Source organism: Ptychodera flava, chromosome 20, assembly GCF_041260155.1.
Source record: "Ptychodera flava strain L36383 chromosome 20, AS_Pfla_20210202, whole genome shotgun sequence".
In the NCBI taxonomy this organism is placed as follows: Eukaryota; Metazoa; Hemichordata; class Enteropneusta; family Ptychoderidae; genus Ptychodera; species Ptychodera flava.
This window is the reverse complement of record NC_091947.1, coordinates 8,984,395-9,560,210: the sequence shown is the minus strand read 5'-3', so window position 1 is coordinate 9,560,210 and position 575,816 is coordinate 8,984,395. Positions and strand designations below refer to the sequence as shown.

The 575,816-nt window shown below is 37.3% G+C and overlaps 19 protein-coding genes and 2 long non-coding RNA genes across 26 annotated transcripts; 13 read left to right on the top strand and 8 right to left on the bottom strand.

Moving 5' to 3' along the window:
- The first annotated feature begins 2,671 nt into the window (after nt 1-2,671).
- LOC139119968 (aldo-keto reductase family 1 member B1-like) lies at nt 2,672-14,706 on the top strand. The gene is made up of 9 exons (XM_070683936.1): nt 2,672-2,828; nt 8,932-9,099; nt 9,741-9,857; nt 10,221-10,298; nt 10,666-10,782; nt 11,689-11,795; nt 12,278-12,443; nt 13,268-13,350; nt 14,293-14,706. Exons 1-9 carry the CDS (start codon nt 2,757-2,759, stop codon nt 14,333-14,335), a joined length of 951 nt encoding a protein of 316 aa, XP_070540037.1. The 5' UTR covers nt 2,672-2,756; the 3' UTR covers nt 14,336-14,706.
- Nucleotides 14,707-22,733: 8,027 nt separating this feature from the next.
- On the top strand, nt 22,734-30,994 carry LOC139119618 (aldo-keto reductase family 1 member B1-like). The gene is made up of 8 exons (XM_070683462.1): nt 22,734-22,858; nt 26,564-26,731; nt 27,403-27,519; nt 27,945-28,022; nt 28,382-28,498; nt 29,371-29,477; nt 29,903-30,068; nt 30,887-30,994. The coding sequence occupies exons 1-8, from the start codon at nt 22,787-22,789 to the stop codon at nt 30,977-30,979; spliced, it is 918 nt and encodes a 305-aa protein (XP_070539563.1). The 5' UTR covers nt 22,734-22,786; the 3' UTR covers nt 30,980-30,994.
- Nucleotides 30,995-36,883: 5,889 nt separating this feature from the next.
- Nucleotides 36,884-51,685, top strand: LOC139119965 (aldo-keto reductase family 1 member B1-like). The gene is made up of 9 exons (XM_070683934.1): nt 36,884-37,084; nt 38,112-38,279; nt 38,958-39,074; nt 44,264-44,341; nt 44,666-44,782; nt 45,717-45,823; nt 46,294-46,459; nt 47,263-47,345; nt 51,437-51,685. Exons 1-9 carry the CDS (start codon nt 36,917-36,919, stop codon nt 51,477-51,479), a joined length of 1,047 nt encoding a protein of 348 aa, XP_070540035.1. The 5' UTR covers nt 36,884-36,916; the 3' UTR covers nt 51,480-51,685.
- Nucleotides 51,686-83,517: 31,832 nt separating this feature from the next.
- LOC139119966 (aldo-keto reductase family 1 member B1-like) lies at nt 83,518-96,730 on the top strand. Its single transcript, XM_070683935.1, has 9 exons — nt 83,518-83,682; nt 86,491-86,658; nt 87,342-87,458; nt 89,429-89,506; nt 89,856-89,972; nt 91,158-91,264; nt 91,730-91,895; nt 94,758-94,840; nt 96,196-96,730. Exons 1-9 carry the CDS (start codon nt 83,611-83,613, stop codon nt 96,236-96,238), a joined length of 951 nt encoding a protein of 316 aa, XP_070540036.1. The 5' UTR covers nt 83,518-83,610; the 3' UTR covers nt 96,239-96,730.
- Nucleotides 96,731-101,314: 4,584 nt separating this feature from the next.
- On the bottom strand, nt 101,315-110,369 carry LOC139119964 (transmembrane protein 127-like). The gene is made up of 3 exons (XM_070683933.1): nt 109,908-110,369; nt 109,021-109,191; nt 101,315-105,779 (listed from the first exon to the last, which is right to left on the bottom strand). Exons 1-3 carry the CDS (start codon nt 110,134-110,136, stop codon nt 105,460-105,462), a joined length of 720 nt encoding a protein of 239 aa, XP_070540034.1. The 5' UTR covers nt 110,137-110,369; the 3' UTR covers nt 101,315-105,459.
- A 2,572-nt stretch (nt 110,370-112,941) lies between these two features.
- On the top strand, nt 112,942-123,853 carry LOC139119963 (ras-related protein Rab-28-like). The gene is made up of 7 exons (XM_070683932.1): nt 112,942-113,148; nt 113,960-114,056; nt 114,609-114,697; nt 117,970-118,099; nt 119,347-119,450; nt 120,246-120,323; nt 121,160-123,853. The coding sequence occupies exons 1-7, from the start codon at nt 113,074-113,076 to the stop codon at nt 121,256-121,258; spliced, it is 672 nt and encodes a 223-aa protein (XP_070540033.1). The 5' UTR covers nt 112,942-113,073; the 3' UTR covers nt 121,259-123,853.
- A 3,962-nt stretch (nt 123,854-127,815) lies between these two features.
- LOC139119979 (signal recognition particle subunit SRP72-like) lies at nt 127,816-145,371 on the bottom strand. Its single transcript, XM_070683950.1, has 15 exons — nt 145,234-145,371; nt 144,801-144,918; nt 144,224-144,344; nt 143,576-143,719; nt 142,764-143,032; nt 142,230-142,287; nt 140,614-140,745; nt 139,918-140,046; nt 139,633-139,705; nt 132,303-132,463; nt 131,398-131,501; nt 130,138-130,215; nt 129,280-129,464; nt 128,427-128,583; nt 127,816-128,152 (listed from the first exon to the last, which is right to left on the bottom strand). Exons 1-15 carry the CDS (start codon nt 145,331-145,333, stop codon nt 128,002-128,004), a joined length of 1,980 nt encoding a protein of 659 aa, XP_070540051.1. The 5' UTR covers nt 145,334-145,371; the 3' UTR covers nt 127,816-128,001.
- An 838-nt stretch (nt 145,372-146,209) lies between these two features.
- LOC139119978 (microtubule-associated protein 9-like) lies at nt 146,210-159,631 on the bottom strand. Its single transcript, XM_070683949.1, has 10 exons — nt 159,512-159,631; nt 156,207-156,309; nt 155,671-155,829; nt 154,023-155,021; nt 153,188-153,468; nt 152,298-152,386; nt 151,243-151,549; nt 150,617-150,778; nt 149,927-150,072; nt 146,210-149,465 (listed from the first exon to the last, which is right to left on the bottom strand). Exons 2-10 carry the CDS (start codon nt 156,235-156,237, stop codon nt 149,213-149,215), a joined length of 2,427 nt encoding a protein of 808 aa, XP_070540050.1. The 5' UTR covers nt 156,238-156,309; nt 159,512-159,631; the 3' UTR covers nt 146,210-149,212.
- An 8,194-nt stretch (nt 159,632-167,825) lies between these two features.
- Nucleotides 167,826-255,570, bottom strand: LOC139119961 (slit homolog 2 protein-like). The gene is made up of 33 exons (XM_070683931.1): nt 254,928-255,570; nt 254,465-254,536; nt 253,973-254,044; nt 253,035-253,106; nt 209,761-209,832; nt 208,755-208,826; nt 207,520-207,591; nt 206,883-207,046; nt 202,626-202,767; nt 196,805-196,876; nt 195,900-195,971; nt 194,992-195,135; nt 193,274-193,345; nt 189,084-189,250; nt 188,531-188,681; nt 188,302-188,376; nt 187,430-187,501; nt 185,817-185,888; nt 183,431-183,502; nt 182,466-182,537; nt 179,573-179,736; nt 178,710-178,845; nt 178,252-178,314; nt 176,186-176,257; nt 175,305-175,376; nt 173,986-174,057; nt 173,376-173,539; nt 172,475-172,688; nt 171,682-171,821; nt 170,814-170,907; nt 169,453-170,195; nt 168,821-169,030; nt 167,826-168,250 (listed from the first exon to the last, which is right to left on the bottom strand). Exons 1-33 carry the CDS (start codon nt 255,095-255,097, stop codon nt 168,018-168,020), a joined length of 4,326 nt encoding a protein of 1,441 aa, XP_070540032.1. The 5' UTR covers nt 255,098-255,570; the 3' UTR covers nt 167,826-168,017.
- On the top strand, nt 208,237-245,214 carry LOC139119962 (uncharacterized). Of its 3 annotated transcripts, XR_011549019.1 has the most exons (8): nt 208,237-208,355; nt 209,755-209,840; nt 212,887-212,973; nt 213,400-213,488; nt 222,552-222,652; nt 229,862-229,942; nt 230,537-230,680; nt 242,086-243,891. It is a non-coding gene; the product is annotated as an uncharacterized lncRNA (long non-coding RNA). The 3 variants fall into 3 exon arrangements; XR_011549018.1 differs by lacking the exon at nt 230,537-230,680 and having other exon boundaries at nt 242,086-245,214; XR_011549020.1 differs by lacking the exons at nt 229,862-229,942; nt 230,537-230,680 and having other exon boundaries at nt 208,246-208,355; nt 242,086-245,214.
- Nucleotides 255,571-264,420: 8,850 nt separating the features above from the next.
- Nucleotides 264,421-290,043, top strand: LOC139119960 (uncharacterized). Its single transcript, XM_070683930.1, has 18 exons — nt 264,421-264,526; nt 266,422-266,525; nt 267,430-267,562; nt 268,048-268,174; nt 270,287-270,456; nt 275,940-276,091; nt 276,280-276,448; nt 277,738-277,796; nt 279,460-279,566; nt 280,508-280,724; nt 281,141-281,209; nt 281,998-282,092; nt 282,593-282,673; nt 285,293-285,331; nt 285,739-285,858; nt 286,356-286,497; nt 286,931-287,083; nt 289,539-290,043. Exons 1-18 carry the CDS (start codon nt 264,462-264,464, stop codon nt 289,646-289,648), a joined length of 2,112 nt encoding a protein of 703 aa, XP_070540031.1. The 5' UTR covers nt 264,421-264,461; the 3' UTR covers nt 289,649-290,043.
- Nucleotides 290,044-295,205: 5,162 nt separating this feature from the next.
- LOC139119976 (tudor domain-containing protein 1-like) lies at nt 295,206-318,775 on the bottom strand. 3 transcript variants are annotated; one of them, XM_070683947.1, is made up of 21 exons: nt 318,701-318,775; nt 311,891-312,025; nt 311,527-311,640; nt 310,790-310,927; nt 310,019-310,112; nt 309,284-309,378; nt 308,946-309,084; nt 308,333-308,399; nt 307,460-307,885; nt 306,844-306,949; nt 306,290-306,377; nt 305,945-306,028; nt 305,512-305,658; nt 304,906-305,085; nt 304,430-304,604; nt 303,451-303,761; nt 302,455-302,647; nt 301,960-302,099; nt 301,152-301,224; nt 300,684-300,893; nt 300,109-300,279 (listed from the first exon to the last, which is right to left on the bottom strand). In XM_070683947.1, the coding sequence occupies exons 2-18, from the start codon at nt 312,001-312,003 to the stop codon at nt 302,035-302,037; spliced, it is 2,535 nt and encodes an 844-aa protein (XP_070540048.1). In that variant the 5' UTR covers nt 312,004-312,025; nt 318,701-318,775; the 3' UTR covers nt 300,109-300,279; nt 300,684-300,893; nt 301,152-301,224; nt 301,960-302,034. The 3 variants fall into 3 exon arrangements, with proteins under 3 accessions (XP_070540049.1, XP_070540048.1, XP_070540047.1); XM_070683946.1 differs by having other exon boundaries at nt 318,715-318,763; XM_070683948.1 differs by lacking the exons at nt 302,455-302,647; nt 303,451-303,761; nt 304,430-304,604; ... (12 more) ...; nt 311,891-312,025; nt 318,701-318,775 and adding exons at nt 295,206-295,931; nt 296,417-296,584; nt 296,870-296,983; nt 297,424-297,546; nt 298,160-298,481 and having other exon boundaries at nt 299,155-300,279; nt 301,960-302,039.
- A 3,520-nt stretch (nt 318,776-322,295) lies between these two features.
- LOC139119959 (coiled-coil domain-containing protein 186-like) lies at nt 322,296-358,535 on the top strand. 2 transcript variants are annotated; one of them, XM_070683928.1, is made up of 17 exons: nt 322,296-323,789; nt 335,287-335,425; nt 335,701-335,829; nt 336,253-336,465; nt 339,896-340,015; nt 340,526-340,630; nt 341,262-341,360; nt 341,732-341,818; nt 342,349-342,491; nt 343,407-343,587; nt 344,109-344,183; nt 349,702-349,866; nt 350,725-350,958; nt 351,763-351,926; nt 352,565-352,634; nt 353,681-353,830; nt 354,541-358,535. In XM_070683928.1, the coding sequence occupies exons 1-17, from the start codon at nt 322,870-322,872 to the stop codon at nt 354,628-354,630; spliced, it is 3,084 nt and encodes a 1,027-aa protein (XP_070540029.1). In that variant the 5' UTR covers nt 322,296-322,869; the 3' UTR covers nt 354,631-358,535. The 2 variants fall into 2 exon arrangements, with proteins under 2 accessions (XP_070540029.1, XP_070540028.1); XM_070683927.1 differs by having other exon boundaries at nt 352,565-352,649.
- A 4,269-nt stretch (nt 358,536-362,804) lies between these two features.
- LOC139119956 (adhesion G protein-coupled receptor A3-like) lies at nt 362,805-443,479 on the top strand. Its single transcript, XM_070683925.1, has 18 exons — nt 362,805-363,636; nt 364,461-364,532; nt 409,754-409,825; nt 414,171-414,242; nt 417,959-418,030; nt 421,188-421,348; nt 421,891-422,259; nt 423,427-423,632; nt 427,250-427,393; nt 434,569-434,663; nt 435,433-435,673; nt 436,321-436,525; nt 437,035-437,139; nt 437,487-437,590; nt 438,116-438,255; nt 438,686-438,975; nt 439,393-439,459; nt 439,840-443,479. Exons 1-18 carry the CDS (start codon nt 363,377-363,379, stop codon nt 441,392-441,394), a joined length of 4,230 nt encoding a protein of 1,409 aa, XP_070540026.1. The 5' UTR covers nt 362,805-363,376; the 3' UTR covers nt 441,395-443,479.
- Nucleotides 443,480-445,980: 2,501 nt separating this feature from the next.
- On the bottom strand, nt 445,981-460,162 carry LOC139119958 (dihydropteridine reductase-like). The gene is made up of 6 exons (XM_070683926.1): nt 460,010-460,162; nt 455,092-455,281; nt 454,278-454,418; nt 453,104-453,212; nt 449,212-449,295; nt 445,981-446,571 (listed from the first exon to the last, which is right to left on the bottom strand). Exons 1-6 carry the CDS (start codon nt 460,094-460,096, stop codon nt 446,472-446,474), a joined length of 711 nt encoding a protein of 236 aa, XP_070540027.1. The 5' UTR covers nt 460,097-460,162; the 3' UTR covers nt 445,981-446,471.
- A 2,748-nt stretch (nt 460,163-462,910) lies between these two features.
- On the top strand, nt 462,911-485,172 carry LOC139119955 (E3 ubiquitin-protein ligase KCMF1-like). The gene is made up of 7 exons (XM_070683924.1): nt 462,911-463,128; nt 467,187-467,354; nt 479,238-479,377; nt 479,844-479,945; nt 480,617-480,782; nt 481,696-481,948; nt 482,720-485,172. The coding sequence occupies exons 1-7, from the start codon at nt 463,113-463,115 to the stop codon at nt 482,967-482,969; spliced, it is 1,095 nt and encodes a 364-aa protein (XP_070540025.1). The 5' UTR covers nt 462,911-463,112; the 3' UTR covers nt 482,970-485,172.
- Nucleotides 485,173-488,171: 2,999 nt separating this feature from the next.
- On the bottom strand, nt 488,172-493,561 carry LOC139119954 (neurogenin-3-like). The gene is made up of 3 exons (XM_070683923.1): nt 493,176-493,561; nt 492,428-492,876; nt 488,172-489,179 (listed from the first exon to the last, which is right to left on the bottom strand). Exons 2-3 carry the CDS (start codon nt 492,863-492,865, stop codon nt 488,988-488,990), a joined length of 630 nt encoding a protein of 209 aa, XP_070540024.1. The 5' UTR covers nt 492,866-492,876; nt 493,176-493,561; the 3' UTR covers nt 488,172-488,987.
- Nucleotides 493,562-505,102: 11,541 nt separating this feature from the next.
- Nucleotides 505,103-528,430, top strand: LOC139119950 (E3 ubiquitin-protein ligase RMND5A-like). Its single transcript, XM_070683920.1, has 9 exons — nt 505,103-505,263; nt 514,405-514,550; nt 515,005-515,142; nt 515,791-515,891; nt 516,920-517,086; nt 517,995-518,160; nt 525,866-525,968; nt 526,737-526,891; nt 527,551-528,430. The coding sequence occupies exons 1-9, from the start codon at nt 505,128-505,130 to the stop codon at nt 527,612-527,614; spliced, it is 1,176 nt and encodes a 391-aa protein (XP_070540021.1). The 5' UTR covers nt 505,103-505,127; the 3' UTR covers nt 527,615-528,430.
- A 6,482-nt stretch (nt 528,431-534,912) lies between these two features.
- Nucleotides 534,913-545,788, bottom strand: LOC139119951 (nuclear receptor-binding factor 2-like). The gene is made up of 3 exons (XM_070683921.1): nt 545,575-545,788; nt 543,778-543,862; nt 534,913-539,081 (listed from the first exon to the last, which is right to left on the bottom strand). Exons 1-3 carry the CDS (start codon nt 545,599-545,601, stop codon nt 538,204-538,206), a joined length of 990 nt encoding a protein of 329 aa, XP_070540022.1. The 5' UTR covers nt 545,602-545,788; the 3' UTR covers nt 534,913-538,203.
- Nucleotides 541,022-542,587, top strand: LOC139119953 (uncharacterized). Its single transcript, XR_011549017.1, has 2 exons — nt 541,022-542,021; nt 542,412-542,587. It is a non-coding gene; the product is annotated as an uncharacterized lncRNA (long non-coding RNA).
- A 210-nt stretch (nt 545,789-545,998) lies between the features above and the next one.
- LOC139119952 (protein D2-like) lies at nt 545,999-554,851 on the top strand. The gene is made up of 4 exons (XM_070683922.1): nt 545,999-546,362; nt 551,788-551,868; nt 552,280-552,325; nt 553,401-554,851. The coding sequence occupies exons 1-4, from the start codon at nt 546,174-546,176 to the stop codon at nt 553,595-553,597; spliced, it is 513 nt and encodes a 170-aa protein (XP_070540023.1). The 5' UTR covers nt 545,999-546,173; the 3' UTR covers nt 553,598-554,851.
- The last annotated feature ends 20,965 nt before the right edge of the window (nt 554,852-575,816 follow it).

The window sequence follows — 575,816 nt, the reverse complement described above, 5'->3', positions numbered from 1 at the left end:
ATGAACAGAAGATCCCTCCAGAACTTGATAGTACAATTACAGATGTGAAATAAATGATCAGGGGACTCCGTTTCAACCTTACATAAAGCAACAGTGCGGTTGTAAATTTCTGTGGGTTAAACTTGTTCAGCTGTTTGTTTGTATACAAAATATTGTGGAGTAGTTTAAATCGGAAAGCTCTCGCCTTACAATTTAATCTATTGATAACTTGTATGTAAATTAATTCATTTTTCTCCCAGTTTAAATTAAAACTATTAATCATTTTTTCCAAACTTGCTTGACTCCTTGGAACATCTATAATACGATTACTCAATTTACTCTCAAACTCTTCTTGCTTAAAGATCCCAATTTAAAAGTATTACCATTCATAGAAATGCTGACTTAATTTATGCCATGTATTTTATCATGAATCTTGAGTTTGTCTAGAACAGAAAGCGTCAATCAAAACCACTTCAACTTTTGATTTGAAGTCAAGTCTTTCTGCTGGAATACTGTCCATGGCACTTAATTAAAACTAGTAAACATGACGTCAGAGATATAATTAATACCAGCATCAGAAAAGGCCTTATAAAAGACTGACTTTCCTCCGATAAGTACATTTCTATTGTTCCAGATCACCTGGTCTGTGTTATCTGAAATTACGTTAATCTCTGACCATGTGTCAAGACAATCCTTTATAAAACTAGAAAATTTCACAAGTGAAAGATTGGTACGGAAATTACAATGAAATAATAAATTTCCACCGATGTTTTTTTATATTGTGTAAGACAAAGTACTTCCAAGGGTGTTAACACTCCAAATTCAACAAGCGTTTAACAAGTAATATCGCCAAGAGTTTATTTCGTGGTTTCTACTTTTCCACGTGATTGGGGCGTATACCTAATTGAAAGCAATTGTGGAAGACTAAACACAAAATATAGCGATGTGACGATCATCATGGAGATTTAGACTAGTTGCCACGATGACGGTACCTTCAGGTACGACCAGAAAAAGTCGTTTGCCAAATCATATGAGAGTGGGCATGGAGAATGAGGGTCGTATTTGGCAACCTAAAGTTAATCTTTTTATCAAGAATAATTACAACTATATCGTGGATGCAGAAATCGCGATAAAAGCCCTTCATGGACGCCCACCAAAATATCTTGTGTGGCAACGTTTTTCTAAAACTTTTTAAATAATTCTTCTGACCAAATATACCGAATGACTGATTTTTTTCGAAAATTATGATAACTCGATTTCGATCTGGGAAAAAAACACCAGATTTTTGTAATGTCATAACATTTGGAGAATTGTTGTAGGCTTTATACTTATATGACAAACAGGTTCACTTTTTTCGGAAACGGATAGAAATATCTTAAAACTGTCCTCTGATTTGTGTCACGTGTTCATTTAGTACGGTTTTCCGCGTTTTTCGAGGGTGGATGAAAGCCATGTATTTTTCACCGCATACGCACAATCACCAAATGCATATAGGGTGTATCTGGGATTGATATAATATCGAGTGGATATTTTCTGATCGATCGATCGACTTCTCAGTATTGCCAAATTTGTTGCAGTACGCCTTTCATAGTTAATGTAAACGTTTCTATGACTATACTACAAACTTCGACTCTACATTGCAGAGCATTAGTAGCTGCAGTACTGTAGCTCGAGGCTTTGCCTGAGTATGTGGGTTGGACGGCAAAACCTGGTTTTGCCGTCCAGCCCACGTGCCCTAGCAAACCTTGAGCTACTCTGGCTACAGTACCGCAGCTAACCAATACGTTGTACTCCCTTGGTTTTACAATAGATCCTATAGGATGGTTTTGCTTCTGTCCTTTATATGTGGGATACCAGATGATTACCTCACGATCAAGTCATCACGCAAAGATGCATGTTCACGGTTTGAAATCAAAGTGGACTATTGTATTCGAAGCACTTCGCCCTCGTGCTCGTGAAATTAAATCGAGTCATTATTATACCACTGAAAATACAATTGGTACTACGTTGGAAAAATTAAATGAACAGTATAGTATTTTATTTTTATGACCACTTACACACAAAATCCGATCTACTTATGAATGATACTTATAAATCACCATTTTTGCTAAAACTACCTGCTGAGTTTGGTAGATTCCTTATCAGTCGTCAGACAAAAAAATCAGACTCTTATTTAGGTCAACACCTGGCTAAATAGAAAAGTACTCAGCCAAGTTGCTGGGTAATTACCTAATTTTGTGTACCAATTACCCGGACGTCAGCTGTAACGTTATTAAACTGTATTATTCAAGTTGACAATGATCCATCCTCTCTTGCCAAGGTGGTCCGGGCAGCTGGATGTCCCCCGTGGGCCCGTGCGAGCCGTGCGAGCGGAAGATGACATCTGGACAATGAAGATAGCTTGTGATTAACCACGAATAGAGCGGTTATGTAATATAGTTCGATTGGATCAGTTGACTTCTCTCGGCGTTGAGGTTTTCTGCGTTCAAATAATATGGTCCTCCAGTCTTTATAATGGGTTTTAACGAGATTCTCCTTGATTTTTGATAATTTTACGTCGTTTCTTTCATTCTTCTTAGTCAACCTACACAATAGAGATACTTTTAAAGTCAGTGAGGTTGTAAATATTTTTGATCACCCTCCTTTCCAAAACGAATAAACCTGATAAAAATGTAATGGTCTCCGGTGACCAGCTTGGTACAATAGATTGTCGGCATGAGAAATCCAGTCACAGCTTAAATAAATACCATTCGCGTATCTTGCAAAAAGGTGCAGAAATGGCGAACCGACGATGTACATTAGCGAGCGGGGGACAGGGTATTCCCATATTTGGCTTGGGCACGTGGAAGGTAAGTTAAAATATTCGATAGCCCGCTCTTATTGTCAGCTCGTGCGAATTTTCTGGCACAACGCGATGCAACGCAATGGTGTGTTATGTAAGGCACACATGTATAGTACATGTGATAGGGCATGGCCTTCGTGTTGCCCTGCGTACCGGTGCTGTGTGTTCCCGGCGTTATACGGAGGCCTTTTTTACGCCGGGAACACACAGCATTGTACGCAGCAGGGCTAGGTCTTCGTGCAGATATTATTATTAAACTTCCATGGCCGCTCAGAAAAGTTAACAAAGGTTACAGCACAGCCCCCCCCCCCCCCAGTAACTGACATGACAGGACAAACTCTTCGTCACATACCCTCCACCACTGGTCAAGAAACGCCCCTTCCGCATGAACGAGGCTAGTTGCAATTCCAGTACAGTAGTTCAAGGTTTTGCCTGGGTATGTGGCTAGTGGTCTGTAGGCAAAACCGTCTGACCCAAATACTCAGGCAAAACCTCGAGCTACTGTACTGCAGCTAGAACAAGGCTTGACATGGATTGTCTCGAATACTACCAATCCTTTTCTAGTAATCGAGGTGATTACATCAGTTATTCATCGTATAAAAATGTGATAAGTATTATCATTATTCGACCAAATGCAACTGTTTCTCTCAACGTACACTCTCTGCCTTATAAATACACAGGGGACCCAGAGATCTGGTTGTTGTTGTTTGTATTGTTGTTTATGTTTATTAGTCGTGTTGTTGTTTTTGTTGTTATTGACCAATAAAATTCAACGTGGAGAGTGTACGTCTACAGAGAGTTGCACCGGGCCAAATAATGATAGTGCCCTTGTAGCATTTCTTATGACAACAACAACAACACAACAGTTATGTTCGTTGAATTTTATTAGTCAACAACAACACGACTAATAAACAACATACAAACAACAACCTGATCTCTGGGTCCCCTGTGATAAATAGTGTAATTATAGGCAGAGAGAGTACGTTGGAAGAGTTGCATTGGCTCGAATAATGAAAATGTCCTTGTAGTGTTTCTCATGACATCTACATTACCTATCAAACAACAACTCTATCGTCATATTCGTTTAATTTTATTTGTCAACAACAATAACAACAATACAACTAATATAAACATAAACTGCAGTACAAACAACAACAACAACAACAAGAACCAGATTTGTGGGTGCCATGATGGTTTAACATGTAAACTTCAAAACGGAGAAACCTTTGAACACACCACTCTCCCATTTGATTTCGCCTCCTTCGTGGGATGATTCAATGCAGCAATTTTGTAATTGCCACCCTTATGCACATGAAAGTGCAGTATACACAGAACATGCAGAACTTGAAAAGTTCAAAGTCTGTTGAAAGTAAAACAGGGCCTGAAGTTTTGCGCTATTTTATACCATAGACTGTAGAGAAAACGTTTCTCTAGAAGGTCTGTTCATACTAACAGCATGGAAAACGTGAAAATGTTGTGATTTGTAACTTGTAACTGTTGAAGGTGTTAATTGTTGTTGAAAAGGTTATCATTTGATGTTCAAAAAGTGTTACTTGTACTTTGCCAATATCAAGCAAGCCGCGTTTCCAGCACGGTGATGGAGGCACTTTGTGCAGCTACCAAAGATTAAGGCCGCATTCAAAAAAGTGGTTGGGGTGGCTGGAGAAATTGAAATTGAAATCTTATTTTTTTCAGATCCTCCTCGATATTCTAAAATATTTTCAAGTCCACCGTCTATATGATCAAAAATTTCAAGTCCCCCTAAATTATCATATAGCCACATATTTATTTTTACTCTGCATGCATTCCTATAAATATGTATTGCGCAGTCCTACACGCAGATGTTCGACACTATCTCTTATCAACAGGCTGTAGAGCCATATTCCTAAGGCAAGTTCTTAAATTGATTCATTTTTAAATGCATCAGTGGATTTTTCTAAGCCGACTTGAGTTTATCCAACTCTGGCCGGGTCAATAGCATCAGCTGAAGAGCACACAAAATGACAATCATGAGAGACTTTGCAAATTGTGAATTCCTGGCTACCTTTTGCCAAAGTGTGAAAACTGAGAACAGTGACTTACCGATAAATATTTTTTTTTCAAAAGGACAAGACATATACTACTTAGATGCTACTTATAAATGTTTTACAAAATTGACAATACCGGAAGGTTTAATTATCCCATCAAATAAATATTTTAATCTCAGAAATTTCGTGTGTAATAATGGCAAATTTGGTAAAATATGAATGATTCCGTTTAGTCACACAGTTTTTGTCTTTTCCTAACATGGACAACTCAGATGTCACAGTATGCATAATCATTGTCCCTCCACAAAAGAGGAAAGTGGCATGATAAGTATCAAAATTACACCGAATCTGTCACATGTGCTTAGTTTAGAATTAAATGTGTTCACGAGATGAGCTTTCATTTAGCTGCAGTCATATTACCTCCATATATTTATATATTTTAGCAAAGGAAGACCCAGCTCTTTCCTCACCACACATACACCCAACTTAGCTTTCCATTTACATGTAAAGGGGATATATTTCTGGTACCAAGGTACAAGATATTAACTTTATAGCCAACTTATAATTTATATTTTATTATATCATGCTACCATGCGCCATTCTGATTGGACGAGAGCTCATTCCACCGATGCTAAAATACTGTTTTAGCACTGATAGCAGTGCTAAAACGGGCCCCTAAACCAGCATTTTCGAATTGCCCGGTCGGTGCATTTGAACGTACCCATCTAAACCATAGACCCTCGAGAAAGACCGAAACTGTCCACTTTGTTTCAAAGACCGAAGACCGAATTTTGATACACAGATAAAGTGTGGGTCTATAACTCTCCTCTTGGTGTAAATAAGTTGGGATCGATGATGAAAGACGTCTCTGAAGCAGCACGTTTGGGGTATGATGCACACAAATATTAGGGCGACAGCGCACCGTGCACTTTACGGGAGTCGAGACGCGATATATCCTAGTACCGCTCTTTAAAATGAAGATAGTATTCGTTCATACACAAATAAATTGACACTTCCTCACAGTAACGGTATGTCAGATATTATTTACCAAAGTTTGGGCTATAACAGATCGGGATGTCCTAACGATGTAGACCAAGAAGTTCAAAATAACAATGGGATGACTCCTGGCGACTGCGACGATATTTGACATGTAATGCAACGAGCAGTGTCAGCGTCCAGCTCTCCCTGCATCGGGCAACACATTCAGAATCTGCACAACTGTTCATCACAGTTGCTGTCATCGCAAGTCTAAAACTGCTTGCTTTCTGGTACAATTAACGTCCAAATTATCCATCAAAAATAGATCCTGTAACTTCACTGTGCACCACCACTGAATGTCGCAACGGTATGCGGTACAGAATGAGACAAATCTATTTTTAGTATGCCAAAAAAGCCAGGACTATTGTTCTTATGTAAATTTATGAAAAAAATGTTACTTTTTTCTTTTGATTTGAACTCTTGACCCATTTTCTGTGTGAGTGCAACAGGTATTTTATGACAAGTATCGTTCGTGTTCGTGTTCGTGTTCTCACAGTAAAGATGTAAATACTTCCTCAGTATTAGATGACCCATCGGTCAAAGCATGCCTCGATGCTTTACACAACGAATATGTTGTAGTTCCTGCAGACAAAGCTTCAAACAACATCATCTTTGTCTGTAGGAATTATTATATCCAGTGTATAATAGATGAATTAAACCTTCATTCAGATAAGAGTAATACCACCTACACTTTTTCCTCCCTTACTGATGAAGACATTTTTGCAAACCATTCATCTGTGCTCAATGAATTTGGCATTCCTTTGAAAGAGAAGGACAAAAAACTGCCTATGTTGTATTGGATACCTAAACTGCACAAGAACCCTTACAAACAATGTTTTATTGCAGGATCAAGCAATTGCACTACCAAACATCTGTCACAATTATTGACTATAATTTTAACAACCATCAAAAATGGTCTTTTTCGATATTGTGACAAAGTGTATGAAACAAGTGGGTTGAATCAAATGTGGATACTAAAAAATTCGAAGGAATTGTTGCTTGATTTAAAAGTCAAGAAAAACAAGTTCAGCTCAATCCGAACATTTGACTTTTCCACATTGTACACCACAATTCCCCACGATAAACTTAAAACAAGGCTGTCATCTCTTGTGAAACAAGCTTTCCTGCATAAAAATGGCAGTAGAAGGTACCAATACATTACCATCAAACATAGGACAGGTTATTTCAGTAACAACATGGATGCCAAGCACAAATACACAGATGAAGAAATTATTAAAATGCTTAATTTCTTAATCGACAACATATTTGTTAAGTTTGGCGGTATGACATTTCAACAATCTATCGGCATACCAATGGGTACTAATTGTGCACCCCTTCTTGCAGACTTATTTCTGTATTCATATGAAGCAGAGTTCCTACAGTCTCTCTACAAAGCAGGGTCTAAAAAACTTGCAAGGCGTTTTAACAACACGCACAGATATATCGATGATCTGATTAATCTAGACAATCCGACATATCAAATTACTTACATCATATTTACCCTGATGAGCTGGATATCAAAGAAACAACAGAGGGTAGGAACTCTGCTTCATATCTTGATCTGTTCCTACAAGTGGGTACTAATGGGCTACACACTAAGCTGTATGACAAAAGGGATGATTTCGATTTTGAAATCATAAATTATCCCCACTTGTCAAGTAATATTCCATCTGCACCTGCTTATGGTGTGTACGTGTCTCAACTTCTCAGGTATTGTAGGGCTTGTGATTCCTACACTGATTTTCAACTGAGACACAGCTCATTGGCATCAAAATTACTGAGACAGGATACACAACAAAAAGACATGTTAGGACTTTCAAAAAGTTCTAAGCTTACGGTCGATATGACGACATTGTGGCCAAATATGACACCTCGGTCACACAAATGATTAACGACAGCATTCCCGGCTTTGACTTATATCAGTGATTCATATCCTGTATCTTTTCATACAATATTTAGACAATTTTGGGACCAATCCTGACGGGTGTAGCATGCTAGCAGGGTACGCTTACCCATTCCGGACACCTGGTACCACCACTAATTATCAGTGGTTCAGGATGGTCCTACTTAAATTTGTAAATTACAATTGTCCCATGGACCTGGTAATATATTACCTTGAATGGAAATGATTATTGGACCAGTTTAATGTCATATTGCATGCGAATAAAATGCAATGTCGATATGGACGTAATACGTATTTATCGTAGGATACTGTGTGCCTGTATGGAATCCTTATAAAATGCTCGTCTCGGGCGCAGAATTTCCGACGTTCGATCTCTCAGACGTCCGTTTTCTGCATTTGGCGCTTAGAGTGATGAAAATACCCAAGTAAGACAACAAATACACGCAAGTTGATATAATATAATCGGCTCGTGCTATATGTCGCGCATTGTACCAAAATCTCGTGTATACCCTCCTGCGACGGGGGTTATTGCTTAATTTTATAATTAGTTTTTAGCTGTATTGGAATAAATATAGAGATTCTAACACAAATGATTGCATGTTCAACGAAGGGTTATGAAGAGAACTTAATAGTAAGTTATCAGAAAATACAAAATGTACATTCACACCAATTTAAAAAAAATTAAAAGAGAAAAGTTATAAAATTATGAAACCCCAGAATTTGGCTGTGCTTCTGAGCAAACTATGAACTTTTGAAAAAGGATCATATAAAAATAATGTGTTTGGCAGTTTGAGAGATGCAAGCATTCCCAGAATGTCAATATTTATCTGATTCATATAGACACATAACCAAAATTCACATAAATTGTACAGAAATTTCTTCACCATGTGCCTAGAGCTCTGTTCGGAGATTAGGCGCACTACAAATGTACTTTATTATTATTATTATTTGATGCCAAAGGTCAACACAACTGCTTGGCATTAGTATTCAAAGAAGACGTCAAGCAAATAACGTTCCCAGGCAAACAGTGTACAGCATGTCCTTCATTAATATGTACCCTGCATGTGAAAGTTTACGGGTTATCTGCGATTATAAGAAAAGCAACTATTTCTCTCATCTTCTTGTTATTTGATTATTTTCAGTCCAAACCAGGTGAAGTGAAGAACGCTGTAAAGTTTGCCATTGAAACTGGATACAGGCATATTGACTGCGCACACGCATATGGCAATGAAGAAGAAGTTGGACAGGCACTTAATGAAGTGTTTAGTCAGGGAACAGTAAAACGAGAAGATTTGTTTATTACTAGCAAGGTATCGTAATGTCTGCCTAAGTTTTGTAATATCTACATATTTGTCAACCAACTAATTCTTTAAAAAATGTGTCGCACCAAGGAGTGATCTTACCAGTAACACCCTGCTTAAAAATTTCTTGCTATTGATATATTGCTTCAAATTCACTTATTTCAGTTCGACATCATGTATTCAAGCTTCAAGCCTTTGCAGGAAAAATGGGTTTTCTTCAATTTTAGTACATTCACAAGTTATATACGTTGTAAGAAAGGAAGTTTTTAAGTTTTAATCAAAAAATATTTGAACCGTTCTTTTATAATAAAGAATAATAACATGAGGAGTAATCCTGCAAATGTGACTTTAGAAAAGTAACTTTACCATAAATTTACCGATGCTCAAAATTTAAAATTGCTACCATTTTTCACATGAATTAAGCAGGACAAAATTAAATATTGAAATATTGCAAGTCAGTTCAAGCTTCAATTTTTGGAACACGTTTAAAATCAGACTGTTCATTCTTCTTCAAGAAGAGATGGATGTAGTGCTATGTGTTAATAATTTGTTCACTCAGGAGTGGATCGTTTGCATCACTTTTCCTGAAATGAAATTAGTAATATATGTGGTACATTTTATAATATACTTTCACGTGTAAACAAATACAGATTTGGAATGTGGACCATCACCCTGACGATGTGAAGAAAGCTTGTCAGAAAACCTTGAAAGCACTGCAATTGGATTATCTTGATCTCTACTTGATGCACTGGCCAATGGCATATCTTGTAAGTGCATAAGAGTTTTAGTACGACAGATTTTGATTGGAGGACATGTAGAATGATAGCGTTCATCTACACTGTACATATTCAGTAAACTGTTAAATAGATATCTAAGATATCACATTACTCATAGCGACTATTTTGAAAATATAAATGATTATGATATACTTGATATACGTTTCACATTTATGGAGTATATATTAATACACATTTTCATGAATCCTTGATGTTTGTTAAATGTTACATTAATTTTTATCTCATCAAGAAAAATCACTGGTATTATGTTACAGTACGTGGATAGGCAGTAGATCCTTATTCTGCTGTCAATGATAAAAGCAATGTGTTCTCATTCAAATGTAATTATTTCAGAGAGGAGAAAATAAGTTCCCCAAGGATGAAAATGGAAAATTTATATATGCTGATACTGACTTCGTTGACACATGGCAGGTATGTTCTCATAGTCAGTTCTACATATTATTTATTTATAATTTTTCCAACCTAGGCCTAGACTCTTTTTGGATTGCTCTTTCATGAATACAAACCTATCCATGCTCTGAAGGTTCCAAGTATCACAGTTGAAATCTAATCGTCTGGTATTTATTTTTTTCCCATTTGGATGAATTTTAATGTCCTTGCCAAAGTTTTAAATGACAAGTCCAAGCAAGAAAACCAGCAGTTCAAAATATATTGACTGCTTTGTATATGGCCATTTTACCAACTTGTTGTTCCATTCTCAAAAATTGCATGCTATAACATTCCCAGTGTACAAAATGAAAATTTCAGCATTGATTTAACTCAGGTATTTTAATCCCAGGCAATGGAAAAACTGGTCGATGAAGGACTCTGTAAGGCCATTGGTTTGTCAAATTTCAATACAGAACAGATTGATCGTGTGCTGGCTGTTGCTAAAATTCCAGTGTCCGGTCTACAGGTAAGGCATTTTTAGTTAGATATGTGCTAACGAAATTAGTGTAAAACTAGTCGATGAATATCAGCTCCATGGTATGTATCTTTAACCTTTTCATCTCAAAATGGTACACAAATGGTGTTTTCTGTTGAATATTGGACTCCTTAGAAGCAGATGAAAAGTTCTAACTTTGAAATGAAATTAACAAGCTCAGTTTAAACTTTTGAAGATTTTATAATTTCATGTTTGAAGTTCAGCTCATCAAGATTTAAAAGAATCTCAAATGTTTAAAAGTGGAGAAATTGTAATTCAGATGTGTCTGACTCTACAGTGTCCAGGTCAAAGAAGTTTATGGAATGGTAAACAGAGTAGCAGTTGAGGTTATGTTGATAAAATCACAATGGCTCCACCAAATCAACTCCTGTCAGTTTTTATGTCAACATTTACTGTTAAGAACTCTGATCCTGTCACCTCTGTAATATCAAGAAAGGCTGCTTCCATAAGAAACTTTTAACTCAGTGCTACGAAACGATTGCATGTCAAATTTTGTACAAGTGTGCAGGTTCTGAAGCTAGTGAAGCCATTTGTATGAGGGGACACCTTTGATTGTTTGATTGGTAAAGGTGTCTACATTGAAAGGCAACCTCAAACCCCCGTCCCCGTCCCACTTGCCCGTACAGGGGTCCACAATGTCCAATAAATGCAATAGGAATGGATCATCTCATTCTGGTGAAAGGGTTAATATGTACATAAAATCCTATGCAGAGTGGAAATTTTGCCCAAAATAACCCTGTCTGCAATAGATAGGTGTCCCGATATGAGAAGTGTCCACAAGGAGAATTCAATATCTAATATGTGATTGTTAGCTATTATGTCGCTTAGTGTAATTGCTTTTTATTTGGCATTTGTCTTTCACAATCAAACTAACAGGTTGAATGCCATCCTTACTTGACTCAAGAGAGTTTGATTGAATATTGCAAGTCTAAGAACATTGTCATGACGGCGTATAGCCCCCTTGGTTCACCAGACAGACCATGGTGAGTTAATTGGTGTACAACGGTATGACTGATTTCCATTTCCTATTCTGTGTACTCTATGTCTATCCCTATACTGACTGGTCCAGCGCAACAATACTATAGAAACTTTATCTTGAAATCTGATTATCGTCGACAGTAAATGGTTGTAACCATTCTCAGGTAGTAAATCAACTCTGGATGTTGAAAATTTGCATGCCACAGATAACACGAGCCACATTACTGCTCACATGAAAGATGGAAAGCAAAGATACCGGAATGATAATTACACTCCATCAACACTACAGAACAACCAGCAGGAATGTGGCAGAATAAATTTTATACCAAATTTCAGATCTATAATTACTCAGGGCTGTCGTCAGTAATGAATGCACAATTCATCACCGCAGCACAGGCTGATTTGGCCAAGTGGTAATTAAGTCTATACAACCATCGCATTCAATCCAATTTAGTTGAAGTATCATATCTTATTATAATTCCTTCAGGGTCAAACCTGATGATCCCAGTTTGTTAGATGAGCCAAGGCTGAAGGAAGTTGGTGAGAAGTACAAGAAGTCAGTGGCACAGGTTCTTATAAGATTTCAAATACAGCGGGGAATTGTTGTGATTCCAAAGAGTGTCACACCAGAGAGGATTAAGGCAAACCTCCAGGTAAAGCAATTTTCTTTATTATAATTCATTCATTTGGTATGTTTTTGCTCATTCATTAATTATATTGGATCTTTGTGTTTGCCTGTCTGTTTGCCTATCTATCTCTGCTTATTTTTAGTGAACAATTCAATTTTCATTTATCTTGACTTCTTGTTTTGCATGTCATGTTTTAAAAGATTCTGTTGTGAGCAAACTTGTTATTTTGTCCATACCTGTATTTTCATGTTTGTCCATTTGAAAGTTGATTCATCAATAATTTGTTTGAAAAACTGAGATTTGAGTTGCTAATAAACACACTCAGTCAGTATACATTTAAATGACTTTCCGTTGGCCCATTGGTTATTGCTTGGAAGGTCATATATCATTGTTTCACCAAGTCTTATTTGAATGCCTGGCTGAAGGCTTGTTGTGACTTGTCTGAATTCATTCAGGATCTCGCCAGACATTCTTACAGTGCAATCTACCTTTTGATTGATAAATTTGTGAGCTAGTCTGGAGGGTTTCATTCATAAATAGGGGTGTTTTCCACGTTAAATTTATCATGGCATCCATAGTTCCGTCTTGATTGGTTTACTCATATAGTGTGTTCTGTGTGCATAATTTATGGTTGATCAGCTGACTGACTGTCCTGTTGAAAATTTAAAGAAAGTTCGAATGAAAGTTAAAATCAACATCAATACATTTACAATATACATAGATATGAGAACAGTTTTGTAAATTTATAACTGATGTTTAATGATAGATTCTCTATGAAGCCTTTGACGCCTTATTTACATCTCAAGTTCCACTTCATTTTTTACAACATTTATGATGTAATATTGCAGGTATTTGATTTTGAACTAAGTGATGATGACATGAAGACAATCGCTGGGTTCAATCGCAACTACCGTGGATGTCTATTAGAATGGTACGTATAGGGTTAGCCAATAGTGTATTTTACTGTTACATAATAAGTCTATACCTTAAAATAGATTGGTTCTCTTCCTTAGAGCCTTTTATGAGATGAAACTGATGCTTATGAAATGTTTAGTGAGTTTCACTTTGCGTTCAAAGGGAGATAGTCAGAGTCAAAATGAATGATTAACATTTTACATGTGTTTGTGTTAATTTGATATCAACCCCTTTGAAAATACATGTAGTATATGATTAAACTTCAAAGTTTTCATCCAGTTATTGAATACACACAATGCGGAATAACAGTGACGCTCTTTTTTTAAAGATACAAGTACTGATATTGGTGTACACTTAGCGTATGTGAGGCATTTAGTCATCATGCTATCGGTCAAAGAATGAATTCATGTAGTCTTTTGACCTATGAAGTAATCCAGGGAGGAAAGTTTTTAAACAGACTACTCGAGATAAAGTAAAAATTGTACAGATCACCTCCTATTACCTGTATATGGCTTTCTCTAATAGACTATCAGACCTAGAAGCTCTTGACACATTATTTTCTTTGTTTTACCCATGTTGGGGAGTGAATAGAGTTATGGGTCAAGTGGTCGAATCCAAAAATAGTTTCCAGGTGTAGAAGCTGTCTTGCCAGTGTATGCTTGAGACCTGTGTATGATTGTTGAATACATTATACAAACCTGGTGTTCACATCTTTTAGAGTGACAGCAGCTTCATGACTGCTACAGTCAATCGAGTTAGGCATACACCACTTCATAACAACTCTTTATGTTTTCATATTGGAATCTGAGAGGTGTTCCGATGACCTTAACTCTACTTAAATCTACAGTAGCTTGTAGAAGCATTCACTGCCGAGTTTTATCATCTACACGATCTGAACCTTGGTCCTGCACATGTCATTAGCAAAATATCTTGACCTTGACCTTGTTTTCATTTTCAGGGTCGGCGATCACCCACACCACCCTTTTAAGAGTGACCTATGAAATGAACTCTGAGAATCGTCTTTGTGTAAAGACAAAATTGGAAATTAAGTGCCAGTGATTATAATTATGCAAAGTAATGAAACACTCTGGGGAAGTGATGTGTTGTGGACCGGTAGACTGGTCATCCATTACACAAATGGTTCTTATGTAAAACTATGGAAAGAAAAACTCTGTAAATTGCGGATATTATGAAAACAGCAAAGCTGAATAAATATGCCCGGAACATAAACATTCCAAATGAGAACACTTTTGCGCACACAAGGAATTCTCAATTATTTCGTGAAATCTCAGGACATTCTTGATGTCATTTTATCAATGATATGATACAGTGTGTCATTTTAACAAATTTGTTTTATGCCGGGTACAGGCCACACAGAGTTTTTGGCATGTATCATGGTTTGTTGATATGATTTTATGCGAAGTGACTTGTCTAGATTTTTCATTTTAATGATGCAAATACACTTCCAATGCTCAAAAATATAAATTATTTGTCTTTTTTATAATTAGCTCATATTTGGTATGTATATAAATATCAAAAAGAGCTTATATGGTAAGTCGGTGGCGTCTGTATGTCTGTCTGTCTGTATGTATGTATGTGTGGATGTATGTCCGTCACACGCAATAGCTCCCAAACTGCGGCACCTACCATCACAGTATTTTGTGTACAGGTAGGCCCAGAGGTTGAGATGTGATGTTGTTCAAATGAACATGTCAGTGTCAAAATATGCAAATGAGGTAAGAAAAAGGGGAAATCCTGCAAATGTGCCAGAGTGGTGGCATTAACTGAACCAGCCCACACATCTGAGTTGGAGATTCTGTAATCTCTAACCTATTTGTATGCAGTTTACCTATTACGTGTAGGAGTGGTGGCAGTGACTAAAACAGGCTACTCCACTGACCTGGAGTCTTTTCCTGTCATTGTTCAGGAACATATTGGCAGACCTGCTAAAACCATGAAGGACTGTGTTGAAACATTCCTCTTAAGCCTGTTCCTAAAGTTGACCTCCAGTACCTACAGTTTCAGACCTTATTTACTTTTGTCATTCTTGTTTTTCTGGTTTAAATATTTATTGGTGGACCAATTCAAACCAAATATGAGCACACTGTACTTGACGGTATTTTTTTTAAATCTCTGCTGACTTGGATGACTGTCCTTACATTTTTCTAAATGTGTATGCACCTAATAATGAAATGGATCACCTTGCTTTTATGAATACCATCTCCAAACTGTTAGTAGAGAACTATTTAAATCCAGCTACAACAGTGATCATTGGATGTGATTTTAATTTTGTTTATAATTTAAATTTAGATAGATAAGGGGGACCCTTGGAAAGGCTCAATCAAATTCCTTGATGAAATTGGGATGCTCACAATTTAGTTGATGTTTGGCAAGGTGTATCGTGGAGATCAAATAGGTTTTACCTAGCGTAGACAATAGCCTGCCTTAATTCAGAGTAGGCTGGATTATTTCATTGTATCTGATTTTCTTCAGCAAAATGTGACAAATATTAAAATAGTTCCTAGTGTAGAGTCTAATCACTGTGTGGTCCCTCTAGTTTTGCATGATGGAAATTGGAAATTGGCCAGGTTATTGGAAATGTAATGAACGTTTACTTTCTGTGAAACCTACATAGTCTCAATGACAAACAATATTAGAACTTGGGTTAACAGCTACAGGGGGGGTGATAAAATTGCTATGTGGGAGTTACGATTTAGGGATTATACGGTGGGATATAGTAAAGATGAAACCCAAAACAGGAAAAGTAAAGTTAAAGATCTGGAAGAAAGAGTAAGACACTTGGAAAACATTCTGTCATGCCAAATAATTAAAATTTTAAGTTATTAGAAGATGCTAATCTGAACTAGAGAAGGAGTATGATTATATTACAGAGGGATCCATTATCAGCTCTAGAGCAAGATGGTATGAAAAAGGTGAAAAGAACAATAAGTATTTTCTTAGTTCAGAAAAGATTAATTTAAAATCAACAAGTAAATTCTTAAAGAAAAATGATATTATTGTAAAGAACGCACACATGATTCAAAGTGAAATTAAGTCTTTACATGTTAATTTATACAGTAAAAGAGAAGTGGATAACAGAGATGTGGATTTATTTTTGAATGAAGGGTACCACAGTTACTTCCAGGCAAGAAAACTCATTTGTGAAGGCCTGATAACCCCGGATGAAATTTTTAAGGTTTTAAATGCCCTTCGTGAGAATAAAAGTCTGGGCAATGATAGCCTGACAAAGGATTTTTACATTGATTTTTGGCCAGTGATAGTTGATATCGTCATTGACGCTTTAAACTTAGTTAATACTCAAGGTAAATTCTCAACTTCAAAGAGAAAAAAGTGTCATCACCTTAACTGACAAACCAGGGAGGGATAAACAGTTCTAAAAAAATTTGAGGCCGATTTAATTGATTAATATTGATATGAAACTTGCTTTTAAGTGTTTAGCGTCGCTTAGAATAGTGCCTTCCCTGGCTTATTGGACAAACATGGTCAGCCTTTGTTAGAGGTAGAAATTTTAGCGATTACATACGTTTCATATTCAACATAGGTTATTTTACATTAGAACGAGGACTTCATCAAGGAGATCCTGGTTAGCATGCTATTTATCTTGGTTCTTGAAACACTTTTATGTTCTATAAAATCAAATAAGATATAACGGGTGTAAACATTCCAGGCACTGAAGCAAAAGAATCTGCTTTTGCAGATGATATGACCTGTTTTGTAGGGTCTATGGACTCTGTTTCAGTTCTTGTTCACTTTTCCTGAAAAAGATTCAAGTCGTTTGGGTCTGAAGATCAATACTGAGAAATGTGAAGCTATTTGGCTTGGGAAATGATGGCGTGATGGAAATGACAGGCCTTTAGGGGTCACATGGCCCACCCCCACCATTAAGATTTTCCTATAATCGTGCTTCAGCTGAAGAAAACAACTTTTGCAATAGAAAATTACAAACTGTCATGGCTGATGATTTGGAAAGCTAGAGAATCGAGTCTTATAGGATTGGTAAAATTTAAGTTATTAAGACATTAGCCTTATCTAAACGTACTTATGCAATTTTAACTCTCCGATGTCCAATTATTTGATTAAGGAGATACATAAATCCTTTATAATTTTCTTTGAGAGGGCTAAGACAGAGTTGCAAGGAAGACTGATTGGGGAGTTGGGCCAAGTGGGCTCAAAATGCCAGACCTTTTTATCATGAAAAGGTTCAAAGAATACTTACAATTAAAGACAGGCGCTTGAACCAATAAGCTTGTAAGTGAAAAAGAGCACGGCAATACAGTCAATGAAGTGACAAATCCTCTCCTTTGTACAATCCCACGTAACTCTAGGGGTCAACGTGCCCTTGCCTACCTCGTACCCTGTGGGCGCAATCAACAGTACGTTATCCACTCGATTTTGGTACAATTCGCTCCATATAGCACCCGCCTGTCGGATCAAGGTATATGTCGCGCATTGTACCAAAATCTCGTGTATACCCTCCTGCTGCGGGGGTTATTGCTTAATTCTTGTGTCTACAGAACGAGATAGATGATCTCAAACATGCCAAGGATACTGGTCTGCCACAGGTGATTGCATTGAAAATCACTCCACTGAAGTATGCTATTACATGTATTTGTTACAACTAAATAATGACTGTGAAAAGTTAACAAAGAAAACTGAAAAAGAGTGTTTATAGGTCAGGGCACAATTCAATGAATTTATCCGCAATAATATACTTAATAAGTGATCACATGACAACTCAGCATTTTGTCGCTATTTATAGGGTCACAAAACTGTAACTGTGAAACTACATCTCTATTCAGAACCTACTACGTAATATCATATACATTGATAATACACAGCATTAGGTGGCAGGTGCAACTATGACTTGATTTAACACAATAATATGCAATAGGCCACTTTCCTAACCCTTAAATACCTTAAATCTTGATGTTTCTGGTAATTCGAATTCAACCCTTGGTACCGTAAAAAATGCAAATTTAAGTTTGGATTTTGGCACCATATTTTAAAAACATTTGTTGAAACATATTTCTATAAGAGTTTTGTGTATTACTTTTTTGCATGAGTAAAATGGTATTTCATGTGAACAAATTTGAGTGGGAAGCCATTCTGAAGGAAATGAAGGACCGAGTTCCAGACTTGTTGGATGTTTTGGTTACAACCACTGTCCCAGTCCATAGGAAAAATGTTAACCTGAGTAGATGTAGTAATGCTTGTATCTACCCAATATGTACTGTGTACGGCATTATGATGCATCAACGGAATCATTAACTTAGTCTGCTTCAACGAATGAATACAATACTAATGAGCGTTGGCAAAGTAGACCCAAAGGTATTTACCATTAGGTGATTAATTTACCAGACAATGTGTCGAGCCAAGTTTCCAACAATCCATAAGAATACAACAATTAATCCACCATTTCACTGACTGTAAGAGTTCCCATCAATAATTACCAATAATAAAAATGCCATATGAAAAAATATTGATAATACATTAAGCAATCACATTCTTCTGCACAAATGTCTTACATTTTGCTTAATTATTGGTAATGGTGTGCATTTTTGTGTAAATCTTGTACTCTTACTTCAGTAAAACTTGGTAAAAAAGGAGTTTATATAATCCTTGATTGCATTTGAGATGCAAAACGTGAATAATTTCATTTCATAGGATATTTTTATTTAGTACTATAATTCAGTATTAAAAATAACCCTAGAAGCTTAGGGTAGCTAATATTTGAAACCAAAATCATACATATAAATCACATAGATATCACAACACAATATTACTGCTATAATAATACCATTTTCCATGGTATATATACGACTAGTTGAGTTTGAAGAAGGGTGATGAAACTCCTCAAACTGAGTACAACAGATAGATATAATAATGTTACACCTTGTACAATGCATTAATTTAATGTCGCATCAGTACAGTAAGGTCGTTACTGCATATTTCAGGATTTGACAGGTGTACCAGGAAAACCCAATTTTTGAATTGTAGCAAAATACATGAATACATTGTTCTATAATAAAGTGTCATCCATGAGCAAGCTCATTGATACTGTTTGACAAATGCTGTATGGGGTGTTACTGATATTGATATTGTTTTGTGTCTATGAAATGAACAAATCTTAATCATTACTGTGACAAAACTACAGTACCTTTGTCAGTTATGCAAGTACGAAAAACTTCGACGCGTCATTGCACATCATTAAGTGGTACTGCTTTGGTTTTACAATAGATCCTATATAAGTGGGGTCTATTGCTTTGCTTATGTCCTTAATATGTGATTGGAATCACCCTGTTTGGCGTGGCAATGAAAGGTGATGGATATCTAAACATTCATATTTCTACCCAAGTTTTTAGTGCATTCATGTCTTTCATATTTGAGCAAAAATGCCGATTTATAATATTATTCACAAGTAGATCGGATTTTGTATGCTAGTGGTAAAACAGAAAATACTATACACGTCACCTATTTGTTCCAACGTAGTACCGATTGCATTTTTAGAAATGACTCGATTTAATTTTACGACCAAGAGGGTGAAATGCTTCGAATACAATTAAGTCTACGGCTTTGTGGACAGTTTAGTTGTTTTCCTTTGAATTTCAAACCTTTGACATGCAGGTTTGCGTGATGACTTGATCATGAGATACATTATCTGATATTATATTATAGCTTTATCAATAACATCAATAACAGTGAATTTTGTGACGCCATACCCTCAGATTATTACTGATCATGTATCCGATTATTTAGCATTGTGGCCCAGATGTTCCCTGCATCTACGTATTCACCGGCATGGTCAAAGCTATACAATAATAGCAATAATGTACGCCCTCCCGGCCAATAATGGAAGAAAGCAAACTTTGCACTCCGTAATGTACTCGGCTTCTCCTCGTACATTATGTCGTTCAAAGTTTGCTTTTTCCATTATGGCCGGAACGGGGTACATTATTGCCTAATTCAAGTTTGTTTTGTGGTGAATAAAGGCAGAGTAGTGTTAAAAGAGTGACGTAAAGGGATCTTCACCGTTTTAGATATGAGGAATAATTCGATGTTACATACAATGAGCAGAACATAATCTTCCGTGCAAGCAGTTCTTTAAATTGATATTTTTGACGTTTTGTTTCATGTTCGACTGTATTATTCAAGTTGACTATGATCCAACAAAACTGGTGATTAACCACGGATAGAACAGTTATGTAATGCAGTTCGATTGGATCAGTTGGCTTTTTTACCAGTGTTAGGCTGCGTTCACAAAAAACGGTTAGGGGAGGGCTTGAGGAATTCAGGGGGATTCGAAAATTTTGGGGGTAGTGGAGGGGGGACTTGAAAATTTGCTCTGCCTGTAGGGGGAACTTGAAAATTTTTGGGTCCCTTTTGAGTTTTACATTTTCCAATTCCAAGTTTTTTGTAGGTAATTCAATGAAAAATGAATACCATTTTTTATGTCATCAAAATGTTGTAATGTTAGTAATAATTTAACAAAATCTAGAACCATTTTGTCACATTTCATGACTTTTATCTCGAAAAAATCTAAACGTGTGATTTGTCGTTAAAAACAAACTTGAGCCTCGTAACAGGGCAGAAGCTGCAACTGTTAATGATTACTGCAGCAATATTTCTATGCAATATAACAACTACAGTTTCTTGCTGTCTCCCTACAGCATCTCAAACACACAATATTTAGTTTGTCGACAAAGCCTGTATATATAAATATAAATATGTATTTGGTGATAATTTAATTGGATTCCAGACTGACAGTCAGTTGTCAGTGATACAAATGCATGGTACACATACATAGGCTGTGATAGCGAGCTGAATACTGGACAATTCAACATGCTGTAGGGAACAAGATACGGAACAAGAACGCAGTTGTAAAACTGAACAAAAATATTGCCAACATTATCAAAGTTATACAGCTACTGCCTACGGGTAGTGTCACTATCAGATACTACCCTGCTACTGCAGTGTCACTGTCACTGCATACCTGAACAGTGACAGAGACAGCTCTGTCTCTGATGTACATGGTAGTTGAAGAAGAGTTTTGGTCAAATGACACTCATGACAGTGATTGTACTCACTTGTACACAAGATCAGGCCAGAGAGCAACACATGGAAGAAAACATAGAAATGTTTGAATTCTGGCATATAAGAATAATCAAATATTAAGGAAAAAGATGGGGTCACCATGCTTGATTTTCTAAATTTTCACACTCTTATTATAAAATGATACAGAAGTAAAACTTTGAATAGTAAAGACTAAAAGAAAAAATATGTGACCAAATGGAATTATTTATTTTTAACCAAATTTGCAATTATCACACCCAAATTTTCAGAGATTAAAATATTCATTTGATGGAATATTTTAATCTTCCGGTATTGTCAATTTTGAGTAGCATCTAATTCATATAGGTCTTGTAGTTTTGAAACAATTTTTGGTAGGTCACTGTCCAATACGGTAATTAGCCAGAATTCACAATATTCCTACTCTCTCATGATTGCATTTTGTGTGCTCTTCAACAGGAGCAATTGACCTGGCCAGAGTTTGATTAACTCAAGTTGGCTTTTAGACCAATAAATCTAAAAAATTCACTGATGCATTTAAAGAACTTGCCTTGGGAATATGACTATACAAAGTGCTAATACAGGTAGTGTTGAACACCTGTGAGCAGAACGGCGCAATACATGTTATTTTTTCTGTGCTCACATCCTTTACAAATATGCGGGCCTGTGATAGTTGGGGGGGGACTTGAAAAATTTTGACCATATAGAGGGGGGGCATTTGAAAATTTTTTAGGGTACTTAGGGGGGGATCTGAAAAAATAAGATTTCAATCGAGATTCCTCCAGCCCCCCCCCCCTAATCGTTATTTGTGAACGCAGCCTTAAGGTTTTCTGCGTTCAAATAATATGGTCCCTCCAGTCATGATAATGGGTTTTACATAAAAGGCGATATTAAGCGACAAATAAGTTGCTATAAATTTACTGGGGCCAAATCAAGATTTCTTGGAGCCGTAACTGACAAGAAAAACTATCAAAAGTAGTAATATTACGATGTACTAACCACTTGTCACTGACTTGTGCAGGTCGCCATCTCGACCACAATGAAGCATGTGCATAATGTTTACACATAAAAAAACTACCGAGTGCTAAATAAAGGGTGAAATCCAGCCAGAACGTTCAGAACTCGTTGCAATCTACAAGCCTATGATTTACACGATAAATTACTCACGGCGTCGGCGACTGAGATTCATTGATTGGTCAATCCAACTATGCCATATTGAGACATAACCCAGACTTAATACTATTCAATCCAACTATGCCATATTGAGACATAACCCAGACTTAATACTATTCAATCCAACTATGCCATATTGAGACATAACCCAGACTTAATACTATTCACGTATCTTGCAAAGAGGTGCAAAAATGGCGAACCAGCGGTGCACGTTAGAGAGCGGGGGACAGGGTATTCCCATATTTGGCTTGGGCACGTGGAAGGTAAGCTAAAATATTGCATAGACCATTCTTATTGTCAGCTACAAGTGATCGTGCGAATTTTCTGGCACAACGGCGTATTATGTAAGGCAAACATATGGAACGCCAACACTTTGTGGTCTCCAATTGTAGGCCTAATATGTGTTGTGGATAAACTTTAATATATTAAGCACAAACGACGTGCATAAAACGTTAATATATTGTGGTTAAATATATTAAGCGCAAACGTTAATAGGACGTCTATGAAATGATAATATGTTTGGGTATATTCGCTAAAACATATATATATATATATATATATATATATATATATATATATATATATATATATATATATATATATATATATTATATATATATATATGCCCAAACAAGTTAATGTATGTATATATATATATATATATATAGATATATATATATATATATATATATATATATATATATATATATATATATATATATATATATATATATATATATATATGCGCAAACAAGTTAATGTATGTGACCAAGTATTATAGAAATAACGGGCGACGCGCTGACCATTAACGTTTATTTGTGGGCAAGGGCGAGAGGAAAGCCAAAAATATTATGTCTCAATACAACGTTAATTGGGCCTGCGCCCACAAATAAACGTTAATGATAAGAGCGGAGTCTGTTATTTCCATTGTATTATCAGCGAACCCAAGAAAACCGTCAAAATTTCCGAAAATTTCAGGAGCGAACGACAACTGGGCCACATAAACTGAGCAATACGCGACGCACTGTCACGCGCGCTGTAAAAAATTGGCAAATCCGGGAATGTTTTCAGAAAAAAGTACCTCAACTTGACCTAAAAGTGCTCCATTTTATTTTGTGATTGATTATGAATTACGTTTCAGCTGTAAAGTTACGATACTTTGAGTTGTTAATCTTATTATTCATATTCAGGGGCATGTAAACAAACCATTACTGTGTATTTGTGGTCAGTCACGTGGCTCACCTCAACCAATCAAAATGCGACAGGCACGGCATGGTAATATAATATGTAGTTGTGCGGTGTGGCGCTGTTTCTGCAACGTCAAATTCGCATAATGCAGCAGTAACGCGTTTGAGATATCGCTTTTCACATTTTGCAAGGGGGAAGTGTAGAACTTCAGCCTTCACCTAGCAGAGTTTGAGCGGTAAAATCCATGCTATAACAAAAACGAGAGGAAAAAAGCTAAGTTACTCTACCAAATTCGTTGAATCATCAAAAACAAACACGAACGTAAACAAGGCAAAGCGCCGTGGAACGCCTCCAACGGTTTTCCTTTAATCTCACATTTAAATGTAAAATGGGATAAGTACACCTTTTTAAAGTTTTTCATTATAACTTTATCGAAAGATAATCAGTCTATAAAGATATAGCCTATAAGCCCGTTTTCATCACATACTCATTCCGAAAAGGTTATAACAAAAACGAGGGTACCCCTCTCACCAAACGGTGGTCTAATTGCATCCATTTGGTTCATCTTTCAGTTGGTTCAGCAAAAACTAACGTACATAAAAGTAAAAGACAAATTGAATTGTATACAAGACATTGAAAAGACAAATGTCCCACAACGCAGGCATTGACCTGTTCTAAATGATAGCCGGGCAAGTAATAGATTCACAAAGCCTGCTTCAAACAAAATAAAACATCAAAAAAGAACAACAACAGAATATCCGATAACAATGCTGTCACTCTATCTCAAACAAAACTATTTCGAATTTACAAGGAATATTTATGTCAGAGCCGGTAAGCCGAGGCTGTAGAATAGGATCAAATGCGTCAACGGAAATAGGTGGCATTAATGAAATTGAAAAGAAAATAATTTCAAACCACAACAAAAACATCAAATTTTGGAGAATATTTGGGAGATGATATCTTCGCGATCGCGATTTATCTCGAAACACAAACCGAACAACCGAATTTCACACATACAATGAACACAATGCACCCGCCATTCAAGTTTTCGTTTGAAAGGTCAATACAGGAAATCACATTTCTAGTAACTCTCAAAGATGCAAGATATCACAAAGAAAATAATCTCAACATGAAAACCCACACTAAACCAACGGACACATTCCAATTTACGTAGAGAATCGTGTCATTCAGTTGTCATTGCTTCGTGAGAGGCGAAATCCTCAATACGCACATACATGCAACAGCATTTACGATGTCGACATTACCAAGAAAGCCGCATTTTTCACAGGCAAACTACTCGACAGAGAATACAAGAACAACGAATCCAAACTCATTAATAAAATAACAGCGGAGATAGACCAGTGTCCACGAAATACACAAACGAACCTCACAGAGATACGAAGAAAAACAACGAACACACTTATTTTCAGCACAACATACAGCCCATACATAAAAACAAAAGATCTAAAGGGATGTATTTTGAAACGCTGGGCAGAGTTGGAAAAAAGACATTATAAACTCAGAAATTTAATTCAAGATTCAGCAATCATTGTGTACAACAGAAACAACAATTTAAAAGACACGCTAATCAAAAACAAAATTAACTGGAGACAATGAACAAAAAACAAACAAACAAACAAGATATCAACACATAGAAAACATGAAAAAGTTGTAATTTACTTGGTAACTGTTAAATGTTGTTACTTGGTTTTTTTTGGCCATATCAAGTCAGCCACGTTTCCAGCAGTGTGATAGAGGGACTTCGTGTAGCTACCAAAGACTATCTGACAAAGGTTGCAGCACAGCGCCTCCCCAATCTACATTTCCCGTGTAGTTCATAGTCTCCTGTGGTTACTTGTTGTACGCAATAAATCTTTTCCGACAAAGACACAATTTTTTGCCTTTCCCTGCCATCGACATCTCAGACATGAACAATCATTGTCCCTGAACAAATGAGGGAAGAGGCCTGATAAGTGTAAAATTATACCAAGTCTGTCACATGTGCTCAGTTTTGAATTAAATGTGTCAAATGTTGCACAAGCTAAGCATTCATTTAGCTACAGTCATATTGCCTACATATATTTAAGCGAAGGAAGACCTCTTTTCTCACCGCACACATACCCAACTTAGCTTTCAAACATTAACTTTACAGCCGACTTGTAATTTGTACGTTTTAACCAATATTAAGCCGTATCAGAGTAAATATACTCTAACAGAAATAATCAACAAAGTGTTCCATAGAGAACTTATACAAAAACTAAGTTGTCTCTGAATACATTTATACCAATTTCAAAACTTTCGAAAGAGCATTTGTAAAATTATGAAAACTTCTAATTAGAATTTGACTGTGCTTCTGAACAAAATATACTTACGGAAAAGGCCCATATAAAAATAATTTGTTTGGCAATATAAGTGATACCAGTATTCCCTGACTTTCAATATTTAATTGATTCATATAGCCACAGAACCAAAATTGATATAAATCGTCCAGAAGTATGTTCACCTCATATAGGTGGTAAACCCTTAAGTTAACTATGTTTTCAAAATATATAGATTTCTTTAAAGTTCTGGTCACAAGACACTTGATGCCAAAGGTCAGCGCAACTACTTCACATGAAATTCAGAGTTGATGCCAAGCAAAATGCATTCCCAGGCAAAAACAGTGTATAGTATGCCCTTGATCAATATATATATATACCCTGGAAGTGAATGTTAAGTTATAAGTGATTTCAAGAAAAGCAACAATTTCTCTCATTTTCTTGTCATTTGATTATTTTCAGTCCAAACCAGGTGAAGTGAAGAACGCTGTAAAGTTTGCCATTGAAACTGGATACAGGCATATTGACTGCGCACACGCATACGGCAATGAAGAAGAAGTTGGAATGGCACTTAATCAAATGTTTAGTCAGAGAACAGTAAAACGAGAAGATGTGTTTATTACTAGCAAGGTATCGTAATGTGTACCAAAGTTTTGTGAAATCTATATTTGTCAACCAACTAAGTCTTAAAAATATGTCACGCATAGTGGACTGATCTTACCGGTAACATCCTGCGCAAAAATTTCTGCAATAACAAATTCACATATTTAAACTTAACAGTGTGACTTTGACCTTCAAGCCATGGCAGTGGAAAGTTTTTTTCTTTAATTTTATTACATTTGTAAGTTCTATGAATCATAAGAGAGGAAATTTTAAAGTTTACTCAGAAAAACTTAGAACTGTTGTCTTTCATAATAAAGGAAAAAAATCAGGAGTTATCTATGCAAATCCGACTTTAGAAAAATGCAACATTACTTCAAATTTAGCAATGCTTGAAATTTAAAATGAACACCATTCTTTTCATGAATTCAGGAGGAAAAAATTGAATATTCACACATAACAAGGCTGTTCAAACTTCAATTTTTGGAATCAGAGAGTATCCATCTTTAGTATATGTAAAGTTTAGTTGTGTATGCCAAAACTCATGAAGAAGTGAAAAAATTCTCAAAAGATTGGATGTAGTGCTGTGTGTTTACAGTTGGTAACACGGGAGTGGATTGTCTGCATTGCTTTTCCAGAAATGAACTGAGTAATATATTTGGTGCATTTTAAAATACACTTCCATGTGTACACAAATACAGCTTTGGAATGTGGATCATCACCCTGACGATGTGAAGAAAGCTTGTCAGAAAACCTTGACAGCACTGCAATTGGATTATCTTAATCTCTACTTGATACACTGGCCAATGGCATACCTTGTAAGTGCATAAGAATAATAATAGGGTAAAATGAGGTTCAAGTTTTAGTACGACAAATTTGAGTGGAGGACATGTAGACTAGTAGCATTCATCTTCACTGCAGGATTGCTAAGGAAGCAGTCAGGCTCAACAAACTGTTGAATTGTTATCTAAAGTGCAAAACTATTTATAATGGCTTGTTTTGAAAATAGAAAAGATTACAGTAAAGTACTTTTGGTAGATGTAATATACACTTTACATGTATGATAATAAACATTAATACACATTTTCAGTAATCCTTGATGTTTGTTAAATGTTACATTAATTTTCATCTCATCAAGAGCAATCACCGGTGCGTTATAATTGTCACAGGATAGGCAGTAGATCCTTAGTCTGCTGTCTATGGTAAAAGCAACGTTTTCTCATCCAAGTGTTATTATTTTCAGAGAGGGGAAAATAAGTTCCCCAAGGATGAAAATGGAAAATTTATATATGCTGATACTGACTTCGTTGACACATGGCAGGTATGTATATTCACAGACCGTTCTCTATACTGCATGCTTATGATTTTTCCAACCTAGGCTTAGACTCTTTCTTGGGTCGCTCTTTCATGAATACAAATCCATCCGTTAGCATGTGATCCCAAGTAGCACAGGTGAAAGCTAATTGTCATGTATTAATTTTTCCCATTCGGATGAAATTTAATTCCCTGCCAAATGTTTAACTGACAGGTCAAAGCAAGAATCCAAGTAATCAAGATGTGGACCTCTTTGTATATGAACATTTCATTAATTTCTATTCTCAAAAAATTGCATGCTAGAACATTCCCAGTGTACAAAATGAAAATTCCAGCATCGATTTAACTCAGATGTTTTAATCCCAGGCGATGGAAAAACTGGTCGATGAAGGACTCTGTAAGGCCATTGGTTTGTCAAATTTCAATACAGAACAGATTGATCGTGTGCTAGCCGTTGCAAAAACTCCAGTGTCCAATCTACAGGTAAGGCACTTTTAGTTGAATATGTGATAACGAAATGAGTGTAAAACTGGTCGATGAATATCACCTCAATGGTATGTATCTATAACCCTTACACCTCAAAATGGTACACACATGGTGCTTTCTGTTGAAGGTTAACCTCCTTTGACGGAGATGAAAAGTTAAACTTTGAAATGAAGTTGAAAAGATAAATTTACACTTTTGAAGATTGATAATTTCATGTTTGAAGTTCAGCTCGGCAAGTTTTAATAGAATCCCAAATGTTGGAAAGTGGAGAAAAATTATTTACTGGTATTTTTGACAGTACAGCGTCCGGGTCAAAGAAGTTTATGAAATGATAAAAAAAGTAGCAGATAAGGTTATCTTGATGTAAAATCACAGTCGCTCCACCAAATCAACTCCTGTCCATCTTTACGTCAACATTTACTGTAATAAGAACTCTGATCAGGTCACCTCTGTAATATCAAGAGAGCCTACTTCAATTGGAAACATATCTTGTACAAGTGTTCAGATTTTGAACTGAAGTGAAGCCATTAGTTTCAGGCGACACATTTAAATAGTAAAGGTGTCTGCGATGGGAAGGAAACACCAACTCTTCTCCTCCTCCCCCCCCCCCCTTCCTCCAACTTGTCCGTGCGGAGGTCCACAATATCCAATGAAAACGAGAGAATTGTCAATGTGATGGAATGGTTAATATCTATGTAAAATTCTATGCAATGTGGAAATGTGGCTCATATACTCCTATCTACAACAAATAGGTGTCCCGATTTGAGATGTGTTCACAGGGATAGAATTCAGCATCTAAAAAGTGATTGTTTGCTATCCACTGTAACTACTTTTAACTCGGCATTTGCCTGTTACAATCAAACTGACAGGTTGAATGTCATCCTTACTTGACTCAAGAGAGTTTGATTGAATATTGCAAATCTAAGAACATTGTCATGACGGCGTACAGCCCCCTGGGTTCACCAGACAGACCATGGTGAGTTTATTGGTTTACAACGGTATGACTGATTTCCATTTCATATTCTTTGTACTCAATGCCTATGACCAGTCATCGTCCGCTCTCACGGGTCTGTTACTTCCCACCGATTCCTGGGAGCATCAAGCTGCCCGGACAAGAGACCTTGCCAAGCCAAGATGATCCCCAGTAGACAATGGTCCATTTCGACCACATCATGGAAAATGCATCTTGCTGAAATCCGATCATCATCGACAGTAAATAATTGTAACCATTATCAACACTTATCAAAAATTCAGATATTAAAAATTGCGCGCCGCAGATAATACAAGCTTTCTCACTGCTCACTTGAAAGATGGGAAGCAAAAGGCTGATTTGGCCAAGTGACAACCACCGTATTCAATCCAATTTAGTTTAAGTATCATATCTCATTATGATTCCTTCAGGGTCAAACCTGATGATCCCAGTTTGTTAGATGAGCCTAGGCTGAAGGAAATTGGAGAGAAGTACAACAAATCAGTGGCACAGGTTCTTATAAGATTTCAAATACAGCGGGGAATTGTTGTGATTCCAAAGAGTGTCACACCAGAAAGGATTAAGGCAAACCTACAGGTAAAGCAATTTTATTTATTAATTCATTCATCTAGTATGTTTTGGTCGTCCATTCAGTACTAATAATTATATTGGCTCTTTATGTTTCCTTTATGTTTTCCTGTCTCTTATTTAGTGAACAGTGCAATTTTCGGTTGTCTTTACCTCTTGTTTTGCATGTCAAGGTTCTATTGTGAGCCAACTTCCTATGTTATCCATACTCGTATTTCCATGTTTGTCCATTTGAAAATTGATTCATCAATAATTGTTCGAAAAAACTGTGATTTTGAATTGATAATACACATACACAATAAATGTATGTAACTTGCTGTTAGCCCATTGTTTATTGCTTGGAAGGTTGTGTATGATTGTTTCACTGAGTTCCATTTGAAAGGTGGTTGAAGGCATGTTGTGACTTGTCTGAATTCTTTAAAAAGATCTCGTCACGTCAGAAACTTTTACAGTCTAATCTACCTTTTGATTGAGAACCGGTGAGCTAGCTAGTCTGGAGGGGTTCATTCATAAATAGGGATGTTTCCATGTGAATTAATCAAGGCATCAATAGGTCCCTCTGGATAGGTTTACTCCAATAGTCTGTTCTGTATGCATGAATTATGGTTGATCAGCCAACTGACTGTCCTGTTGAAAATTCGAACAAATTTCGAATTAAAGTTGAAATCAACATCAATATATTTACAAGATACATAGATATGAGTTGTCCAATTTTATAAATTTATAACTAACGTTTAATGATAGATTCTCTATGGAGCCTTTGATGCCTTATTTATATCTCAAGTTCCACTTCATTTTTTTACAACATTCATGATCTAATATTACAGGTATTTGATTTTGAACTAAGCGATGATGACATGAAGACAATCGCTGGGTTCAATCGTAACTACCGTGTATGTCTATTAGAGTGGTACGTATAGGGCTAGCCAATAGTGTGTTTTACTGTTCTGTGATGAGTCCATACCGTTCAAAATAGATTGGTTCTCTTTTTTAGAGCCTACTGATCAGAAAAAATAGAGGCTTATGAAATGTGTAAGGAGTTTCACTTTGCGTTGATTAACATTTTACCAGTGTTTGTGTTTATTTAATATCACCCTTTGTAAAATATTAAATGATCAAACTTCAAAGTTTGCATCCAGTAATTGAAAGAGTAATTACTCACGCAATGCAGAATAATCAACATTCACACACTCTTTTTCAAAGATACAAATACTGATAGCATATGTGATGCGTTTAGGTAACCTGCAGTCAGTCAAAGAATGAATTCATGAAATCTTTTGACGTATGAGGCAGTCCCGGGAGAAGAGTTCTTAAAAAGATTATTCAAGATGAAGGAATATTATGCAGATCACCTCCTAAAACTTGTATGTAAGCAGCCTGGGCTTTCTATAATAGTGTGTCAGACCTAGAACGTTTTGACAGTACATAGTTTGTTTTACCTGTGTTTAGGAGTGACTAGAGTCATGGTAAAGGTCAAGTGGTCAAATCCAAAATAGTTGCAAGGTGTATTAGAATCTGTCAGGCCAAGTGTATGCTTGAGACCTGTGTATGATTGTTGAATACATGATACAAACCTGGTGGTCACATCGTTTAGAGTGACAGCAGCTTCATGACTTCTACATTCAATCGAGTTAGGCATACACCACTTCATATATATATTAACTCTTTATATTTTCATATTCTACTTGGAACCTGGGAGGTGTCCCAAATGATCTGACTATATTTAAATCTACATAAGCTTTCAGAAGCATTCAACTTTGAGTTTTATCATCTACACGATCGGCAAAAAATCTTGACCTTGACCTTATTTTCTTTTTCAGGGTCGGCGATCACCCACACCACCCTTTTAAGAGTGACCTGAAAAACAATTTCTCAGAATCGTCTTTATAGTTTTATGCACAGTTGGAAATTTAGTCACAGTGATTTATAATTATGCAAGGGGGAGGTTAAGATATGTTGAGATCTTGAAGACTGGTCATCCCTCACACAAATGTGTAAAACTATGGAAAGAAAAAAACCAGTAAATTGTGGATAATATAAGGACAACAAAGCTGACATTCTGAATAAGAACACTTCTGTGAGCAGAAGGAATTCTAAATATATTGTGAAGTCTCGGGTCATTATTGATGTCATTTTTATCAATGATACGATACAATGTGCTATTTTTAACAAATTGTTTTATGCTGGATACAGGCTACACGGGGTTTTAACATGTATGATGTTTTGGGGGTAGAGAGAGAGAGAGAGAGAGAGAGAGAGAGAGAGAGAGAGAGAGAGAGAAAAAGAGAGATGAGAAGAAGAAGAAGAAGAAGAAGAGAAGAAGAAAAGAAGAAAAAGAGAGATGAGAAAACAGACAGAGGCTGAAGAGGAAAAAATTTCGTCACCTGGGAGACGAACGCAACACGAGAAAAAAAAAACACGCGGATCAAGTGAAAGCCACTTGCGATGTAATTTGTACCCCTTTAACGGAATGCACCACTCGGCCTATTACCTGGTATAAAATGTTCATAGAGCGATTGGACTAAAACCAATATTATTGTATGTTTGAAAACTATAACTTCATTGATCGCATTTAAACTGCTCTCTGATTGGGCTTTTAGCCTGTAGCCACTTTCAAAACAGTTACAACCTCCAACCAAGTGTACCTCAGACTCAACAGTTGACAAGAGTCCCAATCACGTCTCTATCGTAGTACCACTGGAACTGTGATGAGCAAATATACAGAATGCACAGAATTTCGATTAAGCTGTATCAAACTCGTCACATAAACGTAGTGCATTCAGTACCTTCTGACACCGAATTCGAAAACTGAATCCGCCGATATGGCCACACTGTGTACGTGTTTTCATTTTATCATCTCCTATCTACACGCATGAAGCAGATATGAACTGAAAATGCTCACGTGAATATATTGCAGTTGTCTATGAATTTAAACTTTTGCCACATGTTTGCAACTTCATTGAAAGTGTTGTGATCAACATCACGAGCAAAATTCAACACAGATTAATTACAAGGTCATTGAGCTTATAAATATGTAATAAGCTGAAACAAAAATACTAAATTTCTTTGACTGCTGTCATTGAACTACCACTGTGTATGGCACAGTCAAGTCCTTCAGGCTATATATGCCAAGTTCTGCATGCTCATTAGATATACAATTTATGTCATTTTTATCAATGATACGATACAGTGTGCTATTTTTAACAAATTGTTTTATGCTGGATACAGGCTACACGGGGTTTTAACATGTATGATGTTTTGGGGGGAGGAGAGAGAGAGAGAGAGAGAGAGAGAGAGAGAGAGAGAGAGAGAGAGAGAGAGAGAGAGAGAGAAGGAGAGAAGAAAAAGAGAGATGAGAAAACAGACAGAGGCTGAAGAGGAAAAAATTTCGTCACCTGGGAGACGAACGCAACACGAGAAAAAAAAAACACGCGGATCAAGTGAAAGCCACTTGCGATGTAATTTGTACCCCGTTAACGGAATGCACCACTCGGCCTATTACCTGGTATAAAATGTTCATAGAGCGATTGGGACTAAAACCAATATTATTGTATGTTTGAAAACTATAACTTCATTGATTGCATTTAAACTGCTCTCTGATTGGGCTTTTAGCCTGTAGCCACTTTCAAAACAGTTACAACCTCCAACCAAGTGTACCTCAGACTCAACAGTTGACAAGAGTCCCAATCACGTCTCTATCGTAGTACCACTGGAACTGTGATGAGCAAATATACAGAATGCACAGAATTTCGATTAAGCTGTATCAAACTCGTCACATAAACGTAGTGCATTCAGTACCTTCTGACACCGAATTCGAAAACTGAATCCGCCGATATGGCCACACTGTGTACGTGTTTTCATTTTATCATCTCCTATCTACACGCATGAAGCAGATATGAACTGAAAATGCTCACGTGAATATATTGCAGTTGTCTATGAATTTAAACTTTTGCCACATGTTTGCAACTTCATTGAAAGTGTTGTGATCAACATCACGAGCAAAATTCAACACAGATTAATTACAAGGTCATTGAGCTTATAAATATGTAATAAGCTGAAACAAAAATACTAAATTTCTTTGACTGCTGTCATTGAACTACCACTGTGTATGGCACAGTCAAGTCCTTCAGGCTATATATGCCAAGCTCTGCATGCTCATTAGATATACAATTTATAAATTAGCAGACATGAAAATGCAAAAATATCTTTCATTTATACAACATAATTATGTCATCAATATACATAGCAAGTTTCATAAACTTTTTTAGGGTCCTTCCAGTCTTATACCCCAAATTGTGAAAGTTAGTTAAATATACAAATTGCAAGTTTTGTCAACTTTGGTCATGTCAATGCTGACATTTATCCCTTGTAAGGAAAATTGGTTAAACTATCTGGTATTCAAGTTTGTTTTGCGGCGAATAAAGTCAGCGGAGAGTTAAAATAGCAACTCAAAATGATCTTCGCACGTTTTACATTTGAGGGAATAATTCGATGTTACATACAATAAGGAACTGGTCAGTTTCTTCGGCCTGGGGGGCGGTGGATTCATGGGGGGGTCACCCTGTTTTTGACTTTGGTGATGGGGGGTCACCATGTTTTGGAAATGCCAAATAGGGGGGAGTCAGTGTGTTTTTGAATTTCGACACAGGCTCATCATTGCCTAAAATGCATCGTGTCAGCCTCAAATTTCATTATTCAGTTGCATTTTTCGGCGCGCCCTTCGGGCGCGTAACTTTAATAATCAGACATATTTTTCAGCACACCCAACTTTAACATATCAAGCATACATATATTAGAGATATCTGTATTTTCAATATTTTTCAGCATGCTCTTCGAGCGCATTACTTCAATATATCAGACATTTTTCAGCACGTCCTTCCTGTGCATGACTTTAATATACAAGACATTTATATCAGAGATATCAGGATGTTTCATATTTTTCTCCGCGCTCTTCGGGCGCTATACTTTGATAAATCAGAGATATATGCCACAGATATCTTGATGTTTGCTAAGTGAAAGTGTACCGTTATGAAATCTGCATTTCATATGATAAGCAAGACAAATTCCTGATACATTTCTGTTCTCTGTATGAGACAGCAACATGCACAAATATTTCACAATAGATATTTGATACAGTGACTTATTTTAGAAATGACAAGATATCTTTCGTTCTCATTGATGCAACTGTTTTCCTTTGTGTCTCAGGTTTTCTGTAGAATGATGCTTTTTGATGTCCAAAATAACAGTTAAAAAAGGCAGGTTTGTCATTATTATCTGTGCTTTTATGGTTTCAATGTTACAAGAAAAGGTCATCTCAGACACTGCACACATCAGATTTGGCTAAAATGCCTCTCTTAGGCTCCTCAGGAGATTTAATTGGATGGTTAGCAAGTCTTAACACCCATCAAAATTTTTGATTTACTGCTTTTTACTCTTTGATATTAATGATTGACATCCATTTCTGTACAACTGTTCAGGACATCTGGTTAAGCATAGAAAGTGTGAAATACATTCACAGCTCATTCAAAATGTACTGTATTCAAACTTTAAGATTGACACTTTGAAATTCCTATCTTACAACTGACATGTCAAGAATTTCTTTAAAACACAGAATGACTGTTAAAATATAAATGTATGTAAAATAGTTTGTATATATATATATATATATATATATATATATATATATATATATATATATATATATATAATTTATATGAAATTTGTGTCCATCTTTTGTTTTACAGTTGTCGCGTGTGAGGGGGTCACCCTGTTTTCAAAATTTAGAATAGGGGGGTCAGCCACTTTTTGACGTAAGCAAAAAATAATCCACCGCCCCCCCCCCCCCAGGCCGAAGAAACTGACCAGTCCCTAAGTAAACATAATATGCCGTGAAAGCATTTCTTTAAATTGAAATTTTTAATGCAAGCACTGGTAAGGCACACACCTACGTGTAATGATAGGGAGTGCTCTTTGTGCGCCCATTTCTTTAAATTTGCATTTTTAATTAAAGTTGATGATGATCTATGGCGCGTCATCAAGGCCAATATTCGAACTCCCCATTTTCAACGATACAACTCCACATTCAACATTCAAACTCCACATTTTCAACTATACAACTCAACATTCAACATTCAAACTCCCAATTTTCAACTATACAACTCAACATTCAACATTCAAACTCCCAATTTTCAACTATACAACTCAACATTGAACATTCAAACTCCCAATTTTCGACTATAAAACTCCACATTTTCAACTTTCGAACTCCCCATTTTCAACTATCGAAGTCATAGGTCCCCCTAGACCACTAGCCAGCGAACACAAGCCAAAATGAGCATACATATAGTCAAATACGACTTTAAAAAATGTTGAGTTGTATAGTTGAAAATTGGGAGTTTGAAAGTTGAAAATGTGGAGTTATATAGTTGAAAATTGGGAGTTTAAATGTTGAATGTTGAGTTGTATAGTTGAAAATTGGGAGTTTGAATGTTGAATGTTGAGTTGTATAGTTGAAAATTGGGAGTTCGAATATTGGCCTTGATTACGCGACATAATGATCCAGCAGAGCTGGCGATTTGAGTACTACGAATAGAACGGTTATGTAATATAGCTTGATTGGATCAGTTGACTTTTACCGGTCATAACGGGTATAAGTTTTCTGCGTTCAAATAATATGGTCCCTCCAGTCTGCATTATGGGGTTTCCAGATATTCTCCTAGATGTTTTTAAATTTTACATTCTTTCTTTGATTCTTTTTAGTCAACCTACATGAAAGAGATACCTTTAAAGTCAGTGAGTTTATAATAAATTTGATCCATCTTCTTTCCAAACCCGAAATACAATGTAATCGTCTCCGGATGACCAGCTTGCGACCAGAGATTGTCGACATGTTACGTGTTGTCAAGCCGCAGCTTCTTAAATACTATTCGCGTATCTTGCAAAGAGGTGCAAGAATTGCGAACCAGCTGTATACATTAGCGAGCGGGAGACAGGGTATCCCCATATTTGGTTTGGGCACGTGGAAGGTAAGCTGAAAGGTTGCACAGGCCTTTCTCATGGCCAGCTATACGAGTGATGAATTTTTTAACACAATGGTGTGCTATGTAAGCACCATATATAGGACAAGGCTGTGGTAAGCACTGGTAAGGCACACACCTACGTGTACTAATAGGGCGTGCTCTTTGTGCGCCCATGTAACGTCCATGGGTAGCGAGTGTACGTTGCGAGAGAGTTGCATCGGGTCAAACAATCATAGTGTCCTTGTAGTGTTTCTCAGGGCATCTACGTTACGTTTGAAACACCAACAACACTATATTTATGTTCGTTGAATTTTATTTGCCAATAACAACAACACGACTAATATATACATGATAACGAATACTACAAACAACAACATCAACAACAAGCACAACCAGATTTCTGGGTTGCCTGTGCAAGCACAAAGTTTGACATGGATTGTCTCGAACTTTTCTCGTGATCAAGAAGTGATTTAATACATGTAAAGGACTAGCGAAATTTGAATACATCAGTGATTCGTCTTTTTAAAAAAAATCTGATGTTAGCTTCAAGTTCAAATTTAAACGGAGAAATTTTAGAACAGCCATCATTTCCAACTCTCATTCAGTTCTATTGATTTGATGCCAATATTGGCTGTTTTCTATCATTAATGAATGTTTTCTCTATTTTTTGTCATTCTTGTCCAAAAAAATGTTGTTGTATTAGCCAATGATCCCATTGCAATTTGGTTTACAGGTTCCTAGGGATGACCAAACTAGGATTAATGAAATTTATGGTGGACTTTGTATATCTGTATTTTGGGGCAAATTGTTGCCCTTTTTGGTCAAAAAATCTTCTTTTTATACAAATGTTTATTCTATCACTTTATGTGCAGGCCCTTATGAAGTGAAGCATTTCATATCTGATTAGGTACGGGATTGATTTGTTGAGGAATATTTTTAGTAATCATTCTGTTGGAATGCAATATCATGTGTGTACTTGTATTGACTATTTCTGTAAAATGGGAGGACAGAGTTATTGACACTCTTTTTCCAGTCCAAACCAGGTGAAGTTAAGAATGCTGTAAAGTTTGCCATTGAAACTGGATACAGGCATATTGACTGTGCACATGTATACCGCAATGAAGAAGAAGTTGGAATGGCACTTAATCAAGTGTTATGTCAGGGAACAGTAAAACGAGAAGATTTGTTTATTACTAGCAAGGTATCGTGATGTCTACCTAAGTTTTGTGAAATCTATATTTGTCAACCAACTAAGTCGTTAAAAATATGGCACGCATAGTGGACTGATCTTACCGGTAACATCCTGCGCAAACATTTCTGCAATAACAAATTCACTTATTTAAACTTAACAGTATGACTTTGAGCTTCGAAGCCTGGCAGTGAAAAGGCTTTTCTATCATTTTATTACATGTACAAGTTATATGAATCATAAGAAAGAAGTATTAAAGTTTACTCAAAAAAACTTAGAACTGTTGTCTTTCATAATAAACAAAAATCAGGAGTAATCAATGCAAATCCGATTTTAGAAAAGCAACATTACTACAAATTTAGCAATGCTCGAAATTTAAAATGACCACCACTCTTAACTTGAATTCTGGAGGACAAAATTCAATATTCACACATAGAAAGACAGTTCAAGCTTAAATTCTTGGAACAGGTTTGAAATCAGAGAGTATATATCCATCTTTAAAATATCTCAAGTTTAGAAGTGGATGACAAAACTTATGAAGAAATTTAAATTTTTTCAAAAGATTGGGTGTAGTGCTGTGTGTTCATAATTCGTTACACGGGAATGGATTTTCTGTAATGTTTTGCGAGAAATGAAATGGGAAATATATGAGGTGCATTTTAAAATACTTTCACTTGTACACAAATACAGCTTTGGAATGTGGATCATCATCCCGACGATGTGAAGAAAGCTTGTCAGAAAACCTTGAAAGCACTTCAATTGGATTATCTTAATCTCTACTTGATACACTGGCCAATGGCATACTGTGTAAGTGCATAAGAATAATAATAGAGTAAATAAAGGGTCAAGTTTTATTACGACAGATTTGATTGCAAGACATGTAGACCAATAGCATTCACCTTCACTGTACTGTATTATTAACAGGTTCTGTAAACTGTTGAATATGTTATCTAAGGTGCAAGACTATTCAGTATGGATATCTAAAGACGTGATGCGAAGTCATACTGGCAGAGTGGAGAGTACTTCGCTCTCCAAAAAGTAGCAATGTTTTCGTCGAGTATTTTTGACCAGTCATCTTAATTGTACTGAGCAGCTAGGTTAACCACCCAACCGTCCTCTATTGACCATGGGAATTGATATTGACCAACATAGAGCAAGAATTGGGGGTTTTGCTGGTGGTGACCCGAATCGTCAGAAGACACTGCGAAATATGGCGTCCATTGTTGTGCCAGCGTGGCTGTCCGGCCAGGTGTCACTTGCCGTTAAAATTTCTCTCGCACTGTTACTCGTCATGAGTGGAGATGTGGAACAGAATCCAGGGCCGCCAAGATTACGAAGTTCCGAGGAACAACTGGCAACAAAACAGGATGTCACAAATATCTTACAGAAACTAGAAACTTTGATAAATGACACAAAACAAATGAATAACAAGCTGGACCAACTACAGACGAGAATGGACAATATGGAAGATGAGCTGCATGAACTAAAAGAGAACAGCGACGAAAATAACAGTAAAATAAATGACATAGAAGAAACACAAACAGAGCTGAAGAAAACAGTAACACAACTTGTACAAGAAAATGAGAAACTGAAACAAGAGAAAGACGATTTAGAGAATAGATCGAGAAGAAACAATCTCATTTTCTACGGGATTGCACAAGACGATAAACAAGAAAATTGGAATACATCTGAACAGAAGGTGAGAGAGGTGATTAAAACAAATTTAGAAATTCCTGAAGAAATTGAGTTCGAACGAGTCCATAGAATCACAAATGCACCCTCTGTACGTGGATCCAAACCAATCATAGCAATGTTTTCAAAGCATAAAGATCGCAGCCATGTTCTGGACCAAGCTTCCAAACTCAAAGGTACAGCAATTAGCATCGGCGAGGACTTCTCCAAGAGAATACGTATCATTCGTTCTATACTGTTGGACTATCGGAAATGCCTCATTGCAGAGAACAGTAAGCTGAAAGCTCGCGTTCGATATGACAAATTAGTCTGCACAGATGAGAAAGGTCGGAAGAAGATTTACACAGTGAATGAAGCTACCAGGCAAGTAGAAGAACGCGAGGTCCGCCATTACGATAGTCACAGCTAGGAGACTGGCCAAAGCCCAAAACGCGCCGAGTTGTCATTTATTACCTGGAACGTTAGAGGTCTTAAAGCTAAGTTAACAAATGTAGAATTTATTTCTCTGTGCAAGCAGTTTGATATTTGTTGTTTTGTCGAAACGTTTTGTCTTTGCCATGATTCACTCCAATTCGTAGATAACTACAAGCTTTTTTCGTTCCCTGCCGTGAGACATAGCAAAAGAGGCCGACCAAGCGGTGGGGTTTCTGTATATATACGTAAAAATATTGTATGCAAAGTTCGTAGACTTCAAAACAATTTCGACAATTGCATGTCAATGTGCTTTGATAAATCCTTGTTTTCCTTTGACAGAGATGTTATTTTTCTGTGCTGTTACATTCGACCACAAAATGCTGCTTCTACCATTGATGAGCTGGGCAATTATCTTGCCAATTTACAAAGTCTGTTTCCACATTCTCTCTTTATTGTTACTGGGGATTTTAATGCAAGGACAGGAACAGAACCAGATTTTATTTTAGATGATTCTACAAAATATCTACCTATTGTGGGCACAGAGTATACATCTGATAGTTTTCAATGCCCACGTAATTCTAAAGATGGTATTGTAAATGAAGCTGGTCACACACTTGTAGGTATCTGTAAAAAATTTGATATGCATATTGTAAATGGTAGGCTGTCAAATGACAAATACGGGAATGTTACATGTGTTGCAGCAAATGGAGCCAGTGTCATTATTTCATTATGTCTTCTGTACTTTTCAATTATATTACACATTTCGATGTTCTTTTGAGGGCCGAATCAGATCATTTCCCACTTATTTGTCACCTGGCTACAAAGCAATCAGTTTTCAGTTTGCCCGACCATGCAAATGTGTTGAATTCCACAGTTAATACAAAGGGTCATTATCGATGGTCTGAACAAGGTAAAAGTGCATTCCTTCCAAGTCTGGCTTCTGAAAATGTCCAAATGTGTTTGGATGAAGCCACGTTTTCACTGCCTAATGCAAGTGTCGCCATTGCAAAGTTAAATGAAGCACTCCAGATTGCGGGTAGTGAATGCTACTCCCCCGGTGGTAAACACAATAGGCGTACGTTTGAAAAACAACCACCTTGGTTTGGAGAGACTTGTAAAACCGCAAAATCTGTTATGTATAAAAAGTTGTCTCATTTCAGACAAAATCTCACAACTTCAAGCCTTGACAGTTACAAATTGGCGAAAAGGATTTTCAAACAGGCATGTCGTGAAAGTAAACGTGAATATCAACGTTCCATCAAAACACGGTTAATTGAAGCGTCTTCCACAGGTTCCAAGGAGTTCTGGAGTGTGCTAAAATCAGTTATTATTAAAAAGGGTTCTGTTCGTAATGACATTGACATGGATACATGGTATACTTATTTTCGTGATTTGTACAAAAAATTTCAATGTAACACACAAGATGGTAATCAGTGTGACATGGATTTTTATCACTCTATTAAGGATTTAGTTGACAATTATGTACCTTTAGGGGAAACTGATCTACATTCCGATGACGTCATCAACTCACCTATCACAGAAGAAGAAATCATAAGTGCCTTACATAGTTTAAAACATGGCAAGTCACCTGGTCCCGATGGGATTCCAAGTGAATTTTATCAGTACTCTGCTAATGTAATTCTTCCACTTTTAGTTGAATTGTTTAATTATATTTTTGATTCTGGAAATTTTCCCACTGAATGGTCCAGTGCTATTGTCATTCCCCTCTTTAAGAAGGGATCCAGGGATGATGTGAACAACTATAGGGGCATCTCTTTGTTAAATGTACTGGGTAAAATTTTTACTTCCATTCTAAATGCAAGGCTCACTAGATGGTCGGAATCAATGAATATAGTGTCTGATTGTCAAGCAGGATTCCGCAAAGGTCATAGCACAGTTGACAATTTATTTGTTTTGCATGCCATAATTCAAAAATATTTAAGTGTCAGAAGGGGTAAATTCTACTGCTTATTCATTGACTTTTCAAAAGCCTTTGATCGGATTAACCAACCTTGTTAATGTATAAATATTATCTTTGGGTGTTAAAGGGAGAATGTATAACATTCTACACTCCATGTATAGCAGTGTTAAAGCGTGTGTAAGATCTGGAAATGTCATGTCAGAATACTTTGAGTGTCCTAACGGCGTACGCCAAGGCTGTATTTTAAGCCCCATTCTGTTTTCTTTCTTTATTGAAGAGCTTAACTCAATGTTGATGAATTCAGGCCAGTTGGGTGTACAATTAACGCAAGAAATGTATGATTTATTTTGTCTTCTTTATGCTGACGATATTGTTTTATTTGCCGACTCTGTCAGTAATCTCCAACATCTTATCGATGTTCTTGCACAATTTTGTAAAAAATGGCAAATGACAGTAAACCTAGATAAAACAAAAGTTGTTGTTTTCCGAAAAGGTGGTCATAAGTCTCGTTTTGAGACCTGGCATTTTGAAAACTCCGAAATAGAAGTAGTGTCGTATTATAAATACCTCGGTTTACTACTTTCCTCACGAAATTCATGGTCTAAGGCAGTATCAACCCTAGCTGATCAGGCCAGCAAAGCCATGAAAATAATCTCTCTGGCTTCATATAGGATTGGCAGCTTCCCAATGAACTGTCACTTCAAGCTTTCGACAGTATGATTCTTCCTATTTTATGTTACGGAGCGGAAATCTGGGGTTTCAACGTTATGATGTACTTGAAAGGGTACATAGAAAATGGTGTACTCAATATATGGGCGTTCCTAGCAATACAACTAGTGAAGCAGTGATTGGGGAATGTGGGCGTTTGCCCATATTTGTAACAACGATGAAACGTTGTGTTAGCTACTGGTTGAAGCTTCTTGAAATGCCCAGGGACCGTCTTCCAAACATGCATATTTTATGCTAGTTAGACTCGATGATTTAGGGAGACACACATGGGCAACATCCTTGAAAAACATTCTTTTTTCTTATGGTTTTGGATATGCCTGGGTATTTCAGGAAGTTGGCGACAAAAAGATTTTTCTTTCAGAATTTTGTAGTCGAGTAGCTGATGTCTGTAAGCAGCAATGGCAATACGGTATCTCCCAAAAACCGAAATTGCGTATTTACTCAGGTTTCAAAAGCTTACTGGAAACTGAGAAATATTTATATTTAACTTGTAACAGAAAATACATTAACGCATTTGCTCGTTTCCGGTGTTCCACTTTGTTATTGGCAATAGAAGAAGGGAGGCACCATAATATTGATTTAATTGACAGAGTCTGTAAGTTTTGTATCTTGAGAGAGGTAGAAGATGAGTATCATTTTCTTCTTATTTGCCCTTACTATAGAGAACTGAGACAAAAATATTTTCCTCCATATTTTCATTTTGAGGTGAATTACGACAAGTTTTACAGTCTTATGCGAACTCAGCAGCCAGATATTTTAATTAATCTATGTAAATTTGTTTATTATGCTTTTCCAAAAGAAATCAGAATTTGTAAAATAGCTGATTCCAGAGCCATGTATGACTTCATCTTTCTTTTTGTTGAGAGTTGTAATGTATATGGGCCGGAGGCCTTGAAATACAATAAATAACCAGTCATCTACTGGTTACTGATATACTGACTATTCAGTATGGCTTTTAGAAAAAAGAGTACTTTTGTAGATGTAATATATATGCACTTTACATGTATGGTAATATATATATATATATATATATATATATATATATATATATTGTGTGTGTGTGTGTGTGTGTGTGTGTGTTTTTATGAATAATTGATGTTTGTTAAATGTTACATTATGTTTTATCTCGTGAAGAAAAAGTCACTGGTATGCTGTAACTATAAAAAGATGGACAGTAGATCCGCATTCTGCTTGCTATGATAAAAGCAATGTGTTCTCATCCAAGTGTAATTATTTTCAGAGAGGGGAAAATGTTTACCCCAAGGACGAAAATGGAAAATTTATATATGCTGATACTGACTTCGTTGACACATGGCAGGTATATATATTCATAGACAGTTCTACATATTGTATGTTTGTACTTTTTTCCAACCTAGCCCCAGACGTTTTTGGATCCCTCTTTCATGAATGGAAATACATACATACATGCTAATTATCATATCATATATTTATTTTGCTTCGTTTTAATGGCTTTGCCAAAGTTTCAACTGACAGTTCCAAGCAAGAACAATAGCAAGTCAAGATATGTTGACCTCTTTGTATATGAAACTTAATTTCGATTTTCAAAATTGCATGTAAGAACACTCTTAGTGTACAAAATGAAAATTTCAGCATAGATGTGACGCAGATGTTTTAATCCCAGGCAATGGAAAAACTGGTCGATGAAGGACTCTGTAAGGCCATTGGTTTGTCAAATTTCAATACAGAACAGATTGATCGTGTGCTGGCTGTTGCAAAAATTCCAGTGTCCAATCTACAGGTAAGGCATTTTAGTTGAATATGTTATAACGAAATTATTGTATAACTGGCCTATGAATATCAGCTCAATGTAGACGTGCTCCAAATCTGTGGGCGTGTAAATATCAAAACAGAATAAATTGAAAGAATGAACTTCAGCAGACTGTCAGGCCAGGTGGTGGCTGGTGCTTAGATCGTGGGGTGAACGCATCGCCTCACAAGTTGCTTTGGCCGGACAGTACATGTACCTGCTCTGGCGGGACAAGTCAAGCGACTTGGGGCCAGTCTAAGCTCAATCCCTTTCACCACAAAATGGTACAAACATTTCTGTTGAAGGGTTGGACCTCCGTAGTCAGAAAAAAATGAAAAGTTCAGACTTATAAATGAAATTGAAAACATCAGTTAAAACTTTTGAATGATAACTTCATGTTTGAAGATCAGCTCAGGAAGATTTTTAAAATCTGAAATGTTAAAAAGCTGAGAAAATTTATTTCAGTTGTGTTTGACCCTACAGCGTCCAAGTCAAAGAAGTTCTTGAAATGGTAAACGAAGTAGCAGATAAGGTTATCTTGATAAAATCACAGTCGCCCCACCAAAATCAACTCCTGTGAGTTTGTATAGCCAATTGTATCAGGGAACACGTTTGAATGGTAAAGGTATCAGCAATGGAAAGGCAACCTCAACACCCCCCCCCCCCCCCCTCGCACACCCATACAGAGACCAAATTTCCATTGAATAAGATGGACTCATTTTGGTGAAAGGATCAATATCTACGTAAATTTCTATGCAATGTGGAAATTTGGCTCTAAAATCCCTGTCAGCAACAGAGAGGTGTCCCGTTTTGAGATGTATACATAAAAATAAAATTCGGTATCTAATAAATGATTGTTAACTATTATGTTGCCTACTGTAACTGCTTTTAATTTGTCATTTGTCTTTCATAATCAAACTGACAGGTTGAATGTCATCCTTACTTGACTCAAGAGAGTTTGATTGAATATTGCAAGTCTGAGAACATTGTCATGACGGCGTATAGCCCCCTTGGTTCACCAGACAGACCATGGTGAGTTAATTGGTGTACAACGGTATGACTGATTTCCATTTCATATTCTGTGTACTCTATTCCTATCCCTATACTGACTGGTCCAGTGCAACCATGCAATAGAAACTTTGTCTTGCTGAAATCTGATTATCGTCGACAGTGTATGATTGTAACTGTTCTTAGGCAGAAAACCAACTCATGTCAAAGATTTTAGATATTGAAAATTTGCATGCCACAGATATCACAAGCTTTCTTACTGTGCTGGAATGATAAGCTCCAGCAACATTACAGAGCAACCATCAGCAATGGGGCAAAATGAATTTTATACCAAATTTCAGATCTATAATTACTCAGGGCTGTGTTCCGTAATAATGCACAATCGAAGACCCCAGCACAGGCTGATTTGGCCAAGTGATAATTAAGTTTATACAAGTACCACTTCAAATCAAATGTAGTTTAAGTGATAAGTACCATCGTTATGATTCCTTCAGGGTCAAACCTGATGATCCCAGTTTGTTAGATGATACTAGGCTGAAGGAAATAGGAGAGAAATACAAGAAATCAGTGGCACAGGTTCTAATAAGATTTCAAATTCAGCGGGGCCTTGTCGTGATACCAAAGAGTGTCACACCAGAAAGGATTAAGGCAAACCTCCAGGTAAAGCAATTTTATCTATTAATTTATTCGTCTATTATGTTTTGCTCATCCATTAATTATACTGGATCTTTGTGTTTACCTGTCTGCCTCTGCTTATTTTTAGTGAACAATTCAATCTTCAGTTATCTTTATCTCTTGTTTTGCATGTCATGTTTTAAAAGATTCTATTGTGAGCCAACCTGTTATTTTGTCCATTCCTGTATTTTCATGTTTGTCTATTTGAAAGTTGATTCATCAATAATTTGTTTGACAAACCGAGATTTTGAATTGCTAATAATCATACACAGTCAGTATATATAACTTTCTGTTAGCCCATTGTTTATTGCTTGGAAGGTTATATAAAATTGTTTCACCAAGTCTCATTTGAATGCCTGGCTGAAGGCTTGTTGTGACTTGTCTGAATTAATTCAGGATCTCGCCAGACATTCTTACAGTGTAATCTACCTTTTGATTGATAAACTGGTGAGCTAGTCTGGAAAATTTCATTCATAAGTAGGGGTGTTTTCCAGATGAATTGATCAAGGCATCCATAGGTCTTCTGGATTACCCCAATATTCTGTTCTGTGTGCGTAAATTATGGTTGATCAGCCAAGTGACTGTCCTGTTGAAAATTAATACAAATTTTGGATGAAAGTTACAATCAATATCTATATGTTTAAACAATACAAGATATGAGAAGTCCAATTTGATAAATTTATAACTATATTGTTTAATGATAGATTCTGTATGGAGCCTTTGATGCCTTATTAATATCTCAAGCTCCACTTCATTTTTTAAAAAACATTTATGATGTAATATTGCAGGTATTTGATTTTGAACTAAGCGATGACGACATGAAGACAATCGCTGGGTTCAATCGCAACTACCGTGGATGTATATTAGAATGGTACGTATAGGACTAGCAAATAGTGTATTTTACTGGTCTGTAATGAGTCCATACCTTTCAAAATACATTGGTTGTCTTCTTGAGAGTCTACTGATTAGAAAAAAAACATAGGCTTATGAAATGTTTAATGCGTTTCACTTTGCATCGAAAGGGAGAATGTCAGTGTCAAAATGAATGATTAACATTTTGCATGTGTTTGTGTTTATTTAATATCGACCCCTTTTAAAATAGTAAAATGATTAAACTTCAAAGTTTGCGAGTCCAGTTATTGAAAGAGTAAATTACACACAATGCTATGGTGGCCCCTACACGTCACGAAACTTTATTATTTTTGAATATAAACTCTCATTTTTCTTGACAATATCTTTAATATTTGAAAGAGATTTTATTTCTCCACAGCAAACTCTTAATTCTGTACGGGAAACTTTATTTTGGGGTAAACTTTTAAAACAACGTAAACATAAAATCTTTAAAAAACAAACTTAACTTTAACTTTAAACAAAATATTTGTTTCTCAAAAGTATTTTTATTTTGTAAAATAGAAGAAAAAATGGTTCAAGATTACCAACTTAAAACTCGTGTTAGATTTTTTTCTGAGCACGGACTGATGATATAACCTTATGTTCTTAGAGCAAACAATTTAAATTCTTTAATAAAGGTTTTATTTTACAAGAGTAAAATTAATTTCTTTACGGTAAAAAGATTTTCTCAGAGCAGCAAATTGAAATACATTGAATAAAACTTTTTTTTAAATGGAGTGAAATTATTTTCTGAAGACGATAAAATTTCTTCATGTAAGAGACATTTTGTACAGTTGAGTATGATTTAAATATTTGGTAAAACAGAACTGAGAAAGAACGAAAAAGTCAAACTTTATACTGTTCTTGAATGCGCAATTTAGTTGTTGTACTGTTAGCAGTACATTAGTAACCTGGGTGTTCTCTAATAGTGTGTCAGACCCAGAACGTTTTGACACTGTCAGTACATTTTTGTGTTACCCATGTTAGGGAGTGACTAGAGTCATGGTAAAGGTCAAGTGGTCAACTCCAAACGGATGCGGTATTTTGCGGGCTTCGGGTCGATCGCAATAAATTTTCTCTCGATTAATATATCGTCGTTCGGCTGTCAAACAACAATGAAACTCAGCTTTCTCGCATATCGTTTTCGAGACAATGTTTTTCGCGCTCATTTTAATAAAGCTGCATGTTAATATCGGGGTTTCATTGTAATTTATTATCGTCGGCCATGTCTTCATTTCATTAGCCTATTATAAGCCAAAATTGTTCGGGATTTTGACAATTTTTGCAAAAAAAAACAGATTACAAAGTCATACTGAACAATGGGGACGTAACTTCAGCTGTGGAATAACAGCTAGGCCGGGGGCCAAGCGCTGTGTGAGAGTTTCTAGAAAAGCCGGGAGAGCAACTCGAGTCCATGCCATACATCATAATCACGGTTTCTTGCGTTTAATTTATGGAAGTGTGTATTTTGTGTTTCGCTGTCTTGAGTATCAGAACCGATCAGGCACGGCGGATCAGCTGTAATTTGCGTGTCACTGTAGTCTGTATAGTACTCCGGAGTTGAGAGACTGCGTACAACACTGCGATCCTTTAAATCTAATGTTTCGAAAGTTTGCCAGACTTTCTTCATCAGTCACCTCAAGTTACAATACAATTTCCCATAATAAGTCCTTAATGCAGCCGATACGACCACTCGTGTAAAATCGTGGACAACAAAATGCAGCTACTGTAGATATTATAAAAAAACCCGAAAGATTTGAGGTCGCAGCTGGTCACTGAGTTCTGTTTATGAGTAAATAGAGTTATTTCCGTTGAAGCACTTGCAGGAAACACATCTTTGTTGCTATTTCTTTTTCATCCATGATTTTATGTTGCTCGTTCAGGATTTGGAATTAGCCAATGGGATTAACTCATTATCTCCTCGTGATGGACATTGTACATGGCTATCTGTGATGTCTTGGCAGCATCTCGAGTCTCGTTTTGATTAAACAGGCCTACTCGATATTTCTAAAAACACACATGCAGAAAGAGATTTTCTACTGTTTAAGAATCGTATATTATCATGCAATATTACCAATAGTTTATATTGCCTGCAGCCCTCAACCCGCAAAATACCCTTTGAATCCAAACAGTTGTAAGGTGTAGAACATACTTCAGACCTGTACTATTGTTGAATACATGATACATACCTTGTGTTCACACCTTTTTCAGTTTCATGACTTCTTCTTTCAATCCAGTGTTACGTGCAGAGAAAACGAACAAAAGGGTGAACTCAGCAGTTAACGTTTAAACAAAATTTATTACGAAAATAAAACTAATTGCTAAGTCAGGGATAGAGTACAAGCTTTAAAAGTGTACTGACTACTTATCTCAGCTGGGACGGCAAAGCTCCAGTCTCAGAGTTGTAACAGTCAGTCGGATGAATGAACAGTCCTTTGGCTTGCAGGCTTGAAGCTGCACAAAGTCCACAGTATCAATCCAGCGTTGGCATTGAAGGTCTTGAAAAGTCTTGAGAATGACTACTGCTGGAGTTTAGTAACACACAAGAGACACGATCGCAAAAGTGCGACTGGAAGCTGTGCACGTCCCTTTTTATACCCATGTGCTTACATTAGGGCATACAAGAACAATCTAGAACTTTTATTGACATGCCAATCACCGTTCCAAAACCATCTCTCCTACACAACCAATCAAACTTCCAGAACATTCCAAACATGACCAATTGAATTCAAGGTTGTGAGGTCATGAAGGGCAGTGACCCTGAGAACGTTCCAGACTAATTGAACTCAGGTCACGATGAGTCTGTGAAAATGACCTACATAACACACCCCCTCTTCAAAAGGAAAATTTTTCAAAGAGAAATCTTTCTTCTACAAATGTAATCTTAAAAGTGTGAACGACAATAAACTCTAAATACGAGAGAGACAGTCTGCAATCAAATTGTCTCTGCCTTTGATATGTCTAATGTCAAGATTAAACTCCTGCAACATTAAACTCCATTTTAGCAATCTCTGATTTTTGCCTTTAAATTTCTGCAGAAAAACAAGAGGGTTGTGATCAATATAAACCACTATTGGCTGATTTGAAGAAGTAAATACGGCTAGTTTTCAATAACATAAACTTCAAAATGCTGTAACGCTAATATCAAAGATAAACACTCTTTTTCAATAGTAGAGTAGTTTCTCTGGGATTTGTTAAATTCGCTTAATTTGTTAGAAATAGCAAACAAGATGATCTGTCCAATGACTATCCACTTGCAATTTGATATTGGAAAACTCGAAATGGCACTGAATTTGGCATAAAGTATGCATGGCAAAGTCCAGTTATTTCTATTTTTATTTTATTTTATTTTTTTTTCAGTATAAACAAAATTTATTACGGAAATAAAACTAATTGCTAAGTCAGGGATAGAGTACAAGCTTAAAAGTGTACTGACTACTTATCTCAGCTGGGACGGCAAAGCTCCAGTCTCAGAGTTGTAACAGTCAGTCGGATGAATGAACAGTCCTTTGGCTTGCAGGCTTGAAGCTGCACAAAGTCCACAGTATCAATCCAGCGTTGGCATTGAAGGTCTTGAAAAGTCTTGAGAATGACTACTGCTGGAGTTTAGTAACACACAAGAGACACGATCGCAAAAGTGCGACTGGAAGCTGTGCACGTCCCTTTTTAAACCCATGTGCTTACATAAGGGCATACAAGAACAATCTAGAACTTTTTTATTGACATGCCCATCACCGTTCCAAAACCATCTCTCCTACACAACCAATCAAACTTCCAGAACATTCCAAACATGACCAATTGAATTCAAGGTTGTGATGTCATTAAGGGCAGTGACCCTGAGAACGTTCCAGACTAATTGAACTCAGGTCACGATGAGTGTGTGAAAATGACCTACATAACACCAGTTAGGCATACACCACTTCATAATAACTCTTTATGTTATTAAATTGGAATCTGAGAAGTGTTGCAAATTACCTGAACTCTATTTTATTACATAAGCATTGACCGTTGAGTTTTATCATCTACACGATAGGCAAAAAATCTTGACCTTGACCATATTTTCTATTTCAGGGTCGGTGATCACCCACACCATCCTTTTAAGAGTGACCTGTGAAATGTAACACTCTGGGGAAGTTTGTGATATGTTATAGTTTGGAGACTTGTCATCCCTCTCAAGAATGGTTCTTCATGTTGACAATGGAAAGGAAAATCGCCTGTAAATTATGGGTTATATGAAGACAGCTTTAGGGGCTTATGTTACAGGGCGAAGGGGAGGAGCTTTATGTACAATGCAATATATACAAGCACTAGCACCATACTGATGGGGGGGTGGGTGGGGGGGCTATAACCTCGAGCTACAGCATTGCAGCTGACCATTACGTTGTACTCCCTTGGTTTTGCAATAGATCCTATAGGACGGTTTTTGCTTCTGTCCTTTAAATGTGATTGTAATTATCATATCTGGCATCACGATGAATGAAAGGTGATGGATATCTAAACATTTATTTTCCTCTAAGTTTTTAGTACATTCATGTCTTTCATATTTGAACAAAATGCCGATTTATAAATATAAATATTATTCATAGTCGATCGGATTTTGTGTGCTATTGGTAAAAATAAAATACTATCCACTTCACTTATTTGTTCCAACGTAGTACCAATTGTATTTTTAGTAGTATAATAATGAATATATTTAATTTCACGACCTAGAGGGCAAAGTGCTTCGAATACAATAGTCGTAGACAGTTTAGTTTATTCCTTTGAATTTCAAACCGTAAACATGCATGTCTGCGTGATGACTTGATCATGAGATAATTAACTATCTGGTATTCAAATTTGTTTTGTGGTGAATAAAGTCAGTGGGGCTACCTAAAATGATCTTCGCGCGTTTTAGATATGCGAGAATGATTCGATGTAACATACAACAAGCAAAGCATAATATGCCGTGTGAGCGTTTCTTTAGCCTAAATTGATATTTTCAACGTTTTATTTTATGTTCAATTGCATTATTCGAGTTGACTATGGTTCAGCATAGCTGGGGATTAACCACAAAAGTAGTGGGAAAAACCATTGGTCCTCATTTTCCCCTACGGAGTCACAGAGCAGACTATACATTGTAGCTATTCTGGCTGTGATGTAAGTATATAAATTCTAGCTACAAAAGACGAAGAAGGTACATGGAGACACATTATAGCTCTTCTGACTGTGATGTAAGTATACATAATTTTATGAATTATCCCTACGTAGTCATCTTCAGAAATTCCTTAGACTCTGTATTAACATTTTTCTGCTATGTCTTGCGCAAGAACGCAATAACTGTCATAGCCTGTGATGTCATGACAGAGGTCTGATATTCTGCAGCTTTCTCGAAATTTCTTTCTCTGAACTCGGGGTCCATAGGGCGTCAACTTTCATATGCTCACAAGATAAATAAAATTTTAGAAATTTCCTCTGAACATAAAATGTGCGGGAAGACCATTAGTTCAAATAAAATGAGATGTTTCAAGTAAATGGTTCTGATATAAAGTGTAAGTAGTTGAATCTTTTTTAACAAATGAAATGTTACTATTTTCTACACTACTATGAGCGACAATATCTAAATCCTTTTTGTCTTCTATGGTTATGATAATTTTGAAAGGTGTTCTTGAATCTGTTTCATAGCGATACTTCCAACTAAATCATCAAACTCGTCTGCTGTACCTAATTTTATGCATTTGATAAAAACTGTACCATGTTGAAGTATTTTCATATTGTCTGTCATCTGTTGATTGGCTGTCTGTAAAGTTGATTCAGCTGTCTCCCCCCCCCCTGCACTCTTAAGACTCAGTTTCTGCAAAGTTGTATCCCAAAATAATCTTACTGGAACTCTGCTAGCTGTATATGAGCAATAATTCTCCCCCTTGTTTACCCACCTTCGCAGTGTATTATCTGATTTCATGATTGCTGTAAGAGATTTCATCTTGAGGTGAATCGGTATACCAAGTAGTATAATGTATGGATTCTTAGGCGTAAGCCAACGGCAAAAATCTAGCAACTTATATTTGTTATCATTACTGTCAAAAAAAATCACATTTGGAGTCCCTTGCAGTTCAGGAACTCCACCTGCAATTTCGCTATCCAATATATCCAAAATGTTACACGGTACATTATAGCGTGTAAATTTCTGACTCGTTTCGTCCCATGATAGAGCAAAGGGGGTAGGGTCATTTGTAGCCTTTGTGGCAGTTATCGTGCTTTCATCTACATCTTTCAGATTGGAAAACTCTACAGCGTGCTCATGTTTCTGTACAGCAGCAGCGGCTAAGACAAACTGTTTCTCCCTGACTTTGTATCAAAAGACGTAATCCTTATTATGATTACTTGCTATCTTAGTATGTTTGTTAGCTTTAACATCACTCAGATCTTCGAGCTCAAGATTCTGTCCGTAAATTCCACCTATACCAATACGGCTAGTTTTCAATCGGGTTCAAACTGACAACATACGGCATCAGTTGCCTAGCAGAGAGGCCACAGAGAGAACCGCTCGGCTCGGCTCCACTCCCAAAACAGAGTGGTTCAATAGCCAGCTAAGTTGTTACATTTTTCTGACTGAGACCACTCCACATGTTGTACAGTTCTGACATGATCCTCATGGTAAGGTCGTATATACAGTAAAAAATTAAAAATTGTACCTTGTAATAATATACAACACTCAAGGATGATCATTTGGATTGAAAGCAAAACGGGCAAACCCGTTACTGCTAATTTTAACCCAAGCATTGACATGACAAAGTTTACCAAAATAAGACTATTAGTAAGAGTAGTTCACTCTATAATGCATGGTATAACATAACGGGGACGAATAATGTACTAAAATATCAAGAAGGTAGCCAACCAAAGAAGAGTAAATCAATACGTCCAGGTAACTACAATACGGCTAGTTTTCAATCAGGTTCGAACCCACAACATACGGCATCAGTCGCCTAGCGGAGAGGCCACAGAGAGAACCGCTTGGCTAAATCTCCACTCCCAATTAAAAGAGAGGTTCAATAGCTGGCTAAGTTGTTATATTTTTTTTCATCAATATCGATACCATCAACAAAGCACTTGGGTTGCAGCAGAAAATTAATTTTAAAAACATCTACCGTCAAGCCAAGTTTATCTAATGTTGGCTAAAGATGTTAAAGTACTTTTTAATGCTAAAGGTAACTTCGCCAACCTCGTCGACTTTTCAGATAGACCAGATGACAACCCCGTTACAAAAAGTACCATGAGTCCAAAACAAGCGGATTTCATAACAGTCACTAAATACATAGTTCATTCAGATGTCGTTGATGTGACCGGAAATTACATCACAAGCGGCCTGGAGAGTCAGTACATACAGGCGAAAGTATCGGACAGTTTACAAAGACTTTCCATCCGGGATACAAAAGAAATAAGCAAAAAGGTCACCTATGACTTAAAAAGTGGCGACTCTGCTATCACCATGCCATTAAGAAAGGGCTCAGAATACATGAGTTCAATGCGTATTTGGATAACAGATCAGGACGGAAATATCGTCAATTTCAATAACTGGCCAACTAGCTTATTGTATTGAATTGCTGTAGCTAGTGCCTATCAGAATGCAAACCATCCTATAACCAATCCCCCACGCAATATAGATCATTTCATATTTTTTTTGCTCTGGACTGGGCTGATAATAATCTGAGAATTGAACTGGCGCTGACCCTTTCTAACTGTTCCTTCTTCCAGGGTCTGTATCTCTTAATTCAGCCACAGCATACACATCTTTGGCCTTATTTTCTCTTTCCCAATCAGCCTTGAGTAATCTTTTTTCTGACCAGACGGCACGATCATGTTCAATTTTTTCTTATGCCTTATCATGTCAAATTTTTCTTCAATAACAGCCCCTCTATTCCCCCTAAGCTTTTGACCGATCATATTTCCTCCAGTGAATGCTGTTGCATTTAATACAGCACCGAGAACTGTCATTTCCTATTGCTGCAGCCATAGCGAACTGTAACACACACACACACACACACACACACACACACATATTATATTATATATATATATATATATATATATATATATATATATATATATATATATATATATATATATATATATATATATATATACAAAGTATAAGGTTCTGCAGGAATAATATTTTTCTGTTCAAGGAGACCTTTAGTCGCAACCACAGGAGCAGTCGCTCCTCCTAATTTTGTCACCGAGTGAGATTTTGAAGGCTTGGATCGTCCATATCCATTTTCAGAAATTTGCTGGAGATCATTAGATATCCCATCGTAAGACCAGCGATTAGAATACCATCATACATTGTATTTACAACTGTTTTAGTATCCATGATTGCTGACACGTATATAATAGTAAATAAAATAAAAATAAAAATATTTACCAACGGGTTAATACATGTACTTATTCCATCTCATACAATGTAGAGGGAATGGTACCTGGTTGGGCACTCTGTTCCGATAGGGGCTCCGCTAGGGACTCCGTAGGAGCAGGGTGCTAAGGTGCATTAAGAGGACAAATGTGCCAAGCACGCCCCAAATATAGTCCTAGTGCAGACAATGAAACTCCTATAATTTCTAAAACAAAATACCATTTATTATATCATCTGTCACACTGTTGTGGTGTACTCTGTAAACTGACACAGTCTGCCTCAGTCGCTATCGCAGAGCCGTCATTAGTCACTCCTATCACTTGACGCTGCACTATTGCTTGGCGCTCCTTCTTCATGTTCTGTCTGTTCCATTCTGCTAATCTTTTCCCTGCAGCCACTCTCCCTGGATGCTTCGTCGGTAACGTAATTTTCTCTATGTTGCGCTGCGGCTTAGCCATCAGAGGGGCTTGTGGTGGCGGAGCCCCTTCGGAACGCGTTTCTGTTTGCTGGGTCGGTGGTGGTGCTTGCGAAGTTTCATCCATTTATTTCGGGTATTATATTAAACCCAATTTTTTTTAATCTACATGTTTACCCGTAATTAAACCGGTGGAAACTAGAGCAAATATGAGCCCCCATGTAGCCGTCCTGATAATTGTTTTATTTCACTGTTTAGAATTAAATCCTTTTTAAGATCAGTGGCATAGTTTTCTTGGTCATCGATTAGAACTAGCTGACTGATTGCGCAGGCTCCTAGGTCTATAAAACTTTGAGTGACGTTATCACTTATAAGAGAACTGTATTTCGCTTCATACGAATTGAAGGCTTTATTTACCGTATCATCATTCCATTTTTCAACATTCCATTTCACGCTTCGTCTCTATTATGGATCGGGCATCCGACGCTCGTTCCGAAGGCGCTGGACCCGAGGCTGTCACTAACGATGAATTTTCCACTGCCGTTGATTTTATTAAATTCTCCATTGTTTGCAATATGTTTTCTATCCTTAGTAAAAAATAAAAATTCCTTCGGAAAGTATGTTCAAATCTGTGCAATATACTATCTACTCATAGTAAAAAAATAAATATATGTTTAAACCTGTATCCGAAATACAGTATTAATACAGTCTAGTCATAATGTGAGAACCCTTCCGATAGGGATTCCGAAGGTAATTGTATTGCAACATTTACGCAAATAAGTATAACAACAGACCGTTGGTCCTCATTTTTTGCTCGTGTTATGTTGCAGCAATGTCTGTCTGTCTGTCTGTCTGTTGGACCGATGTCTCAAAAACGGCTGATCAGATCAGAATCATACCCTTCCATTCCGATCACAGGGCGTGGCAGGATTTATTAGTGTAGAAGTTATAAATATGATCAATAAATGTCTTGTGTTAAACTATTTTTTGGTCATGTGTTTACACACGTGAGCATATGTCGCAGCAATGTCTGTCTGTCTGTCTGTCTGTCTGTCTGTTGGTCCGATATCTCAAAAACGGCTCATCAGATCAGAATCAAATCTGGTACATAGATTTAGTTAGCAAATGGCAAGAACTGATAAGTTTTTGGTGTGTGTGGCTTGCATACTTTTTGCTCATTTGCATAATTAATGAACAATAATGGATATACATTAAAAACGACTACACACAATTTTATGAGATTTGCTACAAATATTGATCACACCAAGATATATCTGCAGTGGGAACCATTAAGGGTTGACATGAAAGATTTGCATATTTAATGAGTGTTCCTAATTAAGGATATATGTCTGATTTGTCTGCACGTAACAAAATCGACCAAACTTGGTATGTATATTAAAGAAACTATGATTTAACATTCTTGAAAGTCATTGAACATTTTTACTTCAGCCAATTCCAAATTTGCATAGTTAATAAACTTTCCCAATTAGGGATATATATCTGAATTAACTTGATTGAAGTTGTTGAAACTTGCTATATACATTAAAGATACTGTGATATAACATTATTGACAATCAAAAGACATTTTTACTTCATCCAATTCCTAATTTGCATATTAAATGAATTTTCATAATTAGGGATATTTATCTGAATTAACTCGATCAAAAGTGATGAAACTTGCTATGTACATTAAAGACACTATAATACAATATTATTGAAAGTCATTGAGCATTTTCTTTTCAGCCAATTCCTAACTTGCACATTTAATGAACTTTCTTAATTAGAGATATATATCTGAATCAACTTGACCAAAGTTGACAAAACTTGCTACATATATTGCAGATACCACGATACAACATTATTGAAAATTATTAAGCATTTTTACTTAAGCCAATTCCTAATTTACATATTTAATGAACTTCGCTTATGAGGGATATATACTGGGATTTACTTGATCAAAGTCTGCAAAAAATGCTATGTACATTGATGATTATACCATGTTAAAACAATATCAAAAGTCATTTCACATTTTCATGTCAGTTAATTTACAATTTGCATGTCTAATGAGCTTTCACAGCTCGGCATATATGGCTTGAAGGACTTGGCCAACGGTAATTACACTTGCTATATAAAGTGGTGATACAATGACAGCAGTGGTGGGAGTCTGTATAACGCCGGTAACACACAGCCCTGCTATGCAGAGCTACGCGACATTTACGTGTTGCTCCTATCTCGAGACAACCTCACAACCAGCGCAACAGTCTGCCGAAGTTAATTCCTGTAATTCTACCACTGTGCCACAGACGCGTCAGACTGAGGCAGGTGTAGCTATACCTCCTTTCTCTACGTCGGTCATTGCACAGACCATTGAGGTCCCTCTTTATTTCTACCTCCGTGTATACCTGTGTATACAGACCTCGGTCTCGCCGGCAGGACCGTGTACAGACCACGTACAGACCAATGACGAGCTATCTTGTGACGGACATGTCGCGCAAACGGTAACGAAAATGTAACCGAATTAAAGCGAAATTAAGGCTGCTATATTCTGTTTTGTAATGCCTCCCTTTGCCTTTGTACAAAACACCATGGTCGTAAAAATATAGCATACAGTAACTACTAATTTCCCGATATCTAATCTCGTAACATATCAAGAACATTTCCTCAAGTAAACGTCAACATCCATCATTCCATGACGAGTCATCGCTGGGTTTACTACTTGACTTTTGAGCAGGATCAACGGGGAAAGTCAAAATGGATCAAAAGATTCTCGGTTTTTTCCAAGGTTCATCACTTATAAATTAATATCTTCGATTCGAAACGTACCTCCGTTACATTTATTCAAAGGAGGGAACATAATGAACACCGCAAAGATCCAATAATGTCAATGAATCTGTCACAGAAACAATTAAACCAGCGAAATTTCAAAAGAAAGCAAAACCGACAGGCAAAAATATAAACGAACCTAGTGAGCAACTACAAAAACAAGCATAGTCGGCTTCTTGGTTACAATCCCCCCCTCTCTCTCTCTCTCTCTCTCTCTCTCTCTCTCTCTCTCTCGTGGTGTATCACGTGCACCTGTCGGACATACTTTAAAATAGGAAAGTTTTTGAATGTGGCAACTAACCACGACCACAAAGAACGCTGCCGATCATTTATTTCACGATGATGCCACAGCAAAATCTCAGACAAATCAATGTATTTTCACCAATACCACAAAGAACCTCCAGCTACAATAATTTCACTTGGGTCACATCAGACAGTTGACATTTTAGAAAGGTGGGGGACTTGCAAAGAGTCAAAAGAATAAGTTTTGTGTTTCATAACATCGACAACGAAAAGAAGGCATGTCAAATCCGTAACTTGCAGATCCGAGTTGCTTTCATTGACATGAGAGTTTTCCTAGTGATAGTATTGGTTTTCTATTCGTGTTCATTCTCACACCCGTTGGATTTTCTTCACGATAAATCTATACAAAGCAATTTACTTGTGGCCAACTTGAGCTTGAAAATTTAACGCGATCCTTTCTGTTTTGCGGATCAGACACGAGTAGGCATCACTGTCAAGCCATTGGCAGTGGAACTGGTCGTCCACTACACTGTCTTTGGTCAAATCATAAACAGACAGGCGAGTTCATTTCGATCCAAGAAACATTCGTGTTTTATTTAGAAATGTTCACTATAGGCGAGCGGCAGGCTCACCTATTTTTCACACTTAATGTACCCACCTTACATACAGCCACATCATACATCATTTGAAAGCTTATTATCTCTACTTCAAGAAAATTGACGATGTGGAGCTGCCAAGTAGGGCCATAACCCTCTAATTTGCATAATTCACATGGGTACCCAATTTGCATAAATGTGATATAAAATTAGGAAATTCATTGTTAACTACTCTAAACATACTTTTAAACTATCGAGTGATATATCAAATGAAAGGTATTTGCATGTAGAATACAAAATTGATATCTAAAAAGATATTTAAAATGGTTTTACTGAAATATTTTCATATTAATACTGAAAAAAATATTTTACCCCTTTGAATAACAATATCTTAAAAATTTGAACACATACAGCCACATATACAGCCACATTATACATCATTTGAAAGCTTACTATCTCTACTTGAAGAAAATAGACAACATTTAGCTGTCAAGTACGGCCGTAGCCCCTAATTTGCATAAGTCCCACGGGTACCCAATTTGCATAAATGCGATTAATATTAGATATTTATTATTCACTACTCGAAAAATACTTTTAAACTATCGAGTGATATATCAAATGAAAGGTATTTGCATGTATTATACTAAAAAGACATCCAAAATATATTTAAATTCATTTTACTAAAATATTGTCATATTTATATTGAAAAAATATTTTCCCTTTTCAATAACAATATTTAAAAAATTTAAACAAAAAGCCAATCTTACAGCATCATCATACGTTATTTGAAAGCTTACTATCTCTACTTCAAGAAAATTGACAATGTGGAGCTGTCAAGTACGGACGTGGCCCTTAATTTGCATAATTTACATGGGTACCCTATTTGCATAAATGCGATATAAAATTAGAAATTTATTAACTACTACAAACATACTTTAAACTATCGAGTGATATATCAAATGAAAAAAATAATCGCAATCATAACCAATCCATAATCCAATAACACTAGGTCAAAATTTGTAAGACAATAGTTGTAAACATAGACACAAAACAGCACAGAACAGACAGTAAATAGACGGTACAAACAAAGTCAAATTCATGAAAGAAAGATATATGGACCCTCTGGCCAAAAGACCAAGAAGTGATGTCAGGTAATACGGAGAATACAAAATGGATATCCAAAGAGATATTAAAATGATTTTACTAAAAGTTTTTCGTACTAATGTAGAACAATTATACTTTCCCCTTTTTAATAACGATATTATAATAATTTTAACACATAGAACCGCATCACACAACCGCATCAACGTTATTTGAAAGCCTATTATCTCTGCCTCATAAAAAATGACGATATGCAGCTGACAAATAGGGCTGTAATGATTTAATTTGCATAATGCAAACGGGTACCTAATTTTCATGAATACAATATAAAATTACAAAAATCAATTGTAAAGTACTCTAAACTTACTTTTCAACTATCAAGTGATATATCAAATGATAGGTATTTGCATGTAGAATAGAATCATGAACTCCAAACGTGTATTAAAATATTCTTATTGAATATTTTCAATTAAATCGTAAACGTTTTGACTAGTTTTTAATATTCAAAATATTGTGTTCTAATAACGAATAATGCTAAAGTTTTGGGATAAATATCTGAATTTTTTTTGCAATTGTTTTTTTGTTATTAAGGATACGAAAACTGGAACATTTTCCTGTCTAATTCCCATATAGCTGAACAACAAGAATACATAAAACCAATTGGAACTAATTTGGGATAATTAGGTCTTCATATTTTGCAAATTTTCTAAAGCGTGTTTTGTGCTCTACCGTATAGTTGAGTGTTGAAATATAACAAGTTACTCTTAAAAACAAGTAAAAAGAAAAGCAGATGAGCTTAAATTTGCAAATTAAACCGACATTACTTCACCATCCAATTATCCCAAATTAGTTCCAATCTTGTTATAAATAGCTGTGTGTTGAATGACCCTTTTGTATTATTGATGTCATTTTTGTTTCAATTTCTCTAGAAATCTTGTTTGATGGAGACATCATTGGTTACTACATCTGTGTTACATCTGTATTTCTTCAGTTATGTGGAATATGTAGACGGAAGGCACCATATTTCATTTATCGTATTTATTGTCATATAATGAAGGAAAAGCAACTCAACACACCGTTCATATCTTCGTTGTTTACATTTTGTGTATGATATTGTGTATATTGTCAGTGTATATTATGTTTGGCTGTTTTATATAAAGTGTTAATTAGCCATGGCGATTATTCTAGTTAAGAGTAAAACACTAGCACCACTTACAAGTTGGTACCTTATGCTAAAAATACAAGTGAACAAAATGACGCCCACGAGGAAAGTTCGTGGGCCGCCCAATTATAAGTGGATGATGCAGTCCAACCTTTCACAGATCAAAATTCATTGACTATTTTCTCAAATAAATCGTGAAGAAATAAAAAACATACATCAAAGATACGACTGATTTTACTCGGAAAATTGAGACAATAAAAGTTCCGGCCAATGCGACATTGGTAACACTAGACATTGTTTCAATGTACACTAATACAACGCACAATGAGCCAATGGAATCAGTCGACAGAGCATTAAATCAGGAAAGATCATCAAATGATTGCATAATCAAACAACCAACAACAAAATACATTATAGCTATGCTGAAAATAATCTTGAAAAACAACACTTTCAAGTCAACAGTGAATTTTACCGTCATGTATTTAGGTGCGGTACGATATCTCCAGTTTTACCAGAAATTCCCGACATTACATTTCACAAGACAAAATGAGAATAATTCAGCACAACACACTGAACAAATATCGCTCTGACTGAGATTCAGAGACGATGTATGATTCTCATTGGAACTCAACACGAGCGTAATGAATTCATATCAAACATAAACAAATGCATCATACTTTCAAATTTTCGAAAGCTCTTCTCAAGAAATCATATCGTTAGACCTCATTATCTATAAAGGTCATCGGTGCAACAAAGAGAACATTCTCGACTGCAAAACACACACAAAACCAACAGATACATTGCGGTTCATGAAACCAAACGGCAACATTCAAGGACCTTGTTAAACGCGAAACATTACGATACATTAGAACAATCATGCAACAACAAGACAATACAGAATACAAGATATTTTCGAGATAAAAGTAATGAAATGCGACAAAACGATTCTAAATCTTGTTTAATTATTACTAACTTTGGACAATCGGATGACATTTAAATGTTATTAAATTTTCATTAAATTAATTTCAAAACCTTGGAATCGTAAATAGTAAAAGGGAACAAAACATTTTCAGGTCCCCTATATGCAGATCAAAATCTCCAAGTACCCCTCTACAATCTCCCAAAATTTTCGAATCCAACCCGAATTCCTCTGCCTCTCACCGTTATTTGTGAGCGTAGCCTAATCACATACATAAGAAACGGAAATATAAGCGTTACGATGATGCCAAACTTCACAAAACCTACAACAGTCCGATCTCCGATTCAAATGAGCGTACACAAATACAGCCTGAACGAACAGTAGACATTCTAGCTTCCGTACTTGAACAAACTGAACTTCAGTGGAACAACTCGATTGGTAACACCTACAATCATTCAATCAGTGCACATGTTTCACCAAAAAAATGAAGGACTGATGAAGACAACTCTATTCTCGAAAGGTAGCATCAAAGGATACCGCAGTGTCACATAAGTCTTGCTACCCCATAGGGCAGAACACGTAAATTAGGGATACGTCTCGCCATGGCAAATCAACACTATACATAAAACGGCCAAACATAACATAATATACACTTACAATATACACATGTACCATACACAAAATTCAAACAACTAAGATATGAACGATTTGCGGAGCTGCTTTCTCTTATTACATGTCACCAATTGTGTCTGCTGTCGAATTAATCTTCCCTGCACAGACCTTTCTTCCTGCCAAGGCAGCGATAACTGTGGCAACCCTTTCACTCATGACAATGCTAGGTGAAGAAGAGGATGATGAATTCCTACAATTACTAGATTTACTGGAAATGACATGAATGATTTGGATCATGAATCATGCCATTACTTTGACTGCAGCTTACTCTGACACATTGTTTCAGCTACAGAGCTACATTTCAACAACTACAGTAGTGTCTTTCGTGTGGATCTTTTTGTTGCATTGATACTTAAATTAATTTTTTTAAATATCATTATATAAAAGAGGAAATATTTATAGTAGTAAGTAAACGTGGTCAACTGGGATTAATAAGAATTTTACACCCCATTTTATTCATTTATCTACATGAAGCGAAGGAAAAATTAACCATCCATGTAACTAAAGTATAACCCTGACCTATATACGAACTCACGCACGCGCAGCAGTGCATTGTCCTGAACTAAGCGGGAAATTCCCTGCTGAGCATGTTATACATGTACGGGAAATTCCGTGTGAGTCATCACCATCAAACTAGCCTATATAAAGGAGCCCCGTTGTCAGTCCGCCCGGCCGGTCGCGGAGTCTAGCTGATGTTGAACACGAAGTTCCTATCGGTACGAACTAATTTCATATCCATTCAATCCATAATATCGTAGATATCGCTCCAGCGGCGGACTAAATCCTTCTTGTTTTGTATTTCTAGCGCCTGATGAAATATGTTCTGAATAAGTTCTGACCCCGGAGCCTCCTCGTTCCGAAGGGTTGCACCTTTTTCTTGTATTTGTGTAAGCAGCTGTTTATATTGAACATAATAATGTTTATATTTCTCTCGTCTCTTTGCTACACCAGTTTCCCTTGTATTACATCAATAACGACGCCAGGTATAGGAGTTAAGGCTAACAGTACCGGAACTGTTGGAATTGCTGCTATTACAGCAGAGCTTACAAGAATTCCCTTAGTAATATTGAGAGCCATATCAATTCGACCCATTAATTTATAACTGCGACGATATGCAGCGCTAGTTCTTTCGATATAGTCGGCCAATTGTTCAACGCTTTCAACAACTGAGATGTGCATTTTTACTGTATATGTAAGGGAGGATAAAAAATAATTGTAGTAATATAGAAAAACAATATGGCAGAAGGAGGAGAAGATATACCACTCCAGGATTTCGATGATGCAAATGTAAATGACGATGATGATGCTACTGCTGAAACATACTTCATAGACGATGATAATGCCCTTGCAGAAGCTGATCCTTTCCTGGCTAGCCCACAGGTTGATCGTTTGATTGGACAGAGAAGAGAACTTACACAAGATATGGCTGAACAACTCTTAGACAAATATAATATTACTGATAAGTATGCACGAAACGAATTGATTTTAAATCTGAGATTAAGGTGATGATCTGTATTATAAAAAAATCAGAGTTACAACAGATAAAGGAAGTAGATTTTTAGAGAAATCCACATTAAAAAGTTTAAAAGGAGGTTCTGAATTTGTAAACAAAGTATATAAATATAGTGAGCCCGAATATGTGAGTCGTACATTGTATTCTGTAGATGTGGAAAACGATAAAATACCGGCTGAGAAGATGACGCCAGAAGACATGGGTGTATACAAAGATAAACTGACATTCTTACGACAAGATGCTTCTGGTAATGCAGATAAAATACAAGCTTTTGAAAATAAAATCGAAAAATGGAACAATCTAAACCCTGAATATAAAGCTATTAATGATGAATTAAGGATTGCGAATATGCGTCTTGGCGAGCTTAACAACGAAAAAGTTAAAATAAGGCTAGAGAAAAGAGAAGTTGAAAAACAGTTAAAGGATCCTGAAACGAGCACCCAAGGAAAGGAAAAGCCGAAAAACTACTAGCTGAACTCATAACAAGAGAAGCTAAATTGTTGATCGAATTGAATACGAACATGATAAGATCAGTGAGGCACGTGAAAGTCTGGCTACGACTAGGTCTCTTCGTGATGTAATTTCCGATCCAGAATTGTCACTCAGGCTGAAGCTGACAGAATTATTTAAACGAAATGGTATAACAATCGCTGCAATACTGACTGCCCTTGGAATGACAATATCAACAATTGCCCTGGCTGTAACTAAAGGAGGAGGAGGAGGAGCGGGAGCAGGAACTGGCGGGTCTGGTTCAGGTCCGCCCAAAGTATATACAAAAGCGAAAGAAATTGTAAAGCAATTTGGTGAATGGTTAAAAACCTTGGCTGCAAAAAGTGCTGCTGCAATACCAGGTTAATCGGTTCCCTCGTCAGTTTTCTATTAAAAACAGCAGGATCGGTGGTCGGATTTGTCGGAGAACAGCTATGGATATTTTTGACTGGATTAACATTAGTCATTATAAATAAAATTATGTATTAATATATGACACTCCCTACGGCATCAACATGTTTGGTGAAAAGAATATTGCAAGTTTCTTTCTAAAAATAAAGACCTGTTTGGTTTCTCTGTCGAATTGGAATGGTGCAAACTCCGACGAGTAAATCGACATATACTTCGAGCAAATCCAGGTGTCCGACTCAAAGATGATAATCTATATCATAACATATTAGCTTTCGTGAAGGAATGTCAAAAGACTAACTTCTTTAAGCGACTAGAATTCATAGCTGTATTCCAGGATACTGAGGATGACCAAGAGGCTCATCATCTCCAAGAATATTGGGTTCTTCGATTGATTCGCGACACAGGCAATCGATTTATCTTTCAGTCAGACGGAAATATTTACGTAAAGATGTGATTTTTTCTTCTAAGTTATTATATACACGAAGTGAAATGTAAGATGTGATTTATTTTCTTTTTTTCTTCTACTATATCATTACACGAAAATGGGGTACGATAGAACATTATCACCGACTTTCACCAACCGAATACCGAATGGAACAAAGTCAGAAAGAACTCATCACGTGATTGCTCATAATCCAAGTGAGGCAGATCCAGGCCAGACACTTATCATACGATGTCCGAAGTTAGAAAGCGGAGTACTCTAGTTCCAGATACTTTCGACCTGGTTTTTGATCTCGAAGTAATGGAGGTGGAACTACCCGAGTAGTACAAAATGTTGCAAAAAATTTGGTGGAGCGTATGAAACTCACATTTGAGGGTCAGACACTTTTCGATTTGAATAAATATAACCTTATTGAATGTTATCGCGATCTCTTCAAACATAAAAAGGAGAGAACGAACATGACACTGTACGGAATTCAGAACGAAAATCTAAGAAAATTAAGAAGCGGTTCGACCGATGCAGATGCTGCCGTCGTGGGCGATAAGTTACTTTTCGACACATATAAAACAAAATATGCTATTCGTCTCACTCATCCCCTCGTGACAGGTCATGGAGTTGCATATCCAAAAGCGTTAGGGAGTCATATTGAATGGGAAATTACGTTGGCACCCGCCCCCCAATTACTTGTCAGTAATAAACTGATTACAACCAATTATAAATTAAAAAACATTCAAATGGAATACGAGACAATTTCTGACCTCAATCTCGCGAGGTCAACTGCTGGTTATTACAACGGTGGAAAAAGTTACCTTTACGAGCATATACATTATTTTAGAACAATCCCATTCAAAGAATCGGACACGGTTATCAATGAAAATATAAATGTACCACGACGTAGCATTAGAGGTATCGCTATACTCTTCACTAAAAATCAGAATCAGACAGAACTGAACAGTGAACTTTTCTTTAACCATCCATTGAATCTGTGTCTGTATCAATCGAAGGCATTGCAAATAAGTGTACGCTCAGAAGATGATACCAAGACAATTTTGGCGAGAGGTGCGACGGTATTTTGCTGAAGATAAAGATTGGTGTGAATTGATATAGATGAGGCCGATTATTTGAAGAATAAATTCTGTCTGTTTATCGATCTGCGTAGTTTTAAAGATATTGAGTTTCATGGAAATGGTTTAAAAGTAATGAACACAAAGGACGGAATTCAACTTGAGATCCTGAAGAAAGATACCGCGTGGGTTGGAGATGACGCTCACAATGATAATATATTTGCCCACATTTATGTTATCAGTGATGCCCAGGTCACTGTTGAAAATAGTAGATTAATGTCTTTACAATATTAACCATGACCCGTCGTCCGTCCTATCGGCCATGTTTCTGCCAGCCATTCGCCCGTGTCTGGATTATATAACTGCACACGTTTGATATCATTTGGCGCCATCATGATTTTACTACGCTTTTCACTACGGATTTCTCCAGCCTTTTTCCGTACAAACTGTACAAACTGTGCCGGCTCCGGCTTCTTCCCAGTTTCAAACAGATCTTTATAATCTTCAAAGTTCAAATGTTTTCTAACACAAACATCTTTCACCCCTTTATTTTTTTTCGTCTCCGAAGTTGGAGTTCGAAAGCATACACTTTCGAGCGTATGCCAACAAAATCAAGAATAGGTTCACCATTCAACTCATCTTTAAATTTACCTATCACTTTTTTATTAATCTTCGGAAAGTTGGGGGCCACCATGGACCACTCATCCCACTAGTATCATATATAGACTTCTCACCATTCTTTTCCACATCTTCTCGGACTATATCATTGAAAGTTACGTCCGGGTCCGGGATCGGTACACTGTAAACAAAACTGTCAGTATCCATGTAGGCTAATCGTATTCCAGGGAACTGGGCCCGAAAGTAATTGTAATGCGTCTCATACATAAGCAGCTTAGAAAGTTCCAGTACTGCGGCGCCGATGAAAACTGGTTTTACATATCTATGCTCATCCGTTTTCAGTTCCAGTAGGGCACTGTCGCAGGAATCGCCATCCTCTTCGGAAGTTATGAAAGTTATATGTTTCATCTTTGGATTATACTTCTGAATCTTTTTACGTCACTATCCGTGCCGTTCCAGTCCGAAACAAATTTAAAGTCTCTGTACTTTCGAACATCTTCTATTGTCTTACCGAACATTGCATTATTCATCAGCTTATAGAAATTCTTTTCAAAATCTGTCCTCCCTTTGCCCTCATTTAGTGTTAAAGTCGATATATTTCGCGAGACATGGAGCTTCATCGAAAGCAAGCACCCGATAAATCTTTTTCAATCTCATTCCCATCCGAAGATAGAATTCCAGCAACTTGTAGTGTAAGACGTATCTCTCTCTATCCATTGTAATCAGTCGACCGCCCTGCCTCGGAAATTCATAGTGATGCGGTGCTAATGGCAAATCGCTGTGTTCTTCATGTAATTCGGCTGGGTATTCTAAGTCTACTTCTAGAAAACTTGGTGGAAAGGTGGAACCAGGTCCCCACGCTCCGCCAGCTCCCCCTCGGCGGCCCATTCCTCCCACTCTTCCATCGTCATCCAATGAAGTCCGCCCGTAGGCATTGGTTGACTCATTGCCCAGCCGTAGAGATTGTTTGCATCGAGATATTTTATTTCGGTCACCGGCTTCTCTGGATCGTAATTCGCGCCAGCGTAAGCAGGATGATTTGTCTGTAAATAATGAATATTACACTGGCTGATACCGCCTCGAATTCCCCTCTGTACGAAATTCATCTGCTCAGCATCTTGAATGAGCCTAAATTTATTACCTGTGTAAAGTAACATAGCATCCCATGTCAAGCCGGGCGCTGACATGTAATGGGCTGGATCTAACTTATATGCTTTAAACATGTGTCGCGAAATTTTCGAATATATTAGCAAGAAGGAGAACATCCGTCTCACAATAGAATTCCATATAATCACGAATCGTCTTACATCCAACTTCGTCCCATACTCTTAATGCATGTTCGTAATCAGACTCTGAAATCCCCTCTTCCGTCAATTCGCTATAAAATTCCCCCCTCTCCGGGAGCTCACCCTCTCCCAGTCTGTCAACCGAGTCTAAATATTCGTAGGGGAAGAAACCTTTCGCCCTTTGAATGTCCGGGTACGAAAGTGGCGCCGCCGTCCACCCGTGGGTCTCCGGCACAGTTTTTGCCAACTTCGCCAATGACCCCATCATCAGCTGAGCACTGTCCATAAACTTTATAGAAAAGAAACGTCTCTTTATCTCCCTCTTCCCTCCGGCAACAACAATTGAGGCGTGAAAAATAAATGTTTTCGAGAGACCCATAATTCCTCCATTGCTCGTCTTAGCTATGATTTTAGGCTCTGGTCCGGAACCCCCATCATCTCCTTCGTAACGATTTCATGTAATTCTTTCAAAATAAAGAACCATCGTATCCCTTGAGGTTGTGAAAGTAGATAGGAATGGTTCTCGACGGCCGGCATCCTTCGCAATAGAAGGTCGCCTCCTCCTTCACTACTCGGTATCCTGCCGGCTCTCCACATGCAATACAGACTGGATCACATCCGTCGCGCCGGTAATTAGAAGGATCCCTCATCGGTATTATTTTCCAATAATACGATTTAGAATAATACTCGGCCCGTTCTTTCATATCCTTTAGAAAGTCTGTAACACAGGAGAGACCTGTGAATGTTCTTTTACCATAAACAGTGGGTCGGCCCGGGCCTCGTTCCGAAGGTCCCGCGATCCTCCCCACCCCCGTTCCACCATAACATACGAAAGACAAATTGGAATGTGTCGGCCGGTCCCCTTCTCAATAATTGCCTCAGTATCTGCATAGACGACGTAGGGAGAAGGAACCTTCTTCCGATGTCCTTCAAATTGACACACTTCCTTAGGAAAATCTGGCTGGGCAGTGTCTGTTCCACAGTATACCTGATGTTTTTCTATTCTATTCTTCTGTTGACTTAAAACCTCTTTTACAAACCATACAAATACACTTCCGTCTGCGCTCATTCTTTCGATTAGTACGAGAATTACGAAGGCGATTTCCGCAGTAATTGGTACGAAGTGAGAACGGCCGCCGTCTTCGCCAACTATCAGTAAGATATTTGCTATTTGATTCCTATCGGCTTCACCTTCGGAATGGGCTCCGCCTTCGGCTCCGCTACAGCTACTATATAACACATTTATTCCGGACGGATCGGGATCATTCTCGTAGATCTGAAATACTTGAAGTTTGATGCTGGATTTTGCTGCTCGAAGCGCCTGAATACAGTCAGATCGGCGGGCGTAGGAAAGGGAATACCTTCCCAACAGTAGTCAGCCATAAATGGGGCGTACGTATTCCATTTTCTCCTTACCTGACCACATTTCTTTTCACGAAACTCGGGGTCGGTCAACTTTAAACTTGCTACGATGGCGTATTGAAAACAGTTCTCGCTGCCCGAAGGTAGCACCAGATCGCTAACACAATGCTTATTTTTTAACCATCCGGGAAGTTGGACTGCGCCAGCCCCCGGGCCAGCCCCGAGTAAAACTTCTACTAGAATTACTTCAAAATTAAGTATCTCCTCGAGAACGAGACCAGAACCCTCAACATTTTCAATTGTATCAAGCATACGATCGTAGCGATCTATTAATTGTTGCCCCACATCCGATCCCGATCCTCTTACATCTTTTGTGTATGTATCATTTAATTTAACATACAATGAACGCGGTTGTGTATTACCAGTTTTCGGATCCGATAATTTGACTTCCATTTCGGTATAAACAGAGTACATCTTTCCCCCTTTAACCATACCTTCAATATCCACCAGCTCCCCGATATCCTTGACTCGCTTGACTTCAGGAAATTCTTTTCGTAAAACTGCTCCCTTGAATGCTGTATGTAATTGACGGGACATAATAATCTTTATGATATATACTATCCTAAAATTTTTAAATGAAAAAATAATTATTCTATGATAGGTCATCAAAATCCACTATAATATTTTTGCAGCATTTATTTGTTTATATATCTCGCCTAATCTTTCTAAGTCGACTAGTTCTTCCGCATCTTGAATTTCTGGTTTATTAGGCGCAGCACAAAATATTAATCTCTCAACAGTGAAAGAAAGAGCACGCTTACTTAAGCGCGGTTTAAATGCTAAGAATTCTATCTTACTACCTTTTCGGATATTACGAGGTACAATAGCAGGATTTTCTCGGACTGGCAATGGACTCACTGTTTTAAAACCGCAGTCAATTTCTTGAACCATATCAATACATGTAGCGAAATCGTGAGCCCCTCTCCCTCTCCCTCTTTTAAACTGAAATTTAAAATACGCAACTGGCTGCGCCCCGCTCCCTCGCTTCTGATACACTTTAGATGGATTGTAAAATCCAGTAGTATTCTTGGAGTGAGCGGCCAGGCTTAGAGCATAACTTTTAGCAGTGCTTGCATCGAAACTTTCACCTAGGTACGGAATATTATTAAATCAGTAAACTTTTGAAGACTCGGTTGCCAACGGACACACACCCCATCACATGTAGCTGGATCTTTAGAACCATATTTAGGTCCGATGTTGAAAACTACTTCTAGCTCACTGTCTACGTATATGAAAGGATCTACATATTCACCAAATACTAATTTGCCTCCATCATCAATTTTGATGTTTTCTCCGGTTTCAAGTATTTTTATTGCATCTGAAATAGAAAGGATTGTCATTGTCTTATCGTATATATCTTAATAAAAAAAATTTTAAAAAAAAATTTTTTCTATGATATAGTATCCTAAAATGTCATACATATTCATAAATGGACCAACTGGAAGTGGTAAGAGTTACGATGCAGTAAATTTGGATCCGTATCACGTACCAGAATTTGACACTAGTTTTTCCAGCAACATTGCCGACTTTTATAATGGGCGCCACGTTTCGATTGCCGATTTTCAGAATCAGTTTATAGAACATACGCTTAGTTTACAATGTCAGGCTGGGAGGAGGAGGAGGTTTCCCTCCCTTCAGAACACTACATTATTTGTGACTCTTCCATAATTCAACATCTGACTTTTTCTCGAATCCGGGGCGTTTCCACGGAGTGGGAAGAAAAAAAGATTGTTTCTAGAGCATTTGACCATTTACACAGTTTCATTATCATATTCAAAGATATGCCTTGGGATTATTGCAGGCGGAATGTGTTGACTCGAGCCAGGTCGTACGAAATAGCCGCCTTAGAAGAACTAGAAGAGATTCACAACAAGATCACAATAAGTTCAAACAGACTTTCTTAGAAATTTGCCACGACTACAGGCTTCCATGTTTGGTAATTCGCAATCTCTTACCCCCCTCGTTCTCAAGAATATACTTAATCCAACAATTGATACCGAGACAGTCGACCAGTAGAATATCCACGAGCTTTTGACTTTGGAATTGCATGGAGCGGCGGCAGCCAGGGATTTTTAATAGACGGTTTCAAGGAGGAGGAACTTGAAAAAGCGTACTTCCCACCTGGTCAAGAACAACTAGAACAACCTCGAGTCTCACTAAAGAACCTACACAAACTTCTTAACGCTTGTGAATCTGTGTGTGCTTATAATGCTTCGTTTGACCTACGAGCACTTGACATTATGAAACCCTACGGTTCCGTAAAGGACTTTGAAGTTACTTGTCTATGGCTCATGTCAGTTGTGTACATTATACTTCAACCAGAACTTATCGATAAAGCTGAAAAAGGGGGACTCGAAAGAACGGACTGTGGCAACATGAGAAGTCGTTTTGAAGATCTTGCAAACTTAATATGTTCAGGAACTGAGGGGTACCACCTCATCCACATACGGCCGAAAAAGATGCAGTAAGTGAACATTACTTACGACAGTACATGATAAATACTTGGCCAGGTGGGGGGTGGAAGTGGGTGGTAAACTGACACTTTCGGCTTTCAAGAAATTAAGACTTTTTCCATGGTACTTATTGAATAACTTTCGTAAATACTTACGTTAGTACTTACGTAGTACTTGACAAGTACCATGGACAGGAACTTACGTAGTACTTGACAAGTACCATGGACAGGAACTTACGAAGTTCTAATAACATTTTCCTCGGCTCCCAACTATTGAAACTTTCTGGATAACCTTTCCATTTTATCAGATAATATTTCTTTCCTCTAATTTTTTTCGTCTTCAAAATTCGTTCTACTCTGTACAGCTCGTCGCGTTCTGAAGGTGCGCTCTGAAGTTCATCGGAGTAGAAAGTGCCAAGTATTTCCTCTCCATTCAGATCTTTTATTTTGTAAACTGGTGGCGTCCCAAGCCAGCTGCGTACACAACTTTTGAAACCACGAAAATCTCCTCTGTCCAATTTGGTAAATATCCTTTCTTAAAAGTGGTCTTGTATTTTGTAATTCGAACCCGTTCTCCCGGCTTGAATTCAGGGTTGGCTCCCCCGGCTGCCAACTCAGGACCGAATAGTGTATAAAATGCCTGCCAATCGTTCTCCTCTGTTACGTCCCTGGTTTCATTTTGATACTTCCGTGTACGGTGTTATTGTAATTCTCAAGAAGTTCTGGTAGAATAGAAAGCCATTCACGTGTCTGTCTGTATGTAAAGTATTTCCACATCATCGTCTTGAGGGTCCGATTAAAACGTTCAACGACGCTAGCTTTTTTGTCACTGTAGGTGTGAAACCAGTGAATTCCCACCTCCTCCAACCACCCCTGCATTTTTCGATTAGTAAATTCCCGCCCCTCATCTGTCTGAAGTTTGTCGGGCCTTCTCCCGGATTTCTTAATCACGTCTTGTAGTGCCTGTAACGTATCATCGCCGTTTTTGACTGTATCGGCCTAGCCCATGCGTATTTACTGAGCACATCGATTACTGTTAGCATGTATCGAATGTTACGGTTCTCTTTTGCGAAGGGGGAGGGAATTCCACGAGATCCGCTTGCCATTGAGAGTCTATCGATGTTACAAAAACGCGACGGCCGCCCGTAGCATGAGAACGAGGTACCGGTTTATGTAGATTATAAGTTAGCTGAGTTTTTAACCAGTCCTGCACCTCTTTCTTGTCACTTCAGTCCGCTGGCCCGTGCTGCGTCATACAATTTTTGTACACCTCCAAAACCAGTTTTCGGGTTGTAATATAATTCTCTAAGAGTACCTTCGCTTCAGCTTCCATAATTGCTATATTATACGAATAATTTTATGTCATACGGATTCCGTAAACGAAATACTAGTTTACTGAATGGCCTACTTTTCAATTGCTTGATTAGGCCCACGGCTTCCCGTTCTGACACCTCCATTCCATATTCTTTTATAATAGTTTTGTTGTCTATCTTGTTCGGTGTGTAAAATAGTACTAACATCTGTATGTTTTCCCTGAATGGTTTACTAATACTAGTATATTGTTGAGTCAGAACCCAGACAGATAATCCGTCATGTCTTGCGCTGAAACCAAGTTGGACTAAAACGTTACTGCGCTTCTTCATATCTTTGGACGAGGCGCAGTCATCGAGGATTATTAAAGTGTTCGTTCCAGCCCATTCTTTATGCACGTAGGTTAATGTATCATCCACTGCATCGAGTCCGACTGGAAATATAACACATTATCATCGGTGAAAATGAATCTTCTATTATACGCTTTATTATTCATGAATGTTGGGCAAATGAATATCACATATTCGAATTTCCTTAAGTACGGACCGGTGAGGAGGTCCAACATAAATTCTGTTTTGCCAGAATATGTCGGTCCAGTTATAATCATGTTGAATGGTGGGGTTACGTATATTGACATTTCCTCTGGATCTATATACTGTAAATTAATGAATCTCTTCTAGTTCTTTTAAGTTACTGGTTCGAGTTAGATGAAACCCAGTCACATCGACAGCATCTGAATGAACTATATAGTTAGTGACTTTATTCCAGTACCTACAATAGTAATGAATATTGCTAAAGATAACAAACCAATTTTACCATATTCGTGAATAGGGTCTGCAGATGCTGCCCGTTCCGGGGAGGGGAGGGGAGGCCCCCGAGTCGTGTCATTGTGAGGTGACTCTCCGGGCTCGTCCTGCCACTTCACAGGATCCCCCCCCTCCTCCCCTCCTTCCATCTCATGTACAGCACTTTCTCGAACTTCCGTGTTTATATCACCGTTCACCACCCGAAGGACATAGATTCTGTAGCGTATTGCAATTCATTATTATAACCCGAGATTGCCGGGCCCGAAAGAATGACCATCTCAGACGGTAAGAGAAGTAAATTGGGTGAGACTGCCATATCAAGTTTGACACCAGTATTCATTATTGTGTCTTGATATCGCCTATAACTAATTACTTTGTCGGTATTACGAATTTCATCTTCGAGGAGAACACCGAATTCTTTTCGGACTTGCTCTGCACTGCCAGTATCGCCCACTATGGTACTACGAATATTTGCTTGTGCGCCGAGTATGCAATATACGTAGGCTTCAAGACTTTCGTTGAGGCGAGCGAGACCGGCCTTTGTTAGTCCCGAGTCTCCTGTCAGAGGAATGAAACTATTATATTGTCCCTCCGATCCATCATTTCGGAAGAAATAGTAGTGCGGTCGGTCTTTGTCGGACAGTACTGTTTTTTCTTTCAAAAATTGTATGTGTATAGAAAACGCCTCCGTCGGCGGAGAGGAAAAGTCCCGACCGTTGTATATCGCTTTTGGCTGTCGAACAGGCCCACGATTAGTGTAATATTCATATCCATAACCAAGACCTTTATTTTGACCTTTTCGATATCGAAAGTCGGACTTCGTTGGACTTATATTTCCAAATTCTGTACAGAGAAGTTCATATTGGACGAGATTGTACGGATTGTCGCCCGCTTTGAAGGTGGGGGTATCGTCTGGAAGTGCAACGCCCATTTCGTGAAGGATACGACGTATTGTAAAGTATACATGGAAACGGCAGAATGATCGTATTTGCGGAGGAAATTTCTTATCGAAGAGATGGGCGAATGATATACCACAACCAGTAGTGCTGCACCATACAGCGAAATTCAGTTGCTGGTCCCATATTTCATCTTTGGGCCGCCCAGCCAGACATTACTTTCTTTAGCTGATCGATGAGTGATTACGTTATCTTTGAACACATCCCGAGGATGAAAAGTAAATTTTTCTGTCGGCGTTACATATATTTCTAAGTCCATGAGAATAGGTTTTATTCCCCCGTCCGGTTTGGAAGGGGGGTATCAGCATGCTGTACTGTCGGTACGCTCGTCTTATTCAATTGAAAAGCAACTGGGAATAAGTCTGTACTCATTATTCGTGTTTCTATATACATATAGATTTAAATGGAGGAGAATTTTCCCGGAATCCCTGTCGGAATCCCTATCGGTACGGTTCTGTTAGGGGTACTAACATTCCAGACTATGTTAATACTTTATTTCGGATTCAGGTTTAAACGAATTTTTTATTTTTTAGTAAGAATAGATAACATACTGCAAACAATGGAGAATTTAATAAAGTCATCGGCAGCGGCAAATATGGCAGCGCATTCCGAGGGGCTTCGGCGCCTTCGGTGCCTTCGGACAATAAATCCATAATAGAGACAAAACGTGAAAAATACTCTGTGTCATCGCAAGTGGTCAAAGTAAGTTATTTTTTGGTAAGGAGTTTACAGTTAGAGAAGTGGAAACGTGGAAAGATGAATTCATAACACGAGCCTTTAAAGTCTATGAAGCGAAATACAGTTCTCTTATAAGTGATACCATCACTCAAAGTTTCATAGATCTAGGAGCCCGCGCAATAAGTCAGGTAGTTCCAATCGATGATCGAGATAACTATGCCACTGATCTTAAAAAGGATTTTATTCTAAACAGTGAAATAAAACGATTATCAGGACGGATAGCTGTACACGTGGGGCCCCTGATTGCTCTAATTTCCACCGGTTTAATTACGGGTAAACATTTAAATTTTAAAAAAATCGGGTTTAATATAGTACCTGAAATAAATGGATTCAACTTCGCCGACTCAGCAAACGACTCCGCCAGAAGCCCCGCCGACGACCCCCACACCGCAAACGACTCCGCCGACCTCCGACACAGCGCAACATAGAGAAAGTGACGTTACCGACGAAGCATCCAGGGAGAGTTGCTGCGGGCAAGAAATTAGGGAATGGAACAGGCAAAAACAGGGAGAAGAAACGAAAAGCAATGATTAATGATAGCGATGCGGTAGCGGCAACTGATAAGCCCCTTTCAGACGTAACAACAGTGTGATAATAAATGGTATAATAAATGTTATCTTGTTTTAGGAATTGTGGGAGTTTCATTGACTGCATTAGGGCTATATTGGGGGCGTGCTCGGCATACCCCCTGTCCTCCCCGGAAACCGCGGGAACCGCTTCAGAAAGCGAAAAAAACAGAGCCGTAGCGGCTCCCTCCAGAACAGTTCCGACAGGGGTTCCGAGGGGAGGGGAGGGGGGGTACCCAGCTCCTCTACATTGTATGAGATGGATTAACTCCCCATATTTTATTTTTTATTTTTATTTTATATACTAGTCAGCAATCATGGATATTAAAACAGTTGTAAACACAATGTACGATGGTATTGTAATCGCAGGACTTGCGATGGGATATCTTATGATCTCCAGCAAATTTCTGAAAATAGAGGTTGGCGATCCAAGTCGACCAAATTTGACTCGTTGGCAAAATTAGGCGGTGCGACTGCTGCCGCGGTTGCGACCAAAGATCTCCTTGAACAGAAAAATATTATTCCTGCAGAACCTTATACTGTGTAATGGCACCTTCGGAATAATAATAATATTCATCGAACACTTATACTTAGTAATATATACAACGTACAACAATGATCATTTGGATTGAAAGTCAAACAGGTGAACCAGTCACTGTTAATTTTTACCCTTGCATTGACACGACACAGTTTACGAAGATAAGACTGCTAGAGTGCGGACTATATAATTCATGGCATAACATAACATCGACGAATAATGTAATAAAATATCAAGAAGGTGACCAACCGAAGAAGACTAAATCAATACGTCCAGGTAACTACAATATCGATACGTTAAACAAAGCAATCGGGTTGAAGCAAAAAATTAATTTTGAAAAACATCTGCCGACAAACCATGTTTATCTAACTTTGGCTAAAGATATTAAAGTCTATTTCAATGCCACAGGTAGCTTCGCCAACGTCGTCGGCTTTTCAGATAAACCTGAGAACAACCCAGTTATAAAAAGTACTATGAGTCCGAAGAAAGTGGATTTCTTAACAGTCACTAAATATATAGTTCATTCAGATGTAGTCGATGTTACTGGAAATTATGTTTCATTTGGTTCGGGTGCCTCCGGAGGATACATACAGGGGAAAGTATCGAACTGTTTACAAATACTTCCCATCCGGGATACGAGAGAAATAAGTGAAAAGGTTACTTACGATTTTAAAAACGGAGCAATTTCTATGCCATTGAGAAAAGGGGGAGATTACATGAATTCAATGCGTATCTGGATAACAGATCAGGATGGGAACATGATCGATTTCAATAACTGGCCAATTAGCTTTTGTATTGAATTGCTGTAGTCCCGAAGCGGGCCCTACCGGTGTAACCCTATCGGAAGATAAACCATCCCACGACCAATCCTCCAGCAATATAAATCATTTCATATTTCTTTTGCTCAGGACTGGGCTGATAATAATCTGAGAATTGAACTGGACTTGACGTAGAGTTGCTTTGCACCGCTTCTGCTTCTTCCAGGATTTCTGCATCTGTATCTCTTAATTCTGCCGCAGCATGCGTCCTTCCTGCTTTTGCTGATTTTCTCTTTCCCAATCAGCCTGTAGTAATCTTTTTTCTGACCAGACGTTGCGATCATGTTCAAATTTTTCTAATGCTTTATCATGTCGGACCTTTTCTTCAATAAGAGCGTCACCATTCCCAGAAAGCTTTTGTCCGATAATATTTCCTCCTGTGAATGCCGTTGCATTTAATACAGCACCGAGAACTGTCATTCCTATAGCTGAAGCCATGGTTGTGTATATTACAAGGTATTATTTTAATTTTCACTGTATATAGGTCCCTACGGAGTATGTCTGATCCAAGTGGCTTCGGTCTAGGTACAATTCGTATGCAAAATCTTGAGCTTGAAGATCTGAGTGATGTTAAAGTTAACAATAATACTAAGATGGCTGCTAATCATAATAAGGATTACGTCCTTCGTTATAAAGACCGCGAAAAATATTTCGTTTTAGCCAATGCCGCGGCGCCACCCCACGAACATGCTGTAGAATTTTCCGAACTTAAAGACATTGATGAAACTGTAATTGACGCCACAAAGGCTTCGAATGATCCTACTCCTTTTGCTCTGACATGGGATGGGGATAGTCAGAAATTCATGCCTTATAATGTGCCGCGTAACATCTTAGATATATTGGATAGTGAAATTGCAGGAGGTGTTGCTGAACCACCAGGAACTCCGAATGTGATTTATTTTGATAGCAATGTAAACAATATAAAGTGTTAGATTTTCGTAGTTGGCTTACTCCTACGAATCCATACATTGCACTTCTTGGTATACCAATTCATCTTAAAATTAGTCCTCTTAATACAATAATGAAGGCAGATAATACACTAAGAAGGTGGATAAACGAGGGGGAGAATTATTGCTCGTATACAGCTAGCGGAGTTCCAGTTAGATTATTTTGGGACACAACTTTAAAGAAACTGGGTCTTAAAAGTGTCGGTGATGAGGCAGCTGAATTAACTTTACAGACTGTAAATCAACAGATGACTGATAATATGAAAATACTTCAACATGGTACAGTTCTCATTAGATGTGTAAAGTTAGCTACTGGAGATGAATTTGACGATTTGGTTGGATATTATGCTATGAAAACAGATAACAGAACAACTTGTGATATTATCATAAGTATTGATAAAGATCGGGGAGGGGAAATGAGTATTGAATGTTTTGTTGGTGGGAATAGAATAGAGAACGACTTAGGAACTACATTTGTACGTAGAGATAAAAGAGTGAACACTTTAGATATCAGTACCATTCATCTGAAACGTCTCATATTATTTGAAGTAATGTCTTCCGTCACATTTTAAGTTCAGAGGAAATTACTAAAATTTTATCTATCAGGTGAACAAGTTCGCCCCGATAGGAACTTCGTGTTCAACATCAGCTAGACTCCGCGACCGGCCGGCCGGACTGACAACGGGGCTCCTTTATATAGGCTAGTTTGATGGTGATGACTCACACGGAATTTCCCGTACATGTATAAACATGCTCAGCAGGGAATTTCCCGCTTAGTTCAGGACAATGCACTGCTGCGCGTGCGTGAGTTCGTATATAGGTCAGGGTCATACTTTAGTTACATGGATGGTTAATTTTTCCTTCGCTTCATGTAGATAAATGAATAAAATGGGGTGTAAAATTCTTATTAATCCCAGTTGACCACGTTTTACTTTACTACTATTTATGTCGACAGAAATATGAAAATATTTCCGTAAATTAATTTAAACATCACTTTTGATATCAATTTGTGTTTTACATGCAAATACCATCACCACAGACCATATATCACTCGATAGTGTAAAAGTGTCTTTAGAATAGTTAACAATGAATTTTCTAATTTGATATCTCATTTCTGCAAATTGCTCACCAGTGTAATTTATGGACATAAAGGGCTACGGCCTTCCTTGATAGCTCCACATTGTCAATTTTCTTCAAGTAGATATAATAAGCTTTCAAATGACGTATGATGTGGCTGTATGATAGGACTCTATGTGTTTACATTTTTGAAATACTGTTATTCTAAAGGGGAAAATATTTTTCCATATAAATATGAAAATATTTCAGTGAAATCCATGTCAATATCTCTTTGAATATTCATTTTGTATTCTACATGTAACTACCTTTCATTTGATATATCACTCGATAGTTTAAACGTATGTTTAGAAAAGTTAACTATAAATTTATAATACTATATCGCATTTATGCAAATTGGGTATGCGTGTTTATTATGCAAATTAGGGGGTTATGGCCCGATTTGGTAGCTCCAAATTGTTCATTTTCGTGAAGTAGAGATAATAAGCTTTCAAATGACGTATGGTGTGGCTGTGTGTTGTTGCTGTATGTGTTAAAATTTTTAAAATATTGTTATTCAAAAGGGGAAAATGTTGTTTTCAATATAAACATGAAAATATTTCGGTATAATCAATTTCAATATCTCTTTGAATATCCATTTCGTATTCTACATGGAAAGACCTTTCATTTGATATATCACTCAATAGTTTAAACGTATCGTTAGAGAAGTTTAACAATAAATTTAAAATATTATATCGCATTTATGCAAATTGGGTACCCTTGTTAATTATGCAAATTAGGAGGTTATGGCCCTACTTGGCAGCTCAACATCGTCAATTTTCTTAAAGAAGAGATAATAAGCTTTCAAATGACGTATGATGTGGCCGTATGTAAGGTGGGTACATTAAACTCCTAAAATAAGGGCCTTTTTATGGATTCGCCGCTCGCCTACTAGATTTAATCATGATTTTATCAACCCGCCTTTGCACAATCGGGACAAACAATGAAAGTACTTCATACGGTAATTTTAGTGTTTGTGGCTTATTAGTGTTTTAGTTGTGTCTACCAAATGAAAGCCTGGGAAATTTGAACGAGCTTAACATCCCAACTTTGATGCCGGAGTATTTTAATGCACTAAAACACTGAGTGGGGACACAGTTACGAGTGTAGTGATACATAGCGGCCGCCGCGTAGTATGCATAGAATAATATTATTCTATGCATACTACGCGGCGGTCGCTATGTATCACTACACTCGTAACTGTGAGTGGGGAGACTTAGCCTAATTCGAGTAACTGATAACAATCGACCTTGACACTAAGCGAAGCTTTTGTGGAGGTATGCAAATTTTGTTTACAACTTGTCCATTTGCTCGCTCCCGTAAACAAGATATGTTCCAACATAGTGTCAGGTCGCAACTTCCGTCTTCCGGCGTTATATAAGCTTACTCCCATCTGTCCCATCCGATCGTTCTACTCCGTCTTTGACCATTGGAATCCTGAACATAATGTAACTAGTCAGCGTTCAAAGCTAAAGCCGACTTTTTTCGAAAATGAACGTCATGTAACCCTTCGAAAATGAAGATTTTATGAAATCGGACCCTGAGAGTTTCAGCCCTTTCCGTCTACTACCATATGAGCTGCTAACAAGGTATTTGATCAGGGCGATAAACCCCCGCGTCAGTGATCGGCAGAACAAATTTAATAATGAAGGGGATTAGGGAGGGCGATTAACAGATATTGGCTCAGACTGTATTCTTTGAAATACTAAGCCTACAGAGAAAGCTAGCGTAAAGTAATAGGCACACACTAGACACAGGTAAGGGTTGTATAAGGAAAAATAGTTCAATACAAGACATTTATTGATCATATTCATATTTTCTACATTAATAATTCCTGCCACGCGCTGTGTTCCGATTGGGAATTCCCCCACTGGGTCATATATAGGTCACCCAGAATTGCGCAATGCGCTTGCGCAATCCACTGTCTAGACTCACTGCTGCAAGGCTAGCTTGCGCAATCCATTTTGGCTACAGGGGGGCCGAGGATTTCCCTTCCCTCCGTAGCTATTTTCGAATAAATGGTGTAAAATTCTTATCCTGGAAAGGAAGTTTTTCCCACGACTCACGAATAGAACGGTTTTGTAATATACTTCCACTGGATCAGTTGACCTTCACCGTTATTTAGGTTTTCTCATCGGTTTCCTTTGCTCAAGTAAAGTAGTCCCTCCAGTCTTGATAATGGGATTTTTAGAGATTGTCCTGAAGTTTTAATACTTTTATTTTACGTTCTTTCTTTCTTTTATTCTTTTTAGTCATCCTATATAAAAGAGATACCTTTAAAAGTCAGTGAGGTTATGAATAAATTTGGCCAACCTTCTTTCCAAACGAATAAACCCGATAAAAATGTAATCGTCAGGAGATGTTCTGCATTTTATACATGTAACGTGTAGTCCATTCGCAGCTAATATACTATTCGTATCTTGCAAAAAGGTGCAAAAATGGCGAACCAACGATGCACATTAGCGAGCGGGGGACAGGGTATTCCCATATTTGGCTTGGGTACGTGGAAGGTAAGATAGGCCGTTCTTATTGTCAGCTACGAGTACGAGTGATCGTACGCAGTTTATGCATGGAATGTCATCTTTTAGCATCGGTTTATGCAACACACAGTGCACATGCCTTTATAGCTAGTTAGTCTGCTAAGTAGATCGATTTTCGGCTCGATTTATCGATCCCGTCGTCGATATGCCCGCCACTGCAACCGTGAGTACTTAGGTTGCATTGGCGGGCATATCGACTACGGGATCGATAAATCGAGCCGAAAATCGATCTACTTAGCAGACTAACCAGCTAAGGAGCGCCTGTGATTGTAACGGTGTACGTGTATATATATTAACATCATAAAATGGGGCATGGCCTTCGTGCAACCAGGACGTAAGTTACGTTTAGGCGTTGGCCTTGTTACAGTAGCTGTGATATCGCAGCCGTGTACTTGTGGCGTGTATCGAACGCGCTCGGGTCAATGGGGTCATCGCCACAGTCACAGACTGTGGTTGCAAGATAGAAACTTCAAAGTGTCAATTTTTAAAGTTTGAATACAACATTTTGAATGAGTTGTAAATGTATTTCACACTTTATATGCATAACCAGATGTCCAGAGCTGTTGTTCACAAATGGATGTCAATTATTAATATTAAAGAGAGAAGAGCAGTAAATCATTAACTTCAAATGGCAATTAGATTGTTGCCAGCCATCCAGCCATAGAGAGCTATTTTTATGCTCCCATGCCATATGTAATATGGTGAGGGAGTATATATTCGTATAGTAGAGAGATAGAGGATATAATAAAACAGTAAAGACTTGAAAACTAGCATTCAGTTATACTTGGTAGGAAAATATAGAGTTGTGAAAATTAACGTTCAAATCGTCCTCAAAGCTAATAATGAAAAACATAGGTTTTATGGGGAGGAATATGTCCTCTCCGAACAACCTTCATGTTGACTCATATGTTAGGTTTTTACAGCCATCTGATCTAGCCTTGCAATGTGCATCTCTTTTAAGTAAACATTGCGTGTACCCACAGGGGCTCATAAGTGGTTATTGAAGTCAATCTTACAGAGTTTTTCTTTCTTTTTAAATGTTACAAATAAACCACTGCAGCTGAAGAGCACAACATTTGTGTAGCTGTCTTTTGTGTAGCTTGTATTGGCATGTATAGTGCGCCCTCAATGGGGTGTGTGATCATATTTAAATACGACCCTTTAGTTCCGTGACCTCTAGCCAATTCCTCTGGCCATGCCTACTGGCCATGCGGTACAGACGTCACTGTGTTTACTGTACTAATTTCCGGGAAATTAGTACAGTAAGCATAGCGAGGGCAGGGCAGGAAGTAGGCATGGCTAGAGCCGGGCCTACAGGTCACGGAACTAAAGGTCACATTTACGAGGACTCACTATACATGCCAATACACGCTACACAAAGACAGCTACACATTACAAGTGTTGTGCTCTTCAGCTGGATTATTTGTAACATTGAAAAGAAAGAAAAAACGCTGTAATATTGACTTAAATAGGCACTTATGAGGCCCTGTGGTGTACCATTGTCTCTGTGCACACAATTAGCAATGCGTTCCGGTCATGCCAAGAGTTAGGATCAAGACTGAATAGGACACGGTCATGTTCACTGAAGTGATAATGCTAAAATTGATCTAAATTTCATCACTCCAGTGGTTGGTTTGTAAGTTGTTCCAAAGGTGGATGCACCAGTTGTGGAAGACAGAAAAACGATGTTAATACTTTTCCCTGTCGCGTTTCTGTGTTATGGTTGTGTGTTCAAATCTCTCCATGTATTTGGTGTATGGGCAAAAAATAAACATTGGTTTACCTTTGTAGATATAGGTTTGTTTTTGGAAGTTTCTTCATGTGTCTAGGGCGTGACAATTTGATTTTCAGGGATGGGGCGGGAGGATTTAAAAAAAAAATGGAAAACAATTGCTTCAAGGCTGAACAAAAAAAAATTGTTTCCATTTACACAAAGTCAGTAGATTGTGTCTTCAGTAGTCTCTATAACTGCCGCCTACAACGGTTAATTATATGGCCAGCTTTCATAGATTGGTTCGCGCGTTTTAAGCTGAGTCTCCAGTTTCGATCGACCAGACCTTTTTGAAGAGCGTAGGTTTCTATGTACTCCACAGTAATATTTGCGTAGATGTGGTTGAGCATGCGCGGTGGTGTGATTACGTTTCGTTTCGTGTGTCAATGAAGTCTGACTTCTGGTCTGGACAAGAAGTCATTTTTCACTCCTTTTACTGTTAATCGTACACGTTTGTGAAGCGGGCTGGGCATGCAAACCATGCGATTCAGTATTAATTATGGTCTACTTTCACATACTAAGGATGTCATTTTAATCAAAAATATGAAAAAATTGTTAAAAGTTAAAAATACTGGGGCTTTAAATAAAAGTCTTATTTTACTACGTGTAGGACGGCTGTGGTTGTGACTTAAAAGGGATGGGGCGGTCGTCGGAACTCTGCTCAATTGTTTGCCAGGGAACCCTACGACTGATGTAAACACTGTGTCTAGGGTACGTTGACTGTTTGGAGTCAAGATGTTATTTGAAATGTGACAGTCAAAAATAATAAATTAAAATAAACAGTTGCACAAAGAACACAACCTTCCCCCACCCAAGGGGACTGACATCTTTTCCCCTTGAGGAGTATTCAAAGTAGTTGTCGAACAAATAATATTCCCAGGCAAACAGTGTATAGTATGCCCTTGATTACAGTAATAATTACCCTGCAAGTGAAAGTTTAGGGGTTTTCTGTGATTATAAGAAAAGCAATTATTTCTCTCAGATTCTTGTCATTTTAATATTTTCAGTCCAAACCAGGTGAAGTGAAGAACGCTGTAAAGTTTGCCATTGAAACTGGATACAGGCATATTGACTGTGCACATATATATGGCAATGAAGCAGAAGTTGGACAGGCACTTCATGAAGTGTTTAGTCAGGGAACAGCAAAACGAGAGGATGTGTTTGTTACTAGCAAGGTATTGTAATGTCTACCTAAGTTTTGTCAAATCTACATACATATATTGTCAACCAACTAATTATTTGAACAAATGTAACGCACAGTGGAATGATATTACCGGTAACATCCCGCTAAAAAGTTCTTCCTATTACAAATTCACTTATTTCAAATTCGACATCACGTATTTGAGCTTCAAGCTTTGGCACTAAAAAAGTTTGTTATTCAATTTTATGACATTTATAAGTTATATGAATCATATGAAAGGAAGTTTTAAAGTTAACTCAACTTAGAACTGTCGTCTTTCATAAGAAAGAATAAAAAATCAGGAGTAATCCATTCAAATTTGACTTTAGAAAAGTATACTTCAAAATTTACCTATCTAAATTTGAAATGGCAATCATTCTTTTCATGAATTCAAGAGGACAAAATATTCAGACATAGTAAAGCAGTTCAAGCTTCAATTTTTGGAACGGGTTTGAAATCACAGACTTCATCCATCTGTAAAATATGTTAAGTTTAGAAATGTATGACAAAACTCATAAAGAAGTTGAAACTTTCTCAAAAATTGGATGTAAATGATCTGTGTTCATAATTTGTTCACTCAGGAGTTGATGGGTTGCATCGATTTTCCTGAAATGAAATTAGTAATGTATGTGGTGCATTTTATTAACTGTATAAACTTTCACGTGTACACGTATACAGCTTTGGAATGTGGATCATCACCCTGACGATGTGAAGAAAGCTTGTCAGAAAACCTTGAAAGCACTGCAATTGGATTATCTTGATCTCTACTTGATACACTGGCCAATGGCATTCCTTGTAAGTGCATAAGAATAATAATAGAGTAAATTGACGGTCAAGTTTTAGTACGATAGATTTGATTTGAGGACCAATAGCATTCATCTCCACTGCACTGGATTATTAAGGGTGCAGTCAGCTTCAGTAAACTGTTGGAGTACTATCTGAGGTGCCAAACTATTCATATTTGCTTTTTTGAAAATAAAAAGAGAAAATAAAAAGTTGGGCTAATCTGATAACCTGACCTACCCTATTTTTTTATCTGCCAACCCTAAACTTTTTAGAGCTACGTAAAGACGGAAGTAAATAAAAGAAAGAAAAAACCGGTAATATCATGCGTTCGCTACATGCATTTGATTTTTGCTTGAACGAGAATGTCTTTTGTATTTTTCCCCTTTTATATGTATGTTTATTTTTTCTGGAAATGTTGTAGCCATTGTTTGACCGCCCTGAACCCTTGAAAATTGCATATTTACAAATTAAAATATTTTGGAAAAAAATTCCTGCCGACCTACCTACCCTTTTTTTTGAAAACCATGTCATCGGAAGAGCGCAATTAATTTTTTTGTTTTGGCCTACGATAAATACTTTTGTAGAATACGTACTCTTTATATGTATAGCTATATCAATACACATTTTCATGAATCCTTGACGTTTTTGAAATTTTACATTGATTTTGATCCCATCAAGGACCAGATATGAACTGAAAATACTCACGTACTTCAGTGTATATTGCAGTTGTCTGTAAATTTAGACCTTGTTTCATGTTTGCAACTTCATTGAAAGTGTTATGATCAACATCATGAACAATATTCACCGCACAATAATTCAAAAAAAAACATTAAGTATACAAATATGTAATTACTGTAGTTGAAATAAAAATTACTTTCAATAATGTTCTGATGTAGAATCTTAATGTTCATTGCAGTTTTTGCCAACTTTGATTATGTCAACCCAGATATATATCCTTTAACTTGAAAGTTCTTTAAATATGCGAATAAGTAATATGCTGAAGTGAAAATGTCAAATGACTTTTAAATTGTTTTAACCAAGTATCATCAATGTACATGGCATGTTTCATCAACTTTGATCAAGTTATATATCCCTATTTAGGAAAGTTCCATAAAATATGCAAAATTAGGAATTGGCTGAAGTAAAAATCCTTTATTACTTTCAATATGTTGTATCATAGTATCTTCAATGTACATAGCAATTTTGTCAGCTTTGGTCGAGTCATGACGGCAACCCCTAATTAAAAATGTTCATAAAATATGCAAATTAGGAATTGATTGAAGTGGAAATGCTTAATGACTTTCAATAAAGTTGTATCATTGTATCTTAAATATACACAGCACATTTCGGCAACTTTGGTCAAGTAAATCGAGAAATATATCCCTAATTAGTGAAGTTCATAATATCTGCAAATTAACAATAACCTTTCATGTCACCCCTTTATGTCTTTCATGGTGGATAAATCCTTGTGTGATCAACATGTGTAGCAAATCTCATCCAATTCAGTGCAGCGGTTCTCAATGTATGTCTGTTTTTTCCTAAAATCATTAATTATGCAAATGAGCATGAAATATGCAAGCCAAACCCACCAAAAACTTATGAGTTCTTGCATTTTCAAACAGAATGTATGTACAAGATTTGATTTTGATCCAACAAGCCGTTCTTTAGATATCTGGCCAACAGACAGACAGACAGACAGAAAAACAAACAGACAGACCGAGACAGACATCAACATCAGCTAACGTGTGAACATGTGAGCTAAAAATTGCTTGTATGTTATAATTGTAAAAGGATAGGCAGCATTCTCGTGAGCCAGAGCAATAATTTTCGCTCCGCTGACCTACGCAAAAATCAAGGGAAGCGCTGAGCTGTCGCCGTAAAGAGGCACGTGGTTTACGACGATGGATAGGTAGTAGATCCTCAGTCTACTGTCTATGGTAAAAAGCAACGTTTTCTCATTCAAGTGTAATTATTTTCAGAGAGGGGAAAACACATTCCCAAAGGATGAAAATGGAAAATTTATTTATGCTGATTCCGACTTTGTTGACACATGGCAGGTATGTATATTCACAGACCGTTGTATATACTGTGTGTTTATAATTTTTCCAACCTAGGTCTAGACTCTTTTTATTGTGTTGCATTTTCATGAATACAAATTCGTCCATGCCAAGGTGGTTCCAAGTAGCACAGTTGAAATCTAATAGTCATATTTATTTTTTCTAGTCAAATTAATTTTAATGTCCTTGACAAAGTTTTAAAAGACAGGTCCAAGCAAGAAAACCTGGAATTCAAGATATGTTGAAACTCACTAATTTCTGTTCTCAAAAAATTTGCATGTTAGAACACTGCCAGAGTATATAATATGAAAATGACAGCATCGATGTAACTCAGATATTTTAATCCCAGGCAATGGAAAAACTGGTCGATGAAGGACTCTGTAAGGCCATTGGTTTGTCAAATTTCAATACAGAACAGATCGATCGTGTGCTGGCTGTTGCAAAAATTCCAGTGTCCAATCTACAGGTAAGGCATTTTTAGTTGAATATGTGATAACGAAATTATTGTATAACCAGCCAATGAATATCAGCTCAATGGTACAAAATGGTAAACACATGTTTTCTGTTGAAGGGTTGGACTTCCATAGAGGGAAACCAAAATAAAAACTTTAAACTTTTAAAGAAATTATGAAGATCAGTTTAAACTTTTCAAGATTTGATAATTGCATGTTTTAAGTTTGGTTCTTAAGGTAGTATGCACCACGAAAGTGACAGATTTAAATTTTTGCTCAAAACATCTTCAAGGAACATTTCAACCATTCAAAATCAAGAATAAAAATCAGCAGTCACCATGCAAATTTTGATACCAGAGAAACAAAATACCCAAGATTTACCGATATTTAACATTCAAAATTGCCGCCGTCCCTGTGTTAACTCTATGGAGAAAAATAAAATTGTCGATTTTTTGAAAAGTAAGACGGTAAAAATTTTTCTTACACCAAGAGCTTTATAATAAAGCCTCCATGAGTGGTAGATCAGAAAATAATTGTTAAGATTTTAGAGTCTTAATATCTGCCCCAATTTCAAATGTTCAAAAGATCTTAAAATTAATTTCAGTTTTATTTGACCCTACAGCGTCCAGGTACAAAGAAGTTTATGAAATGGTAAACAAAGTAGCAGATAAGGTTATCTTGATAAAATTGCAGTTGCTCCATCAAATCAACTCCTGCCAGTTTTTATGTCAACATTTACTGTTAAGAACTCTGATCCTGTCACCTCTGTAATATCAAGAAAGGCTACATCAATAGGAAACTTTTAACTCAGTGCTATGAAATGCTTGCATGTCAAATTTTGTACAAGTGTGCAGGTTTGGAACTGAAGTGAAGTCATTTGTTTCAGGGGACCCGTTTGATTGGTAAAGGTGTCAACAATGGGAAGACAATCTCAACCTCCCCCCTTCAACTTGCTAGTACAGAGGTCTACAATTTCCAACGAATACAATAGGATTGGATCAACCCATTTTGGTGAAAGCTTAATTTCTATGCAGTGTGGAAATTTGGCTAAAAAAACCTGTCTGCAACAGACAGGTGTCCCATTTTGAGATATATCCACAAAAATAAAATTCAGTATCTAATAAGTGATTGTTAATTATTATGTTGCCTACTGTAACTGCTTTTAATTTGTCATTTGTCTTTCATAATCAAACTGACAGGTTGAAAGTCATCCTTACTTGACTCAAGAGAGTTTGATTGAATATTGCAAGTCTAAGAACATTGTCATGACGGCGTATAGCCCCCTTGGTTCACCAGACAGACCATGGTGAGTTAATTGGTGTACAACGGTATGACTGATTTCCATTTCATATTGTGTGTACTCTATGCCTATCCCTATACTGACTGGTCCAGTGCAACCATACCATAGAAACTTCATTTTGCTGAAATAGGATTATCATAAACAGTAAATGATTGTAACTGTTCTCAGGCAGTAAATCGACTCTTGGCACAAATTTTAGATGTTGAAAATGCTACAGATAACACAAGATTTCTTACTGTTCACATGAAACCTGGAAAACAAAGATGCAGATATGATAAGTTCCAGCAACACCACAGAGAAAACAGCAACAGTGTGGCAAAATGAATTGTATATCAAATTCCAATATTCAGTGCAGTGTTTAGTAATTAATGGACAATGCAACACCCCAGCACAGGCTGATTTTGCCAAGTGACAACCACCGCATTCAATCCAATTTAGTTTAAGTATCATATCTTTTTATGGTTCCTTCAGGGTCAAACCTGATGATCCCAGTTTGTTAGATGAGCCAAGGCTGAAGGAAATTGGAGAGAAGTACAAGAAGTCAGTGGCACAGGTTCTTATAAGATTTCAAATACAGCGGGGAATTGTTGTGATTCCAAAGAGTGTCACACCAGAGAGGATTAAGGCAAACCTCCAGGTAAAGCAATTTTATTTATTGATTCAGTCATCTAGTGTGTTTTTACTCATTCATTAATTGTATTGGATCTTTATGTTTTCTTTCTATATGCCTGTCACTGCTTATTTTCAGTTACCAATTCAATTTTCAGTTGCCTTTACCTCTTGCTTTGCATGTCATGTTTTAAGAGATTCTATTGTGAACCAACTTGTCCATACCTGTATTTTCATGTGTGTCCATTTGAAAGTTGACTCATCAATGGCTTACCCTAATCGAAGAAACGGAACGGAACGGAACGGAACGGAAGGCCATACAAAATGGAAATTTGTTTCTATTTTCTATTTTTTTTTTGCGATGCATGTGTGACAGTATGGCGTACATTCAAGTTTGCTTGCGTATTGATTGCTTTCTTAGGTCACGTTAATAGCATGGACACTCCATTTTATGAAAAGACCATGTGTGATCTAAGTCGAGGGCTAGCAAACACGAGAATACCCTCCAGGGTATCCATGGACTACCTCATGTGTAAGGCAGTAAAAAATCAGCAAAAACATGGATCATTTCAACCATTATCTTTGTGTGCAAAATATATAGATATTTTAACCATGGCTCTTACACGGAAACCATTGGGACAAAATAAACTTCATCAAAGTTTAGTGCCTGAAACCAATTAATCTATCAAATAACGGTCTACTTTGACGTTGACGTAATGTAAATATACCCAAACCTGTAATCATATCCTGCCTTGCTACAAATAGAACAAGCTAAAAGTCTCGTCAAACCAGTCTGAGATGAGCACAGATAGTGATGTCTCTGTTACGTACAGTCTGCTCGCTTAAACTGAGCACATAAGGTAGGACTCTATCAACACAGAAGAGTGAACAAAAAATCACTGCAGCTCAGCTATACTTCTGGGATCAACCCTCGAGTCGTTTTCTAACAACACTCCTCATGGTCCCTAAAACGAGCATCTAAAACAACTTCTCACAAAATCATAGCTCGTTATGTAACTTTGACCAACATGTGAAGGAGTAAGCATTCCGTCGATATCTGGAACGACAACTGAAAAGTCCGGTGAGTTAATTCAAACACACTTTGCCCACATCGCTCAAACAGCTGGTTTCACGATAGCGGTTTTAACAATGGGATTCTGAATTTTTTGCTTAATTTGTCTCCATTTTACGCCACAACTTATCGTATAAAACCAAGATGGCGCAATCTGTCGTCGCATTGGTACTACAATCAACCAAACTAAAAAGATTGCTGAGCAATACAAAAACCATCATCTGGCAAAGAAAATCAAAAACTGCAGAAGAAGCTGCCATATAACTAATTAAAGTTGGCGGCATGAATTATATAAACCAATACTCTCCTCAGACTAAACCGATTTCAAAGGCCGTTTACAGCAAATATTGTAAACGAAACCATGAAACCCGGAAATGGCTAAACACAGAGAAATAAGATTTATTTCATGAAACAGCCCTCCACAACATGCTTTTCAAACACCAGAAAGCAGGCACCAATATCAACCCGAAATCTATTAAAAAGTCCATGAAAAATTGACACAAAACCAAAAATTCGGATAATCGATTTAAATGCCTAAAACAAACTAGATTAGTACAGATTAGATCAGATTAGTACAACATTTACTGTTAACATAACGAGCACCAGCAACGCTCAAAATATGCCCTAAAACAAATATCCGTATAAGCGTCCAGAAACTCTGGTCGATGCTTGGTCATGTTAATTATAATATGACACAACACATCAGATCGCTCACTATAGAGTCAGTCAATAGTGGCTAACTCTCTCAATAACGAATCTGGCTTCTCCTCGTCAAGGACGAAGATGACTTCATCACACAACCAAGCAGAGGGGATACAAAACAAGAGAGCGACTGATGAAGGAACCCCATTTTTAGTTCCGAAACACCGTTAAGACGAATCACTCAATCAACAAACCGGTTTTATACCGGGGACCCAGATCACATGACTACGGTCAAAGCACTATGGATTCACCGGTGTCTCGCCATGTATTCCACACAAAATAAATGCAATGATCCTTTTATTCACGACATCGTAATATTATAAACTTGGTAGAGCCGATGTGTGGACTTTCCCTCATTTTCCTTTATATTAACTGACGTCGTCGATGGGCAGTAGGTTTACGATGTTTTAAAATTTTGTTTCATTAAAGCAAAGTATACGCAAGCAAACTTGATTGTACGCCATACTGTCACACACGCATCGCAAAAAAAAGAAAAAAAAGAAACAAATTTCAATTTTGTATGGTCTTCCGTTCCGTTCCGTTCCATTCCGTTTCTTTGATTAGGGTAAGCCCTCATCAATAATTTGTTTGAAAAAACTGTGATTTTGAATTGCTAATAAACATACACAGTAAGTGTATGTAACTTTCTGTTAGCCCATTGTTAATTGCTTGGAAGGTTTCACTGAGTTCCATTTGAAAGGTGGTTGAAGGCCCGTTGTGACTTTTCTGAATTCATTTAGGATCTCTTCAGACATTCTTACAGTGTAATCTACATTTTGATTGATAAACAGGTGAGCTGGCCTGGAGGGTTTCATTCATAAATAAAGGTGTTTTCCATGTTAAATTGATCATGGCATCCATAGTTCTGTCTTGATTGGTTTACGCTGATGGTGTGTTCTGTATGCATAATTTATGGTTCATCTGCCAACTGACTGTTCTGTTGAAAATTCAAACAAATTTCGAATGAAAATTTAATCAACATCAATACATTACGAGATACATAGATATGAGTAGTCCAATTTTATAAATTTATAATTAAATCTTACTGATGGATGCCTTATTTACATCTCAAGTTCCACTTCATTTTTTTACAACATTTATGATGTAATATTGCAGGTATTTGATTTTGAACTAAGTGATGATGACATGAAGACAATTGCTGGGTTCAATCGTAACTACCGTGGATGTCTAGTAGAATGGTACGTATAGGGTTAGCCAATAGTGTAGTTTACCATACCTTTCAAAATAGATTGGTTCTCTTCTTTAGTGCTTACTGATTAAAATGAAAACATAGGCCTATGAAATGTTCAGTCAGTTTCACTTGCGTCGAAATGGCGATAGAGTCATGATGAATGATTAAATTTTAGTGTTTGTGTTTACTTAAGGTAGAAAGCACCTCAGGGACAGACATTCGGACTCTCAAACTTTTACAACTCTCTTCTGATATACCACATATGGGGGTTCATTGGTTCATTTTAAAGCTCTTGGTGAAAGAAAACTTTATACCGGCTTAGTTTTTCGAAATTCGAAAAATTTTATTTTTCTCCATAGAGTTAACACAGGGATGGTGGCCATTTTGAATTTCTAATATCGGTAAATCTTGGGTAATTTGTTTCTCTAGTACCAAAATTTGCACAGTGACCCCCCTTTTTTTATTCTTGATTTTGAAAGAGAATGATTGAAAGATTCCTTAAGGAAAGTTAGAGGAAAAGTTTAAGTCTTTCACTTTCGAGGTGCATACTACCTTAATATCAACCCATTGTAAAATACTAAAATTATTAAACTTTAAAGTTTGCATCCAGTGATTGAAAGAGTAAATTGCACACACAATGAAGAGACAGTCATACTCAGACTTTTGCAAAGATAAAAATACTGCTATTGTGATACACTAAGCGTTTGTGAATTAGCATTACCAGATATCATGCTTACAGTCAGAGAATGAATTCATGAAGTATATTGACGTATGAGGCAAACCAGGGAGGAAAGTTCTTAAAAAGATTATTCAAGGTTAAGGAAAATTGTAGAGATCACCTCCTATTAGCTGTACATAAGTAACCTGGGTGTTCTCTTATAGTGTCTCAGACCCAGAACGTTTTGACACTGTCAGTACGTTCTTTGTTTTACCCATGTATGGGAGTGAATCGAGTCATGGTAAAGATCAAGTGGTGAAATCCAAAATAGTTGCAAGGTGTATAGCTGTCCGGCCAGGTGAATGCTTGAGACCTGTGTATGATTTTTGAACGCGGCATGATACCAACCTGGTGTTCACATCTTTTAGTAGAGTGACAGCAGTTTCATGACTTCCGCTTTCAATCGCAGTCCCTCTATCACGGGCCGAATTTCAATTGAGTTATTCATACACCACTTCATAATAACTCTTTATGTTTTCATATTGGAATCTGAGAGGTTTTTCCAATTACTTGAACTCTATTTAAATCTACAGTAGCTTACAGAAGCAGTCACCGCTGAGTTGTATCGTCTACACGATCTAAACCTTTGTCTTGCTCATATCATCTGCAAAAAACCTTGACCATGACCTTATTATTTGTTTCAGGATGGGCCATCACCCACACCACCCTTTTAAGAGTGACCTGTGAAATAAACTCCTGGAATTGTCTTTATAGTGTAAAGACAAAATTGGAAATTTAAGTCTCAGTCATTATAATTATGCAAAGTAATAAAACACTCTGGGGAAGTTTGTGATATGTTGTAGGTTTGGTAGACTGGTCTGTGCATCCCTCACAAAAATGGGGTTACCATAAAACTATTGGGGTTAAAAGATCTGTAAATTATGGATAATATAAATATAGCAAAGCTATTACATATTTTTGAAACATAAACATTCTGAATAAGAACACTTCTGTGAACACAAGAAATTCTCAATTATTTTGTGAAATCTCGGGCATTCTTGATGTCATTTTTATCAATGATATTATATAATGTGTCATCTTAACAAATCTGTTTTATTCTTGATGTAGGCTACAAATGGTGTTAACGTTTACAATGGTTTGTTGATGTGTTTTTATGCCAATTGTTCAATTTTTTTATTTACATGATACAAATAAATTTGTAATGCTCAGAAAAAGACATATTCATTGTCATGGCTGTTTCGTTTCAAAACAACACAATAAATGGCAGGCAATTGATGTCTTTGATGGTGACAAATGGCCAATATAATGTGACTTGTGGAGTCTTGATGAAGAAAACCATTCACTACTTGCGAGTTATTGTCAGTTGTCCAGTTGCAATGATGACAGTTGTAGGGTTGCATTCAAACTTCTTTCTTGATGATGGACCAGCCAAACTCCACTGCGTTTGTTCATAAAAACTTCAATATCTAAAGGCAGTCACACCTAAATATTTGTGTGATGACACTCAAAGACGGTACCCTGTTTGAAAACACACTACCAGCTACAGAACACAAGTTGCATTTTAACAATCAAATTTATTGTCCAGTGAAGATGCAAAAGTACAAAGCAGGGATATTTCCCCTAAAAGTGCAATCAAGGATAATACGTCTCAACAGGTCTACCTTCTGGCCATTGCTGTTATTGCTGACAGATTTGGTTGTAAATCTATCGCTTGTCATCATTTGATAGCCCCTTCTAGAAATACAATATCAGTAATGACATGTACCATTCCATTATTGAACTTAATTGACATTTCAGAGTTTTCTATGCAAGTCAAACAGTTGACAAACTAAACTTTTATGGCGTACGTAATGCGTAATGAGAAACCCATGCAAGAGTCATTCGGAGCAAAATCTCTCAGCAAAAGGTGGCAAAGTTGAAAAGCGCCACCAATGGCAAATCTTTGATATACAAACGTCAACATTGATGGCGCTATCCATTTACTCCAGCCTACCATTTTCCGTTGTGAAATAAACTGGCACTGGATAAGATTTTCCTTTATAGCCCCCCCCCCCCTTTTCTGTGTGTTTCCAATTGAAAAAGGGATGCAACAAATGAATAAACTAAATTACATTAATTGTTCTTCTCCTGATGTTTCACTACTATATCGGAAGTCTTCCGAGCAAAGATCGTTACTTCGATTTTTTTTCTGCCCATTTTTCCCACATCAAACACACTGTTCTTTTCATTTCAGATATATCTTTTTTTCTGAAAAAAAATGTCTAAAACAAAGCGCAAGTACAACAACTGAACAGAAATTGATTACTTCCAAAATTCTGTATCAAATGTTATATTTTTATTCTTAATGATTACAAAAGCATCCCAAACATGCCCTGGTGACATAAGTTACGACTGAAAGTATAAATTTGACGTCTTTCTACGTTAATCATTACAATTGTTTCATTTTAAAAGAAGTGTCGATTCTCTTTGAGCACTCAAACAATCACTTTTAGGTCTCCAGATGTAAGCAGTATTAATGTATTTTTGTATTTTATAAGTTTTGCATTGTTTATACTTACACTGCCTTGTAGAACTTCTCGCAAGTCGATCGAAAGTTGGGTTGTAAAAGTGTGGAGCATGTTCTTGTAGATTTTGACTGAAACACACACAGCAGGACAACTCAACAGCCAATCTTTGCCATTTACAAGGCCCCATGGGTTGTATTTGTGCTAAACTGCTCAGACCACAGGGCCATGAGGCATTATTGGTCATAACGTGGCAGTACTATGACCACGCATCAAGTTACTGCACAATGCTATTGCAGTGTATTACTACATTGACCATATTTCGGAGGGTCTGTGGTACAGCAGAGTAAATTTAGCATAAATACTGATTATCATTTCGGATTTGAGTGCTGTAGGGTACTTTTGAAGGTATACAATAATGACAGTAATATTAATTTTTGATCAAGAAAATTAATCATAAAGTTACTGATAGTAGTCGCGCCAGCGGCTTACTGACTACGCATGCGCATATTCATAATATACTATGCGAGTAACCGGAAGTGTACCCTTCTTTCGTGGGCGCTGCCATGTTTTTTTGAGTGCTCGTAAATAAACAAATTCGAAACGTGCTCGCTATTATTTTATAACATGCCATTAATAAAACATATCTTTTTTATTAGCGAGTAATTATTATTATCTACCCTGTCGCTGATATAAAAATACCGTTACTATCACGCCTAAAAAATAGAAGTGAGAAAACTGTCGAGCTGTCGTGCATGTGAACGAGAGCATTCGCAAAGAATGCTGGGATTGAATCTTAGAAAGGCGCCCTCTGTGTCAATAACTATGTGCAAAATTTGCCCGTTTTGAGTAACGCTGGTTTTCAGCTTACAATATCGGAAGTTGGGCGGTACAGTTACTATAGCAAAGTTAATGATGGCACAATACGTCCCTTGTTAAATACAATAGGTAGTAATCATGGTAAAAATTGCCAATTTATGTCAAACTTTTTTACACATAACAGAAAATCTATACCTACAGGGTCTGACATCGTATATCGTGTAGGTGAACTGTCATCAGAGGGTAAACCGGTCATACTGGTACAAACGTTTATAGAAAGTAACAATTAATTCTATTTTATCCTTTATGATTACTAATCATGAATCGACACAAATAACACTTTTAATCTCAACGCCTGGCACGACACCAAGGGCAGAGCCCTATATAATATTAAGTATACTACAAATGCGCGAATTTGGCATGGAAACTGATCATCATTCAAGATTCGAGTGCAGTAGTGTACCTTTGTAAGTTGACAATAATGACAGAAATATTTAATATCTATCAAAATTATTTATACTCATAAGTTTATTAATTTTTTAAACACTTGTTATGACTGATAATGCCAAATGGCCCTGTGCTCAGACACTGAAAATGCCCCACACTATTCTTTAATCATGGTTCCAAAACAAGAGCATCATTTATATGCAAAGAAGTGTATCAGATTTAGTTTATAGTGCACTGGGTGAGGAGATTACCATATTGATGCTTTTTGTAGTCACTTCGTCATGGCAATCATAAAAATATTTGCCTAACACATAAAAAGTCAGTCAGTCTATTATTATTATGGTGGGGCTTTGCTTTCTCATGCAGCTCATTTCATTCACTCCGAAGTCTGAAGAGTATCTGATATCAGATTTTGACCTACTTGCTGTAAACTTGATTTATGGCCATGACCACAGCATTTGCCCTCCCTTTCTCTCTCTCTCTTCCTTGATGCAAATACTACCACGTCTGGGGGCTTTGAAACGTACAAGCAATCAATAACTAGGGCATACCAGGAAGCAAACTGTTGATAAAATCCAGCAGGTGAAGCTGATAGAATTGGCAAATGCCCATATCAATAGCTGGTGTACTTGAAAACATAGCTCACATACCAACCACACTATGAGCACTGGGCCCCGGGGTCATTGGTCAACTAAATGACCACATCAAACTGCTCTGTTTGTGTATGCTTCAGGTCTGTGGTTGAAATTCTACCCTTACAGAGACCATATCACAGCTGTAATGTTATCACTTTCATTAGGGGCAATTTCCAAACTAATATTTACTGGGTAGCTGGTATTCACAGTACTTGATCCTATGACATGGAATGTGCACTCACAACAAATTGAAAAATTTCAAAGCATACATGCTGTAGACTCCCAATGTACAGTAGTAACATGGACCGTATACTAAAAAGGTATAAAATTATTTGGTGACATAATTTGACAGTGAAAACACTCAACTATAAACCAATATGTATCTACCTTTAGGTCAGGGGTCTCACTTCTAAATGTATCAATTCACTCAGATAAACCAGGAAGTTGTTTCTTTATAATGAATACAAAGATACCTTCTATAACCAATGTTTCCAAAACACAAAAAAGCAAATGAGGATACCAGGAAATGGGATAATGCATGTTCTGTGGTATGGCTTAAGCAAATCAATCAAAATATTACACTATACCACAGTCTCTGGACCGTAACTATACATACACTGGTAGATCTTAAATAAGTCTCTTAAAAATGAACGGATGTGGGACTTGCATCTACCTTGAAACTTTGATGTCTTTAAAAATCCCCAAAAATTAATCATGAAAATAGGCACTTTGCAGATGACAGATGTTACAGAAAACTGTCACATGATATTTACATTAGCGAGGAAATGGCTGGAAGCAAACATTGTAATCAGTTTCAGAAGTGAGAAGTTTTTTGAATGTCCAACATCAAGGTATGTCTCGGCTATTATTCTGCACAGTCAGAAATAACACAGGACACAGGATCTTTACATTACAATCACTGACAGCACAGGCTTTGTACATAACAATCACTGACGACACAGGATCTGTACATAATCACTGACGACACAGGATCTTTACATTACAATCACTGACAGCACAGGCTTTGTACATAACAATCACTGACGACACAGGATCTGTACATAACAATCACTGACGACACAGGATCTGTACATAACAATCACGACGATACTGTGATATAAAATATTGCTGGCAGTATTGCATCATACAATAATAATGGCTTTGTTCGTATTTTACCTATGGTTGTTTTCAGAATAAAAATTGTTTTCAGATCAAGAAGGACATTCCCTTTCTCACGGTCACTGTTGTGACTCAATAAAATTACTTGAATGGTTTTTAAAAACAATTATAACAGTATAAATTAACTAGTCCTTCAACTAAATAACACAATATAAACGACATTAAAATACTTTCAACTTATGAAATATATTATTAACTATGAATAATAAACACAAAAGATCGTTTTCCTTTTTATTACCCAAATCAAAACACATGTTTTCAAAAACAGGTGACAATAATAGTAAGCTTTGTGAAATGTCAAGAGTTTAACAAGTGCCATGTGTCCAATAGTAAATGTTAACATCCCACAATGTAGAGACATGTCCGTGTAATATCGGGATCATAAATGATCAAATCAGTGCTTGTTTACACATAGTTGGAGTAAAGAAACAATAAATATCAACAATGGATGTTAGCCCCTAGATGTAAATATCTACATGCTGCTCAGGGATTTCTGATTTCCCTTTAGTTCAAAATACCGGTAAAACCATCCATAAGATTTAAATATCAGTGCCTGTCTGGACAGTGGTAATTGTGGAATATCAGAAACATGTGGAACTGAATTCAAAGACTGGGAATTTCATACTGACCGTGGCATTGTTTCCTGTTATGAGAAACCAAAATGTTACATAAATTTGAAAACTCTCTCGGCATACTTCATCACGATCAAAAAATGAAAAATAAAACATATATACGGACTCACTGAATACTTCTGCAGTCTCTCATCTGCTAACTTAGACATGTAAGTAAAAATACAACTCCAAAATTTGAATCATAAGTCACTTATAATCAATAGCAATGTCAAGGCTACACACTGAAAACTCTGAGAGCTCTTGCAGTCTGAGAATGCGGGATTAGAAAGAAATGATTTACTTTGTCCCATAATAACAAAATTGACATAAACAAAATTTCAATACCATTTTTGCAAGACAATGCAAATCCCTAGAAAACTGGCATTATAAGGTGGTGTTGGCAAGTTTGGACAAAACCTAGAGTCCTGCAGTTGATGCATGGCGATCATGTCACTAGTCTGTAAGTGATCGCTCGTTTACAACTCTTACAATGTAGCCCTGGCCTTTTGCCTCCATATGAACTCTAAACGATAAGCTTGTGTGTAGCCACAGGCGCGCTCCTTGGTTAGGTAGTCTTTTTGATCGATGATTGTCTGCGTGATCACTTGATCACATACTTGGTGCTCTGTACTCACAACTATCAGAGAGCACTGAGTACGCGATTGGCTGTTGGAAAAGACTAGCCAGCTCATGAACGCTTATGGCATAGAATTATGTTATGTGTAGAACCTAGCTGAGTGAGATGGCCTACCAGCTACACAGTACCTAGCCTGATCTATGGGTGTCACTTGACAATGCCATTGGGTTCCAACAGTGTAAGGCACAGAATAGGAGAAGCAAATGTAGACCTGCAGGAGAATCTATGATACTGTTAGTGAACAAAACTACAATATTTGACACCATTATAAAACCAAAACCCTGTTGAACCAGTATGTAACACATTCCATCAATACCTTGATATTGTGCACAGTGACTTTGACTGTACAATCACTATGCCTGGCAATGCTAGCTTTCCAGCCCAACAGATGCATATATGTCAGTATTGGGTTGGACGTATTGCGTTGCCAGACATGAGCGATTACCTTTCTGCACAGATAATATGAATATTCATGACTTAAGATACATGCCTTGAATGATATTCAAATAATACATAGATTTGAATATTCATGACCTGAGATGCGCGTCTTTGAACAGTACAGAATGGTAACAGAAATTAAGCTAAAATCACCGATGGACATGTACAGAACAGATATGATTGTACAATTCGTGTCATGTCTGACTCTGTGTTCCATTAACATGAACATGTGCAAAGTGCTCATATCAGTCTTATAGCAAGATAAATATTGACCTCTACATGTAATAGGTCTTGTCTACGCATACATAATAATAATTTCTGATTTCAAACAGAATATCTTTTAGTCTGACCAAGAAAGGTACAAACTTTTTTGAATTTTGATTCTGAGATATTGCATACTGACGCCTCAATTAGCCAAAGTCCTATCCACTATATTAATAAGCATGTCACATATTTTATTAAAAAATCGTATTCTGATACTGTGTGTGCAGTGTACACATTTTGTCAAGCAGTCGCCTGTCTCTTCATACAAAATGAACACCTTGATGTCTACCATTGAAAGAAAGTAAAGTGAAAGACATTTCTCACAGAAATCAAGCAATAATTTATCAGTCGTTATAACATGCATTATGTTGAGGGACCTTTATTTTTCCTGATTAAATTATCTTTATCACATAATACGTTAGTTCTCTACCTTCTTTGATCACATGTTTGCTTTCAAATCTTTACTTTTCATGTTTGATTTCACAATGATCTCTTTCCTGTCTTTTGTGATACTGGCAGCAATGAATCATGGCAAAGAATGAGTGAGAACGCCCTTTGAACTTTGCCCTCTGACAGCATCAACAATTCATTAGAATAGCTGCTCACGTTTCACAGCCAGCGAGCTAGCCATTTCATGCACCCGTCTTTTATGTTAGGGTCTACATGTTAAGTCACCCTGAACAGGAAAAGGGAGCAGTCGCAGATACTCTGTTTTGCACAATACTGGTTTGTAACAGATAAAGTAGAACCAAGCCAGTAAATTTTGGATTACGGAGATTTGCATATCTCCTAATTTACCCGCTACCTTCCAGTCTACAGATCCTGAAGTGACTCTTGTGCCAATGTATGGCATTGTTACACTGAAAGTACCGTAGTATTGGCTAGATTATTTGCTGTGATATGGTTCATCTAGTGCTGGCTACAAAGTGTCTATTGTTTTCTAAGACCTATGTCCTAACTTAAAGTATCCATTGTACAACAATACAAGACAGCATTGTCTACTTTCTGTTGGAAGAATTCCAGAAATTATTCTCATCACAGTTACATGTATCTCAATCCAGAGTTATCAAGCGATCACAGATCACTTTGTCCATAAACAGTTCTACAATATTGTAAATGCATAAGAAACAGCCTCGTATTAAAAATAAAAGGTATAGATAGGATCATTCAGATTCAATGAAACAAATAATAAGCAGTGAAGTGAAGACTTCAGTAAGGCCCCGTTTCATGCTTTTCTTTTTCTTTCCTGCCTTATATTTCTTTTGCGGGATAAAAACATACATAAAACATACCGTTTTCACCACTAAAAGCAATTTTTTGACACAAAATGAATTTGACACATCTACAGCGAATAAACCAACTGATGCTACAGCTAAGATCATAACATGAAGAGAACAAAATACAGACATACTGGTATCTACCTTTTTTGAATACATATTAAAATACGTCTGATAAAAAAATTTGTCATGAACACCACATACTTTGAAAAGGCCTCTTTGGAAAATCAACCAAAATATTAGTACACACCAAACTTTTTCAAAATTGTAAATATTTTAACATACTTAACATTCAATCACAGCTTTTGCAGTAAATTCCTAGAACCCTTGACGAAACCACTCAATTGAAGGAACCTTTTCGCTGCCCTTGTATCAATACTCTTAAATGACGGTGGTTTGAATGGCAGGTCTAAATGAAAAATCAGCATCGGGCTAATGACTTTGATTTGATCTGGCATTGTGAGGTATTTGTTTCTGAAAATCTTGACTTGTGATTTTTCTCTGATATCATTAATCGCATTATCAATTGTATGCTGTTTTATGCAAAGTGTACTCTTGTCTGAGGCACTGATTTGTACAGGAGTGAATTCCCCTGGGAAATGGTGATTACATGAAAGTGAAAATAAAATAGCAGTTGGCCATTTTCTCTTTGAAGGCCAATTGGTACGATTATGAAGTCTGATTGAACCCAGGTGTCTTTGCCACATGTTGGCACTGACAAACGTGTTACTTAAATTATGTCATAAATTTTATCAAAGTTAGAACACTATACTAGAATATTTAAACCTTAACAGTAGTTAATCTGCTAGGGGCCAGTGACAAACACACACACTGGGAACGGACATAAACACATGTAATAGACAAATAATGGTAACGGAGAAAAGAACCATGTTTTATCCTATATACACATGACCAAATATCAGTAAATAAGATGAAATTTATGAACAATATATGTCTGTAATGGAACCACACTTGTCCCTTAGGCTCCTATATCTCAGTATATTAATGTGCTGAAATTCTTCTCTGTGAATGGCGCAGTTGTACATTGTATTATAAAAAAGGTTTAACACCATATACAGAAAATGTCTTTTGGAAAATCTCCAAATGGAGAAAACTTCGATTATAAAAGCAATATGTCAGGGAGCGTAGGCAGGCGGTGCGGGTACGACCTGACTACTAGGAACTGCTGGTGAAAACGTCGGTGGCATGTTGAAGAATTCATTGTCCCAGTCATCTGACCCATCATCACCACTGTCGTCGTACGTTGGATACCTCTTCAGCATATTTGTCGCCACAACGATCACTGAAAGTCCTCCAGCACCAGCGATCAGATAGAAGCCAACATCAAATTTGACTTCGACTGAACTGCCCGATCCTCGTTTATGTTCTTCTAATTGGTTTTCTATCAAAACTGAGATCCAATAACAAAATCCATTCACTGTCACACAAAGCAGTACTGAAACAAAAGAAAAATATTTCAGAAATCAGTCAGCTAGTCCAACTATTAAGGAATACTTGGCCACATTTTCATATTTTTTTGGACATTTTTGACCACTTATTGTCTGTATTTCATTCTTCTTCAAAAAGCGTGTTGATTAAATCAGCTACAACTTTCATGTATGGTATCTATTTGTGTTGAAACATGAAAGCCAACAAGTTCAACACCCTTCCATAATGTACATTAAAGATAACGACATTTCCATGCCACTGACAGAATTACAGAACTAATACTTTGCAGAGCAAATTCACAGCCCTACACTATTACAAAACATGTATGAAATGACAGTATAATAGTATCGTACACATAGATTTTGGTCCCATAAAATTTTGTCCAATTGTCATGTATAAAGCAGCTCCAGTGTCAGTATCAAGGATGCACATGTGTTTAATTGTGATATAACAGAGAAACTCATTTCCCAAATAATTAGTCTGACTATCGGGATATACATGCAACCACAGATGCCATACTTCACCAGTATAGGGAGCAATGCAATCGGTCTCACCGCTGGCCCTTAATGCTGGTTTGATTAAAGTGCGTGTGCACATGATGCATATGGCTACTGGTAATTATAATGTTCACACTAGCAGAAATATTCATGCAAGATGTCTACAACATGTGACCTCATACGCAGATTAGTTCCAAATTAATTACCCTAAATGGCTGGCATAAACAGGTCCCTGGTTGAATACATGTACAAGTGTATGCAAGCTGGAAATGATTACATGAAGGCAGACCTACATGAAAACCACATGAATCCCCTAAGGCACCATCACCCATAATTATCAGCTGTTCATGACAAACTGACTCATTGCTAGACATGTTTCTATAATTCAGCCTTCATTATCACAACAAAGTCAGACAGGAAGCTAATTAGTGGGGGGGGGGGGGAGATCTGTGATCACCAGCACATATGGATGGCTAATAGTAATTGGAAATGACTTATCAGTATTTTCCAGTCTCCAGCATTTTTCATACTTGATTTGCTTCCCTCTCTACCTCTATCACATCCACATATATTTTCACTGTGTGTCTGCTTGTACTTCATTTTCACTACAGCACAAAATTTACTGAATAAACTGCAAGATAAAGTCGTGTATGGATACACAGCCATCCGACTGGTGATGGCAAAGGGACGGCACAGTTGGAAGAGCTCTTGCACATTACCATACTCAATCTTTGGGTCTCTGCTGGTAGACACAGAACTCTCCATAATATACTAATCATATGTGTACTGTATATTATTATATTCCAAACATATTACCCATCATCAACTAGCAAATTTGGGCAATTCGTTTCCACTGTGGATTTCTTAGGTTCATATAACCAAACTTTTTAGAAGATATATTTGTAGTTGTTACGTTCTATTGGGCAATCAAACAATCTTATATCAACAAATAATAGTATGAAGGGAGATGCTAGTATAAGGCCTTGAAACAGCCTGTTTAAGTTTAAATCTGTGGTCGAAAAGGCCCTGGGATTAGGATTAACTAAGGTGTTACAAAAATTTATGGAAAGTTCGTGTATTTTGTTCTCCTTTGAAATTGCATCGTTATTTAAATATGTGGCTAGATTTTTAGATGTAGTCTGAACCGGGGATTTAATCATTTAATCTAACCATGCTTTGGGGAGTAGAACATTAAACTGTAATTGATATTAAAAACAAAATGGTGAAAAAAAAAAATCGTCAAAAGTTACAGCTGCAAGCCCTTGAATCAATAAGTCAGTAAACTTTAGGAGGGTTTCTAGGACTGTTCATCTTTGGTAAACCAAAACATTGAATGAACTGCAAACATTTAAGTTTCAGTCGGGTATAAATTTCATTTCCTGCCTGCCATGAAAATTTCTAAGCACCTGGAGAAATATGATAACTACGAATTTCCTTCCCCTCTCTCGTTCATAAATAAAATGAAGTATGTGTTTTTGTTCTGACTGCATCTGATTCTTAACCCTTGACCTCAGTCACATTTTGTACAATAAAAGTAGTAAAAGTTTTTCAGGGGCAGAAACTTTAAAATTTAGTAGTGAAACCTGATCAAGGTTGTTGTCTTTATATTTCAAATAACTGTAGAACAATGCAGAATAAAGTGTAAGGTCAAAAACTCTTCGATTAGAAACACCCATCACTAATTATGATATATCTCTATTTTGAAGTGATGACTCATGCTGTGAGGACAATGATTACAAAAGAGAAACTGTCACTGATACATGGCCACTTCATGGTTCTTCTTTTAAATCTTTCACCCCAGTTCCCTGTATACAGGTCCAACTTTACCATAGAAAACAATGGATTTGGGACAAACCATGGTGTGAAAGGGTTAAATCTGATTTTAATGGGGCCAGTAGCTATAACTTTTGCAATTTTTCTCATTATTTTTCATGTCAACTACAGTTTCCTGTTCAGTCCCCAAATCATGTTGAGATACACAATGTTGATTTTGTCGGTTATTAAAGAATGTACATGTGTAGACTGCATTGTTATTGTTGACTGGTGAACCCTAGTGTGCTGACTAAAATTCAAATTAAAACAACAACCAGCCATTTTACATGTACAGACGCTGTGTTGAAATGCTAAAAATTTTACATTTCAACATGCTTTGGGGAGTAGACCAAGAACTTGGCATTGACATACAAAATCAAAACAGTGAAAATAATCATCAAAAGTTACAGATACGTAGGATTTTTTCATCACTATCATAGACTGTTCCAGAACAAGGAACTCCATTCTACTTCAAAGAGTTTTCAAAGCCTCTCATCTGTCAGTACCATGACTCGAAATTAATTGACTTAGAAAAATAAAAATTTTCTGTTTGTGCACTGTACTTGTTGATCCCTGTACTTTGTTGTTGTTGTATATTGTGTATTACAGTAAAATGTTTTTATTTCCTTAAAATCAAGTCCCAATACTTGATGTACAATATAGGTACAGTACTGCATTATGACTTTGGTTCATGGGACTGAAAGCAATGGCTGTGACAGATAACCATTAAGAAAATTTCCATAGAGATATGTAATTACTGGCCAGAATGTAAAAATATAAATGGCTGTGTAACCATGCATCACATGGGGATAGAATGTACAGCCGATTTACAGCATAAATCATGGCATATTGAGTACCCTCAGAAGTCAACGTATTAAAATATTACTTGGTCGAAAATTCAGTTTTCTTTTTTAGCAGCTGATTACATAACTACATTACCTGTTAGGATATTACCAATGGCATGGCGCCTGATGATCTTCAAGGCTCTGCTGATTGGCCCGAATGTGTCTAATACAAACGCAACGAGGGAGAGTGCAATACCAAGAAATACAAAAGATATGATGACCCGCATGAGTTCCACTGCTTGATCAGTCACACATATTGACAAACCTGAAAGGTGGATAACAGGAGAGCACAAAAAGTGATAAAAGTGAAATTCAACTCGTTTTGATCTTTACTCGGCATTATGCCAAAACTTAGCAAAACTTAGATTTGGTGAAGAAAATTAAGAAAGTTTTATGGTGCATTTGATGTGTGAACAATTTTAAAAGGCACAAAATTTAGTCACACTGCAGGATGGGTTGATAATATTGTGACTCCCGTGACCAAAACAAAACATGACCTAAAAAGGAAATATTTACAAATCAATTTGTTGTGTGAAAGGTAAATCATCTGAAGACAATTGCTGATATTTGCCTCATTGTCCGTAGCATAGCTCTATATCCATTGTACATGGTGAAAAAGTCAGCCTGAAAGAGCACTTCCTTTTGGATTACTGGATGTAACAGTAAGGCTCACATTCCAGTAATTCGTGAACATCACTGGGAATAATTCTAATGAGCCCAAAACGCCAAAACACCTTAATTAACACAGAGATACAGTAGAAATGAGACACTCGCTGCTCACTGCCTATGATCAACACAACTTTCAAGTTGCTGGATTCATGCGATAATGTTTCATCAATAACAGTAATCACTTGCTAACTGCTAAAACTGACAGACGTTACATAAAACAAAGGGGTGGGACGAAACTGAGCAAAATACCGCTACAAACGCAATGGCACAAAAACACGGGTACAATGATGATTACCAGTGTACTGCTCCTACCTGGGTCACTTTCCGCGCCAACGTTGAAAAACATATACAGTCCAATATATTCGTGATCGCATGTACCACCATGTAAATAAAACCATCTCGGTTCAGCCAGTGCCGTAGCAAGAGTGGCGATCACTACCATTCCCAGTATGGCTGCAGCGATGTTTCTCTCCCGGTGTTTTGGTCTGATACGCCGAGACCTTGGGAGAGAATGTATTCGTCCATACCTTGGCAAAGGCATAATTACTACTGCAAGTTCGATAAAATTTGCGTCTTTTGACTGTTCAAAAGGGTGACATTGGCTTCAGGAATGTCTGCGCAGCGATCCCGGTGTGCGTTTGCTCTTCCCTGGTGTTGGTAACCGCTGGAAAATGACACAGTTTTATCTCAGGAAATACTAGAAGGAAGTAACAGCAGGGAAAGTTCGGCCATGATTACAGCTGTTGTACCACTGTGAATAATAACACGAATGACGATTTCAGCTCGAAGGGCGCTGATTCAGGCTCGTTCCCGGACATAGTTTTTTAGCGTACTTGGCAAGTACGTATGCCACTACAATTTTCGACCGCTTGTCGCAAACACTAAATACTAGTCTAGTAATAGAATACAAGTAGAAAATACCAGTTGGTCGAATATCAGTTCCCGACACGTTTTGTAAGAATACCAGGTGTTCCACTCTCTATCCCTTCCATGAATTACGAACGCTGTGCACCTTGAAATAAAAAAGAAACTTGCGTTCTTTAAAATGCTTAGGCCTAAATTATTCACCGAAATGTGAAACGTTCAGACAAAAAAGTCCTTTATAGCGTTGTCTATTCGGTAGAATTTGAAAATTATTGATCCGTCCTTTACTTTTCCACTGTGCACTACAAAGGGAACTATAGGCCTATAGTCGTCACAAAACTTTCACCCTTTTGAAAGCCCGCCAGCGAACGGGACTCCTTCCATACTGATATATGATTTGTCCAAAGTCATTTTATTTTGAACAACTCTCAATTTCCCATGACATGATAAGCTACGCATGTTGTTTTTCATCTTGAGATGTTTGTCGAAATTATGTTCGAAAGCCCAAGGCTAGAGAATAAGCTTATGTGGGCAAAAATTAACCAACGCTCTATATGAGCAAGAACAGATTCCGAGAAAAAAGAATGATTTGTTGTATCCTACCATGTACCAAAGTATGTGTTCGTGTGACGCAGTGGCTATACTCAAACAAACTGCACAGCTGACAATGAACTTACATGGACATATTACTTTAATAAATAGATCGACAATATCTCTTGAGAATTATTGTTTGACGTTTGGGATGTGATATACCTCAGCAACGATTATGGTTTATCAACTCATAAGCGTCGAGACTCCTGGACGAATGGGCTGTCATCAGTGCAGAAAATCCAATCAAGTAGTCAACGGCATCAAGAATAATAATAATAATAATAATAATAATAATAATAATAGTAATAGTAATAATAATAATAATGAAGAACACTTGTATAAAGGCTCCTTATCTCTGGGAAAACAGGGCTCGGGGCGCAAAAATGACACATTACACTCTGTAATAGGAAATGTTGAAACATAGGTACTGGTGACTGGGCGAATATAAAAGGTTATAGTAATATTATTATTTAAAGAGATGACCTTGAGAGAATGGTGGAAGGAAAGGGCAGATTTGGAGTGGTCAGAAGATCAGAGGGAAGTTTTAATTCATTAATGTAGGGGCTACGTCAGCCATGTGTGAGAAAGATTTCTCGCCAAAAAGATAGGTGTTGGTCCATAACTGTTTTGGTGGTTTTCTGACGGGATATGGTCAGTAAACCACAAGCACAGCTGTCGGACTATTTATTAAAAAGCTACATCAGGGAAACCACTGTCCCCTTTTGGACGGACTGTGGGACAACTAGGTTTACATGTAATCATTTCCGGGTTCTTTTTTTCTGCGATCCCCGCATGGCCCTACCACTCCGGCCTTGGTCGTCTTGAGTTGGGCAACACAACAAATCCGAGAGAAAGCAACTACATTGCGTGCAATCACTCTACCATCTACAAAAAAGATTGCTCATTTTCAGCCAGGTATCAAATTTACTGTGGTGTGTGTCATGTAACTTTTGTCGGCGAACGAGCCTCAACACACCTGTCATTTGATGTTCTGCAGGTAATAGTATACACATGCACAGGTAGGGGTCCTCCCTTCTTCACCGAGAGACTTTTTAAAATGTATCTGTTTGACTGATCTTGGAGGAGAATATAAATTATTTGAATAATAACAATCATTTCAATTTTATTCGCGTGACTTAGTGATTATATTTAATGAAGTATCAGGCTGTAGTTGCTAGGGATTCTTTTTATGAGGTAGGCCTACATGGGAAACGAAGAAAAGGAACGAGGTAGTAACGATACTAGCGAAAAGACATATCGTTTCAGCGTTCATAGCAATAACAGCAAGACACAATAGACCAAAGGTTGGACATTGCCGGGATAGATTTTCCCTTTTATGAAGAAATGTCCTAATTGGAATCCTGTTTGAAATGATAATGTTTGAATTCCTTGACATGATTAACTTTGACGTTAAAAAGTATAAATGGAGTTGACACATGCTAAAATACGCATCTAATGTAAACGACAACTTACTGTAGCTCGTCTACAAATATATTGCCAATATTGAGTGAATTTGAAATAAAATGCAAAAGAGGCAATGTTAATTTTTTTTAAGAAAAATGACAAACGTACTCTCATCACAGCTCTAACATTCGATTATGAACACATAGGCCTATACACTTCTCTAATAAAATGCGCAAATGTCTGTTATATATAGGGCATGGGCTAAAGTTTGCCTCTGAGTCGGGAGAAATTCTCCCAAACAGAAGAATGTCGCCCCTAAGTCCAAAGTGCCTTTTTGTACAATGCCTTGATACCAAAAGACTTTGAATGATATATTTTTCAGAATTCGGAAAGAAAGCATTGAAAGTACTAGTGCCGCCACGATGCCGCAAACGAAGTTCTGATCCGCGGATGCGACGTCTGTGCGAGGGCGCTGCGTTGTTTTCCCTGTGACGTCACACTAGACAACCATAAACATTCAGCAGCCATTTTGCTCGAATACCTTATGAGAATCTCCTCTGATCAAGTCTAGAAGTACGGTATATATCCAAATCCGGTGCCGCTCGGTGAAAGCCCAAGCATGTCCGATTCAGAAGACGAAAATCCAGACCGCCAGTTCAAAATAGTCATCATGGGCGATGGTGCGTCGGGGAAGGTGAGGAACAATTTCTATTTTTCAGTGTAACATTCACTGATTCAGTGATTTCTGTTTCACAAGTTCTGCCCACAAATCAATCATGAATCAAATCATTCTTCGATATTGACGACCAAATATTAACCGTCAATCATACAACCCAGCAGGATTGTCTAAGGTTACCGCTGAAGTGATTTTATTCAAACAATATAAATAATGTGCGACGTCTGTTTATTAGTGAATGACTCTCAGACTTCAGAAACTCATGAGTAGATAGCATGTTCCTTGGTATCACCATGGAGGTAGCAGACTACCTCCATGGTATCACCATGGATGTAAAAATTTTTACATCTATGTATCACTCTTTACGAAAAGCGACCGCTATCACGTGTTTGTCAACTGCGGGCGGGGGAGGGGGGGGGAGACAAAATAATGACAAATATTGCAATAATCATTTATGAGATACATGTTGGTGGTTTTTTAACGTTTGACTGAGATTAATTCCTGTTTCGGTCACATTTCATCTTTACTCTTTCTCTAGTCGTCAGTAAATTAGAAAATTGTCACTTTTATCGATAATTTGCAACATTTTAATTATAGAAGTAGATGGAATAAAATGTTTGAAGTGTATCTACATGAACATGACATATGTATAGAAGTGGGTATAATGTACCCAGTATATGATGTGCATATTATTTCTATTTGTGTATCTATATTTGTGTGGGTGTTTTATGCTCATCAACTACTCACATATATGTTAAAAATATAATTCCTAAACAGTGTAATATTATGTAATGAACACATAATTTCAACAGTCAATCATTTATTTCAGACATCAATTGCAATGAGATATTCGCAGGAACAATTTGGAAAACAGTACAAACAAACAGTTGGTCTAGATTTCTTTCTTAGGAGGTTGGTTTTAACAGGTAAGTGAACACTGATCATATTTCACAGAGCATGATTCACATTATAAAGACCAGGGGCACTTCCACTTTGTTTTGATAGGGTTTAGGTAAATGTGAAAATAAGTGAAACCCATAACAAACTGTAGTCTGCAGTGCTGCATTTACCAGTGTGTGCCTCTGAGAAGGCCAGCCTGTCACAAGCACAGTACTGATCGTGAGCACTCACATCTAATGCTGATGAGGATCTGGTTTATGTCAATTACTTTGTTAAATACTGATGCTGTTTAGATCGTTGGTACAAACAATATCATTAAAATACATGTAAATGTAAAGGTAAATTATACCCGTGTATTCAAGATCATACTCCAAAGTCTAAATACAATGTACAATATACCGGGATGTGGTATTCCACTGAATAATCTAGCACCAAAAGTGAACGTTGCAGTGTTGGGGGCTCTGAGTTGTAGAAGAAAAGACATCAAGGAGTATTATTAGGAGCGCCATGTTTTGTGAACTCACTAGACAGCTGACAGTGTTAAATTAACCTATTTCTTGTCACATTGAACTTGACAGGGAATACACATGTCACATTACAAGTCTGGGATATTGGAGGGCAAACACTAGGAGGGCAAATGCTAGACAAATATGTATATGGCGCACACGTAAGTACGAGATTTTCAAAGATTTCAAAAGACTTAAGGTTCAAAATATGGTAATTTTTAAACATGATGATTTGTAGCTCGGAAGTGCAACTCACTGGAGAAGCCATTAGAGTCTTTCTGAGCCACTTCCACCTGTTAATTACTTCAACTTCTGTGTAAAGTTTTTATTGTTGTCAGTCAAACTACAGCTGTCCACATACAAGGTCGCAGCACATAGCGTAAGGTTTGTTTTGCTGTGCAGCACAGAGAGTGCACAGAGGTATTGTCAGTAAACTGACACTGACAGGCCAAATGGTAATCTAAGCATCTGCTCTCACACACTGAGCATGAATCATTTGATATTTAGGGTTACATGGAGGAAACGGATCAAAAAGCTTATTTTTGGGCATTGTTTTTCCTAGTGGTACTTCAAAGTTAAATTTTTTTTCGCATAAGGCAACAAAAAATTTTTACCAAAACCTAACACTCATACAAGACAACCTCAGTACCATTGAGCTTGAGCCTGAACATTTAATACTGCTTGTATACAAACATGAAACTAAAACATATATTTAGATATATTGTCACCAGAGGAGCTACGTTCACTGACTTAATGTGATATTGATACTGTGTGTCACAACAGCACGTGTGACACCAATCTTCAGCTGATTTAGAATTACTTGTCCCAAAAGAATTTAGGACACCTTAAGGAGCACTAAAAGTGTTGTGAAATTGTAGGCAGGTGTTCTTTGAACATTGGTAGAATAGAGAGGTACATGTAGAATGCTGTTCTTCCTGACTAGCCTGCACAATCTGATCCAAGAAGACACATCCGTATTGATATGTAGGTCATTCCCCCCACACTCATCATGACCTGAGTTCAATTAGTCTAGAACATTCTCAAGGTCACTGCCCTTGATGACCTCACAACCTTGAATTCAATTAGTCATGTTTGGAATGTTCTGGAAAGTTGATTAGTTGTGTAAGGGAGATAATTTTAGAACAGTAATTAGCATGTCAATAAAAGTTCTAGATTGTTCTTATATGCCTTTATAAAAGGGACGTGCACAGCTTCCAGTCAGACTTTTGGGATCGTGTCTCTTGTGTGTTACTAAACTCCAGCAGTAGTCATTCTCAAGACTTTTCAAGACCTTCACTGTCAACGCTGGATTTATACTGTGGTCTTTGTGCAGCTTCAAGCCTGCAAGCCAAAGGACTGTTCATTCATCCAACTGACTGTTACAACTCTGAGACTGGAGCTTTGCCGTCCAGCTGAGATAAGTAATCTGTACACTTTTAAAGCTTGTACTCTATCCCTGACTTAGCAATTAGTTTTATTTTCGTAATAAATTTTGTTTAAACGTTAACTGCTGAGTTCACCCTTTTGTTCGTTTTCTCTGCACGTAACAAATTGGGGGCTCGTCCGGGAGTCGATTAACAGATTTAACAGATTTCACTGTACATTGAAAAATGCTTTATAGTAGAATAGAGGTTTTATACATAATTGATGGATTTCAAATATGCTATCAGATTGTCGCTATGAAGAAAGGTACATCTGCACGTATTGATTTTTCCTTATATTTCTAGTTTTTAAAATCCACCTGTACCTGAGTTATGTCAGTCACATAATTTTTAAAGAATTGTACTCAGCTGCATGTATATTGTTTAGAAATAGCTCAAAGGCCCCTATTATGTGATGGTACACTTTTTCTCAGACTAGTCTAGAAAAACAAATGCAGAAATGAGAACTTCAATTCTACTCAAATCAGTTACATTATCCAGAACATCCTGATGAATTGAATGCTGGTTTGTGCATTATTTTTCCTTTCTGTGGAAATATGGAACATCCAATATATCTTTACACCTCCCTGCTGAATGCACTGCCGTTAACATTTATCATTGTGACCATTACTGTTGTGGATTCCTGATTGGCTGCTTTGCATAGTCTATCAAGTAAATCACCCCCAAATCCCTAGTGGTGCCAACCTGTACTGAGGAAATGAATGTGTACTGGCAAGGCTTTATTCTGAACACGGGGTGATTTGCGAGCAGATTTGTTACAGTTCATGATCATTGAGAGTATGAATGACTGAAGGAAATCAATAAAATGTGATTGATTAAATAGTCACACCATACAGTGTTATTTTATGCTCTTTGAAACTTGAAGTGGTAATTGCACCACTCTCTTTATATATGCAGAGGCTTTGCCGGTCTGATCAGAACATTAATTACTGTTGTGATAATATCCAACCATTTCCCTTTTATTTCCTTGAAGTATTTGGCATTTGCGAAAAGTGTCTTCAGTGTCTGTTTGTGATTTTAAACCATGGCTTTGTCTTTTTTTATGCAGGCTAAGTGTTTTTACATTTGCCATAATTTGTCTGTGTGTTTTTCTAACACTGCTTTTACAACAACACTGCTTTGTTTATGCCATTGGCTGCTTGCTCTCAGCAATGAAGTCTCTTAATGGGTATTGACCACTTCAAATTCAAATGGCTGCACACACAGTAAATTTCCTAGAAGGAAAAATAGGATCAAATTGAAGTATAAGTTTAAGGTGCTACATACCTATTAATCCCACATTGTCATAGGCAGGTCCAAGCCCAGAATTGAAAACAACAGAATAAAGCCAAATCATGAGGATTTAACCCTTTTTGTCACCTTATAGCGCTGTTCACGGTTACAGGTTTGTTACTAAATATAGCTGTACGCGCGCGACATCGGACACGCAGCTTGAAATGCGGACAAATTTTATCAATGTTGCATGCGTGGCTGTTTTGCAGCTTGTACTCTGAGTCCGTGAATATGTTTTTTAGTATTCACTGTTACTCGAGCAGTAGCCCACTGAGATGTATTTTCGTCGTTCTTGCATGCGTAATTTTCAAAAGCGTAATCTAAAAATGCGGACAAATATTTATTTTTGCATATTAATGAGAGAACAGTGACGTAAACTGTGAACGGCGCTATTAAATGTAACCAAGAAAGTTTTTTTCATATTTTTCCAGAATTTTATCCAAAAACTGTAGCCAATGAAAAGTAATGTCCATTTGGTCCAAAATTATCAAAAAAATTACAAAATATTCATAAAAAATTGGTAAAATTTTGCACAAAAATTTTGGCGGGAAAATTTACAGTACTCAAAGGGTTAACAGGAAGAGTGACCCTCCCAGCTCTTCAGTGTTCCAGTGACCAACCTACCCTTTGTTATTTTCAGCGTCACAGCATTTATAATGACCAAAGTCTCTTGGCGTCTTAGACTTATATAATAAACTTACATTTTCATTTTCTTACAGGGCATACTTTTAGTATATGACATTACAAATTATAGTAGTTTTGAAAATTTAGAAGACTGGCTTGCCATTGTCAAGAAAGTTTTTACAGATCAAGAGAAAATGCCTCACTTGGCTCTGGTGGCAAATAAAAGTAAGTCATATCTCAATACAGTTCTATGTGTGTGTGGTTGAATTTTTTTTTTAAGATGGCCAGAAAATTGTTGTAATTATACATCAACCTAAAAAATGATATTTACTTGATTGTGTTACTCTTAAAAAACCAATTGTTTTCTGAATTACAAATGCTTTATACCAAATTGTAAGGTTTTTGGTATGTAAGTTATTTTGTACATGCATACCCAGATTAGACTGTTTCCAGTGCACTTTACATTGCACTCTTCATCCCGGCATTTTAGTTTTACTCACATTTTTTTGCTGTAATGTGGTTTCATTACCCTATAATGGAATGAGAAAGACAGCGTCAAATTAAATCTGTTCTGTATCATGTTTTCAAATTACACAGTCGCTGATTACATCAAGGACAATACCATTAACTCCTTCGTTGCAATCACCTACCTTTAAGAACCGTTGAGAAAGCCAGTGGCTTATTGTCTTTCATTTAACATTAAGTGGAGAAAGCACACCCCTTTCATGGCAAAATGTCTCTCAAATTGACAACAAAGAATACATAAGATGTGCAAAGTTTATACGTTAAATATAGAATTTTAAAGTAATTCTTATTTGACAACAATCGACAGATATAAAGAATGACTAATAAAATTGGTAAGGTTGGCAAACAGGAAAATTTTAAATGTCCCTATCTCATTATCATAAAATCAGTGTTCATATTGAGGCAAGGCATTGCAACAATAGCCTTAATGAGAAAAATATTTTATAAATTAATAAACTGTCTGATGTATGAAGTTTGCTATAAAGGTGTTATAAATTTACTGATTTGGCATTGAACAGAAAAAGTACATTGATTCAAGGTGCTACACTTTACTCGTAAGTCGTCAAATATTAAACTCTTTGAAGTCAATAAGTTCCTACAAAAGAACAGTTACCACGTACACAAATACAGGTACTGAGAAGTGAAAATCTTCCACTGACCTCAACTGAGGCATCCTAAAGTGATTAATTGATTTTTTAAGGATGAAGTCGCCAGAAAATGAATAGGAAAGTCATTCTTCAACTGTAATGACTGCTAAACATAATAAAATCACCATCGGCTTAATCTCCCATGCACTTTACGTGCGCCTTGTCGAAGAAACGGGTCATCTCGTTGTCTTGAAATCAAATCAGATGTAAATTGGCTGAACCGAATTCAATTACTTTGCCTGTCTGTTGGGATGTCATGGTATATAAGCAGCTTAGAGTGTGAGTCTGGTTCTCTTTCAGTGGACTTGGAGCATATGCGCACAGTCAAACAGGAGAAGCACATGAAGTTTGCCCAGGAGAACGGAATGTCTAGTCATTTTGTGTCAGCCAAATCAGGGGATGCTGTGAGTGTTTTTCTTTTCATCTCTCTGTTACAGCCATTTGATCCATTTGATATATATTTCATCTCTCTCTCTCTCTCTCTCTCTCTCTCTCTCTCTCTCTCTCTCTCCACATCCTTTATTTCTGTCTTTTTTACTGCATTGATCAATATATCTCTGAATCTGAGTAACATTTTTGTAAGTCATTCGATGCTTGTTTGTCCATCTGAGTACAGAAATGTATAGATACTAAGCTCTCTCTGTCTGTCCATGTAGGATATATGTATTTTACAGGAGACAGTCAAGACAGACAAAACTTACACATCTTGTGTAAATTCAGTTTTGTCTGTGATGGTGATGTTGACCATTATTGCATGCTCTGATAACATTTGAACCACTTACATTAAAATTTGACTGCAATGTGCAAGTCATGCTTTTCAGATTTTAGAATAAAAATGTGCATAATTGTAAATTCTTAAAATAATTTGTGAGACGATAAAACATTTGCAACAGAAGTAAAATTCTTTCCCTTTTTCAGTACAATTGAAGTCTGAATGATTTGTCAATATTCACGCAGTTTGGATTTCAAAGATGCATGAGGATATCACAAGGTTTTATGTCATGCAACCTTAATCACCAGTGATCCTTGTGGGACATAATTTTCCTGCTCTAATATTCATGTTCCGAGAACATTTTCATTTTAATTAATTATACAGTTGGACAGGTAGTTATTTATCCTGAGTGGTCCATAAATCAAAATTTGTTGTTGTCATTTTTACTGCTGCTGGGAATGAAAACATTATCATTCATTTCTTTCAGGTAAATTTATGTTTTCAAAAGATAGCGGCAGATATCTGTGGCATAAAATTAACAAAGCCGGAAATTGAACAGACATCGGTAAGTTGACCGTCATTACGTTTTCTTCAAAATTGCTTTAAATGTTTTTTTATTCCACCTGATATACTTGGTATATTTGAAAAGTATCTTGGAAATTATTCACCCTGTGATATTTTTTTATCCAGAACTCCATGCTCGTTTGAATAATAACTATGTGAGTACGGAAAAAATTATCTTCAAATTAATTATTAATCACACAACACAAGGATCACACAACACTCACAGAAAAAAGAAAACACACTTTGAATAATTTGAATAACTTACAAAATCCAAGAAGATCAGATAAACAAAGTGTATGTTACTGTAAGTACAAGAAATTGTTGAATCTAATAATCTTCTTAGAGATGTACATGCTTGTTTAGCATGAAGTCCCCAAGAGTCTTGCAGGGTTTAGGTAATTGTATCTACCAGGAATAATTGCTGTCGGATCTTTCACCTTTTTTGTGTTAATTATTAATGAACCATGTTTCGTTTCAAATCTCTGAAAGAAGTCAAAGATACTACATCCTTCATACTTAAATTTACCTCAAACTAATATGTTTCATAACATGTTCTTTTAGTACCAGTATGAAGTCCACCCTAAGATTGTTGCAGGGTTTAGATAATTGTACCTAATAATTGCTGTTGTATCTTTAACCTTGATGTTAATTATATGATGAATGACTTGTTAAAAACTCTGAAACAAGTCAAAGATATGTACATCCTTTGTACTTAAATTTACCGAAAACTAATATGTTTCATCATGAACGATACATAACAGTATGGCAAGGTTAGATCGTAAGGTTATTTATTTTTGAACATGAGGTGACATGGTTTACTTCTCTTTTCCTACACAGAGAGTAGTGAAGGCAGACATTGTTCAATATAGCAATTCAGAGCCGTCGAATCGAGCAACTCCATCGCATCCCAGAAGTTCAATGTGCAGTATACAATAATGGCATTTACAGAGAGTGGAGATTGAGAGCAGATGAACTGACACCATTACGGAGTTATCCATCCACCCTAACAGTCCAATTGAATTTGGAGCAATGCAGAGACACAGGAAGTCAGCTGAAAGCATTTGTAGTCTAGGGTTACTGAAGATGAGATGTTTTTCCCCCTGGATGGATGGATGGATGGATTTCCACACTTTCACTCACACCTGGAACAGATATGAAAAGACTGTCTTCTGAGGAGATGACGTGTTTTTGTATATGTGTGTGTGTGCATATGTGAAGATCTCTGTAATGACATTTTGAATGTGAAGATTTATATTTATACTCAACTATTAAAAGCAACTGGAAAAGTGGAATGTACTTTTGACAGGGCAAGTCCAAAATTTGATTTAGATTTCAATGTTTTTATGTAATATTGAAGATGAGAGATGTTATCACAAAAATGTTAATCAAATGGATATACAGTGCATTTCACATCGGCGCCACAACTCAGCGTATAAGCTGGACACATTACACTGACAATACAAACGATTAGCTTGTGTATCACGACACATTTCAGAATCACCGATTCATTGATTAATTACAGTAAACTAGCATGGAGCAGCTGCTCTGTCCTGACTGAGGGATTGACAGTTGACTTCGCTTGATCTACGATGTGACTGTTTTTACAATGTCAGCCGAGAGTTGAAGTGCTGAAGAGGTTTTCTCAGCTGAAACTAAATAAAAGAAACACACATTTTCTTGTTTTAGCTTTCAAATGAAACTGTAAAAACAGCTACATTGTATATAAAGTGTAATCAACTGTTCAGCTCTAGGTCTAGACAGAGCGGCTGTCCCATGCTGGTTTACTGTCATTAATCAATGAGTGATACCCAAGCTAATAGTTTGTTTTGTACATGCAATGTATCTGTCTGATACACTGAGTTGTGGCACTGAAGTGAAATGAACTGTAAAGACCTACAAATCACCTTAGTATTTGTTTCTCATTGCATATAAAATGCATCCTACGACATATTTTTGTGCTAACATTTCAATTCATCATAGGTTTTGTCAACTGTCAATGAACTTTTGATGGGGGGGGGGTAGGGAGTATGGTAGGGCTTGTGAAAACAGTAGTAGAGCGCTTGATCTGTCACATGGCAGGTGAATAGTTGCCTACAATTATACCATTTATCATGAAATGTGAAATTTGTTTTCAATATCAGGTGTAAATATGCCATGGGAAGATGACTAGATCTTTTTTATGAAACACGTCTTTATCAAAAACACGGACCCTCTGCACTGTCTACATTGGTACTGTGAGACATGACTTCTGTGTAGTACTTTTGTCATGATCAATAATACCATATAAACAATTTATATTCAGTTCCCACGTTTTGTAATACACATTTTAAACTTTGAATCCCCCACATATCCGTGTGCAAATATACGTGCAAAGATCAGCCAAGTGTTCAAACCATATTTTGACAATTTATGATGTCCACTAGCCACGTTTAATTGGTTCTCTTGAAATCTATTTAAATTTGCCCACTCAATTTCTCATATTTCGTTATATTGACAGATTTTTAATAATTGATTTCGGTGTCTTTCCTTGAACAAAATATTCTGTAAATTCAAACAAAGCATGAATGAATGCTTTATTGGCCTAGATTTAAAAAGAACAATCTTTCTTGTGGACTGATAGTGTGTGCAAAGGTCAAAGTCAAAAGCTGACCACAGTGCGGTGCTTTTGAATCATCTGACGGGGGTGTACCTTGAACCCTTTCATCTGTGTATTGTGGGGAGAAATCATTGCCAAGGCAAATGGTATATTAGGGTTAGCATAAAAGTTCGGGTAAGGTACACACATATCAACCCTGAATAAGCCTGTGCTCTGTCCATGTTGAAGAGTTCAAAAGTAAGCAGTTATTTATTCGGACAATAAACATTCTACTAAGTGTGCAAAACAAATGTTATGTTTCTTTTCTGTGTTTACATAATGTTTTTTTATTTAGAGGTTTATAATTCTTGACCTACAGATGGCTTGGAATATTGTATATAAATGTAAAATAGAGCCTGTGTATTTGATTATTATGGAAGAAGCAATATCCTGAGTGGCATTACTAGTTTTTCCCCATGGAAAACAATTTCCATAATGTATACAAGCTGATCTTCCGAATGATATAGCTGGTATGTTGCACAGTGTATTAAAGACTGTGTTTTTCCAAGCTAGGGCCCAGCACCAAAAACACCTCATATCACAGAGTTTCTTCAGCTATGCCCCAGGGTAATTGTACAGTAAATATTCATAACTTGAGCCATGTGTTTGAAGATTGGTAAATGTTCATTGCACAAGTTTACGACCCGATGCCGTACTTGTAAATACATGTACTTTGTGTTCGTATTTTTTATGTTTAGAGACTTATTGGTTTGGCAGCAGATGTTAGAAATTAGGTGTACATTAACTCCCAGGCATTTTCAGTTGCTTTACTGATTACCGGTAATTCAATCAGCAGATCATTAACTAGATTTGGATACTTTTTACAGAATCGTTTTACTGTACGGTTCAGTGCTTGAGACTGACATATTGAATTAAAAACAAACCTTTCCACATCAGTACTGTGTGATGCCAGTGTGTAGTTTACAGGTCTTGATGACCTTCCAAGCCCTTGGAGTTGACTCGTGCTGAGTACATCAGCTTTGCCAGGGATCTGTGTGGGAACATCCAAAAGTTTCAAATGGCTAGTGGCCCATTGGGGTTTTAATACATGACTTTTCCAATTTCTTGACCATGATCCTCTCCTGCGATATCAAAGCTTAGCTTCTTCAGAAATCACCTAACACTCTGGCAGTAAGTAATCACTGTACCACAAAACGCTGCTTTTAAACGCAGGATTCATTTGTCAATAAAGTGATTAACTGAACACAATATTCCAAGGAGAAAACTGGACATATTGGTATATCATGTAAAAGTCCATGTCAACAAGAGTAATGTGAGAACCAGGCATTGAGGACTGCTACTCTAAATGTCTACATATGACTTTGAGTCCACATTAACCCTTTGAGTGTTCAATTTGTGTCACATTTATAAAATATAACCCAGACAATTTTTTTCAGGCCAAAACATTTTTTCAGATTAAACCTCAAATTTTGACCCAACACTGACGTCTATGAAAAATGCTGTCTATCTAGTCCAAAATTTTCAAAAGAATTGCAGAAAAATTTGTTAAAATTGGAAAAATGTTGCACAAAAATTTTGGTGGGAAAAATTTCAGCATTCAAAGGGTTAAAGGTTTCATGATGTCAAGTTCCAGTGTCAACATTGTTTAGTTCTTGAGAAGATAGTAACTCTAATGATAAACGAACATGATTATTTGTCATCAGTATCTGACCAACCGTGAAATGTTTCACAGAGATTTCTTTGCAATGAGTTGTTACACATAGATGTAGACTATAGAACTGCCTAATCTTATTGGGTTTCAGGTGTCATGTGTGTAATCATTTGTAATTTTTCTGCCATGAATAGGAGAGCATGGTAGATATTGATCCAAACTGTGCAAAATATTGATCAATACTTGGGTACTGACCCACATTTGATTGACCTGTCTAACTCCACATAGGGCCTTGCGCATCTTACATTTAATATATGGTTCACCTACTTATCTATCAAGATGGGCGTGTACAACATTGACAGAACAACTGCCCCCACCCCTCTCCTTCCTCCCCTCCCTTCCCCCAACATAAAATAGATGTGTTTTGAAGAGTCTGGAAGATTAAAAATTGTCATACTTTTGTGAAACTTGCAATTTGGACATTTTAAGTCTTCATTATTGGTAATTTTTCAAATTTCAAATCTTTTACGTTTGAAGGACAAGTAGACATAATGGTAATTGTGGTTTTACATATCTACTATGAAAGTGAAAACGTGTATCGTTGTAAGTTTTGTTTCTGAAATTACTCTTCCCTGATCATTTCTGAAGCCGTACATCTACTTGATCAAAATCTTCAACCACGTTGTCTTCAAAAAGTTACAGTTTGCTGTAAATAAACTTTTTCTATCTGCTTATCACCACTAAACAACTACCAAGGAAAACTACATTTTGCAAGCATTTACAAGTAAAAATGAAATTTGTTTGATCATGGATATACTGTATTTCCAAAGGGAAACATACAAAATTGTGAAAAATTTCCGACTGAAATTCTAACAAGTTCAAGCTCAGATAGTGGAAAGTTATACCATGCACTTAAACAGGAAGTTACAGGACCATGGGTGCACAATAGGGGGATTACTGATGACACAGCCATTGGAGGTATGTAAGGGTAGCTCAAACCCCCAACTGGGACCGCAACTGGGACTCCCAGTTGGCTTAAAATGCACTCTGGGACCGGTCCCAGTTCACTTCTGGGACCGGTCCCAGAAGCGAACTGGGACCGGTCCCAGTTGGCCTCTAGGACTGGTCCCAGAAGCGAACTGGGACCGGTCCCAGAAGCGTACTAGCTCGACGTAACTGGGACCATTATGATTGCGGGGAAACACACTTGTATCAAATGAACTGTACCATGGAGGTAAGGTACCTCCATGCTGTAATTACGAAACCATAATATAATGGGAAAGAAGTTTCCCATCCCACTATATGCCTTTTGTAGCATTGTTTCACTTGTTTTATTCATATTCTCTGTACTGTTGTGAAAATTATGTACTATGTTTTTTGTGTGGGAAAGCTAACATCTCCCAGTTTCATTCAAGGACAGTCAGGTCTCATGGGACTCGTAGCTCCATAGAGCTATGACAGACATACAGACTGAAATAGAAAACACTGAGACAGCATATACTACATATAGCTACTAGCTGTCAATGAAGTTTTGAAGCAGTGCATGTTGTTGACTTGTATATTCAAACCCTTTGTCTTAAAATGTAATGGGACTATCACCTCATTGATGTCTATTTTTTCCTCGCATAACAATGAAATGATTCTGCTGTACCAGTACATGCATGCACTAATGGTTGCCCCTCTCCTATTTATGTCTATCTGTTCAGAAATATAACTAGGTCCAAATTAAGATATCAGTCATATACTGCAAGTGAATTGCAATTCTATTAAAACACAGCGGGTTTTCGTTAAAGGTTTTGCTTGCTGTTTTTAATGTAATGAAAGCCTTGATGAGTTAATTGCTAGTCTTGCACAGTTATTTTCATCTCCTTTTTCATCTGATTCAGTACACAGTCTCTCTATCAACGTGATCCGTGCAGTAAGATTTCAACACACACCATAGCACAGGACTAATTACTAGTTCTAAGAATGAGTACATCGCAGTAAGGCCAAAGTAATGAAATTCTTTGTTTAGCGCGCCCACTCAAATGTTTCGAAACATGAGCGGGAAGGCAGTACTAAAACACATACAAGAAAATTAAAACACACGTTATATTTTCTTGATTATTTCCATGTAACTACATAAGTGTCTATACAAAAATCATCAGAAACTTCCTTTCATCGTGATCATCATAAGTTATACCACAAGATGTGAAATTTTGTAAACAGGAAAGCTCAGTAAAATCCTATTCAAACCATTGGCAGTAGAAAAACCCTAGTATGTGCACACAGACAAAACAAAGAATTAAATTACTTTGGCCTTTAATAGTTGGGATCTATTAAATGTCGCGTATACCTACGATTATGGCAGAGTAAAAAGATGAAAACATTAACAGATTGTTAGTATTAAGTACCAGTAACTGGGTTTTTTCATAGTGGTCCCAGTTCACAAATTGGATGTGTCCCTGAAGTGTACTGGAACTGATCCTGGAGGCCAACTAGGACCACGGCCGCGGTCCTAGAGTTAATTTTGAAGCCAACTGGGACTGGTCCTGGAAGCCAACTGGGACCGGTCCCAGAGGCCAACTGGGACCAGTCCCAGTTCGCTTCTGGGACCGGTCCCAGAAGCGAACTGGGACCGGTCCCAGAAGTGAAGTGGGACCGGTCCCAGAAGTGAACTGGGACCGGTCCCAGAGTGCATTTTAAGCCAACTGGGAGTCCCAGTTGGCGGTCCCAGTTAGGGGTTTGAGCTACCCTTACATACCTGTGGCCATTTGGCATACACTGGGCAGGAGTTTTTGAATTCTCATAGCATTGACCATGTGATAAATTTGAATAATCATAATGGGCACTTTTGTGACATCTGCAAAGAGGGGTCAAAGGTTGTATAGGGAAAACAATTTTGAAACATATGCATTCTCCGACAAAAACAGAATATTTTTTCCGTTTATTTTCAACTTAAGTCTAGTCGCTATATATTCACAGACATCATATGCAAGATTCAATGACAATGAACTCCTGAAAGTAAACATGGCAAAATTATGGGATTCTGGGACCAAACACGGCACGTCCGATCGGGAGTGTGACTTTTTTCATTTGCATAGATTTACAATAATCCTGCTTTTATAGGGGAAGTTCCTGTTTAATCCATTCTCTTGGTATGATTGCACGCCCACTTGTGATCACGTCTGTGATGTCAAACTATGTTGGCACATATTTGAGTAAAACTAAACATTTATTTAATAAGAAGTAAGGCCACTCAAAATGTCTTTTTGTGTGATATCTTTATTCATGTTGTTTGTTTAACAACATTATTCTTTACATGCTTTTCTTACCGCAATAATTTGAAATTGATCTGACAATCAGTCCCCAATGTCGTGTGGTTTAAATTTGTATAAAGTTTACATAATATACTGTTTTCTTAAGAATGATTTTCTTTGATTTTTTGACTGGTTACCAGTTGCCACCTTTCTTCTTCTTTGGTTTCTTCCTAGCAGCAGCTGATTTCTGTCTTGGCCCTGGCTGGCTAGCTGAGGGTCCTGGAGGTGCCTGTGCACTCCCTGCCCTAGGTGAGCTAGGGGTGCTTGAAGGTTTGCTGGCATCCCTAAGTCATGAGGGAAAAAGTTGTGGTGAATCTCAAACTGCTTTTCCATAAATAATGTATTTGACAACGGGAAGAAAAGGACATGATAAGGAACAGATGCCTCAAAAGGTTGGGCATGTCAACTTATTTAGCCACCTTGCAGACAGATCACATCTCTACATTTCAGTCAAATCTACCAAAAACCTGTGTCCAACCACTCAAATTTCAGATACTGACCAGCAAAGATTACAGAGGAAGTGGAATTTTCTTTGGCACAATAATTCAAACAACTTACAATTCTGACATTGCAGATGCTGAAGCCCCCTGTGTGCCTTTTCCGACACCACCTTTCTTGTCCTTCTTCCTCCCCTTGTAGTACGTCCGCTCTCTCTTGGGGAGCCATCTTTCTGGGTCAGGATCACTGTTTGGATCATAACTCTTTGGTAATTTACCTGAGAAATGAATATTCCTATAATTAGAACAAGTTGGACATAAACATCTGACAAACTGGAAAATTACTTGAGGCAAAATGCATCCGGGGGACAGATATGCACACTGGGGGGGGGGGGGGGGGGAGATGGACCTTGGGGAAAGAATGTTTCATTCAAAAGGGTCATTCTTGTTGCCTGTACAATATTCATATACTCAAAATATGATTCTTTGCTTATCTACAGGTTATGTAGACTCATCTGAAACTTGTGGACAAAAGTGAGAATTCATTAGAGGATTTTTATGACTTTTTCCCATTAACTAAGAGTTTCAAATTTGCCTCTACATTTGGGATACTTGGCTTTTGCATTCTAAAAGTTTGTATGGAGACACCTGAATTTTTATCCTTGATCAAAGAAAATCAAGATTACATGAATCTTTATCTTGCACGAATTGTAGCACACATTTAGAGAATTTTAACAAACAGAATCAAAATGCTGCTTTGTTATTGGACATGCATAAATAAATATATCCGTCACTTTACACATTGATGTGATGAACAGAAAACAACTGGAACAAGCTTTAAAAGTTTTTGTTTTGTGAGGTACATTATTCAATCATCAAGGCTGATAAAAATTGAACCCTACAGAAATATTTAAATGATTTTGGATAATTCGTAAATGATGCATTTCCACAGAAACAAAGAAAATAAACAATACCTCTCCTCTTCTTCTTTTTCTTTTTTTGAATCAAATCAACAGGTTTCTTGTCTGTTGTCTCCGGTTTGTCAGGTTTGGTGACTTTTTTCAAATATTTGCTTCCAAATAAGAATGGAGTGTTCTCCAATTTATCGAGATCTAAATCCTCTGAGGATTCTGCCACTGAGGGTAGCTCTTCACTCAGTCTGTTGTCAATTGGTTCAGGAACATGCATAATAGGAAAATTAATACTTGAAAGATATCTGCCAAATCTCTTTCATGAAAATCTTCAATACTGATCACATCACACAAGCTCTATAATTATATTCAACTAAATGTCACAAACACAAACCAATGTTTCACAACCATACGTTGGTGCAATCTCATCCTTTTCTATCAAAACTTGAACCATATCAATGAAAAACATGGATATACAAGGGTCAGAGATCTTTATGAAAGTTTCTGCATTTATCCTCAAGCATGTTTTCTCCCACAATAATTCATTATTTCGAACTGGAGCACCCTACCTTTCTACCCAAGAACATTAACAAAGCTTTGTGAATATGCATCAACTTCAATAACTCTTTGAGTACTGTAATTTTTCCAACCAAAATTATACTGCCACATTTTACCAATCTTTTATGAATTTTTCTGAAATATTTGATAATTTTAGACCAAATGGACCTCATACTTTATTGGCTACAGTTTTTTATCAAACTTTTGGCGAAAATCTGAGAAAAATTGACTGTGGTATATGTTATAAAGGTGAGGAAAAATTGACTTAGGCGCTCAAAGGGTTAAGACTGCATGTCCTTGTCAGAAGCCAAATGAAATAAGCAGCAATTGCATCGGCAATAACTTCCAATAAAAAAAGGATACTCTTCTGCCTTGGTGGGATTGAACTTGGCATATGCTGATATCAGCTGGGCTAGGGTACGCGTATCATCTGGGTTTGCACTGTCAATATAAATGTTCATGCAAATATTATATGTAATTTTAACATCACAGTCCACACAATATCCTATTATCTGATATACAAGGACAATATGGCACCCTCCTTTCACTGTATGGGAGTGTCCCTCTGAAAAGTGGCTACTTGAGGAACTGACAGAAATTCATAGAGGTTTAGTACACTGCAGTTTGAAGTCTGCATTCTCTCCATGGGATGATTTTATCTTTTGTAATTAAAGACATGTAAATGTACAGTATTTTTAAGCAATAATGTACCGCCTCCAGGGCCATAACGGATGAAAGCAACCTTTGGATGACATATTATGTACTAAGCAAGCCCAGTACATTATGGAGAGCAACCTTTGCATGACATATTATGTACTAAGCAAGCCCAGTACATTATGGAGAGCAACATTTGCTTGAGTCTTAATACAGGCGGGGAGGGGGTACATTATTGCTATTTTTTATAGTTTTGGCAATGCCAAAGAATTTGTAGATGTGGAAAACATCTGGGAGATGACATCTTGGGCCATAATACTGGATAATCGGATATATTATCAGTAATAATCTGGGGAGATGACATATCAAAATTCTCTGATATCGATAAAGCTATAATATAATTAAGCAATAATCACACCAAGCGACAGTTTACCACGAGATTTTGACCATTTCATGGCATATATGCACGAGCTATCGCTCGTGCATATACCCGGTATGGTCAAAATCTTGTGGCATTTATTGCTATTATATCATAACAGTATATTGAAATTCTGGCATGGAACGTCAAAAAAGGACTTTTGCTCAAGCTGAGAGCTCGCGCGTATGCCAGCTGTGGTATATCACGAATATACCTTGTTCTTTTTGCGTCTCGACCAATCAGATCACTGTATTTGCGCCATTAATATACTGGTATGATATACTACTAATTAACACCTTGAGACCCTGGTAGTTGAAATGTTACATGGAGCATATTGTAAAAAACAGGAATGATTATACTTTAGAGCTTCTGTACTTGGCAAAAGTGATGTATACACGCTAGTGTAATTATAGAATTGGTAAAATTACTGGGTATATCTGTTGTAATTGTACAACAGATTACCAAAGTTAAGGGGCATACAAACGTATCAATGACAAATTACATTGTCAGTTTGGTATTGAACAGTCAATATAAGACAAGTAATACAATACCTTCTAAGATCTTCCAACATGTCTGTGGCTTCTTTCGACCTACCACGTTTAAGTTTGAAATCTGCATTCTCTTTCAGCAGTACGTGGAGTATTTTTTCTGATATCTGAAACATGATCCAAGCCCACAAAGTGTTAGAGACACCATGGGCAACCTTAGATCTCACCATTTCCTGTTGGTTTCTATCTTACACTGGATTAATTCCACTTCACTCAGCATCGTGTAAAAGGTTACAGTTCACACCTTGCAATTTCTCAGACAGCGTAATCAACACTGAGTAATCTCTCTCATTAAGTTGTTTGGTTGTGGAGTATGATGTTAATCATGGTAGCTTGATTACCACAAATACAAGTGTTTTAAACTTGAATTTGTAACATTTTGAATGGTGATGTTATGAGAACAAGATTAATTTATTCTTGTTGTAAGATTCAGGCTCAACATATGCACATAGTATTCAGTACTCTCCATGCAATTACACAGTTTGCATGGATTTGCGTACATCAAATGATTCATAAACTTGTGTGATTTTTTTTTGGTAACATTCTGTGTCTAAATACTTTTTCTATATTTTTGATATTTTGATATATTGTATTGGAGCCATACTTTTTAATTGCCCATATTTGGGATAAATAAAGTTCTATTGGATTGCAATTGAGTCGTAATACAGTCCTTTCTGTTTTGTATCAAAATCGGTAACTTTCGGTATCAAATTTTTTGTCAGAATGTGGTTTTGTACAATACTTTATCAATAGAATACATTCCTTGGTAAATATCAATCTCTATATAAAATTTTAACACCAATGAATGATGTCATCACATACATAACACAAAAAGTGTGTGATATAATTATGTCAAATTGCTTCCAAAAAAGATTTCTCATATGTGTACAGGTATGATGCACACTTACTTGGTTCTCTCTGTAGTACTGTACTGCAGCGTCCAGTATTTCAATGGCCGCATCAACATTTTCCAGACTGACACACAGACACACTAGTGTAGACACCATGCCAGGTTTGTGTTGTAATTCTTCAATGGAATGTAACGCCTCATAGGCTTGGCCAATGTTACCTGGTGATAAACAACAAATCCATTAGAAAGTTGCCAATTACAATGAGATAAGACTTGCAGACCTTCTAACCTACTATCCCGTAACACCATGTTGTGGGTCAATTCATTCTACTGAAAATGACAGGGAAATGCAAAACTTTAAAAGATTCGGGACACAGAAGGACCTCTCACGGAGATATTATACTGACATAATTATATTTGTACAGGAATTGGTACCGTAATCACTCCATTAGTTCGACTGCTCCATTAGTTCGACCGCCCCTTTTTGGAGGATAATTAATTATTTTACGACCTCCAGTAAATCGACCAATGAGAAACCGCATAATTTTTTTCCCTCTGTAATTCGACCGCAAGTGTGTCAGCACGGATACATTTTATCAAAGTCAACTTTATATTGCTACAATCGAAATAATATTGTTGCAAATAAATCAATATCAGCGACAACACTGTTGCCAATTACGCCGGTTGCTATAGTTGCAGTACGTGGAGGACTTGTGCACGCTGTTTTCTTGTCTTTTCTTTACCTGTCTTTTATTTATGTGCTTACGTTTAATAAAGACTTTTCTAAATATGAATAAAGAATAAAAGAAATAAAAAAATGTTTGGTTCGAAGAGGGCTGCAGTACATGAAGATGTTATGACTAGACGGCGGTAATCGAGTAAGTATATCATTCAAGGTCACCTTGCGGGGTATCTCAGCCATTTCTGTAACTTTTGGGCCAACTTTTGGAAAGGCAGTACGAAGATGAGTAAGGACTCTTTCACCCATGCTTTTGTTTTTGCAAGTACTTTTTATAGCACTGTGAAAATAGAAGATATATGCAACTTCAGGCCGTCAATTTCAAAACTGAACGCAACTGCTGTACAGTGACGTTTTCCGTTTTCCGTGTGTGACTGATCGTCCAAGGGTCACTGGGGTCAAATTGCGTAAATTCAATGTTGCGTAAACAAACACCCAGATCATCCATTGACATCGGATACTTGTATATTTAATTTTCCTACACACCAAAGTTTCATGACCAACGGCGATCGAGAGTTTCACCGTTTCAGTTTCATTTTTTTCGGTTGCTTATTGTGAAAAACGGATGATCGTGACGTGACATTGTTCAAACTGGGCCAGACTAAAAATAAATGCAGGCGGGTGTGCGTAACAAATATTGCAACATTGTTTGTACTGGGGGTCATGTTTGAAGTTGTATGTTTCGCCCTTTCATCGCATTTGAGCGGGCAGAAAAGGGAGAGAGGGGTAAACGTTAAAAAAATGGGGTTTATTAAAGTTCAACAGCGAGTGTGATCATGCTCTTGTGTTGTAGCGGTAGTTCTCTTTTTGGAATATGTGTTGGCCCTGAAAAGGGCCGTTTGGTATGTGCTAGAAACTAGCTATGCGATATTACACTGGTGCTATGAAGAAATCAAACGACGATTTCTCCAATATGCTACGGGTGAGTTCTTCTGCCTTGTCATTGATATAGAAGCCTATGTTGCAGTCTTGAACCATACCAATTCTTCGTGAATGGAAATACGGACGACACTTCGGCTTAGTTACGTATTTGCCTTTGACGGCAAGCCGTAAGTCCATGATTCTAGCAAGTATCGGGCGGCATCTCTCTTCAAACTGGCTGCTTTCTCACCTTTGTACAGGACAGCAACCGCATTTCTGTCATGGGGATTACTCGTGTCTCTACGCAATACATGGTACTCGCCTACGGCTAATGACCTACCATTGCCGTAGTGAGTCATGCCAACAGCCAGCACACCGCGAATGATGACCTTCTTCATGATGGAATTGATCGAGGAATGATTTAGACCAGTAAATTGCACCATTTTAAAGAATTTTTAGCCAATCACCAATCAGATTGAGTTTGAAGAGTCTGTTTCAGATCTATCATTTGACGCCGAGCTGCTAACACATCTTTGTGTTTTCGTTTTAGTGACATGACAGCGCCCATTAGCTCGTGACTTGTCTAACCTTTGATCTCGTAAAGTGTGACCGACTTTCTGTGCGCATGCCTCTGTCCCTCTGTCTTCGCCGCCTACAAGTCACCAGGGGCAACGTGTGAAATACCAGGGCATTGTATAATTGTGTATTAGCCAATCAGAGCAGCCAGAGAAATCTCTTTCTGTATTCACCGGTACTCAACTTTTTTCAGCATCTTTTAATTTTAAAAATCTGAACTGACTTAATTTGTCGATGAAATACAGAACGGGCAGTTTCTGCCCTGAAGTTTGAAGAATTAGCCATATTTATATATTCATATTAATACGTGTGACCGTTAGCGGGATTAAAGCTAAAATAAACATTCCATAAACGGATCGGACAATTTGCCAGGTTGAAGTCGTAGTTGCTAGACATATTTTAGTAAACATATACTGTAAACACATAAACTTCGAAGATTATTATTATATTCTATTTCCTCAAACACGGAGGCAGGGGAGTCGGCAAATCCAGCGTACTTCACCGTACTTCAGTACGCATTTTTTTCTGCTTTAAAAAATGATCATGCTGTTGCAACATTTTGACCTCATTGCCTGACTTTTGAACCGGTTGTCGATATCGCGTTACTGCTTTACTTACATGTGGTTGTACGCATTTTAATACATTTTATGCAGATAAAATAACATTTAATGCCTGACGCAGTTTGAAAATCCCAGCGTTTTTAATACATTTTAGTGACAGCGCCCATTAGCTCGTGACTTGTCTAACCTTTGATCTCGTAAAGTGTGACCGACTTTCTGTGCGCATGCCTCTGTCCCTCTGTCTTCGCCGCCTACAAGTCACCAGGGGCAACGTGTGAAATACCAGGGCATTGTATAATTGTGTATTAGCCAATCAGAGCAGCCAGAGAAATCTCTTTCTGTATTCACCGGTACTCAACTTTTTTCAGCATCTTTCAATTTTAAAAATCTGAACTGACTTAATTTGTCGATGAAATACAGAACGGGCAGTTTCTGCCCTGAAGTTTGAAGAATTAGCCATATTTATATATTCATATTATTACGTGTGACCGTTAGCGGGATTAAAGCTAAAATAAACATTCCATAAACGGATCGGACAATTTGCCAGGTTGAAGTCGTAGTTGCTAGACCTATTTTGGCACACAGTCCATGTAGCCGACAATGAGATGCAAATGATATGCGGTCAAGGTCTCCTCAACTAACTTTCAGCTGGTTCTTCACTTTCTACTATTTTTTAGTATTTTTTACAAAGGCACAGACTTATTCTACCTGCAACTTAAAACTGATAGTGATTTTGTAGCTCATTCTTTACTATTTTTCATAGTTTTTGGTAGCCGGTAACACACACTTCGTGTTCGTGTCGGCTACATGGACGATCTGCCCATATTTTAGTAAACATATACTGTAAACACATAAACTTCGAAGATTATTATTATATTCTATTTTCTCAAACACGGAGGCAGGGAGTCGGCAAAATCCAGCGTACTTCACCGTACTTCAGTACGCATTTTTTTCTGCTTTAAAAAATGTTCATGCTGTTGCAACATTTTGACCTCATTGCCTGACTTTTGAACCGGTTGTCGATATCGCGTTACTGCTTTACTTACATGTAGTTGTACGCATTTTAATACATTTTATGCAGATAAAATAACATTTAATGCCTGACGCAGTTTGAAAATCCCAGCGAAACTCAGAGAGTATGTATGTCCATACCAACTGGATTATCAGTGTTTGCACACAGACAAACGTAATTCTGACAAATTTTCTTGGATGTGGACGTACAGAGCGAATTTTCTGTCTGAAATCTAGGCGGACTTGTCGAAAAATTTATCGGCAAATCTATTCATTCTAACACTATACTATACTTCACGGTTTATTGTTGTTTGCCATGTATTCAATCAACTGATTTTGTGGGTGGTAGGGTTTATCAACCGACAAAGAAAATAATTTGCCTGATGATACAACTGAGAGGAACGATTGACAGTTTACCATATCAACTTATCACTTTCATTGTTTTGTATCCACACCTACGAAGCAAATCAAAGGTCTCCGTCCTCTATACTCTCAGTAAATATAATGCTCACTTCTATTGTTTTCACAATGGTGTAAATTAGGCGACATAAATGAAAGACATGAAGTGTGATTTCTATCATTTTACAAAAGGAGGCGGTAAATTACCAATACGAACAAAGCGTAAAGCGGGTATATCAAAACGAAAAAGTGTATAAAAACGTCTCTGAATGAATGCAACTTCACTCGCAATTCGCTATCCTAACGAAGAGCATCACCATGAATCGCATCGACTCCTACTTCGCCAAGGCTACTGCCGAGACTCCTGCGTTACCGCCATCGATGTTCCGCACTCCGTCACCGATCAAGAGAAAAGAGAAGCGACCAGTTGGACGTCCCAGAAAGATACCACGTATCGATTCTGCATCTCCAACTCGCGCTGATACCGTTCCACCACCAACAACCGTTGCCACCGTCCAACCGCCTACCGTCCAACCACCACCCGCCGCCGTCGTCCCATCACCACCCGTCGTCACCGTACCATCATCACCCGTCGTCACTGCACCGCTGCCCATCGTCACCGAACTCATCGCATCGACACCATCACCAGTCAAGAAACGGGTTTGTACAAGTCGTACACCCCGAAACAGCGCCGAGAAATTCGTGACCAGGCCAAAGAGAACGGTTTGAATGCCACCGCCAGGCTATTCAACATCCCACTCTCCACACTGAAAACATGGAAGAAGTACGACTTCAAACACGACCAATTCATCGAGGTGGTCGTCTGGTTGGTGGTGGCCGACAGATGTCATATTCCGTCGAGACCGATGAAGCCATTCTCCAGTGGATTCTACAGCAGCGCGATCTTCAGATCCCCGTCACCATCGATGCCATCTGCACTCACGCACTTCAAGTGGTAAAGCCAGAGAACCGCGACTTCAAAGCGTCCAGAGGGTGGTGTCAAAAGTTCATGAGGCGGCATGAACTTGTACTACGCAGCAAGACATCGGTATCGCAAAAGCTCCCGGCCAACCTTCAGCAGCACATCACCAGCTTCCACGATTACGTCCGTACGCAGCGACTCGCAGACGACTTCGATGTCATCGGTAACATGGATGAGACGCCGGTCTACTTCGATCTGGTACCCAACAAGACAGTCGAGAAGCGTGGCACGAAGACCGTCAGAGTGAGAACGACCGGCGCCGAGAAACGACACCTCACCGTGGTACTGGCGGTAGCAGCAAACGGCGATGTTCTTCCACCGATGGTCATCTTCAAGGGGAAGCGGGAGCTGAAGCTGCGGCATCCACCAGGGTTTGTCATCGCTGTTCAACCGAAGGGCTGGATGGACGAGGACTTGATGGCGAGGTGGGTTGAAGAAATCTGGATACCATACACCGAGCGTCGATACTCGATGTTGGTTCTAGATTCCTTCCGAGCCCATGATGCCATCAAGTCCAAAATCCGTCGAGCAAACTCGGTGATGGCGGTGATACCTGGTGGGTGCACATCGAAGCTCCAGCCCCTTGATGTCGTCTTGAACAAGCCGTTCAAGGCGGAACTCCGGCGCTCGTGGACAACGTACATCCAAGAAGCAGCACAGAAAGCCCTCGACAACGAAGACACCGAAAGCCGCCTCACCACCGCCGATCGCCAAACCATCGTAGACTGGGTGAACAGCGCTTGGCAGCAGCTTAGATCGAAGCCGGTAATGGTAGCGAAGTCGTTCAAGGTTTGCGGGATCAGCAACGCTCTAGACGGCAGCGAAGTTAACCTGACCCACAACGAGCAAGTCTTGGCGGACATGTTGGTGGACGTGTTCACCGACGAAGACGATGATGAAGAACCATGGTTTGAAGGCTTCACCGCAGATGAGTGGCTGTCTAAACCAGTACAGCTAAAAGCCTCAGATCAGTATGTCTGAGCGACAACAAACCCAAACCATAAACGGCCCTTTTCAGGGCCACCACATCCTCCAGAAAGAGTATACCTAAATAAAACAATGCCAACTTTTATTTTTTATTTTTATTTTTTTTTATTTTACTCTCTCTCTCTCTCAGAACCTCCGCTTTTTTTTTATTTACTCCTCTCTCTCTCTTTTGAGGGGCGGTTGCAAAAAATTGTGGTTCATACATAAAATTGTAATAAACGTATTCTGAATTTAGTGCTACTGGCATAACATCTACAAAATTCTGCAAACAAGAATTGAAAGAAACTTAAGCGTCTAAAAATGAAGTGCTGCTCGACAGTACGGCATTTAAATTTAAGGGACATTGAACAAAACAAATTCTGGCTTGGTGCATTTAATGTCAGGGGAACTTTGGACGAGTGGAACAAAATTTAGCAATGCTGAAAATTTTGCTAAACTGGCATCAGAAAAAATCGTCATGACAAATGTATACGGAAACCGTAATATTTTCATTGTGAAAAAATGAATGTAATAATTCTGAACAGGGAAACATTCAGTCTGTACACAATTTTCCATTCAAATCATCCATTCATTCATTCAACACAAGTATAAAAAAGTAAGGAAACCAAAAGCCGATTACATGTTTTCAATATTTTGTAAATTGTTTTTATTAGTATCTTCTTTCGCCGTCTTCACCTGAAATATAAAATGACATGGTACCGTTGTTGAGCGTACTAAATAGTCTTTATTGTCTAGCGCCCTCTATGGTATCAACATCCAAGTAAATATGGCGGCGTCCATGTCCATGTCCATGTCGTCGCGGCGTGCTGTGCATATGAATCAATTTTCCGTCGCCGTTTTGTATTTTTGAAGATCAAAGCTGCAGATCCGAGCTTCTAAGGTATTAGAGACTCATTCTTTCTCGGGTCAAACTGTTAAATTTGATCATACATGCCTCCTACACGACCAGCTGAAGGTGCCTACAGTTCTACATGTAAACTTATGGAAAGTTGTGACCGTCGAAAATATATTCTAGACATTCGACCGGCTGAGTATTGATATTATTTTTGTAGCCCATCAGTTCGTCTTTTCATAAATCGTAATTATTTTTTCCCGGTCGAACTGATGGAGTTATTACGGTAATACAAAACGGATTTGGTATGAGATGTATCATACATTGTATTATGTTTGAAGATGTCAATGCATGTACTTTCTAAAGTATAAATGGAACATAGTTTTATCAACATTCACACAGTCATTTTACATCAATACGACTTGAGAAGCATGTTTTTACCTTGTGATAAATGGAGTTGTGCCAATGTCAATTTTATCCTTACAGAGGGGTCAGCTTTCTCATCCACATATTTCTGATGAAAAAAACAATAAAAAGTACAAGAAATGGTGATTTTAATACCTGTTTGTCATTGCATGAGATGATTATGAATACTGTCTCAAGAATTTCAGTAAAGATGTACAAGTTTAATTTCTTTACTATTTTGTTACAAGCGCTTGTTAGTGAACAATAACGGAATTTGGATAACCATTGCTGCATTTCAGTTTTGTTTTCTGATTTTCGTACCTGTAGTTGTTGTATAGCCTTGGTGGCATGTTTTTCACGACACAACTGAGCTGTTTCTATGAGATGAGGGACATCTCGCTCTGGATAGTCAGACTGTAAAGTCTTCACAAATTTTCGCAGTGCTTCACCCTGTTTGTCGGGGAAAGGATGAGAAAGTGAGTGCATCAGTCATGAACACCGCCCTGACATTCAACCATCGTGTCTCTTGGTCTAGTATCGTTGCTTTCAGCAACAAGGTTGAATGCTAAAGACAAACCTTGAAATCAACACTGGAGGTTTTCTGAACTTTATGTACCAGTAGTTGATTTCTAAGAAATTCAAATGGTGTTCTGATTGTTGGGATCATGTGAAACCAAAACTATCACCAACCCTGTGTTTCTGACGTGAATAAAGTTAGACACAAATATTTTGGTGAATATCTAGCTATGCATTTAATATGACATGTCATGAAAATGAAATCTATTGCACTTAAAAAACTTATATTTATTTCAAAAATCAAACTTGATAAATGACAGTTTGTAAATATCTTGTACAGACTTACCAGAAACAGTCAGCATTGAATGTTAAGTTAGACTAGGATTTCCATCAATGCATCAGTTTATGATACCGTAACAAAAAGGGCTCTACGACTTTGCTGATGATTAACATCAATTCAGAGGGATAGCTCAGAGAATTAAAGGTCAGAGGTCAGCTTACCTGATTTGTATACATGAGTAGCAGACACTTGTTAAAAGCTATAACCCTTCTTTGGTCTTCAGTCAATTTATGTTCCAAACCATCTGCTGTAGCAGTCTTGATTTTTTTCTTTGAATCAAACACATTTTGTTCCTGAAAACATACAAATAAATTGGATGATACAAGAATGCTGATTACTTATGATTTAATTTCTCTAAAGAAACATACCAATATATATTTATTCAAACCTTTACCCTTATCTTGCCAGGTTCATATGTCACCAACAAGCCAAGTTGTTAAGGACCACTGAGTTATGACGTCCCATATCTTGCAATTTAACGCAAATTTGAATATTTCAAGGCCCTAACATACTTACATACTGTAAATTCATGTCACATGCTATGCCAAGTGGGTGAAAATACCGGGGGGGTCACTTCCATTACTTGCCTATATGTATACGTGCCGCCCAATGGGGTGGGTATTTCAGCAACTTGGTCTAAAATGGGGGTATCAATTCCACTGTAAACAAGGTCTAAAATGGGGTTGATTTTGAGTGCCACATAAGAACAAATTTCAACCGTCTGTTCCCGTCTCGCTCGCAGGGTTCTGAGCTGCACTTTAGAAGCATCAATATCTTTTTCTGTGGCAGGGAACCATTAAAGAGACCCCTGGCTTACGCCAAAGTAAATATCGACTTGGTTGTAAAACACCGTCACTGATTGGTCAGATCTCCATATATGGAAGATTTTTGCCCAATAGAAAATACCAAAACAAAGTGGCTCCTAGTATTGATCATGACAGACAGGTCAACCATGGCTACATGAAGTAGTGTTGCTTTACAGATGAACAGCGAGGTTTGTTGTGAATTGCAATTTCCAAAAAAACCACCAGTCAGACTGTAACTGCAGATAGTTGATAATTTGTAGAAGCTGGACCGAAATTCGGTGAGGGTGAAAGACAAAATTTTCTTTAATCAAATTATTTTGGTATTTCCTTTTGGAAATCATGGCTTGGCCAGCAACAACATAGCCCTAAACGCGGTACAGTGGTAGGCTTTGCCGGGGCAAATACTTGCTTTTTCCGTTTTAAAAATTTTGACGCTTTGACTTTTGACCTGGGTCAAAGGTCATAAAGGTCTAAAATGGGGTCCTAAAATAACGGGATTTTAGGTCTAAAATGGGCCCTGGGTTTTATACCTGCGGCCGCACACCCCTACCACTTCTCTGAACAGGTACCCCCCCCGGGGTGAAAAATACATAGAGATTTGGCTAAATACTGCTTTTTACTGACTCCGGAAGTCATACTGCCTGGCAGGATGTCAGCTTTGAGAAACTCTTAATAATTACTTCTCCTGGTATTCTTACAGAAATACAAGTGAACGGAAAAAAGAAAGGTAGCAGGTTTTTCTTGTAACCTAATCACGTGACATTGTTCACTCTTGAAATATAATCTTTTCCGATATGAAAATTAGGGTTCGCTGTATAAGAGTTATTTCTCTATTTTGGTATCTGCGACTTAGAAAGATGCAATTATGTGTATTAATTTAAAATCTTAAAGTTGAAATTGTAACTGAGTGCCAGGCACAGTTTTCAACAATTGAATTTTATTTTGTTGATAATTTGATAGAAATAATATACCTTATTGAGTGTTATGATGTTATTACAGGTGACTGCCAATAAACCAGCATCTGAAGGTCTGAAATATACCAAACAATGACATAATTATCCAAAATGAGTTACACAAATTATTAGCGATAGAATTCTTTCTTCTTTGCATAAGAAGGAAATTATAAAATGCTGAATAAACACACAAAACGAATTAAGTAACTAATCGGTGCAGGCTGTAACCATGTAAATTCAACCACTCATTCATTTTAAAAATTACATCGCTTTGTTTCTCTTTTGAATATTAATATGACCACACCTGTTTGTTTGCTTATTTCATAAATACTGGATAGAAAATGCTTTCACTACATTGTTAGAATCCATTCTCTTTGAAATAGACAGTGTGTGTTTTGATTACATGCAAAGATTCCATTACTTCCACCTGACAAAGTTGCAATTATAAATCAATATCTTGATAGTAACATGTTTTCTGTTTAAAATCGTGGGGCTCACACTGGACTTAAAGATATGTTTACAAAGCAACTGACAGACAGACAAAAATGTTACCTTGACTTGAAAACATTATTGTAAATTTTCAGGGCTTCCTCGTTCTTTCCTTGCAATTGTAAAACATATGCCAATTGAACTTGTATGACAGCGACTTCAGACTCAATATCTTCTTCTGTCATATCAGGGTCATCTTCAAGACTCTCACGACAAAGCCTCTCTGCCTCTTTTAGCTTCTTCTCGGCTTCTTTGATCTGTCCTTGTCCAACCAGCAGGCAGGCTTTGTTGTAACAGAGTTCAAAGGTGTCTTCACTCAGTCCTTGATCCTCCTACAGACAACACATGAAAACAGACGAGTCATCAGTAAATTTCCCAGCTGAGGAATGTTATACACCAAATGGAATGAGTTTTTGATCTTTTGATCCAAAACATCCTCATGGACATTACAGATTGTACTCAGGGAACAACATCATGCTCAAATTCAGGAGCTTATTTTCTACATAGGCAAGAAATTTGACTGCAAGCCATGCTTTTTGCTTCAGAGCCAGAAAGACATAGGAGGAGTGTGAACATGTTTATCCCTTTTATTTTTATTTTCATTTGGCATTGCAAATACATACAACAGAAAATGCAATAGTGCTATTAACATGTGTATTGGAGCTAGTCATAAGACATATGTAAAGAGGTAACGACAGCACACTGTAAAGCTTGTATGTGTATCCGGTTGTTTCAAATTCGAGATGCACTTTACTGATGTTCAAGCTTTTCCCTTTCACCCCTTTCCCTCTGTATATAGTTCCACCTAACCAATGGAAAAAACTGGTATGAACCAAACTCTGGGTTAAAAGGGTTAAAAGCTATCAATCTCTTACCATTGTTGTGTCTCCCCATAGCTGTGCAGCGGCAATAACTGCCGAGAGATTTGTCTGTCTCTCTTCTTCATAATCGTCAGAGGTGTTCTTAATGACATCACGATAGACATCCAGGCAGTCTTGGTATTTCTCTAATCTGTACAGCTTTATATTTGCAAAAATGAATACATTTATGTTAAAGCAAATCAAGCATTAGATGCTTCGTATAGATTGTGTACAATGTCAGACCAATGAATATTCTCCACTCTGTGATTCATATCGAGTAGGTTTTTATACTCAAACTTAGTTCATTAATATAATTTGCATAAATGAATAAATTTACTCAGGCAATCTAGCATTAGCTGCAGCTTTAGAGAAATCACACATTGATCTTACAACGTAAAAATACTGAAGTGATGATTTGAAAATCTAGAAGTCTTGACAAAGGTACCTTTGAGCACATTGTAGAAGATCAGCCTGACCAAAAGTTTTTCTCAGCATGTATCTTTAGTCGTAAATAAATATTTTTAAGCTATGTGGCATTAAAAGCTTTGCCACATAATTTTGCACTTCACATACAATATCACATTTCTTCAGGAAACTATCTTGATGTATGCGTGTCACATATAGGGAGCTACCGAATTTACATCTGCAGACAAACTTACTCACCACTTGGCCAAGGAGTTCCTTCAGTTTAATGTCTGGATTTGGCACAGCTTTGATGGTGGCCAGTGCTTGTTCAACTTGATTCAACCGGTACTGGCAGTAGGCCTTTTCAAAAACGAGATTACTGAGAGAGAAAGCAAAACATTAGTGTTCACTGCGTCTTTAATATTACGTTTACTTTCATCACCAATTTTATATCCATAGGAGTGTTGGGGAGTCAGGTTGATGATCAGATGTTGCCATTGTGGTAAAATCAATTTGTCTTTTCAGAGTTGGCATAGTAAAATTAAATGGATAAAATGCCACTTTATCAGGCTTCCAGAATCTTAGAAGACAAAGCGTTCTAGCTCAATGTGTGTGTATACATAAGAAAATCTTTCCTACTGGCAACTATTAGGCATATGCACATGAGTGGATTATGGTTATTACAAAATTGTAAAAAAACAATGAGAGAAACCGCTTTCTTTTTAACAGAGGTACACATGCATACCCTACAGTCAAGTATACATGTAAATTAAATACAAACCCAGCCTGGGTGACAAATAAGCAACTTTCCGACTGTTGAGATTTTCATACTCACCTGCTAAGTTTCTGATTATCGTTTATCGTCCTCAAAGCTTGTCTGAAATCAGACTGTTGTATTTGACATACCACTTTGCAATGGAAGGCATCGGTATCTCCTGGAGCCGCTTTCAGTACTGGAAAATGCGGGGAAATTTATTTCATCGATGATTTAAGTCATTTGAAACATCAGAAAAGATTACGTTGGTATAAAGAAACCAAACACGGTATTTGTTATGATGGCATCTTCTACCGGAGTTAAATAGTTCAGAGCATATGTTAAAAGTATACTACTAGTTAAATTTGGTATGCACATTACGTTGTATGGCTTCCAAGTTCCATTCATCATCAGGCACACGTGAAATTTACAGTTACCCTTATAATGGGAAAAGGTCACCATGGCAAAAAAGTCATCGTACCTTGTAAGCCGGATAAATCGTGATAATACTTACTTTTGTTTGCAATTTTTACACCTTTTGCATAGTCTCCATTTTGCCCACAGCTGTTCAAAGTTGCGAATAGCGATGACAGGTTCACCTCAGTGGACGCCATCTTGTTGCATGTGTGACCCGAAACTCTCTCATTCACGTCTTATGAGGGCGCATCAAGGGGAGGGGCAATTTTTCTCACACAACTCATCCTTCCGTACTCAAATGTACCACAATCATTTCATGCCACAGTAAAACCATCATTTCTATTCTCTGACTGTATTCTCTGACTGTAAAAATTTAACCAACAAAATGGCTGCTCATGCACCAAAGATAGGCACAGCCAAGTGCAACTTGCTTGAATAAACCTTTCTTCCACTCAACTCAGTGTACTTTTCAGAATCATCACAAGTCCAAGATCTTGGACAAGATTAGGTATACGAGAAGCACAGATTTAAAGTTTGATGAGAAGTAAGCTGCTCCACTATATTTGAAACCCAGTGTGTGGCTGTGGGCCACTATAAATGTAAATCGTAACTAGTTTGCTGGTCTAAGTGTGATAGAATTACAAATCAACTGATCAGTCAAAAAATGGTTGTTGGTAGGGCTTCAGTTGCTGAACAGCCTATTTTTTTTTTTTCAAAACCCCTCTGTTGCCATTCATGGTAGTATTTTTGTGGTACAGAGTATTTAAAATCTGACATTTTGTCACAAGCACAACGGCAATTCAGTAGTGAACAGCCAGAGTATGGTTTGCTTGTACAGAATGTTCCATCAAACTTGTGGATGCATGCCAATAAAAATTCTGAGATGGACAGCTATGTTGACTGTGTTGACTGAAAGAGCCATCACTCTAGGGCACTCTCTACACTCCCCCTCTTATGAGAAATGAGCATAGAGACTGTCCTTGAGTGACAGATCTTTCAGTCTAACAGCTATGAAGAGTCATAAAAATGGTCAATTTACCAACGACTTTGACAGTATTAGTAAAACAAGCCACTTAAAAATAATCGTGATGAAACTATTTTATTTTTGAATTTCGAATCTTAAACTTCTAAAATTAATGTAGTAAAGTCTCCATTACAAATTCTGTGACAATATTTACAGGTAGACCATATTTCCCATTATTTTCAAAGACTATTGCTTCAAATATTGCTACAAAAGGAAAGTTAAAATCATATTTGCTGCAGAAATATTACAAGAAAAAGTAAAATACTGACAATGGTCATTGTATAAAAAACATAAAAATGAAAATGCTTCTGCTTTTTTTTTTAGAATATGGTATACTAGAACTTGACTTTGCAATAAAACTAAAAGTCTGAAAAGTATGTACGTCTTGTTGTCCAGGAAATTCTAAAGTCTGTTTACAATTCAATAAATTTCTGCATGAGTACCTTTTTAGCTACCTAACCCTACAAAATGCGGATATGACAGACCTGAAATCAAAAATTTTGATATTATCATTGTGAATGCCTATTTGTTGTTTTTCGTCATAATATATACATCTTGGAACAATATTTTTTGTCCATTCTATAAAAATTACACTGAAGAAATATTTCTGTGAATCATCTATTGTAAAGCCTCGTGTGGAAACAGAAGGAAAAAATAATGTTACTAGAGAGTAAATTCTCCCCAAGAAAGTACAGTTCCAACTTTTCTGTTGAAATATTCTAGAATTTGTATGTCTGCAACAGGGAAAGTATAATATTAAGTCTTTAAGTTAAAATACACGAATTTTTTTGTGTTTTGATTGCATTTATCATGATTACGGTTTATAAGCAGTGTGATATCTAAAAACCAACACAATATCCAGTTTTTCATCGAAAGACATCAGAAATTCAGTTTCACTACACTGTATAACAAGCTTATAAAAACAAATTACAATCGCATTTCGTATGGTTGGGGAATTACACTAACAGAACTGACAACTTGTCACCATAAAATATCAAACTTTGTAACATGCCTTGAAAATCACCTTGAAATCAGTTGCAAGCTCCACAAATGCAGGGTAGGATTAATATCTTGTGAAAAGGCTGTTATTGCAAATTAATCAATTTTTGCAGTCCAGATCAAGAGAAAGTACTGCAACGAGAAAATCACCATGGCAAATGATGCCTTTCCAAAATCCATGCTATAAGTTAAACTTCAAGGAATTTTACTGAAACAACATCTATCAGAAATTTCGGCATTATCTAGGAGTATGGTTGTAAATGCTATACATTCTAAGTAGTAATTTCTTTCATTCGCTACTCTCTCTCTTGATTGATCAAAAAAGGTTCTTCATCAAGCATAGGCACATGTAAAAAGAAGCAAAAGTTGCATCCATTTTAAAGACCAAGTTGAATCTAAATTTACAATGCCTTAACCCTTCAACCCCATTTACCAGAGTAGAGATCCAATTTTGCCACAGAAAACAATGGGGTTGGGCTAAACCGTAGTGATCAAGGGTTCAAAATCCTAGCTTTATTTTTCAAATACTTTGTGTTTTACTATTTTACTTTCTAGCAGATATTGATATATCACATGTTGGCACGTAACATCCCCAAAATTTAGTCTCATCTATGGATCTGGTGTGATTGGTGATAATCAGAGAGATCAAGAACTCAGGATGTAACATGGACATTTCTGGGTCTCTGTAAATGAATGCTTGAGCTTCTGTAAATAATTCTTTGAGTTTGATGACAATATCTTCAGACAAAATTATAATAAACCACAGACTGACCATACAAAACTACAGTGAACCAACCCATAATCAAATTTCTATCTTCCCAATGCCAATTGTTTTTGTTGATTTTTTTCTCTAACTTACAAGCTAAGAGGTGAAGCATGGGTCTGGTGATAAATAATGGGACTTTAAACTTTTGTTACAGGCTTGAATTTTGTACTTGATAGGAACTGATCTTCTGTGCAAACCTGACAGGTAACCTGAGTGATTTTTTTTTTAAACGGAACAAATATTTCATAATTGATTTTTTGCCCACCTGAGGGTCTGGTAAAAAATCTGTTACTTGCAATTTATCTTAAAAGATATGATGATATAGAAAAAATATATAAATAGTTTTCTTTAACACAAACATTGAGAAACAATAAATTCAATGAGACAAAAAAAGAAGAAAACAAAGTACTTTGAGCATCAATAAAGCAAAACCAATTATAAAAATATCTAAACGCCATTTGTCTACAAAGTATTTATTTCTGTTCTTTTTAATCTAGCCTGTAGCTAGGTTAAGTGTTCTAATGTGCTACACAGAATAGAGAATATTTTTTCTCTTTTTTAAAGGTATACTGTCACCTGTGCCAATCTTGCCACAGTTACCATGGAAAGAGGAAATCTAACCAATTACAGATTTTAAGTGGGTGGCCGCTTTTTAAACACAGCGCCCTCACATTGGTATTTTGAATACCAAGGAACGCTCCTTTGACCATATATGGGCATATTTAGATTACAGGCGACTGTGTACCTTTAATAACAGCCTAAATTTAAAAGTTGCAATGCTACATTTTGTCCTTCTTTCTGATAGTCTGACTTTATAACATACGCTTTCTGGAAAAATATACAGCAGAATGCAGTTGAATGACCTATATTACTGGCAAAGTATGTCAAAATATAAACAAACAACATCAGCATGTACATGCAATGTGGTTTGTTTGTATCACTGACACTGTATGATTAAATTCCTGATTACCATTATCACAGTCAAAGGGCGTTAGGCAAGGAAATGAAAATTCCCATTAGCAGCATACAATATCGAAAAACAAATAGTAACCTTGAATTTCACACATTGTTCAGACATTACAATCAGACCCTCAGTGCAGACACTATAACCTAGCACTGACCAACGTTGGGGGCGCCATTTATCAACCTGCTTCTAAATTGAGCTGCTGACATTGGATTCAATGACAACAAATGTTGGGGGCACTATTTACCAGACAGTACAGTTTTACCACTCAGTCTGAACAGAGCTGTTAACACAGGATTCAATGACAACAAACATTGGGGGTGCTATTTACCAAATGGTACAGTTCGACCACTGGGTCTGAAGGGAGCTGTTGACACTGGGTTTCTTGTCATTGAATTCTTCCTCCTCCTTTCTAACCTCTCTCGAATTTCTTTCTGTCTCTCCCACTCTTCATAAGCTTTTACACCATCCTCTTCCTTCTTACGCCTCAGTGTTTCTTCCTTTTCCTTTGCTTGCTTCTCTTGCTTCTTTTTCTCCTTGTGTGTTTTCTGTAAATTTTCATCAGCTGATTGTTTCCTGTGGTGTATTGATTGGTAAAATGTGAGAACATAAGACACTGGGCAAGTAATGCTCAGAGAGCATAGAATAAGGAGATTTATAACACCAATACAATTATGGTGTAAACATTTTGGTATAAAAAAATGTCATACTATGTACCCAAAAGTACAGGAGGCCATTTCTTTCAAAAATGCAGTCAAAATGGACCTGTACAAAGACTAAAAATATAATTTTTGCCTTTGGGCTGAATTTTTTTAAACCCCCATGCGGACTTAATCCAAAAATCTAGCAGCATATTTATATAATGATTGCAATTTCAAAAGAAGACAAAAGACAGAAACGCTTCATAATCTTCTTAACACCTCAGTCAATCCTGATCCCGGGCCTTTACGAACCACGGTTTAAGTAGGCATTTAACTTGTGCCCATTTTAGCACACTGACTTTTGTCCGCTTCATGTCTAGCATCCATCTGACTTACCATCTATCATATGCACTGTTTGCATTTCTAGCTTTCTCTTTTTTCTTCCGTTCTTCCATCCTGATTTTCTTTTCTTCCTCTTTCTTTTTCTGTATCTGTTTTTCTATGAGCTCCTCATCCTTTGTCACTTTCCATGATTTGAATAGCTGAAGGAAATGTCATTTGGATATCTCTGTAAGTTACATGGTTATCGACTGAAATATGATTTGAATGCCTTACAGAAACTGTACAGAAGCCTGAAATGCTGAAATTAATTTGAATAGGCTGATTCCAAACAACGTTGTTTCATCATTGATATGCAAATTAAAGATTTGTCAGAAATTTTCCACCAGACTGTCAGATGTTAGTCTAACAGGAATGATAACATTGGTACACTGTTAACATAATTTTCTACAGGACATTTGGACAACTCCAACAGGAATGATACAATTGTACTTTGTTACCATAGACTCGTTGAAACTTTAAAAATCACATCTCAAAAGATCCCCCATAAGCTGCAGTAATGAAGCAAAGTGCAAAACGGTGAAATTTTTCTGAATTCCAGTCGCAAATGTCGTAAAAGTGATACTATAAAAATTCTACAATCACAATGAGCGCCACCAATGGTAGGCTTGATCGCAACATCTTGAAAGTTTCTAAATAGCATTGAGAATACTCCAAATGCATCAATCAACTACCATGCTTACTTACTTTCTCAGCTTCATACTTCTTCCTTTCTTTTTCATCTTTTTCAGCCTTTTCTTTCTCCTTCTTCTTGGCCTCTTCCTTGGCTTTCTTCTTCAAAGTCCCCTCTTTTTGTTCCTTCCAGGCTCTGAATGTCAGTTCTGATTCAAGTTGCCTGTCTTTCTTTTCCTGTGAGTCAAAAAGCAAGTCAGTCACTATGACTACTGTGAAACTAGAGAAAAGCTGAATGCATGCCACAAACACAGTCTTCATGGACTTTTTCCACTTATATCAGATTAATTTGAAATCCTTACAAAGTGTCACACAGAGCTCTTCCCATTTTCACATGTTATAAAATATAATGTCTGAAGATAACGGATCACCTGCAAAATACGGTATCATTGTATTCTGTTAAAACAAGTACAATACTCAGAGGTCCAATGAAGTCTCACAAACTTCAGTTACACCAGCTTTCAGAGAGAAAGCATCTCAACTCTTTAATGGTTTTCATGCATAACCAAAGAATGCTGTTATGAAATCCAATGCAGTATACAATAAAACTTCAATGAAAAATAGACGGCCTAACATCATTGTCATTGAATATTGGACCTCAATTTCTTGAAAAATTTCATATGCAAAGCTGAAATCATTACCTTTTCTTTTTTCTCTTGCTCTTCTTTTTCCTTCTGCAGCTTTGCCTTCTTTTCAGCCTTTGCCCTGGCCATCTTCTCTGCATACCAATCAACATAAATGGCCTCTCTGATGGAGTTTGAATCTTCAACATTTGGGGTTGTTGACCTTGCGGACAATGACATCGTGCTTGAGCTCATGTCGGTTCTAGCTGTGAGAGACTGGTCCAACCTACCACTAGCAGACAGTGGCCGGGTCACAACTTTGGGTTTGATCACTCGTCTGCGAGATCGTGATCTATCGGTTGTTGAGGGTCTTTCTCTGGCATCCCTATAGACATGTTAATGAAACTATTGCTTATCTGATGTTAACCATGTCACAATTACAAATTACTGATCCTATCCTTTCACTGATTTGTTGTTTGCTTGTTTGTTTTGTTTTTTTACGGGAGGGGGCAAGGTTTCCAAAGACTAGCAATGAAGTCTGTCTGGATGTCTTCCACCCTAGTTTAGTAATCTTACATTCAGTTTTATGATACACCTTCAGTAATATTTGAACTGGTGCGTAAGGCCCACCAAAGTGACACATTCACGATCACTGGTCCAGTCCTGGGAAATCATTTGATGATCCTAGCCATTTTCCAACCATGGTTTGGCCCAAACCAATTATTATCAATTGTGAGCAGGACCTATTTACAGTGAATTGGGGTCAACAGACTGAATCTCAGTGGTTGGGCAGTGCAAATGGCATCATTGAAGTTGAGTGCTGATTACGCAGTCAAAACATTTAACAAGTTGATATAGCATACCCAACCCTGCCAGTTTAGAGTAAAAAAATGCTGTACTAGTCCTGAAATTAAAGGAATTGGATTCACCTTTCGTTTATTTTGTGTCAGTATATAGATAAATAGGTGTTTACGTGCTAATGTAACACAATAAAGGTCACTATCAACATCAGTACATTCCAACTGCCTGAAAATTTTGAGGATATGACCATTCCACCAATTAGCATAATAGTAATTATTTTTGTTCTGTAAGGGAGGTATGAAATCGATGACAGCCTTTATTTTGCTACTTACTTGAACTCCTTGGCAACATCACTATCTGTTGAGATGTATCTCATCCTCCTTGTTGGATCCAGCTCCTCTTCATCAGGGTCATCAATTTTCTGATAAAGCGAGAAAAAATGCAATACAAACATCAAAATACTGACAAGACCATTCAGTCTGCCCAAATGACAAGCTGTACAATGTTCTAAGAGTAGACTTGCATGGCATGTTTCGCTGAGTTTTGGGAACATACACAATATGATTTCAAAGCAACAACATTTCTGCAGTCACTTAAGGTAGAATGTGCCTCGGGGACAGACATTCGGACTCTCAAGCTTTTATAGTTCTCTTCTAATCTACCACTTGTGAGGGCTAATTTTAAAGCTCTTGATGTAAGAAAAGTTTTTACCATCTAAGTTTTTTGAAACTTGAAAAATCAGCCATTTTAAATTTAAAATATCAGTAAATTTTGGGTAATATTTTTCTCTAGGTACCAAAATTCGCATGGTGACCCAAGCTTTTTATTCTTAATTGAGAAAGAATGGTTGAAAGATTCCTTGAGGAAAAGTTTAAGTCTTTTACTTTCAAGGTGCATACTACCTTAACTTTATTAAAGACACTTTCAAAATCCCAGAAAGAACTTGCCGAGGAAGACAGTGTATACACAGCACGTAAAGGACCCTTTTGAAATACATATATGAGGTACAAATAACAGGCATGAGATACCTTTATTTTGACATTACACAATATTTTTTCCATAAACTTCAAGTGGACATGGGTTTTTATAAGGCAAGTTTGTGGCACAAAACTAAGGAAGTTTGGAAATTTGGTAAAAAGGTTTGGATTTCTCTCTGACTGTTCATATTCTACTACCGGTATATTACTATTATGCAGAAAATAATTCATGGGGCAGTCAATACCTTCAGTTTTCTACCACTTGGAGGACGTCTAGTTGTCAATAGCTCGTCATCCTCTCTGTGAGACTTTGGTGAGGGAGTCCTCAGTGTCCCAAGAAGTGTGGGTGATGCCTGTCTCTGAGACTTTGGAGATGGACTTCTTACTCTACCAAGGGTGGTTGGCGGTGGTGACCGCCTCTCCTGTTTTGGCGATGGAGATTGCTTTCTTGTTGGAGAGGGTGAGCGGCGACCCAGCCTGCCCTTTGTGGTAAGTGAACCAACTTCATCATCATCTGTGTCAAAAACTGCAAATTTAACAATGAAAACACAATTATGAAAACGGAAAATTTGGAAATCTTTACTTTGTAAGAGTACTGTACACCTTCAAAGGAATTGTGTAGTTTTAATTCTGAAGTTTGGCTTTAGAAATCTGACTCACAAACAAAACTTTCATAGTAAAACAAATCTTGTTAAAACTTCATGTAACTGATTTGTATACATTAACCATATTCTAGCACACAATACACCAAATAAGGTACGGTTGAAGAGTCAAAGATGTTCAATTTGGATATACATGTAGCTATTTCATATATATTGTAAGACTAAAGACAGCAAAGATCATGATAGCACAATACATCTAAATGATCGATTCACTCATGAACATTGAAAAGATCAAGTTCATTTAAAAGTGACTCGGATGTTTCTTCCATGAAACAGTCAGACTGCACTGGTCAGTCATGGCATAATTAAGCTGACATAAATTGACAGATGTCTAGATAATCTTACTAACATACTGTTTTCAACATAAAAATTTTATTGGCAGGTGCTCTGAGGTAAAGTGACTTGAATTAACACTTACATGAAGATTTCTTCTTTTTGTCTGTTTTGCCATCTCCATCTTCTTGCAACTCATCAAGTAACGTCTTCTTTGGTTTCGTCTTTTCTGCTTTCCTCCACTCATCCTCAGAATCACTGTCGGGTGGTGATGTCTTCCTTGTTGGTGACTGCCACCTTTTTGTCTTCAATTTGCCTGCATGGTCATCTGACTCACTATCCAAAAGACCTTTCTTTCTCATTGTTGGTGATTGTGGGCTCTTTCTACCTGCTCTACTTGGAGGTGACGGAGATCTACTGTCACTTCTCTTAGCTCCAAGGTCCTTCCTTGTTCCTCGTTTCGGCTTCAAGGTTTCATCTTCCGAGTCATCAGAGTCCGGAATAGAAAATTTTGCTTTGTCTTTCTTCCTACTTGGTGGTGAGTCTTGTTTGAATAACAGTGGACTTTTCTTCCCTGTTGGACTAGAATCCCTGGAGAATCTTCGCTGCATTTCAGGCGAAGTCTTTGAGGTTCCAAAAAGGCTACTGGAGGCAGCTTTTCTTGCTGAATCAGGAGAGGAATCTCGCCTACCGGGAGAATCTTGACTGGATAGCTGTGGTCGCGGCTTGGGCACAGGCTGTGAGAAGGCCGATGATTTTTTAGCTTTGGCACTGGTATCGTCACCAAGCAAGTCTAAAATGTCTGTTGATCTGCCCTTCTTATTATCAGGGGATGGTGACCTGCTCAAACGCCTCGGCGATTTCTCCTGGCTATCTAACCCTGTGCGCTGACGACTGCGAGGAGTTGGGGACGGTGAATCTGCCTTCTTGTCTTCTTTTCTCAGAATTCGTGGGGAAGGTTTTGGAGAGCCTTTCGCTGATAATCTGGGAGAGCTGTCTTTCTTTCCATCATCCTCATCTTCCTTGTCTCTGTCCACTGGTGGTCTCCACATTGTCTGATTAAACATCCCACCCCTCGGTTTGGCAGATCCTGGCCGGTCAGTCCTCTTGGGCCTCATTGTCATGTTAAACTGACCTAACAAATCTGTAGACAAAGAAATATCAAAGATATCCATTTCGGTATTATTTGCATTACTGTATACTCCAACAAATAAAGTCCCTTCATATTGCTGCTTTGAAAAGATTTGTTCTTTGTCAATATCATCTGATCGACATTTTACCTTCATTCCTATCACTACTATTACTATCAGAAATACTTCACTTGCTGAAGTAAAAATTTGACTGAATCCCTGCCCTTTTCAAAGATCTGGTTTGAACTATTTGCTAGTGAAAGTGTGTGGAGATGGGGGGTAGTGCAGTTCACCATGGTGTACCATTACTAATCTTCTGAGAGAAGTACAATTATGGTAGTGCGGCAACAGAATCATAGCCCTACTTCTCTTGTTGGTTCAGTAGGGAAGAAATTATGAACAAAATTTACTGTCAAAATGGCACAAATTCTCTAATTATATGAATTTTATATGATATCATTTCAAATGATCGTAACATATTTAGTAAACATACAGACATACAGATGGCACCGACTCACCATATAAGCCCTTTTTGGTAATACATACCAAATATGAGCTAAAAAAATGTTGCTTTAATCTAGATTTAGACTGTCATTTGGAAATTTCAACCTTCTACTAAAAGAATAGCACAGAAAAAAATCACATCACATATTAACTTCTTACCATCATCATCACTGCCAATGCCATCATCACTGTCCTCTGTGACTTCAAGGTCACTGAACCCAGCTGATAAACCCCTTTTCTTCCTGTCCTTAAGTTTGTCTTCCAATTCCCTTTGGAAAGAGCTTTTTACCTTGGGTGATTTGGGGCTCGATCGCCCATCTGGGAAGTAAAAATCACATTAAGAAAACATATCTTGAGAACAGCTGGACATAATCAAAGCTGCACAGCTGACAATCTACAGTAGAATACCGGTGACACTCTTATAATATAATAATAACCCATCCTTTCATTATATTATGACGACCAGTTATTGACAAGTTGACAACAGTTGAAAATTTATTTGGGAACCATTACATTCACCAGTAGCTTGTAACCTGTATGCAAATCATGACATATCAAGAGCAATCTTTAAAATCCCCTGCTTACATACTGGCACACTGCCTTTATATAGCCTTTTCACCAACATAGCCCAAATATTAGTCCACAAGCTGTTTTTACAAGAACAGAAATATGATGGTTAATCAGTAAGGCCTTACCTTGTCGTGGCGATGACTTATCTTCAGGCATTTTCTAATTCTTCAACCTAAAGCCACACTTTCCAAGATTATTCCGTTATCATCAGAACAGCCTTCTTGCCTCCTGAGTAAATTTAATTACATACTCACAGTAAATACATAGGATTTTGATGAATTGACACAATATGATGGATTACAAATGTTTGCATATTGGTTCAACATGTGGCTGACACATAATATATCCAAAGCCTGATGAACAGTTTCAGAAAAATATTCCAGAAGGAATACACTAAATCTGTGCAGGCCATGGATGTACAAGAAAAACAGTGGTGCAGACTGAGGAAGTGCAAGCTTCAGTTGTTTTAGTGAGCAGGCTACATGTCGAAATACATTTTGAGAGCGTGTAATCATGGATGTACAAAAATCTAAAATATCTGGTGTAATATATCTCGTGTATATGTTGATAGTATGAAACTTGACAACTTTATTGCATAATAACCCACTTTGGAAAGTGTGGCATAGTATTAGAGCAAAACTTAACATTGCAGCCAAAGCAACAGTTCAGAAAGCATTTAGTAAGGGGGTAAAAAGAAAAGGGAGGTACACAAAGAAATAAACCTACAAGTTGGACTGACCTTTACCTTAAATAACCTTGGTAACATTTGAAACTGACCTTCACGTATGTATATATCAAATTCAAACTTTTCAAACAGTAGTTTAACTAACCTTTAATCAAGTTGGGGTAATTTGTAGACTACATACAACTCACTGTGTTGGGAAATGTCAAAAGGTGAACACTATCAGTACAGGACGAATATCGACTACACTAGTTGTACACCAACAGTACTCGGTCTATTCATATATAAATTGACATGACAAAGTACACTTTACAATGACTCACATCGATCAATAAATCTCCCTCACCGATTAGGGGAGAACCATTTGATTTCTGGGGGGGGTATGGAGGATTTTGAGAAAAAAAAATTTGTCGCCAGGTGAGATAGAAGAAAAAAAAAATTGATCCTGCCATGGCCTGAGAAAAAAAAAATTGTCATAACAGACAGAAGTGAAAAAAAAAATTGTCACAATGCACCAGAAATTAGCAAAATTTGGAAACCCTATTCTCATGTATTCTTTGCCGGCGCGCCGCCATAGGCGGCGCAAATGTTTTTACCACAAGCAATTCTTATGTTTTTTTCCCAGCACTTATGATATAAGCATGCACTACATAGGTCTACTTACACCTCAGTGCACTCAATGTTTTCCTTCCCTTTCCTGACCCAAGAAATCATATTTCAGGATTTCTGTTGCAATATCTCAATGGCATAGGCACTATCTAAAGGGGACTTTTTGACTTCTGTAAATTGTGAAAATTTAAAACAGAAGACAGGAGTCAATAAACTAGTGTTAAAATCAATATAGTATTCTCTCAATATAAATATATTAGGAAGATGTACAAGTTGACAATGAAAAATTGAGGAACAACAAATGTAATGAAATACAAGGGAGAGGGTCACTAAAAAAATTGAAAACTTCAGGGGGCGTTACTCAAAATGTGGAGAGGAAGAAGGGGGACGGGTTACTCAATATATTTTGGCGAAATAAATTGAAACACATCTCAGATTGCACCATTGCACACATCCATTTCTCAAAATTTTCAATGTGAGAGGGGGGTACCCCTCTCGTGCTCTCCCCCCCCCCCTGGCTCTTCTAACAGTGTTACTGGTAAAAGAAAAATTTAAACTACCTATCGGATTGCACTACACTGCACCGTGGCACACATCAATTTCTCAAAATTTTCACAGGATCTAGGACAAAACTGAACTGTTGTGAATTCATCCTTTATTATCACAGAGACATGTTTTCATTTACCTCAGTTCAATGACCATTTTGACAGTTAAACATACCATATTCATGCTTTTCATTAGAAGCTGGCAGCTGGAGAAATGACACAAGAAGGTCACAAATTTTCCGTTCCTGTATATTTATTTATCTTCAGTCTCTGGCAAACAGAACTGTTTTTCACAAATTGTATTGTTATTGTTTGGTTGTTGAATATTGTGATACAAACACTGATCATGCATAAAATGTAAAAAAATATTGCAGTGTTCAATGTCATTTTCAAACAGTTTTACCAAATGCAAAATAACCTGAAACTCCTCTCAGATTGCACCATTAAACACATCAATTTCCCAAAATTTCCAATACCAGAGGGGGAAACCCCCTCTCGTGCTCTCCCCCTTGGGGTGTTCTAACAGTTTCACTTAGTAAAAAAAAAATTAAAAAACACCTCTCAGATTGCACCAGACTGCACCATTGCACACATCAATATCTTAAACTTTCCATGCAAGATAGGGGAAAGCCCCTGTGACACTTTCCCCCTAAGCCTCTCACGTGTTCTCCCCCTGTACTTTCAAATTCTGCCCGGTCAGATATCCTAGTGAAAACCTTGTCATAATACCCATCAAAATTAAACAATATACTATATGGTTAGATACTGCGTGAGCTTTTATATCCTTATTTCATTGTGACTTGCAATTTCATTTTGATGGGTTCACCTTTTTTGAACCATCATGAGATAACTGATGATAGTCTAGCAGAGTACATCAGGATTTCAAAGGTCTTTACTGTTAAATTGCTGTATTTTGTAAATTTTACAAATACATGTATTTGTATTTAACTTTTCTAAGTGGGGGGATCAGTCAAAATTTCAGAGTTAGAGAGGGGAGTTACTCAAATTCATCATGGTTGACAGGGGGTGGGGGTGGGGGGTGGTGTCACTAGAAATTTCTGAGTTTCAGGCCGTAAATAATGACGGCTCCCTTATATACAACGCATCACAAACGTGATGACAAAGAAAAAAAAATTTGCATTGCTACTCCATTTGAAAAAAAAAAATTGATGCAGCTCTGACAGTAGAAAAAAAAAATTGCTGTCACTGTGACAGGAAAAAAAAATTTGCTCCCATACCCATTTCCTCCATACCCCCCCCCCCCAAAAAATCAAATGGTTCTCCCCTTATCTGAAGCTTTGCTGAGAGAGACCGACGCGCAACACATGATTCAGTTAAAGGATTTAAACATTTTAAGACAGAACAAAATACTCTAGTAACTTCAAATAAGTTCACGTTCGGGTACATAGAGGAATCACAATAGACGGAAAGCATACTGAGCGGTGACAGTGTAACTAAGGACGCCTATTCAGTCGAGCTTGTGTTGAAGATAGGAGTTCGGCAAGGTCCGCTGACGAAACTGAAATCCATAGTTTTCAGTCTCTCCTTGCCGAACGACGACAGATTTAACATGAGTGAAGGCATTTATACTCACGCATGTAATTCTTCAATGGCGTGAACTACAGATAAAGCAACGTAACAGCCCGAACTGTGTATCAATCTTGTGTTTTCGATCTCTGCTACTGGTATTCACCTCAAGCTGGAAATGCCGTTGAAACACCTACGCTGATTGGTTATTGATTTGCGTTAGCGCCCTCAGCGGTAATTATTTTACTTGTCACCTTAACTTAAGTCATTACTTCGTTGATATATATGTATAATTATGGACAAAGTAAACAAGCTTAAACACTAGAATTTTGCTGTTACTATTATTAATGTTAAAACATATTCAAAATTACATGATCACCGGAATATTGTTCGGATATGGTTCTTGCTGTATTGGCCAATCCTGAGTGACGTTATAGAGTTCAAAAGGAAACCCTAGCTATGTATTGTGGGACGTGTAGCTCCTATGAGAGGGCTGGCAGGCAGGCACGGCATACCACAGGCACTCGTGGGTTCGACAGTCTGCTTGATCTATCGAATATCTGCTCGAGGTCGATCTATCGATCGCATACTCTTTGCTCAGCCCCCACTGTAACTGACCAAACAACCCGTTAGCAGCTCATATGGTAAAGCCTTCTTTTACATTATGAGCTGCGAACGAGTTATTTAGGCGACTTCATTGAAATTGTAATGACCATAGACCCTCGAGGGTCTATGTTAATTGTTATGACCAACATTACCAGCGTATATTCACCATAGATTAATTAAAAAAACTATTACAAATATGTAATAAACTGAAATGAAAATGAAAAATGCAAATAATGAATGTCTTTGACTGCTGTCATTATATTACCACTTAACATAGCAAGTGTAAATTGCCTTTGGTCAAGTCCAAGTTTTATGTGCCAAACTGTGCAAGCTCATTAAATATGCGACTTAAAAATTGGCTGACTCAAAAAATGCAAAATGTCTTTTTAAAACTATTATTTAACTTTATTATTAATTTAATAGCATATTCAACCAAAGTCAATTTGTTCCAAATTTTTTGCTCACGTGTTGACACACGTGAGCATATGTCGCAGCGATGTCTGTCTGTCTGTCTGTCTGTCTGTGTGTCTGTCTGTCTGTGCTCAATATCTCAAAAACGGCTCATCAGATCAGAATCAAATCTGGTACATAGATTCAGTTTGCAAATGGCAAGAACTGATTAGTTTTTGGTGGGTGTGGCTTGCTTACTTTTTGCTCATTTGCATAATTAATGATTTTAGAAAAAACGGCTATACATTGAGAACGACTGCACATAATTTGATGAGATTTGCTACAAATGTTGATCACATCAAGATATATCAGCTGTGCAAGTTATTAAGGGGTGACGTGAAAGATAATTACTAATTTGCATATTTGATGAAATTTCCTAATTAGGCATATATATCTGAATTTACCCGATCAAAATTGACGAAACTTGGTATGCATATTGAGGATACTATGATTTAACATTACTGAAAGTCAATAAGCATTTTTACTTCATCCAAATCCTAATTTGCATATTTAATGACCTTTTGAAATTAAGGATATATATTTGAATTCACATGACCAAAATTGATGAAACTTGCTATGTACATTAAAGATACTATGATAGAACATTATTAAATGTCATTCAGCATTTTTACTTCAGCCAATTCCTAATTTGCATATTTTATGAACTTTCCTAATTAGGGGTATTTATCTGAATTGACGAGACCACAGTTGACAAAACTGGCTATGTACATTAAAGATACTATGATAGAACATTATTGAAAGTCATTAAGCATTTGAATATTAGCCAATTCCTTATTTGCATATTTAATGAACTTTCATAATTTGGGATATTTATCTGTATTGACTAGACCAAAGTTGACGAAACTTGCTATGTACATAAATATACTATGATACGACGTTACTGAAAGTCATTAAGCATTTTTACCTCATCCAGCTCCTAATTTGCATATTTAATGAATTTTTGAAATTAGGGATATATATTTGAATTTACATGACCAAAATTGATGAAACTTGCTATGTACATTAAAGATACTATTATGTAGGCTAACATTATTGAAAGGCATTAAGCATTTTTGCTTCAGCCAATTCCTAATTTGTGTATTTAATGAACTTTCCTAATTAGGGATATATACTTGGATTTATTTGATCAAAGTTGGCATAACATGCTATGTACATTGATGATTATACCAGGTTATACCAATATTGATAGTCATTTCGCACTTAAGTTTTCGTGTCAGCTAATTTATAGTTTGCATATCTAATGAGCTTTCAAAGTTTGGAATATATAGTTTGAAGGACTTGACCAAAGGCATGCAATTACACTTGCTATATAAAGTGGTGATACAACAGTCAAAGAAATTAACTATTTCTATTTCAGCTAATTGCGTATTTGAATACTTAATGACCTATAAAGTTAATCTGTGGTGAATATTGTTCATTATGTTGATCATAATACTTTCAATGAAGTTGCAAACATGTGGCAAAGGTTCAAATTTACACATAACTTCAATATATAATGAAACACGTGAGCATTTACAGTTCATATCTGGTTGTATTTCTGGTTTAATATGCTGAATATGAAATGTTCATTTAAAATGCAAATTATCAATAAGCTGATATAAAATGCAAAATGTCTTTCACTTATAAAATACCATTGTCTCATGAATATCAAAAGCAAGTTTTATATACTTTGCTGAAGTCCTTCCAGTCTTCTGTCCCTGATTGGTGAAGTTTGTTAAGTATGCAAATTAATAACACCTGGATCTCAAAATGATTAACCCTTTGAGCACTGCAATTTTTCCCAACCAAATTATTGTGTGCAACATTTTACCAATTTTGTGAATTTTTCTGTTATTTTTTTGACAATTTTGGATCAAATGAACATCACATTTTATTGGCTTCAGATTTTTATCAAAATTTTAGCAAAATTTGGAAAAAAGTTGACCAGTGTATATTTTGATAAAGGCGACAAAAATTGGCTTTGGTGCTCAAAGGGTTATCAACTTTCATAAATATTACATCATTGTATCATTAAAGTTAATAGCAAGTCTTGTCAACTTTGATCCAGTCAATTGAGATATATATCCACAATTAGGAAAGTTTGTTGAATATGCAAATTAATTATTAGTTGATTTCAAAATGGTAAACATCTCTCATTAATGTTATATCATAATATCTTCAGTGTATGTAGCAACTTTTTGTCAACTTTAATCGAGTAAATCTAGATATGTATCCCTAAATAGGAAAGTTCATAAAATATGCAAATTGGTAAATTACCTGAAGTAAAAATGACTTTCGGTGATGGTATCTTCAATGTATATAAATCTAGCAAGTTTCTCAAACTTTGGTCAAATTCATCCCTAATTATCATTAGAAGTCCCTAATTATAAAAGTTCATCAAATATGCAAATCAGAAATAAACTTTCATGTCACCCCTTAATGTCTCTCTGGACTAATGTATCTTGGTGTGATCAACATTTGGAGCAAATTTCATCAAATTTTGTGCAACCACTTTCAAAGTATATCCATTTTTTCTAAAATCATTAATTATGCAAATATCAAATATGCGAGCCACACCATTTAAATCTAATTCGTTCTTGCCATCTGTCAACTACATCTGTTGTTAATCAATTTTGACTGAAATCTGTCCAGCTGCTCTTGCGATATCATGTTAATAGACACACAGAAGCATACACACATACACACACACACACACACAGATATACAAACAGACAGATATGGATACAACATTAGCTCGTGTGTGAAGACTAATCCTCAGATTCAATCAATATTCTATATTGATAATGACCCATCATCTTCATTTGCATACTCAAACAATCTGTTTTATCATTTTCAATAAAAAACCAAGAAATGTGAAATTGCATGTCAAAATACTGATAGATGTAAGAGATGGACAATTCATCTTGCTGGGGAATGTCAAAATGAGGACTAACTTTAATTCTTTTCCTGTTCCGTGATGCATTTTTTGGGGGCTTCAGCACAACATGCATACTAGTATTCTGATATTTCCAGTCTCCTAAAACATTGTTTTGGCAAGAGAAGCAAAGCTGCCAAATTTGCTGGGGAATTGTCAAAATGGGATCTTTAAATTCTTTTCCTGTTCCTTGACGCAATTTTATTTTGCTCCAGTGCAACATGCATATTCTCTTGATGTTTCCAGTCTTCTAAAACGTTGTTTTTGGCAAGAGAAGGAAAGCTGCAAAATTTGTTAGCATTTTTTCATCTCTGAATTTTGCTTCCATTTTTGGCCATCATCCAAAAGAGTTCTCATTGCCATGTACACAGAGTCAAAATTATGACAAATTCCAATACAGTGTTTTAATTTCAGCCTTTTCAGTTTGAAAAAAAGTGACAGAAGGCTTACAGAAATCTGGAAACTGAATTAATTCTTTGTTGTGAATTCAGTAAAGTTTTGCCTTTCTGAACAAAAACACTCTATTCATTTAAGAAAGTAAATAACCCAGGTTTCACTTACGTCTTATTTCAATTTCCAAGACATATATTAAAGTTGCTGAAAGCTATAACTTTGCCTTGTCAATTTATGCAAGTTATGTGAATAAGTAAACACCAAACAGGTAAATTTCATGATCATTTTCTGTTAAAAACCAAAGCAGACTTGTATCAGCAATTAGGTTGTTTGTCTCTTTAAGCTGCTGAAAACAGCGTTTCGAGGTCATCCATATGAATGCATGTAATCAACAAACACGAACACCAACCGAAAAATCGATGAAATTAAAATTGACAGTTTTATTTGTACATGAAGATGACTGTTACAGTAAATGCACTATGACCAACTTGAAAATATATATTTAACAAATGTTTAATTCATCTAAAGATGGCAGCCTATGAATGAAAACGGTATACGCTCTCATTTCTTTTCAGATAATATCTTTACTCAAAATCACCCCAACAGTCTAAATGGAACACACCATCACTTCTTTGAGATTACATTTTGCTGACGAGTTTCTAACATCAACAAACAAACAAACAAACATCTACAACTTTAGTCATCATACCTTTCAGTATTACATTGAAAGAAATAAATCCTCCTCTTTTAAATATACAGCAACAATTCTTTTAAATACAGAAAAATATCCCCCAGGAGTGTTAAAGACTAGCGACATTATGGGTGGTTTTGCAGTTAGATTTGTACACCATGTATCAGAATGGATCACAGTTTGCCAAGAAATCTGACGGTTAAGCTATCTTCCTGTGGTGCGGAGTGTAGTTGTATTGTTTCTGGACACTTTCGATGACAGTGGTTGGAGATTTGTTTTGATGACTCAGGTTTAATATGTTCAAGTTCACAGCCTGGTCACGTATCAGGTTGCTTGATAGTATAGGAAACATAGCACAATACAGGTTGAGTTTTACGACAATCTTCCTGTGGTGCGGAGTGTAGTTGTATTGTTTCTGGACACTTTCGATGACAGTGGTTGGAGATTTGTTTCGAAGACTCGGGTTTAATATGTTCAAGTTCACAGCCTGGTCACGTATCAGGTTGCTTGATAGTATAGGAAACATACCACAATACGGGCTGAGTTTTAAGACAATGTAGAAAGAAGCTGGCAAAGTGTAGTGATCCGAAAGGCAGGTATTTGTACCAATGCTTGCAGCCTCTTTGTTCACACTTGTTTTTTTATTCTAAATTGCTTTAAGTAACTTGCTTTTGTTCAAGCAAACTTTATCTCACTGGACTTCACCGACAAACACTTCAAAAAACAAGTATGATGTCACATAAAATAAAGTTACAATTTTAGTAGTGTGGAATAATGAACAAGTGGAAATGTGTGAGAAAAAAGAAAGTGTATTGCGTATCTTGTTTGATCTCTTGCTATTATTGTAATGTAATTAAAATTATTGAGTTCCCAAGTCAGAAAAAATTGTTGTACCCTGCCACTTAAGAAAACAGAGTACATATTATCAGAGTAAAGATGATAAACTTACTTCAACAGGCAGTACATGTAGTTAGTTTGAAATCAATGCTGATGCCTTTACAAAACCTATTGTCCAAACTACATCATTTTTGAGGCAACACACTTTACTATTACCCTAGTTTGACATAATCAGCCAAAGAATAAAAATGGATGGTTTTCTGGTGTGTAATGACGGGAGTATTTCTCAGCTATTGCTTCTGTTGTCGTAGTCGTGTCTTCAGACAGAAAAAGATGTGCACATACACATATCATATTTCAGCTAATGACAACATAACAATCCAATGATATCATGTTATCATGTTAATGCTGCATTCATGTTACACGCATGTTCTTAAAAGTGTTTGCAGCAGTTCTAGAACTTTCTTTTTATATGTATGTTTGTCTATTGTATGTGATACAATATGAACTGTTTTTTAACCTCTGTCAGGAGGTCAACAATAGTAGGGGTTTTGAGGGGATAGAAGGGGGGTCTATGGTTTCTGGTTGAGGTAGACGACATTTTCAGGTTTTAGGTTGACCAAATTTACCCCATATCATCGAATAATACACAATAATTTGTGGTCTTAATGTTTCACAAAATAAACCCTTAGCTTTACCGTAAAAGGACAATGACTGGTATTTTCTTTCAATTGAAAGTTTAAAGAGAAGGTATAATGTTATATGTAAAATACTTACTTATTATACCTATGCCCGTTGGTTATATGATACTTCATAACAATATACTACATTTCATCACAAACATTATGGTAGTTAGGCGTACTTGTGTAAAAACCTTGACGTATAGAACATACTATAATTCACATTTCTACATCCACAATACATAGATGAAGTCATACATATATGTTGTTTGATTTTTTTACAGTTTGCATATCATGGCCAACTATTACAACTAATGCGAAGTAAAAGTGACTATTCATTTGTCTAATGCCTTTAATAAAGGAATATCATGGTTACCTGTATTTATCATAGCCAATCACTGATTTTCACTTGGAAGGCCAAGCAAAAAATAATGCACCACCAAATCTTCATACTGCTTCTGACTTTTCACAAATGAGCATGGCTGGCATGCTTTTTACCATATATGGATATATGCAAATTTTCATGCCTTTACCGTATATGGACATGTTCAAATTTGCATGCATTTTACCATATATGGATATATGCAGAACTTGCAATTATCAAGTTACTTTGAGGACACTGTAGATGCAAATTTTTCTTGTCACTTAAAAAAAATTTTTGTCCACTCATGATATCCTCTCCGATTATATGTGACGCACACATCTCACATATCCAAAGATGGGATTAGTGAGGTATGACTTGTCCAAAACATTTTTACATTTGTTTGAATTTTGTGCTCATTCTCTGAAATCAAAATCAAAAGTGGTAACTTCAAAAACATTGCATATGATTGTGCTCACTTAACAATCGACAATCTGATTTTTTTCTTGTGTGGTCCTAAATTAATTTAAAAAAATTTAACATCACTTGATAAGTTTCCATCAAACAGCCACAGACCACATTTTAGTATAAATAGCTTTAGAAAAATAACTGGGCTACCCTCTCTGCTTATTAGGAAGAAAATTATTCAAAATAAATTAAAAAATTTGTACAATGTTATTCTACAGGAATTTGGGAGCAGCTGTTACTTTCTTGTCAAACAATTTTCCCAAAAGAAATGATTTAAACATTTATTGCTGCAGGTTTTACCCAGTTTCAGGCTATCCTGCTCTTGAAATGCCGGACAAATGAAACATGGAATATGCCACACGATATGCCACAGAATATAATTATCTTTCTTGGACTACCTTACATCTGCATACTTTTTGTCTTCACATTGTTCTGACACAGCATTTCTTAAAACCCAAACAACTTTCAATAAAAATTCTATTTCACAGTTACTGGACTACATGTATTCGACTTGACGAGTAGGTATGAAAATAAAATATTGAAGGTGAAACTAAAAAGTTCAGTTTTCGTCAACATTTGAAAATTCTATAAAATTTTCCTTTATGTCCAACAACTCTTAGGTGCAGCACACCCAAACATTTTTTAAAGTCTGCACTGAATTTTTTGATCAAGTATTTCACAACAACCGCAGAAGGATGGCCTTTATTTATTACAGGCATACATCCTTTTTGAGAAAAACGTAGTTGACTGGCGCCCTCAACAGGTATTAAAAGAGCACACTTGCCAATGCTGTGGCACTGGCCTGGAACATTTACAATGTATATGCAGTCATAAGAATGAGATTTTACTCACATTTGCCAGTCTCCATATTGGCACCATTCAACACTGGTCAATATATCATATCTCTTTCTTTGAGTAAAATATTATTTTATTTCTACGTAACCTTGGGTACTACTAAAAAAAAATATACCCTTTTTCTGACAAAAAATAATTTACAATTGTCTTTTCTAAAATCCCTAAGGAAGTAAAATTAGTTGCTTATATCAGAAATGAAAGTCCTCTGATGCTTTGGGGATAAATATGTTCATGTGATGAACAACTTATGGCCTTTATACAAAGTAAAACTTCTGATTTGCTTGGAGGGGTGTATACTTATGTCAAACCACCACACCATTGGCAAGCACATGTTTTCGTGATATGGACTTCCTTGATGCGGTGTGTGCCGTCTTCACAATGCAGCGTCACTTTCCTTGATCGCACTCTCTGCGGCCTGCAGCACAGGCTGCCGCATTCTCCGGAGCACTCCATGTTGCTGACCGCGCGTCGACTCTTGCAACCGTCCTCTTCTATGATCTCGCGGTAGGGTTCTCCAGAGCACGTAGTCGCTGAAATTGAATGGGACGAAGTGCAGATGTTAAGATCAGTTTTTGGTTTCCATCAACTTCAAAAAACAACTGTCTGACACAGATATTCAGATTCTAAAATTTTTACAATTCTTTTCTGATCTACTGCTTGTGGAAGCTCATATAAGCTCTTGGAGTAACAAACATTTCCACTGCCTCAGTTTTTCAAAAATCAAAAATTTTATTTTTCCCCATTTAGCACAGGAATGGCAGCCATTTTGAAATTCAAATGAATGCGGTAAATGTTAATTAATTTGTTTCTCTAGTTCAAAACTTTGCACTGCGACTTCTGATTTTCATTCTTGATTTGGTAAGAGATTAATGGTCCATTGAGGAAAGTTTGAGCAAAAGGTTAAGCCTTTCAATGTCGAGATGATAACTACCTTTAAAAAGTCCCTAAATCTGCATATGATTTGAGAACATTCAGGTGTAAATATCATGACATCCTGACACGGCACTTGAAATCAAGAGAAATGCTATGAAGTATGTTAGTGAAACCGTTATACGAGCACATTGCAATGAATGACCTGATCACAAATTTCATAAACTTACGTTTGTCACACATTGGTCCCATCCAGCCGTCCAGGCAGTCACAGGCATAGCTGTTAGAATCCAGAGCACGGCAGAATCCCTGCTTGCACATGTGCATCATACAGGGATCTGGTTTGTCAAAGGTTGGGCAGCCCAGCATTATGTCTCGCATTTCCTCACTCTTTGTGAAATCCACATACTCTCCATTCAGAAGAACAGTCCTCATACAGCCTGTCAATGTGGGAGAATTGTTTGAAATTAGGGGAATGTGGTTTTTGTAATGAATGACGTTTTAAAATGGATCAAATTTTCATTGAAACAGCACCTGTTATTAATGCGATCTAGCAAACAAGGTAAACAAATTTAGCTGGTCAATCATGCTAACACTTTACATTACTTAAAACTTGATTGGATAAAACTTCATGAATTTCCTTGTTTAGATATTGTACATCCTTTGTTGTGTCATTATTTCAAATCTGGGTTCAATTTCAAGGTTTTTGCTATGATAGCAGTCACTGCTCATGTATTTGTCACAACTTTTTATTTTTCACAACTCATTCAAAGTTTACATCATTTTATTTTTGTAAACAACTGTCAGTGATTTTATTATGCACAAACATGTATTTAGAGTGTACAGTAGATGGAAAACATACCATTGAAACTTGTTCCATTTCTGACATGTAACTGCCTAACTGCAAAACTGTTGACTTCTTCAGGCAAACCACCAATATACAGAGGAGTTTCAACATTGAGAAACTCATTATCACCATGGTTGACCACAGTTCTCGGTACGCCGTCATCAATTCTCATGGTCACGTTCTTCTTGATCAAAATAATCTCTAGCATGTGGAACCTGCCATCGTTGATTTTCTCGTTGCTGAACATCGTTGAGACTGGATGGTTGCCGACATCGTAGCTGACACGGACTCGGCCATAGAACAGTTCAACAGCAATGTGGTCCATCAAGCCATTGAATAGCAGGATGCCGTTCTCTTGAGTCGTTGCAAATATCATGGTGATGTTGGCCTTGGGTTTGTTGACCAACTTGTGATATTGTACATAGGAGTCCTTCTGGGTGAAGGTGACACTGGTTATCATCTCGCACTTGTCACCATGGGAACCGGGAAGACAGTTGCAGCCATAGTTACCGGTTTGGTTGTCAAAGTAACACTGTCCATTGTGTTTGCAGTCATGGTATTGGCAAGGAGATGTATGCTGCTGGAACACTCTCGGAGTAAACTCGCAATAAGAGCCGCTGTAGCCTGTAGGACACTTGCAGGTATAGTCCTCAATGCCGTTATCCACACATGTACCACCATTTTCACATTTATGGTTCCGACAGTTGTGATTTGTTGAACTGCAGTGAACATCTGTGTAACCATCTGGACAGTCACACCTGTACACATATCAAAATGTGAATACATTGTCAATGACAGCACTTTGGCCCTAAAGTGTGGTACAATATTAATGATAATTTACACAAGCATAGATAGTAAAGGCAACAAATTTTTCATTTCACTGTGAAGTTTCCAAGAATTGTTAGAAAGATGATAAAAGTGAATTTAGTTAAATTATTTTTATTTTTATCACTTTCTCAGTGACATCATTAGTTGTGAGATTTTGTAAAAATTGAACAAAAAATTTCATGAATAGAAGCACTGCCAAATACTTCTGGTTTTTCATGCAGATATTTACATAAAATAAACAGCTCAGATTTTATGACGCAGAGTAAAAAGAAAAATAATTCATATGGTCACCCAAGTGTCACTAACAAAAGGGCAACTCAGCAGTGATAAAGTTTTATGCTAGAATGAATTTAGATTACATCTGAGCACATATTTACATAAAAATATTAAAATTTATGACACAGAGAAAACAGAAATATATTTTGTCTTACACCCAGAGCTTCACAAAGTGGAGGGCCCATGATAGTGTTGTGTATTAAAAACTCTGGATTAAGTTTTTGAAAACAACAAGCACTGTTAGTGAGTATTTTGATGATGGTTGATCTTACCTGTAACCATCAACCAGATCAACACAGGTGCCACCATTCTTACAAGGATTGATAAACAGCTCGCAGAAATCTATGTCCTTCTCACAGTACATACCTAAAAACATAAGCATACAGAGCAAAATTTTCTCAATCTTGTTTTGGCACTTATCATTATCTTCTGATGTTGAAATGTGAAATATCTACTTCCCTGACTGCAGTGCACATATTACAACATAGAGTGAAATAATGATTGAAAAATAAAAACTTCTCTGCTTATCACTTTCACCACCATGGTTTGGCCCAAACACATTGTTATCAATGGTGATTGTGGACCTGTTTACACTGAATTCGGGTGAGCAGCTTAATATTCCTATCTGATGAGTATACTACCATTTTGTTGAGGTTCAGAAAGTAAAGAACAACTATCTGCCATTTTTTACATCAGGAGGTATTCACAAGGAAAGGTTGGCGTTCAAATCCTCCAACTTTTTTCACAATATTACTCAAGTTTCAGTATGTAGTGACATAAATGCAGTCAGGTACTGTAAAAGTTTCAATCACCTTCATATCGTGTTCCTATCAGCCAATAGTCATCTATAAAAGTTAGTGCAGTAATTTTCAATTCTCGTTGTCAATAATTTCAGATTTCACAGCTGACATTTTGGATTTTATGTGTGTTCAAGTTTTCCTGACAAGTATGGCTACACTGAAGACTTGGATGAAATGGTTCAAAACTGTAGGTGAGAATCTTTCAACTGCAATGGAATCCATCATAATAACACAAATTACCGCAAGTTGAAAGTTATTATATCTGTTACATTTCATGTGACCTATAAACTGATTTATGTGGTGTACTAGGGTCATATGCATTCATCTGTTGAAGACTTACCTGTGTAGCCAGGCAGACACTGGCATGTGTAGTTGTTAATGCTATCAATACAGGTAGAGTTGTGCATACAGTTGTGATCGATGCAGTCATCTTTGTTGATGTCACAATTATCACCAGTGAAACCTTGATGACACACACATCTACAGTGAGACAAAGATAGATCAAGGTTGTCAGAATCTGATGCTGAATATTTGGAAATAATCAAATACATAGCCAAGGACTAAAATATTTCTAAACATTTTGGCATGCTTGGAAGAAAAAACGTAACTAATTTTCACACATTAGTGTATATTACAATTATACTGATAAATTTTACTAATAACTTTGTTATTTACTGTCCATCATTTATCAGTAACTATTTTCACCCTTTCACTGCAATGGTTTGGCCTAAACCCATCATTATTGATACTTGTTGTAGACCTGTTTACAGGGAATGGGGGATGCACAGGTCAATTGCTTCTTTCAATGAATTGGTCGTATTTCCTGAATTAATCAGCTGCAATGCTACTAGACGAATCATTTTACAACTGAGAGGTAAAAATACACATGGGAGATGTGCATGGATAGGTGTATGGATGGGAAGTCTTGATTAATTCTTTGATAACAAATACCTGGGAAGATACATACGAAAGAAATATACTACAGAAATGTGCAACTGTGCAGAATTAAGCAGGTTAAGAGATGGCTTTGTTAGTTTGACCAAGTCTTTCCTCCAGTGCGGAATGATATTTACTGTCTTTCTGGTACAAACAAGAAATTTCATACTTAGCAGATTAGGAGTCAAAAAACTCACCTAAATCCTTTCCTTTGTTTGACACAAGTGCCTCCATTTTTACATGGTTCTGCATCACACTCATTAATCTCCTCGTCACAGTTCTGGCCTTTGTAACCATTGCTACATTTGCAGATGTAACCCTCGGTGAGGTCGTTTATGCATTCCCCGTCGTGAAGACACGGCTGAGATAGGCACGGATCACACTTGGCCATGACTGACACATCAGGAACTTCTGAAAGAAAGCCAAATACATCAAGGACAAGGTGCTTGAGATTCTCTGCCACTTTTTTGAAGTGTTTCAGTCTTGTATCCACTTCCAAAGAATTGTCACCATCAAAGTTTATAGAGTTAAACAGTCTGATAGGGTCGCAATAGGTCAAAGGTTATAAGCTTAAGCCAAATATCTGCAATCCTTTAAATTCAAGTTTAAAGGGATACAGTCCCCAGAACTGCGCTCAAAGGTTGTATATGACCCATATGACCAATGCAAACACTGTATCCAAGATACGATGGTGATTGATGAAAGTTACAACATATCTGTCATAATCTACATCGTTTAATTCAAATGTAGCAGCTATGATGATGAGGTGCATCTAGATATCCTGCACGATATACATTGTTTGTAAACGAGAAGGTCACATAGGTGCAGTTCCAACAATGGTTTCCTTTTAAGTAATCTGAAACATTATCACTTCGCTACTTACATTTACAAAGTATGGCTATTAAGAAATTATTCATCTCTGAGAAAAATTCACAAGTGTCTATGAAAAATTGGTGATAGAATTATGGGAATATGAGATCTACAGAAAATGAACACACAAAGTAATGATAGATTGTTATCACACATAGAAATGGCTGGTTGTGGACAGAGAATTATTGCCCATGATATCAACACTTGGAGCCATGACCGGCACATTACCATTGCATTCAAATTTTCTGGATGGTGCGGTGAGAAGCAGTTTTTCCTGTAAGTTGTATGGTCCGGCACATCGAGCAATTCCTGGTTCTTTGAAGCCTGATTTGACCCAGTCAGACAGCCAACGCAGACTACAGTCACAGTACAAGGGATTTCCTCCAAGTGCTCTGCAATGACAAGGAAACATTTTAACTTAAAATCATCATGTGATGGCCAGTATTAGCAGGAACAGAATGAAAATCATGATGTATTTTTCTGGAGGTAAACATATACAATGAACGATATAAGTTTCAATATTCGATCTTTTCATATGCAGTCCCTTTCTGTCAATGTACAGTGTTGTAAATTTGTTTCAAGCCTTGAAAGCTTCCACTGCGAAAGATAAATTAAATCTCAATGACTAACTCAAATGTACAATATCTCTGTACCTTTTAGCCTGTGTAACATTTTACAATTGATTAATTACACATTCTATGTTAAAAGTATTCTTGAAATTTATTTATTTGATTAATTACTTGGGGGAATGCTTGTACAAGTTTGCAAATTTAAAGTGAAATTTACAAGCAAGGTGTCTTAAGGATCCCTAGGTTTGTGATGAAAATGGTATACTCACATGTGACTCAGAGAAGAAAGATCATCAAAGGACCCCTCAGGCAGACTAGAAATGTCATTTCCATGCAGAGACCTAGGTTGAGGTAAAATGAACGTAGTTATTTCAATATGATGGAAAACTGAAATGTTCAAAACGACAACCATAGACCCTCGAGAAAAATATTGACCCTCATTTTTCTCAAGGGTCTATGAGACAATCAAGAACAGCTTAAATCAGTAATTCTCATCAACAAATTGGTTAAATAAATACTTTAGGTCTTGGATATCTTCAATGTCTCTCTACAGAAAAAATAGGTTTTATAATACTGAATATGTAGCTGGTACCAAAGTTCATGTAATTTTACAAACTGTGCATTTGTTCTTTCATTTCTAATTCCAACAAACTATTATACAACCAGATACAAAATATGATACACTAAGGAAGTTTGTATGTTTTCATAGAACTTCTTTTGAAACACATTTTCAAAACCTACAGTAATTCTGTCTTATAGTAATGATGAGACAACAGTATGGATTGTTTGGGAAATCTGTGTAAATGTTTCATGTGATTATGTCCATGTCTCCTGTATAGCTTACTACGACTGCCTGACAAACTGCAATCAAAATCACGACACAATGTCTTCTTCAATTCTGACAAACTTCATGGTTGTACACGCTTCCATACACATCACCACCACTGTCAATCTAAAACTCATTTTCTCCAAACACCTCTCCACAAATTTCAAAAGTTATGTCTATTCTAGAAATATGCTACTGCAGTTACAAAATATTGAGCGCTACAAGAAGTTTATAAAGTATTCAAGATGGTCAGAAATGAGGAAAAAATACGAGAAATTTCAGTAACAAATTACAGTTTTATTTTATTAAAAGGTCGAGAATTAGAGAACTCAGATGGAAAAGAGTCAATATTTTTGTGAAAGTTTTAATTCATAAAACCAATATAGAGGTCAAAAATATTAAATCTATAAGATAGAATTTTGGAAGAAACTTTATAAGATTAAGAAAGGTTCAATGAAAAGTGAACAGATTATGAAGTGATTAAAGTAAAAAGTGACGAGAAAAGAACTTGGGGAAGTCTTCAGAAATAGATTTAACTCAGATAAGATGAGATAATATCACCAGATGTTTTTGAAATACTTACAAAACCCTCAGAGAACTGAGTCCATTGAAGACCTCAGGCGTTATGCAAGAAATGTGATTATAGCTTAACAGCCTAAAAGAATCACACAATATCATTGAAAATACAGACAGGAGTGGGTAAAGCTTAAAAGAAAATTGTTCTATAAATTTTTTTTTTTTGCGGGGCGAGAAGGTACTTACAGAAGTCGTAGGGAGTGAAGTCCTTGGAAAGTGCCAGGAGGTATGCAACCAATCTTATTGTAACTTAGAATTCTAAAATATATCGGAAGAGGAATATATGGGAAGCAATTTGGGTTATAAGCTGTGAGGGATAAGGTGTAGAAACTTTGCTGCAAGAAAAAAAATCTGTTAGTATCCGTTGTAAACGTCTTGATCAGATATTAAAAGTGATTACGATAACAACTGTTTATGTGGGTAGCATAAACAGATAAACACATCTCCTCAGAATTTGTTAAAATTTGTTAACCAGATTTCAAAATCTCTGAAACTGAAATGTGATGCAGAAAAGGAATACTGAATTTTCAAATCATGTGATGTGTAGTGACATGTACCAGTAATTCAATTATCAAGTACCGATACATGCATGGAGCTTCATCGCCACATCCAAAACAAACGTTCATATTAAAACCACTTTTCAGTTAATTTCTGTTTCTTAATATCCTAACTCAGAATCAATGTTTTCGTCCCTACCTATCAACATGAAGCCAGTAACTATTGCTTGTTCATGTCAAATCTGTCTGTGGCAGCTTTGGGCTTGCGTTTTTGAGGGATTTTTACGGTTAATGTAAAATAAAAAGTGACTGTGCAGTGTGCAGTTACAAGCTTTAGTTAGCAAATGCAAATTTATTTCAGAAGCAAGTCATGTCTGTCAACAGTACAGCTAGGTTGGCAAAATATTTCTGATATTCACACATAGTGAAAATCCACCGGCAGATCTTGCTTTTCATTTATAGACATATTCGTAAATAAATAAATAGATAATAATAAATGAATAAATAAATAAATAAGATTTCATTGTGAATTTGAAACAAACTACAACATATTCTGGGCAGAAAACTTACAAGGTAGATAGCTTGGGTAGATCTGTGAATGTTGTGTTGGTGATGGTTCTGATATCGTTATTACTCAAATCACTGCAGAAAAAATAGATAGTACATGTAAGTGTCAGATATGAGCTGATGACCCAACGATCCTATTGAGATCCAATATGTTCTTGGTCAAGTTTTTTGAATAAAGATATATGACATTATTTTGAGGCACTGATCCATACAGTTAAAAGATATCGAAAAAATTGTATCATGACAAAAAGAGGACACACAAAATGAAGTTGTTGTTTCACATGTGACCCGAATAGACCAATCAGGAAGCAATGAAAAATGAAGCCTACATTATGCAAATTTGGTATACGTTCTACAGTACCTTTGCCAAAAGGTGACAGTTATGACTAAGACTCAGAAACACTTTTTTCTGTACTCACACATTGACCAGATTTTTTGCACAAAAACAATTCTGACAGACTGTTTTCTGTACTCATACAGCGTTCTCACCAGGCCGCGATTCCGCGACGTTCTCGCGTATTTTCTGTTTTGTCGCGGATTTCTTGGGCATGCGCGCCAATAGTGGCGCGCCTTTGAAATTATAAACTTTCGTGGTGCCAGCCGTACGGCCGGCCGGCCGTATCATATATACAGCCAATACTTTTCACCATGGACGTAAATGATTGACGCGAGTAATTACACTTCCTGGTTGAAACCGAGGCAATCTGGAGGCAATACCCGTCAGAGGGCGTACTTAAGCCACAGTCACTTGTGATTCGATACATGATGGCCGATGTGTGGATGCATTACGTATACCACACAGCGGCCGTCGTGAACCACACGAGACTGTGGTAGTCTGACGCACTGGACGTGTTCGCCTTGCATGCATACCGGTACATGTCCACGGAATTCGCGGAAGCTGGAGGCGTCATGGGCACGATAAATATTTTCATAGGCTACGACAACAATAATCCGAACTACGAAAACACAAGAATGTAAAGCTTGTATATCCCTAAGGAATTACATGAACATTTTTCGAAAACAACGAACTCGAAGCTGGTAGCATTATACTGTGATTTCCGCATGGCAACCAGGGTCTTGACGGGAACGACGTTATAGTGTTCGTGCCGTTGAGATTCATTGAATTTTTGTTCTCGAAAAATAACGCAACTTTGTCTGAGATAATTTTTAGGTCTTTGCTATGTTTGGAATCATGTATAAACTTCGCGGGAGATACGTGTTGTGTGATGTTATCAGGCATTTGCTCCGTTCCTCGCCCACGCGACCTAGTACCCACGACTGGAAATGATCGACAACTGGCCCACTGCCGATTGATAATATTATTCCAAAAGTAGTTCCGAGGTTTAAATGTGGAATAGTTGGAGGAAAGTTCTCTTATTATGCAAAAAATTATCAATTCTTGGCTTGCGCATGTGATAAGTATATTATTCCAGGCGAACTTATACGTGAGAACATGGACGTCTTTTTTCCATGCTTCAATCAATTGACAAAATTTGTAGCCTTGGCTGGCGACCAAAATTTCACGTCAAAAGTTGATGATTGTTTACAAACATCATAGGGATATGTTTCCTGATCTAAATAAATGCTGACTTGGCCTGTTCCTTCTGCTGGTTGTGAAAGAGGGTTTAGTGTGCGAAAAAAGTAACTAATGACAGGAATCAACTGAGAGCTGAACGGCTGGACACTCTAGCAACTACTGTTATTGTAGAGGGCCCCGAAATGGACTTTCACACTGGAAAGAACGAAAGTCCCATAGACTTTTCATTAAAAGGCACTGATATTCAATATCAGTTGATATGTTCACCGAATGTTTACAAAAAAGTTGTTAAGTTGAATGAGTTGTTGAGTCCTTTATTTTTTCCATGCATAGAATAGGGTTCGTATTTGCAGTTTGACTTTTTAACATATTTATATTGTCTCACAAAAATCATCCGTTGTCCCGCTTTTTTTGGTCAGCGGGACAAAATGTCCCACAAAATATTTTTTCTGGTGAGAACACTGCTCATACTGTGAACATATTGTTCACAAAAAACCCGCAAAATTCTGACAGACTGTTTCTGTACTCACACAGTGACAGATTTTTCAGGTAGCTGAGGTTGGGAATTGTCTTCAAGTTGTTGACATCCAAATACCTGAAAGATGTTTCAAAAAGAAATTAAAAAAGTTATCAACTTATCAAATCAAGTTATCAACTCAAAAGTTTCAAGTTCACTGCCAGCTGTTTACATTTATTACAACAGTCCAATAGTTTTTCACTTAAAACTTGGGAATGATATATCTCAAAGTTGGTCTGTAATAACATGTATTAAAAAGTTGGAAGGAAAGGACTGGGCATTTGTCAGATTGCAACAAAGATTTGAAAAATTTTGTGACTGAAAGAAATTTCCTGATTTGCATATGACAATATGTAAATAAATGTCACAAAATGTGTGCTATTGAAGTATTTCCACAACTTCTAAAAGCAAAAACATGTACCAAATATTACAAAGTAATTTGTTCCTTGAATGGGTCACTGTGAAGCACTTACAGTTCTGTTGTCTCCATAGGAATGTCAGATGGTGGAGTTTTCAGCTCTTTCCTACTGCATCGTACAACAGTTCCAGTGCATGCACAGTTGCTAGGGCAGGTAGACGTTCTTGGCATACAACTGTTTTCATCATTGTCTGTGAGAAAACATTTCAAAAACCTGAGATGAATTTGAAGGTGCATGAGTATGATGGATCAGTAAGGAAAACTGACTGACATTTTGACACAGAACTCTGGAAAACTGATTCACATTGGTACATATGTCGCTGTCTGTAAATCTGTTTTATTGAAATAAGACATCAATCCGCAGCTGGAATTCTGTGATTTCTCACACTGGCAGTTTTTGACAAGATATTTGCTTCTTTTCAATCAAAATGCCAGAGAAAATCATATTAGCCCACTTGTTACAGATCTGATTACATTTGACTTGAGATAAAATTAGCGTATAATGTCTGTCTGTGTGTGTCTGTAAGATTTAAGAAGTGATGACAACTACCACTGAAAAATATTCTAAGGGAAATGGGTTGAAGTAGGTGGGAGATGGGTTATGTGAATTATAATTCATCTATCCTCAGATAAGGCATAAATGTCAATTCCAATCATTGCTTCACATTTTTCAGCATTTAACCTGTTCACCCCCAATATCCTGTAAACTGGTCCACAATCACCATTGATATCAATGGGTTCGGGCCAAACCATGGTGATGAAAGGGTTAAAGTACATGAGGTTGCAAAGATTCTGCATCAATCATCTTTTTAAAAGGATGCCCTCTATAGGAACTTAAATTACAGCAATCTTTTTTCCATTGCATCCTATGTGAAAAGGAGTGGCCAGTGAGATTATCATTGGATGAATTACACTCACTTTCACAGCTGAAGTCATTTCTCTTGAGATCCTGGATGGGAAGTTCTTTGAGATGTGGCGGTGACTGGCATCGTGGATTCCCTGTTACTATCGTACGACTTTTCAACCAGTCTGTCAACCAGCTCATATGGCAGTTACAATTCAAAGGATTAGATAGAAGATTCCTAGAGACAAAATAAAAGATAATAATTGTCAGTTGGAATGTAAAATGAAATACTACAAGTTCACCAGCCTGATACATGTGACAGACACAATTAATTGTGTTATATTACATTATGGTTGAATCAAAGAAATTCCATAAAATAACTAAATTGACTACAGCAGCTCAGAAATATCGACTATAAGACAAACTATGAATGGACACTACTTTCACTACTTAGCCGTGTCCCTATGCTCATCCTATCACGTTTCAAGTGAAATCGGTATCTTTCCAGGAGTTTGACTCTTTGAACCCTAGCAGACTCCTGGTGATATCGTATATCTTTCTAAAAACTTTGATTATTTGAACCTTGACCCCCAGTGACCTTTGACATCATACAAACCCCCAAAGGGGGTGGATGGGGTTAAACAGCAAATACATTTTTAAGTGTATCATTCCTCTTGCCTGTTTACAATAACATGCTTTAAAATGAATACAGAAGATAGTATTAACCCTTTGAGCGCTAAAGTCAATTTTTGTCACCTTTAGAAAATATACTCCCAGGGGTTTCATTAAGAGCCGGCAGCCGGCGAAATTGACCGGTTACTCTCACGATTTCGCCGGCTACTTTTTCGGAAAATTTGAACTCTTTCATCGCTGAAATATTTTTTACCTTCTGAAATGATACGGACAAGTTTCACAAACTGTGTAGTCAAACTTTGCAACGGCTTTTATGTGAAACAAAATTTAGAAGACGAGCGACTACTACGATGCAGCACGGTCTTGCGTATACTGCCGTAATAAAAATCAGAATTGCAACGGACGATTCTATTGGCTACCTGAATTGCTGATCCCGATGTGGTGACCTTTATATACGCCAATGAAAACGTGCGTACTACACCTGTCGGCTGTCATTAGCTCAATTCAAAATGGTCGATGAACAATGAAGACGGAAGCGATCGCAAGGTCAAGCTTCTCTGTACGATCTTCGGTTTTGAAGTGGACCAAGAAACAAGAGAAGGATAATTACGTGGATTTAAACTGTTTTCGAAGACAATGACCTGATTTTTTTCTCGCGAAAAACTTCCTGATTACAGTTCGAATTTTAGTAAGCCGACGTGCGTTGCACCGTGGTAGGCGTAAATGTCAAGGTATATAACCAGCTAGACGTATTATATACTGCTTTTCGGTCTATCGACGCAAATAAAAACGTCACCCAGAGAGTGGTTAAAATACGATCAGACCACTAAAATTCACTTTTTACAGCTCACAAAGCGATCGTCAAGTTAAATCCAAATGTGAGCTTCTGACAACGTACTAATTTTCATATCCTATATCAAGGTTCTTACTTTGCATACCCATATAGTCAAATAACCTTGAGGGTCTTTGTTTCTATTTGCGAAATATGGTAATGATTGTCAGTTTTTATCGTTATTGTTAAATAAATTATCCTTTTTACCTCCCCAGTGGTATAAAAGTTCTTCATCTACAGATTGCCATACCAAACATCAGGGTTCTTACATTAATTTTTAAAGCATAACATTATACATTAATGAAAATTTTCTCATTTACTGTGCTTAAAATATCAGTGTTTCATCCCGGATGGCATCAACAAGGGGGATTTCCCCCTTTAATAGAAAGTTTCGGGGGGGGGGGGTCACCAGTTCATGTGTTCTACTTGATTGGGGAGTGGTCCGCTTGACAAATTAATTGGGGTGCAAACATTTCAACAGAGGGGGAATCCCCTAACCCCCTGTCTAGATGTAACACTTATAACATCGTCTACAATATCAAATTTATATCATTAATAATAGTGAATTATTATAGTTTACCTCCCAAAAGCATAGAGGTTCTTAGGTTCTAAGACTTCAGTTTTCTTTGTTCAAAATATCGTCAACATTACCACATTTTATTATTTGTAATTATGAATTATCATATTTAGGCCTAATCTCCCAGGTAAAATGGCTTTTATGATATGAACACAAATTGCCCTGGAACACTGCTGACAATTCTCCTGAAAATACTAGAAATTCATGTGACTGTAAGCTGTAAAAAGTGAATTTTAACTCATTTTTCAGGGTTTCCGGCCTTCGGCCGGGAGGGGGAACACCCCCTCCCGGACCCTCCCCCACGATGACCGCTTTGTGGTCATGGCAGCTGCTAGCCGCCTACCTTTCTATTCTGGCCCCCTACTTCAAAACTTAATGAAACCCCTGCACTCCAGTCAATTTTTTCAGATTTTTGTCGAAATTTTGATGACAAACTGTAGCAAATGAAATGTGATGTCCATTTGGTCTAAAATTATCAAAAAATTACAGAAAAAATCATAAAAATTGGTAAAATTTTGCACTAAAATTTTGGCGGGAGAAAATTATAGCGCTCAAAGGGTTAAAACTTAGAGCTGAACAGGATAAAATAGAATGCACCTCTGGGACAGATATTGGGACTTTACCAGTCTGTTGATTATGTAAGGACCCATTTTAAAAAGCCTTCGAGTAAATAAAGTTTTTACAATCTTGTTTGTCCTTTTTGAAATTGACAATTCAATTTTTCTCGATAGAGTTCTTATGTAGTATATAGTGACCATTTTCAACTTGAAAATTTGGCAAATTGTAGGTAATTTGTTCCCCTATCCTAAAACTTCACCTGGTGACTCCAAACTTTTATTCTCACTGTAAAAGTAGTAGACAATGCTTCTCAGAAATATCAATTTCTAAATTTTTTACTATATAAGATATAAAATTGAAAACTTACAGAGTTGATAGATCCTTGAGATTGTCAAATGCCCCTGGCATCATACTGGTAATCTGGTTGTCATACAGTGAACTGGGGAGAAAAAACATATCTTGAGAACTCTTGTGAAACTCGACTCATCTTGAGTATAATGGAGCTTACCTTAAATAGGACCATTGTCAATTTCTAGTGATGTAATCTTTAAAACATACATTTGTATCAAAAGCAAATATTTGCAGTGAGTAGCATTCACTTATATCACAGAGAAACTGCTGGTGATTTTTGATGAATTACAAACAACATAATTGATTATTCAATACTGCTAAGAAAATTGATTTCAACCATAAAATCCAAGCATAAAGAATTATTGTGATACTAAAACAAGTTTGTTGAAAAAAACAAACAGTGGTATACATGAAAAAAAATGGGATTTGATAAAGGGTACTATTTTCAATATATGTGATCAATGGTTTCTCGGAATTGTACCCTAGAGATAGAAGATCAAATTTGTGGAAAGTTTAATGGCGCCAAGATCGGTGATCATATTTAAAGAAATTCAAACTTCATAGTACAGCTTTCCAGATGTGTTTGGTTTCACTGCCTGAAAACACTGTTGATCACAAATTCTCTAACTGAGGACAACTTATTTTCACATTTCTTTATCCTGATAGCGTAGTTCATATTGATAGAACTACTGGGTTTAGCAAATATATAAAATCTTTGGTGGTCTGAGGACCAGTTCAAAAGTACATAAGGTAGTTGTCAAGCCTTATCAACACACCCTCGTTGGCATTGTCTTGTCTACCCTACCATCTGAATGGAATGGTCCGGGCAAAATATTCAGTGATCCCACACCCCTGACCACTGCATTTGCTCACCCATGATAACACATAACCACACGTGGATCTTTTATCTTTTAATGTGAATCGTGCAGAAAATTTATCGATAATATTTCATTTCAGAGCGGAGCAGTGGAGAATACTTACAGCAAGCGTACATTTGTTAGGCTTCCAAACGTATCATTCTTGATACAGGAGAGACGATTGCTACGCAACATTCTATAAAAAGCAAATGTTTCATTTATTACATATGGAATTACGACTGCATCATACCAGATCTCAAGAAAGCAGGTGAACACGCTGACAGGAAAAAAATCACTTCAAAATATATGAGAGCCCCAGATGTTCATAGCAATAATTCTACTTCATGCTATGCGTGGATATATGCATTTCAAATGGTCAAGAAGCAAGAAACCTGACCCAAATTACTAGCAATTGTTACAGCCTAGTGATTTTCTACTATTTGGAAGACAAATGGGCAGCAAGAAGGAACTTGGAAAGTCTACTATGGTAATTTTTGGGTGGGTAATTACTCGGCTTTCAGACTACAGTACTCTGAAATCGATTTTTTTTTAAGTGGATGCGTTTTTTACTACTTTTATGGTTGACATGGAAGACTAGATTGGTTTGGATGGATGTGTAGTGTTTTTTTTTTATTGTTACATTATGTGGGATGGAAGATTTCTTGTTGGAATGTTTTAACTGAGGTGGAGAGAGAATTGGGAGCTTTGTATTTGTCAGGCTTTAACTTATTGGAGTACACTGCTATTTGAAAAGACATGCAAAGAGTGAGTGAAACATAGGAAACACACCAGAAAGGAAATTCAAAACTCACACAGATTTCAAAGAAAAAGATACAAAACTCAATCAAGGATGGAACACTCAGTGCAAAACATTAGAATGAAAAGAAATCTTAAAGGTCTGGTGAAATGGTCCCGTTCGTGTGACTGAATATCTTCCAGGGGGGCAATACTATTACACTCGCAACAGAATTGCAACCTAAAAGTACGCGCGAGTGTTAATTTTTTTGATATTTCTGTGCGCGGCTTTCATGGGGTCATTTTGCGACACTCAGGTCACGCCCTCAGCTGGGATCATGGTTGGCCGTCTGTGACGTCACAGGTGTGTTCATTTACATCGAATAGCGGTCCCACGCCGCCTTATCTCTGCCCGATATCCGCTAACAAAACAGTGCTTGCGCTGCACGTTCGCCAATGCGAATCGAAATCCGAAGTGGCGAAAAATATCGATCCTAATTCGCCACAGAGGCGAAAGTGATTTTTGTTTAAAAAATATGGCAAAATAAAGAAAAAACGTGACTTTTTTTAGTCTTTTGTTGATCTGCGCTTCTCTCTCGGCGATTCGCAAAAACTGTATCTACTTCCGTATTATTGCGTTCTTTCCGTCGTACGTATTTGCAATGAAGCCAAGTCTCGCGAGAGACTTGACGTCATTTAGTCTAGTGTACAGCATGCATAAATGGCTCTCGCGAGAATTGAAACTTAGGCACACGCAATCGAGTCCTCGCGATAAATTTGACGTCATTTTGTCTAGTGTACAGCAGGCATGGGAACGCTCGATTGCGAGAATTGAAACTTTTGCTATACATAGCAGACATACGCATTTAAATCAAGGCCACAAGGTTCGGTGTTGCAGTTGATTTGCATTGCGGTGCAGATGCTTCCATGTTGCGGTCGATTTGCATGGCATGGCGGTCCTCGTGGTCCGGTATTCCCCGTTGTTCTTCATTTTTATCGCCGTCCCAACGACGCGTTCCGTGTTGCTGTCGATTGGAGGACTCAACCTCCATGATTTGTATCGCGATCTCTACGTTCCGTATTGTTTATCGTTTTAATGGTAGTCTCAACATTCAGTGTTGGTGTTTATGCAGTTGGTTTGCATCGCGGTCCCAACCTTCTGTGTAGCGAGTAGCGAGGCAGGCTCAGCCGATCGTAAGAACCAGAAGAGACAAGCACATTACGGTTCAAACACTCAACACTTGACGGGAACATGAAAAAGTTTACAGTTGAGCCGTTCACGTTCTTGCCGTTGTCACAGCCACCAAAAGAACAACGTCTTCCCATAGTGAAGGAGGACACTGTCCTGATCATGTAAGTGGAAATCCTAGAAGTTACCCCACGCGGGGAGCTTACGGAGGTGTGAAATACTCTACTTCCCGTTATGAGATACGGCGTCGGGCAAACTTCGGAAAGCCGAAAAAAGTCGACTGGAGAGGCTCGGGGGACACGCCCACATTGCATTTTTCTTTTGCCATATTTCATAATCACGCGCGCTAAACGAAAAAAGAAATAAATGTGACTGTTTTATAGACCATCAACTGTATTTTTGTGATTTTGCAACATGGGCATTTCACCAGACCTTTAACTTCTATCAACAAAGACCTTCTAAACCCAATCTTTGAGTATAGTGGTCCAACCCACTCTTAGAATGACAGTGGGTTGGTACCATTCTACTCAATGAAATAGGGTGGAAGGTCACCGTATCCGAGTACCCCTGCGTGTATGGTACTTACAGGGTTTTCAAATTTCTAAGTCCAACCAACATGCTTCCCTTTAAGTTACCCAGCTTGTTACTAGTTAATAGCCTTCACAGGTTGCAAGAACAACATAGAAAGCAAAACATGGGCAAAAAAAATAGGATTCAACATTAACAAGCACAGAAATAAAATTATTTATGACCGAAGCAATACACAAAAAAAACCAATTCTTTTAGCATATAATATAAAAGTATAGGTCTTTTGCCTTGTTATTGATCAATAGTTTTATTTCATTTCATTTTTTACTTCTTTTCAAAAAAAAAAAATAAAAGTTAAGATTTAATCAACAATGCTATATACTTAAAGATGAGAACTTTTAAATGAGAATTAAAATGTGACCATGATAAAGTGCAGTGTCATTAATAACAAATGTGCAAAAATGAGAAATCCAACCACCAAACCACCAAATTATTTATATGAGATATTTTCTTATAAATGAAATTGTTACAGAAGTTTATTTTAGTAGATGTCAAAATTGGGGAATCGTGTTTGTGTGTGAGTTTAACGAAATCGTGCAGCGAGATGTCCTGCCATGCACAGAGGACCGTGTCCACATTTGCACAGCATGGTAGGTGTTTAATGTTTTAATTCTCTGTTGGAATGATATTTTGAAGCAGGTCGTTTGTGTTCTTGACGATGAAACTGCTGTATACGCATCTTAGCAAGCTACTCAAGCTATCACTTGGCCCAATGGCACTGTCCAAACCAATGACTCCTTTGAGAAAGCACCCTCTTCCTGATAGTACTACATAAGCTAACCACGCATGCACGACTGTTCTGTGCTTTGGTAAGGTTTTGCATGGTTTAGAAATGACGGTGCAAATTGTGTGTGATTTGTGCATCCCAGTTGCCTCTTTGGTCAATACACCCTTCATGGCCACCAAAACCAATATACCCAATATTCCGTGAAGTTAGGGAATAATCTTTCGCTCTGCAGCCAGTACAAAATAAAAGTGGGTACTGAATAATGATTATTCCGAGGAAAAGAAATTTGGAAATAAGAGTAATTTGTGCCATGACTGAGAATGAGCAATTTTTGATGATCAACAACAGACAGATACATAATAAACATATACATTGTCTGACACTGATCAAACTTTTTTGCCATTTTGTACGGACAATGGAATAGCAATATCAGTATCCACTTCCATCTTGTGTGAACTTCAGTTTGAAATTGAGTGAAATACAAGAATAATTTCAAAAACGGTGTAAGCATGACAAAATAACATTCAATTTTTGGGGGAATGGGATCGGGTGGCAAATACATGTTTGTATGAAAAACAAATCATTATAAAATTGTGAAAATAATAATTGAAAAAATAACTTGATAAATACAATGTTGACATGAAATGAAACATCCTTAACATGTAAATTTTAAACTTTCTAGAGCCATAATGGAATTTTTCTTTCCTTAAAAGTCTATTTTCGATCATTTCATTAGTCAAGATCAAAATCATAGACATTATCATCAATGACTGGCTATACATCATAACTTTTTGTAACAGAAACATGATCAGCAGATGATTGAGAATGATCTCAAGTGAAAACAAAATTTGTGGAACATGTTAATGGATGCAGTGATTACTTACAACTCTGTCAGTTGTGTGGCACCAATGAAGGCACCATCTTCAATGTGAGAAATTCTATTATTCCGAATATGCCTGAGGAATAAAAAGTGAAACGACTGGATTTAGCGTCCAAATCTGATATTTATCAACATACAGCATGAGTAGTGTGTTTGCTAAGGCCTGTACCAAAGTAAATTTCAAGCGGTACCCCCGCATAGTACCAATACAATTACATTAGAGGACAAAAGAATGGTACCAAAGTTACCACATCATTTACCTATCTTCCAAACCTTGGCAAAATCACTGATGAGGGTGATCTTTCTTTCCTCTTTCATATATAACAAATACTCCCAATGGATAATGCAAGGTAAAATGGCCATTTTGAATTTCAAATATTGTAAATCTATGTATCTTTGACTTCAGTGATAATGTTGAGACTGTAATTTCTTTCTTGTCAATGCTTTCAAGTTTCCTTGTGGAAAGTTTAAGCAAAGGTTATAATTTCAAGTTTTGAGGTACGTACTGCGTTAAAAGAAAACTACAAAGTTTCTGACACTTATCAGAAACGTCTGCCAATGAGCAGACATCTCCTCTAACAAACAGTGAACCTTAACATATTGTACAGTTAGGTTCTATTTAGCAATTACCAATTACACACTGTGTGATCACCATTATTGGAGTGGATGATTGACTGTTGTAAAGGTAATGACACGACAGAAAAACGCCAAAACAGCGACCCATGATGGACCGACAAACAAGGACACAGCCAACAAAGGACATAAATTACTCTCTGTTGTGGTTGTGGTATCCTAGCAGATGAATTGACACGTTCACAAAGAAACAGATGTGTTTATCAGGTTATATATAAAAACGCTTGTTTGACTGGTACTTACAATTTTCGAAGCTCAGGTAGTCGAAGGAAAAGCCCAGTTGCTGGAATGGACCCTATCTCATTGCCGTCCAGACGTCTGATGTGGTAGGAGAAAGAAGAAATATTTCTAATAAACATGTACCAACACCACATTTTGAAGAGGATAACTTCTTTGAGCAAATGCCGCAGAAATGCCAGAAAATTGAATAGTCTGTTTTGTTTGTCTGTCTGTTTGTTTTTATTTCACTTACAGTTCAGTTACAAAGCTTGGAATATCATCTGGTATTTCTTTGAGTCCAATGCCAGTGCAGTCTATAACAGTGCCTTCACATAAACACTGTCCTGGGCACTCTGTAGCTATGATACACTCCCCTGCTTGTTTGGTGCGGAACTCTTCAGATCCTAAATAAATTAAAAACAAACATTTTAATGTCAGTAATCTTTGATATAATTCTATGCTGAGCTGATCTGAGGGAGTCTGTACAAATGTATCTGCCATATAGAACAATTTGGAGCACAAAGGTTACCTTCCACCGTAGGACGCTGGGGTTGAAATTTGACTACCAATGGTGAAATGCCAGACTGACTACTTGCAGGCCTTGAGACCGCCTGTTAAAATGCTTTAAAGTGCACTCAAGAATCAGCGTCGGTGGACTCAGATGCCATACTTTTGATGAGGTCTTTCCATTTGCTGACGTGGCATTCAATTCCATCAATGGTTGCCAATTGTTTTCAAAAAAATATCACAGTCAACACATTTCAATAAATTTGATCAAACATGTCCTTTAAGTTTCAAAGTATTACCTTTACACTTGAATTTGACTGGTTTGACCTGTCCAATTCTCTTGTTGTTCATCCTGCGTGGTGTTTCACATCTTGCACCGCTGGTGTCAATGCCGGGATTGTTGTGTAAGAATTGAGACAGCCATTTCAAGTTACAGTCACAGATGTATGGGTTTTTGGCCAAATGACTGAAATGGAAATCAAAAAGAGTTGATGTAAGTTTTAATTTGAGTTATGCCATATCATACTGCATACAGCTTAATTCATCTGTATAAAGTTATCCAGCTATATCACTTGTGATAGTTGATAACATTTTACTGTGTGAAGAGGCTGTGGGAGACAGTATGGCGCATGGAATCAAGCGCCCTCAATGGACAACAATCAAAAATCTTTTCTTTTTCTCAATAAATCACTGCTATTGGTCCCCAAAGTGCAGCAGCATGGACAACAAACATTTCAAATTATGATGTCATTTTGATGAGTCGGAAAGCCATCCAATCCTCTGCACATCGTGTGTGGTTCTCCATTTCATCTCCTAAACTTATTCACTGGCTTCTGAAGGATCAATATTTGGACAGCTCCCTTGGAAGCTCCATGGGGACAAGCTTCCAACAAACAGTTGCTATGTTTGGTAGCTGGAGCACAAAAATTCCCACTTTTGTGAGAGCTTCCTCCAGAGAGAAAGATCCATAACAGAGGCTCTATTGTGGCTGCCTTTAAGGGCTTTTACTGCACTATAAAGTCATAGTAACTTATTTACAATCGGGCCATACAAATTCTCGGCAAATTGGGGGGCAAAGTGGAGTGGGTGCCCTATTCTTGAGTGACTGTGCCGAGATTCACTGTTAACTGTCTGCTAATAAATTCATCCATTCACAGAACTTGGCAATCTTACATTTCACATTGTTCGATGATACTTCAACATTGCACAATGGTGGGTTCTTTTTCTCCCATAGCCCTGGAAGGTAGGAGGATGTGTACTCTTCCTTGACCTTTGACCTCCATTTCCTAACAGAAAGGATGCTGTTTTCACCGGTGAAAGTTAAGGGTGAAACTACGCAGCAAAGGGCTGAAGCATTGAACTCCATGAAATTGACAACATCTACTAGCTCTGTTGACTGGAAATAATTTAAGACTAAACTAATGAGAATATTTGCTTGAGAATTATCCAATATCAAGCAGATACTTGCCCATAGGGAAAAAGTATTCACAAATAGTTTGGAAACGCAAATTGGAGTTGAAAGTATCTGCCTCATAAAAAGTTCACCCTAAACTGTGAAAACCCTAGAAAACACGAGCACTTGGAATGTGAGCCACTAACAACAACACAAAATGAAATTGTGGGACCCTCTTTCTGGAAATAGGTTCTTGTAACTAACTTCGAGTGCAAACTTGGTAGCTGTGGAGAATTTTATCGCGGTACAGTATCATCTGTACGGTAGCAGAATCGCATTCACAGCTTGATTGGTTAGTAACACAACACTCAGTGCTGATTGGAGACCATATCAGCCAGTTACGGCCACAATGCACAGATATAAACAATTGCCTATGGTTACATTACTGAAGTCTTAAACTCACTTCTATCATAACAGTCTGTTCAGTATCACAGTGCGTTTTGGGATTGCTACATGATCTGATGTTGTAATGCCAGGGAATGAAATAACATGGGTATTTTTCAACACGTGAAACAACATCATGAGAAATCTTACAAAAACCTGTCTTTTGCTTTGTTTTCGCTTATTTTGACATCTATATATATTTATTTACGTATTTTCCAATCTTCTCCTATGCAATACTGTTAAAACAACTGTAAATTCTAAAGAACTACTGTTTTGAATATCGTTCAGCTTGTGTATAGGTCACATGCTTTGATCTTTAATCACTCCATCCTGCAAAGTTTTGACCTACATAGAGGAATATGGGTTAACAGATTAAATCTCTTTTCTGTGTATAACAGCTCATAAAGTAATTTTGTAACAAAACCTCTTGGCTTGAAATGTCAAATGAAATGGGAAACCAACAAAAATAGAGCACCTTGACCAGTCGTGGTTGATTGTTTGTCATAAACGTTCTGTTTTTAAACCAAATACCACAACATCGACAAAAGTTGTAGCAAAACTGTCGTCAATGTTCCCTTTGACATTAATATGTTTTCATCAACGACCTCCAGAGTCTACTATTAATAGGAGGGATCGCGACATCAATGTAGCAACTCGATATGATATTTACTTTTTATTGTGCTTTTATTTTGTTTCAGACGTGTTTACATATGACCGGGAGAAATTACCTGTCTGTGTAAACATTGTGGTTGCCGGTTCTGGCTAAGAGAGAAAAACCACACAGACAGGAGTCAAAGATGGTGTTTAGAGGGCCATGAGACTTTGAAAAAGTGTGTTTGACACAAGGGCAGAGACTGCGACTTCTAAAGGTCTCAGAAGAGAAAAAAATAACAACACTTCCGGCCAAAGAAAATAACCACAGGCAAGACTTTGGATTCTTTGTAAGCTAGTGCCATGCAAAGAAGCTAACAGCGACATGAAGCATGATTTCAGCCATCTGTAATCCTGAAAGATTTTAAATCATGATCTAAAAAATTAGATTTTTCCTGTGAATATTCAAAGATTGTAGTCCTCAATTTACTGAGCTTGCAGTCTTTGTTGATATTATCATCATGACCAATTTCAAATATCCACTGACCGAAAAAAACCCACAGAAACACACAAAAGCAGGATAGACTGGCGCTGATTATTCCGACATCCAGAGATAGCCAACGTGCTTTTGTTCTCTGACCGAATCTATGCAAATTAGGAGCCAGCGCAATGAATCTATGCACATTGCAGAGTTGTTTCTGCACCAGAAGGTGTGCACTGATACTTGATAAGACCTTATTCATGACAACAGTGATGAATGAGATTACGTGATGAGTCATCCTAAACGACTCTCGCTCGCTTTCTTTCCCTTTCATAGGATCATGATGGCAACTTTTTTGAAACAATTAGAAAACAATGTATATCTAGAAAAACAATATTACACAATCACAAATCGCTTTAATTAGTGGTGAAGTGTACGAAACAGTCCTGAACTAAACCAAAAGAGTCCATTTGCGGTCTGTTTTTGCCTCGAAAGGAAGCAAAAAACAGCAAATTGTGAAGTGTTTTCTTTTTTCAAAAAATCTGACTACAGAACTATCCTTAATTGGTACATTCTTTTGCTTTCTTTGGGAACAGATTTGCCATACAATTGATCCACTAATTAGGCAGTTACAAACTTTGTCAACAGGAAGGGAAGAGCAGGTACAGGGTCTCGGCAAGCTGGTTTCTTCTTCTACTGGACTTCACATCATATTGTTTAAAATCTTCCAGCCCTGTCGTTCCATTGCAACTTGCTTAAAAGGTGTGAAAATTTGATGGTTTTTTTTTTGAAGCGCAAAAGGGCACAGATGGAAATTTCAGTCTGTGATTTGACTCTGCTTGAATGGCATTAGGCTTTGCACAATTTATGGTTGGCTGAACTCTTTTGTCATTTTGGCAAATTGGATTAGACTGGGTTTTATGGACCTTGTACCATTGAATTTCAATGGGACAATGTGAGACAGTAATCGCCCCAACTGTACATCCCCTCGCACTCCACTTGATCTGTCCGTCCAAACTGACTTCGCCGACATCAGCTCTCTGAATTGAGCTTTCCCCATAAATCTTCTACCTCATGACACAACCCGACAACAAAACTTCAACATCTCAAAGAGGTGTGTAAATGGACTGGGCGGCCAGGTTTTCGGCGACCACACAATATGCAAATGTCGAGTGTAACTGGAAGGCTCAAACTGAACGATAAATAACATCTTGAATAGGCTCCACATATTCAAATGCGTTTGGGCAAGAGAAACAGCGCCGGTTATTCTCATGTACTTGAGACATAAGGGAGATGTTTCTTTTATGCATGTTCTCATCTACTTGACAAGGAAAACGAACCATAGACTTTGCACAAACTAATAAAAAAATTGCCTTTCTCTTTCTTGTCTCTTTTTCTTGACAAGTGTTGACGGACAACAAAAGTCACAGCTACATGTGTGTGGTATTTAGTATGTGGGCTGCAAAATACTTTCTAAGCCCTCAAAAATGCAAATAGACACCCAAGTTTTCCCAGGTAGGAATTCTAAAGACAAAGACAGAAAATTAGCACACAACAAGGATTAAACTACGGGTACTTACAGCGTCTGGATGCTCACCAGGGGCGTAAAGGTATTATTTGCAATAGACTGAATGTTATTGTCATACAGGGATCTGTAAGAAGAAAAAGACAGAGAGAACGGATTTACAATGAGAATTTTAGAAAGGCGCCTTTTGCGCTATTTTGTATCATCTTATAATTGCTTCCGACTGTTTAAATCTATATACATTTTATAATAGAGTTTTTCCTTTCTAGCTCAGAGGATGGTTGTTTATTTACCAAGTGTTCTGTTGGCTTTTGATTTGTGTAGGACGGGACCAGTGTGAAGATAACCTCACCTAGAGTGTGCTGCACTTATAAAAATAGCATGTAACTCACAATCAGTCAAGTCACATCTATGGTTTGTTGAATTTTAAATCAAAACTTCCCCCTCCCCATCCCTTTGGCTCTTCACCCAAATCACACAAGTTAAACCTCACCACTAAAAGTGTGTTGAAACAAGAAATAACAGAGGTTATAGGTAAAGGTGGATCATCACCATAGTAAGCTGATGTACTATATTTTAATGTGTATGATCAATCATTTGTGTTTACAACAAAAGCAATATATTGTTATCTAATTTTATACTCCATTGTGATGCATACCCCTTTTACCCCATATCCCTGTACATAAACTCACCCATCCTACACAAAACAATGGGAATTTACCAATTCTTGGGGGTGAAAGGCTATGACCCTGTAACCCAATATTTCCTTTCAAAGAGGTCTAACTTTGCCACAGAAAACAATGGGATTGAGTCAAACCATTTTGCTGAAAGGGTTTAATGAAAATATTTCCTGATACTCCCAGTATGTGATGAAAAGGTAATAGTTTTTTTTCCCAAAAGAAATCCTAGGATTAGATTCATATACAGTGTATCTACTTTTCAGTCATTTCTGGAGATTTTCTTTTGGCACTTTTTACAAAATTTCTTTTATTTCCATTTTGCACAAACTCATCTTTTTAATACCATTCTTACAATGAAATAGCTTTTAATTGACAGAATTATGAATACTTCATGCAGATTCCTTTGTTTTGTTTTGTTTTTTGCAGCCAAGACTGTTCAATGTGATCTCCATTTCATAATTCAGGGTTTTGAAAGTTGAGCAAACTTGCGTGACGACGCTTTCCCAAAACAGACACTGACTGAGTTTATTTAAGTTTACTTGAGAACTCAGAACACGTGTTCTACTCTTGTAAGCAATCAATCAATTATAAGAGAACTGATCAAGCATGAAGTATAACTTGCCACTTTTCAACAAACATAACCATGCAAGAGGGTTTAAGCTTGACAGTCTCCATGTTTACATATCTCAAGGACAGAAGTAACCAAATCAGAAATGAATAAAATAAAACTTACATTCTTTAGATGTGAAGATAAACGTAAATTTCTCACAAATAAAAAATCATTATACATTGTGGAAGGTGTATACTGATATTTTTTTTCAAAATGAAATATTTTGTAATATTTTTTTTCTACATACAATATATATATATATATATATATATATATATATAGTTTATAATTTTTTACACCGATCGTTTGCAGCAGTTATACATTGTGAAAGGTGTTTACTGATATTTTTTATCAAAATACTATATACAATTTACATTTTTGTTTATAATTTTTTACACCAATTGTTTGCAGCAGTTTATCAGTAGCCAAAAGGCATGACCCTACACAATATAGTTTCCCTGCAACACATATGGGTGAACTTACAGCAAATTGAGAGCCGACAAATCCCTGAAGGCGTCTGCCCGAAGACATGAAATCTTATTAGCATTCAACAGAAGCAACTGTAGAGATGACAATCCCTTGAATAAGCCAGCTGGCAGCTCGGTAATCTTATTGCCGTATAACACCCTGGAAAAAAGAAATATCACAGTCTTAACTTCCTGTCCCTGCAATCGATATCCTCAAAATACTGAACACTTGCAGAGTCATGCAATGTTTCTTTTCTTGAGTTCAACCATCAATCTTTCAACCATCATTCAATATAAGACATACAACCTGGATTGTAATGTTGTACCTCCTTGGACATCATAAGTGGTACATATTGTCTCTGATATATTGTGTAAATTTTGATGTCATGAGCTATACTTAGACAAATTGTTCACATATTTCTTACCATTTCATCGACACATTATATAAAACCCAAGTTGACATGTTGAAAATTTTGGAGAATTTTTTTTCAAACAATGTCTGAAAAAGCCCTGATATATAGGAGTTCACAGTACTTGTTTAGCATCAAACAGCTGGATGTTGATTTGTTTGGACTGATCCAGTTTTAATGAGGCTCACACTTTGTCTCGAGGTTCTGTTTACCACAAAGACGTCAAAAAAATGTGCGACCTGTGACAAAATTTACTTCAATTCAACCACAGGTAGCCACTTGGGACTAATAATTTTTGTCTCATGGCAGAAATATTTGAATGCAAACGATACATGAATTACTATGCGATTCAAAACATAACATGACAGGTCCTCTTCCTCTAGCCATTTATAAAAAATCAGACAAACAGTTCTGACGGGCAGGTATCATATTGCCACATTGGCTGCTATTTGGATTTCTTATTTATTAGCATGTCTTCTTATTTTCTCTAAACGATGACAACACCAAAACTCACAGTGATGTTAGTGCCCTCAGCCCAGTGAACGCATCATCAGCGATCTCCGATATCAAATTGTTGCTCACGTCACTGAAAAAGAAACAAAATTTCAGAGTAAAGTCACAGGAAATTGAAAAGAAGAATGTCTAAAGGGGAAGACTGAAGCATACTGGGCCATCACCGGACAATGTTATAAATTAAGATGATCCTAAGGGGTTATACTTTTATTAACAATGGAACCCCCTAGGTAAACGTAATTGCCTTCATATAAAAGACTGGGCTCAGAGGTCTTCAGGTACACCCAATGAAGTTGTAGCACAAACATACTTTGAAAGAAACTCTTATTAAGGTAGAATGTGCCTTGGGGACAGATATTCACACTCTCAAAGTCTTACAATTCTTTCCCGGCCTACCACTTGTGGGGGCTCATTTTGAAGTTCTTTGAGGAAGTAAACATTTCACCTTCTTAGTGTTGTGAAAATCAAAAATGTTAATTTTTCCCCATCACGGGGATGATGGCCATTTTGATTTTCAAAGATTGGCAAATGTTACGTAATTTGTTTCTCTGGTCAAATTTTGCATGGTGACCCCTGATATTTATGTATTATTTTGAAAAGGATTGATTTAAAGTTTCCTAACAGAAAGTTGGAGTTAAATTATAAGTCATTTCACATACTACCTTAAAGAAATATTCCGATTTTACATCGTGTTAACCCTGAAGTAAGAAAATTGATGCTGTCACAATATGACAAAAGCATACCAGATGCTTCATTACATGAACTCACTCACATGATACATATGGTATTTGCAACACAGGGTGAATAAAAAAAATTTAAAAAAAAGACATCAAAAGGCTTATTCTTGCCAAGATTGGTCTTCAACAGTCTGGATGTATTTGTATCATATCTGGACATCTTACTCACATTCGTCCAAGTTTCTTGTAGGCAGTGAATGATCTTGATCCGATACTGGTAATTTGGTTTTGTTCTAATCTCCTGGATATCGATAAAAAAACAATAAAACAGGAAATTTTAACAAGGCAAGCCATAAAAGTGGTGTTGAACAGATTAATATATCAAATGCTATGGTTTAGTATCATGCTAGCACTGCTGTGGGAATAAAACGTACCCTTTCAGACATGATTTTCTTGCAATATACCCAAATCATGCCTAGTAGCGGTTTGGTTTGTACAATACAGCTTCTTGTTCTACTCCAAGAATCATGTTGAAATGCTTAATGTTCAACTTGTCAATACAGTCTACACCTGTATGCGTGTACAATGTCCTATGTTATCATATCGACAGAGGAATATTGGCCCGGAACAGAATTCATTTCTCAACAACAACATATTGCATACCGAAAGCAATGCATTGTGTTGGCAGGCTTATTCTATATGCATTTCAACATACTTTAAGGAGATGAACACCAAAGTATTATTAAACTTAAAGTTATTGCCCCTTTATAGTTGCACCAATAACAGAAAATACAATTTGGCAAATGGCACTGGCGTGACCAGACAACGAACTCTACATATGAACAAAGATGTCTGTCAGCACTGCCAATTTACAGGAGGTAATAATAATATACAGAAGAGAGCTGTAGATAGACTTCATAGAAATATATTTACAACTTATGTGCTATGACTTTTTACAGCAGCTACAAATGTACAAAACGCAAACTTCACACACTTTCAATGAAAATTAATTAACTTTATCCAACAAATTTGAGGCACCTTGAAGAGACCAATAGATAAAATGGATAGCTTTATTTCCAATTCTCGATTAAAACTCTCATTATATGGAGACCTAGAGTCAGATGCCTAGTGCCCTAGATTCTTTGCAAGCAATGTTCATGCATTTAGTCATGTCATGTTGTTACAGCTCTGATGTATCGTGGGCATCTCTTTGGGATAGAATTAGCATTTTTATTGACACAGTTGCTCAAAACTTCACAGCAATGCATTGGATTACAGGTAGCGGACTAAACAGTCCACAAAGGACATGCAGTTAATTGATCTAATTACATGATGTTGTTGCCACGCTGAATACACAGCGTTGGTGTATTTTATCGGCGTGATATTGTCCACCGTACAACTGGATTTCTTTTTCCCCCTGGTAATTTGAGCCCAGGTTCCCCACTTGGTACCAGTGACCTGACAATACGCATTACTCTCGGATCACTGGCTCAGTACAGTGCCGCCTGCTATCTCCCAGTCCTACGGTTTCTATTGGGGGAGAAACAGAGCCCGGGTCGGCAAAAGAGACCAGCATGCGCTGACACGTTTAAAAACTCTGCGTCTACACCTCTCAGTCGCAATCCAAGCATTATGCGTGCCGCCTCAGATCAATTCAGGCCCCGTTTACACTCCACTGAGCGCGAATTCCACCACCATGTGATGCAAATAGAATTCGATTTGTTTCAGGATTCTAAAACGCGTAACCTGACAATTCCTGACATCGTCACAGCCCTGCTTGCATTACACCAGCGTCAACGATTCCAATGTTGAAACCAGCGTCGCTGAAATCCAACATCAACTCCATTTACTTTCTCTTAATGCAAGCACTATATGAATTTCTTGAGAGCTGTTCAAAAATTGGGACTGAGGTACATGATACTACAGTGTGGAGTATCACATCAGAAGTGACCTCTGTCATCTACTCCTTCTTGTAGATGTAGTCAGCATTACTATCGGAAAACTGGCAATGGCTTGCACTGCCAATGTACCGTGTCATATTGCACACCTGACCACAAAAATTATCACGCATCTGTAGCCAGGTTTACTAAAGAATACTAATTTAGAGAGACAATTCTCCATCAATGCACTTGCTTGCGAATTCAAGTACACCATTGACTAGTAAGTATTTTCTCCATTAACGTTTGTTGTGTTTTATCCAACTTTCTGTTGTCCAAAACTTGCAAAGGAACTTCAGTTTAACATAACTCTGAAAATTTTAAAAACACTTGGTGTCTGATTTAATTTTCTGCATTGAACCAAATAGTTTCTGACCATGTAAAAATGTCCTAAATATAAAAAAACTGAAATTCTGGCTTGCTTTTAACATATAGGTAGCTGAACTTTAATCCAGGTCATTGGTACAGTTTACGAAATGGCATTTGAAACTAGATACAAACACAAATGACCGGTGGTGAAACCAAACATCAATAAACACCGAATAAAAAATCAACGTCAAATGATCGCAGTCAAAGTTTAAAATGGATGATTTCATTTTTTGTCACGAAAATCTGAAATGGCACCGCCTATATGAATGATAACATTTTACAGTAAAAACATGGCTGCTAACTGTAAAAACAACTAAGTCCATAATTCACTGGTATTTCAATTCAGTCTAGTATAGATCACCAGATGTCTAGGAGACACACTTTGACATATGATCCTGTTTCAATTCTGCATATGATGTATCAGCCATCTCTAGATAAATCAAAGAGGTAATGCATCGTTAAAACAATATTTATCTCCAGTATAAACTACATCAGTGGGCTGACATGGCAGTAAGCATAACATTCTTTTAAATTATAACTTCCTTCTCAAGTATTGGAGCAATATAGCCTAACACGCAGGCCAGGGTGTTGATCTACCAACATTCAGAGTTGGGTTTCTGTCCAAGTACGTAGATGAATCATTCTGAAGCTGATGCAAGACAACATCTGAGTTCAGACTAGAATACTTTGTCGTATTCTGGCTCTGATATCAAAACAGCAGAGAGATTGTACCGTATTCCTTTACTTTGATATGTACAATTCCTGCATCGGCGTAATGAAATAAAGAAACTGGTCACCTGCACATTCATTTAGCAATAGAACATACTGCAAATTCAGACATGATATTGGACAAGCTAATTCTGCTGGAATCACCAAAAAACACTCAAGATTCACATTCCTAAATAACAATTCTGAAAACATCAGCAGAATTATACTTAATATCTGAGGTTCTTGTTCATAGTCTCCGTTTTTCCATCATATGTTCTCACCACACTTATAATTACAGGCAAGAATAAAGTTTCAACATCATTGCACATGTGACCATGCAGTTCAATGCAATTGGCTGAACCAAACATTCATACGCAGTCAATCAATCATTTGACAGCTCCATTGTCCTACAAGCTACAGTTGACATATCCGACCAATTAGACAGTCTTCAAATTTTGTGAAAGAAAAGATTGAATTCATGGCGTAAGCTTACTCTTCTGGCACATTTCAATGCTTGTTTTGTTTGTTCAAATGCAACAAAACAGATCTGTTAGTTTTCGGGCAACGTCCCCCACTGACAAAAGACAACTTCACCTTCAAAACTTCATTCTCACATGAGTTCACAATTTGATACAGAACTACCTATCTCCTCTGACATGGCAACAATAACGGCCCTCCATCATAAACAGCTTGAGGGATTAATTATGGTAATCTAATTCATTGCATTTATTCCAGTAGGTGAGTGCTTCAGGTCTTTTATAGGTGTCAATGAGAGTTAAATTCCTTTCATGCCAGTTTCCGGCATTTTGATCCGATATCACATTGGAAACAAAAGGATGGGACTGAATCTTTTAGTGTTGAAAGGATTAAAATGCAGGCTGTCACTCTTTCAGTGACTTGGATGTTTGTGATCAAATTGCATAAGCATGATCTTCATAGCTCCATTATTTGGCAAATATTGCAATTGAATGAAACAACATACGCCACTCTGACATATCTGTCAATCATCCCCTGTTCCCCTCAAAAGTCAAGCTGCTGATTAAGGTTTACCTGACAGTGTGTATTTTGAAAATGAAAGCTTGTTCTTCAGTTGACTTGAAGTGATAGGATTTCATGTAAAGCTCCTGATGACAAGGAGGGAGTTTCTGTGAAATGCAACTTCACAAAGTACACAAAAGCTGACATTGGTCAATGATCATTTACAGTCAGGCTGCCAGATTTGAACTGTCTCTGATCTGAAGAGAGTAAGGATTATGGTGAAGACACACCATAGATAACTGCAAGTGCAATCTGATGCTGGCGAATCATTTTTCCATATTTGACATGAACAATGACTGTCAAATTTAGAAATTTCTGCCCATTCCCCTTTTCCATCATATTGTGAGTGAAGCACATCTGTACTCAAATTCTGACTGCACCACAAAACTCACTGAATATAAAAGATGTAATAAACACTAATTGGGCATTTAACCTGTAAACCACCTGGCAAGGTCATTAAGCTTAAGGGAACTGAAAGCGTGAATGAACGTGCCATGGGCTAGGAAAGAATGGTGTAAATGATTTCAAACTTAAAAACGTTTGCGAGATGCAATCCTTTACAAAATCATTCAGCCAATTGTGACAAACAGTTGTCAAGCCTAAAGAATTGGACAAATTTTCCCCGCAAGCTATTGAATCAAATGTATCCCTTCAGGTCTTCTTGTCAAAAATTCATTAACTGTTAAGGAAACAAACATGTCTACAGTCTAATCTGTTAATTTGCAACAGTTAAACCACAAAAATACACAAGTATGATCTATGATCACTGTATGACTGTCGTGATGATAAAACTGTTTCCCATAACTCTCTCATGTTTTTCCTGCAAATATGCACACTAACTAAGCAATACTTTCAGTGGTTTCACAGTAAAAACATACTCTACCAGCTCTAAGTACAACGAAGTTGTTAAAAAATGCTCTCATTTCAAGGCAATTTTAAATCATTTGCAGAATTTGTTGTTTTAGGCGTGTGTGTAAAAAGAGACAACCTGTCCATCTGAAGCAAGTTGTTTGGAAAATTCAAAATCAACTCACATCATTTGAAGGACTCTGTGAAACATGGTTGAAAACTTGCAACACACAACACTGAAGATGTTTATAACTGTCAATGTCATTGAAAAGTACAGTAGTAGACAAATAAAAAAATCATAAAATGACAATATGTTTAAACTCCCCATGGCTATGGCCTTTGATTAAATTGCACAACATCCGTACGGCCTCCAGACACTTCTTTAAATTGTCGCAGGTTTTTTGTCCTGTACTTGCAATTTTGTTTCAAAAGTGAAATGAAAACACATGGACAAAAGTTCCATTAATTGTCTGTTGATGATGAATTTGAACAATATGCTTGAGAACAATGGATTACGTTTGTTGCTGTGGGACACAAGTCTGCCGCTGGATGAGTTGTTGTGTACTCTGCAACTGGTGTTACAGAAATAGCACCTCTTGGATCTAGTGGCAGCATAAATCCCAAAATGAATGTATCAGACCTTCTGTTTATGGAACCCTGTGTTTACATCTAGGTCTTTTAATAGTTTGTTTATGATTTTGCAAGTCACCCACAAAAAAAATTAGTGCAGGGCATCAAAGTTTGCAAAAGTCTACAAGGACACAGAGAAGTTAGACAGTGTTTTATGAGAGAGGTTTCTTCCTGGCTGCAGTTGTATGTTGTCTAATCTAGATGGTTCCTATCTTGGTTGTTAGAAACAAGTGTACAAAACACAACATGACAGGCTATGAGAATCTACATTGCAAAACTCTTATCAAGGCTCTTTGCCCTTTTCCTTGAATAAAGCAGATTCTGTATGTGGTTGTGATGGGACTAGCAGACTTTGGCGCCTGAGTATTTCTTGCACTGGGTGTCTGGTTCAAAGTAAAACAGAAGTCAGAGTTTAACCTGAATTTGCTAGATTCTTTCCCGTTAAATTTGAAGCCATGCCATCTTCACCGAGGCCAGACTACAATGTCAAAAAAGAGATGAGAATGTCCAGCTACTTACAGTTCAACAGTATTCTCTGGGAAAATTTCTGGAATACTTTGAAGCCCCTTGGCTCTGCAATCAACCACACCAGCTACACATGAACACTTGGCTGGGCACAGGGGCTCTATCTTGCACAGTTGACTGTGATCTCTCTCCAGTCCTGATGACGAAGGGGAAAAATACAGATTCTGAAGTATTAGCATGTGAAACCATCATAAGGTTGCAATGTGGATGTAAAGTCAGGCTTCTAAGTAATGGGATCTAAATATAGTGGAAAGTTTTCTGGTATTGAACACAAAAATATAATATTTCCTGTCTGTTACAGAAAAAATACAGAGTAACACCTATTAATGCCAGACTTAGGTCCCTGTCCAACTCTATTAACATTAAACAAATCTGTGGAGAAATATTTCTTGGTGGACAAAGGTTAATGTCTATCACTCTATCTTTCTCTTCAAAGTCTGCTGTGAATTTCTTAAAATATATACCATATGTTAGTAGTAATGCAGTGGTACAACAATATCTTTCAGATGCTCTTCAGGGTATTTTTTATGCAGTGGTTTGTGAATACAGTTACACAGCTTAGACTAGTTTACGAGATTCTTGAGTTATCGAAATAATCGTGCTTGATCTTAATGTAAGTTTTAAAACCGCACCAATAAAATTTATGCTGGCGCGCACACTGAAGCTCAAATCAGCTCTAACCATCCATTCATTCTCATATGCGAAACAGAATGTGGTTTGTTGGTGAGGCCTATGAACAGAAATATCTGAGAAAGTTTGAATTCTATGAAATACAGTTTCACTGGTGTACTTAAAGTGCAGTTGTTGGGAAGATAAAAGTTTGTACAGAGACAGCACTTCATGATGTGTATTCTTTGGAGTGTTCACAGCTCACCATGGAGCTTTGTACCAAAAAGACAATAAAATCTCACCACATCTGGTAGAACTATTTGCAGAATCAAGTCCCTCACTTCTTTCTACATTTGCAAAGAGCCTCTTTAAAAGAATAAAATACCAAGAGGCAGAAAACCAGCTGAGAGGACAGTAAATCCAGAATAGGCATCGGTTTTTCTATGGACATTTCCCAAGCAATGAAAGCGGTCCCTTTTTCACAGTGTTTACTTACGGCAAGCACATCTGCCAATTCTACAGTTTTTAAACAAGTACAGAACTGGTGAGAATTACAAAGAATATTTAGAAGTGCATGGATATGTCCCAACAGCACCTGATACCTGTTTATTTAGTTTTAGCGCTCACTTATGCCATTGTAGAGGCAAAGAATGGAAACCGAACAATTTCTTTGATTTGGACACGTCGCCATGTATGGTTTACACTAAACCTTCCTTGTCCGGCGCGCCTGAAGTACCATCAGAGAAATTGTACATAAGTACAGTTTGGACGGTAAACAAGGATGCTTCACTGGCAGCAAATACTCACTGTGACCAGCACATGTGCACAAGGACAAAACAAGCCAAAGAGAACCATTGTTTGCATCTCTAACAACTCCGGAAAAGAAGATTTACTTTCAGTAAGAAGATTCCTTAAATGTCAGTACAATTACACCTCCTAGTTGCTTAATGCCTTCCCTTTTGTTTCAGTGATACTCCATTGTTCCCAAGGCCAGTGGATTGTTCGGAGTTTATTTTGAAATGACACTATGTAAGAAAGAGGCTTTAGAGGCTTACCATCTTCACAGATCTGGTGGGAATAACACTCATTTAACCTCATAATGGTTCTTCACAATACCGACACAGTGCCTTGTTCGGCATGGCATTATTTTCCTCACCAGCAATAACAGCTACATCAGACTACTTAGGAACTAAGCTTACTCAATGGACTGGAAGGAAAACCCCTTACAACCACATTTCGCTCCAGAAGTTTTTAATTTAAGAACTTTTGAAGAAAAGCAATGAATAACAGACAATACACTACGATGCCAGTCTAGGTCACATCAGAAACATCTCAAAAGTATGCAAGTATATTAGAAAGAACCACACTGCGGGGGAATTCCATGAGATTTTCATTAGCTACATTGTAGCAGGAAAAACTATAACTAATTGGTGCCCGGAGCAATGGCACAGACTAATATGATCACACAGGACTATTAATTTCAATCTCTTGCCAATAACAAACATAACATTCTTCAAATCCATAACATCAGCTTACTTTTAATGCTCATTCAAAACTTACACAAGCACTGATAAAGCAAACCGAGGATTTTTTCCTCAAAAACAGGAATTACATGTTAGGCCAATCATGGCTGAGGACTAGTGTCATGCACTGCAAATGGAATGTTTGCGTACGAGAACTCAACTTATCTTCCCACAATGTAGGGCATTAGCTGAGCTTTATCTCCTCATGATGCAAAACCGACAGTCCGATTTGATAACGGATAACAAGTGGGCAATGTGAAACTGATTATATGCTACTAGTTTTCCAGACATCTATGCCTTTAGGACACAGAGGAAAACTACCGGTAGTTTGATTGGTAAAAGTTTAAGCATACATGTACAGGACAGGGTACAGTTCAAGCTATAAGGGGAACCAAAATGAATGACTCTGAGAGAGTTTGTTGATGAAATTCATCAAAATCAACGGCAAATTATATTGTCATGGTAGATGCCAAGCTCCATGGTTTTATTCACCTAAAAATAGTTGTAAAAGGGAACAAATATAGATATGGGAAAAAAACAGTCTCATCAAACTTTGAGAATTAAAGAGTTTATCATCGAGTTTGTATATTTTTAGAACTCACTGATATATTTTGCTGTGATCTGGTCAGGAACTTTCAGTCATCAGGACTTTTAAAGTCTATTTCTTTGAACACAGATTTCACACTAGCCTAGGCAAGAGAGGTTTTTGACTATACATACACAAACCATTCCCTATCAAAACTCTTAAAAATCCACCTTTTCCTAGAATCTAGAAGATACTTTCCATGAACACAGAGCAACATGTGTTCACATGTCAGGAAGCTAGCATGGATAATTGGATGTACTTGTCCTTACTCGTAACAATTACTGGTGACTAAGATCATTTATAATTTCATCTGTTGAATGTTGATCCAAAACCGTAAACTTTCAATAAGTCAGTTGCCACATCCAATTACTTTTTACTAGTGGCTAAATTTTGTGATATATAGTTTTATTTTCTTCGAGTGGACAAAAAACATTTGTGGTCGCGACATCCCATTTAAATTATATGTCTCCTCATTTTCAGTCGGCAGCTTTTTTTAGCTGAGACTCATATTACAAGTTATATGTTCGGTACTTCTTTTGATTGGAAACATGACCTGCTACATGAGATTTTAAATACAGGTTTTGTATTGAAGGTCCAGTGTACCAGCAACATTTGCGGCACACTTGAGCTACGGTGACTCTTGAAGTACAAGTTGCCACTTACATACACATATTTTCACACGAGGAAGGTAATCAAATGCACGTCTGTAACGTCTGATACCACAGGCCAGACGTAAAACTCCATGAAAGATTAGTTTTCACCACATTGTTACTTTTTAATGAACAAATCACACCGATAGCATCATTTTTCAACATGCACTTCAGATAAATACAGCGAACATTACCCGTACATATACCTGAAGCATGGCACAATAATGATTCTCTGTTTCCCAAGTCTGTCCCGTCTTTGTACACGGCCGGTGCAATTGTTTAAGTTTCCCTTTACAGTCAGCAGGATTTAAAGGATCTGTTCCATGACTGGTCATTTTGTTCTCATAAAAACCTACACCCACATGTCCCCACGTATAGCCCTGAAAGAACTGCGTGCTCAGCCGCCTTCCCTGAAAACTTGATGACTTGCTACCTGAATCATTTCATGTTGCTACATGCAATATAATCATGAAAGGGGCCATGTTTAAATGGCTAGAGCTTGCACTCGCTGGAAAGACAATATTAAAATTAGATTGGGAATAACACCTTTACACCTGAGTTATATTAACAGGATTTCGTGTAACACCACAGGGGTGAGCAAATCTGACATTATCTTTTCCTAATCCCAATGACCAGAAATCAAGTACATCACCATGGTCCAGCCACCATCTGTTGAATTTCTCCAATTTTTACCCAAAAGTTACACTTGTATTCACTTGTAATTGTATACAAGTATTTGACCCAAAGGGTAGTGAGTCCACTGTTCAGTATGTTAATAGTTGTGACCCTCAAAGTAGGCTAGATTTGCACAACCCTGAGTATCATTTTAGTGTATATTTGAAGTGCTTTCCATGATAAAAAATGTCAACAATTTTTTTCTCACCATTGCATTGGAAATCCACATCTTGTAGTTCAGCGATCTTCACACCTCTTAGATTCCTTGGGGCTGCACATCGTGTGAACAATGCCAATGTAGGGTGCATACGAAGATATCGTCCAAGCCACAGAAGGTGACAGTCACAAGATAAATCGTTGTATGCCATTCTCCTAGAATTATTGAAAAAAGAATTTTTTGAGGTTTTTTGTTGAAGAACCTACATTCAGCATTCCAAGTCACTACGAGACACACACAAAATCTCTTTTGGGTAAAATACTTCATAAGAATTGGAAAACTTTTGAAAAGAGATAGAAATAAACGTTTTCTGTGTGTTAGTGTTTCCACAAACTTAGTATCTGTTACTAGTGAGACAACATCAGAGTCCATATTGGAACATGCTTGTGAAAATCTTAACACGATCTGGTTTATTGTTAAACACTAAAGCACTTTCCTTTACAAGTCAGTTAGTCACGTCAATTCTCATGATACTTTTGACAGCAATCCTATCTGTTTACAATAGCTTTACTTCCAAATGCACACAGAATAATTTTTACCTTACGTTTACTATTGTTCTCTGGATTATTTTTACTTATTTCTTACTCATAGGAATTCAGTAGGGTGACATGACAAAATTCAAACTCACAGTGTCCTCATATTTGACATATGCGACAATGCATTCAGCTCCAATGTTGTGATGTTGTTGTTGTTTATTGTCCTGCAAAAAATGAAAACACTGCATGACTTACACAGTATGTGCTGCACACAAGTAGCAGCGAAGAAGGATAATTCGCAAAATAATGAAGACGTCAAACAAATACCAAGGATACTATTTGCTAGCATTAAAATTATGAGTGAAACTATACTAATGAAACCGAAAACACAATGATAACATATTTGCACTGTGGGGATTCTCATCTCCACGTTTCTATCTGACAGCTACTGGCGACTAATCAGATTTACACCCAGTTGGGGCCAGTCATGATCGTACTGAGGAAATAATCGGCTTATTAATCATAAGTACCACGAGCGGAACTTTTCGAGCCAGTTCTGACACTGACGACAACCAGCTTTGGAAAAGTTGACATGTTATTTTTGCAGAAACCATGATTTGAATTTCGCTCTTCTTGACAGCCTGCAGCAGCTGACGGGAGGAAGCCATTTTGTACATACAACCTAAAATCAAAGCACCATGGGAGTAGAGAACTGAATAAGCTGCAGATGATAATTTTATTCTACATAGAACTGCAATGGTCTTTTTTTTTCGGATATGACTGAGATTACAATGATTGCTCGAAGCAATGTCACTTTATAACAATCAAAGCAGGCCAGCTTCTTAGTTAAATTTGCATGCATAATGAGGTCGATGAACTTTCAAGTTACAGCAAAGATGTCTGCTGTGCACGGATACCCGGGAAGACTTCCATTCCAGTCTTGTTTACCGTACGCACAGTTCCTCGGTAAAGCCCGGAGTGCAAGCAGGTACCGAAACACATTTCACCATGATACCTATAATTATAGTTTTCATTCACTGCCAGATCCGGCCATAACTGTTCATTGACAACAACTTGCCACTGCATTCATTCTCGAACTTCCGATTCTTGACAGTTGAGTAAACAAACTTGCGCATGCCATAACTACGAAGTAAAAGTTACAGTGTAAATTCTACTGATGTAGGTGATCATTTGAAGCGCACGAGTTGAATCAAAAATAATTCTAGGCCCAAAAAGGAGTTCTGGCTTCCATCACCTCATATCTTTCCCTCTACCCGAGTGACTAGTGACATGATTTGACATTCACATGTTCAGTCATTCCCAAAAGCCTGCTTCATGCACAGTACACTGTACATCATGGATTTTCATCTCTTAATTGAATACTTACAGAATTTCAAGGTTTTTAAGTGGTCTGAGAGCCCCTTTGTGAACACATGAAATTTGATTATGATCCAGTTGCCTGTGGAATGAAAAAAATAGAACATCAAAAATGTCAAACTTATGACCATTTTAGTTCTCATGATTTAAAACAATATTTTTCTTGTTATTAAACATTCAAACCTGCACCATTTTTGGAACCTTCTTCAATTTTCATGCTGTGAGTTTGTTAGAGGTACAAAATTGGATACAGGTTCATTGACCAACATTTTAATGCCTTTTTTATGTCTGCAGCCAGTGTCCATTTAATAAGCAAGATTGTACAAGTTGTACACTACATTAATTAAAGTAATTATCTTCATGTTCCATTAAGTTTACTTTAAATACAATAGCTGTTATGAGATCATGTGTTTTATTTATCGTTTTTAACATATCTCCGATGACTTCATTTTCCAAAACAAAAGATGTTGCCACACTGTTCAACACCTTTGCACATTTGGCCAGCAAAAGCATTTTCCTTTATTTTGCTTTTATATCACGCACCTTCTCACCTGTAACTATCTATGTCAACTTCAACATATGCACATATCACAGGGCTCAAAGATAACATTTTTAGTTTGTCACAGTTTGCCCAGGTCTTTTTTTGTTAAGGGCAAGTTTTAGGCAAATGGGATAGCTTTTTTTACATTGTCAAGAATGCCGTGCATTAAAAATCAAGGGAACACTTTTTAATGTTTTACCTAGTTTGCGTTTACTGTAGATCCATCGCCATTTCTTGTGTTATAATGTCCATGATGTTTAGAGAGGGATGAATTTGAAATAAGTCTTGCCAAAATTTTTTTTTTTTCAAGTTTGGAGGATTTGGTTCATACATCTCAATTTACACCCTAGGCAAATGCATCATGACATGTATGTTAAAATCTGCTATCTTCACTTTACTTTACAGTTATTGCCCGCATTTCACTCTTTATCACACTTGAAGTCTAATACAATATTTTGTTTTGTTTAAGACTTACAAATTCTTCATTCGACTTGCTCCTCTGAACTGTTTCCTATGGATTACCATCAGATCATTGTAGCTCATATCTCTGAAAAGGTAAGAATACAATCATAGGATCAGATAATAGCAACAATCTACAACAAGTACATAGGAACTATAATGTTTATAACATGTGCATGTAGAAAACACTCATTTGATATTATCAGTATTTATAATGTTCATGTTAAGGCAAATATTACACATACATACATATGATACTCATACATAAATACATACATTCATACATATATCTATCATATATATGTGTGTATATATGTGCTTTTTTGTGTTGTCACCCTTATGAGCTCCTCCTTTTACACGGAACAAACTGTTTTGTTTTGTAAAGAAACACTCAGCTTCTTGATTTACTTGTCCGCTAAAAGCAGGTTTTGTATTCTCCATGGAGTTTCAATAGCAAAACAAATGTGGCAACCTTTTGTCTTGATAGCCTCAGTTATCAGTATAATATGCAACATGGCTTTGCCTGATGACTAACTGTCGAGGTTATCAACTTCTGCACAATCCGTAGTGTACACAATGAAATTTAGGTGGCTCAAATCTAGAGTTGAACCACTGTTCATATGTTCACCACTGCAATTTGTGCAACTTAAGTAAGCCATTAGTTTGTTGACAAACTGTAAGAAAAACGGAGAACGTGAAGACATAATACTGAAAATCTGATCTTTTTTGGGGTTCTGCTTTATTAGGCGTGAAGTGTGAACTGTAAAGAAAAACGAACACTTAGCCTATTTAGTTTAAGTTTACCCAGATTTCATGCCGAATCTAATGGCATGCGTGCTATATTATCGACTTGCGCCTCATAACATGAAAATGTAATTCTACTCCAACAAACAATACAGACTTAATTGTCCTTCAAATATCTGCCGCACATGCCTTTGTTGACCCAATCAAGCCTCTGATTTACCTCTAAATAAACAATATTACTCAAGTTCAGCTATTCCCTGAGGAATGAAAATAAATAAATACCTCAGCTTTGAAAACTGGCATGTGTGGTAACCATGGTTTTTGGACAGTAATAAAACACGAACGCATAGTGACTGTGTAATGTACATGATAACACTAATTCCTGTGCTATTGAAAGTTGCACGTATGGTGTGAAAATCAATAGTAAAATATGGATTTTTCCATCATTACTTTGGGCGATGCTTATTCAATCATCATCATGGCGAAGAATTCCATTTACTCCTGCAAATACGCATCACTTTACAGGATCAAATGTTGAAATACTTCACTAGAAGTTTCTCATCATAAACATGGTCTGCGTTTTGGGGCTAATCAGCATATGACTATGCAGTTTCTACAATGGACTTATCTATTGGTCCATTTTAAAAACATCTCAGCCAATTAGAATACAGTAACAAGAGCTTTAGAAAGTACTGCTGTCAATGTACACTGTAAAAAGCACTTGTATTATTCTCTTTCTCGCCAAAATCATCAATTTGTAATATATGTAATAAATATTTTATCATTTCTTCATAAGTATGACATGATAAATGTGTAAGAATACATCTTACAACTACAAAACGGTGATATCTTTGATCTGTATTTCAAACAGATTTTTCCAACCACAGTCACTCCACAATTACTCGTATAAATAGCATAGTATTAGTTGTATTTGCATTCTTAAAAGAAACCGCAGAACTAGGCATCCTGGTGATAAGTCACTTTTAAGTCCCCTATAAGCCAGGATCAGTTGCTTGGCTACAGTTACCAGGTAAAATTTCACAAGATTTGTGAATTAATGCCAAAATGATACGGCAATGTTTGGTAAAGTTTTTAAGTTCGGCACAGAAGTATGCTTCAGTACTGAAAAGTGTTTACACAGATTAAGGCCTTATTTTGGAATTATACCCAAAATTTATCATATAGATGGAGGCTCCATAATGTAAACATTCAACAAACAGAGAATATCAACAGTGCAATTAATTTAAGCAGTTTTTCTTGTTTCATTCAAAAACTTGTAATTTTGTCAATGACCTGCAAATTTACCCAAGAAGCGTGGAAATTCAGAGCAATGTATTCTGCTCCACCTCTAATATGCTTAAACACTACAGTGGGAACGTTATGGTCTCAACAATGTGAATTTATGTTGAGCGGGAGAAAAACAAAGACGGTATAATATTTCAGACTTTTTTGTATGTAAAAGGTGCAGAATTAACCCAATTATTAAGAAATTTGCTTTGAGGCTTTTCAAATTAGGCTTATTTTTCAAAAGAAACCACATTTTTCAAAGTAAATGAAAATAAATAGACCAGTGGGGGCCCTGTTCGCCCATTACTAAACATATTATTTGTTTTTGCTATGTCTATTACTTCACTGGCCATTCTGTCATGCTTCGTGCAAAGCACAAATAAATACAAGATTTATTTCCTTATTTCCCATTCCTGTCTTGTTTCGGCTGTCTTTGCAAGTACCGAGAGTAGATGACTTTTTTCACTTGTAAGTCATGTGGTTGTAATGCCAAAGCATGATTAATTACCATTGGTTTTAACGTTTTATTGCGATATCTCCCGCCAGTGATAGTCTGCAAGCATGAGTGGACTTCCATACAAGGTTCGATGCACCTCAAACATAAAGCACTTTCGGCTGTACAAGTGCCTTTGAAACATTTTTTTGGCACAGATAAAGTTGTGTTTTGCCTACTCAAAATGTTTCCAGAAATTAAGCCAGGGGCCCACTTGAGTCCCTGCTTTGAGAGGCTTGCCTAGAGCAGTGATGACAGCCAGACTCTCAGAATGACCCAAACTTTTATCTTTGAAAACACAGGTCAAACCATGATCTCACAAAGAATTTCACAAGTAGTAGGAGTACATATAGCAAATGCAACATCAATGGATGGAATTTCTTGTCAATAAACATATATCATGTCAGGACATCCAGAGGAAGAAAACTTGAAATTATAATTTTTTGAGATTTCGCTTTTTTTTTTGGATAACCTTTTGGATATTTTGTATGAAAACAATTCATGCAATTTTGTTGGCGTGTATGCGTTGTGGATTGTAACTGTAATGTTTGTGTTGAGTTTTTTACCTGTAATATTATCATTAAAATGTTTAATATGATTATTTTTTATTTTATACAGATACACCAATCAGAGAACACTCTTATGCTATCAAGTTGAGATAGTCTAATGGTGAAAATGAAGCTGAGGTGAATCTTTAAGGTTACGGTAAGGAACTATGATCTCATATTATAATTCTTCAACATAGATTCATACAAAATTCATATCATATCTACTTTAATTTTAAAACTGCCACGGCTAAACAACAACTGAATATTTGTGATAAACTGACAAATGTCAAAATGAATTCTTGGATGGTACAGTACTTCAACAGATTTGTATACAATCTACACACGTTATGCATCCAATGCCAGAACAGGATCAATGTGTATACACCATTATAATGAAAGGAAATTAGGCTTCTGATTTTTCCATGCATCACGTTATCCTCATTTTTCTTTTAATTGCAAACTGGTTATTTGGTTTTGTCTTTTGGTTTTTTTTTTTGGGGGGGGGGGGTTGCATATTGTATTAATCAGCAAACATGTGCAGTTCAAAAATTCCAAAATTCAATTACGTCTTTTGTCTTAACAGGGCTTTTGTGGAATTTTCAACCATTCATGGTGCTTACAGATTTATCCAGGTGACTTTGTTTCAGCAGACATCGCTTCTCTTATCGTCAGGTAATTACATGTATAGTGTGATTCAGTGACCTGTGTACAGAATACCGATCAGCAAACTCACGCCATAAATCATTCCAAATGTCATCTCTCAGCAGGGAAATGAACATGATGACCCTCGGGTGCTTTGATAAAACGCTCCTTGGAATGTTAAACACCATCTTTTAAGAATCAGTGGAATTATTGGCATGGCAACAACACAGTGCACAAATTGACTGTCCCCGATGGCGTGGTCATTGACGATGACCCTGGAACAATATAGTTAATTTAAGTTCTACACGCGTTTTAGATTTTACCTTAACTGCACCTTGTTAACACTTTACAGTGTAAAACGAGTTCATGGAATCCAATGAAAAAAACAAATCCATAGAGGCAAGACGCAAGCAGGAAAGAGGATTCACAAAACCTTTGTACTGGTATTACCCAAAACTGTTTACAATGTAGTGATTTTCACACCTTTTTTGAGGAATGGTTATTTGAAGCTTGATTTCTGTCAGGATCAGAGTACGAACCCTCCCACTGACTACAAGGCCCCCACTCCCCTTTGCTAGAAAAGTAATCCAGAGCCCTTCCCTAAGTAATCAAGAAATCTTCCCCATTCCGAACATGAATTAATTCCCCAGTGCCCCACCCCTCCCCTTTCAAGAAATATCAGTGTCAAACAGTGTCTGACTCTTTGATGATAACAGAGTTCAAGCAAGGGGATCTCTACGTGCGAAGTGATTCCTTCAGTCTCCCAGCCTATGTCATCAGTGTCATCTGCTGATAAGGGCATTTACATCTACATTATGCGCTGTATTCATTGCTAATGCTTCCTCTAAGTTTTTGCATCTCTACATTTATCTCTGTACTCATTTTCATCCTTTCACTCATTTTTGCCCATTGACTGCTGAAACCAATTTCACCCACTGCGGAGATATTGCATGCAAACAGCTTTTAGCAAGAACAGTTAGCTACTTCAACCATGCCCTTTTAGCATATGGCAGCAAATGCATAGGATGAATGTAATACAACATGGCCTGAGTTATATAGTGCAATTTCAGCCTTCACTCTTTTGATAACTGATCCAAATTGACATGATGAAACAACACAATCAGCTGACCATAGTCTGTACTCCCCCTTTCTAGTCGTAGCTGTTCTTACGGTACTTTCCATTGTGTGGCCAGCATCCCCCATGCATCCTTTCCTTTTCCCTACTACAATTAAGTTACAACCGGCAGTCCCACTCTTTTGCAGACCAAACTTTTCCTTTGCTTTGACATTTGTACAAGCAAGCATTGTCCCTCAGTTCTATAGCTTCCGTGGTGTATTTTACCAAATACAACTCCTCCCGTCCTCTTGAGAGCTTTTTAATTCGTCGAAAACATCAAAGCGTGAGCTTTTCAAATGAACTGAAGGTATGAAAAAAAGGAACGGTGTCTCTCGGGATTACACCTTGAGCCTAGCTTCAACACAAAGGCAGACTGCTGACAAAGATAGAAAGAATTCAGACGTCACACTGTGTAGGTTTTTATGCCAGGTTAAACTTCATCGTCTCCAAAATTTAGGGTCCCTCGTTTGAGAATTAGGGGTCAGAGATTAAAGTATTATTGGCTCCTCAGAGTTTTAGTTACAAGCCATCAACACCTGCCCAGTAACTCTGAACCACTGAATACGGCCTTTGTGCTAGGCCTTTTTTTGATAACCCTCTGAAGAGCATACGTGCCACTTTTTGGAGAGGCGAAAAGACAGATTAACAATGTAACCAATATTTCTTACTGTTTTCTTTGGCTGGATCGATCGGGCTATAATTTATTCTGAATTTATGAGCTATTAATTTGAATTACGTGAAGAGTGGCTTTACATCTGTACAGCTCTACACAAAGCATTCTTTTTTTTCCACCAACTCCAGTGACGTTATGAAGTCGATCACCTTAATCATAGAAACAAATCTTTTATTCGGAGTAGGGAACATTGATGATATTGGGGGTCATGTTTGATCAGCGCCAGGTTATCACGAGATAAAGAACTGTATTTGTAGTGGACATGCAGAGTGGATTAAAAAAAGGCCATGTCTTTTTTGAAGTGCTGTGGACATACAACAATTGCTCGATTGTGGAAGGATGTCAGTAAATTTGTTGAAGACTCTTAGAGACCATCTTAAAGTAAACAAATCCGTGTAGAAACCACTTTAAAAATATGTAACTGTACAACACAGTAGACAGGTGTCTCCGTTGTCTTGGTTACGTCATACAAGCAGTACTTCAGTCTTGAAGTGTGTTATGGTGATGCACGCCTGACATCCCAAACACTCTGCATGTCCAAAATGTCAGTCAGTAAATCTCAATGTAGTTTTTCTTGACAAATGAGCCACAAACTTGTGACATATTGATGCAAATTATGTTTAATCGATACTATTGATTTGATTTGACATGTGCCAAATCTGTCATGAGACTTTGCCTACTCAAGGAAGGTAAGATTTGAATTGAGATATATATGTGTGAGTTCTTTGTTAATCTAGTTCCTATATACATGATCTGTAAACAACATAAAGAAACTTTTGACCCACTTTTTTCTCCCGTAACTCGTATAATTCAGTAAAAATCTGAGCATACTGATGCAAGTTGCCAAACGTTTCTGGATAAAAGACTTTGATTTTTGAACGTGCATCTACTTAAAAGTAATGTAAAATCAACAGAGAGTATCATTGCCATATTTATGATATGGAACTGCTGAAACGTGGGCAAAATTTGCACCAAAGTGCCACTTTCACTTTCAAGAAGAATGATCTGAGCATGGAAGTAAATTAATCCGAAAAGAACAGAAAACACAAAATACAACTGCATTTCCTCTTTGTTTTCAATGAGTACAAAACAACATGGTGAGCAAAATATTTATTGTACATTTTCATTCCACGACAAGAGATACAGTATTCTGATTTCGGGCATGCAGGCCCAAAATCTCATTTGCATCTCAGAAGGGCCGTAGAGAGAAACATTGCTGATACGCGATTGTTACATGGTATTGCCCCAGACACCACTCTTGTTTGCACTCTCCTGATTACACCCTACAATATAGTATTTTTGCGAAACACTACCTAGAGTTACATACCATAATGGGTGTACATGAAATCCTATCTCTTACAAATGGCATTTTTGTTTCTTTTCAATATCGGAGAATGGCCATTTACGTGTATGTTTTAGTCTTAACAAATGATACTTGTTTAGGTCCATGGCAAAGCTACACAGGTCGTGTTTGAAACCCGCTATCGCTAACTTTGAAGTTTTTCATACATGCCAAGCAATCTCACTCTCTGTGCCATATCCACTGTCCCAGACAGAACCCAGTAGTATAATTACAATGTAAATAAGACGCCCCTATGCACACTTCCAATGTGAGTTCTGCCTGGCTTCACGCTCAAAAAATAGAGATGCGAAAGATATATTCTGATGTGTTGCAACCATTGACAAATTTTTCATACTTATTATTAGCCTCATTTGGGGCAAAATCGTGGGTCACTAACACATAGTCGAGAAGGATTGGTCTTTTCTAAAACTGCAAGACAAATGCAAGGTTTTGCAAAGTGTACTGTTTTATGTCATATGCTGTACAGTTAGAATCACTTCTCTTTGAGAAGTACAAACAATTCACTCCTGGAGATGAAATTTAAGGAGTTAAAGACTGCACTGCAGTGGTTAGTTATTTCAACGCTAAGCTATTCAGTGTGCCTGATCAAAGGGATTCACCCAGTTCACAGTTTAAAAACAGACAAATCTGGGTTTAGTTTTCATGAAAATCTACAACGAGAGGCACATTTTGAGTGAGTGTATTTCAACTTGACCAGTATTATTCTAGGTGTTTTTTGGGGGGTGTAAAAATCAACTGTACTCAAAAATTTCAATACCGTTCATAAAAAGCTGTATCAGTATGGAGTTTTCAAGTCAGCACTCTAAAAATTTACACAAAAGTTTACTTTGATTGGCTCATTATTCTTTTCATCCGTTTCAGAACAAAAATTAACTTCACCCAGGAAATTCGTTTCATAATTTCTTCTCTCAAAGGTTACCAACAGATCAAAATTCCTCTAATAATGATTAATCTATCACAAAGTCATGAAATAAAAGCCCTCCAGCAAAAGTTAGCAAAAGTTATGTGGGGAAAGAGATACATACTGTAAGTATAAACTTCTGACAGATCTGTGCCACAAGCAATGTTTCAGGCAAAGTCTTGCACTGTGTGTTTTTAATAGGACATATTGAAGAGTGTTGACATCCACTTTTTCGAGAAATTAAAGACGCCATATGCGCAGCATGACAGCCATGTTTTGAAAATGAAAACCTCGCATCCACCCGGGGACCAGGTATAGAACTGACCCAACCGTGTTACTACGGCCGCTCCAAAGACTAACCCCAATTACAAATGATTAAAATTGAAATGTGAGAGGTGAGGATCTAACACCGATTTCATTGCTGTCAGAATTTTCAGTATGGATGAATTTAACAAGATGCAAGATGAAATGGTGTTGAATTTCTCATAATTACACCATGAAATTTGAACTATTACTTCTCATTGTTTCATAGTACAGTTTCTTCATCAACTGCTGTTCTTTGTCGTATCATAATTCATTTCAAGTAGGACTACACTTCTTTCAGTACATAACACTGCTGTTTTTCATTTATGATAAAATTTGCAAGATTGTGCCCAAAGCTGTTTTCAAAGTCTGGAATAATGTGATGATTGCTAGTCACATTCGTGTCTCTATTTTTCAACATGTCATTCAATAGATCAGAATAGTGAACATTTAAAATAGCAAAAGGCGTATCGACCATCCATCATCACATTGGGAGAACAATCCTCATGGGAAAACTTATTTTTGACAGTTCTCAATAGTTCATGAATTTCTGAGTCAATGTTGAGTGAAAGTTAAAACAACAAGTCATTCCACTGATCTGTGGTACGGGCTTCATGATAACTGTCGACAGTGGATGAAAGTACAAAAATTTACGGCCGTCCTGTCACAAGTTATTTCATGCATCATAAATAGGGTCTATTTTGGACCCACTACAGCGCTATTTCATCTATTTTTGTGTCAGCAAGTAAACTAATCTCTCTTTGTATATTCTGATTTATAGAAGTCACACTTTACACCAAGAAACTTCGCAAATGCTTTTCCGGGATAATTTCACCCGAGCAAAATGCCACCTTTTAGACTCGGAATTCTGTCATGTCGGACACTTTGATGTCACACGCTCATGCGACATGTGAGACTGTTGGTGCCCTTAAATGCAGCCAGCCCACTCAGCACACAGTGGAGTGTTGTAATGTCAAAATAATTATGGCCCAGGACACCGACCGTTTCATCCAAACAAAAGTGGCCCACAAAGTCACTTTCAGAGCTATCAGATCTTTACTGCTCAGTAGAAGGGGACATGTTTGTAGTTTTAAGTTAATCTAGCGTAGTAATAATGTTGGTTTTAGAATTTCAGCCATCACTGGGACAATTGTGTCTCCTGAAGCCAAGTGTCTCCAAGTGACTGTTTAGATGTGATTACCCTGGCAAATTATCATCCCATTAGCATTATCATGTCCATTAATCCTATCTCTAATTAACTGTAATTACTTCAGGGATTTGATAGAGGAGTGCTATCAATTCAGGACCTGTCCCCACTCCCTGGTATTCCAGGGCATTGCACTCAGGGAAGCTTGCTCCTCTCAAATAAACTTTCCCTTCTCAAGTGTTGTGGTTGGCCCGTAAACAGAAACACAACCGTGACAAATTCTTCGCTAACTGCAGCATCTCGGATTCAACCCAAAATATCCCAATTGTCAGCGTGAAAAGGGGAAAGTTACTCATGCCAGCCTCATTTCCTGCACACCCAGTTGAAATATTTTCCGCCGAGACAAACACCGTTGCTCGTGTTTAGCACCGTGAAGGTGTCTTTGTGAAAACTCAAAATCCAGATTCGGTAAGGAAATGAATACATGTAGCTTGTTTAATGTCCCTTTACAGATCTCCAGGGACAATTCAACCAAAAGATAAGATAAACAAACTAATTGATAAACATTATCTTCAACACAGCAATCCAAATGTAGTAATTCATTTAAAATAAACAAGGTAACTTTTTATGGATTGATTAATTAAAACACCTAATTTGTTGAACACAAAGTGCATTCAAATTCCAAATGCATCTGTTTGTATGGATAAAAAATTAGGTTAAATGCATAGGAAAAGGGTTATGTACAGTTTGGTAAAACAGGGAAATTCAGTTTTTGAATATCATGAACTTCACTGGTGGTGTTTATGCCATCACCACATTCATTTGATGGTCAAATTTTGTTTTGAATCTACAGAAATATGGTATCACTCAGTAATTGTGGTCTGTTACAAGCATTTACTCATTACAGAACAACTTTGGTATACTTATTAAGTCTTCACTATCCTGTGTTTCGTCTTTTTGAGGCAACTTTTTCCATTTGTAATGAAAGTCTCAAATTTCAGAGCTTCGATTGAACAGATTGAACAAATACTTATAAATTTAAAACAATCTTCAGTATCAGTTGTTAGTACGGTCAAAATGAGTAGGCTAAATCCCATATCTCATCTCAAGATTCGTTGGTTTGAAAAAGATCGAAAACAAAGAACTTTAACCTATATTTCAGTGAAACTTGTTTACTCCACCACGACCACCCTCCCCATTTTTCTTTCCTTTCTTTATATATGATGAGTTTATTTCCTCCCATGCTTTCTATAACCACAAAGCTGTGAGAACTGCCCACGGATGGCTTTCATGTGGAAAAGAGCTGATCCGTTATTCAATGGCACAGTGTAAACCGTGGTTTGTTGAAATGAAGCAGCCTATTCTGATAGATGAAGCCACGGGACAAGAGAGCTCGCCGCTAAATAATGGGACATATCCTTGATAAGAATCAGCCTGTTGCTGATGCAGGAATTTTTGAAAGATAGAGAATAGATTTCCATACCATAATGGTTTGAAATGGACCAAACAATAAAAGGAAAGATTGACAAACCCCAGCATTCAAAGGAACATGCGAGCGGCAATGCAAGAAATCTGTACAGGAGAGGCTCAAACATTTAAGAAAGAAGTCTGCAACAATGTCCACTGCACATATACAATTTCATTACATCAGACATAGCCATGAAAATTCCAAATTCATTCTGGGTCGATTAACTTTAATAAGATCACATCTCCATCCAGATACCTGCTGAGCGTTTTACTTCAGTGAGAACGACTGCCCTGGCCAAGAATGTCGTTTCACTGCTGTATTCAAGAAACATGACCAATCACTTGCATGCTGTATAAAACATGCCATCTGCTGTATTGAAGATACCACCTTGTGAGTAAAATGAATTTCAAAATAACCCAAACCCTCAAGAATTAAAGAAAAAGAGGCATCAACCACTTAAGTGGTTTCTGAACAGGGATTTTAACGTGTATTTTTGACACTTTTCCGCTTTCCACAGTTTTCCGTTTTCAAATTATTCCCACAATAATGATTAGTATTACTGTACATCCTAAGTTGACATTTGGTGATATTTTGTTTCCCATACAAGTACAAGGACAGTTTACTTGTGTCGGTCAGTTTTATCCACAAATTGACCATCAACTTTTCACATGTGTATATGCTGATGAGCTTTGTGTAATGTAAAATATACGTCTGTCAGCATTCTTTGTGTTGAGACTGCCACAAAACTAGATTTATGCAAAGTTTTAGTTTACACATGGGTACAGTTTTATCAAGGCCATAGATATACACAGAGAATCTTTATGTCCTGCGAGTTTTTAAACATGTCCAGTGCAAACACTAACAACCTGTTCAAACACCACATAACCTTCCCAACTCCTAAAGAATGACCTCATCCCTGGTACTGAGAACATGAAAATCCCCAATACTACCATTATTAAATACACAATACAGTACTTTATGGCATGTATATGTCTCTTCAAGTTTCTTACGCTCTCATACGTGTACTTTTAATGTCCAATAATTGTGCAAACAATGCAAATCAAGAAACATTAAATCATCTCGGTTTCTCGTTTTGGCCGCATTGTCGCCAGTAACCTTGGAAACAAAAGAGGAGAATCCAGTGAAAGTAGAGATCCATCTCATCAATATCCTTGCCTTTGATCGGTTTCCATTAGGATGCTTTTAGTCAGTTGTCCGTGACTGATCAGAATCCGCTGCAGACCCATCATGGACATCTATAGAAATGATCTTATGGCCCATTACGAGAATAGAAAATGGCTTCAGACTTTTTTTTTTCGATAATTCACGGTTATAGCTTGAATGCATGCCCAAACTTCCATTAGAAAATCCAACCCAGATATTTAATTTTCATTTGTGTCCATCTTGGCACTCAGAAACCAGACAGCAACCATGTCCCAAATCTGAACTATCTAAGCAGAACAGGAAACCAGCCACTATAGATATCATTATCAGATTTCAATCTCCCTGTGTGACGGTGTTTTCTTTACAATTTGAAATCCCATTTACTCCATATTCCTCTTGGGAGAAATATACTGAATTGATGGTGTTTTGCATACACCAGGGTCAGGTCACTCTGGTATATGCATACAAGCACCTGTTGTTCGTTGCATGTCTTGCCTGAAGACATCCCAGAACCATATACCACATAGATCCTTCTGGGTCAGCTTTGACATCTGTTACTCCTGTCATTGGGAAGGGGACAGTGTGATGCCATACTGTGTAACAGTAATCTGCCATTCAGGCAATCCGAAATTTGCTGGAGATGATGTATATATTTAAAGTTGAAATTTGAGCATCATGATTAATTGGCAAAAACACAGGTATAGTGTTTCTGCAATCGGGTAGTCCACAGATGTTTCAAGCTGCACGATCATTGATTCATCTGTCAGTGAAAGGTACTGCGTCAATCTATATCTTGGTTGTGGCAGAGTTTTGAACAGTGGTTGTAGAAACCATGAAAGAGGCTGGAGTAAGTATGGCCAGCCACCACACTTAGCCAGAGTAAGTAGTCATATCAAACTCCAAAGAAGAAAATAAGATTTCAAAACCTTGATCTTTTCACCTTATTTTTCTTTGTAGAAAGTCAAGTTTGCCAGAATACAAAGCCCAAACTATGGTGGTGAAAGAATAAAATAAATCTAGACTGCTTCAGACTTCCTGAGATTTTCTCAACTCATAAGGTGAGTACCATTGAATTTCCCCTGCCAATGGTGTCTCTATTTGATAAGAAAACAGATTTGTGGAACATTCCACAATACGCTGTGCTATAAGCACTGTCAATCATGATTAACTCGGCCATCACGAGGTGTGAAACTGTAAAACCGCCCAGCATCCTACATCAGTTGTTGGGTTTACCGAGTAATTGATACTGATTTCCACACCACCATAGCTGTTAGTAGTGTTGACTCGGCAAGCACCATAATTGACATATTCTTAATTAGTTTTCTTCATTCTCAATCACAAGGGTAAATACACCCACAGGATGTTCAGAGAATCGTAACCTCGAATAGGTCGGAATTTTGTGATTGCAGAGTGACATTTCTGTATGGAAGGTCACACCTGTATTGGCACTTGAAGTGATGAAGCTATATTGTTCAATGGGTTATATAATCCACATGGAATTGCCTCTGTTTAGAAATGTGATTTTGTATGCTTCAGTGTTTGAAAGTCCATTACAGTGATATGAAATATCAAGAATGGATTGTTCTGATTGTATGGTAGTAATCTTTCTATTTTCACTTTATACTTACTTTGCTATTTCAGGCAAATGTTAAAGACTGAACTTGAGATCATCACCATAAGGAAAATAATCATCACTACATGTATAACTATTAGGCACATATATTCATGAGAAATGTATGCCCTCTAATATCTACTTAACACTACTTGACTAACTTCGACTTTTCTGTGAATTAGAAAATGAAAAAATGATGACAGGTTTAGGAAGCCAAAAAAGCTATTGAGTGATTTGAAAAGAGGTGAATACACAAAACATAATGAGGAATACCATACTTCCAATTTGCCATATGCAGAGCAAATTTTTCCATCCCGTCATTTTGTACCAGAATGAAAGAATACTGCAATTTCAGGACAATTTCAGATCACTGATTTTTACACCCAAAATCTTGTTACCTAGGATACAGACAAATGCTAAGAGCACAATCGCATGCGATGTCAAACCGGTATATGCATCAACCTCCATGGTATTAACTGGCTAGAGATGGCGAGAGAAAGTTGTGAAATTTTATTTGGTATTTCTTAGGAGAATTTGTTACTTTCTTTCGGAAGTTTACCACTGAATTTCGACAGTACACAGTCTTTTAAAGAGTGGAATAACAATAAGGTCAAACGCTGCCTCCTTGATGGTCGTGATAAGGTCAGGTTTTACATCGCTAAATGAGACACTAAAAATCAAGCTTTGGTGCCATCTTCCGCGTAATCAATTGCCAAAGCTATAATTCAGTTTGTCTGTCACAGAAAATGTTTTGTTCGCCCAGCCAAATGACAAACACCTTACATACTTGTACATGGAAATCAGTGTCTAATGGTTTGGCAGTAAATTTGGCAGAGCATAACAGGAAAGCACTACCAGATATTTACGAGGCAGTTCAACACATAGAGCAACGTGTTTTTCAGACTTTTGTAGCTGAATGCTGCAAATCAAATGTTTCCAGATGCTTTGATTATTTGAAAACTGGCGGGTCTCGTGGCAATTTTGTGGTTTCTCTGAAGGTGGCTATGCTGGCATTTAAGCTAGCTTTCTAAACTGCATTGCTCCCATATGTTGAATGGCTGTTAAAAATCCATGCATTACAGTAGCACGTGCCTCCAAATTGAAAGATGTAAACTTTTTCTCAGACTTTCCGTAAGGAAACTTTAAATCATTCTGTATCGAAATCAAGAATAAATATCAGGGGTCACCATCCTTTCATGTGTAAATGATATATCAAATGATTGTAATGAAATTTCACTTTGATATGAAATTGAAAACTCTTTGTAACAGTATGGTGTTGTAGGTCTTCTCTTGTTAACAATCAAGCTTTTCAGTTTTATCACACCAGAGATTACACTCAGCATCCATCTAAATGCTACTTGAAGAATTATTTCAAAAATTTCTCAGACAGTGTTTTCAGTGCCTGTACATTCCTTGTATCTGTACAATGTCATGTAAATCCTTGGAACCTACAACACACTCACAGCAGAGCTACTTAAACATTGCAATTCTGCCAGACAACTACAGCCACCGTGGAGGACGTCAGACGTCTCCAACCCAGCTGTGTTTGTTGTAAGATTGCAGCTACCAGGCACTGGGGGGTCAATGTCAAGTTTCCTCTTGTTTACAATGCTTGCCTAAGAAAACCTATCTGTGATGATCACCCTGCAGCATTTTTGCAAAGATTAGACGGCATTTACCCACAAAATGTCAAAACTTACAAATTCTAATAATCCCAGGACACAATACCCCTACTTTGATTTCAGGTCACCGAGTATTTTCTTACACCAGTGAAAACTTTGTTTCAAACAAGAGATTTGTCAGACAGGGGTAAATCTCTGAAATTCTAGTTGGCTGTAGTGTTTCCCAGTTTAATCTTGTCGTATCAGAATGATTATCCAAGTTTCCTAGAAGCATGTTGTGTTTGTACAGCACTTTGATGTCCCAGCAGTCTGATTGGTTTCTCCTGTCACTTTTCCTCTAAAATCTTTGTGTTTACTGAGTCTTTCTAATAGCCTTGTAAAAAGCCCTATCAATTCCATTAATCTCATTTTGTCAGGACCAAAACATGCCGGCAGTAGCCGATCCACCTATTATTTCCTGTTCTATATCATTCCCATTCATTTGACAAATTTCCCTGCATGGAAGTTGAGACAGATTTTTCACAAAATCATACCGTACTGTCATTTCAATGCCATAATGGCAATTACCAGATCTATACCTCTCACACTGTTCCATTGAGGAATGCCATCCACCGTATTAACATTTGAACCAGCAATCTGCATATGTTCCTCCTCATCTAAACAGTGTACTTGCACCTGACACATTCAAACTTTCACACTTCCCTCTTCAATCCTGTCAAGTGCGTGTTGTTGACTTCCTTTCTGTACTGTGTAATTCAACTTGACAGTGGATGGAAATGAAACACAGACTTATACAGCACTTCCTCTACATCTTTCCTCTATCGTATTGCACTGCATCTGATCAAGCCAATAGAAACAATTCAATTAGTCCTTCAGTTTTCATTCCTGTATATGCTTTCTCACATCCACTCTGTTCATTTTGAATCAGACTTTCCCCATATTTCATGTCAGTTCTCTTCTGCCTGCACTGTAAAATGTACAAGATGCATCCCTGTTAAACCACTCAAAGTGCTTTCTCAAAGATCTTCACAAATAGTTAATTTGTCACCTCTGCCCCTTTCAAAGTGCTCTTCAAATCTCTTCCCGGCAATCTACAAGATAGTCCAAATTGCCTTGGCTGGGGTTGGAACTCACTCAGACTAAACTAACAATGTCCATTGCACTGCGACTGTAAACCAGTCAGGTAAACACCAAACTTGATGTGAGTTTTGCAATCAGAATGAAGAGGAAAATCAGTTGTTGCCCTCCAAATTTTAGAAGCGTTCCTCGGAATGGAAAACTCTGCCAATAAGATGCCTCCTGAAAAACATTCACTTTTGACAGACTAAAACTGCAGTACACAAATTGAGTTTATCCATCTTTGAATTGCTTGGAAGACATCCAATCCTGTATTTCTGTGGGTGTTCTGCCAGTCTCCCTCCCTCAAGGTAAAGTCTGCAATGTGTTTATTGAACAGGCCAGTTATGTTTGCACTCTCAAAACAGCACTGCACTCAAACAAACCTGACATCAACACACCAATTGGCTCAAAGTTCTCCTTCCTGTTTATTTGAACAAGATACCTCTCTTTCTTTCATTCTGTCAGTAGAATGTTTGATGACTGAAGTGTTACTTTGTGCCCTCCGTTGTCACGTGATATCAAAAAAAGTTGGCGGGAATGTTGATTTTTGTATGTCAGAGCCCTGGTTTGTGAGTTGAGTCAAACCTCATCGCCAAACCAGTGGAATGAAAAGTGCAACATCAGTATTTGTGTAGAGACAGCGTGTATTCGTCATTATTGTTTTAGATCAGAGCATAAAACCATTCAAGCATTTCCTCTGACCAGTACCTGGAGCTATTTAAATGCACCGGTAATAGAAGGTCACCTGAAATCCATGGCTATCCTCTTCAATACGACGACAAATTCCATCAGATATTCAATAAAATCCATCTCCAAATATATTTATCGACAAAAGTTCTCAAAGAAAAATCTCCTTACCTGAGATAGGCTAATGTTGCTTTTAGTGAAATTATCCTGAACATTATCAGATAACAGTCTAAAATCCACAAATACCACAATAAGCTTGGAAATCCCCTCTCTATCTTATCTCTTCCATCTTGTTTTTAATGTTTGCTTAGGAGGAATAATAGTGTACTGAAAGTCATCCAGTCTGGACTAGTACCCTCCAGAGACATGAAAATAGCTGATGAAGATGTCCCTTTTGATATTACAAAATGCAAAATAAGAACACTACTTAAATCAACTCCCTTGGGCGATCCATTTCTGAGTGCAGAATTTAGTGCTCCGTGTGGTAAGATTTAGTTCAGCATGATTGCCTGATGAAGGGTGGATTATACCTTGAATGGAAAGAGACCTTAGAATATTGCCTGATGCATTCTTTCAGTACAGCTCATCTAAAAGTTAGATTTATTTTCACGTTAAAATATGAAAACAAACCATTCTCCCGTGAGATAACAAACCATTATGTCTATGGCCCTGATTTGAAAGCATGTATGGTAGTGTATCCTTTGATTATGTTTAGAGTAATCTGTAGACCACGATTGTGTGGAATTTTGTTTTTTTTCATTATTTTTATTTCTCCCCTGATGCTGGCGAAATCTGCTTTATGACAGTGTGGAGCACTGGGCCTGTGATGCTGTATTGCCTGCTTGCCTGCCCGCCACACACTATGAATTCAAGTTGCAGTAAATCAAATCTAAAACGGTAAGAGCAAACATTGCTTATACCAATCAATTGGTCAAGCCCCCACAGCCCGAGCACTCCAGTAGCTGCCAATATTTGATTAGTTGCAAGACAGGGGAAGTTACATAGTTTACAAGTTTGTCTCCTCCCTGTATGTTGTTTACTTGCAAAAACTAGCCGATGACAGAGGCAAGACAGCCAAAGGTGGGTTTCTCCCCATTCAGGTTTTTGTAAGCAGACTGTGTGGAGACTCAAGTGATGACTCAACCAGTTTATAATTACAGGTTGACATACCCTGTCACCAGCCCAGAGAGCACCTTACTGTCTAGACTCCCTGGCTCTCAGGGTGAGACACCAGCGTTATTCACACCGCATTGGAGTTTGTGTACACTAGTCAGGCTTCATTTCCACATGTTTGGCCGTGTGCATTGTGTCTAATCGATGTTAAGAGTTTTAGGGAGAAAAACCTTCATTATGGGGCTGAAAATATTCAAATGTGTTTAATTATCAAAGGTAACAACGTGATCGCGTTGTCAGGAATGGGTTCTAAATTGGGACCAAGAATGCTGACATTCAAATGCAACAATGGCATAGCTTAGATTAGTGGTAAGAGATGCAGATGCCGTTCTTTTTTTCTCTCTCTCTCTCTCACTCTCTTTTCTTTGACGGCAAGTCACTGAAGGATGAAGGAAGCATTTTGTCAATGAAACAATGAACCAATAGAATGGTAAACCACGCAAAAATATCAACCTCTGTTCTGATGCCACCCTTACTCAGTATCCGTTCACTAGTCTCAGTGTGTTGGACAATGGTAACAATTTTGTGTGATCGTTGGTATTTTGCTGTTTCACTCTTCTTTCCAAAGTGTATTAACGGTTCCCGTCGTGTAAGAGAGTAACGGTCAGCGATGTGCATTTTCAAAAATAAAATTTTTGTTTCAACCTTTACTGGACAAGTGTGTGTATTTTTAAAACATATATGAATCACCTTTGATAAAATTTATGAAACGTGGCACTCACCCAAAAATAAGAAAATTTGGGAAACATGACAAGGATTATGGAAATCGCAAAGTAGTGTGGAAAAAAAATGAGATTACTGTTCAGGCATTGAGAAATTGAGATGTATAATAAAGCTCTATTGCATTAAATTGTGCAATAATTCATAGATAACATCAATAAAACTCAAAAGAGTCTCTTTCATGGCTTAGGAGTTGTAAACCTGTCAAAATTATTCATCCACAGTTGAAGTAATGCAGCAGTCCAAGCCATGTTGTAGCACCCCCTTGAGTCAACAGCTTCTGTGAATGGCCTACATAAATGGAACAGCGAAGTAGAGGAGGTGATTTGTACAATATTCCACCCGTAGGCATGGTTACAGTTAGCTTTTGTGCGGTAGGCACACAGAATGAACCACCGAAGGCAATAACGTTGTATTATCATAAACAGTCACCCGCAAAACTGCCTGGACCCACAGGGCAGAACAGATCTTACAGCCACGGCTTTATGGCCTCTCCCGTCATAAAGCCTGCCAGGGAACAATCGTACCACAACAGCGGTGAAAGTTTCTGTGAATAAGCTGAAGTGTGCTGTTCCCACCATCCATTCAATGTAATCAACATGCTTCATTCTGATTACCTGTGACACGATGAACTTTGTTTTCTGAGTTAGCTGTGAGAAGGAAATTCCCTCAAGTCCAAGACACAGACACATATAACATTCATCTACGTCCGCATGCCTAAGTCACACACAGACTTCACAAATGATTAGTTATCCATGTTGCTGTTTCTGACCGGCCAGACATTGACTGACTCGAGTTTGTAGGAACAAAATCAGCTACCAAGCATGCGTACTCTTTCTCAAGCAATGTAAACAATGACATGACTTTGAGTGTCAGGAGACATATTTTTTCACAATATTTGAAAAAAAAAGACTGAACACATAGAGAATTAGCTTGCCGTCCATTTTTGTAAATGCAGAGTAAAACGGTTAGAGGAATGTCACCCCGGTAATCTCTGAAACTTTTTTTGCATTTATTCATTGTTTAGTTTAAGCTCCCGCGTGGAATTGTGCTGAGAGAAAAAATGTTACGAGTGATTGGTCTCAATATCAATACAATTCCACTTCATGAATGACAAGTAAAAATCACACCAGATGCTTGCAGCGCCTGGAGAAACTTTCCAATGCACCGGCAGTCTCTAGAGTATAACCCAAGCCCATCTTGATTTCATGCTTTTCAAGGCAGTTGAAACTGGGGCTGTTCTGCCTCTTGGCAAGGTAGTCCTTCTCTGTTCAGTTTATTTGGTTTACTGAAGCTTAAATAAATGGTGCTTTCTGCTATTTGTTTATTCGCAGGGGCGTCAAGGTCAGAGCCGTCCTTCAGATGAACCAGGTTCACCCTACAGTTCAACTTTAAACTTGACATCGTCATCTGTCGTAAGTTACGACACATGATTTCAATTTGTAAATTGATCTATCGAATGTCATTTACATTTGTTCCAGCCGAGTACTTCCTCCGACTCCCGTGATATGTATTCTATTAGCTGAACCATGCCTCAGTATTTGTGTTGGAAATTCCACCCTTTTTGTCATGAAATGCCCGACTAAAGAGAAAAGTGTTGCTACTGGATGTTAATAGTTTTGTAGTTTGTGTATTTTCAGTGCAATTTTTGTTCTTCTTTTGAGTATTAATTAAGAAAGGACATTAGAATGATCGATCAGATAATCGGGTCAAGGGCCATGATTTAGTCAGTCACACATTTATATACTGGATAAACAAATAGATCAATTCATTATGTTCAGCATGTGATCTGGCTTCTGATTGATTAATTCAATGATTCGTCAACTTTAATTAATTGATTGCTGTACTGCACAATTTATCATTGCCAGTGTGTAATCAAACATGATTATCAACTGGCATCAAGATATACAAGAAAAAAGTGATTCTTTAAAATGATTTATTTGCCACCAGCAAAAGGTTAAACTCTTATTTCTGTGTGAAATATATGCCTCTCTCACTGACTGAATTAGATCAACACTTGCAGACATTCAAGTCTCTGGACGTCGCCATGAGAAAATAGCAGTCACATATCTCAAAGAATTAATCTTATCTCCCTGAGAAAGAGTGAGATACGTGGCAAGTCAGAAAAGCAGTAACTCCTCCCTGATCAAACAGTAAGTGCTCCAAAGAAACAGCCACAACACGTTAGATATATCCTGGAGGAATGGTCACACCTGGCATAGAAATGATCTGTTTCCAATAGTAACAGTCACATCCCCCAACAAATAGCCACATTACATCAAGAAATGGTCATATTTATTTAGAAATAGTTGCTTCATTTCTGGTTGAAATTGTCCCTTGCTCCAAAAATACATCCATTCCAGTAATTCAGATCTTCCTATACCACAGACAATTACCTTAGAAAGAGTTGCATTTCCATAAAGTCACCACATTCTGATTTGGTATAGGTACAGCTACTCAGAAACAGTCATGTCTCAATGTTTCTCTCCGCCATCCCCATTGAAGAATCACAACTTCCTTAGAAATGGTCAAATCGGATTTGTAAGCAGTCACATCTTCATAAAGTCACCAAGTTCTGGGCACTTGCTCCCCCCCCCCCCCGAAAAAGTGGTGTTACGCCGCTCCTTTGCCCCCCCCCCCCCCCCCCCTCCGAATCACACCTTCCTGAGAAATGGTCAGATGTTCAGAAACAGTCGCATCTCCAGTATAAATACCACATTGAGACAAGAAACCAGCATACCTCATTTGCAATGGGTGGCACCTTACTGAAAAAGAGCTACATCTCCATGGCAAACGTCAAATCTTCAAGAAAAAGTTCAATCTTCATATAGTAAAAAAAAAAACATGACAGCCCTCTATGCAAAACAGTCGTATCTCCCTTGGCAACTGACTCTACCTGACCACTTAAGTCCAGACTGACGTAAAGTCATCTTTGTAGTTTCAGTTTTACTATGTATATTCACTTACATTAATGCCATCATTAATGCATTAAGCAACTGAGTTGGCCCATAGATGGGAAAGGTAGACACATTTTAGAGTAGCGGTGATTTTACTTCAGCTTCACAAAGCTGTATTTGTGGTTTAATGTTATTTGGCATGTTACTGTTCGTGGTAGCTTCCTGTTGATAATTGCTTTGGTCTTTTGAAGTGTTTCTGGTGCATTGACTCCTTATTGGATTGAGAGAAGGTTTTAGGGTTGTTTTGCCGGCTGCGGAAATGGAATGGAGAAACCCGGCAGCAGAAGGACAGGAAATGTGTGCCTTATGCCTTGCCATTTGAACGGAGAATGAAAAACCACATTTTGAGTTTTTTCCTATCAGTGCCTAAATGATAATACTCAAAGAAAAACAATATCAAACCAAACTTCCAGCCAGAGACCAATCTTTTTGTGATCTGTCCATCAACACTGGCTAAGCTCAAGGCTTTGCTGTTAACCTTCGCCAAAGTGTCACCCAAAATGCCCGGTTGAAAGTTTACACTTGCAAATGAAGACTACAACAAATGTGGCTAGCAACATTTCCAAGTCAAGTTGAAACCTTTCACCTTCCATTTGCCTGTGATTTTAAAAAAACCATGCAAAGAAAATCACTGAACAGCCGGCTTGTATATTTGAACTATTAATTTTTTAATGATGCCCAGGTATCATTTATTTACTATTTCTTTTGTTCATTAGGAAGTGATAAAATTCATTTTAGCACAGGAAAAGGTTCACTTAAGTTCACAATGACGTGAACGTTATTTTCCTTGTAACACATTACAAGCAATCCTCGACGTCCTAATGTACCGTCTTCAACCCACAATATGCCTCAGAGATTTCCGTTTTCCTGTTTCATCCATTATTTATCACATTGATTTGTACATGCTATAACTCGGACTACTATGTAAATTTTTTAAAAGAGATTGGAGTCCTCAAATTTGTATAAATTGTATCACAGAACCTCGCAGAAGGAGGTGTGTCACATCGCATTGTCTAAACTGCGAGTCTAAACTGTGAAGAAATTTCACATTCTTTAGAGATACAATTCCAAGTTCTAGTGCCTGAGAATTCTGAAGCATCATATGAAGCAGACTTTGAAATAAGAAGTGAGATGGCTCATTGGAACACGCACGGCAACAGCAAGGAATATTAAGCCTGGTGATTTGCAGCTAATGTACTTCTTAACTTCACCAAGTCACACCTGACTGCTCACGACGATGCTCTAGCTCCTGGGCAACGAGAAGTAGTCGGTCACTGCAATAACCGTGCTTGTTGTACAAAACGGTGCTAACAACTTGACAGTACGTTAAAAGGAAGCGAGAGGATTTTATGTCTGAATGTTGATTGTTCGTGAGCTTGTATCTCACCTTGTCAGAGCCTGTAGCTTGCATAAAGGTTATTATTTGAATGCGGGCAATGGCAACCAAATATTTTAAATGCTTGTAGATGATGAAACAGATCTGTTCACAGCCATTCAGCTTTTTAGATAACATGTTAGTTCCTAAGTTAAATAGAAATGCATTGATTAGGCAAGTGAAGGCATGCTATTAACAGTAGAAACAGTAATCTAAGCAGAACTTGTTTCAGGAAAAACCCAGTATTTATGCATATTTCAACCAGTCATAATCTAGTCATTCATAGCCAGGACTTACTTCACTTTTAAGTCTCTGAGATTTAATATCTGTCAATTTCTAGGCTGAAGTTCAAAGTTTACTCAAGCTCACTTCACAGGTGCACATAAAGTGGAAGAGAGTTTTGCTGTGGAAGAAACCACAGTAACTTTAGTCTGATAATTCAAATCCCCTGTGATTAGTTTAGACTTTTATGGAGGAAACGGGTCTGAATTTGAGGTGATCTTTGAGCATCCTGTGGGTATGGTCTCATGCGGACTTAGTGCACAAACAATGGCACTGATCTCCCTGGTGTCTAAATGCACTTTCCCCCGTAGATAAGTTCACATGTTCTGAGCTATATTTATGTAGTGCGTCGCCGTGGAAGGTTACTTTTCATTGCTTGGAGTACTCTGCATGCTAAATTCAAGGTGGTCGGAATCTCTGACGAACACCATAGATGAGATGTTCTCGAGCCGACTTAAAATAATGTGCAAGGCACCTGAAGTGATTAGACAGCTAGGTATGTAACTTGGATGACTTTCTGCCTCATCCAATCAGGTGGAAATTACACTTCATCTGCAATTGACTGGCCCCAGCCCGCTAACAGCTCAACCTCACCAACTAAAAGGTACTAAATTCTGCCACGTCCGCTCCGATCATCGTCACCGTTCTATTTACAAAACCTCGTGAAGGATGCGTTAGATTTATATCTGGCAGTAAATGTGGGGCAACTGAGAACGCAGGGCGGGAAAGTTTCTCTACCCTAACAGTACTGTGCAGGGGAGAAAGGCATAAGCTAGAGTAGGGCCGTATAAAAGGGCTGTTGAATAATTTAGTAGAACAAATGGATCCTTCTTTAAATTGTTTGCTTCATTATCTCGCCCTTTGTGTGGCTTCACTAGGGCACTGCAAGTCCCTGACAAAAAAAGTAAACAGCCACTGGGGAGTTTTCTGCCCAATGACTGATAACCCAATTGTCTCCATTATATCACAAACTCAATCCTCTTTCGGAGGTTTCATGTTCATGCCGCCAAATCCCTTGGTAGTGAGTTCTACCGCTCTGAAATACTTCAAAAATAAGACTGATAAAGATCTCAAAAAAAGTCTGAGAGAAGAAAGCGGGCAATTGTCGCAAAACTTTGCATAGGGAAATCACAGATAACAAAAAAAGTTGTTCTTTTCCAATTCTGAAGGAACGCTCTGTTCTTCTTGAGTGCCGACAGTGACTAAAGTCCACTAATGGTTTATTTTGGGTCTGAAAAAAAAATTTGAGTGACGCTGAGAAGTTCCTTGTGAAATTTGTAGCTTGGTTTCAAGTGGTCCTTAACTGATGAAACTATAGTGTACCACTGGTGATATTGTATATGGCCATACATTAAGATTACAAGAAGTTTGTGTGTTCACTACAGTAAACGTGTCATTTAATGCTTTCAAAGCGAGTACTGGGCCACTTTTGTGTTCCTGGCATGTATTGTAATATAGAACTCTGGTGAATATGGTTTCTGTCAAAGAATTTGAATTTTCCGGTCTGCTCAACTTTTGAGAAAGTGGTTTTATTGAAAGGATTTTGAATTTTCACATTTGCTCAGTTGGTATCTTCAAGAACTAGGACATTTTCATTCAGTATTTATGAATAATTTTGAGACTATTTCAACAATGTTTAAGGATTCTCTTTGTTATGGATAGTAGAAAACTAAATAAAAATACGTTCCTTTTTCATAACACAAAACAGAACCGATCATTGAATTCAAATATAAAAGAATTCCAATGCAAAAGCTCTGGATCTGAAATACTGCCATCAGACCTACCCTTGTTTCCCAAAGTGATCTAATTTTATTGCTTGTCTGTTTATTTTTATTAAATTATCTTCAGGTGTGGCAGCAACAACAGTTCACAGCAGGTGTCTTCGCATCACAGTAGCCGAGTAATTAAAACCAATTAACAATGTTATTATCGGCTAATTAGCTAATTTGCATCGCTAATTATCGACCTTAAGCTCGTTAAAGAAGAAATTTGGTCCACCTCATTTGGCAGGTATTAAGTTACTTAAATAGGCATACACTGTGGGCCTCCGTGTAGATACTGGGCATGCATGACGTAATTGCACTATGCTATGAAAGTTCTTGCTACAGCATCAATATTCCTGAAGAAGGAAGTCAATGCTATGTTGTTGTTTTTTTATGTGGAAAGGCATGCCCTTGCCTAATTTAAATGTTATGGCTGCAGGTAACCAGGAGCAAACTGTGTTGTTGCAATACTACGTTCTTTAAAGGGACAGTAGCTGTAACTTTTGGTGATTTTTCACTAGTTTCATTTCGGAAGTCAATTGCAAGTTCTTATTCTACTCCCAGTGCACTATTCAGCTTCAAACATAGTGTCTATATATATCAAATGCACTATTATTATGCGTCAATTCTAGTCCGAACCAGAATTCACATGTCAACAAAAATGCAGTCTACACATGTACAAGTTGAGCTGATGATACGCTGAATACTGTGTATCCAAACATGTGTTTGGGAGTAGAACAAGAATGTTGACATTAAAAACAAAAAATACTAAAAAAATCATGTTACAGCAACTCTCAAACCTTTATTGGACAACTGTACACACTGAGAGACAATACTTAGCACAAAAATGAGATTGGCCAAAGGAAAAGAAATTTGGACCACTCCCCTAGAAGCATGATCATCTGTCGACTTTCGCATTTGACTACCGCAGTCTTGTCCTCTGAGAAAGAACAAACAAATATTGACTCTGTTGGTCTCAGACAGTAGCCGCAGATTCTGCTATTGATGTGTTCCAAGACGTGTTTATCTTCCTGCAACCCTGCAAGGTCAGTGACAGGAATCCAAAATCCAGCCATGACCTGACCAGTTCAGGAGTGTATCTACATATTTGACAGCTGTGAGTCGTACCCTTCAGGAATGTACGTGCACATCATGCAGACACACTTATCGTGACCGGGCAAGATCTTCTCCAGCTGTGTCTCATGACATGGATGTGAAAATTCTCAAATTCTACGGGGCAAATTTTGGTCACATTGAAATTCCAGCTAATAATTTTGTGATTGTCTTTAGAAAGCTTGGTAGGTTTTTTACACAAAATATCTTGACCCTTAGAATTTACCCCAAAAATTCTCATGTAAGCGTTCAGCCCCCAGAAAGGAAATGAAAACCAAAGAGCAGCAATAGAAGAAGTGTATCTTGTTTGACTTAGTTTATTGTAAAGAACAGCTAAACGTATCATGTCCTCCATGTATTAGGATAGAGTTCACAATAACAGGCACTGAAATTGAGAAATATTGTCAATTTGTTGGAAAGTCGATTGTCAGCGTCTATTTCTGCAAGTGGGCCATCGAGCCACATAACTTATTTAAGATGGTGGCCTATGTCAGGCCCCGAGGAAAATCTCAAAGCAAAAGAGAACTACAGTCAACTGTAAAACAAAAACCAATTACTGTAACAGTCTCCATTTGAAAAAGTGACCATATATCACGTTAAAGTACAGAGTTTCGTCTTCGGTGTATTTTCCTAATGCATCATGTGACTTAAATTAGCAGAGCAGTTGCCTGAGTCTCGTTTATTTTGGGTGATGGAGCCGCAGTGTAGTCAGCCGTGGAAGATTACCAGATAATGTGACTTGTTATTGATTATGAAAATAACTCAAGTGGAGAGAATTCAGGGCATTAGAGCATTGCCGAAAGTTCCCATGGCCAAACATATAATCTTGATTTGGCCTTTCGGTATGGAGATGTTTCAGCCACAGCTTTATTGACAAAACTTTCCACTTTGGTTGTATTTATGTTTTTCTGGTCATTCGACTGTCTTCATAAACCATTGGAGGTTCATCAAAAGTCTTTACAAATAAACATCATGTGAGTTTATGTCATCAACGTGTACCGGCCCCAAAGTTCTGTTGCAAGTTGATTAACTTATAAATAAACTTCAGAGTCAAATTTAAATTGAACTGTCTGAATTCAGGGACATAGCTTCTACAGTAGACACTACTTGGGAAAGTCACTGGCAAAACACTGTTAAAACAGAGCTTCCACGTACAAGACTAAATTTCAGTAGAAATTAACCTCTGTATTCTGGACACTATTTATGAAGGGACAACAGCTGTTCCCAGTTTGGTACCTTTTACCCCCGACACACGTCCCTCTACTTGTATGCTGCAACAGTTTCTTCATCAGAGTCTGTTAGACTATTCCATGTCAAGTGAAATGGCAATAAGCAGAAATTTTCCGTGAATTCAAAAAATTTGTCAATTCTTATTGTATTGAAGTTGTAGTCCCAGTGTTGACAGTGACTGGATGGGATTGTATGATTTATCTTTGTGACGCGACTCCATGGATACGATAGCGTTGTAGAATCCTGATGAGGTCAGGGGTCATACCTAAGTACAATAAATAATGCTGAAATTTTGAACCAAGCCTGGCGTTGCATATGGATACAGCAAACTGCGTTTTCTGTGGTGATGTACTACTTCGTACTCAAAAGTTCTATAAGTTATGGAAGAATAAGGATGACTGATTGGCATTGTTGAGTGTTGACTCACAGGGTGTGTATAGGCGTAGGGTGAGGAGAAAAACCCTCAAAATGTGTCATACGTGTCTGATAAATCACATTTGAATGGAGTGTGTAAATTCATCAATAGTAGCAGTACAACGTATGGTACACATCGTCCAATTCAGAGAGAGAAAATCTGTGTCCAGGGAAAAAAGTTGACATTTGCAAGAAATTCATGAATAAACAAAATGAGAAGTAAAAATTGGCTGTAGATATTATAATAATGCCACCAATTATAATTCCTTATTTATTTGAGGGACCTTGTTGCCCTGATATTTCTACAAACCTTCATTTTTGAAAATGAAACACCACAACTTGCCCGTAAGAAAATCTATGATGTCCAAACTTTGAAAATATCATTATCAAATTTTATTAGAACAGATACTTGAAACAACATTTCTATACAAAGAGAAATGATTATCTGTAACTTCCTAAGTGTCACAAAATAGCCAAACTTCAGCTAGAAGATGGAAACTTTGGGAAGTATTCAGTAAAAATGCCTACAAATAAAAATTCAGCCAGCAAAAATTTTTGAAACAAGATTTGTCCCCTTGCGGTCACATGTGGGGGACATACATGAATCACATACCAGCTTACAACCAGATACATATTTCATGAAATTAATAGCCTCTGGTAGGTACAGGCAAAGAACATATTCCATTTCAAACAGTGTTTTAGAAGCGCAAACTTCTCCAAGTACAAAGAGTTTTACTAAAAAATTGATACAAGCTATCTGGAAAAGTAATCATGGGTGGTTTCCTGTTGGCATGGCGAGAGTTGCCGCTCTAAACTTACAGTGCACCCCACTAATTGCTTAATCAAAGGAGCAAGCCGCAACTGACCGTAGACCTAGCATACCCTACAAACAAAGAGTTCAAAACATCTCATATGTCCCCAGTTGTACTAGAGTAAATTTTTACTCATCAGCCCTTAGAAAACAACCTCCTCACATTCAGCAGACTTTTTTCATGTACAAACCTTGATTTAAAGAATCTAGGTCAATGAGTGATTTCTTACATTTTTTGGGTGCAAAATGATTTCAAATACAGAGATGAAACATTCGGTCGGGTTACTGCCGTATAGAGTGTCCTTTTATCTGGCTACTCAAAAGGAAGGGCTTACAGTGCTGATCATGAGAATAACAAGTGCCATGTACACTGCTACATTGGTGTAATGTAGCAATGTGATTTACTGTGAAGATTGTATCAAGTTTTCCATTGACACAGACTTGTAGCCAATAATGCTTTACATGTGTTCCACAGCTATTTACGACCTGACATTGGCGGAAAACGTGATAATGCAGTGTGAGTTAGGTCAGCAGAGCTCATCTCGAAAATTCCCCCTTTGATCATTACACTTGAGCCCTGGCGCTTCGGTTCTCTACATATCATGTACATAGGTTGGGAATCAGACTTTGCCTAGCCCTCTTTGTGTTCAATGGTATATCTACACTGTTCTTTGGACAATATAAAAAGATTTGCCAATGTTATTGGGAAGACGGTTTATCAAATTGATTTGTGATGCCAAGAATATGATTTGTATGCATCAGTTTTGCTTCACTCCCCAGGCTATTTATCTTGGCATACTCAAAAGACTTGAGTTATCCCGAAATGTCTTTCTTTTGATAGCTCGTCATAAATTTTGAATACACAAGAGCAAAGGTGACACTGGAAAAATGTGCATTTTCCTGTTTTGGGGACAGGGATATATGAGAGAGAACATGCATGGATACAAGGCCATATTTTAAATTGTGCCAGAGCATAAAAGTTGACTAGATTCCTGCTCAGTAACGTAGTTTGTCTTATTCCTATTGTGATAAGTGATGGACTTGGATCATAGTACTTGGAAAAGGGATGACAGCATCATGTGTATTGTCAAATTGACTTTTCAGGGCACGTTGAATCAGATGGCAGAATATCAGACATCAGAGGGAGATTTAGGAAAGTAATGGCATGATGGGTATCGCAAGCTGCATAACCATATGTGTCTGATATCAGTGAAGAGATTAATCCCAACACTGCAAGTCGCACCCATATAGCGTCTCAAAGTAAAAAGATCTGCAAGATAGGCACTAATGTCCCTAACAAGGACATCCACCCTCTATGCTGAGAATCCAAAAAGGTCCATTTAAATTCCAAAGGACAATGCTGGCAGTTGGTGGAGTAGTGGGGGCCTAAGCCACGCAAATAACCTTTGATTGCTATGTGGATTTTCTAAGGAATGATTTCTCACTTTGTTGACAGCGTGTACTTTCCAGCCACCACCCTGCCCACCACCCCCCTCCTACATACCCATCCCTTTCCACTTATCCCTCCCACTACTGCAGTTATTTAGCCACACTTCACAACATGGTAACAGTATGTCCAGAACAAACAGGTATGCCAGCCCTCCTTGATGCACTCCACTGAAGTGAAATACCAGTACGTTTCAGTAAGGTCCCTTACATGAGAGAAGAGAGAAATTGTAAGCCCCATAGAAAAAAAAAGGAACAGGTTGAATCAGCCTTTTCATGCAAAAAATTTCAAAGTATTCCATTTCTTCAGTGCAAGCTTCGGAAGTCACTTAACCAAGGGTAGATCAACGTTAAACCACCGAAGATAAAAACAATCTATTATGCAAATTGTCCTTGCTGAGTGTCAACTCACTACATCTTCCACAGGTGTGTAAACTTAACACTCTTAAAAGAATGCCATCTAAAGAACAGGATTTCTTCCGCTGAGTTTGTTTTGGTTACCATTAAGCAGGAAGACAAGGCCTTCCTCAATGAGTGCCTTTCTCAGCCCACAGTGAGGAGATTGCACCGAGGTGTTTCACACGTTTTCTGTTGACTTTAATGCTTACTGTCCATTTGGCTATTTTGTAACTGTAAACAGATACTTCTGTATTCCTATTTATATAAATGCTGTCCAAGTTTGAAGCCAAGGCGGAATCTCCGACCACAATTCACCAGATTGCCCAATCTGGCATAAACCAGCCACAGTGAGAGCCTTTGAGTTGCAAGTCTTGCTGTGGGGGTTCCCACTCTCAAACAATAACACAATATCAAATTATGTTGCATATGTAACCTTGTAATGCCCTTGTCAGACTTCAAAATGCATATATCAATGACAGGTTTCAATATGACTGCATATTTATTTTTCCATATGAGACGTTGATTACTTCTGTTTTTCCCCAATTTGTTTGTTTGTTTGTTTCTTAATTCGCTTTTACCGTATAAATTCTTTAAATTCTCACAGGCATCAATGAGTAACCCCGTCTTCATACTGTTTAAATTCGGCAATGAAAAGCGTACTGACAATTTAACGCAAATTAGCGGTCTGTTTAGTTTTCTATTCCGAAATGTGGCTCAGGAGACTAAAACATTGGAAGTTTTTGTATCAGGAACAGCCAGTCGTCATCCCGGGAATGGTTGGCCCTTTTAGTAAAGCTAATACACCATGCTATCAGAGTTAAATTGATTCTGCCAAAGAGCTAACAAAATTGATTGAGTTCATGCCCCGAAGGACAGAAACCAATAAGCATCAATCAGTGGTATAATTTCCACTTTCCTCTCACCTGTTTTTCTGATTACCGCTGAAGAATACTGCACTATTGTCTTGTACAAATAAGACGTGCCTGTATATTCACGTTTCTACATCACTCTTTCTTCTGCCATCAAAAGGGAAATTGCAGGAAAATAGATGTCTTTGCACAAGTACCTTTCCATCGAGATGTCATAATGGATTTCAAGAGAATGTCGGACGGTGTTCCGTTCAGAATCCTTGCTCTTGACTTCCGTCAGTGAGTGGAGAGCTACATTGTATGTGATTCAAGTGTACTGATCAACAACCTTCTCAAAAAATTATTTTTTAATCAAGTTTAAGTTTTACAAATAATGTTCAAAGTGCTGATTCGCGTAGGAAGACGTCTTTATTGCTTCAACTTCCTTCGGTATTCGTTCATGCCGGCTGCTAATAATTGAATGTATAATGTGTATAATCGTGTATTTTGTCTCATAGTTTTTAATGTACTCATTTTTACTCGTGTAACAATGTGAAAAAAGGGTATCAGGAATTTTGCCACTAAAAAATGTATTACCTTGCGAATAAATAGTCACTTCCAGAAGTGAAATTCATTCAGCTGATGAACAAGCCCTGCTATAATGTGATGGGCCTCAATCAGGACATATACAGATACACAGAATAACCCCACCAACTCACAGCTCTGTTGGCGGTACTGGGAGCCAGAAGATACCATTTACTTTGCTGTGTAGGTTAACACATAGCACACGCACAGTGTTAGAGAGGTTGCAGACACACAGTTGGAATGCTTATCATCTAACCACAGGCACACCACCATTGAAACCATTGAAAAAAACATGATTGGGTTAACATCCTATTCTTTTGTTTTATTTCCCCTAGGTTCTGTGACATCTGCTGTGCGACTGGGAGAAACGAAACAGCAGTGGTGAGGCTGCACAAAGTGGTCACCTCAAACGGCCAAAATGGACCATTCACCTGTTGTGCTTCTGTAATGAACTTGAACTGGAACCCATTTGTAAACAATTTCACAACCTGAGACGTCACCACCTTAACATTTCAATGGTCTTTCTCGCACCTGTGTTTGGCGGTCTCAGAGTTTCCATGGGTGGACAAATATTTGACCAGTTCTGCTTGAGTCAGACTTGCCGCAGTGTGCGCTGACAGAAGAGATGATGTCACCCTCTTGAGTCGGAAACCTGTGCGACTTCAAAAAAGCTTTAAGGTTACTGGCAATCTGATTTAAACTACTCGGGATGTTATGTTACTATGAACATCGGTGGACTGAGTGTGTTTGATGTGTCACCTTTGCATTTCAAAACCATCAGTATATGCTGAGCTTAGCACGTGAACTCAAGTAGAAAATACCAGCACAGTAAAAGAATACCTTTTTTTTCTCTTCCAAAACGAGGGGGAGTGAAACGTGAGCTCATTCTGCTGACCTAGACAATTAGGTCCTGCCCTGCCTGGGCTGTGAGACAAAAAGCAGAAACAAGCTACTGTTCTTGTGTGCATTCTCAGTGAACTTGAACAGCCTGAGTTGAATATCTCATCCAGTGAACTCCTTCCGTGGTCGAACTGGGTTGCGCTAGCGACCAATAACGTGCCTGTTGGCAGGAAATTGCAGGATCATTGTCCTCGCCGGAAAAAGTTTGGCATGTCAGAATTTGGCCTGTTTTCCATCATTGCATCCAACTAGAGAAAAGTATGGCCCGGCATAAAGTAACAAATTGCATAGGGGGAGTCAGTAAGTCTCTGAACTCTGTCTCAAAGACATTGACATGGCGTGTGCCACTCATGAAAACAGCCCCATTCCCAACACCTCATGCCTTCCTGTGCCGATCCTTCACACAAAATGTCAACACACAGTAGGTCCATGCTGCATAGTTTATTTTTTTCCACTTTTCAGCCGCTGAACATTGGATCCACTGTACTCCCCCTGTATAGTCTCCACACAGATCAGATCTCCAAGCAAATGGTATCTTTCATCGGGTAGACTTTTAGGCCTGGTTCTCTGTTTGTTTGTGGCAGTCCCAGAGCCACGGACTTGCATTCCCTTAATCAATTCTAGCTAATACATTGTGTTAAGTCAATACTATTTTAAGGAGGGTTACTGCTGACATATCCTGTGCACACAACCGAGGAAACCTGTCGCAATTTCTGAATTGACTGGAGCTGCAGGTCAGTGCCTTTGATACACTCGGCTGACACACGTCACAAAATTTTCCTGAAAAATCTAATTTTTCCCCGGCTCGAACATAACTTTTCAGTGGCCTGAAAAGTTCCCACTTTAGGAGGCGTATCATGTATGTCAGTATGGCCAGATTTATTTTGAGTTAGAGATTTGCTGTGTGTTTTTCCCTTCAAGTGGCTCACTCAAACTGGGAATAATGGACAGTCGTCGGACATGCTTGGCTGCTGAACTCTTCATTGGTACAGTCTTCCGACTTTATCAAGGTTTATGGCAGCTGACATTCAAGAGTCGGTTCAGTTGGCAGCACAAATTGACAGTTAAGTTGTTGTGCACCACAGACGATGATAAAGCGGCTTTGGACGGCAGGATTGCTTTCATGAGAGGAAACAAGCTTTGCTGCATCTCAACTCATAAATCTGTCACTATGGAAAAAATTAATTTCTTTTTTCCGTAGCCCGGTCATAGTGATGCATTCATTAAAATTCTGGACCGTGTTTACTGTGGCTTTAAATTGACAGTGCATTTCAACATTTGCGGGGCAAGAATGACAAAAATTCACAGCCAAAGAAGAAGTGGGAATATTTGACTGAACACGTCTCAGCTCAGTATTGTATAGATACAGCAAATGTATCCACTCTGCAGAGATCGTTTGCAGGATCGTGTTGCATTGGAATAAAGGTGGTATCTTTACACCTACTTTGTAGGAGGAACGGCAGTTTCGTTGTTGCAACCCGCTTGCTGGAATGGTCGCCGGGTCAAAGGTCACAAACCAGAGACCTCCACCGAGTCGGGCCTGGATGCAGTAATTTTGTAAACCCAAATAAATAGAACAACTGTATCCCCAACACTTTGATTTCATTCTCTGAAAGCAGATCATAGAGGCCCACACACATACAAGGGAGGACTATAAAAAATGGTAAAATGACTGTCTAAGGGGGTTGGCCGGCAATTAATGACATAGTATTGAATATAAAGATGGTGTTTTGGTCAAAGTACTGGTGCAAAAATTCGCAGGTTTCTCCATCACGGGCCATGATGCAGGGTAATGAAAGGGTTTGTGAAAAAAAAGAATCACCGGAAATTGCATTGTTGCAGTTTTTAGTGTCTATGGACACTTGTAAAGCACTGATAAAGGGGACATATATACTGAATGCTATAATGAAAGGGTATTTTCTTGAATTCAAAAGAAAATACGTCAATGGATGGAGATATGTATTCTGATTATGAAACGGCTCTAATCCAATTGAATGTTAGAAACGGACATGCCATCATGTAGATTTCAGGAACTTTGTTCTACATGTAACGAGAGACTGCTGGTTACATCATGCATAGTTTGGGCCTGTCTATCACAAAGTCATTGTCTATATTGTTTTACCGCAGACCTGACACAACCAAGATTATTCAACTTCTCTTTCTTGTACTTCTCAAAATATTTCGACAAAAGACCAAAGTAAATTTTCTAATGTCAATAGATGACTCCACACATACTGACTGTATCTTGGGGAAGACTTTTGAATGTGAAGATGTTGAAAAGACGCTAATGCGTGGACTGATGGATACTAAAACCTCACGTTTGCTTTACACTAAGAATTGCAAACAGACTTTGTGAGAGTGACTCAGATGGGATGCGTAGTTTAGCAAATGTTGCATTTCCAAGTTTTTTTTAGCTATGCGCCACAGAACTGACATCTTGCTTCATCTTTTTATGATGGATAGATTCCTTTGACAAAGTGTATTTTAAGATTTGCAAATATCTATATTTATCTGGTTGAAACTCGATTTTCATTCTGTTATGATACCATCTTAAAATACTGCAATGCGGATTCTTGCATTCCTCCTGCAGATAAAACATGTTGCCAGCAGCAACCTCTTTTGACATGGTGGACATCAATCATATCCCATGATGCTTTCACTGATTTAACGTGTACAAGGTGCATCATCACCTATATATGGTAATAAATGAGTTTGGTAAAATGAGAAACAGCCAATCAACAGTGGGTTTATACTCTCTGTCCATGTGATTGATGTCCACCAGTCACGTCAGAATACTCAATGATGACATATCTGTCTGTCTTGAAGTCTGACAAAAATGGAAGCGGCAAGGCCAGACGACGGCACTTGGGATGGCATTGTGCAAAAAGAAGTGAAAGCGGAGATTCCTGACTGCGTAGCGGATAAAGTGCACAGGTTGGAGTAAACGTGGTTGCCTTTGATATGCAAATGAGACAGTGAATGGGCTATTGAAGCCAGCATGTATTGGTCCAATACATTCAATGCATTTTCGTGGACTCTTAAGGTGCTCACACTTTTCACCCCAAAAAAATTTTCTTTCGGAAGATGAAGAGAAGACAACAATGCTGAGAAGGGAAATTATCCATCTCTTTGGAAGAGCTCTTCGCTCCAGCTTTAATTGCTCCTTAGTGCCACAGGATCACTAGGCTGAAAGAATCTCAGTTTTTTCCTTTCTCTCTGCGGTCTTGACACGGACTGCCCGTATCATGTTCTGCTGAGAATGGCAAAGTGACGACACCCAAATGTTATATCCGGCTACACAAAGATGGAGGTTAGCTTGTTTTGTCACACCCATTACCCCGAGTGGGTTACCTTCTGAAAACACAACAGACCACAAACAAAAATACTTACAAAGAAAAACCACCACACTGATCTATCAGGATATCCCCTCTCTAACATACATACTTTTCTAATTTGTCACTTTATTGCCCTTTTCCCAACAATTTTATGGCCCATCCTGTGTAATTTACCACCCAAAATCAATTTGTATATAAACACTGCCAAAAATTACTTTATATATAAACAAGTTTGATATGGATCATCCGGCTGTACCGCCAAAAATCAATTTATATATAAACAAGTTTGATATAGATCTCCCGGCTTTGTCATGATTGGTTGATTTCATGAACTAGTCATGACAGTAAAAGTTTACAATTCAATTAAAGTACAGGACGGCTCTTGCACAAATAGATTGGACATGCAGCATCAATGGAAGTTACAATCTGAAAACTTTATTGCTTTTTATATTAATTGACTATGTTGTCCACAACTCAACAGATCAGACCGATTTGTAGCACAAAATGACGATTAATCAACCCGATAAAACCCACAAGAGATATATTATGCCCCCTGGGGCTGTAATGATTTTTATATTTGAGAAAATCTCTCTTGATCTGGACCTTATTCCCAGTGGGGATATGAATCACATTTCTGAAAGATGTTCAATGTATTTGAAATATGCTGAGCACCAGTAGCCAAAGTTCATCATCCATAAGATTTTAATGGTCCAAAAAATGTCATTTTCTTCGATCGCTATCTTTTCATGTAATTATCCCCATCACAGAATCAGCAGCTGATCCCACAAACGTATATTTTAATTGCAAAAAATGAATGACAAAGTACAAGCAAATAATTTCCGTTGCTGAAACGTAATTTTCTTTGTTACTGATTGTATCCTGATAAGCAAATTATCAGCTCCTATCATGTGCATTTGGACAAGAAATAGAGAAACAAAAGTGATGAATTTTTTTTTCACTATCATCTGACCTTTGACCCAACTCTGAACTTGACCCTGACAAATCATAGACTATATTTGCATTGTAATCTGACCCAAACCCCTGCACAGGGATCCATAGATAGATTTGACATTCCTAACTAACTCTCACTTCAATTTCGGAATCTGAGAACATCATCAGCCGAGCTCCAAATCCAGAATAATGCAGTACAATAGAATTACAATGCAGAGTCCACAGAAAGTAGGACTACCCGAAATTGAACTTCTGATATTTCTATAAACAGCAATAAATAAACAAGATACCAGATTTGAAAATTCTGTATGAATTCCCAGTCCACATCAATTTTCAAGACTAATTATACAGACAACTGCTTGGGTTAAAACACATGTTATGTTTGCAAAGCAAATTTTGAATTGCTACTAAAAGGATTGAAATGAGATAAACTCTGTTTGCTTAGGATTGAAACAACCTCAGATTTGTTTATTTAATCATGAAAGTAAGATAAGCCATTCCCATTTTCACAATATCAAGTCATCCAAAGTGTGAAATCATTGTTACCTTAATATCTCCCCTCGAACTCTCTTCAGTATGATTTTTTCAAATTCCTCATTGACACTACATTTCTGTTCACACAATGAGGATCAGACTTCCTACGTTATTGCATCTTCTCTGAAGTGCGCAAAGGCTGAACACAGACAACCAGAAAGAGTTTTTATGTTGGCAATACAATACAAATTCTTAGTATTACATGGTCATGGTATATTTAAAGCTATATGACATAAGACTTTATGCTGGCTGTTCAACAATGCAATGTTCCCCTTTTTATCAAAGGAACGTACGGATGACGCATGCCAGATTCCTGTATAAACTCTCAGTACACAAAGACAATCTGCGATCAGTTTTGCTTGGATTACATTGGTTTCCATATAATCTGCATTAATCTTGGTTTCCTAAATACTGCTTTGTTTCCTATTGGAATGCACTTGGCAGATCAACTGGAGGATTTGCGCAATTGCACAGGTGCACAATGCAAATTACCTTGTACAGGGTCCTCTCTGTTAATGACATTTAGCAATGCGGCTGTTGCCATGGTAACAGCCAAGCCTGTGGCCTTGTCTGGTGATTGCGGTGTGATAGGGTTGTTTTCCAGACAAATACAGGGAGCTAAACCCAAAATGATGTGTATACAAACCCAATCTTGCCGAGTTCCTCAGTCCGCAGACCTCCATGCTATTGTTGACAATGACTCTACTGGGGTTCAAACACCAATTTGTATTATAGGCTTTGTTTCTGGCCAGCTCTGCTGTTTTTGCCCCCGAGGATAAATAAACTCATGCAGGGAAGAGACAGTCCAGGCTATTTAAAGTGCAAGTCAGCCAGTCACTATCAATCTCCAGCATTAGATCATGTTGTAATCGGATGCACACAATTCAAGATAGTCTGGACCCGTGCCTATCATATCATTGTCTGTGTTTACAATTGGATGGGACTCTTATCTTCTCCTATGGGTAATACTTTTTGCCAATAATGTGACCATCTCATCGATAGCAATGATGGTTTCTTATCTGTCTTGCTCATCTGCAAGTCCAACTGAAATACGATTGAAATGTCCTTCGGCCAAAAAAACGCACAACGCAAAATCGAACCATCTGCTTATTAGCAGCTTGTCCACACACAATCTGCCCTGAGGACACACAGTGAAGCTGATTGCCAAAAAGTCAAAGATTAATTACCAGCGTTCTTTTTGTTCTTTATTCGCTGAATTCTTGCCATGGAAATTTGATACAGTATAAAAAAATGACAGCAATCCGAGCAATTGGATTGTGGCAAACAGTCGACTTGACAACAGGGGAGGCCGCTAAACCGCAGATTGTCAGGTTACCGGGAAATACAGCCCGCTACACGTGTGACGTGAACAGAACCAGGTATCGCCTGACTGCAGGTGTTAAAACGTTGACCATGAAATCGCACATGTACCTACTTAATCATGTCGGTAGCCCCAATAATTGCATATAATAAGCTAAAAGTGTGCCCCGAAATATTTTGCCATCTAGGGTAAAACATTGTATAATATTTATAATGTTATGATTATATCTTATCAGATATTCTTTTTGTTTATTATCATATTTTCAAGACTTTATAGATATTTCTTTCCAGCCCTGGGTAACTACATCAGTAGTTGATTAGCTTCAACAGTGAATGATTTCAAATATTTTCTTTGTCGGCAATAAAACCTTTTATGGCTCTCTGTAGTCTGATCAAGGTAGCCTATATTTATCAATGCCATGAAATAATCAATAGTTCTCTCACAAACACGGACTCAGCATACAGTCCAAGCATAAATCCTGTGGCTACTTAGAAATTCCCAGATGTCGGTAGTATTGTTTTGAGCCAGAATCGGGTGGCTCGCACGGATAATGGAATTTCACGTATGACATTAAGATAAAACACAATGCTCCAGGTATATGACTGTGAACAAGGACAGCATGTAACACACTGCTTGTTTGTGTGTTCAGGTGGGTTTTTAACCGTGTACAGCCTAATTTATTTCTCTTGGAGGTGAATTCTGTGTTTTTCACCACAGCTATAACGGAGAGAAAAGTTACCCATTGGATATACGCGGCGCAGCCACCTCCGGTGAACTGCTTGAACTCCCCTTTGTATACCAGTGTGATACCTCCTCCGGGGGCACATTCAAGTCATAGTACGCTTAGAGTTTTTTCCTCCCTGTTCTGGGTTTTCATCCGTCAAGGATGGTACACAGATTTTCGGGCAAGGTTTACTGAGTGCAACGCTTAAGTATTCATTAATCCACAATGACGCTGGCAGGTTTTGATGCTACTGTATGGCCAATCACAATACCTGAAACCCATTACATATACACAAGTGTTCCCTAATTGCCCTCACCACCAACTCTAATGGTAACTACTTTGTCCGTGTTCACAAACACTCCCTTTTGGCCCTCCAGTCGTTGCCAGTCCAGCTCAAGTCTCTTTCATTGGCATCAACAGTCATTAGGCATTTTCTTCTAAAGTTCTGCTCTCCGCGCAGAAGTATGCGGTGTGGGTTGCACCAAAACATTGAAGGAATTCGTGAAGCCCTTCAATTGTTTATCCACATTGCCTTCTGTGACCTCAGGACAACTACTGTTTTTGCTTTTTTTTGTTCTTGCTTAAATTCATATGAATAGTATCTATGTATGGTAAAATATAACAGCCACAAAATCACAAAACGTTTCCGATGCTTTCCACTTTCTGAAAGAAGCCCTTAACGCTAGGTCATCCTAACCTTGAATCAACACAAGACAAAGGCACTAAATTCCTGAAAAACAGATCATCTCTGAAGCATTAAACTCCAAAAGAAACTTTACAGCTTCAAAAAAACAGGATGGAAAAATCGCACGCTACCATAATCCCCACTTCTCTTGCCATGTCACATACGTAAGTTAACTAATTCTAATTTTATTGACAAATACTTTCCTCGATATTAATCACTTCCTGTTGACGATCGCCCATTCGGAAACTTCAGCCCCCTCCCCAAAACCATCCCCCTGCATTGAGCTTTGTGGGATTAGACAACGAATCTCTGAAAATAAGAGGCTACTCAACAACAATCTGCAATGAACCCGATTAGGAAGCCGTCATCTCTACTTTACCTGTGACCTTTGACCCTGGTCCTTCAAGTAAACCGCAAGTAATATTTTTAACTTAGTGACGTCACCCTACAACAGTTATCCACATTTGCTGGGTGGTTTCCGAGACGTACATCATTTTTACAAATGTTTAAATTTCATCATCAAATATTTCACCAGTTACATTTTCTTTCAAGCGGTACTGACGAGATGTTCAAGTCCACGTTTTTGATTTACAGGGTTTTTTTTCTAATATGACGTCTTTCTGTGATTACGGGCAAGCAGTTAACTTCTTATGTCAACAGCCAAACACATTAGTCTCAGGCTTGCACCCGCTCCTGGGCAACGTGCTCTGGCTGTCTCGGTTAATTTTGTTTAGATTACACTCTACATGTAGATACAAGCAAACTCCTACACAGACCGAGACACGCCAGTTCAGACAATGCCACTTCTTAGCAGATGATGTAAACACCACTCTATTAATACACACACGGAACATCAAAACACCAAATCATATTTACTGAAAAACTTCAGTACTTGGACTCTCAATTTACCCAATGTTCCCGTAGCTTTATTTTTTTCATATCATTGACGGTGACGTGGGTCGAGTTGATGTCTTAGAACAACAACCACCAACGAAGCTTCAATTATCGCCGGATTCTCTTGTTTACTCTGTTAATTTAATTTAATCAAATTACGCTTCATCGAGCCTGCACAAAACGAAGTTCGAAGTTTTATCAGGCGTCTTGGCGATTTGTTTTTCCGTTCATTACTTCCAGTCTGCTGTCCTTAAAGACAACGTCTCCTCGATAGCATGTTCGGAGTTGAAAGCAAGCCAGGCTGGTGATATTTTACGCACTCATCATGGATTTATGATATTGTCATTGAAGTACGGATTGACCCAGTCACCTCTTCAGATACCCACATAACACAATATTTCCATTGTTTCTTCGGCCATGTGGGCTCTACCATCGCAATCCAGGGCAGCTAGGTCAATCACAGGAATGGATCACGACCAAAGCATTGTATACCTTCATTCATTGGCAGCTTACAGAGAAAATCCTGAACGGTTACAAGATGCAGTGTAGCTTTGTAAATGTACAACTTCCTTATCTTACTCTATTGCCAAACTTGAGCTGGGGTCTTCAACCATGATCGCTTAGTAACAAGAAACGTATTTTTGAATGCAATTTTGAACCCAACACTTGACTTTTAAGATACTAGTATTATGTGTTCCCTAATGTCATTCTTAGCACACTCTTGTTTTGGTGACTCCACATTGATTTCAATCACATGATGTTTAGAAGATCTAGTCGGGCCAAAATTAAAAATATCGCACGTTTGTTTCGGGAAAAGTACAGAATAAGTTGCATGGCCGGTTCTTATGACTGAAATATAATTACAAGTCCACCTCAAAACGAAAATAACGTGCAATTCTGTGCAATAAAACTGGTGACTTCATCTTGGACTGAGAGAAACACTGACTGTTTTCGTGCACACCACGATTAATTCCCTTGATGACCTGACCCAATGGTGATAGCAGACCCGGAAAGAAAAAACTACACGTTAAAACCTTCAATTGTGCTCAACCCTCCATGTGTTTCCTATCTGAATCCCTGGGATTAGGTGCAGTGCCTGATACGTGAGATATCCTTAATCTTTCAAAGACTACGCCCGACATTCAGGGGGGAAAGTTACCTATGCAAGCATGCAGTTTCCATGACAATAATTACAAGACAAAGTGCTGTGGCTGAAAGTCTACGCACACATAAAGATAAGCGTTGAACTCTGGGGTCAGGCAAGCCAGGGTAAAATATTGGTTTCCTCGCTGAAATAACCGCTTGCTCATTTTTAATGCAATGAAACTGTCAGGTTAAGTTTTCCACTAGGTTTTGCGCACCTTGGTGAATATTTCTATCGCGTCGCTTGATGATTACTCACCACGGAGACATATTAAAGCTGAGATCGGTTTTAGGTTTTGCTTTAAAAAAACATCTGCTTACGACTTAAAGTTCTAGTGTCGGATACTTGATGCAATCCTTCTGAATCAAATTAATCAATCCCGATTCAAATAAATTTACAGCTATTGCCCATTAGCCGCCCTAATTGACAGATGCAGTTCAATTGCCCGATACAATGTAACAATTTTGTAACATTATAGCGGAGATTGGTTTTATTGAGCTGAGGATAAGTACGGAGTGGCGGTGTAGTTAAGACATGTTGAAGCCGTCTATCAGTGATACTTGTTTTGCGTTTGAAGGAGGAGCACCTAATGTAGTGGGTTGTGGATTTATTTCACATCAGACCACGCAGGTCCTCTCCAAATGTGAAGAGTTGGATGTTGGTGTTAGTCAGACAAAAAAAAAACATCAATTGAAGGAACTGTGAGATTTCTAATGATGTATTCTAAGCTATCCACCACTGGGTACCTTCATTACACAGTTTTATAGAAAGAAGCACGTTTAGTAAATTGACTTACAGTCGGTACAACTGCGGCATATTGGAGAACAGCAACTCCGGTAGACTCTGAAGCTTGTTGTTGTTCAAACGCCTGCGAAGTAGAACAATAAAAAAACGGACACGCTTTTCGAGTCAAAAGTTTTGTAAAATTAGCAAGATTTCTGCAGTTACTTGGTGGAGAAATAGGCCAAAAGAACTAGTGGGTGGAGAATTCCTTTGGCAGTACTGCGACAAGCGTAAAACACGTGTTTCGTTTTATTAGTCGCAGTTCAATGCATTTCTTTATGTGCAGATCTGCCCTCTCTCGCATTCGACAGACGCGTACACAGAATTAAAGCCATCGCCTAGGGGTACAGCGTCTATTATGAAAGGATTTCCCCCTGTTGTTTTCAGACAAGCTTGGAAATGTAATTATAATTATCGGGGCCGGTAATTAATTGAACTCACTTTTTGAAAAGGTGGAGGTGACGAACTTCACACCTTTTTGGCGCGGCGGAGGGCGACATGTCAGGCCCGAAATAAAGAAGTTGGTTTGTGGTCACGGTGACAGATGCCTAGCAAACCCATGGAGAGTTGCCGATTTTTATGCTTCATTTACCGAGCATAAAAGTGGGGATGTCTGAACGCCCTAATTTGCAGCAGCATTAATGAAAGTACACCAATAGTAAATGCTTTACAGAGAAAATAGAGAATTTATAGGGCTTCGGCAGAACGACTTTTCTCACGTTTTTTTTCCCTGTCGACCACAAACACTTCCTACAGTTTCACTGTATCAAACTATGGTATCGCAAGAATAAATGCACAGCACTCTCATTTAAAGTCGCTGTAATCTTGGATGGCATTTTAATGCACTTGTGTAAACGTCCGAACGCAGTAGTGTTGTGTACTCGTAAAACCGGTCAAGCAAACTATGGGTGTAAGATGCCAGGCTACGTAGGGGTAGTAATTCGTACTTACAGGCGTTCTAGGGACACCAGGTCGTTGAAAGCGCCTCGTTCAATTGTTTCCAGCCTGTTGTTCATCAGTTGTCTGACGTGGCCAACAGTGTTATGAGCGTTGGGCAGAAATGAAAGAGAAGAGATAAGAAAATTAATTGGCTCCAGTTAATAATTTCAGTCGGTCTCGAAAGACTGAACACCCAAATAATTACTTAAAACATGTAATGCACGTGATACAACCCTGTAAACAACTTTAAAACTGTAGGCATTGTGTGTATTTATGCTAAGTGTAAGTACGTTCGTTACATATGTACGTGTATATCTAGTATGTATGTATGTATGTATGTATGTATGTATGTATGTATGTATGTATGTATGTATGTATGTATGTATGTATGTATGTATGTATGTATGTATGTACGAGTACATGCATATAGTATATTTCAGTCCGTAGTCAATAGCATTCATTCGGGAAAAAAGTTGAACTGAGAGCCATAGGAATCATACTTACAAAACTCTCAACCCTCTGAGTCCGCTGAGATCGCGTCGCAAAATCTTTGTCAAATTATTTCCTTGGAAATCGCTGAGGGGAAAAATAAGAGTGAAAATACGGGGTGTTAAATTTTGATTTGTCATTTCTGTCTTAGTCCCGTCCCCCCCCCCCCCGAGGAGATTAATATTTGTTTAAGTAGTCTGGAGGAGCTGAATGCCAAACGTGGTTTGGATTCAGATGTATTGTACGAGATTGAAAGTGTGGCCATCCCCTAAGGTTGTGTTCCCCAAATCAGACCTCGACTTTCGAAAGTAGTACACACTCACTGACTCAGGTCGACACCAGAATAAGAAACACTTGTCCCAATAGCAGGGACTACAATATCAAACTTTCGTCTTGGCGGTAAAACGAGCCTTGATTTTGCTGTATTTCTTCTGAAAGAGTCGATAACGCGATCAAAAACTACGATATTTGCACTTACATTCTCTCCGTTGTCTTTGGTATGTTCCCCGGGATGAAATTAAGTCCCCGTCGACTGCAGTCCACTGTACCTCCATAGCAAGTACACACATCTGGACAGCTGGCGGCTAATTCGACACCGACGAGCAAAAAAGTGTAAATAACAACTGCGATTGACTTAAAAGAAGTCATGGTCGACCAAAATGTATGATCTTGTCGAATTCTGGAAGGATTTTTTCACTTTCTATCGAATATAAGTAGGCTTCCCGTCAGTGTTCAATAACTGATCAAAATTCCGACTCTTCGCGAATAAGTTCAGTCGCTAACACACATACCTACACACAGTGTTCACGAGCAGTCCCCCGTCACAAGTGTCCGTTTCAAAAGTTTCAGCAGAGAGCGGACACAACGTGAAATGTCACCGGCAGCGTGGTCACTCAACTTGTGATAAAATATCCGTCCAAACCTCCTAAAAAACAAACACAAATTACAAACGGAACCGGTAAAAGATCCTCTTTACATGGTCCAGTCGTGGAGACACGTACAATACGTAACGCTACCCCTCAGAGCTCAGTAATTGTGTTACAACACTACTCGTGCGTAGAAGCAACTGTGTTGAACGCAGCGTCGGCACTGTCAGCGGTCCAAACTATACGCTATTGACTGAAGCGCACTCAAGTACACGGGGGTTTTGTCCTTTGCTCGTAAATGGCGTGCGCTGTCAAGCCAACCTATCAATCAGTCAGCTTGTCGCAAAATAAACCGCCCCCAAATTTGCAGATGTTATCAACGGGGGACAGCGGACCAGTTATCAGTCTTATCTCAGTTTACATAAGCCGCATAACGGCCAGAGAGGCTCTTCTTAACGAGCCATTAAATATGGAAATCTGTCGCCAAATTAAAATGACGTCAGCGGGGTTGTCTCTCTGAGTCCTCCAACGAATTATTCGGTGCCGCCTCATTATGGTCGGTTTATGTATTCTAATTGGCCAGTTAATGACGGACCCCTGTTCAACTCGGTACGGGATTGGAATAGCCTTCAATGTACGCCTTGAAAGAAAATTTATCTCAGGGATGGCTTATGTGAAGAGCCATTTGCAATCAAATCCTCCTTGCTATATAGCTATGAACTTTACTTCAATGAAGTATGATAGTCTTAAATATCATGCATTTTAACGCAATATCATCAATAGCGCTTTCAAAACGCGACTACAACCGTTTTGCTATCGATTCTCCCATCAACAACGTTTATATCGGGTCTTACTCTTCATATATTTTGTTCATCTGGGCCATAAATACCGAAACCTAGGATTTGAAATTACCGAGACAGTAAAGCTAATTAGGGCGTCCTCAACTACCTCATTAGCGACACAAAGCATCTTTCAAAGGGGTTGAATTCGGTGTTTAGAGACAAGCTGGCAGGGGTCTTTCTCGCAGAGAATGGGCGAGGGATTAAAATTTTACTTCTGCCACTTTCATTGATTTGTCTGTAAAAAGCCGGGCCCCCTTTCCTAAATTCTTGGGGAGTCGACGGACTACGTTTAATTGCACCCATCTATGCACACCGAGCCTTTCAACAAAGGCCTGGGGATAATATCTGGCGACGATGTCCACAATGGATGAAGCCATCAGTGCCGGCGCCAGACCAGCCTATTAGTGCGGATGAATCTCCGTGCCACCTTTCCGAGCGGATCCCATCATTACATCGTTCGTCTTTGACTTTCTCGGCGTTAATGACTCTTTACGTTGACACGCACAAAAGCTAACCTCGCAAAGTCAATTTTCCAATGGGGAGAGACGCCGGAAGCCTTCCGCCAATTATTACTGTGATTTTACGACTTATCCGGACACCAAACTTGCTAATTACCAGCAACTTCACTGACGATATTGAGACTTTGATCGGTAATTACCAAAGCACTTTGGTAATTCACCTCAAACTTGATACTTGATCTGGCTGCATGAGTGCTCCATGGGGTACACAATGTGTATACAAAGTCACTGATAAGTATCATACTAGTGCCATAAACTAATTTGTGACCAGGGGTTGGCATTCCACTGAACAGCATTCCTCAGTAAAACCAACATATGTACATGTGTGCTGTTCATCCATGTTACATGTAAAACTCAACTACGGAGAGGTTAGGAGAGTATAATGGGTCGTTAGAGTTTGTTAAATTACTTTTCAGAGCAGAAAAACTATTACTAACGTTAAAACAAGCTGACATTGGAATTCCTGTTACAGCATTGTGAGGAAAATCCTACATTATCCAGTTTATTTAATCCTATGACCCTCCGTCTCCGTCACCTAAATAGAATAGTCCCACTCCACGCATCCGCCATTGGTTTTCCTCCTCTAAAACCTGCAGTTTCATTCATTTGAAGCAATTATCCTTTCATCTGTGAAGAGTTTTTACCGGTGACTATTACAACTTTCACTGCCAGTTGTTGTTTTCATAAGATGCAGACCATTTGATACTGAGTACACTGAGTTGCTTTTACGTGCAGGCAATGCAGATGCCACTTCACAGTTCACACTGTGCTGTTGATCGGCAAAGTACAAGACGTCTTTGTTTCACTTTTTTTTATTTCAAGATATGATTCATGTGAAAATTTTACCAAATGCCAATGATGTGATCGTGTTTTCAATTTCATTTGGTGCAGGGATATGAAATACTGTGTCAGTTTAGCTCGGAATCGTTGCTGAGTTTTGCTGCCTTTTGGCAATGGTTGTCTATCAGCATAAATGTGATCCAGGAATGCAGAAATACAGATATCTTTTGGTGCAGTGGGCAGGTTTACTGCAATGCAAGTTGTATTTGTCCTGTGCCATTTTCATCACTTTGTTCAGCAATTTTTTGTATGGGTACACTGTTGAAAACTTTGAGTGCAAACTCATGTCTCAAATTGGTTTATGCTATCACTGTATGCACTGAGATGTCGGCGGCTGTGTTTACACTTTGCCACCCATGGAGTTACTGCAGCCAGATCAAGTATCAAGTTTGAGGTGAATTACCAAAGTGCTTTGGTAATTACTGATCAAAGTCTCAATATCATCAGCGAAGTTGCTGGGTAATTAGCAAGTTTGGTGTCCGGATAAGTCGTAAAACCACAGTAAAAGTGAGGATAGCGAATATACTTTGAGAGAACAGAGACTGACCAAACGCAAAGTATGTACGCCGAGATGGACAGATCATGAGACAAAAGATGACTTTTTTAATGCACGATTTAGACCAAACTTGCAGGGTATAGAAAGTCTACGAAGAGTTGATGAAATAAAGTGAAACAGCAGAGAACGAAGATAATTCGCGCTCTTGTAAATCTGACCAACACCTCCTGTCCATTTTCATCTAATTGTTGGTGTGTTATTAGTCCCCTATCATCGGACATCCCCGGTCTCCTGTATTGATCTGTTTTACGACAAATAGTAGGATTTCAGTCTTTGAAAGATTTCCTCGGCCTTCGCCTTATGTAACCCGTCGTTTCTGGTGACCAGAAATTCCATACGAATTAGTCAGAAAGGTAAAAACAGGTCGAAATTACCTCATTTGTTGTATCACAAATAGAACACCTGGCACGCTCTGTATAGGTATATGAGGATGTTGGATATGGTGAGATGTTTATATATAAGATGATTTAATTAAAATATCCTTGGTATTATTTTAATTAAATGGCATCAGAATATCGCCGATCAGCTTTAAAGATCATTTGAAAGCTAAGGTATGGGTAGTGTTTCTGTCGCGTTCACCGGCTACAAGGTCTGAGTTATCTTATCTGAACTAATATATCAGCTTCTTTAATATCTGTAATATGAAGATTAAGTTACAGCTGCAACTCGGAGACCGCACCTGCTTCAGGACTCCGCGAGATAATTTCTTTGTTGTGAGATCATATTTCAAAACAACTCTCACCAACTGTTTATGAATGGGCACGAGTTACACGAGATATGATTCACATTTCGCCAAAAAACGGAAATAACAAAAAAACATCTGAACATTCCTTAATTTCTTTTGCTCGCCATGACAAATGAACAAAACAGAATCGATTTGTCATTTCGCGTCCCATTTGCTTGGTATTTTTCAATACACAAAAGAGACCTATCCACTTAAATAGACCGCCTGGGCTTTAACACAAAACCACTTCGCACCTCATGAAGTACAATAACAAATTTCATTAAAAATTCATCAGTTTGGCTATGTGCATGAAGTATTGAGCAAAACACGGTCATTGTCACATCTATTGACCAAGCGATGCGACTCCACAAAACAGATTATCGATCGACTTGACTGCACCATTTAGATATTGCTTTGTTGGTGCACCATCGCCAAAATAGGAATATTTACAGGATCTAATTAGCTTGTGTCGCCAAATCTGTTTGTCATCCCTCCTGTCGCGCGTTTTTGAGCGTAAACACAGTAAAGTTGAGTTAATTTTACAGAGCTAGCCAACGAACATTACCACTAGGGGGCGCTATGCTTAATTGGGGCCCGTAGTCCGCCCGCACGAACTCTTCATGCGCATCGGGCGAGATAACCAATGAGCGAACACTTTGCAGGCAGACTGTAGCAATCTATCCCGGAATCCAAAACCACGCAGCTGATGCATGATTGGTTAACAAACAGAAGAATTTCTCATTTCCTCTGAGAAGTTTGACATTTAAGGGTGTCTTTTTGTCTCTACTTACAAATAAATTCATGGATTTTATTCCCATTGGAATAATGTCCACAACCGGAAATTGCCATTTCCACAAGATGTGCATATTAAAATGTTGATTTCCGTTGTGAATTCAGATTATTTCGTGAAATTTTGATAACATAATAGGACGAGTGTAGTAAAATTATAGATCATGATAATTGACAGAATTTTTCTGATGAGATGACCTTCGAGGTCATTGTCTTGTGCGTCCTTGTAATCTACTAGTAAGTGCATGTTTTCACAGGTGTTACACGGTACCTCTTCCCTTCCGTCAGCTCCTTTCTCACAACACTATTTTTCTTTTGTAAAACCCAAGTTCTTTTCTTCAAATAAATTGTTATTCATTTAAGACCTAAATGTTTGATATCGAATAATTTATGTACTGTGTCCCAGTGTTACGGACGTACTGTAAAATTGTGGTACAAATCCTATTAAATATAGACAACTGAGGTAGTCGTTGAGACATAATGTAATTCCTTTTGTCTATACATCGCTTATGTCACACAGAGTTAAAAACTGAAATTTCAATTATTTGGTTATTAATTAACACGGTTGAAACATTCAGCTTCTGAAAACATTGCTTGATGAAAGGACTTACATGTAAATTTTTTTGTTTAATCAATATGGTTACTTTCAGAATTTTTGGTCTCTATTTCATCTAAGTTGTTCTTAATTTACGCCGGTTAGAACTACTTGTTCTTTAGATGAAAGTCAAATACAACAGAAGAATAAACTTTTCAGCAAGGACAGACATCAAAGAAGCATTGCCTATTGACAATTTGCGGTATGCGTTAAAATAACTGGCGAATTATTGTCGGTTACCTGCAAAGATAGAAATCATTACAGTAATGATAAAATCGTGGAAGCCGTGGCCAAGTAAAACCACACAGAAGTTTCCGCTTGGGTCTGGGTGCGTTTTTCATTTGTCGAAGTAATTGTAGTCGTCAGAGCGACTGATTTTTTGATATTACGAGGAAAATGCAAAATTGTAATGAATGTGTTGTAAAACATTGTTGAAAACGGCCATCAAAAATACCACTTTTCTGATAATCCTTACGACAAGGGCGTCGAAAGTTCTAGAAATGCTTCTAATTTGAGAAAAAATAGCATTTTCATCGTCTGTCCGAAGATACAATGGATGGGCGGTCATCAAAAAACGGCAAAACTGAGTAGTGACCTCTCTGCTGGTGTTGTTCTCTGTCGCCAAAATAGCACCGAATATTTTCGCTGTTCACGTCACACCTGCTGAAAAAGTATTGACCATTTACTAGAGGCATGTCTTCAGAGTGGAGACAATATCTAGATTACATACGCTGTTATCTTTGATGTCCCCTGCTCTCTGTTTGCATAATTTATTAAGCTTCTGATATAATTGATCCAAACACTACTTTAGTCACGGTCCTGCTTTTTCGGGATAGAAATGATGACGTCACTGATCCCGATGATATGAATGACAATGCTATTGCATCATTGTGATACGTATCAAAAGTAAATGACGTCATCATTCTTGGAAAGGTGAAAGCGTTACGTTGCACAAATGATTACTTACATGATCACCCAAGAGGAAGTCATCCATTGTTATGAAACATCGTTCTGTTTTCAAAGTAACACTACTTATTTTTAGAACCACAATAATTGTTTCGTGTTTTCTCCATGCGAAAATGTGAAAGTTACTTAGTGGCTTTTAATCTGTAGGTGAATTTATTGGAATATCATAAGATATATTTAAAACGTTTTTTTAAACATGAATATTTCGCACGCGCTCCAAATATTCATTTAAAGAGTAACTCAACACTTCAGAATCATATCTTAGTATCGGTAACACCATAACGTCAAATATTAAAACGTGCATTAGGGGAAAAAGTATCAACCTTTTAACAGCTCTATTAATGCCAAATAACATTTTTTGCTTGTTTTTCTAGACTTTTTATGGCAACAGACCACTTCATTGTACTAGGAAACATAACATCTGAATATTTATAATGCAACACAACTTTGAGTCTTTCTCCATTGAAAGAGAACTACTATCTTAAAATACAATAAATTTTGTCTCTTTTAGGTTCGTCGACATTGTCAACCTGTTGCAATAAACATTCAAATAGTATCAGCAAAGAGCACAACATAGTAACCTCTCCTATGTATATCTTGAGTCAATTCATGAAAAACAAAAAAATGGGAAATAGCTTATCACGCGACACTGTCTAACTCCAGCGGGATAATCGGTATATCTGTTATCTGATATACATATTGTGTGACGTCGGCATAAATAGCGCGAATAGTGTTTTTGGACATTTTTCGTCGAACCAAATACTGAATGCCGAAAACCTGCTTGAGTTTATTCTATCTTCATCAAAGTATGCGGCAAAATGTGAAACGTCTGTTCCTTGCAGATGTGTAATTTTTTCTAACATTGCTTAGTAAGAGATAAATTCCGCAATAGACTTCTATGAAGAGAGATATCGGCTGCTTTTACTAGTCTTTCGGACAACCTCTTGGGTCTGTACACTGATAATTATCAACCGAAATGTGTAGGCCCTCCACTAAAGAACGGCAGATGAGAACTAAATCATCTGCGTGCAACAGACTGGATTTCAAGTTACATTTACAAGTACCTGTACTTTGATTGTCTGTACTTTACAGCAAGGGGGGGTTATCGTATTGCACTGGTCAGGTATAAGCAGTGCAAGATGCGAGGCATATGAACATTCCGCATTGATAGTAATCATTAGTACAAATATGAATACCAATGAATATAATCTGCATAAAGGAATATTAATCCACCTCGCACCTTGAACTAAAAGGTTAGAAAACTCATGATATAGAGAATTTAAAACAATCATTTAAATCAGGAAGTTACCTTTCAGCTGTCAAAATCCTAATTTTATATGAAGATCTTGATTAGTTTGAGATGTTCCTTTCAATATTTAAAAATAGAAACCGACAGCATTCTAAACGTAGATAGAATTGACCAAATTTATTATGAGTAGTATCATTTTGTTTCACTGTCACCCCTTTTGATGCTTTAAGAACTATAAAGTACATGCCACTTTTTATTTCGTATCTTCAACAGAAAGAATAGTTATCCTCTTGATGTCCTAAAATGAGAGACTAGCATGTTTTTAGTTTCCTTACTATGACACTGACGAAGAAAAGTGAAATATGAAATATTTCTGCCAAAAATTACATTTCCTTGTCTTCACGAATTTTACACGAATATTGATAGTATAATGAGCCGATAGACTTGAACATAAGTATGACGGTGGCAGTTTTCTTGCAAGAAATTATGTTTTCAGGTGTTGGAAATCGAAGAATTTGTTAATCAAACTATCACAATGGGAAGTTTACGTCCCTATATCCTAATTACCCAATAAACTCTCAAACTCAGAAACATTTCCACTCAGTAGTATATTGAAAATTATTTGGGTTGGAAATTGTGACTCACCCCACTATACGAATTTTTATTTTGCAGTAAATGAAATGAAAAGTGACCCATGCGGGACTCGAACCCACATCCCCCGAATACATTTCGGATGCTCTACCAACTGAATACATTTCAGATGCTCTACCAACTGAATACATTTCAGATGCTCTACCAATCCATTAGCTCAGTTGGTAGAGCATCCGAAATGTAGTCGGTGGATGTGGGTTCGAGTCCCGCATGGGTCACTTTTCATTTAATTTACTTCAAAATGAAAATTATGGTCGAATGTAGAGACGATATACAACAAGTAGGCCTATGTCTGAATTTTTCCGAGCGAATCGGCTCCGCAATTCTAAAGCTGTTCCTCTTAGGTGAAATTACATTTTTCCGAGTACTCTTCCTTTATGTACTGCTCTCCGGCATTTTGTGAGAAATTAAAAAATGGTGTCCTTGTAGCCTATTTCAACACTAAATTTTTAAAAAATTACTGAATTTTTTATCATTTCATTTAAAAGAAAAGTTAAACAAATAAAAACACAATAACAAAAAAACCCCGCAAACAAAACGGGCGAGGTTCTGTACAGAAGATACTTAGCAATTTCTGGTTATGTCAGAAAAGGAAAGAAATGGGGAAGACTAATACAAATGATTTTATTCCCTGTCTTTTTGCCAACTTCGTCTGTGGTATGTGCAGTTGACAATGTATATCGTCTACATTTATACTCTTTTGCTGAACACGTAGATTGTAATTCAGTTTATCTCAACACAATCGATTAATTTTATATTAATTTTAAAGTTGATGTCACCACGAATTATTGCAAGAACCAGGAATTACGGATGGACTGGAGGGACTGCAGCGTGAAATAAATTTCTAAGGTTGTTCTCCGAACCATGATAGTGATGATAATAATGATGTTTGACGTTGCAAATCCGAATACCTAGGACACAAGTAAGCTTAAGTTTAAGTACGGCATTCAAGCAAACTTCAAAAAGTAAAATCTAATCCTCATCAGAACCAGACTTTTTGAGAATTTGAAAGCCCTCAGCCTCCGCTACCCTGATCTACAAAATTTAAAAAGAAATAGTTCATTACTGCCTTAAAGTTTTAACTCGTGCGTGGTTTAATGTTTATAAAATTCTTTCAGGTGATGATTTTTTGTATTTTTGACAATTCCAGGACATTTAAATATTTTGTGTCATTTTGTTGGATACACCAGAGGTTTCAGTTCTACCGGATGTTTCCGATCTCGAGCCAATGTTTCTGATCTCGTTTTTTGGATATTGTGTCCCTCAAGGGAGGTGGGGCTGGGGTGGAGGAGGTTGGATATGCGGGCCTGCGATCTCCAGCTGGGTTCGCATGCCATTCGCGTGCAAGGTCATGCAGTGTCACAATAAAGCGCCCTCAATAGCTCGTGGTGGCGGGAGTTTTCAATTTCGTCCAAAATGGCGTCGAAGAGGTCTCTGTACAAACCAGCTCCGGTGGAAAATGTCGGAGAAAAGCAGGCCAGGTAAGAGAAACAAGGAAGCTAAAGTTCCTCAAACGTTTATGAAGATGCAATAAGACAGAATAGAATAAAATAGCAATTTAACGAAATACCGACATAAGATTATTCGTCGAAAGGTGTACGAAGTTTGCACAACTTCGTGTTTTGACATGTGTAAAGCACAAACTAAAAGTAAACTGTGCAACTACACCTTCATTTTAATGATTCGAACGGAGTATTCCTTTACGAAATAAAAAAGCCGAAAACTTTAACGACGTCTTAAATGCGTCAAGGAGAGAGAATTTTCCAAATGTGTCTATGAAGCTCCCAATTGTTAACAATTGTGAGTACGGTACAGACAGTTCCTTCTGTATGCCTGTTCACAACACAGGCATTCGACTCAATGCAAGCAAACTGTCACTGATGTAACCAGTAACGGTTTGCTTGCATTGAGTCGAATGCCTGTGGTTAATAAGGTGTGTAAGTTGCAAAAATACAGCTTTCTCAAACCATAACTTTCTGCAAAATCAAATGTGAACAGAAGTCTATTAAACTAAGTTATGTATCTTGCCGCTTTGTTTATATATTTCCTTCCAGGACGTGGAACTTGTCTTTCTAAAATTAATGTTTCAAAATATGTAGCTGCAAAATTGTAGCGCTACGGTGAGGCGGTCGATCGCGTTCCATCAACATTGAGCTTGGGGCATCCGTGTTTCTGGGAGCCGCCATCACTGGAAGTTGGTAATGGCGGCTCCCAGAAATGTTTATGGAACACGATTGTTGATGTGTTTAAACAAAGTCCAAACTCCATAAAACGACAAGGTTAAGTGTAGTACAGTGTTCAGTCTTCAGTAGTGATAAATCGGTATGACCAAATGCAGTAAATATGTAGTATTTCACATCAACACGCCTAGTCCAGTGGGGTGCGCTTATTTTCACCTCTACAGGGCCATCGGCATTGTAGCGCTACTGGTGAGCGAAGTCGCAAACACCAAAACTTACTGACCGCCTCACCGTAGCACTACAATTTTGCAGCTACAAAATATGCTGCCTAGAGCCCAAAATCTTTTTTTGAACAGGAAACAGAGTTGTCCAATTTAGCCTAATCACTGTGCTATGAATTGTGACTGCCTTACTTCTGTGATCAGTTCATCCACTTTGTTCAATTTTGGTATTTTAGCTGAATTGCCTTTGCATACTACATTCATATTTTTTGATTGATCATAGCGTACATGTAATTGCATGGTAAAGCAACAGGTTCATTCATTTGTTTTATTTGTTTTAGAAGGTTCTGTACATCAAGAATGCACAACATTTCAGCCAAAATTATATCTGCAACTGGTTCCAAATATCTTCCAAATATCTCACCACATCTTACAATGTACATTTTGTTCCAAACTGCTCGAAACAAGTATTCATATCCATCAAGTACAGACTGTCGTTCAGGGACCTGGGCTTGAGAAAATGGTCTTTGAGATGGAGAATCAGTATCTACTAAGCCTGTACTGAGTTACAACAGTCCTGATAGAGATTGTGCTGAAAACTGCTTTCCACTCCCGCCTACAAGACATGTAACCTTTATCCTGTCAAGTTTATGTGTCAGTCAGGTCAAGTTGGTTAAACCACTGAGACATTACATGTCCCATGTGCATTTTAACAAAGACTTGAACACCCAAAGGCTCCTGAAAACATAGATATTGTAAACATGATTTTCACTAAACTAATTCTGCTATAATGTACCATGCCAAGCAGGTGAAAGTACGTATGGTTTTGGCTCCATACATCTTTTATGGATTGGCAGATGGGGAAGTGATACTGCCTGGCAGGATAAGGTTCAAAGATCCCAGTGTCATTGATGTTAGACATCATCTGAGACTGAAAGACACCATATGCAACTCTTTTATTGTTTTCCCTTCCAGGAGACCACTGTCACAGGGACGACTCACAACAAAACCAACCTTGCCAGATACTCTAACAGTGTATGCATCGCCATCATTTCTTGCACAGTCAGTGTCTTCAGGAGGTAATTATTGTTCCCCCATCCTTTCAAATTCATCTCTGGCTATTCAGGTTAAGTTAGTGAAAACCAGCAAAACATAAATTGTCCTATGTAATGTATATTAACAGACTGCATTGCTTGAGAATGGGCCTTATAACCTTTTATAAGGATGATTTTTTCATCGAGTAGCCATGCTGAGCTTTTACAGACAGGAACTGACACTGAAAGTGTCTGTTCCAACAGTGTGTGTGTGTTGTCCTTATTTCCTGGGTGTGATGATTTTATGCTGACAGTGAATAACGTGACCTAGACAAAGTTGAAGATTTAATCACCAGACAAGACTGAACAAAAGTGTGGCCACTGAACGTGATCTTAGGGGAAATATTTTCCATGTATCTTTCATGAAAGGTATTCAAGGACTCTCCCAAAGAACGTTTCACTCGCTATTCTTGCTGTGAACTTATCAAAATTCAGTTACTATTGGTAAAAAGATTCAAAATGCGATTGGTGGATGTGTTGACACTGTCAAAACATGTATTACCTCATCAGTGACATGGACAAAAACTGAAGAAAGCTCAATGGAGCATACTTAAAAGACAAGATTACATAATATCACACAGACTTTATGCAATCCATTGTTCATCACATTTTCTAGTTTTGTTTTCAAATTTAACCCTTTGAGCGCCAAAGTCTATTTTTGTCCCCTTCATAAAATAAACCCCTATCAATTTTTCTCAGATTTTTGCTAAAATTTTGAGAAACAACTGTAGCCAATGAAATGTGATATCCATTTGGTCCAAAATTACCAAAAAATTACAGAAAAATTCATAAAAAATTGGTAAAATTTTGCACTAAAATTTTGGCAGGAAGAAATTACAGTGCTCACAGGGTTAACAACATCATGGTTTCTTGTTTTTATAAATTGCAGCTGGAGATGTTAGTGTAACAATATCTCATGAGCCAGTGGATAATCTGTTGTACTCACCAAGGCAAAGTCTTGGTGAATTGAAGAAAGTTACTCCGGCACTGTCAGCAGATCCAGCTGCAAGTCCTCGTTCCAAGTAAGTTATCAAGATAATAGTCAAGCCTGATGGTATGGTAGACAAGAGCAGAAATATTAACAAATTCACGTGCATGACAATATCTGTACTTGTCAGCTATTACCAAATACACAAACTCTGCGTGTCAGGTGCAGTTGAGCAACGGATGAAAGTATGATTGAGATGGTTCCCATTGTAATTGAAAATCAGAGTAACAGATTATTTCACAAAAATGGGCAAATGACTACAAGTTTTCTCTCATTAGCTCTTCTTTATCTTTCAAAAAATATAACTTTCCAATGTGAGGATGATTGTGTCCTTCCTTTCCACTGTAATTTTTACCAAGAATTTCATCAACATTTGCCTGTTTGATAACTGTTCAGTTGTATTTTGTTTCTATTATTGAACTATATGTCAAAATGATAAAATACTAAACAGTGTTGTAGTCAAGGCTGGAAATGTTTCAGTCATGTTTAGACTTATTATGTTAATTGACTTTCGTACAGATTACCCACCACAAGTTACATTGATCCAAGTTGTGTTGATGATATGACAAGGTCACCGTCTCGTCCACAACCAGAGAAAGTATTAGAGTTGTCAGATTCTGATGAAGATAGCAGTCACAGGAGAAGGGTGAGTACCAGTGTTCTGGTTTTGATACTATCCCAACAGTTGGTGATTTTTGTAACCAGTTGATGACAGAAATGTTTACTGGGGTTTTACGACTTATCCGGACACCAAACTTGCTAATTACCCAGCAACTTCGCTGATGATATTGAGACTTTGATCAGTAATTACCAAAGCACTTGGTAATTCACCTCAAACTTGATACTTGATCTGGCTGCAGTAACTCCATGGGTGGCAAAGTGTAAACACAGCCGCCGACATCTCAGTGCATACAGTGATAGCATAAACCAATTTGAGACATGAGTTTGCACTCAAAGTTTTCAACAGTGTACCCATACAAAAAATTGCTGAACAAAGTGATGAGAATGGCACAGGACAAATACACTTGCATTGCAGTAAACCTGCCCACTGCACCAAAAAGATATCTGTATTTCTGCATTCCTGGATCACATTTATGCTGATAGACAACCATTGCCAAAAGGCAGCAAAACTCAGCAATGATTCCGAGCTAAACTGACACAGTATTTCATATCCCTGCACCAAATGAAATTGAAAACACGATCACATCATTGGCATTTGGTAAAATTTCACATGAATCATATCTTGAAATAAAAAAAAGTGAAACAAAGACGTCTTGTACTTTGCCGATCAACAGCACAGTGTGAACTGTGAAGTGGCATCTGCATTGCCTGCACGTAAAAGCAACTCAGTGTACTCAGTATCAAATGGTCTGCATCTTATGAAAACAACAACTGGCAGTGAAAGTTGTAATAGTCACCGGTAAAAACTCTTCACAGATGAAAGGATAATTGCTTCAAATGAATGAAACTGCAGGTTTTAGAGGAGGAAAACCAATGGCGGATGCGTGGAGTGGGACTATTCTATTTAGGTGACGGAGACGGAGGGTCATAGGATTAAATAAACTGGATAATGTAGGATTTTCCTCACAATGCTGTAACAGGAATTCCAATGTCAGCTTGTTTTAACGTTAGTAATAGTTTTTCTGCTCTGAAAAGTAATTTAACAAACTCTAACGACCCATTATACTCTCCTAACCTCTCCGTAGTTGAGTTTTACATGTAACACGGATGAACAGCACACATGTACATATGTTGGTTTTACTGAGGAATGCTGTTCAGTGGAATGCCAACCCCTGGTCACAAATTAGTTTATGGCACTAGTATGATACTTATCAGTGACTTTGTATACACATTGTGTACCCCATGGAGCACTCATGCAGCCAGATCAAGTATCAAGTTTGAGGTGAATTACCGAAGTGCTTTGGTAATTACCGATCAAAGTCTCAATATCGTCAGTGAAGTTGCTGGGTAATTAGCAAGTTTGGTGTCCGGATAAGTCGTAAAATCACAGTAAGGTTGTATGTGCCTCAAAAGTGAAAGACTTAAAGTTTTGTTCAAACTTTCTTCAGTGAAACTTTCAACCATTCTTTTACTAAATCAAGAATAAAAATCAGGGGTCACAGTGCAAAGTTTGGTACCAGAGAACAAATTACCTAAATTTACCAATATTTGAAATTCAAAATGGCCGTCATCCCTGTGTTATCTCTATGGGGAAAAATAAAATTGTTGAATTTTGGCAAAACTAAGATGGTAAAATTATTTCTTACTCCAAGAGCTTTAAAATAAGCCTCCACAACTTGTAGATCAGAAAAGAATTGTAAAAGTTTGAGAGTCCAAATATCTGTTTCGGAGGCACATTATACCTTAAGATGGATGTGTTTCTTGAAGTTTATAGTGCCTTCCTGTCCTTACATATTGGTTGAGTTTGACAATAGAATGTAATGGAAATTGACACAGACATGGTATGGAGTGACTCTACAAAGGATCAAAAAATTTGCTGCAAGATTGCTAGCTCATTGTAACAGTCAAATATTTGCAAGTGAACAATGAATTTTACCTTGGCAATTTCAAAACCAAAGCTTTCTTACTTAATACTTTTCCCAGAACCCGGCTGTCTTTATGAGTTATTGATGATGTATGAAGGAAATGGTGAGAAGATTATGTAGCTTGGAAATTCAAAATTATTGACTAATTATTTATCCACATTTGCCATTCCATAATTCTAGTACATTTGTTTGTTGTTTCTTTACTTGTACAGTCTCCATTCAAACATGTTAGCCATACCAGTCCAGTATCTGTACAGCTCATTGATGCCAGTGGAGGGAGAAGAGACCCAAACACATCAGAAGTCCATATAAGGACAGATGTCATTGAAAGTCCAGCTAAAGTGGTTTGCCATTCACCGGCTGTTGTGGAAAGTGATTTAAGGTATGGTGATTTTCCGTACAAGGCATTGATGGTTTTCAAACTTGCACATGCAGTTCTTTTTAGTCCCCACGGACACCGTCCGGGGGGACTTATAGGTTTGGTCATGTCCGTGCGTGCGTCCGTGCGTGCGTGTGTGCGTGCGTGTGTGCGTGCGTCCGTCCGTTCACACAGATATCTCAGAGATGCAAGAAGCCATTTCATTCAAACTTGGTACAAGGATTACTTCATATGTCATACAGATGCACGTCGATTTGTTTTGTGATACGATCCAATATGGCCGCCAGGCGGCCATTTTATTACGATTTTTTCATGTACAGAGCCATAAATCAGACATGTTTCAACCGATTTTATTCAAAGTTGGTACAAGGACATTGACCAATGTCATAGATATGCACGTCAATTTGTTTTATGATACGATCCAATATGGCCACCAGGCGGCCATTTTATTACGATTTTTTCATGTACAGAGCCATAAATCAGACATGTTTCAACGATTTATTCAAAGTTGGTACAAGGACATTGACCGATGTCATAGATATGCATGTCGATTTGTTTTGTGATACGATCCAATATGGCCGTCAGGCGGCCATTTTATTATGATTTTTTCATGTACAGAGCCATAACTCAGACATGTTTCAACCGATTTTATTCAAAGTTGGTACAAGGACATTGACCAATGTCATAGATATGCACATCGATTTGTTTGTGATACGATCCAATATGGCCGCCAGGCGGCCATTTTATTACAATTTTTTCATATACAGAGCCATAACTCAGACATGTTTCAACCGATTTTATTCAACGTTGGTACAAGGACATTGACCTATGTCATACATATGTACGTCGATTTGTTATGTGATACGATCCAATATGGCTGCATTGCGGCCATTTTGTTAAGATTTTTTCATGTACAGAGCCATGATACTCTCAGGCATATCTCAACCGATTTTATTCAAAGTTGGTACAAGGACATTAACCTATGTCATACATATGTATGTCAATTTGTTTCATGATATGATCCAATATGGGCGCCGTGTGGCCATTTTTTTCCGATTTTTTTCATGTCCGGAACCATAACTCAGACATGTATCAAGCAAATTTATACAAAGTTGGTACAAGGAAATTGACTTATTTATACATATGTATGTCGATTGGTTTCACGAGATGGTCCAATATGGCCACATGGTAGCAATTTTGTTATGGTTGTTTCATGTCGAGAGCCATAACTCTGGCAAGTCTCAACTGATCTTATTCAAAGTTGGTACATGTACATTGACTTACGTCATACATATACATGTTGATTTTTTAAACAGTAAGATCAAATATCGCTGCATGGCGGTGATTTTGTTACAATTTTCAAACGTACAGAGCCATAACTCAGACATATTTCCACCAGTATCATTCAAAGTTGGTACAAGGACATTGACCTATTTCATACATATGCTCGTCAATTTGTTTCACGTCATGTAGCAGTAACATGTCAAGTATTGAAATTTCATAAGTAGGCTGATATGTCCAGAAATACGTGCTGCATCAAATTCATGAAACTTTATACAGATGTTAACTGATGTTAAGCTCACATTGCTTTAACATTGAAAAAGACATTTATCAGTGTCATTTTAATTAATTTGTAATTGCATAAGTAATGAACTTTCCTAATTAGGGTGATATAGCCACAAATCACAGTAATACAACGTCAAATGTGATGAAACTTGATACAGATGTTGATCTCATAGTGTTGTAAATACTGCATCAAACTTTATGAAATATGGTACCAGTGATAATCTGTCAAGTGTTAGAATTGTATGCAAAAATGTTTTGCAACATCCTGTTGATTAATTTGTAGTTGACTCATTTTCTGAACTTTAGGATGGTGGCCTACATTGGTTTTATGTTTTCATCACCATGGAACTCATTCTTGGCCAATGAGCGCCATCTGTATCAAAGTATTTTTATCACAGACCTAATTAATGAAGAGGACTCTATCCTCTCTGAGGACCTGTAATCAAAGTACCCATTAATAAATGGGGACTGTGTCATCAACGATGACTTGTCTTTGGTTAACTTGTAAGCACACCCTTAATGTAGTACGCAGGGATCACTTTGGGGCGCGATAACGCGACATTTACGCTCAAAAATCAGAAAAATCGCATTCAGAAAAATCAATTGGGCAAGAAAGTCGCGCCGATAATTCAAATGGCGCGTACGTGATACCTTTACGCGATCTAAATTCATCGGTAACATTTGGCCGGTTTTCAGTACAGAACCACTCATTGTGTCGCCGTAGAGAGCGCTATAATTACGCTAGAAAAAAGCTGTTGCAGAGTTACCCGTTTCAACAGCGTTTGTGATTGGTTGCCAACAGGAAGTTTTGCGTTCATTGACAAATCATTGGAGTCGATACAGCAAGTGTTCATTGCTGATGTACATTGTGTTGTCGTAGCTCAAAATGGCGCTTTCGAAGGAATATTCGTGTCCAGTACGAGTGGTAGTGCGAAGAAAAAACGAAAATGCACTATTCTGGACTACTGTACTTCCGTTACTCCCGCACTGGAAAGTATGGATTCGACAGCCTCCAATTACAACTACACTCAGAATGACAGTTTTCGGACAGGGTAGTGAATTTCGCCCAAAGCCGTTTCATAAATGACGAGCACAACGAAATCTTATTACCATACCCTTCGAAACTTTATTGTGTTTATCCTCAAACTGTTAACACCGACAGAAGTGGCATTTAGGGGGTCAAAGTTGCCAAATTTTTGCCCCATGTTGAGCGCGTGCAGGGCTTGACAATTTTTTTTCCAGTTCACTTGTCCGTCGGACAAGTGGATTTTCAATTTCACTTGTCCTCTCAAAAATTTTACTTGTCCTCCATTTGTAATAATCAAGACCAAAATACTTGCGACGAATTCCGTAGCGGCTTTCAGGGCTTTCTTATTTCCGGTAATTTTCGCCGATGTTGCAGATTTTTCTCAAAAGTTTACATTGAAGTAGGCCTGCGTACGGTCTGTGTGTTCCTGGCGTTATACGGCCTCCACCACAAGAGACCATATATTATATAAACGCCGGGAACACACAGACCTGTACGCAGGGCTAACATTGAATTTGAAGGTACATATAATCATACATCGGCTTCCCGTGTTTGGCAAGCATAAATGCCGTCGTAAAAAGATTGGTCAGTTTCTGTCGCTGGTCGTCGTCATTCGGTTCACGCCACACGCTCTAGAGTCAATGCAGGCGAACCGCTAGCCGTCACCGATACAATAAAAATCATGTATCAGTGGCGGCTAGCGGTTCGCCTGCATTGACTCTAGAGCCTGTGGTTCACACATTGCGAGTGCATGCGATCGGATTGTTGGCAAGTGAAACCGTATCGGGCTCAGCGGGACCCACAAAATTTCCACGATCATTGTCCCTGTCACGATCTCATCTGCAATGCGCCAAACAGTCCAAATGCGGTTGACTAAACTCGTGAGACCTTATCAATTCAACGCGAAACATGTCGTATCTGTCAAGAAAAGCATTTCGCTTGGTTTGGCCATGGAGGTAGTCTCTTCCTACCTCCATGGTTTGGCAATGGTGGGGTATTTGAGACACGACGTACAGAACATTTGGAACCGTCATATTTCAACCAAGGCCACTGTGCTTTCCAAATTCCATTTCGGGAGATAACATCTACGGCCTCATCATAACGCTTATGTTTAGATCTTTTGTCAGAAACATCGTTCATCACATCGAGTTGTCGATTCTCAGGCGATCCCACTCACGCTGGCCCTCGTGGCGCCGTCGTAAATCATCACAACGTCGTTTCTCAGAGTTACACAATGCCCATCGTCGTAAACTACGGCCTCTTTACGGCAACAGCTTTGCTTGATTTTTGCGTAGGTCTGCGGAGCGGAAATTACGCTCTGGCTCACGAAAATGCACAATGCCTTGTTTGCATTAGTGGAAATATTACGTAAAATACTCATATTTAAAGCGATCACTCCACAAACTATCTGCCAACAATGTTCGTCTACCTCGCGAGGCCGCATAAATGATTTTGAAGTACTGCACGGTCGATTGCCAATATGCACTAAGCGACTTTTTAATTGGACGATGAAACAATTTCATGTCGATCATTGAAAAATTGCAACATTGTGTGAGTCGGCAAGTGAATTGCAGAAGAACGTCACAATTGTATCTAAAAAAGTCAGTGATTGACATTTATTTTGTGTGAACGACAACGCAAATCAGGCGACACGTGCACAAACCGCAACTTAGGTTCGCGTGATTGCGCCAGAAGTTGTATAAACAACTTGTCCGGCGGGGGCGACAGATTTTATTTTTGACTTGCCGAACGTAAATTTCACTTGTCCGGGGCGTCGGTAGGATAGGAATTGTCAAGCCCTGGCGTGTAATCGGACTACTATCGCAGTATCGGACGTCGTATTTTGAATGTGATAAGGGGCTAAATATTGATATTTTGAAACTTCGAACCCCGATTTTCAATTTCGATGTGTTTAGAAAACTATGTGGAAATATTTCGTGATAATTAGTTACGTTTAATCCATGGACGACGCAACTATATTTCAAATGTATAGCGCTTCTAGATATCGGACACGGGCTGTCCCTGTGTGTTGCGTTCTACAAACCTCGTATTGTACGGTGTGGCTAACTTCACCAAGTTTGTAGCGCCCGAAATAGCTTTTACCCCCAAAAAAAATCCAAAACGGGACGGCAGCGTCACCTGACTTAATATGCTGTAGCATGACTTGTAAAACGCTATCAAAATGGACGGCGAAGGGCGTGAGTCTTCCAAAAAACTGTCTCACTGAGTGTATTGTTATGCAAATTAAGCAATATGCAGAAAATCAGGGAAAGTTAGGTCGGTTCCCACAGACTTGAAAATCTCCCACTGTTTTTTTTCATGTGCGATTTTATCTCATGCCGTTCTTGAGCCAGGGTAATCCCTGAGTACGCTCCTTTTAAGTGAAAAGACTTTTGCTCAAACTTTCCTGAATGAAATTTTCAACCTTTCTCATACCAAATCAACAATAAAAATCAGGGGTCACTGTGCAAAGTTCGTAACTAGGGAAACAAATTACCCAACATTTTGCGATATTTGAAATACAAAATGGCTGCCATCCCTGTGTTAACTCTATAAGGGGAAAAATTAAATTTTGGATTTTATTCTTTCTCTGAAAGCTTTAAAATTAGCCCCCACAAGTGGTAGATCAGAAGAGAATTGCAGAAATTTGAGAGTCTGACTGTCTGTCCCCAAGGCACGTTCTACCTTAAATACATCTACAGTGAAAACAGTACAAAGCTTTGCAGCTAATGAGCCTGTAGGAAGACTGCACATAATTGTTGGTTGCAAAGTCATCGCAAATGAATAAAGTCTGTATGAAATTTTCACCTTACCTTGTTAGTCCTAATCCTTCTATCAGAAAGAGTGTCTGGATTCTATGATTCCATATGTTTGATGCCTTCACTGTTCGCAGGAATACTGGCTACACACAGCAAAGTGCCAAGGTCCCAGTGGACATGCCACAGACTTTCAGTCTCCTTGGTGACGAAGACTTCACAGAGGTGACGCACAGAGAATCTCAGAGAGAAAAACCTCCCCTCATTGTCAGGGAAAAGGGAATAACAGGTATAATCCTCCGACACTTTGACTTCGGAAAGTCTCTCATTTACGAACAAGTATTCGATGACAGAGAAATGCACATTTTTGCCACAAATACAGTCCTGGAATATTTCCTACCTAGAGAGTATGCCTTCTGAGATATTTGCAAAAACAACCCAGCATCACCCTCGCTGATGATCTATTTTTTCCCGCAGTTACGAAAGCCCATCAGTCTGACGTCAGTAGGAAGAAGGTACTGAGAGAAACCAATGGTGATGCAGGGATTCTGGAGGGACTCTCTGGATTGCCTGATGATCTTCTTAATGATTTGCTGGATGGGAGGGATGAAAACGCAGCAGGATCTGCTAATTCGACATTATCCAGGTAAAAGTGACCGTGAAAGTGTCTCTGACTTTGATTTTAATTCAGTCACTAAATCAATAAATGTTGTTCTGAATTGGGCTTTAATGGATGGTAATGAATGTCACGTGAGTATAATTTGGTTATTTAAGAGATATAATGCCGCTGATCACAACTTAAATGGTTTCGTTGGTAAAATTGTATAACTGAAAATGAGTGGGCTTGCAGTCTGCCAGTATCATCCTCTATAGTATGTTTCATGAATACTTATGCCTCTATATAGTTAAATGTTTTCCACTGGGGATGGGGGTGGGGGATAGGCCTAACAGAGGAATATGACATTTTTTTCCAAGCCATATAAAATTCCCACCCACAGGCTAAAAAGGGTAGGGGGAAAATAGAGGCTACATGTGGATAATTTATGACTTGATGTCAATCAAAATTAAAACTAACATTTTGCAGCATTGTCAAATTCTCCCCTGCTAGGTGTATCACGGCAATAAAATAATTCTGTGCTGGGATACGATTTTTCCCCGTGTTGCGTCACTGCTGAAAATGTTGATATAAGGTGCATTACCAATGCTGCCTGTTACCATTAAATGACATATACAGACAAGTCAATGGTTAGAGCACTGCTAAAAAAACAAAAAGGTCTGAACCAATGTAGAATGACATTGATCAGCGATTGAAGTATTACCATGTGTTGTGACTGTCCATCTTGAGTTTGAGAGATTGTGAAAGAACCGTGTACTTCACTCCCGGAGAAGAAAATCATGTTACAGCCCATGGTGCCAGTATTATAGAGTGAACTTGCAGTAATTTGCACTTGTCGCAATCAGAGAATTAGTTTTCATTAGGAAGGTCATGTGATATATTACATTACATGGCTCTACTTGTCATAGCTTAATTCTTCCATTTGTGCTGTCAAATTTGACCGTTCAAAACGTTGAATTCAGAGATTAGATATGTGTGACATTGATATGCCAGTATACAACACCAACATCACAATGAAAATATAGTCTGATGTTTTAGACTTTCTGATTGCGTATATCTCAGCAGATTAAGCCATACTTTTTCACAGTTCACCCATCATTTAACATTGACCTACCTCTGCTTCATTTGGCATGTCATTCGGTTGGGTAATGTATTTTCTTATCCCAGAAAATTTGTTCTTGATTTCATGCTATGTCTCTGTATATGTATAAAGTTTACTTGCGTTCAGACTGAAGTATATGGCTTATAAATGATGTGAAATGATAATATCTGTTGATATTTTGAGTGTTAGTTTTCTGAGTTTGTTGATGTTATTACAGTATCAGAGACAGCATCGGTGATGGCAGAGAAATTGTCAAGAAGAAAAAGAAATCAAAAAGTGAGTTCAATGCCTTCCTTTTTTTTTGTAGTGTCTCCTGCTAGCCTACAGTATTACATTTGTCTGTCTATCCCATTCACTGCAAGTTACTTTGCCTTTTCTTGTTGGCACAGTATCTGCAAATTAGATTTTCATATGACAAAATTGAATTCATCAGGAAATTATCCAGAGATTACTGTCTCTAGGTCTATAGGTTGTGGAGTGTGTATGTTGTCCAGAGATTACTGTCTCTAGGTCTATAGGTTGTGGAGTGTGTATGTTGCAGAGATTACTGTCTCTAGGTCTATAGGTTGTGGAGTGTGTATGTTGTCCAGAGATTACTGTCTCTAGGTCTATAGGTTGTGGAGTGTGTATGTTGTCCAGAGATTACTGTCTCCAGGTCTATAGGTTGTGGAGTGTGTATGTTGTCCAGAGATTACTGTCTCTAGGTCTATAGGTTGTGAAGTGTGTATGTTGTCCAGAGATTACTGTCTCTAGGTCTATAGGTTGTGGAGTGTGTATGTTGTCCAGAGATTACTGTCTCTAGGTCTATAGGTTGTGGAGTGTGTATGTTGTCCAGAGATTACTGTCTCTAGGTCTATAGGTTGTGGAATGTGTATGTTGTGTGTATAGCACTATGTGTAGAATGGTTATGAATTAATATGTTTTAAATTTTTTCTGAGGCATCAAAAATTGACAGTCTTTACAGGAATGGATGACAACTCCCTGTACCCAATGTTACATGTTGAGAACAAAGGTTATTAGTTGCACATATCCCTACTTTTCCGTTTACAAACAATTGTTTTACCCACAAAGCCATTGGTAGTTTCTGTCCCAATGCCTTTTGTAGGGTTTTGGAAGAAACATGAATGATTTTGTAAGTCTGGACCGTTTCCGTTGTCCTCCAATATATTGCATTTATGATATTTTAGTTGAAAGTTCCTGTGACATGACTAGGAACCCTGGTAGTGTTCACAAGGTACTCCACTCAATAGTGAAAAAACACTACATCCACAGTTTGACAGCAAACTTTGACCACAGCAAAGTTAAAGTTACCTTTTGAACTTTTGATTAAAAAAATCAGACAAGCCAATTGAGTGTTTGTATTCAACAAAGTGCATGTATTTGTATAGAGTTCTCTTGATGTGACTGGGTCAGATTATTTTCATCCAAAGTGAAACTATTTGTATGCTGGTCAACATCAAACCTTGACATAACTGAGTAATATTATGGATGTATAAGAGAATACCTCTTGAGACGCTAACCCAATATTAATGACATTGACAGTTAAAAAAAATGAAATGTTGTTTCAATGAAGTACATACATAGTTACAGGTCAACATAGGGCTTCAGCTGATGCCTAGCTAACTGAAGACCTGCGTCATTTAATAAACCAGTTTCTGTCAGAGGTTACATATTATGAAAGGAGAAGTGTGGTAGTACATGAACAAGCACATATTTTATTAATGCAAAGAGACTTTGTTACATATTTCAGACCCACTGAAGCTATATATATACAGTCTTCCTAACCATCAATAGGGTTTGATGATACGGAAGATGACGGCAATCCATGGTAAACTATGCCACACACAAAGCTCACAGGTTGTTGAACCTATCTTATCCACCTTTGACACATGTATTCTGTATGCCGTATTATTCATACGTTTGGTTTTTCACCACACAGGGCGGGTCATCCAATCAAGGTACATGCAGAGTCTTCAGACTACACTACCATCCAAACCAAACGTGTCCATCAGTGGTAAAAACCTAGATACTACCATTGCTACCAAGGTATGATATTAACATCCAAGTATTTCAATGCTATTTTAATCATCAAAGGTTTGTCACAAACTTGTCACCAAGATTGACTGAGCAGTTCATGCCTTTTCACCAAGAAATATGCATTGCCCCCACTAGCTGTGAATCTTGAAATTTGTTGACCTCAAAAAATCTTCCTATTCTTTCCTGGTTTTCTCTGAATTCTACCCTTCAAAGGGATATGGGCTTTTACTGCATTAGAAAATATTCCTTTGTAAAACATTTGACAAATAAATTCAAATTCTAACAATCATTTGATTTCTCACCATTTTCAAACATTGGTAATATTACAAAGGAAACAGACCATACAATGTCACAGTTGAAAACATTCACCCCTATGCATTACATTGGACTACTCTATACAGTTTATGTGAAGATTTCAGCGCAGATATGCACAGTATTCATGGTTTTGGCTTTCTCACATGGGGCTACCATTTAATGAGTTAACACACATTTAATCGCAGTGTAATCTTTATCTTGTTTAAAATTGCATATACAGTCCCAGCGGGTAGTTAATAATAACTGTATACACACACCTAAATGAGTACATTCTCACCAACTTATTTTACTTTGAAAGTAAAATCATAAAAATAATGCTAAAAGATACAGCTAGTCGGGGTTTAATATTCTACCATATATTCCATTGGCCTATTTTATCATTTTTCATCATGTACGTGTAAAAGAGAAAACCACCTTGTAGTATGTTTGACTTAAAAATATAGACTATAAATTCTTTGTAAAAAATTACATTTGCTTCCCCATCTTTATAAAAAAAAAAAGGGATGGGCTTTCTTTCCCACTGTCTTGTGTATTCAAGATTTACCCTGATATTTTCCATAAATATTGATATGTTAAAACTATTATGATGGTTGAAGAGCACTTCTTTGATTTACACTATTATTCCATTATTTCAGTCTAACACATCTCAGAAAACATCCAAAACATCACAAAAACGTAGTGGTGGGCCTAGAGTTCATTCACATAGAACTACACCGTCTGACATTGGTATTACACCCGTCACTAGTCACTATGGAACAAAATCGACATACACAAAGAGAATCATAGCAACGTCAACACCCTCAACGTCAGTACTTGGAACAGGAACACCTGATGTGCCTAGAATGGTGTTGGGTAAGTGTCTTTCTGTTTGCTGCAGATATGTTTTATTATTCGAAAGGGTGCTATTTCAGTAGATTTTAGAAGAGATTGCTTGAGAAATGCTATATTTCTGACCCTCTCACTCCTGTGTTGCGATATATCAGTCCAGTATCACCATCGATGAAAAGGTTACATTTGCATGACAGCCAAGTCTTATTACACAACAGAATGAGATGTGCATCACTTTGCTCTATCTCATGTCTTGCTTTTCCGTGCTTCGTTGTAAAATCGTTGTAATTATGTAACATACTGGGATACTTAATGATGACAAAGGTGAAAGCACCATGATGCCTCTTTCTTTGTTAAGATATTAAATAACCCTCAAATAATTCAGTAGTAACAGGAAATAGTGACAATATATGTTGAGGTCTCCTCACTTTCTGTTGTAGGTAATGAATCATCAATAGCCCCAGTATCAACCATCAGAATGAGTAAATCTAAGAGTAAATCAAAAACAGGTAAGATAGTCACTATTTCATTTTGAGACAAGGATGGAATATCTCCAAGACTGAGTGGAGAAGATCACAAAAAATAGCCAACAGCTATTTTTTGGCACTCAAATAATTATACTGGTACATTTATCTCCAAAGATTTACTTTCATAACTCTGTTATATTTTAAACTTTAAACTTTATTGTCCCTAAAAAAAAGGGAAACTTGTCTTGCAATGGCACAGACAAATAACATTAAAAATACAACGGTGATAAAAAGGATAATACACATCTAAGTTACGAAAAGACTAATTACAATAAGTGTTGAAGTGGACTTAAGACATTCTCTGATTGAGAAGTCGGATGGCAGAGGGTACATAACTAAGTCGAGCACGACATGTTCTTAAAGCTAGTTTTATACCTGCGACCTGACGGGAGCTCCTCAAAATGCTGAGCCAATGGATGGGAAGGATCCCTGATGATTTTAACAGCTTTGGTAGAATGTAATAGCTTTGGTAGAATGTAATATACTACAGTTACAACTGTAGTATATTACATTCTACAAGACAGATCATTCTGATTTTCATTAAATGTTTCACTTGCCTTCTATAATGTATTTCATTCATATTTTGTTTTTGAATTGAAGACTACATGTAATAGATTGATTGCACTGCTATAAGTCACATCACCAGTATGAGAGGCAAGAAGTTTAACTGTCAGCTGTACCCTTCAGTTCACTCTTTCACTATCAAAGCTATCATTTGCCACCAATGGCTACTCATGAAATTGTCATTTCTTTTGTTTTTGTCATCACAGCTGGTGTTAGAGCAGTTTCTTCACTGCCAACACCTGATCTACCCAATGTCTCAGAAGTGGCCTTGGCAGAGATGACTGCAGCTTTGGACATGGAGGTAGGTACAGATTAAATTCAGTCTAGTCAGCACTGGTACAGGGTAGTAGCAATGAAAAAAGAAGGTTATATAATACTGAAACATTATTGTAGAGAGGGATAAGCAAATGAATTTCCAAACAGATTACTTTTGAAGTGGTTTTCATTGCCTAGGAGGATGAAAATATACACCCTCATAGTTAATCTGCTTTTGACCATGGCAGATTTATTTTCTGATGAAAGTGTAAAGTTTGTCTGATAATTTAAGCATATAGTTTGTCTCATAATTTAAGCATTTGATAAGCTTTGATTTCAAATGTGTACAATTTAACACCAAAAATGAAGTAAATACGCTTTTCATCTTTATATTATTTCATAACTTTGCATAATATACTTAAGAGGTATTTCTTTGATCCATGAAATGTGAAAAGGTGTGAACCAAGAAGTAGTGTAATAGACAAACATACCACAAGCATGAAAGAGCACTCGTCTTTTGCTGCAATTTGTTTTCTTTCTTTCCAGGTTCCAGATGATGATATTACTCAAGAGTGGTTGGACATCTTGTATGCTAGATACATCCAGTGGGTGTTCATGGCCTCCAAGGTGTGACCTCTGACCTTCTTTGCATAAATTAGCATATCATAATATTCTATCAAAGATGTGCTCAGTTGATCTGGATATTTTGCCGGAAGTTACAATCAATTATAGCTTAGAGGAAAATACTTTTACCAACCCAATGCGATTCTACATTCCATTGCTGTGGTCAGATTAGCTTTACACTTAATACTGTATATCACTTCATTGAATTGGCCAAAGATCCAAGCTGTATAAATACTATAAAGTGTTTTTGTTTCAAAAAAGCATTGAATGTTTTACATTCAGCACACTTATCAAAGTATCCAAGTTGTTCGTCTAAAGTTGATTGCACTCTCTTACACAAATGGAATGGTTTTGCTTAGCATATGAATGTTACTACTAAAGAAGGATGAAATTTACATCGAGAGTTTTGTGTTATTACATCAATAAGTCTGTTAATTGCTTACAAATCCAAGAAACTGGACTACAGTCAAATATTAATACTGTCTGTGCATTTAATAGATTATTACCAGGGAGGGTTGACACAAGAGATTTGTTTTGCCTTAGTTGTTTTGATAACCGTGACTACTATTTAAAAGAATATAGTTTCTTTAATTTTATGAGTAAAACTGTTGTGTTTGTTAGTCCCCACGGACACCGTCCGGGGGGACTTATAGGTTTGGTCATGTCCGTGCGTGCGTGCGTCCGTCCGTTCACGCAGATATCTCAGAGATGCATGGAGCGATTTCATTCAAACTTGGTACAAGGATTACTTCATATATCATACATATGCACGTCGATTTGTTTTGTGATACGATCCAATATGGCCGCCAGGCGGCCATTTTATTACGATTTTTTCATGTACAGAGCCATAACTCAGACATATTTCAACCGATTTTATTCAAAGTTGGTACAAGGACATTGACCAATGTCATAGATATGCACGTCAATTTATTTTGTGATACGATCCAATATGGCTGCCGTGTGGCCATTTTGTTACGATTTTTTCATGTACAGAGCCATAACTCAGGCATATCTCAACCGATTTTATTCAAAGTTGGTACAAGGACATTGACCTATGTCATAGATATGCACTTCGATTTGTTTTGTGATACGATCCAATATGGCCGCCAGGCGGCCATTTTATTACAATTTTTTCATGTACAGAGCCATAACTCAGACATGTTTCAACCAATTTTATTCAACGTTGGTACAAGGACATTGACCTATGTCATACATATGTACGTCGATTTGTTATGTGATACGATCCAATATGGCTGCGTTGCGGCCATTTTGTTACGATTTTTTCATGTACAGAGCCATGATACTCTCAGGCATATCTCAACCGATTTTATTCAAAGTTGGTACAAGGACATTAACCTATGTCATACATATGTACGTCAATTTGTTTCATGATATGATCCAATATGGCTGCATGGCAGCGATTTTGTTACAATTTTTTCATGTCCTTAGCCAAAACTTGGGCACGTCTCTAAACTTATTTTATTCACCAATTTTATTCAAACTTAGTACAAGGACATTGACCTATGTCATACATATGCACATTGATTTGTTTTGTGATACAATCCAATATGGCCGCCTTGTGGCCATTTTTTTCCCGATTTTTTCATGTCCGGAACCATAACTCAGACATGTATCAAGCGAATTTATTCAAAGTTGGTACAAGGACATTGACTTATTTATACATATGTATGTCGATTGGTTTCACGAGATGGTCAAATATGGCCACATGGTGGCAATTTTGTTATGGTTGTTTCATGTCGAGAGCCATAACTCTGGCAAGTCTCAACTGATCTTATTCAAAGTTGGTACATGTACATTGACTTATGTCATACATATATGTGTTGATCTTTGTAAACAGTAAGATCAAATATTGCTGCATGGCGGTGATTTTGTTACGATTTTCTAATGTACAGAGCCATAACTCAGACATATTTCCACCAGTATCATTCAAAGTTGGTACAAGGACATTGACCAATTTCATACATATGCTCGTCAATTTGTTTCACGTAATGTAGCAGTATCATGTCAATTATTGAAGTTTCGTAAGTAGGCTGATATGTCAAGAAATACTGCATCAAATTTCATGAAACTTTGTACAGATGTTAAGCTCACATTGCTTTAACATTGAAAAAGACATTTATCAGTGTCATTTTAATTAATTTGTAATTGCATATGTAATGAACTTTCCTAATTAGAGTGATATAGCCACAAATTAATACAACGTCAAATTTGATGAAAACTTGATACAGATGTTGATCTCATAGTGTTGTAAATACTGTATCAAACTTTATGAAATATGGTACCAGTGATAATCTGTTAAGTGTTAGGATTGTATGCAAAAATGTTTTGCAACATCCTGTTGATTAATTCCTAGTTGACTCATTTTATGAACTTTAGGATGGTGGCCTACATTGGTTTTATGTTTTCATCACCATGGAACTCATTCTTGGCCATTGAGCGCCATCTGTATCAAAGTATTTTTATCACAGACCTAATTAATGAAGAGGACTCTATCCTCTCTGAGGACTTGTAATCAAAGGTACCCATTAACAAGTGGGGACTGTGTCATCAACGATGACTTGTTTTTCTCATAAATCTATGTCTTGATTTATTCATTTTCAGATGAAGAAAGTTAGACAAGATCAAGAGAAAGAAGCTTCGGTAAAGAAAAATATTCATCAATTTTGAAAAAAAAATTGCAACTGATAAACCATTTTGGTATGCTGGTGTTTCATGTTGTGTTGTCCGACATTGAATGTCAGAAACTCACACTCACCAGAAGATGAAGTGCATGCGAGTTAATCCAGTAACTTAGAATCTATCTGGTTTTGATACCAGATACTGGAGTGTAATTTATTTTGATTTCACTTTATTGTTTCAACAACAGACTTTTTGATGTCTTGGGTGGTGGATTCATCGAAAATTTGTGATGACTGTGTAATATGACATCATTACAAGACAAACCATTGCTCAGCAGGTATTCTCAATTATCTTGGGTGTCTGTTCTGTCGACACCTAATTTACTACATCTGTAACCACATTTATTGCCCATCTTTTCTTTCATCCAGGCTCAGATTTACTGGTTGTGGAATGAAAACGACAAATTACTTCAGAGGAAAGCCGAGTTGGAACTGGAACAGGCACAACTGGATCAGTCCAACAATTTAGATAGACAGTTAGAATTACAGGTAAAAGCTCAACATACTTCTGCCATGGGAGGGAGAGACTTATTGGGCAGTGTTCAATAGTTTCCTTGCACCAAGTATTTGACCTTTTAACAGAATTTGCCTTTTCATGACGGGAATAGCACTGAAAGGGACTTCAGATTTCTGTTTGATTTCAGCAAAATGACCAAATTTTTGCAGCATTGCACAAACAGTTCCTCACAACTTGGGACAAATACCTGAAAAGTTGTTAGTAATCATGTTTGGTTGAAACTAGAAACTTCATTTTTCGGGATATTTTTTTCTGTCTTTGGACAAATGTTGGGTGTATACAGTTTCACTTGGTATCAGTGACTCACTTAAGTATCAAACTTACAGGCAGTTTTACTTGAATGTACATTAGCTGTTACGTGAAATTCTATTCACATTGGACAGGGTAATTCTGTTGAGAGAATAAACATTTTACAGATAATTGTAAACGCATATATCTCTATGCTAATGTCTTTTTTCTCTGTTGACAGCAAAATGGTCTTGGACCAGTGGTGGCTGGCTTAGAGCAGTTGAAACAAGAACACAACACACTGGCACAGGCAATAGATACAACCAGACATCATGTACCCATGCAAGGAATTCACATACCACCAAATGAAAGAGATTATATAGGTAAGCTTTTCTTCAATCAGGCCACTTATTTGCTAATTCTACAGTAATTTTTATACTGCAGTTTTGTCGGGCTAAGTCCTGATTTTTGTCAAACACAGGATAAAACATGCAGAAGAGAATGAAAGTAACCAAACATTGATTATCTGAAAATGATTTAGGTCAATAAGTTAGCTTTGAGTTGCACAAATAAAGATTAGTATCCTGAAGGGCCTCTTACAACTCTAGCCATGACTGTAAAGACTCCCTAGGTTCCCAGTGATTTGATACAAAAAGGTTTCTGTGTCGAGAAATCTTTACTCTTGCCCTCATATTTATGAATGGTGCTGTTAGTAAGTTGTGGAATGCTCTGTTGTTGTCAATACTCAGAACTATAATCGCTGATTAAGAGAGATTATGTTTGATTTTAATTGTCCAATATTTACTGTCTTTACAGAGCAAATGAGATCAGCACTGAATGAAACAGAGCAGTTACTAGGAGAGATCAGTGTGCTGACCAGGGAGAAACAACCCAAAGCCAATGAAATGGCCAAGTCTATGCAGATCTTGAGTAATGCTACCGAGAATGAATGCTTGGAACTGGACAAGTAAGTTGTCAGTAGATTTTGCTGGTCTATGTCAAAACAAGAGACCAGTTGAATTCATTAATTCACTTTTATTGGGATCAGTAGAAAACCCAAGTTGGTGACGTTACTTTATTCAGTGTTCTCCACGAGGGGTTTCTGACGGGCGGTGCGCCCGGCTTCTTTTTGTCGCTGCCCACCTTTAATCTCGCCCGCCCACCTTTTATCTCGCCCGCCCACCTTTGTTTTCTGTAGCCTAAACTGTTTTCACAGTCAGTTGTCCGAACAATATCTGAAAGCCTATTGAATAAAAATGACAGCAACTTACAACGTCGTGTAATAAAGAGGGGCGTTCACACATCTGTCGGTTTGTTTTGCGACTGCATGCAATCCTCAATGTTCTCAAAGGATCGGCCCGATCCTTTATTTTTTTTCGCCCGATCCTCTTTCATATCCGCCGATCTCAGCGGCAATTTTGTCACGCTTTTATTCAGCGAGCTTTTAGTGTGAAACGGCCGTAGTGCCGATGAACATTCGCTAAGACTTCAATTCAAAAAGCTTGAAATGTGCCGACCGTACCGTACAGACACCGTCCATTTCATACAACGGACACGGTACAAGGCTCGGTGTTGCATTTTTGCCAGCGGGCACTCAGTCAAAGCATCTATACTATAGGCAACTACCATTGCCGCCAATGTCTTGTACTTGTAAGGATCCGAAGGTCAGGAAAAGTGATTTCGATCAGATGTGGCTAAAATCGTACGATTGGTTGACACAAATATCAGATGCAAAAAAGTATGGTACTTCGCGTGTTCAGGTCGTTGCGTATCCGAGCCGAGTTAGCCATTTTGAGATCCGTGTACGTCCACATGACGTTGAAGCCATGTGTGTCACTTCCTGTCACGCATTCGTAACTTGCATGCGATTCACTCGATTGACTTTGAGAAGCAGTTGCGTTTGATCAAGTTTCAAAATCCGTGACCGTTTTAAAATATAAAGGCACAATGAAATGAAGTAAAAAGAAAATGCACGAGCTAAAATCATCATTCGTGTGATCATCCGAATACAGCAGCTATGTACACACGGTTCTGTACTGTATAGTTCAAAGGTCGCGTGTGATCGAGATCAAGAGCGCCAGCGTGCTCCTGCTCCACACAAACATGCATGGCAGCCTACGCCGCGCAGTTGTCAAAGTTTTGTACGTTTGCCGAACTATGAGTCGATGAAATTTCAAATCTTTCTCTTGGAAATACCTGGTATCATTTTTTGGGGCCTCTCTTTATTATGAATAGAGTTTTAAAGTCAACGTATGTTTCTCTGCAGGCATGCTCCGCTGACTCCGTATTGTAACTTAGTGCAAATATTCAGTCCCGTATCAACTTGTCATGGACGCGGCACGTAAAAAAAGACGTTCATGGCTTTACCAATCGGGCTACAGACAATCATACAGTAACAGAGGATCATATGAAAACGTGCCACCATTTGCCACCGATTATTTCGAACACTGATTACTTCTCATGTAGGCCTACTTTTGAATTTTCATGTTGGTATTGTGCAATATATTTACTAAATTGTGTATTGTTTGTATTAGTTCAATGTTTTTTTTTCACTTTTGATGTTTTATTATTTATATAATGTAAATAAAAAGGATTTAAATTTAAAAATAAATTGTATAGCTTGCCATTTATCACTGCTGAATGGAGAAAAATATTAAAAATGTCAGAAGTATATCTCATCACTGGAATGCCTTGTGAATAGCCCTGGTGATATGTAAATTGTATGCAAATATCATGCAAATAAATATGCTAATTAGCCGCCCGCCTTTAATTTTCATTTGTGGATGAACACTGTTATGTCATTACTGATGTCAGGTCACAGACCAGTTGATATTGTTATATCACAATAATCTGAAAACAGGATTGGCATATGTCATTATTTCAGCATCTTTGCATAATGAATGTGAGAGACCTTTTTATGTTGTTTTGCACTGTTTCATGAGGAGAGCCAAGTTGGTGTTGTTGTTTACGCAATAATGTAGCCTCTCCCAGCCCATAATGCCATTATTAATGGATGAAAGGAAACTTGCTTGAGTCCATTATGGGCTGTTAGGGGTACATATATTATAGTTTTGGCAATGCCAAAGAATTTGCAGATGTGGAAAACATCTTGGGCCACAATACTGGATAATCGCACACATTATCAATAATAATCTATGGGATGAAGTCACTGGTATGACAAAGCTGTAATATAATTTAGTATGATATGATGTGTAATGAGAGACCTTTTTGTATGGTATGTCATCAGTATTCTGTTAGTATGGATTATCAGTGTCTGCTAGGATTTACTGGTAAACGTTAAAATGTTAGTCTGAGTGCGGAGATCAAGGCTCTGATTATTCTGATGACATCTGGAATCCTTATTTCTACCTTGACCCACAGACCAGACAAATCGACTGATATCTGATGTCTTCTCTCCCTTAGTTGAATGAAGTGTTAGCAGCTGTAAAATCACTGACCACACATGAAACTTCTCTCAAGATACAACAGATCAACAGAAGTGACATGGCCATGGACTCAGTCCGTGAACTTTGAACTTCTTCATCAACTGTGCCATAATGTACCACAGTCAGCTGAGTGACTCTATCTCCATTATACATTGACACACGTCGGCCAGCTTTATATGGAGTTAAACTTTTCAAATGTCACTATCATTTGCCCAAATATCACTAGAGACAAAAAACCTGTATAACTATTGTCAGATCAAATGATAAGTGTTCCAAGGATGAGATAAAGTGATCCCCTGCAGAGTTACTAAGTTTCATAATGCTGTTGCCTGATTGGTCACAGATGTCATGCAGAAGCATCTGGTTAATTGGATATCCAAGGTCATTGGTCTATTGTTCAAATGTTGCAATGCTATGCTGTAGTTCCAACTTGGCTTTTTGTTGTACTGCTAGCTCAGCACATTGTTATGAAAACTGCCTCTTTTTAAAAAGTTTTTTTGAAGATGTAAACTCAAACTATGGTCAATCTTACACTAGGTGAAATGGAAGATTGTTTACCTTGAACATGTAAACTGCCTATCTCCCACCTCCCTGCTTCTACAAGATACTTGAAACAATTTTTGCATCGCTCTTATAAAAGTTGACATCCAAAATAAAACTTTTAATTACAATTTTCACTTCAGTATAAGGAATAAAGTTACAAGTTGGAGGGGAGTTGTAAGCTGTTTGCAACTGCTTTCCCTACATATTCTGGAAAAAACTTCCTCATCCACCCTCAAGTGTCCTGTCCAAATTTTGCCTCTGAAAACCTAGCGCTGTCAACTGTATAACAGCTCTAGACTGTCCTTCCCTGAACAAACTCCCACCATCAATGAAATTCTACTTTCGTTAGCCATCTAGACTTTTTCACAAGTTGTCCGTTTGACAAAGAGTAAAGAATCCCTGCTTTGTGATTGGTGAATGGGTGTATTACTTGATGTGTGCAGTACCGTAATGACTATGCAGTTGCACTAGACACACCGTGGAAAAGGACAAGTTTATTTTGATGTAGAGCTGTAACTGTTGTGATAAACAAAATGTCCTGAAACATGCTGCCATTGGTCATGAAATGTATTTCATGTGTGTACACATGTAGCTTCTTTTAATTCTTTTTATGCCATAGACCTGTACCTGGTTCAGCCATGCTGTTTAGAACACCATGTTGAACCAAAGCATGGTTGAAGGGGTGAGCTGTCTGTGTGTGAAAGATGCTATTGGTAGCTTGTGTTTGTAGTAACCACAAATTTTGTGTACATTTAGTGTCCTGTTCTATTGCATATACCAAATAATTTACCTTAAACATTCCATGTGACAGAAATACAGATGGAAAGGAGAAAGATAAAGGTACTTAAAGATGAAAGTGATGTCATTTTTCAAAGTATATTTTGTATATTTGGTTTTGTCATTTTTACAAATTTACACTGGCCAGCAGACCAATTTTGTAATTTTCATGTGACAAGCAACTTTTTTTGTTGATATTTCTTATACCACTTCTATTTGACGCAAGTGCCATTATTAAAGGTTTGGACAATTGTCACCATGATAATTTTTCTATGGCTGCTTATCATGTGAATTGTTTGTAGAGGGCGCTGTTCACAATATGGACATTTCACATATATCCAAAAGATCTCATTTGACACACTATAAAATGTATTTTTTGCTGCAACCTCTATGTATCAGAGAAATTTTTGTGAATCATTGTTGGTGATAATTAACAGCATGTTTTGTTTCACATACATCTACACACAGTATTAATAAACGGTATTATTCATTCTTTGGTATTTGCTTGCAGAAGTACTGCATAAAGATTGGCCTTTGGTCAAGGGAGACCATGTAAATATCCTTTGTTAAGTTTTCCAATAAAATCATGAACATTTGATAACGCTTGTGAAATTGCACACTACCTGTCCTTTTCTCTTGCTAGTAGTATATACCTGTTTCCATAAATTGTACTGGAGATAAAGTGTGACTGTGAGTGGTACAAATTTTAACATGCAAGATTACTGGCTTTTGACAAAAAAAAAACGTTTTATGACTTTATTTCAACAAACAGTTAACGTAATAACATGGCAAGAAAGTCAAATACTTCTCTCTGAAGTAAAACAGTAACTTCTACATTCTAAGATATTACTTGCACTATTTAATACTTAGTGCAGTATGTCAATACCACAAACTCACATAAACACTTGTCATGTTAGCCCTCGTACAGAACTTGTCACTTATAGGTTGAAAGTAATTCACTTACTGAGCTTTCAGTTCAGACATTCTCATTTTCAAAGTTTGGTATGTGGGCACAAATCAGCTCTTTAACGAACAAAATAATTGTATTCATTTTGCAAAGTTTTAGTTTCAAGAATGGAAACAAAATTTCCAAAGAATACAAGTTAAACCAAGACTTCCAGGGGGTGCCACCCTTGTGACGCACCTCTCGAAGTAACTATGGACCAATTATGATGACATTCATAAATCACATTCTGTGCACTGAATGAAAGAAAAGATCCTTGACAAGATTTAAGGCTGTGAGACAAGGGTTAGACATACAGTACAGCACACATGAAAGAAAAATAGCAGTGCACAATAACCTGTAGTTGGACATAAAAAGAACGATAATGAAGCAAGTTGGTAAAACACCTTCAAAATTACAAACTATTTCAGAACTATCGAAGATTGTTGCCCAAGTTCAATGAACAAATTATATCATCAGATCAAAACCCTCTCCCCTCTGACAAACCTTCAAACTGCCAAATGTTGATATCAACCGCAGAGTAAGATGAAACAAAGTGTTACTTTTTCATTAATTCGAAGAGAACCTGAGTTACAAAGTTATCTTATAAAAAAAAAGTTTCTGGTTTGTCATTGAATAAAACCGCTAAGGCCAAAAAAAAAAAAATTGTGCTGTTCCGATAACATGGTTTTCAAAAAAATAGGGTAGGTAGGTCGGCAGGAATTTTGTTTCTCGAAAATATTTTTATTTTTAAATATGCATTTTTCAGGGGTTCAGGGCAATCAAACACTGGCCACATTTCACGAAAAATGCATTATACATATAAAAGGAAAAAAACATAAAAGACATCTTTGTTCAAGCAAAAATCAAATGCCAAGTAACGAACGTGTGATTTTACGGCTTTTTCCTTTGTTTCTACTTCCCGTGTTACGTAGCTTTAAAAAGTTTAGGGTCGGCAGGCAAAAAATAGGGTAGGTCGGGTTATCAGATGAGCACAACTTATTTTGTTTGGCCTCACAGGAAAATGTGTATTTCAATATTTTAATACTCATTGGTACTAGTGAGCAGTTTCTGTTTAATGTATACCAGTAACAAAGAAAAAGATGCAGTCGCCAAAATAAGGTGATAATTTAATTTACTAATTAGTTTGAGGTCAAACGTCTTCCCACAAATGAAAAAAAAATTCACCTTTGACCCAATGCAACAATCTGAGATGGTCCTTGTATACATATTTTACTAAATGCCTGACTATATTCCTGATCAATTCAGATAATCATAATTTTGTATCATCAAACAAAGATTTCTAACTTTGAATTTTGATAAATGTCATTTCATGATCAAAAGCATTTCATGATATTCTAAACAGAAACCTGCCACTAACTTTTGTGAAAATAATTAACTCACATAATTACTGTCATTACATTGCAGATATCTATACAATCATGATTACAGAGCTTAAAATAATTTTATCAAAATAACAATCATAGAAGTCTGTGACAAAATCTTGCGAGGAAAACTGACATTTTGAAAAATATTGATTCCTGATTTGAAGCTTTAACAGTAATATAAAATTCTAATTATTTTTCATCAAATGTACTGAACCTGATTTTGAAATTTGAAAGTTCACTCAAGACCTCAGTGAACTTTTTTAACTAAACTACCTCCAAAATCTTTTCCTAAATCACATAACCATCTCTCAATAATTGTCAAAAATTTGGATTTTTTCAAAAAAGTAGACATGTGAACCCAAGACAAAATGTAAAGCAAAATATGATACCACACTTATCAAAAAGCTTTGTACGTCTCGATGCAATACAGCCAATGTACTTCACGGCTGGCTTTGAGATACTTCATGATTTATCCTATAATTCAAAGAACAAAGACTAGAAAACATCACCATAACAAGTACTAAATTGAAATCATGACTATATTGTGTTCTTTCAGCACTGAGATCTGACTCTGCTGTTGCTATAGAAACTACCAACTGAACAACAGTCTTTGAACAGCACAGGTGAAGCATCATATGGTGAATGCAAACATTTTTTATGATGAAACTTCACACATACTGATGGTAAATGTGAATTGAATACTTGACTTTTGAAAAATTTTTGAAGAGAAACTGCGAAAAGAAGAGTCTTTGCATATGTAAAACTGAATACGGTAATATATCTTTGTAACATTCATCTGAGCAGTATTTTGTGAAAACCAGAAAGATCTTACAAAATGAGACCCTTCCTCAACAAAACAAACTATTTAAACATTTGGTTTACACAGAAGTCAACAGGATATTTCAATATTTAGGTATCGCCAACATGAATATTTGGTATTTTCACAACTGTTTTTGTTGTAAGGTTCATACCTTTACTCCAGTAAAGAATGCTTGAGAGTGACAATTTCCTTTTGTTTTTTTACCAAAACAAACCTCTTTACTTTCAAAATGTCAAGACAAAAAACACCAAGTTACGTCCCCTGTTATTATTTTAAGTGGGAAAAAACATGTACACGGACAAATTTGTGATGATAACATTGAACAGCTCTGCTGAGCTACTTCAGAGTGTACATCAGTGATTCAAATTGAAGGATTGGAATGTGAATACTCAAGTATGTTTTTAAAGAACCACTACTGCATGAAGTTCAGGCAATGGGACAGTGGAAAACAATATTACTGTTTTAGAAAGAGAGAATTCTGATTTTCACACAACCAGGTATCCCTACAAAAAGGCTTCACTTTTATAAAAGAACCTAAGTTACAAATTCATACACACTACAAAGACAATATAACCAACAAAACTAAATAAATCTCAATATGAATGTATATATAAAAGATATATTTTTGATATACTTTATCAGTAAAACAGAAGATATAAAATTGGTTTCTGCGGCAATAACCTTGATCTTAATATGAGATACAGTACCCAGAATAGGAAGGCATTCTTGAACTAGTGTTTGTGTCAAGTGTTTTGATGTTTGCATTATACAAGCATTTTTATCAGCTCTAATAAAGTCATCTATCGAAATATCTCCATGTAACAGAACACACTAATTCATAACATCTGAAATAAAAATATGTCAGATGGAAGTAGAAGATACCCAATTCTTTGATTTTGAAAAGACGATGATCTAGAGCAGCTGGAAAGCCTTGGAAATTGACATGCATTTTCTATAAATGAAAAATCTCCATTAGATGGAAATATAGAAATGTAATAGCTGCTTGCATTTCAGCAGAGATATGTATTTCAACCGGAGTTGGTTTTTTTAAAACCCATTCTTTGCTTACCCAATTTGAACCTAGACACCGGCAATATTGACCACAAAATATTATCCAGCTCCAATTTTTGAGTTGGACATGCTATTATGCTACTTTGGCAAGTAAACTTAAAATAAATAAGTAACACACAAATAAAGTGACCTCTGACGTATCTTGTAACAAGACACAGCAGGGTTTAAGCCATCATGTTTGGCATATGGCTTCTCACAGATTTGTTATATCCAACAAACAACTTTGAAGAAAACTACATCATATGTTATCATCACTACTATTGCTTTCTGGTTGTCAGTTCTGTTAACATCTGCATCATCTGCTGGATCTGTTTCTGCTGCTCTAACATCAAAGTCTTCATGTTGACATTCTCCTTCAGCAAGCACTCGATCAGTGAAGACTCACCCTGAGTGCTGACATCAGGGCTAGCAGCCTGATCACTGGGTGTGGAAGGACCAGGGCTTACAGCTTTATCACTGGATGCAGAAGCACCAGGACCAGCTACCTGATCATTGGGTGTGGAAGCATCAGGGCTTGCTGTCTGGTCACTGTGTATGACAACACCAGGGCTTGCCACATTAACACCAGGGCTTGCTGCATTATCACCACCTGGGATAACTTCATCTGATTTCGCTGCCTTTGCCTTCTTCCAAGCCGCATACCCATCTTCAACTAGTTTCTCACTGATCACAACGGGTTCACCTGTGGCTGTGTCCATGAGTTCCAACTCAGTCACATCTCCACACGTCCCTGTTACCACACCAAACAACCTTTTGCTACCAAGGCCAGTCAGTGTTTTCAACGCTGCAGTGGCATCCTCACTCCAAGAACCATCCTTAGGTACAATACCTGTATTCAGTTAAGATAAGCCAAGAGTAAGTCTATTCTTTGTTTTACGTCCACTCAAAATTCTGAAAGGTAGGTAGGTAAGCAGTTAAAAAACATACAAAAATTTGATACAAAGTCAATATACCATTTCTTTGCTTTCCATTCAAAGCACTTCTCGGAAGAGGTCATTCAAAGTCAGATATTCTGACCATTATACACAGGTTTTTTTCCACATTGGAGCAATTCCATGTGGCCACTCACCACATAAGAGAGGTGCCTGTTCTATAGAGGGCCTTTAATATGTAAAATGCCACAGGAGCACTGTAAGGTTTGCCACTATAAAGAGGTGACCGCTCTGTAAGGATTACCACCAAGACAGTGGATGAAAATACCTATAGTCTGGGTGTAGTACCGCTTTTTACTGACTTGGCAGATGGGGAAGTGATATTGTCTGGCAGGAAAAGGAAAATATGTAGGAACATTTTGAAAGATACGGAGTAACTTACCAGCAATGGCGCACTTATTGGCTTGTTTTGGCAGAAGTGTAAACTGTTCATCCAACCGTTTGATGGCTGTCAATGGCACTATCTCCTGGTTTCCAAAGTCTACGTATTTCACTACAGCAACATCATCTTCAATTGAGATGACTTCAGCTCTGCACCAGGACTGGTCCACTACAACAGAAAAGTTGATGTCATAACACTGGACTTAAAATCAGTGGAAAGGAAAAGATTGTCCGATGACAAAGCCAAGAGGGAAATTACAAAAAGTCGGAGAGCAACAAAAGACTTACAGTCACTGTATAATCAATACAAGTGTAAAAAATTTTAGCTTTTAACACACCTGCAAAATGAGACTTTTGGACAGAAAAAGAAAATTTAGAAGTCTAAAGGAAAATGTCTGTTAATCACCATTGATATAATCTGACTTCTATAGATGCCGGCATATTTTTAACTTACATGTAAACTGTGCACTACACAGATCTCCTATGTCAGGTTTGTACACTGTGTCTTCCTGTTGACTCATGGGGTCAGAGTTCATCTCTTCAAATAGGGCATTCACTTGCAACAGATCTGCAAAACAAATTGATGTGTAATTTGTAACTATCTGCAGGGAGTAAATTTTGTTCAAACACAAGAAGTATGAAAATGAGGACGATATAACCTCTCAGTTTATGCTGGGATGTGTCTTTCCACACTCAGAACGTCTGAACTTGCACATTTGCTGTATGACACAAAAGATTCAGCTACTTCCTTCTTTTATTGCAAAAAAGTCAAAGTTTGTTCATTTACTGTGAAACAGCATGTATGAAAAATGTACAATTTCTATTTACTATCTAAAGCTAACACTATTAATATAATAAATCAAAAGTTTTGCCACTACGTCTATGTGTACATACCGAGAAGATTTCTTACTACTATGAAGAGGGAGTGTTTTCAGAAAACCATGGGCTATGTAGGCCGGTGACAAATAAATCAGAAAAGACTTAGAACAATTTGAAATTAAGACTTACTTTCAGCTGTAGCTAGTTGACAGTACATCTCACTGGGGTTGACCACATCATGCACAATGACTGGACATTCTTCATTTGTAGGAAGTTGTAAAGTTGGTATTGCTGCGGCCTTCACAGATTCAACTGTAAACAAAATACACACAAAATCAAAGTCATGGTTCCATTCAGAAAAAATCCTGTAGTTTGCCCTACTTGTCCTTCTTACCCAGCATGGAAACTCAATGTGGGTTGGGCAACAGGGTTATTTTTGTGACAATCGAAAGTTAAATTTCCCTCATAGAGTTAATACAGGTATGGTGGCCATTCTAATTTTCAAACTATTGGGTAATTTCCTTCTCCAGTACCAAATTTTGCATGATGGCCCCTTGATTTTTATTCTTGATTTCGAGAGAGAATGGTTGAAAGTTTGAACAAAGTCTTCAATTTCAAGATAAATAATACGTTGTGGACTTTTCTCTCTGAGTATTGGATCACAGTATTTGATATTCATTGTCTGGATGAAGACCAGTACTTTCATTGTCTGTGCTTCAAGCAAACTTTTTGGTTGGGCATAAAATAGCTTTAATTTCGAGGAAATGTTTGGTTTTCACTAATAACTGACATTCATTATCACAGAGGTGTGAATTTCAACCCTTTGACTGTATTATTGACATTTAAAGTAGCTTAGCTAGAAGACAACAAACAATACTTGATGGACAAGAGGAAAGCAGAAGCACAATTTTCTTCAGAAAGTTACCTTTAATTCTCTGTATCTCACTGACAGCAATTACATTTTCATTGTCATCTTTGACCTGTGATATCTTGACAGCTCCATCTGTATGACCTTTGACTTCAGGCACATCTTTTACAGTTTCTTCTTTATGACCTTTGACCTGTAACATCTCCTTGACCACTCCATCTGTATGGTCTTTGACTTGTGGCATCTTCTTGACAGCTAGTTTTGCTGTTATCAACAGCTGATTAAGAGACTCTTCGCTACTGGAGCCATACAGTTCTATCTCACTCACTCCATCATCCACCTTCCCGACTGCTTTGACCACACATTGTCTGTTCAGGATCTGCAGTATAAATGTTTGTAATGATGGAAAGCGAGCTAAGTGGATATGTTGGACACAGCATATATATGTCAGCAGACTACAACTATGGTATTTGAATTTCGTAGCTTTCATGTTGTTGTCCAGCATGGAAAAATTGCTAAAGTGATCATTTAAGTGTATTTTTATGAGCATAAGTGAAGAGGCAATGCACAGTGTCTTGAAAGATTGTAGTTTATTGGTTGGCTGAATATCATTGTACTATTGAATCACTTCCAAACAGCCAATCAGGTCCATAATAGCTTTAAATTCAGACTCCTCAAGTTGCTGTGAATAAATCAAATAATCTAAACAATTCTGCTACTAACAATCCTCAAGAGATCTAAATGGAATTCACACAAAAACAACAATGAACCTTCCTATATTGCAAGGAGAAAGAGAACAAGGCCCAGATCAATATTGACAAAATGTCCACCCATCTGACCAAGTGTCTGTATGAGTACGCTGCCAATGCTGTTCAACTTCACCTCAGTAGGATCTTCTACAACGGATGAAGCACCTTTTGTGAGAGATCACATTTGCATTTCAAATCTGTCGATCTAATGTGTTGTATAAAACTGGTCATATTTACGAATGAGAGGAAGTGACATGCAAGTTGTAAATTTGTGACTTCAAAATTCTAAGTACGGTAACTAACCTCCTCTGTGAAAGCCTGGACTGTTTTGTCTTCCCACTGACCACCCTCTAAAGTTCCAGTTACACCACTCAGTGTACATCTGATGGCAAGAATTGGTGTGGAAGTGAACTTCTTATCCAACAGCTGAATGTCTTCCAGGCCCACTTCCTCACAGTTTCCAAAATCCACAAACTGCACTTTCACTTTTGACTCTGCATAGTCAAGCACAACAGCTCTATACCAGGCTTGGTCTTGGCTGAACTTGGCACAGCAGAGTTGTCCAATCTGGACTTGAGAGATGGTTTGAGAAGCCTTCAGGTAATGTTTATTGATTGAAGTCATCAAGTCTGCCAATGCCCGTGCTGTATCCTCATTGGCCTGTTGTACGTAGAATTCGTTTGGATGGACCACGTGGGTGACACAAACTGGTATAGACTCATTATCAGGAATTGTGGCATTTTTCAACTTTACCATTTGATTTGCTGAACCAACTTGAGGATCCATGCTGGCTTGCTGAGTGACTGGTGTTTTTGGAAGGGCTTCGTTAGATTTCTTGTCTTCTTCATCATGTCTCTGCTTTGAAGGTGTTTTATTCTGAATATTGACAGACTCTGCTGCTGCAGCTTGGTGATTGGACAAGCCCTGGTCATGTGACACCTTATCTTGCTGCTGATTGTTGGACTGCTGAGGAATTGGCTTCTTGACTTCTTTTTGACTGGTTGGCTGAGCTACATCTTCTCTGGGTGCAGCATGACCCTTCTCTACCATGCTCTCGTTAAGCGAGGTCTTCCTGTCATTCAAACTGAATATCTTCACATTGAAGAAGTCATCAACTTTATCCACAAACTGCACTTCTGCAAGATTGCTCTCTATGGCAACTTTCAGGAACTTGATAGCTTCCTTGGGCCACACTGAACTCACTGGTTTGACTCCAGACAGAGAACATTGTATTCCTTGAGCAGCAAGCTTCATGAACTGATCTGGCAAAGGTTGCACGTTAGCCGTGTCCAAACCTCAGAGTTGCCAAAGTCCAGATAAAACACAGTGGCATTACTGGGACCTGGCTCTCCTAGTTGGGTGACGACAGCCCTGTACCAGGTTTTATCAGCTGTGAAGCGTGCGGCACACACCTGTCCAATCTTGGGACTGTTCGGGGAAAGACAGATGTTTCATGTCATATAGATCATACACACAGGAACTAGTCACATACTAACTTGACAATGCCTCAATTCTTTCAGCCTGAAATGTGTCTTACATTGTGAAGGAAAATGATCAAATATTTAAAGAACAGTGTCTATATTTCAAATTTCTGAGTATATCACTACAAGTGTATGTTATATATCAGGATTTCTAACAGATAAACAACTGTCTGACATCAATATTGCTTCATGATGATTCGAATTTGAAAAATAGATTAAAAATGAATAAATTTTGACATTCTCTTCTTTCCACACACAGTGCAATGTTCATCTTGTCAAACTCAATCCTCTTTCTACCAGGTTCCATAGACAAATCACATATACCACTTGGAGAAAGAGGATTAACGTTACCTGAAAGCTTTTAGTTCTGCTTTATCGAAGTAGACATTTAAATCTTCCTGCAATTGGATGACAGCCTCAGCGTTCTTTGCCACCTGGATCCACAGTTCACTGGGAGATTCTACCAGCGTCACATTGCATATCATTTGCGTGCCAAGTTGTATCATTTCAGACTCTAATTTCAAGGGAAACTTTAGGGGGGTTTGCGGCTGTGAAGGGTCTCTACAGAAACGAATAAAGAATTAAAGATTACTTTTGAATGTAGTGAAAGCAACATGTGCACATCAATGAACAATAGCTTTGTCACTGTAAGCAGTTCCTATTGAGCATAGCTGTAAATGTATTTCAAAATTTTTTTAAAGGATTATACATAGTCCTTAAAATGATGGGAAGACACTACATCAAAGCAAAAGATTTCACTATCTCTAGTTTGTTCTGGGAGAATGAAACATGAACACACTGAACCTCTGTGATAATTACCTGTTAGTCTCTGTCACAGTAGATTTACCAAATCCTTGCTTTATCAATTCTTGGTGGATATGTTGGTTATTCTCTGTAAAAATTGAATAAAAAGACTAATATGACTTTCAAGAGACTGTCTTCATGTTATCTGCGTTGATATTTCACCATACTTCAAGAAAAGCCCAGAACTTCACAAGCATGTTGAGCTTACCTGGACTTCTGTGCATAAGATCTCTTACTATACATGTTAGGGAAACGCATTTTTGTAAATTACCTTTGTGAAATTCTTGTGGCTGCACATCTAATACTTGTACCACTGCACAAAAGCATAAATTTGTATACAGTGTACTAACCAAATGATAATGAGTCATACATAATGGTGGATATTTATAAATATCTCATTGTTCGATGGAATGACACAATTTGTGTTTAAAAACAAACAATTGTTGGATATGTAGAGGGATTTTGACTGAATATGAACAACTATACAGTCACGTGGATGTTAACAATTTCTTTGTTGACTGAAAGTAGAAATATTGCAGGAATATTTACTGAAAGAATTCATTAATACCATCCCAGAGGAATACATGATGGACTATTTCATCAAATAGTGTCAGTAAACACATCTATGTCTGTTTGATACTATCAAATACCATTATCATCTTTTTCCCTCACCTCAAAATAACATTCACAGCAAGTCATGCAAACACACTTGCATCCTGTACTCAAACTTTACTGTTTCTGAAATCACACACTGACATCACCTCTAAGTGATCTTTGTCCTGGGATGGGTTTTTTGAAACAGTATTTAGATATAACAGCTAACCTTGGTCAAAGAGTTCAATATCATATTTGCCATCAATGGTTTCCACTAGTTTAGCACCAAGAGGTTTGCCTTCAACTAAGTACAGAAGAATTCTTTGGCTGACTGGCTCCAGCCTGTCTCTTCATTTACTGCTGTAGTGCCTGTTGGACATCAAATAAAATCTGGTGTCAAAATGCTGACAATTTTACATTTCACTGGGACATCAAGCAACTTAGTTCACTATGTTTTTAAGGCTGATCAATAATAATGATGGAACTCGCAAATGACAAACGAAATAGAAAGAAGATGGGAAATAAAAGCAGTTTTTTAAAAACTGTAAAATTTTAAAATTTAAAAGGAATGGTTGTGACTGACAATAAAAACTGCACAATTTGGGGGTTTATACTGACAGATTTGTATAGAAACTTGGTGACGTTCACTGTATTTCAGTCTGAAAGCATTAACAAGAAGTTTAGGTGGATTTTCTATAATTCACAATCACAACATCACACTTACCAGCCAGTTTGCAATGGATGGCTTGCAGGGGAAGTTTTGCATCTTTATACTCTCTGAGCAGGGATGTCGGTATCACTTCTGAGTTGCCAAAGTCTGCATACTGGACCAGCACTTGATTCTGCTGTACTTCCTTGACAACAGCTCGGTACCAACAATTGTCAGTGTTGTAAAATGCACACACCAGTTCACCAACCTATTGATCAATTGCACAAACAAAGGCAGAAAGTAAAAGAAAACGACTCTTACAAATGTTACTCCTTTTTATACCAAGCACTGTCTCACTTACTTAAATATATCTGTTGTGCCCATGACCTCAATACATACCGCTGATGTTCACACCAGCCTATAGTAAGTGTAATTTTGAGATTCAAGAATGAAAAATAATCGCATCATACCAATCCATAATCCAATAACACTAGGTCAAAATTTGTAAGACAATAGTTGTAAACATAGACACAAAACAGCACAGAACAGACAGTAAATAGACGGTACAAACAAAGTCAAATTCATGAAAGAAAGATATTCAAGAATGAACATTGTTATAGAAGTAAATCTGGCATGCAACAGATGACTTATCAAATAAAATAGACCTTGCACAAGATATCTTGATCTGTATCTTCACCAAACACTGAGCATGATGCCAATTTCGTCAAGTGTTCCTGTAAACTCTAACTGTTACAAATAAAATGATTAAGACCAGGTAACCCAATTTTTTGTAGGAAAGTGGTGTTCATTTTTCCCATCAGACGTGATTTAATCAAGAACACCATTTTTTTCTTCTATGGCAGCAGCTGAATCTTTCTTAGAAATGGAAGTAATATTACATTTAACTTGTAGTAGATACTGCAATGAAGATTGCATAGCCTCAAAAATAGTTCATTGTTAGTGTTTTCATTTAAATTGGCAGACTCTATCCAACAAATACACAGGCATGTTGAGTCACACACGTGCCATGAAAATAACCAACAGTAGAATTTTAATGGCTCTGTGATTTACCTTTGGCTGAAAGGGTGTGTATGCAATTTCTCTGCACATTCCATTCATCTTTTCCATGATACCAGACAGTTCCTTCAGCTCATCTTGATCCACTATCTGCACATAAAATGATCCGGGATTTTCAACGTATGAACACATCACAGGAAAACACCCAGTCTTTGCAACATCTTTAGGTGGCAGATCTGTTACCATGACCGGCTGCCTTTGCAGTTTTCCTTGCTGTGGTTGTGGTGGTGATTGTTGGGGAGAATTGTTGTTAGTTTTCTTCTGTGCATGTTGGGCTTTCACCATGAAATCATTGACAGTTGAACCTGTGAAAGAAAAAGAATTTCTGTCTCACTCACATCCCAACTAATTCGATTTTGGCAAGCTTTTTCAAGCCGTATATTGGAGAAACAAAGCGATAAGTTGATGACACAAGAATGTGAATACTCGCCAAGGACATATGCTGATTGATTTAAAGTATAGCCCTTGCTTAACCCTTTTGAGAGCCAAAGTCAAGTTTTGTCACCTTTATAAATAGGTAACCAAGCAAATACTTTTTTCACTTCCAAACATTTTTTCAGATTTTTATAAATATTTTGACCAGAAACCGGAGTCTATTTAAAGTGCTGTCCATTTGGTCTAAAATGTTCCAAAGAATGTTGTACTAAAATTTTGGTGGAAAAATTACAGCACTCAAAGGGTTAACAAAATATTACAAGCATATTTCATTAAAGCCATCAATAAAGGTTGGAAAAACTGCCAAATATCCTAATCATATTACATTTCACTGATATAAAGCATCAGACATAGTTCATACTGTATGCTTCTATAGAACATTTTTTCTCTCTGCCAAGATCTTCTGTCAAACGTTGTATATTTGGTTCATGATTCTTTTACCTATTCCAGATAAAAGAATTGAATACAGGAGATAAGTTACTTTCCAAAAATAATTGAAAATTTTGGGTGGATATTGGCTTGATTTCATTTTACCTACCATGTTGATCATTTGGATCACAAATCCAAAGATGATGTACGTCAGTAACTTGCTTCTCATATTGGACAAGACACTTCTTGTTGAGTATTTTGGATTTCATGACCTGCACAGCATCAGTCGACCAGCCAACCTGTCCATTCACTGGTGCAATTCCAGCCACACAACATTTCAAAGCCTACACAGAACCAAAAAATGTAAAATTTGGCCTTAAACTTGATCAAGAAGATGAATCAGTTTTGTCTCATTTTGATATCATTTGCATGATCTAAATTCCTTACTTAAATGTGCTGCCTAATTGCTGAAGTTATGCATATATGTAAATGAGTTAACCACCTACCAATGTTGACTGTTTAGCATCAAAAAATTGTTAACAGGAGCACTCAATATTCTTGCATTGATAAGAAATTGTTTGCAAGGAAATATGTAATTCACAGTCAAAGTGATTAGTCAGTTACCTTCACCAAACTTCTCCTTACCTGGAATGGTAGATCTCTCATTTCCTTAGTAAGATTTCTCAATCTGGATTTTGGCATGCCCTCTTCATTGCCAAAGTCTACAAAATGCATATGAACGTGGCCATCTGTGTTGATTTCTTTCACTTCTGCTCTGTACCAACCACCATCTGCACTGAACTGAGCTGCTACAATGTCCCCTTTCTGTCAATATTACAAAACACAAATTAAATTGGTACTTTTTCTTACTTCTTAAAACTGTTACATCATCGGAGCAATCCTTACACTGACTACGGTTTCCTAGTCTGGTTCAGATCAGTCGTGTAAATTCATTTGCTTATGTCACTTTGCTTTGTCCTTAGTATTCTTTTTCAGGCCATGAAATTGGCAGTGAAAAGCAGAAATGAACAAAAAGAAAAGGACTTAACACTTTTACACTGGCTTTGACCATATTCCTTTGGTATGCTAAGTTTTTGTGAATATTTGGCTATGAACATATCTGAATGGTACGATTTAATGAATACACATGTAAATGATTAAATATGTGCAGGACAAGCAAAGAAGATCACTACCATACAATGTTTGAAAAGTATGGGTGACCATGGCTGCTGTCTCAGTGTGAAGTTGTACCTGTGGTATGCAGTCCTCCGTTACAGTATTGGGATCAGAGTAGAACTGATTCATCAAAACCATCAAACTGGATAGAGCAGTCACATTGCTCTCTCTTGCAATCTGACACCAAACAACATCAGGACTTACAACGTCAGTGACTAACACCTACAGAGAGAAAATCAAAAAAGACCTTTGTTGAAGAAACTAAGAACAAATTTTGAAAGACAGCAAGTTGATTCTTTTTTAAACAAGGTAGAGTTATATGAAAATATCTAATTGAAGAAAATATGAGTTTTTATTCCTTCTGGTGTAAAACAATAAGTTCAGTCATAGATGAATATTCTGGCATCTTTTACAAAGTATGGTACTATATAAATTTACTACTTAGGTATGTAGGAAGAAAAGTACATGAACTTGAATTTGCAGATGAATATTGGTGCTGTTGGAGTACCTCAAAAGCGGGATCTTCAGGAATGGCTTGATAGTTGTGGTCCTTCCTACCGGCAACTGATTGCTTTGAAGACTTTGGTGTGTTCTGTCAAAGATTTTAAACAGATATGAATTTTTAACACACTGTAACCCTTATTTTCTCTTGACCATCAAAATACTTTAAAGTCAGTAAGAAATGCCGTGTTTACAAATTTCTAAGAAAAACCAGCTGGTAATGAAGTTGACCAACCATTTAAAGAAACACATAGACTTAAACTCCTTGACTCTCAAGTTAGCACATTTTATTGAAAATACATTGTGTAAGCTATATGACAAAAAAAGACAGTTAAGACTGTATATTTAATACCTGAGGATGGTTGGCATGTTCAGCCAGAGATTCACCTTCTGTCATATTAAGCTGTTTAGCAGCAGATGGGCTTGTACCATCTGACTTTCTGCAAAATACCAGATTGCATCGGAATTAACTATCTATAGCATTGTTATCTTAGTATGAGCAGTAAAATTATATCAGTCTGTTCAAAGCTTCCAATGATAAGAAAGCACACAGTGCCGGCACATGGAATAAAACAATGGAATAATATTGAATACAATTGTATCATAATCAATCCATTCTAAACATTTCAATACACCTGACACGTAAAAAAATAAGCATGCATTTCTTGTTCACTGTACAGCGCATATTATGTGACAATGTAATGAATTGAATGATTTAAAATCTCTGCAGCTGCATCTATACATTTACAGAGGTGCTTGGAAAGAATTTGACACTGGGGTACCGCTGTATATTTGTTAATTACTAGCTTGGGTTTGACATAAAACTTGATATTATCGAGAATGAAAAGTATATAAACCAGTAATTACCAGTATCATAATGAAACATCCATGTGATGAAATACTCACGGTTTATAAAGATCAGGTTTGCACATTGCTCTGTGTTCCGGCCAGTGTTTCTTTTGACATTCATGTGAGCAGTATGGCCCTTTGCATCTACTGCAAAACATCACTCCTACAAATAGGCAAAATATTCCTTTCACTATAATCATATGGGAATTCCAAAATCACTCCCATATCCCTATCTACATCTGTCACTTTGTGAGGGCGACTATCAAAAGGGTTTTATAAAATTCTGTAAGTTTTTCTTGTTTTGAAATATGTATTTTTGATTTTACTTTCCGTCCATTGTTTAGCATGAACAACCTTGAAAGTTGCTGTCAAACTCAATTCTCCTTTTACCATATTGATTTGATGAACACTTGCTTGCTTGCTGCATCTGGTATCTCTAAAACATCATATTGAGTTAAAGTTCAAAACTAGTGAGTATATCTTGACATTTCAAAAACTTAAATTCATATGCAAACTTATGATTGACATTGAATGGATGGCATATCAAATAAATAGAACTTGTTAAAAATATTGTTTTCTCGATGCAATGATTTAACCGAGGGACAAAGGAGCTGTACTAGGATGGAAATTCATGTAAGCATTGATGATGGTGAGCATGAATGTATATACATACCAGCCTTTTTGCAATACATGCAAGGTCTTGGACAGCCACCATCTTTCCCTTTCTTTGACACCGGACTGTCGGTTTTCGCAGATTGTTGAAGTGGACTCTGTTTTCCTGGTGTTCCATGGTGAACACCCGGAGAAGGCTCCTCTTTGGAGTTTGATCCATGATTTAAAATGACACGCCTTACATCACCTGAGACTGTCACCTTGCCGAGACTGACGTCCGCTTTTTCATCCTTCTCATTCCAGGTCGTTGATGGTGAGTTACCAAAACCGCTGCTGTCCATCCCGTTTCTAGGAACCCCTAAGCCAACAGGTGATTTGACGCCAGGTGACAACCTCCCCAAACTCCCTGGAGAGACGGACTGTGGTGTTTTAAGATGACCATCAACAGAAGAATCACTGCTGCAATTACTGTCTCTTCTTGGTGTACCTATAAAACACATTTTGTATTGATATATGAACACTCATAGTTTATTCCACAATATTTTGATTTGTTCACAGTCTTCAAATGATGTCACAATCCAATGTAATTCACCAACACAATGGTTGCGCGTAGTTAAGCACAGCAGCTGTAATATTTGTTTCGGTTTATCAAATATTTGTTCTACTTCCGAAGAATTGAATTGAGACAAGTATATACTGGTACAATATTAGAGGTACAGTCACTTTATTTGCTGGTGATGCACAGTCCCTCTGGGTAATTAACAGGACTCACTAGGGCCCTGATGAGGTGTTCAATAAACTCCCTATTTACAACTTTTTGGGGAAGACAAATCGCAAATTTCTTGTTGATGTAATACTTCTTCAACAAAATTATTAATAACCATAATCGTGGAATATGCCTATCACATCAAATGTAACATTAAAGGACACACACCTCTTCCATCATATCCTTGGGAAGAAAGACTTCCAGATCTCTGCTTTTCAGGTGTGCCATCAAGACTCTGTGAACATATCAAACAAATGTTGCACATTACTTTCAAACAGGCCACATTCAACCTTCAAAACCTCTTGGACCACTTATTGAGTGGCAAAGTCAGTTGGATACAAAATCATCTGAAGATAAAAAACGCCTGAAAACACTATTTCCGTTACTTCTCACAAAGAGTTAGTTAATATGTATCTTCTTCAAACATATATTTGCAATTGCAGGCGCCACTCACTCAAAGTCATATTAATTCAAGGACCTTTTTAGCAATTTTCAAGGACTTTTTAAGGTCTGTAATACTATGTTTAAGATATCATTTTTATATATCATTTATGATATCAGAACTGATAATCTTGGTTTTTTTTGAAAATTGTATGGATTATCGGTTTTCCAAGACTTTCCCTGAGAAAAATTCTTTTTCCAAGACTTTCCTGGAGGCTTTAAAATTCAAGGACTTTCATGGACTTTCCAGGAGCATATGGATCCTGCAATTATACACCAGAGAAAGTTGTGTATATGAAGAGTAAAATTATAAATAAGTCATCAGGAATTGAACTGTTACCTCTTTTCCCGACTTTCTTCTTTCTCTTTCACTCCTAGGAGCACAAGGCTGAACACTGAGTGCACAGTTATTAATGCGAAATCCATCAATCAACCTGATTGCATTCTCAACTTCTTTCACAGAACTGAATGTCACAAATCTGTCAATGAAAAGACACAAAGTTGTCTCACTATGGGTAATCTTTACCAGGACAAAAGTACGCCAGCTTGCACTCACAAGTGAGGCATGAATATCATACGTCATACATAGCATAGAATATTTGGATTCAGGGCGAAAAGTTGGTAAAACAGTCACTTACTTCGCAGCATTTAGGAAAGATGTAAATTATTTTAACTCACCCATAACCGCTTTGTCCAGTATGAAATAAGGATGCACCCTTTATCGACACTTCTTTCACTTTGCCTGCTTTACTAAATATATTAAACAAAGCTTCCTATCGGGATCATAAAAAAATTTGAGTATTAATATAATATTACAAATGAAAATCTCAGCTGTCCATAAAATGCAAAATGTTCGCTTTTGAGAAGTTTCAAATTTCACAACTTCCAAATCACAAGAGAAATTAAAAGTTTTTAACAAATTGTCAAATTGTTTTGGAAATGCACATCACCAGCCCAGGTAAGTTTTCCCTCATTTAGAGTGACGGTATTAACCCTTTGAGTGCCAAAGTCAATTTTTCTCACCTTTATAAAATATACCCCAGTCAATTTTTTGAGATTTTTGCCAAAATTTTGATAAAAAACTGTAGCCTATGAAAAGCAATGTCCCTTTTGTCCAAAATTATCGAAGAAATTACAGAAAATTTTTTTTAAAATTGGTAAAATTGTGCACTAAAATTTTGGAGGGAAAACTTACAGCACTCAAAGGGTTAAAAAATAAAACTTGGAGGCCAGGATGTTTAAAATGAACTTGTGTATTATTTCATTGTTTTCAAAATGGAGGTGGTTTCCAATTTTGTAGACCATGCAAACTCCACTTGTGTGGAAATTCTTGATCAAAGTGGTAATGTTTGATATGAGAGGAAGCAAGTAAGAAAGCTGACACGACAAGGATTGGGAAAAAGCGATCGTCACCTCTTGCATTTCTTTGGGTATTCCTCTGACATATACTTGGTGCATTTCAGGTTCTTCACTTGACACCTTGTCACTGCTACTAGCTTGCAAAACCCTGGATGTAATGAATCACAACACAAATAACATGACAGTCTTCAAACATCAAAGTATATACGTATATTGGCATGAACTGGATAATACCTTCTATCGCATACATCAAACTGTAAAGTTTCTTTTCAGAAAAGTAAAGTCCTCAGCGCAAAAGCAAACAGTAGTATTATTGTAAATCACTTTAATTACATGATCTCTTTCAAGTATAAAAGTTACTGGTAAGTTGTGGGCATATAGGTAATTAAACAACTAATTATTACTCTGTCACAGAACAATGAACTTGGCAATGTAATGCTTCTATAACCAGTAACTCTCCCAGGTGTGATCACAGTCAAACAGTTGTGACTTCATGCTCAGTGTGTATATTTGTTTCAAAAATTCATTGCTCCCATTCTTGTGTTTGAAATCATGCTGTTATCCAGACTTCAAAGTTTTCAATTATGGAAAAAGGTTGTTTTTCTTATATGTTTGCTTCAAATGTTTTTTAAACGTGAACCCATTCTGCAAAATGTGATGTTTGACAAAAAAACTGATAAAATACTACGACAGGAAAAGAATATTGGAATTAACACTACAATGAGTATTTCACTTTTTCTCTATAAACTTGGAGCTGCCAGACAGGAAGATGATAATTTGCCTCAAATGGATTATCTCCATAAATAAAATTTATATAGACTCAACTGTTTTGGGGCTCCTGCCCCAACAAGGTTGGCTCCAGGGCCTTTGTCATAACTATTGAATGACGTTGACATGAAGTCTTCTTTCATAGGATTCCAGTCACCTACTTTCTGATCTTCACTTTCTCCAGAACTGCTGGGACTACAGAAATAGTTTGACTTTTTAGTTATAGATCATTTACTCTCTTAGTCCAGTGTCTATTTAAGAAGAATAATTCAAGGGGACAGATATACAGACTCTCAAATTTATAAAACCCTGTGATCTTTGAAATTTAACATTGCACTGATTTTTTTTATGTTTCAACATTTTGTTGAGGTGGAGGGATAAACAAATGACTCAAAAGTTAATGTGATATTTCTGCTTGTACACATTGTGATGGCATTAACATCATATACCAGGGTTGTGTAAAGCAATAAACTACAATAAAATTACTTGGCAGCCCTTGTGGCACATACCAGCTTACTGATCGCAACAAACATCCCATATTCCTTAGCTGGTCATACAGCCACTGATGATGAATCAACAGATAAAATGTATATGATGTATCAAAGCTTGTAAAACTTTTATCAAAGTGAGAAGTACAAATAATTCCATTTCCTAGGGGCACGTTGAGATTTTATTTGTGCAACTTCTTGAAAAATCCAAAAGTGGTCTATCAATTCTAAGCACCTTTGTTGAACAAGAAAGCATGAAGTGTAACCTTGGCATTCACCTTTGAACAAGAAAGCATGCAGTGTTACCTTGGTGTTTTTCTAGACTCTGCCTGAGATTTCACTGGTGTAGCGCTTAGAAATGGCATCCTGTATTTTTCCTGAGGCTGCGGTGAATTACCACCATCTACAAGAAACTTCAATCTATGTAGAAATATCAAAAAGAGTACCATCAATGATAAGCGTCTTCCAATACAGTTTTGCATTGGATATATGACATAATACATTTGCACAAAATGTGACAATGTCTTATGTTGATCAATGGTTAAGAAGCTTCTGTAAGAAACATATCTTGCAATAAAGTACTCTGACATTTGATAGAGATCCAGTGGGACAAGGTTTAACTATCTCTTTTCAAACATAGAAAACTCTCACATTTCATGAAATTACTGACCTATGTGAAGGGATGGCCGTTCTATCAGTTTCAGCACCAGGCCACTTCAGAATAGGATACACAGAAATTGGTGGAGAGTCTGGTATGCTGAACAGATCAAAACTATGATCCATTCACTAGCGTCACAATAATTGTCTGAAATTCAAAATGTCAACAACAGAGTTAGAAAGCTTTCATAGGCCAATCTCCTTTAACAATACCGCTGAAACTTGAATGCATAAAAATCCTGTCTTCTTTAGCAGACACATTCTTGTAAAAGTCTATAAAAATTACAAATGACCTCAAATGAGAGATAAAACTGCAGCAAGTGTGAAGGAATACAGTAAAAAATTGGCCGACTAGCGGGAAATACAGTACTCGTTATAATAAAGAGCAAAGTTAAAACAAATACAGTAAAATACTAACCGACCAGCGGGAGATAAAACACTTGCAAAGCAGAGACTAAAAATCGCAGACGTATTTGGCCAAATACACATTTGCAAAAACCCGTTTCTGTAGTCATGTCTCCTTTCTTTCTACCTGCCACCGAAACCGTTGCTTGCCCTCTGGTTTCAATATTCACGTACATCCGTCCATTTTTACACCAGGTGATTCTCATTATCGTCAACGTATACAATACCTGTCTAACAAATTTTCTTGGCAGTATTTTAGAGTTACTATCGATCACATGCGTCAACGTGTTTCATTTTTTACAACTTCTATTTGTCAAACGAAATGCACTCTTTCCTCTCTTGTAGCACCCACCACTTACAGGAACATCATACAATACATACGTAAGGAAAATGAGTCTCTTCACAAGTTTTAAACATCTCAAAAGTTAAAAAAAATCCAAAACTTGGTTGACAAATTTCCGACAATTACTCGACAAAACACCACGCCGAATTCATCGCAAATCACACCTGTTGTCACCATTCCTCCCGACCTGCCCCTTTCAGATTCCGAACGTTCTGTTCTGTCTAAAGGGTTGAAATTCATTCCTCTCCGTAACTCAACCGACGAATTCACCTCACGTCACGATGTGCATTCTTTCTTTCGCCGTTTACGCTTGAAGGAATTTCTTCATGAACGTCAATCAGATACGACTGATGATTCAGCAGCTAATGGTTCCGACAATGGACCCAACCCATATTCTACCAACATTAATAAACGCGAGTCTTTTGGACTCCCCCTTCAGGACGTAACCCCACACTTGATCTCTACATCAACATCTGTCAACACAGAATTAATCCCCTGATCAACAACACCAGTAAATCAAAAACACACAATATCTCTAAAGCTGAATACAAGGCTCTGCGCGATTTATCTCGCAACGATAACATAGTTATTAAGCCTGCCGATAAGGGAGGGGCTGTGGTAGTATGGCGTAAAGATTTATACATTACTGAGGCACAAAGGCAACTTTCTGACACATCCTTCTATAAACATCTTGACACCGACATCACCAATAAACACAATAATATCGTCAAACGTACTATCAGTGATCTAGTTCATGATAAACTTCTGCCCGACAATGCAAAATCATTGATCATCTCACATCCACGCACGTCTCGTTTTTACTTATTACCCAAAATCCATAAAACCGGTAATCCTGGCCGCCCCATTGTCTCTGCTTGTTCCTGCCCTACCGAACTCATTTCAACATTCCTCGACAATATTTTTGCCGGCATCGTTAATACACTTCCCACTTTGTCAAAGACACATCTCATGCCATCAAGATCTTCAACAGCTTTAAGTTTATGGGTACCCATAGATATATATTCACACTTGATGTTAAGGCCCTCTATACTTCCATCCCTCATAAGGATGGTCTCCAGGCCCTCGCATGTTTTCTTGACCGACGCGACGTCATGGATCCACCCACAAACGTTTTAATTCGCTTAGCTGAATTAGTGTTAACTTTAAATTGCTTCACCTTTAATAGTGAATTCTACACACAAGTTCGCGGTGTTGCCATGGGTACACGCATGGGACCTTCTTACGCTTGTTTATTCGTTGGTTACATCGAAAAACAGATAATACAAACATATACCGGTCACATTCCCGAGCTCTTTAAACGGTATATTGATGACTGCTTTGGTGCAGCATCTTGTTCACGCACAGAATTGGATAATTTTATTGATTTCGTTTCACATTTTCACCCCGCACTGGAATTTACTTCCACTATTTCAGACATATCGGTTGCATTTCTTGACATATCAGTTTATATCAATGAGGACTCGCTGTCTACCTCCATACATTATAAATCCACAGACTCTCATGCATATGTTCTATACAGCTCATCTCACCCCGTCGGTGCAAGGAATCCATTCCATTTTCACAGTTTCTAAGCGCTCGGCGCATTTGCTCTGACCAAAAGGATTTTGAGCAGCAGCTTGACACTATTAGCACTTGGTTCTCGGCTCAGGGTTATCCCTACTCTGTAGTGGACAAAGCCAAAGAGCGCGTTGAACCATTAACGCAGGAGGATGCGTTAAAGTCAACTACCCGTTCTCAATGCGATCGCATTCCTCTTGTATTAACATACCATCCTTTTAATCATAGAATCCGTAAAATCTTTATCTTTGAGGAGTTTTCCATCTTAACCAACTCCCCCAACACACAGAATATTTTTTCCGAACCTCCATCATGGCATTTTGACCTGACACGAACATCAAAGACCGGCTGGTGCGTTCCAGTTTACCTAATCGCGACTGCGCTACTGGAACATCATCATGTGGCCGTCGAGTGTGTAACACCTGCCCGCATACTTTTACAACCAATTTCATTCAGAGCCCGCGTGGTAGAGTCAATGTTTCCGGCGTGTTCACATGCACGTCAGCTAATATCATCTATTGCATCAAATGCAGACGCTGCAGCATGCTATATATTGGGAAACAAAGCGTCGCTAGGCGATCGCTTTGCTGAACATCTTCGCACTGTGACCGACAACAAGCTCGCATATCCGGTGGCCAAGCATTTTTGTACACCACCCCACCGCGGTCGGTCTGACATGGCAGTGTCTGCTATAATCTCCACCACAGACTCTACCCGCCATAAACTCGAACAGGCCACTATTTTTAAACTCGGTACTCTGGCACCAGCCGGTATGAATGCATATTTTAACGTGTTTGATCGTTCCCTTGTTTGATTGGCTGTTTTTCTTTCTTGTGTTTTCACGTTTCCCTAGCGAGTTTTTAGTACTGACGAAGGGTTGCACCCGATACGTCTGCGCTTTTTAGTCTCTGCTTTGCAAGAGTTTTATCTCCCGCTGGTCGGTTAGTATTTTACTGTATTTGTTTTAGCTTTGCTCTTTATTTTAACGAGTACTGTATTCCCTTGTAAAAGTCTACTTGGGGCAATTTTTTTGTTACACAATACATGTCATCTGGAATTTCAACAAGATAAACACATGGGCTAAAGGTACAATGATCAAATAACCACTCAACAGAAATTGCAATCTGCAATACTATGGCAGACAAAATGAAGATATATGGTGATATGTGGCTTAGTTAGCAGCTTCAAACATTTCAATGGTTCTACTCTAAGAATAACAAGGATGTGCGGTGTTCCACAGACTCAGTATGCCCAAGAGGTCACATGATCACAGAATCCGCAAATCAATCTGTACAAACATGTATGGAAATACACATATTTCTATGCACCTTGACGCACATGGTTTTGTTCATTCCATGGTCCATTTGAATTCTAGATTTAACCAATTTTACAACACACAACTGTACAGTGTGTGGTATGGTACAGACTGAATCAAAAGAATGGGAATCTAAATTTGACATTATGTGAAAAAAACATCCAAGTCACAGCAACCATAGCGTAATTTAACTATTGTATAGAGCCGCTGGTGGGTTCAGCATTTGCCCAGTGATGGCATAATTTTGAAAATTACGGATTCCAAAATCATTTCCCAGTAATCATCACTTCTTTGACATAAAACCATTCTTTCTGAAATACCATTCTTCCATGAGGACAATAAATTCTTTGTCTATTTTGTTAATATATATCACATCTAGTGTTTCATCCAGGATGGCATCAACAAGGGGGATTTCCCCCTTTACCAGAAAATTTAGGGAGGATTTCACCTGTTCATGTGTTCTACTTGTATCTCTAAGGTATGACTGGTACCATTTTATGGGGGGCTGGTCCCCTCTTTACAAATTACAAGGAGGTGCCAACATGTCAGCAGAGGGGAATCCCCATCCCCCTTTCTAGATGAAACACAGCACATCTTTGACAAATTCTTTCATTCACAGGTAATTTAGGTTTTCTTTTCCCCTATTTCAATACCCCAAATAATGATCACTGCATTTACAGTTTGACAAAGCTTTTAAAATTGTAATAAGCAACAAAAACTTCAAAATATTTCTAGAACTTTAATGAGTCATGAAAATTCTATTAGTGAGCTCTTTACCCCAAGTACTCTTCCCTGAATCATTAAACATATTCCGTTTCCAAGTATCCTCATATTAATTAATAAACTTTTGCAGCTTTGATAGATATGACTTTGATCAAGGTTGACGGCTGCTTTATGTGGTTTACAACAAAGGTAAAATGGCACTGACCATATACAGCGGCAACATACGATGCTGCTTTGTGCAAAAAGATGTTCGTAAGGAACTTCTTGACAGGTAGGTGCACCATCGTTTTCCATGTTAGTGGTCAGAGAACAGGCTAGGAGCAATATGTTCCTTACTAGAGGCTCAGAAAAATTCATTCTCTTTCCAAACACAAACTTGAAAAACGCTTAATTAACTAGCAGGGAGTATTATTTGTTTTGTTTTTTTCAGGACTTTGCCAATGAGAAAGGGAAAAGCATGTTGTAGGGAGATGGAAGTGTGGACTTTTGTGTGGAAAAGGGGCCGTGGGAGTTTTGTTAATGAGAAGGAGGAGGGAGATTTCCCGATTTGAAATGGGGGTGGGATGAAAAATGGGCAGGAGGGGAATTTTTCAAACTCCTGCAGGAGGACCTCCAAGAACACAGCTTCTAGTTTTGCCAAGAATCTTTCCACTGTTTCAGTCCCCTTAAAATGTACATCTGATCCTTGTGATCTGATTAATTGCTATACCCATAAAACTGCTCACTTGACTGTGGAACTTGACTCGAGCCAAGAAAAGTGTCATCACTGCACGGCAGGGCTGTGTGTTACAGGCGTTATACGGCCTCCAACCACAGCCCTGCAGACTGATATAGAAAGAACCGTTGGTCCACCTGCAGAAACACGGCGGGCAGTTTATCCGCCGAAAACAGCCGATTTTGAATCCAAAACTTGCATTGATCTTCGTTTTCGAGAACACCCACCTCGCCTGGGTACACGATGTGCCCAGCCGCGCTTGTTAACTTACGCAAAGCCTAGTTTTCTCTCTCTATGCGAGGGAAGAGTTCGTAACCGCCGCCATTGTTAACGTCATTCAACCCATGAGCACTCGGGCGAAAAGCAGCCTTGCTAACAAAAGAGCATCGCGATGTTGCACACTGTATTTAAATATCATTTCTAACCACCACTCAGCTATGTACAATCTACGATGATCATTTTCTGTTGACAAAATAATTTTTCTTTTTTTCTCTTCAGGATTTTATATATTTCACAATTTTCTCTTGTTCCACTCCTCTCAGAACGTCGACTTTAGAAGCTCTATATCGCGCGATGCTCTTTTGTTAGCAAGGCTGGTTTTCGCCCGAGTGCTCATGGGTTGAATGACATTAACAATGGCGGCGGTTACGAACGCTTCCCTCGCATAGAGAGAGAAAACTTGGCTTTGCGTAAGTTTACAAGCGCGGCTGGGCACATCGTGTACCCAGGCGAGGTGGGTGTGCTCGAAAACGAAGATCAATGTAAGTTTTGGATTCAAAGTCGGCTGTTTTCGGCGGATAAACTGCCCGCCGTGTTTCAGCAGGTGGACCAGCGGTTCTTTCTATATCAGTCTGCAGGGCTGTGGTGGGAGGCCGTGTAACGCCGGTAACACACAGCCCTGCCATGCAGAGCTAGAAAAGTGTCATCACTGGCAACCCCTAAACAAAGTCATTCACCAAATTTGTCCCTATAATAATTGACTACAATGAATGCAACGGAGTTTTCTCATTCAAAACATCACAGCATCACTCTAAACGTCATTTATCAGTTTTGTTGAAGTACAGTTGCAGACAGATTTTGTTCAACTTCTATTTTTTCCCTCCAAATTTTAAATTCATGAACTACATAGGAGTGGCACATTTACATTCCATATGCTAGGAGCGGGGTTGTTATTTCTCAAAATCTTCTAGTTACCTATCCCTGCAGAAACAAGGAATGGCGTTTTATTCAGGTCATATCATAAAGGTATGATCATGTATAGGCTTCACTCAGATAAAACTTTCCGAGGGGCTGCACATTCCTGCCTCATCCTAGCATGATTGGTGCATTCATTGTTCATGCACCATGCACTTGTTTGCATACGATACATAAACATACACATCTCTGTATACGCATTTCATCGATAGCGCCCTTCGGTTTACAATATAAGAAAATGCTCGGAGTTCTTTGATGCTTAATACGCGTTCTTCAATGTGAAATCACGTAACAACAGAGCCACAACAGAAACTCGCGTCTTGTAAACGTGACGCTGATTTTCCTGAAGAACGCCATTCAGTCGAGGCAAAGATCGAAAGAAAGACAAACACCCGCCCTCACGTGGATGCGGATGTTCAGCAACCTTGATTTTAGCTCCTGCAACGCCAATAATACCAAGGTGTGTATTCTTGAACACTCCAAAGAGAATTGACAACATTGGAAATTCATCAAAACCAAGCTTTTCTGCTTTACATCAAACTTTACGCACATTTCGGGACTGACCTCGTTCCTGCTCCTGTCGGCCTTCCCTCGTTGGCTGCTTCACTGTTCTGCGCACGCGTTGTATGTAAATTGGGTAGTGTGTTACAACTTTTACCATGTACCACACGTCACACCACCGGCTCTAACACGGTGCGTTTCCCGACTTCAGCTTTCATTAGACTGAGAGATTGCAATTGTATTGCAAAAAGTAATAGCAAATGTCAGTTTTATTATAACCAAAATTGTCGTGTTTAGAAATGAAGGACCGTGCCATGGCAAAGTGAATCTAGTCTGTTCCATGGAATTCTCATGATTGATCCGTCAGTCGTTTGTTTGTTTGCCAGTTTACTTGTTTGTTTTTGTTTATTCTGCCGACTTTTTCTTTTTTTTACTGTTCGTAGTCTCACAATTGATCCGTCAGTCGGTTTTGTTTGCTTGCTTGCTTACTCGTTCGATTTTGTTTATTTGTTTGTTTTTGTTTTCTCTTTTGACCTTTTTTCTGTTTTTTTTTTTTCTATTTTGTATTTACTTGTTTACTGGTATTCAGTCAGACTTTCCTGTGGGAACGACAAGCGACATGTGCGTCAATATGAGAAGTGCCGGAACTGGTTTTCTAAAGGAAAGAAAGTATGGTATATGCGGATCAAGCCTTAAAAGGAAACTCATTTTTTTCAGAGATGAGACTGTTCAAAATTGTTTTTGAGTTTTTCATGAAATAGGGTCGTGAAGTCTTGGGTTTCATAGACGGTCATATTGACAGAGTGCACAAGTGTACATGAAATTTTGCAAACAAATACTGGACAAAAGAAGAAAATGATTCAGGCTGCAGTGAGAGATGAACGTGGCAGGTTTACTGTCGGATCCAGGAGATCGCAAATAATTGTCAACATATTCGCCTCGAGTACTACATGTATTAAGAATGGATCAAGAAAGATTGAAGCGTAAAAATTTCAGTATAGAATGTATACAAATCCGGGTGAAAGATGATTGGCGGCTAGCTTTAAAAATTTGCCTTTTATCCGAAGATTTGGTTTGCCGAAAGATGGTTTAAATAATGCATAGAAAATGATGAAATTTTCTTGTCACAATTTTAAGCAACGATGTAAAGACATTGATATACAAAACTGGTATCAAAAACGCAGTTATAGCCATACTTACATTTTATATCTAAACTTCGTTCTGTGTTGAAGAAAATCTTTGTGTTCCTATGAAACCTTTATTCATAATTGCACTAATATTATATCACCACACTCACTAGGTTGGTATGAAGATATTAAAGGTATTTTAATAGAACAGAGGATGTGTTCTTGTGATAAATGTTACTGTAGAAGGTCAGTTCCCCTTTCTGTGGCTTTTTTGTTACATAAATTTTACGGTAATGCAGCGAAAAGATGTGTTTGCGACTCCTGCTATTATTACTCGGCTTTCAAACATCGAAATTACACAATTCCTTTGCAAATATTATAATTTTTGTTAAATCTGATATGCGCTGTACCTTTGACAATGTTTTACTACCTTTCTTGGGCCGGTGACCTACAGTGTAAATGAATAAATAAATGCGACTTTTATTGGAATGGTTACCTGCTGTAACAAACATGTGCGCGGAGTGTCATACACGAAGTCCCGTGATTCTTGCGAGATGTTCACGCGAGGGATGTCTACGGAGCATGACTTCATATCGGTTAATTTTGACGTTTTTATGCAGTGCACTGATTCTGTCTACAGGTGTGCGCCTTGACGGTAAGGGGTGAACTATTTTACACCTTAGGGGAGTTGAAGGAAATGTAGAAAAGCAAACTATTTTTTACGTGAAGTCAAATTTCCCATTGGAGCAATTTATTGTCAGGTAGAAGCAAATCTATTTTCTCTCAGAATTAAAATGAGCCAGACAAACGCAATCTCTGTACTTTATTTTCTATACAAGCGAGTTTTCCTTGACATATATAATACTAGACAGAAATATTGTTCAAACGTGCTTACCTGTAATACCAGCCATCAAATACCTGAAGCAAGCGGATGAAGAGCGCCACAAGCGATCAAACAAGTATATTGAATACCCACGTACACTTACAGTTTTCGAAGTTTTGTGAGAGCCATCACTGTCTAGATTGAATGTCACGTTTGATATTATTCTCATAATTATTGAAAATAATAAATCGTAATTATGAAATATTGAAATCACAAATAGAGTCAGTATTTCATCAGGGTTGAGCTTCCTTTCTGCGGAGCAACTCTCGATAAAATCGATGTACGTACGTGTGAGTTATGTATGACATATAGGCTACCTTTAGTATATTGGACGCCCCGGCCGGCTGCCTATGTCAAGCATATCATAGTATTTCATAATTACGATTTATTATCTGTTTTTAAATTATGAAAATAATATCATATTTTAGACTATTCATTTTCAGTTTGCCTGTGTGTCCGGTACTTGGCAACTACTCCCGCAAATGTCTGCCACCTGTGATCTGTGACACGAGCACCCGTCTATCTCTCGATCTCGAGCATTCAGCCATTGTGAGGCCACAGTCGAAACGTCAGACGTGCGCCTGTGGTGCAGCTTTTGGCACACAGTTCAGTGTAATTCTCTCTATGTATGTATTTGTACCGTCATGTTTATTTTTTTATTTATTCGTCCGTTTGCAAAATGATATTTGTTACCACTCAATAAGTTAGTTGTATAGTCGTAATTTTAATACAGAATCCTCTTTTATAGATTTGATGAAACATTACAACCTCATCTTTTTACTGTAATATTGGCAGCATTGCATTTGTAGCATTGTGTTACTTTAACACACAACTTTATTTATCTTGTATATCAGTTATATTATGAATAAGTCAGTGAAAGATTGGCCTAACAGGATTCTGCTTATGATGAACCACATACTTTGTCAGGCAACAGCTCTAGCCTGAGGGACCCCTGAAGTCACTTTCCCCCCTTTTTGTGATCGTTGGTTTCAATGTGCAGCAACACAGGTATGAGAGCGTTCAGTGAAGAGTACTGTATGTATGCGTATATTATTATTATTATTATTATTATTATTATTATTATTATATCTTTATTTCAGATTATAAAAATCCATAGCAAAACAACAATACATTTTAAAACACATACGCTTACTCTGTGATAAGACTGATAAAAATAAAACACTCACCACAAACGGGTTACTTGAGAGATGGAGTCTACTCAGAAAACTATATGATTTTTTCCGAAGGATTTCTTCAAAAGTTAAAATCGAAAGACTGACAAACATTGCACTGTTAATCTGAGTAAAAGAATGTTTAAAACCAGACAACTTACGAAAAACATGGGAGTAAGCTCGTCTAACTGCATTAGTTATTGGCATTGGCAACTTCAAGCGCCTGTGGGTTTCTATCCACATATGCGTCATAGCAATTTTTCTAAGCTTCCTCGGGGGAAATTATTTTCCCTCCTTCTTATAGGGATAATATTTTTCTTCCTTGTCTGGCCTGCATAATTTTTCTAAATCCTCCAGACCCCTTCGGAATACCAAGTGGTTATCTCAGTGGTGGTAGCGCCGGGGGTAGCGCTATTCAGCGCACATGGAATAAAGTTGATACTCATGACATCATCGCGCAAAGAGTGGTCACGTGATCCCACGTCGTAAGTCGTCGGCCATTTTTTGCACTACGGAAGGTGGGAGGCCTAACGCACGATCTGTATATCCTTGTTTACACTCCCTGTCATTTTCCCTTCACAAATACTTCATTGTTTTTCTTGCATTTACGGAAATCGTGTTAGCTTAGGGGTTCCACGTGTAGTCTCAACTTTGTCGCAGGAGCAGTGTACAGTAGGTCTTCCAAAATTTTACTGACCGGACAGGCCGGTTGGGTCAGGCAAAGACTTCTACACAAAAATAGACAGATCTACTTCCGGGAGGGCGACGGAGTGTGAAATCATGGAAAACCCTGTTTTACGTTAGCAGACCGTCGTTGCCGAGATGTTTGGAATTTCGCGTTACTTAGAATTTTCCTCGTGACCAACCGAAACCCACATTTGCGGGGCGGTTGCGACTTTTGCAGAAGGAAACGAATAATCCAGTTCGAGCGAAGACGTTGGCATTGATTGGTAAGCTTACATGGTAAAGCTTTGTACTCACCACGAAATCCTCTGTCGATTGTTCATGTTTTGTTGTTTCTAGGTGAGTACCTGAAATGGCCGACATTGAACAAAAAAGTCCTTGTTACGAGGACAAAAATTATGTCGTTCAAGATCAAAACAATGTGCCGAAATCAAATAGCGAATGTCAACAAACCGACAGCTGTGATACTCCAGTCTGTCAGGATGGGGGCATAGATACTATGGATACAGCAAGTCCCGGTGCCAATGGAGATTGCGGACATGAACTTGATGAAGATAACACTACCGGAATCACAGCTGGGGAAGAAAATGGTATATGCGAAACAGAAAATCATACGAACTCAAGTGTAGTCGAGGAAAATGGGCAACACCAAGGTATTACAAACGACATATCACAAAGGGATATTCGGGTTACTGATGACATTGACAGTGCCCGGCCTGACCCGCTTGAATCAAATGATGTAGTTACAGATACTGTGGTATCGCAAGATGAAAGTAGTTCGGATCAGAGTGAATTGTCAGGCTCGTCACAGAGGTCTGATAATACCCAGACTGAACAACTACCTTGTGTAGATCCTTGTAATGATGGGGATATTGCAGACAATAAATATACGGAACAGCAAGAAGTGAACTCTAATTGTGTGGAAGCAGGAGAAACATTCCAAGAGAAGATACCTTGTTCCACCCCAAAACAAGATGCTAGTGAGGAACTTCAAAAAAGTAGTGTAAATCCTGCAACTGACAACATTACCCCTAAAGACAGTGAGATTATTTCCCCCAGTGACATTGGCGTTGCTAATGACAGTGATCTTTCTCAAGATGAAGACAAATTATTATCAGAATTATCAGCAGAGCTGGGTATATCCAGCAGTGAATTACCAAATGGTGTTAAAAGAGAAATTGTCTTGTCAGAAATACCAGAATACAAAGACTTGATAGTGAAGTGTAGTACATTAGAGAAACAGTGTGAAGAGCATAAAAAGGAACTGAAAAGGTGAGTTTCTCCCTTTTACCTCCAAGGTTATACATGGTACAATAGAAATACCATGGAGCTAGCACACACAGTATTTATTTATTTAATCTTTAATTCAGACATAAAAAACGTCCATATAAAAACATAAAAGAAAAAATGACAAGACAACAACAAAAAAACCACTTAATATAAAATATTAATCCAATGGGCTTGTAGTCCATAAAACCGCCTGTCACATGCAACAAGGCTGTTAATCAAAACATTAGTACTATTTGCAAACGGACTCTAAAATTATGAGCAGCCCGTCTTCGTAAAACAGACAAGCAATTCATTGAATTATCAGCAAAAACTTTTGAGGCACTAGCGTATCTTGAAAAACCAAAAAGTCTCCGTAGAGCATTATTATGACAAACAGTAATACTTCGTATAACACCAACATTAAATCGCACCACAGATGATTACCATAAATGTTATTACAGAATGCATTAAAAAGACGAGATTTCACCTCAACAGAGCAATGGTAAAATTTTCTAAGAATCATATTAGCTCTGCCACACAGTGCTCTACGTTGCCTTAAGATATCAGTGTCATCACGAAGGTCACGTGTGAAGACATGGCCCAAATAAGTAAACCAAGAGACAAATTCGATTGAAACGTTACACAACTCAATTGATGGAATTACAGAAAGATTGTTTGACGATTTAAAATGAATACATTTTGATTTGCGAGAGTTATACCTCATATCATGGTCAGAAGCGTAATTTTCACAAATTTGAATAAGTCTACGAAGTCCTTTAACTGACGGGGCAGCAACACACATGTCATCAGCATAAGAAAGATTATTCAGCATAACTCCTCCAACTTCGCAACCACTCCAGCATTAGAAAGTTTTACATTTAAAGCATCAACATAAACATTAAAAAGAAATGGTGAAAGTATTCCACCTTGGCGAACTCCATTACCTACATTAAACGATTGTGACAGTGAATTTGACCAACGAATACAAAATTTTTGACAAGAGAACAATTTGTATGCTACCTCCACAGAAACTTTGATTGCCAAATCGTTTCAACTGGACTTCCTTGTTGTTTGTTGAAGCATAGAACCATCATTCACATGTTAGTTTGACCGTGTCAACCCCGGCAAGAGGTGCAAAGCTAGCCACATATGTCAGTGGGTGAAACTTACACCGATTGTAAACTGAAAAATGCAAGCTGGTACATTCTTCTAATAGTTCAGTGCAAACCAACCCACTGAACTTTTCACAAGCAACACAATCATATATAACCTCACTGCTGCTAAATGTACCCAGATTGATTTTGTCCTATTTTGATAAAACTGACTAACAATCTATACAAACGGTAGTTCTTGATTTTAAGTATGCCCAATATTAAATTTACCGGTTTACCCAAAAACTATAAAAAAGATGAATAATGACAAACATGTACACAATGTACATCTCTTATGTTACTGTAGGTGAGTAATTACACTTGAAGCTTCCACTGACCAATGTGGTAACTTCTGCACTGTTGGAGTGCCAATTCAAATTGTCCTTTTACAAAAAATTACAGGGCTTGTGGCTGATCATCAGTCTGTTTCGCTCCACTGTCTATGGTCAGTTACACAAGTTTAATTACAGTTTATTATGTATTAATCATCATTAGGATTAACACTTCATTCAGATTTTCATGTTCTGTGCATTGAAGCTCAGCTGCTAAATTCTTCACACAATTTTGCATCATGAAGAGCAAATTTCACCATGAGCAAAATTTGGTATCAAAATTTGCCCAGTTCAGACTGTGTTACTTGGCAGATGTACATGTAAAAGCAGTAAAAAGCTAATCTATTCAATTTTATAACAGTGCTGTGTTGATCGTAAGGAAATTGTAACTCTTGACTGTAGAATGATATTATAATAGTATCTGAACAGGTTGAAAAGAAAAGGTCAACTTGAGTCATCATATATTCATATGATTCATGAATTACAGTACCATGACAATATACTTTCATTCATATGATTCATCATAATGCCATATTTAACAAGTAAAGTAGATAGCTTATATATGTTTATGACATCTGAATGTTTTGAAACAAAAAAGGTAACGGATCATCCACAATCGTCCATGTGGCAACATTCTTCTTTTTAAAGAGGTAACCAAGTGACAGGTGCTAGGTTTTGTAATGACCCCAGAAGATAAACAAAGAGGTCACAAATTGAGGTCAAAGAGCATATACCAATTCACAGGGGTAGACATGTAGGGCAATCTTCATATTCAAATCAAGATATTTTCAGAAGTCTTGAACAATGGTGGATCTATCAACTAACTTGATAAATGGAAGAGTTAGACAACATTCTGCTGGAATATAAGGAATGAATTTGAATGGAATAATTATGACAGGCAAATTTCCATGACTATTTTGATTGTGAACTATATCTGCTCACAGTCCCTCCTTGAAGGACCGTGATCTGCTGTTACTGTGGAACATGTAACACTGAAGACTTCAAGTGATGTCACTTATGCAAGTACAGTAGTCTTTTTTCTCTTAGTCATGTCAACATTTTTTCATGATCATATTTTGATAGCATTGCTACCCTGCAACTGCTGAAAATTTACTGTTTCATTACTCAGTGTAACTAAACATGTGATATCAAATTACAACATCCGCATGCAGAATACTACTTATAAAGTAAGGGTACTTGTCCCAAAATAACAACGAAGGCCACTGTGTTGATCGGGTCAGAATGGTTCCTCTGTTAGGTAACCCTCCTTCCTATGATAATGTGAGTTGTACATGTTTTTGTAGTGGTGATAACATGAGAAGTGGGTATCACCATAACCATATATTGCAGATAATAGTATAGTCCTATTTTATGGGCCATTATATATTATTTTAGAGCTTTTCACGTTTACATTCAAAGCTGTATTCAGATATTCAACCTCAGCAGCTTACAGAATATGTCAAAGTGTTTATCACCTGCCTTGCGAAATATTTTCTTGACTCTGTGTCATTGTCAGAGCATGCAGTTACACAGTAGCTGGTTTTTAACTTTCATGTCATTATGTTATTGATACCCGTACTCTGTACATGCAGTTGAAACACAAGACCCATAAGATAAAACTTGCAACCACATCTCCTCCATTGACAGCTACTGTAACCCGCCTGTATATGCAGTGTTCGCGGTGACTTTTTTCTCCTCGCGTACGGCATACGCATTAGTCTGCTAAAATTGCGTAACGGCTGGATTTGAGTGCGTAATTTCACTTCCGCATTCGATTGATGAAAAAACTGACTGCAAAATACAATGTGCCGTTGAATAAACCTACACTACATATTCGGATTGTACGATGTACATTATTTTAATGAAAAAAGTTAAACGAAAAACTTGAACAATGTTGAAATGTAACAGCGAAGGGTATACATGCGACCGTCAAAACACATCGGGCAACCCAAAAGTTAGAGTTATGGCAGCTTATCCAGACACTTCTGCAGTGTTCAAAATTTATCGGGATTCCGACGAGCTCTACCGATGAATGATTTTTTCACGGATTCGTAGAGCAAAGTTGAAAGAAAACAGCTTGATCAAAATTTGGGAACAGCGAGACGCGATGATCGTGCACGGTTGGCATTTATATAATTTGTCGCAACATTTCTGTCAATCACTCACTTTGTGTCATAAGTTTCAGAAACTATCGCTCGCCTGAAAATTAGCAACGTAATTCATAGGCACAGCTGACATGATAACGTGCCCCGAAACTTTCCACACAAAATGAGTGATTGACAGAAATGTGTTGCAACAAATTTCGTCTGGTTATCGCCTAAGCTCAGTCGTGGGGAGTGCTTTCGGTTTATCCTTTGCGTATAGAAAACGCATACCAATGAAAAAAATGCGTACAGCGTCAATTTCAATGCGTAAATACGCACGATTTTTGCGTAAACGCGAACTCTGCCTGTATATGTATGCTTCAGCTCTTTTGTTTTACTAACATGTCTTGCATCATGTGAAAGGTACTGGTACAAGTATAATACAATGTACAGTTCCTTGTATATTCTAGCCAGTATTTAGATAAATCAGTTCCAAGGCTGTTTTGTTTTACAAATTACAACACAACTTTAAATACCATTGAATGAAAACTTGTGTAAACATGCATTTCATTTGATTATAAATGGAAGGGAATCTTCCAAATGCATATATACCATTAATAATAAAAAAATATACTGTAATATTTATGTTGCACATGGATAGGAGATTGATGAATAGAATGCTACCTGCAGGATGTGTACTAATAACGTTTAAAGGCCATTCATAAATTGGTTATTCTTCAGCATAGCATACATATTCTCATCCATAATGGGGAATACATGTACACCTCCTGTGTACTTCCTTCCCCGGCCACCTATGACTGGCAGTCTAGTCCAGGACCTCTCCTTGGCTTCATAGCATATACCAAAGCCAAGAAGAGGTCCTAGACTACTGACGATTTGCCATGTTTTTCAAAAGTCTGTTAAAACAGAATATTTAATCTTGCAGAGACATTTATCATGTAATTTTAGTCCAATAGCATAGACAGAGTTAGCATAATTCCAATAGCATAGACAGAGTTAGCATAATTGGTTCCAGTGGTTACAGTTTCCCAAGGGTCAAGGACAATTTTTCATAGCACAGAATGCTTCCCAGCCTGAAAGTCTATACCATATATTTTAAAGCAGTGGAGTTTTCCAAACGTAGATTCATACATTTTTACTGCATTGCTGAGATTCCGTACAGTAGAGTGATCCCTGTAGCTGTCGGGAAATAGAGTACTTTTAGTTATGTAGCTAAAAACAACTTCATGGGTGAGCATTTTGATGGTTTCAAATGCCTTCCCTTACTATCAAATGCCTTCACTCTTTTATGGTGATATTGTCATATTTATAGAACAATTCTCGATATTTAAAACAATTTGGTTTAATTGGTATTCATTATAGACTGGGCAAAGCCAGCCATGACACACACACAAACAGTGGAACAATACACACTGAACTAGTAGTAGTAGTACACAACGCCAAACCAGTTAAAACATCAGTCTCCAGTTTTTATGTGTCATGAATTTGAACAAATATGCCCTCAATTCCTAAAACATTAATGTTATCAAAATATACCACATGTAGTTCAAGTTAGAAGAGGTCAATGTTGTACTTGAAAGATTCCACAAAGAATGAGCCACACCTTTGTTAATTATTTATACACATCATATCACTCCATATTTTGCCCCACAGTCCAATATAAGTTTTATGGTTTGGGTCAATGTCAAAGGGATTTAAATACAAAAGTCAAATGATAATTTGACACAAAATACTTTGAATTGTACCATTTTTTATCTCAAACTTTGTTGTTTGTTTTGAATTACTTTCCAGAGTTTTCTGTATGACAACATTTATATATTATTTTTTAACAATCAAAAGATAAACAAAAAAAACATGACCATCATACATATTGTTGTTAAATATGCTATGAAAGTATATATAGTACCTAGGTTGTTGTTTGGTAAACACACTGTATTCAACCAGATATTTCTGGAAAAATGTAACATGAAAAATGCAGTCCCAATTTGTGTGCAACTTTTGGAAATTTGAAAGATTATTAAGAATGGCTTTTTGTATGATCATTGTAGATTAATTTTCATCCAATTAGACATGTAATTTTCTGTGATAATTTATAATTTGTTTACATATTTTTAAAAATGGAATATTTGAGAGCAGGATGCTTTCGGTGTGACAATGAGAACAATCAGTGTTTTTCATGCCATGCTGTCGCATATATTCAAGCAACACATACATCATGACTTCCCACATATCGCAGACTCACAAAAGGTTGAAAATTTGATTATGAAGAACTGAATAAACCTGTGAATAAACCTGCAACTCTAGAGAATGTAAGCTCTATATTGACTGAGTGGTGGGCCCTACAAAATCAGAGTGGACCATCTACTATGCAATTTTTCCAGCCCATTTATTTCTAAAAAGGGTGAAATTTGCCTTAGGTTAAGACCAATAATACAAATGTATTCATTATTTTTCAAAAAAATAATATGACAGAACCCCATGGGAAGACAGTGCAAGTGTCCAGTCTCGGGTATTTGCATGAGGGCTTGCAGTGTATTCTATGGCAGTCCCCACGTGATTGTCTTGCGAGGTTTATGCCAAATGTTTTACAAAAAGAAATATACGCAACAAAGAAACACAGTTGAACTATTTTAATTTTGCAAATGAGCTTGAGCCAATCAGAGCTGGCCTGATCACGAGGAATCGAGGATAACACTGGTCTAAATATATCAAAACTTTCAGAAATGTGATCTTCTCTCTGTGATAAAAATATACAGTAAGCCTTGTCATAGCTGTCATCTTTGAATGCGCCACAAGATTTTTCCCTTGCAAAGTAGTACAGCTTGCAGACTATTATTTTTGGTTTGCATATAAGATACTAGTCATCTACAAGCAAAAGCAGTCCGGGTTAGGAGTGCTCATTACCATATAAAGGTTATAGCATGTTTTCAGTATTGCACTGCAGTGCAAATACTGATGATACATGCACATGCTTTCATGCAAGTAAACTGTTGTACATATGTAATAATTTTACTGGAAGCCTCAGTGATGACTGTATTTTTGTGTCGCAGGAAACCTTAAGGCATTTGTTTACTTTTGTAGAAACATCTTCCAGTTGTTACTGTAGCTACATCTATGATATCAATCAATGCTACTGCAAGTGCACCTAGTGAAATTTACTGCAAACGTCACAAAAGTTTTCTGTCACACTCAATATAATTAAGTGCCAAACATAGGTAAATTTTTATACAATTATCATCTGCATGTACCTGTTACGGATGTGTCTAGTTGATAATTAACATAAATATTTCATGGTTTCTTTAATACTCAAAACATGTTATTCAATTGAATATTTCAAATTATAATTAGCAAACGTACGTGATATTAAAGATGTTAGGTATACTATGGATATTGTAAATAATTTTACATATCAATTGTATTATATATTGAGTTATCATACTAGATATACTTTTGATATAGAATCTCTAGTTCCTTTTTGGATCCTTGTTCACGCGAACTGTTATTTTGCCACTGTGGAATAGCTTTTGATACATTTTCCGTGCAATTTTACAGTATTTACCAACAACTAACAAATATGTGTGTAGAAATGGGCTAAAAATAATTCACTACTAGCAAACACATCTGCCAACTGTCCAGTGTGACAGTATCAAAATGATACAATATAATACCCTCATGTACAGTCATTCACCTGATCAGTTGTTAACTGATCCCACATCAGTCTAAGAGCTCAAAACAAGGCACAGTCACAGACTGTTGCTAATCCTTTGTAAAATAATCTAGATTATCTATGTACTTTGTAGTTTGGAATCAATTAGTAGTTTTATGTCGTATATTCAATAATCCAAAATGATAGTCAGACTGTATGGAGACATAAGGTGACTTCACACAATCATTATTTTTATTGAAATTCATAAGTTGGGCACTATACTGGTGTACATTTTTTTTTAAATCGGTGATATACTGAAATTAATACTTTTCTAAAATTATTCACCAATATTTTGGATAAAAATTGGCCCTTGCCGAATTTAATATAATATAATAATATAATCTTTATTTCGAGTATCTGCTCAAATGTAAAGAAAAAACAAGACAGTAAACAGCTAACGCCCGCATCACCAAACAATACAAAAAAAAAATGAAAACACTAAAAGAGCTTAATCATTATTTTAATAAAGTATCAGACATAACAACATAATTAACTAATGCTTAGTTTCATTCAAGGCTTTTTCTTCCATTGCCCATAATGATTTTTGGATTTCAGGAGTGAAAATGGACGATTTATTGTAGTACTGTATCATACATATATCTTTAACATTTTAATGTTTAAGTATTAAGTTGCGCAAACAAAATCATGGACTTACTAAAAACTAAATATAGTGTCCATAACATGAAAAATATTTCATAAGACAGAGTGATATTATCAGGTGATTTTACGTCAGACATGAAATTTGTATAAAGAGAAAGATATTAAGTGCGTGATATGGAAAATATTTCCTGTGACATCATTCAGAGAGAATTTAAATCTTGCACGATATAAAGCCTCATCTTCTGTAGACCTGTATGGTCTAGGTATACAGATCTCTGTAGTAATTTTGTGTCTGCAATTTTCTTCCCATTGTGTATTCAACCATGGTGAAATAACAAAATTGCACAAAGTGATGATTCTTCCCAGGGTTGATGAGAGTTATTCCGATCTGTTTGGTCATGAGCCTACATGCAAATTTTTACCACTGTTGCCTATTTACGTTTGATTTCTACAACAACATAAATAATAACTTGCCTTCACATATAGAGATGAATAATAAAGGACCTTCAAGATTAAAAGGAGAAGATAATTCCTTTTTTCTGAAGAGAGTGTCTCTCTGTGGGTATTATTGCCAGTATATTCTATGCAAAAGACTGAGGTACAACATCAGTATACTATCATGGTATTTGCATATACAGGCAAATATATCCTGTATAGTAGAAATAGATTTTCATACAGAAATGTATAATAATTTTGAGAAATATTATTATGCATTGTAATATGGAATAGTTGATCATGCCAAGTGATGAATAATGTCACTGCATTACTGATATTCCCAAAAGAGAAAGGGAATACGTTTCTGACACGTTTCGATAAAAATCTGAAAACTTAGTAAATGGAATTATATTTGATCAGTTGTTACAGACTCTCAATTGAAGTAATAATCACTGAATTAATGAAAAATGGCATGATGATCACTTCAGATATTGGAGGGTACCATAACTGTTTCCATGGTAATTTTTCCTCAAATTGCAAAACAGTTGACCAGCAAAATAGGTAAAGGGTCAAAATATTACTAAGCAAATAATATGAGTGTGTTGTGTGTGCAAATCTTTCTATACAACATGGACATCTGTTTGTAATTGAAAAGTTGAAAGCTGATTTCCCATGTATTTAGGCTATTTTCAGAATCCATAGTCTATTTCAGACTCTGTTACAGAGAATCTAAAATAAAATATTTGTCAATGAATTGTAGAACATATTGAAAAAATTCTCGCTATTTTCATTCAACTGTAATAAGCAGCATGACATGAAAGGATGAACCGTGCAAGTCTATACTAGTATATTCCTAGGTATCCATGAGAAATAAATAAATAAAATATAAAACAAATATATGTATGTATACATATATAAATACACACACATGCACACACGCACATATACATTTATATGTGATAAAGCAAAAACAAAAAATCATTTCAAGTACAAAGTAATGATATCTGCTACGTTTCATGCTTCTTGCAATCTATGGACAGATCAAGCTTTCCTTCAGCCTTTTTGATATATACACACACACAGACACACAGACACACACATACACACACACCCAGGGTATGCACAGTTTTTAGTGTAGGTACCAGGTGTTCATTAGTTATGTTGGCAAATGACCTTGTACCTTTGTGTATTGTGGATATTTGATTTTTATAATGAAGTGTAAATTTAGCAGACTAAAACGTACAGTTCATACACAGAAAAGTAATTACATAACAGAAGGACAGTGGTGATGAGGTACAACTGTGGGATGCATGGATCAATTTCACTGCCCTGAGTCATCAATTTAATTGAAATATTGAAAATATAGTCTGGTGTGCAGATACCATGTGTGTTTTCAAGGTTGTTGTTCATGCAGCATATAGAAGAAAACTCTACATGAAAAGAATGCAGAAAGATATGAACTCTTGTTTTATGTTTTTAAGTCATGGTATGGGATAGTAATATACTATGAGTTAGTGTCATGTTGTCCATGACCAGTAGATGACATATGGTTTAAATGATGCATTGATCAGAAACACACACATACACAAGTTTTTTTGTAATTGAAAACCTTCCAGTATGTGGTGAAATATGGTGGCTCATCCGTTACAATCCATTTTGATTGGCTAATAATAGCAGATATAGGCTATAGCAGGGCTTTGAAGTAATGCTAGACATAGCTGGATTATGATTATCCATCAGTTTCCATTCCATTCCATCTTGTCTCCAAGATAATCATGTCTGCCCTGACCCATCACATTATTTATTTAAAAACCCATATTTTGCATGAAAAATGTTCTGATCAATACAAAAACATATTTTCAATATATCCCATAATTTCACTGTATCCATTCCCATATATTTTATTTCAAATACGTACCTTTAGAGTATTGGGTGGTTGAGAGTGCTAAAACTTAATGTATTTTATCAAAATTCCGTCATGTGTTGTGATCATTTCTTTGATTAAACATTAACAACATTGAAATGCTTCAACATATGAGGTCTCAGATTTGTAAATACATGACAGCTGTCAGCTATTGAAATATCATTTGACAATGTTTGTTCAGTTTTAACATGGAGCTAACCATCGATACCTACAGATCATATCACATATACAGCAACACCATGCCTACATGTAATCATGACTCAGATGTGTGTATTTCACATTTCATAGAAGCTTTGTTGGGCTTTTGTGTCTTCCAGGAGGCAATTTTATCCTTTAAAATTGAAATTGATATTATCATTCCTATTTTAGTATATTCTGGTTGGGACATTCCAAGGTACAATACTGCAGTGTTTTTGCTAAGCTTTAGGTACAGAGGTGAATAGTTGTAGAACACAAGTGCCATTTCTGTCGTCCTCTATAACATTGCATGCCAAGGGGAGCACAAGTAATATGACTACAGAGTGCCCTAGTTCCAGGCCCAATACACAAGCACCAGTGGCAGTGTACAATCATGCAGGCATTCAAATAAAATAAACCATAGTTCACAGGTCAGATCTGAGGAACAATGCTTTAGAACCAATAGGATGTCAATTGGGAGAACATGTACTTTTCCAAGTGGGCAATATCCCGTCAAATGCTGGATATGAAACATTCAATTTAACAAAGTGTAAATGAGTTATTATTAACCCTTTTCTGGCCAGACAGTATCACCTCCCCATCTTCCAAGTGACCCACTTGGCTTTGTCTGTTATAGCAGGTCTGGTCTGTAAAATCACGTTTACAGTGTCTGTTTTCAAGGGCCTTCAGATGTTTAATGTTTTGTTAAAATGCAACATGCGAGAAATGTTGTACCTCGCCAGTTATAACCAACTGAACCTGATGATGATATATGAACTTGAAAGGATAAGGGTTAAGTCTGCAAATCTGATGATATAATTCTTATTGATGAAAACTATTCATGTCCTTTATTATAATAAAGTTTTACACTATATAGTTACATGTATATTCCTGTACAAAAGAGTTTATTGTCAGTATAACGATATGGGTGACTGTATGGAATTTCATACCATTTTTATTCAGTTGTTGGTAACAGATCTTATTTCTTCCTCAGAAAGTTTGACTCAGTTTTCAGTCAGAGTCAATAAAAAACACATACTAAAATGTCTCTTGTGGTATCGTTCTCACAGTCTTCAACAGTCTTATCAAGAGAAGACCAAGGAACTGAAACTTGCCCACCAAGCAAGCAACACCATGAGGTTAGACATCCAAAGTATAAGAGCAAAGGAAAGTTCCACAGTTGAAACATATCAAGTAACCGTCAAACAGGTGAGTTCCTCTGGCCGTCCAATCATTTCTTTTAAAGTACTATACTTGCAAAAAATTTGCATGTTGACCAACCAATGAGGGCTGCAGAAACCCTTAATTCAGAAATGTTTCTGTTTAAAGTATAACTTATGTACATAACAAATAGATTGATGTTTGTAGATGTTAAATGCTTATTAGCATCTTGATCTGAAGTGAACCAGAAAACAAATTAAATGAAATATGCGTTCAAATATTATATTTCTGTTTCAATATTATTTTTATGGTCCTTCATGCAGTTGGAAACAACAGTTGAAGCTCAGAAGAGGGAACTTACCCAGTTCAAGGAGAAACAGTTATCACACGATGCTGCAGCTAAAAGAGCTATAAACACATTACAGAAAGAAATGGCTACAAGAGTTGACCAGGTAAGAATATACATGTACATCATTAAAATTATAAGCACACCTGCAGAACCCTGCTCTGATGTTTCTTGTAATAGTACTGTGTTTGTATTTTGAAGTTTTGTACACAGTTAAGTACATAGTAATACATCACTTTTGGTAATGTTGAATTGTACCATTATGGCATAGCATGATTTCAGTATTCTTTGATTTTGTTGAATCAGTTGTCACACTCATTACTGACTTCCCAGGATAGTATCAGTGTTATGAATTATAATTCATGTTCAATAAGTAGAAAATTTTATTTTCCCCCACTGAGTTAACACAGGGTAGAGCAGCAATTTCGCATTTTAGTTGTCGTCTTCAGTCCTATTCCTACGACTGTGGTACAGCAAATATTCTGAGTATTTTATTCTAGTGACAAAATATCCTATTGCTTTCATACAGGTGAAAAAGATGTACGAGGAAGCCGTGAAGGAGAAGGAATCGATGGTGATTAAATTTGCTAAGAGTGAAAAGGAACAGATGGACATGCAGAAAACCGGCCAGACTCTTGAAAAGAAATTAGCTGAACACAACAAGCAGATGGAAGCCACAGTGGCACAACTGAAAACAATCAAGGCAGAGAGAAATAAATACAAGAGTCAGTTTGATGCCAAGGTATGTGCCATGTTTGATCAGTTTGGTGCCAGAATACGTGATGTGAGTTCAAATTTCTTTTTAACTCTGTGTTCTGCAAGCATGGCATTGCATTATTCTGTAGATCAGTGTTCACCTTTCATCAGTCATATCACTTTCTACAAAGTCAAATCACATCCAATATAGTGGGGTATTCCACAATTGTGGCCTGTTTTTGAGAAATCTATACAAAGGAGGTAAGTCTCGCAGTATAGGAATAAAACTCAAGTTCATGATAACATCCAACCTTTGAATCTTTGTCTGTTTCCCTCTCAAATACAGTCCAACTTTAATATTAAGGTGGTGTGTGCCTTAAAAGTGATAGATTTTAACTTTCGCTCAAACTTTCCTCAATGAAACTTTCAACCATACTCTTACCAAATCAAGAATAAAAATCAGGGGTCACTGTGCAAAGTTTTGTGCAAGAGAAACAAATTAAGTGATGTTTACTGATATGTAAAATTCAAAATGGCAACCATAATGTGTTATCTCTATGGGGAAAAATAAAATTTTCGATTTTGAAAAACTAAGATGACAAAAAGTTTTCTTACTCCAAGAGCTCGAAAATGAGCTGCCATAGGTAGTAGTTCAAAAAAATTGAATCGTACATATACATTTCACGGGTATTCATAGGAGATTTTCACTCCACACTGTGTTGGCTGGAATTATATGGCATTAATGTGTTGCAGCTGTCAGGGACACTTTGCCATGACCTTATATTCTATGCCACATTGTCCATGTATGGCATTGTTTTCAGTTTGTCCATGGCCATATCACTTAGTTAGAGGGACATAGCCATTGTCTTTTGACATTTTAAGATCAATTTTGTGTCAGTTTAAAAGTCAGTTATATCAGTGAAAGCTTTGCTTAAAGAGAAGTCAAGAACCCACTTTCAGACACAACTTAACAGAGAAAGCCCAAAATAAATAATAACAAATAAAGAAAACCAATCAATCAATCAACCAATCAATCAATACTTTATTCATCCTAAACACTGGGCAATGATAATGGTGACTGAAGAAAACATACACGCACGAACAAACGAGAAATCTACGAAAGAGAAATAAATAAAAACAAACAAACAGACACTGGATAAAAGCTTGACATCGTTTCTTTTCATTTAAAACCCGCACTGCGGTTGGAATAAAAGAATGTTTGCACCGATTTGACCTGCAAGCCGGTGGACTGAAAATAAACTCTGAAGATAAAACATAGGTTTTACATGATATTAGAGAGTGAGCCTTTCGGTGCTGCTGTTGGTTGTAAAAACAAAACAAATTTCTCTCAGGAGTACTGATTATGTTGGAGCATATTGAACAATCTTAACGGACAATTTATGCATTAAACAAATACAAGAAAAAGTTAAAACACTTTCAATGAATGTTTTGTAGAAAAGGGATAAAATATTTCTATCAACTCTACATTACATATGATAATATCTGGTTCCTACCACAAATATTGCAAGGAGCTTGCAGCCGTTCTACCAAATAGCAAACCTCCATATTATTGTAAAAGCAGAGTGATGGTATATTTAATACTCAATCATTATAAACATAACAGTTGGCTCTTGATTTCATATTTATAGAAATCTTTGAAGGGGCAACTTTATTACATAAATAAATTGTCATTTACATTCTTCTATCATCAATTGCAATTTTTCATTCAAAGTGATGCAGACGTTTGTGTATCTCCAGTACCATATGGTTCAAATTAACTATTTTATATGAATAGTTTTCACACCAGGAAAACCAACCCTAGCCACTAATAGACATGTCTGGTAATTTGCACTTCCTATTCCATTGTAACAGCTTGAACATATGGTGGCAGCATTAGGCATTGCAAACTGAAAATAGCTCAAAATTTCACCACCATTAGTCATTATGGATAGGAATATAGAAATAATATATGTGTTCTTCTGGCTTTCATAGGCCAGAGGGCCTGTGATGTGCTCTGAAAAAAATGGAAGGAGATAATATACAGGCCTTTCTTGGATGTTTCACATATGTAACTAAAACTGACATTGACTTGTCAGATTGCATATTCCAAATGATCCCCAAACCATTGTAACATGTGAGAAATGACACTGAATCCATCAATAGGCCCAATTGAACTATTGACCCTGAAGATCATTCACAGGTATATTGTTAGTTTTCAGAGCAATATGAACTTCCATGACTATACAGATATAAAAACTAAGAGAAGCTTTCTTGTAAATTTAAATTGTGCACTTTCATAACCGTCACAGGAGTCAAAACAGCTTTAATGACTTTCCAAAAATTTATCAATTTTGTGATGTAAAATAATCTTCCCACTAGACAAGTGATCATCCGTCCATATATTATCACCATATGTATGAATTCCTCCAGTTGACCTTTTGACCCTCCCTAGCGCTCACACTCTCACAGTGTGGTGAAATATTCATCAACTCTGCAGAAGCTGTGTGTTATCAATACACTGGTTATATGCTGCTCCATTGGGTCATCACTGTAACTATAGGTGGTGACAGCTGTCCACAGTGTCATACTTTGACCTGTCCAGGCCACCCATCTTCATAGGGCTTCTGTAATGAGTTTCAAATTCACTAAATTGAAAATCAATAAGTCAACATCACAGCATTATTTATGAGCATTTCTCATGTACTTATTTTGAATTAAACAAATCAAAAAAGCACAGCATCGTCTGTAGAACAAGTATTTGTGGTTCAGATGAAGTGCTTTTCCGAGTCTTTATTGTCCAGAAAACCTATTATGAAAAATTTCTCACATTTGAGTTTCATGTACCTGATTATTGTCAAGTAAATTTTTTTGTATTCCTGTATGTTTACAAAAAGTTTTCCTTATTCCATTGTATTTAGTTGAATAATTAATACATGTAGCATAACAGTTTAGGTGTACATGACACTAGAAGTAATGATGGAGTTAATAATTTTGATAATTTGTTTAGTTAATTTGTCTAAATAATTTCTCTCATTACTGGCAATAAATATAATTTATTGATCGTAATATTTAAATTTTGCTGTTTGAATGTTAAGCTGAACATATTGTCTTTATTTTGTAATTTCTTCTTCAAAGTATAAGCCATGGTTTGACTTCCTGAAAAGCTCTCAGCAAAATTTTCTTAAGAAAACTTGTCACTCACAAGTCTTTGTAGAGACTTGAACAAAAGAAATATTCATTTATGCTGATATTTCTGTTTATTACAGAACTTATACAATTGTCTCAAATAACATATGAGATTATAATATGTCTTATTAATGTTAAAACACAGTGATAGTTGTAATTTTGTTCCCGTCACAATGGATCCTAGAAATATTTTTCCATCGCTGAAAATACCATATGCTATTTCAGTGTCGTTACCAACTCTGCAATGCCAACATATTGATTTTTTTCCCTGGTGTCTCATCTTTCTGCAGGATTCAGAAATTGCAAATTTACAAAAAGAGGTAGAGAAACTCAAAGAAGAAATAAATTCACAAGGTATCAAAGTGAAATGGGCTCAGAATAAATTAAAGACAGAGTTAGATTCCCATAAGGTGAGTGCATCAGCTATGTTGCGGGATCTTTTTTTTCTATTTTTAATTGTATGATACCGACATTTTATTCTTATCATTTCAAACTGTTTGGAAATTTCTATGTCTTCAATAAATCTGAACAAGTGTAGAATATGGGAAAATGTCCAGTACACCACAACCATCTCCGACTCACCAGTGTGATTAATGGAAAGTTAGTTTTGGTACCAAAGACATGAATGGAAGTTAAGATATTGCCCTAGTTCAAGTGTTTAAGATTTTCATTTCAGCTGTTCATAAATGTCAGTGGTGTGTCTTGAATACTCAAATACTTGCGTTACATGGCGTTCATATGAGATCAAATGTACAGAAGTCAAAGGTCAGAAATACTGACTTGCACACATTCCGGTCATACATATGTTTTATTAACCCAATTTAAGCGTTTTTACCATCGATGAAATTCACTACACTACTGCTGGTCTGCACACATGTAAATTGACATCCTTTGGCGGTACTCTTATTCCCTTTTTTCAGGAAACAAAACTGAAGCTACAGAAGACAGAGAGCAAGCTGGCCGAAGCCAAGGAAGAGACGGAACAGATCAGGAAGAACTGTCAAGAAATGATTAAAACCTATCAGGTGAAATAGAATACTTATTAGAATTCACTGTGTGGATAGTTAAAACTTTGCATCCAATATCCATGGAGGAAACAGATCAAGCAACGTAAACGAAAATCAGCCTTGTAGATTTTAAATTTCAGTGTAGATTAGTATAAGAGTTATGCTTAAGTCAAGATTGTATGAGTATATTTACATGCGTTCACATATGGACTTTGATTTACATAAACAGTTGTAGTGAATGTATTTTAACAAGTTTTGGCCATCAAGCTGCTACATAGTTGTAAAATTATCTGTGAAACGCTAGCAAAAGTTCCATCACACCAAATGAAAAAAGAAATTTGTTTATGGTACCTGACTTACGCTATTTAATACCTCTGACCCTAATTTTTTATTGTATTTTAAAATATCATGCATGAGTTTGCCAAATTTGGCTGAATTTTGATGGGTCATACCAAAATAAAAAGAAAACGAAGAGTTCCTGACCAACCTATCCTATTTTATTAGGACATGTTAACACAAAGACACAGTATTTTTTTTACCTCACTGCTTTTATGTCAAGTCACCAAACACATGCCAATGATTCTGGTCAGATGGCCAGCACCTGTTGTTTTTACAACTTGTAACACATTCATTACTTCTTTCACTGCAGGAATCAGAGGAGATAAAATCCAATTCACTGGATATAAAGCTGAAAGAAAAAGAAACGGAATTAGAGTTTGAAAAGCAACAAAAATCAGACAACATTGAGGTACAGCTACAAGTATATGATCAATGCTATAATGTTCTGTGATGCAATTTTCTCAGATATTGTTTTTAAAATATATACTACAGATTAAATAGTCATTTACTTTGATGATAAGTTAATTGTCAAGTATTTAGATTGTTTGTTTAATATAGGAAGACCCAGAAATTGTGTAATCTAATTTATATATTCATACCAAATTCAAATGTTTTTTTCCTATTGAAGTAAAAATGACCAACATATAACTTGTGTTGATATCTGTCTTTCTAAAGGTAGAAAGGTTTTACATTGAAATAGGTGGACATTCCTACCAGTTTCATATTTATTGTTTTCACCATTGCAATCTTACTTAACACTTGCCTTCTCTTCGTGTTCAGATGTATGAACAAGTGAGCAGGGAGTTGGAATCCTTGAAAAAGACTTTGAAAGATAAAGTGGCAGAATCCATAACCCACCAAGATAAGGTATGTGAACTTTCACATTCGACCTTTCACCTCCTGGTTCTATTCATATTTTTGTGATGCTGTCTGCGTCATATTTCGTTGGAGTCCCTGATGAATGTACAGATCAGATTACAATATTTTTTTTCACCTAATGTAGAGCCTGTTGGTCATGATATTGTTTTTCGCCTTGATGTGTAGCGTAAATTAGACCTTTTGAGTTCTGTGTAGCTGCATATGAAAGATATACTATGAAACTACAAATGATTCCTACAGTTCATATATTTGCTATTTGCATGGTTCATACCTCATGAGAATAAATTCATGGATTGGATAAATAAAAGCACAGAAACTGCTGAATTATGTCTTTCAATTCCTGATCTTTGTCATCAATATTTTAAACAAAATTTATTGAATATATTCAACAATTGATTAGTTTGTAAAACAGTGGAAACTATGTACTCTTGTATGTTTCCTGCTCAACCATTTTAATTAGGGCCCTGTAACTCACAGAAAATTTTCAACAGAATACTCATTTCTGTGTTTTGTAACAGATCAAGAACCTGGAGGAGGAGTGCGTCAAGAATCAAAAAGTGATGGCAGAGTTCAAAGAATTACTGAACAACCAGAAGGATAGTAATCGTAAACTGACTATACAGGTGGATGACATGCAAAAGCTCCAGGAGGAACTCGCAAAGTAAGCAAAAATAGCATGTTCTATTTTCACCAATGTCTCCAGATTAAACCACTGCATTTTTATGTCATTTTAAATGCAGTCCTCTGGATAACTGACCACATGCATGTGCATGTGCTTAAACCCTTGTGCAGTCTGCCTTTTGGTGAAAGCCTTGTTGTTCCTCAGGGATAGGGGTTGAAAGAGTGAAGCTTTCCGTTGTTTTAAACATTTCAAAGAAATGCTGAATTTTTCAAGTTCACTGTGTAATGTTTGATAGAATAGGGTTTATGCAGAATTGTAGGTTTTGTAGCATAATTAATATGTTTGGCTTTTATAGGGATAGAAAAATTGTAGAAAATATAGATTTAGACTTTGCATCAACAAAATTGTCATTTGTTAAGAATGAAATGCCTTAGGTAACTGATAAAGAAATTCTCTGAATTCTTGGCCAGATCTAAAAAAGAAACTGTATAACATCAGTTGACTTGATGTATACTTGACATAGACGTACACATCTGATACTACTCAAGTTTTTAATCCTCTGACAGCAAAAAATGTAGTTATGCTCAACACCTCTCAAAAGAAGTTTGAATTCAACTACCAAACTGGCAATATCAAAATAGATTTTGACATTTCAAAGATTGGCATTTATATTTCAATTCAGAGTACTACATCAAATGGTTGATTGATCATGTCAAACAAAACTTGCCACAAATAGTTTAATTTGTAAGTTCATGAAGAATTGGTCCTTCTTTGCATTTGACTTTATTATTAGCAGTTGTGAAACTTCAACCCTTTTGGAGAAAAATAGGCAGCTTCTGTTTAAACCAAAATTGAACTAACCTTTATTCATTAAACCCCCACACTTGTAATTTGAATGAAAGAGTTTAAGCAGTTATATTCTAATTTTACTGCACATTTTTTTTTTTACTCCAGGGAAAGAGAAACAGTTAAGAGACTGGAAGAAGAACTGGGCACATTGCAATCCAATAACACCGAACTTGAAAATGACATTGCCAGTCTGAACCGCAAACAGTCCGAGCTGCTACAATTTACAGAAAAGATTACTGCCAAAAATGCAGAATTACTTTCCTCAAATACTGCACTTTCTAACAAGGTCAGTCTCAGCATGTTGTCTCATTATAAACATATTCTAGTCCTGATAAAAGTGTTGATATTCAATATCATATAGAGTACAGAGTTTCAATGGAGAATGCACAAATATGGATTGACTTTACTGAGAAATAATTAGAAGTCCACCCTGTGTGTGAAAGCCTGTTTACTTAAATTAGATAATTAGCAGATAAATGGTTAAAATTATGTAAGAAATATAACAATTTTATTCAAAATGCATGTTATTGAAATGTTGGCCAATATTTTACCATCAAGAGCCGCGAAGTATGCTTTTACTACCAACTCATTATCATTAGTCTTGTGGTCTCTGATTCATTGTGAGATAACTTTAAAGTTTGACCCATATATGGGCAAACTTGGATTGCAAGGTCAGAAAGTGAATGAATAGTAAAACTTGAAACACTGTATTCATGTACCGGTACTTTGTGATACCAGGATAAGTAACCAGAAACTTGAGAGTTTTTGTATTGTTCCTGTACAGTATTATGTTATGTTGATTTTCAGGTAGAGGCAGTAACCAAAGAAAATGAGAAACTTACAGATATGTGCAATCAACTGAAGAAAACAAATTTAACTTTGGTAAGAGGATTAATCCTTTCTGCTTATGACGATATGAAAAAAATTATAGTTTCTACCACTTTTGATTTTTGAATTATTATACTGTGTGTGTTTGGTTAAATGAGAAAAAAAGCATAGCATTTCTAAATGTCTCTGTTAGATAGTTTTTTTATGAGTCTGTAATATTGATACTTTTGGGGGTGAGTTTTGACTGTGGCATTCTGTTATTGTGTTATGCGTTTCATAATGACAGCCAAGGTTGAGGGTGAAAATTATTTGTTCTGGTGTGTGGAAATCTTGTTGAGTTATTGGTCTATTTTATGTCAAATTTGCTTTGTCGTTGTACAATCAATACTATTGCTTGTGTGTGCACAATGTCTGGACATAAAGGGGATATTAGAATTTGCATACAATAGACCTGGCTATTTACTGTTGTAACTTTCAGAGTGCAAACAAAGTGAAATAAACATTGTTTGCTAATCATGGAAAAAGACCATAGCCAGTGGCATGTGTTGAATGGACAGTGGCAGAGGTTTCAGATAAATTGTCATTTTTAGCTCACATTTGGTATACCAATGTGAGGTAATCGTATAAGCTGAATCAGTTCATTTGCATGCCATTTGCATGTCTGTATGTATGTATGTATGTATGTATGTATGTATGTCCGTCCACATCAAAAACAGCTAAACGGCAAAACCTACTGTCTTAGTATTTGGTGTACAGGTGCACCTAGGGGTGGAGATGTGAATTTGTTCAAATGAACTTGTCAGTGTCAAAAATATGCAAATGAGGGGGAAAAAAGGAAAAACCCTGCAAATTGCTAAAACTCTGTAACCGTTGGTCAGATAGGGTTGAAACTTGTTGTGCAGGTTCCTTTAGGTATTCTAAAGCAGATGTGTAAAATTTAGGATGAAATTTGCATGTTTCTATTTTTCAGGTAATTTTTTCAATTTTTAGTCAAGAAATGTTTAACTCTGAAACCACTCATCTGATTGCTCTGAAAGTTGGTATACATGTTCCTCAGGATGACATCAGTCAAGTGTATACAAATTGAATTGAAATTTTTAAAATTTGTAATTTTGAGGCAATTTTCTGAATTTTTTGGTCAAAATTTTTTTTATTCAAGAATAACTAATCTGATAGCTTTGATATTTGGTATACAGGTTACTAAGGTTGATCCAAATCAGTTTGATGAATATCGTGAAGATATCTTGAATTTTATATTTTTGCTGAATTTTTTGGTTGTTTTTTCTCATTTTACGTAAAATTTCTTCTTCTCTGAAACCGCTAGCCCAATTGCTCTCAAATTTGGATTGGATGTTTGCAAGGGTGTTATCCTTCTAATTGTTGAAAATTACGACAACATTGGAAACATTACTGTTTTGGGGCAATTTTTGTTATTTTTGGTCAAAAAATCGTAAAAAAATTTTCATTTTAAAGCCCCTGGACTGGCTTTTACATTTGGTGTACAGATGTCCAGGGATGACAATAGTTAGATATGTGGAAATTGTCCTGAAATATACAAATTTGTATTTTTAAGACAATTTTGTCATATTTGGTCAAGAAAACTTGTTCTCAAAATTTCTTGTCTGATAGCTTTGTAATTTGGTACAAAAGTCCCGAGGGATGTTATTAGATAAATTTTCTGCTCAAAGTGTTGGGAAACCCCCAAATATTTATATTTTAGGTAATTTTCTTTTGTGACCTTAAATGACCTACACCAACCAAGGATTTGTTGTGAGACAGTTTCGAAGGCTGTGAACATAATTTTGTCTTGTTTAAGGATGATAAATACCAAATCGTTCATTTTTCTGTCAAATTTTTAAAAATCTCTGAGAATACACCTTGAACTAAGACCCAGAATTGAGATGTGTCGCCAGTTCAAGATAAGGAATGGTCTCCGTGTAATTCACGATTTTTAAAAATCAAAACAAATGCACGTGGCTATCCCGGTTAAATCGGGAGACTTTTGTAAACATTGTGGACACATTTGCATTGCTATTTCCATAATCCATCTTGAGTGACACAACTTTGCGTTGCACTAGCTAATTTACATAATGACGTGCTGTGACTTCTCCAAACACCAGGATTACTTCCGTCTGTAAACAATAAACCGTAATTAAATGTTTGTCGAAGCCTAGTCCAATAAACAAGTATTCGTACAGTTCCAAACATAGTCTACACCAGAGAGCAAGTCATTTTTCATAGTCTACACCAGAGAGCAAGTCATTTTTCTTAGTGTGGTCAAGACATCGTGTCAACTACGATTTCTCAGCAGTGCGACATTTTATCACTCTTTGCTTAGGGTTGGTCGGAGCCTGCACACGCCGCTTTACGGTGGTTGACGTCTTTTTTGCAATGTTAGATAAACAATTACACAGTGTTCATTCTAGGATTTAAAAACAACGGGCCACTGTTGGCCCCAACTCCTGTCCCAAGGGGGCCATTTTAGAAAATCGGGGGCCATCATCATCACACATGTAAAAACCTTGAATTTTCTGCAGAAAATGCAATAGTCTATCAAGTCAAGAAAAGGAGAATACTGGAGATCGAAAAGGAGAATACTGGAGATCGGGCGCCCCGTAACCAACCAAGCCTACTGCAAAGTTGTCCCTTGTACGTACGCAACAGGCCAAATAATGGCAACAGCAAACCGTTTGGTTTGATTCAATTGTTTACGTAACTTATGTGATGAATTATTGATATGTCGGACTTGAACAACTGTACAGATTGCTAAGGACTGTGATTTTGACTGTGGAAATGATCATGATCAAAGCTTAGCGTAGGATTTCTCCGAGAGTGGCCCTCGATTTGCACGCATCGACAATTAGGCTACTCATACACTGATATAGCACGAGACTGTAACCCGTACGACCTAAATAAAGTGATCGATACATCAACTTTTAAACATAACTCGTATGTATTAGCAAATTTACGATCATTGGTTCTGGCCAAAGGATTTTACACAGCGGTGTTATTCTATGCAAAGACCTGGCTACTAAAATGTGTTGCTCTACAAAACGATCATGGATTTTTTCCTTGCAGTGTTCAACATTTCGTTTGTATGGACGGTAGACGTTGCAAACGCTTCAATTTAAGGGACTGCCCGATCATCCTGGGTTCATCAACTATTAGTACTGGCGTTAAAAATCCGAGTGTCGACTAGCTTTCCACCTTTACGCAGCGGCCAGTGCCGTTGTTCTATATTCATCGGCCATGCCACATGCGTATGGCTCCAAAACACCGTGTCCCCTACATCCGTCCTTTCTACCCAGCTTCCTATGTACCACCATATATGCTGTAGTGGGTATTTAATTGCAAAGGTTGATAGGTAACTGAATCGTTTTACATGTCACACTATGACTGAGGTAATGACCTTCGGGGAGCTTCGCGAATGTATGAACTACGTGAACTCTGCGTGATCGACCCATTCATATAATGTTCCCCCCTTAGTGGCGCGTGAAACGTAGAAATGAGGGCCATTCGAGATTTTATTGCGCAATGGCGCGTCCTAGAATTAACTTTGCAATTAGTGCGATACTACGCTATCAGTCTACGGTTCTGCAATGTCTATATAGCGTGTGAGGGGAGTGTGATCTGGGGAACGCAAACAAGCTTATCTGCATATGAATTTAGGACACGCCCGCTATCAGTAATGACTGCTGACGTCATTGTTTTTTCCCACTGAAGCCATTCGCTGTGGCGATGTGTCGACACGCAAGGCTCCAAAAATTGGTAGTTTTCCGCGATTTATTTTATTTTCCTAGGACTTTTTCTCTGAACAACTGTCATTCCCGGCCGACACCATCACTTGGTAACAAAGTATGCCCGTTTTGAGGCTCGTGCACGTCTATTTATCAAATGCCGTAGCGTAGAAGTATCAAAACATGTTTTTTTGCGTTTTTCTCGAATTCAATGTGTGAATGAAGTACCCTTCTTTGGCACCTCGTCAATTCGCGCTCACAAACACTAGCTGCTTGAAATTCACACCGTCCATTGGAAAAATAATGAACTCACATTCCGTGTCTGGGATTTCCTTTATATGCCTTTGTTATTTTTTAATGCGCTCTTAAAGGTGTTGGACGAAGGTGCTTTTCAAGGAATTTTAATTATCACGCCATATAATTTGAATGGAGCCTCCGAAAAAAATCGCAGACACGGTTTTGAAGGATATTGTCAAGGCTTGTCAATGAAGAAATTCCAACCGGAAATCTTGCAGCGTGTTCGCATAAGGCCGGGAAAACCGGTTTTTGGAAGGTTCAGCAAAACGCTTGTCACGTGACTCTTATGCAAATAATGACCGTGCACTGTGCTTGGTCGGATAGCTCTATATCAGGGCTTTCAGAAATGTATACTTTATTGGGGTTTGGGACATGCTCAACTGAGAAAAAAATAAAAATCTGAAAGTGTCTAAAAGGTATTTATCATCCTTAATTCAATTTGTACTTGTAGCAAAATTTGATCCTGAAAACAGAGCTGAGGTAAATTTTTTCATTGCAAACCAATTTTTGCAACTTTCGCATGTAAGACACACAAGAACTGATGAGAAATTTGGATCCAGGATAATTCCAGATGTCATAATCCCCCCCACAGTGGAAGGAATTTCACTATCTGTAACTGATTTAAGCGCTGTTTACATTTGAATAATAGCACTCGTAGCATTAATTAAAACATCCCCAAAGTTGTAAATATACTGCCAGCTGGTCTTATGTAAACATGGTCAACCAAGGGTGGAACATTGATATTCAGGAGGGGGTAGGGGATAGAAGATTGATGAGGTAGCATTCCTTTTTAAAGATCCCTTTTATATTTTTTCCTACTTTTTTTTCCCCACTCTCCCACCTTTTCTTTTTGTCAAGCTTCTCTGGCTAATTTTTTGTTGACATTTGCTTATGTATGTAGGATCTGCTTGTCCCATTGCTATAGAAGTTGATATGCATGTTCCTAAAGATGACCTCCAGTACCTAAGTTGCAGACCTTATTTGCTTTTGTCATTCTTGTTTTTCTGGTTGATCTTTGGTACCCATACTGTTATGAACCAGTTCTGATAAAATGTGAGCGACACCGTATAATTGCGGTATTTTTATGCTGTGTGCCTCCCAGATCACATTGAACTGGTTAATGTTCTACATTACTATTTGTATGATTACCGTTGTCAACTAGCAACTTCAATTCTGACCTAATTTCAGGGTTAAACTTTACAAGTTGACAGTGAAATGTATGAAAATATTCTATCTCATCACAATCTACATTACATTCTTCCAAATGTGTAGAAGTTGCTTCGAATATCACCTGCTTGACAAATATGGACAAATATAGCACCAAAATAAATCTATGTTTTGTAACTGTTTAATACCTTTTTAGATTCCCACATGGCTGACCATAGAATCCGCCACTTCAGGGTCTATGGGATGACATATTGACAGCACTTCCTACTCTCTGAAATCATAACTCTGATGTTTATAAACAGTGGCACACACCATACAGACTGTCATTTGTGTGAATATGTAACACATTTACATTTATGTTTGGCAAATAGACGTCGGAGCTGGAGGAGCAAAAACACATGAGACATCAAGAGAATGAGTTATTAACCAACAAGTTAGAAGAAAAAAGCAAAGCGGTTGAGTTGCTGACAGTGCAATTAGATGATAAAATGGATGAAGTGAAGACTCTCAAGAGAAAACATGCTGCAAATATCAAGGTTTGTCATCCTTTTATTACAAAGTTTTGGTGCAACCCCTTCATTTACATATTGGTAAACATGTTTGGGGAGATGGCAGTGAAAGTGTTAAAGCCCAATAGAATAAAATTATTGAATTGTTGTACTTGCTTATATTTTTTACAACTCTGTCTTCAGTTAAAACTCTCATTGAGTCATCCATTTACTTGAAAACGTTCAAACATTCCTACATGTCAGTGTTACAAGACTGTATAAAATCACATGCTGTTACTGAAGATAGGTGATGACAGGCTGAGTTTTAAATTTTTTATCGGATTGAAATTCTCTGTTTATTACCAAAGTGCAGGTCAAGTAATACACTCATTGTTATTAGCGAAAGACAGACACCTTTGTAGGACAATATTGCATTTCATCAGTGGTATTGTAGTAAAATCTGTGATGTCTTTCCTGTTGTTCAAAGTGAATAAGGATGGCTAGAAAGTCAGTGACTGACATCCAGTGCATGTGACAGCCTCAAACGCACCATGTTACTATGGCATGTTTCACTGGTGTATGTACACAGTCTGTTCAGTTACTGTGCTATCTTTTTATTGTGTCTTTTGCTTTTAAGTTTGTCAACAGTTAGTTGAAAATTGTGCTGCATTTTTTCACAACAGAAAAGCATAAATGTGCATTTGAAGTAGTGTCATGATGTTCATATTTGTAAATTAGTTGAATACCAGACCTGGTAGGACTCCATCGCTTCATCACTCCGTCTCAGTTGCATTCATGTAATGAAGTCCACTTTTTGAAGACCTGTAAAAATGCATGTTGTACATATTTCTCAGTAAAATGAGTGAGCACCATTGATTGGTTAGCTTATTACTCGTCTACACACAGGATTTGAGTCGACAGTTACAGCAAGCTACCAAGAAACTGGAGTCCAATGACACAGGAGAAAACAACACCAAGGAGACGTTGAGTACCGGCTCTCGCACGAGTTCCAGTGGTTCACTGGACACAGCAGCTGGCACACTTACATCAGCCACAGCTACAACAACAGCCACCACAACAACAACTGCTGCGGGAAGCACACCCAGTGTTGTCACTCGAACGCCGTCACAAGATAAACAAGTAATAATCCAACATACACCATGTTCTCTCTCTACATTTTGTTCAGTAGGCTCTGTAATTATTGCAAAATATGATGAAAAAACTCACCTTTATGTTTATATCTATCTCTGTTCACAATATCACGTACAATGTTTATTGGAGACATTTTCATTCAAGCTAGTTTTAGTTTTAGCTTCTAAAAACTACTGATGTTCCCTGTGTAAATTTAAGGCCTATACTCTAAATGGATACGATAATCAATTTCATCATCAGTTATACAGCCAATGACTTAAATATTCCTTCAAACAGTAACTATCTTAGCTTTACTATTCCAAAGTACCAGTGACATTCAGAAAAAGATAATATGAATCAATCTAAAATATTATTATCACACTTCAGAGTGATTGTTTTAATTTGATAGTTTGTTTTGTGATATTGTACTTCACCTAACAAGGGATCATAGGGTAAGAATCAATGCAAAAAATAATAGACTGCCTGGTCTCAAATGTAACCCTTCATCAATAGAGATATAGTTTGAATCATTTCTATGGATGTACAAACTCATCCTAGAGAGATGGCCAAACTGAAGAGAAGTTGGTTAGCATGCTTACAATTCAACAGTGTGTCTTGCAATGAAGGGCTCCCTAAGACTGGCAGATTTATACCATCAATGTTCCCTAGGACAAGCAGATTTCTACTACAAAGAATTTAGACACAGTTGAATGTTGTGGTAGCATACGTAAGAAGTCAAACTTTAACTCTTGAAACCAGGTTTCTGTCAGGTTTTCAAGTTTAATACAAGTTATTTCACACCAATCATTTCAGGCTGTAGAATCTTCCGGTGGAGGGGACTTCCCAGCTGTGAATAAGGCCATGCTTGTTGAAAGGATAGTCAAGCTTCAGAAAATTAACCACAGGAAGACGGAGAAGATTGATTTTCTCGAAGACCATGCCAACCAACTGTTGGATGAAATGCAAAAGAAATCAAAGTAGGTTGTGAAAAAGAGGACATGGAACAAAAATTTTGAATGATAAATTGTGTCATGGTTCGTGTCGAGAAATCTATGACTCACTTCAATTGGTGCTTATGTAATTCAGGTATATACTGTAAGGCACTGTATTGACTGGTACAACTATGATGTAGCATGTCCATGGAAATTACATTCTTTGAGAATTAATCTATTGACTACACCAGTAGGATCATGTGAGAAGTTCTGCAGTACACATGAAGATTTGGTTTTCAAAATATGACACTTCTTTGACGTGACAGTATTCCTGATTTCAACTTACTGCAGCAGACCAATGGCTTTACTTGATTACCATTTACCAAATTTAATCTTGATGATTGTAATGTGCAAGCAAGATATACTGATCAACTTCAGACACTTGGCACCACCACTAATGATGTTTATGGAGCAAGATGATGCTTCTGTACGTTGATTGTGTCACTTCAATATCAGAAACCTGGTCAAATCTTATATTCATTTGATTATATTATTTACTTCAACGTCACATTTCAAAATTAACTGTGAATCTATTTATTTGCAAATCTAATTCGCTCATGGTTTCATAAGATACACATATACAGAATTGAAAAGAATACGCCATGTTTGTTTTACTTCTGCAGAATAATTCAGCAGTTTGTTCTGCGAGAGCAGACAGGAGCTCTGGCTCCTGCAGCCATGGATGCTAATAAGGTACAAATGGCTAAGGTGATGACAAACTTAATTGACTAGGTGTTACAACTATCTCTGTAACTCTGAATGCAGTGCGCCCTCTATCAGGGGAAAGAGTCCATGCGCTATCCTCTCTTAATATAGATCTTTGTGTTCCAAAACTGCCGTGTAGATTGATCTTGTATTCTGAAACCTGTATTGGTGCAAATTTTAGACTTCCACATTATCCTTTTCCCCCTTCCCTGGTAATGTCTTGTGATATATAGTTGTAGCACATAGTATGGATATTGTGTATTTTCTGACACAAAGCTAAATATCAACCTGGAAATTATAGTTTTGGAATGCACAAAAATATGCAATGCAGAAGAGTTGGACATGTCAGAGAGTTACGAAAAGTCATTGAAATATGATGAAGCGTGTTCCCATAGCAATGTACATTTTTTGTTGGTTTAAATTTCTTTTTTTCTAACTTGGAGCATGGACAGACTGTTCCTATCATTTCAAAACTATAGTTTTCCAGAATGTTCAGTATAGTACAGTGATGGATGTAGTCTTTATCTAGTTCATAGCTTTCTTGATAAACTACCATGTATTCATATTACTTGTTGTGGTATTTTTTACCCTTTCCTTGTTGATGGTTGCTTCTTTTGTTCTTTGTTTCATATTACAGCATTTTTGGAATCATTTTAGAAATTCAATAGAAAAGTAGTGTTTCCTTTGAATAAAGGTTTTTGCAATAAGATAAAGTAAACAGCTGCTACTATCGTGGATCTCAAATACCAATAAAGTTTGAGCAGTTTTATCGTTGTAAAACTTTTGCTTGATATCTGTAAGTTTTTTCTCTTAATTTTGAAACCAGTCAGTAAAAATTTTCTTCCGCAAACTTTGAGATGAATGCAATACTTTTATTTTCTTGGGCACATTTACTTGTTAATTTCAAGATCACATGCTAAATATGAATACCATAGTAATATACTTAATAAACATATTTGTGATTGATCAGTTAATGCCAGCCTGTAGAAGCCAGTTAGACATGATATCTCATTCCACTCAATTCTTTTTTCCAGGCCAAGATAGCCAAGCAGGGTGGGATCATGGCATCGCTGTACAAGTCACAAGCCACTGACCCCGGCATGACCCTTGACCTGTCACTGCAAATCAACAGAAAACTGCAGGCAGTATTAGAGGATACTCTGCTGAAGAATATCACGCTCAAGGTAAGGGACCCAACTGTGGCATGCTTACAGTAACGTTCAAATTGTTAACTACACACTCAGTAGTCCATATATTGAGCCAGCCATACCATAGAAAACTTTACTAACCAAATCATGGCAAGGATAACAGTAAAAAGAGATTAATTTTCACTCACAGCCCATTATCACTATGCAAGTGGACCTCTCCTGCCGTTAAAGTTCAGATATCTTGTAGCCCAGCTTAGCAAGTCAGCATAGCCAACAAGGGACTATTATTTTTAATATTTGATATTTTTTTTCGATTTTCCTGATATATACTACTGGTCTGCCATCAGCTGTTGTATTTTCAAAGCCATACCCATGCATCCCAGTTTCACTACACATTGCCTGCTGGTTTTTCCAGGCCTGACTAACAAGGACTTATCAATGGAAGTCATAGATTAGAAGTGGCATTTCTAACCAGTGATTGTAAGAGAATCTGAGTAAATAGATGCTGGACGGGTAACAGAGAAATAATCCATAACTCACTGAGTGTAGGCATCACCATTTGTTGAATGACTGTTTATGTATCACTAGGGTCACTTCTTTCATAAAAGAACAATAACTCCCCCATATACCCACGTATTGACCAGAAACTTTCCACTCGAGACCCCTATGTATTCCTACCAAGGTGTTCTCTCAGTAAGACGACTTCCGAGGGAACTTTAATACCTTGTTTCTTATCCATGTTCTAGGAGAATATTGACACTCTTGGAGATGAGATCGCAAGTCTGACGCAGCAAGTCGCCGGAAGTGAAGGAAAGGGAAGCAACAAGAAATCATGATGATGAGCAGAGAAATCTTGAAAAAACCCAACAACCAACATGTATATCCTCTCATCCAATCACTGCCTTCCTCTGTCTGTTACAAGTGCTCTTATGGGTCAGTTTCCTTCACAGCCCAGAACCAGCCTTCCGCATTGGTTAACCAACGTAGATGACAGATACAAACTTTCTGCAGTGCTACTAGAGAAACCAGACAGTGCATGTGGTTTCCTGATGATTTACAAATTGTAACTTCAGCATGATACGAGTACAACCACATTACATACCCAGCATTACTTCATGTGGTAAAAGTGTGCTAGCTATTGCTGTACGTATTCTCAGCAGTCACTGAATGCCATAGAGTTGTAGAATAACGATATTGAGTTATTATTTGACAAGGAACAGTTTTTCGTAAACCATTTTTCCCCCTACTCATTACACAGTTTGGAGTGATTCTCATTCTTGTAGAATATTAATGGTACAAAGGAGAGGAATTACACCCACAATGAATGTTAGGGTTTCTAAATAATCAGCTCGGTCAGTTTTAGTACTTCCAGAGTGTAACAAAGTTCATAGAAAATATGATTGAGAATTTACATCTATACTACATCAATACATTTGATAGGTTTTGGAATTTCATGAAAATAGTTTTGATCAATTTTATCTAAGATAGATATAAGTTCACCTGGATTAGTATATAAATGGCAGTCATTCAAGGACTACTAGTTTTTTACCTGACATAGTAGATTGCCTCTCTGCTCATCCATTTAACCAATCACTTTTGGAGTAACTTCATGGGAAAGAAGGTATACACAACAACCCAACAAGGCTGCAGGACCATCGGATCCTGGCAGTGGATTGACCTGGACACAAGACTGGAAGATCAGTTGCTCGATCATCGCTCCAGGCTCCCAGATCTTCCAGTCTACCTGGACACTGGTCTGAGGGCCACCAAATGGTTTATGAATTTACTTACACCCATTTCACAACCTATGAGAAAGTGTGACATATTCAAATACTTCGTCCACATTATGGCTTTTGTAAATTGTGTGAGACCCCCTCCCCCTCCCCCTCACCCAAGTCTTGCTAGTTATCCCCAGTCATTGAATTTACAGCAAAACTTAGTCTTGGCATCACAGATAAACCAAGACAGTATCTCATTGCCTTTTTGGCCTGAAAATGATGCTGAGTATTACAATTTGGGGCATTTACTTGGCCTTTCTATGTTGATAGTATTGTATTGAAGTTCTGATAACATCAAAACAACATAAACCAGTCAGTTCGTTTTGGACAACAATTTTAATGATTGGTAAATATGGTGTTAGAGGAACCGCACGGACTGAACTGTGATAAAGATATCTTTAAAGGCTGTAAATAGTATTTTGAAATAAAATATGTATTGAAAAATATAAAAAAGCTAGTATCGCTAAAGAATGCCATATTTTTGCAAAAAAGCAAACTGGCAGCAATAGATTTAGTATGATATTTATTTGAAGAGAGAGTAAAACAGAGCTACAGAAAATACACAGTGTGAGTTATTTCTGGATGTGATCAGATGGTTCGTGGAATATCGTATTTGCAAATTCTAATGTTGGTTCACTCTTACCAGTATCTGCTCAGTTGCAATGTTCGTCCATGTACGTGAAGGCATCCAAAAGATCAGATATGTGCTCCAACCACAACCAATTTCAAAGTGCTTTGGTTTCAGCACTTGCAAGTAAGTTGTGTGAAAAGGGGCTTAGCGCATGTATGGCAGCTGTTGATTTGTAATGGCAAGCAAATAATGTGTTCATATACAGTGATATGTATTGCCACTGTAATTCCAACTCTTTTATTTGGAATAGTGTAGCATCCATAGTATGTAGTCCATAATTGTCACCGTGTATAACTCTATAGCAAGCCACCATTACCTCCTGTGATACATCTCTATAGTATTCTTCTTTGTTTCAGTGACAAGGTCTCTAACTCACAGTACTTTTAATATACTGAAAGATCTATGCAATGCGGTGAATTCCACTCATGAATTACTTACCAGTTTATAATGCTGGAATCCTGGCCTTATCGCCGTATACTTATTGTACTGGTTGAGAAACTCAGAATTGTGAAAGACTGTTTCAACACTGTCACAGTTGGATTGTGGTGAATGACTTGTTGGTTTGATTCTATTGAGAACTTGTACCCCAATGTTATGATGTATATCAATGATATCTGAAGCTACTACAGTGCCTCTGTAATATGGTATTTATCAATCTTACTATTGGGAATGATTGGCAGACTTACAACCTAGTATTACACCTTTCCCAAACCACCTCACATCCATACAGATTCTATGATGATGTGGAAAAAATTACTGGATGTAACCAAAACTCTTGTTTTAGTCGCTGCTTTTTCTTGAATGAATTTATTGTAAGTCCTATCAAATGTTTTCTTAAACTATTTGAAGTATTTTACATAGTCTGTACTGTGTTGACTTCTAAAGAAATCAGATTCTGTGTATAGAATAACTGTGGCACCGAACTGTAAGACATTGGGAACCCAAATGTGTTATATTCATTTACTAAATGCTGTAAAATAATTTAAATTATTTGTGATTAACTTGTGCATATTGTATGTTTATTTTTGCCTCGTTCTGAGTTTTAATTTCAAGGACTTGTACTTACATCGTGTAGGTTTTAAAGTCATGTATGAAACCTGTGTTTATACCTGAATACTACCAGTCATTTTGAGGGTGCATTTGTTACATATTTTAAGTCTTTGAATCCATTGAATGTACAAAGGCTGTTGCCAACGGGAAACCCTCACAGCCCTTGTTTTCCACAGTTATCCTGACGTGCCCTTAACAGTCTGCAAAGCAAGCACTGTGGACATGGTGTGGCCTTTGATGGCTATGCTCGCTCGTGGAGATGGGTTATGCTTAGGCTAGCGTACTTGTTCAGACAAAATGGAGAAAGTGGCATTGCAAAGCCAGTGAGGGGCTATGAGAGAGGGGCCGTTAGAGGGTCTAGTGGCAATGGGTAAGATAATAATGACATTAGTGTCTCCATGGTGAGATTTACTTTCTATCATGCCGTAGTGGGCAGGTTTTGATTTCAATGAGATGGGAGATCTTTTTGCATTGAAAGTACTTCAGTATGGCAGCGGATTTCAAGAAAGCTATAAACATTGCTAAGCAAATGTCTGCCATGTGATTTGATAATATGCAAACTGCACTCAAATGAATTCAAAAACACCAGTGTCAAATCTCATCATGTTGACATTGACTGGTATATCATGGCAACATTTATATTCAGTTTTCTACGTGGAGTCATGTGATTAAGCTTGCATGTATGTTGCTATACAATGTATGCATTAAAAAAAGTGCAACATCTGTTGCTTGGTTAGAATGGAGGGCAAAGTTCAGCCAAGGGCAGTTTTCCCTAGTCATTCAAAACTTGGAAGCTGGAATATTTATGTTCAGGATATTGGCAAGCCAAGATCCAACATTGTGCAAGCTTCTAAAGGGAATTTCAATATAGGCAATCAGCTTTCAGGAAATTTGCACCCATGATGGTCAATTTAATGTAACAATATGAATTTTTATTTTACTTAATAAGTTAACAGTGAATGCGCCAGTGTAAAGATGCAGCTTCAATATTACATGATGGCCATTTCCTGACCAGACAAGTGTGGTAATGGCATGCATATCTGTTTGCTACCAATGTCTGTTCCTGTCCATTGTAAAAACCATTAGACAGTCATATGATGTTTTTTAGTCCCATTTCAAAGTCTGTACTTTATTTTCTCTGCCGTACAAATACTTTGTAACTATGTAAATCAGGTGCTACACAGTGTAAATTCAGTGTAAAATGTATTATGTATTTATGCATTGACTGTGAACGTCAAGCCATGGTGATCCAAGTAAGAAATAAAACTGATCTAGATATATAGATTTGTCTGATGAGCTATTTGCAAAAAAAAATAATTTTTCACTTACCGGACAAATGCACATAGCATGAATACAGTAATAGTATTTACATACTTGCCCATTGATAATGACTCTTGAACAGTTGATTTGCATACTTGAACAATGTTCATTAATACATTTTGCATGAATGGATACAATTATTTGGGAAATTGAGCATCAGACGTAGTATTTGGAAGTCCTGGGCGTAAATTCTGAATTGCTCAATAGCCATGGTAAGCTCACAAGTGTAGAAACTATAGTACTCATTCACTATGAAGTGAATAATTTCAAATCATCATTCAACAGGTGCATGCGCGATATGATACCTGCAAATCTCGCACAGAATACCTAGAAATTTCTCTGCATGCAGCCATACCTATACTTTCCGGTTTTCATGCGTTAGAATCTGTATAGTGCGAATTTAGCATTGAGGGTTCACTGAAAGCTATGTATACAGATCTATAGTTGGATCCAGCAATGCTCACAGCTTCATAAAATGTGAAACCATATACTACATGAAAGAGAATTATTTTCTTGCATTGCTAATTCATTCTGCAAACACTGAAATGGTGAGACACCCAAGACAGGAGTCACACAGTAATTGTCATTAGAACACCTGTAAAAGAATGAACGATGAGATATGTTGTTGAAAGAAATATTACTTCATGAAATGAATGATTTTATGAAATGAGCGTTGCATGCAACCAAGTCCAAATTGAACAAATGCATGCCATCAAAACCCTCCAAAACATTATTGCAAATACTACCGGTATCTACTATTAAGCTAGTTGCTTTCTGTGATTGACACACCCTCTGTTACAATACTAATAAATTGACAAGCAAGCTTAGCACTATATCTATGCTGATAAATGGAAAAGGTATGAAGGTGTCTGATAAATACTGCATATTGCATTTGTTTTCAATTTAGCCAGCAAATTACACTGAATTTGCTGAGTTCCAAACATGCAAGTGATGACAAAATGCCTGTGCTCTGAAAGCCTCATTCTCAACACTATAAAGGGACAAGATGAAAAGGTTACGTTTCTTTTTGTACATATCACAAAAGAAACAGAAAGTACTGGTTAAATGCATCCTGAACAAAGCAATACTTTGTGATGACAGGTATTCTAGATGGAAATTTGATTTATCCTATTAAACCTTTTGAAAATTATCAAAGATTGAAAAGAGTTTTAGATGTTTATATGCAGAATGATTCAAAAATCCTGTTATATCATTTACAAGGAAGGTTGATCCATAGACTTGCATAAGCTCTGTACAACTGGTAAGTGATATAACAGTATTTTTAACCATTCTGGACATGGGTAACATCTAAAACTTTTTAGGGACCATCTCAGATTGTCGCATAAATTCAAAAAGCGAAATTTATTCATTTACGGGGGAGGGGATTTGACCTGTATTCAGTTAGTGAACTTCACTGTCCCACTTTTTTATTACAAGTTCTCTTTACATTGTGTGTAAAAAATAACAAAAACTGCACACTCTTACGAACAAATTTTTCTGTTACTATTTCCGACTCGTTCATGTCATACTGACGGCGGTTAGTATTCAGATTTGATTGATTACTTGAGGGTGTAATGTGGTCAGGGAACATGTTCTTCAGGAAACTACAGCAAGATGCTACACTGTACTTACAGACAAGCATCAACATTTCGCAATTTTGAACTTTCGTGTCATGAACTTATGCGACAATCTGAGATGGTCCCTAATAATCTTTGACAATTTGTGCAGCTCTATGGATCAATGGATCAGCCTTCTTGAAAAATAGTCCAAATGGCAACAGGAGAGAAAATTTACATGTCTAACTTCAGAAACTACCTAATGCCAGAAATGGTATGACCCTTCTTGAAAATGTAAGTATAATATATATAATATGTATATTATACTTATGAATGTATTTATATATTTTCTATAGATATATATCCATACCTATCTATCTCTCTTGATAGATAGATATAGATAAATACATAAACATGCACCTTTGAGGTTACTAAGGGAGCTATCATTATTCAGAGGGGGGTTGGATGAATGGGAGGGGTCACTCAAAAAATGGTGAATAGTATGAACAGTTGTCAAGAAAGGACAAACAATTTTCACATGCAAAAAGTTCCTGAGAATCCCTGAATGGTGTTATTTTAGTGTCAAATTTTCACAGTTTTCTGTATCAGGAGGAGATCCCTTCACCAATGTCTCTAACCTACTCACTGAATATTAAGTAAAACAAAACAAGCAAACAATTAAATGGGCACATATGCAGAGAAAATAAACAGAATGACAGAAAAAGATAACAAAAGTAAACAACAAACAAATAATGACTGTAAAGCATATTTGACATACATGTACAGAGTGCATTTGTAAGACTTCTGATTTTGCAAGTGCTGTTACTCTGCAGTCAGTGTTTGATAATTTGTTTGTTTTTGTGTTTATTTGTTGTCTTGCTGTCTCTTTTATTCACTTCCTTTCCTTTTGTCGGTATGTCATTTATCCATTTGTCTTTTAATTGTGTGTGGATTTACCGTTAATTATTAAGCCGGAGGCCATTTTAGTTTGTAAGACCATTTTAATAGTTCACAGGGTACATATTTTCCTTTTAATATGTCGTTTCAGCTCGTCTTCAGGAAAATCACCCCTCAGAATATTTTGACGCTATGTAATTTATTGTATCTGATAGCAGTAAGAGTAGCTCAACTTGATCCTTCAATTGATTTTTGGCTCATATTTGGTTTTGTATATAAATACTAAAAAGAGCTTATATGATGAGTAGGTGGCGTCTGTATGTCTGTGGGTATGTATGTGCGGATATATGTCCGTCACAAACAAAGGCTCCCATTATGCCAAAGCATATAAATGGGAGCATAATGCATTCCGCCTGAAGCCAGATTTTGTAAGTTATGTAAGTCTTCCATATAGGATGAATTTCACTATTTAATGAAGTGTCAAAAATATAATAGTGATAGAGAAGTTCTCTTTTCTACAATGAAGTTGTATTATCCTATATTTGATAGTTAAATGAAAGAGATAAGTTTTTGTACATTTTAACTTCAGATGATACGCTGTCTCTCATGAAATATATTACAAACACTATGTTTCCCCCAGCAGCTGCAGTAAGACATAGACAACAATGTTTTATGCAATGTTTAGTTTTGTTCTTGCTATACTGCACTTTCCGAAGTGTGTTGTTATGCAATAAAGTGATTTATAAAGTATTAAAAAAAATTGGTGTACAGGTAGATGCAGGGGTTGAGATTTTAATTTGTTCAAATGAACATGTCAGTGTCAAAAATGTGCAAATGAGTAAGAAAAAGGGAAATCCTGCAAATATGCAGGAGTGATGGCATGCCAGTGACTGAAACAGGCTTGAGTCTTTCCTGTCATTGTTTATGAATATTAACTGTTACATATTAACAGACCTGCTCAAACAATAGACAGTAGAGGGGGAAGACTGTCTATGCTCAAACCATGGAGGTAGCTGCTACCTCCATGCTCAAAATAAGAGGCGCTAGCTGTAGTGCTGTGCATGTTGCTAAAGTTGACATCCAGTACCTAAAGTTTCAGACCTTATTTACTTTTGTCATTCTTTTTGTCTGGTTTAAATATTTCTTGTTGTTTTTCTGGTTGTACTGTGCAGAAATCATTGTCATAACATTAACGTAGAATTTTCCTGCACTGAACAGATAGAAACAATATTCAGGGGCCTATTGTTGATCTTTGGTAACCATACTGGTATATACCAATTCTGATCAAATTTGAGCGACACTGTATAATTGCGGTATTTTTATAAATATAAATTGAATTTTTCAAAGATCTTGATTTTGAGAGCCAGCCTCATTGTACCACAGTTGAGGTATTAAAAAAGTCCTCAATTGTTTATGTCGTTACTTTTGTTTTCTTTACATTGTGCGTGATCTGCATTTCTGAGAAACGATCGCGAAAAAAGTTTCAGGTGCGCCCAATTTTTGCTCGTCGTTTCAATGTTTGTGATGGGTTGGAAACACCCAACCTTTTTTGTCGGCATCGCATGACTGATTCTGAAAGAAATCACATTCACGCTCGGCAGACGTTTGGACATGTTGCGCCCTCAGGCGATTACAGGTCGTTCTTCTCGACCAGCAGTGCGCAGTGTCAGCTGGTCAGCCAGTGTGACGTTCCGAAATGTTAATTAACCAACCAATCACGTTACTTCCTTCATTGGCGATCCCATGACGTAAAAGGTCAAAATCTGTTCGCCTACTCCACACGATGTGAGACTGTTTTGATAGACTTGGCATTCAGATCAGAAGGCCAGTTCTTTCGTCGTAACACTCTAAACGCTCGCACGAAACATATCTGAATATCATACCCTGTAGCTGAATACAGCAGGATCTATAGTTGCAGATCTATCGTAACTCTGGATACAGATAAGCGGTATTTCTCGCGTGCAGCTTCGGTATTTCATACACTATCACTGATCAGCGTTGAAGAACTACCGGTGTGTAATGTATACCGCTTACGCGACCCGTAAGACTGGATAAGAACTCGTCTCGTTTTCAACTGATACGCGTGTTTTTACAAAAGATCGGGAGATTTTAGAACATTTTATAGTGTAAGCTAACGATTTCTGTTTTTACCGAGTCTTCTGCTGCTTTAACGGGATTGTGTAGTGATTGAGAACTGACGCATGAATATTGTCGCTGCGCGCTGTGCCAGTGAGAATGCTTTCAGATGAACCGTACGGTCCCTGCGTGCTGTAAGCAGATAAGTGCATTCTCTTTGGCTGCAGCGTGTAGAAGAACGCACAGCCGTATAATAATTCATCATTAGCGCCATATGTTTTCGGGATGTATATGGACTGGTGAAAAGATGAAGCGTCCTGTGAACCCGATCCCATTGATGCTTTTCGCGATATGTTTGCAAGCGCTGATCGATGCAGGTACACCCTGCCCGATCAGGTGTACATGCAACGTTATTCGTTCTCGGCCTGACAGCGATCCAGACAGAACCCCGCGCGGCAGGAGAGTTTTGTGCACCAAGAGCGGTTTAGACAATCCGTTCGAGAAAACACTTGTACCATCGGATACTGTACAACTGTGAGTATTGCCCACATTCTCAAAAACTGTCACACAGCACAATATTATCATAATCAATTTACAGAGGAGGATGTGCTCGTTAAATTTTATAGTGATAAAAATTGTCTTTATTTTATCACTTCTGTCACCGTCAGTTCTGAAGCATGGACGTCAGCATAAATGAAAATAGCATTATGATTTATGATGCCCATTTGGTAAATCATGAATTAATATTTAATTTTGCCAAATTAAGTACCTGTAGGTTACTGATTGCATATTTTGCAAATTTTCCTGTATTATTTGTAATAGTGGCAAATATTCATTTGTGAAAGATGAGCAGATTACTGATGTTATGTATTTGCTTATAACAACGAGAGGCATCTACAAGTTATCCATGGATTCCAATATTGACACCAGCTGCACTGATAGCTCAATGCTGTACTAATCACTATTAGAAGTCAATTTCCTCGACAAGGCTGACAGTAAAATTTAAAGCCATGTGTTTAAAACCGTGACAATTACATGGTAAAGATTTAAAGACTACAGTGGGTAAAAACCACATCTATAAATATCTCAGTGTGGGGTGATTTGACCCTAAATGAAAGCAATTATGTGTTAGATTTTAAACAATAGGCAACAAGGTGATATTTTTGGTGAGGATTCAAGAACATTCTTGTCAGAGAGAGTAGAAATTCCTGTCCATGCTGTGTGTAAATAAATTTCACGTTTCATGCAGTGATTAGATATAGTTCCTCTGTCTTCCTTCTTTATAAATTTCATAACTTTAATAGCTAAACAATTATTTCTTCCCAACATTTACAAAAACCCTGACTTGTACTTTGCAGTGATCTGAGCGGCAACGTGATCAGTATTCTCAGGAGTGGAGTGTTTTCAGGACTGTCATCTTTGGAGAGACTGTAAGTTGGCTTTTCCGTTTTGTTTATTTTCACTAGCTGCTATGGTCAATTAGAAATAAAACTGGGGCAATGCGCACCAGAACTGCAGATGCCAGTTCTCTCAAAGCCTGTCAGTAAGGATTAGGGTGTAGCTGGCATGCGAAACTTTTCACCTTTACTGCAGCCTCCCTGCAGTAGCAGTGAATCATGCGCTTTCAAAACCGAGACAAAAACTGTAACGGGTGCAATCATTTGACTTGACCCTCTCTTGTTAATTGCTGAGGCCTTTTGTGTCCAAGCTACCTTGGGTATCAGTGTTGAACAAAGACAGCTCACCAAAGTATCAGTCGGGGATTGTGTGACTAAATGAATGAGGATCTGTCAGAACCGGAATAAAACACTCCGGCCCATTAGTTTGTCACTCAATGGACAACACCAGCAGTATGTGTTTCACACACCCTGGTACAAATTAGCATCCATGGTGAGCAGGTTCCTCTGTTGGAAGCCATGGGGTTCAGCCTGAGGAATCTGAAGCATTCAGTGAGAGTTTGGGTTCTGTTCTCCTTGTGTTTCTTGTCATTCTCATTCAAAAGAAGAGCGGGGAGACAGAGTAATTATGTCAGGGTAATAAAACATGACTTTTCTGAGGTTGTTTTCAAGTTGAGGCAGCCCTGTGAGTCATTGTGTATGCTGCGGCTGCTGTGTCTCGCAGTGGCAGCCATTTCTTGCTTATTACCAGGGAATATTTTTTTCTCAAGTCATCAATTTCTGTGACTGATGAGAATTTGCGGAGGTCAGAGTTATCTAATTGCGAAGTGCCCTTCTTGCTGACGTACAGGAACATGCAGATTCACAAAAGACTGGCTGTTTTATTCAGCGGCATGCTCACTCAGAAAATATCATGAGACATGTAATCATATTTTGCTTTGTTATTTGGCGCTGTTGTAATACTTTACATCTGTCAGATTTGCCTCCTTCTATGGATAACCTAGAGAGACTCTGAACAATTAATGCTCAGAGAGATGGTAGGTTTTGATGAAGTTGATATTATTACCTGAATATTCATTCAGTGAATGCCATACAGTCTGTTTGTCTCTGTTACGTATGCACTCTCAAATTGGAAGCCTATTCTTTATCAAATGAGGAAAGAAACTGATGTGATTTACTGAGTGTTGCATAGAATCAACAGAGGTGCTATTTTCAAATGCCTGCCAATTGTATGACATTTTAATTTCAATTGAAAAACCGTTTTCAGTAACATTAAAATTCTTTTTATGTGCTGCACCTGTAGTCTACACATAATGGTACTTAACTCTAAGTGGCCTTGCCATAATAGGTACACAACGGGAGTAAACACTGTCTTAGGGATTTGGATAAAGCACTGGCAAATGATATCTAATATAATGTAATTAAAGAATCTTTGAGAGGCTGAATGTATGAAAGCTTATCTGTTTGTGTCACCTCATTGAAGGAATTGTAATTTTACTGAGATCACATTGACTTACGGTATCAGTTTTATCGTATATCCAGTTATGTGATGTTAGTTCTGATAGCACCAAAATATCAATAGGGCATTAACCCTTTACCATAATGGTCTGGTTCAGACTCATTGCTTTCAGGAGACTGGAAGGGTCCATATACAAGGAATAGGGGTGTCATATACAGGGAATGGGGGTGAAGAAGTTAACGCCTTGATATTTTGAAACTAGCTTTCAGCCTCTGCAAAGTTTCGTGTCAGTTCTCATGTCAGCATTTATCCAATGATTTGCAGAGACAGTTACCAAGACAACCGAAGGACAAGTCTCGTCAACTCTGCAAAGCTCCTTAGCCTGTTACTGTTAACAACTGTTGTTCAAGGTGATATAGAACTCATAAATTTCTGTTCACAGGCTATGGTACTTGCTAATTAATCTCAGAGTTGCTTTAAGATGCTTAAAATGTCTGACAAATTATGAGTGGAAAAATTTTACTTAATAGTGGATGAATTTTTGCTACTTAAAATAACCTAACATCGTCAATTGATCGCTGATCGAATAAAAATCTGTCTTCTAGAAATATTTGAGTGGGAGTCTGATTTTATTTCACCAAGAAAGGGACATTAGTAAGAACACTTATCACCTCTTTAGAATTTTGAAGATTTTATTGTCGTTACTGAACTGCTTTAGAAATAAGAAACCATAACTTGTGTGCAGGTTCCGAGACTGGTGGATTGCAGTTCTAGTGCATCAGATCAGGGAGAGTTTTTTTTTGCTCATGTTTACATGAACCCTGGCAGTGAAAGCTAAACTTCCACAGAAAAGCCCCTGATTCAGAGTTTACCTTTTTCACCAGTTAGCCACTCAAGTTACCCAGTCTATTCAGAAGGCATTCACACGGCTCTTTTGAGAGCAGTTCAATATTTGGACTCCTCTGTCTAATGTCAGTGTTCCCATGATTGTAGTGCCGATTCAAAGGAACAAAGAACTGCCATGGGGAAGGAAATGTCCTTCCCATGGTGTCGGCACAAAGGGATATACCACACGGGTTACGGGACGGAATGTGGCTCGGACATGTTTGGTGCAAGATTCAGGAATGGTTAGTTGCCTGGGCTGATTAGGCTGGTGAGACTGTAGTAAACAGGAACTATGCAGTGTCCACCATTACATTGCTACACTGGCTAATAGATTGTCGTCTATTGATCTGTAAATGAACAGAAATATGATAGGGTCTCAGATAACAGTCACTGGTAGACTGCACCCATTGTTGTCAGATGGGTGGACTCTTTTGTTATGGAGTGTGTGCCTGCTGTGATGTCTCTATTTCAGCCCCCAGTCGCTTGCAGCTATTCTATATGTCTTTGACACAGGGCCACAAAGTAAACACCTTGTGATTTTTATAGGCTATCTAACTCTCACCTGTAAATGGATTGTCAGGTTTATTACAGGCACAGGGCAATGGTGTCGTGACCCTCCTCAAATTTTAGCACCTTCTGTGGAGAGTCTCCTTCGGAGTCCAGTTGAAGTCCCCTGAAAACACAGGAGGGTATTACAGAAAGAATTCATGAAGGTTTACTGTCGAAGTCAAGTTTGCTCTAGTGAAAAGTGTATTTATGTTCAGAGATGCGCATGCAGCAAAGTTGATTTGTGTTTTGACATCCCAATTCAGTGACTTGCACAAAGTGTCATGCCTCACTATTTCATTTGTATATGTTTATCATGATGAAAGCAAGAAAAAATTCTGAAATATTTGTTCAAATTACACAGATAACCATCGGACTAATCAGTCTGCTTTTATGAACACCTCCAGGTAAAGTCAGGATCCCAATATCTTGCACAGAAGTTTGTTAAACAATGTTGATGTCAAGTGTTTATCAATAAGAGATATGTAGTTATGATAAACAGACACTGGCCTGTACAATGGTGAAATTATATCCTACTATATATCAAGTTTAAGATTAAACCGTGATTTATGGCAATGAGACTAGATTATGAGACTTGTGTTAAACTCAGATCAGTGTTATTATACAATGTAGATTTATGTATTCGACAAGCACAGTTGTTATTGCAACAATGGGTTGGCTTCATATTTCTACACTCCATAGTTATGAATGGAAACACAGTGCATAAAATTTAAATGTAAAACTTTTAGAGCTACAAACATCTAATGGTGACCACTGAGCTAATTTAAATTTATAATTTAGTGTCTCCTTCAGAAAATGAATAGCAGGACAATATGATAAAATTCATCATCTTTCATCATGTACCAATAAATGCTTTGCATGCTGGGATTTCTTGTTTTCAAGTGCATGCATTTCAAAATCAATCAGTCTATTCATTGTTTATTTAAGCAAAGTCATTAGGTGAAAACTTGTAGTTATATATGTCGATTGGTATTTAAAGTAGAAATTATTTCATCTGCGCCTCCTGTAATAAATCTAATATCGAACAAACTATAAAAAAAATAGGTTTAGATTAAATTGATGTCAAATATTGTACGTCAATCAGTCATTTGGAAGAGAACAATACAGTCAGTTAAGTTATAAAAAGGAAAAATAATTGAAATTTACGATACAGTGTACACACAATGGATATAAATGTCACTCCTTTGATGAAAGCAGAACTCACTGACCCGAGAAATTAGCAAGGTTGTTAGAGAGTTTAGGTAGTATTTTATGTAATATTGTAACATACCATCTGGGACACGTCTCATGTCAGTTAATATTACTCGACTATGTGGGATGATTTGGGTATTTTTAGCATGACCAAAAGCAGTAACCATAGGTACCATAAAATTGCAAATAACCCAAGAGATGATGTTCAAATTAGTCCAGAAAAATGGAAAATTGCCACCAGTTAGAATTTGTGCCTGACTGTTCATAAATGAATGAATTATCATGCAGATCCATGAATAACCTTTACGCCTGTCAACGAGTTCTTCACTGGTACCATATATGCCTCACTGGTACAATACATGGCTCCATCTTGTTCCCTGTCACACAATGTAGATCTACATCACTGTTGTTGTACTGTGTACAGTGTAGGTTTACAGTCTTCAATATGACTTATTTGAGATTTTGTATTCCATTGAAAATAACGAACTAATCAAACTTGAAATAGAATATGCTGATGAAAAGGTCATGGGTATTCTTGTTCTCATAAATGTCATGTAAATCATCATAAATATCAGTGAGTTCATGTGGGATATTTTGAACTGTTTATGGGGATTATTCTCAACTTAGCCTTTTGATCACAATGTCAGTTGACCGATTTTTTTCTTCGGACACATTAGACCTGTATTCAGAAACCTAGGAATGGTAAAAGTAACTGTATACAGAAGTGGTATAAACCTCAAAATGGGACTGTTCCGCATACAAACAAGAATGTGTGGTTCCATTTAAACCCAGTCTTTCATTTCATTGGATTGACATAATGATTATGATTAACCCTTTGAGTGCCAAAGTCAATTTTTGATGCCTTTATAAAATATAGCGCAGACAATGTCCTCAGATAAAGACCATGTGTTTTCAGCTTTTTACCAAAATTTTCATAAAAACTGTAGCCAGTGAAAAGTTTTGTCCCTGGAGTCCAAAATTATCAAAACAATTACAAAAAAAAAAATCATAAAATTTGGTAAAATGTTGCACGAAATGTAGGCGGGAAAAATTACAGTACTCAAAGGGTCAAAACAGAAATACAAAAAAGGAATACTTCACTGCATACATTGTTCTATCTGCTGACCAGATCAGTCAGAATAAATACTTAAGGTAGTTTTCCCAGATTCATTAAGGATTGTGGTTTAACATGTAAGAAGTTCGTTGTTAAGGTTTGCCAACCTGCTCCTGTACGTGAATTGATAGAATGAAAAACATAAATAAATTTTTAAGAGAGGATACACTCTGACAGTTTGATGTGACAGAAAGAAAATCTATCCATTCATCAAAGTAATCAAATACCTGCCATTGTTATCCACACAAGTGTGAACTACCCTTGTTGATAGGAATGCCATGAAAATTTACTGGTCAAATAAATTGTCCAATACACACATTGTTTGCAGTAAATGAATTCATCGATTTTTGAACTGCTGTGAGTTCCCAATTAATAGCACAGTCATTGCATCTCAGTCGGTTATTATGAGCTCAATATTTATTCTTCAGAATTCTTCACCTGCTGAACACAAATTTCAAAATGAAATTTCTTATTGTGCGGATTCTTTTTCCCTCAAGGAATTGACTTGAATATTTTGTAAAGATCTGTGATGGGTGAACCACATTGAAAACACTACCCTTGTTCTGGCCTACTTGGTTTTTCATGTGTAAATGAATCAGATTATCAAGAAGTTGATTTCAGTCTTTGAAAATATTCGCTAGTTATAATAGCAGTACAATCTAATACCACTTTCCCACAATTCCCCTCTACTGCCCTTCCATTCAGTATCGTTTACCACGTGGAACTTCAAACTACTCCATGCCTAATTTCCGACAGTTCTTTGCTTATGCTGCTTCTTCCCTCTATCCATCCATTCATTTCAGTCCTATCTTTGATTTATCTTTTGACATCAGTGTCTTCAACTTGTTGTTAATCACTTTGTTCCCCCCAAGTTCACTTAATTAAGTCAGCATTACCAGGTATTGTAGAGGCATGGAAAAATCCCCACCAACTGAGAATGTGCGCTTTTAGCGCCGCACAACTTGTGCCCTTCGGGGGGGAATTTAACGTGGTGTTCCGTAATGAGGAAGACAGGTAATGCAGCCAGCAGCCAAGATGACTACGGAATTAGTCACTTAGAGTGAACTGATTTGAATCAATGTAAATCTTGCCCTACTACTTGCAGAAAGTGAGATGGCATCGCTGGCGTTACCCTTTGATGCTTTCCGACCGCCAAAAGGGTACAGTTTCACAGGCTAAAAGGGACTTCAAGTACAATTCATGTTACCTGTAAATGGATATACTTTTAGATTCAGTTTCTTCATCATGTGACTGTGATCCAGATTAAACCAGAGAAACGACGCCCCAATGTAACCCATCCTCTAGTCATGCAAGTCAACTGAGTCCCTCCAGTTCAGAGGTCTTGCCTTACCTGTGTGACTGATGGATCGAACCAAAGCACTGTGGGGTTTGGGGATAATTAATCATTTCCTTGAAACAATTAGTCAAGCTTAGTTCATTTATGAAACAAATTAGAATATTGTCAGAGCTGAGATTGATGCATTTTAAATCTCCACATATGTCTAATCAATATGCCAATCATCTGTGTAATGAAACATCATGATTGATGCCCTTCTTAAGGTACCGGTAGTACGTGCCTCAGAATTGAAAGTCTTTAACTTCTGCTTCGGCGAAACTCTCAACCATTCTCTTTCAAAATCAAAAATGAAAATAGGTGGGGGTGTCACTGTTCAAATTTTGGTACTATGGAAACAAATTATTTGAAGTTCCAAATAGCCACCATCCCTGTTTTAACTCTATGCAGAAAAATTAAATTTTCAATTTTTACAAAGAAGCTGGTACACGTAAAATCTATGAGCTCTTAAAATGAGCCCCAACATATGGTGGACAAAAAAAGCATTGTAAAAGTCTGAGAGCCTGAATATCTGTCCTCGCAATGCACTCTATGACAAAAAGAACACCAAACTACATGTCCCTCTTCCATGATGGGCACATTGTACTTCAGACAGATATGCACATTTGCTGCCAAGCTAGATGGTGCAAGCTAAGAATGGTCATTGATGTTTCCAATTTACAATCCAGAAGTACAGAACTTAAGCAGGGAGATCAAAGGCAATTGGTAAATGTCAACCTTGAACTTGATTTTCAGGTCATTTTAAAGTGAGATAAATTGCTGGTGAAGATCTGGATCAGCATTGTACTTACAATTCATGTTGTGCTGCAGTTAGTTCAATTTTGCTGATGTATAGATAACTTTTGAGAACTGCAGTAGTTGTGTGCGGAGACAGTTCCTATTTTATCCACAACCACGGTAATAACATAATAAAATTTACTGGAACTGGTTCACCTCAGTGGACGTTTTAATCTGTATTCTGTTCACACGTGAAGTTAGCATGGCTTTCCAGGATGGAGCATCATTCACAGCCTCCTTTTGCAATACCTAGCCTAATTTCGAGCAGTGCACTAATCTGTTCATATGTCACAGCTGAGCAGGGGCTATTAAAATTAACCCTGTCCCAACTCTCTCCCTACTCAGAACTAAATTATGCACCTATGAGCACCTCTCCACTTTTTAGCAAATGTAGGAAAACCATTGTATGATTATCCTAAGTGTATGGAGATTGGTCTAAAAAGGAGTGGTTTTTCCACAAACAGCGTCAAGATCACAGCCAGTGGACTTTATGTTACCATGTCAGAATACACAGAACCAGCAAGGTATAAAAACATGTTAAAATGTCAGTTTCTTTTTCAATTTTCTGCCACTCACATTTTGATGGCTTCTAAGATGTCAAACTAAAGGTCAGAATTACCTCATCCAGGAGCAACATACAGAAATAAATTTGTGATTTTATTGGGTGTATGTTAATTTGCCCTGGTGTTTGATAAGAAGTGATTGTGAATTCCCCAAGGTACTTTTCATCCAGGTCTATTTCATCTGAATGGCACTGGCAAACGTCTCCAAGCTGCTCGAAGAATGCTATCCTTGGGTGAGAATCTCATGGGGCTGGCTGTCTGAAAGGGAGATGTAAACCCTGAGGGGGTTTTGTATAAAAGTTAAGACGTTAGAGGTCTGGAATAGCAACAACACACATTCAGAAGGCAGTCTGTGTTTTCTTGTCAGCTTACAAAGAAAGCACGGCTCAGTTGGCGTAGTGAAATGGAGACCTCTTGCTTTAACCAAGACACCTAGATAATAGGTCTCACTAGACCATATCCAGAATAACAGCTAAATGGAGTGCCAACTTTTTTATCTCACATCCGAGTGATACACTCAGTCAGCATTTGTAGGAATGCATATAAATTGACCAAACAAAATGGATTATGTGGAGTAATTCAAATCGGGTGTTACAGGTGTGCACAGAGGGGAGTTTATAAAACTGTATGCTCAGACTTTTAGAACAAGCTCCTTCCTATTCAAATGGTGCATGCATCCAGAACAGCCCAGCCTGAATGATTTCTGTCACATACCGATCAATGATGTTGGAGCAAGCCATCGCAAATTCTTGTTTTCAGAATAATTAACAGGGATACAACTCTTCTCAACCCTGAAAAATGTTTTAATCGAGCAGAAAAGTTATTGATTTCTAATATTACAGTGCAATGTGTTAAAAATAGGGTCATTACTGTCATAAACAGAGAGCCATTGATTTTGACATGTTTAAATGTCCTTGACAATAGACGAGCATGATTAGAAATGAGTGTCACAATTAGTTATGTGATGATAGTTTTTTGTTTCATTCCTCCAGTGAATTTCCTGTCTGTCAAGGCTATTGATGGGCTCCTTGTCACTACTATTTGTGTTATAAAAATCCATTTTACATCTACAGAGATTGTAACATTGTTGAATTGCTGTGCCAATAGGAAATGCTAATTATCAAATGAGATTGTTTCCATGGTAATTATCCTTGTATCATGACTCACATATGACTTATTATTCCTGTTAAAAAAACTTTTTAAGATTTATAGATTTGTTGGTCTTTTAGAACACGGCAAAAGCAGTCAGGTGGGATCATTATACAGTTTCCAACACATAGCCTTGGATCGACAACATATCAGATCAAAAATCATGTGTGGATAAGCAGAGTCAAATACATATAGAATGTCATATATCCATCAGGTTGTTCCCAATCACATTGAAAATCTGCAAGCATAAAAGTTGTTTGTGATGTTTGAATGTGATTGTTAGGGTGATGATGGTACGTATGTCATCGTCATGATCACAAAAAACCCCAGCTCAATTGTTGCCGGTCACCATAGCATATACACTTGAATATCTTTCATGAAACTTATTCCTGTCATGTATATAGCTCTTCCTTCATAAAACACAATTGTCAATACTGTCTTTATATGGAAAGGAAATAATACCAGCAGGGAATTCTCAAAATCTTGCTCTCAAAGTTCACAAGGTCATTTTTTGCCATAAGGCAGCCAGTGAGGAATTTCAAAAAGCTTACAAGTAGGATGCTCTTGGTCGCTTTCTAGGAAAAAGAACTAGTCTTATCTACAACGGATTACAACAAATAACAGCTATCTTAATTGTAAAATACCGGAAAATATCTGGACAACTTAGAAATTTTGGGATAGAACTGTGAAAAAGTGTTCATATATGTAAGTCGGAGACTTTTTAGGTCACCAGTGTCTTCAGGTTGTGAGAAACACTTATACCTGTTTGAATTTTTGTGAAAAAAGAGGCAGGTGAAGACAGCCTCTGTGAATTTTAATTTTTTTTTTCAAATCAGTTAGTGCCGTACATAATTGTAATGTGTCACTGAGGACATGACAACATACATGTATATGTTTGAACATGCTTGAAAACAGTCTCTGTACATTTACTTGAAGCACAATATAACGGACATCACTGTAGTAATAATAGATTTGACACAATAGCATCTGCTGGCGTTTTTGAATTTCCCATGCTTTTGATACCATTTTCTAGCAATCTCAGCTAGTTTTATCCTGAATCATGTCAGCGTGGATTTGGTGACGAGTCTGGAATTCTTCAGGTGAATTAAAAAGTGCAAGAAGCGAGTTCAGTTCAGCCCATTTGATAAGTACCGCTTCAGCGTGTGCATCAGCTTTAGAAGAGGCCTCCTATGAACTGTCAGAGTGACATTACATTGAGTCAGCTAACCCTGCTTTGTATGGACATCCCATTTTGATGCGATTGTGTTGTGTTGATTGAGAATGGCAGGTTGTCAGTTGAACGCCATCCATTTCAATAGTGCCTTCATTGGACATGTGATGAGACTCAGATAAAGAGCAAATTACATGGAAACTGCCCACCAAAATCCCGCTATTAACCTGGACCTGCGTGGCTTTTTTTTCACGCTTTCAGTGTGTTTAAGGCTTTGTCCGTTTTTAGTCTTTCTTGATTTGTGTGTCACGCCAATAAAAGTTTCCCTGTGTATAGATAACCCAATCACACGTACTTGTGCATCTATTCATGTGTATGCTGACTGTGTATCACTGGCTGTTTCCATTTTCAGTTCAGCTTCTACATACATGTATGCAATAGGTGCGATGTCGTGCTAATCAAAAATTAAACGGAGAAAGTTATTCCTATGCACATCACGCCATGTTCATGAGGCAGGTACAGCTTTTCTACTTCCTCACCATCTCAACTCATCACTTACAATCTCAGTCGATTGCTGATCACTCAATGTCGAAATCCATCACTCTGTGACTTAGTTTTTCATTCTATATCTCATTACTCGCCTTTTCACTTTTCGAAAGTACAACGTTGAGGTACTTTGATGACTGACCTCATCAGTTCCTCAAGTGTAAGACAGCACTCAGACATGCGCTGACCTAACACTGATTGAACAAGTTTTGTCCCTTAATAAATATTAAAATACATTATACAATGTGTTAAAAGGACCTTCAATTAAAGTTTTTATATCCCATCAGCAAATTTGTCACATCGGTGTCATTGGAAATGCACGTAACCAAATTAGGAGAAGCCAGAATGTAAAATTCAGGTTTGCTGATCAAAATTGAAACTTAAAGTTCCCGTTCTGAGTTGTAATATCTCTGCAGTGTTGTTATGGGTCATAGGTCAGCCAAGACCTACCATTACTTCAATTCTTGTGTTACCTAATCAACGGTCACCTGTAAGGTCCTATTTTTGCCGATTAATACGAACATGTCTTCGTCTGTAGTGCAGGATTGGATCAAACATACATATGTGTTATGAAAACAGAGATACCAGAAATTCATTCTTGGTGCTATGGCTACCTACATAGAGCCGTAGACCTAAAGGGTCTATGATAGAGTGTACTTTCCACTTCAGTATAATTTATTTCTTTGAATAAGGTGTTCCATTGCAGCATAAGTGGAAACTCGTCACGTCCATTTCTTGTACTGAATTTTATCATCTACTCTATGCAATGATATGCGGAAATTTGCTTCCTCTTTGGAACATTCTGCAAGTGCCTTTTAAATTGAAATTTGAAGTGTGCATTTAGAGCAACTCTGACATAACATTTCCCCAAAGGGAGAGAATTTGCTCCCAGTAAGTGGATTCTGATATGGAAGGGTTGAAAGGTCAGCCGGAATTTACAGTATTTTGTTGCAGCGGTCCTAACACCTCTTGACAGGGGGCCATGTCGACCTTACTGTAGAGTAGGCAACATTTGGTACACAAATTACCCATCTATTTAGAATCGGCGTTGTTTCAGAAGTTTAACAGTACCTATCTTTGTACCCCACAGTAAATGCTTACAGCCAATGTTTTGCACTGAAACAAAATAAATTTAAGTTGGAAGTTTAGCCTGTACTTGTTCTATCAACTAGGAGCTTACCAGCTCAGTTTCTTATGAGATGCGTATTGTGTTCTGTCCCGTAGCTTACAACTCATGATAGAAAATCTTGTTGTTTTTATTCAACAAGTGGTCTGCAAGTTCGATGAACTCAGCCACTCAGTATCTACATATAACCATAGCAACACCCAATGAAAGGTGACATTTAAACCTCCACACTCAGAACTGTACATGTATTGGTACTTATGGTTTATAGCCAACAAATAATTGTACCGTCATATATGTGTCACCGACGACATGTATTAATTTGTTTTTCAAAACATGCTACTCAGTTGAACACCGATATCCCACAAAAGGTTTATTCTTCAAGCTCCCTGCTAAATGCTGTATTACTAATTTGCACTTGCAGTATATTCAAATTGTACCGCACGACACAATATTCAGTCTGAGGCTGTGTGAAAAGTGGCAGGCAGCCTAAAAACGTTTCAAAATGGCCAGCTTGCAAAAGGCGAAAGGTTGAGAGACTAATGGCATGGTGTATGAAGAGTTATTTCACACCAGTTTTGGCCTTTAGATCTCAAAGAATGGTAGATTTTCATCGCTCGCTGTATGTCCTTTCATCACTTTGAAAAGTCGCTGTATTTGTGTCCCTAAAATCTTCCAGTCAACAGTTTGTTAAGGGAGTGACTGTGCGTTGTTAGTTTTCTAATTTGTCCCTTTTCATGTGACCGCCGACTGTGTCTTTTCACTGCACTCTGTAGCTTTTTCTTCATGAGAGCCTTTTGAGATGTTTGCCAAGGCAAAAAATAGTTTTGTTCTCTGCGGAAACAGGGCTGGATAGGTACAATTCACTTTTGCTATGTTATTTTGAAATGCTTGAAAGCTTTGTATTGTAAAGTCCCGTGAAAAGAATTGAAAGGTCCTGTCCCAGCTGATACAGTAAAGATACCCTGTATTTCATTCTGTCATTTGCTTTCCGTCTTTCTACAGCTGGTGTGGTTTTACTTTAGATGTCCCTATGGGCTGGATTTTCAGGGGGGAAAAAATGAAATGTTTCTCAGCCTGGCCGTTCTTTTGTCTCCAAGTTTCTCTGGGTAAAAAGTGTGATGTGAACTGAATTGTAAGACTTTTTAAGGTACACATTCCAAAGTATGATGCAAATCGAGTTGTAAGACTTTTTCAACGTACATACTCCAGTAATCACCGGAGCGATGTTCAGTTTCTAGTGCCATTATTGTACTGGCGCAAGCACAGAGAAAAAAGAACAAGATTCCACAAAGTCTTTCCTTTTCATGGCCATTCAAAAAAAAAACGAGTGTGATAAATATGACGGTGAGATTCCTGCGTCCTCTCCTAGAGTGACAGTTTTGTCAAGCAATTAGTCCGCCTTTGCTGGGTCACAAAGAAGCCTGACAGACTGGCGTCAATACATCGAACTGCATTTTCTTCCAGAACAATCCAGGAGCGTTAATGACTGGACCTCATATCGGCTGGGCTTAAAGTGTCTTTTTCTGTTGTCCAAGGTGTGTATATTATTTCAACTGATTAAAGCCCAACAAAGCTTCTCCTCCTTCCCGCCATTGTCAGCAGACACTACGTAATTTGGCTGAACTCTTTGTAGCCGAGATTACCATTGTGAGCTGTACACCTACGGAATCTATGCCCAGACAGAGTTCTTCTGTAGGCTGTGACAATACCCTACATAACTTGGTATAATTGCTTGGTACTTGTTGTTCAAGAGAAAAAAGGCCAGTCACATAATTTAACAGAACATGTTCGGTAATTCTCTAAATAGTTCATCATATAAAGAAGCCTTTTTTTGCAACTGTCGCATGAGTCTTTTCTTCCTTTCTTTGCTGTTAAAAGACTGACTACCCCTGAATTTCAATTTATGCTAGGGATTCCAATTTATGCCAGGAAAAATAATTGCAAGACTGTAACCTCTGTAGTGAGAGCTGCAGATATCGTTGTCCTCAGTGATGTTATGTGTGTTGCAAAAGACACTGGAAAGGATTTGTACACAAAATGCATCAAGTGATGCAACAATGCAACAGAGATAAATTTGTTGTTTCACAGGGACACTGCAAATCACTGAAAGTAAATTTATAAGCAAGATCATGAGTAATACAGTCTTGTTTCTCTTGTCACAAAAGAAAATGGAAATAAGATCATGAAATGTGGTATAAAAGAAATTTGATAGTAAATGCTGAAGATTGTAATGTGGAGAAGGAAAATTGTCACTTTGCATCATGGGTATTGTCACATTGCATCATGGGTATCTGAAAAGCCAGCCGACGTGACACAGCTGTCCGTTCCAGGTTTGATGTTGAGTAGCCTGAGGCACAAACTGTTTTTGAACAAACAGTTTTGAATTTTATGGATTTTGAGAAAAGCCATTAAAGTTCAGTGACCTTTTTTTCATGCAAAATGGTTGTCTATTGACTGTTAGGCATCCAAAAATTGTTTTGAATGAAGCAATGTAATATCTAGTGACTGGAAATTATCATCGTACTTGCCACCGCAGTTGAGTTTATGGTAAAGTTCTATTCAAATCCATTACTGAGACATGCATCTCTAGTCCTGTGAACACAAGACAGATTTTCCATGTTCTCAGAACTAGAAATGCACATCAAGATTCTAGACTAGTTGACTGCTGGCTTGGAGTTGGAGTGTCAATGGAAACATGGGACTGATGTATTTAGATAAGAGATGAGAGAGTGAGCAAGGATGCCATCTACATGCAACTAAACTGCTCAAGTAGAAATTGATGTGAGCATCCATTTATCAGACAACCCAAGAGGATAGAGAGCAATGCATGATGGGAAAAACAGAGATCAAGGGTAAATACGTGCCTGTTGGTTTAAATTTCCTATTAATGAATGCACTTGGAAGCAAGAATCAAATGTAAAGTAGGAAAGTTACACAGTCACAATAAAATGGGTGACTAAACATCTGACCACTGAGACAGTACAAGTAATTCTGCCAGAAATGAGCCCCATCAGGATGCTTGTAACTCTCCTTTACCTATTTTCCTCAATAGCATGATTACCAATCTTAGCAATCTAGGTCACTCTACAATTATTCAGTCTTAAATGTTAGATGCTGAATTACTAAGGGATAAACTGCAGCTGTAGCCAAAATGTGATGACGTGGAGTGAGTGCTTTCTTTTGCATTGTCTTGCAGTAAAAATTCCTAAAATGTTTCAAAAAAATATTAGTCTTATTTTAATTACTGGTAATAAGTAATTACTCATGTTTATTAAAATGTGTGGATATTCCAAAAATCAGTCATGTTCATGTAAGAATAGTCGCTGAATAAAGTTACAGTAATCTAACATTTAAAACTTCAAAGTGATGCCTTGCAGTGGTGCACATTGGATTCTCTACGCTTTGCTCTGAAGATTTCCCTGCAAAAGATGCCAGTCTGAGTGTATAGTCTTTTCAGTCATTTGCAGCAAATTTTATTTGTAAAATACAACTAAATGGGATTAAGAACCTTGTTCGGCCTACAGCGTACCCAAGGATTCAGGGATGAATTGTATCGTGATGGAGTGTATGAAAGTGGTTTCCATGGACATGTATGTAGACTGTTGTAACTTGTATCTTCCATGGGCATCCCAATGAGGGTTATCCCAGTTGAAGATTCTTTCTGTTTTGCTGTCCTCATGTTTTGTCTATGGGAGGCAATTTCCTAGTGTGAAACCCCAAACGTTTGGAACAGGGACACATTCTTAACCTTTCAGGTATTTTGCATATGACCATAGCAGGACAAACATGAAAAGTAATTTTCGCTTCCTGTTAAAGTGACACATCTCAGATTTCATACCCAGTTAACAGGAAAGTGCTAGTGAAGGTGAATTTAAGAGTTTTCATATATACTTCCGTAGAGAACAGGCTGTCACTTATCTACTGCCCATTACATTGACAAACAGCTTTTATGAGTCTAGTAGCTGATATCCAATTGAAAAGCAGTACCAGGGTTATTGTACAGTGCCATTCCTAACAAGAAGGAAGCTATGCGGAGTATGGCATCCCGAGCAGCAAGGCCATTGAGACGATTCTCAGCTTGCTACACGCACCATGCCTAACATGCAACCAAACTTGTCAACACGCCACTTGAAGAACTGCAGAAATTCTTTCAGGGCTTTGTTGTTTTAAAATTTCATAGCATTATGGTTCCAGTGCTGTGGTAAGGTATTTGTTTCACCCTAAGGTCAGACGTGCTGAATTGACCAACGTTTACACCATCTTCAGTGAGTAGCCCAGCCATACTTGTAGGAAGTCATCTCTTTGGTCATCACAGGTTCGAGATACTTCTTTGCTTCTCCGTGTTTAGGAATCCCAGAATATGTAAGACATCATTCATTGGTTATAGTCTACTGTACTTGGTGTAACGTTACACCACGACAAAACACTAGCGCTACACAGTACACAGATCTCGAGCACGGAAACAGAGTGTCCAGTGACTCAGGCTGACTCTTCATTGATCAGTAGATTTACAAGTAAAACAGGTCTTGTTAGAGCTTGTTCACAAATAGCCCGAGGAAGAAATTTCACACAGCCCAAAACTTTTCAGCATTAGTTTTGGGTGATAAAATCAACCTTGTGGGGTCCACCCCAAGTCTTTTCTTTGATACTTCTCAAGCATGAAATTTTTGCGACTTTTTGCAGCCTTTTGCAAGCACCAAGGCGTGAAGGAAAGTGTGTGACCTATGTTTGTTGTTGTAACCCCAGTCCCAGCTCACTGGGGATTACAATGCCCATAATTATTATTCATTGAAGTTTTGTGAACCAGGGCGAACAAAATGATTTCTCAGCCTGTTCACATTGGGGGAGGCACTGAAGGTGGTTGGGTATTACTAACAAGTCAAGTTTTTGTTGTGGTCTTGTATGACAGATGCACGTGTGTGTCTTGTTTGCTGTGATTAGACTTGTATCAGTGGTTCTTGTAAAGTGACAGTGAAGGCAGTGCAGATGTGTGTACTGCATTCATAGCAACAATACATGAGAAAAACAATAGCTACAAATGAGAGGAAGCCATTGCAAGCACTTTGTCATGTGACACAGCCACAAGTACAAAATAATCCCGTGGAAGGTCCCGTTTGAAAGGCTTCTTCGAGTTTTGTTTACATTTAGTATTTTTTAGAATTTAGCTAATGAGGAAAAAATCATCACAAGTAATTTAAAAAATGTGATAATATTATCCAGTACTGCAGATAACAGAAATCCACTAAACCGACTGTTATGGTCATCAGGTATTTTCACTTCTTCTATTTACTGTAGGTTTTCAATGTTTACACTGCAGTGTAAATATTTACAGTGCAAGCCATGAACAATTCCGTCCTCAAACGGCTCCAGCTCTCCTTAGCTTCCAATGTCAACGGCCAGTCTCAGATCAGAAAGACAAATTCACCCCTTTTGGCTGACAGCGATTTGTGAAAGGGGTTTTGTTGTTTCAGGTTGTTTGCCATTTACAAAGGAAAGAATAACAAATAATTCCAAGAGTGGGTCTTTGAGGTTTGCTACTAGCTTGAAGTGGTTCTACATGAATGATGTACACATATCCACAGCCATAGTGTCTATCTTGGCCTATTCAGAGTTCAACATCGTACAGGAGTGGCAACAGACACCAAATCAGACGACTTGTGGTCAATGTTATCATGCTCAATATGCAGTTTTTCTTGATCATCCTCTTTTTTACTAGGGTTTGAAGGTGATTCACGTCAAAGGAGATGTATCTTTACTTCAAAATAGGCAAATTTGCTGTCTCCCTTCTCTGCACTCATGTAAATTTTACAAACATTTTGACAAACCCTCGGACTACAGATCAACAACAGCTACTTTGGTGCTAGAGTGCAAGTCCCTTTCTGTAAAAAGTTTTAAGACAAAATATTTTTTTGGAAAACCTTCAGGCAATTTCAGTTTAGACTTTTTACCCAATCCCTTTGTCTTAATGGCTCTTGCATCTCTAAGATGTGAAGATTAAATGTGAATGGTAAATTCACCTTTGCCAAATTATCACTCTAGAAGAACAGACAGGACAAAATGAATTCACTTTTGTATCATGCAGTGTTTTAGGGCTTCCCACACCATGTCATATTAAAATAAAAGAGAATATGTTTTGTTATGCATTTAAGTGCAGATTTAGTGGAAACAAGAAGTGAGACAGTTCTTAATCAGTACTCACAGGTGTATCTATCTATCACGTACCAAGTCTGCCTTTCACTTGATGGATCTGAAAGTGTCACAACAATGGAAGCCTATTCCACCGAGATCTGGTCCTGGTGACCTGCGCTTTATTAGAAAAAATAATGATATTCGGCAAAGTTTTAAAAATTAAAAGGGCTTGAGTCCCCAGTGTGGCTCAGCCAAGCACACTGCTGATAGCTTTTATTGCATGTCAAATTGCAGAGGTCATTTCGCAGCTCAACCCGGTCTGACCCAGAGCAATTTCATCAATTGACTTGTTTCATATTATGATGAGTTTCCTCGAAACCTCCGAAAGAGAATCAGTTCATTTGGCTTTGACTCCAAACTCATTGAAAATTCAAATTCATTCGTCTTATCAGCAAGCATTCAGTGCACCCTGACAGTATGATTTTAATTTTGCTGTAATGATGTACTCTCGAAGCAAAAAACATTACGATGAGAATATATTTAAGCTTGGCCAAGGTAAGTAAATTCTTTGTTTCATGTCCACTTAAAGTTTCAAAAAGATAAAAATAAAAATAGTTAAAAACACACAAAAAAGACAAAATCACTTTGCCTTTTAATATTCAACAGTTTTGTCATGCTGTCAAGTGTTGACTCATAGTTCAATGGTTGTAGTGTAACTGCTGCAAAGAGATACTGTGTTGCATTTTTAAAGTCATGGTGTTGTGACAGAATATCACCAACCATGGAGAATTCTGTAAAAAGAGTTTAGGTATTTTCTCAAAAAAACTCCAAAAACATATGCGAGCAGATGCAAAACAAAGAATTTATTTGTGTTAGCCTTCTCAGAAGATCCGTACATATACAAGAAAAGATGTGAACTAGTGCTTTTGATGGAAAATAAAATGTGAACTAGTTCTATTGAGCTCCAAATTTACTTCAACTTGGGCAGTTAGTACGATAAAATGAAACCACATTCCACAGACAAATTAGAAAAATATAGATTTACACTCAGTCAAGAAATTATCAATTTAAAAATGTGACCTTCAATTATATCTGTGCTTAATTATTTGACTTTGTTTTGGATTCAAAGGAGTCAGCAGCATGTTTGTTCAATCCATATTAGTCAACCATTTGACGAGTACAATGTACAGTCCCTCGGTTGAATGAAAACGAAATCAACCATAGCAACTTGAATGTGATCACAGGCAATTTATGGTTCTCTCATCGGATCTCAATGTCACGGAATCTCATATTTTAAAATGGTGGAATTCTTCAGAGGGGTTTGCAGGCTTTCTAGGATGACAGCTGATAGATTGATGTCCAAATTCACCCTGGAGATATCATACAGCAGGGCCAACTTTGCCTTGGACACTAGATATTCAAGCCATGCGAGACAAATGTTACATGTAATTTACAGCAAATATTTTGAGGCTCAATTTCAAATCAGATTTAGTAAAGACCGAATGAAAGGAAACATTTCACAATCCATCAATGACGCTTTTTCAAACAAAAATTATTGATTTACAAAGTCTGATAATTGTTTCAGGTTTGTGATTCCCAGTACTTAAAAAGTCAATACTCGTAATGTGTCAACTGTATCTTTAATAGGTTCAAATGACACGATATTAAATAATTGATTGATACAAATATTTGCTCTTGGTATCAGCAAATGTGAAAGCCCACACCTGTCTTTTGAAGTAGACCTGTTTTTGTCCATTGATGAAGAGTTGAAAGATTGTGAGGTTGACGGTCATTGAAAGCAAGAAATAAGATGCCTTGAGAAGAAACAGTGAAACGTGAATCTTCAGGAATGATAGCAAATTTCATTTTCAAAATTATTCTTTAATTAAATTATCAACAATTTGTAAAATTCAGAGAATGATAGCCGATGTTACTTTCAAAATAATCCTTTACATGTAAATTATCATAAATTTATATATTAAAATTCAGAAATTGATAGCAAATTTCACTTTCTAAATTATTCTTTTAGTTAAATGTGTATATTAAAATTTAGAGTATGATAGCTTTAAATTATCTTAAATTTGCATATTAAATTCAGAGTGAAGACGAATGGTTTTCCCGTTATTACAAATATTCTGTTTTTTACAATTTAAATAAGTATTAATTAATTAATTTAATTATTGATCTATTTATTTTAGCTGTTTTATTCTGTCGATGGCAAACATAACAGCATAAGTGTATTTCATATTAATACATGTATGTAATGCAACTACGGTGGCATGTTCCAATTTGAATGGCTGCATCTATTTCAATTTATTTTACTTCTAAAATAACTTGTTTTACATGCTTTCAACAGAGTGTTTTGGTAGAAGGGAACCTGTTAATTCAATTTTCAGAAGATTATGTTCTTTGAAGAACATGTTTAGTTCAGAAGGAAAGCGTAAGAGCGCAAGCATACAATTTCTGGTTCCTTTAACCAAAGAGATGATGAAGTGTACCATCACCATGGTGATACTAAGGTTTTTATCATGACTGTGTGTCTGAAAGCTGACTCAAAAACGAGCATGTGTCTGAAAGCTAACTCAAAATCGAGAATTCCACACCAACATCATCCATGAAAAGAAGAAGCGTAATCAGCAGTCAATACACACGCCCGCTTTAATCGAACACACAACCAAAATCTTGCTATTTTACAGCTGAAATGAAACAACCATCAGATTCCAATGCCCTCAGAAGATGTCAGGGTCGTTGGCATCAAGTGAAAACCTTTGTCATCTGGAGTGAGTCACTATGAGATATTTTGTACTGGAATGAGTGTCAGTGTGTGCATTAACTTGCTTCCATTAGTCAGGGCTTGCTTTCTGACGTTGACAATAGAGGGACACATGTCTATGTCAATGAGTGCTGATAATCCAGTGTTGAGACCCTGAGAGTATCTTCCAGAAGGAAATTATTTCAAAATAACCTGATGATGATAACAATCTTTCACTCGGTAGTAGCCAAGTCGATAAAGAAGAATTGATTCATGAATATGCCTTAATTTATACACACTGAGTTTAATATAGAAATCTTTCTTGAATTTTGCATGTCTGGTGTTGGACCTTCAATTTTACAGCAAATTTATTTCAATATTTGACCTCAGTGGCACCGTAAAAATTAATTAAACACAGCATATTGTTTAAACAGAGTTAAAAAATGCTGTATTTGTAAAAAAAGGTTTTCAATCCTTAGAGGTTCTTTGTAATATTTTGGTAACTAGTTCTGGACCTAGTTGTATTTCCATCTACTAATTTTCTCACGTTGAGAATTTTGTTCCAAAATTCATCCAAAAAAAAAGGTTTTTGTCGATGCAGGTATGTTATATTGAGAGCACATGCACATAGCAGGAAAAGTCTGCTTACATTTTCTTATCTCTCCGATTGACATTGATGAAACCAGAAATGATATTTCACAAGGAAATATTTATAACAGAATAGGATTGAATACGAGATAACATATCTGTTTCGCAGTATTTCACTAACCAACTCATTCACTATCTTGCCATAATGGCTTGATGCTTGCCTCGGGCACAATACCCACAATGCATCTGGATTTTGCTTTCTTCTGAGTGGCATACACGCGTAGTATTGTGCTGCCATTTATGTTGTATTTTTAAGAGGTTGAAGACCGTTGCAAGTTTGGTAAAGTACATAAGCAAAAAAAAGAGGATTTATGTCTTAAATTTTTCATCAACTTTAATATGTGATAAATTTACGAAACTGCACCTCATATAGGTAGATACAGTTACGTGTGTGTGGCCTTCTGCCATGCCATCCATTGTAAAAGTGTACTGAACATTTGGTGGGTTGAGATGGTTTCTTTTGTGATGCACTATATTATTCTAATACTGGGTTATGAGGACACATGTATGGAAAAATGACAAATTTTTTAACACCTGTATATAATATACCAGAAAAAAACATATACATACTGTCAAGAAACTCCCTTTCTGATCGGTCAATTGTATGTTTCTATTTCAATATGTTCAAATGTGGTCTTGTTAATCGAGGAGTAGTACTCATGAGATACAGACTACTGTTGTTTAATATTATTTTTTTAAATGTGAATTTTCAAAAAAAAATTATAATGATTTATTTACATCTATATTTGCCTTCAAAGTGCTATTTAGAACTATTTTACACGGTAATTCTTTTACACAGATTCAAGTAAGGACAGATGGTTCTGATGATAAACTGAAATATTTAAAATTTATTGTCTGTGATGTCTACAATGGATGCAGCCACGACAAAAATTGTGTATAGTGATGTGTACATTCTCAGCAAAGGTTGTTCCTGCACAGCATCTAACAGCTGATTATTTTTAATGAAGGACAGAAATCTGTGGTACATTTTGTCGATTCTCTATCACTCAATGTGCAACCTAGAAATATGTATCTGCAGTTTTATGTGTGATATTTCTTATGCATTTTCCATGGCTTCTCAAGGTTGTATATTGCCTGGAGAGTGTTAACCACTGACTGAATCAAATTCAGTTTCATTTATCATGGTAGCTCCCCCGTGTGATGTCAGGGAATTGCTGTAAAGTATCTGATCAGGAAGCGAGGCGTCACTTGCGAGATAAAACAGGTCTGACTGGGTCTCCGCAGAGCCATTATCTTATCTGTATCAAATGGAATATTCCATAAAAATAAATCAATTTCATCAGTCTTCCATAGTTTCTTTGCATGGATTGATCTGTTTCCATTTCTCCACAGCTCTGAAAAATTCAGGTGTCACATTTTGCACAAAACTATGAATTGTGATCTACCGAGTATGTTATGAACCGGCTATTGATGTTTCTGATCCCCTGATTGCATCATGTTTCTGAGAAAATTGCTCCCGGAATCCATTCGCACCTTTTGATACTCTGATCTTTAACTTCTGTAGTCGGTTGAGTTGGTGCTGCATCGTCCTCGTAAATATCTGCCAGGGCAATGGCTTCATACCAGGTAGGTTCACCGGTATCCCAACGATTCCACTTGACCTGAAACTGAGAGGTCATTTCCATGGTAACATGAGATTGTTATCTGAAGGTCAGTTTTGCTTGAACAAACTTGCTGAATTTACATTGTAAAAATACTGTTTGTGTATTTTTAAGGATGAGTGAATGTCAGGTAATTAACAATTCTGATATTTTTTCACAAAAAGTTTACATCCTAATTGGTGCAGATTAAAAAGAAGTGGAAATAGTATATTTCATCTAAGATGAATGATAACAATGTTTGTATTTGGCTAATAAAGATATATGTCACAGTAAACCGACTTTTCTCATCTCTGAAATATTTATTGATTGTGTATACATGTATTTCTTTGGTAATACTTTCAGTTATTGAAAATTGTCATTTTGATCATGAATTTATCCTTCATTTTTCAAAAGAAAACATTGAACTTTGCTACCACTAATGTCATTGCTTTTGAAGAAAATAAAACATTTCATTTTTGTCGTACAGAACAGAATTCAAATTTGTTGTAAAACTTTGACTATGCTTCACACTGGTTCTGCTGATGATGTCTATTTTCAAAAGGTAAAAAATAAAACATCAACAAATTGACAGAAATACACAATTAGAGTACCGGCATACAAAGATGCCAAGTTGAAGTCCACTCGACAAGTTGTACTTCCCACGGTAAAACTGACAAACATCATTATTTCCTTGACATCTGGATTTAGCCATGGAAGTCTATTATCAAATGTAATATCTGTTAATGGATGGATTTGCAGAGAGATTAACAGGAACCGTGGTAACCATTTGCATCTCTCTTCATGCAGTTTCTCTCCCATAAAAATGAGAAAATTTTGTGTTGTAGAAAAGTTGTACACCGATGATTTGTTCATTCACAGAGAGTTGATTCTGTCTTTTCTGTCTTCTCAGTTTTTTTTAAAAAAACATAGTTTTTGTGTTGTCTTCCATAAATGTATTCTCTTTATAGGAAACTATGAGTACAATTTAACTGTAAGGATGGCTTAACTAATAAGTGTAAAAATAAATTCATCTCTGAATGCCTCTACTACATTGTAACCCTCTGTGAGTGCACTACAGAGCAAGTTGTTGATGTTTGATTAAAATACAGTTTCAGCATTAGGTCATTTTATGAAAGCACCGTTTCAGCAAATACCAGCAAATACCGGAAGCTACGCCAATACGCGAGACCAAGCGGTACAAGCGACTGGCGAGAGTCTACTCAAGACAGTCTAGGGCAGTTTTCCTGCCAATGTCTGGCAGGGGGACTAAACTATTGTGAACAATGATGAGCGTTGACCTCCAAACCCTAAACCAGTACACCTCCCCTCATGAATTTCAATTCTTCCCCAATCAGCCCTATCGGTTTCTCAAATCAAAATGATACTGGTCTGCCCCCAGTGAATAGAATCAGCTCATTTTGAAATAAGGAGCATCATTAAAAGATCTTTGTTTTCCAGAGTGTTGCTCAGACATACATGTACTTTGTGGCATTTATCACCATGGAAACTCCACAGTGACAGCGCTGTTTAGATTTGTTGAAGGCTATAGTGAAATTTGAAAGTGATGTTGACTGTATAATCCACTGTATTCATGTTTGTTCCGTATACAGTTAAATACCTTATCTTTAATTAATGATTTTCTCTTTCTCCATCTATAATAAACCCTTTCAATGCCGCACTTTGGTCTAATCACGTTGTTTCCTGTGGCGAAGGTGGACCAACACACAAATTAATAGGGATGAAAAGGGTTAAAATATATTCACCTACAGAAAATGAAGACGTTTTTCAATAAGTAAATGAGCTTGAAAGCTCTGCACCCACAATACATGTTCACGCAATCTAGGTAGTGTATATATGTCTGTATTACATTTATCGTGGATAAAGAGCAATTAGTCAAATATTTGCAGGCATCTATCGTCATGTTTCTAATTGAAAAAGAATCTAGCAGATGCAGAAATGTCTGAATTTATGCTTGAGTTAAAACTTATGATGTACACTGCTGTTAGTAGGTTTTGATAATTTTCTACTTCATCTATTGAGTTTTACGATGATTTATTACAAATTTAAATGACAAATAAAAATCCATCATCGTCGTGACAAAATGTCAAACCATACATGATATGAATCATTCGTTTTAATCACTAATCTAAGTGATATTTCCTACAGTTTTGAAAGCGACTGAAACGCCTGCATTAGTGTCTGAAAATATTTGCAACAGCAAATTATCAGTGTAATTGGTTTGACGCGGTGAGTTTGTTTGAAAAGCAGGTTGCCACGTTGTATTTGGTTTTGGATGCATCTGTCAGGTTTCCCCATGCGTGAAATCAAACTGATAGCAATGCTCGGTGAAACCAATTCTCCACAGGAAATTCCAACCAACGTGCCAATTCATCCACAAATTTTAATTTCTTGCAAGGATTGTGTCGTGCTCTGGATGTCCTCTTTCCCTGACATTTTTATCGGCACATCCAGAAATTAACATTTTTACATTCCAAACTTTACAAAGAACCAGCCAAGAGTTCATGAGTCTGTTTACTTTTCATCTGTTTGTGAATGTTATATGTCAATATATTTTGATAAGTGCAGGGAACAAAAGTTGCTTTGTCGATGTGAGATATAATTAAGTATTCATTCGAATCTAAGATCAATTCCAGTGACAATTTGACATTAAAAATGCTTCGCAATGTAAATAGAATATAGTGCAAATTAAACAAATTACTGTGAATAATTTATCACTCTTGTACCGGTAGTTTGCACATTTTCCATGTCTTAATATCTAGCAAAATTCTACAAGTATATTTTTTTTCTGCAAAGAAAAATCCTATCAGATGACATTACCAAATTCCCAGCAGGTAATTTTGCAATATTATCTGACAAAATCTTTGTTAAGCTACATTTTGGATCTCTGTACAAGTTTCATTCAATTACAATGGTGAGAATGCTTTTCTCAGGTCTCAGTCACTAACTGCAGTGAGGGAGGATGAATAGCGCTCAGAATTCTGAGCCGAACAATAAGTAAGGTAGGAATTACGCCTCGGGTATAGATATTCTGTCTCTAAAATATTTACAATTATTTCTGATCTACCTCTTGTGGGTGCTTATTTTAAAGTGCTTGGAGTAAAGAAACTTTTCACCTTCTGGTTTTTTGAAAATCAAAAATAATGTTTTTCCCCATAGAGTTAACACAAGAATGGCGGCCATTTTGAATTTCAAATATAGGGAAATGTCAGGTAAATTTGTTTCCGTAGCACCAAACTTTCCATGATGACCCCCGATTTTTATTTTGTCTATGACACTAACACAGGAGATGTATTATTCATGTGAAAATGACCGTCTTGTATATCAGAATGACTTAAACATTTCAACACCACACTTTGGAACATTCCCATCACTTCAAGTAAAGGCAGGTAGACATTTGTACAGGAAAATTTGGTCAAAAAGTTACTGAAGGGAGGGGGTCTGAGACATTCCAGCCGTACTGTGTGTAATGAAACAACAATTTTTGAAGGTGCTTGCTGTGTGTGTGTTGGATGTACATGTATGTACGCAGGTGAACATGTCAAAAATTTCTTGGTAGATAGCACATTTGTAATGAAAAGATGGTTTTGAAGATGTTTGCTGTACGTGTAGGATGTTATGCATGTAGATAGAGATATTGAAATTTCTTGGTAGATGGTGTATGTAACCTTGATATAACAGTAGCGTAGGCCCTGTATGTCAAAGTAACAAACTACAAAATGTTTATGCAATGTATTTCGGATGCAAGTGATGAACTTGTATAAAAGCCAGCTTCAGGTAACTGCGGTTTCTGACATTCCTTGTATCACCAATGAGTGTCAAGTGTAACAAACATCAAATTGATCATTAAATGCTTGAGCAAATTCTGTGTTTGATATAAAATATAGGATCAGGTTGAAAGCTTTGCGAACTTTGGATATGCATGCCATTTGGTGTATTGTGTGAGAGTGCAATGTATGGTGCCATGACATACTTCTTCAAATATTCCTTTTACCCAATTACATAAAAGTGTTTGAGACTCTTTGGTTTAATGAGAATTGGCAGTGCTATGCTGCTGTAGGACACAGATGAAATGAGTACCAATGTCTCTTCATCAGAGATCCTCTTCACAAATGATAAGATATTGATTACAAGCTTTATGAAGTGTCTTTTGTGACTTTTCACAGTAGAGAGTGGCTGTAATTCTGTTTAAAAAAATCACTGAAATTCTGTGCCATTTGTAAAGATTTACGAGTACCGAGGCAGCGTGATGGCAACCGCTAAATGCAGAAAACTGCATTCCCAAGCCACAAAATATGTGCCACCATAAATTACAGCATTAAGCATTTGCCATAATTGACAGTAAAAACAGCTTTCTGAGGGAGAGATAGATATAAAGCAGAGTTTCGACTGAATACCGAGAAAAACAAGGTGACACTGTGTAGGTGCTGATGTGAAAAGGCTGTCTTTCTTAGGTACGCGGTGATGAATGTCATCCGGCAGTCGTTCATTAATTGTAACAAGATGGCATTGAGACAGTCATTACAGCTGACATTTTGCGTGCTTAGCAATTGATGTTTGTCACGAAAGGTGCAAGTGCCACAGGTTACCCACAGGATGGAAAACTCCTGACTGGCTCGAGCTGCAGACCGACCTGCCAATTATGGCGTGACCGATCAATAATTGAGTGAATGGACATCAGAGGTAATAGCGCATAGGAAGCAGTTGTGCTGTCGATTGTATTTGCCAACAACCATTGATGTTTTGTAAAGATATGGCCTGTGGGTGATAAGGTGTGTTCAGCCCTGCCTCTCCCACAGAAGAAAAAAGCTACAAAATGCCTTCTTTCTCTTCTATGGCATTTGTTCATGAGCTGTCCATCAAGGCAGGGAGACACATTAAACTGATGGTTGTACCGTGCTATAGGCACAGTTGGTGCTACGAGGCTTTTCTATGCACTTCACAAAAACCCAGTCATGGAAGGACAATCCCACAGTTAAACAAGAAGCAAAAAAGCTCACGAAGATAGATACAAAATGTTGGAATGCTACTCATGCTGGGCACAAACATTCAATGGATAATTGCTGTCATTTTTTCAACGGACAATGAATTTTTTCTGTACCCTGTTATATCCTGTTAAATGAAAAGCCATTCATTTAAGTTTATTGACTCAGCTCAAAGAAAAAAAATAATTCAAATAAAAAGAAAAAGATGGAGCAAAAAACCCTCTGTGACTTTCCTTTTGAATACAAGCTTGGCTACATTCAAGTTGGGTTGAAAAAGCCAATTTCTGATTCTAGACACAGAAAATGGAGCTTACATAATGGGCGAAATTTACTATTGCCTGCAAAAGATTGTGAATAATAATGGCTTCATTGAGCGTTGGCCAGGTAGAACACCTCGTGACTTGTCACGTCAAGTTGCCATCAATCTTATCTGTCTGTGATTGCGCTGCTGGAAAAAATGAATAGTCACTGTAAATTAATGATAATATGAATCGTTGGCTGGCTACTCCAGAGATACTCAGCAACTGGAGAGAACTGTCTTTTGTTGTCTGTTTGTTTGGACTTGTTCATTCCCCCATTTGTGAAGTGTGCAGTATCTCGTCATGAATCGTGTCGATCAGAAATGCTGACAATAAAAGCATGTTGCCCTGAGGAGATTGCCTTTCCCAATGTTGTTTCTTTCAGCAAAGTAAAAGATACTGTAACCATCCCCTCCCCCAGAATTCTTTGGCCCTTTCACCACCATGGTTTGACCCATTCCTGTTGTTTTCTATGGCAAAGATGGACCTCTACACTTGGAAATGGGGTGAAATGGTTAAAATTGCAAACCTCGCGTGACTGTGAATGATTAGATTAGCTTTTGTGGTTGTCAGTGAAAGCATTCCATCCAGGGCCCTGTTCTGTCAGCTTTGCAAAACCGACATGAAAAAATGCACGCAATCAATGTTAAATGAGCAAAATTTCACATATTTTCCCTGACAGTTCACCTGAAGACTTCTCCAGTGCAGCAAACATTTCTCTGTTAAAAAATTGACAGGAAGTTTAATTGGGTAAAAGTCATGAAATTGAGTTTGGACATGTCCATGGAGGATTTGTCAATTTTCTGATCCAGTTTAAGCCGGCACTCAATATTAAAAGCACATTAAGGTGAGAATCTTTTCAGTTGAGAAACGGAACAAGCTCAGAATGACAGTCAATTCCCTGTTTTGTACCTGGGTGTGCGAGTACCGGGGTAAGATGTGTAAGCAAAGTGTACTATCAATCAAACTTTGTGCGGGATAGATATTTTATTGCAATTTACAGCCAGATATGTTTGCATTAAACTAACCGCAGCTGGGATTACTCAGATAGATCATAGATTTTGTATAGCTGTCATAAACATGTATGTATCATTGATTTTTATTTTCTTTGATGACACTGTTAGGCTTCAGTATGATAAATTCACATTCCTCAATATCATTATTTGTCATTTAATTCATACATGTTAAACATTATTTCAGTTCTCTCAAACTATTCCAATTCCACAATGTATGCCAGCAGTGGCTGTATACATAACATTCATGTAACAATTACGAAAAAATAGTTCGATACTTGTTTTGTGGTGTAGGATAGTTGGCTGTATGTACCAGTTTGTGTGCAAATTTACTCTGATATCAAAACAGTAACAGACGTTTTTATATAACAGAAGAGCAAACACTGCTTCCAATAACAGATCATACATGTACACGTAGACCCTTGAGAAGTCTATGAACAGATCAACATTCTATATTGTGGTCTGCTAATACAGTTGTTAACATGGATTAAGTTACCAGTGTTCAGTTAGTGAGATACTATGTACTGCAATGTTGTATTATCAACCATGCAGTGGTTTGACTGTACGTTTTAGGTTGAAGGTGCACAATTAATGTTTTGTTCTGCAAGGGATATGCACACACTGTCAGTTCAAGTATCAGGCAACGTACGTCAAAGACAACTCATACAGTAGTAGTGAGTGGCTTTTATGACTGACTTGGCAAGTACCATAGTCACATCATTACCCAACTTGTGGACTTCTTTGCATGTTTACAACAGCCATATCTTAATTTTCTAACAATATTGCACAAACATCCAAGAAATACCACCATAGTCCAGCATCCACCTATACTGCACTAAAGAAACACAAACTCTTGTATTTGTCATATCTTGATGCAACAACCATCTTTTATGGTATGCTTCTTCATATATTTAGAAAATTGACTCAAGAGTTATGATAATGGCCCAGAAGTAATTACAGTAGAACGGTTATTTTTAACAATGATATTTTCTTTACAATTCAGAATATGTATCACGATCTCAATATTGATATTTTTGATTTGCATTTGTTGAAGAATGTTATATTTCCCATGTTGAACATATTTTAACAATTTAATTTCTGATATTCCTAGTCTTCAACATTAGTGATGTTTAAGAAATAATGAGCTGTTCAAAAAGTAGTATTAAAATAACTTACATGAAGGAAAAATGAATTTTTTATACAAAAATAAGAAAAGATCATGAATGGAATATTCCAGAGACACAGCATTGCATGGACTGCATTTTCTCAAAGAATGTGGACATCTTGTGCGCAAGCAGACGGTTATTTATTGCTTTAATTTTCAGCTACCCTCTAGCTTGGACTCATAAAGAATCACCAAGTATAATCAGACACTTGGCATGCACAGTGGAGATTATGCACAATTGAGATTTTCACAGTCACAGCTCCTCCATTACTGAAGCTGGTTAACTGGGGATAGCTGACTGTTACCATAGCTCGTAAATAACCCTGCGCATTCAGACAGCAGTTCTAGCATTCAGTTTTATCAGAGGCTCCAGTCTCACCTCTGAAGCTGTAAATCCTCCATGAATTATTGACATTAGCTGATACAGCGATATTTTTTCTGTGCTTTCAAACTGTATGCGAGGAACAGTTTGTCCATAAATCAGAAGTATTGCTGCTCATACTATGTTTGGATCATTACCTTCAGACTGTTATTTTTTACTGGTGTGCGTTTGCATCATATTGTGTAATAAATTTTGCAAATCTCTTTATCAGTTGAGCTGTTCTCACAGTGGTTTTGCTTGATTGAAAGCTGGGAATATAACAGAAAAAAACACTGCCTATTCTGTTATTTTTAGACTAGATGGCTTACCATCTTAACGTTTATGGGTTTGAATCATGATTATATTGGGTTTTAGAATAAGGAGACAAGAGTGAGACACTAATTTTTACATTTTTATTTTTTACATTTATTTACTTATAATTTTTACTTTTTTTTTAAGGCTTGCCTGACAAATATTTTTAAATCGCATGTAGAATTTGCTTCAAGTGTATCCCTTTAATACTCAAATGGAAATGCTTGATTGAGCATAACCAAATTCATATAAAGGGGATTTTCACAAATATTTCATAGTGATCAATTTTTTTTTTTGCCCTCATTTCACCTGTCCAGAAAAAAAAAACCTGTGTTGTGTTGACTGGAAAACTCATCAGAGTGTTGTCTGGCAAGTCTGCTTTCCAAATCTGAACAATAAATCAATAAGTGATTACATCCATGTAGCTGTAAAGAGAATGTGACCTTATTCCCATTCCCACAAATTTGTAGAACCAATGCGGTGTTAATTTGAAATACTATATTTGGAGTATAGACAGCTATCTAGGGCTGTCTGAGGTTAACTCACTAGATGTGTAGTGACTTCATCCAGCCATGTTGAGTATGGCAAATATTATTAGAAAAAAAAATGTAAGCAAATGCAATATTCTGGTTGTACGTCACTCTGATTAAATGGACCAGAAATAGCAGTTTTTTGGCACCAGGTCATGTGACCATTTCCTCCTCGACATCATGGAGTACTTTGCAAATCTCTTCACCATGCTTTTTTGTATGCCTCATTTATTTAGCATATGGTCCATGCACACGCCTTCAGATATATTTATTGTGCCATAAAATTTTTTCAATTACTGGCTATTTTTCCATGATAACATAAATCTTTGGAAAAATCGAAAACTGTAAATTTTCCTGCTCTCCCTATGTCATTTATATCCAAGTTCCATATTGTGCCCTGCTCAGTACCAATACTCGCCGCTAGTTTCGTCAGTCAAAATATGACTTCTGTTTGTCAAGGTGTGTGAATCTTAGATTGTAAGCTCCTGGGAGATATTTATGCTGGTTGAAATTGTGTCACATATATTGCAAAGTCATATTCATATGTTTTAGTTTTACTCTGTGTTAAATGAGAATATCAGAGGTAATTGACCTTTTGGTGTTGTGAAACTGGAAAGAACATGGTGTGCCATTCTGTTGATTTATGGCAGTGCATGATTTTTTTAGCTATGATGCCATATGTATATAACAATAGGAGCTATTCATATTGTAGGTTTTGTATTATGGTCGTTTAATATTTGCTGTTTCTTCATGATGTATCTCCTGACTTTAACATGTATTGCTCCTTACCCCCCCTCCCCTCTCTCTCTCTCTCTCTCATATCCTCGCATGGTTTATTCTTATACTTTTTCAATTCTCTGTCAGTTATGAAACTACATTTTCATCTTTTTTTGCCCAGTATCTCATTTGACAACCAGAAGTTTCGTTTCCATGTGTGAGCATATGGCAAATAATTCAGTATCAATGTCAATTATCTGCCAGCTAATTTGTGGTTATCTTGAAAGTTGCCATTTTAAAATAAATAAATAAAGTCATTTTCCAAATTCCTTTGAAGTCTCTGTCATATCTTGGGCATTCTGTTTCACATGGGCAGTCTATTTCATATACATCAAGAGAACCATGCAGTAAGTTGTTTGACGAGAAATGGACAAATTACTCCTGCAAATACGAGTACCCTTGGAAATTAACCATCACATGTTTATCACTCATACAAAGTAAATTTGCTGTCATCGATAGCTACTAAAATGCACCATCAACAAAGCTGTGCAGTGTTTCATTGGCACGCAAACTTTCAAATCTCGGCATTATTACTATACTCTGTTCTGATAATTTGGAAATGTCGATACCCATAATAGGTCACGTGAAGACAAGTCTTGGACAGGCTTGTATGCTCAGCTTTCAGCAGAGTTGATAGGAGCTTGATTTATGTGTTCACAAGAAGCCTGGTTGTAAAGTCCATCTCTAATGCCCAAGTGTAGATTGTCGGAAAACTCAATTCATCAAAAGATCTTAAAAAGACTACATGTGAGCTGGTTGCCAGGCTATACGCTCCTGTAGAATTTCAAACTGACTGCTATCATTCTGGATAAAAATTTAACACTTGTATTTTTTTTTACTTTTTGATTGTTTTGAAAGTGATGTTTCTTGGGAAAGAGCCAGTGCAATTGGGTCAGGTCAGTGTTCAGGAGAGAGGCAACCTTCCCTTTCATGTAGACAGGTTTTTTGTTCCAATTCATGTAGAATAAATATGGCTTTTATTTCATTCCCACCAGATTCCCCCAACACATTGTGATGAAATCATCTTTCAAATTTTCATAGATTGCTGATTGCTTTATCATTGATGGTGAAAAGTCACGAAATACAGGCCTGTAGGAAATCATGAAGCTACAAGCAATAAATCAAACACATGCTGTTGTTTAGACTCCTTGTTTGAAATCCATGGAGACCATATCACCTAAAGACTATTGCCCTCCGTGTTGCTATGACAATGAGTTTGCTATGGCGATGTCTAGCGGGAGAAGAAAGGCATTTTATTGGTTTACAAATTGCAAAAAGTTGCCCAATTGAATAGATTACTTTCCAACAACAGAAAAAGTGAAGTACAGCGAGAGAGTGTTTTACCCGAAGTAAACTGGGATTAGTCTTGACTGTTTGTTGAAAGTCACTGACCTGGAAGCTGGCAGTAGCAAGCATAGTTTATTGCTGATGTTGACATGAAATCCCTTTTCTACATCTACAAAGGTAATGCTGAATGTCTTTGTGATGTGAATAACGACTGAAATACTGTGAAAACTAGGAATTTTTTTGATACCCGCGAAAATTTGAATAGTTGATAAAAATATGCTTTACTTTTACAATACATGAAATTCAAAATATTTTGTTGGAAATCTTAATAAAAAATCAGTAAAACTGTAGGGGACATACCGGTATCTCTCAAATTCACTGTTTAATACTGATGGGTTTATTGGAAGTTTGGCAAAAAACTGAGCAGAAATATCTCACTGACCAGTTATCCCTTTATGTAAATATGCTCTTTGGAGATGTTTATTGGAAAGTTCAACCTGATGATTTTGCAGTAATAGAGTGTGAGTGGTGCATGGGTGATGGTGAAAATGTTTACCAGAAAAAAAAATTTTCCAAGCACCCTTCCTCTTCCATTACAGCGTGTAATAGAATTACTCTGAGTTCACTGCACAATCCTTGACCCAATTTTCAGTGTGGTCCAGGAAAGAAAACTCACAGCTGTTGGCCATACCTACTGGTATTAGCCGCATTGCTTGTTGATGATATGCCCTTGCCTGACCATCAACCAAAGACTTTCATGTAGAACGTAATTTCACTGTCATATTTTCAATTATTTGTCAGATTTTCAAAATAAGTCAATTTTTGGAGGAAACATTTGGAGACACCAAATATGATTAATTCTGTAATTTGATCATTTGCAAAAGGCAAGGGTTAAGAGTTTGAAAGCTATCTTTTATCATGATTTCCATCAAAGAAAGGTTACCGGTATGTTTTTTTTTGTCAAATTTCCCAGGGTGCATCATCAAATATGGCAGCTTGCCAGTGCATCTTAATACGGTTTGCATTTTATACTGCTTTATAGGAGAACAAAGGCACATCTCTGTGTTCATCCCAGAGACACTGTTATACTTTCTTCAAGAAAATGTAAAAAGGAAAGCATAATAATTCCCGCAGAGACAGTAATGAAAGAGAAAATTCATCACATTTAATATTTACTTTTGAATGCAGATAAGGTTATGAATGTGAAGACTGGAGTATTGATAACAACTGTGTAAACGACCATTTAATTGGGAAGAATTGCAGAAATTGTAGTTGCGGTGCCAGACTTCTACGTATGTGTACAGATATTTGAAATATTCATCCTCAAAATCCTGAACACAAATGGACAACTATTTGCATGGGAATGTGCTGTACAACACTGTTTGCAGAATAGATCAGTCAAGATTGGTGAAGCTGGATTAGTCAGTAGAGTGTTTTAACCAGATGTTTAATTGTTTCAATATAGCAAAGCCCAGAAAAAATAAATATTTACAGTGAAGTAGCATGTGTCGTACTTGCAAGTAGACCAAGCACTAGCTGTGGAATCCAGTTGCATTCAAGCATTATAAACAACAAAAAAGGAACACTTCATTTGCACTGATTTAGACATCCTAGAAAGTTAGTCAGTATGCGTAATTGTCAAGAAGACATTCAGTGAATGCCCTAGCCGGTCTGGCAGCCTGGGAAAATGCACTTTTCCAGTGAACTAAGATTTATTCATTTCAGTTGGGTTGGAGGGATTTAGCTATTAGTCGTTCTATCGTGGGATGTGTTCATCATGATGATGGATGTGGCCACGGAATACCCAAGGATACAAATAAGGAATATCGGACGCTTACAGTAGATTAAAATTCCTTATCGGAGCACACATAATTTTTATGAGACAGCAGGCAATGCTTATTTTACCCAATACACAAATCTTGTCACCACATGACGATTAATTATCCTATTTCTGTGGCCTTCTCGTAAATTTGACATCAGCTTTGAGGTCTGATATATTTAGCAGCATGCAGTGCTTGTACCACACAAGCGCCCACTCTCACTTAAAATTAGTCATTTATACTCATAACATGCGAGAATATAATGGCACAAAATGCCTGCTGTTGGAAAAAAATAGGTTGTCTTTATCCCTGGTAAAAAATAACTTTATCCCCGACTTAGCATTGATCAAGTTTGGTGACATTCCTGGCAAGCTTAAAATTTGTGAAGGTAATTTTATTCACCAGAAGTGACTAAACTGGAGAAAATTGGCATCTTGCAGATAGACCGAATTTAAAATGGACATTTTATCTGTACCAATTGACTTGCATGACTCTGTCAGTAACATGGATTTGCTATTAAGCCCATGCCTGGTTAACGTCCTGCCCAGACTCCTTAATAAGCCTTTATCTAGTTAACTGCAAAAGTCAAGAGTCTAGTCACAAAATCAATGCCTAATGACCAATAAAGCGATGTCATGGGATGGTTGCCCTTGGGTTTTTTCAAGGCATGTGGGTTGATTTGAGTTTCAAGGAAGAGTTTATTGGGCGTAATTCTGAATTTCAGAGCAGTCAGGCAACTTGCTAGTTCATCTAAAGCATGGAGGTCATCAATCTGTGTCGCTGATCCTCTCATAACTCTCCCTCTTTTACATAATCCACGTGATTAACTCATGACCTTGCAACTTCTGTGCCCTGACGAGTAAAAGACTCTTCTTTCATAGTAATCCTGAACTGATATTCATATGTAAACATAATTTTATTCGATATAAAATAAATTAAAGTTAGCTTTCTGCCCTCCAAAGTGACGTTTGTCATGACCAGAGGATAGCTAATCTAGCTATATAGGTCATTTTATCAATTTTTCATGTTTATGTAACTTATGAACAGACAAATAGTGCCCATTTTTCTATCACTAATATTTTCATCCAATTATTTACTTACCCATCTCCCAAAGTCTACAGATATATTTACAAAAAATCATCATGAGTCCGCAGTTTGACAACAAATTACAGGCTCATACAGCTACATCAATACTTTCAACTGTATTTTATTAGAACATTCACTGTTCAAGTAGGATTAATTATGGGGTCATATCTTTTCCTATGTTTCAACCAAAACAGAATACTAAATCTTCCTTGAAATCATAGCTGGCAGATAGGCCGGAATTGAAGGATTCACTACATTCCCATATGACCCTAGGTCCTTCAGACACTCAAACTGACACAAGTGTTATACTTTAAATTTACATTCATGAGGAATATTAAACAGCTAGGCCACCCATATTCTGTTGACATAGATTCAAAGTTAACTCTGAGTCAGCACCAAGGAACGAAATATCCATTCATAAAACATTACTGATTACTTAACTTTGGACCACTTTAACCCTTACACCACCATGCTTTGTCCCAAATCCATTGTTTTCTATGGTAAAGTTTGACCTGTATACAGGGAACTGGGGGTGAAAGGGTTAAGACATGGCCATGTTGGACAACTTTCGTGTTATTATTGTCAATTTCTGTGATTATGTTGAAACAGAACAAAATTAATGGTTGTGTATAGAAGATACTTTACAAATATAAAATGCTAGTATTTGAAAATACAAGTTTGAAAAAACAAATGTTCATGTAGTGTAATACAGAGACAAAACTGACAAAGCTTACAGATTTATAGAGTGCGCCAGTCCTTTACATTTGGACCCAAAATTAGCTTTCCATATTATACCATAATTACGAATTTTGTTTGGGAAAGTGTGCATTAATGGAACTTTGCCAGCATGACTTAGCCACAAGCACATGTTGAATCTTTTGAAGTTGCCATAACGATTTGTCAAAATCTTACTTTACTCAGTTTTGGTATGTTTTATGCAGTCTAGTCGCTGTTACCTTTAATGAATGAAGAATCAGCACCAAGGAATAATTGATGATGCAAGATATTAAATATTTGGACTGAAAAATTAATCGATGATGTGCAGTGCAAAGGTTTTGTGTGAGAAGCTGAAACGTGACAGGCAGACATGTAGGTGGAAATACTGGGTATGGTGTTGTATGGAATATACATGTACACATGCACAGAATGTGAAAGAGTTGCTTTATGCCAGTAGCAATGGTTTCTTAAGTTGACTTACATGTACATATCTCAAATGACTTTAGACTCTGTCAGGGAAGAAAACAAGTGATGTGATAGTGATGTCAAAGTAGGTTTTCAAGAAGAATAATCATTTGTAGGTTTGACAAGTTTATGATATTAAATTGAACACTTAATTCTTGTGTGTGTCAATAAAAATTATTTCAATATGTATCTATCTATGTCAATGTAATACTAGTAATGATAAAATATTTATTCTAACATTACGTGTTTACAAACTATTTACATGTACTGAACATTCACATATCTCTATATGTGAATAGAGTTCTGGGATCTTTTAGAAAGATGATATCACCTCAAAATCCCTTCTTAATTGATTTAATCAACTATTTAAGGGGGTATTTAGGTCTATGTGCTTGCTTGCAATTATCACCACTAGGATTTAATTCTGCTCCTTGAGCATTTGACATTTGGTACCTAAGATAACATGCCATCTGTCAAAAAAAGTGATCACTTTATAAGATGAATGTCCAGCCCTATTTGAGCACCACAGTCTCTACATCAGTATCTTCCAAAATAAGGGGGTATTGTTATCAGCATTCATATTTGAATACCAGACTGTGATAACCCCAGCCAGAATTTTTGCTAGACTTTTTGACAGGCCTGTCAAATTATGATGAATCTAGCAGTGTGTGATCTTTGTTGGAGATGATAATGGCACAAGCTAGGAACCAACTTTGCTTTTATGCAGTTTATGTTTCCACAGACGCAGATTGATCGCAAAAATATTCCAGTTGATGTCATGGGCACAGTAGCGTTTCCTCCCCTGGGGAGACACTGTCAAAAGGTGATGTGCCTGCCAATTTGTGTATTACCTACCCTATAGCTCTGTACATTTAACCGGGTCGGCGTGAAATAAAAGTTGTTTGCATTTAGATGACGAGGTAAATGATAAACAAATTTATGCAGATATGATCAAGTTGATATATTTGTGTGAATTCATGTACATTGGAGCTAGCTGTCGGGGCAATGAAGTTCAAGAAAATCTAATTTGGAACCTGTCAATCGCTGAGTCAGTATAGATCTGAAAACTGTTGGCAAAGCAGTATTGCCCTCCTGCCTAGGTGAAAGCCTAGTTTCCCGTCGATATTTTCCTCTCACCATGTCCTGTCATTCAACACAGCTGCAAGGCTGATGTATTCAGAAAGCACTTCGTGCTGACAGAGAATTTTAGAATTTTGCCCTGTTGATCAGTCTTACCAGACTGCAGACTATACTGAAGAGAAAACATTTGAAAATGCTTGGGATTCAGGGAAGAGGAAAAAGATGAAGAAAAAAATGTAGCTTGTGATGGAGAAAGTAAAGTTTTTCCTACAAGCTTTCTAAGTGAAACGATGTATTAGGAGCTCACGCAGTTAGAAAGCCATAGAGTGTATAATTTAAGATGTGTAGGGAAAAGTCAGTGGCTGAAATTTATGAAAAACAGAAAAAAGTGTTTGTTTTCTGATGTGCTCATCCAAGCCATCTAAAAGTATAGACATACCTGTACATGTATGCAATCATGGCTCACTGTCATGGGTGCCCTACTCATACATGAAGTGTCTTCCTCTATGATGTACATGTATATGCTGATTCTAATGCTGCATGCGGTAACAATGACTGTAATTTGATTAATAGTTGCTCAAAGGCTGGACAATAACACTACAACTTTGAAAGGATTTAAAACAATAACTCCGTGAACAAGAACGATTTACAAGTTACTTGAAGAGTAAAAACTTTTATATACATTTTCTACAACATACACAAAATCAGTCTAGCATGTTAATCCCCAGTTGTTAGGCCTCGTGTATGGTACAAAGTTTACACATAGGTATTATAACCATGTGTGTTTTGTATTTGAAAGCCGTTCTTGTTTGCAACATTTTTGAATCGTTGAACAAGATCAATAATAGCTAAATCGCATTCCACTGTGAAAGATTCCTCAAAGATCTAAGCATCTTTATGTGAATTTAACACAATATATCATTGATTTGACAAAATCCTCACACAAGAACAGCAATCAGAGTTGTTGACATTGTGTATGACGGTGTTGCAAGGCAACCGCAGAGATGTGTCGGTTACCAAGTCCCAGGTATTCCACTGCGGGCCATCGGAGACACTGCCAACCAAGTATCAATGCCGGCATTGATTGATCGGCAGGAAGTTTTGCCAGACACGAAAACGAGAACGCTTAACAATCCATTTCCCACCGGATTTAATTTTTTTCGGGAGATTAAAATGGCATTTGCCTTTAATTTCAGGAAAATTGCCTTATTCTATTTGTCAAGGATTAGAGGTGTAAACACTGTGGGCAGAAACTGATGGATGAGACAGTCAATAATCCCTGATACTCAGGCTCCAAGTCCCATCAATCTATCTGAATCTCATTGCTCACAATGACCTGAATTCGTAGCTGCTTCCAGGATAAATAACAGAGTCATTAAGGCTTTTAGCATGACTTATCAGAAGTGTCAACAAAACGACTTTATTTTTTTGTAAGTGCTGAAAAAGACAGGTGAAGCTGTTCATGATACTTTGCAATGTGTTCAGAGATGATTTAGGCAATGTTGTTTTTCAGTGTTGTGTATTTCACATTTATAGTGACTGTAACATATATCTGCAATTAACATATTTGAAATTTGATATTCAGTGTTCATTACCAATGTCAAAAACCGGGGTCAGGTACATTTTTGCCCCTCACATTTGAGGTCATATTGAAATGTGTCAAATTGTAGGAAACACACAAATACCAATGCAGGTACAATATTTGAATGTTCCTAATGGCGTGGAACATCTGAGGGGTGATAATTTTACAAAACATTGCATAATTTGCATATCTTTTGTCATGGAAATGTATCTTTTTGTATAGTTATTAACATATGAATATATTGCTTGAAAATCAAAGGGATGGCCAGCCTTTCAAAATTCCCTTGTCAAGAACCCAGACATGGTATCTTCATGCGTATACATACCACAAAACTGATCTAATGTTACAATGGGAAATTCTCAAATTACTCATCTGTTGCCGCTTGAACAATGTCGTCATGGTAATTATGATATAGGTTTACTGTTTACTTCCTGAACAAATTGTTTGCATTTTGTAATGTTCATTACAGGAGGAGAAAAATTCACGCTAGTTTGAGTATTGAGGTTGTGAGGTAGAATCTGTGATTCTTTGTGTGCCAGTGAATTGATGTATTCTGTTCCATCCCTACTGTGTCGTTCAAGTAAGCTGTACACAGTTGCCATGCTTTCAGCAAAAAAAAGGAAAAAAAAACGGATAAAGAAAGATCATTGATCTCAAAATCTAAATTAGGATGTATACACAAGCAGGAGGCAGAGGTGTTGAATTGGACAAATTACCTCATTGTACTTAGCGGTAACAGTAAAATGGTGGGTAATGAAAGCCAACAATATGAGGAGAAAAAACTGCCACACCCACTGTTTGACAATGCATGCAGATGAATGCTAATCAAGGGAGCAGTTAAATTCTCAACATCTCACAGGTACAGCTATCAGTTGAAATAATGCGTGACAGATCTAGAAGTAGTAGGTATTACGACGAGAATTGCCTCGTAATTTAGATAATTTGGCCCTTGGGGGTATAGCAGGTGTTGTAGTTCATACGAGTCAGATAATAACATATTAGAATGCAGTCTCAATGTAGTTTCATATGTTGTAATTCAGATAACAAGCACTTTTATATTGCACAGAGCAGCCCGAGTCTTCAGCTTTGTGAGCAGAAAAGAAAAATACCAGTATTTGATCACCACATGTGCATATAATTTCATTTCTTGCATGAGAATGATCCAAGAAAGGATACTTGTAAGAAATGGGTTTATCGTTGTATAAATTATGTAAATATAAATAAGCTTTACCAAATAGAAAATGTTTTCAATAAATGTAAATTTCTTGAAGGCGTAGGTATCGGAGCAATCAACATGTATTTTCATGCAAACCAAGGTATACCCTATGTTCATTGAAGTGTACGGTAAACCTGATTAAATTTAAATTCCATTCACTGGACTCATCTAATAAGTAAAGAAGATAACGCTTTTAATGTCTTCTATAATAATAATATTAAAAATTTCTTGTTATGTAACAACATTTTAAGCCATTATTATTTATTGTTATTGTTAGTTTTGTACTAGTAGTATTTTCATGAATTTTATGTTTATCTTTAATTTTGGTATCATCTGAAGTTGTTACTTTCAGTTGCACAGGATAGCTCCATGGCTGTTAGCTGTGCCAGAATATTTGCCCTGTATGTCGTATCAAGTGTTTAGGCCGGTAGGAATTGATCTTGAAGTTGTCAGTCAGTCAGTCAGTGTGCGACAATGTCAATCATTGTTTTTTTTGCTGCTTCTGTGGAGTATTTTTCAGCATTCTTTTAATGTAATGAAATTGTTTAAAAATAGAAAAAAATTATTCTCTTTGCTCAGGGGAAGGCACTGGATGATGAATTTTTCAATGAGCTCAGTAAAGTGCAAACTACTGAATTTGATTCCGGTTTCTTATGTGCAGTATGTAACAGTATGAAAATTTGTAGGTTAAATTGACACGGCGTAAAATGTAAATGCACTTATTTTATCGTCACTTTTGATGGAATTTAGCGCAAATTGATGAATAATCAGCGCAACGCTGATGGTGAGTTTACATGAAAAGGTCAGAATACAGTTTTATTGAAGTGCTTCTCCTTTGAAAGCAGCTACGCCACAGATGGAATAACAGGTGATATTATGTAGGCAGGAGGGAAGAAAAATCAGGTCTGCGATGTGTATTCAGAGAGCATCAAAGAACTCAATTTAGGAGACAGACGGCCAGGTTAGCCTGAAAGAGCCAGCCAAATTCCATTTAACTTCATCTTTCTGCAAATGTCAGCTCCGCACATTGAGGTAGTTCATCACCAAAGTAGGAAGGAAATTAAAGTTGGAGAGAAAGAGGAAGTGGTTATGGTGAATTCTTAAGTCGGCCATGGCAAAACACCATTCAGAGCTCAGTGCAGGGAACAAATAAGTAGTATTTGACCAGGATCTCAGAAAAATTGACGGTTGAAAAGGTTTATCAGTGTAGAGACCTTGTTTTCTGTGATGCATTCAGAGCGGGTTGTAAGGTAAAGGAGGAATTTCCTTATGTCTTTGTATGGTGTAGAAATTTTCCTCAAACAGGGATTTTTGGTGTGGAGCAGTCAGATAGAGCTGGCTAGACTAATACAAGTATATTATGCAGCGATGTTTGTTACTGAGTGATAAAAATAGGAATGAAAATTTAACTGGTAATCAGAGTCATTTTGGGGATATGGCAGCTTTTCCTTTACGATGATGACATAAGATGAATTTGAAGGAGTCTTTTTTATAAAAAATTGTAGCATTATTTGCAATTTATGGTAAATATCTGGAAACTGTGGTCATTAAATTTTCTGTTGCTGTACATACATGAAATGAGTCACTACATTAGTTGTGTAATATATATACATGTACCACATAACTATGAAGTGCCATGAAAAGATTTCATCAGCGTGAGAAATTTCAGCAGCTGCATTGAAAAGATGGCATTTGATCATCACAAACTGATTAAATCTGCAGGTACCGTCGTATCCCTCTTTACACTGTTGGGGACGAAAGCTTCTATCTTGGCATTTTTCCCAAATTACAATTTCACCGACTGATATTAAAATCTGTTGAAGTCAGCGAGCGAGGGGAACCCGCACTAATCTTGCATCTAGGTCTGCGGTAATGAGTTGAATTTTGTCACCGGCAGCTGTTTATGTTGTCGTAAATTTTGACAGATGTCTCCATAACGCTGTAGCTTCACTATCAATAAAAGAAAACATCACTTCACATATATGTACCCGTACACTTACAAGCCGTCAAGCCGGAAGATGCCATAAATCTCGACCATCGTTTCGAGAGGACTTTTTTCATATCCACTCGGATGGTTTTGTAGGATTTATATCTGTACTGTCACACAGTTTTACATCATCATATAAATCTCCTTTTACATTTTTGCTGGAATAATCTAGTACTCCCTAGAAACCAACGCATAAAATTCTGAAATCGCAATCGAAAATATGTTACCCATCCTTAGCGCAGGAGATTTACGATGAGGCCCATAAATTACCGAAATGAAGACTCAATTAGTTTCCTGCACAGCCCAGCTTAATATTGAAGGATTTTAATATAGAGTTTCTGTGTTATGAACACAACTTGGCTTAATTCCTCCCACAAGATTAATGATAAAGCAGTCAATTTGTTATCTAGGTACACTTTTACAGTTTGCTTTTCCCCCCATAAATATTTATATTGAGCAATTATTTTCATTAAGCGCAGAAAGCAGTTGTTTCCAGCTTTGTCATTGGTTAGCCTTGTCTGAGCTGTGTTGCTGTCAGTCTGGTAAAATGTTAGATTAATAGTAGTCACGAGGCCTGACAGTCTTCTGGCATAGATTGCTTGCAGTGCGTAGATATTTGCTGTGGCATTGACAAGTGTGGTCACATATTTTTATGATGCAAATATTATGCCAAACGACACTCTTATTGAACTTTTAACCTGCCATATGATAACATTTACTATGGCCTTTGTGACTGAGTTTATTTTTTTGCTGTCATTTCAACTTCTATTTTAACGTTGTTAACAGTTATAGGCATCCATATTGCTATGTCCTTAACAGTTTACAGTCGTTAAATACTTACGTAGTGCCTCCTTCAAACCTCTGGTCATTACTAATGTTTCATTCAACCAGAATTCTATGATCTTACAACTGTGGTGTCAATGCTTTCCTGGCACTGATACTTTGCAAAACCGTCTGACTCAGGGATGCTCTCTGAACTATAGAAAAACATCAATTCATGTCATACACAAGTACTGCATCACACAAAGTTTCCACTTGTCGTCGAATTTCCACTTTTGCAAGTTCCTATAGATTTCCACAATATTAACAAAGGTTCTAGGTTTTTTTAGAAATTATTTATTTTTCAAAGATCCTTTTTTGCTTTTAATGTAGTGGGTGGAGTAATTCATATTGCTACATGTAATGTCAAATTCAGAAAATATTTAAAATGTTAAAAGGTCAAACTGTATACAGAAAATATTTGAAACTGAATAATGTATTTAAAAAGTGCAAACTTTATTTCTATGTGGCTTCAGATAGGACATTGCTTTGAAGTCAAGAAATAATCACCAGGGTCTATATTCATAATGGATCTGTTTCATCAACAATATAGTTGCTGTATTTTCACCCCAATTTCCTAATGTAGTGGCCCAACATTGCCAGGGATGACAGTATGGTCATCCAAAAAAGTTGGTCATACAAAGTTTACACTTTAACAAGACATTTGTCTGTATAACTAATTTGCTTTTCTGATTTGTTTCAGAAATCTTGGAAACAACCGCATTAGTATCATAGAACCTGGCGCTTTTGAAGGCCTGAGCTCTTTGCAAAGACTGTAAGTACACATGCATGTATACATAACAGAGCTTTGCAAGCCACATATTTGTAGACAGATATTACATTGTGTATATATTTAAACAGCTACCTGTGAGTAGATTCTGCCATACAGATTGAATTTCATATTTTGAGGGCTCTGCATTTGAAATCACAAGCCATCAGCCTACCGACGTATATATCTCTTCTTTTTATCACGGTCAACGTTACACCAGTCTACAAGCGGTCACAATGCTGGAAAACTTGTTATTGTGTTTTCTGTTTGGTCTGTTCTGTTTGTAAAGTACAGTTTTGTGTTTTACTAATAAAGTTGCATGGACACGCCTGGTGTTTATACAGTTTAACTTCCCAACACAGTCTGTATGTGAGTTGACTGCTGAATTTTAGTCCAGACTAGAATTCATTTGTCAACAATATGATATTGCATGTATTGCGCACTTAATACTCAGTGTTTGTAAAACTAACACTTTATGTTTCAAACAGCTTCACAGAGGAGGAGAACAAACGGTACGATTAAATTTACAAGAGCAAAATAATGACAATATGGCCAAACATTACAGTCACTGTTCCTTGAATGACAAGATTTTGGCAGAATATAAACTAACCTGTCAGTGTTTTGTGTTTTGTCAGTGAATATCACGATGTAAACATATGCATGAACCCTCATCAACATTTCATAATTCTTGAAGTACAATCATAAAAACAGAATCAACATGCGTCAGTCAAATAAACTAAACTGTTAATGAGCTTAAAATTAATTACTGTACCATTTGACATTGTCTACCCTGTATGAGAAAACAATATGGTGTTAGTCAGCAAGCAGGTGCACATATATGGAACTTTGATTTTACAATGAACCTTGTAAAACAGTGCACATTTTAAATTGTGTCCAGCCAAGCTTTCAGGGAAATAAATCTGTTCAAATTCACATCTGATCACATTAATTTGTTCTCAAGTTTTCATGTACATATAATTTTTAATCATCTTCCATTGTTGTGCTGCTTCATCCTCCATAAATTATGGAAATGCTGCAATGTGAAATGCTGTTGACTGTTTTATAATCACGTGCATATGCGGGTTTTTTTTTTCGATATCAAACAATTTCTTCCGTTTCATAATTTGAGGATGTAAAAATATTGGTGAGGTATAAAAAATTAGATGACATTTATTGTTACCCAGAATGAGAGTAATTTGTGTAGTCTACTAATAGCTTTCATTGGAAAATACACACCATGATACATGAATTTCTATAAATCCCTATTGAGTAATTCAAAATTTAAAAAGATTTGAAGATTTTTTCTGTCATGGTCGAACTGCAATACCTTTATTTGACAAGCGCCAGATGGGATCTGGTAACTCCCTTGGGCACTGGCTGATCCATTGTGGTCTGCTGAGAGTAAACAATGCATGGTTCAGGGGATTTATTCAATTCATTTTGAAACAGTGGGTTTGAGCAAAAAAGATGCAAACAAAAGATGCGATAGTGAAAGTATTGAAATAACAGGAAGAGAGTCTGCACAGGTGGCTGTCTGTGTGTCTCTGCATTGGCTGGGGCTTTTTTGTTCAGTAGTATACAGGTTGAAAGAAGAAGACAAAAAAATACTTGTTCCTTTATGTGCGCGTGTATTTGTAACGTCATGTGATTAGGGGTTGTGGGTTGATGAACTTTTTGATTGACAGGTGTACCTGTGGATCTGTGTGAGTGTGTGTCTGCCAATATCTGCCTGCAGAGTGGATTGGTGATTTTAGGAGAGAGAGAGAGAGAGAGAGAGAGAGAGAGAGAGAGAGAGAGAGAGAGAGAGTGAGAGGGGGGGGAAAGGGTCAGATAGAGATTGATGGATTAGTTGACTTTCCCCTGAGTGTATAACTGCAGATGTCGAAGTTGGAGAGACAGATAGTGTTAAAGGTGTGATTGATAACCGATGCAAGAATTGCTAAAGCTCAGACTGATCTACTGATAAATTGCATGGATGTAACAGTACACAATGTTTGAAAATTCCAAACAGCCTATCACATTGAACCGTCTCAGAGCATCTTCCAGCATCAATAAACTGATACACCGAACAGTTCATAAGGGGGAAAAAATGACTTGTCTTACACATTGAGGTATCCCATGCTTCAGGATTTAAACATGCAGAGAAAGTAAACACTCACATGGCCAGACAGACAGATACAAGATACACACATCCTGAAGCTTTTAATTCATATTCTTATCTGCTGGAAATATTCTCTATGAGGGGATTCAGAGGAGTGGTTTCAACCTCTCTGTTCATGTGTTAGTCCCATTCATATGCAATTAAGTTTACAAAGAGGTCTGTTGTTATGCAAATCAAGCATTACTAATGCTAATTTCTTGATGGTTCAGATGATGCTTCAAAGCAAGTCATCAGATAATAAAACAAAATTTTGCAGAAGATATCAAGACAAACTATGATTGTTTGTTGTATAGATTGCTCAAGTTAAAATGCGCAGTTTTGCAGTTCAATATTACACAGTTCGACCAACTTTTGGTAGCTCCATGGTATGACCTAGAATTCAGATGAGCTGTTCAGTGTACAGCAAATATTGAACATTTACGTTTGTGTTATTCTGTGGGCAAGTGGAATCTTCTGAGATGTCTAGCATGGACAGAACATGATGCTGTATTTGGACAGAGATATCCACTTTTTCCCATGGGCCCTGCACTTTGTAAACGATACACCTGTTCCACATTTTCAGCATCAAATAAAAACGTATGCTGCGATGGCAGCAAATACCGCAAGCCATAAGAAGTATATGTGATGCCACGCTCTGTTGTACCCTCACCTACATCCGTCTCGTCTCACTCTCTCCATTATCAAATTTCCCCTGGCATGTTTGGATGGGCATAGAGACATTGAAATATGGGCACTTCCTTACTTTCTCACACATTTCTTTTATTGTCCCAGTATGAAAATCTCATTTGTAAAAGAGAATGCCAGGTTTGATTCAAGATGGAGTCAATCTTACAACAATTATAAATGTGTGAGTGATTACTCAAATTGCAATTTCAAACTAGGAGAAATAAAACACACTGGTCCCTTCAGTCGTCAGATATTGAATTTTGTCACTGGGCCTTTATCAGATATCTGTCTTTCAATTGTACATTTGCATATACTGTGACCAGTGATGTCGTTACCTAATGCAGAATCTCTTACAAGGGAGATGTCACTTGATATGAAGCCAAGAAAATGGTGCTCTTTAGGAATGCAAGGGAGTATTTCAAGTTCAAGTAAATTTTTGTTCTCTCTGCAATCATAGGAAGCTAGTTCAAGGAGAATGCCTCAAATTTACAAACCGTATTCTTTTGTCTGATTTGAGTACAAAGAAAGCTGTATAGATCTCTAGAAAATGTACATGCCACTTTAGTGTTTACAAGCACTGGTACCAGTGCAATGCCGGCAAGTCATTTTATCAATGAATCTGACAAGATAGTCTCTATTTTGTAAAATGTATACGCATGTGTGTGAGTGAATCCATCAGGGTCCAGTGCCTGCTCATCAATATTTATCATACCGCTTTTACCTAAAAACTGATGGTCGTTCACTGTTAGAGGGTGAACACGGTGACACTGATGGCATAGCAATCGTAATCTGATGCCGGTTTGAATCAGATCAGTGGAACAAAAATCATTAAATATTCATCTGAAGTAATGTGAATCCAAATATTGTTTCACAGATAAGGAGGGAGAGTGAGATGAGACAGGTAACACGATCCAAAACTGAAGGAGCTACGTGTTCGATGTACATTATACCGAGCCTCTTCAATAAATACAGGGGGATTCAGATATGGTCTTTGACACATTTCACGGCAGATGCACTGATTTCTGCTTTGCAATAACTGGGAAAGTGTGACCAGTCATTTTTCTGAAAAATTGGAAGATGAAAATTACGTATGTTTGAATGTAAGAGATGTACTGCTTTCAAAATCTGAGGCATTTATGTCATGACTAAGTTGACGGAGAGAAGGAGATGCAGTGTGCAGTTAAAACAACAATATGTTGATAATTAGCCCAGTGTGGTTTGAGTGGCATCAACCAGTGGTGGAAAGAATATTTTTAGTGTTGTTAATGCAAATTCCAGAAGTTTTTGTGATTGTATATCATGTGTGCTGTCAAATTAAGATATACTTACATCATCTATCAACAAATGGTGCAGACGGAGAAATCTCCGTACATGCACTATTGACCCCGTCACTTGTTGCCATTTGGTTTATACCCATTGTCTTCAGTTACAAGGCTGGATCTCTGCACTTGGTGAAAGGGATGAAAGGTTTAATTATGAATTATGAACTCTAGAATTTACTTTTTATTTTTTTTCTTTCTCCAGAGATCTGTCAGGCAACCGACTGGGCAAAATCAACAGCAGCATGTTCATAGGACTTCAGAATTTAGAAAAACTGTAAGTATATGTTTTCCGATACTTAAAGTTTGCTAACATGTTATGAAATGAGAAATGTTATTTCTCAGCTCTTGTGTTATCAAGTTTGGAAATAAAGTATTAACGATATTAAAATACTAGTATGGGACACCCTAAATATTGCATTGAGGAGAAGGGGTAGAGAGGTCCTTGTTTAATCCATGTCATGGTCAGCAGACGTGCATGGAGATTATTTTGATGGCATTGTTTGCTGTACCAAAGCTAAAAAGCAATATATATTTTGGCCCTTGTTGGTTGATTCTAAATGCTGCACAAACATATGTGTAATACTTGATATTCCCTGTAGAATGAAGTGATCTTTCTGTTTGGGGCGTAGGTTTCATTGCTTTGGTGTGTCATCTCCGATGTCCTCTTCTCTACACGTGTTTTTCCCATCAATCACGCAACCCCCAGGGATGGAGTATTGATTTCCTCTTCTTGATGTGTTCTCCTGAAGTTGTCAGATGGTGATATAATGACACTATGCCCACTGTCAGAGAACTTCAATAACTTTGAAGTCTGACAGTTGTGTGACCCCTGCAACGGCTTTCCTGCAACTTCTAAAGATATTTTGAGCAGAGATGACAAAAATTAATTTGCTTCAACCAATGCTTAATTCATATTCTGCATTCACATCATCATACAAGTCTGTGAAAAGATGGTATTATCACATGTACAAATTTCTCAGTAGCTCATTTCACAAATGATTTCAAATCTCTCTTCTTGAAATGTTACAAATCTCACAATGTGGCTGTACCAGCAAAAGAGAAGGATGTAACTTGATCACCAGTTATTTTGTCAGGCTTCAAATTTATTCATTGGCAATGACATTGTCACACTACACTTTTTGTGGTCTACATTGACTGTTGCATTCTGGGAAGGAGTAATCTAGCGGGGGAAACTATATGCTGAACCATGGGACATTGGAGAACATGAAACCTGCTCCATACATCTGTTGCATAAGTTATGGTGACATATGATGTATTGAGGGCTCATTTAGAAAAGCATTTTCCCAGAATAAAAAAAATACTGTTTCAATTAAATCTGAACTCGCTTAGGTACTGGTGTACTTTCAGAGCACTTTACATGAAGTGATGGTTTTGGTTTCCCGACGTATTTGTCCCTGGTTTCAATACACTATTGCTCTTTTACAAGACAAATTGGCGTGAGATATGGGACTTAGCACGGTCTAGAGTGAAGTTATGCAGCAGGGAAAGCTGTTGGCGTACGATTGTTCACCGAGCATAATGAGAGAGGCATGTAAGGCCCAGGAGAGGCGTCATTGTGACATAGTGATTGATCACGTTGAAGGGGCTTTTTGACTCGGCCTGTGGCTACAGCCTCTCATTTCTGTTTGCCGTGCTGAATTGCAGCTTTCATGATTTTGCGCTCTTGAATAGTCACAACGAGTGGAAGACCACGACATCTGTCGGAAATGGCTTCACGTTCTTGAAAGATTCTGTATTTCCACATCAGATGGAGATAGTAGCTTTTAATCCCCAGAGAGATGCTGTTGAATGATTTCCTATGAAAGTTTCCTTTTTCACCTCTGTACCTTGGCCTAATACTATTTTGTTTGCAATGCTGTGGCAGAACCCTCGTCTTGAAAGAGAAAAATAACCCTCATACAATCGTGTTTGGAACAAGCAGGGATCTTTAACACATCTCATCCATTTTTTTGCATGGTGAGATTTAACACACATCAAGTGATCAAGGAGAGAGGCAGGCAATGTTGCTGGTGTGTGGTTTTTTTCCCAACCAATGAATTTTGGCAGATTGATACGACTGTGTGTGACTACTTTTCACAAGGCAGCTGAGCCTTTCCGTAAAGGTTTTTTCACTGAAGTTCACAGGGGAATTGCAGTGTGCTAGCTGGAAAAGGTCACTTTTTTTCTGTAATAAGTTTTAATTCAAAGCAGATTGATCGTCACACTGGTGGTATTCATTCTATTCAAGTCGGAGACAATCAGCCGGGCAAATCAGAGTAAAGTGTAATGATAAGTGACAGTTTTAAGACGTGACATGGCTCAGTACGTGTCCTTAAGATGAGGTTACTGAACTCCTTACCCTAACCAGGCCTGACGATTCCAATGTCTTGCAAGGCAGATCGCTGAAAGGACAGAGTTAAGATGAGCACAATGAAGATGTCTAACAGTGTTAAAAGTTGCCAGAATTTTTTACGGCATCACTAGTTTCTGTTTCATTTCAAAAAATAATTTTTATCAGTTTTTTATTGTGCACTGTGATAATTGCTTCACACAACATGATTTTTGGCAAAAGTTTGGAAACTATAGGTGTTCACTTTCAGTGATGATGCCTTGTTGATATAAGTACCTTGGTAAATTGGAATTTTACATTTTACATGAGGAATGATTTTAATAGAGATTAATTGGAAAAGTTCCATAACTTATTCTCATGAATAAAAGGATTTTTAAAGATTCTTTGTTCAGATTTGTCTCCCATATTAAACACTAACTTATCAGAAGGTAAGGTTTTGAAACATGTAAATGCGATGGACAACCCACTGTGGTAATTAGGCCTGTGGTTTTGCAGATAGTTCCAGTTCAGAAGATTGCTCAGAGGAGAGACATCAGTACGAGGTGATTCAGTGTATGGGCTGAAGGATGTCCTTGAGTCAATCTAACTTTTTAAGTTGTGGCTAGTGTGTTGCAAAAGCAGAATTTACTGATGTGTGAAGAAGATGAATACTGGCTATGACAGAATGATGGAAACACATGAATCTTCATCTGTGTCTGATAAATGTATCTGTAAGAGGGTAGGGAGTGGACAAAGATATCTCTTATGGATGTACAACTTGGCAACTATGAAAGCAAAGTTTTCCCAAAGATTTAATTTTCAGAAATCAGATGTAGCTATGATATTAAACAGAGAAATATTGTTTTATTCATAGATAATGCCATCCAGTACAGTACTAATATCATGTACTCTTTTTGATAAATTTAGATATAATCTACATTAAAAAGGTATTAAAATGTAATTTGAAATATTGTTATTAAAAGCAAATATACTGCCTTCTGAACGGGCAGGTCAATTCAGCTACCACTCTTTCTAGCTGTGTTTCCTTGCATGGTCTGCAGAGCACCACTTCACTGTGAATGTATATGTCTTCAAAATGCTGATATAACAGTCGCAAATGTCATTTTCAATGTTGTCAACTGTATATCGTGTTTGAAATGTTCTTGACCTTGACTACTCAGTCCATATGGTGTGTGATTTTCATTGGGTTAATGGGGCTTGATATCTTGGTTATCCCTGCTTTATACCAAGTCAACATAGACTTCACTGAAATGGGATTTGTGTTTGGCTTATACAAATTGTATGATTTGTAGTTCAGCTGTCAAGCATGTACTGGGAATGTGCCATTGACCCTTGACCTGTATATATTCTTCTATGAATGACACGGGTCAGTCATTCTTGATGAATCATGGACATTATGGTGTACAAGTTATGTCAACATATAGAGTGTGTCATAATTCTTAGAAATTAATTTTAGTATTTGTTTGTTCACATAAACTCAAAACTCAGGAGATTTTAGCATGAATAGTCATTCTGTATACATAGTGATTAAAAAATTTAGGAGATTATAAGTGTGTGCACTGTCTTGAAATAAAATTCTAAATGGGAAATTGATAGAGAAAATGTAACAGCTATTAAGTGTTGTTCATTGTATTTTTCAGGAATCTGTCAAACAACCAGATAGCATCCATTACTGAGGGCACCTTTGATCAGATGATTTCACTGCAGTCCGTGTAAGTACTGTAAACTTCTCTGTGTATGTAAAGTGCAAAATTCCCATTTTGATTGCCAGAGTAGAATTCCAGTTGTGCTAATGTTTGTTGGGATAGAACAGTTTGATGCCTGGAATTTGACCTGCAGATATTAGTCCTGTCAGAGTTCCCAGGGAGCGTATATTTTGTAATCTTGGACTCCTGGTTCCTCAGTGTGGCCCGAGGATTAATAAAGCCATTTTACATTGAGGTCAAGATCAGCCCTGATGTAAATATTTGGACTTCGTGGATATTTACCCTGTGTCAGTGTATGCCCTATACCTGTGTTGTAGACGCTTCAAAAAATTAAAGTTCTAGGAGCAGCAACTTTTGATACTGTCCAGTGTTTTTGTGAAATACAGTTTCACATTCTCCTCCCAAAATCATGCACAGCTGTGTTTCAACTTGTCAATACAATATGTCGTCTTCAATGTTATTATGGGCGACTGAATTTTATACCCTGGATTAGAATAACTTTGTTAACCATTAATATTTTATATTGTCCACAATGCACAGTGTATGCATAGTTACATGTAAAAGCTTGTATTGTAACATGCTTCATGGAGCAAAATAAGAAGATATATTTGCTGTTGAACAAAAATGAATGAAAATTATTATCAAAAGTTACAGCTATTGTCTCATTAGCTTTCAGATTTTGTAACTTAATAAATAAGTCAGGTCATTGAAATACAACCATCAATTTTTCTCTGACCAAATTTCACTTCTGTACCATTTCAAGTCTGTCGTACTTTCATTGACAAGTTTAATCTCAGATATTGAATAAGAGATTATGCTGAGTGAGGTTTTGCGTTACACACACTGATAAATCATCATCAAAAAATGCACATATTAGAAGCTGCATTTTCTTTAGGCAACAATCAAAATTTCATTTCTGTGCAAGCAAAAAACCAGGCAGGTTACATCACCCTAGTTTGAAATCAGCCGGATGTTCTACTGGGGTATGTGTATGTGTATCACAAGAGGGTACTAGTAAGCTCTATTCAGAAATCCCATGGAGACCTCAGAATCTCCCTCCCTCAGCTCACTTTAAACAAACAAACAGGCAAGCCATGGCCTCACAGCCACCAAAGTGTCGATGTCCATCACGCATCCTTGACCCAATGCTGTGAGTTTAACCCCATTGTATCAAATATTGAAGTTTATAACGTATTTGTTGTAGAACTTTTTGGACAGTTATAAAAGGAAGGAAGCATATTCATTCATGCTCTGCAACACTCTGTTTTGACACAAATTATTCCAAATGTCGAGGTTTCATCTTTGTACAGCAAAATCCGGTGCCTTAATCTAGATATCCTCAAAATAGGTTCGTGTCCCCACTGCTCCGCCCCATCTTGCTGAAAGAGACTCCCAAGAAGATTAATCTTTTCATCTGTTCAAAGAGTTTGCTCATTATTGTGTTGATGTTGTGACAGTAAACAGGGACACCACCTGGTAATAAAATTCCAATGCTGACATTTCAAGTTTAATGACCTTTCTGCAACTTAGTCGTCAATTGTCAGGTCTTCTCATAAAATCCAACTTGAAAGTGAACTTCATCTCAATTTGAATTGCCATGGTTGATGTCTTTCATGGAAGCCTTAGGAAGTATTATCCTGTTTTCACAACAGTAAACTAAGAAAAAGGCTGTACTGTTAAATTTGGAACTCTTTACTTTGTGATCACTCATGATCATAAATTTCTTTGAGATGATCCTTGATGAGGAGTTTTACTCCCCCAAAGGAAGTTCAAATTTTGTTCTGTTCTGATGTGTGATGTGTGATGTCTATTGGCTGCGTCATTTCAAAATTAACCTTAATGCAGAGATACAAACAATCCTCAACACAAATCTGAACTCTTTATGATAATGTTTCTGGTAACTGGTACGGTAGAGGTCATTTTTCAGACGTGTATGAAAAGATTATACATCACCTCTCATATTAAGTAACATCAGCCTCAGGCTGTTTGTGGAATTCAAACCATTTTCCATTCCATAGGCAATCGGGAATCCTTTCCTTAATGCATCGATCAAAAGATAAAGTAATGCAGTCATTAACATTTTTGTAAAAAATATGAAAAAAATTGATAGATGCATCATGAGCAAAGTCATGTAACTCTGGTGATTTCAGTCTCTCAATCAATATTTTAAACTTTCCTTCAAGTAATGATTAATAAAATGTATACCAGGTATAATAGTAGACTGGTAATTGGAGGATATTAAATTTGACAGCACTTGACTCGCTGTCACAGGATGGTGATATGGAAACACAGGCGACAACTCACGGTGTTGTACCATTGTGCAAGGAACTTTCCTTTCATGGCTTCTATCTAACCCTGGAATAACAAGTTCCTCAGCCTGTAATTTGGCTTCCATGTGTATCATGTAGATGATGGATAGATATGTAGATATCTATATCAATAAACACCACCAACAAACTTGTTCTGTGTAGATTCCAGTGTTATATGGCCAACATTGTGTAGGATATTCTTAATTTATACTTCAATATAAAGTGAAACGTTATTCCACAGTAAATGGTACCCCTTTGTAGAATAAGCTCTCCATAAATAACATATCCATAGGATACTGTGCTGTATTGGGCAAATCTGTACAAAGACCGTGATTTACATAGAGCATGTATTTGATATGGAGAGTTACCTGTCAGCCAACATAGGGAGGCTTTACCTGTTGACCCCCTAGTTCCATGTTAACAGGTCCACACTCACAGCTGATAACAATGGGTTTGAGCCAAACCATGGTGGTGAAAGAGTTACAGCAAACCGCTGTCAGTGTAATAAATGATTTTAACCACTTAGGCAGGTCAGGTTTATCAAAGTGTCAGTACAACAATCCTAAGTTTGCAGTAAATTTTTTGAAAAATAAGTGTACCCTGAAAAATCATCTACCTTGCTAGCTTTTATGAGGAGGAAGGACTCAAACACACAAAGTTTAGGGTGATTTTGTTCCATGTGGAAAGATGAACCGATTCTGAAGATCAACATTTGTTTATGATGTGCTTTATCAGCGATAAAATTGTTAGAAACAATGGGAAAAAATGAATTATGCTTTAATTAACCAGTAGGTCCATTTTAATTTAAAATGTCCATACTTCATTCTGAAAATATTGTTTGTTCATACTTTCAGAGACTTCCAGTCTGATTACCTAATGTGTGATTGCTTACTCAAATGGATAGTGAAGTGGTCCAAAAATAACAAGAAAATTTCAGATTCAACCACGTGCATGTATCCAAGGACTCTTAGAGGGGAGAAACTGAAAGATCTGAAAAAGAGACACTTCAACTGTGGTATGTATCACCATGACTACTCCATTGCATTCATCAAATGAATCTACTGGAGAAGGGTGTAAGTTATGTACAAGTGTGGTTGTAAATCTTCAGGATTGTAAATGACCAAACCAGTCTGATTATTGTGGTGTACAAAATTTTGAGGCATCGTTTGCTGAAGAAACAAGAGCTCACTTATCAAGGGGCCCGTTTCTGTTACTTTGTAGGGTTTGCCATTCAACCAGTGCCATAAAATACCAGGATGTATCCCTGGTATGACCTTTGACCCCAGATCAATGAAAAAGTATGTTCTCCCTGTGTGTTGTTTTGGTGTTCATAATCATTCAATGAAACATCAGTGGACAACGTACTTCAGGCATGGTGGATTTAATTGATGAGTATAATTAAATTATCTCTTCCCCAATAGGCAACAACATACGTGTATGGATGTCTTGAACATGTTTAATGAAATAAATCTATCTCTTGGCAAAATCTGAAGTTTCTGCTGTTATGTGCTCCATGTAAGTAATGATCTACGGTTGACTTTTCTATTCTGTGAGCAGATGACCCACTGGAACTGCCCTTTTTCGAGATCACTCCACCCAACAACCAAGTTGTTTTCCTTGGAGACAAGCTCCCCTTGACCTGCACAGCCTCCTACCTGGACGACACCACCAAAATTATGTGGTACAAGATGAAGAAAGAAGTCTCAAACAACCAAACGGCAGGAATCACCATACTAACTCAGCCAACTCACGACCAATCACGGCTCAGGAGTAAGCTGACAATAGAAAGGCTGGAGAAAAGCAATGGAGGGGTGTGGGAGTGCAGGGCTATCACATCCAGGGGAAATGAATCTCGGAGTGTCAACATCGTTGTCCTGGAAAACGATGCCACATTTTGCCAGTCAGAGTCAACCACAGACAATAAAGGTATATAGGAGCATTTGTTAATTTGTCTTTTATAATAATTTCTGATTTTTAATTTTATGTGTTTCTTGAAAAAATCAACCAAAGGGTGTAAAAATCTGATGAAGTTTTTCCGCAGAGCAGTATCCAACCCAACCAGTTTTGAATATAGCACTGTCACCTTAAATTCCTTATTTAATGAGTCCAGCATTACTATTGAAATCAATATGTATTTCCCAAAGCTTGGTTGCCACTACTGAGGATATAAAATCACAGTTTTCCAAATTCAGTATAGAAGCCAAGCCCCTAGAACTTGGCATGCTCTACAACATGATCACTGGGCTGGTGAATTCTACCTAGGCTACATATTACATCTTCTTTGGTATCAATGGCACTGAAAACCAAGGAAATTGACAGCTCTTGTAATCCAATTACAGGACTGTACAGAGGGACCACTTTTAATAGCTTTCATATAGCCAGCATCCACATTTCTGTAATAATTATACTGAAATCTAATATTTGCCGGGAAGATTATGTTCCACTGAATGCCAAGTGTTGGTGCCTGTGTGTCGTATCAGTGGCACAGAAGTGTGTATTTAGAGTATTTTTATCAGAAGATCTGAATGACTATTTATAAATGGATGACCAAGCATGCTGATGTTGTTCCTTCATAATAGTACTGCAGCTGTCAAGTTCATTATCTTTTTGAATATTAATGTCTTATAGTGGTAACCTGAATTTTTTCTATGTATGTAATTTGAAAACTTTGTTGTATTTTTGTTCTGTTTGTCTGTTAAAAAAATTGAAAATGTCATTCTTTGTCATCATGTGTCAAGCTTTAAAATATGGTAACAAAGGGTGTTGAAGGTACAGATTGAAACGCTCTATGCACAGTGAAAACCTGATCATGTAAAAGCCATTAATAGATTGTAGGTCAAGTGCTCTGTTCAACACTTTATAACGTTGAACATCACCATGAAGCTTTGATACAACCAAATGTTTTCAATGTTTTATTCAGACAATTACAAGCAAATTAGCCATGATTCAGTATATGATTATGCTATAAACCTGCCAACACAAAAGTTTCTAACTCTTGGAAGGATACGTGCAAGTGTTTATGCCACTGGGAACACGTTCACGACCGGGCAGTTTTTGGTCACGGAACAGTAACCGCAACTTCTCTTTTCATAGGAACAATAAGATGGTCTATGACAGTGGCAGGTGTGAAGACCTTTGAGCGATGCCCCCAGGGTTCAAGAATGAGTAGCAGTGGCGGCTCACGGCTGACGCACTCGGCCAGTCGCCAGTGTAAGTCAGGTGGTGTGTGGGACGTACCTGACACGACGGCTTGCCAGTTCGCCAGCAGTAACACTCAGTGGTTTGAAAGATTGGCGATGGTAAGTGTTGATGGTGATATTGGATGTGTGTGGGAGCTGTTCTCATGTGTTACTCTATCACAAAGATGCACCACTCTAGAATAATTTATTGCATTGAAATACAAAACTGTTCACAGCTGTCAGTCATTCACCTCTCAATATTGTAGTTGATGATGTCTGCAAGACAGGTTGATGATGAGGGAAAGGTTGATGATGAGGGAAGAAGGATGATGCCGGAGGAAGGGGAATGAGGAGGGAGAATGGAAATGCAGAGGCAGGAATAACAGGAGTTTTGGAAACGGAGAAAGATAGTACAGAAAGGAAGACATAGACAAAGACTCCATGACAAGCAATCATGTATACAGATTGCAGTTCTTGAGAAGATGTTACTGTTTATTTGACAGAGCAAGGCAACCTCAGACATAAGAGTTGGGGAAAAGAGTGTTAGCAATGGCCGTATGTGGCTCATGTATTCATGTACCTTCCTATGTATTCTATTCCTCCTTGGCTCTGATATTGTAGTCTCATTAATGTTGCTGTATGTGGTGAGAAGCTGGGCCATACCCACCTCAGAAATTATTGATTCATGATCCTGTTGTTCAAAATTCAGAGAATGATATCTAGCGAAGATCTAATTATGAAACAGACCAATCAGAGTCTAAAAATATAATATTGAAAGGGAGCAATCATAGTCAACTGAGATTGCTGCTGGCTGTGCTGGGAAACAAAAAGTGAAAATTATGATGAAAATGGCAAATGTGAAAGAAAAGCTCATCTTTCCACAGCCATCACACAAATCAGAAATCTCAGAAACGGCAGAAATGAGCTACGTTAAATTTGACATACCTCTCTGCCATCAACAGCATACTTGATATCGGTGTTGTAGAAATAATGTTTCTTAGACATTTGCTCAAACTCCTGCTGTGTCAAGTCGACTTTGGTCTGTCAAATGACAGAAATTTGAAATTATTCCCTCACGTTTTCCACTTTCCAATCCCTTTTGATTCCTGATCAAAACTTCCTGTGGCAAGGCTTGTGATTTACATCAAATATAATACTCGGCTGTAGGCCATACTCCATTACTTGGCTATAGGCTACACTCCACAAAGCTGCAACAATGCTTCAGCGTTACTATGGAGCATGATCAAAATCACTCATAAAATTGCTCCCTCGGCCTCGTGAGACTTGAGTTTGAAACGGGGACAACATTAATCGAAGTTTTGTGTGGGTGAAAGTACACAATTGTACTCTGCGTTTGTACAGCCTGAATGCTGACAGTGTAATTCCTGGCAAGTTAGTGCAGTCTTCCTTAAGAAATGTAACATATCACGATGATACATGCGGATTGTTGTGGCATTGGCTTGTTGTTTTGTATGTGTATTGTTTTCACTTGTCCCACAGAAATCTTCATGGAAATTACGTCATCTTAATTCAAAATCCTACATGATATTTAGAACAAACAAAAAAAAATTGACAAATAATTTTGTCTTGAACTTTGAAGCTTTTTAGTCCCCACGGACACCGTCCGGGGGGACTTATAGGTTTGGTCATGTCCGTGCGTGCGTGCGTGCGTCCGTCCGTCCGTCCGTTCACGCAGATATCTCAGATATGCCTGGAGCGATTTCATTCAAACTTGGTACATAGATTACTTCATATGTCATACATATGCACGTCGATTTGTTTTTTGATACGATCCAATATGGCCGCCAGGCGGCCATTTTATTACGATTTTTTCATGTACAGAGCCATAACTCAGGCATATCTAGACCGATTTTATTCAAATTTGGTACAAGGACATTGACCTATGTCATACATATGCACGTCGATTTGTTTTGTGATACGATCCAATATGGCTGCCAGGCGGCCATTTTATTACGATTTTTTCATGTACAGAGCCATAACTCAGGCATATCTAAACTGATTTTATTCAAAGTTGGTACAAGGACATTGACCTATGTAATACATATGCACATTGATCTGTTTTGTGATACGATCCAATATGGCCGCCAGGCGGCCATTTTGTTACGATTTTTTCATGTACAGAGCCATAACTCAGGCATTTCAACCGATTTTATTCAAAGTTGGTACAAGGACATTGACCAATGTCATAGACATGCACGTCAATTTGGTTTGTGATACGATCCAATATGATCCATGTACAGAGCCATAACTCAGGCATATCTAAACCGATTTTATTCAAAGTTGGTACAGGGACATTGACCTATGTAATATATATGCACATTGATTTGTTTTGTGAAACGATCCAATATGGTCGCTGTGTGGCCATTTTGTTACGTTTTTTTCATGTACAGAACCATATCTCAGACATGTATCAAGCAAATTTATTCAAAGTTGGTACAAGGAGATTGACTTATGTCATACATATGCACGTCAATTTGTTTTGTAATACGATCCAATATGGCTGCCGTGTGGCCATTTTGTTATGATTTTTTCATGTACAGAGCCATAACTCAGGCATATCTCAACCGATTTTATTCAAAGTTGGTACAAGGACATTAACCTATGTCATACATATGTAAGTCAATTTGCTTCATGATATGATCCAATATGGCTGCATGGCAGCCATTTTGTTACAATTTTTTGGTGTCCTTAGCCAAAACACGGGCACGTCTCAACCGATTTTATTCAAACTTAGTAAAAGGACATCACAGACCAAATTCATGAAGAGGACTCTATCTTCTCTGAGGACTTGTAATCAAAGTACCCATTAACAAGTGGGGACTGTGTCATCTACGATGAAGCTTTTATGTTTAAAAACATACGTTTGCTGGGCATGCTTTTTTGTATTTGAAGATGTTTATTGTTAACAGTGTATATTTGTTATATCAGTGCTTCACTTTCAAAAATGAGGAGCTATATTACCAAGCAAATCAACTACTTCTATTTTATCTTTTGCTGCTGTGAAACTATGATCTGTATTAGTTTTGAAAATATTGCCATTTCTTCAGATTGTGAAATATTTAATTCTTCTTTGTGAGTGGTGACAAATACATGGGGATCACTGTGCCCTGGTAGATTGAATATATGGCCACAGTCCCTCTATCCACAATAGAGGGACTGTGATATGGCATTGAAATGAAAAAATCTACGTCAGTATTTTTTTCCTCAAAGATTATCTTTGGACAAAACCACATGAAGTTAATCCATAATTTAGTATACTGTGACAATAAAGTTAGCGTAAGTCATAAGTTTTCTGTAAAATTGTGTTGTGTGCAATTTAAAATTGCAATAGTAGTTTTGACTGGGCTAGCAAATTTAATTTGAATCCTCTCAGAAGACACAAGTGTAGCAAACACATACATCCCCATAAATATGAAAAAGATTAAAAACAACTGTCCATTTAGATTGGCCCACTAGTTGTTTGGCATTTTTCTTGGGTGCATGCAGTAGTTACCGGCTGGCTGGTTTTGCCTTCACCCCACAATCCATGCAACAATCTGCCAAAGTATGTTGCTTCAAGTTCATGATCACCTCATCATCAACACAACAGTCTGCTGAAGTTCATTCCTTCAATTTACTGTTTTGACATTTGTAAACCCACAGACTTTGGGTAGGTCGACTGCCCATGCTGCAATATCGTGTCCGTCTAATCGTTGTTTGGTAACTGTTTCCTCCAGAGTGAGATCAACGCAACCAATGCCTTGAAAAAAGCCAGAGATTTGGAAATGCAGACATCTGATGCACACACATTCAAGGACAAGATGGATGCCATCTTCATTGCCAGAGTCATGGAGCAATTCAGCAAATTCACAGATGCACAGGTGAGACCATGAAATAAATATTTGCCAGCAATTTGAAGCCAAGAAGAACTTGCTCCATGAGCATGCATTTGTAAGTAAATCATGTATCAGATGCACTGTTGCATGAAAATTTAACCCACATCATAGATGATGTTTTTTATTCTTCATCTTCATTTACTGTTCAGAATTGCACTCAAAGGAGTTGCAGATTCATCAGGATGTACATGTATCGTATCACGTGGTCAGAAATTGTGAAGATTACCATCAAAGATAAAATAGTATTGATTGTATTTTTTAGAGTCTACGATTGTAATGGTTTCTCATTTAAACTTGCGTTTGTGGTTCCCTGTTGAAGAAATGACCAGTCCTGTACATCCAAATGATAATGGACAAAAATGCGATGTATCATTAAATCATTTCTAAATGAGGAATTTTGTTCAGAATGATAGGAATTAAATATCTTTGGTAGGGATGGGAATTTAATTTCACTTACATAGGCAGAGTAAAAAGCTTTGCAATGTCAGGATGTCATAATGGCTTACCTTTTATGTTGTTACAATTTCAAAGTCACAGGAAAGTGAATTTGTCATGGGGATATTTGAAAGCAGGGCATAAAAACTGTAGTTTCTCTTTAAGGTAGAACGCACCTCGGGGACAGACATTCGGACTTTCAAACTTTTACAATTCTCTTCTGATATACCACATGTGGGGGTTCATTTTAAAGCTCTTGGTGAAAGAAAACTTTTCACAGGCTTAGTTTTTCGAAGTTCGAAAATTTTTATTTTTCTCCATAGTGTTAACACAGGGATGGTGGCCATTTTGAATTTCTAATATGGGTAAATCTTGGGTAATTTGTTTCTGTAGTACCAAAATTTGCACGGTGACCCCCTATTTTTATTCTTGATTTTGAAAGAGAATGATTGAAAGATTCATTAAGGAAAGTTAGAGCAAAAGTTTAAGTCTTTCACTTTCGAGGTGCATATTACCTTAAAGCAAAGGAAGAGTTCAGCTGTGTCTAAACACTATTGTTTGCCAGTGATATTCAATTTCCTAGTCATGACAAAAGTCAATATTTTCAAAGTTTGTCCAACAAACAGTGACCTGTTTCCTGTTGTGGTTCAGTGTGGCATAAAATCTATTCTATTCCGATGATCAGATTTGACACATTGACTGAGTGGTGAGTTTAGATTTTTAAATGGAATTTGACTGCAACAACCGACACCGCTAAGACCCAGAGGCTAAACCCACACAGAGAGTTCAGATTCCCCTTCAACTCAGCATAGATTTCATTGAGTGGCTAGTTTCAATTTAGTCTTGGGGCTCGGTTTAGTGTTAATCCTTAAAGTCCATGATCTTCAATTAATATTTCATATAATTCCTCCCGGCCTGTTTTGTATGAAGGGATTGTACATTTCACTGACAAGCACAATTCAGATGACATTAGTAGGCAAACTTCAATTTGCTAAATAACAACATGAACATCATGAACACAAATGTAAAATAAAACCAAATAAACTCCTTTTGATGAAACCTTCTTTCACTTATTAGGCAGAGGCAATTTCATGAGGTGGTTTTAATTATTCATTGTGGAGTCCTTGCTATCCAGCTGATTGACACTGGTCCACATCGTTCTAAAAACAACATGATTCACTCTCTTTTTACCGAGAAACTGCAATAAATTTACAATTTCATTAAAACACTAGTGTTCGCAAAGGATCAAAATATTGCGTTTGCATAAATGGGATATTGGGATTTTATGAGACCGTATTTGTTTTGTAACAGACGATTTGGTCATATTCATTTTGTGGAAAGATCAATACAAGCTGATGAAATTAAAGGGGGCTCATCAAAGCAAATGATGTTAGTCTTTGTTGGTTGAAAAGGAAAGCTAATATGTCATCATCAATATTTTGTTACTAAGTTTTTTCAAAACAGTGAGCAAAATGTTCGATGAATGTTGGCGATAAGCATAGATTAACAATCCACCATTGAAGGTATATGAATAATTATAGGTAATTGGTTTGTTGCTTCAGTAGACATGTGATGACTTATCAACAAGAAATGCTGATCTTCAAGAGAAATATTTACAGCAAAGATATTTTGAAAATTTGATTTTTTGTATAAATGCTGAGTTTTGATAAATCTAAATTCTTAGGCCAGTGACCTTCACATTTTCCCAAACAAATCAATACTAAATCCTGCTTTGAATGTTTTAAAAGTATATTTCATCCAAAAAAGCTAAAGACTTAACCTTAAATACCATTACCTAATGTGCATTTTCAAATTTCCAGTCTTGAAGAACTGCTCTTTGATCGATGAGTGTCTTTGTCTGAAATTATCACTTCACAAACAGAAAAGATAGACAAGAGCATGAATACCCACTAGACAGTTTTAATATCTTTGTTGCTGAAAGGTCACTTCACACGCCAGACTTGTTTCTGAAAAGCAATTTTTAGAGGCGCAAATGACCGCACCTCCTGTGAAGATGAAATTTCAGACAGATTTTGAAATGTCAACAAAAGGGACTGGATCATCTAATCCTCATCTTCTGAAATGGTGTGAACAATGAATGTGCGAAAATGTTCCTGGTGGTGTGAAGTGGCTCTCACAAAGATAGCTACGTGTGTATTCACATTTTTATCCACCAGAAGTGAGATCACTTTAACCTCAAGGTTTAATATATAACATCAAATTTAACTTGTTGAGGTAGCATGCACCTCAAAACAAATGACTTAAACTTTTAAACTTTTGCTCAAACTTTCCTGAAGGAAACTTGCAACCATTCTCTTTCAAAATCAAGAATAAGAATCACAGCATTGACCTTGTAAATTTTGGTACCAGAGAAGCAAATTACAGTGCTGCTATTTGAAATTCAAAATGGCTGCCATCCCTGTGATAACTCTGTGAGGAAAAATGAATTTTCTGTTGATTTTCACAAATATAAGACCGCGAAAACTTTATTTACTCTCAGAGCTTTAAAATAAACCCACTGAAGTGGCAGATGAGAAAGTTTAGTATTGCAAAAATTTGAAGAGTCCGATTAAATATCCCCGAGGTGCCTTCTACAGTAACGATGGAACCATGGTGAGATTTTCTTCCATCTGTTAAGGCGTTGTATGTCGTATAATGTCACTTGATTTTTCACAAAAATACCTGTTTGACCATACTCAGATTCCATCTGACTTCACTTTTACCATCACACCTGTTTTCCACTAATCAAACCGCACCTAGCAACAAACAGCAACAAGTATCAGTCGATAGAACAACAAAAAATATTCCTGAAGCAGTTTTAAAAAAAAATAGAACAAGGTCTGTGGCTTGTTGTTGCTATTGCTATGGTTGCTGACCCACCGACAATGGATTTGAATTACACAGCTAATCTGCTCAAACCTTGATGTGTAATATTCGCTCATAGCCACCAATATCAGAAGGATGTCCATCTCCAGTGTAACTTGAAGTGAGATTGCAGGATGCATTGTTTTAACTGTAGTGCATATTTAATGACCAAATTTTTAATCTATGTGTAATTAAATGTTACATTTAACAATTTGCAAACACTCTTTACATGTAGATGTGCACTACATTCCATTATTGCTTATGAATATTGAAATTTATAAATTAAACTACCAATATTTAAAGCTGTCTAGATTTCAGACTTTGAAAGTAAGGCGTTATGTGAGAGTGAAGATTGATATTTGCTCATTCAAGGGACGTATAGCTCTGTTCTTGGTCATAAACTTTAAGCAAAGGAGCATTATTATCCGTACAAATACAATATTTGATCTTAACATCAATTCACAATGTTTTACAATAAAAATACCATTTTATATCATTGCATCTGACTTGCCCATCATAATCTTGTCCCTCATGTTTTATTATGTTTGGTAATGTTTTTATCACCATGTTTTCTGTGAATTTTTCCAGGTAAAGTTTGGGTGTGTAGCTATCATGAGTGTTCAGTTGTATCACCTGATGTCATAGAGGGGGACATCATCATGCGGAGTGTCTCATTGATTTACCGTTATCTTGCATTTCAGATGTTTGTCCATGTGCTTCGTGACAAATGTATATCATTGTGTGTATACATGTACCACTACATTATATCACAACACAGCGAGTTCTAATCCTAGTTTATTTCAGTGTGAATACTATTTCTTTACTTTGCAATCTCCACTTTGTCATATTTTGTCACCACGAAGAAAGATCGGTGTAGCTTCCTCCCTAAATTATCTTTATTTAAAATAATACCTATTATGATTAATGCTGAGGAATGCTAACCAAACATGTGGAGCAGATGGTGTAGTTTCAAAACCTGAAAAAATGTGTCGACTAGCACAGGTCAATAGCTGACAATAGCTTTGCCCATTTTCGTGTCGAACATTCTCGGCTAACTCTAAATTTAGAATCATCAAGTAATTTGAAACTATGAAGTGAGCATTGACATTTAATCACAAAGTGAGATGCAAACAAACATGTGTTTGGACATTTAATCTCCTTTTTTTTATGTCAATAAATTTTGTTCAAAAGTCCCCATTCAACAGAGCTGTTGATGCAGAAATATCATATGCCAGTTTACTGTCCTTTAGATTTCTGCAAATTACAATCTGCTGCAAATAACAATTGTGGAAAATTTTCTCTGTGTGCATGATGACACAGTGGTGTGACAGCTTCCAATAGCGATCTGCGTTGGTTGTTTAATAACGTTGAAGTTCATTTTCTATGTAATCAGGATGAAACGTTGTATCAGGCAGTGATGTGTAAAATTGAATAAACTCTACACAATACACTTTAACCACCACCATGGCGCCTTTTGCGTCAAAATCTGAATCAGGCTGCAAATATCTGTTGAAAGACTATGTCACTCTTTCGCTGATATTGCATTTTCTTTTTGTGTGAACTTAAATTTCCTCAAATTGAAAAAAAAAAGAAAAAGGGCAAAAAAATCAAATTTAGAATGTCAGAGTGAACATCTGTGGGTGTTTAATGTTGAGGTACAACATGTCTGATACTCTGAGAGAAACTGATTTTTCAAGTGCCGTCTCTTAAAGTCATGAAAATATCAAGATAACTACTCAGCAAAATTCAATGTCGATAAGTTTTATTGAATATTTCTCATCAAAGGCCACATAGAGGTTTAGTAATATCTAAGATGTGATGAACCAGTCGGCACACAAGAACCCACGCTAATTTGTATCCGATTAGTTTTTCCTGTAGACGGATCGATATGTAAAATGACCAGATCTTTTGTGAAGCGAGTCTATAGAAATTAATAATTGTATTATTCAGTCACAGCCATCTCTTAGGGATCAATAGCCTTTGTCGGTTTATTGTGTACAATAGACTTCTTAGTAACCGATACGGTAAGCATGCATATTCATCTTGGCTTGACAACTCCTCATGTCCCTCAATATCCTGTCCTTTTGATTATCGGTCTCCAGCGAGATTGCCTCTGCATCGCGTGCCCAAGTGATGTTTATCATGTGCCCTCTTCATTTACCGCAATCTTTTTTTCAAGGCAACTTTTTCATACATATATGTGGTGTGGTTTTCCTCCAGGAAGTACTCAATTATAGAACGGTACTTAAAATGGAGTCAGTTCCTGTAGTTGGCATCACATTGTTCCTGTCATCAACCTTTATGTCTGATGCAAGTTTTTCAACCTCCTCCCAACACTAAACAAGTCACGTTTACAAATAAAATACAAATTAAAATACGTGGTACCTGATCGGATATCAGGTTTCTTTTATTTTATTCATTGTCACTGTAAGGACGGGGATGAAGTTGAAAGTATTTTTTTGTAAACAGTTGAGCGGCTATTTTGTATTTTATGCTTTTTCTGACTACATCCATTTTATACTTGCTTCTGATGGCATATATCACACAGCCTGTCTGCATTGATATTTTGCTGTATCATCATCATCATCAGATAAAAAATATAATGGTGAAAAAAAATACATGATTTGATGTTCACTCGCATGAAAAAGTAATTTTTTAATACCTCCAACAGCCTAAAAGGTCTTATAACAGTGACATGGTGGTATTCTTTCTGTCACACATGAAAAATTAATATTCACATTTTCTCTGCAGTTGTCAGGGTTTAATTTTTTATGCAGTCCTACCATGCCTCCAGGCGTATCTTCCGGCTGTAACATTGAAAATCCATCAGCTGGCAAGGAAGAACAAGTCGGACAGAGAGAAAAACACCTGAATTTTTGAAGAACATAATTTGAGGGATCAGTTGCCCCGAGCACCAAAGAATGCAAACATGAAAATTTCATTGAAAAAGCAGTTTGGAAATTCATACCGGCATGAGTTATTGTTTTCAGTTTCATGCAATCAGACGAATGATAATGTGATGTGAAAGTAAATTACTCTCAGTGAACAGATGTGTGTTTTTCTCCAGATGGCTTGGTTTTATACCAAGCAATAATTGCTGCAGTTTGTTTATTAGCATGCATTTGTCCCGGAGGGCAAATGATCAGAAACGTTTATCTATCATGAGTTCAAAATTGATTATAATCAATTATCGTAAATGGGCCAATTTAGAACAAGAAGGACATACAAGAAGAATTCTGTGACGTTCTAATGAAAGTCTTTCAAATGGTTTTACCTTTCGATAACCAATAGGGGATTTGTCTCTGAGTGTTTCATGGTATGGGTTTTTCAGATTCTCATGGCATTGATGCCCAAAGGGTATTTGAGAGGGGAGACGAAGGCTTTGTTGCTATGTGAACAGGTGCTTGTATCAAGTCAAATTACTGATAGTACACAATTAATATGACATAGACAACATGATGAAGTTATCTATACTAAATATCACCAAACCATACTCATAATAGCCACGGTCATAGAGTAACTAAGGACCATTTTTGGTGATCTGCGTATGTTACCAAGGTTTCCTTTCGCTGACCATACATCGGTCAAGTCCTGTTGGGGTTTTCAATGGATATAACTTGGGAAAGGAAGGAATTTATTCAGTTGCAACAGTAATCAGAACAGAAGCAAAGTTATTTTTGCTACTTTCTTGTCGTTACTCATAAATCATTAATATTACTATGCCTTAATTTTGTAAAAATGTGCTCATAGGAAGAGTATCTGTACAAAGAAAAATACAAAAATTCACATGCTTTTTGTTGAGGATGTATCTTTTTAGACGGCCTACTGACATTTAAGTGCCAACATTTTTATCTTCACAGCTTGGAACAACTATGATCAACATTGCCAGTAACGTCATGGAAATGGACGAAACTCTCCTGGCCTCTGCTCAAGAGACTGAAAGAGCCTGCAGCAGGTGAGACCTTGCCACTTTCTGGCCATAGAGGGCGCCGTATATTCACATCGTTGGTTGAGACAATCACAGACCTGGGCCAAGACCTTCATGGTCTATGACACAAGCAAGAAAAGAATACATTGTAATTAAAAGAAAAGAGGTCAACCTTATTCTTGCATTATTAGGGGATACAGCATTTTTCACACTGTGATTACACAGAAATAAAGGCCTGTGTTAATTCCGTTGATTTTAATTTGGTGGAAGTACTGTTGTGGATACCAGATAAAACGTCATTGTGACTAGCTTCTGATCATTATTGCTCTGAAGTGTATATCTGAATGTGTCTTGAGCGTATGAGTTGACACTTACCAAGGCCACCAAGCTGAATTGAACCTACAGATACGATGGTACTACATAAATCTCTGTTCTTGGCCAGTTCTCTATACATCAGTAGATTGACACACATTCCAAGGCTACAGTGTCCTTTGGTGTTTCCAAAGTGATAAGTGTCATCCCCACTTTCACGTCCGCGATAATGTATGCAGATTCATACTTATAAAACAGCATGTTCATTCAATGTGCATGTATATAACAAATGTTTGACTCCTTTTCATGCGTAGGCATTTCATATCCTATTGACGTTTTTCATTGCAATATTTTCAGGACACGTTTTGAAGTATTGTAACAAGTTTAGCAGAGAATGAGTGTTAATGTGATAGCCCATGTATTCAATATAGGGGATCTTGACTGCAAAGAACATAAAATTTACAAGTTTTTGTCTCATGTTTAGGATTGTTACATCATTAGAAAAGTTTGCTGGTGATGTTTTGTTGAGTAAAGTGAAGATTCTGACCCATATTGCACCAAATATCGTACTTGAAGCGTTCCGTACACCAACAACATTTGATGGAGATTTCATCACTTGTGCATCATTTGTCGGAGACGAAGGAGTCAACTCCGCGTACAATGAGAAACGTTTCGCTTGTTACACGGCCAACATCACAAGTACACAGCTAGACACTGATGAAAAGGTATATTGAAAACTCTGTCAGTTGCAACTTTTGATTGATTTTTGTACTTATATTCTGTTGGCAAAATAGAGTTCCAGTTCCATTCCCAAAAATAGAAAACTGAGGATGTAACTTGTCAAGAAGCCGTTGCTTGTGAATGTCAGATGTTATTATTGACTGCCAAATTTTTGCTTTCACCAGAATTCATTTGTCAAAAAATAATAATAATATTGCATATTGTACATGACGCATCAATGCAAGGGTAATATTTCGTATCTCATGATACCCTTGGTAGAAGAAAAAAAACACTTGAGAAAAAAAAACACTGATAAGTGTTATATATAAATCAATATATATTTCTAAATGAAATATGAAAAGTAATAAATTTATTATGCAAGCAAAATTTTTGTATCTACAACCAAATTTGCAAATGTTCAGATATGCTGTTTTGTGAGGTATTGTGATACTTTTGACTTGAGGAATTCATTCCTTTTAGATAATGCCCTGTAACAAAGACCTTCTACAGTGGCTGCTTTCTGCAAACAGTATGATTATAGTATGAGTCTTGGGTGGAAGTGTTTTTGCACATTGTAAAATGATTGTGTCTGGAATTGATGTCGTTGAATGGTGCAACTAAAAATGTGAGAATCTTCTCATTGCTTCTGCAGACAGTTGAAGCTTCCATCCAACTGCCAGTGTCATTATTCAGTAAGCTTCGCGAAAAGCATGGCATTGACCGAGGCACAACATTCAGGCTGCAAGTATTGGTTTACAAAAACGGCAAACTGTTCCCCAACACCGGTAACACCACAAAATATGCCGCACACAATGGCAGAAGGAAAGTTAGCTCAAGCGTCATATCAAGCAAGATTGGTAGGTGTCCCTACTGTACAACCTTGAAAGAATGATCACTTTGATTTCACCTCTGTACCTCCATTTTGCTTCACACAGGTCCACACTCATTATATAAAATAATGGGGATTGGAAAAAACCATTGGCTCTTTTTGTATGATCTTTCTGCAGCTATTTCAAAATTTCGAAATTTTCTCTCGTGGGTCAAGAATTTTTGACCATAAAATTAGTGTTATCTTCATAGATTTCATGGTTGAAATAATAGGCCATCATTGCATTTGGAACATTTTTGTCTCTTCATTGAAATTCAGCCCCTGTTTCCCTGTTTCCTAGTACATACAGTAGGGTCTAGCAACCCTCTTTCAAAGACTGTGTGGTGGAAGAAGGGTTGGACCCAGGTTTTTTAACTTAGTTGCAAGAGGTAACATTAAGTGTTGAATTATTCAATGTCTTAGCAAATATATCTAGTCATGATGCAATAGTTATGCTATTAGTGATACATTCCTATCTACATCTTTTTATTGTTGTAGCGGGTTTCACTTTGGAAAATCTGACGGAGCCTGTGATCTTGACATTCAGACCATTCCAACAAGGTTCTGATCCGATTGCTGCATTTTGGAACTTTGAGGCTCTATGTAAGTATTCTAATGCAGACACATTTATCTATCGTGTTCATATCAACCATGCAACAGATTGTTACTGTCTGATCAGATAGTAGCGTTGAGTTCATTTAGTCAGTTTACACTTAAAGAATGTCACACAATTTGATTTGCCATGAAAACAACTGGAAAACTTTGAAAAGAAATCAAAACGACAGCACTTGACTCTGACTGAAATTAATTTGCAATTTCACTTTTAAACACTCTTCAGAATGGCTTTGTAATAAATCTTGATCACAAAGTGAAACTTTCATGATGTCCATTGTTCGAACATTAAACATTTGTTCGTTGACCTCTGATGCAATTCTCTATTCATTCACCAGCCCGCAAAGGAGCATGGGACTCCACTGGTTGCAAGATTGTACAGCACAATGAAAACAAGACATCTGTCCATTGCTCACATTTGACCAATTTTGCCATTCTAAAGGTAAGTTTTTGTAGGGAGAAAAGGGAGTTGCTAATATTGATCATGGTTGATACTGTATGCATTATGCAGTGGGCATGTTTTTGGAAGAAATCGAGTGTGTGCACTATGTTCCATACATTGGACATTAGTCACATTGATGACAACATTTTCTGGCATTTCAAGTAAGAGCATCATGTGAAGAATTCAAAACTCAAATATCACGGAATGGTGACATTCTTGTCATATCAAGTATCATATGCAGTCATATAGCATGGTTGTTCAAATTTCTTCACTTTAATTCTGTAGTGCATCAAGGGCCAGGATGTTGTGTTAAAGCTTAGATTCACACCAATTTCAACTGTGTATAATTTTCTCCAGATTTTTTTACTGTTATATGGACAACAAGTCCGAAAAAAAGTATAGTAATGATAATAAATCATAGATTTCTCCAATTTAAGATTAACTTGTCATTATGATAAGTGTTACTTTACCATGCCACATCACTCATCTTTGTCTCTAAATGACGATTTGGAATCTGTTTATTAGGAAACTCACGGATCGGATGGCCAGATGGAAAGAATGGATAGATGGAGATCAGGTCTGATGCAGCCAATCGTCTACGTTGGCAGTGGTGTGTGTCTCATTGCTATTCTATCCACCATCATGACCTATGCTTGCTTTTACAGGTAAGTATAGACCGTGTGTGACGTTTGCCCAGATAATCAATTGTATACAATTTTTGAATTCCCCAATGTTATCATTACCTTGCTCTGTACATGTGTTTTGGAATCTAAATCCATTAGGTGTGTTTTGAGAAGGATGCCAGACAATGTCCGGTTTATTCACAAATTTCGGCTTAATGTTTTCCAACAAAAGTTTTCCTTAGTATATTGAGTTGAAACACTTTCTGTGAACCACTCCCCTTCCTTGACCATGTGTCCAGTACAGTCGCCAACATTTTTGAATAAAACCTGTCTGTGAATGTATCTTTTTTGAAGTTACATGCAAATGTATGTACGCATCTGTTTTTTGTGTTTATGAATTGCATATACTGGCATATATATCTTTGTGACTCTCTCTCAACATCACCAATTTTCTTGTACATCCTCATTGCAGTCAAATTCGCCTCTCCAGAAAGAGCGTCCACAGCCTAATGAACGTGAGCACAAGCATAATGTTGACAGTAACCACTTTCGGTATATCAGGCCTCAATAAAACAGAATCAGTGGCTGCATGTTACGTCATTGAGGTTGCCATACACTACTTCACTCAATGCACTCTGGTCTGGCTGGCCATCGCAGCCGGCAATCTCAATGGGAGACTCAGCAAAAAAGATCAAGTGTTGCCTCCAGGCGAACCACCGCCACCTCCCAGACCAATGATGAGATTTTACTTTCTTGGATGGGGTAAGTGTAGATGGCTTAAATGAATACAGGGACACTTTCATCAAGTGGTGTAAGGCATGTATGGATTTGGTTTGCAGTGATTATAAAGTAATCTGCATTCTTAACTTATGGATAAGTAAAACAAGCTATACTCATACGGTGCTGTGGAAAAGGATATGAAATATGAGGTTATTACACCAAGGATTAAATGGGCCAAATGAACTGGTCAAGGAATCGCAAATATTTCAGTGTTTGACCTTTGACCCAAAAGTTAGAAAAGATTGTTTATATATTTCTTTTGAAAACACCTAAGCAAGTCTCACACTGAAATTCATGTTGCCTTGACATTGTATGGGGTCATGGAACTCATTTGCAGTTGCTGTTGACATTTGACCTATGTGACAAAGACAGTATTATGGTTTTCCATTTTCATTTCAGGAGTGCCGGCCATAGTGGTCAGCATCAGTGCTGCAGCTGATTCCAATAAATACAATGGATTAGACTAGTAAGTTTTGCAAGTCCTGAATTTTAAAATTAACATGAACATTTCCATAAAGAATACAAGGACTTAGTAAAAGTGAATCATGGTAACTCTGAATTTCAATCTGAAATTGAAATTGGAACGTACTGCCCAAAAAAGGAAAAGATAGGACAGTGACTGAAGTCAATGTTTCACCACAATATTTTGCAATCACTGCCATCTTAAATGTAAAATAATTCACAAAGGATCAAGTTTCCTTCAGTAATTTCATTACTATGTATGAAAATTGATGAAAATTTCAAAAGAGGTGATTTATTACATGACATTGAGAGTAACTGTTAATATTATCACATAAATATTTACTATGATTAAAATTTTTGCTAATGTTTCTAATTGTTTTACAGTTGTTGGTTGGAAGTCCAGTCAAACATCGTGAAAAGCCTGCAGATGATTGCCTTCCTGGTATTCGTCAGCATCATGTTTGTGGTAAACATCGTATTCTTTGTGAGCACGTCCCGAAAGCTGCAAACAATGCCGAGGAAATACGAGGTCAAACAAATTGAACAGAACCGGGAGAATGAGAATGCTGAGCGCGATTTGCCCCTCACGGATTTGGAATCCCTTGGAACGCACACTGTGGCTACATCGGTCGCGACAAGTTTTCTGGATGCTGAGCACAGTTATCAGTCGCAGTTGCGGTCGTTAGTGTTCATGTTGTTCGTCTTCTTGGCCATGTGGGTGTGTGGCGCCATGGCCATAACACAGGAGTATTACCTCAACTTGATGTTCAGTTATCTCTATGGAGCGGCCAGTGCCGCTCTTGGTATCTTCATCTTTTTCTACAACTGCGTCATGAGAAACGATGTGCGGCTCGGCTGGCGGCGCTGCTGTGGCTGTCAGCGCAGGACTCGATATGCTTTCTCAGTGGATTCTGGCTCAGGCCTGCAGAGCAACGGACAAGTTTATCACCACAAGCAGTCAGCAAGTAGCATAGACTCATCGTATACAAATCGTTCCAATACTACCAATCGGTCATATCACTCAAACCCGTCATACAGACCTGTACCCACTGGGAGAAAAAATTACTTAGATACTCCAGGCCCAACGACTACGTACACAGATCATTCAATCAGTACAGTCGACAGTAGAACTCGTCCATATGTTTTACAACAGAGACCAAATGGCACCGCAGCCCAGCGGCATATGCAGAAAAGCAAAAACCGTCCACCGAATCATGTGAAATACAGTTCGCGTTCACATCATCATCATCACCCTTACATGCATTCCCAGCCATACGCCCACTCATCACATACCTTTCCTCACGCCTCTTCCTCCCATGCCCGCCCTTATCCTTTGCAACATTACATGCATAGCAGGGAAATGATGATGAACTCCTTAGGCAGGATGGACAATCGGCCGCAGAGCCGTGGCAGTGTCGCCGACAGTCACTCCAGCTTCCCCGAGAGCCAGGCCTCCACTGTTCGCGGAGGACCGAGCCATTACAGCAGCGAGGCCCATGCACAAGGCAATGCCAGTGGTTTAAGAGGGAAACCGAAAGAGAAAGAGAGAGAGAAAAAGACTGCAGAGGCTTTTAAAGACAGCCACAGCAAATCACAAAATAGTCTACCCAGGGACACATCCCGAGACAGTAGTCTCAGCAGGGCTGGTAAAATTAGCCGAGAGCCTTCATCACATAGCATTAAACAGAAGGCCTCCACACCTGATGACAGCTCAGTAGCAAAATCACTTACCCCGGTCAGCAATGAAAATGCCGATCAAAATGACTTTGAAAGCAAACAAAAAGAGACAGAGAAGTCGGACAGTGCTGGTAAAGATAACGTTTCATCTGACGAATCAGAGGACGGTTCGTTGATTGACTCGCCTGACGGCTCACAGGCTTGTTCAACATCGAGCGACAAAAAGAAAAACTCAAATTGGAAAAAAGAAACTAGCGTATGAGGAAACGTCTGCTTTTTGTGCTACGTGGCTTTGTACTTGTCTGTACATACAATTTTTGATTATTCTATTTGAAAAATTTTTAAAACGTATGTATCTCTTCAAAAAATGAATGCACAATGAACTGTAAGACTTGTTTGTATAAAAAAAATGAAATGAAAATGATAGATACTCTCGGCATCTTTTGAAAATATCAAAAACTTTCTATAGTGTTACAAGTGTGCAATGTCATGTACAGTTTTCAAAAATGTCAAATTTCAGTGCTTGTTGTTTTCATTAAGTAATGTAGTGTATTGAAAATTATTTGTTTCTGATACAGAAAACTGAAGGGTCCATCCTCCTGTTATGTACTTACTATATTTTAATCTTACACCAATCGGATTTGTCCAATTTCATCAACTGACCAATTACATTTTACCCTTTGTCCAGCCTGACAAATCAGCAGTCAGATTTCATGCATGTGCTGTAAATTTCAGCAACTCAGCCAATCAGGTTCGACAACACCGGTTTGGTGGCAATTGGAGATTTCTCACTTATATTTTGGGGGAAATCAGTTAGATGGGTCAACTCAATTTTTTTTGCTTGAAAACTGACATTCGGATTATGATAAAGATGTGTTTGAAACTAGTTGATTCAAGTTTTTTTTCCCATGTTAAAGTACACACCACCAACAATGCATCAATATGTATTGAACTTTGCACATCATTTATTTGCAAAGATAGATGATCAGTTTCAGTTGTACAATGGAAATAATGCTTTATCTCTGACATGAATGCTTTAAACAATTTCTTCAAACCACAAAAAAAATCAGTTTATGCAGAATGAATATTATCAATTATGTAGGATCTGGATAAACAAGAAATAGGATACATATTGTCTTCAACCTAGAGCTTATAAACAAAAGAGGCTTATGCTGTTTTCTTGGTGTATTTTTACTCCTATGATTCTGACATACAGAACACTCTGATCATGCAAAGTGAAAAAAGTATGAAATTGTGAGGTTCATGCGGAAAGCAGTCATATTTTGAGGATAAACTCCTTTTCAGCCTGATTGCAAAATCTGCTGTGCATTGTGATGCAAAAAGTAAATTGATCACCTGTGCAGCAGTGGTGTCTCAGAAAGTATTCCATACAATAGTTCATTTTCTTCAAGGATCTAGTAGGGATGGAGTTTTGGCCAGTCTATTTATTTTCAACGCTATTTATTTATTTTCAGACTTAAAGAGCCAATGTTACTGAAGAATCAAATGAGTAATTTTTCGCTTGTGATTGCAGTGTAGCCGTTGCAGCCTTGCTCATTCTTGTGACACCCTTGGGCACAAATTAAAATCCATTCTCAATTCTTTCCATTCATTTCCAAACATTGTATTTTAAACTTTGAATAGAAAGAGCAAATGAAATGCCAAAGTACCTGGGAACTTATGAGATATTTTTTCAAACTGCAAGCAAGGTTTTGAAATAAATGGCACTGCACCATTTCAAATTGTGAGACCACATTTTTGTAGAAAACTATGTTTGCCAATGCCAACTGGTATGGAATTTTTTTAAAAACTCAAAAAAAAAAAGGAAAGATGAAACAAGCTCTTCTCGACACAGATAGTGATATTATTTTAAGTTAATTTTATTTTTTGTATATAAAAGAGGAAGTGCTTTATCAGAAGAAGTCCATTATAAGTTATCTCAAAAGTACACAAAGGTGCTGTTTGGAAAGCAGGGTAAAAATGTGTCTGTGTGTCCCTCAGCGGTGTTTGTCACATGGCACAGACCAAACCATTTGGAGACTGCCATCACTACATGGCAATATCCAAGACGACAAGTTTAATTTTAGGCGAAGGTTGATTTATGTACAAGTTTGTCTGGTCAAAGAAACTTTTTTTGGAGGTTAATAATTTTGAAAATTACAATTGAGTTGCTCTTCTATAGCAAGAAGCTAAAACATTTTGCATGAGTGAAAACTCTGAAATTGTCAAAATATGTGTAGAATATTAACACCATATCCCAACTATGAAGTTTGTGTAATTTCTCTGAAGATTCATATTGATATCACAGCTGATCTCAATCTTACAATAAATGTACAATACAATGTCATATTTTGATGTTAATTCAAGATCTTGTCAAACTTACTCAAAATTAACAATCATTGAATCCTTTGTAATGCCAACAATTTTTGTGCTTATAGTAATACCAATTGGCTTAAGCTAACACCATTCTAAATTTATGTAATGCCAGACCTGCAGTAAGTCAGTTTTCAAAATTGCAAAGGTTTGGTGTACACACTGTAAAGAAGTTTTTTACATTCAGTGTGGAAACTTCTCCAGTGGTTCAATTCAAATCTCACCCTTAAATCAGTAAGTTTAGAATTGTCAGTATTTTTTGAGAACAAGCTGCTTGCTAACTTTACATATTCAATTTTGATTCAATAGTTCCTTTATTGATATTTCGAAAGGGGAGTTGGATGCCTTCAGGAAATATGTGCACGCTTTTGTACAAACAATGTTTTGATATTTAAGCCATAGATGGCGCACTTCACTTGTCACACAGCAGCCAACAGTATATTTACAGTAGTCATACGTACTGGTAGACTGCTTACACATTTATCAGTCACTCTGTAACATTCTTTATCAGGTTTTCCCAGTTTGGCATACAAAAGAACAAAAATAATGCATCTTTGTAATAGGATTTATATTTATTTCACAGAGAATTTTGTTCACTGAACTGCCATGTGTTGGATATTACTGTTAGATCACAAATTTTACTGCCTTCATATTTGCAGAGTTGCAGAAGCGATGGACTACAAAATCAAATTTGAGTTTCTTTTGCTTTTACTGAAGTAATGCTCCTGTTCAATGGTGAGCTTAAGTTGGCTGACTTCTCTGGGAATATTATTGAAATGTACAGTTATAAATTAAGTTACTCTCCCACGGTTGACATTTCAGAGCGTGGAGGACGTATAACTCTGCACTTTGACCCCTAGCTACACCCTCACATACAAGGGTGTATTCCAAGCCGCTAGGGTTGAGACTGGAAAAGTTGAAATATTCCTAGCTCTTTTCAGGATAATTGTACTTGGCTTGTCGGATAGCTATTTATATTTACTTGTTTTTATTCTACATATTTCCATGGTGTCTGTGTATGTTTCTCGTGTGAAGACTGTGACATTTATACACCGGGCGGCAAATGTGGCTCATATTTATAAAAAGGCCAGTTTGGCTTTTACCAAGTTATTCTTCTATAATGTCTCAGAGGGGAGAGAGACTACAATATGAGGATATTTTTTTGCACATCTGAAATCTTGTCATGAATGTTATTTTGTAGAAATATTAAAATACAAAGTCTATTTAAAAAATGAAATTGCAGTGTTCTTATTTTGTTGCATCGGAACAGACTATCTTCATTACATTATGATCCACTCTACTCTTTCAACTACCTGTTAATTAAAAACATAAAAGGCATTCCATCCTATAATGCCAGCTTTTTTAAAAAAACTTTAATTTTAGTATAGATGTGTTCCAGAAATTTCAGAGAATTTTTAGAGCCAAAAGGGATTAGTTCACACAGTCTTGTGTTTAGCACTTGTAATCTAGGGAATTATATAGATTAAGGATATGGAGAGCATTAAAGCTGCCCGGGCTCCCTGGAAAACCCTATCAGTTCATGTCCAAAGGCATTGGTTCACTTCTCTTTACTTGTGCCAGACATATAGTTGTAAACACAGGCCTCTTTATGGCAACGGCTACTAACACAACTGTTAAGAACTAAAGTTTGATTTTTACATAGGTTCATGGAGCAGGAAAAAAGCTCTGGCTCGCAAGAACAGTGCAAGATTGGTGTTGAAAATATTTTGCTGGTTACCGTATCTGAAAATTCCCAACGGTTTTACTAATGTGGCACACACCTATTCCAACCAAGTACTTTCCACTTGTCCACAGGCACATGATTTGGCACAGCTCAATTTTAAAATTGCCAGCTCTATTCGGATGCAGAGCATGCACAGCAAAGGCATATACATTTCGTAGGACCTACAGGGTGGACTGAGGATTGATACAATGTGCTTTAGTGACAGACAGGCACCCAGCATCCGTTCAGTAATGAAACATAAACGGGACAAAGTTGCAGCTTTGTGGATGGTCAATTTGCATTTGTCAAGAAGTTGATACAAGAATATGTCAGTTCCTTACAACATACTGAAAGAGCAAACTGAAAATTTGGGTCTTGTGTGGCTGTTCAGACATTTCCAAGCGTCAGAGAATTCATAGCATGATAAATCTGTGAACTTGTCAGTCTAGCTAAAAACTGGTCCTCAAAATGCAGCATGAGCTCCATTCACATATATGATAGACAAAGAAAACGGTTCTGGGATTAAAGAAAAGTTCATGCAAATGAGCAAAGACTGAAAATTTGCATAAAATGAGGTTCCATCTTTAAACATCTAATCATGTATTAAGATTATACCATTTCATATTGATTTTGAGAAGCCTTTTCACAACAATGAAGAAACCTAAAAACACCAGGAACTTTACCCTCCCAAAATTTGGATATGAATTCTTCACTGCCAACTTTTGGGGAAAAAAGAGTCATACAAGTCATAATAGAAGGCATATTTCTCTTTATTTTGTCTATCACATGATCTACAACATCTCTATGTCGATCACATCTTCAAATAAACGTGACAGTTCATACAGGTCATTATGGGCACTTCATAAAAAACAAAAGTATTTCATATACACATCTTGAGGGCTCTTGTTTGCCTAACAGTGCAGATTCAAACTGGGTGCCTTGATCACCACACAATTATGATTATTTTAATCCTGGTACTAACCAAAGATGTGAAGTTTACCCTGAAATAAAAGAAACCTTTATTGCTGGCTTCACTGACTTGACCTTCACACTTCTCTTCTACCCACAGAAACTAACACTAGTCAACTATCTGCAACTAACACTTTGTGGTCACACTACCTGCGAGCATAAAATGAACATACACAAGACTCCATTGACTTGATACATCTTCATGTGGCAGTTCAGGTCTGACAATTTGTTTCTCCGCTATTTCATTGGTGACTATTTTTCGTTGAGTAAGACTTTACGCTTTGACAAGTTCAGTCTGACCATCTTTGGTGATGAGTTGCATCAAACTTCCGCTCTTCGGACGATCTTCGTTTGTTGCCCATTTAAAGAATAAACTGAAATAAAAATTAAAACCAGACAAAAGTTACCAGTGAACTATTGAACATAAATTCCTTTCAGCATTCTTGTGTACACCACTTCTGACCACTATCATTTCAGCACTGTAGGACCCATGTCAGTCCACTACGAATTTTCACAAGCTTTTATTTTCAAGTCACACCGGCACTCTTCAACATCTACAGCAGATCTCAATGTCTCCAAACCTGCCAGGGCTGTCAATACTGATATTGCGATACTTGGACTGTCAAATTTTTACAATGCTTTTCTGGTCTACCACTTGTGTGAGCTCATTTTGAAGCTCATGGCGTAGATACAGTTTTCATGGTCTTAATTTCGTGTTAATTGTAACTTTTAAATATTCCCTATCGATTAACACAGGGACAGTGGCCATTTTGAATATAAATATTGGTAAATGATAATTTAATGTAATTTTTTTCAATGGCATAAAAGTTTACACAGTGATTCCTGATTTTTGTTCCCTATCCTGAAAGAGAATGGCTGAAAGTTTCTTGAGGAAACTTTGAGCAGAAGTTCAAGTCTTAATTTCGTGGCACCTAATACTTTGAACATCCTAGTCTAAAGAATTACACTCAGTGTGACAGTTTTCGGACAGGGTAGTGAATTTCGCCCAAAGCCATTTCATAAATGACAAACACTACGAAATCTTATTTATTTCAGTTAAATATCTGAAGTGACAAGGAAAATCAAATACGTTAGCAGGATGAAAAATATTAGGCCTACTAGAGTCATAGGGGATTCAATCTCCGATGATGACGATGATGATGATTAAATATTTAAAAATGAAGATAAATAAACATATATTTGGACTCAGTAAATTTGTTGTTATTGTTGTTGTTATTGTTGTTGTCGTTGTTGATACTATTTGCAGAAAAGAACAAAGTATGCACTGCAAATTTCAACACAGCCTAACTATACATGTGCGTCGCAAATTCAATACAGCCTAACTATACATGTGCGTTGCAAATTCAATACAGCCTAACTATACATGTGCGTTGCTGCCTAACTATACATGTGCGTTGCAAATTCAATACAGCCTAACATTACCCAAGGGGTGTCACTTCATTGCCACACACTTTTTTTCGATCGCCAAAAATGCACCTAGCATGCATCGAAATCGGTAAAATTCGACGTAGGGTCAAAGCACATTAGTCCTTCTCAATAATACTCCAACATTTTTACCTCTTACCGATGAAAAGTCGAGAAATCAGCAAGTTTTTCAGCGTATCTGGACGTCTCTTACATTTCAGATTTAAAAGGCGCGGCGGTGTATTGAGTCACGTGGGCGCTTTTCAAATCGAACCAATAGCAGAGCTGAATGGGCCAGCCTGAAAACCCGGAAGCAACGTATGTTTCTCACATCTTTGGAAAGAACGATCTCTTGCTGCGGATGAACTGGAACTGTTAAAGTTACCAGAATTTCGTATGCAGACGCACGCAGACAGTGTCACCCATAGTCTTCCAAAGACGTGAGAAACTTCCGTTACTGCCGGGTTTTCACGCTGGCCCATTCGTTCAGTACGGGCTCTGACCCTACATCGAATTTTACCGCTCTCGATGCTTGCTGGGTGCATTTTGGCGAGCTCTGCTATTGGTTCGATTTGAAAAGCGCCCACGTGACTCAATACACCGCCGCGCCTTTTAAATCTGAAATGTAAGAGACGTCCAGATACGCTGAAAAACTTGCTGATTTCTCGACTTTTCATCGGTAAGAGGTAAAAATGTTGGAGTATTATTGAGAAGGACTAATGTGCTTTGACCCTACGTCGAATTTTACCGATTTCGATGCATGCTAGGTGCATTTTTGGCGATCGAAAAAAAGTGTGTGGCAATGAAGTGACACCCCTTGGGTAATGTTAGGCTGTATTGAATTTGCAACGCACATGTATAGTTAGGCAGCAACGCACATGTATAGTTAGGCTGTATTGAATTTGCAACGCACATGTATAGTTAGGCTGTATTGAATTTGCGACGCACATGTATAGTTAGGCTGTGTTGAAATTTGCAGCGCATACTTTGTTCTTTTCTGCAAATAGTATCAACAACGACAACAACAATAACAACAACAATAACAACAAATTTACTGAGTCCAAATATATGTTTATTTATCTTCATTTTTAAATATTTAATCATCATCATCGTCATCATCGGAGATTGAATCCCCTATGCTAGAGTGGGCTCTTTCTGGCCATCTGTCCATTCCCCCTACTGTGTAACTGTGTGTCTGTTTGGAGTCATTTCTAAGACATGCTTTTAATATGAGCTGATTTTGTTCAAACTTTGCACAAGGATAACATGTAACACACTGATCCACACTGCTTTGTTTTTAGCTAATTTTCATGAAGTGAGAAACTGGTGTTTTCCCTAAGCATGGAAACAAGCATACATTAGAATCTGAAAAAATCAGTGTGCAAGGACGTGGCATTACATCATGCTCAATGTAATCATTCAGTAAGTTTTCCATTATTATGATAAGGGACTTCAGTTACCATTTTAAGGCAGTAAACGAATCCCTTTGTTTCCATCTAAACACTTCTCGATTTCCTCTCCATTAAGGCACTATTAATGCAAATGGTTGGTTAATTGTGTTTGATAACTTCAATGTTTTGTTGACTTACTCTGCAACGAATTCAAGAGGTGTCCATGTACTGAAATCTGCATTCTTCATCCATTTCCTGTTCATCGGTGTATCCAAGGTAACCCTGATGAGAAATGCAAACATAGACATTTAAAATGCTGTATATTTAGGGTAGAACACGCCTCAAAACTGATGCTTTCAAATATCTGCTCAAATTTAAACTAGGGATTTTAGGTCACATGACATTCGTGTTGAACGTACGCGTTCGATGCAGGTCTAGTCCGAACTTTCGTGTTAATTCTTAAATAGATCAAATAATCAGAGAAAATGAAACTGTAGTGTTGAAGATTATTATTTTAACTTCATTTTGGGAAATTTTCACTTTTGTACTACGATAAATGGCAAAGCAGCACGACTACAAACTCACGCGTACCGGCGATTTTTGCGTCCATTATGAGCGTTGTGCCGTGATCTCGAATGTCCCTCGAAGGAGATCGAACATATACCTCTTTGATAGGTTCTCCGCATGACTTATTCCGATCGCATCACTATTTTTTAGGGGTGGTACGAAAGACGAGATCATGGGCTTCATTTTGAGGGGGCGAACGTTAAAATCGGCCGAGAAAAACTCAATCAATGATCAAACTTTGTGTTTTGTTTGTGTTTTTTTGAAAGAAAATCTTGATTTCCTTAAACGTTCGGCCCAAAAATTAATTTTATGATAAATATTAATTGTAATTCTGCAATAATTGCAAGTCTGACGATGCGAAAAATGATGCTTAAGGCCCTTTTTAGCGAGTATGGTTTCACCCCAAACTTTACATCTGGGCACTCCCAGGAATACAAGTAATCAGCGCTTCGCCGCATGTTCTGTGTTGGGAGGTCTAAGCTGAGTTCCGACGTTCACGATTTTGCAGCTAGATTTGTCTGATTTCTTATTAAACGCAAGGATCTAGAGATATATTTATATACTTTACCCTTTCAAACGTTATCTTGTTCGAAGTAGTTTGATTTCCGGGTGATATTTTTCGATAGACACTGAGAAGTTGTCAAGCCAGCACTGCAGTGTAGGCATACTCACGTGCACCGCACTTTGCCGATACCATACTGAACTGTCCGTGCACCGCACTTTGCCGATACTAGACTGAAATTTTAGTTTCGATCTTTAGTTCCCGAGAAAGGGACTATTTTGGTTCTCTCTGAAGAAAAAGGCCGTAGATTATTAATTTGTTCTTTCCTCATTGATGGTGTTCTGGACTTTGGAAAAGTTGGTTTTTATACTGGTTTGTATTTTGGACAGCTGACTTCGAGGGTCTATGGTATTTCCGGGGCAGCGTAATTTTGCATCCATTTTAATGCAGTTGTTCATTCTATAAATGCGTGTTGCTGTTTTACGGCATAGTAAAAGGGTTGAGAACGAAGTTTTTTTGACTTTTTGGAAAAGTTCTCTGTAATTTTTAAACTTAAAATCTACATTAATCAGACATATTTCATTATCATTTAATAAAAGTTGTAATCACACAAAAAAAATTTAAAAGAAATTCAGAAGTTCAAATTAAAAAAAAATATAAAAAAATATTTTGTTAAATTTAAATCAAGTTCTAAAATGTCACAGGTATCATTTGATTGTTTACAGGTATTGTTGTTTATTTGTTTACCTTGTAAACATAAATCTAAATAACATTTTTCATATATGCAAAGTAATATATGATGGAATATGATGGAATATTTCTGTTGATGTTCACAATACATAATCATACAGTGATCAATGTCACAGGTATCATTTGATTGTTTACAGGTATTGTTTATTTGTTTACCTTGTAAACAGCATTCTAAATAATATTTTTTATTTATAAAAATTAAAAAACCATTGAACATTTCATCAGCAATATCCACAAAAAATTTCATCAATTTTCGATAAGAAATGCTTGGGTTATTGCAAAAAGCACTAGAAATTGTAATTCTAGTTTCCTCAAACATTGTTCAATATGGGGTCACCTGGTTGTAATGAAAACTACAGGTGTCTACCATGGCATAATTTCTAAATAGGAAGCTGATTTTTTCAAATTCAACAGGACATATCTCTGCACGTACTGAACCAATTCTCATCAAACAAAATGCAATCAATTGGTCTTGAAGAGAACTTTCTTTTGATACATAATTTATCATTATTGTAGCTACTTATCAATTTCATGAAAAATCCCTATTTAAACTTGGAAACTGTAAACCATCTTTAAGCAGCTGTAAAATGCACAGACAATCCAAACATTGTGTAAAATTGAGAGTCTCTATCCCTGAGGCACATCGTTCCTTGAATGAGAGAAATATGCCCCTGTGGGATACATGGCATGGACAAAATTACAAAACCTTCAAGACGTCAGTCTAGGTAAAGGAAAGCCATGAAATGTGTCAATAAGAGGTGTGATGTCAACAGTTCAATGTGAGATAAAATAGTTAATTCCTTAAATGCTTAACAAAACCATCCATCCCATAGAAATGTATGGTAATCATCTTATATTGAACCCACCTCCAGGCTCTTTCCATGTCAAATGAACCAAATCCTGGCTCATTCAGGGATCTCAAGCAGTCACACAAATGCCTTTCATCAAAAACCTCTATCTCGTCAGTTTTAGGCAAAAATACACATTTCACTTCTTTTAAACATCTAATAATGATTGAACAGTACTGGTTTCATGTGAAAGCTGATGACCCTTGATTGGGAATACGTTTCACTATTCAGATGCTTCCATAGATATAAACAGCAATGATACGGGGGTGAAAACAGGGGGAAAAATTTATGCATGTGTTGACACTGTGTACTTAGAGTAGCTGAACACACCAGATAGCATGAATTGCTATCACCTTATGCATTCATAAAAACCAATTCCTTTAATGATCTCTTTATATAGCTACTGAAATTTAGTTTTAACAATAACACCAGACCTTGTGTAACAGATTAATGTGAGGTAATTCTGTTGCATACGTCTAATTTTAAAATTCTAACAATGAGTATGTATTCGTTTTCTTCTCTTCAGGCATGACTGCGAAATACTAGGCCCACACTGATCAATTTCACAGATTAACATAATCCTAGGGAGTCAAATCGCTCAACAAAGCCATACAAGGACCCCTGAGACAACCTAGTTGTTTTCATATAGAAGGTTGAGCCCAGAGTTCTTCAGATGTGCCTAGCTTCATAACTTGTTGACTGAGCAACAATCTTACTTCTCTGAAAACCAATGCACCTGACTGGAATAACGTTTTCATTTATGAGTTGTGCTACATGATTAGATAAAATTTGATGAGCACTGATATTGGTATGAAGTAAAAGTAAATTTGGTGATCCGTCTTATAGATGGCAAGGAATGTAGAAAAAAAATCATCAAGCAATGGTGACAATGTTGTAGTGAAAAGACAATAAATGAAATGAGATGTTGATAACCATTTAACATCTAAAGGTTCTAGGAATATTAAATCTAGATGCGTTCAAGTAATGTCATCATCATTTTCCAAATTAATGACAGAATTATTCAATGATAAACAGGATAAAGACTATCAATGTGTGGCCTGCAACATGAGAATTTTTGATGAATATTTTGATTTTAGAGCCAATGAAAGAAACAGCAAAAACATGAGTGGTCTTGGTCTTTCTCCTAGCAAAATCATGTTTCCAGGGAAAAATGTACTGTTGTTTATATTTAAACATTTTATCTTGATACTCAACATTTGCAGCAACAAAAGCAAAAAGCAAGACAAAATCAAAACTATACAACACTAATCTTAAGACATACTTGTAATTGGTTTGGGAAACTTCGAGTTGAAGAGTCTGGGATTTTTCGCAACAAATTTTAATAGTATTGTTACATTATGCTCTTAGCTGTCAATAACTTCAAATAGACTTGTATAGATGTAAATGTTAAAAGTACACTTACGGTAAAATAGCTGCAACACAGGAGTTCTCAGGCAGTCCGCCTCCCTCTGAACCTAAACTTTTTGTCAGTTGATGAACTGCAGCCTTTGCCATTCCGTAGCCAATCATGCCTGCAGATAACACAATGATAACACTATGAAATATGGATGGAGATGTCCTTAACCCTTTGAGCGCCATAGTCAATTTTTGTCACCTTTATAAAATATTCCCCAGTCAATTATTTTTTTCAAATTTTTGATAATATATTGATAAAAAATGTTAGCCAATGAAATGTGATATCCATTCGGTCCAAAATTATCAAAAGAATTACAGAAAATTTTTTAAAATGGTAAAATGTCGCACTAAAATTATGGCGGGAAAAATTTACAGCACTCAAAGGGTTAAATAAAGTCATGTCCTTTAAATAAATTGGAATTCTGATTTATTGAAAAAATCTCCAGCTCACCTGTATGGCTACATGCTCATTTTTAGTAGGGTAATAGTTCACAATTAGTAAAAAATCTTAGTCAAAATCATTTCATCCAATTTTTAATATTTGCAGACCAGACTATTTTGTAATACTTGTATTCAATTTTATCAATGTCATCCATACAATGTCCAGATATTGATGTTTATTTTTGAAATATCAAAATTGCAACTACTCCTGTACATTGTTTTGAACTTGAATTTCTCATTTTTTGGGGAATTCAAAAGTGGCAAGGACACCTTCAACAAAGTTCACTTTAACAAAAGGAATCAATCACCAACGTCAAAACCACACATTTTCTGAACATGTATGGCTATGTTTTCACTTCCAGTAAAACTATTATCAAAGTATTTGATAATTTCAAAGATTCCAAATGTCAAATGCCTTTCTAAATTCTACAGACTTCAAACCAGCCAGCAGGAACCAAAAAGTGTACTCCAAGTAACAGTAAACATGGCCGACATGCTACTTTTTTACCATATATGGATATGCAAATACAGCCATCAGTAGTGTCATTTCACCATGTATGGATATATGCAAATGCTACAATGAGAAGTGCCATTCAGTTTTGATCATACGCTTTTTTCCTAGTTTGCATACACCCATATATGGTCAAAAGAGGCATGTCAGCCATGTCACTTCGCTGTGACAGAACTACAAACATTTCCAGTGAATGAGCAACATATCATGGCCTATTGTTGGTTTTTACCTGGGGTTCCGGCTACTGCAGGTTGAGCACCAGGCAGGGTCAACAAGCCACCATCTTTCAAATGTTTGGCTGAAATCTCGGCAGCAATGGCAGACGACCACACACTCTGCTTCCACATCAAGTCTGCATTTTTCACAAAATCTGGTCAAAAAAGAAGAACAGCAGGTGATGGGAGTGAAAAGTCGACCTATACCCTGATGAATGCTGTGAATAGTTCTTTGAAAAATTTAATTACGTCAACTTCTGTGAAATACACAGAGTTCTGCGTAAGGGGACTTTAAAGTCTGTCAGTTATATTTTCTGGTTAGGACGGGGTTCAAAAAAAACCCCAAGATTTCTGATTTCCTCGTGAGATTACAATGAATAATTTTTATTAAAAAATAGATTTATCAGATTGATTTCAGATTGTCTGTAGCAGACATTTGAAATTATATCATCTTTAAAAAAACACTTAGTGTTGAATCTATGGGGTTAAAGGTCAATGACATCAGTCACATAAGAGTTCCTAGTCAAAACTGTATATGAGTCCAGAGTCTAACAAGGATCAAAGTTTACTGAAATCTGTGATATGATACATTCAAAGGTTACATTACCATGATAAACAAAGTTTCAAAACTTCCGATAAGATGCCTAAGCCTGATTATAAATATGGGTTTTGGTACTCCATGTCTACAAATACTAAATTGTGTTGATATATAAACTTTTCTCTTCATAAACATTGGTCAATACTCTTATAGAAAAATATTTGACATGATCTTTTTAATACAGCAATACTCTTTTGAAACCGTGAGTTGGTGCAAATTTGTACAAAGACCTTTATGAGCAGCATTGCCTCCAGCCCATCCGCCAGCGACACACAGGACAGCATCTAGTTTCTCTCCTTTCAGCGTGTCTTCTACGCTGGATGTGACTTGCTTCTCTTGTTCAATCCAGCTCTCCGAGATGTTCAAGACGATGTTGGCGTGGGCGTCTTCGTTGGGAAACAGATCAATGGATGCCACCCACTGTGAAAGAAGAGCACAGAGAAGGAAATTATTTATTCATAAATTATTTCTATAACACGAATGAATTTGAGAAAAGTTGATAATGTCTCTGGAGAGTAATAACGCGTGAGAAAAGGCAAAATGGAGATAGATACATTCATCAGATTTCATGCAAACTCTCTCACAGCATGATGTTTGCATTTATATTTTATTCAATTTCTACAAAGCATCAAAACAGAAAACAGTATAAACTTGAAATGGGAAAAAATTGCACAAGACTAGAACTATATCAATCACAGAAAATATTTCATTTAATAGCATAATACGTGAACATTTAATTTCCAAGTTAGTTTTGTTATTATTATTATTATTATTATTATTATTATTATGAGACTTTATTTAAACTTGATAAACTGTTGAGCCTGAGGCTCTTCTCACACAGAGTCGAGTATAACAACATTTACAATATTTACATTAAAAAAATAAGTCAGGAAGAAAACTTTATTAAAAAAAAATGTAAAAACGCTACAAGTAAAACAATCTAAAAACAAATTTAAAATTTACATAACAGTAAGATTATCCCATCTATGTAAAAAAAATGGCACTTGCAATTTCTTTTGAATGATAGAAGTGAAGAGCTAGATTTGATCTCTCCAGGCAAAGTATTCTATATTTTAACCCCGTTGTACATAAAACTTCTTTTGAAAAATTGGGTTCTATGCCCTGGAATATACAGATCTTCTCTGTTTGCAGACCTTGTGTTACGTCCGTGGATCTGCTTTACACCTCTAAAAACGTTAAGATAATCAGGAGCAAGGTTATTCAGAACTTTGTACATTAAAACTGATTCATTGTATGCAACTCTTTCACGAATTGGCAACCACCTTAAGGATTTAAATAAAACATAACTTGGAATATTAAAATCTTGATCTAAAATCACTCTAGCAACAGTTCTGGTAATAGTTCATTTTGTTTACTCAATAGCACTGAAACAACACCAATGTATCTGGAAATGTGGTTGGCGGAAGGGCAGGGTTTAACTAACAGAGGAATTTAAACTTTTCAACTTCTCATTTACATGTGGAAAACACACAATTGTAACACAAACAGATGGATTACCAACACATATCACAATGCTCAGATACTGGCAGCTGTCAGTTTGTTGGCATAATTCTTAATATAACATTCTTAATTCATATTAATGACTACAATGTAGTCTATCAAAGTATATAATAAGATAAACCCTGTCAAGAAATATCCAAAGGTTACTTCAAAATGAAGTGTAACATTGCTATGACAAGGCGAAAAAGCTTTGTGAACAATTGACCGATGCCATTTCTATCCTGCAAGGCTAACAAACCCAAATCTATCCCCAGTTTATCGGTATAGTGGTATGATCAGCATTTAAAACAGAACTATATTTCTTATCTTCTGACATTTTAATGTATAGATTTGCATTTTACAAGGTGTTACTAAGGTACTGCAGGAATCTGGAGGAGCCTAGGATTCTTTATGAAGTAAGTTATCAGAGATTGTGATGGTGAACAACCTGATGATACAAAAATTCAAGACATTGACCTGAATAAAATTGGAACTAACTATCAGTGTATCATGAATATTAATAACAAATTATCATCCTTCTAGGATGTTAAAATTTGATTTCACTTTCAAAAAAGATTCATTTCATTGATAAAGTTTTGATTTCCTTTATCAAGAAAATACAAAAATATAAACTATCCAATAAAAGCAGTGGTAATAATGGAGACTCACATGATAAAAGTAGGACATTGCTTCAAAATCAAGGCTCACAACAATTTTATGTTGTGTGAACTTTACAAAATGATGACATTATACAACATCTAATGAGTGTCAAACAGTGCAATGAATAATCTGCATACCGGATCAGGAATAACATTTCATACAGATTGTCATGGTTACCTTTCTTTCTTCGTCAAAGATAATGAAAATACTTCCTAATGAACAGAAGAGGCAAATTTTTAAAGATCATCACTAGTTGCCCAGACATGATCTCATCAATTAATGATGGATTTTTTCAAAGGACATCCCTTGCATTTATCAGTATAGCTGTCTGTGGTATTATGAAATTGATTTCAATATCATTTATTGTGTATGGATATTACTCTGCTACCATAGCAACGATATGATGTTTGCCAAATAGTGATTTCTGCAGCAGGCAATTACAAATTGACCTTTTCACAATTCATATCTTTTATGGTGGTAATAGCAAATTTTGAGGTTATTATCTTGGATCTTGCATACAATTATCTGGAATCAATCCGGTCAAAAAACACCTGTTGCTGATTTTTGAAGCAAAACACTATTGAGTATAAACACAAGACAAGTCATTAGAATTGAAATTTTCTTCATAGAAATTTACTTCATCATCTCAACCTTACAAAACACCACTTTGCAAAATTGAAGAAAATTTTGTATGTATGAAGAAAAAATATTTACATCAGTGACACATAAAAAAATCACCTAAAATTTACTATAGATATTTCATTTCACTATTTTGATGTTTAGACATCTTCACTAGATTAAATTCATTGATTTGTCATTAAAACTATAGCTGAAGTTATTAGTACTTAACACTGTCACTGGGATTCAATTTCCTCGAAATGAAAAAATAGCAAAATTTATATCCATGTGTTTTCTGTCAACTTTTATATGAAGAAACCTGTAAGTGTTGGAGCTATTAACGTGCAAATTTGTGACAGCCCTCCCTTCAAGCAGTCAATAAATCATGAAAGCTGATGCAGTCATTCATGAACAATGACACACCACTCCAAGACCACTGATGAGTGCCCTATATATACTGCGTACCATGACATCATCTGTTGCATTACTCACAAAACAACCTATTGCTCTTATCACTATTCTTTTGAAACTGAACACTCAATCCAGGCTGGGAAATGTCAGTCACAATTAACGATAATAAACTACTCAATACTCACAATTGGGTGCCCTACATAATATGAGTGCTTTTACATTTATGATAGCATTTTAAACAAACTTAGAGGGCTTGCTTCAGAACAACCTTTGACATTAAAAAATTTTTTCTAAGAGTGGTAAAATTCAGACACAGCAGTAGGGCATACACTCTTGGAAAAGTAGTTTTTTTCTTTTTTTCATTGAACTGGCATGGGCAACAAGTGGCACTGCCTATTCCCTTATGCCAGGCAAAAGATGTATAAAATTATTTGTGTCAGTTTTTTTCTTTTTTTCGTTCAAGTGGCATGGGTAACAAGTGGCAGTGTATATTCCCTTATGCTAGGCACAAGATGTATGGAATTACTTGTGTCAGCATCTTTCATGTTCTGTCAATGAAACTTGTGTAATTATGATTTGAAACAAAATGGATAGACACATTCTAAATTTGCATTTCCACCATAATTAACCTGTAATATAACTTAGTTACTAGTTAGAGACATGTAAGTTTTTTCCCACTCTCTATAGATTTGGCATACATTTTTCTGGCGTTGGTAAAGATGCCATTTTTTTTCCTCATAATTCTACAGTTATTAGTTATAATCATACTCTTTGGCAACAAGTCTGCATAAACATTTTCACATGGCTCTGTAGATTTTTTCCATTGCTCACAACGGTCCATCTCTTACAGTGCATAGCAGCTCTCAAGTAATGCTTGTTTACAAGTAAATGTCCACTTATTATGTTTTGTCGACTTCAGGCTTAAAACAACCTGTTTTGTGGAGATTGTTGCCACAGAACATGGAAAATAAAATAACTGATTTTTGTTAATTTCGTTAATTATAAAGCCGATCAGCATTCCCTAACAAAAAATCGAAAATATGCAATGCAGATTTAATTCCAATGACTTTTCATGATATTCTTCTTCAACTACTATGAATTTACGAGGGTTTGAAAAGCATAGGACAATTATGCAACCTACTTTTTCTTGATAAATTTTCCATTAAAAATTTGGTAAAGGCAAACCAAGGAGACGAGATTTTATTGGATGATGGATACTGCAACAAGAGAAGTTCATCATGAAGCAGATCGGTTTCACGCGTTGTTATGGTAACAGTGTTAACTTCCTTTCTCAAATGAAGTGCGCACTTCCAGTGAATGACGACCATAGGTGATTTATTCCAGGCTGAGCTTTTCAAATGCAAATGTTAAACTTACAGTTAAATTTATGTGTGGCTTCTCAAAATGCAGCACGGTTTACAGAATCGACGAAAAGAAGCTGGAATTTTTAGAGACAGTCGATAACGCTTTGTGTTCTCACAATGATTTCCTCGCTGTTAAGCTTGGGCGCAAACATGTCCACGTGAAGGAGTAACTTGAATGTCGTCTCGGAATAACCCTTCGCGAACTGTTCTGCCTGTTTGAATGAAACTTGAGAACTGTACTGCATGCGGGAAACAAGCGCGACATCTGCCCCAAATCGTGCAAATGCCCTCTTTCAGTCACTTTGTCCCAGTCAAGAAACTTGACTTGAACGATTCACAGTTTTTTGTACACGCGCACGCAACCATCTGGACGCGAAATCGGCGTTCACGTAACCTTCGCTTCGGGGGAGTGACCGAGATTGTTGAACGGCTTGCCGCGCTATCGGCAGCACTCAGCGTACTTGGCGTAAGTCCCACGCACAGCGCCTACCGCGTAAGGTGTGAGATGGTGACCGGGTCCCGCTAATTCCTGCATGAACAGAAAATGCAAATCATGTAATACAAACGCCACCATCTAACTGAACTTGACACTTACCCAGTTTTTGCTCTTGAAAAAATTGACAATTGTTGATCCCAGCGCTCCTTTGCCACCATACACTAACACACGCGGACTTGACGCCATGTTCGTACTTTCGTAGTGGTAGAAGGAAACAAGTACTCCCTAGCTCGTCTGTTATCAGCACAAGAGCCAAACCTATTCACCTGGGTGAGGGCGACCTAAGGCAACGTGAAATTGGTGACAATGTTGGAAAACATAAACATGAGTATTTGAACGATTAAGATATGACAATTTTTTTAAGTAGTGTATGAAGTGCACCAGCATCTTATTGTTCAAATTATTTATAAGTGTCGCGGCTGACCTTACATGACCCAATGCCACTTCGTCATTAATAGGCGAGCGGCAAATCAACAAAAAGATCCTTTACCAACCTAACGTACAGTCACATCATATGTCATTTGAAAGCTTATTGTCTCTACTTGAAAAAAATTGATGATGTGGAGCGGCCAGCCAATTAGGGCCATAACCCCCAATTTGCATAATTCACACGGGGTACCCAATTTGCATAAATGAGAAATAAAATTAGAAACTTCATTGTTCACTACTCTAAATATACTTTTAAAATATCGAGTGATATATCAAATTGAAGGTATTTGCATGTCAAACAGAAAATTAATATCCAAAGAGATATTAAAAGTGGCCTACCTGAAATATTTCCATATTTATGTTGACAAAAATATCTTCCCCTTTTGAATAGCGGTATTTTAAAAATTTTAACAGAAAGATCAATGCAACCAAAAGCATTATGATATGCAAAATGTGCTCAGAACATGGAGTATTGACTGCTGAAATGAGTTCTGAAATTGAATATTTCTTTCGTTGAAGGCATGTTTTAAAACATATGAATACGTTTCTCTTTGTTTGCAATATTGCCAGTATCTAGTTTTTATTGGTCAGAGGCTATTTCTCCAAACATGCCTTATTTTAGGAGTGTAATATACCCACTCACATCATATGAAAACCTTTTGATGACACTCAAGAATACCAACAATTTCTTGTAATGTTGTAACCATGGCATCAGGAGTAAACAACATAAATATATCAATATATATTTTAACATATATGTAAATGATTTGAACGCCAACATTTTTCTGTAAAAATGTGTTAGGAAAATATCACTGATTACTTTTAAGTACAGACATAAAGAAAGATCCACATGAACCACACTATTATAGTTATGAAAAAGTAACTCTGTAGCCGAAACAATGAGTCAGAGTACGCTGCAGTCAAAGTAATGGCATGATTCATGATCCATTTTATTCGTGACAATACAGTATCATTCATTTCGAGTAAAATTTAGTAGTGACGCTTATATTTCTTTTTCTTTGTACGCGAATTAGGCTGAGTTCGACACGGAGAGGGGGGTGGAGGAATTCAGGGTGAATTCGACAATTTTGGGGGTAGTAGAGGGGGGCTCGAAAGTTGTGAATAAATGCAAATTAGGGGGTTACAGTCCTACTTGACAGCTCCACATTGTCAATTTTCTTGAAGTAGAGATAATAAGCTTTCAAATGATGTATGATGTGGCTGTACGTAAAGTGGGTAAATTAAGTGTAAAAACTAGGTGAGTCTTTCGCTCTCCTAAAATGTTCAGACATGAAGAGCACGGCTTTCTGAACAGGTCACTAAGTTCGAGTAGTAGCTTGGTGAACCATTGGGACAAGCTGACAGAGAGTCTTGCGGGATATAATCTCAAAGTATGAGATCATACATAGTGTCAACACAAAATCTTTTCATTCCGGATGTATTTCACCGTAGGCCTAAAGTTTTTAAGTCTTGCAATAAAAAGCGCTTCATATGTAAAAGCACATATAGCTCTGCGTGGCAGGGCTGTGATAACGCCGGTGAAACACAGCCCTGCCAGGCAGATCTAATATAACCATGGACAGTAGAAGCTTCTACTGTCTTTGATATAACAAGATTTAATGCCTGTAAACTTGAAATGCCTATGTTTACTGCGACCCATATGAAGTCAAGTCGAATCTTTATTTTTGAAGAAACAACATCTTACACATTTCTTTCGAATGACAACGTGACAATGTTATAGCAACTTTTGAATAAGTGCATCGGACACTTTATTCACAGGAGAAGTATTTCATATGCTACTTTGCATAATTTCCCTCTTTGTTAAGGTAGAATGCGCTTTGGGGACAGATATTCTGACTCTCAAACTTTTACAATACTATTTTGGTCTACCACTCGTTGGTGCTCATTTTCCAAGCTCACAGAGTATTAAAATAAAGTTTTCACCGGCTTATTTTTGTGAAAATCGAAAATTTAATATTCCCTCCATAGTTAATACAGGGATGGTGGCCATTTTTAATCTAAATATCTGTAAAGTCAATTTGTTTCTCTTGTACAAATATTTCACTGTGACCCAGTGGCATAATTTCGTAAAGGGAGCGCCTTATAAATACACAGTGAATACAGAAACAATACGAAGAAAAAATTTCGATTGTGCATGTCCTAGCTCAGAACGGTTGTTGTTTATTTTATGAATCAATGTTACGCGACTTAGATCTTTCTTTCAGATTTGACGTAATAGTCAGTAGTGAAAAGATTGCAATTTTAACAACATATATTCATCACTAGGGCCAGGCTTACGTTGGGTCCCTACACGAAAAAGCTTACCCGTAGGCTAATAGAAGATACTATTAGGCCTATAACTTGTTTATTGTTCATAGTAGAGTAACATTGTTCATTGCGATGCAGAAACTACTCTTAGTTCTTACATGTAATGGTATATCTTATTTGATAGTTTACCCAACTATCTAATATACAGATCCGATTGTTTCTTGTGCTTCACCTGTTTTCGAACTGTATGCCCGTCCTTGGTTGATTTTGATTTCTCGTACATGGCGAGACATTACGAGATCAAGTGCGGAATGGTGACGTCATGTAAGTACTGACCAACATGCAACAGGGGAGGTTTCACTACTGACTGGCACCCGGAACAACGGAGAAATCATTAGCGCCGATGCGTTCAAGACCTAGAAAAGCGCTCGATGAGTGATAGGTATATTTCCTGTAACCTCAAGATCTATTTTGGCCTGTTTCAGGCTCCATTTAGTGGACAAGAATGTCCCGACACGAAGGTAAGGGGCAATCGAGTCATCCAACATGGCGGCCATCTTGATTTCGAAATTCACTATCTCCCATTCAAATTCGGACTTTTTCGCTTGAATGAATAAAGCCAGTTTTAGATGTATGTGCTGATTGATATTCATACAATTCAAATTTTTCAAAATTGTGTTCGTTTTATTGCTAAGAGGTATAACTTCTGGCCGAATATGTGTAGGAATTGTGGAAACAATACGGCATGTTTTGTGCCAACTTGAAAGATCGTCGAAGATAGAGATCATACACTGAATATCTGTAACATTTACAACATAGTGGCGAAAACTATGGGCCAAAATAAATGCATCGGTCTCTGTTGTTTCATTTTGTCATTCAGTTCTCTGGAGCAAGTAAACAAATGCCTTAACGAACTTTGAATCATAAAATATGTGTATTCGTACCTTCTGAAATCGATAGTAACAAGTCATTACCCCCATGCAACCAATGGGATCATTCACTGATTCATAGTACTTCAGACCCGAATATTTGTATGTACATAAGGCCAAAATTGTCGGCGTTGTTTATTTTGATGACTATTATAAACAAAGTTCAATGCTTCAACATACAGTTCAATATTATACCGACTACAAAGTGCATAGTGTCCTTGAGTCTGAGATTGATGTTTTAGAAGTGTATTCTGGAGGAAGTGTTTTCTGAATTTACGTCAGCTTAGCATGAAGTCATCTCCTACATTTTATCTTCATGAGTAAATTCCATTTTAGTATAGTTCCCCGCATGGTTTAAGGCAGTATTGATGTCTGCTACGTTATCCTTCAATGGCAACCCAAATCAGTGTCTTGTCAGACCTGACAATTGAATGTAAATCACAACAGCTCTATTGTTCTGGACATTCTTATTTGTGGTATTTTATGCTGGCATTCAACCACAGAGTGCATATGTGACAGTAAGACTCCACTGTAGGCTGTACACCTGGAACTGATGAAATGTAAGGTGTGCCTTCTTTCACACTTTTGAATTTTAATAGGAGCGTGCATCAAATATAAAATTAACCCTTACCTGCCAGACAGTATCACTTTCCCATCTGCCAAGTCAGTAAAAAGTAGTATTTAGGTAAAACCACATGTATTTTCACTCACATGGTTTATATGTTATAGCAGCTTTAGTCTGTAAAACCGTGTTTACAGTATCTCTGTCTTCAGGGACCTTCAAATTTTTAAGTCTTTGCTAAAATGCACCATATGGGACATGTTTTGCTTCACTAGTTTTACCAAACTTGACCTGATAGTGAAATATTAACTTTACAGGAAAAGGGTTAATAGATTGAAAGTAGACACACATATCCACACCACCCAAGTCAAAAAGAATATAATTGTGTTTGTGTTCAGAAGTCAGGTAATATTTATTTGCTGTGATTATATTGACCGTATTAGGCTTCTACCTGACCATTTGGCTGCAGTTTGGAAAAACTTTCATAAAAGTACATCACTGTAGTCCACTGTAAACCTATTGCTTGTACCTGTGTTGCTATCCAATGATGAATAAAAGATATTCTTTGCAAGAATTTGCTTGAAAATTGATCAATATCTACAAAGGGTAATGGCATTGACAGGACATTCACAAGTTTATAATTGTATTGCAATCTAGCCCTTTAAAAACAGTAATTGTATTTGTAATATTCAATGATTTTTGTTAAAACCTGCAGATTATTTCGGATCGAAAGGATAAGGTAGAAGTCAAGGGTTACAGGATTGGTGTATTGTGCTATCAAGGTTTCCCTGTTCATAACTTTTGAAACACTTTATGGTATTTTTGATCAGTCAGACTTGGTGAAGTAGTTTCATGTTCAACTTCTGAAATCATGTGAAAAAGTACAACTTGTTAACACAACCTACATGTATATATTATAACGTCCAATGTTATCGTTGACATTTGAATTTAGTCCAGACTAGAATTCAATTGTTAACAGTAACACTCTGTACAGTGTAAACAAAGCATTGTATTGATACAATGTAGAGCAAATCACAAGTTTTGTATTTCAACATCCTTTCGGGAGAAGATCGATAAAACTGTTCTAGAACCAAATAATATAAAAATATGATCAGAAGCTAAGGCTATTGTTCCTTTAAATGAGTTTTATTTGCCATGTAAATCTGCATACCAATGACCATATTGTTTTGGGACATGATTCATTTATGGAGTGGTATTCATATGGTGTTTGAATAATTTAGAACAAGTGATGTTATGAAGAAGACCAGATATTTGAATAATAATAATATTTGAAGATTGAAAAAGCCCCCTGCTGTGATTAAATAGGACTGTTTCTAGCATGACCGTACCTTGCTTCATACTTAATGGCATGATTAGAACTCCTGCAGTGTCTTTGCTAAGGATTGAATCATTTCTTCAATGTATCCCTTTGCATTGGGCTGTCAGAAATCAAACTATTGCATCAGACCATTACGTTCACTGCAGCTGAATATTTCACACACTGGCTTCTTTTTTTCCATGCTTTAGAGGAAGACCAAGTAGCTGTATCGATCACATCGCTTTCTAATCAAATCATCCATAGATGGGGGATTCCAGGCTTTTCCATAGCATGAACATCAAAATAATTCCTGGCAAAACATGTCTATCAGACGGTTACACAGGATTTAGCTATTATTGCTGAATAGTTCAACACAGTTATGAAGCACCTGTGTTGCTGGGATATTTTTCCACCGTGGTACAAGATGATTAGATGTTAAAATAGAAATAATAAACATTGCCAATTATTAGCTTAAGTGGTGATAAATTATCTCTGAAATAGAAAGTTCAAACATTGAAATTCTTTTTAGTATTAATATGAAATAACAAATACAAAAGTAATGGGTGAGAGATGGACAATGTACAAATACATGTATGCTCAAATTCTTTTTCATGTGTATGAACAATTTTAAAGAAGATTGTGGTTTTTTTTTGCTAGCATGGTTATATTTAAAGGGCCAGTAGTAGTAACTTTTGATTATCTTTTTCACTATTTTTGCTTTGGATGTCGGTTGAAAGTGCTTGTTCTATTCCCAAAGCATATTGAAACACCTACTATTCAGATTGTACATTTGAATTGAAGTCCAGACCAGAATTCACTTGTCAACAAGAAGTCAACAATGCAGGCTACGTGTAGGTTGACAAACTCACCTCTGTTTATCACTACGTGCTTTGGGAGTAGAACAAGAAACTGTCATTAACATTAAAAAGCAAAAATAATTTCAAAAGCATCAAAAGTGTCAGGTACTGGCCCTTTAAATATTGACACTGTGAAAATCCCTTGTTTTCCTTAGAAAGTTTAATTCATCAAATTTTAAGATAGACTGATAAATGACCCTCAACTTTACCCCTGTGTTATGCTTTACTGATTTCAACCAACTTTCCCAAATAGGGACAAAATAAACTGGCAAGAAAAGGTGTTAACCAGATTTCTCACACGCAAGACAACATATTTCTTGATCACATGTACAACCAAAACTGCTTCACAGAAAACATGTCAGTTGCCAATACTGGCTCCTTTTCACAGATTTAAATCGTCTCCACCATTCAACTCTCAAACCATTGTATATGAAATGTCAATCGGAATGGCATAAATCTCAGTTTCCCTATCATTTGTATAATCTGTGTCGTAATTTCCATATGAAGGCCAGGCTTATCTGTTAAAATGACTCCCTATAAATATCAAGGTTTCAGTATCAAATCAAAAAGGCTGGTAGGCTGTACATGGGCTGAGTACACAAGAACTGATGCTGAGAACTGGGACTGAGAATTATTGCTATGAAGGAGTGTAATTTTCATGTTTATTGGTGTTTAATTTGATCAAGAATGTACCTTTGCAGTCATGCCTCCTGTTGAAATACATGTCCATGTCTAATGATGTCCTGATGATTTCATTTAACGTCATTAGAGCTAAAGAAGTTTCCTTATCAGATGTCCTGACTGAAGATGTTCCTGCACCACAAATCTTGTGCAAATGTAGACTTTCATGACACATTTTGTCTCACAAAGTTTTACTGGAAATTTCTCAGTCTGTCATGTCATCTCTTTCTAGGTGTTAGCTGCGACTCTTGTTTAAAAGGGAACTTTCGCGGGAAGCGGTACAAGTGTTTGATCTGTTACGACTACGACTTGTGTGCATCCTGCTATGAGAGTGGTGCCACCACAACCAGACACACTGCTGAGCATCCAGTGCAGTGTATATTAACTAGATCAGATTTTGGTAAGTTTTAGAAGTTAATCCTCCTTAGCTGAGTGGAATTTTGTGGAAAGCCTCACTTGAGCCCCCAGACACCTCACAAAATATAAGAAATTCAAATTGACACAATAACATATATAATTTTGATACTTCAAAAATAAACTTCCATATTCAGACTCTTGATTGGCCTTGAATAGGAAACATATTTAGTTCATCTGAAGGGAGCATCATTCCACTTAAGTAAGTCTGGTTTTCATGCACTGTAATCATCTTGGAGAAAAGAATTGATGTTTGGAAGCAGTACATGAAATATTTATTACATAGATATAATAATACAGTATTGTAATTAGAGTATAATCAGGGTTATCCACAAGAGGATTTTAGGAGTGGATCACCCCTCTCTGTTTTTAGAGCAATCTATTCATATGTTAATAACTGTGGACAAGGATACATTTTCACAACAAAATGATATTCAAATTATGCATTGTTATGTAAATTGGTCACTCCTCTGCTTTTCCAAGCTGTGGAGAACCCTGACAAGTCTTAACCAGTGTAAAGATGTACATTATGGTAATGTGAAAGCCAATGTTATGAACACTTGCTTCCTGGTACAACTGTAGACGAAAACAAATTGCATCGTCTAACCATGTATGTATAATTATATAGTCATTGAACTTGATGTTGCAAATACAAGCTCAATGTTTCTCCAGTTTGATGCGGTGTTGTGTAAACTCCTGTTTCACGTGATTATTTACTGTAATCGGTGCCTTGATTTTGTGTATAAAACCGTCCACAAAATATAGAGGAGAGCAAAAAAGATAAATTTCCTTTCGAAACTAAAATAAACAAAAAGAAAGTCAAATATTGCAATTTATGCCGGGTAAATAAGTTTGTATACATATCTCCATCTAAATCATCAGTTTTAGTCCAATGACTGAAAAGGATGAGCAAACGTTTAGTTCTGAATGGAACAAAACCAAATTAGGTTCTTTATTTACCAAGAAAATGCTGAAAGTGTCTGGTGATCTTTGACATTTATGCTAATATAATCTGAAATAAAACAGAAAAGTGACTTGTTGATACAAGGGAATCAGAGACAAGGGGGAAAGTTTGTTAATGAGAATGGCATTATCAGGTTGTCATAATTATGTTACACCACATTCAAATGTGATACAGAAGAATTCATTGTTTGGTAGGGGTATTGACTTTCAATAAAGCATTGACTTAACTGATTGAAATACCATGACCATCACACTGAATTGTACCCATGGTTTCACATGGCGCTGTTGTCAAGCCTATCCCAGTAACATAGTTACTTTTGAGAAATTGCTATGATACTCCGTAGAATTTCAACAAGTCATCACATGGCTGAACAAGGATCCCAGAAAGTTGGAAATAAAAAAATAAATATGCATAATTGGAAGATCGTTGAGTAGATGTGATTCGCATAAATTATAATCATTAATTACAATGAACACGAACACAATCATTAATTCATTTGTTCATTACTGTTACAAAAATAAATTCAAATCAATGTGTTTGGCACTGGAATGTATATTCTACCCTTTCATATATAATTAGTTTGAATATATAGGATGAATCAGGGCTCGAAATTAGCGGTAGTCCCGCGTCCACAGACTACCAACTTTTCCCTGGGGCTACCAAAGTCCATGAAATGGTAGCCCATACGGACTACCAAAGCCTGGGAGATGAAATACTTGACGTGCGATGTCCGTAACTTTGGGACGAGCTAAATGCAATCAACCACGGCTTCAAACAAATGAAACTGCATGTTGATTCGCGGTCTCTTCACAATTTTGTGGAGGGACCGTGAATCAACATGCAGTTTCATTTGTTTGAAGCAATTATCCTTTCATCTATAAAGAGTTTTTTCTGGTGACTATTACAATTTTCACTGCTATGTTGTTGTTTTCACAAGATGCAGAGCGTTTGATACTAGAATATTCAGTTGCTTTTCCGTGTGCAGTCTTTGCATGCCAGTTTACACTATGCTGTTGATCGGCAGCATACAAGACGTACTTGTGTCAAGTTTTGGGGTTTTGATGCTGAAATTTCACAAAACTGTCACTTCTGTATCCAGAGATTGTATAATCATTTTAATTTGAAACAGCGATATAAAACACATGTGTCAGTTAGCCTAAGCTTGGAAATCGTGGCTGAGTTTCACTGTCTTTTATCTATGGTTGTCGATCAGTATCAATGTATTACGTTCTGTATAGAGATACTCGGTTGTAACAAGGCATGCCAGTTCATAAAGATCATGAGAATATTTTTTTTCTGTTTTTCTTTACTCAAGCTACGATTTCTTTGGATGTGTGAGCCGATTTTGAAAGTGATAGAAAGTGTTCAAAATGTACATAAATTAGCATAAATTAAGCGTTCCTGACACATAACATGGGGTTTCTCGGGTAGAAGACCCTAGTTATATTGCTATTTTGTGTTGCTGAACCGGGGGCTTATACACGGACGAGTACAGTATCCCTAAACTAAAATATTCATGGACTACCAGCTATTGTCACTGGGCTACCAACTTTAGACCAGATATGAACTGAAAATGCTCACGTGTTTCATACAGTTATGTGTAAATTTGAACCTTTGCCACATGTTTGCAACTTCATTGAAAGTATTATGATCAACATAATGAACAATAATCACCGCTGATTAATTCTCAAAGGTCATGAAGTATACAAATATGTAATTAGCTGAAATAAAAATATTAAAGTTCTTTGACTGCTGTCATTTATATAGCAAGTGTAATTACCGTTGGCCAAGTCCTTCAAGCCATATATGCCGAGCTGTGAAAGCTCATTAGATATGCAAATTGTAAATTAGCCGACATGAAAATGTGAAATGACTTTCGATATTGTTTTAACCAGGTATAATCATCAATGTTGTCATGTTTTGCCAACTTTGATCAAGTAAATCCCAGTATATATCCCTAATAAGCAAAGTTCATTAAATATGTAAATTAGGAATTGACTTAAGTAAAAATGCTTAATGATTGTCAATAATGTTGTATCATGGTATCTGCAATATATGTAGCAAGTTTTGTCAACTTTGGTCAAGTCAATTCAGATATATATCTCTAATTAGGAAAGTTCATTAAACATGCAAATTAGGAATTTGCTGAAGAGAAATGATTAATGACTTTCAATAATATTGTATTACAGTGTCTGAAATGTACATAGCAAGTTACATCAATTTTGATCAAGTCAATTCAGATGAATATCCCTAAGTATGAAAATTCATTTAATATGCAAATTAGGAATTGGCTGAAGTAAAAATAGCGTCAATGACACTGTAGCTCCCATCCTGGACTATTTAGTGTTTGTTCTCTGGTCAGATATTTGAACATGTGTGAAAGGGATAAAGTGCATGAAGTGAAAATACTTAAATGAAATGTACTGGAGACAGTGAAATATGTTTAATGTAATTATTCAGAATATAAAATGGAAAAAATACAGAATTAGATATATCCAATACTGTGATACAACCATTAACTCAACAAGTCATTTACAATGACATAGTCCCCACTTGCAATAGGAGTACTAGTTTGATGGGGCAGGAAAATGTGGTCATTAAGAAGTATCATTGGAGTGTATATGTTGAGATCTATGGGCACATAGGTCTATGTCGTTGTTCCCAATTTGAAACACATGAGGCATGTCTAAGTTACGGTTCTAAATCAGGAAAAAAGATCAGACCTCTAGCAGTATTGGCCAGCCAAGAAATACATATGCGCATTATAAATGAGGTACAAGATGTGACATCTTAAGGTCTAATATCCTATCAAAATTGGAGGGTATAGAACTTGTGGTTACTGAAATATGCATATATATGTATAATCAAGGTCAAAGGTCATCAAGGTCACATGACATTTTCAAAAAAAATTATATTCCTAATTAATCCCTATATGCCAAAAAATCAGATCTCTAGCTCTATTCGCTTGCCCAGAATTAGATGTGTACATAATTAATGAGGTAAAGCGTGTGCTGTCATAAGGTCTCCCATCCTACTAAATACAAAGGACATAGCACTTGTGGTTACTTATTTATGACATAAACATATATTTTAGGTAAAAGGTCATCGAGGTCACATGACATTTGGTCAAAAAATTTCTCTCCTATAGTTATCCCTATATACCAAAAATCAGACATCCAGCTCTATTGGCTCGCTAAGAATGAGATATGCGCATAATTATTGAGGTACAGTATGTGGCGTCATAACGTGTCCCATCATACCAAACATGAAGGGTGTAGCACTTGTGGTTACCGAGTTATGGAAAAATATGTATATTGGAGGTCAAAGGTCACCGAGGTCACGTGACATTTTGTCAAAAAAATTGTATTGCTAAGTTATCCCTATATACCAAAAATCAGACCTCTAGCTCTATTGGCGCGCTCAAAATTAGATATGCGCATAATTAATGAGGTGCAATATGTGGCGTCATAAGCTGTCCCATCATACCATACATGAAGGCTGTAGCACTTGTGGTTACTGAGTTATGGACAAATATGTATATTTGAGGTCAAAGGTCACCGAGGTCACGTGACATTTTGTCAAAAAATTGTATTGCTAAATTATCCCTATATACAAAAAATCAGACCTCTAGCTCTATTGGCTGGCTCAGAATTAAATATGCGCATAATTAAAGGAATAGTCCACCCAAAATGTAATCTGCCTTATACAGGTTTCTATGTATGTCATAAAAGCATTTATCATTACTTTTTGCACAGAAACAGCGATTTTTTGAAGTTATCTATGAAAATAAATATCAAAATCAGGCAATATGGAGACCTTTTTAGCCGACTGTGCGCGACCATATTGTCTACTTCCTCGCAAAGCATGTCGGGAGAAATGCCCGGATGATGACGTAAAGTTTTCGTGTTTTGGTGCATTGGCTAGGGGGTCTGATCTAGGGAGTCTCATAAATAGCTTATGCCTGCCTGTAAGTATTACGGATGTACAAATAATCGTGAGCGAGATTTCGATAAGGCATTCTGAATGATTCGAAACCCGAAGTGAAAACACCGCCTCTAGAAATTGTTGCCGGTAAAGATTGCCACTGACGTAAGTTTTCAAAATTATAAGTGCAGTGCATGTTTTTACGTATGCAAAGGCCGTTTCAAAGAGAAGGACTTCGTCGGCAGTTTGACGACTCACAATCAAATTTGGATTAGGAAAAGACTTCAAGATGATGCTGTACCACAAACTTACACTGGAAAGCAAATGCATAGGTGAAAAGAGGACATACAAGGGCGATTGTGGGAGACACTCGCCATAAAAGAAAAGAGGTTCATGGTTTAAATATTTATGATTTTTCTGAACCGCCGGAGAGTTTGTTGAGATCATCTTTCTTACAAAAAGTTTACTTATTATTCTTGTTATTTTTATGACATTGCATTGGTATTTAAAACATAATAAAGTTTGCGTGATCAATTGAAATCAGAAAGTTGTATTTTTGCTCGGGCATGTTTAACCACATCAACGCAACTACAGCATCCACGCATCAAGTCAACGGAAACGATCCATATGTTTGAAATGAGTTATCTGGAACCAAGAATAGGTTCAAAAGAGTTCGAGAAGAAGTAGATGCGTAGATGACAACTTTCATTGATGTCGGAAAAATTTCAGACATGTCTTTCCTTCCTTTTAGAAAAAAATAGGCACGTCAAAGTAAACTTTATTATCGGGCTTCCATGCTGTAAGTTCAATGTTTCTACGATACCACGGCAGCGAGTCATATTTTTGTGGCGTCGAAAAAAATAATGAGCAATTTTGCCACTAAATTGTAAATAAAAACAAGAAGCAGTAAGTGAAGTTCGTTACTGCGTTGCCAGTGCGGAATTACAAGGGATTTTCCCCAAATATATTATCACATGGATTTCAATAAATGGTCCAAAATGAACCAACGTTTCATATAAGCACGCTGCACGACCGGTCGTACGACCATGTTGGATTGTAGTGAAAACGAGGCTCTCTTTTGTGGGGTTTCTAGAAATTTCCATTCAACTACGCAAAGATTTGAGTGCATCGTATCGTCATTCAAAGACGCCACTCAACCTCAGCAAGCACATAGAATAACATCATTGAGCTAAAGCCTGAAAACTTTAAGTTCCAAAGTGAAAAAACGGAATCAGATACTCAATATATGTGATCGAAAATATTTAACGTTTCTCAGTCAGGCTATTCAGACACCATTGCTCTTGTAGCATCATAGAGTAACCGTGATTCAGATTTGTTTTCTCAGAGCTGTTTCTCTCCGTATTGCTATATAATAGTACATGACTTTTTAATTTTGCCATCTTCCCGCTCCTGATCTGTCGAAGGGTAGTTTATTTCATTCCCTTTTTCTGTAATTTTTCTCTACGACCAGTCGCGAGGTCGTGGCTGTAACTTTAGTGTTGAATTTTTGCCGACATATTTCTCCAAGACCGGCCGCGAGGTCGTGGCTTTCAGGTTTATTTTTTCGGTCGTTTCTCTCCACGACCTGTCGCCTGGACGTTGCTGTAAAGTATTGAATTTTTCCCAAAAGTTTTCCCAATGACTGGTCGTGAAGTCGTAGCTTTCAGATTTTGACCATTCTCAATTATTTTTTTCCAAGATTGCACCAAGTTGACAGCAGCAACGGCTACTAGGATTCGCGATATCTTCCCATGGCGGTTTCTAATTACCGGTAACTTACGTTTAAAGTTCAATGTGAGTTGTGAGAACAGGAAAATTTTAGTGTGTTTTATGACTGTACGTTGAAAGGATAAATTGAAATTTCATTTAGTACTCCTAAAATGAAAGTGTGTTTGAAGTTTAATTTAGTGCCACGGAGAATATGAAAGTGTGTATGTATAAATGTTGCTTGTTAGATGAGGGACATACCATTTAGAGTCGGACAGCTGAGCCGTTTCCGGTCGTCCGCTTTGTCTCTCCTCCCTCCCCCATGGAGAACGGTGCTTGGAATTTTTTTCTCATTCGTTCATTCTTTTTCTATATGTAACTGAAAAACTAGCACTTTGAATTGGCAATTTTCGCTAATCATTCTTTGTTATAAAAAGAGTTAACCGTATTTTAAACCAGCGTTGCAATGGCTAAACATGCGGAGCAATGTCGTCACATACAGTTCTCTTTTGGGGTTTGAAATCCAACATCGTATTTTTCAAGTGATAACAGCTAGCTTGCAATGCTGATCAAAATGTTCTACCCAAAAGTACAACCATTGTGGGTAAGTTAGAGTTCGTTTCGTCACCAGGCGATATCGAAGATGTGTTCAGCCACGGTTGAGGGACCGTGGTTCAGCTCCAAACATGGCCACGTAACAGTGAGCTACCAAAAGAGCCATACTTGTACAGCTTCCTTCGGTAACTGGTGGAGCCACGTGCCCTTCTTTTACTTCTGAATTTATCGATGTGTCCGTCTTTTCGTTGAAAACACAAAGTTCGAAATCCTGGAGTTCGGAGTCGCTGAATTCCGGTTCAAAGTTATAAGGTTGAAGGCAAAGTGTATCCATGGGGCAGTAGCTCAATACAAACGTACGGTAGACCAGACCCCCTAGCGATACCCCCTAACTTCCTCAACCAAACACGAAAACTTTACGTCATCAAAAGTTAAGCCTCTCTGAGGAATTCCCATAGGTGGCGCTTCCATATCACGAAAATGGCGTCACACACATCAGTTAATAAAACATTAATTTCTAGGATAATAAACAGCAAATTTTTCATCTTTTCATCATAAATGTTACAAAAATAATCTTCTTCAACTTTTAAAGGCAGGTTGTTATTTGGGTGGACTATTCCTTTAATGAAGTACAGGATGTAGTGTCATAAGGTCTCCCATCATACCAAATATGAAGGGTGTAGCACTTGGGGTTACTTAGTTATGGCCATATATGTATATTTGAGGTCAAAGGTCATTGGGGTCACATGACATTTTGTCAAAAAAATTGTATTGCTAAGTTATACCTATATACCAAAAATCAGACCTCTAGCTCTATTTGCTGGCTCAGAATTAGATATGCACATAATTAATAAGGTACAGGATGTGATGTCATAAGGTCTCCCATCATACCAAATATGAAGGGTGTAGCACTTGTGGTTACTGAGTTATGGACATATACTCATATTTAAGGTCAAAGGTCATCGAGATCACATGACACTTTGTCAAAAAATTTGTATTGCAAAGTTATCCCTATATACTTATTTTCACTTTGTTTAGTGTGATTAGATATTATTTTAGCTGAAAAAAGGGTCCAGGGAAAGTAAGGAAAATCCAGTATTCCACAGTGTTACAATTGGCTGAAAATATAAAATTTCTTTCAGTCTCTAGAATCCGAAACCGAATCCGAAACCGAATCCGAAACCGAGTCTAATTTCAGCATCGTCTAGCCAGAGTGTAACGTGGGGATAGCGCCCTCAAACCACAGATACCGGCTTCCCATAGACTACCATGTATCAGAAAAATTAAAACTGTGATAACTTCATTAATATGCAAGCCACGCCCACCAAAACCTTTTCAGTTCTTGCCATTTGAATTCTGAAGATGTCTACCAAATTTGACTGAAATACGTTCAGCCGTTTTTGGGAAAATGGACCAACAGACAGACAGACACACAGACAGACAGACAGACAGACAGACAGACAGACATCGCTGCGACATATGCTCACGTGTGTGAACACGTGAGCAAAAAATGGTAGCCCAAGTGGACTACCAGGGTAAAAAGTTAATTTCGAGCCCTGTGAATTATTTTGAACAAGACAAAAGGATAGGCAGCAAAGGCTTGCGAGGGAGTTCCTTGGTGCATATCACTTGTAGACCATGAATAATTGACAGTACCTTCAGGCGTTCACACTCACATCCCTGCTGATTACAACATCCACATCATAAAGCCCTGCTATGGCAACACAAAACTAGATGTCATTCTGGAGGAGATAAGCTTGTAATAGAGCAAGCCACTGTTTTGCGATACCTGCTTGAGTTATGCTAATTTATGCATGATTGTTACCTTAATTGTCAATGACTTTCAAGAGTCTAATTATGCCACTTTAAATTATAGAAGACAAAAATAAGCTGACGTTATGATTTGATTGACCAATTTCTGTATCCAGCTGATGAAAGGGCTTGACATGATTACACATAGAGACAACCATAGACAAAAGATACTAGTAATATAAAGTAATGATTTCCCAACCTGCCTGAGAGAATATTCTCTGTGCCTGTTCCAAACACAATCCTTTGAAAAAGAAGTGATGATTTAATGTTATTACAGCTTGATTTAATTCTTGAAATAAGAAAATTTAGAAGAAAAAAATGTATTCACCTTCTTGGCATCAATTAACATACATGCACAGGGTTAGCGGTAGGATTTTCAAGTTAGTAGCCACACTTACTCAGTGTGGCTAATTTGGTCCTCATTTTATTAGCCACACGCAACTTTCATTAGCCACACATACTAAATGCTGGTAGAAACATGCTTCAGTCTTCAAGTTTTTGATGTAATACATTCATAAATGCATACACATATACATATATATATATATATATATATATATATATATATATATATATATATATATATATATATATATATGAGATACATGAGACTATACATTTCTTTTTTCACTGCAAAGGCTACACAGACAGTAGACATGATCTTTAAGTAAACTAAACATTTGTAGAAACACATACAGAGACACACAAGACCTTATAAACATTTTTCAAGAACAATCAAATCATCATTATGTGATTTGGGAAAATTGTTTGAACTCAGACCAAAATAAAAATGAAAAAGAGTAAAATATTGATGAACATGTTACATCCTCATCTATACATACTCTTTTGTTGTTGATTTTGCAAAACCTGTATTGTACTTTATGATCAAGATCCCCAATTGGGATAGGATTTCCATAAAGGCTTCACTTTACTTTACATGCCTACCCTACTTAAACCCCGATACAGAAAGGTGATGCGCGTATAATAGATGATTACAGTTAGTAAAATTACTTTTCTGATCAGAAAAGCTATTAAAAAGGTGTTACAACAATGAGACATTGAAGTTCCCGCGACAGCATCGTTAGGAAAATGGCACGTTTTGCCTTCATGAATCTGTGTCCCTCCGTACCCCCGTTACCTAAATAGAATAGTCCCACTCCGCACATCCGCCATTGCACTCAAGGCCACGATGCGACGTTGGTTTTCCTTCTCTAAATATGCAATTTCATTTGTTTGACGCTATTATCCTTTCATCAGTGAAGAGTTTTTACCGGTGACTATTACAACTTTCACTGCTCTGTCATTGTTTTCACAAGATGTAGACCGTTTGATATTGCAATGTCGACTTGCTTTTTTTGTGCAGTCAAAAACATGCCATGCCAGTTAGTTTACGGTTCACACTATGCTGTTGATCGACAGCATACACGACGTTTCACGTTTACTTTTTTCAAGTTATGATTAATGTTGAAATTTCACTAAATGTCGCTGATCTAGGGATTGTGTAATCAGTTTGATTTGATACTGCGATATGAAATACTGTGTCAATAAAGCTCTGAATCGTCGCTGAGTTTTGCTGCTTTTGGCTATGGTTGTCTATCTTAGTATAGTGTCAACGTGATCGGAATGCCAGTTCATGGAGATCGAGATCGCGAGAATGTAATTGTGACTGTTTTCTGTATTTTTTCTTCCTTTACAATTTCCAGTAAGTGCTTTAAATAAAGAGTTTTTTATGTTGTCTTATATCAGTTGAAAAGCATTAAGATTTGGACAGTTTAGTTTTCTCAATTTCGACTATAGAAATCAGCTGTTGCCACGCTTTTGAGATCGTGGCGATTGCCGATGGGTTTTTGTTCGCCACAAACGAGTTTTAGTCGCATTTTGCGACTGTGGCGACCTCTACCGCGAACCCTGATGCAGTGTGAATGTGCATTTGCTGCATGTTGAAGCAACTGACCTTTCAAAGATCAAATAGTCAGTGTCAAGTAGGAGAAGCAACGTAGCAGTTGAACTTCTAAAAGTCACCATTCAAAATTCTTTAATTAAAGATTTAAAAATGATGGCTTCAAATGATGAACTTGGGTGTTTGAGGGTGTTTGAAGAAAGACAACTATGTAGCACTGAATATGCAAGGCAGTCCAATATGGCAGTGGTGTGATATCAGGAGTAGACTGTTGTATCAATTAACAGAGGTTATTAAGGGTCACAGAAAACAGTTACTATAAAATTTGTGTTTTCTTCATGTCAACTTCATTGTTACGTTATGTTAAAATATTTGGATAGTTTCGTTGGTCTATTGGTCTGAAAAGTAATCTTTACAACTATGATGATTCGTTACAATTTCCAAGACCTTTCCACTCTTCATAACAAATATTTTCTATAACTATCTATCTATCTATAACTCTTTATGCATTTACATAGACAAGAACCACTATCGTTGCTATAATGTCATCGCCTTGAAATACAGCTCAGTGAAGATGTCTTCCAAGTCCAAAGTTGGTCAGTCTGTGACTATATCACATATCTGATCAATGCAGTCACACTGTCATCAATTTTTGAATTTATTGAATTCCATGTTTAAGCTAGATGAGAGTAAGGTGTAGGGCCCTATACATAGACGTACAGCATTTCAAAAATCTTCTTACAAGCAATGGATTGGAATAGACAGGCAGGGGTTTATATTAAAGTATGGATCAAGACCCAACTACAAATAGGAGGTAATTAGATATGCCACAGCTTTTAGTGTTGGAGTGACATCCCCCTTTCACAACCTAATTATAATTCAACCGTATTGTTTTTTGTCGCAAAACTATACATCTGCAAGAGTAGGAATATAATTTGTGTCAGTCACTCTGATATATGATGTGTACACATGTATATCTAAGCTGTTGTTTTGTATTTGAATTCCAGATCTCTATTACGGAGGGGAAGCAGTTTCTCCGGAGCAACCCCAATCTTTTACCTGTCCATTTTGTGGCAAGATGGGTTTTACAGAGACTACGTTACAGGAGCATGTCACATCAGAGCATTCAGACTTGTCCCTTGAAGTGGTAAGTGCAATAAATATGTCTCCAGTCTTTACTTTCACTGTGATAGATGATGTAATATTCATTGACTACAGCCTGCAGCGCTGTGTGGAAATTGCAAAAGAGTGAAAATAATGTTGCATGTATTATGATATTGCACATGTTCATACAGAATATCAAAGCAAGAAGATGAATATTTGTTCATAATTATTAAATATCATATTCCAACATAATGAGCAATATTATAAAAATTATAATAGGCTGTTGTCCCTATGATCTATCTACTCCCCCCCCTCTCTCTCTCTCTCTCTCTCTCTCTCTTTTCATCAGGTTTCCGTTTAAGATTATTTGTGATTTTACATGCAATGGATACTTGTTTATCAGTTTTATATGTATCAGTGTAAGTTTTATTATGATCAAAATTGTCCACTGATGAATGCCCATTGGTTTTGTTTGGATTGATCTGTTATTGAATTTCCTTTGATCATAGGTGTGTCCTGTGTGTGCGGCATTACCTGGAGGTGATCCAAACCATGTGACTGATGACTTCGCTGCTCATCTTACATTAGAACACAGAGCCCCAAGAGATCTCATATCCTTTTCCACCAGACACTTGTCTGTACTGCTTTTCTTTTTGCAAAGATAAATGAGCATCTATCGCTATATGTCACTGTGAAATTTATTAACTATGTATGTCCAATCTGATAGCCTGTAGGCGTACATGTCTGCAAAATAAGACACTGTCGTGACGTGTTTTTGTACAAGATTATCAGGTGTCAAGATGTTTCCCATCTTTGTCATATTGAAACAAATCAATGTATTTATAGTAAGATTTCATAGCAAGATTTCATAAGATTTAATGTTCTTTGCCGATGTTGATCACCAAGTGACATCTAGAATTGTACAGATACCTGTAAGATTTACACAACAAGACTAGTTAAAGTTGTTGAGCGTGTAAACATTTCTTAAGTTCATGCCTTAGAGATTTCTGTATCCTCAACCATAGCCAAAAAGTCAGAAAGGTATCACAGAAAATATTTATCCCATTTGATTGCATATGTGTGAATTGCTATGAGTCTCTTGCAAAATCTAGGCAGTTGTTACCTTGTTACCTTGGAATAGGCAACCTACAAGGTTGAAACACATTGTCATGCTTGCAGAGAATGCTTTGTTCTGTTTGTACAAAGTATCATGAGAAAGTTGCAGTTCGTGTGCATATTTCAGCCAGTAAAAATAACGACAGCTCCTTGACTTGACTCTTACGATGAAACCAGTAGCGCCAGGCATGTTCGAAGGATGTTTCACCCAGGCCGGGGTGTTGGAATTCCTAGGGCCAGGAGGACCAATATGCATTTTAGTGGAAGTTCAAGTTTGGCGAATCAGAGCTCAACATCGCCTAGTAGTAGAGAAACTATGGATCCCATTGCAGGCAAGTAGAACACAGACTTTGTGGGTGTAATGGTGCAGCATTGTCTTTGATGTGTACTGCATAAGATGGGTGTTTATACAGATAATTATTCATAATCCGTAACAGCATTCCAGTATTACATCCTCTGTCATGATTGTTTCAATTCTTTCAGAGTATTCAGAGGAAATTTTAAGGACTGTGACAATACTTTTGTCCACTCATTCATGATTGTCATTTTCAAGGCCATCTTCACAGTCATCTGTGGATGACATTATACACTGCTGTAGTACAGATATATGTAAATCAGTACTTTTAACTCTTGTTTTTAGCCAAATTTACAACCATCTAATATTGGCCTAAGCTACAATGACAGTTCATGCAAAAGTTTATGTTATGCTTTTATGCAGAGCTAACATTATTTCCTTTGCAATTTCACGTTAAAATTCACAATGCTTTCAGAGTTTAATTATTATCTGACTGTACACTTCAAAGTTCTGTTTTTACACAGAGATGTCATACATAGTGTCTCACCCTATCCATGGAATTCTGAGTATACAAATTTAAGGCCATGAACTGTTTATCAGTTTTTTTTTGTGTTTTGTTATATTTTTGCTTACTTAGAGTTTTTGTTCATTTCAAGATAAACAAAAGTTCCACAGAGTGAAAATCACCAGCCAAAAAACATGTAATGCTTGATTTCTAAAGTGTATTAATTTCTGCACAGTGTAGTAATTACCATCGCTTTAATACACAGATCAAGTGATAATGAATTGTAAATGGAGAATTTCAGTCAGCCAAAATCATACATTGTGTAACTCAGATATACTAGAAAGTACACACACAAAGTTGCTGTCAATTACAAGGATCTGTATGATAGGAATTAGTCAACTGCTGGTATCACAGGATTGATTTTATACCATTTTACCATCCACAGAATTGTTATCACAGCTGTCTGGGGTGCGGCGTTCTACAGGGCAGCCACAGCCATCCACTTCATCTCAATTACAGCAGCTTCAGATGCAGTTACAGCTGGAGAGGCAACAAGCCCAAGCAGCTAGACAACACATGGAGAGGTTTTCCAGAAGGCAGGCAGTCTCGGCAAATCTATCCAACCCTGCAAACTCTTTAAATAATAATTTAGATATTACTTCTAGTTCACAGGCAAATTCACAGTTTCTTTTGTCAAGGTAAGTCATGAAGTGTGTGTGTGTGTGTGTGTGTGTGTGTGTGTGTGACATCTACCAACATCATCAGTGGGCATTCTTCTGTCTCTCTTTGATGTAGAACAAATTTCATACTGTGTAAATATTGTGATTCAAATATTAGTCTATCATCAATCTTACACATACAACTTAAGTGTGTTGTTTTAATAATACTGTATTACAAGTAATCTTTCATTTGAACAGATAATACTTGAGGATTCAACAGGCATTGTGAGAAGAACTTGTGTATTTAGATATTTAACATTGAATCTTATGGGATACAAATATTATGTTGATGATAATTTTGGAAGAATAGTTAGACTTTGTCGCGCAAGATTTTCCCATTCTCCCTCATGGAGGGACTATGATTTTCCCAAATGTCATACTATAATTTCCCTATTTCATTTTACTAAATACAAGACACATGTTGTCCATCAGCCGTTTCTCAAAGCAAGTTGATAAACTGGACCAAATTTTTGTTGGGACACAACAACCATGTTAACTGACATAGTCAACAAAAACTAATGCAAGACCCAGTAACCAAGGAATGCAGCTTTCAGGAAGAATTCATCCAGTGTTCAGGAAGAATTCATCCAGTGTTGGACATACAGCTACCATTCCCATCGCCTCAATCTACTTCATACATCTACACAATAATTACACTTCACTGATAAGATGAAATTTAACGTTCAAACTTTGTGTCTCAGGACAATTATCCTTCTGAACAGCTGGCATATTTCTTTTCCAATTTTACAGAATTAATGATCCAACACTATCAGAGAGCGACCAACAAATGTTAGAGGTAGAGAGGGCAGACCATAGTTTCTTTCTTCAAGATTTACTCCTATCCACTTTACAAGAGGAGGAAGAAGAACTGCAGCGAGAGCTTGCCGAGTCGCAGGACGGAGACTCAGATGATGAGGGTGCAACAGGGGGTGCCAAACCTAGTGATATTTTACTCCAATTAGATAATTTAAGCGTTTCAGACAAGGAGCCACCTCCTTAAAACTATTTACTTGATTGTACATATGAAGTAGTGAAATATACGCCAGTGTGTATTTGTAGTCTCTGAGAGTTTGGATTTCAATTTTTTTTTAAGTCTTTTCCTTCTTGTCACAAGGCCAAACACGATTTAGTCTTCACACAAAATCAGTACAGCCTGGAACAGAACCTTTTTTTCTTAAGAAAAATTGTGTGTGCTTGTAGTGTTGTTTTATGTGAGTTTGTGTATGAATGCAGCGAAACAGTGTGACTGACACATATAAATACTGCACACAGTGTGTTTTCTTGCTTCGGAGTGGCTGTGTGTTGCTCTATGTTCTTGAATCCTTATCACTTCATTGACAGTTACCGATTTCCTTGGAGATGTTTCTGTATAGCTGTGGAGATTTCTACCCATCATTACTGTCGCCATCATTTTTTATAAGTTCAAGTTTTATACCGTATATTTACAGCTGCCCTGATAACACAATGGCATTGAAACAGATAAATATGGCTCTCTCATTTCTTACTTTTTTGTACGATATTTTCAAGATAAATATTTTAAACTTACGTTTGAGTGTTGGTTTTGAATATGCCCATTCTCTGCTATGAATTTCTGCCTGAATCCTCTTTAACTTAAGTATTTCAAGTCAACTTGCACTATTGCACTGGTTTCTGGGCTGAGTCTCAAAGTTCATCAGCAAATTTTTTTACTGGCAAAGCTATGTGTTCCAGTCAAGGATGAGATATTATGACGTTTGTATCATGTTAATATTTATTTCGTGTAGTTTAATGTTTTACTTGAGTTCCGTGCAATTATCAAGAACATCTCATTGCCAGAAACATATTTTTGACTTTCCATGCCAAGCCAAGGAGAGATAGTAGAGTCTACTGGTTTGTGAATGTAGCTCACCAATGTTCCCATATATGTCGCATACAATTGAATAAATGAGGACAAGAGGGTAGTTCATTCAGTGTTTTATTTTTATACCATTTATATATCACTTAAAAAATGGGTAGATGAAATAGCCATGTCTCCCTAGGAATTTGAGTAGACACAGACTGTTTTTGTTGTCTGTTTTGAATGTTTTGGAGTAATTCTCGAGTTGGGAGGCATGCCGTCTCTTCTGCCACCATGTGTAAGACACAGAGAATTAACACGGTGCAATACAGCTTTGCAGTTGCCCTATACTGCATGATACTACAGGGAACTATCGTACAGCAAGCAGAGGCCCTGTGAAACCAGGCAAAAGACTTGGATGTCTGCATTATCCAAAACGTATATCTCTCTGCTGTGTACATACATTCTAGGAGTTTAATGTAACAGAATAAGTATCTGTATTACGTGCAGTATGTCCACTGTTGACTGATTCCAGTGTGTGGCCTTGTGACTGTCACCAATTTCACTAGAAGTAGTCCAGGGGTCTCTAGCTCTCTTCCAAGACAACACTTTCTTTCTATCTTTATCACTCTCTGTATGTTGTATGACCTTTCAACATACAGTGATGTGACAGCGGGAAGAATACAGAACGACAAGGTACCTTTGCAAAGCCAAACTGTGTACAACAGTCACAAATGTTATGCTATGATGTAGATCAGCTACGTTGTACGAATGAAAGTTAATTTTATTTCCTTATGTAAGGAAGTCCAGATAAGTTATAGTAATCCATAAATTGTACTCATCTTCAATCCTTTTTATCCTGGTTCAGAACATTACAGTCTCATCTCTGTTCTACATACATACATCGAAGCAGTCTTGGTATGTAAGTGTGCCATCTTTAACTGTCCAAATCATGCCAATTTTCTTCTCACTTCTATTTATACGCAAAGGCAGCGGTTTTGTTACAACAGGGTGTGATTGTAAGATGGAAGAGGCAAATGGATGGGTGGCTATCAGTACCCACCAAGAGTACACTTAGCATGATTCTGTACATAATAAAATTTCTTTACACATCATACATGATACCAAACTGAATGTGAAAATGTCGCTTACACTGTGAACTTTTCTTTAGTTTCTGTTTGTTCTTTCATAATTTTCTTCCTTTAACAAGACAATTTTTCTGTGTCTTTCTCAGAATCAGAAGATCCGTTGTTTACTGTCCTTTACTGTCACTTCAGTTTTTTTTTTTGGGCTGCAGAAACATTTCACAACCAACAAAATTTGAAGTCTTATACGGTGCTATGTCAGCATGTTGTAATTAAACTTGTGTAATATACCGAAAATGAAAGCGTGGCTTGCATTTGTCATTGTGGAAAGATGTTTCAGAAAAGAATTCTGTTACCTGTTAGTTCAAGATTGCCCTCAATGTCATATGAGGTGAAGTTCAACAACTGTTCTGAGATATTTCCAAGAATATGGGGGGGGAATTTGTCAGTGGCTGGTGAGGTGTTGCCTGTAGGCTGTTGCAGTGAGTGTCAGAAATCCCCAAGGCATCAATCTCCAGGTGTGCATAAGTACATTACATGGCTCATTAAAGATACTGTGAGTTGATCAGTGTTGTGGTTGGTCAAAGAAGCAATGCCACACTCATGTACAACACAAAAACTACTAGTATGTAGGCTCTCTTGAAATTGCAAAAGACAACCTCTTGAGTGTATTTTAACTGGAATAGTTATGTAGTGACAGGATAATTGCTCTGCAGTTTGGCCGCATTGTAATTCACCATAAACAGGATGGCTTTGAAGAGCCTAGTGTCAAAACTCTGAACGTGTTCATACTTGCGTGCCACTGTTTTAACTTTCACACAGTGCATTTTATCCTCTCAGACAGCTGATTCACCTCAATACAGTAAAAAGATGCCCCCGACAGGACAGGCTTTTAATAACAAGATTCAACAGTTGAGAAAGTTGAGCACAATGTGTTGTCATTCCCGTGTCTCATTGCGCTCAAGGGGGAGACAGCAATGTGAACATGTGGCACTGTGCAGCATACCAAGCTTCTAGAGTAGTAAATTAACAATGCAGCTCTCGTTGTCTTCAGCAGTGCAGATTTTCTCAATTTTTAAATTCAAGTTCCTTTATGCACATCACTTACATTGTAGAATGTGAGAAGTAGTCTAAGTGGACGAGCGGATAGGGAGAGCGCCCCCACGTGCCAAATCCCAAGTCTCTACAACTCTCGAAAATCTAACATTGACGAAGTTACTTTCTGCTACATAGTCATACAGGGATTTTCTAGTGTTGAATTAATGAACATAAGTTGCTTTTAATGTGCAGTAGAGTCAAAAGGGAGAGAAACTCTAAGGTCAGCGTATGATAGGCACGTCATGTACTTGGAAGTTTGGAGAATCCAGTAAGGCCGATTCTTTTCTCCTAGGAAAAAGGATCAGTAGTAGTGCTAGCTAATTTTTTCCCATATCTTAAATATTTTGGTATATCGAAGAAGCCCCGGGCTGAAGCCACACTGATATGCGTTACTAATATTTACATGTAAAATAAGCTACCTTGGCCTAGTTGTTTTCCAGCTACCTGAGCGACGATTGAGGGCGTACTGTACCGTACGTACATCTTATACAAACCAACAGGAGTTGGTTCGAAGTTGTGCATTTCGCAAACTTTCATATTCAGGAAATCAAGAAGGTGACATTGACTTTCCTTTTTTTATTTTGCTGTCGGCACTTCCTTTTGAGAAATTTCCCACTTTGCTAAAATCCAGAAAGTGACGTTTAAATATATTGGTTCAATGTCAAGTTAAACAAATCTAGGTTACGGCACTTTTACGATTATTATACTGGTGACAGGTTGATTGCCAAAAACTGTTGGAAGGGTCACAAAGAGGAAAAAAATGAACACTGTCTAGCAATCAGATTGTAGAGATGTATATACTCGCTGAATATTGCCTTACCAAGTTGAACTTTATTATTTTACTCGTTTATCATTCAAACGACTGAAACGACACTTTTTGTCCAGGCTCTCCGGCGATATTGAATTAATCAACACGCCGATATCGTGGTATATTGCAAAAAATCACATAAAAATCGAACCATATTTACGGAAACTTTTCCACGAGTGACAGGCTCATAGCCAAATATGGATACGTGGGGACCATCCCTCTATTCTTATGATATCAGCAGCAGGCCAAACTTGATATTTTTATACTCCAGCTCACTGGCTTAAACATTTTCGATATTTTTCGACAAAGATAGCCCCTGACTTCTTAATAACTGGTAAAGCTTTTTTATCCCCCTTAGTAGCCTGTCTTAACATCTAACTACTGTTTTGACAGATTAGCAACGTGTAGGCAAGGTTAAATTAATCTCATCGTCAACTATTGGCCACACGGTCCGTAATATCTATTGTGTCGCGGCGAATTCAGCAAACATATAAAGTTGACAAATAAGACATGTTTCACCTGAGATATTATGAAAGTTTCTTGTTGTGTCTGAGCGTTAAACTTACAAATCAACATAAAATTCAAAAAAAAAATAACATTGCTTCGCGTGTCCATTAAATGCAGGAGAACATATCCTTTGATACATTCGTGACACCTTTGGAACACTGTTTTCATCAGCTGGTCCAACAAGGAAACCGGTATTGTTCAAAGGTGAGAAGACCATTGACCGTTCTCTGTTTATATATTTTGTCTTAACCAGCCTGCGGTATTAGTTCTAACACTGCCATTTCGACTGTAGTGATTTTATTTCACGTGAACGAACTTCTCGAAGTCGGAACTCAATGATGTGTAACATAATTGATGTGTTTTGCCTTTTCCGGCAATAAGTCAACATCGACATAGGGATGCTAGGGTAAGTTACCTGTGCACGGTGAATGGAAAGTTTAGTTAAACATCTGCTCTGTCGCAGTAGTTTCATAATTTGTGCCTTCCAGCTATGTGCCCTTATAATTACCTTTGAATATTATCTCCGTAAACGATCTTAAATGCCCTCGAACGCTAACGAGTTTTGCGGAAGTACGATTATAGTCACACAACAAATTTTAAGATTTACTCGTTGACCTATGTTTGCCGATATTTTGATTTAAGTTATTGGTATTATATATTTCCCGATTGTATCAGCTTGATATTGCATGTCAACAAAATCTCGTCCTTCTTGACGCTCTGGCAACAGTTCTGGCACTCTAGCGCCAACATCAGGTGCTCCAGAGCAAAACAGCGCCGTTGATTTTCGCCATGACAGTGACTATGTATGCAAAAGTGCCAAATCCGCGAGCAAACTATTTGCAGTAAACTGTGCGACAGCACAAGCAAAAGAGGGCGAAAGGTCGGGAGTAGATATTTGAGATAGACAGCTTTATTTAATCATAATCTTAATAAATCACAAACCATGCTGTTTCTCAAGCCTATAAAAACTATTGTTAAACTATACTTTGGAATACTGGAAAGTGAATAAAATTATTTCGACTCTCTTATATACAATTTTGCAATAAAGGACGAGTAGTAAAATAATCTAGGAAACGTTTATTTACTTTCAGACACTGGCAGCCGTAAAAAAGCGTCATGTGGACTTTGCAAAACTAATTTGTGTTCCGCGGAGATACTATTAAAATACAAGGAGGTTTGAGTTTATCGTGACTTCTCAAACGAGATGAAAGGGAAAAGAAACACATTAATATAGATGAATCCTTAAAAGTCTTGACTGTAATTAAAATTTATTTTAAAAACTTGCAAGATCAAAAAGGTGTTTAAAATCTTTCACGAGAAAGGTAATATTCATCTGAAATTTCTCATTTCTCAAAGCTTAAAAAGTTCACATACATTGTACTGTATGTGTATGGGAAATATACACAAACACGTTTCTCAAAATTACGCGGGGATGCGCTATCTTTTAAAAAAATAGAATTATACAGTATTGAGCCAGCAGAAAAAGCCTTGAAAAATAATTGTTCGCGATTAATGCAAAGATGAAAAATTACACATAAATAGGGTTTTTGAACTATACAAGATTTTGAGCAGCTTTCGAAGTCTCCACAGCGCCGACGATCTGTCCGATGACAACACGTAGTTCGCGAGTTGAAGTTCCGTCAGAATTTTACAGTGTCTGAGGACTTTTTATGACTCTGATAATAGTGTCGATTGTCCAGTGCTTTAAAGGTGTGTAATTGTTATCTGTTCTGGGTTGAAACCATCGAAATTTGGCTGAAAATCGTCATCTGATGACTGTAGCTGAGACTGGAGGTTTCCTGTGACCGTCTCCGAGTCATTGTTGCTGATATCACTGTACTCTGTTGAAGCCGTCAAATCATTCGTTGGCATATTCTGGAATTCTGGCAGTTTTGCCTGGAAATGAAAATAAGAAGACAAATAAACCACATGAAACGAACAGAGAAATTATATTTTATCTCTGACAAGCCTTCTATGTATTTCGTTATCAGAGTGGCTTTTGATTCACAAGCCTTCTTCAAAGTTTATGAATAGCTGTAGGCTGCGAAATCAGAGGACTTTTCAGCCGTTGCTTATTCACCAGCGACTGTGTTTCGAATGCAGAAACCCTGTCTACTCGACATGAACTTCAACTTTGTACTAGTTTCCTGCTAATTTCACGTCTGGTAACTTCAGGCGAAATAGCGGGATTTGCCAAGCGGATACGGTGCTGTAAATCGACCGGACAACAGGTATAAAGAAAAGTATTGATGCGCAGATATCTACAGTAAAAATGACGGAAGAGGCTAATGTTATCAAATTATCTATACAAAAACAAGGGTTGAACGTTCAATGATGATGAGTTTCACTTTTAGAACGTCACTTAACATAAGGTGACGTCACTTGGTACGGCGTGACACGGTCCTACCACTGGGGCGAGGAAAGTCTTTGGTCACCGCGTTTAAGACTAGGCATGATATGGTGCGAAAAGGGGTTCAATTATAACGAGGTATCCCCATCGGTGACGCCCAGGGTGCGGAATGTGACGAACATGCAAGGTAATCGGCTGCATGCAAGTGTAGTATGCGAGGACGATTTACTACTTGTCATTAGCTATAGGCATCAAGCATACAAACTCGGCGGGTTGCTCGCTCCCGATGAGAGAGATCTTGTTAGATGACCAGGCACAAAGGCTTCCAGCTACGACCAGTATCAAAGAGCGATGCCGGCCAGTCAAACCGTTATGGTGAATAACTGAACGGATTTTTTGGTTTTATTTTGTTTTGTTTTGTCTTGTTTTGAGTGTTTTGTTTTATTATACGGAGAGTCTGGAATTTGTTTATACACGGCGTATCCCCTTCCTGTGTGATGAGAACAAAACCTCGTGTTCGTGTCCAGGGATCTCTTTAGTTCGAGACCCGATGAGGCAGTCATCACGATTGTATCTAAGAACCAGCGTGACAAACCATTAGCGTATCTCAAAATTCAGGAAGCCGTGGTGTAAACAAGTTTTAGGACTAATGATCATCAGATACAGGTATTTCCGAAGTAATGTTATCTTACGGAAGTAACTAACTAAACTCACTGACACAATCGACGGTTAGAGTGCATTAAACCCGTCATTTTGAGCGATACTATAATCCGCCAGGAAACGAATATAGGAAGGGACGCACATTACCACGTTCTTTACTCTACATGGAACCCACATTTAGAGAATTCCATTCTCTCTGACAAAGTTCTGAAAGTTTACTGTCCTACAACATCGTTTATTTACCGAGCGTCTGCTCCGAAAACTGTGCAACGTTTCCCTAAGTGTATCAACAGCCCACAGATAACGCCTTACATAAGTGTACGCTCCGAGGCGCAAAACCTTCACCGGAGTAAACACGGCTATCAATGTCGTCTTCGAAAAGCTAAATATTGAGTGGTTTCTTTAAACAAATGAGATAGTAGGGCTTGAAAATCAAGTTTTAGGGGATGATGATTGTCTTCAATTAAAGAAGAGAAGTGTTTTGAGGGCAACGAAGATAGAACCATTGTATTTGTATCTATTTGCCATCAATTGTAAGATTTTACCTGAGCAAATCCATACTCATATGTCGAAAAATAAAGTTACAATTTATTACCAGATGTAACGGGACATTATTCCATAATAGGCAAAACTATAGCTTCCTTCAACTTGACGAACAAAAGTTCGGTTTCAAAGTTTTAGCCATACTGAAACAAAACGAAATCAAACTAGATGTAATAAAGAGTAAAATTCGAGCTTTGGTGAAATCCATTTGTGGGTAAACGGAGAAAAGAATCTTTGTGATAATTATGTATAGTTTTCCTCTCAAGTCACCATCTTATAAATAATGGGAAAGTTTAACAGAAATGTATGGTTTAAATGGATACCACGAAAACTGAAAATTTCAGTCACCGTTAAGATCGCAGTAAAACAATCAAAACTTCAAATAACGCTGACAATTTTATCCTCTCAGCAGCAAGTTCCTCCGATAGCGACTACTGTTGACGATGCAAATCAAAGGAAGCGATTGTAACAATAAACACTGTAAAGCCTTCGGGAAGCAAACTTCTCTGCCGAATGTTTGAAACGATTTCGACTATGTCAGACAATTTGAACGACGATACTGAGAAGCCTTTGCCCATTTTGTTCCATATTCAACCCAATTCGTCATATTAAATGCTATACACATTCGGAATATTGTATGGACACGAGTCCGTCCGGACTATCGTGGTCACTTCAATCCTCTCTCTGTCCTTTCCATATAACTACCGCGAAAGACTTGGTTGCGAACAGAAAGGAGCTATAAGTGTCTGGAAAGAGGTGTTAATACAACGCAAAAACATCTTACAGGCAATGATAGATAATATAAACTCCGATGATGGGTAAATACTGGTCTTCCCTTCCAGTAAATTGCAAGACCGACTGCAAAACTGGCCTCAAAGAAAAGTCCTTCGCTGTCCGGTCACGGAAAATAGTGTCAGGTAAAACTGACTCAGTTAATTGACTATTTAGTCAACAGAACAAATGATGAGAGACCACACAGTCTACTTATTGATTTTTAAATAGTTTATGTCTACACTAATATTTTTCTAGACTGTCACTTTCTTATATAAACTGAACACAATTTCTGTCCTATAGTGTGATTGTATCGCTGATAGTTAAAGAGAAAGGAATCTTGGGTTTTGCATTGACCAATATACCACAATATTGGATCCTGCAATATTCTGTTTCAGCTATCGTATTTTTACCGATCAAATGAAGAAAACATCAAAAGAAAAAAGGTTAGAGACCGAACCGAAAATTAAATAGGTGATCCAATCGGTGAGCACCCACTGAATACTACAATCCCAAAACTCAATGAATGAACAGGTCTGTTAACAAAGGCATCTTATGTCTCCGTTTGAAATAAGTGAATATTAATTTTTCTCTGTTCGTTGAAAGTTTATTTTTTCACGTTATTTTAGTTTATCGACGAAAAACTATGGTCTAGTTGATCCAGCTGAGTACGACACGTTGTCTTGCGTGCGCTGCCACAAGTTGATATGACGCAAGAAACACGATAGGAAAGATATGGGCCAGTCGTCAGTACCTGGGATAGAAAAATGTATTTTATCTGTTGTTGTTGTCACCCGTGCCTTGAATTGTAGCATCTTACCTTTTCTCTCGCCCATATAAATCCTCTGGCTCTGGCCCACTGAAAGTATGCATTTCCACCGTTCGGCATGTGTGTTGTCATGGTTAGTGTTTCCTCCAAGTCACTGATGTACTCTATGGCGAAACGCAGTGACTGTATTTTGGACATTTTTTTCCCAGGCTGCCTTCGATGGGCCAGTTTCCCCCTGAGCATCTCAAAGGCATTGTTCATGTCTTGCATACGACCCCTTTCTCTGTCGCTGGCCGTCTTCCGTTGTTGCATCTCACGTTTTAGCTCAACCTCACTCTGGTGGGGGTTCAGTGCTTTGGCCGATTCGTACAACCGCTTTGGTTTCTTGCGCTGAGTGGCTTCCCGTGGTCTTGGTGACGCTGCGCTCTCCTCACTGCTGCTAAGTATGGGCTGGTTTTCTGTTTGATTTTCGTCTAGTTCTTGTAACATTTCTTTCAAATCTGAAAATAGAGACCAAAAATGTGACATGATACAGGTAAAATAATAACTATAAAAATGCGAACAGCCTTAACGTTCAAAATTAATAGAGGAACTTTCAGAAGAGCTCAGTAATGAAATGCTAAGATTTCACAGAACGGGTCCGTCTATTTGTCGTGGAAAATCCCCATTTTTTTTAAATTTTAGTCCAATAAAAATACTTTCACTGTGACGTTGCAGTCACTGACACCGAATACTCATGTTGAATGTGTCGTTCAAACATTGCAATCGATGTCTGAAATTGTGAAAAACGTTAACATACCTTCCACCTGTGTGTCCAGTCTTTCAGAAGTTCAGCCAAGACTTAAGTGTTCACGGTAAATTGTTACAGTAACCACAAACGAATTTCGATCTCAGAGTTCCTTCAAGTGGTGTAAATGTGATACCGAGATGAACTGTCCTGCGTGTGTGACTTTACGAATGTGGAAATTGGAGAGACCTTCACCGTAAGAAACGCTTCCTGGAATGATGGAGCGTTGGAGCAACTCCACCGGTATTTATATGTCCCGTCTCTGTCTGTCTTCTCCGCTACTTCCTGACGACACGATATTGTCGATGTGTTTCCCTGAGAAACACAGAAACAAATAAGCAAGTGGGCGATATGTGTAGTCGGCTGGCTTTGTGAGTGAAGGCGAGCGGCAAAAGTCTGCTCACGGGTTGGTCTTTTAGCGTAAGAGTTTATCATCGTCATCTGAATGATTATGAGTAAGGGTCTTATCGGACCACTTACTGGGCCAGAGGCTAGTTACATGATTAAAATACCATTATTAATTAACATTAATTAACATAATGATATTGTTACCTGGGGGGAAATGGACAGACTTGTGCTGATTAAAAACCATTTTTCAGGGAAATGATTTTAGATTTATAGTTTAGGGATACTGAGTCTGTAGGATTTGTTGCTTTAACTTTTAAAAGTTTGATCTTTGAATGTCTCAAGTTAAGGCCTAGCCCTAAATCGCCCTCGGCGGCCATATAGGCAGTAATTGAATCAAGCCCATTCATTGACTCTCGATTCTTGAATTCCACAAAGTTTGCATTATTTAACAGAATACTGTACGTACATTAAGGATGGTAAACAAGTTTGCCCATCATTTTGGTTCGAGTCACGTTCTAAAAGTTCCTCTCTCAGTATTCGATCGGTTGTTGAAATATTCACCTGAAAAACTAAATAGGGTTTACTTCATAGTTTGACTTGCAAGGGGGGGGGGGACGAGGGACATCTCTGTAATTCCGTTGATTTGAACAAATAAATTGCAAATTTTATCACGAACCATTTCAAAACAAACTGTACACATTAATGTCTGCCATTCATCAAAACCGTTTCTCTTTTCCGTAAACATCGAGTCATCTTGTCGTGGTTGCTCGCCAACTCTCAATATATCCGCTTCGTTATCACGGTTTACCAAAAGTTCTCGACCTCGCGATAAATGAGATAGTAGTCTGCCTATCACGGAGAGAGTCGACTGGATCTCTCTAAGAAATAAATCACTTGTTGTTTCTCGACTTAAAGTCGCGTACATCCCAGCAAGGAAAATAAACCGCCCGTATCTCTCCGGTGCCGCGGCACCCTCTCGCTCGACTTGGCGCGTAAGTGGTGTGAATGGTTGTAGGCAGTGGTGCGGGGCCGCTCGGCTATCTTAACCGAATCTCTAATAGGCTGGGTCGAAGTACCCCATGGGAAACTGAGAACAAGGAGAACCCAGTAAAAAGTAAGCGGTATCAGTTAACGAGACCGGCGAGGCGGAAAATCGTGGCAGTCAAATCGTCTGCAGAATCGCCCACTTTCTGCCGACGTTTGACGTGATCGTGGCGAGTGTTTAGGTACGCTGAACTCGTTACCCGGTATCACAAACACTGACCTGTAAGTCAATACACATATGAGCAAATCGTTACGAGCCTACCCCTGGTATACACACAAGACGTAAAAGTCTACACCAGGAATAATTACGGTAGCCACCGTTTTCTAAAAGACAGAGAAAACTGCAAATACATTAGCCCTACGTATTAAATCAATACACATCCAAAAGCCTCATGATTACTGCGATTAAAGCCGTTTGTTTTACTACCTGTTCGTCGGGTAAACATTGCTGACGGACACGAAAACTTTTATCAGGCCTCAAACACCATAAGCTTATTTTGCTTCTACCTTAGCCCTATGAGTATGGCGAGAGTTTACGGCTTTGGAGACTCTCGCCATACTCGTACGGCTACTTCTACCTCAGCCTCAAGATCTTTAGCTAATGTCATTAAGTCTGTACAAAAAGTGCAGATATTATACGAAGTATAATGTCTCGATGGAAGGTTGGCGACATTAATTGTCGTAATTATTTGAAATAGTGAAACCAAACTTGAAAATATATTAGGTTTCGCGTTTGGGACGTGTGCTGGATGTTTAAAGCCCCCTTCCAATAACGTGTGATGTGTTTTCCAGTATTTTTGAGCCGTCTGCAAACAACTTCTATCGTATTCTGAAGAGCATGTCTAGATGGATCCTCTTCAATTTGTCAATGCAGGCTGTCTATTGCGGTGAAGGCTTGTCCGGACGAGGATTCTTCTGCTACACATTGCAAACTGTATTTTGTTTCTAATAATCGTACCACTTCGATTTCAACATACATGGCAGAGATTATTCAGAAATATATTAGTTGTGTTAAAATATAATAAAAATTCGAAATTATTGTTCATGTATGTTCTGTACTACTTAACCTTGTGCCAGCTCTTATAAGAAGATCTCAAATGTATTGTTCATTTCACTGATGCATGCTAATATGAGAGAGAGAGAGAGAGAGAGAGAGAGAGAGAGAGAGAGAGAGAGAGAGAGAGAGAGAGAGAGAGAGAGAGAGAGAGTTGGTTTGTTTGTTACTCTACAAAATAAACACCATTGACGTCAGATTGGTCTCTTGAAACAATCTTTTCAAAACCGGTAACGAAGTACCTGTAGTATGAGACGATGACCGCTATACACTGAACCACACAGCGGAGCCACGCCCCACCTATTAGCCTGCAGTGCAACCAGACATGCAATTAGAAATAAACAAAATTGAAACCGGAGAGACCCAATTCTCCACGCTAAGATTCAGTGACACTGATAAAGTGACTCATTTGTGCAGTGTAGGATCAGTTACGAATGGCAAATGTGAACTTATTTCTCTCAATATCCATTTCTCCCGCTAGCAAACATACTTATTAAATACATCAATAAATAACGAATAAAAGTAAAGAAGAATCTAAGCGTTTTCTGTCGTCGAGTAGTAACCGAATCATAATGTCAAATGCGTGATTGAGATTCAATAGTGTACATAAAATCTCAAGGAAGTCTAAAATAAAAATCTATGGTATCTGATTCATCAATTGAAAGCTTTTCATTTTTTGGACATTTAACATATTAGATTGAAAACGTTTTACTTAAACAATTATACACTCCTCATGCATATTTTCTTACCATCTTCTTATGAGGCGCCGAATGTACCAAAAAATATTCTCCAGTTAAATAACAATACCAATATATTTGACAGTACTAACGAGTGTATTTATTTCCGCCACACAATTGCCATTGAAAATTATTCTCGGCACAAAAATATTGATATTATCGTCGATATTAAGTAAGCTTCACTGACTCTCTCAACTTAATCAGGATTGCGAAACGCAACCAACAAGCACTTGTAACGTCATTTGTACGAATGCACATCCAACTTTTGATCCCAGATGTTCTCAAAACGCAGATACATTGAGATTGACAAAGTATGATCCGGACTTGTCAGCGAACGGGCGTCAAACACGAGAATGCGCGCATACCGGTACTTAGACGCTTTAAAAAGTTACCTGGAATGAGGTTCTCAACGTGTTTCAATGCGATCACAGGAATTCGATGTGTTTCTTTTTACATTACTTGTATAATTCTTATAGAATTAATATGTTTTCATATATTTAGAAAAATAAGCAATATATTTTATGGACGCGCATAAACATAATTTACCCAGGGGCATTAATAATTATAGTTTGTGATGTTGCCAACGCCTCGTTCCATTGACAATCTCCAGAACTTTTGCTATGGTAACAATTTTGTGGCTTAGAAGATCTTCGACAGATATAAAGCAATGCAAGATGAATCCAAATCGCTGTTCCCTTATGGCTTCTGTGGACCAACAAAATCACCGGCCTCGTCGAACAATGAGGGGTAAGGGTCAAACGATGTACGATAAATGTATCACAACCTCTCTTCTGGGTTACGGGCGCCACTGTCTGTTTGCTCTCAAACAACGTCCTCGAGACGTGGACTCTGATCCAATACACAAGCCTCCCCCAAGTCTGCCGTCAACAACTTAGGCTCTTCGTGTACGGGTCTTCGACGTTGCTTCATCGATTCGTTGTAGTTAAATTAATCACATCACCTAACCACTTATACGGACTAATTCATAATGGCGCCAAACACTCTTCCGCCGGATGGAAACTTCCTGATATACATAGATAATTTTTCTCACGATTAAAATATCTTCTCCGGTAGTCTAAAATAAACTTTAAATAAATTGATCACGGAAGAGACTTACCTTCTCGAGGTTTGCAAAATATCTAAGAAGTAGTTAAGGGAAATTCGTCACTAGTATATATATATATATATATATATATATATATATATATATATATATATATATATATATATATATATATATATATATATACACACGCATATGAATATAGCAAACAAAAGAATGTAGGTTTGAATATCAATGTACGGTATGTACATATACATATATACATGTATATTATATATACATTGTCTTTATATGTTCACATTGTCATATACAAGCCCTCATACACACTTATCTGTTTGCATATATATATATATATATATATATATATATATATATATATATATATATATATATATATATATATATATACACATACATACATACATACATACATACATACATACATACATACATACATACATACATACATACATACATACGAATATACATACATATATACATACATACATATATACATACATACATACATATATACATACATATATACATATAATTATTTATGTTTATATACATTTGATTTTTGCAGAACTTATTAGGGCGGTAAAAAGCAATCTTGATGAAATGAGCCAAATTTCGGATCAATTATCCACCATAAACGTGAAAGGCAACCGCTTGAAGGATGAGTATGCGATACGAAGGACATGCATCAGCAGAAAATACGGCACGCCCTGTGAGTTGGAGCACATCGAACCTAACCGCGACCCTTGGGGTAATATTATTCGAACTTATTAACAGTCGTTTATACAATTAAACGTTTGTACAACGTTCTCAGTCTGCACCCGCACTTTCCGATTTCGACAAATGTACGCAATAAGCATGCTATTTGTACATATTTTCTTTCAAGATTGCACTCCATTTCCTCTACAGCGGTCATCGGTCACTTGGCTTACACCTGCAGAGAGTACATCTCTGTGTTAGATGATCTCTCATTCGTCATCAACGAAAAACTGGTCTCTCCTGTCCAATACCGACACTCGTCTGTCACCTCTCGACCAGCGTCGCAGTCATTCTTCGAGGCTGGGGACTTCTCGCGTTTTTCACGCCACCGTAGGCAAGACTTACAGTTCCGTGATGAAGACCAGGACGAGGGGGGCAATGAAGCCTAGAAGAGGAGATCTGGGTTTTGCCTTTACGTGTTTGTAAACTTACCAGCAGAGAATCGGAGTCCAGCCTCACAAGAATAACCTGACCAGATTTTGTCGTCAATAAATAAACATGAGACACTTTTGCATCTTTAGTCTTTGTTGTGGTGGTGGTGGTGGTGGTGGTGACAACGACAATGACGATGATGATGATCATCATCACATCTGTCATGAGTTGCGGTGCGTAATTGTGAAACACCGAAAATTTAATACATCGAAAATCAGTAATATAACCTATCACAGTACCTCCACTGGACTGTGTACCTACGTTTTTGACGCCAAGTCGATCGATGAAATTGGCGGATATTTTCCTTAAAAGTCCCACAGGCGGTACCTGGAGTCTTGGTAACTATCCGAGACATTCAACGGCATTCTGAGATTGTACGTACGATTCCGAGATGCGCTATTATTTTAAACCGCAGACATGTTACAGTATTTTTCTACGGGCATGTTAGTTTTACATAGCCACAGTTTATTGTTAATGGTTTACTCTCATGCGTTGTGATAGTGCTGATCCCGACACGACTAACCTTTTTCAATATAAAACTTTTACTTTTAGTTGTTAGTTTTATCGGTTTATGTCCCCTTTCCATCACTTTTAAACCTTGGACATGTTTTGCAGGTAGCGTATCCTCGTCAGCCTACGCTTGTTTGGTGTCACGACTAACTTCTTGGAGTGGGAATTTAACTAATGAGCTTGCGAGCGCAGGTCATTAGCCCATTCCTGTGTCGTGTTTACAACTGTTCAGTTAATTTTATTTTCTATGTCCATGCCGTGCGTAGGCCCTGGTTTTCGTTTCTTGCGATATTCTTCAGAACTCAAATTGAAGTGGAAAATTAAATATCACAATCTGCTGACATGACTTCATTTGCTGTGCTTTTAAGTGGCCAGAAATATGAAAAAACTCAATGAAACAACCCCGTGAATATTTAAGTCACCTTCTCTCCATGACTGTGCTGCATTGAAGCCAGTATCCCACCGCCTGTGTGGGTTTGGACCCCGGTAGCTATGCCATGGGACGGTGTTTGCATACTGTATATTGTAGCGCTTGTTTGCGACCCCACTCATCCCAAGTAGACTTTTGACAAATTTTAATAACATGTTGACGTTTGGCCCCTGTTTTCGACATTAGCACAACTTTCGATCTAAAAGCACTTTTGACCTATCATTTCGTTGGAAAATGTAGTGTATTGACCTAATTTGGCCGAAATGTGGACGATTAACACCCAAAACTGTAGACTCTAGTTTGTGTATTGTAGTTTGAACTCTCAAGGGTGCTTCTATACCTAGCTGCAATAATTGTAACCTTGGTTGACCGTGGGGCTTGGGCTTCTGTCGTGCGGCTCGCGCCTTGCACGACAGAAACCCAAGCCCCACGGCCAACCAAGGCTACAATTATTGCAGCTAGTCTGTACCCAAATCGGAGTGACAAGCCTCCCGAGGGTTTGGAGAGGACTACTTAAGTCAAGGCCCTTTTACATTTTCAAAGAAATGAAGAAATGAAGACCCGACAACTGATTCTACAGTGATTCTAGTATTTGGCGTGATGGTACACTGCCTCTGCTGCTTTTTTACCTGGTCGTCACCACAGTCCCTTACATTAAGGGAGCCGTCATTATTTAGGGCCTGGGGGATTCGGAGGAATTTCATCGGAAACTCCGAAATTTCGAGTGACCCCCCTCGCCAACCATGATGAATTTGAGTAACCCCCTCTGTAACTCTGAAATTTTGACTGATCCCCCCACACTTAGAAAAGTGAAATACCAATACATATAATTGTAAAATTTACAAAATACAGCATCAGTAAAGACCTTTCAAATCCTGATGTACCCTGCTAGATTATCATCAGTTATCTCATGATGGTTGAAAAAAAAGTGAAACCATCAAAATGAAATTCAAAGTCACAACAAAATAAAGATACAAAAGCTCACGCTATAACCAGTATCCAACCAAATAGTATATTGTTTAATTCGGATGGGTATCATGACAGGGTTTTCACTATGATATCTGACTGGGCAGAGTTTGAAAGTACAGGGGAGAACACGCGAGAGGCTGAGGGGGAAAGTGTTAGAGGGGGCTTCCCCTATCTTGCATCGAAAATTTTAAGATACTGATGTGTGCAATGGTGCGGTCTGGTGCAATCTGAGAGGTGTTTTTAATTTGTTTTTTACTAAGTGAAACTGTTGGAACACCCAAAGGGGGAGAGCACCAGAGGGGGGTTCCCCCTCTCGTATTGAAAATTTTGAGAAACTGATCTGTGTAATGAATCAGATGCAGTCTGAGAGGTATTTCGATTTATTTTGCACTCGGTGAAACTGTTTGAAAATGACTTTGAAGACTGATATTTTTTTACATTTTTTGCATGATCAGTGTTTGAGTCACAATATTCAACAACAAAACAATGACAATACATTTTGTGAAAAACAGTTCTTAGTTTGACAGAGATTGAAGACAAATGGATATGCAGGAATGGAAAATCTTTGACCTTGTGTCATTTCTCCACCTGCCAGCTTCTAATGAAAAGCCTGAATATAGTATGTTTAACTGTCAAAATGGTAATTCAGTGAACTGAAGTCAATAAAAACATTATGATATGTTTCTGTGATAAAAAGGATGAATTCACAACAGTTCAGTTTTGTCCTTAGATCCTGTGAAAATTTTGAGAAATTAATGTGTGCAATGGTGCAGTGTAGTGCAATCTGAGAGGTATTTTCAATTTGTCTTTACCAGTAAACTGTTAGAATACCCAAGGGGGAAAGCACAAGAGGGGCGTCCCCCTCTTGCATCGAAAATTTTGAGAAATTAATGTGTGCAATGGTGCGTTCTAAGAGGTGTTTCAATTTATTTCGCGTAAAAAATTGAGTAACCCCTTTTTCCTCTCCACATTTTCAGTGACCCCCCCCTTGAAGTTTTCAATTTTTTGAGTGACCCCCCCCTTCCTCCGACCCCCCCCCCAAGCCGTACATAATGCAAACTCCCTAAACCAAGGAGAATGGGTTACAGGGGCCTTTTCCCACAGGCTGCACAGGCGCGTGCAGTGTTCAGTGTAGAGTAATGATTATGTAAACCACATTGGCAACTCCATGCGTCTGTGCCTTTGCCGTGTATCTAACCACATTTTCACAAGCGACTGAGGTCGCCAGGCAACACAGTCCGCCTTGATCTTGGATCAAATTTTGTGGCTGTACCGAAGCAGTTTGGGTCGTGTTTCCATGTCTGCGCCCTCTATCACACGATGCTGAAGTTATTTTCGTATTCGTTTTCGTATTCGTTTTCGTATTCGTATTCGTATTCGTATTGGAGTCACTGACAGAAATTGTTATTTCTAGTCCAGGTTTCAGGTATGAAACGTGCAATATACGATATTTACTGAGGTTTAAATATTGTGATAATTTGATTCGTAATTTCATCTGCCAAATTTGGTTAAATTTACATAAATTTGCATTTGTAGATTTTAAAGAATTTGTTCACTTCATTTTATTTGAAAAAAAAATACTTAAAATCGGTTGGAATCTGGTAAGGCAGCATCTTCACTTGCCAATGTCTCTTGACCGGGCAGCTGGATGCACCCCGAAATCAGGTGGTCAGTGCCAAGTAATGGACTCGTGAGAGCGGATGCAAAGGAGCTGCCCTGGACTGTACCTTGTTTTGCGGGGAGGGCAGATTTTTGTGAGGCGCTGCAAAACGGGTGACTGTTGAAAGCTGTGATGAACGGGGGACTTGTCCAGGACAACCATCTGAATAAAAAAATGTGAAAATTGTTATATCCGGTAATCCTTTTGGACTCACTTTAGAATGATCATATCCATTTACAATTTGTATTTCAAGTATTTTACTTGATTTTGATATGGCTCTACGTAGACCTGAAATAAATTATAATAACAATACAATACTTTACAAAACTCAGGGAGTGCGGTAAGGCAAAAATTACAAAATTGCAAGTTACGACAAAGTTGTACGTGCTGCTACAGAGGAGAAAGTAACAGAAATAAATGACAATAGGTAGTTTATCTTTCAGAGTAAAGATGTGAGCAATAATAACATAAAACCGGACCGACCGATAATTCATGTATTACATTCAATCAGGGCTCAAAGTAGCGACCATTTTCAGTCGCATAGGCGACCAAATTTTATGAGATTGCGACTGAATTTTTTTCAAGACATTTCTCCATACCGTATACGTGATCAAATACAACATAGGCCTATATTCGCTCAGTGTTCACGGAGCATTGTCCCGAAAGGCCGCGACCCCAAAATACGCATTGAATAAGCATAGCCGTTGAGCGGAGTTACTCAAAGGTTTAAGCGCGTTCTCTCCACTGCACAGCGCTGCCAATGTGTCTGCTGATGTTATCTTGAATGATCTGTCAAAATATCGCATGAATTTAATGATAAATTTTACTACAATCCAATCAAGTATCAGAAGCAGTTTTAGTGCTGTCACATCATTTCAATTGAACCAATCATAATCCCAGCATAAAATGTCATCAAAATATAGCTGACAAGGGAAAACAAGCAACCAGTAACTGCAACATGTTTCATGCGTTCACGTGCGTAATGAACATTTGCGTTTATAGTGGCATGTGACCGGCTAGACCATTTCCGGAAATCGTCCTTTGGAAAGCAGATCAAAGCATCGATTTCATCAAGCTTGGACTGGATTATCCTCTTTCATAAAGGTTTTTGTTTTCAGCTAGATCTAAATAGCAAGCAACTTTGTTGAAATATCATGGCAAATCTGCCGGGTAGCGACTGCAATTATGTAGAACCATGGAGGTAGTAGAGAACAGACCATGGATGGGACTGTGGCGATGACCTCAATGACCCGAGCGAGTTCGATACACGCCACAAGTACCGCTGCGATATCACAGCTAGGATTAAATGCGCATATACGTTTGAGTTTTGTTCTCTTGCCTACAAAATATCTATCGAAAGATGATAGTTGCTGCATTTCTATTCAGAGTTTTTGTTGAAAAAAGTAGCTATCTACGGCTAGCGGCTTAATTGGTCCTCCAAAATAGTACTGCTGAAAGTTTTTGGAGTGACCTGCAGAACGGAGTTGTAGAGCGGGGCAAACTGCGTAACACTAAAACTGGATCGCACAGTAACAAATGACGGAAACCGATCGAGCCAGTTGCGACAGCTACTAGACTAGCTGAAGTCTATTTATCATAGAATACAGGTATTTCTCGATATTTCGCGATGCAAATTAATTTCCATGCATTCTGGTGTATCTTATCATAACGCAAGTTGATCAACATGTTCTGGCAATGACAGTTGACGCAAACGCAAGGAAAGAAAAAGAGATGGGCCGTACTGAAATAAAGACTCTGACAACAGCTCACACATTAATTTAATCTTTATTAGGGAAACAAATGTACCGATCGGGACATAGGCCTATGATACCATTTATTCATCTCGTTTTCTTTTATGACGATTTCCCACATCATATGAGATGATATTCTTTGCGACAGCAGTCTAAATATAGCATGTCATCGACTTAGGCGCATGCGATAACGTTGAGCCCTGCATTCACTGTCGTTGTGACGATCACTTCTCAGAGATATCAGTTTAAAACGAGAAAATTACCTTTTAAGTTTACAACTCATCAAATTGGGCGGGTCAGCTAAATTTCCATTATCGATACTAATATGTCTACAGAATGTTTAAGTTGGTTGTTGTGATAGAAGTTAATACGAATACGAATACGAATACGAAAATGATGTTTGTTTAAAAATATTTCCTCAAAAGACTACTACTGGCCCACAGGCGCTTATAGCTTGGTAGTCTGCTAAATAGATCGATTTTCGGCTCGATCTATCGATCCCGTGGTCAGTATGCCCGCCACTGTAACCTAGTGAGTATTTTGGTTACAATAGCGCGCATATCGACTACGGGATCGATAGATCGAACCGAAAATCGATCTATTCAACAGACTACCCAGCTAAGGAGTGCCTGTGTACTGGCCGTTTGTTTTTAAAATCTCTCCTCTAATTATAGCAACGATATCTTTCAATCTAGGGCCTAAAAAGATTGGATCTTTTTCAACTTACATTCTCAAATATTGAAGTATTGATATATTGTCATATAAAAGGCACTTTAACTTCTGTAAAGACAGAACTTTTATATAATACGTACGAAATTTGGACTAAAAATAAAAAATTTTGTCAGTGACTCCAATACGAATACGAATACGAATACGAAAACGAATACGAAAACGAATACGAAAATAACTTCAGCATCGTCTCTATCACCGGGATTCTGTGAACTGAAAACCAGAAGACCCTCTAAGATAACGTTAATAAGGAATTAAATATTCAACTCGATATTAGTGGGGACAAACGATAATAGTGAAGAATTCCGTTTACAAATTTTCCCCTTAGCACTTAGTCTTGCTCAAAGCATGCGAAATTTAGCGTGATATTCCATTCGGAAAAAAACCACACTTTGGTCACACTAAAATTCATTAGTTAGCTAGGGTGCCTTATTTAGGTCATCAAAATAGTACTGAGAAAATGGATGCCTGTCTCACCGTCGAGCGAGATGTTGATAAAGTGTATACAAAATTTCAACAAATCGCTTCACACACCCAGAAAACTTTAGAAGAACTCATACAACATGTAAAGGGGATTAGCAATGAACTTAAAGAAGGTAGGTAACCGGCTGTATTCAATAATCAAGGCAAAATTAAACCGGAAGTGTGTCATTGAAACGTGCATCATAATCATTTCAAAAACAAAGGAAAGAAATATTGGACACGATTTACACGCAGTGTAGGCGTCATTTTTTTCTTCGTCGACTCTCTCCGGAGACTTGTTACAGAGGTAGTAGTGATTAGCTTGATTCAACATAAACGGAATTTATCAGAGTCCATATCGTGTCTTTGGTTTGCTGTCTATTTTGACACCATTGTGGAAGTGATCAGTCTGTTGATGTTGACTGTTGACGACGAGGTCATCATTCCTATTGCCAATGCCAACCTTGGTGAGCTACATTCAACAGTAAACACTCTGCGAGGCCACCTTCAGTTCCAAGTCAGTGATTATCAATGAGAGGTGAAATTGTCGGACTTTAGATTCGCATCCCCCCTATGACCATCACGACAAAGTGTTCTTTAGTTCTTTTCCCATAAATATAGATATTTTTTCAAAAATTCTTAATTCTATGTTAAATCCATGTTGACATGGCCAGGCTCTTTTAGTTTAGACAACGGAGAACCCTATGAAGAAGATGTAGCAATGAAACAAACAACAAATTTATGTGTACTTAAACTTTACGGTCAGTAGCTGTAACTTTTGATGATTTTGTGCTGTTTTTCGTTTTAATGTCAACTGTAGTTTCTTGTTTTGCTCCCAGAGCATTTTAAACTCCATCTATTCAGATTGTCAACACAGCGTCTATATGTGTAAAAGGCACTGTTATTCTTTATGTTTGAATTCTAGTCCTGACCAGAAATTACTTTTGAAAATAACAAGGCAGTCTATACATGTAGAAACTGAGTTGACAAGCAGAACACTATGTATATCAATAGGCTTCAGGGAGTAGAACAAGAAACTGTAGTTGACATTGAAAGTAAAAATAGTGAAAAAAGTCATCAAAAGCTACAGCTACTGACCCTTTCAATACCTATCATTAGTTGCAATGACCACAAAAGTAGAGGCAAGGAGTCACAACCACTTTCTATCATATTTTATTTTATTTTATTTTATTTGATACACAGATCAACGGGCAAACCCACTAACAGATGTGCGAAACAAAAAAAGTCACACCATCACAAGACAAATGTACAAGACAACCATAAAAGTAACATGTTACATTAAATGTATTACTGCAGTTTGGTTCTCAATTGTTAGGTCCTTATAAATTGTAAAGGGAATAGCGTGGCCTCCAACTCCTAACAGCACGTCATGTACGTTCTTGCAAGCGACCGATAGGATTTCTGCCTGATCCGGGTAGTTTATAGAACTCCACACACCCGTTAATCAAAACAAAAATGACAGGTAGCTGCTATAGCCAAATAAAATTAAAAATGAAAACATACCGCATATATAAGTCTACCAGCTACTAGTATACATTCTCTCTGCCCAGTTAGATAGGTGTTTCTTTTGACGACAGTACCCTCATGAATATATATACTTGCAAGAACCGACGGTCGCTGTGTCTGGCAGCGCGTACTCACAGCTGCACAGCGTAGCCTTCGAATGCAGGCCCATCGTGGGCGCGCACAAAACAAGGCGCAGCGACTGTGGAGAGTCTACGTCTATATGTGTAAAAGGCACTTTTATTGTTTATGTTTGAATTCTAGTCCTGACCAGAAATTACTTTTGAAAATAACAAGGTAGTCTATACATGTACAGGCTGAGTTGACAAGCAGAACACTATGTATATCAATATGCTTCAGGGAGTAGAACAAGAAACTGTAGTTGACATTGAAAGTAAAAATAGTGAAAAAAGTTATCAAAGGTTACAGCTACTGACCCTTTCAATACCTATCATTAGTTGCAATGACCACAAAAGTAGAGGCAAGGAGGCACAACCACTTTCTATCATGTGTATTACTGCAGTTTGGTTCTCAATTGTTAGTTCCTGATAAATTGAATAGGGAGTAGCGTGGCCTCCTGCTCCAAACAGCACTTCGTGTACGCTCAGATATGACATTGATTGAAGGGTCATTTCACAGACAGCCACTAAACAGCCATGCATGAGCCAAGGCTTGCAAGAAAGAGCATATCTCTGATCTTTCTTTTCAGTGCAAAAGAAACATTCCAATACTATTCTGAATATTTCCAAATGTCTGTTTGAAATGTCATATATCCAAATTACATTCAAATTTTCTAGAACAGGCTGTTACTTCCTCAAAAGTGCACCTTCATGAAAAAAATCAAAGGATATAATGCTTATGACCAGAGGATTCAAAAAGAAGTTTGTGCACATGTCCTATTGCCTTTGACCTCGACTAAGCGCCTAATTTCTGACATGGTCAAAGTTCACTCACCTCACTTCACTCAGGCCATCTAGAATTATAGATGTGCTTTAAAAGGCAATAGACACAAAGGCAATTTATGGGATTCAATTACTAGACCTCAAAGACAAATCGTCGCGTCAGTGGAAGAAGGTCGTAACTGCGTTTCACCTAATTTTACAGGAGAGGCATAAAACTGATTTTCAGCAAAAATATAAATATATCGAAATTTTAAAGTCAGCGGTTCCCGAAAAAATAATTTTTAGACTCGACTTATGAAGTTCTTGGTTCGGAAAGCCTTTTCAATAAATATTTGTAGGCGAAAAATGTAGATACGACCCCGGAAGTGGACCAAACGGAGATCAAAAAGATCGTAAGTGGTAGATACGACCTTATTGCATGGAAAGCTCATGGTATGTTTTCAGTGTCAAAAGGTCGTAACTGCCGCTTCTTACCTAGTATCACATAACTTTGAAGTCACTAGTGTAGTTTACATTGATAACGGGTAGTACGATTTACATGAATGGATGTCAAAGATGAAAAATGCTTGGATCTCGAGCGGAGAAGCATTGTTTTCAGTTTTACAGACTTCCTTAGTATACGCCCTCAGGGTCAGAGGAACCCACACGCCACAAACCTTTTGGAATAGAATTTGAGGATATATTTGCTAACCCTGGCTTCCATATCATTATAATCACTCAGAATAATGAAGAATCTTCCCCAAACCTTATTGATTTTCTTAATTACTCCTCGTTTTATTTTATATCTTGCATGGTTCCCGGGCTGCTTTATCTAGCGCCCTCAACGTTGGACAGCACAATGTGCTCAAAAAATCCAATGCGCTGGCTTGGGAGTAGAATCTAACAGGAAATTTTAAAAATGTCGATAAACGATTGAACACATGCCACACTGCAACCATCAAGCTTTGAAGAGTTAAACTCATTTACCAATTACTGAATAAATGGCCACAAATATGCCCAGTGTCATTTTAATGACTAAATATACTCCTGTTTTGTTTAAGCATAGTTCATAGAGTGAGAAGTTAACACACGAGTTATCTGATTGTGATAATAGTTTTGTTTGTTTGGTTTTTTGGTTTGTTTGGATCTCACATGAATAGTACATTCGGTTAATGTTTTCAGGGTTTTTCATTTTTGTCAGTCACAGAAAATTGTTTTCATTTTTTTTAAAAAACATGTTTGATCTTCTGAACTAAGCTTTCTTAATTAACATGTTAATTCTCTGAAAGAAAACTTCATAGAGAACTTGGGAAAGTTCTCACACAATGACCTATAAAACACAAGTTGGAAATCGAGACATATCAAATCAATAGAAGGCATATTAAACCAATGTGAGTCTGACACAGAACCATTTTGCTGTAAACAGAGGTTCTAGTTACAGCCACTCTATACAGTCTTACAGTCTTAGTGTATGCAACTGTGTCATGCACTAAACTATTACTTCACATTTTTTCCTGAACTGTAATTATTTTATTGATGCACAATTTCTTTGGTTGTTTAAGGTCAACACAAGTAGCATTCCTGCAAAAAATCCCTCAAAAAGTACTAGCCAGATATTATATTAATTAATCCTTTCAGGCCTAAATTTCCTTGCCTTGCTCAAACTATAGTAAGATAATTTTATCTAGACTTTCAGAAGGTCAGGCAAAGAATTCAACATTGCATCACAGTTTAATCCTAGTGTCAGACTTTCTTCTACAGAGCATCCATTGCACAACAGACTGAATGAGTGAAAGGCTTGTTAATCAACATGAATAGGCACCAACAGAAAAATGGAGTCTGTTTCTGCTTTTGACCCTGACTGAAATTTTTGAAATTAACTTACATGTCTGAAACAGGCAGAGCTGGCCAAGCCAGGATACCAAGACAATGCCAGAGGTTTGCAGAAATTTCAGCCAGGGGATATTTTTGTTTGTGTCTAAACCTATAATGCAGTAAACTTATAGTCTGACATAGAGATTAACCTTCATGTATATTGAAGTTCTTGTATGCTTGCCTCATATCACAGCCAAATATTATCAATCTAGAAATTGTCAGGCCTGAAAGGATTAATTATGGGAATGGCCATTGAATGTATTCATAATTTAATTAAAGTAACAATTCATTGTAAATAAAGTAATAAATTCACTGAAATATTTCATTGAAAAAAGTGCATTCACTGAGGTGTTGGAAGAATTCTTTTGCCAACCTGCAGTGGTAAATTCATTGTAAAAATTCATATAGCCCATTCATTGCAATAATCCCTTGTAATAAAAAATATTTGTAAATTCATTGTAAAAAAATTAACTTTGGCAGTAGTTGTAAAGTCATTGTAAAATGTTAAAACATTTTGGCAATAATGTATTGTTAAGTTATTTTTTTTAATGCTGTTTTGATTTTACATTGTAACATCATTTTGTCTATTATGTATATAAACGCAGAAATTTTAAAATCAACAGCTTCATTGAATCTAACATAAACAACACTGAGGTATTGAAAAAAAAAACACTGAGGTGTTGAAAAATTCATTGGCCAACTTACAGTAGTAAATTCATTGTAAAAATTAATACAACCATTCATTGCAACAATCCCTTGTAATTAAAAAAATAGTTGTAAATTCATTTTTTTTAAATTAACTTTGGCAGTAGTTGTTAAGTCATGGTAAAATGTTCAAATACTTTGGCAATAATGCATTGTTGTTGTCCAACTTTGTATGTAAACGCAGAAATGTTAAAGGAATATCATCATTTTCATTACCAACCTCATAAACACCACCAACACCAACACCACTATCATCCTCACCATTATTGACAGCTATATCAACATCAGCACAAGACTCACTGTGCAAGTTATATGTTTATCTGGACTTAACTTTGAATGAATAACACTCAGTGGTATATCATCATCGTCACTTTCAAAATTATACTAAATCATATTGTTTTATGTTCTCTTTGTCACGTTCTGCTATATGATGATCAATCATATGACGACGATTCTCAATCGAGTAAAAGTTATATCTTGCTTAGGTATCTTAAAACACAGCTGGTTCGCTTTTACATGGTATATCCACTTGAACTGTAGATACCTGCCTGTGTATGACTGTAGAGCCTGTCGTCTTAGTCTAGTGGTTGCTTGTAACTGTATACCCTTGAGGGTTTGAAACGCGTTATTTTTATAACCTAGCTCTGAAGACAAACACATGCATTCTTGGCATGAGTCCATTCTAAATAGAAAAAAAAGAGTTAAACAGTATCAAATGTTTGATTATAAATTGCAAGAAACTTATTAAAGGCCGGCGCCGGGACATACGCGTTTGAAGATTTGTGTTTGCACGGATGTTTATTGGGAGTGATTTTGAATTGGCATGCATAATGAGTATGTATGTAATGGCTATGTTTGAATCATGTAACAACAGTTTTCCAGGCCTGTTCTCTTGTGTTCTGAAGCTGGTTTCCTCTTAAATTTTCAATATCTCCAGAGCTTTTGTACTATTTTATGTCTTGCTGTATGGTGTGGGTGTTTACAGAACTAGATATTGTTGTTGTGTGTCATTAAAATTGGTTTAATACTTGTTTTAGTAGATTTTAGCAGAGCAGTCGGCTTCCCTGTTCTCAGTTTCTACTCAAGCACCATTATGAATCGGCATTATCCAGCACCTGCCTTTAAAGCAACAGTAGCTGTAACTTCTAACAACTGGATTCTGTCCGAACTAAATTGACATGTCAACAATAAAATCACCTACAGTACTGCACATGGTTATATTTACATGCTAATACTGAGAATTTCACCATACTTTTGGAAGTAGAACATGAGTAAAGAAAAACCAAAAGTAGTGAATAATCCATCAAAGGTTGCAGCTACGTGGGTTTAATGTAATGTCATAATGTCAAACAAGGTCAGATTATCTCCGGTGTTAGTAAACTAGAATCAAAGAGGATATATTTTTTACACCTGAGTACTAATGGTAGCCATACCACTCAAACTAGCAAGGCTTCTAGCATACTTTAAATCACATGTTACTGTTCATTCTGTCCTTTGTCCTTTCCTTTCGAAGTTCATAGGCCAAAGAAACTGAATATCCCTACCTCATGGCTCACCAAGCGACGTGACATAACGTAATGGAACATACCACTGCAGAAAAGTTTAATGTGGCAACATAATCTGAAATTGGAAATGTTTTTAGGCTATTGATTCGGTACCTGCTATGACTGTAGACAGTGTAGCGGAAAGCCGCTCTGATTGAAATTTGAATGAAGTTGTCTAAATGCAGCCTGGTCACAAACAACGTAACAGGAGCTCCCCGTCCTGCACAATCACTACAACTATATTGATTCCGGTTTACAACCCTGTTCAATAATAACTTTTGATGCAACGCAATGTTGCTTTGGCAGCCTCACTTGGGATTTAAACGTCCTTGATGCAAATGTAGACAGTACAACGTAATACAACTTTCATTGACTTCGCAAAGCTATCACCCGTCGTCATCATAGAGGCGAAATGCCCTTTACTTCAGTCAAGTTCGACGCACGCACACCATCTGAATTATCGTGTAGTTTGTTTCTCGTACACTTTGTTCTCTCGCCTATATCGCCTTCACATGTTTGCAGTTTTATTTGGCATTCTTTTGAATGCAGACGAGTACGAGTGCGGCCGTAGGAGAAAACACAAGACTTGCCGGATGCAGTTCTCTGCTTCCGACTTGTAACGCGTGTTGGAATTATGGGCGCATCATACCGTTTTACGGCATTGCTTAAATACACAGCACGCTCAAGAGAGGCTAATGTGTACCAACCACGTACACCCCCACATTGACACTCACCGTTTTACAACAATGTGGTAAACACTTTACGACCAGCCTGTTTTGATACCTATCGCAATACCAATCATTCTGTGCGTGTCTCCTACTGTATTTGTGAAGGGCCCGTACATATTAGTAACAGAATTTTTTCATTTTATTCTAATACCATCTAAAATACCTTTGTGTTTCGCCAATAATCATTCGTCCACTGCAGTTACGACCTTATTGCATTTATTCTGGCATCCCTTACAGCACGACCCTAAAGGTCGTATCTGACACTTACGACCTTTCTGCACAAGTGTTGACTGCAGATACGACCTTATTGCAGCAGTTACGACCTTACTGCCAAACCGAGATGCAGATGCGATCAAGACTAAAAAATCTCTTTTTTTCACCTTTTCGTGAGAAAGTTTACTAAAATCGACATTCAGCAGATGTATTAGATAACGAGAAATCGTATTCTGATAAAAACTGATTTTGCTCAAAAATGTCAGTTACGACCTTCTTCCACTGACGCGACGAAATACTCCTATTTACATAGAAAAATAATTCTCACTTCTAATGCCAAACCCTGAGTTGTACATGATACAGTATAAATCTCCTTCTTACCTCCATAGTGCAAAAAACCAAGCCGTTTGTAATCTTCTCTTTGATCGATTATTGTAATGGCACCTTACATGGATGTTCATTTACATGTACATGTGACACAATCACTAATCCATGTAGCTGCAATATCATAGCTCAAAGGTTTGCCTTGAGTTGTGAGTTGGACAGCAGAAGTAGAGCCCCAGGTGCTATGGATGCAAGAGTGCACAGACTGGTGAATGGGATTCACTTCAGACATTAGGGAACATTTTCATCCATTTGGTTTTGCCATCCAACCCACAACCTCATGCTACAGTACTGCAGCTTGCAGATATTTTGTCTTCTGCCGTATGTATTGAATGTGACTCATTACGGAAGTTGGTTTGTCAGTGTGATGGAAGGGAACATTTGCTTTGCCATGGCAGAAGTGTCAATTATACATGTACTTCACTTGTAATGAAGAACCTCCACCTACAAATGCATTTACACTCTATACATCTTTAACATGGCAAACCAGAATTTCGGTAGATAAATTGAGTACACTATAGTTCAGGCCAGTGAAAAGTTGTTTTCGCTTTTTAAATGAGGGAGTCTTAGTTTATTTATCAGAGATTATTCAATGTGCAATAGCAAAAGATGGAATAAAAAAATTTCCGTCACTAAATCATATCCATAATCCTGATACTGCTTTCAAAACCAGAACCTAACCATGAAGTTGACCTACCTAAAGAGAACTATGTACAGTATTTTTCTAGATCAATAAATAAATAATCAATATATACTAAAACAACAACTGTAAGAATACTTAACCTGCTTGAGAACTTAACTGTTGATCAATTGTTGATCGCAACCAAATGTTCCATGTGCAAGAAGATTATTTTAAAAATTATTTTTGCCTTGGCAACTGCCAATATGATCAGATGTAGTGGTATAGATTGCCATCAGATTGTGGCAAGTTGGCTTTTTGTTTTGGAAAGGTCCCAAAAGGTTTTGATTGTCTGAAGCCAGTGGCAGAAAATAATGTACGAGTCATCAACATTTGGGTCTAATTAGTGGATACAATCAACATTGCTTGTGGTAACAAAGATGTAACCAGTATTATATTGTTAGTTTAATGCTGCTATCTTTGCTAAAAAAATATTTTTAAGCGTTGGACAAATCGTTTTCTCTGGACACTGGATTCTAAAGGTATTCTGTTCAACAAACCTAGCTCTGTTCACAGCAGAAAAGCATCACTATGAAACAACAGTCAGCCTCTAAATCTAACATGTGTTTGCTTAATACCAAGCTCAGGCAAATTGTACCTAATTGATCCTATGCAGGTAATGTACTATTAGTGTTGTCTGTAGCTTGATGGACTCTTCATATGCATGACTTACTGCAAAAGCAAGTAGGACATTATTATAGGTCTGAAGTTTGTAATTCCATTGTTATATTCCAATCAACAGCTCCAGAGGACAGTGAACTAACTCCAGCACAGAGTCTGGTGGTCAGCCAGTGTACAAAGAAGATGAAAGACAGTGCTTCATATATTGGTAGCAACCATAAGGACCTACACAGCAGTGTTTCCAAAATTGGCAAAGTCATAGATCGGGTAAGACAACAGTTTTATGACATTTATGTTCTTTCAGAAACTTTACTCTTTACTTTTAAAACAAAAAATTTGTTTCAGTGTGTATCGTAAATAACAACCGTGGTCTGTCTCACTATGGATGTGAAGTGGAGACTTCTACATCCATGGTCTCACTGTATCCATTATAAACTTTTCATATGAAGATTCATTCCTCACTTCTAACAAGAACATGTAAAGATATGTTGTATGTAAGGCCAATAATTAATTGATAGTCCAAACTATCCACAACAAGAACAACTCTGTTTGATTTGGCATCAGGTCCATCCATTTCATATTACACCATTCAACCACTGTTGTCCATTTTTGTAGTGTCAAAGTTCATACATATCATAAAATTAATTTGAACTCGACATATCATATTTAATTAAAAATGTGATATGGATGAAGATGAAGAAGTTTTTTATTTATTTTGCAGAATTTCATGCCGGATATCAATGCCCTCGGTCAGGAATCTAACTTTGACTCACCAGAGAAAGTCAACCTCATAAATGAAGTTATATGTGAGCATTTCTTCAGGAAGGGCATGCTAGACATTGCAGAGCAGCTTATAGACGTAAGATTTTGAACCTATGAACCCATTTTCCATCAGCTTTGTCTGTCACAATCTGGTGTTGGAAACTAGGAAAGCATAGTATTTCCTAAACAATACACTCTGACAGACGATATCATTTTCAGACCCTATGATAACTGACTTTTCTGACTCAAAATCATTGGTAGTTTTTTTGTACGGACTTGACCTGATAATGCTACAGCGGCATATCAAGGTAAAGTGTGCCATTGTATTGGAAGTCTTCAGAGTACACTGGTTTGAATGACTTTACCTAAATAGGGTTAACAAGTTTGTAGGCCCTTTCTTGAAATTCCAGTAACTTGTCTTAAATAGATATTTAATTAGAACAACAAAATTCAGCAGATCCAGTACAATTTGTTTTGCCATGTGAAAAAGCTGTTGTTCATATCTGTGTCCCCTGTACTGTGATGATTTCTCCTCAGTGTATGTATGTTGTAAAGAAGCTACAGTAAGTCATTTATCTTGAATGCAATAGCTATGTTTAATATTAACTTACAGAGATCGTAGTAAGAATTATTTTTGATGTCTAACTAAAATAGACAGAGTCGAGTATAGACAGTTTATGTATGTATGTTTCAATATTGATTGGAGGAAGGTGATTTGATTAATATTTGTATTTTTCATTTGAAGGACGCAGCACTTCAGGTGGATGGCACAAACAAAGAACCATTTATAGAAATCAACAAAATACTAGAAGCTCTCAAGGCCAGAAATTTACAGCCAGCACTGCAGTGAGTACATGTATATCCCCGATTGCATTGCATTTCCAATATTGTTCGTAAAGTGTTCCATTAACCTTTGAACCCAAGCTGGAATGATGCATGCTGAGTCATAGACTTAACAACAGCTTATAGCATGTTTTAAGGTAGTGTGAAAAAAATTGAAAGATTTAAACTAATTACTTTCACTCAAACTTTCCTCAAGGAAACTTTCAACCATTCTTTTTTCAAAATCAATAATAAAAATCAGGGGTTACCTTGCGATTTTGGGTATCAGAGAAACAAATTATGTGAACTTTGCTGGTATTTGGAAATTAAAATTACCAATATCCCTGTCTTAACTCAGTTGGGGAAAAAATTTAAGTTTTGATTTTTACAATTTCATAAGCCAATGAATATTTTGTTTACTCCAACCGCTTGAAAATGAGCCCACACAAATGGTTGATCAGTAAAGTATTGTAAAATTTGACAGTCTAAATATCTGTACCCGAAGTGCATTCTACCTTATTAAGCATGACTTTTGTAGAACTGACACTCAAAACCATCAAATCATATTTTCTTTCACATACAGTTCAAGAGATATGATTTCAAACACCTAAAATTTCACAAGCAGGAAAATGACAATGGACAAAATGTGGTGATTTTAAAAAGATGAAAATTTGATAGGCATGAGTGATTTGTCACACATAAGTGGCATTAATGATATATAGCATGGTAGAAACAAATTGGCAAATGCTTGTCAAATTCTCATGTTATCCATGTATGTCTATGTTGATTGACAAAGTTTTTTATGCAAAAACATGGATTTAAAACAAAGTTCTTCTAAAAAAGTTTTCTATACTGCAGGTGTTGAATTGTTAGCAATACTAAATTCTAATTTACCTATCTCTGTTGAGTTACCAAATGTCAGAGCACCACAGGAGGGTTGAGTGGCAGTATTTGTCAAAACACTACAGATGCTGAAAATTGAGCAAACCCCTTCTACTGTGTGATAATGTCCTTCATTTGTGTTGTTTTTTTCTCATCTATGTGTTTTTCAGATGGGCACAAATCCACCGAGAGCAATTACATGCACAACACAGTTCTCTAGAGTTTAAATTACACAGACTTCAGTTTATAGAACTGCTTAGGGGCGGGGCAGCCAATCAACAACAAATCCTTCAGTACGCTAGAAACTTTGGCATGTTTGCAGATGGACACTCAAAAGGTAAGCTTATCATTTTTTTTGGCTGTATGCTTAAACCAAAGAATTGCTGTATCTCCATGTATACAGCAATGTTATTGTTGTCAACAAGAAGGAAAACGGGTCCAGACAGCTAGTTTCTGTCTGGACAACACATATTTAACCAGACAAGGATTACCCATGGTGGACGTAAATAAATATTTAATAGTCATTTATCTCAGACAAAAGTAAAGATAATGACATACCTATATTTGAAAAGAGAAAGTCCAAAGTGTTTTGTTTGTCACTGAAAATTGAACTTAATTTCCTTATTTTTCTCTGAGAGTTGTTTCCATTTTAAGGCCGTGTTCCTCATTTCCTGGGTATTTTCTCTCCCATATTAATGTGAATTCAAAATTGTCAGTATTCTGAAGTCACTGAATGACCATGTATATATATAGATACACGTGTGTACTATTCACATGACTTGAAATAAATGGCAGTAACACTTCCTGGGACAACCAAAACTTGCTTTCGGACTTCAGATTCCCAGATATGGACTACCGCCTGTCCATGAATGTCATAGCATGAAACTGTAGTATACAAGTGAATGAATGACTCTCATGCATTAAGATCTCAGGTGACTTCTGGTATAGGCAGTACTATATGTATAAGCTTTTCTAAACGGGTCACAGAAAAAAAATATATAATCTACTGTCAGCAGTCATTTATGTTATGCTAGTGCTTTCATCTTATCATACCTCCCAGGGAAAGGTCAGAGTCAGAATTTGTTGAAACTTGTTTTAGCTTCAGCTGCTCTAGGTACCATTAAAATTCAGAGTCTATACCAAGTTATTAGCTTTAGAACAATGGGACATTTTGAATTAAGTTTGCCTTTCATTTGTGTTGTAGAGTTTGGTTATTGAAATCGTTGTGTCTGTGCATCTTTGCAGAATTACAGATAATGATGGGTAGTCTGTTGTATCTCCGGCAAGGAATTCAAAACTCACCGTATTCCCATCTCTTAGACCCCATCAACTGGTTGGAAATCTGTGATGTATTTACTAGGGATGCATGTTCGTTGTTAGGTCTATCTGTGGAAAGTCCTCTGTGTGTTAGGTAAGTGATTTTCAAGAACTTCATTTTACAGTAAAGACAACTCAGTCTTATCTGCATCTGATTCAGTTATCACAAACAAAGTGCATTCTGTGATAGAGTGGTGTCTCAGAGCATGACTAGGTCTGATGATTCAATTTTGTGATGAAGAGAAATAATCAATATGAAACGGAAAGATTTATCTGATGACATTTCACTTTGGATGACAAAGTTGATACACTCGTATAATCCAAGTCCCTTTCATATCATTTCTTATTATTCCGTCAAACACAATGATGACAATGGCCTGTGCACTTTTGCTCAAATCAAGCCTGTGCATTGAAAATACAGTGTGAAATGAATTGAGGAAATCTACTTACTCCCAAAATGGAAGCTTGAAGTTGATGATCAATAGCTCAAAATATTGTGAACATAGCAGCCCACTCAGTGAAATGAAAAATACAGTTTTGAAATAACAGTTCAAAAAAGAGTATATGTAATTTTTTACGTCTTTATAAATTTTTCTGTAATTTTGTTGATAATTTTGGACCAAATGGACATAACATTTCATCGACAACAGTTGTTATTTTTTAAATTTGGCAAAGATCTGAAAAAAAAGACTGGGGTATATTTTTATATGTGGGCCGTACCAGCACATCACAAATGTGCAGTGTTCTCCCCAGCCCATTTTAGCGTAGCGGTCCCGCTACGCTTTCGCCTCTCCCCGCTACGCTTTCATTCTCCCCGCTACGCTTTAAAATATTCCCGCCATCCTTTAGTTCACACGCTCTGCGTAGCTACCAGCTGTTGCATGCATTGTCTACTCATTAGCGCTCACTGCAACTTTCAACCTGGTGAAAGAGTGGAAGGTGTGAAGTATGGTATGCGTCCGATAAGTTGTCCGGAAGTGTTGAGAGGAACGTTAAAACAATAGAAGAATCGGCTGGGTTGTTCACAAGTTTTCATTCTACAACGACTATTACGACCAACAAAGACCTTTAGAGGACACCGCGACATTGCACTTTTATATGATATCCGATATTTACGGCTACTAGACTCTACAATATCGAACTTAGATTGAACGATGAGGTGGTGAAATCTTTACTTGGCTAGAACGGTGAGGTTGTGAAATCTCCGATATATATCAGATATTTACTTGCGATTTGATAGACTCTAGTATCGTCTAGTATCGATGCCAGAGTCAGTCCTTGAAGTCGGGCTTGGCCAGAACTCTGAGGTTGTGAAATCTCCGATATATATCGGATATTTACTTGCGATTTGACAGACTCTAGTATCGTCTAGTATCGATGCTAGAGTCAGTCCCTGGAAGTCGGGCTTGGCCAGAACGGTAGGGTTGAGAAATCTCCGATATATATCGGATATTTACTTGCGATTTGATAGACTCTAGTATCGTCTAGTATCGATGCTAGAGTCAGTCCCTGGAAGTCGGGCTTGGCCAGCAGAACGGTGAGGTTGTGAAATCTCCGATATATATCGGATATTTACTTGCGATTTGACGGACTCTAGTATCGTCTAGTATCGATGCTAGAGTCAGTCCCTGGAAGTCGGGCTTGGCCAGAACGGTGAGGTTGTGAAATCTCCGATATATATCGGACATTTACTTGCGATTTGACGGACTCTAGTATCGTCTAGTATCGATGCTAGAGTCAGTCCTGGAAGTCGGGCTTGGCCAGAACGGTAGGTGTGAAATCTCCGATATATATCGGATATTTACTTGCGATTTGACAGACTCTAGTATCGTCTAGTATCGATGCTAGAGTCAGTCCCTGGAAGTCGGGCTTGGCCAGAACGGTGAGGTTGTGAAATCTCCGATATGTATCGGATATTTACTTGCGATTTGATAGACTCTAGTATCGTCTAGTATCGATGCTAGAGTCAGTCCCTGGAAGTCGGGCTTGGCCAGAACGGTGAGGTTGTGAAATCTCCGATATATATCGGATATTTACTTGCGATTTGACAGACTCTAGTATCGTCTAGTATCGATGCCAGAGTCAGTCCTTGGAAGTCGGGCTTGGCCAGAACGGTGAGGTTGTGAAATCTCCGATATATATCGGATATTTACTTGCGATTTGACAGACTCTAGTATCGTCTAGTATCGATGCTAGAGTCAGTCCCTGGAAGTCGGGCTTGGCCAGAACGGTGAGGTTGTGAAATCTCCGATATATATCGGACATTTACTTGTGATTTGACGGACTCTAGTATCGTCTAGTATCGATGCTAGAGTCAGTCCCTGGAAGTCGGGCTTGGCCAGAACGGTAGGGTTGAGAAATCTCCGATATATATCGGATATTTACTTGCGATTTGATAGACTCTAGTATCGTCTAGTATCGATGCTAGAGTCAGTCCTGGAAGTCGGGCTTGGCCAGAACGGTGAGGTTGTGAAATCTCCGATATATATCGGATATTTACTTGCGATTTGATAGACTCTAGTATCGTCTAGTATCGATGCCAGAGTCAGTCCCTGGAAGTCGGGCTTGGCCAGAACGGTGAGGTTGTGAAATCTCCGATATATATCGGATATTTACTTGCGATTTGACAGACTCTAGTATCGTCTAGTATCGATGCCAGAGTCAGTCCTGGAAGTCGGGCTTGGCCAGAACGGTGAGGTTGTGAAATCTCCGATATATATCGGATATTTACTTGCGATTTGACAGACTCTAGTATCGTCTAGTATCGATGCTAGAGTCAGTCCCTGGAAGTCGGGCTTGGCCAGAACGGTAGGGTTGAGAAATCTCCGATATATATCGGATATTTACTTGCGATTTGATAGACTCTAGTATCGTCTAGTATCGATGCTAGAGTCAGTCCCTGGAAGTCGGGCTTGGCCAGAATGGTGAGGTTGTGAAATCTCCGATATATATCGGATATTTACTTGCGATTTGATAGACTCTAGTATCGTCTAGTATCGATGCCAGAGTCAGTCCCTGGAAGTCGGGCTTGGCCAGAACGGTGAGGTTGTGAAATCTCCGATATATATCGGATATTTACTTGCGATTTGACAGACTCTAGTATCGTCTAGTATCGATGCCAGAGTCAGTCCCTGGAAGTCGGGCTTGGCCAGAACGGTGAGGTTGTGAAATCTCCGATATATATCGGATATTTACTTGCGATTTGACAGACTCTAGTATCGTCTAGTATCGATGCTAGAGTCAGTCCCTGGAAGTCGGGCTTGGCCAGAACGGTGAGGTTGTGAAATCTCCGATATATATCGGATATTTACTTGCGATTTGACAGACTCTAGTATCGTCTGGTATCGATGCCAGAGTCAGTCCCTGGAAGTTGGGCTTGGCCAGAACGGTGAGGTTGTGAAATCTCCGATATATATCGGATATTTACTTGCGATTTGACAGACTCTAGTATCGTCTAGTATCGATGCCAGAGTCAGTCCTTGGAAGTCGGGCTTGGCCAGAACGATGAGGTTGTGAAATCTCCGATATATATCGGATATTTACTTGCGATTTGACAGACTCTAGTATCGTCTAGTATCGATGCTAGAGTCAGTCCCTGGAAGTCGGGCTTGGCCAGAACGGTGAGGTTGTGAAATCTCCGATATATATCGGATATTTACTTGCGATTTGACAGACTCTAGTATCGTCTAGTATCGATGCTAGAGTCAGTCCCTGGAAGTCGGGCTTGGCCAGAACGGTGAGGTTGTGAAATCTCCGATATATATCGGATATTTACTTGCCATTTGACAAACTCTAGTATCGTCTAGTATCGATGCCATGTTGGCCGACGTGTTTATAATGTGTTGACATTGATCCTGGCATCGCGTGTGGTTCCACTCTGACACGTTCTCTGAAAGATTTTACACCTGATTTTCGAGTGATTCTAGTCATACTTAGTTCATGTCTTGTGATCATCTTGGTGGTATTTTTAAAATGAAGAATTGAACAACGATGTTCAGTGGCAGTGGTAGTTATGCGGGGGGGGGGGGGGGGGGGGGCGCTGGTTGAAATTGATCCCCGTGAATGAACATTATTCGCGGTGTTTGTTGTTCAAAAATGATATAAAACTCAATTACATTTGAATTGTATAAAGCCAAATCTTGTGAATTTTCCTCTTTGTTGGCAATTTTTGACAATTTTATTAGCAGTATATGTATTAATGATACTCAAATCAGACGAACCACTTCTTGCTTTCAATCTGAACTTGCTGTTACTGTTTAAATCTTCTATTTTAATTGCAATTCTACTATACTGTGATGATTTATTTAAAGCCCCAGTATTTGTAACTTTTAACCTTTTTTTATGTTCGAAATTACATGTTATTCTCTTACATCCATCGTGAAATGTTGTTCAGTAAAGAAATAAGCCAAATTTGTGCTCCTGTAGTGACATACAAACGCTAAATATTGCCCGATCGAGTTGGATTGCCGCGCGGGTTTGTTGACAACTTGTAGGCTGTGCATGTGACCGAGAACGCCGATACTGATGACATCATCGAGCCTGCAACATTCCTGGGGCCTTGCCATGCCACGCCACACTGCCTGGGTAATCGCCCATGGTCGCCGGCTGAATGACCTGCGAATGGTTTTATTTTGTTCTTCTCTGTTCAAATACGTACTGCTACTGTGTTTCAGAGGATACAGAACTTTGGCAGAGGAGGCTGACATTCTATTCTGGTACAGTGTGCGTTATATACGGATTATTCAAACTGCAGTCGGCAGTCGGCACCCTGCAGTTGGTCACTCAGAACTCCGGGTACCGATGTAAAATCAAGACGACACTATATACACTTGGCTCACTTCTGTAGGCAAATAGCTATCAAAATTGAGTAACTTGAAGTAATAAATTTCAGCTGATTGTCGCTTTAACGGCAAGGTGATTGCGAAATCGAAGCAACATAGTTTGGCAATGTATGGTAGGCTGTCGAATGCAGTGAATGCGATGGCCTTTGGCGGCAAGTAAGGGAACCGTCAGTATTTACGACCCTGGGGGTCATTCAAAAATTGAAAGTTATAAGGGGGTGCTCAAAATGTTTTTTCTTTGTCTTACTCTGTCCTCAATGACATAATGATTAGTTGATAATATATATTTTACTTTGACACATATTAAATTAAAAGAAAATAAATACTCTAACAGTACAAATAAATATCAACTAGAAGCAATGCAAAAAAACTACAGTAGCTGCTACAACTAGCAATACTTATTATGAAAGAGAAGATAGTGACGATGAGAATGATATCGTTGTTCATGTACGCAATGGCGCCAGCGACAGTGAAGATGAGGATCAACAGTGGTGATGATGATGTCACACAGTAGTTTTCTGCAGTCGTTACCAGGGGTGGAAGGAGAGGCTGGGTCATGGAGAAATGTTCTCGACAGATATCACTATAAGTGCACAGGATCTAGGACAAAACTGAACTGTTGTTAATTCATCCTTTATATTATCACAGAAATGTATATTTTATTTGACTTGAGTTCAACAACCATTTGGACATTTAACCATACCATAATGACATGCTACCCATCAAAATTTAACAATACTATATGGTCGAAGACTGCTTATTAGGTGAGCTTTTATATCTACAATTATTATTACATGGGCTCAGGTAAGCCAAACTTTCTGTTAGAGAGGGGGTTACTCAAAGTCATCATGGTTGGCTGGGGTGTGACTCAAAATTTCGGAGTTTCTAATGTAATTCCTCCGACCCCCAGGTCGTAAATAATGACGGCTCCCTAAACAGCTGTGAACGCCTGAGTCAGAACGATCGGGACCAGTATACGCACGGCTGTATCTCAGCGAAAATTTGGAAAAAAAACAATGGAGTTACTGCTAAGAAATTTACAGACTCTTGGCTCTTGATGCATCAGTTACTGAGCTTTTATACTGGTAAAAAGGCATTCTGAATACAGCGGTAAATTTCCTCCCAAACGAGAAAGGATAACACGCGGGCATTCTGCAATGGACGCTGTCAATTTTACCTTGCTGCAGGCCCCACACCAATCTCGGCCCGGCCCCGCTGCACTTGTAGAGTCTACTACCTCCCAGCAGTACAGCCTTACAGGACTAGTAGCCGGCCAAACACACAAAAAACAACGCCGCAGTGTAAAATCCGTAGGTCAGAATCATTGATCATAAATTTTCAGAACCAGTGATGTTTAAAAGTTTTGTATTGATCACTTCATTTAGGTTCATGTGAATGACTTTCTCATCGAGCTGCGTCTATAATTGTCCCGGGCATTGTCCATGCAAATTTGGGGCCTGCCTTAGCTCCCTCCGATCGTCTGTAGACTACAGCCAAACTCACAGTCCTGAGCAAATTGTACAGTTGTGAAAGTCAGATATATGTATCATGAGTTTTATACAAAAATATATAAACAACAGAATCAAACCAAGAGGTTAGTTTGCTGTCGGGCCGGGTGCGCAGGGGACGACTTTGCAGTGAGGCCGGGATCTCTCTTGTGTTCGAACTTCTAAGCTTACAATTCCTGGAGCTCCATCGCATCGCAGGTAGCCGATAATTGTACTACTGTAGTCCTTGTGAGGATTAGATACCCGTTACGTTCGATATTATTTGGAAATACTTTTAAATTTAATAAGTAAGACTTTTGTATTGCATTGAAGATATAATTTTTCCTTTCTGAGCGTTTTCAATTACGCTGTACGGCAACGATATGCGAAGTTGATAGTCTGTGTTGCCTGCAGCGTAGCCTGGCCGCACACAAAACTTCGTTTGAGTAGACGGAGCAGAATCAGTCCCGTCATTTATTTTCAACGAAATTTTCATTATACTCCGTAATGGAAGAAACGACTAGTTCAATAATTACAATGGTGAAGTGTTGAATTTTTATTCATATATATTTTTCTCTCTCAATTCATTCAGCAAACTTGATCTCCGTACCGTCGGTCACAACGTGCAGTGCCTTGCATGCAGCTTACAATCGACTGCCTCCGTCGTTAGTTTAGCTGTTCAAGACGTTTGTTTGCACGGCTCATTATAGTTGGAACAATCTCTAAACACTTACATATTTATATCTTTCCGGTATTACACCCAACTTTCGCGCGTTTTTAGCTGAGTCTCCAGTTTCGATGGACCAGACCTTTACGAAGAGCGTATGGTTTCTACGGACGCCACGGTAACTTGCGTAGATGTGGTTGAGCATGCGCGGTGGTGTGATTACGTTTCGTTTCGTGTGTCAACAAAGCTGACTTCTGGTCCGGACAAGAAGTCATTTTTCACTCCTTTTACTGTTAATCGTGAGGCGGGCTGGGCATGCAAACCATGCGATTCAGTATTAATTATGGTCTACTTTCACATACTGAGGATGTCATTTTAATCAAAAATATGAAAAAAATTGTTAAAAGTTACAAATACTGGGGCTTTAAGTGTAATAAAGAGTTTCCATGATGTTCAAATTGCATACTTGTGTGTTACCATTGCATTTTGTTGTGAGTGTATATGAATGCGTGGGTGCATGTGCAAGCTTATATCCATATGCAAATATAAATTAATGATATGCAAATGATTATGCAAATTAGCCGCTACGCTTTTGCTTGATCCTGGGGAGAACACTGATGTGTCAAGAATTGCAGAAATTGCGGCTGTGTAAGTTTTGTTGTTGTAAATGAGTTGAGCTGAAATGTCTAATACGCTTCAATGGTTGTGATTTCTCTCAATTCTCTGTATTTAAATTTGACTAGACATGTATATTGCCTGTTCTAATGAGATCAAGATTGAAAATTGTTTTATGTTTGCTTTAAGTGTACAAGCTGGGGCGATAGCTTTACCTTCTCTCCTCAACATCAAACATGTGATGCAACAAAGACAAGTCAGTGGTGTATGGAGTTCGAAAGACGAATTACCGGTATGTCAAACTTTTTTCACACTCACAGAAGTTTCATTCAGATCAGATCCGAGCATTTGAAAATGTTTGAGTAAAAGGTAGTCATCTGCCTTAAGAACTTGTAAAAGTATTGGAATAACAGAGTGTTTTTTAGTCATTTTGTAATTTGGTATTGAGAGAAAAATACACAGAGTCATGTGTTCTGTCACTCATTCATTCTTAATATTAATTTATTATATTATCCAACTGTAACAGTTTGTGTTATTTATCAAATATTTAGTTTGTGTTTCTGCTATTGATCATATCAGAATGTATCACTATTAATACTCCCCACAAAGAAATTATTTTATCTCTCTTCCAAACACGTGGTGATGGTTTAAACTAAGCATGTCAACATTTTTTTCTTTCATGTTTGCGTAAAAATAAACAGCACTACGCATGGTGGACAATGTCTTGTAGGATCACATATACTTACATTATATTTGTGAAGGCTGAATGAGTGCAGTCATCGTAATGTATGTCACAGTTACAGACGCATAGAAACATTCCTCGTTTTAATGTGGGTTATGGGATCTTGTCAGCAAAAAAAAAGAAAGAAAAGAAGCACATAATTTTGAGAGAGACCAAGGATGAGAAGCAAGCCTGTGATGTCTTTCTGCTTAGATTTCTCTCTTATAAGTTGAAGCCATAATATGAGTATGATATGCTTGATGTGCTCTTCAACAAAGTTTAAAACATTGCTATTAGATAGAGCAGGAGTGAATGTGATGTTTTTCCCTGCTGTTCCAGATTGAAGTTGACTTGGGTACGGACTGCAGATACCATTCCATCTTTGCCTGTCCCATACTTCGTCAACAAAGCACGGATCACAACCCACCAATGAGGCTGATTTGTGGTCACGTCATCTCGCGGGATTCCCTGAATAAGTTGATAAGCGGTAATAAGTAAGTATGTGTTTCCCTTCATCTTGCTTGCCTGCCACTCACTCAAGGCCTTTCACATAGGTCGGTGATTATCAAGCTATGTTTACCAACTGACCTCCACACCAAACTATGACCTCACCACATGAAAGGTGGATGAACCGTGCATGAATTGTGAGCGGTTTTGCATCAAACTCTTACACGTGAATACACTTCAACAAGTGCATGTATTACAAGTGCTATTGCACTTTCCGTGTGACCGCACACCAACAATGTCTATTTTTGCGGAAGTTTTACTTTACAAAAGAGGGATCCTGTAACCTCACACTAAACCTACTGTCTCTGTTTAAAGAGTTAAGGTTTTCTGAAGACAGCAAAGCCAAGTCATCTGAAATTTGATATAGAAACTGTAAAAATTGCACCAAAACAAAAAGTTTAATCCGTCAGTTATGCAGTCTGTTACTTGTACAGCAGTGTCAGATTCAAATGCAAATGAAAGAATATTTTGAAAAAATATTTGAAACAAGGCCAAATCGAAAGGGATTTGAATTGTTTCAAATATTTGTGGAATCAATTTTGCCTTTCGCTACAATTCTCAATTTGGTGCGCTTTTCAAAACACTGAGTTACCGTGGGTGGACAAAACAATAACCATAGTTGTGTCTTTTGTTCTCTTTTTTTCAGAGTAAAATGTCCATATTGCCCCGTGGAACAGTCTCCAAGCGATGCCAGGCAAATTCATTTTTGAGAAAAATAAATAGGAAACAGATGTATAAAAGTAAATATTTATACTATTGTTATAGCGCCCTCAATAGGTCACTTTATGTGAAGATTTCAATATTAGTATTTATAGTCAGTTGTAACAGAAATTTGTGATTTGAAAGAGCAGCCTTTGATATAATTTAATTACTTTGCTGTAAATACTGCCAAGATTCTTGAAATTATTAATTTGTGGTGGAGTAATATTTTCAGTTGGCATAGTTAATCATCATTCTGTTATGGTGGTGCATAACACATCAATCACATAGACCATATTGTACCACAGAAGACATGCTAAATGCAGTTGAAAGACCCAACACTCCATGACTGGAAATGTCATTTCTTGTAAAATGGAATAAAAGAGGGCACTGTAAACTCTGGCAACATTTGTGAATACAATTGGCTAAATTGCTGTAAAGCGTTTGTTGGGATGCAGTTATGTTTGTAAATAGGCCCTGCATGCGGACTGCACTGCAGTTCCACAAATCTTTGCCAAGTGTAATGGGATTAATTTTACTCACATTATTTAAAATCCAGCACTTCTCTTTAAAAATCAGTGAGTGTCAACAAGTCAATGAGAATTATCAAGCAGTTGATGGTTGAAATTTTACTTTGGTTATTAATTTGATCATTTTCACAGACTATTTTACATTATTTTCATTACCATCGTTTTTGTACCGTCATTTCAATTTGAACAGAGTATCACAAAGAGATTGATATTCATATTGAACAAAAGTCTCCATATGTGATAGCTTCATTATCAGCCAGAGTTGCAATAATGAAGCAATTAAAGCACATCCGACGACTGGTATGCCGCTTGATTTCAACAAGTTCACGACATATATGCATGAGCAATAGCCAGTTCATATATGGACGGAACATGTCAACACTTAGTGGTATACCCATTTTTTGGTGTGGTTTATTGATGAATATTGAAATTCTGGCTTGAATCATTGAACCAGGATTTTTCTCTTATTGGGCCTGCACATATTCTAACTGTGTTACATTACAAATGTAGCACTCTTATTTTGATGTCTCAACAAATCAAAGTATTTTCACCATCAATGTTCTGGTATCATTTAATAATTTGTATTGTTTGGATAAATATTTTTCTGTTTTTCAGTCTATATCAGCCAGAGTTGCAATAATATTGTATATTGTTTGATAAATTCTTCCTCTATTTCATTCAGTGCCAAAATATGGGGAAATGGTTTAACTTCTGCCATTTAACATAATCAACATTATTATACATCTACCATCGAGAACAATAGAATTGTGCGTGCGATAAAAAAGGCCGTACGGAACGCCCGTTCCGTAACACGTACGGTTTCAAGGCGCTCCATCCCTTGCAGCTGGAGCTGCACGTTCACTGTTGAACGGTTTCAAGGGACTCACTGGACGAGTGCCAGAACATGTCTCGTGCGCTCTGTACGTAGGTGTGTAGTGCACACACACAATATCCAGAACTTGCAGAAGCGCGTCCGAGATATTGATCCACACTTGCGCTATAAATCGGCAGAAAAATTGTTGACATTGCACGAAAACGGTCATTACTCTGACAATTTGATGCCCAAGTCACGAATGTAAGATGTATAATAATAAGGTTATTACGAAAATACCGCAAAGGATGCACAAGGACTTTGGCGCAGCGTATCGCCCTCTGCTTCGCGTCGGGCGATACGCTGCGCCAATGTCCTTGTGCATCCTTTGCGGTATTTTCGTAATACCTCATATTATCTCAAATTATACAACAGGTTCTTACGCAAAACATTTCCTCTGCTGTGTACCCTTTCTCAAAAGAATTAATTTGTATTTTTATCACTTTGTTGTTGGAAAACTTGTCAGTAAAGACATTGCAATTAACAGTTCTTGAGAAGGTACAGCGGCAAATATTTCTTCATTTCTGTAAACAGTGTAGCAACACTGACTCTGCTCAAACTTCTGATTGAGTGAAATACTTGGGAAACCTATCAGAATTAATGTCTGTAACCCTTTCAATACAATAGTTTGGCGAAAACCTGATGTTATCTCTGCTGATCATGGATCTGTTCACAGGAAATTGGGGGTGAATAGGTTAAAAGTTCATCAAGATGAATTTGAACATACCAAGTTTTCACTTATTTTTCAGTAAATCTTCAAATTTTGACAAAGTTCTGCTCGTTCTTTCATAATGAGGAACAGCAGAAATAATGATATCTGAAATGTAGATTTTTATACCAACATTGTTGTTTTCAAAGTAATGTCAGACACAGAATAGTCTTCAACAAAGCTTGCTCCAGCTTCATTCCCCCAAAATGTTTGTTCCATCCAACACACTGTTAGTACCTTGACCTATGTAAAAATTCCTCATGTCTTTGTTATTTTTTTTTCAAGTGAATCAAATGTACGGATTCTTGTTCAACACTGCAAAAGAAATTGTAAATAAAGCTGATACTGATGTTGATGCTGTATGCAAATGTTCACCACAGCAAATTCATCAAAATTGAGCACCATCACAGCGCAGGGTGTTCTCTTTGCAGAGGTACTAACTAGCTTTATCAGTTACTTTTGAAATGATGGTTTATGCACAGGAGGCTGGGATGTGCTTGGTGCAGATGGGTTTCCAGCATGGGCTGTGTATTTGGTTTCAAGTTAGACGAGTTTTAACGGAATTGACAACTTTGTAAGGAAATACAGAGACATTTACAATTTGTGACTTTTGTGATCATCGTTTCATTTGGTTTGGTTGGTTTCTTCTTTTGCACATATTCATTTTCTGATGTAAGATAACTAAATATATCTTATATATCTTCCTTGCCAGCATCTGGTTCCAGTACTGGCTGCCTCCATGTAATTATGTCAGTTGTGAAATAAAGTTAATTTAAAAACATCAAAACTTTCATGAGAGAGCAAGAGTTTTTTATCTTTCATGAGTGGTGTCTGTACATTTCCAAAGCAAAGTCATAGAGATGGGAGGCCAGTGTATGACAAATAATCAGCATTAGTAAATGTTGTGCAACAGTACCATAATTTTTCCTTTTGTTCCGAGTAATTTTCAAAAACAAGTTTTATTGTTCATGAAAATTCTGAAGTTTCCGTAGAAGTGGCAATTTGAATGAAATCCATTGTTGAAATCGCTTGTAATTACAAATCTTATCTGAAAAGTGACTCCAACCATATTGTTTTCACGTGAACACGTATCTGCAACAAGCACAAATGAAAGCAGCGTATCCTGTGGTGCTTACTGTAAACACTCCTGCCAAATTACAATGCAAAGTCTATAATGATATATTTAACATTGTTTATTACAGCAGTTTTTAAATTAAACTGAAGTGAGAATGAATGTGTCGGAACTAGTCATTTCCTGTTGCCTCATGTGTTGCAACATGTGTGAGATATATTTAGTGGAAAAGTACTCAGCTGTTACTGCTATCTTCCAAGTATCAATAGATGTTGTTTGCCCAACCAGGTTTCCGTAAATCCTACATCAAAATAAGCAGCATTTGGTATCGCTGTCTGTAAAAACTGATAATTTGTCAAATTCAGGGCAATGTAATGAAAATGTTATCTCTGTGTCATGCTTTACTGAGAAATTAATCTGCACTTTGAAATATTAATTTGTTTTTTGGAGAGGTGTGGTCATAATGAGTTCCTTTTAGGCAAAGTTGGGATAATTTGCTGTTCGGTTGATCATATGGAATATTTTCGGTATAAAAGTTTGCATGATTTTCGGGTTGGAAATTTGTAGCCATGGAGATTCAGCATCTGTGAGGAGAGGATGATCGGATCAGTTCACAATATATTGGATGTCATCCATCATGAGAAGTAAATCTACTTTTAGTCCGTAAAATATAGAAGAAAATGTCTCTACAAGGAAAGAGGAATAAATAAAGCTGTTTCCATTAATTTGTAGAATCAGCATTATTGTGGTAAACAAAGCCTGGCCTTATCTTCCACCAGATGGTTACTGATTTGGAATTTTGCATGAGTGAATTAGTTTATCAAATTTTCTAGATGTTCTAAAAGATGAAAGTACTTGCATAAATCTGTTGATGGGGCACAAAAGTTGATTGTATATTTTAGCACAGTTATGGAAGATTCTTTTATTACAAAGTTTAGTGGCCGATTTAACACAAGGTGTGAACATACAGCTGTCACATGGTGAACATAGTATTTTAGTCCCTGTCAGCTTGCAATGTTTTCCTTAATATTCTATCAAATGTTTTAGTAAAATCTCATATTCATTCTGGACGGTGTACAGGTATATTAAAAGGAAGCCAAACCAGAGTTTCCGTATATATACAGACACAGAATGAAAGAATTCTATTTAGGATTTATACTCAGAGAACTTGCTTCCTAAGATGTATACAGTAACCTTATATTGCATATTGTGAAAAGAAGGAAAGAACAAAGATACTGAATTATAATGGAGATTTCAGATTGGTGTATTTGACTTTTTCATCAGTGAAAGTGATGGTCAAACTGTGCGTTCTCCTGTTTCCAGAGACACGGCTGTAGAAATGTGTTAAACAGTTGACAAAGAAAAAAATGTCAATATTTGAAATTGTAAACTAAAGTCTGAAGCTTGTGTGTTATCTGTGGTTTATTTAAGAGAAGTAGTTATGGATCCAATAAAAAAAACAAAGCGTACAGGGGTGCTATTTTATCAGTTTCTATAACATTGTCATATGTAGGGCATATATTATAAACAGAACCATCGATAACTCTGTTATCATCAGTTAGTCATCAAAAAACTTTCAACGGATCTGCAACAAAACAATGACCACTTGTGTATGAAATTTTCAACAAACTGAAACACACAGACACTTAACACAGACATACATGTATTCTAACAATAGCACTGGCACCCTTCAGTGTATCATCAAGCACCCTGACGCAAAAGATTGGAGGAGAAAAGTAAAAGGCAAAACTTCTCTGTACAAACACTTCTTCATGGCTTTGAAATTCGATATGAATATTCCTACAAACATTCGGAATCAGATTTGTCAAATTCATTATAACATTTACATATTTGTATCAATGGGGAATTTTTTCGATTTTTGGTTAACAACTTCCATAAAACTGTAAAGTGTCTATTAAATTTCAATCTTGATTGATGAGTTTCATCTGACATTTCTATGTTATAATGAAAATTGCAAATTTGACCTTTGATTTGTATGGGTGCCTTCAGGTTTTGTCATTCATGATTTGTTAACATTGTGGTTTTTGATTATTTTTGATTGAAAATTATTAACAGAATGTCTGATCCACCTATTTTCATTGTTACGAATTAGTTGACACTTTTGAATGATGTTGTTAGTATTTAAATATCAATTCCTACTAATTATTTGATACCAGATAGGATGAAATTATATTCATTGATTTTCTTTGAAAATAATGTAGCAGTACAGGCCACTCATTTGCCTAACAGCAATGAAAAATTTCTTTTGCAAAAGACGGATCAGAAGAGTAGATATGTGAAAGACAAATCATGATCTAAATTTGCAATGACAGCTGACCACTTGTAAACGATATAAACTTTAATTTGATCAATAAGACAAAAGAGAATCACTTGTCTGTGACCTTAGGTAACAAATTTATCGAGCATCAGGTAATATGGCTGTTTATGTGTATCTTAGGTTCAATGAAAAATACAAAAAAATTAGCGTGGAGAAAATCTTTGGGCAACCATTTTGGTAGAGTTGTGTATGTTACCCTGGATCAAAAATATATCCAGGAATGATGGTTGGGGGAGGGGCAGTATCAGATTGAACAGCATAACATACACAGTGAAGGTTTATTTTATATACACTATTTGATCGGACACACTCAGAAAGAGGATATCAAAGGCATATTGCTCAGGACAGAAATGAAAAATACCGCAATTATACGGTGTCGCTCACATTTGATCACAATTGGTACATACCAGTATGGGTACCAAAGATTAACAATAAATGTTGTTTCTATCTGTTCAGTGCAGGAAAATTCTACGTTGATGTTATGACAATGATTTCTGCATAGTACGACCAGAAAAACAAGAAAAACAAGAATGACAAAAATAAATAAGGTCTGAAACTTTAGGTACTGGAGGTCAACTTTAGCAACATGCATAGCAGAAACAGCTAAGTTTGAGCAGGTCTGTTAATATGTAACAGTTCATAAACAATGACAGGAAATGACTCAAGGTCAGTGGAGTAGCCTGTTTCAGTCACTGGCATGCCACCTGACTCCTGCACATTTGCAGGATTTCCCTTTTTCTTACTTTATTTGCACATTTTTGACACCGACGTGTTCATTTGAACGACGTCACATCTCAACCCCTGCATCTACCTGTACACCAAATACTGAGATGGTAGCTTTGGCGGTATGGGAGCTTTTGCGTGTGATGGACATACATTCGCACATACATACCCACATACATACATACAGACATACAGATGCCACCGACTCACCATATAAGCTCTTTTTGGTATTTATATAAATACCAAATATGAGCTAAAAAGGATATATTCTAAATGATCTTCCTGGGAAGATATCTGTATTTCAGTAACAGATTGGTAGTGTGTTCCAAGGTACTGAGGAATGTGGTTTCTATCACAGTTACGTGTGGTTAGATACGCAGCCGCCGCCGTGTTATGCATACCACGGCGGCCGCTGTGTATCGAACCACACGTAACTGTGGTATCCATTTAAGGTAAAAGATCAGCGAGGAGTGTTGGGAAGCAGTACAAAAATTACCTTCAGTGAGGGTAATACACGTGTTAAACACAAAAACGACACCTGTGAAAAAAACATTCATAAAAAAGAGGGTCCATGTTAGGATGGAAGAGATTTAGAGTTATTGGTGCCAATGGTAAAAGAAAACATTTGAAATTATTGGCTTATATTGGGTAGTGCTTTTTAGAATAAATCTGGCAATGGTTGACGAGAAATAACCACTCAAGTGCAGAATCCTTTATGTGTAAAATATCAATGGCTGAGGTAGGTTCAGTGAAATAAATTCTGTATAGTTCAACAGCAAACTGAAAAGTTATATTGAGTAGATTTTACTCCTTTTATCCTCACTATCATCACAGAGGGCCATGAAAGTCTTGCTTCAAGTTTTGCAGTCTCCATTTTCCCCCGAATGAATATACAGAAGTCTGATCATTTCTGGTTGGAAATCACTTCATGCAAACTATTCTTGGGAGAGATGCAGAGATACGCTAACATCAATTGAAGTTGCAACATCAAAGGCTGAAGTTTTGTCACTTCAAAACTGAGGGCTAATAGCATCAAAACTAATTTCAACAGCAAAATAAGCAGAGATTCTGTGCAGATTTTCACCAATAACACTTTAATTCTGTTGAATGAGTTTACAAAGACATTGATTCAACAGCAGAGAGAGAGAGAGAGAGAGAGAGAGAGAGAGAGAGTACATGAAAATACATGTATTACAAATATTACAGTAATTGACTGATTACATGATGGCTCATAAGTACACATACACTAATAAGTTGGATTAACAAGGATAGCTGATAGATAAGGATACATGTGAAGAAGCTGGTATACAAGCAGTATTGCCGGTTATTAATACAGCAGTCATGTTATGATATATTTCTAAGATTATTCCAGAGATCTTAATGTTGCACTTCTTAAGAATATATTTCCTTTGATGCGCCTTGAATGATATCTTTATGTTCGGGGCCATGGATGGGCAAATGAAACTCACTTTGTTCAGGGGAGGGGGTTTAACTCGATTTAAATTGTTTACAAATTTTCAGTCTATGCCGTGGTTACACCTTGGAAACTGTTTATCACCATGACATGTAACCATGATTCACATTTTGTTTTGTTTTATATTCACAAGCCTGTTTGCAGTTTTGACTTCAAACAGCCTATATCATCAGCAATTCATCATGTTTTAGGTCAGTTCAAATCCAGACTTCATTGTCGGATTTTACACTTTCAAATTTTTTTACGGGACAGAGAGGGGTTACAAGTCAAACGAGTTTTGTTTGCCATCTGTGTGGTTTTAATTACCCACCATCCTTCATTAAACCATTTCACATCACATCACCTAGTATATTTCAAGATAACATTTTGCACTAAGCCCTCTGCCTGTTGGTCAGTTTCACAAAATATCATAAAAAGTTCAGACTGTATTTGCATAAAGTCAGCATGCACTGAGTATGGTGCTGTCAAGTCTACACAGCTTACATGGCACTGACAGACATGCATAGACACGGTCCTGCCTTAACTATTTTAACTGAAAAGACATTACAGTACAGTTTAACCTTGGTAACGTTGCTGCCTGGGACTTTCCTGTTGACATTTACACTGGCAAGACCATATAGCCATATCAGTGAGTGAGTGAGCTGAATACACTGGACCTGTACTTGATACTGGTACAACTGTCAAAGGTCAAAATATAAGTACAATCTTAGACAGTAGAAACAGTTTCTCTACTGTCTATGGTACAATTGGTTCAGACAAGAATCTGCTTGTGAGTGGAATGATTAGACTAGATTAGAATGCATCTTTTGCAAGTCTTTGGGCTTAGGAATCCAAAAAAGTGAAAAGATGTTGTGTTTTCTAAGGTATTGGTAAATTTACAATTTTCCAAGCAGAAGGCTATGTAAAGTGTGTGGTTACAGTTGTTTCAAAGCTGCCCACCCTGCAAATAAACTAAGTCCTGTGAAAAGAGGAAATATGTTGAGTTTTGCACTCTTCACCAGATCCAAAACATTTACTAAAAAGGTTGCTATAAATTGTACTTTTTCCAGAAACCATATTGTAGGAAATACACATTTTGTATTGGCTGAATAAGGGCCTCACCATTTTGCTACAGTATGATTGGTGGCTAAGGTCAGTGATTGTATCTGATGTTGATGTTGATGTTGATGTTGATATACCATCAGTTGATGTAATGCTTGACGTTTCCGTTACTAATTTTCTGTATAGAGGTCTAACCACACCACGGAGAAGCCAGGCTTTTAAGTGTACTGGTGCACTGGTGACAGGGTGTTCAAACCAAAGTTCAAGGATTTATAGTTTGAAAAGAAAAAACAAGCTTGGGAAGAATTTAATTATTTTCATCAAACTTCTGTTTGAAAGACTGAACATGACAAACAGATAAGCAATTAACTGACAATACTGACTCTTCTGGATAAATCCTATCAAATTTAAACACTGGAGGCCATACAGACTGGCTGTGTTTTGGCAAGGTAACATGTGTTTTCTTCCAATAATGACAAGATGACAAATCTTATTCTCATTGATCTCTACCTGCTTGTCAAGGTTTTGTTACAGCAACAGAGAGTTACAAAAACTTTGTGCACCAGCTTTTGATGTGGACCCTGTGATTTTCCATTGTGTGGTTGGGCCTCCATGCAGAACAAAGGTGAAAAGGTTCAAAGAGTTACAAACACGTGCTTGTACATAGAATGTTGTTCACCTTGATAGAAATAGTTGCCAAAATATTCATGTAAGTACTGATATACCTAATTCACAATGGCAGACTATTAAGGTAGCACGCGCCTCAAAAGTGAAAGACAAACTTTGCTGAAACTTTTCTACATGAAACTTTTAACCATATTCTTACTAAATCAAATGTATATAAGTCAGGGGACTCCATGCAAAGTTTGGTAACCTAACACTGCCTAACATTCACCTATATTTGAAATTCAAAATAACCGCTATCCTTGTGTTACCTCTATGGGGAAAAGTACAATTTTCGACATTCAATAAAACTAAGGACAGTGAAAATTGTTCTTACCCAAACAGCTTTAAAATGAGCCCCACAAATGGTACATCAGAACATGGTTAGTACTGAAAACAGTTTAGTCTAAACATCTGTCCTCGAGGCGCATTCTACCTTAATTAATGAAGAAAACTGTAAATATTGAAGTCACTTTCAGAACTGTGACAATACAAATAGAATTCAGTAAAAAAAAGGGTTCACCAACGAATTGACAGGATTCCATTTTGCACAAAGTTTCAATGTTGGATACTATAACAATATGCATGTGACATAACACTAACACGGGAAATCAAGCAATTATGTTACAGTACTTCCCCAACTGTGCTTGAAGGGAGAGTAAGAAATTATCAAGTATCCTACATGGATATGTAAGTTCTTTTTTGAATGTTGCTTTGATATGAGTTGTAAATTAACATAGTTTGTAAAGCTTTTTTAGAAGAAAGTAAATTGATTGGACATACATATGTTATTGATGAAATACACATAATGGAAAATCAGTAAATGAAGTTCAACAGGTTGAAAACATGGTACTGTAACATAAAAACATCCTTCTTTCTTACACAAGCAGTAATTGTCGGTTTTCTTGTTGACAATTCGGCAACTAGGTTGTTGTCCTCCTCAGGAATAACTGACGTACTCGAATACTGATTGTCTATGTTGTCCACTTAATGAGAAAGACAACACTCTTGTTGCCGAACCATCAGAAAGAACACAGACAACTTCATGGTTGTGAAAGAAAAGAAGAATGTTTTTGTGTAACTTAGTTGGACATATCTGCCCAATTAAAAGTTGAGCACAAAGTGTTTTGCTGGAAAGTTACTCTGACTTGTATGCTTTCTGAAAGTGGAGAATGGAAACTATTCTTGAGGTGGGGAGAAGCCAACTTTGCCTAGATCAAAAGTGAATTCTGGTAACTCTAACGGAGCCAAAGGTGGTAACTCAGCTAACGGTGGTGTATCAACAATGCCAGCAACGGGAATGGAAAATGGCGTGTTGAGTTCACTAATTATGTCTGTATGATTGGTAGTTTGTCCACTACTCTTAATCTCTTCCAACTGTCGTCGCAAATCGTGGATAGTTTCCCTCATCTCTTGATTCTCCTTCTCACAGCTTTCCCAAGCTCTTTGCAATTTGACAATGTGACTCTTAAGGTATTCATTCTCCAGTCTCAACTCCTCAATCACCTCTCCATCATCTTTCGGTACTTTTGTCCCATTGGTCATTGCACTTGATACATCACACCCAACCTCGTCCTCTGAGGACTCTGATTGGTCCAGTCTCTGTAGTGACTTTCGTGACGCATACTCTGCATTGGCTAGCGGAGACTGCAGCTCCCTGGTTGACGCAGCTAGGATAAATGCAGTACTTTCCTCCAGCTGAGGATCAAGATGTGAGGAACGTCCATTAAGAAATCTCAACAATGAATCAGTCTCTCTCATCCTAGAGCTGTACTTCACAATAGGGTCAGAACCATTACTTAAATTTTCTAATGTGATTTCACTTTGGTCCATTTTCCCATCTACATTGTCACTGTCACTTTCAACAGGTTTCCGATTTCCCGCTAGAGATGACTTTGCCTCTTCTAATTTTATAGCCTGTATCTTCTTCGTCAATTGGTATCTTCTTTCTTTTTCAAGGATGACTTTTTGCTGTTTCTGGTGGTTTTCATACTGGAGTTGCAACGATGCAAGAGCCTGCTGTACTGTGGTTTTCTCCATAGCATTCAAAATGTACTCTATGAAAAAGAAAGGAAAAAAAATCATCCCATTTTTTTTTTCAGTGCCTCTTGAGACAATTAAACTTTCAAACCAGATTGAATTTTCCCATCTTGTAGCATAATTGACTTTTGGTTTAAAGGCATATAAGCTGCAACTTTTGGCATTATTTTCATGATTTTATATTTAGATTATAATTAGTTCATAGAAATATTCTTACTCATAGATGTTTACTCAAGTATAATTATCCACAGAGTGGCTGGACTGCATGGGGAGGTTTCAGTAAGACAAATAATAAACGGGTGCCGCACCCAAATATGGCTGCCTCCATACAACTACATGATAAACAGCGTAATGGTGCATGTACACATTTGAATCTTTACAATTACAAGATGGTGCAACCCACTGAAAGGAGGGAAAAAGGGATTCACTCCACTTTGACAAAAAATTCTCTGTTTTTTACATAACATGGCAAGATTTTGAAAATGGCAGGAAATTTAAAATGAACAAAAATCTGTCCAATATCTTGCCTATTCTGCCACAAGCAAACGTTGTTGAGGCAAAGTAAATGACTATATCGTTCAATTTGCAGATTGCGATAAATATCTGAGGAAATTCGGGGTACCTTGAGGGTGGACAAAGTTCTCAGAGTTGCAGCTCATGGGCCTTTAAACTTGAATTGTTCAGCACTTTTCCTGCTGGACCTATCACTCTCCATCAAACTAAGTCAGCAAAATAGTATTTCACTAAAAGCAATTTTCACACACATTAGGCATGGCCCATACAAATAATACGATGTACCTGTGCGCAGTTTGGTCATGGTTACTCTGGTAGTAGAGTTCCCGTGGTTTGCTAGACTAAGCCAACTAAAAATGTCTCTCAGTTGATTTGGCTGCACTGAATTTCACCTACTTGGCTACGATATTGGCCCTGAATGGCCAACTTCTTGGCACTGCCAAAGTCGACGCACTTTGACTGACACGGTAGGATTAAAGTTCACATGTAAAAATCATTAATGGTATCAAAATTTTTGAAAAAAACTTTTTCCTTGAGTGTGCATAAAAAATGAATCCGTGGAAAAAGAATTTTTTTACCATCTTCATCATTATGGTAATGATAGAAATCCCTTATGAAAATGAAACTGTGCGGCACTCTGCTGTAGACTAGCGGCAGCTCTGCCGTAGAGTTGCTGCACTAGTGCTGCACAGGAAAGCTGTGCAAGAGAGGCTGTGCAGGAAAATGCAGCTAGCTGCACAGTTTCTGCACAGTGTTAATCTGAGCAGAAACTGTGCAGCAGGAGACAAAACTGTGCAGCTTCTGTGCAATAATCTCCATACTGTACACCTTGTGTGCGGCAAATGTAAAATGTGTACAGCTGTGTACAACAGACCTTGAAGTGTGCAGCTTGTGTGCAGCAGGCCATCAAAGTGTGCAGCTTGTGTGCCAGAAATGACATTACATGTACAGATTGTTATTGGTTATTGCTGCAAATATGGAGCAACACATGATGGGCACATTGCCGACTATTTCATTACCGGGAGTACAGTGTACCATTGCACTTCCTGACCAGTCATATTCAAGAAAACAAAACTGACCTTTCATTTATATTTTACATTCATTTATTTTTATAACAGACAATCCAACTTTTAAATTATAAAAACTGTTAGATAATGGACAGCTTTTAAAGCACAGTTCAGCTGGTGAAAGCGACACAGGCCTAAACTCAACAACATTGCAGGATGATGGATATAAAGAGTACATCTGTATTATACAGCAGTGACATGTAACACCATTACATGAGTACCCCATTCGACGATCTGGTTTGGTAAATCAAGGTTCAATCGACAACTGAATTTTTACGAAATTTTTTTTTTTAAACAGGGACTTGTCTGACTTGCAAGTTAAACTCTGTATTTTCTGCGAGTGATACCAAAATGCACTGAAACAGTTTCGAACCAAGTCTATGATGGTCTGTAACTTGTGTAAGGACGCGTCGTAGACTTTTGTTACTGCAAATCTGTACCTTAAAAATATCGACAGATGAGAACTTTTCATTGTAGAAACAAACAAATAAACTTCAATGTCGCAGGACCCGCTACTAGTACCTTGGCTCCAAGCAGGGCCGTGGACGTGCTCAGACTTCACGCTATAGCAGTGTATACAGTATACGGTACGTACGTACAGTTCCCAGCACTGGAAGCTAAGTCTGTGTCCTGTCATCGCTAACAAAATCTCGCTTTCTGTTATGACTGGATTGATATTCAATGCTTTTGTCCATGTTTTCAGCGTTAGATAATTGCCGAGCACAATTTTGGGGTGTTTCACACCCCATCCCGACCGCTGTACGAAAATCCAATACGCTGCTTCGCCAACGTCCAGCGCTGAGACTGAGAGCAGCCGACATGTTTACACTCTGAGGTCACGGTTCATCAAGTTCAGTTCGCGCATTGATATTGAATCTTCGTGTTGAAAGAAATTTTACTCTATTTTGAGTCCTTCTGTGATGAAAATAACCAGTTTCATTATACTTGTAAATTGGGTGCTCTATCAAGTATAAAACATAACGGATTGGTTAATAATGTAGAGTCAATTCCAACGTTTAAAAACGGAACTACATTATAAATCGCGTAATGATTTACAGATCGCACTTCCGTTAACGTCATGAGGCTTGATCGGCGCGAAGTTAGATTTTGGTACCATCGGCTGTGTACTTGTTGTTAGGGAGTTATCTAGTGGACAATTTCGTGATCTTTCTATGGAATCGCCAGGCAAATGATATCACAGTATTGGAAAAACGTGTATACAGCACCTGAGATAGACGGGTTTCAAAATTTGTGAACGCGAACAGCAGTAAAAATGCTGACTATGTTTTCTAAGTATGTACACACGGTTCGGAGAGACCTGCAACCGGAACCGGGATCGAATCATCCAGCCTCTGCGAGCCATTCTCAAATGTACCGGTAAGTCAATGTACCGTCCGTCTGTTCATCGCTAAAATGTTCTGTAATCGTTGCATTGCTATGTTTAGCTACAGATAAATTTTCGTTGAGTACTGATTCATACTGATTTCACTTTCGTTTCACAACAGTTACAGTGCTGAGATTTTTGCAGATTGTCGCCCGTCGCCGCCGTTGGTATGTAAACGACATACGGCGAGCTGTCCGCTGTTTGACATTTGATCATTATTTATTTAATAATATAAATGTATATGCATTTTTTGCTTCAAGTTTTCAACTTTTTTGTCTCTTTTCAAATAATTATTGATGTCTTTCATCAAATTGTGATGTTTAAATGTGTGGTCAAACGGTATTAAGACTTATACTCTTCCCTGAACGATTTGTATTTTTCAGAATGCATAGTGAGGAAGGGACAAGAAATTCAGAGAACAGAAAGCCAAATCGCAGCCTATGACAGTAATGTAAATGTTACATGAAACTTCTCGAGTCAAAAGAAAATCTCTTGAAGATACTTGTGGCATGAAATGAACATGGCATTTAAAATAAATCGTACCACAATTTGAATTTAATCTTTTTTTCTCTATGTCTTTTTATTTAATAATAACTTTATTTGCGCTGACCATTTTTTCTTGTGAAACTGGTATTTCAGAGCTTAGTTGGATAAAACACATCTTGTGCTTTCCACAGTCTGTCAGGTTTTCAACGGTGTCACTAACATTGGCCATGTTTACACAAGCGATTTTACAACTTCTGTGTACATATCTGAGCTGAACGTATTATATCGTTGGAAAAGATAAAAACGTTGAAACTTATGGTACAATACAAGAAATTTTGTTGTCACTTAATTGTGTTGCTTCTTTGGTTTTCAGTATCTCTCGTCTATTTAATAATGTATTTCGTTTTCTTACTGTTGCTGAAATTGGTAAAAGTTTATCCCAGAGCTGACTGCTGTGGAATTATGCCAGCTTATGAAGGAAATTTTGTAGTTTGCGGCAAATCTGCAGTAACATGCAAAATAATTTGCCACAAATTTTACCTACTCCTGGTAGCTGTCCTGCAAGATGCCACAATTTTCTGTGAAGTTCCTGCACAGTCTTTCAGGTACTCTGTAGTTCAAAGGGCTATTGTGCAAACACAGGCTTCCACATTTCCAACACAAAGTTACTGCAGTTACTGTTTTCAGCATTTAAGTTGCACTATATATTTGCTCAGTGCAGCTAATGTGTAAAATGCGAAAGAATCACCTTACAGCAAAGCTGCTGCAACTTGTTGTATTGTTGCACAGTTCCTGCACAAAGCTACCGCACAGTTACTGTTTTCATTGCTTCTTGCACCTGTGCGGCAGCAACTAATTTGCATGAGAAAAAATCGCTTAACAGCAGAGCTGCCGCAACCTGCTGTATATTGCTGCACAGTTCCTGCACAAAGCTGCCGCACAGTTACTGTTTTTATCATTTCTTGCGCCTGTGCGGCAGCAGCTAATTTGCATGCGAAAAAGTCGCCTTACAGTTGAGTTACAGTAATTGTCTGTTGCACTAGTGCCGCACCTGTGCAGGAACACTGTGCAGCAGGCTAAAAATTTTCATAAGGGATATCACATCTCAGGGTTCCAATCATTCATAAAAAAAAAAAAAACACAGAGTTGCATATCTTGCGGAAACTTCAGATGGCTGTAGTCTCTGACTAGAGGCTACACTTAGTAACACCCTGACAATCACAATAAGTGCTATCATTTGAACGTAAACTATTCATCACATACCTGCTGCTTTCTGATGACACAGAATCGCATCCTGAAATTTTCCAACATTCAGGAATCTTTCTGCTTTCCTATCTTGCTGGTGTGCCTGCACATGAAAAATATTTCAAGGTCCTGAATCGCTGAGAATTTTCATTTAAATCTGTACTAGGATCTGACCTAAGCCAGAGTAGATTTGTCAAAATAATGAATAGATGAAAGACAAGAAAGGAGTATTTGTTGATAAGTATTACACCCAATTTTCGTCGAAAGCTTACAGGTCATCGCTACAAAAATGAATTTGATTTGAGGCTAATACTTGATACACTTGAGGTTCATATCCCCCCCCCCCCCAAGAATCATTTGACTTGATCTGTTGAAAGCCAATCAGTACTCTGACTCTGAGTATGAACATGGATGTTTGTGGAGGAACCGTGATTTTTTAAAATAAATCTAACTAAATATACGTAATCAAACCAGCTACAGAGTTAACCTTACAGTTTAATATTTCCATATTTCAAGACCGCTTATTTTTTGAGAGGAGCCCTCACATTTTTAAATGGAGGGGACAATCCAAATGTGTCGTGTGAATATCAATTCTCGTCACAGGAATTCGACCTCGTGATAGGGACAGGGTCTGGGAGCCCGGGGTCAAGCACAAGAGGAACTGTGGGTCGTACTCTAATTTGCTGTAGAAATTTGACAAGCTTCAGCACTCGTAGACCACACTGGGTCTGTATACTACATTCCATTTATTGCCTTGATTATTTCTTCAGAGAGATTTTGTTCTTCGCGCGATCAACTGTTAGACATTGCAGTGTCTCCAGCCACAGTCGTTTGGAGAGCTATTCAGCGCTGGGACTATTCGCCCCATAGACGAGAGTACAGAAGCGAGAAATACCCCAAGTCTGGAAACAGAATGGCTATAAAAACCACGCCATGTCACATTCCGTGTCCGATTTCACTGTGAAAATTAGCAAGTTCATCTATCATGCAACCGTCGATCGTTCCCTATCATTCTAAAATTTCATACCTGATACTTTATCTGATTCAAAAACGCTCGTTTCGTGTGATTTTCGGCCGAATTCGACGGACACCTCGCCAAAACCTGGGGGTGAGCAACATTCCGGTCACCTCTTGGGTACCTCCACTTTACTGACGTTGGCGCCGCCTACCCATGAGGGATGACTGGAATGTTGCTCACGCTTATGTTTGGCCAGGTGTCTCTCGAACTCTGCCGAAAATCACAGGAAATGAGCATTTTGTAAGCAGATGAAGTATCAGGTATGAATTTTCGTGTGATTTTCGGCAGAATTCAGAAGACACGTCGCCAAAACATAAGGCATGAACAACCTTCAAGTCACCCCTCATAGGTACGCGGCGCTAACGTCAGTAAAGTGGAGGTGCCCAACGTCCACTGTGAGGTGACCGGAATGTTGCTCACCCCCAGGTTTTGGCGAGGTGTCCGTCGAATTCGGCCGAAAATCACACGAAACGAGCGTTTTTGAATCAGATAAAGTATCAGGTATGAATTTTTAGAATGGTAGGGAACGATCGACGGTTGCATGATAGATGAACTTGCTAATTTTCACAGTGAAATCGGACACGGAATGTGACATGGCGTGGTTTTTATAGCCATTCTGTTTCCAGACTTGGGGTATTTCTCGCTTCTGTACTCTCGTCTATGGGGCGAATAGTCCCAGCGCTGAATAGCTCTCCAAACGACTGTGCTGCAAGGAGGTGGTACGCGTAAACGGGCCTTCGAGCCAGATAGTTTCTGTCGCGTTCCTGTTCAGGACATACATGTAAATTCAAGCTTACCAAATTAAGAGGCGCTTCTGCTGCCATCTCTTCGGTTTGATACACCTCTTCCAATTAAGGTGAATGCGTAGAGCTAATGACTATAAATATTTGGTTGTTTTAGGAACGATGATGGATAGCGGAAGCCAGATCCAGATTTGACAGCGAGTGTAACAGTTGCTGCACAATGTGCTACGTGGATCTTCGGCCTTGCTGGGGTCATTTCAGTTTCCTCGTCCTCGTTCAAATGGCCGATTATACCTGACCATAGCAATAACTAAAATAGTGTCATAAAGAGTAATTTTCGAAGGATCTTATAAACAATAGTACTTGCATAATCAGTGTATTAACACTGTGTGATTATTGCGCGTAAAACTGAGGCAAAAATACCATAGGTAAATTTTAATGGTAGCGAGGTAATGATTCATAGAGGGCGCGTTGTTTAAATAGCGTCTCGTTCAGCCCCACTGCAAGTGTTACACGAGCAGATGCTGTGGATGAATATGTTCTAATTTTCGGTCAGTGAATATTCAACTCCGCGTTCCTGCAGGCGATCGTTTTTAGTCTCATTAGTGATACTGACTTATACGATTGTTTGTGACTCTGTTAACAACGTAACCATGTCCGTACAATCTGCGGTATTTTTACTGGCAGTACTACTTGCGATGGTTTTGTCTGCATCGGCATGCGACTGTGTCACTAGAGACGTAACCCTGAACATTGAGGTCGACTCTTCTCTGGTAACCTGTGGGGACAAGCTACAAGGTGCTCACGATCAACCTGTCATAAAGGTGCCGGATGCCGATCAGGTTAGCCCATGGGGTAACTCGGGCTCGAAAGCTAGTTGCTGCTGTTTGTGTTCTGAAAATGTGCTGCTAATTGCTATATTATTCTTTTAATTTAAATCTACTATTGCTCAACACACGCAGAGCTATGAGTAGCAGTGGGATAGTGGTTTAAACAAACACAATTTTAGGAAATTCGAATAATGACAAAACAAAAACTTATTTTGGATAAAAATATCAATGTTTACTTTGTTTTAAGGCGTAATTATTGACAATGGCTATCCCATAACAATCTTCAAATGATGTTGTCTTTCTGTGTCACAAAAAAATTAATTAAAACTAACAAATTTCATGACATCAAGTGATTGGGACTGGAGTGTATTTTTACAGTGCCTGGCGTGTTGGTATACTCTCAAAAAGGAACCAGTAAGGTGCCAGGCCATGTATCTCCAATCACAATGATGTCTCATATTTCAAGTTTCTTTAATTTTAAATGAACAACACCATTTGAAGCTTTTCTTTTGTTTTTTTTCAATCAACATTTACATAAAAAAGCACCTTTTATGATAAAACAATGAGCGACAGCTAGATTGGAGTCCAGTTCCAAGGAATTTAGCTTTTCTCTCTTAAACCAAATTTTTGTCAGCTTTCAGTTCTCAGTTCAGACTTTTGAGCCACTGTCCTGAAATTCAGTGCGGGACCACAGGGAACTTAGTAATCTTGTTGTTGTTGTTGTTGTTGTTGTTGTTGTTGTTGTTGTTGTTGTTGTTGTTGTTGTTGGTGGTGATGATGATGATGATGACGATAATAAAAAATATTAAAAAACAATGTCTCATTCCTTGCTGTTGTCTGTCGATGTTGTAGATAATTGTAAAAGAAAACTGTAATCGTGATCAAAAAACGACGTAGGTCGCCCAACGTCACTCCCGTCATAGGACGGGAGTGTTGGGTGACCTACGTCGTTTTTTGATCACGATTACAGTTTTCTTTTACAATTATCTACAACATCGACAGACAACAGCAAGGAATGAGACATTGTTTTTTAATATTTTTTATTATCGTCATCATCATCATCATCACCACCATCAACAACAACAACAACAACACAACAACAACAACAACAAGATTACTAAGTTCCCTGTGGCGGGACTTCGAAAATGCAAAATTTTATCAGAAAGAAGTCAAACAATAAGTCATTAGAGCTGTTAGTATTGTAGCTGTGACATCTCCGTGGTGCTAGTGGTGTCTGTCAAAGGCGCTCGGGTCAAGGGTCACGCCACAGTACTGTTGTGGTGACCTTTGACCCAAGCATGTTCAATAGACGGCACCAGCACTGCTGCTGCGATATCACGGCTATTAGTATCGTTATGTAGGAAAACAACTTATTTGGTTCACAGTCCCTCCAACCCTTTACCTGCCAGGCAGTATCACTTCCCCATGTGCCAAGTCAGTGAAAAGCGGCATTGAGCCAAATCATGTGGATTTTCACCCACTTGGCTTGGTATGTTATAGCAGCTTTAGTCTTTAAAATCATGTTTACAGTATCTCTGTCTACTGGGATTGTCAAATCTTTAAGTCTTTGTTCGAATGCACCATATTGGATATGTGCTTTACTAGTTTTAACCAACATAACCTGATAGTGAAATATGAACTTGGCAGGAAAAGGGTTAAGGTAGTATGGACCTTGAAGTTGAGAGGCTTGAATTTAACACTTTTGCTCAAACTTTTCCAAGGGAATGATCGTTCCCTTTTTTTCAAATCAAGATGATGCACAATACAAAATTTGGTACTGGAGAAACAATTGCCCAATGTTTACCTGGTCCCCATTGCTGTGTTATTTCTATGAGGAAAATTTTCATTTTTGATTTTCTCAAAACTAAACTGGTGAGAAATTTAGTCATTCCATAAGCTTTAAATGAGCCCCCCCCCCCCCTCCCCATAATGTGTAAAAGTGAAAAAGTACTGTGTTAACCTTTGCACCCTGACCCCCTGGTACTCTATGACGTCAAAGGTTAAAATTTGAGTCTGGATATCTGTCCCCAGGTACATTCTAAATCCGAAGGGAAAGGATGGAGTGCACAATGATAATTACATAATACATTTGTCTTTTTTCTGTGAAATGTATTACCTGTCATATAAAATTGACAAAAGTCATACCTAAAGAGTAACTTGACTAATCGTCACCACTTGTCTTCAACTTACAACAAAGATTATAAGTGTAATTTAAACAAAATATTTGTTTTAAAAATCGTTAACACTTAGTGCAATCCATGAGATCATATTGAACCAACACTTTTATCATGGATACTTTCACAGTTACTACGCTTAAACCCTTTGAGTACCAAAGTCAAAGTTTGTCGCCTTTATCATATGAAAACCAGTCAATATTTTCCCAATTTTTGCTTAAATTTTATAAAAATCTGTAGCCAATGAAATGTGATGTCCATTTGGTCCAAAATTATGAAAAAAATTACATAAAAATTTATAAATTGGTAAAATATTGCACCAAAATTTTTGGCGGGAAAAATTACAGTGCTCAAAAATAGAATAGTTGAAAGCCTTCTTGTTATCTTAGTTGTTTCAGAATTTTTTTCACCAAATTCATGATTTTTTTCATATTTCTCTTCACAAGTGTTCATATTTTCTTTGAGGCCTGCACAAAACTCTGCATTGACTGATATTAATCACTAGATCATTGGAATCCAAATATGTTTTGAAACACCCTGGTTATAAAAAAGAAACGGACTAATGGCATAACAGCAACAGATATATTAAGCTTTACCATAATGTGTATAGAGTAATAAATGTTGATGTATAAAACATCAATAATCTGATGTGTATCACAAAACTACCATTTGTTTCAGAGATCTTAAAAAGATTTATATAATCCCAGGTTTTGAAATTCTCTGAAATAGAACAGATAGAAACAGCTTGAAGATAGCCTCCAATTTAGGGATGTACCTCCAGTCAAATTAACTGTAAACCATAGATTTACAAGATAAATATGTGTTTAATTTTTTTCCATTATATTTATGCCACATTATTCCTATTCAAGATTCAGCATAGATTTCAATCCTCTGGCTAATTTACTTATTTATGAAAATCCATGGCGAAATGTTTACGGTGACTATCATCACACAGATGTTCATCAGCTGTTTGTAGGATTATATATTTAGGAGAAATCTGAATGAGCAATTTGAGTATCAATATATATTCCACCACAGGTAGCATTTCTGTACCGTACTTTTTTATGGACACCATACATATATATTTGCTCACGTGTTCACACACGTGAGCATATGTCGCAGAGATGTCTGTCTGTCTGTCTGTCTGGTCCGATATCTCAAAAACGGCTGATCAGATCAGAATCAAATCTGGTACATAGATTCAGTTTGCAAATGGCAAGAACTGATTAGTTTTTGGTAGGTCTGGCTTGCATATTTTTTGCTCATTTGCATAATTAATGATTTAGAAAAAACGGATATACATGAAAAACGACTGCACACAATTTGATGAGATTTGCTACAAATGTTGATCACACCAAGATCTTATATAAGCAGTGGGAAGCATTAAGGGGTAACATGAAAGATAGATGTTCATTTGCATATTTAATGAACTTTCCTAATCAGGGATATATCTCTGATTTGACCGGATCAAAATTGACCAAACTTGGTATGTATATTGAAGATACTATGATTTAACATTATTGAAAGTCATTAAGTATTTTAACTTCACCCAATTCCCAATTTACATATTTAATGAACTTTGCTAATTAGGGATATATATTTGAATTGACTGGACCATTGTTGATGAAACTTGCTACATGTATTGAAGCTACTATGATACAACATTCTTGAAAGTCATTAAGCATTTTTACTTCTGCCAATTCCGAATTTGCATATTCAATGAACTTTCCTAATTAGGGATATATATCTGAATTAACTTGATTTTAGTTATTGAAACTTGCTATATACATCAAAGATACTGTGATATAACATTATTAAAAGTCAAAAGACATTTTTACTTCAGCCAATTCCCAATTTGCATATTAAAGGAATTTTCATAATTAGGGATATATATCTGAATTGACTAGATCAAAATTGATGAAACTTGCCATGTACATTAAAGACACTATAATACAATATTATTGAAAGTCATTAAGCATTTTCTCTTCAGCCAATTCCAATTTACATATTTAATGAACTTTGCTAACTAAGGTATACCGTATATCTGAATTGACTGTACCAAAGTTGATGAAACTTGCTATGCACATTAAAGATACTATGATACAGCATTATGAAAGTTATTAAGCAATTTTTCTTCAGCCAATTCCTAATTTGCATTTTCGATGATCGTTCCTCTTAGATTCACTTGATCAAAGTTGGCAAAACATGCTATGTACATTGATGATTATACCAGGTTAAAACAATATCGAAAGTCATTTCACATTTTCATGTCAGCTAATTTATAATTTGCATATCTAATGAGCTTTCACAGTTCGGCATATATGGCTTGAAGGACTTGGCCAAAGGTAATTACACTTGCTATATAAAGTTGTGATACAATGACAGCAGTCAAAGAACTTTAATATTTTCATTTCAGCTAATTACATATTTGTATACTTCATGACCTTTTAGAATTAATCAGTGGTGAATATAGTTCATTATGTTGATCATAATACTTTCAATGAAGTTGCAAACATGTGGCAAAGGTTCAAATTTACACATAACTGCAATATATAATGAAACACGTGAGCATTTTCAGTTCATATCTGGTTGAATTAAGGGGAATTGTGCTTATGCTCAAAGTAATAGTTCAAAGGCTAAAGGTCCGAGATGTTTGTGTCACTGGTAGTGTGCCATGATCAATGTATATCACAATATATTGAGATATGGCATCTTTGCAAGGTTTGTAAACTTTCAGTCTGAGAGCGGGATCAGTGCATTAAATGGCTAGTGTTATCTGCGGATTTATTCGCACATAAGCACTGTTTAGTACTTGTGTAGCAAACTCCTTGTGTATCCCTTTACCTGCCAGACAGTATCACTTCCCCATCAGCCAACTCAGTGAAAAGCGGTATTGAGCCAAAACCATAGGTATCTCCACCCATTTACCTTGGTCTGTTCCAACAGCTTTAGTCCATAAAAATCTTGTTTACTGTATCTGTGATTTCAAGGACTTTCAAATGTTCATTTTTTGTTAAAATGCACGAAATGGGACATATTGTGCTTTACTAGTTTTAACGAACTTGACCTGATGGTGAAATATGAATTTGGCAGAAAGAGGGTTAAATTAGCTAGAGGTCTTAACTGCAATGAATTGTGCACGGTCCATGCACCCTTGAATAATATTATAGACCAAGATCTTACATGTACTCGAAATGCAAAGATAATAATTTTTATCTTTGTGTTCACACTGCAGATACTAACCAGCAGTGATTCATTTTCAGGGTAAAGAGTACACCTTAGTGATGTCAGATCCAGATGCACCATCGCCAGCATACCTTCACTGGTTGAGAGTTGATATTCCAGTAAGTACAAAAGAAAGGAAATTATAACAAGCATGATTGACCAGACCACAGTGCATTCACAAAATACAATACCAAGCAGTAATCCAGGCAGATTTGGCAAACATATCCTGAGATGAGACTATATAATTATTTTCTTGTTGGCAGCTTACAGAAGAAATACATTATGTTAAAAACACTTTGAGCACCATGATTTGGCCCAAACCCATTGTTATAGGGAATGGTTAGTGTAAATGTGTTTATAGGGACTTTGAAGTGAACAGATTAAATATAAATGTCAATTTAATGAAACCAAGAGTAGTTGTTCTTGACCAGGAAAGTGTTTTCAACTGCCCGGTATCTCAAATATACCAATGATGAACATGTGTTTAATTACTCAATTGTTAATAAATTTCCACTCCAAATATTTTTTAGGCGCAGAGTCTTATTGACGGTGATATTGGAGGCACTGACGTCAGTGGTAAAGTTTGCTGTTTTGATTGTTCTCTTTATAATGTCAAGTATCTGATATTCATGTTACCAAACTATCACAGTAGTATCAAATGATATAGGCAAATACCGCTAAGCATACTTGCAGTCAGTGTCTGGGCCTATCACCGTGTATACATCTTGATGTTCTTACTACATGTATATAAAGCTTTAAAGGCTAGAACTTTCGTGGATTTGACATGGTTACTTTTCTGCGATTCAAAAATATGGTTTCTTGTTCAACTGCCAGAATCATGTCAAAATACCAGTATTCAACACGCTAATAGTGCTGTTCACAGTTACAGGTTTGTTACTAAATATAGCTGTACGCGTGCGACATCGGACACGCAGATTGAAATGCGGACAAATTTTATCAATATTGCTTACATGGCCATTTTTGCAGCTTGTACTCTGAGTCGTGAATATGCCTTGTAGTGTTCATTGTTACACTAGCAGTCGCCTACTAAGATGTGTTTTCGTCCCCTTTGCTTGTGTAATTTTCAAAAGCGTAATCTAAAAATGCGGACAAATATTTATTTTTGCATATTAATGAGAGAACAGTGATGTAAACTGTGAACAGCTGTCAATACAGCCTGTTTGAGTGTAATGCCCAGATGGCCATTGATTTTCAGTAAGGGTCGAGAATTCAGTTGTAAACAATAACATTGCTTGTTGTACCCAAAATATTGTGTCTGCAAGTATACTTTGTATCTCAAAATATTCAGAAGGAAGAAGAAGACAATGTTCTTGTTATACAGAACAGAAATGCTGGAAAATATAAGTTTATTGCCCCACAGATGTACAGATGTACCAATACTATCTATATTTTACCACATCATAGTAATGTTGGCAACTTGAACCATTTGCACTGATGTTCTAGTTCAAGTGCACAGTGAAGACTACACAAATTATTTCAAATGGCAAGACAAAATTAAATAGCCACAAAAATTTCTTTGGAAATATGACTGAAATGTTGAAATGAACAGAACAGTTTGACATAAATCATACTGTTTCTTTCATCTAAATTGGCTCAGACTGATTGTTTCAATTTTGGATTTTCTCTGCAGGATTTTCTTACACTGAACCAAATCCACCGCCGGGTACTGGCCCCCATAGGTATGAGTTCCGCCTTTATGAAGAGGCACCTGAGCAAACGCCAAAGTACAGTGCATCGTCTCGTGCAAAATTCAGTGTTGCAGAGTTTGAGTCCGAAAATAACCTTGGTGATCCGGTTGGCATGAATTGCTTCATAGTTGAAAAGTGAAATGATAATAGTGCAGCCTTCAATAGTTCTGAATGAATTTAACTGAAGAGAAGACATAATTTATTAATACGACTTATTTATTATCTCTGTGTTCTTACATATACATCAATAGAATTGAATTCTTCTAAGACCATAACAAATAAATAAAAAAGATAATATATTAAACTGCTTGGCAGTTATTGCATATGTTTGCAATATATTTTGATGATTTGAAATTATAGGTGCTCCAATAGAGCTTCATCTACATATTGATAGAGTAAAGGAGACTGCCACTATATAGAAATATAGTTGATACAGTTTTAATAGCTCTGGGGAAAGGTTCATTTATCCAGCAAGAAAACCATCAAAAATAAATCAGATGAACACATTTGTTATTTTCTGCACATCAGACACAAAGTTGAATGCATGCAGCCACAGACAGTAGAGGGGTGAAGAGTCTTCCCCCCCTTCTATCTATGAAACAACCCAAACATTGCAGGCATGACAATCAATAAATTGGAGATAGTTCAGCCAGTTTGTAGGCAAGTCACAGCCAAAAGGGGGGACTTTAGGTTTGGTGTGTAATACACCATCAGATGTTAGTAAAATTTGTGGATGTTGTATCACAGTGGTTTTCATTGATCCACTGGCAATACGGAACTAGACATACTGTCTTGAAATTAAGAGAAGCTACCAACACTGTCAGGCATAATTATCATCTAGGTGGGAATAGCTGTTCAAAAAAACAAAGAAATCAACTCTGCAAAGTTGAAACATTGTCTGGAAGTGGATCACGCGTTTTCAAAACGACACCACTCATCCACACACATCCATCCCACTAAATGTCCAGAATGCAATCATTTGCAAGAGTCCCATGTTTGGATCTGGTGGTGTTGTTTTGACTGCATATGACATCCTTCCAGACAATATTTCAACTGTTGCAGTGTTGATTTCTCTGTGATCTCCTGTTATTACCGCTAGACAATAGTCACACCTGACAGTGTTTGGTAACTCCTCAATTTAGACAGTATGTCTGGTTCCTATATTGCCGATGGTTCAAGGCAAACCACTGTATTTTAAAGCATAAATACTTTGCAATGAAGGAAGTCAACCTTCCTTTGATATGAAGCTGGCCTTATCCATTTTTAATAAAGGTATATAACAGTTGGAAATTTATTTGGTTTCAAAGAGATATAAAGTTTATTTTGCTATGTATATATCTGTTTATTTATTCTTGCCGGGCTCAATAAACTGTCAATACACCTTATAAATGCACCTATATGTGTGAGTCTCTCTGTCTGTGTCATATTTGTATATCTATTTCACACACACATGCACACTACACACACACACACACATATATATATATATATATATATATATATATATATATATATATATATATATATATATATATATATATATATATATATATATATATATATATATATATATATATACACACACACACACACACACACAAAAAAATTACTTCCAGTACAAAGTAATAACATCTGTTCCTGTTACTGAAGTTTTGTGCATATTGCTTCATACTAACATATATAGCTCTTTCCTAAATTTTTGTGGTTTATATGGTTTAGACATATTATACACGGTCTTAGGTAGTGTTGAAATTCAATAAATGATGTTTGTTTTAGTGAAGACATTTTGAAACCAACTCACTGTGTGGATTTATCAGCATTGACTATATGTAGCTTTTCTTATATAAGAAGATTACATACTTGCTTATGTTAGAGTAACTCCATGCTCTGAAAATATAATAATTGCCTGTGATACATCAAAGTCCTTGTCCTTGTTTCTTAGGAGACAAAATAAATTTTGATAATTCAGTACTATTTTTATACTATTTTTTAAAGAACGATTGTGCATGTGATTAGCAAAGCGTGTCCTGAAGGTGTTATCAGTAAGGCCTTTGAGTAAAGGATATCATTATACACCTTTGTAACCAATGGGGTTTCGGCGTACTGTAACTTTCGGTATCAGAGGACAAGGGAGTCCAGTAACGTTAGGTGTTTTTGGACGCTTTTGACCTTTGACCTCAAAACACCTTTACGTCAACACAGGGAAAAATAGAGAATTTTACATTTTTTTACAAAAGATTTATTTCTTAACAATCAGTACTTCATGCAGTGAATGATGGTCAGTCCGAAACCTGTGAATTTGAGTGACATTATACTGCTGACCAACAACAATTTCAACCACTTGCACTGCGTTGCAGTATGATGGTGAAATTTCGGTTCTGCGTGCTTTAGATTCCCAGTCTGCTCGCGATCGCTCAGTGCATTGGGTGATGTGCATCCTGAAAATGAAAGAATTCTGTAGGGCCCCTCCACTGCCTTCTTTTTTTCTTGGGTAGGATATACAACACTTTTAAGTATGCTAACCCTAACCCTAATTCTAAACCCCTCCAAAAGTTGTATTTGATGTTCTTCTTCCAAGGAAAGTCTGCTATTAAAGTGATTTGCCTTTTCAGCTCCGCTGTCAGCGACGCAGAGCTTATCAAATAGGTTGATTTTCCGTCATCGTCCGTCGTCGTCGTCGTCCGTCTTCATCCGTCAACAATTGCCTTCTCTGAAACCGCAAGTCCAATTGCTTTGAAATTTTATATGCAGTTCACTTGGGGTGACCTCACTTAAGTTTATTTAAATCGTGGTGAAATTTGCATATTTGTATTATTGGGGCATTTTTTGGTGTTTTTGGTAAAAATATCTCCTTCTCTGAAACCGCTTGTCCGATTGCTTTGAAATTTGATATGCAGTTTACTTAGGGTGACTTCAGTCAGATTTGTTCAAATCGCGGTGAAATTTGCATATTTGTATTTTTAAGGCAATTTTTGTCATTTTTGGTGAAAAAATCTTTAAAAATCTTCTTCTTCAAAACTACCAGTCAGATAGCTTTGATATCTGGTACATATGTCCCTTGGGATGATCTATTTCAGATTGTTCAAATTGCGCAGAAATATGTAAATTTGCATTTTTAAGGCAATTTTTGCCATTTTTGGTAAAAAAATGTATTTCTCAAAAAGTACTGGTCTGATAGTTTTGAAATTCGGTATACAGATTTCTATAGATAAACAAAGTAATATATATTGAATTTCTGATGAAATCTGTAATTTTGTATTGGGGGGGGGCAATTTTTGCCATTTTTGGTCAAAAAATGTGTATTTCCAAAACTACTCATCTGATAGCTTTGAAATTTGATATACAGGTTTCTATAGATGAACGAAATGATATTTATTGAAATAATGATGAAATCTGCAATTTTGAATTTTTGGGGTAATTTTTCCCATTTTTGGTCAAAAAATGTATTTCTCAAACAGCTTTGAAATTTGGTATACAGGTTTCTATAGATTAACTAAATTTGATCTTTTGAAATTATGATGAAATCTGCAATTTTTATTTTGGGGGCAATTGTTGCCATTTTTGGTCAGAAAATTTTATTTTCACAAAACTACTCATCAGATAGCTTTGGTTGACATGTTCTTAGGGATGATCCGATGTGATATATTCAAAGTATGATGAAATCTTCAATGTGTATTTTTTGCAGCTTATTTTAGCCACTTTTTTCTGGCCACTGCATTGAGCTATCAAAGATTTCCACCTTCTTCATCAACATGTGTCAAAAATAGTTATTCTCTACATAAACACAGCGGAGCTATATCGGCGGCTATGTCGCTTGTTTACCAGTAAAATTGGACTAAAAAGGTGTATAATAATAAGGTCATTCACAAAATTGGCCTAGCGAGATTTATGTCCTCGTACACCGTACGCTTCAGTATTGTCCAAGATGGTAGTTTCGAGGACTATTCCTCCGCTGCACGATGTACTCTGACATAAATCCCGGTAGGCCTATTATGTGAATAACCTTATATTATTACTTTGTACTTGAAGTAATTTTTGTATTTTTTATAGCTTTGCTCTGTATATATACACTCAGCATTCTTTCTCGGTCAGTACTTCTGATAATGATGGTATATATACTGTCATTGCGTGGTCAACAATACAGTTTTTAGCTCATATTTGGTATGTATATAAATACCAAAAAGAGCTTATATGGTGAGTCGGTGGCGTCTGTATGTCTGTATGTATGTGGGTATGTATGTGCGGATGTATGTCCGTCACACGCAAAAGCTCCCATACCGCCAAAGCTACCATCTCAGTATTTGGTGTACAGGTAGATGCAGGGGTTGAGATGTGACGTTGTTCAAATGAACATGTCAGTGTCAAAAATGTGCAAATGGGGTAAGAAAAAGGGAAACTCTGCACATGTGCAGGAGTGGTGGCATGCCAATGACTGAAACAGGCTACTCCACTGACCTTGAGTAATTTCCTCTCATTGTTTATGAACTGTTACATATTAACAGACCTGCGCAAACTAAGAGGGACTAGCTGTTTCTGCTATGCATGTATCTAAAGTTGACCTCAGTACCTAAAGTTTCAGACCTTATTTACTTTTGTCATTCTTGTTTTTCTGGTTTAAATATTTCTTGTTGTTTTTCTGGTTGTACTGTGAGGAAATCATTGTCATAACGTCAACGTAGAATTTTCCTGCACTGGACAGATGAAACAACATTTATTGTTGATCTTTGATACCCATATTGGTATGTACCAATTCTGATCAAATGTGAGCGACATCGTATCATTGCGGTATTTTCTTGATACAATCTTAAAGTCATTGGTAGAGGTATGCTAGATTCTACACTGTAGGAAATAGATATCCTTCACAATCTCAATCAGCTCCCTTCATGTTTGAAGGCTGAAAAAGTTTCATAATGTACCATGAAGTGCATATAACCAAAACAGTATGGCATATTTCTACAATGTATCTCAAAAAGTTAGACAGAAATACCACAATTTTTGATCGCATTACTCATCTGCTCGCTGTACCCTACATACAACACATGCATTTATATGGGAAATGAAAATATTTTAACTTTTGCAGAGTCACCCCACATTAATTCAGGCATTTCTGCGTGGTGATAATGCTGACTGGGCAGTTCATACCACTCCATTCCGTGTCAAGTATGTGGAAGATTCAGTTTCAACAGAATTAAAAGAAAATTTATGAAGACAATAAAAAGTTCTGGCAGGAAGAAGAACCAACAAACATTTGTACATTTTAAGTTTTACCCTCATCCTTGAAAGCCGTTTTCGCAGTTAATAGCATTTACTATACCTAAATTATACAGAGATGACTGTGGAAATTTTTCTGTACTTTTGAGATTAAACTTTGAAGAAAATGTACGCTCTGTTTGACTCCAAGTACTCTTGTAGTCCGTGTAGACGGTTCACATCAGTATATGAGACCGGTGCTGGTGTTTGACATTGCCGCTCCGCATGATATGAATTTTCAAATGTCCCATTATCGACGAAATCCACCCCAAAACATCAATGACGTTGTACGAAAACGACGTCATGGTTAAAGCCGGGCTTAATAATCCAAAGGCTTCTTCATTAGTTAGCGAAAGTGAAACCCGAAGGTGACCAAGGGGAACCCTATTGTGCAGATCGTGTTGTGATTATCAACTGAGTTTTGACCCCATATATGAACCCTGGAGAAATGTTTCGTCGTGTTTGTAGAGCGTGCAGACTTTAGTGTTGTACAACCTGCTGACTTCGACTGTCGGTCATTCTGTCATTCATAATGTTAGTAACTGACTCCGTGGAGTCAAAACAGATTGCCCAACACTCATAAAAATTCATAACAATAGAAAATCTTGTCTAATGTTTAATCTTACCTTGGGGTAAGTTTATGAAGTCTCAAAAATAAGAGAGCCTTTTTCTTTCTATCCACATTTTCTGCAGTTGAGAATCACTGTTGAATGTTTTGAACATGATTTAAAGACCTATCTCTTCATAGAGTATTACCATCTGTGATTTTCTCGCCATCGATGTGTTTCATATATCCCTTCGTTTTTATCCCTTATCTACATTTCACCGCTATCTTTATCGACTTTATGTTTTATGTATCTGTGCATTCATCATGTCTGTTTTGATAAATTATTTACTCGTCAGTCACAAAGCGCTCTGAGATGTATATTAAGTACGCTTTTAAGAATTTTTAAATGATAATTTCTGGACGAATTATGCCTTATAGTTTCCACTTTATTTTCGTTTGTATGTGTCTTCTTTTAATCAGTCATCCAATTGCATGCAAGACGTACTGCCAGCCATTTCGCGTCTGACTTCTCGCACTCATCTATCGCTGTGAAACAGCCTTTTGCTCATGTTAACAAACCAAATATTACGGTGGCTAGTTGGTGGAGAGACAACTTATTGCACGATGTGCACTGTATGAAAAACCTTGCAACGCATCACCGTCTGCAAACAGTGGGTTTCCTGAACCTTGTCACTGTTATTGTCGCACATTTCTTTGACTATGTTTGAAATCGAGGTCGATCGTCTTATTCCATGGTCGTCTTGTTCCATAACTTAAAATCGCCATTCATTACTGTTTTTGTGCTAAATAATAGGTGTTTACACTGACAGCGATTATTTGTTTATGTTGACGATGTGGTAGGTATACCCGTGAAGGTTGGGTCAACACGTCATTCTATGGCATTGCAGGTTTCTCCTGGACAGTTGGTAAACAAGGCATGAAGACCCAAAGTCGTAATGTTTCAAGTGCTTCATCCTAATATTCCAATTGTAAAACTATTTATTTTCCGGGCATTAAAACCTGTTTAGCTGTGAACTTTGCAAGTGAATAACAGTGAGTCAAAATCAATGAAAATATGTTGTATTTATCTTTATTAATGTACATATATCTGTCTGTATAAACGTATTAACATACATGTGCGTAGTACTTACCACAGACAAGGAGATTTCTCCTTGTCGGTTTACGTACATACATACATACATACATACATACATACATACATACATACATACATACATACATACATACATACATACATACATACATACATACATACACACACACACATACATACATACACACACACATACATACATACATACATACATACATACATACATACATACATACATACACACACACACACACACACACACACACACACACATACATACATACATACATACATACATACATACATACATACATACATACATACATACATACATACATACATACATACATACATACATACATACATACATACATACATACATACATACAACAGAACTGTACGTAACAAAGGGTGGAGCCTGGCCTTCCTAGTGATTTTGTCACTTTTTCAGTAGGTAGGGAGAGGTTTCCCAATTTTACATGGGTGTCGATGCTGGAGACAATTGAGACCTTAGTAAGTGAATCCTTTTACACGCCTGCCCACGAGTGACGTCACCACTACATATTTTACACCTTGCTTTCGTAACGGCCGGGAGAGAACCTACAGGCAGCCAGAACCGTGACACTATCCAATCAACCACCAGGGGTTCACTTTGCCAGTTCTAGGGATTTAACGGTGAAGCTCAAAGTTGATTGATTAATATTTCACATGGAAGATAAGGGAGCCGTCATTATTTACGGCTTGGGGGTCGGAGGAATGTGAGGGGGTCACTCGAAAAATTGAAAACTTGGGGTTGCTCAAAATGTGGGGAGGAAGAAGGGGGCCGGGTTACTCAATTTTTTTGTGCGAAAAACTGAAACATCTCTCAATTTGCACCATTCCACACACAAATTTCTCAAAATTTTAGATGCGTGAGGGGGGAACCCTCTCTCATGCTTTCCCCCTTTGGGTATTCTTCCAGTTTTACTTGTAAAAGAAAAATCGAAAACACATCTCAGATTGCACCAGACAGCACCATTGCGTACATAAATTTCTCAAATTTTTCACAGGATCTAGGACAAAACTGAACTGTTGTGAATCCATCCTTTATTATCATAGAAACATATTTTCATTGATTTCAGTTCAATAACCATTATGACATTTAACCATACCATATTCAGGCTTTTCATTGGAAGCTGGCAGCTGGAGAAATGACACAAAAAGGTCAAAGGTTTTCAATTCCTGCATTTTCTTTGGTCTTCAGTGTCTGGCAAACTGATCAACTGGTTTTTACAAAATGTCTGATGTATTGTCATTGTTTGGTCGTTGAATATTGTGACTAAAACACTGATCATGCAAAAATTAATAAACATATCAGTGTTCAATGTAATTTTCAAAACATTTTAATGAGTGCAAAATAAATTTAAACACCTCTCAGACTGCAACTTTCTCAATTTCTGAAATTTTCAATACGAGAGGGGGACCCCCTCTCGTGCTTTCCCCCTTGGGTGTTCTTACAGTTTTACTTAATGACAAAGAGAAATTAAAAACACCTCTCAGATTGCATCAGACTGCACCATTGCACACATCAATTTCCTAAAATTTTCCACGCAAGATAGGGGACAGCCCACGCTGACACTTCCCCCTCAGCCTCTCGTGCGTTCTCCCTCTTTACTTTCAAATTCTGTCCAGTCAGATATCCTAGTGAAAACCCTGTCATGATACCCATCCAAGTTAAAGGGACAAAGTCGGCAATTTTTCATGAATTTTGTTTGATACGAGATACTACTTATATTGTTTGACATGTCGAAAGATACTCAATGAATGGGTGACCATGCATATATTCGACCCCGGTTTTAGACACGATACATGAAACCACAGCGAAAATGAATTAATGGTCATGACCATTAATTCATTTTCGCGATGGTTTCAATTTGTTTAAAACCGGGGTCGAATATATTCATGGTTTCCGATGAAACTTCCTCCGACCCCAGGCTGTAAATAATGACGGCTTCCTAAATAAAGCAAAGTACATTGGCGCTCGCAAAATTTAAATAAATATGGATTGTGTTCACTCCATCAATGCTTAAAACACAGTTTACTATATAGTACTTCGGAGAAGTCAGGTCCCTCATAATTGAACTTGATGACGGTTTTTTCGATCGCCGCAGTTCTGTGTGTGGAGGGGCTGTGGTTTAACATTATCTCATTACCGGTGACGTACGAAACAAGTCATGACGTCAAATATGAATGCGTTAATTGGCCATGTCGGAAATAAGCGAAGTAACTTTTCTAGACCCCGATGCATTTATTCTGTTATACTATCAACAAGTTCAGATTGTTTTCTCCGGTGTCGCTGCGCATCCATCCTCAGGCTGGCGGGAACATTTTTTCAAACTGTCAATATAGGCTGCGTAGGCTAAAACAGATCTACACCGTCCGCACCGTTGCCACATTCATTAGAACACCATAAAACGCTCAAATGAGCAAACGTTTCCCGCCTTCATTCGCTGTGAGTAACAAGACAGATCCTCTACAACATACTTCTTCCGCTGCACACGTGTATAGACGGACTGCAAAAGAGAACTTTTTCTTAAATTATCATACGCTCCCATAAAACCTATCGTTACTGCAGCTGTAGAAATGTACGGCCTGGCATTGACCATGTTGACTGGAACATTGACATTGTGTGGATAAATGTTTATTATTATTTTAATGGCAATTATTATAAATATTTTTTTTATTATTGTTATTGTTATTATTATCATTATTGTTATAACTATATTATAAATATTTTTATTATATTATTATTACTTGTTGTTTTTGTTGTCTTTGTTGTTGTTGTAATCATCGACATTGTTGTTCTCCGTATACGATATATAGCTGTCGTTGCTGAAACAATAAAAATTTAAAAAGACACCCAATACCCGTCGATCTGATGGTGAGTTTTCGATCAAATTCTCAGCAGTTCCTTTTTTCGTCTTGCAGGGGTTCAAAACATAAATATGGTGTACATCATTAGTGCGAATAACTCAGAGTTTGGTTAAATTTAATCTACCTCCTCTGCGAGGAACCAGGAAGCCGATTTTAAAGAGGAGTTGTTATCATACTATCTGCCAGATGACCTTTTATAAATCCAATTTCATTCTGGTGTAGTTTTCAAGCCTAAAATCGTTGTGATTAGTGCTATTTTTTATCCTGAGTGGTTAGATTGCCCTGTGCAAATTGATTTATGCCAACAATGATTTGACCAAACGATAATCACCTAGAGAAGTAAAATTTTCCCTCCTGGGTATTTTCTGAAGTCCTAATGCACCAAATTTGTGTAAACATGGTATCCATTGTCTATTTGAATATGTTTACTCCGCAAAACCGTGAAGAGAAAGTGTGTTTAGTGTACCAGAGACAGATATTTCTCTGAAAGTTTGGTCACGAAACGGGTGTTGTAAAAGGTCAGCAGAATTGCATGCTGTACAATCGTATTCAAACAACACATCCTGCTTATAATTCTCTGAGGGACACGGTGTACGTTATGCCCATTGATTAAGTGCCTAGGTGTGAAAGTTTACAGTTCACAGCTAAGGGTTATACACGATTTGAAGAGCTGCCATGGCGTCATAAAAACACAGTATCAGATTCTGAAGTACGGTGCTTGAGGGTAGAAGTGCGTACCTGTCTTTAGCAGTTTGCTGTGTGAAAAGTACGCTGTCAAAATTCAGTACTCAAATGGTGTTAATGTATATGATATGCGTATGCCGAATGTCAGCTATTGACGGTATTGTACGCAAAGATTTGCAGTATAATAGACCATGCAGCAGTTAACTCGAGTGCATATGTTTTTAGTTATTAGAGGCAATTGCTTCACCGCTATTGTATTTGTCAGCTGGTCTGATTATTATACATAAAAATACATAAATCAAACGATTTTGTCCCATTTTAGACAGAATGTGAGGTACAATGAATATCGATGACGAAAAATTGAATAAAACTTTACCGTTACCGCCGTAGTTATCTTCGCTTTCAATTAAAGAAATATATTCCAACATATCTGTCCTCGATGACCGATATTTATACATTATAAAACTAGTATCTATGACTTTGTATATTACTCTATCATGAGTTATCATCCAATTTTACTTTCATTCGCTCGAAGTGTACATTTCGATTGCAATATTACGCGGTGTCGGTGTTACATGCCGCATTCAAAATGAGTTAAGAGTCACGTGAAAATATTGGGCAATTTCAAATTCTAATCGCCATGTACAGACAGTCCCATCATAACTGCCGCGCTTTTACAACACAGTAGCTGCCTGGAACAACAAACTTTACTGCAGTGTCGGTCAGTGAATAGAGAACTGTCAGGTTATCACCGAGAAGAGTTCAGTGTCCCGATTGTATATGACGCTTAACTTACCTTGGCGAGATATGTGCGTATTCAAATTTATATATCAGCCGTGCCTCATGACATTATTATTTTCACAAGTGCAATACCAAGTTTGAACTATCACATCTTTTAAGTACAACAACATGAGAAAACACGAGTTTGCACGAAAAATCATGAAATATTGTGAAAACTAGGAATTAGTTAGTTTGAAGAATCGTGTATCTGTGTTTAATTTGTCGATGGAAATTCGACGGTCTAGTTTTTGGGAAGAAGGAAATTGTACACGATCCGCTAACGCTGGAAAGGGCCTGTCACCCAGCATCGAGTTCGCGCAACAATGGGTGGTCCGTCAGGAATACCGCCGCGGCTTCATATCGTCACGTTTGCGTCATATATGTTATTATGATAGAACAATAAGTGTCAACAACTGATGTTTTGTCGAATAGCCACAACGCTGAAATTAAGCCAATTTCTAGCGTAAACAACTTGTGTGAAACCTGTCCTCGATTCTAGCAAAATGCGAGGATGTGTGGTCAGTCTGATGAAGACCGCCAGTTCATTTGCATCCCCTCCTATAAATAGGGATGTTGAACGACTGATCCTTCCACTAGGAGCTGACACACAAGCACGCGGAGAGGATACCCACCCTGCAGATACAAAGGTAAGAAGTCTTCTAGTCGCTAAGCCTACATTTTTTTCCAAAAGTGCAGTCATGAATTAGGGATCTATATAATTGATAGCGTTATCAAAACATTTTAATAACACACAGGCAGTTTCACAACGAGGGTTTGTATAATTATAGGAGAGCGGAAATTTTCCATGGACAGGCTCTCGCTATAACAAGAGATATTATTATTTATTGTTATTTCTTTCCATAAACATGCGTTTTTGGTGATAATTGTCGTCGTTGACGTCACGTCGGACGTAAAATGACGTGCACTCCAGGACATTTCCCCGTCGACAGTAGAATACATGAAATAGGAAGTCAGCGTTTTTCTCTTCTTCGATCGATAATTTCTATTCGACGGGACTTAATAAACTTTGCACATGGATGGCTTCTCGCCACTTTCATAGGCCAGGCATGGAAGTATTAAATTTCATAACACGGTTAAACATTGAAAGTGCCATAATGCTGAATCGCGGACTACCGCAAAAATACTGCCATTTCCCTTAACCTGTAAGTGGCTAAGGTAAAAGGTATTGGGGTCAGACTTCATAGATTTAAAAAAGTTATGTTATCTTACTTTATTTTGAAACAGATATGAAAAATCTTTTCTATCGCATGACAATCGTCACATAGAAGTTTTGACACATGAATTGTACTTGTCATTTACTGATTGAACTCTTATAAATCTTACTCAGCGATCATGGCTTAACAATCGTTATGAGTTTTAAACACTTTTATTTTTTCAATCACGCGTCCTAGTATTGTTATCTCGAACACGCAGTATTTGGTTGATATCCACTTCAAATATCAAACAATGGTATATTACAGCCACAGCACTCCAAATTGCACTCTATTGTGCCGTACTTTAGAAAGATAGAATGCCCGAAACGGATAAAATCCGTGACATTCTTGTTATAGCGAAGATCAACAAGAGATAAGTACACGGTACAAAGGAATAGTTATATGCTATTTCAAGTTGAAGAAGATGCGATCTATTTAAAATTTCATCAACAATAGCTTGATACTTCTGTATTTTATTCACCGTGTTTATTGTACTTCAGTACTTTTAACAACAGACATGAAATCGCCGTCACACAAAATGCCAAATAGTTGGTAGAGAAACTTTTTAATCAACACCGCCACCAACGTCCGTCAAAGGCAACATGGAACCTAGCATTGTACGGACGGTCGAGTCCCCCAGTCACGTACTACTCCCGAAAGTCGCACTTCCATGTTATCTATGATAAGACCTCTACGATTTCGGTTCTTATTCTTATCACAATAATAAAATTATACAAAAGTAATATACAATGTGCAAATAAAATGATAAATAAAGTTCAATTGTGCGGTCGATTTCGAACGTACATTGCACAGTATCGTCGGCCGGAAGAAATCTCACAATAACAATATCGATCTTGATAAAGGGGAATAATTGTTGTTTTTCTTGGTTTTTCTGTATTTTTTACATAAGCATTACTTGTGGAAAGTTAGAATTCCATCAGGCAGCACCTGGTTATGATTATGTCGAAATCTTCCTCCAAGGCCATCGAAGTTTGAACTCTAGATCTTGCCCAGTAACTATGAACATACCCGTGACTTTGCAGAGAAGTGGCAAAATTTCTAAATGCTGATCATTGAGTATTTTATGTACACAGCTATGGCCATCGCGATTACATGGTTAGTTGCAGAGAATATAGACGTTGTCAGACATGGAGGGAATTCCTTATGGTCGTAACGTCACAATGCATTTACAAACAAACTTGTGCAACGAATATTTCAGATTGGAAGGCTTATACGTAACACATGGCCTTCAATTTGTTGGGACATTTTGATGCGTTGATTGCACGGTCGTTTCGAGTCGCAATTAAGCAATATAGTCTTTGCGGTTGCCATGTTCCGTTTGGAGATTTCGATCGTTCTGACGTGCGAGACGCGGTGTTTACGTCACTTCGATTACGAGCGTTGATGCGTTGATCAAGATTACTTCAGCAGCCTGGCGACACCTATGGGACGGCGTACTTACGTTCAGGTCCACCGGTTTGTCGACGTTTGAGAATCAGTCACAGCTTGAAGTGATTTGATCGGGACCGGTGACAGAAAATGATCGGGACCGGTGACAGAAAACACTGTACGCGTTCGAGTTTCCCGTTTAATCGATCCGAAGGATCACGCAGCAAGAAATATGTTGCCTTTTAAATAGTACAGAAGAACTTCAAAAATTTGAGAATCAAAGTTTGAATTCCCCATGCAATGTCACCTGTCTGATGATAGATTTCATTATTTGGTGATTGAGCAGTTTTATAAAGTTAAGGCAAAATCTTCCATTTTATATGAAAAAGGAATTATTTCAAAGGATATTGTGTGTTGTGATATAAGGCACGGTCCCTTGTGGAGGGACCGTGATTGAGGTGAAAGCTGTGTAACAACATTTTACTTACCATGGAAAACCCCTGGGTCATCTTCTTTTTGTTTGTGCTGTTGAAGCTTTCGCGACGACAAAGAACCCTTACTGATAACGAACCTTTAATTACTATCGATATCTCGTCAGAATGTTTGACGATGTAGCGATGAAACTAATGACGCAATGAAGAGCCGCCTGTAACGCAACTTTTGATGATTTTTAGTTATTCTAATGTCAACCATAATTTTTTGTTCAACATTCCCCCAATAATGTTGAGATAGACAGCATCCAGCTTGTTAACCCAGCCTGTACTAGTGTACAGACTGCATTGCTATTGTTGACAAGTGAATTTGGTCCTCATTAGAATTCAAATGCCAGTTGAACAACAACAGACTAACGGAGCATTTTATACATATAGATGCCATGTTGACAAACTATAGTAGATATTTCAACGTGCTTTTGGAAGCTGAACTAGAATTTGCAATTGACAGACAAAATAAAAATAATGAAAGCTCTTCAAAGGTTACTGGCGCTCAATAAGTCATACACGTCGTTCACAAGAGAATTCATTTACATATAACACAGTTTAAAAATATTTTAACTATACATTGTTTTGGTAAAGTTTGGATTAAAACAAACCGTACAGGAGAGAAGAAAAAGAAATTGAATTTGTTTTAAAACGACGAAAATATTATTAAAAAGCTCAGCCCTTTGTCTCTGAAACTGATCACACTGTCACCGTCGAGGATGCACTGCCGTCAAGAGCTGGCACAGTTAAACTTGCAGGAACGGTATCTGGAGGAAAAATACAGAGACGAAACAAATTATGAAAATAAATCCTTTCACCATGGCAGCAATCTTTATCGTGTAGCGTTTTAAAAGTGAACACGGTCACTGCACAGTCATAGAGTTGTCACCATAACGGGTGATAGCAGTTACAGGCCGACCGGCAACTTTAAGCAACCTGGGTCACTGTTAAACATGGGGCGTATGTTTTTATATATCTTTTTCAGTAAAGTGCAGAGGCTTATGACGATATGGCGAACAAAACCCGCCAGCGACTGCTGACATTTCACTTTTTCCGAATCTATGAAACGTTTAAACATTTGTTGACTAAGTTGTAAAGTAATAATACAACTTCAGCTGCTTGCCATGGTTTGTCATGCAGGGATCATAAAATCATGGTAACTATTGCCAATGATCTTATACCATAAGTTAAGAGCTCTTGCAATGTGAAGTGTAAGATGAAGCATGTCGTATGTGACTTTGAATGTAGAATGCTGTTTTATTCACACTGTGAATATAATCGACTTCGACACCCTTATTTTAATATTTTCACAGATTTCTTCGTAGTCGACAATGCATGATTTCAATAAGTGCCGGTCCGGGGCTAGCGGTTATTGTCAAAACAGGAGGTAAGTTGTGTGTATATTTCCTGTAAATGTTATCATTTGACAATTTAAACTCTCTGCAATTTGTCAAGAACGTGGTACAATTTGGCGGTACAATTGAAAAAAAACCCACGTTATTTGTCGATCAGAAACTGCAATCTGCAAAGTTCATAGCGTCAACATTGTTGCTGCTAGCACAGTCACCTGTGGTCTATTCCGCTGTGCGTCTATGCGCCCCGTAGACGTGTGTAGGCCTACATATGCCTGAGAAGAATGGGGCGCATAGACACAGACCGGAATGGACCACAGGTGACTGTGCTGCTAGCATCCATATCCTGTCGCAAATAAGAGAGTTGTGCTTTTCAAGAATTGAAATGTTGAGTTACCTTGTTCAGATTATTATAGTCTCCAGTGTTATTTTTTTTTTTTAATTTGGGGAAATAAAGACATGTAGGCCTACCGCGCCTGCGTGTTTTCATTCCAACAAACCTAGCTGGTTTGGTATCTATCATACATGCAATCCAGACAAATCGCACACTTAGGCCTACTTGCATTTATTATGCATTTACTTTGAAAGGTTTGAGTATTCCAATCGAACGTCCCTTCTGATCACACGTTTGTTCATAAGCGTTAAGCCAAGCTGTCAACAGAGCAATCCCTACTTTTAAATTGCTTCATGCAAGGCATCGGAAAATCGAGACGAGTTACAACTATATATGGTCAGTCGGACGTGATTAGTGATCGATAATCGATTACTTTATCATCACTCCGCAAATCTGATTATTGGCACAGGCGCTGTGCATAGAACATTGACGCACGCAGGCGTTCAAACAAAAGGTTATCGGAATCAGATAAAAAGACCTGATTTTTTCACATTTAGGCCTATTGGTGAGAAGTAATCGCCAGGGGCTCCTTTCGCCGCGTAGGAACCCGAACTCACTAGGCTCAACTTTATTTCTCGGAAGAACTTGTGTGGGCAATCCACTTTTCACCGCTTTTTAAAACCTATGACCTACATTTCGGTCGTGACCGGGAAGTTGTGATTGGCACTCACAGCTAGCCGCTGGAATGTACAAAATGGACGTACTAAATGATGCTACGAAAGTGCGCCCTCTTTCTTCTCGGAATCTCGTTCTCGTGTGTAGGAGTGGCTTAAAAAGTAGGTCAACGGGTAGGGCGCGGCCTGGTAATGTCTCCGCGTCATTCTTCAGTCTGTTGCATTACTAGACTTCACAATTTTCTTTCCGTTGCACGTCTACAACAATTTTTACGTCAGGTCTGTGTGCAAATTAATTTCCTAATAATGACACTTTCAGATAGATGAAATACAACCATTCTTTCGTAACTTGATAAACAGCACAATGCGATAATATTACTTTATCGTCCGAGTACATATTTTGATGGGCATTTGTTGTTTGTTCATACGCACCAGCAAACAATGATCTAATAAAATACCATTTAGCGTATCCATCAGGATGTCTGAAAAATAAAATCAACGACTATTCGAAAGTGAAATCGGTGGTTGCATTTTGACAAAACGTCATATTAAGTCTCCGCTTGAACAGAATAGGCAGTGTATCAAAGTAGAAGTAACGGGGGTGATTGTTTGGTACAACAACAACAACAGCAACAACAACAACAACAAAAACAACAACAACAACAACACTACTACTACTACTACTACTACTACTACTACTACTACTACTACTACTACTACTACTACTACTACAACTACTAAATTGTTCGATTATGGTGAAACACGACACAGAACTCACATTAAAACAGTAGGCGATAACTTCGTGCCACAATAGGTTGTTTTTTTTGTCATTTATGAAATGACGTTTTTTTCTCCAAAAGATGGCACGTGACGAAACTAACGTATTTCTGACATTTACTCCAACTAAATTTGTTTACTCGTACAGATCTTCGTCATCTGTGACTGGTTTGAAGGGAAATCGATAATTTTCCCTCATGTCCCGGCGTTCATTTACGTGCATTGAGTACACGCGTCACAGCTTTAGCTGATCGCCCTAAGAGATGCGCACTTATTACTGCGAGAGTTTACCCACTTTGTACACGTAAAAAATACAGTCGTAATTACCGGGCAGTTTCTGTAATTTTAAGGTGACTTTGATCAATGTAAATTAGTCGCTTTTACGTATACTGAAGCAAAAAAAATACCACCAAAGATCACGTGACATGATTCATGTCCCAACTAGCTGTGGCGCTTCCGTCACGGCGCGTGCCAAACCAAAGGTTTCGCATTGTACATCGGCGACCAGAATAACCCGAAAGTGGACCGATTTTGGCGGTTAAAAAATGTCGCGATACCAGTCAAAAGGCACACTGTTGGCATACCAACGCTCATGGTTTTAGGAGCAGGTCGACTTAAAAATTTGTTTAAAATCTTGGACGTCGACCAATTCGAAATCGCAATGAAGCAACAGTTATCGCTCTGCGGCAAGTCCCGCTTCCACCAACAGCTGGCCAACCGTGTTGATTGGTAGTGTTGGACAAGAAATACATGTTTATGCATTGACAGCGGAGCTGAAGACCTGCTCAACTGTCTGGGCTTTATGTCTTTATGTAATCATTCTGAAATTATTTTCTGAAAGTCTGGCATTGATTTCAAGATTTGCTGTCAATGTACGAACGGGACTTCGACCAAATCTCACCCTATAGGCCTATGTACATATGCTTCAACTCGTTTTGGCGCGCAACGACCTTTCGTTCGAATTTTAACAAGGGTGCCCAAGGTCAAAGGGCTTCCCTGGAAACGGTTAACCGCACTTCGACCCGGTCGACCCTGAATGGCAACCTAGTTCTTTTCACCACACCGTTAATTTAGGTCGGGTCAACGGAGGTCATTCTTGAAACGAAGGCGTTGCGGGAGCTGTATTTGGGAAAATGCCAATGAATGAAGAATGTACTGGCAGGTTACAATGATAGCGCAATCGCTATGTATATATAGAACTATACATAGCTGGCTCGTTCACATTGATTATATCATTGGTCACCATTTTACAGATGTCTGCAGTATTTCAACCAAAGTCACCGGGCAAGTAAACACGGCATCGAGTGAATTGATAAACTCGTAAATACTTTGTACACTACGGACCATTTTTCATTTTCAATATTTCTGTCCAAGAAAAGTGAACCCATCGGAATTAGGCTAATGTGTCCTCACATACTCGAAGGGCAACTTTTTACAGTCGACCTAAATAACCTCACAAGACTGCGTCACGTACTCGTTGCGGTTTCTGTGGTTGTCATCGGAAAAGGCGAAGGGACTGGGATGGTACGACTGTCAGTAAAGTGTTTAAGTGTTTGCGGTGAACGTAAACCGCAGCGGTTTACGACGACGGGTTGTTGTTGAACAACCACCTCATATTCAGTGAACAAGTGAACTACGGGAAAAAACTAGAACTAACGATAATATTTTGATTATTGTTATCTTTGATCAACGACGTATTCGCGGAGGAGGCCGTCTCAATGCATGGGCGGGTGTCCCAGGAGTCACGGTATACAGCGGTGGCCGCTGCCGCAAAGAGATTAGCACCGTTAACCGTGTATTTCCTCGCCTACGTAGCACTTTTGTGATATTCTAAGTGTTTATTTATTGTCACAACACGTATGGGAATCATAACCTCCCTCTAAACACCATGCTGTCTCAGTTTTCAATTAAACCGTTATTCCCATTCACTGAACTTTGTCGAAAAGTTGCCAAAAAGAGCGCAAAATCACGTGAGAAGGTCAACGTCCACCGCTCTTTCTCATCGGTGGTATAGGCTATACGTGCTAACATGTTATTCAGTAGTAAGGGTGACTGGCCACGTTGACCGCACGGCCACCCTTTGTATCTCGGGAAGTGGAAGTGATTAGCAAGGACAGCCGGGAAAATTTCGTCACAATAAAACTAGCCAGAGTGTGTGGCTGTATAGTATAGCCTACTTTGCAAATTGAGGAGATCTTCAAACAATTAATTGATTTTTTTTGCAAAAAATTTCGGGAAACTACCTTATTCAATGATAAATTTCGGGCTCCATCGAAAATGGAATCGGAATTACTGTTAATTCGGTGTGAAATGAATCACTTCCGCCGTGTCCGATATACTTTCAATACACAGTATACTCGCCAAGGCCTGCGGTGACCCACGGTATTGTCGTGCCACAATTAGCTGAAAAAACCGCGCGCACCCGACTCATTGTTGAACGAACAATGCCAACTCTCCATGTTAAAGCCACGATTGTGTTCAGAAGCGGGCCATCATTTTCCGGCGACGGGCCGCACCTGTCACAGAAAAGCTACCGATTATGAAATAAAGACTTCCGTTTCGGCTCCAGTTTTAGTCATAACCAAAATCGTTCCCTAAAACTTTACCAAAATATATGTCAGATAATTTTTACAAATTTTTGTATCGATTTTGCAAACCATCCCATCAAAAAGGTCTATGCTCTCGTTTCGTTGGATCAGAAAGATCATTTGGCAGCCGGGTTTGGCAGTAACTATCCATAAGTATTGAAACAAAAAGGCGACGTAACTGTAAATTCGAAGACAAAAGGTGCAGACATAAGAGTTGACGAATAAAAAGAGAATGGGGTAACGGGTTGTAGACAAAGGGAATTGTGGTAAAGCGGAGTAGAAAGGCTTACTCACTTTGGGAGAGCATTGATCGGTGACCGACTTTGTCTTTGGCTGTTCGTAGACATGACACAGTCACAGTGTCCTCCGAGACCACGTCAGAAGAATTAAACAAAGGGGGTATTATAGCACAGAGTCTAGACTGGGAAGTGAAGTGAGATTTTTTTACTCCAAGAGGATGACAAAATCATTAGCGGGCTGATTATGAAATATATGGTAAAGTGATTGTAAGTTTTGATTGAAGAAAAGTTAAACTTTGAAGTTCTTGATATCAAACAATAAGATTTCATTAAAATAAAGCTTCGTAAAGCTCCAAATTACTGAATACGGTATGCTTCTAATCTTTGAATTCAGGAAATGCCGCAATGTTGCGCAAATCACGAAGCATCCGATATTTTTCATCTGTATTATCGAAACTTGGTTAAATAACATATTAGGTGTTGTTTGTTATTCGGAGGAAAATGCCAATTTCCGATTCGATAAATTCCGAAATGATTGTGTCTTCGGGAAAGATACACCGTGATTTTTGACGAAAACAGCTTTGGTTTAAGAACAACAGTAACTTCTAGAGGCAACAAAAGAGGACAACCCCACGACATTTAACTTTGTTCGGTACAAGCTAGCGATGTGGGCACCGCCAAGTAGCCTGTTCTATAAACAGATATTCTCTGACGTTGTTTTCTTGTAACTCTACTCGACTCACCTACGCTTTTACCGTCACAGCGTGTGGCTATTCTATTTTGTTCGTGGCTGTTTACACATGACTTTCAATATTTCAGATAAATTTTAAGTGAAGTTAGCTTAACTGCCACGACAAAGGATGATATGTTATAACTGTTTTTGCCATATTTACTGCATCTGTGTATTTCCATACGTAATCTCCATTAACATTAACCACGTAGGTATTTTGATATGACATGATCACGACGACGAAAATAGCACGACAAATTAATTTTTCCCCTGTGGAATGCGCGTATACACTGTTTACGCGGTATACGCTACCTCTGCGTGCGCTGGAAAGCGAGCCTCTCCAAGAAATAAAAAATTAAGGAATCTGCACTGATTCAAATCAAGCTTAAAATGAATAAATAGTTAAATTAAGACATGGGTGATACAAAACGCGCGAAGGTTATTTTTTCGTACGGTTTATGATATCCAATGTATCAGGCGATCTGGAGGCTCGTTCATCGTTTATATTTAAACGGAATATGAAAAAAGGAACAAACGGTAATTATTACGATAATACTAGTAAGAATACAAATGGAATTATTAACGCTTAAATAATATTTAAAAACATAGCATGCTCACCTACTTTCTGGCTGTAACGGTGTGTATTTTCATCAAGGCGCTCTAAGACGGCTCACAGCATAAATATTTAAGTTTATTTTAGGAAACATGATAGAGCTAGAAATAGAGATAGGGCCCCTCGAAGAGCTTTGCAGCGGCGATGAAGGCGACGTAGCTGAACGATAAGAACGATGCAGTTTTTCGTCGTGTAAATGCCAATGAATCACAAATGCGATGAGTCAGGCGATGGAAATTTCATAAAATGAAAGAATTTTTTCCTGGCAAACGCTTGAACGTGAAAATCCCGAATTTTGGTAAAAAAGATAGGTATAACCCAATATCAATTGCCGTTCCCCTCTCCATTGCTTGTATGAACTCTATTCTTGCCCTGCACTCGCCATATAAGGAAGAATCCGGAAAGTTTCCGAGCGCTACCCGAACGATAATCAGTGCCGAACGTATGGCCATCTATAGACAGAGCGGGCCAACCCTTGCTTGCTGGTGAAGGGACATTCCAGGCCGTGATGACGTTACCTTTGTAATGTAAATTAGGTAAATCGTAATCAATGCTCGGAAACATGCTCGCCCTCGTCCTAACCATATATGGTCAACTCCGGCATTTCGCGTTTTGCCGAGCACAATTAAATTAAATATTCATGAACTCTTATCTCATTATCAAGAGAATAGGTAAACAAAG

What these genes read in the sequence shown, in the direction of transcription:
- LOC139119964 (XM_070683933.1), bottom strand. Translation starts at nt 110,136, where the DNA reads ATGCCTTTGCCAAGGTATGGACGAATACATTCTCTCCCAAGGTCTCGG. An exon ending in TGGCGCGGAAAGTGACCCAG is followed by an intron (nt 109,192 to 109,907) that starts GTAGGAGCAGTA and finishes TCCACCTTTCAG; the next exon opens with GTTTGTCAATATGTGTGACT. An exon ending in CATTGGTAATATCCTAACAG is followed by an intron (nt 105,780 to 109,020) that starts GTAATGTAGTTA and finishes CTTTTGTTTCAG; the next exon opens with TACTGCTTTGTGTGACAGTG.
- LOC139119955 (XM_070683924.1), top strand. An exon ending in ACAGAGCCCCAAGAGATCTC is followed by an intron (nt 479,946 to 480,616) that starts ATATCCTTTTCC and finishes CTTGACTCTTAC; the next exon opens with GATGAAACCAGTAGCGCCAG. An exon ending in AACTATGGATCCCATTGCAG is followed by an intron (nt 480,783 to 481,695) that starts GCAAGTAGAACA and finishes TACCATCCACAG; the next exon opens with AATTGTTATCACAGCTGTCT.
- LOC139119979 (XM_070683950.1), bottom strand. Translation starts at nt 145,333, where the DNA reads ATGGCGTCCACTGAGGTGAACCTGTCATCGCTATTCGCAACTTTGAAC. An exon ending in AGGCTATACAACAACTACAG is followed by an intron (nt 139,706 to 139,917) that starts GTACGAAAATCA and finishes TTTTTTCATCAG; the next exon opens with AAATATGTGGATGAGAAAGC. An exon ending in AGTACTACAGAGAGAACCAA is followed by an intron (nt 131,502 to 132,302) that starts GTAAGTGTGCAT and finishes ATCATGTTTCAG; the next exon opens with ATATCAGAAAAAATACTCCA.
- LOC139119961 (XM_070683931.1), bottom strand. Translation starts at nt 255,097, where the DNA reads ATGACTTCTTTTAAGTCAATCGCAGTTGTTATTTACACTTTTTTGCTC. An exon ending in CCTATGGAGACAACAGAACT is followed by an intron (nt 178,315 to 178,709) that starts GTAAGTGCTTCA and finishes AACATCTTTCAG; the next exon opens with GTATTTGGATGTCAACAACT. An exon ending in CTTCACTCCCTACGACTTCT is followed by an intron (nt 174,058 to 175,304) that starts GTAAGTACCTTC and finishes ACCTCAACCTAG; the next exon opens with GTCTCTGCATGGAAATGACA.
- LOC139119954 (XM_070683923.1), bottom strand. Translation starts at nt 492,865, where the DNA reads ATGTTACAAGAACTAGACGAAAATCAAACAGAAAACCAGCCCATACTT. An exon ending in TTATATGGGCGAGAGAAAAG is followed by an intron (nt 489,180 to 492,427) that starts GTAAGATGCTAC and finishes TTTCATTTCCAG; the next exon opens with GCAAAACTGCCAGAATTCCA.
- LOC139119968 (XM_070683936.1), top strand. Translation starts at nt 2,757, where the DNA reads ATGGCGAACCGACGATGTACATTAGCGAGCGGGGGACAGGGTATTCCC. An exon ending in GGTTCACCAGACAGACCATG is followed by an intron (nt 11,796 to 12,277) that starts GTGAGTTAATTG and finishes TAATTCCTTCAG; the next exon opens with GGTCAAACCTGATGATCCCA. An exon ending in CGTGGATGTCTATTAGAATG is followed by an intron (nt 13,351 to 14,292) that starts GTACGTATAGGG and finishes TTTCATTTTCAG; the next exon opens with GGTCGGCGATCACCCACACC.
- LOC139119976 (XM_070683947.1), bottom strand. Translation starts at nt 312,003, where the DNA reads ATGGATCATAGTTTTGATCTGTTCAGCATACCAGACTCTCCACCAATT. An exon ending in GGGGCAGGAGCCCCAAAACA is followed by an intron (nt 310,113 to 310,789) that starts GTTGAGTCTATA and finishes CATTACATCCAG; the next exon opens with GGTTTTGCAAGCTAGTAGCA. An exon ending in TGAGAGATCTACCATTCCAG is followed by an intron (nt 304,605 to 304,905) that starts GTAAGGAGAAGT and finishes GGTTCTGTGTAG; the next exon opens with GCTTTGAAATGTTGTGTGGC.
- LOC139119963 (XM_070683932.1), top strand. Translation starts at nt 113,074, where the DNA reads ATGTCCGATTCAGAAGACGAAAATCCAGACCGCCAGTTCAAAATAGTC. An exon ending in AATATGTATATGGCGCACAC is followed by an intron (nt 114,698 to 117,969) that starts GTAAGTACGAGA and finishes ATTTTCTTACAG; the next exon opens with GGCATACTTTTAGTATATGA. An exon ending in GGCTCTGGTGGCAAATAAAA is followed by an intron (nt 118,100 to 119,346) that starts GTAAGTCATATC and finishes GTTCTCTTTCAG; the next exon opens with TGGACTTGGAGCATATGCGC.
- LOC139119956 (XM_070683925.1), top strand. Translation starts at nt 363,377, where the DNA reads ATGTTTTCGGGATGTATATGGACTGGTGAAAAGATGAAGCGTCCTGTG. An exon ending in GTCAACCACAGACAATAAAG is followed by an intron (nt 422,260 to 423,426) that starts GTATATAGGAGC and finishes CTCTTTTCATAG; the next exon opens with GAACAATAAGATGGTCTATG. An exon ending in ACTGAAAGAGCCTGCAGCAG is followed by an intron (nt 434,664 to 435,432) that starts GTGAGACCTTGC and finishes TCTCATGTTTAG; the next exon opens with GATTGTTACATCATTAGAAA.
- LOC139119959 (XM_070683927.1), top strand. Translation starts at nt 322,870, where the DNA reads ATGGCCGACATTGAACAAAAAAGTCCTTGTTACGAGGACAAAAATTAT. An exon ending in AGAAAACAAATTTAACTTTG is followed by an intron (nt 344,184 to 349,701) that starts GTAAGAGGATTA and finishes TTTGGCAAATAG; the next exon opens with ACGTCGGAGCTGGAGGAGCA. An exon ending in AACATGCTGCAAATATCAAG is followed by an intron (nt 349,867 to 350,724) that starts GTTTGTCATCCT and finishes GTCTACACACAG; the next exon opens with GATTTGAGTCGACAGTTACA.
- LOC139119618 (XM_070683462.1), top strand. Translation starts at nt 22,787, where the DNA reads ATGGCGAACCAGCGGTGCACGTTAGAGAGCGGGGGACAGGGTATTCCC. An exon ending in ATGTGTTTATTACTAGCAAG is followed by an intron (nt 26,732 to 27,402) that starts GTATCGTAATGT and finishes ACACAAATACAG; the next exon opens with CTTTGGAATGTGGATCATCA. An exon ending in ACTGGCCAATGGCATACCTT is followed by an intron (nt 27,520 to 27,944) that starts GTAAGTGCATAA and finishes TATTATTTTCAG; the next exon opens with AGAGGGGAAAATAAGTTCCC.
- LOC139119958 (XM_070683926.1), bottom strand. Translation starts at nt 460,096, where the DNA reads ATGGCGTCAAGTCCGCGTGTGTTAGTGTATGGTGGCAAAGGAGCGCTG. An exon ending in TGCAGTAGCCGGAACCCCAG is followed by an intron (nt 453,213 to 454,277) that starts GTAAAAACCAAC and finishes TGTTATCTGCAG; the next exon opens with GCATGATTGGCTACGGAATG. An exon ending in CCTCTTGAATTCGTTGCAGA is followed by an intron (nt 446,572 to 449,211) that starts GTAAGTCAACAA and finishes TTTTTATTTCAG; the next exon opens with TTTATTCTTTAAATGGGCAA.
- LOC139119965 (XM_070683934.1), top strand. Translation starts at nt 36,917, where the DNA reads ATGACCAGCTTGCGACCAGAGATTGTCGACATGTTACGTGTTGTCAAG. An exon ending in ATTTGTTTATTACTAGCAAG is followed by an intron (nt 38,280 to 38,957) that starts GTATCGTGATGT and finishes ACACAAATACAG; the next exon opens with CTTTGGAATGTGGATCATCA. An exon ending in GGATTAAGGCAAACCTCCAG is followed by an intron (nt 46,460 to 47,262) that starts GTAAAGCAATTT and finishes GTAATATTGCAG; the next exon opens with GTATTTGATTTTGAACTAAG.
- LOC139119950 (XM_070683920.1), top strand. Translation starts at nt 505,128, where the DNA reads ATGGATGCCTGTCTCACCGTCGAGCGAGATGTTGATAAAGTGTATACA. An exon ending in TAGCAATGAACTTAAAGAAG is followed by an intron (nt 505,264 to 514,404) that starts GTAGGTAACCGG and finishes TCCAATCAACAG; the next exon opens with CTCCAGAGGACAGTGAACTA. An exon ending in TTGGCAAAGTCATAGATCGG is followed by an intron (nt 514,551 to 515,004) that starts GTAAGACAACAG and finishes TTTATTTTGCAG; the next exon opens with AATTTCATGCCGGATATCAA.
- LOC139119952 (XM_070683922.1), top strand. Translation starts at nt 546,174, where the DNA reads ATGTCCGTACAATCTGCGGTATTTTTACTGGCAGTACTACTTGCGATG. An exon ending in GGTTGAGAGTTGATATTCCA is followed by an intron (nt 551,869 to 552,279) that starts GTAAGTACAAAA and finishes AATATTTTTTAG; the next exon opens with GCGCAGAGTCTTATTGACGG. An exon ending in TGGAGGCACTGACGTCAGTG is followed by an intron (nt 552,326 to 553,400) that starts GTAAAGTTTGCT and finishes TTTTCTCTGCAG; the next exon opens with GATTTTCTTACACTGAACCA.
- LOC139119966 (XM_070683935.1), top strand. Translation starts at nt 83,611, where the DNA reads ATGGCGAACCAACGATGCACATTAGCGAGCGGGGGACAGGGTATTCCC. An exon ending in ACTGGCCAATGGCATTCCTT is followed by an intron (nt 87,459 to 89,428) that starts GTAAGTGCATAA and finishes AATTATTTTCAG; the next exon opens with AGAGGGGAAAACACATTCCC. An exon ending in GGATTAAGGCAAACCTCCAG is followed by an intron (nt 91,896 to 94,757) that starts GTAAAGCAATTT and finishes GTAATATTGCAG; the next exon opens with GTATTTGATTTTGAACTAAG.
- LOC139119951 (XM_070683921.1), bottom strand. Translation starts at nt 545,601, where the DNA reads ATGGCAGCAGAAGCGCCTCTTAATTTG. An exon ending in CAGAAGCGCCTCTTAATTTG is followed by an intron (nt 543,863 to 545,574) that starts GTAAGCTTGAAT and finishes TTTCATGTGCAG; the next exon opens with GCACACCAGCAAGATAGGAA. An exon ending in GTGTCATCAGAAAGCAGCAG is followed by an intron (nt 539,082 to 543,777) that starts GTATGTGATGAA and finishes TCTTTTTCATAG; the next exon opens with AGTACATTTTGAATGCTATG.
- LOC139119960 (XM_070683930.1), top strand. Translation starts at nt 264,462, where the DNA reads ATGGCGTCGAAGAGGTCTCTGTACAAACCAGCTCCGGTGGAAAATGTC. An exon ending in GGGTGTTCATGGCCTCCAAG is followed by an intron (nt 282,674 to 285,292) that starts GTGTGACCTCTG and finishes ATTCATTTTCAG; the next exon opens with ATGAAGAAAGTTAGACAAGA. An exon ending in ATAGACAGTTAGAATTACAG is followed by an intron (nt 285,859 to 286,355) that starts GTAAAAGCTCAA and finishes CTCTGTTGACAG; the next exon opens with CAAAATGGTCTTGGACCAGT.
- LOC139119978 (XM_070683949.1), bottom strand. Translation starts at nt 156,237, where the DNA reads ATGCCTGAAGATAAGTCATCGCCACGACAAG. An exon ending in TAAGTCATCGCCACGACAAG is followed by an intron (nt 155,830 to 156,206) that starts GTAAGGCCTTAC and finishes TTTACTTCCCAG; the next exon opens with ATGGGCGATCGAGCCCCAAA. An exon ending in GATGTTGCCAAGGAGTTCAA is followed by an intron (nt 151,550 to 152,297) that starts GTAAGTAGCAAA and finishes ACATGTCTATAG; the next exon opens with GGATGCCAGAGAAAGACCCT.